This window comes from Ranitomeya variabilis, chromosome 1 (genome assembly GCF_051348905.1).
Source record: "Ranitomeya variabilis isolate aRanVar5 chromosome 1, aRanVar5.hap1, whole genome shotgun sequence".
NCBI classification, from domain to species: Eukaryota; Metazoa; Chordata; class Amphibia; order Anura; family Dendrobatidae; genus Ranitomeya; species Ranitomeya variabilis.
Genome location: NC_135232.1, coordinates 882103476 through 882680191, shown reverse-complemented (window position 1 = coordinate 882680191; position 576716 = coordinate 882103476). Strand labels below are relative to the sequence as shown.

Below are 576716 nucleotides of genomic sequence, written 5' to 3'. Positions count from 1 at the left end.
GGCCTTCGAAGCCTGTCTGCGGTCCCTCCTTCCACTAGGCCTCCACTGACCAGACCACTGCTGCCCGTGTACCCCTGGAAACAATTATAAAGTGCCTACAGCCAGCCCATTTTATTGCGTTAGGCCTTCGAAGCCTGTCTGCGGTCCCTCCTTCCACTAGGCCTCCACTGACCAGACCACTGCTGCCCGTGTACCCTTGGAAACAATTATAAAGTGCCTACAGCCAGCCCATTTTATTGTGTTAGGCCTTTGAAGCCTGTCTGCGGTCCCTCCTTCCACTAGGCCTCCACTGACCAGACCACTGCTGCCCGTGTACCCCTGGAACCAATTATAAAGTGCCTACAGCCAGCCCATTTTATTATGTTAGGCCTTCGAAGCCTGTCTGCGGTCCCTCCTTCCACTAGGCCTCCACTGACCAGACCACTGCTGCCCGTGTACCCCTGGAACCTATTTTACAGTGCCTACAGCCAGCCCATTTTATTGTGTTAGGCCTTCGAAGCCTGTCTGCGGTCCCTCCTTCCACTAGGCCTCCACTGACCAGACCACTGCTGCCCGTGTACCCTTGGAAACAATTATAAAGTGCCTACAGCCAGCCCATTTTATTGTGTTAGGCCTTCGAAGCCTGTCTGCGGTCCCTCCTTCCACTAGGCCTCCACTGACCAGACCACTGCTGCCCGTGTACCCTTGGAAACAATTATAAAGTGCCTACAGCCAGCCCATTTTATTGTGTTAGGCCTTCGAAGCCTGTCTGCGGTCCCTCCTTCCACTAGGCCTCCACTGACCAGACCACTGCTGCCCGTGTACCCTTGGAAACAATTATAAAGTGCCTACAGCCAGCCCATTTTATTATGTTAGGCCTTCGAAGCCTGTCTGCGGTCCCTCCTTCCACTAGGCCTCCACTGACCAGACCACTGCTGCCCGTGTACCCCTGGAAACAATTATAAAGTGCCTACAGCCAGCCCATTTTATTGCGTTAGGCCTTCGAAGCCTGTCTGCGGTCCCTCCTTCCACTAGGCCTCCACTGACCAGACCACTGCTGCCCGTGTACCCCTGGAACCTATTTTACAGTGCCTACAGCCAGCCCATTTTATTGTGTTAGGCCTTCGAAGCCTGTCTGCAGTCCGTCCTTCCACTAGGCCTCCACTGACCAGACCACTGCTGCCCGTGTACCCCTGGAACCTATTTTACAGTGCCTACAGCCAGCCCATTTTATTATGTTAGGCCTTCGAAGCCTGTCTGCGGTCCCTCCTTCCACTAGGCCCCCACTGACCAGACCACTGCTGCCCGTGTACCCTTGGAAACAATTATAAAGTGCCTACAGCCAGCCCATTTTATTGTGTTAGGCCTTCGAAGCCTGTCTGCGGTCCCTCCTTCCACTAGGCCTCCACTGACCAGACCACTGCTGCCCGTGTACCCCTGGAAACAATTATAAAGTGCCTACAGCCAGCCCATTTTATTATGTTAGGCCTTCGAAGCCTGTCTGCGGTCCCTCCTTCCACTAGGCCTCCACTGACCAGACCACTGCTGCCCGTGTACCCCTGGAACCTATTTTACAGTGCCTACAGCCAGCCCATTTTATTGTGTTAGGCCTTCGAAGCCTGTCTGCAGTCCGTCCTTCCACTAGGCCTCCACTGACCAGACCACTGCTGCCCGTGTACCCCTGGAACCTATTTTACAGTGCCTACAGCCAGCCCATTTTATTATGTTAGGCCTTCGAAGCCTGTCTGTGGTCCCTCCTTCCACTAGGCCCCCACTGACCAGACCACTGCTGCCCGTGTACCATTGGAAACAATTATAAAGTGCCTACAGCCAGCCCATTTTATTGTGTTAGGCCTTCGAAGCCTGTCTGCGGTCCCTCCTTCCACTAGGCCTCCACTGACCAGACCACTGCTGCCCGTGTACCCCTGGAAACAATTATAAAGTGCCTACAGCCAGCCCATTTTATTATGTTAGGCCTTCAAAGCCTGTCTGCGGTCCCTCCTTCCACTAGGCCTCCACTGACCAGACCACTGCTGCCCGTGTACCCCTGGAACCTATTTTACAGTGCCTACAGCCAGCCCATTTTATTATGTTAGGCCTTCGAAGCCTGTCTGCGGTCCCTCCTTCCACTAGGCCTCCACTGACCAGACCACTGCTGCCCGTGTACCCCTGGAACCTATTTTACAGTGCCTACAGCCAGCCCATTTTATTGTGTTAGGCCTTCGAAGCCTGTCTGCAGTCCGTCCTTCCACTAGGCCTCCACTGACCAGACCACTGCTGCCCGTGTACCCCTGGAACCTATTTTACAGTGCCTACAGCCAGCCCATTTTATTATGTTAGGCCTTCGAAGCCTGTCTGCGGTCCCTCCTTCCACTAGGCCCCCACTGACCAGACCACTGCTGCCCGTGTACCCTTGGAAACAATTATAAAGTGCCTACAGCCAGCCCATTTTATTGTGTTAGGCCTTCGAAGCCTGTCTGCGGTCCCTCCTTCCACTAGGCCTCCACTGACCAGACCACTGCTGCCCGTGTACCCCTGGAAACAATTATAAAGTGCCTACAGCCAGCCCATTTTATTATGTTAGGCCTTCAAAGCCTGTCTGCGGTCCCTCCTTCCACTAGGCCTCCACTGACCAGACCACTGCTGCCCGTGTACCCCTGGAACCTAATTTACAGTGCATAGAGCCTATTTTTTTATTTTTTTTAATATTAATAAAGCCATGATGGACTACGCTGTACCAGGCTATGAGCTACCCAGTTGACAATTCTTTTGCGAGAAAAGCCATCCCACCCCTCCACCAGCATGTTAAAGACCGCATTGTCCTTGCATTCTGTCAGTCTGTGAGTCCAAAGGTACACCTGACAACAGACACATGGACCTGTAGGCATGGCCACGGAAGGTTACGTGTCCTTTGTGGCGCAATGGGTTAATGTATTGGATGCATGGTCCACACAGGGGACAGCCTGCTAAGTCTGTCTGCAGTCCCTAATTCAAGTTGTCCTCAACTGAATACAGCTGAGCTTCTACCTTCTGGCTCTGATTAACTGCTGTTTTTTAAAAATTGGTGGTTCCGGCCTACTAACGGTTTCTGCCCCTCCCTGGTGTTGCCCTCAACTGAATAAAGCTGAGCTTCTACCTTCTGGCTCTGATTAACTGCTGTTTTTTAAAAAATTGGTGGTTCCGGCCTACTAACGGTGTCTGCCCCTGCCTGGTGTTGTCCTCAACTGAATAAAGCTGAGCTTCTACCTTCTGGCTCTGATTAACTGCTGTTTTTTTAAAAATTGGTGGTTCTGGCCTACTAACGGTGTCTGCCCCTCCCTGGTGTTGTCCTCAACTGAATAAAGCTGAGCTTCTACCTTCTTGCTCTGATTAACTGCTGTTTTTTTAAAAATTGGTGGTTCCGGCCTACTAACGGAGTCTGCCCCTGCCTGGTGTTGTCCTCAACTGAATAAAGCTGAGCTTCTACCTTCTGGCTCTGATTAACTGCTGTTTTTTTAAAAATTGGTGGTTCCGGCCTACTAACGGTGTCTGCCCCTCCCTGGTGTTGTCCTCAACTGAAGAAAGCTGAGCTTCTACCTTCTGGCTCTGATTAACTGCTGTTTTTTTTTAAATTGGTGGTTCCGGCCTACTAACGGTGTCTGCCCCTGCCTGGTGTTGTCCTCAACTGAATAAAGCTGAGCTTCTACCTTCTGGCTCTGATTAACTGCTGTTTTTTTAAAAATTGGTGGTTCCGGCCTACTAACAGTGTCTGCCCCTCCCTGGTGTTGTCCTCAACTGAAGAAAGCTGAGCTTCTACCTTCTGGCTCTGATTAAGTTTTTTTTTTTTTTTTTTAAATTGCTGGATGGGGCCTAATACCTCTGTTTGCTGCTCCCTGGTGTTTGTCCTCATCTGAATAAAGCTGAGCTTCTACCTTCTGGCTCTGATTAACTGCTGTTTTTTTTAAAATTGGTGGTTCCGGCCTACTAACGGTGTCTGCCCCTGCCTGGTGTTGTCCTCAACTGAATAAAGCTGAGCTTCTACCTTCTGGCTCTGATTAACTGCTGTTTTTTTAAAAATTGGTGGTTCCGGCCTACTAACGGTGTCTGCCCCTGCCTGGTGTTGTCCTCAACTGAATAAAGCTGAGCTTCTACCTTCTGGCTTTCGGCCTATACTATCAGATATTAAACTGCATTTGGCCTACTAGTGTGGTTTGGCCCTTGAAACAGTGTCTGCTGCTCTTGGGTTTGCTACTCCACTGAACAAAGCAATGCCGCCTGTTTAGTCCTGTTACCAATTTTGAACTGCATTTAGCCTACTTTATTCTTTGGCCCTATATCTGTTTCCTCTTCATCCTGCCCATTGCCCAGCCACTGCTAGATGAGTCTGCTGGTACATTGACCTAGACCACTACATTCCCCTTGCACTCTACACAGCCAGAATCTGACCCTGCTGAAAGTCAGGTTCCCCTTCCCGCATGTTATACCACCTTACACAGGGACAAAGAGGAAGGTGCAGATGAAAGTGCAGGTTCCTTCATCAGGTGGGGGGGGCATACTCGTTGGCAACGTGACTGGCACAGGGCCCCTCAGAGTACGCAAAAGTGTCGCTGCTGGTGGGAGGCGCCCCCGCCATGCAAACACACCGCCGTACTTTGAGGGGCCCTGTGCCAGTGCCAATGCGAACGAGTGGGCCCCCCTGCTTGCTCAGGATCACAGCACTTGCAACGTTGAAATACTTACCTCTCCCTGCTCCACCGCCGTGACGTAGTCCGCGTTTCCTGGGCCCACGAAAAACTTGAGCCAGCCCTACTCCCCCCACAACTTTTGCCAAATGACCCCCAATTTCCAATGCCCAACTATTATTATAAAGTTAATTAAGATTGACAAGCTTCAGAAACAAGAATGGATGTTTTTGGCATTAAAATGGGCACTGTAGGTGTTTTCCTGGCCTCCACTCACTGCCGACTATGCTTCCCCATTGACTTGCATTGGGTTTCGTGTTTCGGTCGATCCTCGACTTTCAGCGATAATCGGCCGACTGCACTCGACTCGACTCTGGACAAAGTCAGGTTTCACAAAACCCGACTCGATCTTAAAAAAATGAAAGTCGCTCAACCCTATCGGCGACTTCTGAAAATTGCCGACCCGTTTCGCTCAACCCTAACCATTAGTACTGTACAGCCTAAGTTTCTCCTGTCTGTGACCCTGATTTGCTCATTGTCATCTTTCTCTCTCATGGCATTTGTGGATTCAGGCGCTGCCCTGAACTTAATGCACTTAGAATTTGCCAGGCACTGTGGTTTTTCTTTGCAGCCTTTGCTGAGCCCTATTCCTTTGAGGGGTATTGATGCTACACTGTTGGCCAAGAATAAACCTCAGTATTGGACTCAGCTGACTATGTGCATGGCTCCAGCACATCAGGAAGATTGTCGTTTTCTGGTGTTGCATAATTTTTATGATGTTGTTGATCTGGGTTTTCCATGGTTACAAGTACACAATCCAGTGTTGGATTGGAAATCAATGTCTGTGACTAGTTGGGGTAGTCAAGGGGTACATAGTGACGTTCCTTTGATGTCAATTTCCTGTTCCCGCTCTTCTGATGTTCCTGAACTTTTGTCAGATTTCCAGGATGTATTCGATGAGCCCAAGTCCAGTTCCCTTCCTCCACATAGGGACTGTGATTGTGCTATTGACTTGATTCCAGGCTCTAAGTTCCCTAAGGGCCGACTTTTCAACCTGTCTGTGCCAGAACATACCGCTATGCGGAGCTATGTTATGGAGTCCTTGGAGAAGAGGCATATTCGGCCGTCTTCGTCACCATTGGGAGCGGGATTCTTTTTTGTTGCCAAGAAAGATGGCTCCTTGAGACCCTGTATTGATTATCGCCTTCTTAATAAGATCACGGTCAAATTCCAATACCCTTTACCTTTGCTCTCTGATTTGTTTGCTCGGATTAAGGGGGCTAGTTGGTTTACCAAGATTGACCTTTGAGGGGCATATACTCTTGTTCGTATTAAACAGGGTGACGAATGGAAAACTGCATTTAATACGCCCGAAGGCCATTTTGAATACCTGGTGATGCCTTTCGGGCTTTCTAATGCTCCTTCTGTATTTCATGTAAGAATAAGGACCGTATGCACTATCGAGTGAGGGTGCTCGGGTAGGATCCCACACCATATAGCAATAAAATAAACCCGGCACTCAACTTAAAGTGAACCTCATGGGATTTAATGAAGCATGATGCTTCATTAATTCCCATGAGGTTCACCTTCTGTATTTCAGTCCTTCATGCATGACATTTTCCGTAATTATCTTGATAAATTCTTGATTGTGTATTTGGATGATATTTTGATTTTTTCCAATGATTGGGAGTCTCATGTGAAGCAGGTTAGGAGGGTATTCCAGATCCTTCGTGATAATGCTCTATTTGTGAAGGGGTCTAAGTGCCTATTTGGAGTTCAGAAGGTCTCTTTTTTGGGGTTTATTTTTTCTCCTTCGTCTATAGAAATGGATCCTGTTAAGGTCCAAGCCATTCATGACTGGATTCAACCCACATCTGTGAAGAGCCTTCAGAAATTTTTGGGCTTTGCTAATTTTTATCGCCGTTTCATTGCCAACTTCTCTAGTGTGGTTAAGCCCCTGACCGATTTGACGAAGAAAGGCGCTGATGTGACTAATTGGTCCTCTGAGGCTGTTGAGGCCTTTCAGGAGCTTAAGCGCCGATTTACTTCTGCCCCTGTCTTGCGTCAGCCGGATGTGTCTCTTCCTTTTCAGGTTGAGGTTGACGCTTCTGAGATTGGGGCAGGGGCCGTTTTGTCACAGAGGAATTCTGATGGTTCCTTGATGAAACCAAGTGCCTTCTTTTCCCGAAAGTTTTCGCCTGCCGAACGCAATTATGATGTCGGCAATCGGGAGTTGTTGGCTATGAAGTGGGCATTTGAGGAGTGGCGACATTGGCTTGAGGGAGCCAAGCACCGCGTTGTGGTCTTGACCGATCATAAGAATTTGATTTACTTTGAGTCGGCCAAGCGGCTGAACCCTAGACAGGCTCGATGGTCCCTGTTTTTCTCCCATTTCGATTTTGTGGTTTCATATCTTCCGGGATCTAAGAATGTTAAAGAGGATGCCCTCTCTCGGAGTTTTTTGCCTGATTCTCCTGGAGTTCTTGGGCCGGTTGGCATTCTTAGGGAAGGGGTGATTCTTTCTGCCATCTCCCCTGATTTACGGCGGGTGCTTCAGGAATTTCAGGCTAATAAACCTGACCGCTGTCCTGTGGGGAAGCTGTTTGTTCCTGATAGATGGACAAGTAAGGTAATTTCTGAGGTCCATTGTTTGGTGTTGGCCGGTCATCCTGGGATTTTTGGTACTAGAGATTTGGTGGCTAGGTCCTTTTGGTGGCCTTCCTTGTTGCGGGATGTGCGTTCTTTTGTGCAGTCCTGTGGGACTTGTGCCTGGGCTAAGCCTTGCTGTTCCCGCGCTAGTGGGTTGCTTTTGCCTTTGCCTGTCTCTGAGAGGCCCTGGACGCATATTTCCATGGATTTTATTTCGGATCTTCCTGTGTCCCAGAGGATGTCTGTTATCTGGGTGGTTTGTGACCGGTTCTCTAAAATGGTCCATTTGGTACCTTTGCCTAAATTGCCTTCCTCCTCTGATTTGGTTCCATTGTTTTTTCAGCATGTGGTTCGTTTACATGGTATTCCGGAAAATATTGTGGCTGACAGAGGTTCCCAGTTTGTTTCCAGGTTTTGGCTGGCCTTTTGTGCTAGGATGGGCATTCATTTGTCTTTTTCTTCGGCATTCCATCCTCAGACAAATGGCCAAACTGAGCGAACTAATCAAACCTTGGAAACCTATTTGAGATGCTTTGTGTCTGCTGATCAGGATGATTGGGTGGCTTTCTTGCCGTTGGCCGAGTTTGCCCTTAATAATCGGGCCAGTTCGGCTACTTTGGTTTCGCCTTTTTTTTGTAATTTTGGTTTCCATCCTCGTTTTTCTTCAGGGCAGGTTGAGCCTTCTGATTGTCCTGGTGTAGATTCTGTGATGGACAGGTTACAGCAGATTTGGACTCATGTGGTAGACAATTTGATGTTGTCTCAGGAAAAGGCTCAGCGTTTTGCTAACCGCCGTTGGTGTGTTGGTCCTCGGCTTCGTGTGGGGGATTTAGTCTGGTTATCTTCTCGTCATGTTCCTATGAAGGTTTCTTCCCCTAAGTTCAAGCCTCGGTTTATTGGTCCTTATAAGATCTCTGAGATTATCGATCCAGTGTCTTTTCATTTGGCCCTTCCAGCCTCTTTTGCCATCCACAATGTTTTCTATAGATCTTTGTTGCGGAGATATGTGGTACCCGTTGTTCCCTCTGTTGATCCTCCTGTCCCGGTGTTGGTTGAGGGGGAGTTGGAATATGTGATTGAGAAAATTTTGGATTCTCGTTTTTCGAGGCGGAGGCTTCAGTATCTTGTTAAGTGGAAGGGTTATGGCCAGAAGGATAATTCTTGGGTGGTTGCCTCCGATGTCCATGCTGCCGATTTGGTTCGTGCTTTTCACTTGGCTCGTCCTGATCGGCCTGGGGGCTCTGGTGAGGGTTCGGTGACTCCTCCTCAAGGGGGGGTGCTGTTGTGAATTCCGCTCTTGGGCTCCCTTTGGTGGTTGTAAGTAGCACTTTTGTGAATTCTGCTCTTGGGCTCCCTCCTGTGGTTTTGAGTGGTATAGCTGCTTCTTGGATTTAGCATTAGCAGCTGCTTCCACTGATCGTCTTTCTGGCTCGGCTATTTTAGTCTGGCTTTATCCCTCAATCAATGCCAGTTGTCAATTGTTCCTGCTTGGAGCCACTGCTCTTTGGATTTCCCTGACACTCTGTCCAGTTCAGCAAAGATAAGTCCTTGCTTGTCCTTTTGCAGTCCACTTGTTGTGGACTTTATTGTTCAGCACATTCTATGTTTTGCTCATTTGTCCAGCTTATCAATATGGATCTATTCAGCTAAGCTGGAAGCTCTGGGCTGCAGATTTTGCCCTCCACACCTTTAGTCAGGTGTGGAGATTTTTGCATATCTCTGCGGTGGACTTTTTCTAGTTTTTATTACTGACCGCACAGTGTTCTTTTCTTACTGTCTATCAAGCTAGAAGTGGCCTCCTTTGCTAAATCTTGTTTCATACTACGTATGTCATTTCCTTCTCCTCTCGCGGTCAGTATTTGTGGGGGGCTGTCCTATCCTTTGGGGATTTTCTCTGAGGCAAGATAGCTTTCCTGTTTCTACCTTTAGGGGTAGCTAGTTCTCCGGCTGTGATGAGGTGTCCAGGGAGTGACAGGAACATCCCACGGCTACTGCTAGTGTTGTGTTAAGATCAGGAACTGCGGTCCGTATAGTTACCACCTGCTCAGAGCTAGTCACATGTTGCTCCTAAATTACCAGTCCATAACGGTACAACTGGCCAAAAATGAGTTGAATGCATCTCAAAAGAAGGAAAAGAAAAAGAGTTCTGAGCCATTTTTTTTTCTTTAGTCTGTTTTGTCTTTTTCCTTCCTCTTAATCTCTGGGTGGATTTAGGCGCAGACATGGATGATCAGGTTTCGTTTTCTCGTGTGGATCAGCTTGCTGCAAGAGTTCAGAGTATCCAAGATTATGTTGTTCAGACTCCAGCCTTAGAGCCTAGAATTCCTACTCCAGATTTGTTTTACGGGGATAGATCTAAGTTTTTGACCTTTAAAAATAACTGCAAATTGTTTTTTGCTCTGAAACCCCGTTCCTCTGGTGACCCCACTCAGCAAGTTAAAATAGTTATTTCTCTGCTGCGTGGTGACCCTCAGGACTTGGCATTCTCCCTTGAGTCAGGGGATCCGGCATTGCTTAACATAGATGCATTTTTTCAATTGCTCGGATTATTGTATGACGAACCTAACTCTGTGGATCATGTGGAAAAAACCTTGTTGGCTCTGTGCCAGGGTCAGGCAGCGGCAGAATTATACTGCCAGAAATTTAGAAAATGGTCTGTGCTCACTAAATGGAATGAGGATGCTCTGGCAGCAATTTTCAGAAAGGGTCTTTCTGAAGCCCTTAAAGGTGTTATGGTGGGGTTCCCCACGCCTGTTGGTCTGAGCGAATCTATGTCTCTAGCCATTCAGATCGATCGGCGCCTGCGCAAGCGCAAAGTGGTGCACCATATGGCAGCATCCTCTGAACAGAGTCCTGAGCCTATGCAATGTGGTAGGATTCTGACTAGAGCGGAACAGAGGGGATACAGACGTCAGAATGGGCTGTGTTTTTACTGTGGTGATTCAGCTCATACTATCTCTGATTGCCCTAGGCGTATTAAGAGGGTCGCTAGATCTGTTACCATTAGTACTGTAAGCCTAAGTTTCTCCTGTCTGTGACCCTGATTTGCTCATTGTCATCTTACTCTGTCATGGCATTTGTGGATTCAGACGCTGCCCTGAACTTAATGGACTTAGAATTTGCCAGGCGCTGTGGTTTTTCTTTGCAGCCTTTGCAGAGCCCTATTCCTTTGAGGGGTATTGATGCTACACCGTTGGCCAAGAATAAACCTCAGTATAGGACTCAGCTGACTATGTGCATGGCTCCAGCACATCAGGAAGATTGTCGTTTTCTGGTGTTGCATAATTTACATGATGTTGTTGTACTGGGTTTTCCATGGTTACAAGTACACAATCCAGTGTTGGATTGGAAATCGATGTCTGTGACTAGTTGGGATTGTCAAGGGGTACATAGTGATGTTCCTTTGATGTCAATTTCCTCTTCCCCCTCTTCAGATGTTCCTGAATTTTTGTCAGATTTCCAGGATGTATTCGATGAGCCCAAGTCCAGTTCCCTTCCTCCACATAGGGACTGTGATTGTGCTATTGACTTGATTCCAGGCTCTAAGTTCCCTAAGGGCCGACTTTTCAACCTGTCTGTGCCAGAATATACCGCTATGCGGAGCTATGTTAAGGAGTCCTTGGAGAAGGGGCATATTCAGCCATCTTCGTCACCATTGGGAGCGGGATTCTTTTTTGTTGCCAAGAAAGATGGCTCCTTGAGACCCTGTATTGATTATCGCCTTCTTAATAAGATCACGGTCAAATTCCAATACCCTTTACCTTTGCTCTCTGGTTTGTTTGCTCGGATAAAGGGGGCTAGTTGGTTTACCAAGATTGACCTTCGAGGGGCATATAATCTTGTTCGTATTAAACAGGGTGACGAATGGAAAACTGCATTTAATACGCTCGAAGGTTATTTTGAATACCTGGTGATGCCTTTCGGGCTTTCTAATGCTCCTTCTGTATTTCAGTCCTTCATGCATGACATTTTCCGCAATTATCTTGATAAATTCTTGATTGTGTATTTGGATGATAGTTTGATTTTTTCCAATGATTGGGAGTCTCATGTGAAGCAGGTTAGGAGGGTATTCCGGATCCTTCGTGATAATGCTCTATTTGTGAAGGGGTCTAAGTGCCTATTTGGAGTTCAGAAGGTCTCTTTTTTGGGGTTTATTTTTTCTCCTTCGTCTATAGAAATAGATCCTGTTAAGGTCCAAGCCATTCATGACTGGATTCAACCCACATCTGTGAAGAGCCTTCAGAAATTTTTGGGCTTTGCTAATTTTTATCGCCGTTTCATTGCCAACTTCTCTAGTGTGGTTAAGCCCCTGACTGATTTGACGAAGAAAGGCGCTGATGTGACTAATTGGTCCTCTGAGGCTGTTGAGGCCTTTCAGGAGCTTAAGCGCCGATTTACTTCTGCCCCTGTCTTGCATCAGCCGGATGTGTCTCTTCCTTTTCAGGTTGAGGTTGACCCTTCTGAGATTGGGGCAGGGGCCGTTTTGTCACAGAGGAATTCTGATGGTTCCTTGATGAAACCATGTGCCTTCTTTTCCCGAAAGTTTTCGCCTGCCGAACGCAATTATGATGTCGGCAATCGGGAGTTGTTGGCTATGAAGTGGGCATTTGAGGAGTGGCGACATTGGCTCGAGGGAGCCAAGCACCGCATTGTGGTCTTGACCGATCATAAGAATTTGATTTACCTCGAGTCGGTCAAGCGGCTGAACCCTAGACAGGCTCGATGGTCCCTGTTTTTCTCCCGTTTCGATTTTGTGGTTTCATATCTTCCGGGATCTAAGAATGTTAAAGCGGATGCCCTCTCTAGGAGTTTTTTGCCTGATTCTCCTGGAGTTCTTGGGCCGGTTGGCATTCTTAGGGAAGGGGTGATTCTTTCTGCCATCTCCCCTGATTTACGGCGGGTGCTTCAGGAATTTCAGGCTGATAAACCTGACCGCTGTCCTGTGGGGAAGCTGTTTGTTCCTGATAGATGGACAAGTAAGGTAATTTCTGAGGTCCATTGTTCGGTGTTGGCCGGTCATCCTGGGATTTTTGGTACCAGAGATTTGGTGGCTAGGTCCTTTTGGTGGCCTTCCTTGTCGCGGGATGTGCGTTCTTTTGTGCAGTCCTGTGGGACTTGTGCCTGGGCTAAGCCTTGCTGTTCCCGCGCTAGTGGGTTGCTTTTGCCTTTGCCTGTCCCTGAGAGGCCCTGGACGCATATTTCCATGGATTTTATTTCGGATCTTCCTGTGTCCCAGAGGATGTCTGTTATCTGGGTGGTTTGTGACCGGTTCTCTAAAATGGTCCATTTGGTACCTTTGCCTAAATTGCCTTCCTCCTCTGATTTGGTTCCATTGTTTTTTCAGCATGTGGTTCGTTTACCTGGCATTCCGGAAAATATTGTGTCTGACAGAGGTTCCAAGTTTGTTTCCAGGTTTTGGCGGGCCTTTTGTGCTAGGATGGGCATTAATTTGTCTTTTTCTTCGGCGTTCCATCCTCAGACAAATGGCCAAACTGAGCGAACTAATCAAACCTTGGAAACCTATTTGAGATGCTTTGTGTCTGCTGATCAGGATGATTGGGTGGCTTTCTTGCCGTTGGCCGAGTTTGCCCTTAATAATCGGGCCAGTTCGGCTACTTTGGTTTTGCCTTTTTTTTGTAATTTTGGTTTCCATCCTCATTTTTCTTCAGGGCAGGTTGAGCCTTCTGATTGTCCTGGTGTAGATTCTGTGATGGACAGGTTACAGCATATTTGGACTCTCGTGGTAGACAATTTGACGTTGTCTCAGGAAAAGGCTCAGCGTTTTGCTAACCGCCATCGGTGTGTTGGTCCTCGGGGATTTAGTCTGGTTATCTTCTCGTCATGTTCCTATGAAGGTTTCTTCCCCTAAGTTCAAGCCTCGGTTTATTGGTCCTTATAAGATCTCTGAGATAATCAATCCAGTGTCTTTTCGTTTGGCCCTTTCAGCCTCTTTTGCCATCCACAATGTTTTCCATAGATCTTTGTTGCGGAGATATGTGGTACCCGTTGTTCCCTCTGTTCATCCTCCTGCCCCGGTGTTGGTTGAGGGGGAGTTGGAATATGTGGTTGAGAAAATTTTGGATTCTCATTTTTCGAGGCGTAGGCTTCAGTATCTTGTTAAGTGGAAGGGTTACGGCCAGGAGGATAATTCTTGGGTGGTTGCCTCCGATGTCCATGCTGCCGATTTGGTTCGTGCTTTTCACTTGGCTCGTCCTGATCGGCCTGGGGGCTCTGGTGAGGGTTCAGTGACCCCTCCTCAAGGGGGTTACTGTTGTGAATTCCGCTCTTAGGCTCCCTCCGGTGGTTGTAAGTAGCACTTTTGTGAATTCTGCTCTTGGGCTCCCTCCTGTGGTTTTGAGTGGTATAGCTGCTTCTTGGATTTAGCATTAGCAGCTGCTTCCACTGATCGTCTTTCTGGCTCGGCTATTTTAGTCTGGCTTTATCCCTCAATCAATGCCAGTTGTCAATTGTTCCTGCTTGGAGCCACTGCTCTTTGGATTTCCCTGACACTCTGTCCAGTTCAGCAAAGATAAGTCCTTGCTTGTCCTTTTGCAGTCCACTTGTTGTGGACTTTATTGTTCAGCACATTCTATGTTTTGCTCATTTGTCCAGCTTATCAATATGGATCTATTCAGCTAAGCTGGAAGCTCTGGGCTGCAGATTTTGCCCTCCACACCTTTAGTCAGGTGTGGAGATTTTTGCATATCTCTGTGGTGGACTTTTTCTAGTTTTTATTACTGACCGCACAGTGTTCTTTTCTTACTGTCTATCTAGCTAGAAGTGGCCTCCTTTGCTAAATCTTGTTTCATACTACGTATGTCATTTCCTTCTCCTCTCGCGGTCAGTATTTGTGGGGGGCTGTCCTATCCTTTGGGGATTTTCTCTGAGGCAAGATAGCTTTCCTGTTTCTACCTTTAGGGGTAGCTAGTTCTCCGGCTGTGACGAGGTGTCCAGGGAGTGACAGGAACATCCCACGGCTACTGCTAGTGTTGTGTTAAGATCAGGAACTGTGGTCTGTATAGTTACCATCTGCTCAGAGCTAGTCACATGTCGCTCCTAAATTACCAGTCCATAACAGCCCCCATAGAATGTAATACAGCCCTTCCCCAACAGCACAGCCCCAAGAGAATGCAATACAGCCCCCCATAGAATGTAATGCAGCCAACCCCCATAGACTGTAATGCAGCCAGCCCCCATAGAATGTAATAAAGCCCCCCAATATAATGTAATACAGCAATGTAATGCAGCCTGCTCCCATAGAATGTAATGCAACCAGGCCCAATTGTTATGACCCCAATGGCGAGGGTCTCAGAGGAACGTGGAAGTCTGCAGAATACAAAAATCCAGCTCATAGGGCAGTGGTAACTGGGTTGACCATATATCTACTCCTAACGCCAACACTAGAAGTAGCCGGGGATCATTCCTACGTTGATTCTAGATGACACGCGCCAGCCGGAGAATCTAGCTACCCCTAGTAGAGGAAAACAAAGACCTTTCTTGCCTCCAGAGAAGGGGACCCCAAAGCTGGATAGAAGCCCCCCACAAATAATGACGGTGAGGTAAGAGGAAATGACAAACACAGAAATGAACCAGGTTTAGCACAGAGAGGCCCGCTTACTGATAGCAGAACAAAGAAAGGTAACTTATATGGTCAACAAAAACCCCATCAAAATCCACACTGGAAATTCATGAACCCCCGAACCGTCTAACGGTCCGGGGGGAGAACACCAGCCCCCCTAGAGCTTCCAGCAAAGGTCAGGATATAGATTTGGAACAAGCTGGACAAAAATACAAAACCAAAACAAATAGCAAAAAGCAAAAGGCAGACTTAGCTGATACAACTGGAACCAGGATCAGTAGACAAGAGCACAGCAGACTAGCTCTGATAACTACGTTGCCAGGCATTGAACTGAAGGTCCAGGGAGCTTATATAGCAACACCCCTAACTAACGACCCAGGTGCGGATAAAAGGAATGACAGAAAAACCAGAGTCAAAAAACTAGTAACCACTAGAGGGAGCAAAAAGCAAATTCACAACAGTACCCCCCCCTTAGTGAGGGGTCACCGAACCCTCACCACGACCACCAGGGCGATCAGGATGAGCGGCATGAAAGGCACGAACTAAATCGGCCGCATGAACATCAGAGGCGACCACCCAGGAATTATCCTCCTGACCATAGCCCTTCCACTTGACCAGGTACTGAAGCCTCCGCCTGGAGAGGCGAGAATCCAAGATCTTCTCCACCACGTACTCCAACTCACCCTCAACCAACACCGGAGCAGGAGGCTCAGCAGAAGGAACTACAGGCACAATGTACCGCCGCAACAAGGACCTATGAAATACATTGTGAATAGCAAACGACACAGGAAGATCCAGACGAAAAGATACAGGATTAAGGATTTCCAATATCTTGTAAGGCACAATAAAACGAGGTTTAAATTTGTGAGAGGAGACCTTCATAGGAACAAAGCGGGAAGAAAGCCATACCAAATCCCCAACGCGTAGTCGGGGACCCACACCGCGACGGCGGTTGACAAAGCGCTGAGCCTTCTCCTGTGACAACTTCAAGTTGTCTACCACATGATTCCAGATCTGCTGCAACCTATCCACCACAGAATCCACCCCAGGACAGTCAGAAGGCTCCACATGACCCGAAGAAAAGCGAGGATGGAAACCAGAGTTGCAGAAAAAAGGCGAAACCAAGGTGGCGGAACTAGCCCGATTATTAAGGGCAAACTCAGCCAACGGCAAGAATGTCACCCAATCGTCCTGATCAGCAGAGACAAAACACCTCAAATAAGCCTCCAAAGTCTGATTGGTTCGCTCCGTCTGTCCATTAGTCTGAGGATGGAAAGCAGACGAAAACGACAAATCAATGCCCATCCTACTACAAAAGGATCGCCAGAACCTGGAAACGAACTGGGATCCTCTGTCTGACACAATATTCTCAGGGATGCCGTGCAAACGAACCACGTTCTGGAAAAACACAGGAACCAGATCGGAAGAGGAAGGCAGCTTAGGCAAAGGAACCAAATGGACCATCTTGGAGAAGCGATCACATATCACCCAGATAACGGACATGCCCTGAGATAGCGGAAGATCAGAAATGAAATCCATGGAGATATGTGTCCAAGGTCTCTTCGGGACAGGCAAGGGCAAGAGCAAACCGCTGGCACGAGAACAGCAAGGCTTAGCTCGAGCACAAGTCCCACAGGACTGCACAAATGACCGCACATCCCTTGACAAGGAAGGCCACCAAAAGGACCTGGCCACCAGATCTCTGGTGCCAAAAATTCCCGGGTGACCTGCCAACACCGAGGAATGAACCTCGGAAATGACTCTGCTGGTCCACTTATCCGGGACAAACAGTCTGTCAGGTGGACAAGACTCAGGCCTATCAGCCTGAAATCTCTGCAACACACGTCGCAGATCCGGAGAAATAGCTGACAAGATAACTCCATCTTTAAGAATACCAACAGGATCAGTGACTCCAGGAGCATCAGGCACAAAGCTCCTAGAAAGAGCATCGGCCTTCACATTCTTTGAACCTGGTAAATACGAGACAACAAAATCAAAGCGGGAGAAAAACAATGACCAGCGGGCCTGTCTCGGATTAAGGCGTTTAGCAGACTCGAGATACATCAGATTTTTGTGATCAGTCAAGACCACCACACGATGCTTAGCACCCTCGAGCCAATGACGCCACTCCTCAAATGCCCATTTCATGGCCAACAACTCCCGATTGCCCACATCATAATTTCGCTCGGCAGGCGAAAACTTCCTAGAGAAAAAGGCACAAGGTTTCATAACAGAGCAACCAGGGCCTCTCTGCGACAAAACGGCCCCTGCCCCAATCTCCGAAGCATCCACCTCAACCTGAAAGGGAAGTGAGACGTCAGGCTGGCACAAAACAGGCGCCGAAGTAAACCGGCGTTTCAACTCCTGGAAAGCCTCCACGGCAGCAGGAGCCCAGTTAGCTACATCGGAGCCCTTCTTGGTCATATCCGTCAAAGGTTTCACAATGCTAGAAAAATTAGCAATAAAACGACGGTAGAAGTTAGCGAAGCCCAAGAACTTCTGAAGACTCTTAACTGACGAGGGCTGAGTCCAATCAAGAATAGCTCGGACCTTGACTGGGTCCATCTCCACAGCAGAAGGGGAAAAAATGAACCCCAAAAAGGGAACCTTCTGTACACCAAAGAGACACTTTGAGCCCTTGACAAACAAAGAATTTTCACGCAAAATTTTAAAGACCAACCTGACCTGCTCCACATGCGAATCCCAATTATCAGAAAAAACCAAAATATCATCCAGATAAACAATCAAAAATTTATCCAGATACTTCCGGAAAATGTCATGCATAAAGGACTGAAAAACTGAAGGCGCATTGGAGAGCCCAAAAGGCATCACTAAGTACTCAAAATGACCTTCGGGCGTATTGAATGCGGTTTTCCATTCATCACCTTGCTTAATGCGCACAAGGTTGTACGCACCACGAAGGTCTATCTTGGTGAACCACTTGGCACCCTTAATCCGGGCAAACAAGTCAGACAACAGCGGTAAAGGATACTGAAATTTGACAGTGATCTTATTCAAAAGCCGATAATCAATACAAGGTCTCAAAGATCCGTCCTTTTTTGCCACAAAAAAGAATCCCGCACCAAGAGGGGAAGAAGACGGACGAATATGTCCTTTTTCCAGAGACTCCTTGATATATGAACGCATAGCGGTATGTTCAGGTACCGACAGATTAAACAGTCTTCCCTTAGGAAATTTACTGCCCGGGATCAAATCTATAGCACAGTCACAGTCCCTATGAGGAGGCAGTGCACTGGACTCAGACTCACTGAAGACATCCTGATAATCAGACAAATACTCCGGAACTTCCGAAGGCGTAGAAGAAGCAATAGACACAGGCAGGGAATCCTCATGAATACCACGACAGCCCCAACTTGAGACTGACATAGCCTTCCAGTCCAGGACTGGATTATGGGTCTGTAACCATGGCAGCCCTAAAACAACCAAATCATGCATTTTATGTAAAACCAGGAAACGTATCACCTCGCGGTGTTCAGGAGTCATGCACATGGTAACCTGTGTCCAATACTGCGGTTTATTTGCTGCCAATGGTGTAGCATCAATACCCCTAAGAGGAATAGGATTTTCTAATGGTTCAAGAGTAAAACCACAGCGCTTAGCAAATGAGAGATCCATGAGACTCAGGGCAGCACCTGAATCTACAAACGCCATGACAGGATAAGATGACAGTGAGCAAATCAAAGTTACAGACAGAATAAATTTAGGTTGCAAATTACCAACGGTGACAGGACTAACAACCTTAGCTATACGTTTAGAGCATGCTGAGATAACATGTGTAGAATCACCACAGTAGTAGCACAAGCCATTCTGGCGTCTATGAATTTTCCGCTCATTTCTAGTCAGGATTCTATCACATTGCATTAAATCAGGTGTCTGTTCAGACAACACCATGAGGGAATTTGCGGTTTTTCTATCACATTGCACCGAATTAGGTGTCTGTTCAGACAACACCATGAGGGAATTTGCGGTTTTGCGCTCCCGCAACCGCCGGTCAATTTGAATAGCCAGTGCCATAGTATCATTCAGACCTGTGGGAATGGGAAAACCCACCATAACATTCTTAATGGCTTCAGAAAGGCCATTTCTAAAATTAGCGGCCAGTGCACACTCGTTCCAATGTGTCAGCACGGACCATTTCCAAAATTTTTGGCAATACACTTCAGCCTCGTCCTGCCCCTGAGACATAGCCAGCAAGGCCTTTTCTGCCTGAATCTCAAGATTGGGTTCCTCATAAAGTAAACCGAGCGCCAGAAAAAACGCATCAAGATCAGCCAATGCCGGATCTCCTGGCGCCAGCGAAAAAGCCCAATCCTGAGGGTCGCCCCGTAAGAACGAAATAACAATTTTTACTTGCTGAGCAGAATCTCCAGATGAACAGGGTCTCAGGGACAAAAACAATTTACAATTATTCACGAAATTCCTAAACTTAAACCTGTCTCCGGAAAACAGTTCAGGAATCGGTATTTTAGGTTCTGACCTAGGATTTCTGATAACATAGTCTTGTATGCCCTGCACACGAGTAGCCAGCTGGTCCACACTTGTAATCAAGGTCTGGACATTCATGTCTGCAGCAAGCATAGCCACTCTGAGGTAAAGGGGAAGGAGAAAAAAAAAAACTCAGAATCTTCTTTCTTATAATCCCTCTTCTGCAATGCATTAAACATTTAATACTGGCCTGGCAAACTGTTATGACCCCAATGGCGAGGGTCTCAGAGGAACGTGGAAGTCTGCAGAATACAAAAATCCAGCTCATAGGGCAGTGGTAACTGGGTTGACCATATATCTACTCCTAACGCCAACACTAGAAGTAGCCGGGGATCATTCCTACGTTGATTCTAGATGACACGCGCCAGCCGGAGAATCTAGCTACCCCTAGTAGAGGAAAACAAAGACCTTTCTTGCCTCCAGAGAAGGGGACCCCAAAGCTGGATAGAAGCCCCCCACAAATAATGACGGTGAGGTAAGAGGAAATGACAAACACAGAAATGAACCAGGTTTAGCACAGAGAGGCCCGCTTACTGATAGCAGAACAAAGAAAGGTAACTTATATGGTCAACAAAAACCCCATCAAAATCCACACTGGAAATTCATGAACCCCCGAACCGTCTAACGGTTCGGGGGGAGAACACCAGCCCCCCTAGAGCTTCCAGCAAAGGTCAGGATATAGATTTGGAACAAGCTGGACAAAAATACAAAACCAAAACAAATAGCAAAAAGCAAAAGGCAGACTTAGCTGATACAACTGGAACCAGGATCAGTAGACAAGAGCACAGCAGACTAGCTCTGATAACTACGTTGCCAGGCATTGAACTGAAGGTCCAGGGAGCTTATATAGCAACACCCCTAACTAACGACCCAGGTGCGGATAAAAGGAATGACAGAAAAACCAGAGTCAAAAAACTAGTAACCACTAGAGGGAGCAAAAAGCAAATTCACAACACCAATAGAATGTAATGCAGTCAGCCCCATAGAATGTAATGCAGCCAGCCCCCATAGAATGTAATGCAGCCAGCCCCCATAGAATGCAATGCAGCCAGCCCCCATAGAATGTAATGCAGCCAGCCCCCATAGAAAGTAATGCAGCTAGCCCCCCATAGAATGTAATACAGCACAGCCCCCATAGAATGTAATACAGCACAGTGTTAGGGCTAGCGGAACGCACCGAGTAAATATAGATGTTTATTATTATTGGTGCGTTCGCAGCCCAGGGTCCACCGTGCAGGAGGAACCTGCTGCTAGTGAATGGTGGCACTATTTGGCGGTATAGGAAAGCTCTGTTACTTCACAGAGTAGCCATGAAAGGAAAGCACTGTGCCCTGTTAGACTCACAACAGCACAAGCTAACTGCCGAACTGATAGCAGTCAGTGGTCATGCAAGCACACAATCTCCTCACCGGAGGTGCCGGTATTCTGAGGCTTATTTCAGCCGGGTCCCTGAATACAATCACACAATCTCCTCATCAGAGGTTTCGGTATTCTAGGGGCTTATTTCAGTCGGGTCCCTGAATACAATCACATATAACCACACTGGCGCAAAGCACATAACTTTGATTGATACTAGCGCATGGCCCTGCGGTCATGCAAACCTTTTATAGCTGCAGTAAGTACAGGACCTTCCCAGAAGGACCAATGGGAGGCTGCCACAGAAGTTGAGCACCTTCAGGACTTTCCTAGAGGACCAATGGGATTAGCTGCAGTATCTAAGCATGTGACCCTTGATCTCCAATGAGAGATCTTACCCTGGGCATGCTCAGAAGGGGAAAAGCAGGACTTAGTCCCAAAAACATCTGCTCACCACTGCCCAGTACTGGCTACAATGGCAGAAGCTGGAAAGGCAGCAGTAACCCTTTGCACAGAGCCAGACCGAGCGAGATGCTGGGACCGATGTCTCCGCTGAGCAGACTCCACTGCGGCAGAAGAATGGGAGACCGCAGCGAAGATGGCCCGAGATTCCCCCTGTGCAGAGGCAGGAACCTGACCCCCAACACACAGCCCCATAGAATGTAATGCAGCCCCCCCAATTGCCCCACAATCCAGTTATCATTCACTGATATATTAAAAAAAACACTCTCCTCACCTCTCCTCGTGCCCCACGCTGCTCCCGGCTCCGGTCGCAGCAGCTGCAGTCTGCCAGGCCACGCAACTGGTGCGCGATGATATGACATCATCACCCGCAGTGTCAGCTCGAGGTATAGCGGGGAATTATGGGAGAGGGAGCGACAGTGGACAATCTCTCCTCCATCATTGCATTCAACTGTACCGGCGTCATAGACGCCGGTATAGTTGAATGTGGGGCAGGGTGGGGCGGGCGATCGGGGGGGTGAGTCGGCGCTGGCGGGAGGAAACGGCCTTGGCGCCGCTGATAGCGGCAGTGGCCCACTCCTGGCACTGGCCCCTCTGGCATTTGTCAGAAATGCCCGATGGCCAGTCTGGCCCTGTTCTCCACCACTAGATCACCAGTCAATGTTTTGGCAAAGGTGTCTATGATGCCTATAGTATATTTTTAAAATATGTACCCCCCATGGGGAAATGTTTGTCTGCCCATAGACTTAGTGTATGGGCATTACAAGTCTAGGAGACCCACTCCTTTAAATTGGGCCTAGTTTTTAATGAGGCCTTCAGCAATATCTCCTCATTCTCCAGAACTAGATCACCACGCTTAACGTGTTCTCTGATGCTACAGGCAGTACGATTTTTGCTAAGCCTGTCTATGATGTCTGTAAAAGATTTTTAAAACACGTACCCCCAGCCATTTTGCTTTTCCAGAGCCTTTGTGCAACCAGTAATTTGGAAGTCCCCTATATTTCTGTTAACATATGACAGATCTGAGTGGGGACTTGCTTATTTTGTTTATTGAGTGGAAGCTTTTATTGGAACCATTTTACATAATGTTTGGGATCACAGTTATCCGGAGCTCTACGCTGACCACTTACTGACCGCAGTTTCGTTTTTTTCAGAAGTGCATTCCTAAAAAGATAGGCTCCGCCGGATCACAGGTACTATGGTGCCCACAGTGACTACAAACCCGCTCTGACAGAACGCTAGCAGCAGGGCAGGCCAGGACCTCCAAGGCGTAGAGAGACAGTTCATGCCACGTGCCCAGCTTGGATACCCAATAATTAAAAGGCACAGAGGAATCATGGAGGACATTTGTACGATCTGCAAGGTACTCCCTCACCATCTTCCCAAACATTGCACTTCTTGTGACAGCATCCCTTGTCTCTGTGCCGTCACAATGGGAGGGTCTGAGAAAACTGTCCCAGAACTTTGCCATTGTTCCCCTACCTGAGCTGGATTGCACTTCTGTCTCTCTCGCTTGGACTCCTTGGTTGTACAGCAAGCTCTCACGTCTTCTGCCAGTGCTCTCACATGGGAATATTCTAAGTAATTCCGCTGCAAGGGCCCTCTGGTACTGCAAAATTTTAGCACACCTCTCTGCCTCTGGTAGAAGAGATTGAAAGTTCTCCTTGTAGCATGGGTCTAGAAGTGTCCCAACCAGTAATGAGTGTCACCCAAAATTTTTATAATGCGATGGTCACGTGAAACGCAGCGCAGCATAAAGTCAGCAATGCGTGCCAGACTACTAACAGGCAAGACTTCCATGTAGGGTTGAGCGAAACGGGTCGATCATTTTCAAAAGTCGCCGACTTTTGGCTAAGTCGGCGTCTCATGAAACCCGATCCGACCCCTGTGCTTGTCGGCCATGCGGTACGCGACTTTCGCGCCAAAGTCGCGTTTCAATGACGCGAAAAGCGCCATTTCTCAGCCAATGAAGGTGAACGCAGAGTGTGGGCAGCGTGATGACATAGATCCTGGTCCCCACCATCTTAGAGAAGGGCATTGCAGTGATTGGCTTGCTGTCTGCGGCGTCACAGGGGCTATAAAGGGGCGTTCCCGCCGACCGCCATCTTACTGCTGCTGATCTGAGCTTAGGGAGAGGTTGCTGCCGCTTCGTCAGAAGCAGGGAGAGCGTTAGGCAGGGTCCACTAACCACCAAACCGCTTGTGCTGTAGCGATTTCCACTGTCCAACACCACCTTCGGTGTGCAGGAACAGTGGAAGCTATTTTTTTTTTTTTTTTCCTCAGCGTTGTAGCTCATTGGGCTGCCCTAGAAGGCTCCGTGATAGCTGTATTGCTGTGTGTACGCCACTGTGCAAACCAACTGCTTTTTTCAAAGCACATATCCTCTTGTTCCTTTCTGCACAGCTATCTTTTTTGATTGTCCACACTTTTTATTTAATTTGTGCATCAGTCCACTCCTATTGCTGCCTGCCATACCTGACTTAGATTACTGCAGGGAGATAGTAATTGTAGGACAGTCCCTGTTTTTTTTTTTTTTTTGTGGGAGATTAAGATTGGCATTTCTGCTACAGTGCCATCCCTGTGTGTGCCATCTCTCACTGAGTGGGCCATAGAAAGCCTATTTATTTTTTCCGTGATTTGTGTTCTAAATTCTACCTCAACACAAAAACACTACATCAATCAGTGGTAGAAAAATATTGGCCTCAGTCAGGGCTTGTGTGCCACTGCTGTGTGTGCTATCTCTCATTCAGTGGGCTATAGAAAGCCTATTTATTTATTTATTTTTTTCCTTATTATTTGGTTTCTAAAGTCTCCCTGAAAAAAAAAAAAAAAAAAAAACAGTGGGAGAGTAATATTGCCCTTTCAGCTTGTGTGTCAGTCTTGACTCCTGGGTGTGCCACCTCTCTCTCATTCAGTGGGCCATAGAAAGCCTATTTATTTTTTTGGTTTTTTTAATATTATTTGGTTTCTAAAGTCTCCCTGAAAATAAAAAAAAAAAACTTAAAAAAACAGTGGGAGAGTAATATTGCCCTTTCAGCTTGTGTGCCAGTCTTGACTCCTGGGTGTGCCACCTCTCTCATTCAGTGGGCCATAGAAAGCCTATTTATTTTTTTTAAAAAATATTATTGGGTTTCTAAAGTCTCCCTTAAAAAACAAAAAATACATAAAAAAACAGTGGGAGAGTAATATTGCCCTTTCAGCTTGTGTGCCAGTCTTGACTCCTGGGTGTGCCACCTCTCTCATTCAGTGGGCCATAGAAAGCATTTTTTTTTTCCTTGATTTGTGTTCTAAAATCTACCTCAACACAAAAACACTACATCAATCAGTGGTAGAAAAATATTGGCCTCAGTCAGGGCTTGTGTGCCACTGCTGTGTGTGCTATCTCTCATTCAGTGGGCTATAGAAAGCCTATTTATTTATTTATTTTTTTTCTTATTATTTGGTTTCTAAAGTCTCCCTGAAAAAAAAAAAAAAAAAAAAAAACAGTGGGAGAGTAATATTGCCCTTTCAGCTTGTGTGCCAGTCTTGACTCCTGGGTGTGCCACCTCTCTCTCATTCAGTGGGCCATAGAAAGCCTATTTATTTTTTTGGTTTTTTTAATATTATTTGGTTTCTAAAGTCTCCCTGAAAATAATAAAAAAAAAACTTAAAAAAACAGTGGGAGAGTAATATTGCCCTTTCAGCTTGTGTGCCAGTCTTGACTCCTGGGTGTGCCACCTCTCTCATTCAGTGGGCCATAGAAAGCCTATTTATTTTTTTTTTTAAATATTATTGGGTTTCTAAAGTCTCCCTTAAAAAACAAAAAATACATAAAAAAACAGTGGGAGAGTAATATTGCCCTTTCAGCTTGTGTGCCAGTCTTGACTCCTGGGTGTGCCACCTCTCTCATTCAGTGGGCCATAGAAAGCCTATTTATTTTTTTTTTTAAATATTATTGGGATTCTAAAGTCTCCCTTAAAAAACAAAAAATACATAAAAAAACAGTGGGAGAGTAATATTGCCCTTTCAGCTTGTGTGCCAGTCTTGACTCCTGGGTGTGCCACCTCTCTCATTCAGTGGGCCATAGAAAGCATTTTTTTTTTTCCTTGATTTGTGTTCTAAAATCTACCTCAACACAAAAACACTACATCAATCAGTGGGAGAAAAATATTGGCCTCAGTCAGGGCTTGTGTGCCACTGCTGTGTGTGCTATCTCTCATTCAGTGGGCTATAGAAAGCCTATTTATTTATTTATTTTTTTTCTTATTATTTGGTTTCTAAAGTCTCCCTGAAAAAAAAAAAAAAAAAAAAAAACAGTGGGAGAGTAATATTGCCCTTTCAGCTTGTGTGCCAGTCTTGACTCCTGGGTGTGCCACCTCTCTCTCATTCAGTGGGCCATAGGAAGCCTATTTATTTTTTTGTTTTTTTTTAATATTATTTGGTTTCTAAAGTCTCCCTGAAAATAAGAAAAAAAAAACTTAAAAAAACAGTGGGAGAGTAATATTGCCCTTTCAGCTTGTGTGCCAGTCTTGACTCCTGGGTGTGCCACCTCTCTCATTCAGTGGGCCATAGAAAGCCTATTTATTTTTTTTTTAAATATTATTGGGTTTCTAAAGTCTCCCTTAAAAAACAAAAAATACATAAAAAAACAGTGGGAGAGTAATATTGCCCTTTCAGCTTGTGTGCCAGTCTTGACTCCTGGGTGTGCCACCTCTCTCATTCAGTGGGCCATAGAAAGCCTATTTATTTATTTTTTTTAAATATTATTGGGATTCTAAAGTCTCCCTTAAAAAACAAAAAATACATAAAAAAACAGTGGGAGAGTAATATTGCCCTTTCAGCTTGTGTGCCAGTCTTGACTCCTGGGTGTGCCACCTCTCTCATTCAGTGGGCCATAGAAAGCATTTTTTTTTTCCTTGATTTGTGTTCTAAAATCTACCTCAACACAAAAACACTACATCAATCAGTGGGAGAAAAATATTGGCCTCAGTCAGGGCTTGTGTGCCACTGCTGTGTGTGCTATCTCTCATTCAGTGGGCTATAGAAAGCCTATTTATTTATTTATTTTTTTCTTATTATTTGGTTTCTAAAGTCTCCCTGAAAAAAAAAAAAAAAAACAGTGGGAGAGTAATATTGCCCTTTCAGCTTGTGTGCCAGTCTTGACTCCTGGGTGTGCCACCTCTCTCTCATTCAGTGGGCCATAGAAAGCCTATTTATTTTTTTGTTTTTTTTAATATTATTTGGTTTCTAAAGTCTCCCTGAAAATAATAAAAAAAAAACTTTAAAAAACAGTGGCAGAGTAATATTGCCCTTTCAGCTTGTGTGCCAGTCTTGACTCCTGGGTGTGCCACCTCTCTCATTCAGTGGGCCATAGAAAGCCTATTTATTTTTTTGGTTTTTTTAATATTATTTGGTTTCTAAAGTCTCCCTGAAAATAAAAAAAAAAAAACTTAAAAAAACAGTGGGAGAGTAATATTGCCCTTTCAGCTTGTGTGCCAGTCTTGACTCCTGGGTGTGCCACCTCTCTCATTCAGTGGGCCATAGAAAGCCTATTTATTTTTTTTTTAAATATTATTGGGTTTCTAAAGTCTTCCTTAAAAAACAAAAAATACATAAAAAAACAGTGGGAGAGTAATATTGCCCTTTCAGCTTGTGTGCCAGTCTTGACTCCTGGGTGTGCCACCTCTCTCATTCAGTGGGCCATAGAAACTCTAATTATTTTTTTTTTAAAATATTATTGGGATTCTAAAGTCTCCCTTAAAAAACAAAAAATACATAAAAAAACAGTGGGAGAGTAATATTGCCCTTTCAGCTTGTGTGCCAGCCTTGACTCCTGGGTGTGCCACCTCTCTCATTCAGTGGGCCATAGAAAGCATTTTTTTTTTTCCTTGATTTGTGTTCTAAAATCTACCTCAACACAAAAACACTACATCAATCAGTGGGAGAAAAATATTGGCCTCAGTCAGGGCTTGTGTGCCACTGCTGTGTGTGCTATCTCTCATTCAGTGGGCTATAGAAAGCCTATTTATTTATTTATTTTTTTTCTTATTATTTGGTTTCTAAAGTCTCCCTGAAAAAAAAAAAAAAAAAAAAAACAGTGGGAGAGTAATATTGCCCTTTCAGCTTGTGTGCCAGTCTTGACTCCTGGGTGTGCCACCTCTCTCTCATTCAGTGGGCCATAGAAAGCCTATTTATTTTTTTGGTTTTTTTAATATTATTTGGTTTCTAAAGTCTCCCTGAAAATAAAAAAAAAAAAACTTAAAAAAACAGTGGGAGAGTAATATTGCCCTTTCAGCTTGTGTGCCAGTCTTGACTCCTGGGTGTGCCACCTCTCTCATTCAGTGGGCCATAGAAAGGCTATTTATTTTTTTGGTTTTTTTAATATTATTTGGTTTCTAAAGTCTCCCTGAAAAAAAAAAATAAATAAATTAGGTGGGAGATTAATATTGACATTAGTGCTTGAGTGACAGTCCTGCGTGTGTGTCATCTCTGTGATTTTGTGCCACAGAAAACAGAGTGTGTAACATTGTGCCTGATTTTCCTTGTGGTCTCACCAACCTGTTAAGGGATATTGAAATCATACTGAAGTTATAGCTCACCGTGTAAGTTGTTTGACAGCAACAAATAAAGTTACTTTGGTTAAGATTTTAAAACAATGAGGAAGTCTGGTGCAAGAGGTCGTCGTGGGCGTTCATTGTCAGCTGGTAATGATGGTAGTGGTAGTGGAGCATCAGGTGGTCGTGGGGATAAAAATATTCCACCTAAGTCTGGAGCTGTGGAGCCAGTTTCGTCGTCAGGCTACACAAGGCCTCGAACGCTCTCTTTTCTGGGAGTAGGAAAACCGCTTTTAAAGGCGGAGCAGCAACAGCAAGTTTTGGCTTACATTGCAGACTCAGCCTCTAGCTCTTTTGCCTCCTCTTCCGAAACTGGTAAATGTAAAAGCAGCGCGTCGCTTGTGGATGTTCACGGTCAGGGACAAGTCGCTTCCTTGTCCTCCTCAGCAAAAACTACAACAAGAGAGAAGGATGCAGCAGGCGACACAACGGGTCACTCCATGGAGCTCTTTACACATACCGTCCCTGGCTTAGAAAGTGAAACATTTAACAGGCCATGCCCATTACAAGTATATTCTGACATGGAGTGCACTGATGCACAGCCACAGCCAGAGTACTATGCTGCTCCTTTGACTCAGACCACCACATTGCCCTCTCAGGGTACAGATCCACAATCAGACCCTGATGAGACTATGTTGCCCCGCCACGAACGCTATACCACCGACCGACACAGTGACACAGACGAAGTTGCACACGAGCTCGAAGAGGAGATAATAGATGACCCAGTTATTGACCCCGATTGGCAGCCATTGGGGGAACAGGGTGCAGGCGGCAGTAGTTCAGAAGCGGAGGTGGAGGAGGGGCCGCAGCAGGCATCAACATCGCAACAGGTTCCATCTGCCGGGCCCGTATCTGGCCCAAAACGCGTGTCAAAGCCAAAACCTGTTGGAGGACAGCGTGGCCATCCGGTTAAAGCTCAGTCTGCAATCCCTGAAAAGGGATCCGAGTCTAGGAAGAGTGCAGTCTGGCATTTTTTTAAACAACATCCAACTGATCAGCGCAAAGTCATCTGTCAAAAATGTTCAACTAGCTTAAGCAGAGGTCAGAATCTGAAAAGTCTAAATACTAGTTGCATGCATAGACACTCTGCCATGTACACCGGCACACCCGAAAGTTCCACGATCTCCAGCTCTCCAGTCCAGCTCACCCTACATGAGACTCTGGTTAGAAAAAGGAAGTACTTATCCTCGCATCCGCGTACACAGGGTTTTAACGCCCACATAGCTAGACTAATCTCGTTAGAGATGATGCCCTACCGGTTAGTTGAAAGCGAAGCTTTCAAAGCCCTGATGGAGTACGCTGAACCACGATACGAGCTACCCAGTCGACACTTTTTTTCCAGAAAAGCCATCCCAGCCCTGCACCAGCATGTTAAACAGCGCATCGTCCATGCACTCAGGCAATCTGTGAGTACAAAGGTGCACCTGACTACAGATGCATGGACCAGTAGGCATGGCCAGGGACGTTATGTGTCCATCACGGCACACTGGGTGAATGTGGTGGATGCAGGGTCCACAGGCGACATCAATTTAGGGACAGTTGTGCCTAGCCCACGGTCTAGGAAACAGTTGGCTGTAGGCGTTCGCACCCCCTCCTCCTCCTCCTCCTCGTCCTCCTGCAGAAGCTACAGCTCTTCCACAGAACGCAGTCTGCCAACCACTCCATCGGCAGATGACACTGTTGCACACCAGTTGTCCCATTATGGGCCAGCTACTGCCAAGCGTCAGCAGGCTGTATTGGCTATGAAGTGTTTGGGCGACAACAGACACACCGCGGAAGTTCTATCCGAGTTCTTGCAACAAGAAACGCAGTCGTGGCTGGGCACAGTAGATCTTGAGGCAGGCAAGGTAGTGAGTGATAACGGAAGGAATTTCATGGCTGCCATCTCCCTTTCCCAACTGAAACACATTCCTTGCCTGGCTCACACCTTAAACCTGGTGGTGCAGTGCTTATTGAAAACTTATCCTGGGTTCTCCGACCTGCTCCTCAAAGTGCGTGCACTTTGCTCACTTATCCGACGTTCGCCTGTACACGCCAGCCGTATGCAGACCTATCAGCGGTCTTTGAACCTTCCCCAGCATCGCCTAATCATAGACGTTGCAACAAGGTGGAACTTAACACTGCACATGCTTCAGAGACTGTGCGAACAGAGGCGTGCTGTTATTTATTTGTGGGAGGATACACGGGCAGGCAGTAGGATGGCAGACATGGAGTTGTCAGGTGTGCAGTGGTCTAAGATACAAGACATGTGTCAAGTCCTTCAGTGTTTTGAGGAATGCACACGGCTGGTTAGTGCAGACAACGCCGTAATAAGCATGAGCATCCCCCTAATGCGTCTGCTGATGCAAAGTTTGACGCACATAAAGGAGCAGGCGTCTGCACCAGAGGAAGAGGAAAGCCTTGATGACAGTCAGCCATTGTCTGGTCAGGGCAGTGTACAGGACGAGGTAGCGGGCGAAGAGGAGGTGGAGGATGAGGAGGATGATGGGGATGAGTATATTTTTAATGCCGAACCTTTCCCGGGGGCACAGGAAATTGGTTGCGTGTCACGGCCGGGTTCTGGTTTTTTGAGGGACACAAGTGACGTAGATTTGCCTGCAACTGCCCCTCAACCAATCACAACCGGAGATTTGACAACTGGAACTTTGGCCCACATGGCGGATTATGCCTTACGTATCCTAAAAAGGGACACACGCATTACGAAAATGATGAACGATGACGATTACTGGTTGGCCTGCCTCCTTGATCCACGCTATAAAGGCAAATTGCAAAATATTATGCCACATGAGAACTTGGAACTAATATTAGCAACCAAACAATCAACTCTTGTTGACCGTTTGCTTCAGGCATTCCCAGCACACAGCGCACGTGATCGTTCTCACACGAGCTCCAGGGGGCAGCAGACTAGGAGTGTTAGGGGTGCACACATCAGAAGTGGCGTTGGACAGAGGGGTTTTCTGACCAGGTTGTGGAGTGATTTTGCTATGACCGCAGACAGGACAGGTACTGCTGCATCAATTGAAAGTGACAGGAGACAACATTTGTCCAGTATGGTTACTAACTATTTTTCATCCCTTATCGATGTTCTCCCTCAACCGTCATTCCCATTTGATTACTGGGCCTCCAAATTAGACACCTGGCCAGAATTGGCAGAATATGCATTGCAGGAGCTTGCTTGCCCGGCAGCAAGTGTCCTATCAGAAAGAGTATTCAGTGCTGCAGGTTCAATATTAACTGAAAAAAGGACTCGTCTGGCTACCCAAAATGTTGACGATCTAACATTCATTAAAATGAACCACAACTGGATTTCGAAATCTTTTGCCCCACCTTGCCCGGCCGACACCTAGCTTTCCTATGAAAAGCTCTTGCCTGTGAATTACTTTTCTAATGTCTAATTTGCTGCAGCTGATTGTACAGCATACGACATGTTTACACCTCCCTAAATGGCAAAACTCCCCACACGGGGCCGTGGTATCGCGACTTGGCGCAAGCACCCGTGAGACTGCTGTTTGTCTGAAGAGGTGGGTGTGCTCGCTTTTGGTTGACGGCATTGCTACTGGGTCCCTCATAGTACAATGTAGTGTCTCTGGCGGTGGTGGTGCGCACCCAACGTCAGACACACCGTTGTAACATGAGGGGCCCTGGGGCGGTCCCGCCGGCCTCAAGAGAGTTCCCCCCTACCCCAGCTCAAAATGTGCTCTACCACGTGCAAAATTTTGTCGCACAGCTCCACCAATCTTTAGTCTATTCGCTGACATCATTCAATGTCTGGCACTGACAATACAAATTTGTAGACATCTATGATGCAACTTAAAGTAGTCTGTGTCTGTGTCCTATATTGGCACCATTAAATAGTTACTGCCAAATTACTATGTCAGAAACTCAGTAGATGAGCCCACCCCTGTACCTAAGTATGCCACCTTTTTTTTTGCTTTGGTTGTTTTGCGAGACATTAACATCTATTTATATTTTGGGAGTACTGGGACAGACACTCCTTGCACTACTCCTCCACTCACCACCAAGCTGCCTGTGTATCCATGTAACCGCTGTAAAGCTGCCATGAGCCTATTGTTTGTTATTTTAGGCCTTTGATAGCCTGTCTGCGGTCCCTACTTTAAATACTCCTCCACTCATCACCAGCTGCCTGCCCGTGTATCCATGTAACCGCTGTAAAGCTGCCATGAGCCTATTGTTTGTTATTTTAGGCCTTTGATAGCCTGTCTGCGGTCCCTACTTTAAATACTCCTCCACTCACCACCAAGCTGCCTGCCCGTGTATCCATGTAACCGCTGTAAAACTGCCATGAGCCTATTGTTTGTTATTTTAGGCCTTTGATAGCCTGTCTGCGGTCCCTACTTTAAATACTCCTCCACTCACCACCAAGCTGCCTGTGTATCCATGTAACCGCTGTAAAGCTGCCATGAGCCTATTGTTTGTTATTTTAGGCCTTTGATAGCCTGTCTGCGGTCCCTACTTTAAATACTCCTCCACTGACCACCAAGCTGCCTGTGTATCCATGTAACCGCTGTAAAGCTGCCATGAGCCTATTGTTTGTTATTTTAGGCCTTTGATAGCCTGTCTGCGGTCCCTACTTTAAATACTCCTCCACTCACCACCAAGCTGCCTGCCCGTGTATCCATGTAACCGCTGTAAAACTGCCATAAGCCTATTGTTTGTTATTTTAGGCCTTTGATAGCCTGTCTGCGGTCCCTACTTTAAATACTCCTCCACTCACCACCAAGCTGCCTGTGTATCCATGTAACCGCTGTAAAGCTGCCATGAGCCTATTGTTTGTTATTTTAGGCCTTTGATAGCCTGTCTGCGGTCCCTACTTTAAATACTCCTCCACTCACCACCAAGCTGCCTGCCCGTGTATCCATGTAACCGCTGTAAAACTGCCATAAGCCTATTGTTTGTTATTTTAGGCCTTTGATAGCCTGTCTGCGGTCCCTACTTTAAATACTCCTCCACTGACCACCAAGCTGCCTGCCCGTGTATCCATGTAACCGCTGTAAAACTGCCATGAGCCTATTGTTTGTTATTTTAGGCCTTTGATAGCCTGTCTGCGGTCCCTACTTTAAATACTCCTCCACTCACCACCAAGCTGCCTGTGTATCCATGTAACCGCTGTAAAGCTGCCATGAGCCTATTGTTTGTTATTTTAGGCCTTTGATAGCCTGTCTGCGGTCCCTACTTTAAATACTCCTCCACTGACCACCAAGCTGCCTGCCCGTGTATCCATGTAACCGCTGTAAAGCTGCCATGAGCCTATTGTTTGTTATTTTAGGCCTTTGATAGCCTGTCTGCGGTCCCTACTTTAAATACTCCTCCACTCACCACCAAGCTGCCTGCCCGTGTATCCATGTAACCGCTGTAAAACTGCCATAAGCCTATTGTTTGTTATTTTAGGCCTTTGATAGCCTGTCTGCGGTCCCTACTTTAAATACTCCTCCACTCACCACCAAGCTGCCTGTGTATCCATGTAACCGCTGTAAAGCTGCCATGAGCCTATTGTTTGTTATTTTAGGCCTTTGATAGCCTGTCTGCGGTCCCTACTTTAAATACTCCTCCACTCACCACCAAGCTGCCTGCCCGTGTATCCATGTAACCGCTGTAAAACTGCCATAAGCCTTTTGTTTGTTATTTTAGGCCTTTGATAGCCTGTCTGCGGTCCCTACTTTAAATACTCCTCCACTCACCACCAAGCTGCCCGTGTATCCATGTAACCGCTGTAAAACTGCCATGAGCCTATTGTTTGTTATTTTAGGCCTTCGAAGCCTGTCTGTGGTCCCTCCTTCCACTAGGCCTCCACTGACCAGACCACTGCTGCCCGTGTACCCCTGGAACCAATTTTAAAGTGCCTACAGCCAGCCCATTTTATTGTGTTAGGCCTTCGAAGCCTGTCTGCGGTCCCTCCTTCCACTAGGCCTCCACTGACCAGACCACTGCTGCCCGTGTACCCCTGGAACCAATTTTAAAGTGCCTACAGCCAGCCCATTTTATTGTGTTAGGCCTTCGAAGCCTGTCTGCGGTCCCTCCTTCCACTAGGCCTCCACTGACCAGACCACTGCTGCCCGTGTACCCCTGGAACCAATTTTAAAGTGCCTACAGCCAGCCCATTTTATTGTGTTAGGCCTTCGAAGCCTGTCTGCGGTCCCTCCTTCCACTAGGCCTCCACTCACCTGACCACTGCTGCCCGTGTACCCCTGGAACCAATAATAAAGTGCCTACAGCCAGCCCATTTTATTATGTTAGGCCTTTGAAGCCTGTCTGCGGTCCCTCCTTCCACTAGGCCTCCACTGACCAGACCACTGCTGCCCGTGTACCCCTGGAACCAATAATAAAGTGCCTACCGCCAGCCCATTTTATTATGTTAGGCCTTCGAAGCCTGTCTAAGGTCCCTCCTTCCACTAGGCCTCCACTCACCTGACCACTGCTGCCCGTGTACCCCTGGAACCAATAATAAAGTGCCTAGAGCCTATTTTTTTATTTAATTTAATATTAATAAAGCCAGGATGAACTACGATATACCACGCTATGAGCTACCCAGTTCACAATTCTTTTGCGAGAAAAGCCATCCCACCCCTCCACCTGCATGTTAAAGACCGCATTGTCCTTGCATTCTGTCAATTTGTCAGTCCAAAGGTATACCTGACAACAGACACATGGACCTGTAGGCCTGGCCACGGAAGGTTACGTGTCCTTTGTGGCTAAATGGGTTAATGTATTGGATGCATGGTCCACACAGGGGACAGCCTGCAAAGTCTGTCTGCAGTCCCTAGTTCAAGTTGTCCTCAACTGAATAAAGCTGAGCTTCTACCTTCTGGCTCTGATTAACTGCTGTTTTTAAAAAAATTGGCTGTTCCGTCCTTCTAAAGGTGTCTGCCCCTGCCTGGTGTTGTCCTCAACTGAATAAAGCTGAGCTTCAACCTTCAGTTCCAAACATACAACAGAAAACTGGTACAATACAAAAAGTGGCCTCCAGCTACAAAAACTTTCTCCTACAAGTAGTTAACTGACAGTTTTTTTTCCAGTGAAAACACAGATATGGCATCCAACGAGTGTTGTCCTGTCTCGTCTTCTTTATATTATTGCCAAGAAGCTGCAACTGAATAAAGCTGAGCTTCAACCTTCAGTTCCAAATTACCATTTTTAAAAAAGCAATTGGCTGTTCCGGCCTACTAAAGGTGTCTGTCTGCCCCTGCCTGGTGTTGTCCTCAACTGAATAAAGCTGAGCTTCAACCTTCTGTTCCAAATTACCATTTTTAAAAATGCAATTGGCTGTTCCGGCCTACTAAAGGTGTCTGTCTGCCCCTGCCTGGTGTTGTCCTCAACTGAATAAAGCTGAGCTTCTACCTTCTGCCTCTTACTAACTGCTGTTTTTTTAAAAAAATTGGCTGTTCCGGCCTACTAAAGGTGTCTGTCTGCCCCTGCCTGGTGTTGTCCTCAACTGAATAAAGCTGAGCTTCAACCTTCTGTTCCAAATTACCATTTTTAAAAATGCAATTGGCTGTTCCGGCCTACTAAAGGTGAATGTCTGCCCCTGCCTGGTGTTGTCCTCAACTGAATAAAGCTGAGCTTCAACCTTCAGTTCCAAATTACCATTTTTAAAAATGCCATTGGCTGTTCCGGCCTACTAAAGGTGTCTGTCTGCCCCTGCCTGGTGTTGTCCTCAACTGAATAAAGCTGAGCTTCAACCTTCTGTTCCAAATTACCATTTTTAAAAATGCAATTGGCTGTTCCGGCCTACTAAAGGTGTCTGTCTGCTCCTGCCTGGTGTTGTCCTCAACTGAATAAAGCTGAGCCTCAACCTTCTGTTCCAAATTACCATTTTTAAAAATGCAATTGGCTGTTCCGGCCTACTAAAGGTGAATGTCTGCCCCTGCCTGGTGTTGTCCTCAACTGAATAAAGCTGAGCTTCAACCTTCATTTCCAAATTACCATTTTTAAAAATGCCATTGGCTGTTCCGGCCTACTAAAGGTGTCTGTCTGCCCCTGCCTGGTGTTGTCCTCAACTGAATAAAGCTGAGCTTCTACCTTCTGCCTCTTACTAACTGCTGTTTTTTTAAAAAATTGGCTGTTCCGGCCTACTAAAGGTGTCTGTCTGCCCCTGCCTGGTGTTGTCCTCAACTGAATAAAGCTGAGCTTCAACCTTCTGTTCCAAATTACCATTTTTAAAAATGCAATTGGCTGTTCCGGCCTACTAAAGGTGTCTGTCTGCCCCTGCCTGGTGTTGTCCTCAACTGAATAAAGCTGAGCTTCTACCTTCTGCCTCTTACTAACTGCTGTTTTTTTTAAAAATTGGCTGTTCCGGCCTACTAAAGGTGTCTGTCTGCCCCTGCCTGGTGTTGTCCTCAACTGAATAAAGCTGAGCTTCAACCTTCTGTTCCAAATTACCATTTTTAAAAATGCAATTGGCTGTTCCGGCCTACTAAAGGTGAATGTCTGCCCCTGCCTGGTGTTGTCCTCAACTGAATAAAGCTGAGCTTCAACCTTCTGTTCCAAATTACCATTTTTAAAAATGCCATTGGCTGTTCCGGCCTACTAAAGGTGTCTGTCTGCCCCTGCCTGGTGTTGTCCTCAACTGAATAAAGCTGAGCTTCAACCTTCTGTTCCAAATTACCATTTTTAAAAATGCAATTGGCTGTTCCGGCCTACTAAAGGTGTCTGTCTGCCCCTGCCTGGTGTTGTCCTCAACTGAATAAAGCTGAGCCTCAACCTTCTGTTCCAAATTACCATTTTTAAAAATGCAATTGGCTGTTCCGGCCTACTAAAGGTGAATGTCTGCCCCTGCCTGGTGTTGTCCTCAACTGAATAAAGCTGAGCTTCAACCTTCATTTCCAAATTACCATTTTTAAAAATGCCATTGGCTGTTCCGGCCTACTAAAGGTGTCTGTCTGCCCCTGCCTGGTGTTGTCCTCAACTGAATAAAGCTGAGCTTCTACCTTCTGCCTCTTACTAACTGCTGTTTTTTTAAAAAAATTGGCTGTTCCGGCCTACTAAAGGTGTCTGTCTGCCCCTGCCTGGTGTTGTCCTCAACTGAATAAAGCTGAGCTTCAACCTTCTGTTCCAAATTACCATTTTTAAAAATGCAATTGGCTGTTCCGGCCTACTAAAGGTGAATGTCTGCCCCTGCCTGGTGTTGTCCTCAACTGAATAAAGCTGAGCTTCAACCTTCTGTTCCAAATTACCATTTTTAAAAATGCAATTGGCTGTTCCGGCCTACTAAAGGTGTCTGTCTGCCCCTGCCTGGTGTTGTCCTCAACTGAATAAAGCTGAGCTTCTACCTTCTGCCTCTTACTAACTGCTGTTTTTTTAAAAAATTGGCTGTTCCGGCCTACTAAAGGTGTCTGTCTGCCCCTGCCTGGTGTTGTCCTCAACTGAATAAAGCTGAGCTTCAACCTTCTGTTCCAAATTACCATTTTTAAAAATGCAATTGGCTGTTCCGGCCTACTAAAGGTGAATGTCTGCCCCTGCCTGGTGTTGTCCTCAACTGAATTAAGCTGAGCCTCAACCTTCTGTTCCAAATTACCATTTTTAAAAATGCAATTGGCTGTTCCGGCCTACTAAAGGTGAATGTCTGCCCCTGCCTGGTGTTGTCCTCAACTGAATAAAGCTGAGCTTCAACCTTCAGTTCCAAATTACCATTTTTAAAAATGCCATTGGCTGTTCCGGCCTACTAAAGGTGTCTGTCTGCCCCTGCCTGGTGTTGTCCTCAACTGAACAAAGCTGAGCTTCCACATTCTGGCTTTCGCCCTATACTATCAGATATTAAACTGCATTTGGCCTACTAGTGTGGTTATGCCCTTGAAACAGTGTCTGCTGCTCTTGGGTTTGCTACTCCACTGAACAAAGCAATGCCGCCTGTTTAGTCCTGTTACCAATTTTGAACTGCATTTAGCCTACTTTATTCTTTGGCCCTATATCTGTTTCCTCCTCATCCTGCCCATTGCCCAGCCACTGCTAGATGAGTCTGCTGGTACATTGACCTAGACCACTACATTCCCCTTATACTCTACACAGCCAGAATCTGACCCTGCTGAAAGTAAGGTTCCCCTTCCCGCATGTTATACCACCTTACACAGGGACAGAGAGGAAGGTGCAGATGAAAGTGCAGGTTCCTTCATCAGGTGGGGGGGCATACTCGTTGGCGACGTCACTGGCACAGGGCCCCTCAGAGTACGCAAAAGTGTCGCTGCTGGTGGGAGGCGCCCCCGCCATGCAAACACACATCGCTGTACTTTGAGGGGCCCTGTGCCAGTGCCAATGCGAACGAGTGGGCCCCTGTTATGACCCCAATGGCGAGGGTCTCAGAGGAACGTGGAAGTCTGCAGAATACAAAAAACCAGCTCATAGGGCAGTGGTAACTGGGTTGACCATATATCTACTCCTAACGCCAACACTAGAAGTAGCCGGGGATCATTCCTACGTTGATTCTAGATGACACGCGCCAGCCGGAGAATCTAGCTACCCCTAGTAGAGGAAAACAAAGACCTTTCTTGCCTCCAGAGAAGGGGACCCCAAAGCTGGATAGAAGCCCCCCACAAATAATGACGGTGAGGTAAGAGGAAATGACAAACACAGAAATGAACCAGGTTTAGCACAGAGAGGCCCGCTTACTGATAGCAGAATAAAGAAAGGTAACTTATATGGTCAACAAAAACCCTATCAAAATCCACACTGGAAATTCAAGAACCCCCGAACCGTCTAACGGTCCGGGGGGAGAACACCAGCCCCCTAGAGCTTCCAGCAAAGGTCAGGATGTAGATTTGGAACAAGCTGGACAAAAATACAAAACCAAAACAAATAGCAAAAAGCAAAAGGCAGACTTAGCTGATATAACTGGAACCAGGATCAGTAGACAAGAGCACAGCAGACTAGCTCTGATAACTACGTTGCCAGGCATTGAACTGAAGGTCCAGGGAGCTTATATAGCAACACCCCTAACTAACGACCCAGGTGCGGATAAAAGGAATGACAGAAAAACCAGAGTCAAAAAACTAGTAACCACTAGAGGGAGCAAAAAGCAAATTCACAACAGTACCCCCCCCTTAGTGAGGGGTCACCGAACCCTCACCACGACCACCAGGGCGATCAGGATGAGCGGCATGAAAGGCACGAACTAAATCGGCCGCATGAACATCAGAGGCGACCACCCAGGAATTATCCTCCTGACCATAGCCCTTCCACTTGACCAGGTACTGAAGCCTCCGCCTGGAGAGGCGAGAATCCAAGATCTTCTCCACCACGTACTCCAACTCGCCCTCAACCAACACCGGAGCAGGAGGCTCAGCAGAAGGAACTACAGGCACAATGTACCGCCGCAACAAGGACCTATGAAAAACATTGTGAATAGCAAACGACACAGGAAGATCCAGACGAAAAGATACAGGATTAAGGATCTCCAATATCTTGTAAGGCCCAATAAAACGAGGTTTAAATTTGGGAGAGGAGACCTTCATAGGAACAAAGCGGGAAGAAAGCCATACCAAATCCCCAACGCGTAGTCGGGGACCCACACCGCGGCGGCGGTTGGCAAAGCGCTGAGCCTTCTCCTGTGACAACTTCAAGTTGTCCACCACATGATTCCAGATCTGCTGCAACCTATCCACCACAGAATCCACCCCAGGACAGTCAGAAGGCTCCACATGACCCGAAGAAAAGCGAGGATGGAAACCAGAGTTGCAGAAAAAAGGCGAAACCAAGGTGGCGGAACTAGCCCGATTATTAAGGGCAAACTCAGCCAACGGCAAGAATGTCACCCAATCGTCCTGATCAGCAGAGACAAAACACCTCAAATAAGCCTCCAAAGTCTGATTGGTTCGCTCCGTCTGTCCATTAGTCTGAGGATGGAAAGCAGACGAAAACGACAAATCAATGCCCATCCTACTACAAAAGGATCGCCAGAACCTGGAAACGAACTGGGATCCTCTGTCTGACACAATATTCTCAGGGATGCCGTGCAAACGAACCACGTTCTGGAAAAACACAGGAACCAGATCGGAAGAGGAAGGCAGCTTAGGCAAAGGAACCAAATGGACCATCTTGGAGAAGCGATCACATATCACCCAGATAACGGACATGCCCTGAGATAGCGGAAGATCAGAAATGAAATCCATGGAGATATGTGTCCAAGGTCTCTTCGGGACAGGCAAGGGCAAGAGCAACCCGCTGGCACGAGAACAGCAAGGCTTAGCTCGAGCACAAGTCCCACAGGACTGCACAAATGACCGCACATCCCTTGACAAGGAAGGCCACCAAAAGGACCTGGCCACCAGATCTCTGGTGCCAAAAATTCCCGGGTGACCTGCCAACACCGAGGAATGAACCTCGGAAATGACTCTGCTGGTCCACTTATCCGGGACAAACAGTCTGTCAGGTGGACAAGACTCAGGCCTATCAGCCTGAAATCTCTGCAACACACGTCGCAGATCCGGAGAAATAGCTGACAAGATAACTCCATCTTTAAGAATACCAACAGGATCAGCGACTCCAGGAGCATCAGGCACAAAGCTCCTAGAAAGAGCATCGGCCTTCCAGTCCAGGACTGGATTATGGGTCTGTAACTATGGCAGCCCTAAAACAACCAAATCATGCATTTTATGTAAAACCAGGAAACGTATCACCTCGCGGTGTTCAGGAGTCATGCACATGGTAACCTGTGTCCAATACTGCGGTTTATTTGCTGCCAATGGTGTAGCATCAATACCCCTAAGAGGAATAGGATTTTCTAATGGTTCAAGAGTAAAACCACAGCGCTTAGCAAATGAGAGATCCATGAGACTCAGGGCAGCACCTGAATCTACAAACGCCATGACAGGATAAGATGACAGTGAGCAAATCAAAGTTACAGACAGAATAAATTTAGGTTGCAAATTACCAACGGTGACAGGACTAACAACCTTAGCTATACGTTTAGAGCATGCTGAGATAACATGTGTAGAATCACCACAGTAGTAGCACAAGCCATTCCGGCGTCTATGAATTTTCCGCTCATTTCTAGTCAGGATTCTATCACATTGCATTAAATCAGGTGTCTGTTCAGACAACACCATGAGGGAATTTGCGGTTTTTCTATCACATTGCACCGAATTAGGTGTCTGTTCAGACAACACCATGAGGGAATTTGCGGTTTTGCGCTCCCGCAACCGCCGGTCAATTTGAATAGCCAGTGCCATAGTATCATTCAGACCTGTGGGAATGGGAAAACCCACCATAACATTCTTAATGGCTTCAGAAAGACCATTTCTAAAATTAGCGGCCAGTGCACACTCGTTCCAATGTGTCAGCACGGACCATTTCCGAAATTTTTGGCAATACACTTCAGCCTCGTCCTGCCCCTGAGACATAGCCAGCAAGGCCTTTTCTGCCTGAATCTCAAGATTGGGTTCCTCATAAAGTAAACCGAGCGCCAGAAAAAACGCATCAAGATCAGCCAATGCCAGATCTCCTGGTGCCAGCGAAAAAGCCCAATCCTGAGGGTCGCCCCGTAAGAACGAAATAACAATTTTTACTTGCTGAGCAGAATCTCCAGATGAACAGGGTCTCAGGGACAAAAACAATTTACAATTATTCACGAAATTCCTAAACTTAAACCTGTCTCCGGAAAACAGTTCAGGAATCGGTATTTTAGGTTCTGACATAGGATTTCTGATAACATAGTCTTGTATGCCCTGCACACGAGTAGCCAGCTGGTCCACACTTGTAATCAAGGTCTGGACATTCATGTCTGCAGCAAGCATAGCCACTCTGAGGTAAAGGGGAAGAAGAAAAAAAAAAAAAAAAAACTCAGAATCTTCTTTCTTATAATCCCTCTTCTGCAATGCATTAAACATTTAATACTGGCCTGGCAAACTGTTATGACCCCAATGGCGAGGGTCTCAGAGGAACGTGGAAGTCTGCAGAATACAAAAAACCAGCTCATAGGGCAGTGGTAACTGGGTTGACCATATATCTACTCCTAACGCCAACACTAGAAGTAGCCGGGGATCATTCCTACGTTGATTCTAGATGACACGCGCCAGCCGGAGAATCTAGCTACCCCTAGTAGAGGAAAACAAAGACCTTTCTTGCCTCCAGAGAAGGGGACCCCAAAGCTGGATAGAAGCCCCCCACAAATAATGACGGTGAGGTAAGAGGAAATGACAAACACAGAAATGAACCAGGTTTAGCACAGAGAGGCCCGCTTACTGATAGCAGAATAAAGAAAGGTAACTTATATGGTCAACAAAAACCCTATCAAAATCCACACTGGAAATTCAAGAACCCCCGAACCGTCTAACGGTCCGGGGGGAGAACACCAGCCCCCTAGAGCTTCCAGCAAAGGTCAGGATGTAGATTTGGAACAAGCTGGACAAAAATACAAAACCAAAACAAATAGCAAAAAGCAAAAGGCAGACTTAGCTGATATAACTGGAACCAGGATCAGTAGACAAGAGCACAGCAGACTAGCTCTGATAACTACGTTGCCAGGCATTGAACTGAAGGTCCAGGGAGCTTATATAGCAACACCCCTAACTAACGACCCAGGTGCGGATAAAAGGAATGACAGAAAAACCAGAGTCAAAAAACTAGTAACCACTAGAGGGAGCAAAAAGCAAATTCACAACAGGCCCCCCCTGCTTGCTCAGGATCACAGCACTTGCAACGTTGAAATACTTACCTTTCCCTGCAACACCGCCGTGACGTAGTCCGCATTTCCTGGGCCCACGAAAAACTTGAGCCGGCCCTACTCCCCCCACAACTTTTGCCAAATGACCCCCAATTCCCTATGCCCAACTATTATTATAAAGTTAATTAAGATTGACAAGCTTCAGAAACAAGAATGGATGTTTTTGGCATTAAAATGGGCACTGTAGGTGTTTTCCTGGCCTCCACTCACTGCCGACTATGCCTCCCCATTGACTTGCATTGGGTTTCGTGTTTCGGTCGATCCCCAACTTTTAGCGATAATCGGCCGACTGCACTCGACTCGACTCTGGACAAAATCGGGTTTCACAAAACCCGACTCTATCTTAAAAAAATGAAAGTCGCTCAACTCTACTTCCATGTCCTCACCAACAGGACGAATGACCATGCAGATCCGGCAGCTCAAGGGTAGCTTTTCAGAAAACGTGGAATGAGGTTAAGCACATGGGCTAAGCAAGGTACGTGTGTGAGCTCAACTTGCCTCAGAGGTGCCACCAGGTTACGGCCATTGTCACACACGACCATACCTGGCTGTAGGTTCAGCGATGTCATCCAAACATTTGACTGCTCTTTCAGCGCTGTCCACAACTCTTCTGCCTTGTGCGGTTTATCTCCTATGCATATTAGCTTCAGCACAGCCTGTTGCCCCTTGGCTGAGGCAGTGCTGCAGTGCTTCCAGCTTCTGACTGATATGTTTATTTCAGAGATGGAGGATGAAAAGGAAGAGGAGGAGGAGGTGCAGGAGCTGTAGACTTTTGGGGCAACCCTGATTGACGTAGGGCCAGCAATCCTCGGTGTGGGGAGTATGTGTTCCATCCCGACTTCCAATATGTTAACCAAGTGTGTCGTCAGTGAGATGCACAATCCCTGCCCACAAGCACTTGTCCACGTGTTCGTGGTTAGGTGGACTTTCACTGTAACAGCATTGTTGAGGGCATGGGTAATGTTGTGGGACACATGCTGGTATAATGCCAGTATGGCACACCAGGAGAAATAGTGACGACTGGGGACAGGTGAGAAGGTACTCAACGAGCCTAAAAGGCAGCATTTCTAGTGCAAGCAGAAGAAAAATATTAGAATTTAGGACTGTGGTCTGTGGGGCATTGGCGGGGTATTTCCGCTTGCGTTCCAAAGACTGGGTTATAGACAACTGAAGGCTGTGCTGGGAAAAGGATGTGGACGGGCTTGATGATGGTGCTGTTTGACTGTTGGCCACAACAGGTGCAGGTCTAGAGGCATCTTCACATGCTCGGTGTACTGGGGATTGGCTTCTCTGCAAAGCAGTCTGGGTTTCGGCTCACAAAGTCGGGTTCTTTGCTGCCATGTGCCTGATCATGCTGGTGGTGGTCAGGCTGATTGTTTTGCTATCCCTGCTGATGCGCGCATGGCAGGTGCTGTAAATGGCCTGCTTGGGTTATCGGCAGAGTCTTTAAAAAATAACCAGACTCGGGAAGATCTAACAGTTGGAATGGCTATTTTCCACATGTTGGTGTTATGGTGAATGGATGCACGCCTTCTGTCTGTGGCCACCACACTGCTTCTTCCTGCCTGTTGGGGTGATATGCCTCCTTCTCCATGTGTGCTGCTGTCCTCGCTCCACATGTCTTCCTGCCAGGTTGGGTCAGTCACTATGTCATCCACCACCTCGTCTTCCACAGCAGCACCCTGCTCCTCCTCCTGACTTTCTGGTAATTGTGTCTCATCATCATCCACTTCTTGTGACACTTTCCCACCATCGCCTTCGTGTGACCGTGGCTGGTCAAACCTTTGGGCATCGCTACATGCGATCTCCTCTGGCCCCACTTCAAGTTGACTGGCCGAGTGTTCAGAATCTTGAAACGGAAAACTGAACAGCTCTTCAGAGTGTCCAAGTGTGGGATCAGTTGTCTCAGGGCACTCAGCATGGTGGTAGCAAGGAGGATCAGGGTGAGGAATATACGGGCCACACTCACGGCTACTCAGATTTGACCGTGTGGAAGACATGGTGGTGGTGGTGGTGGCTAAGTGACTGGAAGCATTATCCACTATCCAACTAACAACCATTTCACACTACTCTGGCTTCAATAGTGGTGTGCTGCGGTCACCTAGAAACTGGGCAGGAAGGTGGAGCGAGAAGATGTGGGTCTTTGTTGTTGCCCACTTTCACCTTGGCCATGACCTCATCCTCTGCATGCACCATCATCAGTTTACCATTACTTGCTATGTACCATTTTTTTCTGACTTCAATGCTCCGCCCTTCACCATGCTGTGATTTTAATTACATCCAAACACAGTTGGTCTGACCTTCCTATAATTGCAGGCTTTACCATGATATTAGCCAGAGGTAAGTGTTCACACTAGGCAGTCAGGTCAGGGACCCATCCGATCCATGAGATTACCTTGACATTGGTGGATGGGCTCACATTTTTTGGCCAAATTTTGTGCTAAGCATCTCATGTGTTTTTTCATAGATTTCACAAGCCATTATGCTATTCACATTTCAAGTATCAGACATTCCCTTGTTTTAGTACAATTGAGAGCAGCCAATCATCTATTTGCTATGTAAGTTGCTTTTGGTTATGCACCAGTTCAGACTAGTTCGCTGTTCAGTCAGTTTACCATTACTTGCTATGTACTATTTTTTTCTGACTTGAACTCCCTGCCCTTCACCATGCTGTGATTTTACTTACATCCTAACACAGTTTGGTCTGACCTTCCTATAAATGCAGGCTTTACCATGCAATTGTTACCATCCACCTCTCATGTCTCCCCTTTTCCTCATAGTTTGTAAGCTTGCGAGCAGGGCCCTCATTCCTACTGGTATCTGTTTTGAACTGTGATTTCTGTTATGCTGTAATGTCTATTGTCTGTACAAATCCCCTCTATAAGTTGTAAAGTGCTGCGGAATATGTTGGCGCTATAAAAATAAAAATTATTATTATTATTATGATATTTTCCAGAGGCAAGTGTTCACACTAGGCAGTCAGGTCAGGGACCCATCCGATCCATGAGATTACCTTGACGTTGGTGGATGGGCTCACATTTTTTGGCCAAATTTTGTGCTAAGCATCTCATGTGATTTGTCATAGATTTCACAAGCCATTATGCTATTCACATTTCATGTATCACACATTCCCTTGCTTTAGTACAATTGAGTGCAGTCATTCATCTATTTGCACCATCATCATCGCGTCCAATTCCCCATCCCTTGCCCCTTGCCTTGCCCATTTCAAATGCTCAACACAAATATATTTATAAGTATCGAAATATTATCTGATCAGTATGCCTGCAAATCTATGATTTTTAAAATCCAAACACCAGGCTGGCCTCAGCCTGATATTACAGACTGTATTCAAATTTTGGGGGTTTTTTTTGTGAAGTAAATTTATGCAAAACAGTGCTGTATAGAATTAGAGTAACAGACACCAGGAACAGTGGCAAAACGGCCTAAAATGCCAAAACTTGGAGCTCGCAGATATATGAGGGCTGTCACGGAAATACCACACTGGCAAATATGTGGCCTTTTTATATTTTTTTAAGCTAAATAGTGCTGTATAGAATTAGAGTATCAGACAGCAAAAAAGGGGTACACCGGCCTACAATGGCCAAACTTGGAGCACGCAGATATATGCGGGCTGTCATGGAAATACCACACTGACAAAAATGTGGACTTTTTATATTTTTTGAAGCTAAATAGTGCTGTATAGAATTAGAGTTTCAGACAGCCAAAAAATTGGTACACCAGCATACAATGACCAAACTTGGAGCATGCAGATATATGAGGGCTGTCACGGAAAAACCACACTGGCAAATATGTGCCCTTTTTATATTTTTTGAATCTAAATAGTGCTGTATAGAATTAGAGTATCAGACAGCAAAAAAGGGGTACACCGGCCTACAATGACCAAACTTGGAGCACGCAGATATAAGCGGGCTGTCACAGAAATACCACACTGGTAAATATGTGGCCTTTTTATATTTTTTGAAGCTAAATAGTGCTGTATAGAATTAGAGCATCAAACAGCAAAAAAAAGCGGTACACCGGCCTACAATGACCAAACTTGGAGCACGCAGATATATGCCGGCTGTCACGGAAATACCACACTGGCAAATATGTGCCCTTTTTATATTTTTTGAAGCTAAATAGTGCTGTATAGAATTAGAGTATCAGACAGCAAAAAAAGCGGTACACCTGCCTACAATGACCAAACTTGGAGCACGCAGATATATGAGGGCTGTCACGGAAATACTACACTAACAAATATGTCGTCTTTTTATATTTTTTTAAGCTAAATAGTGCTGTATAGAATTAGAGTATCAGACTGCAAAAAAAGGGGTACACCGGCCTACAATAACCAAACTTGGAGCACGCAGATATATGAGGGCTGTCACGGAAATACCACACTGGCAAATATGTGGCTTGCTTTTTTTAAAATGCCAAATAGTGCTGTATATAATTAGAGTAACAGATAGCAAAAACAGTGGCAAAACGGCCTACAGTGCAAAAACTTGGAGCACGCAGATATATGAGGCCTTTTTTGGTGAATTTAAAACGCACAAAAAAGTGGCACAAGGCTAGCACACACAACAATGCTACGTATGCCTGACAAACTATTATTTTTCAACACGCCTCAGTCTGACAGACCAGAATGTATATTTTTGTTTTTTTGGTGGGGGTGAATTTTTGGAAAAAAAATGCAACTAGGTATATAGTAAAGAAGCTGCAGCAGCAGCAGACAGTTATAGAGCTTTGGGAGGGATGCAGTGGGAGCAATGGACGCACATACAGTGCCTGCAGGCCTTGCACTGATGTGGATATGCTGTGCCGTGCCTACCTAGCGCTGCAATTCTTGGGACTCACGAATTAGCCCCGAAAAGGACTTTTCGTTTTTGAGGAGTTGTGGATTTCAGAGTTGCAGACCTACACTAACTCTAAAAACCACAATTTTGACCCTATCTCGACACCAGCTCTCCCTACTCTCGCTAAATCAGGAACCGAATGCAGCGAGCAGGGTGGCACCAGGTCTCTTATACTCGGGATGACGCTGTGCTGCCTTGCCAATCACTGCACGACCACAATAAAGATGGCTGCGGTGTTTCATAACCTGGCAAACAATCCCTGCACCGTGATTGGGTCTCAAAAGTCCGCCAAAAACGCTGGGTGGAGACACCAGTTACCACCAAATAATCCTGGAAATGCTCAGTGCTTGCCGAGTACACTGAGTATAGTGATACTCGGGTGAGTAACGAGCAGTGGCGAGCACATTTACTCATCACTAATCATAAGTATTCAGACCGTTTGCTCAGTATTGAGTAGACGCGCTCTTTTGAGCTAGTACAGCCATGAGTCTTCTTGGGAATGATGCAACAAGTTTTTCACACCTGGATTTTGGGATCCTCTGCCATTCTTCCTTGCAGATCCTCTCCAGTTCTGCCAGGATGGATGGTGAACGTTGGTGGACAGCCATTTTCAGGTCTTTCCAGAGATGCTCATTTGGGTTTACATCAGGGCTCTGGCTGGGCCAGTCAATAATGGTCACAAAGTTTTTCTGAAGCCACTCCTTTGTTATTTTAGCAGATTAGGGTCATTGTCTTGTTGGAAGGTGAACCTTCGGCCAAGTCTGAGGTCCAGAGCACTCTGTAAGAGGTTTTCATCCAGGATATCTCTGTACTTGGCCGCATTCATGTTTCCTACAAAGGCAACCAGACGTCCAGTCCCTGCAGCTGAAAAACACCCCCATAGCATGATGCCTCCTTCCCCATGTTTCACTGTTGGGATTGCATTGGGCAAGTGATGAGTATTGCCTGGTTTTATCCACACATACAGCTTAGAATTATCACCAAATAAGTCTATATTCATGTCATAAGACCAAATAATCTTATTTCTCATAGTCTGGGAGTCCTTCATGTATTTTTAAGCAAATTCTATGTGGGCTTTCATATGTCTTGCACTGAGGAGAGGCTTCCTTCGGGCCATTCTGACATAAAGGCTCAACTGATGGAGGGCTGCAGTGACAGTTGACTTTGTAGAACTTTCTCCCATCACCCTACTGCATCTTGAGCTCAGCCACAGTGATTTTGGGTTTCTTCTTTACCTCTCTCGCCAAGGCTCTTCTCACTTAATTGCTTAGTTTGGCTGTATGACCATGTCTAGGAGGACTTCTGGTGGTCCCAAACTTCTTCCATTTAAGGATTCTGGAGACCACTGTGCTCTTAGGAACCTTGAGTACAGTAGAAATTCTTTTGTAACCTTGGCCAAATCTGCGCCTTGCTACAATTCTGTCTCTGAGGTCCTTGGCCAGTTCCTTTGACCTCATAATTCTCATTTGGTCTGACATGCACTGCGAGCTGTGAGGTCTTATATAGACAGGTGTGTGCCTTTTCAAATCAAATCTTATAAGTTTAGTTAAACACAACTGGACTCCAATGAAGGAGTACAACCACCTCAAGCAGGATCACATGAAAATGGACAGCATGTGACTAAATATGAGTGTCTGAGCAAATGGTCTGAATACTAATGACCATGTGATATTTCAGTTTTTCTTTTTTATTACATTTGCAAAAATTTCTACATTTCTGTTTTTTTCAGCCAAGATGGTGTGCAGAGTGTACATTAATGAGAAAAAAATGAACTTTTTTGAATTTACCAAATGGCTGCAATGAAACAGAGTGAAAAATTTAAAGGGGTCTGAATACTTTCCTTACCCACTGTGTGTGCTCTAGGGTACATTTCTGCTGTATATAAAAGTCTATAAAAGCATTAAAAATGTTTTTGGTGTTATATAACACTCCAAAAATGTATTGAAAAGTATTTTTGGATTCAGCTACTCATCCATAGAGTATTATGTCCTCTGGGGTACATTTCTGTAGTATATAACACTCCAAAAAAGAGTTCAAAAATGTGTTGGTATTCAATTACTCATTTATAGAGTATTACATGCTTTGAGGTATATTTCTGTGTTATATAACACTCCAAAAAAAGCGTTATTTTTTTTCAGGTATTATATTACTTGTGCATGGGGTTTTATATGTTTTCTGTTACATTTCTGTGGTACATAAGAATCCAAAAAAGCAATCATAATTTTTTCAGAATTATATTACTGATCCATAGAGTATTACGTGCTTTCTGTTACATTTTGGTGGTATATAACACTCCAAAGAAGCGTTCAAAACATGTTATGAATGCAATTACTCATCCACAGAGTATTACATTCTCAGCGGTACATTTCAGTGGTATTTAACTCTCTAAAAAAAGCATTAAAAACATTTTCTGTATTCAATTACTCATTCATAGAATATTATGTGCTCTGGAGTACTTTTCTGTGACATATAAAACTCTAAAAAGTGTTATATTACTCATCCATTGAGTATTATGTGATTTCTGTTACATTTCTTTGGTATATAACACTCCAAAAAAGCATTGAGATTTTTTTAGAATATTCAATTGCTCATCCATAGAATATCATGTGCTCTGGGGTACATTTCCCTCATTTCTCTCTCTCTCTTCTCATTTCTCCAAAAAAGCTTTAACACATTTTTGTGGATTGAATTAGTATCATATACAGTGTAACATGCTTAGTAGGTGACAATGTGACAAAGAAGACATAATCCTACGAAACTCTCTGAGGGAGCGACCAGAGGAATACTAGAGCCAGACCAAGCTGTTGCAACAGCGGAAGTGGCAGTACCATGTGGTTTGGATCCTTAAACTTTTCCAGAATCACCAAGGCCCGAACCAAGGCCTCAGCCTTCACCACTGGGCCCTTGTGGACTACAGAGTGTAGAGCCAGGAGCCAACAATTATTGAGTGGATTGCGGGGCTTAGGCTGGTCAGATGATACATGGAGGCGAGCCATGGCCAGGGATGGAGAAATGCTAGTGGGCCCACTAGCCATAAGGTACCAACAATTGGCATCCCGGGAGGAGGTAATTATGTTGGACCGACAGCAAAGATGGGGGTCCATAGAAGTGTTTGGGACCCATCATCACATCTCATTTAACCAGAAGTAGAGATGTAACACTTGCCTCAAAGACTGCAAGAGTTGACGGCTGGAACCAAGGTCACTTCCTCAAAATGGAGAGTTAACATCTCTGGTAAGTGATTGGTGTGATCAGAGAAGGAAGGGAGCAGGATAAACCCTTCTTAAGAAATGAACGGGCCTTGGAGAGGCTCCCAAAGGCAGCTATCAGCCTGAAGAGATTGTATACTTTTTGGGTTTCTCCAAATCCTATGCACGAGCAGTCAATAGTGCAGGTGACACAGGGGGCTGGCACCCATTTTTACATGTTGGAGGCTCCTGCACTACCCAAAGCTGGGTCACTTGCAGCCCAGGCACCTGGGAATTGTGGCTCCAGGAAGTAGGTGGAGGCAATCCCACAGTCTCCCGAGGAGGAGAAGAAGAAGCAGACATCTGACGAGGACTACTGTATTACACTCAAAATTTTATGTTTCCATGCGGTCACCGCATATGTCAAATAGCTGCATGCAGATGCATCCGCATACAACACATGTCCCTGCATACCCAATGTTAAAGATAGGCATGCAAGGAAATGCAGGACACATGCAGAAGTAGGCGGAGCGTAGGTGGAGCTTCAGGGAGGAAAAAATGAGGAAGTAGGCAGCAATCCGCAGACCTCCTGAATACAAGTATGAAACCAGCCTAACATGGTTTTTGTTACATTACTGTGCTAAAACTAAAAGAAAAACATTCAACATATTTTTTTGCATTCAGTTGGTCTTTGATGCAGTTTAAAGTGCTTTTTGTAACATTATGTTGGGTTAACCCCTTCCCGACCTGTGACGCCACGTAGGCTTCATGAAAGTCGGTGCCAATCCGACCTGTGATTCATGAAAGTCGGTGCCAATCCGACCTGTGATGCCTATGTGGTGTCATGGAGGGATCACCTTCCTGCAGGTCAGGTGAAAGGGTTAACTCTAATTTCACCTGACCGGCAGGGACAGGGGGAGTTGTACTTCAGCCCAGAGGGTGGCTTTGCCCCCATGTGGCTATGATCGCTCTGATTGGCTGTTGAAAGTGAAACTTGGTGAAATATTACAATCCAGCCATGGCCGATGCTGCAATATCATCGGCCACGGCTGCAGACCCCGATCTGCCCCCTCCACCGACTGACGGCAGCGATCTGCCACTGCGTCAGTCTTTAATCCCCTCCGTTCTGTCCTCCACTTCCCTCCGTCCTGTCCTCCGCCCCCCTGGCTGTCCACTCCCACCCCCCATACCTCCTGAGTCCCGGTGTCCCTTCTGGTGTCTGTCAATTTCTTCAGCGATGGGCGCCGCCATCTTCCAAGATGGAGGGTGCATTCACAGTGCACCTGCCGAATCTACCGGCTGGCAGATTCATTCATTCCAGGTACATTTTGATCACTGTGATAGACCCTATCACATTGATCAAAATAAAAAAAATAGTAAATAACCCCCCCCTTTATCACCCATATAAGTAGGGAACATAATAAAAAAAGAAAATATATTTAGTTTTATTTTTCCACTAGGGTTAAGTTTAGAATTAGAGTAAGAATTAGGGTTAGGGTTAGAATTAGGGTTAGAATTAAGGTTAGGCTATATGTGCACACGATGCGGATTTGGCTGTGGATTCGCAGCAGTTTTCAATGTGGTGTACAGTACCATGTAAACCTATGGAAAACCAAATCAGCAGTGCCAACGCTGCATTGTATTTTCTGCAGCATGTCAATTTTTTATGCAGAATCTGCAGCGTTTTACACCTGCTCCTCAATAATAATCCGCAAGTGTAAAATCACTGGTGAAATCCGCACAAAAAATGCAGGAAATCCGCAGGAAATCTGCAGGTAAAACACAGTGCGTTTTACCTGCGGATTTTTCAAAAAACGGTGCAGAAAAATCCACACATGAATCCGCAACGTGGGCACATAGCCTTAGAGTTAGGGTAGGAATTAGAGTTAGGGTTGGGGTTAGGGTTGGGGTTGGAATTAGGGTTAAGATTAGGGTTAGGGGGGTGTTTGGGTTAGGGCTAGTCTTGTGGTTAGGGTTATGGTTAGGGTTGGGATTAGGGTTAGGGGTGTGTTGGGTTAGGGTTGTGGTTATGGTTATGGTTAGGGTTGGGATTAGTGTTAGGGGTGTGTTGGGGTTAGTATTTGAGTTAGAATTGAGGGGTTTCCACTGTTTAGGCACATCAGGGGGTCCCAAACGTGACATGGCGCCATCATTGATTCCAGCCAATCTTGTCAAATGGTGCTCCCTCCCTTTCAAGCCCCAACGTGCACTCAAACAGTGGTTTACACAAACATATGGGGCATAAGCGTACTCAGGAAAAATTGCACAACAACTTTGGGGGTCTAATTTCTCCTGTTACCCTTGGGAAAATAAAAAATGGGGGCTAAAAAATTATTTTTGTGGGAAAAAAAGATTTTTTTATTTTTACGGCTCTGCGTTATAAACTTCTGTGAGGCATTTGGGGGTAAAAAGTGCTCATCACACATCTAGATAAGTTCCTTTGGGGGGGTCACATGTGGGGGGTTTCTACTGTTTAGGCACATCGGGGCTCTGCAACCGCAACGTGACGCCCGCAGACCATTCCATCAATTCTGCATTTCAAAACGTCACTACTTCCCTTCCGAACACCGACATGTGCCCAAATAGTGGTTTACCCCAACATATGGGGAACCATCGTACTCAAGACAAACTGGACAACAGCTTTTGGGGTCCAATTTCTCCTGTTACCCTTGTGAAAATAAAAAAATCATTTTTGAGGAAAAAAAATATTTTTTATTTTCACGGTTCTGCGTTATAAACTTCTGTGAAGCACTTGGGTGTAAAAAGTGCTCACCACACATCTAGATAAGTTCCTTGGGGGGTCTAGTTTCCAAAACAGGGTGACTTGTGGGGGGTTTCTACTGTTTAGGCACATCAGGGACTCTGCAAATGTAACATGACACCCGCAAACCATTCCATCAAAGTCTGCATTCCAAAACATCACTACTTCCCTTCCGAGCCCTGATGTGTGCCCAAATAGTGGTTTACTCCCACATATGGGGTACCAGCATGCTAAGGACAAACTGGACAACAACTTTTGGGGTCCAATTTTCCTGTAACCCTCGTGAAAATAAAAAATTGCAGACTAAAATTTCATTTTTGAGGTAAAAAATATTTTTTATTTTCACGGCTCTGCATTATAAACTTCTGTGAAGCACTCGGGGGTAAAAAGTGCTCACCACTCATCTAGATTAGTTCCTTCGACGTTCTAGTTTCCAAAATGGGGTCACTTGTGGGGGAGTTCCAATGTTTAGGCACACAGGGGCTCTCCAAATGCGACATGGAGTCCGCTAACGATTGGAGCTAATTTTCCATTCAAAAAGTCAACTGGCGCTCCCCTTCCGAGCCCTGCCGTGCGCTGAAACAGTGGTTTACCCCCACATATGAGGTATCGGTGCACTCAAGAAAAATTTCCCAACAAATTTTTGGATCCATTTTATCCTGTTGCCCATGTGAAAATGAAAAAATTGAGGCTAAAAAAAATGTTGTGAAAAAAAAGTGCTTTTTCATTTTTACAGATCAATTTTTGAAGCACCTGTGGGTTTAAAGTGCTCACTATGCATCTAGATAAGTTACTTGTGGGGCCTAGTTTCCAAAATGTGGTCACTTGTGGGGAAGCTCCAATGTTTAGGCACACAGGGGCTCTCCAAACGCGACATGGTGTCCACTAACGATTGGAGCAAATTTTTCATTCAAAAAGTCAAATGGAGCTCTTTCCCTTCCGAGCCCTGCCGTGCACTCAAACAGTGGTTCCCCCCCACATATGTGGTTTCAGTGTACTCAGGATAAATTGGACAACAACTTTCGGGGTCCACTTTCTCCTTTTATCCTTGGGAAAATAAAAAAAAATTGTTGCTAAAAGATCACTTTTTGTGACTAAAATGTTAAATGTTCATTTTTTTCCTTCCATGTTGCTTCTGCTGCTGTGAAACACCTGAAGGATTAGTAAACTTCTTAAATGTGGTTTTGAGCACCTTGAGGGGTGCAGTTTTTAGAATGTTGTCACTTTTGGGTATTTTCAGCCATACTGACCCCTCAAACTGACTTCAAATGTGAGGTGGTCCATAAAAAAAATGGTTTTGTAAATTTTGTTGCAAAAATGAGAAATCGCTGGTCAAATTTTAACCCTTATAACTTCCTAGCAAAAAAAAAATTGTTTTGTTTCCAAAATTGTGCTGATGTGAAGTAGACATGTGGGAAATGTTATTTATTACCTATTTTATGTCACATATCTCTCTGGTTGAACAGAATAAAAATTCAAAATTTGAAAATTGCAAAATTTTCTAAATTTTCGCCAAATGTCCGATTTTTTCACAAATAAACGCAAATATTATCGATCTAAATTTACAACTAACATGAAGCCCAATATGTCACGAAAAAACAGCCTGAGAATCGCTAGGATCCGTTTAAGCGTTCCTGAGTTATTCACTCATGAAGGGACACTGGTCAGAATTGCAAAAAATGACCAGGTCATTAAGGTCAAAATGGGCTGGGTCATGAAGGGATTAAAATAAAATAAAAAACACTTTGCCTGGTACAGTTAACAAAATATTTTTCTTCCAAAAATTGACTATTTCATATATACTAAATAGTTCATAGGGACACTGATAATAAGACAAGTATGGAAGGGACAATATAATTAACATAATTCAGAGTATCGTCTTAATAAAGTGAAGATATGGTAATAAAAAACTCCTAAAATAGCTACTAAACAAAAAAGAGTGGAGTGCTAACTTCATAAACTAAACATAATTTTATTAACATAATAATACATAGTGTAATAAATCAGAGCATAAATATAGAGGTTGATAGAGGTAGGATCCACAATAAGTGTCCCAGGAATGAAGGGTATGGTTACGGAAAAACAATTCTGCAATATACATTAGTATATAATATAAACAGCAGGTCTCACTGTGCAAATATTAAAGTTTAATGTAGAACCATATCATACAATTCACATAAAGTAATTGTGTTGAGAGGCATTGCTGTTATGAGGCAGATTAGTATGTGGAAAAGAAGAGAACAAATTGACATGCATATCTGTGCCTGACTATCTCATATCAAGTACACTTACCCATGATGTAATGTGCTGGTGCATGGACTGAAGAAGGATTCCCTCGACCACCCCAGACTCACGTTTTGCATAAGCTTTTTCAATGGGGAAATTCCCCAGATTTGCCAGAGCTTCTGGGCAATGTATTCCAAGTCAGCACTAATTTCCGCAAGTCAGCTACAGCTGTCGCCACTGTGCCAGTGCTGCAGCAGCACATGCAAGTGCCATCTTACCGACTGGTATGTGATGTGACTAGGCACTGGAACTCCACACTGCACCTGCTGGCAAGGCTTTGTAAGCAGTAGAGGACAATTGTGGAATACCAGCTCCAACATGCCCATCAGTATTCTGGTCAGACTCCCCACATAACACCTGAAGAGTTGGTATGGATGTCTGACAAATGTGTTGTTCTCCAAGACTTTGGATGTTGTGAGCGGTGATGACGTCATCATCAGCGCAATTATCCCACTTCTTGCCTCATTTGGTTATACTAAGGTATTTATGGATAATTACTACATCAAACTTACATTATGGTACCTTTACACGATACAGACATTGATCTAGGCCAGATGGGATGTTGCAATAATAGAATATTGGCAGCATCTTTGTATTTACATTGATGTTGTGTTTGCATTAACATGGGTTAAAATTAGTGTGTGATCCCTGAACACATGTACAATTTTTGCATGCATGCATATTTTATTCCTTTTTCATCCTTTCCTGTATCTGATCTTTTTGAATAAAGTTTTTTGTATATTAAATTATTATTTGGGTTGTTGTATCCTTCCTTTTTTCCTTTTTGTTTTTGACAATTAAATATGACGTTTTGCATGCGGACCAGGTTAAAAAAAACAGTGTTAACTACTTCCTCCTTCTCCGCCTCTTCCACCTACGCCAACACCTCCTCCTCAATCTGCTGCTCCACTTGGACCTCCGCCTCCTGGTTCAAGATTAGATATTTTTATTTTTTTCTTTGTTATTTTAAGTCATATACCTATCCAGATTTGACTTCATTTTGCAGCCACCTAACTCTTACTATGATCATTTCACAGTCATTTTAAAGCACCAAAGTTCAGATTCCCATTTTCTTGTGTTTGGGTTTTGGTCCAGGGTCAAGTTCAGTCCCAAACCGAACTATTCACTGTAGGTTGGTTGAACCAGCCAATCCCAAACAGTCACAGGTCCGCTCAACACTAGTTAAGAGAGTTTTGTATATTATGTGGACCTTACATATATGGCCATTATATGTTTGTGTCTTTACTATGGTCCTGGAGATATTTATGTTTGCTCTCATAAATACAAATGCGTTCCCTATAATATTATCTTTGGCAATAAATGTCTATTGTGCAGTAAGTAATGCGTAATATATTCCAAGGCAGAATGTGGGTATTTTTACATACATTATGGATCCCCTTGAGGTCTAGAATTAATTAAGGCAAGTCATATAGTCAATCTGTGTGAAATCTATTGATGAGCGAGTGTGCTCGTTACTATTTTTTACTCACTTGAGCATCAGTGTACTCGGGTTGCTCGTTACTCAGTGAGCATGTTTGGTGCCAAGTAGACAGCCAATGAACATGTGGCTATTACCAGACTGTCATTCTAATGCCATAGCCATCTTGGTTGTGGCACTACTGTGATTGGCTGGCCGCATATTGTCATCAGGTCTATATAAGAACTGTGATGCCATGCTCGGCATACTGTACTCCTGACACAGGCAGCGTAGGAGGAAATGCTGATGAGCATTGTAGAATTGTAGCTGTGTATTAGACAGGGAATCAACCATATTTCTTTTGAGTAAACAGTCCTTCTTAGATCCAATTCTAATCAATACTAATATTGCTGTTAGCATTACTTACGGAGAGACTGTGCTGAAGGGATTGTCTAGGACAGGATAGGGTGAATTCCATGGCCTTTATACTGCAGCTTGCAATTGATGTCAATACCTTTTGTCAGGGCTAATAATATTATTTTTGCTCTTAGTCCTGAAAATTGTTCTGAGCAGGGAAATATACACCATTTTTACTGCAGCAGTTGTGCATCAAAAGCATACAGCCAGACTTAGTTGGATCTCAATAGCATTGCTATATTGATACTGAAGTCTCATATGTCCATCTGAATTGGGCAAATTTGCCTGGCAATGTAATATTGCAAGTTTTTGAGCAGTGAAATTTTATACGCCATTTAGCATGCTACAGTTGGGCTTCAAACCCCCCAACAAATAAATTGCTAAAAAAAATCACATTGGTATTTTTATACATGCATTCTTGTATGTCAGTCTGAGGTGTGCAAATTTGGCTGCAATTGTAACACAGCCTTTTACTGAGCTGTGACATTTCATACTGCATTTATCATGCTAGAGTTGAGCCTCAAAACACACAAAAAATGTAGGTTTCAAATAGAATTGCTATGCCAATATTACAGTCTTATACGTCCATCTGTAGTGGGTAATTTTTCACAACAGGGGTATATCATACGTAATTTATAATAGGTCAGACACATGGTAAGAGGTGGGGAAGTAGATGTAATGCTGATGGTGAGCGCAGAAGCCGAGGATGTGGGTAAGGTGAAACTGTGTCTACCGTGGGAGCACAACAAACATACACACCATGTCCATCTAACTTCCTATCCCACTTTGTAAGGGGAAAAAAACACCATTCTTGAAGTCAGACCAGTGTGAAAGGGTTGTTGGATAGATAGCAGATAATGCTTTCAGTCACTTTGCTAGAACCACCCTGTCTACAACACGGTCCAGTCTCAGTAGTCTTGATTTTGGACTACATAATCTTCACACTGATCCTTCTTTCTCCCACCATGCCGAATACCTGGAGACAATTTATCCCACACTTGGACACTCGGAAAAGCTGTTCACGCTACCGTTTAGAGATTCTGGCCTCTTGCCCTGCCCGTTCCAACCAGGACATGTAGTGATGCTCAGATTTTTCACTAGCCATGCTCACAAGAAGGCGGCGATTGTTAAATGCAATTACTGTCACAAGAGCTGGATGATAATGAAACACAATTGCCAGCAAGTGGTGCTGTTACGTCAGCAAATCAGGAGGAGGACCATGCAGCCAGGAAAAGCCAGGAGGATAGCCAGAAGACACAAGGTGGGCAACTGTTCCCCAGATCACCAACATGGGTGAAGTTGCCAGGCCAAGGGTTAGTTGTTGCGTGTCTGGCACTTTTTTAAAGATGGTTCAGTTAATCCAAAAAAAGCCATTTGCAACATCTGCCATGCCAGCATCAGCAGGGGTAGCAGAACTACCAGCCTGACCACCAGCAGCATGCTCAGGCATGTGCAAGCAAAAAACCCGACTACTTGGGCCAAACACAGAAACAGTATTTGCTTGTGAGACCACTGCTTCTCCCTCTGTTCTACAGGCACTCCAATCCCCTATCCATGACGTAGACAAAGATGCCTCCCACCCTGCACCTGTCATCACACGCTTGCTACCACCATCCTCAACTACATCCACGTCCTTGTACCAGCTCAGGGTTCAGTTGTTCCTACCCCTAGTTTGTTCTCCTCAAGTAATGTGTACCTGATCATTTTAGTACTCACTCATCACTAATGAAATCCTTATAAATAAATTAAAAAAATAGCTTGTGAAAGGCTCATCCAGAGCTGAAATGTTGTCCAGACATGTGGGTTGATTAAATCCTGCACGTTTAACACTAAGAAAATGGAGTGCTGCCTTCTTTTTTGAATTTATGTGAAGTTTGGACAATCGTTGGACAGATTGCCTGGGGGTCTTGCTCCCGAAGATAAGTAGAGTATTGTGCTGTTCCTGTTCTTTATTACTAATGAAATCCTTAGAAATGCACAGGCTCATGAATGTCCTGGTTGAATTTCCTCAGAACAGACAAACGTCTGCCTGGGTATTTTTTCTACACCATGAAAAAATGTGCCTACATCCTTACAAAATCCATAATCTAAAAAAAATAGCCTTACATATGATCATTCTTCATGCTTCCAAAACATCAGTACAAGCACAAGAACCACCTCTGCACTTGCTCCCTAATATATTCTACTCCTTATTACATGACAGGTTTATTACACACCGTGACAGTTTACTTGTTTCACATATTTGTATTTATTCATTAGCAAGAATGTTATTAGGGTTATTTAATTCAGACATTTTCACACATCACATAACTCCACAGAAGCTTTAGTAAATGCACTCTGGATATTGTTGAAAACAAAAAGCTTATGGTAGCTGGTAAGGAATAAATATGAATTGTAAAACATATGTTTCAGTAAACATAAAAGAAATATCATGGCATAGATCCAATGGGAGAGGTGAAACTCTTTAATGAAATCCAAGTTTTTTTTAATCACTTGTTGTTCTTCTTGCAACTGATATGTTTGATTCAATTGCTTATATACTGTAGTGTACCTAAAATGTAAATCTATGAAAAAATACATTAGAAATTGTATATTGATGATGACAAATTATGGCATATAACCTACACAGATGAACAATATTTGCTATATTTACAAGTTTCGAGCTTTGCCGAAAGAAATAATTAGAAAACAAAAACACAGAAAATAACAGCTAATATTTAGTTGTGGGTTGCTTCCTCAAAATTGTTGTCTCAATAACTCACTGCTCTGATCCTTAGGAAAGGCTCCACACTATTTAAACCCCCGATCCCTGCTTCCAGTTACCAGTTTAACATGTCCCTAATTCAGCACTATTACCCGGCTACCTTGATTACTCATGTATTATTCTGCTGCTGACCTTGAGTTGTTCTGCTCTGCTGATGATTCTGTCTTGATTTTCTCTTCTCTCTGGTGTTGTCCCAGCTTATGCAACCCCTCATCCCTCTGGCAGCTTGCTCCACTGGCCAACAGCCACTCCAGAGACATAATTCACTGGAACCTGATCCCTCTACAGGGGTTTGAAGTGAAAGGCCAGCATTGTTATGGGTCCTAATAAGGGGAGAAGCTAGTGCAAAGTCTGTGGAAGCCTTACTAAGAGTTGTCATCCTTCAATGTTCAGAGCTCCATAACAATGTGGAATTATTAACATGATGTACCACTTAGAAGAGATGGATCATTGAATTCTGCTCTCTAGTTACATAGTGTTTTGGACCTGACAAACAAGCCTCTGCCTTATTCACACATCAATATGCACTAAGACCCACCATTGGTAATTTATTCTGGGATCGCTTTTGGTAGGTTCTATTCACTGCTTATTGGGTACAATCCAAAAGACCTTGTGTGTTCAAAATGCCTTGACCCAGTCCTTCAAGAACTGACTGTTTTCTTAATGACTAATATATACCACCCATTGAAAGGTGACATTGTTTTTAGAGAATTAATGTAATTTAATTCACTCATCAGTTGCTTGAATGTTGTAGCTAATTAGAGCATAATCGTGGGTGAAAACGAGGCTTACTGTATTCATGGGGGGGTTATGTTTTTTATTATTTACAATGTTAAAATCTATAAAAATTTGATTTGCCAGTTTCACTCAAATCTTAAAATTTAATTTGTGCCAAATTTATTTAATGTAAATGAAGTTGCTATTAAAATCCAGCTTGCATGCTTTGAAGTTTCTCCAGATCACAAGGGAGACAGTAAAAAATATACTCACTGCACCACTAATCTGATCTGGCTATACAACTTCCTGCCTGCTACACAACTTGCTTTCATTCACCCTACAAGTCAACTTTACTTTTCTGTCTTAGTCTTCCTCTTTCTTCTGCATATCCAGTGTTCAGATGGCCACAAGCAATATCATGATATAACTTCAGGACTAGTCAGCACCAGACGCACCGAACAGCAAAGCTAGAAGGGAAGACTGGATGGAGTGAAGCGAGCCATTGGATGACCGAACAGAAAGTTATTTCACAGTGACAGGTGAAGGGCAAGTTTGGTATCATGCTTTTTTTTACCCTCCTTCATGACCTTAAAATGAATCAAACAAAAAGGTGGACAAGAGGCCACCATTTTTGCTTGATTCAAGCAAACTAAAACACCAAAAAAAAGTTCAGGTTTTGGCTGTTCCAATTTTTCTATAACACCAAAAAGAACCAAAATCCCAAAAATATATGTGCAAAGAAAAGGGGATAATGCAGAACACACACTAAGATGAAGCAAACTTTTCAATGATGGACTAAAAAATACATTTTTATTTCAACAAAGATAAAATAAAAATTTAATTCATGATTAAATTTGTATTTTAACTTTGTTGAAATAAAAATATATTTTTAGCCCATCATTGAACAGTTTGCTTCATCTTAGTGTTTATTCCAATTTTTTTGTAGAATTTAAATTGACTTGAGACAAATTCAGTTTATCTCTATTATTTACATTTTTTTTTTATACTTTTTACTATATTATGCTGCCTTTAAGGTGTCAGACATCTGTGAGACAGTCAATATGTATAGTTTTTTTTTTTCCAAATTTTGCATAGAAGCCAGGGGCCCAGTTGAAAGGGAAAACATTCCTCTATGGTGATTTCGGTTACTGATAGACTTGCTCCGAACAAGTTTAGAATGGTAAACTGGATTCTGTCTGGTTTACTTCAGACAAATTTTTATTATGTTTTTTGTTGTGTTTTTTATAATTTCGTGTTTTCTTAAACTATAAGACATTTAATTTATATCCACACCCTCCAGTTGGGTCTTTTGCAGAATCACCACCAATCAAGGTTAGGTAAATGATGGGATCTCTTGTGGTCTTTGCCGTGCATTTGATGTGTCCTATGTGGTTTTTCATACCCAGTATGTTGGGAGAAACCACACAGCATGTCTTACCACTTGAATGCAATGTGCTTCTGTATCTTTTGTTTTGGCTTGTAGTAATGCCTAGTTTGAATTTATTTTATCACTTTCTAAGATTAATGACAAAGGAAAAGCACAATGTAGATATCTAAGATGGTTCAGAATTTTTATTTTAAGTGAGATACAATTGTTTAATAAAACAGACATACTAGAGCGCTGAGAGATTATTTTTAAGTACACTGGTGACAAATCACTAAAATCAATTACCATTTTTGAAGCATTAAATAAAATGCTATTGAGTAGAAAGTGACTATTGGAATGTGTTGACATTGTTTTAATTTGAAAAAAAATGTAATGTGTTGAGGTAGCAAAAAATGTTTAAAGTAAAAAAAAACTAATCCTTATATTATATGCCACATGTGCAGTAGGCAGCATGTCAATTGAGGCTATGTGCACATGTTGCGGATTGTATGCTTTTTTGCAGCATTTTTTCGCTGTGAAAACGCATGCACAACACAGCCCATTGAATTCAATGGAACTCTGCAATGCTGTGCTAATGCTGCAGTGGAATCTCATCGTGGAAAAATACGCAGCATGCTTATTCTTAGTGAAGAATCTCGACGATTCCGCACACATAGGACCGCATTGAAACGCTCACTTTACACATGTGGCTATGCCCACCATGTGTAAAGTGAGCGCTTCATGTGCGATAATACCCGGGTCTGGAAGAGAGGAGACTCTCCTCCAGGCCTTTGGGAACCATGTTTCTGAAAAAAAAAGAATTAAAATAAAAAATAATTAAAATAAATATTGATATACTTACCTTTCGATGGCCCCCAGAGTCCTCCCGCCTCTCAGCGGTGCACACGGCGGCTTCCGTTCCCAGGGATGCATTGCGCAAAGGACCTGGGATGACATCACAGTCATGTGACCGTGACATCACAAAGGTCCTTCGTAATTTTTTTATTATTTTTAACATTCTATGTTTTACTATTGATGCTGCATAGTAATATGGTCAAAGTAAGGGCTAGGGGGCTGAAAAACAAAGCAAAATGGGGTAAGAGCAGTACAATTGCCCTGCAAACAAATGTGGATAGGAAAATGACTTAAAATAACCTAGAATAAAAAATTAAAATAATAATCTTGAACCAGAAGACAGAGGTCCAAGTGGAGAAGTAGAGCATTGCCTTGCAAGTGTATTTTACTTTACTTTTAAATAAATAAATAAATGAAAAATCTACCTGCTGGGGGCTGGTCTTATTATGCTGGGAAAGGGCCAATATCCATGGACCTTCCCAGCCTATTAAAATCAGCCGCAGCTTTCTTCTTTGCCTTTGCTAGTTAATAAAAATGGGGGATTTTAAAGAAAATGATGTGGGACTCCTTATTTTTAATTACCAGCTAAGACAAAAACAGACAGATGAGGGCTGAATTTAATAGGCTAGGAAGGTCCATAGATATTGTAGCTTTCCCAGTCAAATAAGACCATCCCTCAGTCACCCCAAAAATGGCACCAATTCTGGTTCTTAGCCTCGGCTCTTCCCAATTTCTCTGGTGTGTTGGCAAGCAAGGTAATGGCTTTGTAGTTAATGTCAGCTGTGTACTGTCCACTGACATCAAGCCCAGGGGCTAGTAATGGAGAGGCACCTATCAGACAATCCATTACTAACCCCTATAGTTAACAAGCTTTATTAGGCTGCCAAACCCAAACAGTAATACAAATGTACATAAAGAAGTCTGTGCTCTGTGTCCGATACGAAACCCGAACCTTACAGTTCGGGTTCATTCATCGCTAAAAATAATAAGTAAAGGTACCCTTTACCTAGAAATATAGAGTGTTTAAACTTCCCTAGCAATTAGATTGTGATAGTTCTGATGTCTAAGGCTATGTGCACACGTTGCAGAATTGCCGCGGAAATTTGAGACAATTCTGCAACTTCCTGTACAGCCAACAAACAAATTAGCCAAAGAACAATTAATTAGTATCTCATGTGTGGCTATTAAGTGAATAATTGAAATAATATGCCAAAAACTGTAAATTAGGGTGTTTAATTTTTCCTAAGTTATTATTTTCATATGACTTTGGTCTAAGTCATCTAAAAGATCCATGTAAAATTTTTTAGCAAAATCGATTAATATTTAGGGTTGCACACTTTGATCACTTTTATCTGAAAGTACTGAAATTCATGAAAATGTATCATTGACATCACACTAATGTGTATGTTGTGTTTCTATTATGTTTTGCAGGTAGTTAAACTGAAAATGAGTACTAGAAAGAGAATTTGATTACTTGAAAGTGCCTGGTGGTGAATTTTTGGGAGCTCGACTCCCTTCCAAGGAACAAGTGTTTTTAGTTTTTATTTACCATCACAAGGAAATGAAAGAAACACTCTCGTGTGCTGATAAATCCACAAGTATTACACTACAGGAAGTGTGGAAGAAAGCAAGTATCCCAGTCATGGCAGAGGAGAATATACAAACTCGTATACAGAAGTTATGCAAGGAATATCAACATCTGGGTAAAGAGAAATCAAGAAACACTGACAAATCAAATACGAAGCCGCAGATTTGGAAAGGTGATCTTGTTGAGCTGTTTGATATTGCCAGACAAAATGTGATGTCCATGAATAGCGTACTAGAAGATGATAAAGCATTCCTTATGTCACAAAGAGAGGATTATATGAGTTTATCAATGAGTGGTGTAGATAAGGTTCTTGCCTCGCAAATTAAAAATAAGAAAATAATTACATAAAAAAAGGAGGCATACAAGATGAAACATTATAAAGAAATCGCCAAAATGAACAAGACAGTTATAGTGGAACACTCAGTCTCATCTCCATCATCATCAATTCATGAAGAGGACAAATTTTCTGCACCACCAGTGAAAAAATCATGTGTATGTCGTAGATTAAAACCTCTTGATCACACACTCACGGCTACATGGGATTGAGAACAACTCTCCATTCGACAAGCAAGTACTCCATTTATTGCAACTGCAAAAAGCCTTGGTCACGATGTTTCATGCATTTCCATATCTCCATGTACCGTTTTCTGAGCTTGGGTGATTAACAGAAGACAAATGGCTGAGAACATGGAAAAGTCGCTGTTTAAAAATCCTCCTCATTTAGTTTTACATTGGGTTAGTAAATTGTTGCCTTCAGTTATCTTTGGGAGTGTCAAAACTCTAGAAGATAGAGTTGCTGTTCTTGTAACTGGAAAAGATTTTGAGCATTTGCTTGGTGCACCTGTTGCCCAGAAAGGTACTGGTGAGCTAATGGCTGAAGTTGTTATTCAGGAGGTAGACCAATTCTCGCTACGTAACCGTATCATTGGTATATCTTTCCATACAACTGCATCTAGTACAGGAATGATCCAAGGAGCATGCATCAGAATTAAAACTGAATTTGGGCGACCATTGTTGTGGTTGGCTTGCTGTTACCACACCCACAAATTAATCTTGAAAGGAGTGTTTGGTAAGTGCTGTAACATACCATCAAGTGGTCCTGACATACAAATTTTCCCGAAAGTTCCAAAATCAGTGGAATTCAGTTGATAAGAAGTCCTATTCCACAAAGTTAGATGAAGAAAATCCAATTCAAGGTTTTCTAGAAGAACAACGTGTGAAAATGGTGGACTACCTCAACAATGTCTTGAAAGATGGCAGTCATCCAAGTGAAAATTACAAATAATAATAATCTTTATTTGTATAGCGCCAACACATTCCGCAGCGCTTTACAGTTTAACAGTTTCAAACACAACAGTCATAAGTAACAATGTTAACAATACAATAATTAAAGCAAAATAAGATGACCCTGCTCGTGAGAGCTTACAATCTACAATGAGGTGGGGGAGATACATAGTACAGGTGTGTATTTACAATGATGTATTTACAATGATGGTCCATCCATCTTCAGGGGGTGGGGGATAGATGGAGATAGTGAATGGGCTACACACACAAACATAAAATGACTGATTAGTGAACGTGGTAGGCCGCTCTGAACAAATGTGTTTTGAGGGAGTGCCAAAAACTATGCAAATTGTGGATGGTCCTAATATCTTGGGGCAGAGCATTCCAGAGGATTGGTGCCACATGGGAGAAGTCTTGGAGTCGGGAGTGGCAGGTATGGATTAGTGCAGAGGTTAGTCAAATAGGGGTGGGAAATGTCCACCAGCTGGGCTATTTTCATGAGACCATTCCATCAGCAAGGGCTATATGTGGGTGTAACTATGACGAGGATGGAGAAGTTGACTAAGATGGTGAAGGACTACTTAAGTGACCATACCAGCATCCTTCCTGATTCTTCAGTGCCCTTTACCTATTGGTTGTTCAAGCTGCACACTTGGCCGGACCTCTCCTTGTACACCTTGGAAGTGTTGCCATGCCCTGCCACGAGCTGTCAGCGGAAAATGCAGACAGACTGACTCCTCTAAAATTGAGCAAGCGCTGAATTTCCTCTGACTTTGTTTGCCCTGCGGATAACAGCAATGTTATTTAAAAGCAGGCCAAATGTTTTTTTCCATCCCTTACTGTCTAAAACCATTTTGTTCAGAAAATCAACGCATCCTCCTTCTGCTTCTACAGCAAGTACTTAATCTGTGTATACCCCACATGAGTATTGCTTTGTACTTTTTGAAAACTTTGCACATTGTGCAATGGTGAAACTTATACTTTATATCTCTATCTATTGTAGTAACTGCTATGTGTATTGTGATGTCCCCATCACCGCGTCTTTCAGCGAGTATGATACACACACCTTGGTTAATTTTTGGAAAACTTTGCACATTCTGCAATGGTGGAACTTGTACTCTCTATCTCTCTCTATTCTAATAACTGCAAAATGTATTGTGAGGTCCCCATCATGGACTCTTTGAGTGTGTATGATACAGCCCCCTTGGGGTAATTTTTGGAAATCTTTGTACAAGAAGGGCAGGCCAAGACAAAATCCACAACATCCTTGTGCAAGGCATGCCCCCAATAATGTCGGGAGATGAGGAGGACCGTTTTCCTCTGATCAGCATGTCCAGCCAACTTAGATAAAATGACCCCACTGAAGAACCTACTTCCTATTGGGTTTGGCCACATAAGAGTAACCGGAAGGGAGCCAGGACAAATCTAACAGAGCAACTGTAATAATATTGGAAGGGTCCATGATGTGATGGGCTCCTCCTCTTGGTTGAAAGAAAGGAATGATCTAGAGAGGGCATCTGCCCATTAACATTTTTATCTGCTGGCTGAAAATGGATAGAGGTTGAAGCGGGTGAAAAACAGAGACCACCAGGCTTAAGTTGCTGTGCAGAAAGCAGATAGGCCAAATTCTTGTGATCTGTGTATGTAACCACCAGATGCACAGCTCCCTCCAGCAAGATGCACCTTTCTTCCAAAGTCAGTTTAATAGCCAACAGTTCACGATTTCTAACAGAATAATTGCTTTCTACAGCGGAGAAAGTATTGGCAAAGAAGCCACAGGTCACCATGCGGTTGAAGGAACATTTCTGGGTGAGAACTGCTGAGGCCCCAGAATAGGAAGCATCCACCTCCAGAAAGGAATGCTTGGTATTATCCAGATGATGCAGCACAAGAGCTGAGGAGAAAGTCTGTTTCAAAGACACAAATGAGTTCTCTGCCACAGGAGACCATACCTTAGGATTGGTCCCCTTGCGAGTCAGAGCTGAAATGGGAACTGTCTGGGAGGAGACATGAGGAATGAACCGACGATAAATGGTCACAATCGCCTTCACACCATCAGACCGTGGCCACGTTAAAATGGTGGATACTTTTTCAGGATCCATCTTCAGGCTGGTCTCGGAGATAAAATACCCCAGAAAAGGCACGGAGGTTTGCTCATAAGGACATTTCTCAAACTTGGCGTAAAGACTGTTTTTCCTAAGCCTCTGCAGAACCTGGCAGACATCTATTTAGTGTGAGGGCAAATCTGGGAAGAATACCAAGATATCATCTAGGTACATCACCAAACACATGTAGAGAAGATCCAGGAAGATGTCATTCACTAGTTCCTTAAAAACAGCTGTTGCATTGCAGAGTCCAAACGGCATTATCCGATACTCATAGTGGCCATCTTGTGTATTAAATGCCATCTTCCATGCATCTATTCAGCGGATTCAGATCAGATTGTATGCTCCATGCAGGCCAAGTTTAGTAAGACCCTTTCAACCGATCAAACAGCTCAGAGATGAGAGACAGAGAATATTTATTCTTTACCGTGATCTAATTAAATCTCTTTAATTGATACAGGGTCGGAGAGAGCTGTCCTTCTTCTTTACGAAAAATAATTCAGCTACTGCCTGGGAGGACGACTTCGGGATCAAATTTCTGGCCAAATTTTCTTAAATATATTCAGACATTGCATGGGTCTCGGCTTGAGACAGAGGATATATTCAACCTCTAGGATAAGATGGTCAATGGAACAGTTGTACGGCCGATGTGGTGGTAAGTTCTCTGCCTCCTTTTTGTCAAAGACATTGGAGTCCATCCAATAAGATGCAAGCAAATCGGGCAGGTTAGATGGAGAAACCTTTGTTCAAATCTGGAAGGATGGGAACCAGGCAGATCTCGTGGCATCATGTCCTCAATGGAGGACTTCTCCAAAACTTCAATCCAAGATGGGCTTGTGTGTCCGCAGCCATGGCAAACCCTGGAGCAGAGAGTGAGATAAGCCTGACAACACATAGAGAGAGATCTTCTCAGAAAGTAACATCCCCAACTAAAGCTCCATGGGCTACATAACCAACTGGATGGTGTCAGGAAGGTTTCTCAATCCGCCAAAGAGATTACCGTATTTTTCGGACTATAAGGCGCACCGGACCATAAGATGCACCCAAAATTTTCAGAAGGAAAATAGGGAAAAAAATTAATGTGTAAAATGGGGGTCTGTCTTACAGTCTGACAGCTTACCTGGGGGGATCAGCAGCGCTGGTGGAGCAGGGTCACAGGGGGTGTTCAGTGGTCCAGAAATATGACTCCCATCCCAAGCTGGTGCGGTGGTGGTGCTCTGTGATGTAGGGGGAGCTCTGCCGGCATCTTCTCAAAGCCCAGAGGTCCCGCATATCCATTCTTGCGACCTCTGGAAAATCCCTGGCTGGTGCGGTGCTGGACGGTGCTCTGTGGTACGGGGAAGCTCCGTCGGCATCTTGTGAAACCCCAGAGGCCACACATATCCATTGATGTGATGCGGTGGCTTCCGGAAAATCCCTGGCTGGTGTGACGGTCGGTGCTCTGTGCTGGGGGGGCTCTGCCGGCATATTGTCAAAGCCTGGAGGCCCCACATATCCATTGCTGCGATGCGGTGGCCTCTGGGAAAAAGGCCGCCTGGGGTGGCGTATGCTCAGATTGAGATCTCAGCAGGACACGAGATCTCGTTGTTGAGATCTCAATCTGAGAATGCGCCACCCCCGGTGGCTATTTTCACGGAGGCCACCGCATAGCAGCAATGGATATGTGGGGCCTCCAGGCTTTGACAAGATGCTTGCGGAGCCTCCCTGCACCACAGAGGACCACCTCCGAACCTGACGCACCTGATACAGCAGCTTGTGATCATCGCCAAGCAGTGTCGGACCGGGACCGCCGCAGAATCGCCTGACTCCTGGTGCCGCCACAGGATTTGTAAATATATTCCAACTATAAGACGCACCCCATTTTCCCCAAAAACTTTTTGGGAAAAAAGTGGGTCTTATAGTCCAAAAAATACAGTACCATCTACTCCGGAAGGCATTTGATACTGCTTGACCACAGCTTGTTGAACGAAATTACCTGCGGAACCAGAGTCCAGGGGGGCTAGCTCAATAAAAGAGCTTTTGCCGCAGATGACTGATGCAGTCAGAGTCAATGATAGAAAGGGGAAGCCTTGCCCAAGGTAGCCTTTCCAACAGATCGTGTAGCATATAAACCCCTTAAAAATATGAACTTTAATGAATATACATTAAAAATACCACTTCCCAGTGAATACAAAAAACAAAACAAAAATGAAAGAGATCTGATAGTGCACCTGTTCCTAATAGGCTGACCCTGCACTGACCTGCTGTCCCTGCCTGACAGTGGAGGTTGGCACCCTGACAGATATATCAGATATATATATATATATGTATATTCATTAAAGTTCATATTTTTAAGGGGTTTATATGCTACACGTTTTGATTCTTCCCCTTCTTTTATTAATTTTTTGCATGTTTCTACAAAAGCCTTTCCAACAGACCCTAGGCACTGGCATTTCCCTATCTCTTAGGACAGGATTGGATAAAGTGCTCGGAGCTGCCACAATAGAAATACATTCTCTCAGTGCAATGAATCTCCTGGCGATGCTTAGTCAGCTTCACTTGATCAACCTGCATAGTTTCTGGGAGAGATGTTGCTGCAGGAACTTGCTTGGAGATTGGTCTTTGGATGGTGGGGGCCAAGGGCACAGATCAACTTTCGCGGGCCACCTCCTTGGTCCACTTTTGGAAGCTGATGTCTATCCATGTTGCTAAAGACACCAGGTAATCCAGTGAGGTAGGTATGTTTTGACCTGCGAATGCATCTTTGACTCGCCCGGCGAGGCCCTTCCAGGAGATTGCTACCAGAGCTTCATTATTCCAAGCGAGTTTAGAAGACAAGGTGCGAAAACGGACCATATTTGCTGTTTTTTGTCATCAAAATTCATCACTTTTCCCCAAAATACCAAAACAAGAAATTCTAGGCAGGAACATGATCAAGATGTCAACACCTGTAAAAGGTAACATTATTGGTGTGTAAAGTTTGACAATTTAATGTAAAATTTCATAGTTAAATAAAGTTTGCAACACACACACTTTGTTAGGTAGGCAGTTACAGTTCAATCAATTTTTCAGTTTCTTTTGTATTCTTAAAAATAATTAATCCCCTCTCACAAAACAGTTGCAAAAGGAATGCAAAATCTTAGTACAGTTGTTTGTGACAAGCACGGACATAGTCTGACTGATTTCTGACACTGATTTCAGATTTTGTTTTCTGTAAAAAAAAAACTGTTCTGTTGTGTTGCTTCTGCTTTAAGTATTGATTTAAGGATGAAAAAAATCTAAATTGTAATTCATCTTTAGTGTTGAGCATTCCGATGCTGCAAGTATCGGGTATCGGCCGATACTTGCTGTATCGGAATTCCGATACCGGGATTCCGATACTCTTGTGGTATCGGGTATCGGGTATCGGAACAACATTAATGTTAAAATGTGTAAAATAGAGAATTAAAATAAAAAATATCGCTATACTCACCTGTCCGACGCAGCCGGGACCTCAGCGCAGGAACCGGCAGCGTTGTTTGTTTAAAATTCCCGCTTTTACATGGTTACGCGAAGTCCCGGCTTGTGATTGGTCAGGGCGGCCATGTTGCCGGGCCGCGGACCAATCACAGCAAGCCGTGACGAAAATACGTCACGGCTTGCTGTGATTGGTCCGCGTCCCGGCAACATGGCCGCCATTAACCAATCACAAGCCGTGACGTCACGGGAGGCTGGAAACGCGCTCATTTTAAAAAGGGCGCGTGTCCAGCCTCCCGTGACGTCACGGCTTGTGATTGGTTGCGTCGCGGTCAACCAATCACAAGCCGGGAGGCTGGACACGCGCCCATTTCAAAATGAGCGCGTCCAGCCTCCCGGCTTGTGATTGGTTGATCGCGGCGCAACCAATCACAAGCCGTGACGTCACGGGAGGCTGGACACGCGCCCATTTCAAAATGAGCGCGTCCAGCCTCCCGGCTTGTGATTGGTTGATCGCGGCGCAACCAATCACAAGCCGTGACGTCACGGGAGGCTGGACACGCGCCCATTTTAAAATGAGCGCGTGTCCAGCCTCCCGTGACGTCCCGGCTTGTGATTGGTCAGGGCGGCCATATTGCCGGGACGCGGACCAATCACAGCAAGCCGTGACGTAATTTCGTCACGGCTTGCTGTGATTGGTCCGCGTCCCGGCAACATGGCCGACCTGACCAATCACAAGCCGGGAATTCACGTAACCAAGTAATAGCGCGATTTTTAAACAAACAACGCTGCCGGTTCCCTCGCTGAAGTCCCGGCTGCGTCGGACAGGTGAGTATAGCGATATTTTTTATTTTAATTCTTTCTTTTACACATTTATATGGTTCCCAGGGCCTGAAGGAGAGTTTCCTCTCCTTCAGACCCTGGGAACCATCAGGGATACCGTCCGATACATGAGTCCCATTGACTTGTATTGGTATCGGGTATCGGTATCGGATTGGATTCCGATACTGTGACGGTATCGGCCGATACTTTCCGATACCGATACTTTCAAGTATCGGACGGTATCGCTCAACACTATTCATCTTCTGTCGCTAACCTCATCTTTCGGCCTTTCACAGCTTACTAACTTTCCTACACATTAAGACGGGAATACATTGGACATGTTCTTCTCTCAGCTCTGCTAAGTGTATGAGCTTACTAACTTTCCTTTCCTGCTTTCTGACTACAATCGTCTATCTATCTCTGCCAAAAACTGTCACCCCACATAGGAAGCAAACACTTGCCAGACTTACAGAAATCTGTTTGCCATCAATTCCCAGCAACTTATGAAGAATTTGCATAAATTGTGGGCACCAATCTCCTCCTTCTCAATTTCCAAAGCAGGTTTGAAACAATATAATAAAGCACAGGAAAGTGCCCATGATTAAGCTGAACCCCTTATGCACAAAATAATTTGGCACAGATGATGGTAACACTGACAAGCAATGCAAACACATTTTCTCCAGCAATGCTTGAAGTGTGCAGAATGTCTGAGGAAAAAATCCCTTTTGGCAGAAAATGTCATCCATTATAAGTTTATGCTTGCTTTCAGTGGGATTATCTTGTATTTATAATACCTTTTAATGGCAAAAAATAAATAAATAAATTATGTTACAAAGCAAGCTTTCGAGGCTTCTTATTGGTCTCTTCTTTAGGAATGGTATGACAAAGTTTCTGAAGAAACACAAATATATGCAAAAAAAAACAACAGAGACATTGCATAATAATAGGACATTTAAATAAACAAACTAAGCTCAAAGAATGAATTCTTAATTGGATTAGATTAGTGGTGTGAAAATGTTATAGTCCCAATATCCAAGTAAGATTCGAGACCTGGTGTTCTCACTGTCTCTTGAGCAGAGTCATCAGATTCTGTAGTAAGTCATAAATTCTCCTTGTTATGTTTTTTTGTGCATATATTTATGTTTCTTCAGAAACTTTGTTATACCATGCCTGAGCAAGAGACCTATAAGAAGCCTTGAAAGCTTGCTTTGTAACAGCATTTATTTTATTTTTGTTAGCTATTGTTAGCCATTAAAAGTACAGTAGCGGTCAGAATCTGGGCCATCACCATCATTTGGTAACAGTGGAGCACGGTTTGCACTGCGGAGTCAATTTCTGTCTCCAGAGTCACTGTATAAGTATTTCCTGTAGCGTATAAGCTCTTTTGGTCAGCAATGTTCTTTCTCTCTTTTGTAAAGTGTAAGCTCTTATGGCAAGCAAGGTCCTCTCTTTCTCTTTTGCAGAGTGTAAGTTCTTATGGAAAGCAGTGTACTCACTCTAGAGTATGAACTCTTATTCTCAGTATGGATCTCTCTTTACCCACTACCTGACGTTTAATTCCTAAGCAATTACAAGCTTTCCAATATTGATATTGGTATAGATTTATTCACTGCTAATCAAATTTTGGGTGAAAATTCGGTGAAGTTGGTAAATTTGAATTTTAAAAGATATTCGTTCATCTATAATCTCTGGCCTTGGGACTGTTTATCACTTAAAAATGCTTCAATAAAAAAAAGATGAAGATAGTCAATACAATTGTAGCATCGGTGTCCCTGTTTTCATCCTCCTTCCCCTGGCAGAGCTGCTGACTCACTTACCACCACAGCCCCCGTCTCGCACTGCCTGCTCCTCCTGGTGCTGCCCAGGTCACAGATCCATGGGCACTATGCTTAGGGTGCTTGAGCTCCTTCTTAAAGGAAAGCATGTGCTATCTTAAAGTGTCCCCAGCCGTCCAGCGTAACTGCCTACACTTGCTATGACATTCTCTATACCAACCATTCCTGGCCGCACATGCAGTGCCAGTCTGTATACCAGTCGTACCTGCCCCCACTTGCAATGCCAGTCTGTATACCCTCCGTACCTGTCTGCCCTTGCCATGCCAGTCTGCATACCAGCCGTACTTGCCTGAACCTGCCTTGCCAGCCTGTATATCAGTCGTACCTACCTGCACTCATCTTGTCTCCCAGTATTATTGCCATGCCTGCCTGTACCTGCCAAGTCCATCCTTTCTTAACCGTTCCATCTTCCTTCTCTTTGGGGGTCAGCTGCCATGTGTCCAAGGAGTAACACTGGAGTAACACCTGGCATCCATCGGGTGCAAAGTCTAACATCACCATCAGGGGCTCTAGCAAAGAGTCATTTGTTCGCCTAGTTATGCCTCTTCAGGCTCTCCTCGGACCATGGCACAGCTGTTCCATTACCACATACATTACAACAATATTTTCAGTTTTGTACTGTTTTGTGTTGATTTGCATCCCACTCATCACATCCTTTTAATTTTGATTTTTCCAATGAATATTCAAAGCTTATAATCACCAAGGTACTTTGAAATCCAATAATTAATGGTATTCATGTTTCTAGGAAGTCTCAACTGACTTGAATCACAGAAGATATCATCAGTAATTTGAAAATTATTTATATATGTTGAAGTGTGAATAATTAATACAGACGTGCTCTTCCTTAAATGTTTTTTTGCTAAACATATCTCAAGATATGTGGCACAAGATTGCCAGCTTTAAAAAAACATGACTTTCAAATTGTCTGTTAGAATAGAAACGGTACATGATACCAGCTGACAGCACATGCGATCCGGTAGTTATCAGTAGAAGTGATGTCACCTTCCCCACTCACCACCCAATGCAGAAGTGAATGAAGCCGGAATAACCCATAACCTGCCTGACATTTTCCCCCAAAATAAAGCAGAACATTTATAGGAATGCTTTTAAATGTTAATATGTATCAGAAAAAGTTTTTTCATGCACTTTTTATTTGACAACAAAGAAAATGTATATTTTTGTGAATTCTGATACCCTTTTGTTTTTGAACAGTTTTATACAAGAAATTGCAATTAGAGGATAAGCATGAATTGACAGCCTTAAATATCCAGGTTCCCATCAGTGACAGTTACAATAGGGGCTTTAAACGGGTTTTCCCATTATAATCAATACATTTTGGAACAAAAATAATATGCACATTTGGATGTGTTAAACAAATGATCCTGTTCTTAAATAATTGGACCATAGACACACACTCACACTTTATGTGACACATACACAGTATGTTACACAAATAAAGTGAGGGAAATAAGTGTTTGATCCTTCTTTGATTTTGCAAGTTTGCTCACTGACAAAGACATGAACAGTCTATAATTTTAAGGGTAGGTTAATTTTAACATTTACAGATAGAATATCAAAATTAAAATCCAGAAACTCACATTGTACAAATTATATACAGTTATTTGCATTTTGCAGTGAGAAATAAGTATTTGCTCCCCTACCAACCTTTAAGAGTTTTGGCTCCTACAGACCAATTAGACAGTCCTAATCAACTCGTTACCTGCATTAAAGACAGCTGTGTTACATAGTCATCTTTATAAAAGACTCCTGTCCACAAACAAAATTAATCAGTGAGACTCTAACCTCTACAACATGGGCAACATGGGCAAGACCAAAGAGCTTTATAAGGATGTCTGGAACAAGATCATAGACCTGCACAATGCTGGAATGGACTACAAAACTATAAGACTCTGGGTAGGAAGGAAACAACTGTTGGTGCAATAGTAAGAAAATGGAAGAAATACAAAATGACTATCAATCAACATTGATCTGGGGTGCCATGAAAAATCTCACCTCGTGTGGTATCCTTGATCATGATATAAAAGGGTTAATGTTTTGCCTTTAAGTGCCTTTTGCCTTTAGTTGCTAGAATTTTTAGAATCTGTTGATGCAGTAGTCTGATAGTCTTCTCTTCAAGGAGACTATACTTCTAATCATGTATGTTTTCAATAGTCAGCCACAACATGTTCTGGGTGCGTGGTAAATAAAGTATGACCCTGGGTAAGGGTGGGAGCTACATGAATTACATTGAGAATTACATTTGTTATAAATGGTATAAAATGCTGCCTCTTGCTGCATTACATCAGATAAAAGTGACTTTGCTCACAGAACACGTGCGATTTCCTTTTTTCTCCAAGCGCTTGTAAATGAAGGGCTTTAACCTCCTGATTTGGCCTCACTGGTGATCTGGCATGTCTGACATTGAGTCAGAACTCAAACAGCTACAACAGTTTTGGCGCCCGAATGGGGGCCATGGTAACCAGCCTATTCGGAATCTGTATGTGGGAGCTTCCTGGGAGATTGGACATGCAAAACAAAGCTGCAGCAAGGTGAGAAATTTTATTCTTACAAATTGTTTTGCACTTTCAATCTCTCTTCTGGGTCTCCTCATATCTCTGGATAAAGGCTGCGAACACGGTTCAAAAAACCTACATCACCAGTGAGTTTTGTGTTTTGTCTGTTTATGTCCATATGAAAGTTGAATAATAGAGTAATAAGATGATAATTGTTATCTGTCAATATACTAATTGGTTGTGAACTGTGTAGTACAGAGCTGGGATAGACTCTGTGCAGTGTTGTTATTTTGGTCACTTTGGATTGGCAGTACATTATATGAAGCTGTATTTTGTATAGGGTTGTGGTTTTTGTTGTTTGGCCTTAAGCGCTTTCAGAGTGTCAGTGGACACTGCTGCAGTTTTTTATAAGTTGTGTTAATTCCAAAGTGCAAAATAGGCAGGCTGTGTCAACCCATGTATGTCTATGAGAATCTCTGAATGACATGAGAGAGTTGAGAGTGAGTAATTGAGCATAAGGGATAAATAAATCCCTGATTGATGAGGAGTTCCGTTAGGTGTGGTCCTCTGTATGTGACAGAAGACATTATTCAACTCAATTTGAGCTGAATTAGGTGGAGTGATTGAGATAAGGGATTTTCTTCTTGTAAAAATCAATTTAAAAGTGAAAGGAGAGAAAAAAAATCCCTTAATGAGCACATATGAATGATCACATAAGTATCATTACTTATCCAATTGTTGCTGAGGGTCCAGGAAGGATGAGTTGTTGATATTTTTAATGTACATTTAATTTACATCTGAGATTCAGTGTCATAAATGGTTTGACATTGGATAGGTTTCTATATGTGTTTTGGCCATACTCGGTCAGAATCATCTTATTCAAATTGTGCAGTGATCTGCCTGTATAGCAAAACTGTTTTTGATTCCGAGAGGATGAGTGTTTTGTAGAGATTAAGTCTGAAAACTGCTATATTCTGTTTCTGTGTGAAAGACACTAAATTTCTAAAATTCTGATGAGAGGGGCAGCTGCGCGATTGCATTCTCCTTCTGTGTGGATTGATGCTGTGAGTCCTTATCTCTGCTGAGTGCCAGAGTAAGGGGGGCATGTAGCTGCGCTCAAGATTCTTTGAATATTCTGTCCTTCATGTGGTGCACACTCAGAGATCTGTGTTTTGTGTTTAAAACAATAGTACTGTATTGAAGTAGAATAGAAATATTGTAAGTTGAAGTTGGACGTTGAAAGTAAAAGAACTGTGCCTATTTTAAAGGAAATTTGTGAAATATTGGTAAAAAGATTCACCTGCTTCAAGTTGAGTGATTGATATATAGCAAATTGAGGTTCAACGGAGGAGGTAGCCAACTACACTGCTGATGTAGTAGGTGAGAGGCCTAACACATCAGGGCCTTCCTTTTCTAGCCAGCTGATCTAACGGGTGAGAGGTGGTTTAGCCTTCCTGTTACATCCTTTAGGTCTACCAGGTGAGAGGCAGAAAGCCTTCCTGCTCAATCTTGACACTCACTCTGACTTGCTGCGTGCGGCCGCCCGTAGATAAGGTAAGGCACACTAAAAAGGGCATTTGTAGAATAAAGGTGAGCTGTCTGAAGAATAAGTTGAAGCTATGGGCAACTTGTTCTGTGTGCAGTCAGGGCCCCGATGGGATCCAGGACCGCTATGCAGATTGTAAAAGACAGAGAAGGAAAGGAAGCAGTGAAAGATGTGGGACCAATATTGAAAAAGGCAAACCTGCCAGAGTGTGGATGTTTGGATGTACAAAAAAAGGCACAGACAAGGGAGGAAAATAGCAGGTGAATAAATGGTGTCTGAGAGAGTGCAGCAGTACGGAAGTAAGGTGTATTATGAATGTTTTGATGCTCAAATGTCTGACTATGACCGACACATTAATGCTACCGTCATACCTTTGTAGGACCAGAGATCCAGACAAGACAGATGGACTTGTAAACACTATGGTCAGAAAACCCAGACTGGAGAAATACTTGTATGACCTGTGCTGCAACCCGACCTAAGTAAATTGCAATGAATCCTGTCCAGACAAGATCACATGTAATGACATAAGAAGCTGACACAGGAGTGTGGTTAGTGGGTAGTGGGGACATTGACTTTTTGGGAGTAAGCTGACAGTAATCCTTTTGGGAAGGAAGCTGTAGAACAGCATGTCACCCCCACTGATCATCCAGTCATCTCCACCACCAGACCGACTTCCAGAGAACCAACCACATCAGGACCAAGAAGGGTGGGTAGGGTAAGACAGATACAGGAGTATTATCCCTGGAGGCCCTCTGACTAGCTAGCTATGCTAAAACAATTGGCTGACCCTGAGAATCAACCTTTCCCATTTTACAGACAAATAAAGAAAATATGATGGACGTATAAGTGCACCTGGGCAGACCTAGAGAGTTTGGTGAGCACAAAGGCAGGTGACGTACTAGGATGCAAATTTAAGACTTTTACAGATGTGACAAAAGGAAAGATTGTAGAGATGTACTTTGGACGGTTACAGTTGAGATGGGCAGACATGGGGTACAGTCCAATAAACCCACTTGATGTTAAAATATTGGTAAATGCATTTATTGATGGTATGAACAAAGGCTTACGAGATGCAGTACAGCCAGCCAGACCTGAATGGAGAAATGTAGATCCAAAAGACCTCCTGAAGGATGCTAAAGGAGTTGAACAAACTAGGACAATAAGACGACCAGTAGTGTTGAGCGATACCGTCCGATATTTGAAAGTATCGGTATCGGAAAGTATCGGCCGATACTGGCAAAGTATCGGATCCAATCCGATATCGATACCCGATACCAATACAAGTCAATGGGACTCAAGTATCGGACGGTATCCCTGATGGTTCCCAGGGTCTGAAGGAGAGGAAACTCTCCTTCAGGCCCTGGGAACCATATTAATGTGTAAAATAAAGAATTAAAATAAAAAATATTGCTATACTCACCTCTCCGAGGGAACCGGCAGCGTTGTTTGCTTAAAATGCGCGCTTTTCCTTCCTTCCGTGACGTCACGGCTTCTGATTGGTCGCGTGCCGGCCATGTGGCCGCGACGCGACCAATCACAGCAAGCCGTGACGTAATTTTCAGGTCCTTCTAGGCATTCAGTATTTTAAAATTACGTTCCGGCTTTGTGATTGGTCGCGTCGCGGCCAACATGGCGACGCGACCAATCACAAGCCGTGACGTCACGGGAGGCAGGAGACGCGCGCATTTTAAAATGCGCGCGTGTCCAGCCTCCCGTGACGTCACGGCTTGTGATTGGTCTCGTCGCCATGTTGGCCGCGACGCAACCAATCACAGAAAGCCGTGACGTAATTTCAGGTCCTTCAGTATTTTAAAATTACGTTCCGGCTTTGTGATTGGTCGCGTCGCGGTCACATGGCGACGCGACCAATCACAAGCCGTGACGTCACGGGAGGCTGAATGTTGTTTCGATACCGATACCCGATACCACAAAAGTATCGGATCTCGGTATCGGAATTCCGATACAGCAAATATCGGCCGATACCCGATACTTGCGGTATCGGAATGCTCAACACTAACGACCAGTCATGTATGCTGGAACACAAGGAAAACAGTAGAGACGTAGTAAGGGACCTAAGGACTTAGAAACAGTGAAGTGCTGGAATTGTGGAGAAAGTGGACACTAAACCAACCACTACAAAAACCTTACAGAGTAGACTAAGCAAACCAGTCTCCACCTCCTTCACCTTCAGACTAGGAAACTGACAACCCAGTGACAAATGTGTGCCCTGTTCTTGTCCCCTCTGGACCTGGTCTTGCATTGATGACCACCATAACAATGCCGGGAGGGAAAGAGACAGAATTCTTAATTGACACTGGGGCAGCTGAGACTGTGGTACACAAAGACTTGATAATGCCAGACATGATTACTGACGAGACTGTGGAATGTGTGGGGGTAGAGGGACACGTGACTGAAACCCCTATGACTAAACACATAGGACTAAAATTACAAGACAGCCAAGAGGTGCTTACAAAACTTATTGTTAGTGACAATACCCCTATGAATTTGCTGGGAGCAGATGTTTTGAGTGCTGTCTAGACCACCATACAGTACTCTCCTGAGGGTATTAGTCACAAGTCCCCTTTCATATAAACACTTGGGGCAGAGGGATGCCAGGGTCTTCCACGTGCACACTATACCACAGGTAAATCATGCCCTATTATAGTTACACTTAATTCCATTCATTCGCCAGTTTAGTAATTTTTCTTACACAAGATGGTATAGCTAGAGTGTATTTCTAGGTTGTCTTCATATGATATATAGTTTTTTTAGCCATTCATTATATTGGCTCAAACCATAGTCACTGTTTATTTGTCTTTTCCACTTCTTATACCTTATCCCAAGCAACTGGCATTGATATTTGCCATTTTTTCAAATCCCTTCTTTTTGTATTTGAAACTGTTGGTTATGTATTTATATAGGGCTGCTACATTCTGAGAATAAGCTTGTGCTTTGCTGTGCCCTATGGCATTGTGCTCCCTGGTGGAGTCATTATATGACTCAGCACCTTTTGTATTTACATATTTTAATATACAATTTTCTTTTGGTAACATATTTTGTGAATAAAATTTAAATTTAAAATGTAGTTCTTTCAGGGGTACTCTACCCAATCTAATACGGGTATAAATAATATTTGGACATTAATGCGTGACTTATATAAACACTTGTGTAATATTGCAGAAATGGTGTATATGGCAAGAGTAGTGAAAGTAACACCTGACACCAGAATGTCTGAGGACAGGGAAAAGAGTCAGGTACCAGACACCATTTGGGCAAGGGGAAAATCTGATATGGGTCGGCTGCCCATTCCCCCTGTCATGATAAATTAAAAGAAGGAACCACTCCTCTTTGGTTAAAGCAATACCTTTTTGAGCCTAGTCAAATCAATGGCCCTGAGCAGGGATATTAAAGAGTATTAAGAGAGACATTTTTAGGCCACAATATTGCTAAAGGTATATGACTCCTGATTAAAGAAGAAAACAGGCAGTGCTGACACAACAGCATAGAGGGAAACAGAGACCGATAGCTTACTACTCAGCACAATTAGACCCAGTGATTAGAGGGTCTCCTACGTGTGTCCGGGCTGTAAGAGCTGCTGTACTACTGCTAGGCATGTGAGCTCACATTGACTTTTCCTTTGACAATTTATTCCCCATGTGACATTAATGCCATACTCGTACAAGTTCAACCAAAACACCTGTCTATGACTAGACAGCTCAAACTTGAATGTGCTCTAATACTAATTCCTGAATACGTCACCCCCAAAAGATATAATGTTCTGAATCCAGCCACTCATCTGCCTGTGGATTCAGAAAAGGGGGAATTGGTGACAGCATTGGCAGGGGAAAAAGAGTACTTTGGTACTTTGACATGACGCATGAACATGACTGCATAGGAACTGATGAGTCAGGAGAGAGTGGGTTTTACATATGTTCATGGAAAAAAACCTGTTCCTACTGCATATTCTGAGGTTTTTATTTTTGTTGATGGCTCCAGATACCACCAGGATGGGCGATTCTACATTGAATATGCAGTAGTATCCTCACATGAGGTAATCCAAGCTGAACCACTCCCTCCTCACATGTCGGTGCAGGAGGCAGAGTTGAAGGCACTCACCGAGGCGTGTAGAGCTGCAACAGGTAAAGCCGCTAATATTTACACAGATTTGAATTATGCATGGGGAATATCCCATGATCATGGCCCTATCTGGAGAAGCAGAGCGTTTCTTACATCAGCCGGTAAGCCCATTAAAAATGCAGAGCTGGTGAAACAATTAATGGAGGCATTGATGTTACCAGTCCAGGTTGGCTTCGTCAAGGTAAAAGCACACATGAATGGTGACTCCATGGAGGTAGAGGGCAACAGAAGGGCGGACGAGGCAGCTAAATTAGCAGCAAGGCGGCCTAGGGAGCAGTGGGTGGTGGAGGGGAGTCAGCGTATTCCAGCCACAATGAGCTTAGATGTCCTGAAAACCCTCGAGCTGCCCAAACAGAGAAGGAACGCTGTAGAAGAATGGGAGCTGAGCTGAACTCAGAAGGAGTATGGGAGAATAAGGATAAATTGTATATGCCAAGGTCCCTGTTCCTAATTATGGCGCAAGCAACACATGGCACCTCTCACACCTCAAAATGTCACATGTGTCCATGGTAGATGCCTTCTGGATCGCTCCTAGTTTCAGTTATGCAGCCGCAAAACACGTACAGTCATGCCTCATCTGTGCACAGCACAACCCATGTAAAACAGTAAAAATCCCTAATAAAGCATCACTCAGGCCTCTCTACTCGTTTCAGAGACTGCAGACTGACTACATACAGCTACCCAAGGTAGGAGTGTGTGAAAAATGTCCTAGTATGTGTAGATCTCTTCTCTGGTTGGCTGGAAGCCTATCCGGTGAAATGTGCAAATGCTAAAACGACTGCAGGCAAACTGATGAAAGAACTGATCTGCAGGTATGGTCCCAGAAACCAGAGAAAGCGATAGGGACACACACTTCATGGGAGAAATAATGAGGGAAATCATGCAGGCCCTGGGAGTAGAGCATGCATATCATGCACCATATAGACCACAACGTAGTGGGAAAGTGGAAAGACTAAACGGGACACTTAAACTAAAAATTCAAAAGCCATGGCAGACACAGAAAAGAGCAGGGTAGAGTGCTTGCCTCTTGCACTTTTCAGTCAGACACACTCCAAATAGAAAGACAGGCTTGTCACCTTTTGAAGTCCTGTTTGGTAGGTTGCCAAAGACTGGTCTGTACTTCCCACAGGTGCTACAAATGCAACACGGTGCTATGACAGCCCATGTCTAGGCCTTGCAGAAAAGACTTAATGTGGTGCATAAACATGTGTTTTCATCCATTCCAGATCCTAATGCCAGTGCCGACGTACATCAGCTGAATCCAGGTGATTGGGTGGTCATACACAGACACGTGAGAAGGAGCCTAGATCCACGGTTTGATGGCCCGTTTTAAAGTCCAGCTGACTACATTCACCTCAGTGAAACTTGAGGGAAAGCCACCTGGATCCATGCCAGGCACTGCAGAAAGATCTTTTCACCAGCAGAATGACTGTTCTCCTAATCACCTTGCTGGCAGTGGTAGGATTTTTGCACCCTACAGAGACACTGGATAAACTTTTAAATGTTGACAGGGACAACAAACTTATTCAACATCATGCTTTTCTTATAAAAGACGCGGAAGGACAAAAACTGCTGGACTGTTGGATCTGTATACAGAGCCCTGTATCTGCAAGGACTATGCTGTACTTAGCCTTAACCCAGGAGCCAAGGAAGGTATTAACACCACACTTCATGCACAATAAGACATGGACTCAGATTTTCTAGGTTCCTTAAGGCTCTTAATGAGACTAATACAATATAGAGACTCCTTTTTAAATCCAGCCAATTGGCTTAGCGGCCTAGCGGGATGGATTATTTTTGGTATTTTACAGACTTGCATGCAATTTTTATTGTTTTGTTTTGTTTATTGCTTTATGTAGCTGTAAAAGTGCTAATATATGCATTGCATAAGTTATTGAAGAGTGTATGTTTAAGGAAGGAATCTAAGGCTGTGTCATCCATAGTGTATAATAGACCTCGGATAACCACTGCTGACTAGGGAAGTGAGTGTCCACACTGAGGGTGGATGGGCAAAGCAGGTAGAAAGCCCCCTTATGGGTACTAGACCCATGAGACAGTAGCTCCTTTGTGGACATCAGCTAACCCTGTGGCAGGGGTTATACCATTTACAAAAGGGGAAAATTGATACAGAAGGGTTAATGTTTTGCCTTTAAGTGCCTTTTGCCTTTAGTTGCTAGAATTTCTAGAATCTGTTGATGCAGTAGTCTGATAGTCTCCTCTTCAAGGAGACTATACTTCTTATCATGCATGTTTTCAAAAGTCAGCCACAACATGTTCTGGGTGCGTGGTAAAGAAAGTATGACCCCGGGTAAGGATGGGGGCTACATGAGTTACATTGAGTTACATTTGTTGTAAATGGTATAAAATACTGCCTCTTGCTGCATTACATCAGATAAAAGTGACTTTGCTCACAGAACATGTGCGATTTCCTTTTTTCTCCATGCGCTTGTAAATGAAGGGCGTAACCTCCTGATTTGGCCTCACTGGTGATCTGGCATGTCTGACATTGGGTCAGAACGCAAACAGCTACAACAATCATGAGGAAGGTTAGAGATCAGCATAAAACTACACGGGAGGAATTATTAACGATCTCAAGGCAGCTGGGACCACAGTCACCATTAAAACCATTGGTAACATATTACGCCGTAATGGTTTAAAATCCTGCAGTGCCTGTAAGGTCTTCCTGCTCAAGAAGGCACATGTGCAGGCCTGCCTGAAGCTTGCCAATGAATATCTGGATGATTCTGTGAGTGATTGGGAGAAGGTGCTTTGGTCACATGAGACAAAAATTGAACTCTTTGGCATTAACTCAACTTGCAGTGTTTGGAGGAAGAGAAATGCTGCCTATGACCCAAAGAACACCGTACCCATTGTCAAGCATAGAGGTGAAAACATTATGTGTTGGGGGTGTTTCTCTGCTAAGAGCACAGCACTACTTCACCACATCAATGGGAAAATGGATGGAGCCATGTGCAGTAAAATCCTGAGTGACAACCTTCTTCCCTTCGCCAGGAGATTAAAAATGGGTCATGGCTGGGTCTTCCAGCAAGATAATGACCCAAAACATTCAAAAATCATCTACAGGGCTCTGACACTTCTCTTGTTTCTTTTTGCACAAAGCAGTAGTCCTGCTGCTGAGTTGTTGCCCTCCTATGACCTCCTCCACTTCTCCTGGTGTACTGGCCTGTCTACTAGTACCTGTTCTGTGCTCTGGACACTGTGCTGACAGACACAGCTACCCTTCTTGCCACTGCTCACATTGATGTGCCATCTAGCAAGAGCTGCATTATCTGAGCAACTTCTGTGGGTTACAGACACCACCTTATCCTACTGCACAGTACCTCTAGGGGTGAGAGCATTGACAAAATGCAAAAGTTACCACAACAACCCAAAAAATTGAGAGCAGAGAAATGGTGTGTTGACACCCCTTTAAGTCATTTCCCTATCCACAATTGTTTGCAGGGCAATTGTCCTGCTCTTTTTGCAGCCCCCTAGCCCTTGCTCTGACCATTTTCTAGCCATTTTACAGCACTAAAGTTTGTGTCCCCATTGACTTAAATGGGTTGCAAGGTCCTGGGTCAAGTTCAGGTCAAGATGGGATACCGAACCAGACATTTTAAAAAGTCAAATGGAACTCAGCACACGTGAACATCCACGGGTATGCTAAATCCTATTTTTTGCTCATCAGACCACAGTACAGATATACACTAACCTAAAGTCCATTTTTGTGTTGCTAGTCCCTAATAAGTTTTTCCTAGTTTGCAGTCCTTAGTAGTGGCTTCTTTGCAGCAATTCGATCAGACAGAGTCTCCTCTTGATAGTTGATGTAATGTTTCTGCTACTTATTGCCAGTGCTGTTATCTGAGGTGCTCTCAATTTGAGGTTTCTGAAGCAGATAACGCTGATGATCTCATCCTCTGAAGCAAAAGTAATTTATTCTATCTCTAAATCCACCCTCTTAGTACTGATCTAGACATTATCTATACTTCAAATATCCGACTTCTTATTCGGTCCAAACTCAGCCATCTTGACCCGGCTTAGCTATTCCATCTGCCAGCTCACTGAATCATTCAGCATTCCACTTACATAGGATAAGTACAGATCTCTGTGCAGGCATGAAAGAATGAAAATCAAGGTTCTTATGGGACTTGCTAAATGGAGCGACTAGTGCCAAATCTATTCACACGAGCCCAATAATGAACTGCCATCTTTTTTTGGGCAGTGTAATATTACATATATAATAGAGGTAAATCATAAGAAATTGAAAAAATTGGAGCACTCAACCAGATTACACATCAATAAGGATCTGGGTAAGTACTTCTATTCTTTCAATTTCATAGGATTTACCTTGATGCTGTCTATGTGAGTGCACCAACCTACAGAGATCCTAAGGAGGGATATTGAGGTGTGAACCAGCATACATTGCTTGATTTCAGCAACTGGTGCCCAATTCTCTTTTTACAAAATACATATATCATATTAACACACATGTTTCCTCTAATGTACCATTTCAGAAACCAATGAATCAGGGATGGAGTTCTAAGAAGTAGATGGAAATTAAGGGTTGGCTTAGCTTAGGCAAATAAATTAATGTGTTTTGTTCTGGAACTGTGTTTACAAACTGAGCTTAGTTCCAATACTGTATATATTTACAGAGCTTAAAGGGGTTGTCCACTACTAGAAAAACCCCTTCCTAAACCAAATGTTTGGCCATGATAAAAGAATCCCGTGGTGTTGGCACTTGCTTTCCCCAGGGCTGTGATGCTGTGTTGTGATACCTGATGCTGGCGCCCATCCAGTGCTGGCGTCACTGTCCCCGGATTTGTACGAACTGAACATGAAGAGGAAGCCAGAGATCAGCTGCAGCCTGGACTTCCTCTTAATGTTCAGTTTGTCCGAAGGCGGAGATAGTGATGCCAGCTCTGATTGTGGGCCATGCATCACGTGCCATTCCACCACATCACAGCACTGGGACCGCAAGTGCCGACACTGCTGGAATGGTGTCGGCACGGAGGTGAGTATAGGCTTTATTATTTTATCAGGGCCGACCATTTAGTTTAAGAGGACAACTACTTTAATTTTACTACTGTATATACATTTGGTGTTTAGTTTTTTTAGGTGTGCAATTGAGTTCTTGTACAACATTTATGTACTTACTTCATATTGTTTTTATGTACTGAGGCTTGTTCTGGAACCATATCTATATAATAAGCTTTGTTTTGAAATTAGCGTCAAGTACTGAATCTGTTTAAGGCTCTGTAATGATGTACTGAGCCTAAATTTGGTACTATATATTTGACATGAAGCATTATGCAAATTAAACAGCATTTCAGCTCACCCTACTGTTCCTCATTTGCAACGTTCCAGTATGAGAGTTGGTTCAGTAAATGCTCTGAGTCGTCAGAAGGTAACTAATCCAATAGAAAAATAAGCAATCTAACACTAGGTTTTTATTTTTTAAATCTGCAATTTTATTACAAAATGATAACACCAAAGATGCATCCTACAAAAAACCTTTTCGCATTTCAAAGCATTAGGTATTCCACTATTCACAGAATGTTAACTAGAAGATTATCTAATAAAGCGTATATAATGCTTTGAAGCATGTAATATTTATATCTATGATCAATCTTTGATGTTTTTAATACATCAAAAGAGAATCGTGGATTTTAACCTTAGAGACTTAGCACAGTATGACATATTTTTTCTATTGGACTATATTTATTTTTGTTGTTGGTAGTTCTATATTTATGTACTTGTTTGGTTCAGGTATTGTATATTTGTCATGAGGTTAGTTCTGGTACTGTATTTATTTTTTCAGTAGAAGGATTAATCTTTACATACTATAAAAATTTGCCCTGATTGAACCACAGACTAAACTTAACAGAGAAATATACTGTATATTGTCTTTAAAGGTTAATTTCTTTGAATAGGCAACTTTCTTAATGAGGCAATTTTGCTTTCTATAGTTCAGAAAATGTTAGCACATTTATTTTAAAGGAGGTTAATGAATCCTGCTGACTGAAAAGAAGATGCAGTACTTTGTTAATTGAACTATCAACCTATATGATGGCATTTAAATTCAAACTTTTTCTTAACTGCTGCCATGTTGAAACGGCCACATAAATTTCTTGAAAGCTACAGTATGATACATATTTTAATTAGCACATCTGCTTGGCCATATGCATTTGAATAGTGTAAAATATATCACAAAATGCAAGCTTTTATATTCAAACAAACCATTTTCTCATAATCCTTAAGTACACTAGCATGCATAATGCTAATGAGTTAACTCTCGTAACCAATGAGATCACTTCTTTTTTATTTTAAAACTTGTAAGGGGAAGATAGAATCAGGTATCTGATTGGTTGCTATGAATAATTTCTCTACTTTTTGACAGCATTTTCATAAATGAGGCTTTGAAAAATGCAAATAAATAGAAAAGCATTCATTAGAAAATTGTACTGAAAACTCTCTTAAAAAATGTCATGTTTAGTGTTGAGCATTCCGATACTGCAAACATCGGGTATCGGCCGATATTCGCTGTATCAGAATTCCGATACCGAGTTCCGATATTTTTGTGATATCGGAAATCGGAATCGGAAGTTCCTATAAGTTCCCAGGCGTGTGCGGTGCGTATGGTTCCCAGGGTCTGGAGGAGAGGAGACTCTCCTTCAGGCCCTGGGATCCATATTCATGTAAAAAATAAAGAATAAAAATAAAAAATATGGATATACTCACCCCTCCGACAGACCCTGGACCTCAGCGGTGCAACCGGCAGCCTCCGTTCCTAAGAATGCAGTGAGTGTAGGACCTGCGATGACGTCGTGGCTTGTGATTGGTCGTGTGAGCGGTCACATGAGCAGTCATGTGACCAATCACAAGCCGCGACGTCATCGAAGGTCCTTCACTCTGCATTCTTAGGAACGGAGGCTGCCGGTTGCAGCGGTGACAGCCAGGGCTCGTCCGAGGGTGAGTATATCCATATTTTTTATTTTTATTCTTTATTTTTTACATGAATATGGATCCCAGGGCCTGAAGGAGAGTTTCCTCTACTTCAGACCCTGGGAACCATCCAGGATCACTTCCGATATTTGTGTCCCATTGACGTGTATTGGTATCGGGTATCGGCGATATCCGATATTTATCCAATCCGATACCGATACTTTCAAATATCGGAAGGTATCGCTCAACACTAGTCATGTTGGTGTACAGTGTTTTTAAAGATAGCTAAATTTAGATAGCAAAATCAGATTGCAAAATTCAGAAGTAAAATATTAAATTCGCTCTTAGATTAGACTATAAAAATGGTTTAGATACAGTGAGGAATAAAAGTATTTAGTCAGCCACCAATTGTGCAAGTTCTCCCACTTAAAAAGATGAGAGAGGCCTGTAATTGACATCATAGCTAGACCACAACTATGAGAGTCAAAATGAGAAAAATAATCCAGAAAATCACCTTGTCTGATTTGGTACGATATATTTAGCAAAATATGCTGGAAAATAAGTATTTGGTCATCTAAAAACATGCAAGATTTCTGGCTCTCACAAATCTGTAACTTTTTCTTTAAGAGGCTCCTCTGTCCTCCACTCATTACCTGTAGTAATGGCCTCCTGTTTGAACTTGTAACTCAGTGTAAAAGACACCTGTCCACAACCTCAGTCACACTCCAAACTCCACTATGGTGAAGACCAAAGAGCTGTCGAAGGACACCAGAAACAAAATTGTAGCTCTGCATCAGGCTGTAAAGACTGAATCTGCAATAAGCAAGCAGCATGGTATGATGAAATCAACTGTGGGTGTAATAATTAGAAAATGGAAGACATAAGACCACTGATAATCTCCCTTGATCTGGGGCTCCACGCAAGATCTCACCCCGTGGGGTCAAAATAATCATAAGAACGGTGAGCAAAAATCCCAGAACAACATGGGGGGACCTAGTGAATGACCTGCATAGAGCTGGGACCACCGTAACAAAGGCTACCATCAGCAACACACTATGCCGCCAGGGACTCAGAACCTGCAGTGCCAGATGTGTCCCCCTGCTTAAGCCAGTACATGTCTGGGCCCATCTGAAGTTGGCTAGAGAGCATTTGGATTATCCAGAAGAGTATTGGGAAAATGTCATATGGTCTGATGAAACCAAAGTAGAACTGTTTTGTAGAAACAAAACTCGTCGTGTTTGGAGGAGACAGAATGCTGAGTTGCATCCAAAGAACACCATAACTACTGTGAAGCATGGGGGTGGCAACATCATGCTTTGGGGCTGTTTCTCTGCAAAGGGACCAGGATGACTGATCAGTGTACATGAAAGAATGAATGGGGCCATGTATCGTGGGATTTTGAGTGCAAACATCCTTCCATCAGCAAGGGCATTGAAGATGAAACATGGATGGGTCTTTCAGCATGATAATGATCCCAAGCACACCGCCAGGGCAACAAAGGAGTGACTTCGTAAGAAGCATATGAAGGTCCTGGAGTGGCCTAGCCAGTCTCCAGATCTCAACCCCATAGAAAACCTTTGGATGGAGCTGAAAGTCCATGTTGCCCAGCGACAGGCCCAAAACATCACTGCTCTAGAGGAAATCTGCATGGAAGAATTGGCCATCATACCACCAACAGTGTGTGTCAACCTTGTGAAGACTTACAGAAAATGTTTGACCTCTGTCATTGCCAACAAAGGTTATATAACAAAATATTGAGATGAACTTTTATTAATGACTAGTGTTGAGCATTCCGATACCACAAGTATCGGGTATCGGCCGATACTTGCGGTATCGGAATTCCTATATCCGGGATTCCGATACTTGCCGCGTATCGGATACCGGAATCGGAAGTTCCCAGATTCAAAATGCACAAATTCAGCCAATGAGAATGATTTCAAGTGTGGGCACATCCTGTTCAGCATGGAGGGCATGAAACTACTGGCATGGCTGTGATTGGCTGCTGAAATGATGTCATGATGCAGTTTAAAAGTCGCTGGCGCCATTTTGCGATCACTCTGCTGTGAATTCAGTTAGTGACAGGACGCTGTTTGCTGACTGAGGGCCAGTTTAGAGATAGCGATTTGCTTCTTTGTGCTTTCCAAAGGCTAATTTAGCAACCGCTGTGTTCACCTACTATTCACCTTGCTTTTGCCTTGTAGCGCTGTTTTCACAGCGATCTGCAAGGTCTGTGTGTGTGTGTGTGTGTGAGTGCAGCCCACTCTCTAGTCTGAGTGCAGCCACATAGGCCATCCATAGCTGGTTGTATTCAGTTCAGGGAGGGTGGTTCATTGCCTCATACTGTTCTTTTTTTTTTTTTTTTTTTCCAAGTAGTGTAGTCTGCTGCTAATTTTTAACAAAAAATCCTATTAGTGTATTTCCACCCGTCTCCAGCTAATTTGTGGAAAAACACTACATAGGATAACGTAGAGGAGGGTTTTTGGGCCTTGCAGCGCCGTTTACGGCTGTCTGCACGGTCTCCGTGTGACTGCAGCTCACCCTGTAGTCTGTGAGCAGCCATAGCCTGGTTGTCTCCAGCTCAGGGTTGTTCACTGCGTCATACCGCAAAATCAATTTTCATTTTGTTTTAAGTAGTGCAGGCTGCTGCACATTTTTTCAAAAAATTCCTATTAGTGTCTTTCCACCCGTCTCCAGCTAATTTGTGGAAAAACACTACATAGGATAACGTAGAGGAGGGTTTTTGGGCCTTGCAGCGCCGTTTACGGCTGTCTGCACGGTCTCCGTGTGACTGCAGCTCGCCCTGTAGTCTGTGAGCAGCCATAGCCTGGTTGTCTCCAGCTCAGGGTTGTTCACTGCGTCATACCGCAAAATCAATTTTCATTTTGTTTTAAGTAGTGCAGGCTGCTGCACATTTTTTCAAAAAATTCCTATTAGTGTCTTTCCACCCGTCTCCAGCTAATTTGTGGAAAAACACTACATAGGATAACGTAGAGGAGGGTTTTTGGGCCTTGCAGCGCCGTTTACGGCTGTCTGCACGGTCTCCGTGTGACTGCAGCTCGCCCTGTAGTCTGTGAGCAGCCATAGCCTGGTTGTCTCCAGCTCAGGGTTCTTCACTGCGTCATACCGCAAAATCAATTTTCATTTTGTTTTAAGTAGTGCAGGCTGCTGCACATTTTTTCAAAAAATTCCCATTAGTGTCTTTCCACCCGTCTCCAGCTAACTTGTGGAAAAACACTACATAGGATAACGTAGAGGAGGGTTTTTGGGCCTTGCAGCGCCGTTTACGGCTGTCTGCACGGTCTCCGTGTGACTGCAGCTCGCCCTGTAGTCTGTGAGCAGCCATAGCCTGGTTGTCTCCAGCTCAGGGTTCTTCACTGCGTCATACCGCAAAATCAATTTTCATTTTGTTTTAAGTAGTGCAGGCTGCTGCACATTTTTTCAAAAAATTCCTATTAGTGTCTTTCCACCCGTCTCCAGCTAACTTGTGGAAAAACACTACATAGGATAACGTAGAGGAGGGTTTTTGGGCCTTGCAGCGCCGTTTACGGCTGTCTGCACGGTCTCCGTGTGACTGCAGCTCTCTCTGTTGTCAGTTCAGCCCCCAAAAAATAAATAAATAATAAAGTTCACCAAACACACCAGTGACACCACTTTACATTTCTGTAGGCCACATTAGCTCATATTAAAGTCTAGTCCACACTTTAGAAAATTAGTGTTTCTTATACCTGTTAGGAGGAGTTGTTCAGGAATAAGCACACAAAGCCGTTAGTACTTTTCTGCTTATCTTTATCAGTCACCCAAGATGAAGAAGGCAGTGAGTAAGGCACGTGGGCGTGGGCGTGGGCGTGGGCGCGGAGCAGGGAGGGGACGTGGGGATTCTGTGCCCGCTGCGGGCACCGGTGACTCATCAGCACCCACTTTCACAAGGGAACAGTCATTCATGCGCAGCTTTGTCGCAGAGCGCCGTACAACGCTGCTGCGTGAAGACCAAATTGAAGCCGTTGTCGGATGGATGGCAGCTAATGCATCAACTTCAATTAGTGCCACATCCTCTCAGACACAGAGCACTGGAGAGCAGCCATCTGTCTCTTCACCACCTGCCAAATTGCCCAGGCAGACAGAGAGCCCAGGACAGGAGCCGTCTCTACTTCTGTTCTCTGAACCTCTTGGCTTGGAAACAGGGGGCCAGCCAAGCAGCATTGGAGAAATGGAAGAAGAGGCAGGGTGCAGTGATGCCCAACAGCTTTTTCTCTCTTCCTCTGAAGAGGCGGGTGGGCCAGTGCTTCCGGTCACCACATCGCAGGCCGCATCCGCTGATGATGACACTCAGGTGCCACTTTCTGGTGCGTGCTCTGCTGCTGAGACTACCCAGGAGGAGCATTTGGGGGCAGAGGGTAGTGTAGATGATGAGGTCCTTGACCCATCTTGGCGTGAGGGACAGGAAGGTGGTGGGAGCAGCTCTGAGGAAGAGATTCCCCGTACGGCCCAAAGAGGGAGAGGGAGGGGGAAGACTGCGGATCCTGCAGCCTCCGATTTGGCACCCGTTAGGAGCATGTCTCTTCCAAAAGCCAAAAAGGGCGCTCCCAAGACTTGCAGTGCCTGGTCCTTTTTTGACACAGTTGCAGATGACATTTGCTATGTCAAATGCAAGGTGTGTCATCACAAAGTAAAAAGAGGTCGAAATGTCAGCAACCTCAATACCTCCAACATGTGGAAACATGTGCGGACCAGGCACGCGGCATTGTTAGAAAGACACACTGAAGAGCTAGGCCAACCAACAGCGGCAGCTACCACCTTCTTCAGCTCGTGTTGCCTCTTCCTCCAGCACACACGCAGCTGGTTCGGCTTCCTCCCAGGATCACCGTGGAAGAACCTCTGGCCCTGTTGTCCAGAGACCCGCTGTAATTCCACCCGCAGCACTACTTTCCCAGTCATCCACACACTCCCAGCCCAGTCTACAGCCATCGGTAGTACAGGCATGGGAGAAAAGGCGGCCTTTCTCGGCAAACCACCCAGGAGCACAGGCTCTGACTGCAGGCATTGCCAAACTTCTGTCACTGGAAATGCTGTCATTCAGGCTGGTGGAGACTGACAGCTTCCGTGACTTGATGTCATTGGCAGTCCCACAGTACAATGTGCCCAGCCGCTTTTACTTCAGCAGGCAAGCCGTCCCTGCCCTGCACAAGCATGTGGAGGGACACATAAAACACGCGCTACTGAACGCCGTCAGTAGCAAGGTCCACCTCACCACCGATGTGTGGACCAGTCACCATGGACAGGGGCGATACCTTTCCCTCACTGCCCATTGGGTTAATGTCGTTGAGCCGGGTACAGACCGTGCGAGTGGCGCAGGACGTGTCCTGCCCACTCCAAGGATTGCAGGAATCCATTCTGTACGCATTGACTCCTCCTCCTACACCAGTTCCTCAGAATCATCGCTGCAGGAGCCGTCACAGTCCACCTCCACATGGACCTGTGATGAACGTGTACCTGTTACGACCGACATGAGCACAGCCATGGCCAAACGTCAACAGGCCATCTTGAAATTAATTTCTTTGGGGAATCGAAGCCACACAGCGCAGGAGCTCTGGAATGCCATCAAGCAGGAGAGCGATGTGTGGTTTGTGCCAGCGAATCTCCAGCCAGGCATGGTAGTGTGTGATAATGGCCGAAATCTGGTGGCAGCTCTGGGCCTCGGCAACCTCACTCACATCCCATGTCTGGCACATGTGCTCAATTTGGTCGTGCAGAGTTTTCTGAGGGACTATCCGGATCTTGATGCACTGCTGCACAAGGTCCGCCTAGAGTGTGCTCACTTGCGGCGTTCCAGCACGGCAAAAGTGCGCATTGCGGCTCTGCAGCGCCGACACCGCCTGCCGGAACATCGCATCATATGTGACCTACCTACCAGGTGGAATTCCATGTTACATATGTTGGAGCGGTTGTGTGAGCAGCAGCAAGCTGTAATGGAGTACCAGCTGCTTCAGGCGCAAAGAAGTCGCACTCAGCGCCGTACAGACTTCACAACCACAGAGTGGGCCACTATGAATGACGTCTGCCAGGTTTTGCGTCCCTTCGATTATTCCACGCGGATGGCGAGTGCAGATGATGCACTAGTCAGCATGACTGTCCCCCTTATCTGCCTGCTTGAAAAATCACTGCAAGCGCTAAGGGATGATGTTGTGGAAGAGGTGGAGGATGAGGATTCAGCATTTCCATCATCTTCTGGACAGTCAGCGCCACGTGGTTCCTCACAAACGCGTAGGCAGGGGACAGTTTGTGAGGAGGATGAGGAGGAGTCAATGGAGGAGGAAGACATCCGTCCAGAGGAGGGAGTTACACAATTGTCCAGTAGTCAGTGTGTACAGCGAGGGTGGGGTGATGACGAGCGGGCAGAGATCACGCCTCCAGCAGGGGACAGCGTTTCTTGGGCAGTTGGCAGTCTGCAGCACATGGTGGATTACATGCTGCAGTGCCTGAGAAACGACCGCCGCATCGCCCACATTCTCAACATGTCTGATTATTGGGTGTTCACCCTCCTCGATCCTCGCTACCGGGACAACGTAGAAAGCCTCATCACACCGTTGAACCGGGAGCGAAAAATGCGGGAGTACCAAGACACACTGGTGAATTCCATCATCTTCTCCATTCCAAGTGAGAGAAGTGCTGCTAGTGCATTACAAAGCAGCTCAGTGCGTCCAGGCAGTGGTGGAGGCTCTGCACAAGGAGGGAGCAGAAGCAGTGCCTCTGCCCAAGGCAAGACCAGTATGGCCCAACTGTGGCACAGTTTTGTGTGCCCGCCACAAAAGTCTACACCATCACAGACGGCTCCAGTCAGCAGGAGGCAACGGTTCCGTCAGATGGTGACAGACTACATGTCTTGCCCTCTTGCTGTACTCCCAGACGGCTCTTCCCCTTTCAAGTTTTGGGTCTCAAAGCTGGATACATGGCCAGAGCTAAGCCAGTATGCATTGGAGGTGCTGTCTTGCCCTGGGGCCAGTGTATTATCGGAACGTGTCTTTAGTGCTGCAGGTGGTGTACTAACTGACCGTCGCATGCGACTATCCTCCGATAACGTTGACCGGCTTACTTTCCTGAAAATGAACAAGGCCTGGATCTCGCAGGAATTTGCCACTCCTCTTCCTGATTAAATAATTAGGTGACTGTCTACAGTATCCAGGTCTCCTGTTGTGTTCATCTTTCTACCACATGAACTTAAATTCCTGGGCTCCAACACCGCCAGTTGAGGCTCAGAAGTGCCGTCTGCACAGTCAAAACATACGACCCAGTGTTATTGGGTTTCAGTAACGTCAGCTGATCCCCAGCTGTGTAGCCGGCAATGTGTCCTGCGACCGCCACGCTGACACAACAACTGAAATGTAAGGGAACCTGTCCCCCCCCCCAAGGCGTTTGTTACTGAAAGAGCCACCTTGTACAGCAGTAATGCTGCACAAGGAAAAGGTAGCTATTTTTGTTTAGCTCCTTGCACACGCAGAACTTAACACTTATAAAATGTGTCCACTGATACCGTAAAACCGTCCCGGAGGTGGGACTTTCCTTCGTAATATGACGCAGCACAGCCGTTATTCCTACCCCCTTGGCGCCGTGCCCCGGCTCCTCAGCGTTGTTTGATTCCGTCCCGGAGCCTGCGCTGTTATGTTATCCCTTGGCCAGGCACACTTAGCGCTGCCCGTCTTCTGACATCATTTGGTGTCAGGATGGCTGCGCCTGTGCGGCCGCGCTGGCCGAGAGCCCGCCTCGCAGTGTCTTCTGATTTCATCCCACTGGGGGCCTGAGATCCATGGACATGCGCAGTGCATATCTGAACCTCCACCTCTCACTCATCTCCCTACAGCTTCTTCAGACTGTGCGGTGTCAGCTGGTCCCTAATAGCATGCCACGGCCGTGACACCGCACAGTCTTAAGAAGCCGTAGGGAGGGGAGTGAGAGGCGAGGATATGCATTGCGCATGGCCACGGATCCCAGGCCCGCGGTGGGATTACATTAGACGACACTGCGAGGCGGGCTCTCGGCCAGCGCGGCCGCACAGGCGCAGCCAGCCTGACACCAAATGATGTCAGAAGATGGGCAGCGCTAAGTGTGCCTGGCCAAGGGATAACATAACAGCGCAGGCTCCGGGACGGAATCAAACAATGCTGAGGAGCCGGGGAACGGCGCCAAGGAGGTAGGAATGACGGCTGTGCTGCGTCATATTACGAAGGAAAGTCCCACCTCCGGGACGGTCACACGGTATCAGGGGACACATTTTATAAGTGTTTAGTTCTGTGTTTGCAAGGAGCATCATGAAAAGAGCCACCTTTTCCTTTTGCATCTTTTTTGCTGCACAAGCTGGCTCTTTCAGCTACAAACGCCTTTGGGGGGGGTTAAAGATTCCCTTTCGACTTTCTCCAATCAGGCTTCGGCCTACATTGTGTTCCTCTACTTCTCCTCCTGTCCCTGGGCTCCAACACCGCTAGTTGTTGCCTGGTAGTGCTGTACGCACAGTCAACAGTCCCTCCTCTGTTATTGGGGTTCAGTAACGTCAGCTGTTCCCCTGCTGTGTGTGTGGCAATCCCTCCTACCTCCTCCACCTCCTCCTCCTCCACCTGTCCCTGGGCTCCAACACCGCTAGTTGTTGCCTGGTAGTGCTGTACGCACAGTCAACAGTCCCTCCTCTGTTATTGGGGTTCAGTAACGTCAGCTGTTCCCCTGCTGTGTGTGTGGCAATCCCTACTACCTCCTCCTACCTCCTCCACCTCCTCCACCTGTCCCTGGGCTCCAACACCGCTAGTTGTTGCCTGGTAGTGCTGTACGCACAGTCAACAGTCCCTCCTCTGTTATTGGGGTTCAGTAACATCAGCTGTTCCCCTGCTGTGTGTGTGGCAATCCCTCCTACCTCCTCCACCTCCTCCTCCTCCACCTGTCCCTGGGCTCCAACACCGCTAGTTGTTGCCTGGTAGTGCTGTACGCACAGTCAACAGTCCCTCCTCTGTTATTGGGGTTCAGTAACGTCAGCTGTTCCCCTGCTGTGTGTGTGGCAATCCCTCCTATCTCCTCCACCTCCACCTCCCCCTCCTGTCCCTGGGCTCCAACACCGCTAGTTGCCATCCGGTAGTGCTGTACGCACAGTCAACAGTCCCTCCTCTGTTATTGGGGTTCAGTAACGTCAGCTGTTCCCCTGCTGTGTGTGTGGCAATCCCTCCTATCTCCTCCACCTCCACCTCCCCCTCCTGTCCCTGGGCTCCAACACCGCTAGTTGTTGCCTGGTAGTGCTGTACGCACAGTCCCGACAGTCCCTCCTCTGTTATTGGGGTTCAGTAACGTCAGCTGTTCCCCTGCTGTTTGTGTGGCAATCCCTCCTACCTCCTCCTACCTCCTCCACCTCCTCCTCCTCCACCTGTCCCTGGGCTCCAACACCGCTAGTTGTTGCCTGGTAGTGCTGTACGCACAGTCAACAGTCCCTCCTCTGTTATTGGGGTTCATTAACGTCAGCTATTCCCCTGCTGTGTGTGTGGCAATCCCTCCTACCTCCTCCACCTCCTCCTCCTCCAACTGTCCCTGGGCTCCAACACCGCTAGTTGTTGCCTGGTAGTGCTGTACGCACAGTCAACAGTCCCTCCTCTGTTATTGGGGTTCAGTAACGTCAGCTGTTCCCCTGCTGTGTGTGTGGCAATCCCTCCTACCTCCTCCTACCTCCTCCACCTCCTCCACCTGTCCCTGGGCTCCAACACCGCTAGTTGTTGCCTGGTAGTGCTGTACGCACAGTCAACAGTCCCTCCTCTGTTATTGGGGTTCAGTAACGTCAGCTGTTCCCCTGCTGTGTGTGTGGCAATCCCTCCTACCTCCTCCACCTCCTCCTCCTCCACCTGTCCCTGGGCTCCAACACCGCTAGTTGTTGCCTGGTAGTGCTGTACGCACAGTCAACAGTCCCTCCTCTGTTATTGGGGTTCAGTAACGTCAGCTGTTCCCCTGCTGTGTGTGTGGCAATCCCTCCTATCTCCTCCACCTCCACCTCCCCCTCCTGTCCCTGGGCTCCAACACCGCTAGTTGCCGTCCGGTAGTGCTGTACGCACAGTCAACAGTCCCTCCTCTGTTATTGGGGTTCAGTAACGTCAGCTGTTCCCCTGCTGTGTGTGTGGCAATCCCTCCTATCTCCTCCACCTCCACCTCCCCCTCCTGTCCCTGGGCTCCAACACCGCTAGTTGTTGCCTGGTAGTGCTGTACGCACAGTCCCGACAGTCCCTCCTCTGTTATTGGGGTTCAGTAACGTCAGCTGTTCCCCTGCTGTGTGTGTGGCAATCCCTCCTACCTCCTCCTACCTCCTCCACCTCCTCCTCCTCCACCTGTCCCTGGGCTCCAACACCGCTAGTTGTTGCCTGGTAGTGCTGTACGCACAGTCAACAGTCCCTCCTCTGTTATTGGGGTTCAGTAACGTCAGCTGTTCCCCTGCTGTGTGTGTGGCAATCCCTCCTACCTCCTCCACCTGTCCCTGGGCTCCAACACCGCTAGTTGTTGCCTGGTAGTGCTGTACGCACAGTCAACAGTCCCTCCTCTGTTATTGGGGTTCAGTAACGTCAGCTGTTCCCCTGCTGTGTGTGTGGCAATCCCTCCTACCTCCTCCACCTCCTCCTCCTCCACCTGTCCCTGGGCTCCAACACCGCTAGTTGCCGTCCAGAAGTGCTGTCCGCACAGAGCCAAACACCTCGCCAATGTGTTAGTGGGGTTCAGTAACGTCAGCTGTTCCCCTGCTGTGTATACGGCAACGTGTACTGCGACCGCCACGCAGGCACAACAAGTTAAATTTAAGGGAACCTGTCGTCCCCCCCAGGCGTTTGTTACTGAAGGAGCCACCTTGTGCAGCAGTAATGATGCAAAGGGAAAAAGTGCCCCTTTTCGTGGTGCTCCTTGCACATGCTGAACCTAACACTTATGAAAAGTGTCCCCTCCTACCGTGATACCGTCCGGTAGGTGGAACTTTCCTTTGTGATGTGACGCAGCACAGCCGTCATTCTTACCCCCTTGGCGCCGTGCGCCGCCTCCTCAGCGTTGTTTGAATCAGTCCCGGAGCCTGCGCTGTTAGGTTAGCCCTTGGCCATGCACACATTTTGCACTGCCCGTCTTCTGACATCATTTGGTGTCAGGCTGGCTGCGCCTGTGCGGCCGCGCTGGCCGAGATCCCGCCTCGTACTGTCTTCTGATTTCATCCCACTGGGGGCCTGAGATCCATGGACATGCGCAGTGCATATCTGAACCTCCACCTCTCACTCATCTCCCTACGGCTTCTTCAAACTGTGCGGTGTCAGCTGGTCCCTAATAGCATGCCACGGCCGTGACACCGCACAGTCTGAAGAAGCCGTAGGGAGGAGAGTGAGAGGCGAGGATATGCACTGCGCATGGCCACGGATCTCAGGCCCCCTGTCATGATTCTCAATGGCGAGAGAACATAGCCCAGCATATATGAGAACTAGCTCTTGGAAGATGGAAACTATACTGACCATGAACTAAACCTGCCGCACAACTAGAAGTGGCCGGGTAGCATGCCTACATTTTTTTATCCCTAGATGCCCAGCGCCAGCCGGAGAACTACCTAATCCTAGCAGAGGAAAAGACAGTCCTGGCTCACCTCTAGAGAAATTTTCCCAAAAGGCAGACAGAGGCCCCCACATATATTGGCGGTGATTTTAGATGAAATGACAAACGTAGTATGAAAATAGGTTTAGCAAAATCGAGGTCCGCTTACTAGATAGCATGAAGACAGAAAGGGCACTTTCATGGTCAGCAGAAAACCCTATCAAAACACCATCCAGAAATTACTTTAAGACTCTAGCATTAACTCATAACACCAGAGTGGCAATTTCCGCTCACAAGAGCTTTCCAGACACAGTAACGAAACAGCAGCTGTGAACAGGAACAAAATGCAAAAACACACAAGGACAAAGGTCCAACTTAGCTGGGAGTTGTCTAGTAGCAGGAACATGCACAGAAAGGCTACTGATTACATTGTTGACCGGCATGAAACTGACAGAGGAGCAAGGTTATATAGCGACTCCCACATCCTGATAGGAGCAGGTGAACAGAGAGGATGATGCACACAAGTAATTCCACAAGTGGCCACCGGGGGAGCCCAGAATCCAATTTCACAACAGTACCCCCCCCCTCAAGGAGGGGGCACCGAACCCTCACCAGAACCACCAGGGCGATCAGGATGAGCCCTATGAAAGGCACGGACAAGATCGGAGGCATGAACATCAGAGGCAGTGACCCAAGAATTATCCTCCTGACCGTATCCCTTCCATTTGACCAGATACTGGAGTTTCCGTCTGGAAACACGAGAGTCTAAGATCTTTTCCACAACGTACTCCAACTCACCCTCAACCAACACCGGAGCAGGAGGCTCAACGGAAGGCACAGCCGGTACCTCATACCTGCGCAACAATGACCGATGAAAAACATTATGAATCGAAAAGGATGCAGGGAGGTCCAAACGGAAGGACACAGGGTTAAGAATCTCCAATATCTTGTACGGGCCAATGAACCGAGGCTTAAACTTAGGAGAAGAAACCCTCATAGGGACAAAACGAGAAGACAACCACACCAAGTCCCCAACACAAAGCCGAGGACCAACACGACGACGGCGGTTGGCAAAAAGCTGAGTCTTCTCCTGGGACAACTTCAAATTGTCCACCACCTGCCCCCAAATCTGATGCAACCTCTCCACCACAGCATCCACTCCAGGACAATCCGAAGATTCCACTTGACCGGAGGAAAATCGAGGATGAAACCCCGAATTACAGAAAAACGGGGACACCAAGGTGGCAGAGCTGGCCCGATTATTGAGGGCGAACTCCGCCAAAGGCAAAAAAGCAACCCAATCATCCTGATCCGCAGACACAAAACACCTCAAATATGTCTCCAAGGTCTGATTAGTCCGCTCGGTCTGGCCATTAGTCTGAGGATGGAAAGCAGACGAAAAAGACAAATCTATGCCCATCCTAGCACAGAATGCCCGCCAAAATCTAGACACGAATTGGGTCCCTCTGTCAGAAACGATATTCTCCGGAATACCATGCAAACGAACAACATTTTGAAAAAACAGAGGAACCAACTCGGAAGAAGAAGGCAACTTAGGCAAGGGAACCAGATGGACCATCTTAGAGAAACGGTCACACACCACCCAGATGACAGACATCTTCTGAGAAACAGGCAGATCCGAAATAAAATCCATCGAGATGTGCGTCCAAGGCCTCTTCGGGATAGGCAAGGGTAACAACAATCCACTAGCCCGAGAACAACAAGGCTTGGCCCGAGCACAAACGTCACAAGACTGCACAAAGCCTCGCACATCTCGTGACAGGGAAGGCCACCAGAAGGACCTTGCCACCAAATCCCTGGTACCAAAGATTCCAGGATGACCTGCCAACGCAGAAGAATGAACCTCAGAGATGACTCTACTGGTCCAATCATCAGGAACAAACAGTCTACCAGGTGGGCAACGATCAGGTCTATCCGCCTGAAACTCCTGCAAGGCCCGCCGCAGGTCTGGAGAAACGGCAGACAATATCACTCCATCTTTAAGGATACCTGTGGGCTCAGAATTACCAGGGGAGTAAGGCTCAAAACTCCTAGAAAGGGCATCCGCCTTAACATTCTTAGAACCCGGTAGGTAAGACACCACAAAATTAAACCGAGAGAAAAACAATGACCAGCGCGCTTGTCTAGGATTCAGGCGCCTGGCAGACTCAAGGTAAATTAAATTTTTGTGGTCAGTCAATACCACCACCTGATGTCTGGCCCCCTCAAGCCAGTGACGCCACTCCTCAAAAGCCCACTTCATGGCCAAAAGCTCCCGATTCCCAATATCATAATTCCGCTCGGCGGGCGAAAATTTACGGGAAAAAAAAGCACAAGGTCTCATCACGGAGCAGTCGGAACTTCTCTGCGACAACACCGCCCCAGCTCCGATTTCAGAAGCGTCGACCTCAACCTGAAAAGGAAGAGAAACATCAGGCTGACGCAACACTGGGGCGGAAGAAAAGCGGCGCTTGAGCTCCCGAAAGGCCTCCACAGCATCAGGGGACCAATCAGCAACATCAGCACCCTTCTTAGTCAAATCAGTCAATGGTTTTACAACATCAGAAAAACCAGCAATAAATCGACGATAAAAGTTAGCAAAGCCCAAAAATTTCTGAAGACTCTTAAGAGAAGAGGGTTGCGTCCAATCACCAATAGCCTGAACCTTGACAGGATCCATCTCGATGGAAGAGGGGGAAAAAATGTATCCCAAGAAGGAAATCTTCTGAACCCCAAAAACACACTTAGAACCCTTCACACACAAGGAATTAGACCGCAAAACCTGAAAAACCCTCCTGACCTGCTGGACATGAGAGTCCCAGTCATCCGAAAAAATCAGAATATCATCCAGATACACAATCATAAATTGATCCAAATAATCGCGGAAAATGTCATGCATAAAGGACTGGAAGACTGAAGGGGCATTTGAAAGACCAAAAGGCATCACCAAATACTCAAAATGGCCCTCGGGCGTATTAAATGCGGTTTTCCACTCATCCCCCTGCTTGATTCGCACCAAATTATACGCCCCACGGAGATCAATCTTAGAGAACCACTTGGCCCCCTTTATACGAGCAAACAAATCAGTAAGCAGTGGTAACGGATATTGATATTTAACCGTGATTTTATTCAAAAGTCGATAATCAATACACGGCCTCAAAGAGCCGTCTTTCTTAGACACAAAGAAAAAACCGGCTCCTAAGGGAGATGACGAAGGACGAATATGTCCCTTTTCCAAGGACTCCTTTATATCCCCAGCTTAACACAGACATAGCTCTCCAGTCGAGGACTGGGTTATGAGATTGTAGCCATGGCAATCCCAGCACCAAAACATCATGTAGATTATACAGCACCAGAAAGCGAATAACCTCCTGGTGATCCGGATTAACACGCATAGTCACTTGTGTCCAGTATTGTGGTTTATTACTAGCCAATGGGGTGGAGTCAATCCCTTTCAGAGGTATCGGAGCCTCCAATGGCTCCAAATCATACCCACAGCGTTTGGCAAAGGACCAATCCATAAGACTCAAAGCAGCGCCAGAGTCGACATAGGCGTCCGCGGTAATAGATGACAAAGAACAAATCAGGGTCACAGATAGAATAAACTTAGACTGTAAAGTGCTAATTGAAACAGACTTGTCAGGCTTCTTAGTACGCTTAAAGCATGCTGATATAACATGAGTTGAATCACCACAATAGAAGCACAACCCATTTTTTCGTCTAAAATTCTGCCGCTCGCTTCTGGACAGAATTCTATCACATTGCATATTTTCTGGCGTTTTCTCAGTAGACACCGCCAAATGGTGCACAGGTTTGCGCTCCCGCAGACGCCTATCGATCTGAATAGCCATCGTCATGGACTCATTCAGACTCGCAGGCACAGGGAACCCCACCATAACATCCTTAATGGCATCAGAGAGACCTTCTCTGAAAATCGCCGCCAGGGCGCACTCATTCCACTGAGTAAGCACAGACCATTTGCGGAATTTTTGGCAGTATATTTCAGCTTCATCTTGCCCCTGAGACAAGGACATCAAGGCCTTTTCCGCCTGAAGCTCTAAATGAGGTTCCTCATAAAGCAACCCCAAGGCCAGAAAAAACGCATCCACATTGAGCAACGCAGGATCCCCTGGTGCCAATGCAAAAGCCCAGTCTTGAGGGTCGCCCTGGAGCAAGGAAATTACAATCCTGACCTGCTGTGCAGGGTCTCCGGCAGAGCGAGACTTCAGGGACAAAAACAATTTGCAATTATTTTTAAAATTTTGAAAGTGAGATCTATTCCCCGAGAAGAATTCAGGCAAAGGAATTCTAGGCTCAGACATAGGTGCATGAACAACAAAATCTTGCAAATTTTGTACCTTTGTGGCGAGATTATTCAAACCTGTAGCTACACTCTGAAGATCCATTTGAAACAGGTGAACACAGAGCCATTCAAGGATTAGAAGGAGAGGAAGAGAGGAAGGCTGCAGTATAGGCAGACTAGCAAGTGATTCAATTAAGAGCACACTCAGAACTAGAGGGAAAAAAAAAAAAAAAAATTGTAGCAGACTTCTTTTTTCTCTCCTTTCTCAGCCAGTAATTTAACCCTTTTTTGGGCCGGTCAAACTGTCATGATTCTCAATGGCGAGAGAACATAGCCCAGCATATATGAGAACTAGCTCTTGGAAGATGGAAACTATACTGACCATGAACTAAACCTGCCGCACAACTAGAAGTGGCCGGGTAGCATGCCTACATTTTTTTATCCCTAGATGCCCAGCGCCAGCCGGAGAACTACCTAATCCTAGCAGAGGAAAAGACAGTCCTGGCTCACCTCTAGAGAAATTTTCCCAAAAGGCAGACAGAGGCCCCCACATATATTGGCGGTGATTTTAGATGAAATGACAAACGTAGTATGAAAATAGGTTTAGCAAAATCGAGGTCCGCTTACTAGATAGCATGAAGACAGAAAGGGCACTTTCATGGTCAGCAGAAAACCCTATCAAAACACCATCCAGAAATTACTTTAAGACTCTAGCATTAACTCATAACACCAGAGTGGCAATTTCCGCTCACAAGAGCTTTCCAGACACAGTAACGAAACAGCAGCTGTGAACAGGAACAAAATGCAAAAACACACAAGGACAAAGGTCCAACTTAGCTGGGAGTTGTCTAGTAGCAGGAACATGCACAGAAAGGCTACTGATTACATTGTTGACCGGCATGAAACTGACAGAGGAGCAAGGTTATATAGCGACTCCCACATCCTGATAGGAGCAGGTGAACAGAGAGGATGATGCACACAAGTAATTCCACAAGTGGCCACCGGGGGAGCCCAGAATCCAATTTCACAACAGCCCCCAGTGGGATTAAATCAGAAGACAGTGCGAGGCGGGATCTCGGCCAGCGCGGCCGCACAGGCGCATCCAGCCTGACACCAAATGATGTCAGAAGACGGGCAGCGCAAAATGTGTGCATGGCCAAGGGCTAACCTAACAGCGCAGGCTCCGGGACTGATTCAAACAACGCTGAGGAGGCGGCGCACGGCGCCAAGGGGGTAAGAATGACGGCTGTGCTGCGTCACATCACAAAGGAAAGTTCCACCTACCGGACGGTATCACGGTAGGAGGGGACACTTTTCATAAGTGTTAGGTTCAGCATGTGCAAGGACCATAATTAAAAGAGCTAAGTTTACCTTTTCCAGCATTAGTGCTGTACACGATGGCTCTTTCAGCTACAAACGCCTGGGGGGGTTAAAGTTTCCCTTTCAACTTGCTCCAGTGCAGGCTTCGGCCTACACTCTGCTCCCTCTCCTCCTCCTGCTGACCCTGGGCTCTAACACCGCCAGTTGGGGCCCAGATGTGCTAGCTGCACAGAGAAAAACACCAGCCAATGTGTCAGTGGGGTTCAGCACCGCCAGCTGTTCCCCTGCTGTGCAGCCAGCAACGTGTCCTGCAACAGCCACGCAGACACAAGAACTGGAATTGAAGGAAACCTGTCCCCCCTCCCCCAGGTGTTTATACGTTTTACAGCCACCTTGTACGACAGTAATGCTGCATGTGTGCAAGGTGGCTCGGAAACTTATTCTCCTTGCCCATGTTGAACTGAACACGTCTAAAATGAGTCCTCTGCGACCATTGAAACGTCCCTCAGGTGTGATTTTCCTTTGTATTGACACGCAACAAGCTCCTTGGTAGCGCTGCCCGTCTTCTGGCATCATTGTTTGGCTGCCTGCGCCTCTGCGGCCGCCTTGCCCCACACAACTCCCCTCGGTGTCTTATTTATTTGGACTGCGAGGGTGTGATTGATGGGCATGAACGGTGCATTTCTTCGCCTGTCCCTCATCTCCTTCCGCCTTCTTCGGACTGTGCGGCTTCATGGCCGTGGCATGCGATAAGGGATCAGCTGACGCCGCATAGTCTGAAGTGGGTGTAAGAACCCAAGCGAGAGGCGAACATATGTACTGCACCAGGCCATGAATCCCAGCCCCGCAGTGTTTTAACAATGTTAAGACACTGCGGGGCTGGGATTCATGGTCATCGCAAACCGCAACGGCCGACATTACATGATGTCAGAGGATGGGCAGCGCTAACAGCGCAAGGCCAAGGGATAACACGACAGCGCAGACTCCTGTGCAACAAATAACGATGCTCAGGAGGCCGCGCCAAGCACCAAGGTGGCATTTTTGCCAGCTGTACTGCGTCTCTTTACGAAGGGAACTCACGCCTCAAAATCAGTTTGACTGTGTAAGGGCCTAAATGTTATACGTGTACCTTTCAGCGTGTGCAAGGAGCAAAATTAAAAGAGCAACCTTTGACTTGTGCAGCATTACTGCTGCATAAGCTGTGGCTCTTCTACTTTGTAACACCTGAGGGGGGTTAAAGGTTACCTTTGAAATTGGTTCAATTAGGCTTCGGCCTACACTCTGCTCCCCCTGCAGAGCCCGGGCTCCAACACCGCCAGTTGGGGCCCGGTACTGCTAGCTGCACAGAGAAAAACACCAGCCAATGTGTCAGTGGGGTTCAGCACCGCCAGCTGTTCCCCTGCTGTGCAGCCGGCAACGTGTCCTGCAACAGCCACGCAGGCACAACAGACCCAAAGCTGCCGCCAGTGCAGGCTTCGGCCTACACTCTGCTCCATCTCCTCCTCCTGCTGACCCTGGGCTCTAACACCGCCAGTTGGGGCCCGGTACTGCTAGCTGCACAGAGAAAAACACCAGCCAATGTGTCAGTGGGGTCCAGCACCGCCAGCTGTTCCCCTGCTGTGTAGCCGGCATCGTGTCCTGCAAAAGCCACGCAGACACAAGAACTGAAATTGAAGGGAACCTGTCCCCCCTCCCCCAGGCGTTTGTACGTTTTACAGCCACCTCGTACAGCGGTAATGCTGCATGTGTGCAAGGTGGCTCATAAACGTATTCTCCTCGCACATGTGGAACTGAAAACACGTCTGAAATGTGTCCTCTGTGTGACCATTTAACCATCCCGGTGGTGTGACTTTCCTTTGTAATGACACGCTGCAACCCCCTTGGTAGCGCTGCCCGTCTTCTGGCATCATTGTTTGGCTGCCTGCGCCTCTGCGGCCACCCTGACCCACACAACGCCCCTCGGTGTCTTATTTATTTGGACTGCGAAGGTGTGATTGACGGGCATGAACGGTGCATTTCTTCGCCTATCCCTCATCTCCTTCCGCCTTCTTCGGACTGTGCGGCTTCATGGCCGTGGCAAGCGATAAGGGATCAGCTGACGCCGCATAGTCTGAAGCAGGTGTGTTGTGATCCGCTTTTTGGCTCCCCTAGTGGTGGCTGGTGGTACTGGAGACTTGTGTGTTCTTTTCTGCCTCAGCTCACCTGCTTCCATCAGTTTTGGGAGTTCCCTATTTAGCCTTGCTCTCCAGTCACTTCCTTGCCGGTCATCATTGTAACCTGAGTCTTTCAGTTGCATGTTCCTGCTACCAGTCTGCTGATCAGCTAAGTGGACTCTTGTCCTTTTTGTTTTGTATTTTTTGTCCAGTTTACAGTTTGTCATTTCCTGTTACTGGAAGCTCTTGTGGACTGAAATTGCCACTCCTGTGTCATGAGTTGACACAGGAGTCTTAAAGTAATTTCAGGATGGGTTTTTGAAAGGGTTTTTTCAGCTGACCGTGAAGTCCTCTTTTGTATCCTTCCTCTATCTAGTAAGTGGACCTCGCTTTGCTAAATCTACCTTCATACTGTGTATGCCTTTTCCTCTGAACTCACCGTTAATATATGTGGGGGCTACTATCATCTTTGGGGAATTTCACTAGAGGTAAGCCAGGTCTGTTCCTTCCTCTTCCAGGCGTAGTTAGTTCTCCGGCTGGCGCATGGCATCTAGGCAGCCGTAGGAATGCTTCCTGGCTACTGTTAGTTGTGTGGTAGATTTAGGTCACGGTCAGCTTGAGTTTCCATCACCCGAGGGCTAGTCTGTTATTTTGTGTTTCTGATGTTCCCATGCCATTGGGGAATCATGACAGTATGACCGGCCACTGTTAAAGTAATTGGCAGAAGAAAGGAGAGTAAAAGAAATCTGTAGATTTTTTTTTTTTTTCCTCACATGTTTGCTACTTAGTTGGCTCAGTTGTATTTCTGCTCTATTTACAGCCTTGCCTTTCTCTCCTTCTAATCCTTGAATGGCTCTGATCTCTCCGGTTTAAGGATGGACTCTCAGAGTTTGGCTGCAGGTTTAAATAATCTTGCTACGAAGGTTCAGAATTTACAAGATTATGTTATACGTACTCCTATTTCTGAACCTAAGATTCCTACACCAGAGGTATTTTCCGGAGAGAGATCTCGGTTTCTGAATTTCAAATGTAATTGTAAATTATTCCTTTCTCTCAGACCTCACTCCTCTGGAGATCCTGTTCAGCAGGTTAAGATTGTGATTTCTTTGCTGCGAGGTGACCCTCAAAATTGGGCATTTTCGTTGACACCAGGGGATCCTGCGTTGCTCAATGTGGATGCGTTTTTTCTGGCTTTAGGGTTGCTGTATGAGGAACCTAATTTGGAGATTCAAGCTGAAAAAGCTTTAATAGCCCTGTCTCAAGGGCAAGATGAAGCTGAGATATACTGCCAAAAATTTCGTAAATGGTCTGTGCTTACTCAGTGGAATGAGTGTGCCCTAGCGGCAATTTTCAGAGAAGGCCTTTCTGATGCCGTTAAGGATGTCATGGTGGGGTTTCCTACGCCCACAGGTCTGAATGAGTCCATCACAATGGCGATTCAGATTGATCGGCGTTTGCGGGAGCGCAAACCCGTGCACCATTTGGCGGTATCTTCTGAAGGGACGCCAGAGAAAATGCAATGTGACAGAATTCTGTCAAGAAGCGAGCGGCAGAATTATAGGCGCAAAAATGGCTTGTGCTTCTACTGTGGTGATTCCGCGCATGTTATATCAGCATGCTCTAAACGTACTAGGAAGGTTGACAAGTCTGTTTTTATTGGCACTTTACAGTCTAAATTTCTTCTGTCTGTAACTCTGATTTGTTCATTATCAGTTATTACCGTGGATGCCTATGTGGACTCTGGCGCCGCTCTGAGTCTCATGGATTGGTCCTTCGCCAGGCGCTGTGGGTTTGATTTCGAGCCTCTGGAAGTTCCTATACCTCTGAAGGGTATTGATTCTACACCTCTGGCTTGTAATAGACCACAGTTCTGGACGCAAGTGACTATGCGTATGACTCCAGACCATCAGGAGATGATTCGCTTCCTCATGTTGCATAATTTATATGATGTGTTAGTGCTTGGATTACCATGGTTGCAATCTCATAACCCAGTACTGGACTGGAAAACTATGTCTGTGTTAAGCTGGGGATGTCGGGGGGCTCATGGGGACATACCTTTGGTTTCTATCTCGTCATCTATTCCCTCTGAGGTTCCGGCATTTTTGTCGGATTTTGGGGATATTTTTGAAGAGCCTAAAATTGGTTCTCTCCCTCCCCACAGAGAGTGTGATTGCGCCATAGATCTGATTCCAGGCAGTAAATTTCCAAAGGGTCGTTTGTTTAACCTATCTGTACCTGAACATGCTGCTATGCGCGAGTATATTAAGGAGTCCCTGGAAAAGGGACATATTCATCCTTCTTCATCTCCTTTAGGAGCTGGGTTTTTCTTTGTCTCTAAAAAGGATGGCTCGCTGAGGCCTTGTATTGATTATCGACTCCTGAATAAAATTACTGTCAAATATCAGTATCCGTTGCCGCTGCTTACTGATTTGTTTGCTCGCATAAGGGGGGCTAAGTGGTTCTCCAAGATTGATCTCCGTGGGGCGTATAATTTGGTGCGAATTAAGCAAGGGGATGAGTGGAAAACCGCATTTAATACGCCTGAGGGCCACTTTGAGTATTTAGTAATGCCTTTCGGCCTTTCTAATGCACCTTCAGTTTTTCAGTCCTTTATGCATGATATTTTCCGTGAATATCTGGATAAATTTATGATTGTGTATTTGGACGATATTTTGATTTTTTCTGAGGACTGGGAGTCTCATGTTCAGCAGGTCAGGAGGGTTTTTCAGGTCTTGCGGGAGAATTCTCTGTGTGTAAAGGGTTCTAAGTGTGTTTTTGGGGTTCAAAAGATTTCCTTTTTGGGGTACATTTTTTCCCCTTCTTCTGTTGAGATGGACCCTGTCAAGGTTCGGGCTATTTGTGACTGGACGCAGCCTACTTCTCTAAAGGGTCTTCAGAAGTTCTTGGGCTTTGCTAATTTTTATCGTCGATTTATAACTGGTTTTTCTGGTGTTGCTAAGCCTCTTACGGATTTGACTAAGAAGGGTGCTGATGTTGCCAATTGGTCCTCTGCCGCTGTGGAGGCCTTTCGGGAACTTAAGCGCCGCTTCTCGTCTGCCCCTGTGTTGCGCCAGCCTGATGTCTCTCTCCCCTTTCAGGTTGAGGTCGATGCTTCCGAGATCGGAGCGGGGGCGGTTTTGTCGCAGAAAAGTTCCGATTGCTCAGTGATGAGACCTTGTGCGTTCTTTTCTCGAAAATTTTCTGCCGCCGAAAGAAATTATGATGTCGGTAATCGGGAGCTATTGGCCATGAAGTGGGCATTTGAGGAGTGGCGTCATTGGCTTGAGGGTGCTAGACATCAGGTGGTGGTTTTGACTGATCACAAGAATCTGATTTATCTTGAGTCTGCCAGGCGCCTGAATCCTAGACAGGCGCGCTGGTCGTTGTTTTTCTCTCGGTTTAATTTTGTGGTCTCATATCTACCAGGTTCTAAGAATGTGAAGGCAGATGCCCTTTCTAGGAGTTTTGAGCCTGATTCCCCTGGTGATTCGGAACCTACAGGTATCCTTAAGGATGGGGTGATATTGTCCGCTATTTCCCCAGATCTGCGACGTGCTTTGCAAGAGTTTCAGGCGGATAGACCTGATCGCTGTCCACCTGGTAGACTGTTTGTTCCTGATGATTGGACCAGTAGAGTCATCTCGGAGGTTCATTCTTCTACGCTGGTGGGTCATCCTGGAATTTTTGGTACCAGGGATTTGGTGGCTAGATCCTTCTGGTGGCCATCTCTGTCTCGAGATGTGCGTGTTTTTGTGCAGTCTTGTGATGTGTGTGCTCGGGCCAAGCCTTGTTGTTCTAGGGCTAGCGGGTTGTTGTTGCCCTTGCCTATTCCGAAGAGGCCTTGGACGCACATCTCGATGGACTTTATTTCTGATCTTCCTGTCTCTCAGAGGATGTCTGTTATCTGGGTGGTGTGTGACCGTTTTTCTAAGATGGTTCATTTGGTGCCATTGCCGAAGTTGCCTTCCTCGTCTGAGTTGGTTCCTTTGTTTTTTCAAAATGTGGTTCGCTTGCATGGTATTCCTGAAAATATCGTTTCTGATAGGGGTACCCAGTTCGTTTCTAGATTTTGGCGGGCATTCTGTGCCAGGTTGGGCATTGATTTGTCTTTTTCGTCTGCCTTCCATCCTCAGACTAATGGCCAGACGGAGCGAACTAATCAGACTTTGGAGACGTATTTGAGGTGTTTTGTGTCTGCGGATCAGGATGATTGGGTTGCCTTTTTGCCGTTGGCGGAGTTTGATCTTAATAATCGGGCTAGTTCGGCCACTTTGGTTTCCCCTTTCTTTTGCAATTCGGGGATTCATCCCCGTTTTTCTTCTGGTCAGGCGGAGTCTTCGGATTGTCCTGGAGTAGATGCTGTGGTGGATCGGTTGTATCGGATTTGGGAACAAGTGGTGGACAATTTGAATTTGTCCCAGGAGAGGACTCAGCGGTTTGCTAACCGCCAGCGTCGGGTTGGTCCTCGCCTTCGTGTTGGGGACTTGGTGTGGTTGTCTTCCCGTTTTGTCCCAATGAGGGTTTCTTCTCCTAAATTTAAGCCTTGGTTCATCGGTCCCTATAGGATTTTGGAGATTATTAACCCTGTTTCCTTTTGTTTGGACCTCCCGGCATCTTTCGCTATCCATAATGTGTTCCATCGGTCGTTGTTGCGGAGATACGAGGTGCCGGTGGTTCCTTCTGCTGAGCCTCCTGCTCCTTTGCTGGTTGAGGGTGAATTGGAGTATGTTATAGAGAAGATCTTGGACTCCCGTATTTCCAGGCGGAGACTCCAGTATCTGGTTAAATGGAAGGGCTATGGTCAGGAAGATAATTCTTGGGTAACTGCCTCTGATGTTCATGCCTCGGATTTGGTTCGTGCCTTTCATAGGGCTCATCCAGGTCGCCCTGGCGGTTCTTGTGAGGGTTCGGTGCCCCCTCCTTAAGGGGGGGGTACTGTTGTGATCCGCTTTTTGGCTCCCCTAGTGGTGGCTGGTGGTACTGGAGACTTGTGTGTTCTTTTCTGCCTCAGCTCACCTGCTTCCATCAGTTTTGGGAGTTCCCTATTTAGCCTTGCTCTCCAGTCACTTCCTTGCCGGTCATCATTGTAACCTGAGTCTTTCAGTTGCATGTTCCTGCTACCAGTCTGCTGATCAGCTAAGTGGACTCTTGTCCTTTTTGTTTTGTATTTTTTGTCCAGTTTACAGTTTGTCATTTCCTGTTACTGGAAGCTCTTGTGGACTGAAATTGCCACTCCTGTGTCATGAGTTGACACAGGAGTCTTAAAGTAATTTCAGGATGGGTTTTTGAAAGGGTTTTTTCAGCTGACCGTGAAGTCCTCTTTTGTATCCTTCCTCTATCTAGTAAGTGGACCTCGCTTTGCTAAATCTACCTTCATACTGTGTATGTCTTTTCCTCTGAACTCACCGTTAATATATGTGGGGGCTACTATCATCTTTGGGGAATTTCACTAGAGGTAAGCCAGGTCTGTTCCTTCCTCTTCCAGGCGTAGTTAGTTCTCCGGCTGGCGCATGGCATCTAGGCAGCCGTAGGAATGCTTCCTGGCTACTGTTAGTTGTGTGGTAGATTTAGGTCACGGTCAGCTTGAGTTTCCATCACCCGAGGGCTAGTCTGTTATTTTGTGTTTCTGATGTTCCCATGCCATTGGGGAATCATGACACAGGTGTAAGAACCCAAGCGAGAGGCGAACATATGTACTGCGCCAGGCCATGAATCCCAGCCCCGCAGTGTTTTAACAATGTTAAGACACTGCGGGGCTGGGATTCATGGTCATCGCGAACCGCACCTGCCGACATCAAATGTTGTCAGAGGACGGGCAGCGCTAACAGCGCAAGGCCAAGGAATAACACGACAGCGCAGACTCCTGTGCAGCAAATAACGATGCTCTGGAGGCCGCGCCAAGCACCAAGGTGGCATTTTTGCCAGCTGTGCTGCGTCTCATTACGAAGGGAACTCACGCCTCCAACACAGTTTGACTGTATAAAGGGCTAAATGTTATACGTGTTTCATTCGGCGTGTGCAAGGAGAAAAATTAAAAGAGCAACCTTTGACTTGTGCGGCACTACTGCTGCATAAGCTGTGGCTCTTCTAGTTTGTAACCCCTGAGGGGGGGTTAAAGGTTACCTTTGAAATCGGTTCAATTAGGCTTCGGCCTACACTCTGCTCCACCGGCAGAGCCCGGGCTCCAACACCGCTAGTTGCTGTCCGGAAGTGCTGGCTGCACAGAGCCAAACACCTCGCCAATGTGTCAGTGGGGTTCAGCACCGCCAGCTGTTCCCCTGCTGTGTAGCCGGCAACGTGTCCTGCGACCGCCACGCAGGCACAACAGACCCAAAGCTGCCGCCAGTGCAGGCTTCGGCCTACACTCCCCTCCCCCTGCTCCTCCTCCTGCTCCTCCTCCTCCTGCTGACCCTGGGCTCTAACACCGCCAGTTGGGGCCCGGTACTGCTAGCTGCACAGAGAAAAACACCAGCCAATGTGTCAGTGGGGTCCAGCACCGCCAGCTGTTCCCCTGCTGTGTAGCCGGCAACGTGTCCTGCGACAGCCACGCAGACACAAGAACTGAAATTGAAGGGAACCTGTCCCCCCTCCCCCAGGTGTTTCTACGTTTTACAGCCACCTTGTACAGCAGTAATGCTGCACGTGTGCAAGGTGGCTCGGAAACTTATTCTCCTTGCCCATGGGGAACTGAACACGTCTAAAATGAGTCCTCTGAGACCATTAAAACGTCCCTCAGGTGTGATTTTCCTTTGTATTGACACGCAACAAGCTCCTTGGTAGCGCTGCCCGTCTTCTGGCCTCATTGTTTGGCTGGCTGCGCCTCTGCCGCCGCCTTGCCCCACACAACGCCCCTCGGTGTCTTATTTATTGAGACTGCGAGGGTGTGATTGATGGGCATGATCGGTGCCTTTCTTCACCTGTCCCTCATCTCCTTCCGCCTTCTTCGGACTGTGCATCTTCATGGCCATGGCATGCGATAAGGGATCAGCTGACGCCGCATAGTCTGAAGCAGGTGTAAGAACCCAAGCGAGAGGCGAACATATGTACTGCACCAGGCCATGAATCCCAGCCCCGCAGTGTTTTAACAATGTTAAGACACTGCGGGGCTGGGATTCATGGTCATCGCAAACCGCAACGTCCGACATTACATGATGTCAGAGGATGGGCAGCGCTAACAGCGCAAGGCCAAGGGATAACACGACAGCGCAGACTCCTGTGCAGCAAATAAAGATGCTCAGGAGGCCGCGCCAAGCACCAAGGTGGCATTTTTGCCAGCTGTACTGCGTCTCTTTACGAAGGGAACTCACGCCTCAAAATTAGTTTGACTGTGTAAGGGCCTAAATGTTATACGTGTCCCTTTCAGCGTGTGCAAGGAGAAAAATTAAAAGAGCAACCTTTGACTTGTGCAGCACTACTGCTGCATAAGGCGTGGCTCTTCTAGTTTGTAACACCTGAGGGAGGGTTAAAGGTTAACTTTAAAATTGGTTCAATTAGGCTTCGGCCTACACTCTGCTCCCTCTCCTCCTGCTGACCCTGGGCTCTAACACCGCCAGTTTGGGCCCGGTACTGCTAGCTGCACAGAGAAAAACACCAGCCAATGTGTCAGTGGGGTCCAGCACCGCCAGCTGTTCCCCTGCTGTGTAGCCGGCAACGTGTCCTGCAAAAGCCACGCAGACACAAGAACTGAAATTGAAGGGAACCTGTCCCCCCTCCCCCAGGCGTTTGTACGTTTTACAGCCACCTCGTACAGCGGTAATGCTGCATGTGTGCAAGGTGGCTCATAAACGTATTCTCCTCGCACATGTGGAACTGAAAACACGTCTAAAATGTGTCCTCTGTGTGACCATTTAACCGTCCCGGTGGTGTGACTTTCCTTTGTAATGACACGCTGCAACCCCCTTGGTAGCGCTGCCCGTCTTCTGGCATCATTGTTTGGCTGCCTGCGCCTCTGCGGCCGCCCTGACCCACACAACGCCCCTCGGTGTCTTATTTATTTGGACTGCGAGGGTGTGATTGATGGGCATGAGCAGTGCATATCTTCGCCTGTTGTCACTCATCTCCTTCCGCCTTCTTCAGACTGTGCGGCTTCATGGCCGTGGCATGCGATAAGGGATCAGCTGACGCCGCACAGTCTGAAGCGGGTGTAAGGACCCGAGTGTGAGAGGCGAACATATGTGCTGCGCCAGGCCATGAATCCCAGACCCGCAGTGTTTTAACAATGTTAAGACACTGCGGGGCTGGGATTCATGGTCATCGCGAACCGCACCGGCCGACATTACATGATGTCAGAAGATGGGCAGCGCTAACAGCGCTAGGCCAGGGGATAACACGACAGCGCAGACTCCTGTACAGCAAATAACAACGCTCAGGAGGCTGCACCCAGCACCAAGGTGGGATTCTTGACATCTGTGCTGCGTCTCATTATGAAGGGAACTCGCGCCTCCAACACAGTTTGACTGTATAAAGGGCTAAATGTTATACGTGTTTCATTCAGCGTGTGCAAGGAGAAAAATTAAAAGAGCAACCTTTGACTTGTGCGGCACTACTGCTGCATAAGCTATGGCTCTTCTAGTTTGTAACCCCTGAGGGGGGGTTAAAGGTTTACTTTAAAATTGGTTCAATTAGGCTTCGGCCTACACTCTGCTCCCCCTGCAGAGCCCGGGCTCCAACACCGCCAGTTGGGGCCCGGTACTGCTAGCTGCACAGAGGAAAACACCAGCCAAAGTGTCAGTGAGGTTCAGCACCGCCAGCTGTTGCCCTGCTGTGTAGCCGGCAACGTGTCCTGCGACCGCCACGCAGGCACAACAGACCCAAAGCTGCCGCCAGTGCAGGCTTCGGCCTACACTCCCCTCCCCCTGCTCCTCCTCCTGCTCCTCCTCCTCCTGCTGACCCTGGGCTCTAACACCGCCAGTTGGTGCCCGGTACTGCTAGCTGCACAGAGGAAAACACCAGCCAAAGTGTCAGTGGGGTTCAGCAACGCCAGCTGTTCCCCTGCTGTGCAGCCGGCAACGTGTCCTGCAACAGCCACGCAGGCACAACAGACCCAAAGCTGCCGCCAGTGCATGCTTCGGCCTACACTCTGCTCCCTCTCCTCCTGCTGACCCTGGGCTCTAACACCGCCAGTTTGGGCCCGGTACTGCTAGCTGCACAGAGAAAAACACCAGCCAATGTGTCAGTGGGGTTCAGCACCGCCAGCTGTTCCCCTGCTGTGTAGCCGGCATCGTGTCCTGCAAAAGCCACGCAGACACAAGAACTGAAATTGAAGGGATCCTGTCGCCCCACCCCCAGGTGTTTGTGTGTTTTCCAGCCACCTTGTACAGCAGTAATGCTGCATGTGTGCAAGGTGGCTCATAAACGTATTCTCCTCGCACATGTGGAACTGAAAACACGTCTAAAATGTGTCCTCTGTGTGACCATTTAACCGTCCCGGAGGTGTGACTTTCCTTTGTAATGACACGCTGCAACCCCCTTGGTAGCGCTGCCCATCTTCTGGCATCATTGTTTGGCTGCCTGCGCCTCTGCGGCCGCCCTGACCCACACAACGCCCCTCGGTGTCTTATTTATTTGGACTGCGAGGGTGTGATTGATGGGCATGAGCAGTGCATATCTTCGCCTGTTGTCACTCATCTCCTTCCGCCTTCTTCAGACTGTGCGGCTTCATGGCCGTGGCATGCGATAAGGAATCAGCTGACGCCGCACAGTCTGAAGCGGGTGTAAGGACCCGAGTGCGAGAGGCGAACATATGTACTGCGCCAGGCCATGAATCCCAGACCCGCAGTGTTTTAACAATGTTAAGACACTGCGGGGCTGGGATTCATGGTCATCGCGAACCGCAACGGCCGACATTAAATGATGTCAGAAGATGGGCAGCGCTAACAGCGCTAGGCCAAGGGATAACACGACAGCGCAGACTCCTGTACAGCAAATAACAACGCTCAGGAGGCTGCACCCAGCACCAAGGTGGGATTCTTGACATCTGTGCTGCATCTCATTACGAAGGGAACTCGCGCCTCCAACACAGTTTGACTGTATAAAGGGCTAAATGTTATACGTGTTTCATTCGGCGTGTGCAAGGAGAAAAATTAAAAGAGCAACCTTTGACTTGTGCGGCACTACTGCTGCATAAGCTGTGGCTCTTCTAGTTTGTAACCCCTGAGGGGGGGTTAAAGGTTACCTTTGAAATCGGTTCAATTAGGCTTCGGCCTACACTCTGCTCCACCGGCAGAGCCCGGGCTCCAACAACGCTAGTTGCTGTCCGGAAGTGCTGGCTGCACAGAGCCAAACACCTCGCCAATGTGTCAGTGGGGTTCAGCACCACCAGCTGTTCCCCTGCTGTGTAGCCGGCAACGTGTCCTGCGACCGCCACGCAGGCACAACAGACCCAAAGCTGCCGCCAGTGCAGGCTTCGGCCTACACTCCCCTCCCCCTGCTCCTCCTTCTGCTGACCCTGGGCTCTAACACCGCCAGTTGGGGCTCTAGGAAGACAAGCTTGAATAGGTCCCCATCCTGGTTCCAGTACCGTCAGCTGGTTCCGGGCAGAGCCTTTGGCTTAGGTGCCTCCCTCTGGGTATCCGAGTTCCACCAACGTCAGGTGGTCCTTGGTAGTGCTTTCAGGCACGGGTACCTCCTGCTTAGTAACCGGGTTCCAGTAACGTCAGCTGGTCCTCGGTAGTTCCATTGGCTCTTGGACCTTCGGCTACCCATCCGGGTTCCAGTACCGTCAGCTGGTTCTCAGAGGCAAAAGTTTGGACACACCTTCTCATTTAAAGATTTTTCTGTGTTTTCATGACTATGAAAATTGTACATTCACACTGAAGGCATCAAAACTATGAATTAACACATGTGGAATTATATACTTAACAAAAAAGTGTGAAACAACTGAAAATATGTCTTATATTCTAGGTTCTTCAAAGTAGCCACCTTTTGCTTTGATGACTGCTTTGCACACTCTTGGCATTCTCTTGATGAGCTTCAAGAGGTAGTCACCGGGAATGGTTTTCACTTCACAGGTGTGCCCTGTCAGGTTTAATAAGTGGGATTTCTTGCCTTATAAATGGGGTTGGGACCATTCGTTGTGCTGTGCAGAAGTCTGGTGGATAAACAGCTGATAGCCCTACTGAATAGACTGTTAGAATTTGAATTATGACATGAAAGAAGCAGCTAAGTAAAGAAAAACGAGTAGCCATCATTACTTTAAGAAATGAAGGTCAGTCAGTCCGAAAAATTGGGAAAACTTTGAAAGTGTCCCCAAGTGCAATGGCAAAAACCATCAAGCGCTACAAAGAAACTGGCTCACATGAGGACCGCCCCAGGAAAGGAAGACCAAGAGTCACCTCTGCTTCTGAGGATAAGTTTATCCAAGTCACCAGCCTCAGAAATCGCAGGTTAACAGCAGCTCAGATTAGAGACCAGGTCAATGCCACACAGAGTTCAAGCAGCATACACATCTCTACAACAACTTTTAAGAGGAGACTTTGTGCGGCAGGCCTTCATGGTAAAATAGCTGCTAGGAAAAAACTGCTAAGGACAGGCAACAAGCAGAAGAGACTTGTTTGGGCTAAAGAACACAAGGAATGGACATTAGACCAGTGGACATCTGTGCTTTGGTCTGATGAGTCCAAATTGGAGATCTTTGGCTCCAACAACCGTGTCTTTGCGCCACGCAGAAAAGGTGAACGGATGGACTCTACATGCCTGATTCCCACCGTGAAGAATGGAGGAGGAGGTGTGATGGTGTGGGGGTGACACTGTTGGGGATTTATTCAAAATTGAAGGCATACTGAACCAGCATGGCTACCACAGCATCTTGCAGCGGCATGCTATTCCATCCGGTTTGCAATTAGTTGGACCATCATTTATTTTTCAACAGGACAATGACCCCAAAAACACATCCAGGCTGTGTAAGGCCTATTTGACCAAGAAGGAGAGTGATGGGGTGCTACGCCAGATGACCTGGCCTCCACAGTCACCAGACCTGAACCCAATCGAGATGGTTTTTGGTGAGATGGACCACAGAGTGAAGGCAAAAGGGCCAACAAGTGCTAAGCATCTCTGGGAACTCCTTCAAGATTGTTGAAATACCATTTCCGGTGACTACCTCTTGAAGCTCATCAAGTGAATGCCAACAAAAGTGTGCAAAGCAGTCATCAAAGCAAAAGGTGGCTACTTTGAAGAACCTAGAATATAAGACATAATTACAGTTGTTTCACACTTTTTTGTTAAATATATAAATCCACATGTGTTAATTCATAGTTTTGATGCCTTCAGTGTGAATGTACAATTTTCATTGTCATGAAAATACAGAAAAATCTTTAAATGAGAAGGTGTGTCCAAACTTTTGATCTGTACTGTAAGGACATGTTTGTGTGTTTGTATGGACCAAATAATGGAAACACCTGGAAACATCAACAAAAGTTAGTTTAATATGGTGTAGGTCCACCTTTTGTGGCGATTACAGCCTTAATTCTTCGAGGTATGGATTCATACAAGGTGTGAATTGTTTCCAAAGGAATTTTAGCTCATTCTGCAGTTAAAACACCCTTCAGTTCTTTGAGCAACGATGGCGACGGAAATCGATGTTTAACTTGAATCTCTAAAATCAACCATATGTCAGATGAGATGCTCAACTTCATTAGAATGTTCCTCGTGCCATGCTTTAACTATTCTAACTGTATGAATTGGTGCATTATCATCCTGAAAGATGGCGTTCCCCTCCGGGAACAGTGCTTGAACCATTAGATGCACTTGGTCGCCCAAAATGCCTAAATAATCTCGGCTGTTAATTCTTCCATGAAGGGATATCATTGGCTCAGTAGATCTCCACGAAATAGCACCCCAGATCATCACAGAACCTCCACCATGTTTTATGGTTGGGAGAAGGCAGTCTGGATGGAATGCTTCTTTCGGCTGTCTCCAAATGTACACTTGGCCGGAGGTCGGAAATAGGGTAAACGATGATTCATCTGAGAATATCACATGTTTCCACTGCTCGAGGGACCAATTCTGGAGGTTTCTACACCACTCAATGCTTGGAAACATTTGTCATTGAAAGCAGCTGTTTTCTAATTGCAGCTCTTCTGTGGAATCCAGATTTGTGCAGCTCCCAACGAACAGTTTTAGTGGAAACTGGGTTCTGTAGGTGTTCATTGAGCTCAGCAGTGATTTTCGGAGCCGTGGTCTTGCTATCCTCTCTCACAATTCGCTTTAGAGTCCGACGGTCTCTCTCAGTCAACTTCGACTTTCAGCCGGACTTGTGCTTTGCTGCGAATGTTTTTCCTTCTCTTTCAAACGCAGTCATTACTTTGGAGATAGTAACTCTTGACACGCCAAGCATTCCGACACTTTCTGTTACACTAGCACCAGCCATACAAGCACCAACAATGTGGCCGCTTTGAAAATCCAAGAGGTATGCCATTGGTTTCAGGTTCTCATCAATGTTCTTACAATTCTGAAAAACAGTTAATTTACATACACATATCACATAACACAAATAATCAACTACAAAATATTATCATGTGTCACGGTTTGCACGTTTATAACGTGTTCGAACATTATGATGCCAAAACGTTAGGTGTTTACATTATTTGGTCCAACCCCTGTATAAATATATATATATATATATATATATATATATATATATATATATATATATATATATATATATATATATACACACACACAAAAAAAATAAAGGGAACACTAAAATCCCACATCCTAGATATCACTGAAAGAAATATTCCAGTTGTATATCTTTATTCATTACATAGTGGACTGTGTTGAGAACAATAAAACCTAAAAATTATCAATGTAAATCACAACTAACATCCCACGGAGGTCTGAAGTTGGAATAATGCTCAAAATCAAAGTGGAAAATGAAGTTATAGGCCGATCCAATTTCAGTGGAAATGCATCAAGACAAGGAAATGATGCCCAGAAGTGTGTGTGGCCTCCACGTGCCTGTATGACCTCACTACAACGCCTGGGCATGCTCCTGATGAGCTAACGGATGGTCTCCTGAGGGATCTTCTCCCAGACCTTGACTAAAGCATCCGCCAACTCCTGGACAGTCTGTGGTGCAAAGTGACATTGGTGGATATTGAAAGACATGAGGTCCCAGATGTGTTCAATCGAATTCAGGTCTGGGGAACAGGCAGGCCAGTCCATAGCTTCAATGCCTTCATCTTGCAGGAACTGCTGACACACTCCAGCCACATGAGGTCTGGCATTGTCTTGCATTAGGAGGAACCCAGGGCCAACGGCACCAGCATAAGGTCTCACAAGGGGTCTGAGAATCTCATCTCGGTACCTAATGGCAGTGAAACTACTTCAGGTGAGCACATGGAGGGCTGTGCGGCCCTCCAAAGAAATGCCACCCCACACCATTACTGACCCACTGCCAAACTGGTCATGCTGAAGCAGGTTGCAGGCAGCAGATTGCTCTCCACGGCATCTCCAGACTCTGTCACGTCTGTCTGTGAAGAGCACAGGGTGCCAGTGGTGAATTTGCCAATCCTGGTGTTCTGTGGTAAATGCCAAGCGTCCTGCGCGGTGTTAGGCTGTGAGCACAACCCTCATCTGTGGACATCAGGCACTCAGACCATCCTCATGGAGTTGGTTTCTAACCATTTGTGCAGATACATGCACATTTGTGGCCTGCTGGATGTCATTTTGCAGGGCTCTGGCAGTGCTTCTCCTGTTCCTCCTTGCACAAAGGCTGAGGTAGCGGTCCTGCTGCTGGGTTGTTGCCCTCCTACAGCCCCTTCCATGTCTCCTGGTATACTGGCCTGTCTCCTAGTAGCGCCTCCAGCCTCTGGACATTACGCTGACAAACACAGCAAACCTTCTTGCCACAGCTCGCATTGATGTGCCATCCTGGATAAGCTGCACTACCTGAGCCACTTGTGTAGGTTGAGTCCGTCTCATGCTACCACGAGTGTGAAAGCACAATCAACATTCTAAAGTGACCAAAACATCAGCCAGAAAGCATTGGTACTGAGATGTGGACTGTGGTCCCCACCTGCAGAACCACTCCTTTATTGAGTGTATCTTAATAATTGCTAAACAGCATGTGAAATTAAATGTCGAACAGTGCTGCTTCCTAAGTGGACAGTTTGATTTCACAGAAGTTTGATTTCCTTGGAGTTTTATTCTATTGTTTAAATGTTCCCTTTATTTTTTTGAGCAGTGTATATTCACTGTGTGGTTGTGAGCACAGCATTCCATATGCTCACCAGGGGTAACCTGACTCCAATTAGGTACTGAGATGAGATCCTCAGACCCCTTGTGAGACCATATGCTGGTGCTGTTGGCCCTGGGTTCCTCCTAATGCAGGACAAAGCCAGACCTCATGTGGCTGGAGTGTGTCAGCAGTTCCTGCAAGATGAAGGCATTGAAGCTATGGACTGGCCCACCCTTTCCCCAGACCTGAATCTGATTGAACACATCTGGGACATCATGTCTCGCAATATCCACCAACGTCACATTGCACCACAGACTGTCCAGGAGTTGGCGGATGCTTTAGTCCAGGTCTGGGGGGAGATCCCTCGGGAGACCCTCTGGCGCCTCATCAGGAGCATGCCCAGGCATTGTAGGGAGGTCATACAGGCACATGGAGGCAACACACACACAGCTGAACATAATTTCCTTGTCTTGAGGTATTTCCACTGACGTTGTATCAGCCTCTAATTTGATTTTCCACTTTGATTTTGAGTATCATTCCAAATCCAGACCTCCGTGGGATATTCATTTTGATTTATATTGATCATTTTTATGTTTTATTGTGCTCAACACATTCCACTATGTAATGACTAAAGATCTGCAACTGAAATATTTCATTCATTGATATCTAGGATGTGGTATTTTAGTGTTCCCTTTATTTTTTTGAGCAGTGTATATATCTGCTGCACGTGACCACATTCTTTTTTTGTGGTGTGAAAAAATTGACTATATTGTTTGCCAGAATAACTGGTGAAGTGATAGAGGGGAGATATGTGTCATTGCACATAATGGCGTCAGTGATGTAAATCCAGAATAGTTTCGTCCAGCACACTACGTGTTGGGAGGGTTAAATGGAAGTTATATTATGTGCTGGTTTTAGTGGACATTCATAGAGTGAGTGGATGTCCACCGTATCTCCACTTGCGGAGTCCTGACAGGACCTGTTTGATGTCGAGATCATGTGATCATTCACATGATGAAGGAGTCACATCATCTGGGCTTAAATGGATGACTGCAAAAGCTTTCAGTGTTTAGTGTGTGCCTGGAGAGAGAGCACTCCAGGAAAGTGTATGCTAAATCTGAACTGTAGACATTGCTGCCTGTGAGTGGGCGGATCCACGCTAGGAAAAGGACTATGTTTCTTTTTGTTTCTTTGTTTTGCTGTTTTGCTCAGAGGGCCGTCTTTATTTTCCCAAGTTTAGTTTATGCTGTCTTCAATAAACAAAGCATTTTCTTAAAAAGACAATGTTCCGGTTATACCTCCGTGTCCAGCTGAGTGAGACGCTCTTCCACATTTGTCATCCATAGAGTACTACGTGCTTTCTGTTAAATTTTGGTGGTATATAACAGTTAAAAAAGCTTTCAAAAATTTTCCTGGATTGAATTAGTCATTCAAAGAGTATTTCCTGCTTTCTGTTAAATTTTTATGATGTAAAGCTTGCCAAGAAAAACGTTCAAAATTTTTTCTGGATTCAGTTAGTCATATACAGAGTATTACATGCTTTACGCTAAATTTTGGTGCTATATAAAGCTCCAAAAAAGAGTTCAAAATTTTTTTTAGGATTTAATTTGTCATCCATAGATTGAATTTGTCATCCATACACTTTAACATGCTTTGTGCTACATTACTGTGGAATTAAACTCCAAAAACCGCTTTGACTGCTGCAGATAACTATTTTTTTTATTTAAAAAATGCGTAAGACGTAGGTGTTCCCCAGTCTGAGACTTTTTAATGAGAGCTCTGAGACATTTATTTGTAACCTGTGCCATGCCAAGATCAGCAGTGGCCTGACCGCTGGGAGCCTAACCACCACCAGCAAGATAAGGCACATATAATCTAAGCACCCGACTTTGCAGGTCAAGCACCTGGGTTCACAATTGGTGCCAGCGGATGACACCACTGCCTCTTCCCCTGTACTAGGTGCATTGCCACACGTCATTGAAGTCAATGGGAGGAAAAAACAAACACATACACCTTCAAATGGGTCCAACAGCTCTGCCAAAGCACATCAAATTAAAGGCAGATACCAGGAAAGTGGACTCAATTGACCCACGATACAAATTTTAGAATGACCCACAGTACAAATTTTAGAATGGCATGGCAATAATCAGCCATGCAGGAGGTATCAGGGTCTGAGCCGGAATATACCGCTTTGAATTGAACTTCAAATTAAGATGAGGTGGGTGAGGCATCAGTGTAGACCTGATATGCTGGGAGTCCTGATACCACATGCAACAGCTCACCTTTTTTATGCTCAGCCACACTCAGGTTGCACACATATCAGTTTTATAGACTATTATTGTAAGAAAAATGTAAGGACATTAACACGGGTAGTGGACTCAAAGTGAGCGGAGGCCTGTTGGTCTCAGAGGCCTATTGCTATAGCCAACACACATGAAGGAGATCCAACCAGGAGGAGTCTACACATTTCTTAAAATTAGTGGCAGACACCACCAAAGTGAAAATCACATTGTATGAGTTTTACATCATTAATTTGTATTTTATTGCATTAAATAATAATTTGACACAATAGAAAAACACAACTTAACATTTGGTACAGAAACGTTGGTTTGCAATTACAGAGGTCAGATGTTTCCTGAAGTTATGGACCAAGTTTATACACACTGCAGCAGGGAGTTTGACCCACTTCTCAATAAAGATCTACTTCAGATCTTTCAGGTTTGGGGGCTGTTGCTGGACAACATTGAATTTTAGCTTCCTTCAAAGATGTTCTATTGGATTCAGGTTTGGAGACTAGCTTGGCAACTCCAGGACCTTGAAATGCTTCTTACAGATCCAATCCTTAATAGCCCTGGCTGTGTGTTTCGGGTCATTGTCATATTGGAAAACCCAGCTATGACCTATTTTCAACTCTCTTACTGGGGGAAGGAGGCTGCTGGATAAAATCTCTTCAATATAGTGCAGTTGTCCTGCTCACTTTGCAGAAAAGCACCCTCAAACTATAATGTTTCCCCCACCATGCTTTATTGTTTGGACGGTCTCTTTGGGGTTGTACTCATCCGTCTTCTTCCTCCAAACACGGCAAGTGAAGTAGATACTAAAAGGTTCTATTTTGGTTTGATCTGACCATATGACCTTCTCCCGTGCCTCTACTGGATTATTCAAATTGTTATTTGTGAACTTCAAATGGGCCTGGACATACGCTGCTTGTTTGAGCAAGAGGATCTTGTGCACCCAGCAGGATTTTAATCCATCATAGCAAAAGAGGGGAGAAGCCAGAGTTGCTTATGGTCCGAACACAATACATAAAGTGCACATGCACATATTGATTTCTAACTGTAATTCAAAATGAGACATTTAGCAAACAATTGATCAATTCTTTGAGCCACCCCGCCACATCAAGGCATTCTCATAATGGGGCAGTCCTACTCTACATTTTTATATTCGCTGTGCCATAAAGGCCTCCTAAATGTATTAAAAGCAAGACCACATTAAATTAAAGCTGTACCTGAAGCGTTTCTGAATCACTACCATGGCATCAGAAAGGGCAAACACAGATAAAGTTTGACCAGGTCCAGACATAGACATTTCAGGTCCCACCTCCACACTGCCCATCCAGCACCACAGATAAAGGGTGAGACAGGCTGAGACACAGGTGCACAATTAAACAGAGCCTAGGGCAGGGCAGGGCTGCTGTATGTGTGTTCAGCAGCCTATCAATAACAGTGAACACAGAAAGAATGGCGTACATAACCCAGCGTGCACGGCAACAGTGGTGGTCAGCCGCATACCAATATCAAAGCAAAACAGTGGAGAAGCCAGCGCTGCTTATGGTCCGAATGCAATACATAAAGTGCACATGCACATATTGATTTCTAACTGTATTTCAAAATGAGACATTTGGCAAACAATTGATCAATTCTTTGAGCCACCCCGCCACGTCAAGGCATTCTCATAATGGGGCAGTCCTACGCTACGTTTTTTATATTCGTTGTGCCATAAAGGCTTCCTAAATGTATTAAAAGCAAGACCACATTAAATGCAAGCTGTACCTGAAGCGTTTCTGACTCACTCCCATGGTGCAAGAAAGGGCAAACACAGATAAAGTTTGACCAGGTCCAGACATAGACATTTCAGGTCCAACCTTCACATTGCCCAACCAGCACCACAGATAAAGGGTAAGACAGGCTGAGACACAGGTGCACAATTAAACAGAGCCTAAGGCAGGGCAGGGCTGCTGTATGTGTGTACAACAGCCTATCAATCATAGTGAACACAGAAAGAATGGCGTACATAACCCAGTGCGCATGGCAACAGTGGTGGTCAGCCACATACCAATATCAAAGCTAAAGAGGGGAGAAGCCAGCACTGCTTATGGTCAGAACGCAATACATAATGTGCACATGCACATATTGATTTCTAACTGTATTTCAAAATGAGACATTTAGCAAACAATTGATCAATTCTTTGAGCCACCCTGCCACATCAAAGCATTCTCATAATGGGGCAGTCCTGCTCTACGTTTGTTGAAATAAAAAAATTAAATAATCCCATTTTCCACAAAAATAATATTTTTGCCCCAATTTTTTTATTTTCACATGATTAACAGGAGAAAATGTCTCCTAAGTTTGACAATTCCTCATATGTTGGAGAAAACCACTGTCTAGGTGCACGGCAGTGCTCGGATGGGAGGGAGCACCGTTTGACTTTCTGAATGCAAAATTGGCGGGAATAAAGAGCGGATGAAATGTTTCATTTGGAGAGCCTGTAAAGAGTGAAGCCCCACTACAGGTGAATCCATTTTGGAAACTAGACACCTCAACTTATTTAGATGTGTGGTGAGCACATCAGCAACAATGATAGTCACCTAATTGACTCTTGGTAATCAATCTGTCTATAAAGCAAAGAGTACCCTAAAACATAACTTTTAATTAAACTTGATATAAAAAACCTAATCAAGGATCATATTAAATTAAAAACCAATAGACAATACATATTACATACATAGCCAGAACTAGGAAAAACAGTATTGCATGAAGGGCCCATAGCTAAAAAAGTGCAAGTATAAAATTGGAAGGATCTCATCCTTGTCTTGAGACATCTGCCCATGGAAACACAGTGCTGGAGGAAGGGGAAGGATAAATGTATGTACCCCTATAATCCACTGCTGTCCCCCATGTAAAGACTCCTGCCCTAACAAGGTCAGTACCCATGTGACACCTTGTTCATGTCAGCCCCAGCAACCCTCTTCCAACGCATTTCGGCCTTATTTCAGTGGCCTTTTTACAGGAATATCAAATGCTTGGGGTGAATATAGGTATGAATAACAGAATATATATATGTGTTAGGCTGTACAGTGGCACTAGGCCATATTAAGGGCATTTATAACTAGTTCTCAGTAGTGCCTGATGACCTCTGATCCGTTTATCATGCAGTAACAGGCACGCTGTCTTGCTTTAAAGGTTGGCATGTGAAATCAGCGCTTCAATGCTGGGATGGAGGTGTGTACCATCCCAGCCAACGGTAGCCATAGTTCTTGTCATCCGGGTTGTGTCAAAGCACCTTTCTCACATATTTGACTAACCTCTGCAAAAATCCGTACCTCCCACTCCCGACTCAAAGACTTCTCCCGGAATGGAACGGTTTTAGGCGTTCCTTCAAAACACATCTATTCAGAGCGGCCTTTCACATTCCCTAATCGAAGTCCTTGCATGTATATATGTAAGTGTATGTATGTATATGTAAATTTGTGTCTGTGTGCGTATATATATATATATATATATATATATATATATATATATATATACAGGTCCTTCTCAAAAAATTAGCATATAGTGTTAAATTTCATTATTTATCATAATGTAATGATTACAATTAAACTTTCATATATTATAGATTCATTATCCACCAACTGAAATTTGTCAGGTCTTTTATTGTTTTAATACTGATGATTTTGGCATACAACTCCTGATAACCCAAAAAACCTGTCTCAATAAATTAGCATATCAAGAAAAGGTTCTCTAAACGACCTATTACCCTAATCTTCTGAATCAACTAATTAACTCTAAACACATGCAAAAGATACCTGAGGCTTTTATAAACTCCCTGCCTGGTTCATTACTCAAAACCCCCATCATGGGTAAGACTAGCGACCTGACAGATGTCAAGAAGGCCATCATTGACACCCTCAAGCAAGAGGGTAAGACCCAGAAAGACATTTCTCAACAAATAGGCTGTTCCCAGAGTGCTGTATCAAGGCACCTCAATGGTAAGTCTGTTGGAAGGAAACAATGTGGCAGAAAACGCTGTACAACGAGAAGAGGTGACCGGACCCTGAGGAAGATTGTGGAGAAGGACCGATTCCAGACCTTGGGGAACCTGAGGAAGCAGTGGACTGAGTCTGGTGTGGAAACATCCAGAGCCACCGTGCACAGGCGTGTGCAGGAAATGGGCTACAGGTGCCGCATTCCCCAGGTAAAGCCACTTTTGAACCATAAACAGCGGCAGCACTGGACTGTTGCTAAGTGGTCCCAAGTACTTTTTTCTGATGAAAGCAAATTTTGCATGTCATTCGGAAATCAAGGTGCCAGAGTCTGGAGGAAGACTGGGGAGAAGGAAATGCCAAAATGCCTGAAGTCCAGTGTCAAGTACCCACAGTCAGTGATGGTGTGGGGTGCCATGTCAGCTGCTGGTGTTGGTCCACTGTGTTTCATCAAGGGCAGGGTCAATGCAGCTAGCTATCAGGAGATTTTGGAGCACTTCATGCTTCCATCGGCTGAAATGCTTTATGGAGATGAAGATTTCATTTTTCAGCACGACCTGGCACCTGCTCACAGTGCCAAAACCACTGGTAAATGGTTTACTGACCATGGTATTACTGTGCTCAATTGGCCTGCCAACTCTCCTGACCTGAACCCCATAGAGAATCTGTGGGATATTGTGAAGAGAAAGTTGAGAGACGCAAGACCCAACACTCTGGATGAGCTTAAGGCCGCTATTGAAGCATCCTGGGCCTCCATAACATCTCAGCAGTGTCACAGGCTGATTGCCTCCATGCCACGCCGCATTGAAGCAGTCATTTCTGCCAAAGGATTCCCGACCAAGTATTGAGTGCATAACTGAACATTATTATTTGATGGTTTTTTTGTTTGTTATTAAAAAACACTTTTATTTGATTGGACGGGTGAAATATGCTAATTTATTGAGACAGGTTTTTTGGGTTATCAGGAGTTGTATGCCAAAGTCATCAGTATTAAAACAATAAAAGACCTGACAAATTTCAGTTGGTGGATAATGAATCTATAATATATGAAAGTTTAATTGTAATCATTACATTATGGTAAATAATGAAATTTAACACTATATGCTAATTTTTTGAGAAGGACCTGTATATATATAAAGAAAAAACTTTTTGTTTCTCCAGTATTCAGTCCAATGGTAGAGTAAAATATACCTTTTATTTATGCATAAGAAGTTCCAGAGTTCTTCAGTAACAATGTTGCATACATTCAATCTGTTATGGACGACATGTTTCAAGACCACATGTGTCTTCCTCCAGGTCCAGTTACTGAAGAAATCTGAATCTTTTTAATGGATAAATAAAAGGAATATTTTACTCTACCATTGGACTGATCGCTGGAGAAACAAAAAGTTTTTTCTTTACATGTGTGGATTTATCCCAATCTGTTTTCCGTGCGAACTGTAACCATAGGTTGGATGTATTCCTGTTTCTTCAAAGTGGTGAGCTGGCTTCGCCAAAAACTCTTTTATATAAATAAATATATATATATATATATATATATATATATATATATATATATATATATACAGCTCTGGCAAAAATTAATAAACCACCACATCATAACCCTCTCATGGTCAGCCCAATACCCAGAGCTGAGCCCCATTGAAAACCTATGGAATGTAATCAAACAGATGACGGATAGCCACAAGCCATCAAACAAAGAAGAACTGCTTACATTTTTGCGCCAGAAGCAGTGTCAAAGATTGGTGGAAAGCATGCCAAGACGCATGAAAGCTGTGATTAAAAATCATGGTTATTCCACAAAATATTGATTTCTGAACTCTTCCCGAGTTAAAACATTAGCATTGCTGTTTCTAAATGATTATGAACTTGTTTTTTTTGCATTATTTGAACTCTGAAAGCACTGTTGTTGTTTTTTAATTTTGACAATTTTTCTTTGCCAGAAAAAAATGCAAAATTTATTGTTAGAAATTCGGAGACATTAACAGCAGTAGTTAAGGGTACTTAAACCACAGCGCCGTTAATTAATGGCGCTGTGGAAAAAGTTTGTAGAATCGGATTTTCTCCGGGGTCTCGGCTGCTGAGGGTAGCTGAGACCCCAGAGAACATGATTCGGGTCAGTTTTTACCGACCCCGGTTTTGCGATCGCTGGTATTAACCGTTTACCGGCGACCGCAAAAAAAAGTCCAATGTGCCATTTAATTTCTCTCTCCTCTGATGTGATCGCACATCAGGAGAGAAATAGGGTCTCCGTTCCTGCCCCCCATGGGCGCCGCTATATTTTCCAGGAAAAAAAATGGTGGGTGCATGCGTAGTGGGGCATAGTGGAGCGCCGGGGGTAGCCAAGACAAAAAAGTCAGATGTGCCAGTTAATTTCTCTCTCTTCTGATCGCACATCACATCCTGTGAGGATCACACATCAGAGGAGAGAGAAATAGGGTCCTCGATCCCCCCATACTTACCAATGTCTCCCGGTGCTCCTCGGCCCTCCTGCTTCCTCCGGTGGGCACCGCCATCTTGATCAGGGAAAAAATCATGGGCGCATGAGTAGTGCGCCCACTGAGATCTGCCGGCCGGCACCCGACAACAATAGGAAGATTTTTCCTATTGGTTCATTTTGGTCACTGTAATAGACCCTGTCACAGTGATCAAAATAAAAAAATAGTAAATAACCCCCCCTTTATCACCCTCTGTTAGGGCTAGCGGAACGCACCAAATAATTAGAGAGATGGTATAAGGTGCGTTCGCAGCCTGGGTCTACCGTGCAGAGATGGAACCTGCTGTTGAGTAATAATGACGGACTATATGGCAGTACAATGAGGATACACACACGGGTTAGCTTCACCCTGTATGAAAGAAGTGAATCATGTTGCACCACAGGGCCGCAGTACCGCACAAAGAGTGCATGCAAGGAGTCACAGAACTTAATCCCAAGACTCGGGATTAGAGTATGTCTAGACCACTTGCGCTTGACACTGCTACTGGGTGTCAGAGTATAACTAAAATAGTAATTTTATGCACAAGAGTGCGAGCAGTGCCACACTGGCGGATGCCACTAATCACCCAGACTTGGGTCAGGGAAGCCCTCTAATAGCGCATGGCGCCACACTGGCGGTCACAGCAAAAGATGCTGTATCATGTGTTAAGTACTGATGGCTCTGTCGGGCGCTAGATAGCAAGCATCCACCTTCCGCGAGCACACATACACAAGGGAGGGGATGATTAATGAGTGACTTGCACACATCAACACACATACGTTTTCAAGTATACAGGTCCTTCTCAAAAAATTAGCATATAGTGTTAAATTTCATTATTTACCATAATGTAATGATTACAATTAAACTTTCATATATTATAGATTCATTATCCACCAACTGAAATTTGTCAGGTCTTTTATTGTTTTAATACTGATGATTTTGGCCTACAACTCCTGATAACCCAAAAAACCTGTCTCAATAAATTAGCATATCAAGAAAAGGTTCTCTAAACGACCTATTACCCTAATCTTCTGAATCAACTAATTAACTCTAAACACATGCAAAAGATACCTGAGGCTTTTAAAAACTCCCTGCCTGGTTCATTACTCAAAACCCCCATCATGGGTAAGACTAGCGACCTGACAGATGTCAAGAAGGCCATCATTGACACCCTCAAGCAAGAGGGTAAGACCCAGAAATAAATTTCTCAACAAATAGGCTGTTCCCAGAGTGCTGTATCAAGGCACCTCAATGGTAAGTCTGTTGGAAGGAAACAATGTGGCAGAAAACGCTGTACAACGAGAAGAGGTGACCGGACCCTGAGGAAGATTGTGGAGAAGGACCGATTCCAGACCTTGGGGAACCTGAGGAAGCAGTGGACTGAGTCTGGTGTGGAAACATCCAGAGCCACCGTGCACAGGCGTGTGCAGGAAATGGGCTACAGGTGCCGCATTCCCCAGGTAAAGCCACTTTTGAACCAGAAACAGCGGCAGAAGCGCCTGACCTGGGCTACAGAGAAGCAGCACTGGACTGTTGCTAAGTGGTCCCAAGTACTTTTTTCTGATGAAAGCAAATTTTGCATGTCATTCGGAAATCAAGGTGCCAGAGTCTGGAGGAAGACTGGGGAGAAGGAAATGCCAAAATGCCTGAAGTCCAGTGTCAAGTACCCACAGTCAGTGATGGTGTGGGGTGCCATGTCAGCTGCTGGTGTTGGTCCACTGTGTTTCATCAAGGGCAGGGTCAATGCAGCTAGCTATCAGGAGATTTTGGAGCACTTCATGCTTCCATCGGCTGAAATGCTTTATGGAGATGAAGATTTCATTTTTCAGCACGACCTGGCACCTGCTCACAGTGCCAAAACCACTGGTAAATGGTTTACTGACCATGGTACTACTGTGCTCAATTGGCCTGCCAACTCTCCTGACCTGAACCCCATAGAGAATCTGTGGGATATTGTGAAGAGAAAGTTGAGAGACGCAAGACCCAACACTCTGGATGAGCTTAAGGCCGCTATTGAAGCATCCTGGGCCTCCATAACATCTCAGCAGTGTCACAGGCTGATTGCCTCCATGCCACGCCGCCTTGAAGCAGTCATTTCTGCCAAAGGATTCCCGACCAAGTATTGAGTGCATAACTGAACATTATTATTTGATTTTTTTTTGTTTGTTATTAAAAAACACTTTTATTTGATTGGACGGTTGAAATATGCTAATTTATTGAGACAGGTTTTTTGGGTTATCAGGAGTTTTAGGCCAAAATCATCAGTATTAAAACAATAAAAGACCTGACAAATTTCAGTTGGTGGATAATGAATCTATAATATATGAAAGTTTAATTGTAATCATTACATTATGGTAAATAATGAAATTTAACACTATATGCTAATTTTTTGAGAAGGACCTGTACACTAGCACATGGCCGAGTGGCCATGCAAACCTTTTATAATGGCAGTGCTACAAGACCTGCCAGATAGACCAATAGGAGCTGCAACAGGACCTGAGCATGTAACACGCGACCTCCAATGGGAGGTCGTCCTGTGGGCATGCTCAGTATGTGAAAAGCAGGACTTAGTCCCAGAAAGACCTGCTCACTGCTGAACATTGCTGGCTACAAGGACAGAGACTGGAAGGGCAGTAGTAACCAGTCGTCCAGTATCAGCCTGAGCTAGACGCTGGAACCGATGTCTCCGCTTAGCAGACTCCACTGCAGCTGGAGAAGAATGGGAGACCGCAGAGGAGATGGTTCGAGATTTCCCCTGTGCAGAGGTGGGAACTCGACACCTAACACCCTCTTAGTTTGGGAAAAGTAATAAAATAAAGAAAATGTATTTTATTCCATTTTCCCATTAGGGTTAGAGTTGGGCTAAAGATAGGGTAAGGGTTGGGGCTAAAATTAGGGTTAGGGTTATGGTTGGGGCTAAAATTAGGGTAAAGGCTTCTTTTACACTTACCGTGGTTTTGCATCCTGTTTTTGCAGTCCCAATAGATTTCTATGGGGCCACAAAAATGGGCCGCAATAATTCCGTACGCCGTATGGCCGTGAGGGCCATATTTATGGCTGTGAATAAATATTGAGTCTGCTCAATATTTTTCAGGGCTTACGAACACAGCCCCCATTGTAATTCAATGGGGCCACAAAAACAACGGAAGGTTGTTTTAGCGGTGCATCGTAACTTCCGATTTTGCGGACCGCCGTTTTTTTTTCCCAATACTTTTGCCATAGCATTGCAAACCCGAAAAACAGCGATCCGCTGTTTTTGCTGTCCGTTATTGCGGCAGCCCATGAAAATTGGAGCAATACAACCCACAAAAAAGCCAGCAATAACGGACCGCAAAAAAACCAGTAAGTGTAAAAGAAGCCTTAGGTTTGGGATTAGGGATAGGCTTGGAATTAGGGTTATGGTTAGGGATGGGAATAGGGTTAGGGTTGGGGTTAGGATTAGGGTTGGGATTAGGGTTAGGTTTGGGATTAGGGTTAGGTTTGGCATTAGGGTTATGGTTAGGGTTGGGATTAGGGCTATGGGTGTGTTGGGATTAGGATTAGGTTAGTGGTTAGGGTTATGGTTAGGGTTGGCATTAGGGTTAGGGGTTTGTTTGGATTAGAGTTGTGATTAAGGTTAGGGTTGGGATTAGGATTAGGGTTAGGGGTGTGTTGGGGTTAGGGTTGTGATTAGAGTTATGGTTAGGGTTGGGATTAGGGTTAAGGGTGTGTTGCGGTAAGGGTTGTGATTAGGATTATGGTTAGGGTTGGGATTAGGGTTAGTGGTGTGTTGGAGTTAGGGTTGGAGTTAGAATTGGGGGTTTCCACTGTTTAGGTACATCAGGGGGTCTCCAAACATGACATGGCTCCACCATTGATTCCAGCCAATTTTGCGTTGAGAAAGTCAAATGGTGCTCCCTCCCTTCTGAGCCTTGCCGTGCAAACAAACAGTGGTTTACCCCCACATATGGGGCTTCAGCGTACTCAGGACAAATGGGATAACAACTTTTGGGGTCCACTTTCTCCTGCTACCCTTGGGAAAATAAAAAAAAATTGGGGGCTAAAAAATCATTTTTGTGGAAAAAAATATTTTTTCTTTTCTCGGCTCTGCGTTATAAACTTCTGTGAAGCACTTGGGGGTTCACAGTGCTCACCACACATCTAAATAAGCTCCTTGGGGGGTCTAGTTTCCAAAATGGGGTGACTTGTGGTTTTTTTTTACTGTTTAAGTATATCAGGGGCTCTGCAAACACAGCATGATGCCCGCAGACCATTCCATCAAAGTCTGCATTTCAAAACGTCACTACTTCCTTTTCTGAGCCCTGCTGTGTGCCCAAACATTGCCCCCCCACATATGGGGCATGAGCGTACTCACGACAAACTGGACAACAACTTTTGGGGTCTAATTTCTCCTGTTACCCTTGTGAAAGTAAAAAATTGTGGGATAAAAAATCTTCTTTTGAGGAAAAAAATTATTTTCATATTTTCACAGCTGTACGATATAAACGTCTGTGAAGCACTTGGGGGTTTAAAGTGTACAACACACATCTAGATCAGTTCCTTAAGGTTTGTAGTTTCCAAAATGGTGTCATTGTGGGGGTTTCCACTGTTTAGGCACATCAGGGGCTCTCCAAACGCAACATGGCGTCTGATCTCAATTCCAGCCAATTCTGCATTGAAAAAGTAAAACGGCTCTCCTTTCCTTCTGTGCTCCCAAACAGTGGTTTATCCACACATTTGGGGTATCGGCGTACTCAGGACAAATTGCACAACAACTTTTGGGGTCTAGTTTCTCCTGTTACCCTTGTGAAAATAAAAATTTGGGGGCAAAAAATAATTTTGTGGAAAAAATGTGATTTTTTATTTTAACGGCTCTACATTATAAACTTCTGTGAAGCACTTGGGGATTCAAAGTGCACACCACACATCTAGATCCTTAAGGGGTCTAGTTTCCAAAATGGTGTCATTTGTAGGGGGTTTCTACTGGTTAGGCACACCAGGGGCTCTCTAAACACAACATGGCGTCCGATCTCAATTCCAGTCAATTCTGCATTGAAAAAGTCAAACTTCACTCCTTCTCTTCCAAGCTCTGCCATGAGCCCAAACAGTGGTTTACCCCAACATTTGTGGTATTGGCATATTCAGGAGAAATTACGCAACAAATTTTGTGTTTCATTTTCTCTTTTTACACTTGTGAAAATGAAAAAAATTGGTTCTGAATTAATTTTTTTTTTTTTTTTTTAAGTTAAATGTTAATTTTTTCCTTCCACATTGCTTCACTTCCTGTGAAGCACGTACAGGGTTAATAAAATTCTTGAATGTGGTTTTGAACACCTGGAGGGGTGCAGTTTTTATGATGTTGTCACTTTTGGGTATTTTCAGTCATGAACGCCCCTCAAATTGACTTTAAATTTGAGATGGTCCCTAAAAAAAATGGTATTGTAAATTTTGTTCTAAAAATGAGAAATCGCTGGTCAATTTTTACCCTTATAATTTCCTAACAAAAAATAAATTGTTTCCAAAATTGTGCTGATGTTAAGTAGACATGTGGGAAATGTTATTTATTAACTATTTTGTGTGACATATCTCTCTGATTTAAGTGCATAAAAATTAAAAGTTTGAAAATTGCTAAATTTTAAAATTTTTGCCATATTTCCGTTTTTTTCATAATTAAACATACATGAAGTACAATATGTCATGAAGGCTTACACCGCTACTTTAACCACAAGGTCCTCATTAAAACTAAAATTCCAAGCTGTAAATACTGGGTCAAAGCCTAATGCTTCATGCATTGCGCTTGCTTGACTGCATCATAACAGGTTCTACTGTGGGTCAATTGATCAGTCAACTACCTGTGTTACTATTCTTACCTTTTAATATCAATAGTAGTCTGTAAAACTGATATTTGTGTCATTTGAGTGTGGCTGGAATAAAGAAAAAATTGGAGATGTTGCATGAGGTGTGAGGTCTCCCAGCTACGAAGGCTTACAATGGGTCCTCATTAAAACGTTAATTCCGAGCTGTAAATGCTGGGCCAGACCCTGATACCTATGGCTTACTGCTGCAGTGCCATTTGCAAATTTCTACAGTGGGTCAATCAATGCCACTTTTCCTGGTGTCTGCCCCTAATATTAGTTGTTTCGGAAGCTTTTTGTCACCCCTTAAAGTGTTGTATATGCATTTGATTTTGCCTCCCATTGAATCAAATGGGGTTCGGATACATTCATTGAACTGTTCGGGGAACGGTTCGGCAAACGGAAGTTCCTTTGGTGAATCCGAACAGAACCGAACCTTGAAAGGTTCACTCATCTCTAGACCATATCGCAGCTGCACCACCCCAGGCACTGACGGAGCTGGCAAGAGATCTCTCTAGGGAAAGCAAGTCAATGAAATAAGAGGGACTTGTCAGTCAAACACAGGAGGTAGGTGGGGAAAAAGGAGGGAGGGGAGGAGAACTGAAAATGCAATGTCTCACTTGAAGCTCTTATGGCTCTTTAGCATATGATTTCATCTCTGGATTTCTGCAAAATGAATTTCTACAATACAGGTATGGAATTGTTCAGCATGAAAGCCCCTGTACATATATGTCATTAGTTTGAGGGCTAAAGTTCACATGACAGGCTCCTTTTAACCCCTTCCCAAAATAGCCAATTTCCATTTTTTAATTTTTGTTTTTTTCTCTCCTCCTAACTTGTTCAACTTGTAGAACAAGCTGTACTTTTAATTCTACCACATTTCACAACACAGTGTGCAGGAAAATGGGAAAATTTCCAAATGTAATGAAATTGCGAAAAAAAATGCAATGTTTTTCAAATACAATGCAATGCAATGCAGCATACAGTAGAAATACAGTAGTTAGCTGAGCTTCATAGGAGCACCAAGATGGTGGACTATTGTTTAAATGCTGCTGTCGAATAAATACAGCAGCATCTAAATGGTAAAACAGCAGCAGTCAGCAATAGCTTTAGGTGCTGCTGTTAAAGGCAAGTATATAACAGCAGGCTACTGGCATGTATGGAACGGACTGAGTTCTTGACATCACAGGTGGCTAAAGGGTTAAACTTGGGTACATTAACAGAATAATCAATATGCCAACATCAGAAATTAGTATTTATGTCCATACAGCATTCAGCATTCTGAAATCACTGCAGTTTGCATAAATGTATTTTTTAACTCAAACAAGTTTGCAATCAGTTATTGCAGAGAATACTAATTGGCTAGTGAGTTCTTCACCTGGAATAAATTGGTACATTCTAAAGTGTAGAATTCTGAATATATTATTATCTTTTATAGTCTATTAATAGAGATGAGCGAACTCTAAAATGCTCGGATGCTCATTACTTTAACCGAGCTATTCCTAATTCTCGGATGCATTTTTCAATAAATGAGTATTATGGAAGTCAATGGGAAATCAAGAGCATTTTTCCAGCAGACCCTACAAGGAGGTCTGGATGGCAGTGAAAATGTTGAATGGATGGAAAATGTGCTGAATGGAATGTAGTGCAGCAGGGTTGGTGCAGTGTGACTGACAGGCTGTGACCCAGGGAAGTTCAGAAAACAATGTCTCTTTTAATGGTCAGCATACTCACAAACAGAAAGTAAATAGTAATTTCCAGTTTGCAGCTGGGAAAAGTTGCAGTGGGTGACTGAACTGCCGAGTACGCTGAGGGGTGCCAGGCCTTTTGGCTCTGCTTGGCTCCATGTTGCTTAACAGAGGTTGAAGCTATGGCAGAGCCTTCTTCTCTGCAGGTTTGCAAAACAAGACTGACACGCCCATCCCTCTGGTGCAGAGGTATTTACAAGGAACCTTTAGATGTAGGCAACATGGGAAACCCAGCCCAAGACCAACACTTACTTTTATTTTGCATTGCAACCACAGCTGTGCCTAGGACAAACCACTATTCAGCAAGCGTTTGGTGAGTGCCACTTTCTTCTTATTGCATTGGATTGTTCATATACATCTTCTTCAGTGAAGCACCGCCTATTGACTGCTACTAGCATACTCCGGATAGTCCGCAGTAATACCTGTCTTTATAAGTAGCGTGGTGGGACTTATACGAGCCTGGTGCCGGTTACTCTGCGTTATTTTACATTTGTGGCAACCACAGCTATGCCTGTGACTGCAATGCACTCCCACTGCCTCAGTACACTTCTGTGCGCATCCTGGGGGACACATAGCAACACTTGCATATGACACAGGTAACTGCCTCACATGAAGAAGAACAGCAAGGGGAAGACCCCCTGTAAGCATCTCTGATTTCCAGATTGCCGCTGAAAGCAATGGCACTTTTATTCCACTTCAAGGAGTATTTCATGAAGGAAGCAAGAAGTGACAAAAATGAATTATTCACAGGGACTCAGATACACACTGTATTAGAGATAAAGGAGGGTATTATACACATTCTGTTCTAATTGTCATGTGGTGTTACTATTAGACTGAAAAAGGCTATACACTAAGTACAAATCCTGTAAAAAATTACAAGCAGGGTCATCAAGGCACCCTTAAAGGCAACACCTACTTCATATAAAAATTTAGGAATTGAAAAAAAAATGTTAAGGAACATATAAGGCAAATTTTAAAACGGATTTTAAAAAAATGATAATTTAAATAAACCGAAATTGATTTTTTTATTACATTTTTATTAAATAAATAGAGGCGTCTCGCATGGTTGGTTGCATTCTCTGCCATTTTGTCCCTAGTATGCCTGATGCCTCTATTTACCTACTCCCTTGATGAGTGAGATATACTAAATGTGTCTGGAGTCATTGAGGGTGGACAGCCACCAGCAAAACAGGACATATCATCAAGGGTGCTTGTTGATTAGTTTCCATTTAGGACTTGGTGAGACTACTCCATATCTTTAATAAATAAATATAAGTATGGCAGATTTTGGCTGCACAGTGCCATTAAATATTATTAAGCTAAATGTGACACTAGGTTATTTATGTCTCTGCTCTGCGGATAGAATTATTGTGGGCGTTTGCCATTATTGACACCACTGTTAATACCAACATATATTGTACCATGTTCTTAATGCATTTGGTTACCATTAAGGTGTTCATTAACACCTAGTGTGAATCAGGTACATTGGTTCAAAGGATGGGCAAAGACCCATCTCTAATGTCTCTTTGTCTCAAGGCTACACACAATTGTACAATGATGCAGGAGTTGCCTAATGATTTATGTTCAGCTCACTGTAAGGTAATTATAATCAATTATAATGAGAATCTGCCTCTGTAGCTTTATGTTATAGTGTACTTGGCGATCCATGGTTGATGCTGCAAATGTTTAACAACCAACTATTTTTTCAGGTGTAATATATTTAATGTTTCACGGTTGATGCGGCGAATTCTGTACAGTCAACCATTTGCTCATATACAGCTGAGTGCTTTTGAGTTGGGTATATAATTGTGTATGCTGGGGAATAAAGCAAACAGCAGTATCTTGTTCACTCACTGTGGACTGTAACTCTTAGGCCGAGGTCACAATTGCAAGTGTAATGCGAGAAACTTGCGTGAGTCTCTGGCATCAATACCCGGCTCTGCCGCCGGAGGTTCGGACCATTCAGCTGCATATAAATACATGCAGCCGCGCACTCCAGTCCCAAGTGCCGGCGGCAGTGCTGGGTACTGATGTGAGAGACAAGTTTGACACCGGCCTTAGAGGTGGTTGAGTTCAGTGCAATACGTTGAATTAACACCATAACAAATATCAATGGATTGTCAACGGTGATCTGACAACCAATTAGCGTAACATTGTTTGTATCTGTTTGATGGTTAACAGTTTGATTTGCGATGTGCAAGCATGGTGGAATTCCACTCTGCACATGATGCAGCAACTATGGCAGCAGCGACAAGCCCTAGTGCAGTATGTCTTTTGCACAGCCTGGGCCAGCGCAGTTTTGACGTGGTGCAAATGATGCTTGAAGAGTGGGAACAAATGAAGGACCTCTGCACCCTTCTGCGTTTTGAAATGGCTAATAATTTGGTTAGTGCTGAAGATGCGATCATCATTATCACTATTCTGGTCATTTACATCTTAAGCACACTTTGAATGGTTTGCGAAAGGTGGTGTGGTCCCAGAGGAAGAAGTGGAAGCACAGGATGATCTGCAAGGGATAACAGTATCTATAAGTTCTGGACTGTCATCACACAGGCCAGTGCCATGGGAGGATGGATTACAGTGATCGAGGGGGGTTCATGGTACCAAACAGTTAGTGAAGGTGCAGGAGCTGAGGAACAAATGGAGGAGTACGAGGTGATGGACGTGCAAAATGATCCACTCTCTGTTGTCTTTTGTTGGCAGGAGGGGATGGAGGAAACAACCTTAAGTGTTACCCCGCCACCAACATACCATGAGTTCAACATGATGCTCATATTCTTAGGGCTAGAAATAGTGCTGACTACTGGGTGGAAACTCTGTTAGATCCACAGTACAAGAGTAAATTTTTCAAGATGCCTCCCCCCTGGAAAGTGCATGCTGGAGTATTAAAATACATTTGTAGACAATCTTAATAGTGGTTTTCCCCAAGACAGCAGTGAGGCGGATAGTGTGCATCGCAGTTCGAGACTTCCAACCCCAGCAACATCAAACTATTAGCAGTGGCAGCAACTCAAATGGCATAAGCAAGTTCTGTGAGTCATTTCACACATATTTTTAGACCAGTAGAACAGAGATAAAGTCTGACCCTTTGTGAATGACTGGAGTGGATGGTGCAGGAGTATCTCATACTCAGTATCAATGCCATCAGGCAGAATATGGACCCTTTTGTATTTTGGTATTAAAAAATGAAAGAGTGGCCTGAGCTCCGTTGTCACACCTTTGAAGTTTTGTCATGCCTGACAGCCAGCGTTCTCTTACAATGTGTGTTCAGTGCTGCTGGTGGTGTCCTGATGGATAGGCACATCCAGCTGTCCCCTGAAAAGTGTAGATCACTTAACTTTCATCAAAATGATCGAGTCATGGTTCTCCAATGACTTTTGCACTCCAGTCGCAGACTGGGCAGACTGGGCAGACTAGGTGATGGTGTCATTTTTACTGTAATGAATTGATCTCGAATATTGCTGTCTGTGACACTTTTGTTGTGAATTCTGTGCCTGCTGTTACTACTGCTGCTGATGTTAAAACAAATTATTTGAAATGTGGAGACTCCAAGTTGGATCTCCGTTTGGTGTGTTGTCTGTTGTGGAAGGGGTGTCAGAGGTCTTTTGTACTGTTTCTACTCTGTGGAAATTGATGCAATTTTAGTGATGTGTGACAATAATCTTTTGAAATGTGGAGAATCCAAGTTGAGTCTCCTTCATGCGTGTTGCCTGTAGTAGCATGGCTTCCAGACCGGCAGTCCGGCACTTACTTTCAGTCAACTACCTGTGTTACTATCCTTACATTTTTCTAACATTAGTGCTCTACCAAGCTGATATTTGTGCTACCTGAGTGTGACTGGGGAAAAAACAATTTCAGGTTTAGCATGTGGTATCAGGGCTCCCAACAAAGAAGATTTACATCACTCTTTTTCTTAATTGAAACGTCAATTCAAAGCTCTATGTGCTGGCCCCGACACTGATACATCATGCGAGGTCTTTGGCTGACTGCTTCTGTGCTATTACAAAATGTTGTACTGTTGGTTAATTGATCAATCAACTACCTGTGTTACTATCCTTAAAATTTTCCACTAATAGTTGTCTAAGAAATTGATGTTTCTGCCACCCAAATGTGGCTGGGAAAAAAACAGTTCCATCTGTTGCATGAGGTATTAGGGCTCCCAGCATAAAGAGGGCTTACACCGCTCCCCTATCCACCCTTCTTAATTGAACTTCAATTCAAAGCTCTAAATAAGTGTGGCTGGAATAAAAAAAATTGGAGGTGTTGCATGAGGTTTCCAGATAAGAAGGCTACATTGGCCACAAGTACACCATTCTCTCCTCCTACCTCTCTGATGCTCCTTCACTGTATCTTTTGCTGGCTCCTCCTCCTCTCATCTTCCCCTTACTGTTGGGGTTCCTCAAGGATCAGTCTAAGGCCTCCTCCTCTTCTCTTTCTTTACTGCCCCATTGGACAATCAGTAAATTTGGTTTCCAGTACCATCGCTATGCTGATGACACCCAATTATACACCTCTTCTCCAGACATCATGCCTGTTAGGTGACGAGTTCCCGCCACTGGACAGGGGTAATTTCAAACAATGTCCGCTGCGGTCTCCCATTCTCCTCCAGTCACAGTGGAGCCTGCTCAGCATAGATGTCAATCCCAGCATCTAGCTCAAGCAGAAACTGTGCTTGGTTTTTGGTGCCTTTCCAGGCTCTGCCTTTGTAACCAGCACTGATCAGTGGCGAGCAGACTTTCCAGGGACTAGGTCCTGCTTTTCTTCTACTGAGCATGTCCACAGGATGACCTCTCATTGGAGGTCGGGGTCACATGCTCAGGTCCTGTAGCAGCTCTGATTGGACCACTAGGAAGGTTCTGGAGAGCTACAACTATAAAAGGTTCGCATGGCCGCTCAGCCATGCGCTAGTAGAAATCAGAAATCGTGTGTGCGTGGATGTGTGGTGAAAGCTCCTTAATCATTCCCATCCCTAGTGTTGTTGAAAGTACTTTGGTGATTAAGCTACTTAGTGCCAGACTGTGTCATCCAGCACTAGGCACGAGTACACAGCGTCAATTAGCAGTGACCGCCAGTGCGGCACCTTGCGCAACTAGTGCGCTTTCCTAGCCCTAGTTAGGGCAGTTAGTGGCATCCACCAGAGCAGCGCTGTATGCACTCAGTAAATCATTATTTAAGTTTTCCCTGGCACCGCAGTTGTGGCGCCTAACACCGTGTCCTTGGGGCAGAGTCCTGTGACCCAATACTAGCGTTCTCTCTGCGGTATTGCGGCCCTGTGATGCAACAGGGTTCGCTTTCTACATACTGGGTAAAGCTAACCCATGTGTATTCACATTATACCGCCATATACTGTCCGCTATTACCGAGCAGTAGGTGTCATCTCTGCACGGTGGACCCCGGGCTGCGAATGCACCTTATACCATCCTTATAGTTATTTGGTGCATTCCGCCAGCCCTAACACACGCCTGCCTTTTTAGAAAACACCAGTAAATATCTTACTGATGTCTCCAACATCATGTCCTCCTTCTATCTGAAACTGAACCTGTCAAAAACTGAACTCCTTGTGTTTCAGTTGGAGCGGCCCCCAGGCGCAGGACGGCGGGGTACACGGTACCGGGTCTATTGGTTCTGAGGATGTCACGGTGGCCCGACCCGGTCCGTGGTCCCTGACAGGGACCCCCCTGAATCTTCCCAAGCAACCTCTTCTCTCACTAGGTGTTGCCTGGGCAAAACCCAGTTAGCTTCTCTCTAACTTCCTATCCAGCCCCCAGTTTTACCAGATTGTGAGGAGTGACCTAATACATAGAACTCTTTGCTCCCCCTGGTGGCCAGAGTGTAAAGTGTAATGTGTGACTGTGATACCTGGTCAGGTGAACTCCTTAAGTGCCATCAGACATACCATCACTCCCCTTAGTGGCGGAGCATCAGTACTGCAAGGACCAGGACTCTGGGGTGCTGCACTTCCCTCTACTAACCTACCTATGTCCGACATTGCCATTTCCATGTGTGGTTTTACCATTACTCCCCAGGAACATGCCAGCTGTCTTGGGATCATAATTGATTCAGATCTTGCATTCACCCCCCACATCTGATCACTGGCTCGCTCTTGTTATCTGCACCTCAAAAACATTTCCAGAATTCGACCATTTCTTTCTTTGGAATCTGCAAAAACTCTTACTGTTTCTATTATTTATTCTTGTCTGGACTATTGTAACTCTCTACTAATCAGTCTCCCTCTTACCAAACTCTCCCCTCTCCAATCTGTCTTCAATGCTGCAGCCAGGATCATATTCCTCAACAACCATTACACCGATGCCTCTACCTTGTGCCAGTCATTACATTGGTTACCCATCCACTCCAGAATTCAGTATAAACTTATTACCCTCACCCACAAAGCACTCCATGTTTCAACACCACCCTACATTTCCTCCCTCGTCTCAGTCTACCACTCTACCCGTGCCCTCTAATCTGCTAATTACCTGAGGTTAACATCCTCAATAATCAGAACCTCCCAGTTTTGTCTCCAAGACTTTTCACGTGCTGCGCCAATTTTTTGGAATGCACAACCCAGGTTAATTTGATTAATCCCTAATACCCACAGTTTTAAGTGTGCCCTAAAAATGCATTTCTTCAGACAGGCCTACTGCCTCAACACATTAATCTAACTATTCCTATGTTGCCCATTCAAATTTTTTACCATAACCAGGTTCCTTGTATCATGTTCTCACATGCTTTATGCATTTAATAACCCTCTGTGTCTGTACTTTTACATATTCAGGCTGATTACCGGTTCATGCAGCATTACATGAACACCCAATTTCTTACATTATAGCTGGTCACATCCACCTTTCATGTCTTTTCTATTTCCTCATAGATTGTAAGATTGCGAGCAGGGCCCTCTTTCCTCTTGGTATCTGTTGATCTATGTGATTATTGTTATGCTGTAATGTCTTTTGTCTGTACAAGTCCCCTCTAAAATGTAAAATGCTGCAGAATATGTCGGTGCTATGGAAATAAAATTACTCTTATTATTATTATTATTATATCAGGTCTCCCACCAAAGAAAGCTTTCCCCTTTCACTTATCCACCTCATCTTAATTAAAAAGTCAATTCAAAGCTGGTCCAGACCCTGATACCTCATGCATGGCCCATGGCTGACTGCTACTGTGCCAATATAAAATGTTCTACTGTGGGTCAATTGATAGCCTGTGCTACTATTCTTAAATTTTTCTACCAATAGCAGTCCACAAAACTGATATTTGAGCAACCTGCGTGGTAAAAAAAAACCAGTTTCAGCTGTTGCATGAGGTATCAGGGCTCCCAGAAAAGAGGGCTTACACCTCTCCCTTACCCACCTCTTCTTAATTAAACTTTCATTCAAAGCCCTAAATAAGTGTGGCTGGAATAAAAAAAAATTGTAGGTGTTGTATGAGGTGTGAGGTCTCCCATCTAAGGCTACGTTCACATTTGCGGTCGGCGCCACAGCGTCAGGCGCCGCAGCGTCGCCGCATGCGTCATGCTCCCCTATATTTAACATGGGGGCGCATGGACATGCGTCGCACTTGCGTTTTGCGCCGCATGCGTCCCTGCGGTGCCCGCGTCCGGGCGCAGAGGACGCAGCAAGTTGCATTTTTGCTGCGTCCAAAATCAATGAAAAAAAGGACGCATGCAGCGCAAAACGCAGTGTTGTGTATGCGTTTTGCTGCGTTTTTGTTTGCGTTGTGCGTTGCGGCGCCGACGCTGCGGCGCACAACGCAAATGTGAACGTAGCCTAAGAAGGCTTACACCACTCTCTTAACCATCAGGTCTTTATTAAAACTTCAATTCCAAGCTGAAAATGCTGTGTCAGAGCCTGATATCTCATGCATAGCCCTTGACTGTCTGCTGCTGTGCCATTATCAAATTTTCACTGTGGCTCAATTGATGCCACTTTTCATGGTGTCTGCCCCTAATGTTTGTAAATGATTGGACTCCAAGTTGGGTCTCCTTCATGTGTGCTGCCTGAATTTGGCAGACCTCTTAGATCACCAGGCCTACACTAGTCACTCATCCACCTATTACTGATCAATAATTAAGCTACAAATGCTGGTCCAAGCCCTTTCCCAGGCCCTGTCACATGCATCTATGCTGCACAATTATACTGTTTGTACTCTGGGTTAATTGATGACACTTTTCCTAGTGTCTTCCCCTAATTTGAGTTGTTTGGAAAGCTTTTTGTATCCCCTTAAGGTGTTGTGTATACATTTGGTTTTGCCTCCCTTTGAATTTAATGAAGTTCGAGTACGTTCGGTGAACCGATTCCCTTAGTTTTGCCTCTTCTTCTTTTGTGAAGTCTGTGCCTGACAGCAAGAGAGAGGGCTTATATGCTTTGAATCTAAGGTTCAAAAGGTTGAGAACAGGTAATCACTACAAATTAGCACAACTCTAATTTCAAGATCCTACAGAGTATAGAAATAAATCTTCAAAGTACTGGAGTGATACTTTTGTAACTTTTTATGTCTGCTTGCTGTTCCTCACTCTACTAAATCACACAGGGCCAATTCTGCAGCATAATAACCACTTACAGTCTGCTAGTATTGTATTTTAATTCATTGCAGGTACTTGCAGAGCGCCAAACTTATTTCCTGGACTATGTATCACATGCATGAACTTGGACCAGCAAAACCAAAAGCATGTGCAAAGTACGGCATGTTTGATTTTTTTTCTACTTTTAGAGCATTGACAGTATTATTTTTATTGTCAATATTCACTAGCTGAGTACTTATGCGCTCTACAAAAGCATTGTAAGTTTTTGTTTGACGTATCTGTCAGTGGCATATCTGCATGCAGAACAAAAGGAACAGAGGAGAAAAATGAAAACACTAAGATCCTTATTACAGATGAGCGAATATGTTCTGAAAATGATAGCCAAACATAAATTTGGCATGAATATGGCACGTTGGAAACACAATCAAATTTTCTTAAAATTGGGAAAAATTGGTAACATTCAGTAAAAGTGAGGGAAAATATTTGCTTTGCCACGAAAGTATTTTTTAGCACTTTGGCTAGGATAGTGGTGGTATATGATGAGTGGGGGGGGGGGCACGTGTTTGATGAGGGGAGGGGAGAGCCCAGAGGAGCGACATGCTTGTACACTTTTTTTTTCTAACTTTATATACAGTATGCACATTGTGGCTAGCCAATCAGGGCGTAGGAAACATCAATACTGTCCTGACACAAAGGCTTGTGCAATTGACTGCTGAAATCACATATCCCTCTCTATATAAAGAGTGGATATCTTGTTTTTTTATCAGTATAACAGAGCAGAGAGGCTGCTCCTGATGCTTGTCATGTTTGCTGATAGATTTTAGCTAGTTAGCTAGGTGGTTGTTTCTGTCAGTTAGGGTACTGTCACACTCTGCAACTTTCCAACGATCACGACCAGCGATATGACCTGGCCGTGATCATTGGAAAGTCATTGTGTGGTCGCTGGAGAGCTGTCACACAGACCGCTCTCCAGCGACCAACGATGCCGAAGGCCCCGGGTAACCAGGGTAAACATCGGGTTACTAAGCGCAGGGCCGCGCTTAGTAACCCGATGTTTACCCTGGTTACCATCGTAAAAGTAAAAAAAAACTAACAGTACATACTCACATTCCGGTGTCCGTCAGGTCCCTTGCAGTTTGCTTCCCGCTCTGACTGAGTGCCGCCGTAAAGTGAAAGCAGATCACAGCGGTGACGTCACCGCTTTGCTCTGCTCTTACATTCCGGCCGGCAGTCAGGCAGAGCGGGAAGCAGACTGCAAGGGACCTGACGGACACCGGAATGTGAGTATGTACGGTTTTTTTTTTTTACTTTTACGATGGTAACCAGGGTAAACATCAGGTTACTAAGCGCGGCCCTGCGCTTAGTAACCCGATGTTTACCCTGGTTACAAGCGAACGCATCGTTGGATCGGTGTCACACACACCGATCCAACGATGACAGCAGGAGATCCAGCGACGAAAGAAAGTTCCAAACGATCTGCTACGACGTACGATTCTCAGCAGGGTCCCTGATCGCTGCTGCGTGTCAGACACAGCGATAACGTATGGATATCGCTGGAACGTCACGGATCGTACCGTCATAGCGACAAAAGTGCCACTGTGTGACAGTACCCTTATTTAGATAGCTAGTGTCCTGTGTGGCTGTGAAATCGACCTTCCAGCAGATTTTCTTTTTTTTGTGCCATTTGTAAGGTCCACAGACAAAGACAGCTGGGCACATTTCATAGAAGTGTGTTGTGCACTGCTTATATTGTGCTCCATGTAGACTTTTCAAAATCAATTTTTTATCAGTTGCTAATGTAATTCAGCATGCCACATCTCACCTTGTCATTTAGTGGTGGTGAAATTCATCTGTGTTCAGAGCTGTTGCAGAGTAAAAAAAACTGTTTTTTTTCTGTTACAAACATGATACAGATGGCAAGATCTTAGTTTTAAATTGTTTGGAGCATATATTCTATTGTATACAAGCCTCATCCACAATAAAAAAAATACTTTATTCTGTGAACAACGTCATATAGCAGGCTAGATGTTAGTTTGAAATTGTTTGGAGCATATCTTCTATGTTATACAGGCCTCATTCACATAAAAAAAATATTCTGTTACTAACATGATAGAGTAGGGGAGATCTCAGTTTGAAATTGTTTGGAACATGTCTTCTATGTTATACAGGCCTCATTCACACTAAAAAATACTTTCTTCCGTTAGCAACATCATAAAGCAGGCCAGATGTCAGTTTGACATTTTTGAGTGCTGATATTGTTCTCCATAAGGGGTACACATGATAAAATCAAAATTGGTTTTCTTACAATTGTGCTATGTAATTGTGTACACATGATAAAATACAAATTTGTTCTGTTACTACGGTGTTCAAAAAAGTTGTCCGCATATGAGGTTGCAGTTCTTTTGGGCTGAGATTCTGCTGTATCCAAGGCTCGTCCACAGCAAAAAATCAAATATTTTCTGTTACTACTGTGCTACATAAAGCAGGCCGCATTTTTATTTTAATTATTTTGACTGGTATTGTGCCTCAGCTAGGAGTCCACATTTCACAATATAAAATCTTTGTGCTAATAGCATGGTCGTAAAACAATGCCACATGTAAGCATTGGACAGGGCTTGGAGCAGTATTTCTTGCTTAAAGTTTGATTAGTAACTGGTAGATGAGTGACAGGTGTAAGTCTGGTGCTCTGAGAGCTGTGCCAAATTGAGGCAACACCAATGAAGGAGACCCATCTTGGAGACCAAACATATTCCAAAAATTATGGTCAGATGCCACTAAAAAGTGGCGTCAATTTCTATTTATTAATAGTGATGAGTGAGCACTAAAATGCTTTGGTGCTGGTTGCTCGGGTCGAGCAAATTGGAATACTCAGGTACTCGACCCGAGCAACAAGCCCAATGTAAGTCTATGGGAAACCCAAGTATTTTTACCATGATCCCCCAGGGTCCTTTTAAGGTAAAATATCAGCAGAAAATTATGGAGTAATATGGAGAACACTTGTGGTGTTCGGCAATTGGTGGCCGACGCTGCTGAAGGTTGACCGCTGGGGCCGATGGTGATGCAGCTGGGATGGTTCTGCTCCCCACAGGTGGAGCGGGGCCCCAGGGATACTGGTATAATTGGTAAGGGATCTGTGGTGCAGGACTGAGGGTGCGAGAAATGACTGAAGGACACAGGGATTGCAGTTTCCTTTACCTTTACTTGTCAGTTGCAGGGGCAGTCCGAGCACAGATAACAGATGATGATGGGGTCCAGGCAGCCTTGAAGCAACTTGGGATCCAGGGTCTGAGGCCTTCCCTCTGCACTATTCTCAATGTCCTTGCTGCTTTAAGCTCTGCTTAATTTCCTCTCCTGCGTGTTGCTTCTAACCTGTATGGCAGACAGCGTGAGCCTATCACAGGCACTGCCTTTTCACTGGTAGCCCTGGCTCTTGGTCTGCTGCGGTGCCTCCAGGCATTCAGTGTGGCCAGGGAGCTTGCAGTTCCCTGCCCATCAGATTCGGCTCTTGGGGTGTACAACACCCACACAGCCAAGGACTCTGGCATCCTCTTTTGTCAGTGCTCTCTTCTGGGGTGAGCCTGGCTACAGCTCAACTCTCCAGGTTCTCCTTGACTTCTCTCCACTCCTTTCACTCAGACTGACTAAGTCCACCTCCAGGCAAGAGCTTATAGGGAAGCTCCCCTGAAATCAGATGTTAGAGCTCCCCCTTCTGGTCGGGTGTAAGGAAAATGTTGGATGCTGGTATTACCTGGTAAGGGGACCCCTCCTTGATTCCAGACATGACATCACCCCTGTGAGGGAGGCAATTCCATTGTGGCAGCCGGACTCCTCGGGTGCCAAAATATGGGGTCCATTATTTTGTGTGGAGTATTATATGAGGCCCATTATTCTGAACTAAGCAATATATGGGGCTCATTACACTGTATGGAGGACTATGTGGTGTCCATAATACTGTATGGAATACTATGTGGTGCCCATAATACTGTATGGAGGTCTAAAATGAAAACTTTTGCATCCCCCAGGGCATGTACTGTGCACTGCGAGGATTCACCAGTTTCTGAGCTATTGTAGAATTTGCAATAGATATCACTCATGTAATGTAAGAAGTGAAATCTTTGACATTGTTCTATACCTATATTTCTCTGCTGTATCTGTGCATCATGAATCGTTCTATGTATGAAAACCTGGATCCGGCCCTGGTTTAAGTACCACTGTCTACTCATTGGTTTGTGCTGTTGCATCCTCGTACCTGTTAACATGAGTTCTGGAGGCAGATGCTCTTGGACATCTGTGATAAGCTCATAGACCTTAATAGCTTAGAGATAGCAAGGTATCATGTTATTCAACTTCCTATCACCTGCATGCCATATAAACAGCTTAGGAGGATTAATCTCATTGACACGTTAATTTTAAAAGGTAATTAAACATTTACCGTATTTTTCGGACTATAAGACACACCTTACCATAAAACACACCACATATGCCACAATAAAAAACACTAGAACTATGAAGTTTCCTGCTCTTTGAAAATAAATACTACTTATCCAAAAACCACAACATATACAGGATGCAGTAAAAAATATACTTTAATGTAGTAAAAAATACATTTGGTGACAAATGCCAGTGGAAATGCAATAGAAAAGCAACAAAACAATGTGCTTGTGACCCTAACTGAAGTCATACCAAAACTTATAACTGAAATTATTGATCCCTCACTAAAAGGCTGTTTGGAATTGTGGAGGAGGTTGAAGAAAAGGTCAATCTATGAAATGCCCTATTCTCAAACATATTAAAACATGAATAAAGGCGGGTGCAGCTTAATTAACACCATAATCAAAATCTATTGAAATTTTTAAGCTTTTTTGATATCTTGTAAGCTCTTGATTGTACTTCAGATTGTGGGGAGTCCAGGTATAAAGAGTCTTATAGATTCTATCGATTTTCTATAGATTTTCTGTTCGTTTGCTCAAACAAAAGCTTCTGACTCTTCCACTGTGCAATTCTGTATATTATTTTGAGTGATCCATGGGGGGTCTCAGGATCTGCACCAACTCCAAATTGGACATTTAAGGACCTAGAAAATAAAAAAGCTTAAAAGTTTAGTTACTCCTTAAGACTACGTTTACACTGCTATGTTTTCGGTATAAGTGCTGTACATAAAAAAAAAATGACCGCACAATGTTATACAATAGGACTGTTCAAAAAACGTTTTTTTTACAGACTGAGTGAGGAAAAAACTCACTGCAAGCACTATTCACTACCGTATTTCAGATTAAACTCAGCTACTCAAGTCCATGGGTGTGTAAAAGAATTGGACCTTAAACAGATCAACCATATGGCATCCAGTTTTGATAGAAACACTAGATATACTACCCGGCTTCGCCCGGGTTAATAACTTCTGTTAGCAAAATAGAATGTGTTAACAAAAATTTATTCTGCACACAAAAAACACAAAACAAATACACAGAAATGTAATTATTAAAAGACAAAAGCTAAGCTAATAGAAGCATTTCACAACATATATTTCAACACCAGAGATATTCCACACAGATTTAACTAAATTGACCAAGTAATGTGAAGTAATCTTATACTACTTAATCGAGAGTCTTTTGATAAACAACATTCTTAGTTTTTCCTTCAGGTGCAAAGACGAACAGATTTTTGGCTGTTCCAACTCTTGAACAGGCCACATAAAGTTGACAATGAGAAAAGCATGGAGATTGTAAATTGATTCCAACTACTTTCAAGGACTGTCCCTGTGCCTTGTTGATGGACATAGAAAATGCCAGTCGAACAGGAAACTGGAGGTGTTTAAAATCAAAACGCAAATGAGATGGAATGAGATGAATTGTTGGAATGAAAACATTTCCTTTGGCACATCCTGTCAAAATGGTTGCCTCAATCAGATGTGGAACAGAAAGTTCATTGGCTCTTGAGGAAGCAGCTGCTGTTCTCATGTGTGTCAGCCTTGTTTCTCGGTCTTCACATTTTTCATTGGCCCATAATGCAGCTTTTCTTTTCGCATCAGCTGACATTCGTGCCATGGAATTCCTTTTCTTATGAGGCATTATTGTGGTAAAAATAGTCTGTAACTGGCAGTTTCTATATCCTCTCACTTAGAGATAATGTGACTGACATCAGCCTTTCCACCAACACACCCTAACTGACATGCTATTACCTCACACAATCTTTGTTATACTGATAATGTCCTTTGTTGCCTATATTAACCAATCAGAGCTCAGATTAATTAACTGTAGCAAAACAGAAGCTGAGCTGTGATTGGTTGCTATTGGCAGCATGATAAATCCCCAACCAACAGGAAGCCCTCCCCCCTGGCAGTATATATTAGCTCACACATACGCATAATAGCCAGGTCATGTGACTGACAGCTGCCGTATTTACTATATGATACATTTGTTGTTCTTGTAGCTGGTCTGCTTATTAATCAGATTTTTATTTTTGAAGGATAATACCAGACTTGTGTGTGTGTTAGGGCGAGTTTCATGTGTCAAGTTGTGTGTGTTGAGTTGTGTGTGGCGACATGCATGTAGCGACTTTTGTGAGATGAGTTTTGTGTGGCGGCATGCGTGTAGCAACTTTTTGTGTGTCGAGTTGCATGTGACAGGTTAGTGTAGCAAGTTTTGCGCAGCAAGTTTTGCGCATGGCAAGTTTTGCGTGTGGTGAGTTTTATGTGTGGTGCGTTTTGAGTATGTGCAAGTTTTGTGCGAGGCAACTTTTGCATGTGTTGCAACTTTTGTGCATGTGGCAATTTTTCTGCATGTGCAAGTTTTGCGTGTGGTGAGTTTTCCATGAGGTGAGTTTTGCACGTGTGGCGAGCTTTGCGTGAGCCTAGTTTTGCATGTGGCGAATTTTGCGTGTGGCGAGTTTTGAGTGGCGACTTTTGTGTTTCGACTTTTATGTGGCGAGGTTTGTGTATGTGTGGTGAAATGTGTGCCGAGGGTGGTATATGTGTTCAAGCACGTGGTAGTGTGTGGCACATTTTGTGTGTGTTCATATCCCCGTGTGTGGTGAGTATCCCATATCGGGGCCCCACCTTAGCAACTGTACGGTACATTCTCATCGTTCTCAATCTTTAAGTCCCCCTTGTTCACATCTGGCAGCTGTCAATTTGCCTCAAACACTTTTCCTTTCACTTTTTCCCCATTATGTAGATAGGGGCAAAATTGTTTGGTGAATTGGAAGGAACGGGGTTAAAATTTTGCCTCACAACATAGCCTATGACGCTCTCGGGGTCCAGACGTGTGACTGTGCAAAATTTTGTGGCTGTAGCTGCGATGGTGCAGATGCCAATCCCGGACATACACACATACATACATACATACATACATACACACATTCAGCTTTATATATTAGACTGCAATTCTTTAACATAGGAAATTCTATTTGGTGTTGAAAATTTTAATGACTGCTGATAAAAACAGATGCAATAAAGATGTCATATCAATTCCATAAATATGACAACAGAGATGACAAATTGTCCAATTTGTGTGGTTGAATATCAGACTATTTATATACTTGTGTGACCTTACAACCTTTTGAAGATGTACAGCACCACCTAAAAACAAGAAAATATGTTAAGTAATTGAGTATACATAGTATACACTCCAAATTTTATAGTATAGTAGTAGTATAGTATAGTATACAACTCCACATCAGTATTTGTAAGCCAAAACCAGGAGTGGCTGAAAAATGCAGAAGTGGTGATGTGTTTTTACTATACTTTTTCTCTGATTGTTTCTCACCCGATTTTTGCTTACAAATATTGCTGTAAAATTGTGACCAAATACTGATCGTGTGACCATAGCCTAAACTCAGACTGATTACGCTGCCACCAACCAACAAAATGTAACATTATTACATGCACTATTTGTGCACCTGCCTAGTGCACCTACTGAGCATTTATCTGTAAAACTGGAACAATCAAACGAATGCCAGAGATGGCTTCTTGGTGATGCAGCACAGCAACTTACAAACTTAACAAAATTCCCTAGATAGAACCCATTTATTGAGTTATACACCATAGTGTTCACTTTAAGGACCATGTGAATGCAATGGGCCACTACTCAGAACACCTCTGCACACTTCGGTAGATCCTCTTTAACCCCTTTCTGACCTCGGAAGGGGATAGTACCTCCGAGGTCAGATCCCCTGCTTTGGTGTGGGCTTCGGCGGTGAGCCCGTATCAATGCCGGGACTGCTTTGAACAGCTGACATGTGCCCGCAATAGCGGTGGGTGGAATCACGATTCACCCACCGCTATTAACTAGTTAAATGCCGCTGTCAAACGCTAACAGCTGCATTTAATTACCGCTTCCGGACATCGGGCCGGAAATGAGCGCATCGCTGACCCCGTCACATGATCGGGGGTCAGCGATGCGTCGGAATAACAACCAGAGTTCTCCTTGAGAACTCTATAGTTGTTGATGCCAGATTGCTATGAGCGCCAACCTGTGGTCGGCGCTCATAGCAATGCAGGAATTCAGCTACATAGGAGCGATCTGAGCTTCGCTCCTATGTAGCTGAGCCGATCAAGTTGTGCCAGCTTCTAGCCTCCCATGGAGCATGGCAAAAGTAAAACAAAATGTTTTAAAAAATATGAAAAAAATATATATATAAAAGTTTAAATCACCCCCCTTTCGCCCCATGCAAAATAAAATAAAAAAATCATACCTACACATATTTGGTATTGCTGAGTTCAGAATCGCCCGATCTACAATAAAAAAAATAATTAACCTGATCGCTAAATGGCATAGCAAGAAAAAAAAATTCGAAACGTCAGAATTACTTTTTTTTTGTGGCCGCAACATTGCATTAAAATGCAATAACGGGCGATCAAAAGAACGAATCTGAACTAATATGGTATAATTGAAAACGTCAGCTCGGTGTGCAAAAAATAAGCCCTCACACGACCCCAGATCATGAAAAATGGAGACGCTACGGGTATCGGAAAATGGCACAATGTTTTTTTTAGCAAAGTTTGGAACTTTTTCTCATCACTTAGATAAAAAATAACCTAGACATGTTTGGTGTCCATGAACTCGTAATGACCTAGAGAATCATAATTGCAGGTCAGTTTTAGCATTTAGTAAACCTAGTGACACCATTCTGGAAACTAGACCCCCCAAGAAACTCATCTAGATGTGTGATGAGCACTTTGAAACCCCAAGTGCATCACAGAAGTTTATAACGCAGAGCCATGAAAATAAAAAATCATTTTTCTTTCCTCAAAAATTATTTTTTAGCTCATAATTTGTTATTTTCACAAGGGTAACAGGAGAAATTGGACCCCAAAAGTTGTTGTCCAGTTTGTCCTGAGTACGCTGATATCCCATATGTGGGGGTAAACCACTGTTTGGGTGCATGGCAGAGCTCGGAAGGGAAGTAGTGACTTTTTGAAATGCAGACTTTGATGGAATGGTCTGCGGGTGTCATGTTACGTTTGCAGAGCCCCTGATTTCCCTAAACAGTAGAAACCCCCCACAAGTGACCCCATTTTGGAAACTAGACCCCCTAAGGAACTTATCTAGATGTGTGGTGAGCACTTTGAACCTCCAAGTGCTTCACAAAAGTTTATAACGCAGAGCCGTGAAAATAAAAATCATTTTTTTTCCTCAAAAATGATTTTTTAGTCTGCAATTTTTTATTTTTACAAGGGTAACAGGAGAAATTGGACCCCAAAAGTTGTTGTCCAGTTTGTCCTGAGTATGCTGATACCCCATATGTGGGGGTAAACCACTGATTGGGCACAAGTCGGGGCTCGGAAAGGAAGTAGTGACGCTTTGAAATCCAGACTTTGATGGAATTGTCCGCGGGTGTCACATTGCGTTGGCAGAGCCCCTGATGTACCTAAACAGTAGAAACCCACCACAAGTGACCCCATTTTCGAAACTAGACCCCCCAAGGACCTTATCTAGATTTGTGGTGAGCACTTTGAACCCCCAAGTGCTTCACAGAATTTTATAACGCAGAGCCATGAAAATAAATCCTTTTTTCCCACAAAAATAATTTTTTTGCCCCATTTTTTATTTTTCCAAGGGTAACAGGAGAAGTTAGATCCCCAAAATTGTTGTACAATTTTTCCTGAGTATGCTTATGCCCCATATGTTTGGGTAAACCACTGTTTGGACACACGTTGGGGCTCGGAAGGGAGGGAGCACCATTTGACTTTTTGAATGCAAGATTGACTGGAATCAATGGTGGCGCCATGTCGTGATTGGAGATTCCCTGATGTGCCTAAACAGTGGAAACCCCTCAATTCTAACTCCAACACTAACCCCAACACACCTCTAACCCTAATCCCAACTCTAACCATAACCGTAATCACAACCTTAAACCCAACACACCCCTAACCACAACACTAATCCCAACACACCCCTAACCCTAATCCCAACACTAACCCTAATCCCAACCTTAACCCCAACACACAACCAACCCTAATGCCAACCCTAACCATAACCCTAACCACAAGCCTAATTCTAACCTCAACACACCCCTAACCCTAATATTAACCCTAATTCCAACCCTAACCCTAATTCCAACCCTAAATCTAGTTCCAGCCCTAACCCTAAGGCTATGTGCCCATGTTGTGGATTCGTGTGCGGATTTTTCCGCACCGCTTTTGAAAAATCTGCAGGTAAAACGCACTGCATTTTACTTGCGGATTTACCGCGGATTTCCGGTATTTTTTGTGTGGATTTCACCTGCAGATTCCTATTGAAGAACAGGTGTAAAGCGCTGCGGAATCCGCACAAAATTAAAAAAAATTGACATGTTGCGGAAAATACGACGCACTGTTTCCGCATGGTATTTTCCACACCATGGGCACAGCAAATTTGGTTTTCCATAGGTTTACATGGTACTGTAAACGTGATGGAAAACTGCCACAAATCCACAGCCAAATCCGCAACGTGTGCACATAGCCTAATTCTAACCCTAGCCCTAACCCTAGCCCTAACCCTAACCCTAGTTCTAACCCTAGTTCTAACCCTAACCCTAGGGGAAAAATAAAAATAAATATATTTTATTTATTTCATTATTTTCCCTACCTATGGGGTGACAAGGGGGGCTTTATTTACAATTTATTTTATTTTGATTACTGTGATATCATAACCTATCACAGTGATCAAAATGTACCTGTAACGAATCTGCCGGCCGGCAGATTCGGCAGGTGCACTGCACATGTGCCTGCCATTTTGGAAGATGGCGGCGCCCATCTTAGAAGCCAGACGGACACCGGGAGGGTCCCCGGGACTCCAGCGGTATGGGGGGTGAGATCGGACAGTGGGGGGGACGCCGGACAGGACAGAGGAGACAGGAGGGGAGAGGAAGGCAGCGGAAGGCAGCGGAGCACAGAACGGAGGGAGGAAAGACTGACCACAGTGGCAGATCGCCGATGTCAGTCGGTGAAGGGGGCAGATCGTGGTTTTCAGCCATGGCTGATGATATTACAGCATCGGCCATGGCTGGATTGTAATATTTCAGCAGTTTGACTGGTTAAATATTACAAATTGCTCTGATTGGCTGTTTCACTTTCAACAGCCAATCAGAGCGATCATAGCCATGTGGGGGCAAAGCCACCCCCCTGGGCAGAAGTACCACTCCCCCTGTCCCTGTAGATCAGGTGAAATTGGAGTTAACCCTTTCAGCCGATCTGCAGGGACACGATCCCTCCATGATGCCACATAGGTGTCACAAGTCGGATTGGCACCATCTTTCATGAAGCCTACGTGGCGTCACAGGTCGGGAAGGGGTTAATACTGTAGTTTCTGTAAGTAACTAGTGGTTCTGCAAGCTGAGTCTGACAGGCACTGATGCATTTAAATGCCTGTATGTGCCTTTCTGAATTTGGCGCCAAACTATGTATATGTGCACAATCGACTTTAAACCTTCGGTGGGCCTAAGCTCAGAACTTACCCAGATATGTCTGGTGGCTGTGTGATTGCAGAGATGAGCCAGCCTGGAACATGACTGTTTGACCAAGGGATGATGAGCTTCTAACTGAAGCGTGGTACCACAGGTGACTTGCTGGAGAGCCCTCCAGGTGTGTCCCGTTGCGGGATTCTGGAAATTTTGGCTCCGCGTGTGGCACTCGTCGGAGACATCACACTTCCTTTTCCTTCTAGCTCACACATGTTCTCACAAGATGGTCACTGAACTAACCCTTTCCTGTCAGTCACTTGCTCCCAATTGCTTACACTGCCCACTGGCCTGGAGCTTCATCCGATTCTGTCCAAAATACAGTTCAAAACAACAGAACAGAGTCCATTTAACATAACTCAAGTCTCCGCCAACAGAATACCTGTTTCTATTTCTCCTCACAAAACTAGGGTAACTGTCTTTGAATAAAAATTCTGCACAAACCAGTTTAAGCCAGTCATTAACCAGTTACAGGGGAAAGAGTGGCCTCCTATGGCTGGTGATTTGTCCTGCAGGGAACAGTATTCTCAATGTATTTTCCATGTGAATTACTAATTAAATAGAACAGAGGCTGCAAATTACATGCAAACGGTTAATGGTAGGTGATGCTCAGCGGCATATTACCCTTCACCTCAGACACACATCTATCCCAATGTGAACCGTGAAGTTGGAAACATTGTCACGCGACCCAAAAAAGGACCACTACAGCACTGAAAACTAAAACAAATGGTGATTGGTGAGTATATTAATATACCCACACTACATTCACATAAGTTTAGCCCACAGAGATTTTAATAGGTGTGCTTCCTTAAATTGCTGCTAAAAAGTTAAGCAGATAATGGATTTAAATTAACTGATTGAAGGAGCAGTGGAATAAGCTTAAACCTTAGAAAAAATGTGGGAGAAAAATCATGGATTCTGAGTAACTGGAGATGGTAGATAGATATGTAGATAGATACTGTTAGCACCATGTCGGATCCCTGCTCTGACAGGAAGGATCTCCGGCATGTCACTTCACTCACCCGCACTGCGGTCGGTTCTTCCCTTCGTCATGCTCTGCATGCTTCCAGCCGGGCCTCCAGCCATGTCCTTAGAGCATGCACGCTTTCCCGCCCTCTTAAAAGGTCAGTGTTTGCACTTGCTATTTCCTTCCCAAGCCATATTGCTTCCTCCTCACTTGGGCGGTGCCTGAGCAACCTTCCTATGCTGCAGTCTAAATTGTGTACGGTTGCGTACCAGTCCTTGCTGCACTCTGGTGCAGATCCTGCCTGCGGCACTCTGGTGCCGATCCTGCCTGCTGCACTCTGGTGCAGATCTTGCCAGCTCCATTCTAACACATACTATGCCAGCTGCACTCTGATACGTACTCTACCTGCTGCACTCTGATACGTACTCTGCCTGCTGCACTCTGATTCAGACTCTGCCTGTTGCACCATCCAGTCTGTCCTTCCGGGTCCAGCTGCCGAGCATCCGTTGGTCTGTCCTGGAGTGGCACCTGGCGTTCATCAGGAGCCAAGTCTAACCTCACCATCAGAGACTCTAGTGAACAGTCCGGTACTCGCTTAGTCACACCCCTCCAGGCTCTCTGCGGTCCTAGGCACAGTGGTTCCACAAACCACATCCATGACAGATAGATAGGTAGATAAATAGCTAGTGTCACGGGAGACCTAGGCAGGAAAGAGCTAATAACCCAGGCCCCTGCAATTTCCCTCAGACTAGTGAAACCCTGACTGACCCTCTCCCAGAGTTTACACTGATGGTGTGCATGTCTGGGGCTCCACCCTCGCCCTATCTCCTGTTTCAACCCTAGGCTGAAACCACAACCCACCACCCAGTGAAGAGTCCACACTCCAATACCCACAGTTAGCACAGACAAGGATAATGAAAAAATAAGCACCACGCCGCAGTCACTCAGGAATACACTATAAATGCAAAGGGCAAAACAAATACAAATATAGGAAGGAGCAAATAAGACAAAGGGAAATACACCACCAGCAACGATACTCCAACTACTAGCTCACCACTCCAAACCGAGATAACATGCACAAGACAGAAGCTATAATCAGCGACACCCAATGTTCAGGAGAACTATTTAAAGGCAGTGGGCATGGGCCAGCTTCCAATCCGAGTACCAGGTAATTTAACCCTGGACCAGCTAGATAAAATTTAGCCGACGCCAATGAGTGCATAGTGGTCAAAAGTGGAATTACCGGTGTCTGTCGAACGACCTGGTCTGAACAGCGTCCGACATGACAGTACCCCGCCTTCTACGAGGGACCCCAGGGCCCTCACGGCTTATAGGACCCGGCTTGTCCGGATGGCGGCGGTGAAAAAACCTGTCCAGCCGATCCGCATGAACGTCCGAGGCTGGTACCCAGGACCTCTCCTCAGGCCCATAACCACGCCAGTGTACCAAGTACTGTAAAGTGCGGCGCACTACACGTGAGTCAACCACCTTGGAGACTTCAAATTCCAAATTACCATCCACCAAGACTGGAGGTGGCATAGGCGCCGCGTCCACGGAACCCACCACCTTCTTTAAGAGAGACCTGTGGAACACGTTGTGTATCTTATACACCGTAGGAAGCTCCAACCGGTACGCTACTGGGATGTAGCCCATAAACACAAAAAAAGGAGACTCCCCAGAAGACTCCTGGCGGTGATTATTGATGGCAAACTCAGCCAAAGGAAGGAACGTCGACCACTCCTCCTGGTTATCTGAAACAAAGCAGCGTAAGTACTGTTCCAAATTTTGATTCATACGCTCGGTCTGACCATTTGAATGAGGATGAAACCCCGAAGAATGAGACAACTTGATCCCCAGCCGTGAACAAAATGCTTTCCAAAATTTTGCCACAAACTGAGACCCCCTATCAGAAACGATGTCAGACGGAACCCCATGAAGTCTGACCACTTCCTGCACACATACCTGAGCCAGAGTCTTAGCGTTAGGCAACGAAGGCAAAGACACAAAGTGCGACATCTTTGAGAACCAATCAACAATCACCAAGATGACCGTGTTCCCAGCTGAGGAGGGCAAATCAGTGATGAAATCCATGGAGATTTCCGTCCATTGCTTACTAGGTACCTCGAGAGGAAGTAGTGTGCCAACAGGATGGGAGCGGGGCATCTTAGTCCTAGCGCACGTGGTGCAAGCTGACACGTATGAGACCACGTCCTGTCGGATCTTGGGCCACCAAAACCGACGTGACACCAACTCCAAGGTACCCCTAACCCCTGGGTGGCCAGCCAGGACAGCATCATGATGCTCCGCAAAAACCTTTAAGCGGAGATGAAGCGGTACAAACGTTTTGTTGACGGGAAGCTCAGATGGTACCTCCTCCTGGGCCTCGGCAATCTCAGCCTCAACCTCGGTAGTGAGAGCCAAAACCACAACACCCTTTTGGAGGATGGGTACTGGATCTTCCCGAGGCTCTCCCCCCAGGAAACACCTGGACAAAGCATCCGCCTTAGTGTTTTTAGAACCAGGTCTGTAAGTGACCACAAAGTTGAACCGCGTGAAAAACAATGCCCAGTGAGCCTGCCTGGGAGACAGAAGCTTGGCAGACTCCAAATAAAGCAAATTCTTATGGTCGGTAATAACAGTAACCTGATGAACCGACCCCTCCAAGAAGTGTCGCCATTCCTCAAAGCCAATTTGATTGCCAACAACTCTCTGTTACCGATATCGTAGTTATGTTCGGCGGGCGACAGTTTCTCAGCAAATGTTTCAGGCAAAGGAAACTTAGGCTCAGCAACTTTACCTGTAACTCCGGCTTGCACATTAGACACTGCTAGTCCCTGTTGCTGCACTGCCCCCCTTAACTCAGTGACCTGTAGGGACAGCGCCTCCAACTGGCGGGTTATGGAAATTATGGGATCCATGGAAATAATGTTGGCCGATTATAATGTCACGGGAGACCTAGGCAGGAAAGAGCTAATAACACGGGCGCCTGCGATTTCCCTCAGACTAGGGAAACCCTGACTGACCCTCTCCCAGAGTTTACACTGATGGTGTGCATGTCTGGGCCTCCACCCTCGCCCTATCTCCTGTTTCAACCCTAGGCTGAAACCACAACCCACCACCCAGTGAAGAGTCCACACTCCAATACCCACAGTTAGCACAGACAAGGATAACAGAAAAATAAGCACCACGCCGCAGTCACTCAGGAATACACTATAAATGCAAAGGGCAAAACAAATACAAATATAGGAAGGAGCAAATAAGACAAAGGGAAATACACCACCAGCAACGATACTACTAGCTCACCACTCCAGACCGAGATAACATGCACAAGACAGAAGCTATAATCGGCTACGCCCAATGTTCAGGAGAACTATTTAAAGGCAGTGGGCATGGCCCAGCTTCCAATCCGAGTACCAGGTAATTTAACCATGGACCAGCTAGATAAAATTTAGCCGACGCCAATGAGCGCATAGTGGTCAAAAGCGGAATTACCGCTGTCTGTCGAACGACCTGGTCTAAACAGCGTCCGACAAGACAGCTAGATAGATAAAAAAAGAAAAACAAGAGAAGCACAAAAGAAAAGAGAGTCAGGGTGCAAAGCCCAAAAATCACTGAAAAAAGGCAGAGATACTCACCTGCCCAGGCCTCAAAGCAAATGCACTATCAGGGTGCAGCGGACCCAACTAATTATGGCAGAAACACAAGTGCAATACTAGTGCACAAAAAATTCCAACCAACATATAGCATTATTCACACACGAGTGATGCAGTGCATCTGGCTTACAACCTATTACCAACGCCCATACTTTTAGATCAGGCGGGCTGCCCTGTGCCTCCCAAATGCATCCTGTGTACAAAGCCCCCCCAGGCAGATACCAAACCTCAATTGTAGAACTCCAAAATTCTGAGGCAGCACACTATTTGTAGTGAAAAAATTATAGCTTTTTAATTAGCCCATCTTAGCGACAATTCAGTCCAAAAAGAAGGTTCACATCTTTTTGGATCGAAACATCACTAAGATGGGTTAATTAAATAGTAATAATTTTTTCACTACAAAAGGTCTGCTGCCTCTGATTTTTGGAGAGATAGATAGATACAGAGGCGTAGCTAGGGGTTCAGCTCGGGGGGGCAAAACATGTGAGTGGGTCCGTAACAGGCGGACATATCATTAGTGCAAACTATGCGGCAGCACATGGGCCCAAGAGTTAAGGGGGCCCATTTCTACCTCTAAATAAGGTGCAATTTTGTATTTTTAGAAGTTCTTGGGCTGCAAAGGGCCCATATATTGTTCTTGCACATGGGCCCTTTTCTGTCTGTGTCCACCTGTGGCCCTTAACCAGGTAACCATGATTGTAACTACGGTGGGTATAGGGGAACCTCGGGAGATGACTGCACTGTTTTTGAAAATAAATCTCTAGCACTGATATTACCGCCATACGGTAATACCATATAGTGGTAGATACCAGTCCTGCATGACATAGAGAGATCACAGTACAGTTATAGATGGTGACTTACAGAGGACGTTCTTTCCGGTGGAGCCATTCACTTTTCCCATATTTTCCACCTGGCCCAGACTGACAAACTGTGTATACTATTACTTCAACCTTTTTCAGTCACCGCTCTGTGTATAGAGAGTGGCGGCTGTAACTGATGCCCCAGGACAGACTGACAGCCGGTACAGCACTATCTGCCACCCTGTAGTTAGGCTTCAATGCTTCGTAAGTGCCTACTTAATATTTAGGAGTCCCCCTATGTACAGTAATAATGGCCCCAGCATCGTTGATGAGAGCAGGAGGTCATGTGACGATTTTCTTCTATTGAGAGAAGTCAAACTTGTCTAGTCTACACATGCAAATAGCAAACATGGTCGCATGACCACCTGATCACACCAGTGGTCTTGGGGTCTCATGACGGCAGGTGCACCCCATCATGATTTGGCAGTCTGTAGAGTGACTGCAGACAATTATCCCAAGCCTTTAATAACTTAAAGGGAACCTGTCACCCCCCCAGGGCCTATTAAGGTAAATAATAATTTATGTTTTTTATCCCTAATAACGCTGAAATATTCATGATCATAAATTGTGCGCCATACCTGTATTTAGTCCGGGGGGGTACGTTTTCTCCCCCTGACTCAGCCGCCTCGCAGCCATTCATCATCCCACCGAGCACTGCCTCCTTTCTGTCTTGTGCCGTCACCGGCGCTCTGCAATTATTTCTTGGGCATGCACAGTGCTCGCTGCCCTGGAACTTATATCAAGTGACGTAAGTAGATCGCACAGCGCCAGATTCCCAGCCCCGCAGTGTGAATAAATCATAACACACTGCGGGGCGGGATCTCGGTCCTCCGCTACACGCAGGCGCGATATCAGTACATCAGCTGATGTGAGTTCCAGGGCAGCGCACACGGCTCATGCCCGAAAAATGAGAGCCCAGCCCAGGCATCAGCGCCCGGTGGGATGATGGACGGCTGGGAGGCGGTTGTGTCCGGAGACAAAAGACGTACCCCCCAGACTCATACAGGTATGGCACGCAATTTATAAAAGTGAATATTTCAGCGTTATTAGGGATCAAAAACATAAGAGCCACCTTCACAGAATGCAGCCTTAGTGCTGCTGAAGGTGGCTGGCTCTATTACCTTAATAGGCCCTGGGGGGGTGACAGGTTCCCTTTAATAATTTAATTATAAGCAATTTATTCTTATAATATAGAATGCAGCCCGTGGTTACTGTATTGTTATACTTGTTAGGGGGCAGACAGACGGACGTATTTCTCATGTGAGGATCACATTGCAATCCTCGGACTGACCGTCAGCTCTCCTGACCTGAGGCTGACAGTTGCATAGTAATTTATCACGCTGTCAAGCTTATGTCAGGAGAGGTGTCAGTGCCAGTCCGAGGATTGCAATGCGATTGTCGCATGAGTTATACAGTGTCTGTCTGTGCCCTTATGTTAATACTTATCCTTGTTATAGTAATATTAACCTTCTTTGCTATGCTTGTTTTACTAATACTTATAAAAGACCCAGCTCGCAAAAATAAAAAGCCCCCGACCGCCCCATCTTCAGCCCCCAAGACAGCAACTATTAGGGTATGTTTCCAAGGGGCGTATTGCTTGGGTTTTTGCTGGGGATTGGATGTTGTGTACATCTGCAGCGTCGAAACCGTAGCTTCCAGATGTTACAGCATAGTGGAGGGGATTTTATGAAATCCCATCTCCACTATGCGTACACAGACACAGGAGGCAGACCTGCGTAACCGGACATGTGGCACGTCTTTCTAGACAGCAGCGTGTCTATTTATCTTGTGGAGATGCTCCATCTCTACAAGATAAATAAAACAGTCTACGAATAGGATGCAGTGATTCCACCTGTGTTCAATGAATATATGCGGAATCACCGCGTGTACAACAGGGGGCAGCGCTTTGGGCGGAGCAGGGTATCTGCTGCATCCAAAGCACTGCCAATACACCTCGAGGACACATAACCTCACCAGATACCCTCACATATGATGGAGTGAATATCTCATAACATTAAACAGTATAATAATAATCAGCCCCCCAGTGCCCCCTCACCCACGTCAGCCCTCACAATACCCTCAAACTCTCCCATTCACCCCCAGTACCCTGTCCCCCTCCCACAATACCACCATCCTCTCATTCACCCCCACAGTGCCCTGTCCCCCTGCACACCCACAATAATCCCCATCGTTTCACATTTACCCCACAGAGCCCTGTCCTCCTCTCCCACTTCAGCCCCTACAATGCCACAATCTTCTCACATTCACCCCCACAGTGACCATGATATGCCTAAATCGAATTACTCTAATAAATTTCATCCCCACTTACTGATGAAGTTTTCAGGCAGACAGTGAGGAGAACCAGGAAGTGTCCAGATAGATGCAGGGAGGGCACTAGGACCCAGCGTGCCTCAGCCAAACCAAGCGTGCACACACTGCACAGCCAGAAAGGAACTGCAGCAGCTGCTGCCAGCCAGGAAGAGATTCCTCAGGTGAGACCACATTGCACTCTGCAGGGAGGGAGGCTCTGCAGCCGCCATTGTGCTGCTCTCTCCCACACACCTCAGACTCGGCAGTGGATCTCCCGGTGGGCCCCTTCAGGTGACTGGGCCCGGGGCAATGACCCCCTCTGCCCCCCCAGTAGCTACGCTACTGAATAGATAGATAGATGTTTTTCTTGTTTGAGAGATTTTCATCCTTTCTTGCTTGGAAAATTGCTCCAGTTCTGTGAGATTTTTTGAGGTCTAGGCACAGATTTTCAATGATGTTCAGATCAGGGGACTGTGGGATTGTAAAACCATCAGCTACCTTCTGAGGTAGTCTATTGTGGATTTTGACAAGTGTTTAGGATCATTATCCATTTGAAGAAGCCATTCTCTTTTCAACTTCAGCTTCTTTTACAGATGATGTTATGTTTACATCAAGAATTTGTTGAAATTTCATTGAACCCATTCTTCCCTCCACTCGTCAAATGTTCCCCGTGCGTTGGCTGCAACACAACCCAAAAGCATGGTTGATCCATCTCCATGCTTAATGGTTGGCGAGATGTTCTTTTCCTAAAATGCTGTGCACTTTTTTCTCCACACATACTTATTGTCGCCAAAGAGTTCTATTTTAACCTCATTGGTACACAAGACTTGTTCCCAAAATCTATCAAGCTTGTGTAGATGTTCCTTTGCATACTTATGATGCTGAATTTTATGGTGAGGACACAGGAGAGGTTTTCTTCTGATGACTCTTCCATGAAGGCCATATTTGTGCAGGTGTATCATAACTCCAGAATCTGCTAAATCTTTCTGAAGGTCTTTTGCAGTAAAGCGGTGGTTCTGATTTGCCTCTTTAGCAATCCTACAAGCAGCCCTCTCTCAAATTTTGCTTACTCTTCCAGACCTTATCTTGAACTCCACTGTTCCTGTTAACTGCCTTTTCTTAATTACATTCCGAACTTAGGAAAGGGCAACTGGGTTTTGCTATCCTCTCATAGCCTTCTCTTGCTTTGCGGGTCTCCATCATTTTCATTTTCAGAGTGCTAGGCAACTGCTAAGAAAAAAACCATGGCTGCTGTTTTTTGACACAAGGTTAGAAGAGGCTGAGTTTTCATCAAGTAGGGAAAGTTGGATCACCTGGACTTTCCTAGTGATGATAGTGAACATAACCATAAGCCTAACAGGGTAATTAAGGTCTGAAACCTTGGTCAAAGTTATCCGAGCACACAAATCTCCAAGGGTGTCCAAACTTTTGCATTGAAAAGGAAAATGTATTGCTGGCACATCCCTCTGTGAATGTCACAGCTGTAATTCAACTTCTACCTGTAATGCTGGACACCGGACAACTACAGGAATACGGGTACACACCAAAAAAGGTATAATCAAATAATGTCAAAAAAGAGAAAAGGCATGCACCTCTCCCCCGCTGTACCCATTTTAAAGGACTGAATAAAGGACTGTTTTAATTTGGATGGTGAATGCCACCTTTTTTCATCTTTTTGGAAACTTTTGCATTGGCCCATTTCCATTTTTGTATTTTTTAAAGTGAAAAATATATTGTGCCTAAATACAAAGGAAATATGTCATCTTTAACTTTAGGCCTTTTGGAGTTTATTTCAACTTCAACTTCCTTAACTGTTCACAATTGCAGTAATGATGGACAGGATTACTGTAAGGATGGATAGATGAAGATGATAGATCGATCGATAGATAGATGATAGATAGATAGATAGATAGATAGATAGATAGATAGATAGATAGATAGATAGATAGATCTTTTTCTGCAAGGGTCACAGAACAAAAGCTACAAAACCAGGTGAATGACTGCCCTCTGCTGCATCAGTAATGTGGGCTTAGCTTCATCTATTGCTGTGAAAAACAGGATATCTCCATGCCTGAGTCATGGTGATAAACAAATAGTGCAATTAACACACCATTGAACCATAAAAGCAACTTTTATTCATGAAATCTAAAAACGTGAGTAAAGTAAATAAAAGCAAGGTTGCCTGCATAAGGAATACACTAGGTAAGTATTTCAAATTAACCACATACCACATTCTTATTAAATTATAAAATTATAACTTTCTAGATGTTTTGGCAAATGGACTATCCAAGTAACAGAGTTGATATAACCAGTAAAAGTAAAACGAGGTAGCCATGTAAGTGGATATATGAATACAAACGCCACATGAACTGATGTAGCAGCCAAATGGATAAAGTGCAGTGCAGTGCAGGTATGTATGTATGGGCAGCACGGTGGCGCAGTGGATAGCACAGCAGCCTTGCAGTGCTGGAGTCCTGGGTTCAAGCCCCACTAAGGACAACATCTGCAAAGAGTTTGTATGTTCTCTCCGTGTTTGTGTGGGTTTCCTCCGGGTTCTCTGGTTTCCTCCCACATTCCAAAGACATACTGATAGGGAATATAGATTGTGAGCCCCAACTGGGACAGCGACGATAATGTGTGCAAACTATAAAGCGCTGCGGAATATGTTAGCGCTATATAAAAATAAAGATTATTATAGTGCACATTTATCTATCAAATGAACTATAAAGCAAAGCTATGGTACTATGGTAGCAGAGCAAGTGAAAAAGCTAAGTAAAAAAGAAATCATACTAGTAGTGATTGCATAGTGCAATACGTAGAACAGAGTATACACATCAAGTGTTTGGGCTGCTGCTAGTTAGTGACACAGTGTTGTACTGCAGAATAGACAATTCATGTGGCATGTCTACAAACGAAGGCTTAACAGTACCTAGTGACATCCATCTGTAGCTGTGGAATCTGCAGAGTGCACTCAGTACGATGGATGTAGTCAGATCTCTTGGGACCATAGTTGCAGCTTCCCTCACCTATGTAATATGCTGTAGTTTGCAGAGAAGAGATTAGTGTAGATGTTGGAGAAATACTAGGTGAATGTGCTGATATATGATGATTCATTAGATCACACCAGATATTACAGTATTTACATTCAATAGAGGAATAATTGGCAATTAGTTTCTGCTGATACGTTTTGTTGAATTTCAGTGTTTGCAAGGGTTAATCGTGCACTGAACCAGTCTCTGCCCTCAAGAAGCGGATTATCTGCATGTTATAGGTTCAGCCAGGCAGCAGTCTCAGTGATGTTAGTGCCAACAGCACAGTTTACATTCAGCTACTATCAGCTTCATTGAGAAAAAAGAATGAGATCAGTAAATTGAGCGTGGACCCCGATGGATGAATGATTGGACAGATTGTATGGGCTGGTGCTTATCAAGAAGAATGGAGATGGATCTATATGCTATGAATGCGATTTGTGCTGAGCAGCAAGGACCCGAGACATTTCAGCACCGTGGACCTCTTGTTCCCTCTGCTGCACACAGTACACAGCACAGCATCACAGCCTCCTCCAGGCATGGTGACACCAGTGACAAAGACTGACTGGTATTATGTCTCCTCTGTGCCATTGAGGTTTGTAAGCATTGTTGAGACTACCTGTGTGTGTAACTGAACCCTGTGGTCTTTCACTCACCCCCTCCCTACTGTGATGTCACAGACATTTTCCTAGACATTGGAGGAGCTGGTTCTATAAAAAGCCTTGTACTGGCTGTCTATCCCTTTACTTCTTCTCTGCAGGCTGGAAGGAACTTAACAAGAAGTTCACACCTTCTGTTTTCAACTGAGTTGCTTTCCTGTTACTGAAAATGTGTAAGCCAGTTCAGAGCTGACTTTACGATGGACCTTAGCTTGAACTTGCCAGTAGTTTGCTGAACATCTGAACTGTTTGAAGACCTTTCCATTTGTAGAAGAGTTAAAAAATGACCTCCCCTCCAATGAATGTGACAGAAGATGGAGTTGGGGTTTTTGCTCCTTTTGGAGAAGGTTTGCTTTGGCAGAAGAATGTGACTCAAACTTCAAATGTCACTTCACCGATTCCCCATAGATTTGTGCAACCTCCCTGGCGTATAGCCCTGTGGTCATTGGCATATGGATCAATGGTGGCCATAGCTGTATTCGGTAATATCATTGTCATGTGGATCATATTGGCTCACAAAAGAATGAGAACAGTGACAAACTATTTTCTGGTGAGCTTGGCTTTCTCTGATGCATCAATGGCTGCCTTCAATACCTTGGTGAATTTTATATATGCTCTTCATAATGAATGGTATTTCGGAGAGGCATATTGCAGGTTCCACAACTTCTTCCCAATTACAGCTATCTTTGCCAGCATCTACTCCATGTCTGCTATAGCTGTGGACAGGTGAGTTAGCTAACACAACTCCACTTGAAAAAGAGTGCACTTCTGTGAGACAAATGTAATAGCTTCATGATAATCTAACATTTTACATTGACACAAACGTCGTCCGTCGCCAATATTATATTGTCATCATCATAAATATTAATAAGATTCAGATACTATGCAAAAGGAGTAATGTATATGAAAAAAATAAAGTTATAGTTTAATTGGGACATGCATGAATTAATCATATTTATTAGACTACAACTGGAAAATAGAGCAAGTACATAGTAAACTATAACATTTACCATTTAAAATATTTTTATTTTATGTTCTTTTTATATACATACCAATAGCTTGGGATTATTGCAACAAGTGCTATGTATAATTTTTGTAAAACGATAATTCTGTTTTAATTTCAGAGTGTCCACAGTTTAAAATAATAATTTAAATACATTTCTAAAAATGTATGCATCACAGTGTGCTGGCTCTATATGCATTTTATTTTTTTACCGGAGAAAAGATTTGATACGTGTAATTGTATTTGACATTGCAATATAGCTGGCATATTAACATTTGATGGAGAAAATTAAGCAATACATTGATAAATATGGCTGGCAACTATGTACTGTATTTTGTAACATATGGTATACATTTTTGGTGCATGCATCTCAATATCTATAATAATTTATTAGTTTGCAAATAAAAGAACAATTATAAAATTCACATTAATTTAATTCTTGTAACTTACTATAAACCCGAGCAATGATTGCTGGTTAAATATAATCTTACCGTGCATTACAGTATGTGCACCTGTAATAGATTACTGCTACGAGACCACTAATAATTCACTTTGTCCCCTTCAAGCAATTTCGAGACATCTGATGTAGAGAAGCAACATTTGCAGATATGAGCTATACAGATACTCGTAAAGTGGTATTGCAGATCATAAATGTTTGCGAATGAACTGCAGAAAGTAAGATGAGCCTTTAGGAAATCTAAAACTTTGCATATGATATTAGTGCTACTATCATTTTGCATGTTTAACATTATACAATTTTTAACAAATGTGGCATTTGTGACATTTTTGAATAACTGAATGAGCCATCACATTAATAAGTTACATTGCTGCATATACTGTAGCTCCATCCATATGTAAATATGCTTAAGGGGGTTATTTGGTATAGGAATACATTCTTCAGATCCAAGGAATCCTGTGTTAATAAATTAAGGTTTATTGTTAGGAACCGTCCTCCAGAAGATACAAAAATATCTCTAATTCTTTTGGTCCTAACACAACCATGTATAACCTTTCTTGATGCACATGTGCTCTGTGTAATGCTTTATTTCTCCTGCAGAGGTGATGTAGGTAAATTGTATACGTTCTGCTTGGTTCCTGCTCAAGTCATTGATGAGGGTCACTGCAGTTACAAACCCTATGATCATTCATTTGTGAGGAGACCATCTAAAAAAAAAACATTTGACATGTCATGATGACAAGTCAGAAGTTATAATTGGTGAAGGTCTGGAAACTAAGACCCCACAAATTGGCAAAACAAAGTGGCAAAGTCATTCAACTGAATGCTGTGCCCCTTATTTCCTAATTTGTTCTCCTCAGAGGATTTATTGTATATGAAAATCACAGGTGGACACAGACTAAAATGGGCCCCGGTGCAAGATCGATATATGTGCTCTTATAATGTACAATTCCACCTGCTTTTGAAGTGGAAGCGGTGTCCTTTCCTCTTTGGCCCGTTGAGGCCACACAGGTTGCACCAATGACATGTCTGCATCATGCTCTTGTTTCTGACCAGAATGAACTAGAGTCTGTAGACTTTCTATGGATCCACAAAGCTCTTGTTCTACTCTCAAAGGAGAGCTGATAAACATTTAAGGGGCTCAACACTTAGCTGAATGCATTCATCTATTTGTTTCAAAAAAACACCTAGCTATCATTTAGGTATGCAATGTTTGACAGAAATGGAGCTCATAGAGGGAGATCCTACTTTAAAAAAATTATAATCTGAACATCTCTGCTCTACTTTTACAGCGGAGGTGCTTTAACCCCTTAGTGATGGAGCCAAATTTTTTAAATTTGACCAGTGTCACTTTATGTGGTAATAACTCTGCAACGCTTCAACAAATCCCAGTGAATTTGATATTGTTTTTTTGTGACACATTATACTTTATGATAATCATAAATTTAGGTCGATATGTTTTGTGTCTAGTTATAAAAAAATATCAGAAATTTGAGAAAAATGTAAAAAAATTAGCAATTTTCAAACTTTGAATGATTATCCCATTAATCCAGAAAGTCATACCACAGCAAAACATTAATAAATAACATTTCCCTCATGTCGGCTTTACATCAGCACCATTTATAAAATGTTCTTTTATTTTGTTAGCATTTTAGGAGGTTTAAAAATGTAGCAGTAATTTTTCATTTTTTCAAGGAAATTTACAAAATTTATTTTTTTAGGGACTTAGCCATGTTTGAAGTGACTTTAGGGGTCCCATATATTGGGAAACCCCCAAAAGTGATACCATTTTAAAAACAGCACCCCCTGGCATATTGAAAACTGCTGTCAGGTAATTTATTAACACTTCAGTTGCTTTTCAGGAATTAATGCAAAGTAACATGACAGAAATGAAAATGTGCATTTTTACCACCTAAATGCCGCTAACTTCTGAACAGGTTACAACAGCCGGCAGACTCTTAGGCCGCTATTTGGTCATGAATTGCCAATCGCAAACATCAGGACCACAAAATCATGATCTGAGGGCACCAATTGCGATTAGGAGGAAACCCCCACAGTCTGTATTTATAATGATGTAGTCACTATTGAAAGCAGCATCTAAGGGGTTAATCAGATTTGGACAGTGCCAAAACTAATCGTGGCTGATGCAGCAAGTTGTCAGCTATAGTGGACAGCCCACAGCTGCTGGATTGTCACCTGTATGGGGGTGCTATTCTCTAATATCTCAGGTCAGTTAAAAGACGTATTGGCTGTCACTAAGGGGTTAACATGAGAGGACTTGCTGGTCATCCCCCAGGCATTTAAAAATTCCCCATCCCACATTCTTGTGATTGGTTCAGAGAGGCCAAACATAAATGCAGTATAGATTAGAAATAGTCTGTCCCTTTACAATTTTAGGCATTCAAGGGAACTTGTCACCAACAAAAATGCTACTTATCTGCAGATATACAGTAATCTTGAGCTTAGTACTGGTTTAATCACGTTTGGCAGTGGCTATGTGCACACGTCAGGATTTTGTCAGGATTTTGTCAGGATTTTGTCAGGCTTTTGTCAGGCTTTTTCCTCAGGTTTTGTAGCCAAAACCAGGAGTGGAACAATTAGAGGAAAAGTATAATAGAAACATATGCACCACTTCTGCATTTATCACCCACTCCTGGTTTTGGCTACAAAACCTGAGGAAAAAGAGTGACAAAATCCTGACAAAATTCTGACAAAATCCTGACGTGTGCACATACCCTAACTGAAGGGAGAAAATTAAAGGCAACCAGTCAGCAGGATTGTGCACAGTAACCTACAGACAGTATCAGATCAGCACCGTTATACTGATAAAAGTGATATCTTGGTTGATGAAATCCATCTTGTGGCTGTTGTTTAATCCTTATTTTCAATTTTCAGTTAATGAGATTCTCATGTTTTAGGGCGGGGCTGTGGGGGGACTTCGTGTAGTGCTGTGCTTAGCTATTAACACTGATTGCTTCTGACAGGTCACTGACACCTCAGTAACCTGCCCCCTATTTTATATAATAAATATTATATATATTGAAAAAAAAATCACCTTCAGCAGGCAGGCGCCGGCAGCATGATCGCATATATAATGTGCATTTAATTCTTTAATTTGCTTGTATAAATAAATTCATTAAAAAAAAAAATCTGTCTCATAATGGCACCGGCACCTGCACAGTAGGAGCTATCAGCGGTCCCCTAGCTGCTACTGCTTAGGTGTTGGTGGCGCCATCTTGCTAGAGAAAAGCAAAAGTTGTCTCCACTAAGATAGTGCCGGCCACGCCTGCGCAGTAGCATCTATCGGCGATCCAATAGATGCTATTGCGCAGGTCCTGCCAAATTGGAGAACGAGCATATCATGAACTCAAAAATGAAAATCAAGATTAAATAACAACCACAAGACGGATTTTATCAACCCAGGTATCATTTTAATCAGTGTAAAGGCACAGCCATGTACTGTCTATATGTTACTGTGCACAATCCTGCTGACAGGTTCCCTTTAAGTTATACTCATCCTTCCGGCCTTTGGGGTGGTGCTGACCAGACAGGTTCACCTTTGCACTTGCACCATTGATCATTAGGCACTTATTACCCTGTTGCTGGTACACCACTTGTTCTTCTTTGTACCACTTTTGGTAAGTAGTAACAAATGCATACTAGCTTCCAATAAGATCTGCAATTTCACCCTTGTCAATGTAACTAAGATCATTACGATTTGTCAATTTTCTTGCTTTCAACTCACTAACTTTCAGAGCAGACTGTTTGCATCCTAATATTTTCCTCCCCTTGATATGTGTCATTGTCACAAGATGATCATTTTTATTCACTTCACTTGTCTGTGGTTTTAAGATTATGGCTAGTAGGTATCTATATGACTAAGGCAATAAAATGTTAGCATTATTGGTATTAATGTAATCATTAAACCATTCACCTACAAAAAATGGTATTTAAGTAAACACAATCCTCGGATCAGAAACCATATTAACAATCCATCATACCATATACCCAATGATAAGGGAGGCTGCAATCTCCAAGGATGCTTTCATAGAACATCACCACACAATAGGAGAAGAAAAGAGTACAAAAAGTCCCAAATAAAATAGTATAAATATTTATTCAAAAACATATACAATACAAAAAAGTAGTGATAATCAATTGGAGACAAAGCAAGATAGTGAATATCCCAGGTGTAGAACACCGGGTCCACCTAAATTCTAGTGAATGGGGAGGCAGACAATAGCAGACAATAGCAGCAAATTAAATAAAGTGCAAATGCAACCCAACCATGAGTGTTCCCATATTAATATAAGTCTCAATTAGGACAGAAACACACACAGTCTAAAGCTCACCTAGTATCAGGTAAACATCACAAGTTGTCAGATGTAAAATGAGCAATTAGAAGCAGTGAGTGATAAAATCAAAACTAGGAAGTCATATATAGACAACTAAGAAAAATATGTATGTCATTTTAAGGGAACAAGAAGTTTTTTAGATGCGCCTAAAGGCCTAAAGCTGCCCTTACCCATATTCTCCACCTGGGGACCCAGTGAAGCAGCCCCAACGCGTGTTTCACATGGGCTTCCTCGGGGGGCGGAGAAAAAATGCTATTTACCTGCAGGTACAGTGGTTATTTACAGTCAAATAGAATTTTAATCATATATGGTAGGTGTAACTGGAGGCACTGCACGACTACAGTCATCAGGGTGGTCCAGAAAGCTGTGACCGTAGCATGACAGACATATGTGGGCAGTGAGGTCTGTCACTCAAGGTGCAGGGGAAGTGATAGCATCATTCTAAGGCCGGAGTAACAAGAGCGTAGAGAATCGGACCAGTCAATGACTCTGATCTAAGTTTGATCAGAGAGTTAGTTTAGAGAATTGTGGGATAGGTGAGGAGTAGATGGATAACAAGACTTCCCCATGTTCTATATTGTGTGGGTCTGCTGAAATCTGACTGCAATCAAATGTTATTTGAGTACAGGCCAATGTTTTCCATTCACCCATAGACTTGAGTAGCATTCAATTTGAGCGGCAAATCTCAGCATGCTGCGATTTTTTTTCCCATACTGAATTGGCATGAGAAAAAGTTGCTGTTCTGCGCTGTCCCATTGTATAATATTAGTCCAAATGCTATCTGATAAAACATCGAATACCACTTATCTGATGTATAGGCTCGTGTGTTGTGATCCGCTTTTTGGCTCCCCTGGTGGTGGCTGGTGGTACTGGAGACTTGTGTGTGCTTTTCTGCCTCAGCTCACCTGCTTCCATCGGTTTTGGGAGTTCCCTATTTAGCCTTGCTCTCCAGTCACTTCCTTGCCGGTCATCATTGTAACCTGAGTCATTCAGTTGCATGTTCCTGCTACTAGTCTGCTGATCAGCTAAGTGGACTCTTGTCCTTAGGGTACCGTCACACAGTCACATTTTGATCGCTACGACCGTACGATCCATGACGTTCCAGCGATATCCATACGATATCGCTGTGTCTGACACGCAGCAGCGATCAGGGATCCTGCTGAGAATCGTACGTCGTAGCAGATCGTATGGAACTTTCTTTCGTCGCTTGATCACCCGCTGACATCGCTGGATCGTTGTGTGTGACAGCGATCCAGCGATGTGTTCGCTTGTAACCAGGGTAAACATTGGGTTACTAAGCGCAGGGCCGCGCTTAGTAACCCGATGTTTACCGTGGTTACCAGCGTAAACGTAAAAAAAACAAACAGTACATACTTACATTCCGGTGTCTGTCCTCCGGCGTCTCAGCTTCTCTGCACTGTGAGCGCCGGCCAGCCAGAAAGCGAGCACAGCGGTGACGTCTGACGTCACCGCTGTGCTCGCTTTCCGGCCGCTGTGCTTACACAGTGCAGAGAAGCAGAACGCCGGAGGACAGACACCGGAATGTAAGTATGTACTGTTTGTTTTTTTTACGTTTACGCTGGTAACCACGGTAAACATCGGGTTACTAAGCGCGGCCCTGCGCTTAGTAACCCGATGTTTACCCTGGTTACCCGGGGACTTCGGCATCGCTCCAGCGCCGTGATTGCAACGTGTGACCGCAGTCTACGACTCTGGAGCGATACTCATACGATCGCTGCAACGTCACGGATCGTGCCGTCGTAGCGATCAAAATGGCACTGTGTGACGGTACCCTTATTGTTTTGTTTTTCTTGTCCAGTTTACAGTTTTGTCATTTCCTGTTACTGGAAGCTCTTGTGGACTGAAATTGCCACTCCTGTGTCATGAGTTGACACAGGAGTCTTAAAGTAATTTCAGGATGGGTTTTTGAAAGGGTTTTTCAGCTGACCGTGAAGTCCTCTTTTGTATCCTTCCTCTATCTAGTAAGTGGACCTCGCTTTGCTAAATCTACCTTCATACTGTGTATGTCTTTTCCTCTGAACTCACCGTTAATATACGTGGGGGCTACTATCATCTTTGGGGAATTTCTCTAGAGGTAAGCCAGGTCTGTTCCTTCCTCTTCCAGGCGTAGTTAGTTCTCCGGCTGGCGCGTGGCATCTAGGCAGCCGTAGGAATGCTCCCTGGCTACTGTCAGTTGTGTGGTAGATTTAGGTCACGGTCAGCTTGAGTTTCCATCACCCGAGAGCTAGTCTGTTATTTTTGTGTTTCTGATGTTCCCATGCCATTGGGGAATCATGACAGTATGACCGGCCGCTGTTAAAGTAATTGGCAGAAGAAAGGAGAGTATAAGAAGTCTGTAGATTTTTTTTTTTTTTTTTTTCCTCTCATGTTTGCTACTTAGTTGGCTCAGTTGTATTTCTGCTCTATTTACAGCCTTGCCTTTCTCTCCTTCTAATCCTTGAATGGCTCTGATCTCTCCGGTTTAAGGATGGACCCTCAGAGTTTGGCTGCAGGTTTAAATAATCTTGCTACGAAGGTTCAGAATTTACAAGATTATGTTATACGTACTCCTATTTCTGAACCTAAGATTCCTACACCAGAGGTATTTTCCGGAGATAGATCTCGGTTTCTGAATTTCAAATGTAATTGTAAATTATTCCTTTCTCTCAGACCTCACTCCTCTGGAGATCCTGTTCAGCAGGTTAAGATTATGATTTCTTTGCTGCGAGGTGACCCTCAAAATTGGGCATTTTCATTGACACCAGGGGATCCTGCGTTGCTCAATGTGGATGCGTTTTTTCTGGCTTTAGGGTTGCTGTATGAGGAACCTAATTTGGAGATTCAAGCTGAAAAAGCTTTAATAGCCCTGTCTCAAGGGCAAGATGAAGCTGAGATATACTGCCAAAAATTTCGTAAATGGTCTGTGCTTACTCAGTGGAATGAGTGTGCCCTAGCGGCTAATTTCAGAGAGGGCCTTTCTGATGCCGTTAAGGATGTCATGGTGGGGTTTCCTACGCCCACAGGTCTGAATGAGTCCATGACAATGGCGATTCAGATTGATCGGCGTTTGCAGGAGCGCAAACCCGTGCACCATTTGGCGGTATCTTCTGAAGGGACGCCAGAGAAAATGCAATGTGACAGAATTCTGTCAAGAAGCGAGCGGCAGAATTATAGGCGCAAAAATGGCTTGTGCTTCTACTGTGGTGATTCCGCGCATGTTATATCAGCATGCTCTAAACGTACTAGGAAGGTTGACAAGTCTGTTTCTATTGGCACTTTACAGTCTAAATTTCTTCTGTCTGTAACTCTGATTTGTTCATTATCAGTTATTACCGTGGATGCCTATGTGGACTCTGGCGCCGCTCTGAGTCTCATGGAATGGTCCTTCGCCAGGCGCTGTGGGTTTGATTTGGAGCCTCTGGAAGTTCCTATACCTCTGAAGGGTATTGATTCTACACCTCTGGCTTGTAATAGACCACAGTTCTGGACGCAAGTGACTATGCGTATGACTCCAGACCATCAGGAGATGATTCGCTTCCTCGTGTTGTATAATTTACATGATGTTTTAGTACTTGGATTACCATGGTTACAATCTCATAACCCAGTACTGGACTGGAAAACTATGTCTGTGTTAAGCTGGGGATGTCGGGGGGCTCATGGGGACATACCTTTGGTTCCTATCTCGTCATCTATTCCCTCTGAGATTCCTGCATTTTTGTCGGATTTTGGGGATATTTTTGAAGAGCCTAAAATTGGTTCTCTCCCTCCCCACAGAGAGTGTGATTGCGCCATAGATCTGATTCCAGGCAGTAAATTTCCAAAGGGTCGTTTGTTTAACCTATCTGTACCTGAGCATGCTGCCATGCGAGAATATGTTAAGGAGTCCCTGGAAAAGGGACATATTCGTCCTTCTTCATCACCTTTAGGAGCTGGGTTTTTCTTTGTCTCTAAAAAGGATGGCTCGCTGAGGCCTTGTATTGATTATCGACTCCTGAATAAAATTACTGTCAAATATCAGTATCCGTTGCCGCTGCTTACTGATTTGTTTGCTCGCATAAGGGGGGCTAAGTGGTTCTCCAAGATTGATCTCCGTGGGGCGTATAATTTGGTGCGAATTAAGCAAGGGGATGAGTGGAAAACCGCATTTAATACGCCTGAGGGCCACTTTGAGTATTTAGTAATGCCTTTCGGCCTTTCTAATGCGCCTTCAGTTTTTCAGTCCTTTATGCATGATATTTTCCGTGAATATCTGGATAAATTTATGATTGTGCATTTGGACGATATTTTGATTTTTTCTGAGGACTGGGAGTCTCATGTTCAGCAGGTCAGGAGGGTTTTTCAGGTCTTGCGGGAGAATTCTCTGTGTGTAAAGGGTTCTAAGTGTGTTTTTGGGGTTCAAAAGATTTCCTTTTTGGGGTACATTTTTTCCCCTTCTTCTGTTGAGATGGACCCTGTCAAGGTTCGGGCTATTTGTGACTGGACGCAGCCTACTTCTCTAAAGGGTCTTCAGAAGTTCTTGGGCTTTGCTAATTTTTATCGTCGATTTATAACTGGTTTTTCTGGTGTTGCTAAGCCTCTTACGGATTTGACTAAGAAGGGTGCTGATGTTGCCAATTGGTCCTCTGCCGCTGTTGAGGCCTTTCGGGAACTTAAGTGCCGCTTTTCGTCTGCCCCTGTGTTGCGCCAGCCCGATGTCTCTCTCCCCTTTCAGGTTGAGGTCGATGCTTCCGAGATCGGAGCGGGGGCGGTTTTGTCGCAGAAAAGTTCCGATTGCTCAGTGATGAGACCTTGTGCGTTCTTTTCTCGAAAATTTTCTGCCGCCGAAAGAAATTATGATGTCGGTAATCGGGAGCTTTTGGCCATGAAGTGGGCATTTGAGGAGTGGCATCATTGGCTTGAGGGTGCTAGACATCAGGTGGTGGTTTTGACTGATCACAAGAATCTGATTTATCTTGAGTCTGCCAGGCGCCTGAATCCTAGACAGGCGCGCTGGTCGTTGTTTTTCTCTCGGTTTAATTTTGTGGTCTCATATCTACCAGGTTCTAAGAATGTGAAGGCGGATGCCCTTTCTAGGAGTTTTGAGCCTGATTCCCCTGGTGATTCGGAACCTACAGGTATCCTTAAGGATGGGGTGATATTATCCGCTATTTCCCCAGATCTGCGACGTGCTTTGCAAGAGTTTCAGGCGGATAGACCTGATCGCTGTCCACCTGGTAGACTGTTTGTTCCTGATGATTGGACCAGTAGAGTCATCTCGGAGGTTCATTCTTCTACGCTGGCGGGTCATCCTGGAATTTGTGGTACCAGGGATTTGGTGGCTAGATCCTTCTGGTGGCCATCTCTGTCTCGTGATGTGCGTGTTTTTGTGCAGTCTTGTGATGTGTGTGCTCGGGCCAAGCCTTGTTGTTCTAGGGCTAGCGGGTTGTTGTTGCCCTTGCCTATTCCGAAGAGGCCTTGGACGCACATCTCGATGGACTTTATTTCTGATCTTCCTGTCTCTCAGAGGATGTCTGTTATCTGGGTGGTGTGTGACCGTTTTTCTAAGATGGTTCATTTGGTGCCATTGCCGAAGTTGCCTTCCTCGTCTGAGTTGGTTCCTTTGTTTTTTCAAAATGTGGTTCGCTTGCATGGTATTCCTGAAAATATCGTTTCTGATAGGGGTACCCAGTTCGTTTCTAGATTTTGGCGGGCATTCTGTGCCAGGTTGGGCATTGATTTGTCTTTTTCGTCTGCCTTCCATCCTCAGACTAATGGCCAGACGGAGCGAACTAATCAAACTTTGGAGACGTATTTGAGGTGTTTTGTGTCTGCGGATCAGGATGATTGGGTTGCCTTTTTGCCGTTGGCGGAGTTTGCTCTTAATAATCGGGCCAGTTCTGCCACTTTGGTTTCCCCTTTCTTTTGCAATTCGGGGTTTCATCCCCGTTTTTCTTCTGGTCAGGTGGAGTCTTCGGATTGTCCTGGAGTAGATGCTGTGGTGGATCGGTTGTATCGGATTTGGGAACAAGTGGTGGACAATTTGAATTTGTCCCAGGAGAGGACTCAGCGGTTTGCTAACCGCCAGCGTCGGGTTGGTCCTCGCCTTCGTGTTGGGGACTTGGTGTGGTTGTCTTCCCGTTTTGTCCCAATGAGGGTTTCTTCTCCTAAATTTAAGCCTCGGTTCATCGGTCCCTATAGGATTTTGGAGATTATTAACCCTGTTTCCTTTCGTTTGGACCTTCCGGCATCTTTCGCTATCCATAATGTGTTCCATCGGTCGTTGTTGCGGAGATACGAGGTGCCGGTGGTTCCTTCTGCTGGGCCTCCTGCTCCTGTGCTGGTTGAGGGTGAATTGGAGTACGTTATAGAGAAGATCTTGGACTCCCGTATTTCCAGGCGGAGACTCCAGTACCTGGTTAAATGGAAGGGCTATGGTCAGGAAGATAATTCTTGGGTAACTGCCTCTGATGTTCATGCCTCGGATTTGGTTCGTGCCTTTCATAGGGCTCATCCAGGTCGCCCTGGCGGTTCTTGTGAGGGTTCGGTGCCCCCTCCTTAAGGGGGGGTACTGTTGTGATCCGCTTTTTGGCTCCCCTGGTGGTGGCTGGTGGTACTGGAGACTTGTGTGTGCTTTTCTGCCTCAGCTCACCTGCTTCCATCAGTTTTGGGAGTTCCCTATTTAGCCTTGCTCTCCAGTCACTTCCTTGCCGGTCATCATTGTAACCTGAGTCATTCAGTTGCATGTTCCTGCTACTAGTCTGCTGATCAGCTAAGTGGACTCTTGTCCTTATTGTTTTGTTTTTCTTGTCCAGTTTACAGTTTTGTCATTTCCTGTTACTGGAAGCTCTTGTGGACTGAAATTGCCACTCCTGTGTCATGAGTTGACACAGGAGTCTTAAAGTAATTTCAGGATGGGTTTTTGAAAGGGTTTTTCAGCTGACCGTGAAGTCCTCTTTTGTATCCTTCCTCTATCTAGTAAGTGGACCTCGCTTTGCTAAATCTACCTTCATACTGTGTATGTCTTTTCCTCTGAACTCACCGTTAATATACGTGGGGGCTACTATCATCTTTGGGGAATTTCTCTAGAGGTAAGCCAGGTCTGTTCCTTCCTCTTCCAGGCGTAGTTAGTTCTCCGGCTGGCGCGTGGCATCTAGGCAGCCGTAGGAATGCTCCCTGGCTACTGTCAGTTGTGTGGTAGATTTAGGTCACGGTCAGCTTGAGTTTCCATCACCCGAGAGCTAGTCTGTTATTTTTGTGTTTCTGATGTTCCCATGCCATTGGGGAATCATGACACTCGTGTGAGTGAGTCCGAATTGTGTAGTGAGCATTGACTGTTAGAGGGGGGGTTCGAACATCCATTGTATGCCACAGTGACATCTGCATGACAGTGTCACAAGCATGGTGGTATAAAGGTTAAAGCACATACATTGGCTGATGAGACAGTACTACTCTCATCAGCATATGCCTGCTTTCACTGATAGCAGCGACAGCAGGTGTACAATGATGACAGTATTTATCAGCCATTGCTTGTGCTATTAATAAATACATTTTAAAAAAATGACGTGACGGTGCTTCTATTTTTAATAACCAGAGCAGGAAAAACCAACAGCTGTGGGCTGCAACCCTCAGCTGTCAGCTTTATCATGGCTGGTTATCTAGAATAGAGAGGTCCCACGCCATTTTTCCAAATTATTTAAATCCATTTTTGACCACCAGTCAAGCTAAAGCAGACAGCTGGGGACTGGTATTCTTAGACTGGTAAGGGGCCATGGATATTGGCTCCCCAGCCTAAAAATAGCAACCGACAGCTGCCCCAGAAAAGGTTCATCTATTAGCATCTAGATGCGCCAATTCTGGTGCTTTGCCTGACTCTTCCCACTTACGCTGGTGCGGTGGCAAGTGGGGTAATAGGTTTAGGGTTGATGTCAGCTGTTTTACGGATGTTGAAATCAAGCCAAGGGGTCAGTAATGGAGAGGCATCTATAGGACAACCCCATAGTTAGATTGTAAAAAAATAAAAAATAAAGTACTTTGTTTGAAACAAAGACACTGACACCTTTATTTGAAATAAAAATAAAAAACAAAGTTATACTCATCTTTACACCTAATCCAATGAAGCCTATGTCCCCTGTAAAACAGCAAAAATAATAAACAACCATATTCCTTGCCTGTCCTATGTGAAGATATCCATACTGTCCCATGCCGTAATCCATCTATGCTACATCTGGTTTTCAAACTGGATGGGGCATGATGCGACTGTTCAGGTTGAAAATCAGGAGACACTAAACTGCTGAGAACACAGCTTCAGTGGCAAGTGGTGACGTCATAGAGCTAACTGCTCTCCAAATCATCCAGATCATCTTCTCATTGGACAGATGAGGAATATGATTGATTATTATTTTTTGTCTTTTAAAGATGACATGGGCATCAGAGGATTATCTTCACTTCGTACATGTGAGGAATATGGTGTTTTTTTATTTTCTGACTTTTATAGGGGACATGGGCTACAGTGGTACGTGCATAAAGGTGAGTATAACTTTTCTTCTTCACTTATATTTCAAATATAGTAGTCAGTGTCTTTATTTCAATTAAAGGACTTTATTCTGGATGGTTTTTTTACAATCTAACTATGGGGTTAGTAATGGGGGGTCTTAGAAATACCTCCCCATTACTATCCCCTAGGCTTGATGTTAGCAGCAATAAAACAGCTGACATCAATCCAATCCTATTACCCCACTTACCACCGCACCAGGGCAAGTGGAAAGAGACAGGCAAATCACCAAAATTGGCACATCTAATAGATGCACATTTTCTTGGGTGGTTGTGGCCTGCTATTTTTATGCTCGGGAGGGGGTAGGGCTATATCCATGGCACCTTACAAGTCTGAGAATACCAGCCCACAGCTGTCTGCTTTAGTTTGGCTGGTTGTCAAAAATGTTGCGGACCTCAAGCAGTTTTTTTAAATTATTTAAGTAATTTAAAAAAAATGGCGTGGGACCCCGCTATTATTGATAACAAGCCATGATAAAGCTGACAGCTGAAGGTTGCAGCCTGCAGCTCTTGGTTTTGCCCACTCTGGTTATCAAAAATAGAAGAGACCTCATGTCATATTTTAAAATGTATTTATTTATAGCACAGGCACCGTCTGATGAATAATCTCATCATCATACACCTGGTCTTGCTACTATCAGTGACAGCAGGCATATGCTGATTAGAGTAGTACTCTCATCAGCTGATGCCTGTGACCTGTTGTAACCTGTTTACTGCTGGTCACAGTTGCTGGCTCACATGCTGTCCTCTGACAGTGTGGGAACCACATTTCACTTACCGCTGATCAGAGCCGTCAGTGTTTCTCATGCTGTCACACAGATGACAGGGTGGAAAAGACTCGAAGTTCGGGGTGCTGAACCCAAACAGTAACACGTACTTGGAGAAGTCCACGTTCGGGATCTGTGCACTTACACTAGGTGTTTGGTATGGACCCCGAATTTTGCTGATTGGGTTGGCCATCACTGCTCTTAACCCTTCCTGTCCTGCATAGCACAAATGTGGTATGGTAAGTGGGACATACAAAAGTAGCTGTCAGCTGTGACAACTAGTTCTTACAGATGAAGGGATCAATCCACTGCAGATTGACTTTGAGTCAAATTTATTGGAATTCTCTAGTGTGCTCTTTTTCGAACATGTTGCATTTCAATCTGCCAGAATCACAAAATAAAATGCAATTTTCTTTAACAAAATTCTGAATCTTTGTCTAAATTGCTAATGATATTTTGTGGCATCTTCCAAGGAGCTAAAGCCTCAGGCTGGGCTTTATAAAACAACCAACATGGCATGTACCAGCCATCACACTAATTTAAAAATCGCTGTCATTGATTGACAAGGGTAATGAAATACTTCAAACATCAATAATTGAGGCGAGCTTTGATAGCTGCTTTTACAGGCAGATGCCGACTATGTATCAAAGCCGAAATCTGACTGGTATGGAGTGTGTTCAGCTCTTAATCCTGTTCCATACAAGCACATTCATGTGGTGAAATAGTTACATCAAGGAGTTAATTTTACTTGTCTGTTAGCAGACATGGAAAGATAAATGAAATTCCCTAATACAGATATGAACAAGCACTTACAGTGGCTTGCGAAAGTATTCACCCCCTTGCATTTTTACCTATTTGGTTACATTACAACCTGAGTTCAAATAAATATCTTTGTACTCTGATTTATGTGATGCATCAGCACTAGGGATGAGCGATCCCAAATTGTAAAGTATCAAACCCTAAACACGGACTTTTAACAGGAAGTCCAGTTTATTGTTTGGGTTCGGATGACTAATAAAGTTTGTTGAAAGGCTGAAGTGCATCCAGTCAACAAGCTTTTAGGCTGTAGGCACTTTTTGAGCCACCACAGCCATGCTAGCTGTTGGCATGGCTGTGATTTTCAGGTGCACCACATGACCTGGCCTATATAAATGCCGGATCATGAGTGCCACCGCCATTCTGCTCTGATTAGTGTAGGGACACAATGCAGCTGGAGTGACAGAAGTAGGCTGCACACTCTGCAAACATATCCTATTTGTGTAATCTGCACATTTCTCAGTGGGAGTACTGTGCCTAATAGCCACTGTGTGTATTCTTCATCCATATGTGGGAGTACTGTTTCAAAAAGCTGCTGGGTGTAGTCTACAACCCCTCCTGTGGGAGTACTGTGCCATTAAGCCTCTATGTGTACTCTGCAACTCTGCCTGTGACAGTACTATACTTTTAATCCTCTGTGTGTACTCTGCAACTCCTGCCTTTGAGAGTACTGTGCCTTTAAGCCTCTGTATGTACTCTGAATCCCCACCTCTGGGAGTACTGTGCCTTTAAACCTCTGTGTGTACTTTGCACAACTGTCTGTGGGAGTACTGTTCTAAAACACTTCTGTTTACTCTTAAGCCATTTCTGTATGATTAGTGTTCGTAAAAGCTAATTCTACTCTGCAGCTGTGTCTTCATGATTTATGGGCCAAAAAATAAATATGCTCTACTGCTATGTCTTTACAAGTAGTGTGCCTAAGAACTTATTCTACTCTGCAGCAGTGTGTTTGCCAGTTGGGGATCAAAAAAATAATTTCACTCTACCTCTGTGTCTATGCGCGCAGTGTACCTAAAACATGAGTCTACTCTGCATCCGTCTCTTTGGACCAACACATACTTTTACCTTACCACTCTGTCTATATGATTAGTGTGCCAAAAAAATTATTCTACTCTGCAGCCATGTCTGCCATTTTTTCTCCCAAAAAATAATTCTTCTCTGCAGCCATCTCTTTGCCATTTGTGGGCCAAAAAAAATATTTTACACTACCGCTGTGTTTATATGAGTAGTTGGCCTAAAATAAAAATCTACTCTGCAGCTTTCTCTTTGCCATTTGTGGGTCAAAAAACTAATTCTACTCTGCAGCTGTGTCTTTGCCATTTGTAGGTCAAACAAATAATTTTACTGTACTGCTATGTCTGTACGAGTAGTATGTATGATTAGTGTGCCTAAAAAAGAAATCTACTCTGCCGCCACATCTGTGCTAGTAGTGTGCAAAATACTGCTTTCAAAAATGAGGAGAGCATGAAATAAGGGACATGGACGTGGCCATGGTGGTGCTTTTGTAGCTGCTGGTGGTGGTGTTGTAGCTGCTGCAGAGAGAGGACATGGTTGTTATGTGCCTGCTACATGCCCGAACTAAACACCTTTCTCTGGTGCACGCAGGCGACAGAATGTTATGCGTCATTTCATAGGTCCGAGAACTGCAGCACGAATGGTGAGTCCGCAAGTTATTGAAAACGTGTTGGAATGGATGGCTGAGAGTGCCTCCCGTTCCTTGGCATTGTCTCCCACCCGGTCCGCTTCAGAAAGTGCAGAGTTGGCACCTGAGGACCATGGTCATCCAACTTCCACCTCACCCCCTTGCAGTCTGAGCCCAAAGTCATGCAGCAGTCTCTTCTGCTTTTTGATAACTTCACTGGCTGGTGTTCACTGGTTCATCCACCATGCCCTGCCCTAGATGTGAAAGAGGCTGAGTGCACTGATTCACAATCACTTATTAGGTTGGAGGATGAGTGCGTGGGAGAGCTAGTGCACATGGTCAGTGGACCACTACAGCACATAACAGAGGATGACAAAATTTAGTTGCCAACTGCAGCATCTTTCTTCAGTGTGCAGACCGGCAAAGAAGGCACGGGTGAGGAGTGGGTGGAAGATGATGCAGGGAACCATGTGGTCCTAGACCACACATAGAGCAGAGGCCATCCTAGTGAGATGTGCATTTCGGAGGAAGAGGAGATGGACACATTACCCTAGAAACACAACAAAAGAGGGAGCACAGTGCAAAGGCACAGTAGGTGACCCCTAGCCAATACATCGGCTGTTACTGTCCAACACGTCGCTGAAATCAACATACCAAAGCCAGCTCAAAAGATCTCCCTGGAGAGGCATTTCTTCAGGGATTGTGCTGACGACAGGCGACCGTTGGTTTGCACGCTGTGCCGTCAGAGCCTGAAGCGCAGTATAAATCTTCTGAACCTGAGCACCACTTGCATGACAAGGCATCTTAATTCCAAGCACGAGGGCATTAGCGTACACACCTTAAAAAACATGATAGATCTGAGCCTCCTCCTGCTCCCTCTTTTGCTGTGGTTTCAACTTTCTTCCACTTCCTCACAATCAACAGGGCCACCTGTGTTGTGAATTTTGATTCTGGGCTCCCCCGGTGGCCGCTTGTGGAATTGGACTTGTCATCCTCTTTCCTGTTTCACCTGGTTCCATCAGTAGTGGGTGTCGCTATTTAAGCTCATTTCTCTGGTGGTTTCTTGCCGGTCAACAATGTTATCTGATGCCTCTCAGTGCTTGTTCCTGCTTCTAGACAACTACTAGATAAGTTGGACTTTTGTCCATGTTTTGTTTTGCCTATTTGTTCCAGTTCACAGCTGAAGTTTTGTTACTGTGTCTGGAAAGCTCTCGTTGATCAGGGATTGCTACTCTGGTGTTATGAGTTAATGCCAGAGTTTAAGGTAATCTCTGGATGGTGTTTTGTTAGTGTTTTTCTGCTGACCATGAAAGTATACTATCTGTCTTCTGCTATCTAGTAAGCGGACCTCAAATTTGCTAAGACTATTTTCCTGCTGCGTTTGTTGTTTCATCTGAACTCACCGTCATTATATGTGGGGGGCTACTGTCTTCTTTGGAATATTTCTCTAGAGGTGAGCCAGGTCTTATATTTCCCTCTGCTAGCTATTTAGGTCTTAGGCCAGAGCTGGGCATCTAGCGATAAATAGGAAATGCTACCTGGCTATTTCTAGTTGCGCGGCAGGCTTAGTTCATGGTCAGTATAGTTCCATCTTCCGAGAGCTTGTCCCTCTATAGGCTTGCTATGATCTCTGCCTGCAGAGATCATGACAGTTTGACCGGCCAATAAAGTGTTAAAGACCCAGGTTGAGAAAGGAGAGTTATAAGAAGTCTGCTGGAATTTTTTTTTTTTTTTTCCTCCAGTCTGCCTTGCTGCAGTCTTTTTTCTCTCTCTCCTCCTAATCTCTGTATGGCTCTGTGTGCACCTGACAATCATGGATCTCCAGAGTGTAACTGCGGGTTTGAATAATCTCATCACGAAAGTACAAAATTTACAAGATTTTGTGGTACATGCTCCGGTATCTGAGCCGAGAATTCCTTTGCCGGAGTTCTTCACAGGGAATAGAGCTAGCTTCCAGAATTTCCGAAATAATTGTAAGCTTTATTTGTCCCTGAAGTCTCGTTCAGCTGGAGACCCTGCTCAGCAGGTTAGGATTGTGATTTCCTTGCTCAGGGGTGACCCTCAAGATTGGGCCTTCTCATTGCCAGCAGGGGATCCTGCGTTACGCGATGTGGATGCGTTTTTTCTGGCCTTGGGCTTGCTTTATGAGGAACCTCATTTGGAACTTCAGGCAGAAAAAACTTTGATGGCACTATCTCAGGGGCAAGACGAAGCTGAGGTTTTCTGCCAAAAATTCCGTAAATGGTCTGTGCTTACTCAGTGGAATGAGTGCGCCTTGGCGGCAACTTTCAGAGAAGGTCTCTCTGATGCCGTTAAGGATGTTATGGTGGGGTTCCCTGTGCCTGCAGGTCTGAATGAGTCCATGACAATGGCTATTCAGATTGATAGGCGTCTGCGGGAGCGCAAACCGGTGCACCATCTGGCGGTGTCTATGGAAAAGACGCCAGAAAGTATGCAGTGTGATAGAATTCTGTCCAGGAGCGAGCGACAGAATTTTAGACGGAAGAATGGATTGTGTTTCTATTGTGGGGATTCTACTCATGTTATATCAGCATGCTCTAGGCGTACAAAGAAGCTTGATAAGTCTGTTTCCATTGGCACCATTCAGTCTAAGTTTATTTTGTCTGTAACCCTGATTTGCTCTTTGTCATCCATTGCCACGGACGCCTATGTTGACTCTGGCGCCGCTCTGAGTCTTATGGATTGGTCCTTTGCCAATCGTTGTGGTTTTGATTTAGAGCCTTTGGAGACTCTTATTCCTCTGAAGGGGATTGACTCCACCCCATTGGCTAATAATAAACCACAATACTGGACACAAGTAACCATGCGTATCAATCCGGATCACCAGGAGATTATTCGTTTCCTGGTGCTGTATAATTTACATGACGATTTGGTACTGGGATTGCCATGGTTGCAGTCTCACAACCCAGTCTTGGACTGGAGAGCAATGTCTGTGTTGAGCTGGGGATGTAAGGGTATTCATGGGGACTTACCTTTGGTTTCTATTTCGTCGTCCATTCCCTCTGAAGTCCCTGAGTTCCTCTCTGATTATCAAGACGTCTTTGACGAACCCAAGCTTGGGTCGTTACCTCCGCACCGTGAGTGCGATTGTGCCATAGATTTGATACCGGGTTGTAAATATCCAAAGGGTCGTTTGTTTAATCTGTCTGTGCCGGAACATGCTGCTATGCGGGAATATATAAAGGAGTCTTTGGAAAAGGGACATATTCGTCCATCTTCTTCTCCCTTGGGAGCCGGGTTTTTCTTTGTCTCAAAAAAAGACGGCTCTTTGAGACCATGTATTGATTATCGGCTTCTGAATAAGATCACTGTTAAGTATCAATACCCATTGCCATTGCTTACTGATTTGTTTGCTCGTATAGAGGGTGCTAAGTGGTTCTCTAAAATTGATCTTCGTGGGGCGTATAATTTGGTGCGGATCAGGCAGGGGGATGAGTGGAAGACCGCATTTAATACGCCCGAGGGCCACTTTGAGTATTTGGTCATGCCTTTTGGTCTTTCTAATGCCCCTTCAGTTTTCCAGTCTTTTATGCATGATATTTTCCGCGATTTTCTGGATAAATTTATGATAATATATCTGGATGATATTCTGATTTTTTCTGATGACTGGGACTCTCATGTCCAGCAGGTCAGGAGAGTTTTTCAGGTTCTGCGGTCTAATTCTTTATGTGTGAAGGGGTCTAAGTGCGTTTTTGGGGTCCAGAAAATTTCCTTTTTGGGGTATATTTTTTCTCCCTCTTCCATTGAGATGGATCCCGTCAAGGTGCAAGCTATTTGTGACTGGACTCAGCCCTCCTCTCTTAAGGGTCTTCAGAGATTTTTGGGCTTTGCCAACTTTTACCGCCGATTTATTGCTGGTTTTTCGGATGTCGTTAAACCACTGACTGATTTGACCAGACAAGGCGCTGATGTTGCTAATTGGTCCCCTCATGCTGTAGAGGCCTTTCAGGAGCTTAAGCGCCGTTTTGCCTCTGCCCCTGTGTTGCGTCAGCCTGATGTGAATCTGCCTTTTCAGGTTGAGGTTGACGCTTCGGAGATCGGAGCTGGGGCAGTGTTGTCGCAGAAAGGTTCCGACTGCTCCGTCATTAGGCCTTGTGCCTTCTTTTCTCGCAAATTTTCGCCCGCAGAGCGGAATTATGATGTTGGGAATCGGGAGCTTTTGGCCATGAAGTGGGCGTTTGAGGAGTGGCGCCATTGGCTCGAGGGGGCTAGGCATCAGGTGGTGGTATTGACTGACCACAAAAATTTGATTTATCTTGAGACTGCCAGACGCCTGAATCCTAGACAGGCGCGCTGGTCTTTATTTTTTTCTCGCTTTAATTTTGTGGTGTCATACCTACCGGGTTCTAAGAATGTTAAGGCAGATGCCCTTTCTAGGAGTTTTGACCCGGACTCTCCTGGTAATTCTGAACCCACAGGTATCCTTAGGGAGGGAGTAATTTTGTCGGCCGTTTCTCCTGATCTGCGGCGGTCCTTGCAGGAGTTTCAGGCGGATAGACCGGATCGTTGTCCGCCTGATAGACTGTTTGTTCCGGATGATTGGACCAGCAGAGTCATCTCTGAGGTACATTCTTCTGCATTGGCAGGTCATCCCGGAATTTTTGGTACCAGGGATTTGGTGGCAAGATCCTTCTGGTGGCCTTCCCTGTCACGAGATGTGCGAGTCTTTGTGCAGTCATGTGACGTTTGTGCTCGGGCCAAGTCTTGTAGTTCTCGGGCTAGCGGACTGCTGTTGCCCTTGCCTATTCCTAAGAGGCCTTGGACACACATCTCGATGGATTTTATTTCAGATCTGCCTGTTTCCCAGAAGATGTCTGTCATCTGGGTGGTCTGTGACCGTTTCTCTAAAATGGTCCATTTGGTTCCTCTGCCCAAGTTGCCTTCTTCTTCTGAGTTGGTTCCTCTGTTTTTTCAGAATGTTGTCCGATTGCACGGTATTCCTGAGAATATTGTTTCTGACAGAGGTACTCAATTTGTGTCTAGATTTTGGCGGGCATTCTGTGCTAGGATGGGCATAGATTTGTCTTTTTCATCTGCTTTTCACCCTCAGACTAATGGCCAGACCGAGCGGACTAATCAGACCCTTGAGACATATCTGAGGTGTTTTGTCTCTGCTGACCAGGATGATTGGGTTGCTTTTTTGCCATTGGCAGAGTTCGCCCTCAATAATCGGGCCAGCTCTTCCACCTTGGTGTCCCCGTTTTTCTGTAATTCGGGGTTTCACCCTCGATTTTCCTCCGGTCAGGTGGAATCCTCGGATTGTCCTGGAGTGGATGCGGTGGTGGAGAGATTGCATCACATCTGGGGGCAGGTTATGGACAATTTGAAGTTGTCCCAGGAGAAGACTCAGCGTTTTGCCAACCGTCATCGTCGTGTTGGTTCTCGGCTTTGTGTTGGAGATTTGGTGTGGTTGTCTTCTCGTTTTGTCCCTATGAGGGTCTCTTCTCCTAAGTTTAAACCTCGGTTCATCGGCCCTTATAGAATATTGGAGATTCTTAATCCTGTTTCTTTCCGTTTGGACCTCCCTGCGTCCTTTTCCATTCATAACGTTTTTCATCGGTCGTTATTGCGCAGGTATGAGGTACCTGTTGTACCTTCAGTTGAGCCTCCTGCTCCGGTGTTGGTTGAGGGTGAGTTGGAGTACGTTGTGGAGAAAATTTTGGACTCTCGTGTTTCCAGACGGAGACTCCAGTATCTGGTCAACTGGAAGGGTTACGGCCAGGAGGATAATTCTTGGGTCAATGCATCTGATGTTCATGCTTCTGATCTTGTTCGTGCCTTCCATAGGGCTCATCCTGGTCGCCCTGGTGGATCTGGTGAGGGTTCGGTGCCCCCTCCTTGAGGGGGGGGTACTGTTGTGAATTTTGATTCTGGGCTCCCCCGGTGGCCGCTTGTGGAATTGGACTTGTCATCCTCTTTCCTGTTTCACCTGGTTCCATCAGTAGTGGGTGTCGCTATTTAAGCTCATTTCTCTGGTGGTTTCTTGCCGGTCAACAATGTTATCTGATGCCTCTCAGTGCTTGTTCCTGCTTCTAGACAACTACTAGATAAGTTGGACTTTTGTCCATGTTTTGTTTTGCCTATTTGTTCCAGTTCACAGCTGAAGTTTTGTTACTGTGTCTGGAAAGCTCTCGTTGATCAGGGATTGCTACTCTGGTGTTATGAGTTAATGCCAGAGTTTAAGGTAATCTCTGGATGGTGTTTTGTTAGTGTTTTTCTGCTGACCATGAAAGTATACTATCTGTCTTCTGCTATCTAGTAAGCGGACCTCAAATTTGCTAAGACTATTTTCCTGCTGCGTTTGTTGTTTCATCTGAACTCACCGTCATTATATGTGGGGGGCTACTGTCTTCTTTGGAATATTTCTCTAGAGGTGAGCCAGGTCTTATATTTCCCTCTGCTAGCTATTTAGGTCTTAGGCCAGAGCTGGGCATCTAGCGATAAATAGGAAATGCTACCTGGCTATTTCTAGTTGCGCGGCAGGCTTAGTTCATGGTCAGTATAGTTCCATCTTCCGAGAGCTTGTCCCTCTATAGGCTTGCTATGATCTCTGCCTGCAGAGATCATGACACACCTGCCTCCCGTGCAAAGAGAGGATGTAAGAGCACCACCAGAGTCACTGAGCATCTCCATGCCGTACCATGGAAATGTTCAGCTTTCCATCCTCCAAACCCTCCAGAGAAAAAAGAGATACCCTCTACCCACACAAGAACCATGGTCCTAACCTGAGCGACAGCATTTTCAAATTACTGGCCTTTGAAATGCTGCCATTCTGACTGGTAGAGATGGACAGTTTAAAAATAAACTGATGGCAGTGTCCGACCCACAGTACATTCATCCCAGCTGCCACTACTTTTCCAAGTTTTCCATCCCAACCCTGCACACACATGTTGAGAACAAATGAAGGTATGTTCTGCACCATCAGTAACAAGGTCCACAACACTTATGGACTGTGTTTTGTTTGTTTTACCATTATGCTAGCAGGGCTATGTTTATTTCGCTGAACCCTGCCAATGTTTATGCTATCTACAATAAACCAGCAGGTGATCTTTACCAGAATGGCTCTTGTGACTACCTGGGAAAGCAGCTGCATGTGACAACCCCTCACCCCTCATATGCGACATACCAACAAGGTAGAACTCAACCTTGCATATGCTGTAGAGACTATGGAGCAGCAGCAGGTAATAGTTTCAACTGCACCATGCACAACTGAGTAGGTTTGCGGGAACAATGCCACTTCACCACCAATGGTGCAGACTTTTTCTTACTGTTCTAATGGTGATCTCACTGGAGGGACGTCACTGCAGTTCATTTGGCTGGCTGGGAACGCAGCCTCAGTGACCAGAGGTGACCTCGATGACATCAATGCTGCTCACTGATGCTGCAAGCTCATTCATTAGTGGTTCTCAGCCTGGAATGTTGCATCTTGGCACCATCCAGGTTGAAAACTAATAATCCCGGACATGGATTATGGAGTGGGACAGAACGACGGATAGGTGAGTGATATTGTAATTTTTAATTTTTGTTTTATTACAGAACACGAGGGATTCCATGGAATGGTCATTAGGTGAGTATAACTGTGTTTGTTATTTTTAAATAAAAAAGGAAAACTTTTGTTTCTTTTTCAAACAAAAGACTTTATTCTGGCTGTGTCTTTATTTACGGCATAACTATAGAATTAGTAATGGAGAGGTGTCTTATGGATGCCTCTTCATTACTAAACTGTGGGTTTGATGTCATCAGACAATGCAAGGTGATATCAACCCCACAAATATGAGCCCCACTTGCCACCGCTGCAAGGCAAGTGGGAAGAGCCGGGCAAAGTGCCAGAATTGGTGCATCTAATAGATGTGCCTTATATGGGTGGCTGTGGGCTGCTTTTTTAGGCTGGGTGACCCTAAATCCATGGCATCTTACCAGCCTGATAATACCAGACCCCAGTTGTCTGCTTTAGCTTGGCTGGTTGTCGAAAATGGGGGAGACCCCACACTTTTTTTAAATCATTTAAATAATTTAAAAAACAGCATGGTAACTCCCCTTTTCTTGATAACCAACCTTGCTAACGCTGACAGCTGATAGTTGCAGCCCGCAGATGTCAGTTTTGCCTGGCGGGTTATCAAAAAGACAGGGGAACCCATGCGGTTGTTGTTTTTTAAATTATTTATTTAGAGCACAGGCGCCGGAGGATGAATACTCCAATTAGTTGCCACCTGCTCTTGTTGTTATTAGCGGCAACAGGCATAGGCTGATGGGAGCAGTAGTCCTATCAGCTGACGCCAGCGTTCGGTAAACTTTCTACCTACGATCACAGCTGCGGGCTCACGCTGTCATTTGAGAGCATGGGAACCGCAGCTGTATTTCTGGCAGTAATGATGTTTCCCATGATCAGGAGAAATGTTTGTGCATGACAGCTTGACAAACACCTGGTGTTTGGGGGGCTGAACCCGAACAGTAACACAGACTTCCTGGTGAAGTCCATGTTCGGTGTCCGTGTCCGAACAGTAGGTGTTCGGTACAGACAACGAACTTTACTGTTCGGGTTCACTCATCTCTACTAATCAGCACTAAATAGTTTAAGTTGATGAAATGTTAAAAATATAGGCACAAATAACATTTATGGTTTCAAATTAATAAATATTGGCATGTGTACCTCTTTTGCGAGGAAGTCCCTAAAAATTTCTGGTGCAAGCAATTACCTTCATAAGTCACATGCTTAGTGACAGGAATTCCACATGTGTGCAATCTATGTGTCACATGGTCTATCAATATATACACACATTTTCTGAAAGGCCACAAACTCAGAAACATTATTATGAGGCACCACTAACCAAATGACAACAAAAGACCAAGAAGAGCTGCAGAGTTTGATTATAAAAAAATCCCAATTTCTGGTGATGATCCCTCAGAGCATCATCAAATCCATTATCATTAATTTAAAAGAATATGGTATCACGAAAAATACATTGAGTCAATAGTCCACCAATATACAGTACGTATATTTCACAAGTTTATTATTTGCTGCACAGTCACATACTTCCTAGCTGCACACCGTGTTTTATAGTGAAAATGTATGACTGATGCTCAGGCTGCTGTTTCTGGCTCTACACTCAGACATCTCCTTTTCAGACGAGTATTTTTTTCTACTGTCTTCTGCTACTGCCACTGCCAAGCCACAACAGCCATGTATCATGTGTTTGTACACTCTATTTTATAGTGCTACAATGATGCAGAAAAGTGAAGTTTCTTGAGGGTACACAAACCTGAAAAAGCTTTTAAAATAGGGAAAAATTTTTGCACAGCTTGTTGCCAAGCCATTGCTTATTCGATTCGAAAACAGCTAACCTGTTCCTGTTTTTGAAATTAAGTGATTAAACTTTTTGAATGGCTTGTTAAAAAGCCATTGTAATTTTTTTCACTCTTAGGTGAGAAGAAATTACTTTGTCCTTCTCTTTCAAAACAAAATAGCACAACTGTTTCTGCTTCCTAAATAAAGAGGTACTTTTTGAATGGTTTGTAAACAAACTATCGCTTTTTCCTCTAGCAAAGAACAAAGCTCTTTATATTCCCCAAACAGGGATAATGTTTGTGTTTGAACATCAGCAAAACAGGCATCTGCCCCCAAAAAGTCAGAGTTTTTAGATAATTTTTAAAACTTAGGCATACTAAAAAGTCAGTTGATGCAGTGAGTTGTAAAAATGTTGTCCCCTAGTCAGATAGTTTGATATTACTTGGTTATTTATAATGCTGTGTTTGGGTTAAATAGCTCAAAATTGTTCAAAACAGGCACCTGCCTAGGGTGCTACCTCCTGCCTACTCGAGAGAGGTACACTTTGAAAAAAAGTGCTGAATGTCTGTGGTCACCTGATATCTTCGTGCAGACGCAGACAAATTCAACACAGTTATGGCCGGGGCGCAGGCCAGAAGGTGAGCGATGTCAGTCACTGAGACTGCTCATCCCTCTCTCTGTAATGCGCCCCGGCCATTTCTCCCTCCTTGTTCTCAATTGCATTTGCGTCTATGAGAGCATTGTCCGGAACAGAAGTAGAGGAGCTGTCATCTCCTCTGCTCCTCCAGGATTTACAGTAAGATGCAGACCGCTTCCAGCCTGTGCCTTGTTGGAGAAGTTGCACGCAGCAGATGTTGGATGGCACGGTGCAGTGATGTCGTTATGCCGTCCAGCGTCAGCTGCTGCACTTCACAGAAGAGGAGACGGTGGACAGGGAGCCGAGGTATAAGCTTTTTTTTTTCTTTTTAATTTATATTACTGGATAAAATGAAGTTGGGGGCTGTTCTGATGGGGGAATAGACTGAGGGGCTGTGCTGATAGGGGAAAAAAATCAGGAGAGGGACTGTGTTGATGGGGGAATACAATGAGGCGAGAGGCTGTGTTGATGAGGGGGAATTAAAATGAGAGAAGGAGCTGTGCTGATGGGGGTAATAAAATGATGTGAGGGCTGGGCTGATGGGGAGATAAAATGTGGGGAGGGGCTGTGCACAGAACCCCAACTATAACATTAACAAGTCACATTTACAGCAAAATGGTACCACATAAACTGACTGGAGTATATTGCTTACACTGGCCCATGGTAGTTGAATAATATGAAAAATTCATTAAGCAATTCTTTTGTTGATTTGGGAGTAAACTGATTGCTATTACCATTCTGAAAATTGAAATTCCTTTTCATCTTCAACTTTTTAGCAGAGACCTGAAGATTTTTGTTACACACTGTCCACGGTATTCCATGCTCCTCCTTCCACTGGGTCCGCTGGCCTTTGTTATTCTCCATGTTGGGTTTTGCAAGCTGCCCAGCATAGCTCAATGACATCATCTGTCTAGGACTATTTAAGGAGCAATAAAAGCATTAAGGTTCTAGTATCCTGTGCTTGGTGTGTGCCTCCATTAGTTCTCGAATGATCTGATCCTACATATCTACAGTTTAGCAGGTTAACTCTTGCTCTTCTAGCTCTCCATTTATCAATTGGTTGCAGCAAACAAACTTCTTTTGGGCTCAGTTCATGTTCATTTATTCTTGCTTACTTACACTTCACCTTTCACTATTGGTTCCGCGCACTCCAAGTCTTCACTCCCCACATGCCTTCCTGCCTGCTACACCAATGCCAGGTGTAAGTGTGCACGCTTGGCATGAGATTTAGTGGATCTACCTGACAAGGTGAGTCTGAAAGTTTTAATGCTAAATTGACTGATATTTTGAACTGCTCATAAGTCCTTCCACCTTGACTAAAGCCCTATTTCCAGCAAACAGAACATTTGGAATCATGGCTAAAAAGTGCACTTGGTCTCATCAGACCATAACACATGTCTTTGACAGCATTGATGTTGGTTTTGACAAAACATAGTTGGCCTTAGATGTTTTTTTCTATAAGAAAAGGCTTCTGTCTTGCCGCCCTACCCCACAACCAAAATATGAAGAATACTGGGAATTGTTTTCACACACAAACTCAACAAGAAATTTGGAGAAATTGCTGTAGCTATCTTCACATTGCTGTAGGCCTTTTGGCAATTTCCTGGCCAATTTTCTTTGAAATTTTTCATCAGTTTTTGAGAGTTGCCCAGTTTTAAGCCATTTGTTGATGACAAGCTTTACAGAGTTCTATGGTATACTTTATACCTTGGAATTTTTATTTTTACCCTTCTCCCTACTAATAACGTTCAACAATGAGATCACTTTGCTGTGATGTAAGCTATACAAAAACCATGATTTTTGCTGTCAAATTCAATTTAGAAAATGATGCTGGAACAGCAAATTTTATAATGGGTTAATCAGAAAAATTATAAATGATGGCAGCTGTGTGCTTACTATTATTTATGCCTCATTCAGATGTCCATTTTTCATGGACAAGTGCTATACGTGGTTTTCATGGATAACTCTCATACCTGTGATAGTCTATGGGGCAATTCACAGGTCAATTCCAAATCAGCAATGCAAGTCTATGGGTCCATGAAAAAAATCAGGCTGCACTTGGATACCATCTGAAAATGGCCTGATTTTCATGGACTGCCACATAGGAGAAGGTGGAGAATTTTTTGTTCCTTGCTTTTTCCACGATTTTAATTAGTGCACCTGTGTATTGTATGTCTTTTTGGATATAAGGTTGACATTCTTGGTCTGTTTTACGCCATCAGTAAGACCTGAACAGTCGAAACACGTCAGCTTCAGACCACTAGGGACCCCATTGTCATCATGTCTTTCCAATTTTGATGCTGGATTTTTACATTTGTTATCAATAAAGCATTAGACTTTTTACTGAAATGGAGTTTCACGCTGGAGATTTCTTTTCCTACATACAAGAAAATGGAATGACACTCAAACCACTCTCTGGTCAAACTCTGATCAAATTCTGATCAAAATAATCGGTCTGTATTTCTTGCATGTGAGAAAAATGGATATTTGATTGAGGCCTTAAAATGAGTTTAAATGTGATTGGCTAATTATGAACACAACCAAATACCCAATTGTAAGAGGGTATTCACACTTATGCAACCATATTAGTTTACTTTTATTTCCCCACTAAATGATTTCAGTTTGTTTCCCACTGGATTTGTATAAATTATGGGTGACATTAAAGGTAGAAAAAGTCTTAAAATATTTCTTTTTGGTATGATTTTTTTACACAACAAAAGCCTGGCATTTTAACGGGTGTGCATAAACATTTTACACCACTGTAAGTTTCATGCCCACTGTGCTTTGTATATGCTGCAGAAACTGTTTTGATATGTGATATTGAAATTCAAAACATGTCAATTTCTCCTGCAGTAAATATGCGTTTTATTCGCATATTTTCCCCATAGACTTGAATGAGATGAGGAAAGTCTGCTGTTAAAAAATGCATATGCATTTTTATTTTGTTTCCACAGTGGAAACTATGTAAAAACGCATGTAATTTGTACATGGCTTCGTCAATAAAATTATATCAAAGCTTGGTAATTCGAAGTTTTCAAAATAGAGCGGTTATACTGTATTTTAAACATGACATATCAAACATAGACAAAAAACACAGCAGAAAAAACATAGAAACAAACGAAAAAAAACACAATAGAAAATGCAGTGATAAAACACAATTAACCTAATTTAGTAGCAGAAAAAAAATGATAAAACTGTGCTCCTGGTTCTGTATTCACAATTAATGTCCCAGGTTCCACTGAGGAAAAAGCTTGGTTAACGTTAAAAAGAGTAGAGAATAAAACTGCAAAGATGATCTGAAACTGCATATGGGATCTTTATTGTGAATACATAACCAGCGTCGCAGTTTTAGCTGCCTTTTTCTACTGCTTAATTACCATGGTAGATCATCCAACCCATTGGTGCTGCAGCAGCTGGAACAACTACTTTCCAAAGTGCAAGGACTCTAGTCCTACACCGGTTTATCAGATAAGATCCTATTGCACTTGTATTTTCCTCTTTGTTTCTCCAGAAATCTAATAATCTAATTTAGCTAATTAGTGCAGAAATACTGCAGAAAATCTGAAGCATCAAAAATACACCAAATACTGATTGTGGAAATTTAGCCATAGGGACAGTTAAAACATCAAAGACAAGTAGCAAGTTATCATCAGTCAAGAGTAGAGAAAAGCAAATTTATACGAATGGAATTAAATTCTCCTTGAATTTCACAAAAATATGTACTGACTTTTTTTGTATGTTGCCCTCTCTCTGGTGTCAAGTTGCATTACCTGCAATATCCTAGGATTTGGGTGAGACATTTACTTTGAGGCCGGGGGTCACACTTGCCGTATGGAAAATCGGTCCGAGTGTTCTCTGTATGGCCATCTGTGTGTAATCCATTTGCAATACGACGATGCGATTCCCTCACATCTATGTATCAATATGACATCCGTATGGCATCCGTATGTCATGCGTATGGCTTTTACTTTCTCGCTGACTTGCAAAATGGACATAAATGGATAAATGGCCTGAAATGAATAAAATTCTAATCAATTACCATATTTATTGGCTCCACAACAAGCTCCCTCCTCCAGTCTTTGCATTAGAGTCCGTGCTGGTGTTTTGGTATTGCTGTTTTGTGTCAAACTGTTAAGATGCTGCATGGATATGCCCTTTCCTTAATTTTTTAAATTCTTTTTGTAGCTTCCTATCCACTGGTCTCTCCTATGGGATCCTTCATCTGGAATTTTTGATTAGGAAATCCACCATCTCAGGCATTGTCCGTTCTACAGAAATATGGTCACGCCTGCATAATTCTGTAATGCCTGAACCCAACAAAGAAGATTGGCTGTGCATTGCCCGTGGCTTTGAGGATACGTTCCAGTTTCCAAACTGCATAGGATCCCTGGATGGGAAGCACATTCGTGTTCTTAACCCACCAAACTCAGGGTCCCAATATTATGATTATAAGCAGTTTTTTCTACAGTGCTGTTGGCCCTGGTCAACAGTGCATACAGGTTAATAATTGTGGATATTGGGGCCTATGGAAGAACTGGAGACTCAAGAGTCTTTAATTCTTCCATAATAGGTTGGCAGCTGAGCACTATTGATTTGGACCACCCACCCCCACGTCAGCTACCAGTGTCTACTATGGAAGCGGTGCCTTATGTCATGGTTGCTGATGAGGCCTTTCAATTGAACCGCAATGAATTTGTAATTATCGCCTATCCCGTGCACGATGATTGGTGGAGTGTGTGTTTGGAATACACTCTACCAAATGGCGGGTCCCTCAGTCAGCCATTCAACTTAGTGAAGGGAATGTGAATGTGGTAGTAACTAAAGCCTGTGTCATACTTCACAACTTCACCAGAATCCATGATTGTACATCAAATGATGGCGATAATGGTGCAGATCGAAATAATGGCATGGCTACTACAAATGTACATCATCCACGTAGTCAGCCCTCTAGACTTAAAGTGCAGGATGTGCTTACTAATTATTTTGTTGCACCAGAGGGATATACTCCATGGCAAGACAATGCAGTGTCTGTTTTGATTTTTTCCCTTTTGTCAAAATAAACATATGCTAATGAATAAATTGTGTGATGATTTTGCATAATATTTTTCTATTTGTCAAATTAAAGACATCATCTACATATTTTGAAAAGTAGAAATTACACATTGAAACAAACCTGTTATAAGTAAAAAATGTTAATTCAAACAAAAAAAACATATTGATATCATATTGCAAATTTGGCTACTATGACAGGGCAACCATCAACTTTGAACAAAACAGTTTAATCATTATGTGACTTTTTTACAAATTCACGTATGTAGGTGGAGATGATGGAGGTAGGGCAGCATGAGTTGTTTGAATATTTTGCGAGCATACCTGATTGTGACCATGAGAGGTGGATGAGGCTATATTATGGACCAATGTAGGGCCCTGTTGTGGAACATGGTACTTTGCTACTTGGGTAAGGATTTACATATTCATGTGGATAGGCGTTGGCCATTTGGGTAAACCCCCCAGAATGGCTATGTTGACCATACCCATGTTGTGACCACTCTCCTATGGTGAGTCTGTTCAAGTAGCCATATTGGGCAGGTGCAGCTGAAGTTGTAAAATGCACATGTGGGCATTGTTGGTATTGCCCTTGATGTGTCTGTGGTAATGGAATACATGGTGGAGGTGGTTCTGTGCCTGCTATTGTATTGTCATCCTGGCTTCCAAGCATGTGTAGATTGTTGTCTCTAGACATCTGCCATCTTTCTAGGTACAAGAACACCTGAGTTGGATTACTTGGTTCGGTGCATGAATCAATCAAAATTTGTGTGGCACCTCTGGCCCGCGGCCTGACCTCACAGGGAATTGTGTGCAGATACCACACAAGACTCCAAGCATATGCCTCCTCACCATCATCATTGACAGTGCGTGATAGATAATTCAAAACACCAGTGTCTACTTGGCACCTGTTATTGGCTGTTGAAAGCTCCTTCCTGCATCGGCCCCGGCATTGGTTGGCCACAACCTGGGGTGAAGTACCAGGGGTAGCGTAGGACTACTACTATATCCACGATCATCTTCTTGATTGGTCTCATGTCCTGCAGAAGGTCATGCTGGTGAAGGTGGTGGTTGGTTTGTTGATGCTGCTGCAGAAGAAGGTCCAGCCACCTCTTCAACATCCACAACAGGGTACAAGTTGACCTCAGAGTCAGATGCTGTTTCTCGTTCCGTAAGGTTGGAGTCAGTTCTGTTTATTTGTGCCAAGTTAAAAAAGAAGCAAAAAATAATCTTGGATATAAAGGCCATGGAAAAAATGTGGGCTCACGCATGCACTTACGAACGTAGATCCATAATGGGAGCTAGGAAATTCAATATCATAATATATTTTCACTTTGTAGTGTCACGGCAGTACTGGTCATGGCAGCTGCGTCACCATCTAGTGACATCACACACTGCAAAGTTTCACAATACATTTCTATAAATTTGAGCACCCTGTTGCATTTCAAAATATAGGTTATACTGTAAAGCGGCATGCTACTTGGCAAACGTAAAGGGAGATCAGAGAACATCACGTTTGATTATGTTATTATGTTAATTTGTTGCCTTATTAGTAAATCAAAATTGTGTTTTTTTTTCTTTTATTTACTAATTTCCTGCTGCATCTCATGTGGGCTTTCCTCATAACATGGGAACATCTGGCTCCAAATTCGTCCCCAAGCTGCATCCTTTCAATGGCGGTCCGCATAATGGGTGTCACGTTGGTCCCATATTTCCAGCCTCTCCTGCACCAGAACTATCAACATTTCCATGTTAATATGTCTGGCCATGATGCTGGTATCCGTGGAGGCGTGTTCTGGATTTTTTTGAGTGGTTGCCTCGAAAATTTGCATGCTAAAGATTCTTGATAATGGATGAGGCAATTTCCTGGTACTTGGAACATGGTTGCGTATTTTTCACAAGCTATACTGATGGTCCGTATGGTGTCCAATTTTTTCTCACACCCATAGACTTGCATTGGCGAGACTGGGGCGATATATGTGTACGATCGTAGCATGCTGCGATTTCACTCGCATGCTGAATATGCCCTAGATAGGAAACCGTGATGTGAGCTGCCCCATAGATTAACAGTGGTCCGAGTGCTATGCAATGTTTTCTCGCATAGCACTCGTCCGTATTCTAGCCAATGTGTCACCCCGGCCCAAGGCTATAGTCCCACTATCAGTATTTGGTCAGTATTTTACATCAATATTTGTAATGCAAAATCATCAGTGGGTCAAAAATGCAGAATTGGTGCACATGTTTCCATTATATTTTTTCTCCGATTGCTCCTCTCATGGTTTTGGCTTAAAAATACTGATGAAAAATACTGACCAAATACTGAGAGTGTGACTGTAGCCTAATACAAATGACCGCAATTACTGTTGTACACATGCATTGGGTAAGTTGGAATACTTAATCCTGAAATATTGTGACTAGTGTTGAGCGATACCTTCCGATATCGGAAAGTATCGGTATCGGAAAGTATCGGCCGATACCGGCAATATATCAGATCTCAAAAAAATCTCTAAAAAAATTAGTTGGGTGATTTTTTTTGTTTTCCCAACTTCAGTGCTACCTTTTTCAGCAAAGTTTTGACCTGCTGACATTTCAGTTTCTCCAAACCATAGAGGGCAAAGCAAATGGTTAAAAAAATAAAAAATAAATAAAACCTCACCACTGACCTGTTCAATGGCCCTCACAAAATGTTCACTCTCTTTGGATTCTTCACTCCAGGCTGCAACTTCTGGATGGATTAGGCCTCGGATGTCATTGTTGCCCATACTATCACCCAAATAATGGCTTGAAATCCAAGGCTTAGAGCACTTGAAAAGGGTAAAAGTGAGGCAGAGAGGACAGGACAGCAGGCTTCAGATGTGGAGGGATGGGTGATCTATATGTACATTTTTTTTTTTTTTACTTCAATGTTTATTATGCTCAGGAGTCTGGAGGATAATGAACATTCCATTCACCGATAATTACTTCACTACAAAACAAATCTCCTTGTAAAATCCATGGGATTTTTTGTTTTTGTAATATTATATTACATTTTGTTATCCAAAATAGAAAATTCATTTAAATTGGGGATCATTTTGTATGTTTAGTCAAAAACCTGTGTAATAGGCAAGAGTTAATTTATTATTGTTTATTATATGTCATCTTATCTCATTAAATTCCCTAAAAATATTCATTTGTAATAATCTCTTCTATGCTGACTGTATTTTAACCCCTTCCCGACCTGTAACGCGACGTAGGCGTCATGAAAGTCGGTGTCAATCTGACCTGTGATGCCTATGTAGCATCATGGCAGGATCGCATTCCTGTGGATCGGGTGAAAGGGTTAACTGTAATTTCACCTGACCTGCAGGGACAGGGGGAGTGGTACTTGAGCCCAGGGGGGTGGTTTCGCCCCCCGTGTGTTATGATTTTCCCAATGGCAGGGAAATCAAAAATAACGAACGGACTAGCTCTCGGGCGATGGGAACTAAAGTGACCGTGACCTGAACCTGACACGACACTGGAAGTAGCCGGGGAGTGTTTCCTACGATGCCCTAGACACCACGCGCCAGCCGGAGATCTAACTACCCCTATCAGAGGAATATACAGGCCTGCCTTACCTCCAGAGATGAACCCCAAAAGGAGATAGCAGCCCCCCACAGATATTGACGGTGAGTCAAGAGGAAAAGACATACGTAGGATGAACAGCAGATTTAGCACAGTGAGGTCCGCTTACTAGATAGCAGAAGTACAGGAAAGAGTCACTTCACGGTCAACTTCAAAACACTACTCAAAAACACCATCCTGAAATTACTTTAAAACTCCAGTGACAACTCATGCCACTGGAGTGGCAATTTCAGTCCGCGAGAGCTTCCAACTACAGAGAGTCACATTGCAAATAGCTGGACAAAAATAGCATAAACTAGAAACAAAATTCAACTTAGCTGAACAGGATCTTGAGGCAGGAGAATGCAACAGAATGCTACTGATACATTGTTGGCCGGCATCGGACCAGCAGCCAAGCAGCCTTAAATAGGAAACTCCCCTAATGGGTGTCAACAGGTGATCAAGGATAGAAGAAGGCAAATAAGTGGCAATACCATAAAACACCACCGGGGGAGCCCACAAACAGAATTCACAACAGTACCCCCCCCTTAAGGAGGGGGCACCGAACCCTCACCAGAACCACCAGGGCGATCTGGATGAGCACTATGGAATGCACGAACCAAATCAGGAGCATGAACATCAGATGCTGTCACCCAAGAATTATCCTCCTGACCATAGCCTTTCCACTTAACCAGATACTGAAGTTTCCGTCTGGAAACACGGGAGTCCAAGATCTTTTCCACCACATACTCCAACTCACCCTCAACCAGCACAGGAGCAGGAGGATCAGCAGATGGAACAACCGGCACCTCATACCTCCGCAATAATGACCGATGAAAAACATTATGAATAGTAAAAGATGCTGGGAGGTCCAAACGAAAGGACACAGGATTGAGAACCTCCAGAATCCTATAAGGGCCGATAAACCGAGGCTTAAACTTAGGAGACGAGACCTTCATAGGAACAAATCGAGAAGACAACCAAACCAGGTCCCCAACACAAAGACGAGGACCGACACGCCGATGACGATTAGTGAACTGTTGAGTCTTCTCCTGGGACAACTTCAGATTGTCCACAACCTGTCCCCAAATCTGATGCATTCTATCAACCACAGCATCTACTCCAGGACAATCCGAAGACTCCAATTGACCGGACGAAAAGCGAGGGTGAAACCCTAAATTACAAAAAAATGGAGAAACCAAAGTGGCAGAACTGGCCCGATTGTTAAGGGCAAACTCTGCCAATGGCAAAAAATCAAGCCAATCGTCCTGATCAGCGGACACAAAACACCTCAAGTAAGTCTCCAAGGTCTGATTAGTACGTTCAGTCTGGCCATTAGTCTGAGGATGGAATGCAGACGAAAAAGACAAGTCGATGCCCATCCTGGCACAGAACGCCCGCCAAAATCTAGACACAAACTGAGTACCCCTGTCAGACACTATATTCTCAGGAATACCATGCAAACGCACAACATTCTGAAAAAATAGAGGGACCAGCTCAGAGGAGGAGGGCAATTTGGGCAAAGGTACCAAGTGAACCATCTTGGAAAAACGGTCACACACCACCCAGATGACGGACATCCTACGAGAAACAGGAAGGTCAGAAATAAAGTCCATAGAGATGTGCGTCCAAGGCCTCTTAGGAATAGGCAAGGGCAACAACAACCCGCTGGCCCGGGAACAGCAGGGCTTAGCCCGAGCACAAACATCACAAGACTGCACAAAAATACGTACATCTCGAGACAAGGAAGGCCACCAGAAGGACCTGGACACCAGATCCCTGGTGCCAAAAATTCCAGGATGACCTGCCAACGCGGAAGAGTGAACCTCCGAAATAACTCTACTGGTCCAGTCATCAGGGACAAACAGTCTACCAGGCGGACAGCGATCAGGCCTATCCACCTGAAACTCCTGCAAAGAGCGCCGCAGGTCTGGGGAGACAGCTGACAATATCACCCCATCCTTCAGGATGCCAGTAGGTTCGGAATCACCAGGCGAATCAGGCTCAAAACTCCTAGAGAGGGCATCCGCCCTCACATTCTTAGACCCAGGCAGATATGAGACCACAAAGTTAAATCGAGAGAAAAACAACGACCAGCGCGCCTGTCTAGGATTCAGACGCCTGGCTGACTCAAGATAAATTAGATTTTTGTGGTCAGTCAAGACCACCACCTGGTGTCTAGCACCCTCAAGCCAATGACGCCACTCCTCAAATGCCCACTTCATGGCCAAGAGCTCCCGATTTCCAACATCATAATTCCGCTCAGCGGGCGAAAACTTTCGAGAGAAAAACGCACATGGTCTCATCACTGAGCAGTCAGGACCTTTCTGCGACAAAACTGCACCTGCTCCGATCTCGGAAGCATCTACTTCAACCTGGAACGGGAGCGAAACATCAGGCTGGCGCAACACAGGAGCGGAAGAAATGCGGCGCTTAAGCTCCCGAAAGGCCTCCACAGCCGCAGAGGACCAATTAGCAACATCAGCACCCTTCTTGGTCAAATCAGTCAAAGGTTTAGCAATGGCAGAAAAACCCGCTATGAATCGGCGATAGAAATTAGCAAATCCCAAGAATTTCTGAAGACTCTTTAGAGAAGTAGGTTGTATCCAATCACAAATAGCCTGAACCTTAACAGGGTCCATCTCCATAGATGAAGGGGAAAAAATATATCCCAGAAAGGAAATTCTCTGAACCCCAAAAATACACTTTGAGCCCTTCACAAATAGAGAATTAGCTCGTAAAACCTGAAAAACTCTCCTGACCTGTTGAACATGAGATTCCCAGTCCTCCGAAAAAATCAAAATATCATCCAAATACACAATCATAAATTTATCCAGATATTCACGGAAAATATCGTGCATAAAGGACTGAAAAACGGAAGGGGCATTCGCGAGACCGAAAGGCATTACCAAATACTCAAAATGGCCTTCAGGCGTATTAAATGCGGTCTTCCACTCATCCCCCTGCTTAATCCGCACCAAATTATACGCACCACGTAGATCGATCTTAGTGAACCACTTCGCCCCCTTTATGCGAGCAAAAAGATCAGTCAGTAAAGGTAACGGGTACTGGTATTTAACTGTAATCTTATTCAGAAGTCGATAGTCGATACAAGGTCTCAATGAACCATCCTTTTTACCCACAAAGAAAAACCCTGCCCCCAGTGGAGACAAAGAGGGGCGAATATGACCCTTTTCCAAAGATTCTCTGATATACTCCCGCATAGCAGTATGTTCAGGTACAGACAAATTAAACAAGCGACCCTTAGGAAATTTACTCCCGGGAATCAACTCAATAGCGCAGTCACACTCTCTGTGAGGGGGGAGAGAATCAGTTTTAGGCTCCTGAAAGACATCATAAAAATCTGACAGAAATGCTGGGATCTCAGAGGGAGTAGATGAAGAAATGGGAACCAAAGGTGCATCCCCATGAATCTCCTGACATCCCCAGCTCAGCACAGACATTGATCTCCAGTCCAAGACTGGATTATGAATCTGTAACCATGGTAATCCAAGTACTAATACGTCATGTAGATTATATAACACAAGGAAACGAATAATCTCCTGATGGTCTGGGGAAAGATGCATAGTCACTTGTGTCCAATATTGTGGTTTATTGCTAGCCAAAGGTGTAGAATCAATACCCTTTAAGGGAATAGAAACCTCCAGAGGCTCTAAATCAAACCCACAACGCTTGGCAAAGGACCAATCCATGAGACTCAGAGCGGCGCCAGAATCCACATAAGCATCCACAGTAACAGATGATAAAGTACAAATCAATGTCACGGACAAAAGAAATTTAGACTGCAAGGTACCCATAGAAAAAGATTTATCAACCTTTTTATCAACCTTCTTTATGCGTTTAGAGCATGCTGATATAACATGAGCTGGATCTCCACAATAGAAGCACAACCCATTTTTGCGCCTGTAATTCTGTCGTTCGCCTCTAGACAATACACTATCGCATTGCATATGCTCTGGTGCCTTTTCAGAGGTCACCGCCAAATGATGCACAGGTTTTTGCTCAGAAGATACCGCCATATGGTGCACAGGTTTTTGCTCAGAAGATACCGCCATATGGTGCACAGGTTTTTGCTCAAAAGATACCGCCATATGGTGCACAGATTTTTGCTCAGAAGATACCGCCATATGGTGCACAGATTTGCGCTCCCGTAAACGCCGATCAATCTGGATAGCCAATTTCATGGCATCATTCAGACCTGTAGGCACAGGGAACCCCACCATGACATCCTTCACGGCATCAGAGAGACCTTCTCTGAAATTAGCTGCTAGAGCGCACTCATTCCATTTAGTAAGCACCGACCATTTACGAAATTTCTGGCAGTATATCTCAGCTTCATTTTGCCCTTGGGAAAGAGCTATCAAGGCTTTCTCAGCCAAAATCTCTAAATTAGGTTCTTCATAAAGCAACCCCAAAGCCAGAAAAAACGCATCTACATTTAATAACGCAGGATCCCCTGGCGACAATGCAAATGCCCAACTTTGTGGGTCACCCCGCAATAGAGAAATAACAATTTTAACCTGTTGCGCAGGATCACCAGCAGAGTGAGATTTCAGAGACAAAAACAATTTACAATTCTCTCTGAAATTCAAAAAACGGGATCTGTCTCCGGTAAAAAATTCAGGCATAGGGATCTTAGGTTCAGACATTGGAGCACGTATAACAAAATCTTGTAAGTTCTGGACCTTTGAAGCCAGGTTATTCAGACCTGCAACCAAACTCTGTGGATCCATGATTCAAACAGGTGTAACCAAAGCCATTCAGAGATTAAGAGGAGAGGAAAAAAAAAAAGGCTGAAGACTGCAGTTTAAGCAAGGAGTACAAATAAGCACTAAGGTGCACATTCCAAACACAGAAGGAAAAAAAACCCTTTTATATCCTTTCCTGCTTTAGTGCATAGTTTTAACACATGTAGGCCGGCCAAACTGTTATGATTTTCCCAATGGCAGGGAAATCAAAAATAACAAACGGACTAGCTCTCGGGCGATGGGAACTAAAGTGACCGTGACCTGAACCTGACACGACACTGGAAGTAGCCGGGGAGTGTTTCCTACGATGCCCTAGACACCACGCGCCAGCCGGAGATCTAACTACCCCTATCAGAGGAATATACAGGCCTGCCTTACCTCCAGAGATGAACCCCAAAAGGAGATAGCAGCCCCCCACAGATATTGACGGTGAGTCAAGAGGAAAAGACATACGTAGGATGAACAGCAGATTTAGCACAGTGAGGTCCGCTTACTAGATAGCAGAAGTACAGGAAAGAGTCACTTCACGGTCAACTTCAAAACACTACTCAAAAACACCATCCTGAAATTACTTTAAAACTCCAGTGACAACTCATGCCACTGGAGTGGCAATTTCAGTCCGCGAGAGCTTCCAACTACAGAGAGTCACATTGCAAATAGCTGGACAAAAATAGCATAAACTAGAAACAAAATTCAACTTAGCTGAACAGGATCTTGAGGCAGGAGAATGCAACAGAATGCTACTGATACATTGTTGGCCGGCATCGGACCAGCAGCCAAGCAGCCTTAAATAGGAAACTCCCCTAATGGGTGTCAACAGGTGATCAAGGATAGAAGAAGGCAAATAAGTGGCAATACCATAAAACACCACCGGGGGAGCCCACAAACAGAATTCACAACACCGTGGCTACGATCGCTCTGATTGGCTGTTGAAAGTGATGTTTCACTTTCAATCAGAGCAATCGTAATATTTTACCAATGAAAATTGGTGAAATATTACAATCCAGCCATGGCCGATGCTGCAATATCATCACCATGGCTGAAAACCCTGATCTGCCCCCTCCACCAATCCACTGCCGCCATCCTCTGTCATGTCCTTCCTCTGCTCCCCTCCGTCCTCCTGTCCGCTCCCCCATGCTCCGATCCCCCCGTGCTCCGATCCCACCCCCCCATACTTACCAACGTCTGGTGTCCCTCCCGGTGTCCGTCCGACTTCTGCATGGGCACCGCCATCTTCCAAAATGGCGGGCGCATGTGCAGTGCGTCCGCCAAATCTGCTGGGCAGCAGATTCGTTCATTCATTTTGATTACTGAGATACATCATATCACAGTGATCAAAATTTAAAAAATTGTAAATAGACCCCCCTTTATCACCCCCATAGGTAGGGAACATAATAAAATAAAGAAAATATATTTATTTTTATTTTTCCACTAGGGTTAGTGGCTGGCAGATATACAGCAAACAGAATGGATGCAGATGCACTTAGTGGCAATATAAATCTCCCTTTTTATGTGTGGGACACTGCTGCAAAATTCAGGTCCACTGTTTTACACTACACAGTATAAGTGGCAGAAAGTGGCTGGCAGATATACGCCAAACAGAACTGACGCAGATGCACTTAGTGGCAATATTAGGCTATGTGCACACATTGCGGTTTTTGCTGCGGATCCGCAGCGGTTTTGACGCTGCGGATCCGCAGCAGTTTTCCATGCGGTGTACAGTACAATGTTAACCTATGGAAAACAAAAACCGCAGTGCACATGCTGCGGAAAATTCCACGCGGAAACGCTGCGGAAAAAAAGAAGTAGCATGTCACTTCTTTGTGCGGATTCCACAGCGGTTTTCAACCTGCACCAATAGGAAGGTGCAGTTGAAAACCCGCAGAGGAATCCACAAAAGAAACCGCGTGAAAATCCGCAGTGAAAACCGCAGTGGTTTTGCACTGCGGATTTTCCAAATCCGCTGCGGAAAAATCCGCAGCAAAATCCGCAACGTGTGCACATACCCTTAATCTCCCTTTTATGTGTGGGAGACTCCTGCAAATAAAAAACAGGCCCACTGTACTACACTACACAGTATAAGTGGCAGAAAGTGGCTGGAAGATATATATATATAAAAAAGGGACTGCACTACAATAACAATCTCCCTACAATGATCTCAGGAAAAGTATGGCAGCCAGCAATAAAAAGGACTGCTGCACACAAAAGTGTGGACAAATAAACAATAGAACTGTGCAGAAAGGAGCAACAGGAGTTTTGCTTTTAAAAAAGCAGATGGTTTGCACAGCGGCGTACAAACAGCAATGCAGCTATCAGGGAGCCTTATAAGCTACAGAGCTGATGCACAGAAATATAGCCTCCACTGTCCCTGCAAAGAAAAGGTGGTGTTGGACAGTGGAAATCGCTACAGCACAAGCGTTTTGGGGGTTAATATTTCCTCCCTAACAATATCCCTGCTTCTGACGAAGCTGCAGCAACCTCTCCCTATGCTCAGATCGGCAGAAGTAACATGGCTGTCGGCGTGCACGCCCCTTTATAGCCCCTGTGACGCCGCAGAAAGCAAGCCAATCACTGTAATGCCCTTCTCTAAGATGGTGGGGACCAGGACCTATGTCATCACGCTGCACACACTCTGCGTGCACCTTCATTGGCAGAGAAATGGCGCTGAATGCATCATACGAAACGCGACTTTGGCGCGAAGATCGCCGACAGCATGGCCTACCCCGCACTGGGATCGGGTCGGGTTTCACGATTTTTGAAAATGTCTATCCGTTTCGCTCAACCCTACTCACTATGCATCTAGATAAGTTCCTTGGGGGGGTCTAGTTTCCAAAATGGGGTCACTTGTGGGGGAGCTCCAATGTTTAGGCACACAGGGGCTCTTCAAACGCGACATTTTGTCCGCTAAAAATTGGAGCCAACTTTTCATTCAAAAAGTCAAATGGCGCTCCTTCCCTTCCGAGCCCTGCCGTGCGCCCAAACAGTGGTTCCCCCCACATATGGGGTATCAACGTACTCAGGACAAATTGGACCACAACTTTTGGGGTCCAGTTTCTTCTTTTACCCTTGGTAAAATAAAAAAATTGTTGCTAAAAGATTATTTTTGTAACAAAAAAGTTAAATATTCATTTTTTCCTTCCATGTTGCTTCCGCTGCTGTGAAACACCTGAAGGGTTAATAAACTTCTTGAATGTGGTTTTGGGCACCTTGAGGAGTGCAGTTTTTAGAATGGTGTCACTTTTGGGTATTTTGGGTATTTTCAGCCATATAGACCCCTCAAACTGACTTCAAATGTGAGGTGTTCCCTAAAAAAAAATGGTCTTGCAAATTTTACTGTAAAAATGAGAAATCGCTGGTCAAATTTTAACCAATGTTTCCAAAATTGTACTGATGTAAATTAGACATATGAGTACTGTTATTTATTAACTATTTGTGTCACATAGCTGGTTTAACAGAATAAAAATTTAAAATTTGAAAATTGTGAAATTTTCACCAAATTTCCATTTTTTCACAAATAAACGCAAAAATTATCAACCTAAATTTACCACTAACATGAAGCCCAATATGTCACGAAAAAACAATCTCAGAATTGCTACAATCCGTTGAGGCGTTCCTGAGTTATTACCTCATAAAGGGACACTGGTAATAATTGCAAAAAATGGCCAGGTCATTAAGGTCAAAATAGGCTGGGTCATGAAGGGGATAAGGTAATCTCGCAGTAAGGTAAACCCTCCTAAACCATCACCAGTTAAATTTACCATGTTGTAGTTAGCAGTGTGAGACATGTAACTAGCACAGAACAGTAGAACTGAAATTCGTCTCCACACAAACATATTTGTTGCAGCTCTCACAGCTTTGCTGTATTGCAACAATATTACCATACTCTCTGCCTGTCAGCTGGAAGCCGAAGCACTGAGAGGAACCTGCAGATGTGTCAGTTATAATCACACACAATTCTGTAGTGAGATCAGGAGAACAAAGACTGCCCATTCAGGGCTGCCACTAGAAATTTCGGGGCCCCATACTGGCAAAATTTTCGGGGCCCCCTTGAGACTCCGCCCAGGCTCCACCCCAGCCCCGCCTCCACACTCCACCCCTCAAACTGTCCACAGTCCCACCGCTCTCTCTTGGAAAAACTCCACTTCTCACCAATCACACATTGAGGGTATGTATCCACCTTCAGGATGGCCGGCGGTTGCGTCGGAGCGGCAAACCCGCTCGGCGCTAAGCCCCGCCCCCTACTGTGACGCGATGATTCCGGATGTGTTCATTGCACACATCCGGGATCATCGCACCCCACACATAGGGCCCTGTGTTATAGCTTGCGGCAGCGCAGCGGAGATGCTGCGATCTTAAAAGAAGCGCAGCATGTCCGGAGTCGCAGGGCCGCCGGGTGCGTGTTACCACGCATAGTGGAGACGGGATTTCATAAAATTCCCTTCACTATGCTGGAACATCTGGACGCTGCGTGTTTGACGCTGTGGCCCCACGCAGCGTCAAACACGCAGCGTTTACTTAACGTGGACACATACCCTAACAGTTCCCATCACCAGATCACACATATAGCCGGCAGCTTTTGTTTTGGCCAAAAGATTTTGTAAGCCGCCACCATAACACGGTAGACTCTTTTGGTGAGGCCCTACTCTGCTGTAACCTATTAAATATTTGTTAAAATATGCAATACAATTTAGGTATATTTTTATTTATTTTTCAATTTTTAAAATGACCAATAATATCACATAAAAAGAACAAATACCGCTACACCATGACCAGATGACATATTACCACCACAGTGATCGAATAATATCACATACAAGGGACAAATACCGCTACACCATGACCAGACCGCATATTACCACCACAGTGATCGAATAATATCACATACAAGGAACAAATACCGCAACACCATGTCCAGACCACATATTACCACCACAGAGTTACTGAATACTACAATTCTGATCAGTAATAAAAAAAAAAGCACCACACTATCACCATAAGTGCCATTATACACAGGAGATCTGTACTTAGTATGCAGTGTCTGTGTACAGAAAATACAGTGATCACTAGTGAAATTATACAAAGGACCTCTGTATATAGTATACAGTGTATAGTGTCAGTGTATAGGTAACACTGACATACCAGTGACGTCTCTAGGTGAAGTCCTTCATCTTTCATCCAGCACAGACCGCCATCATGTCTTCCAGCCAGGACTCGTTTCTGCAGGAAATAACACAGTTATCTCGAGCTCCGCTTGTAGAACACATTACTTAATTTTTCCCAACTTCTACATTACACCGCATAAAGAAAAAGGTGACATAGTGTCACTCTACACAGTAACAGGACCGCCCCCTTATTTAAAACAGTGTCCTCAAAAAATAAATACATCACTGCAGTAATAATATCCCTTAATTAGTCCCTATGGTATGGGCCCCATCCTGGCCCCCGTGTGTCTCATTCCTGGCATCAGCCATATGTTCTCCCATCCTGCCCTCATGAGTATCCATCCTGCCCCATATGATCTCCCCATCCTGCCCCATCTGTCCCCATCGTATCCATCCTGCCCCATGATCCTGCACAATCTGTCTCCAATTCTGCCCCCAGTGTCTCCAATCATGCCTCCTGTGTCTCCAATCCTTCCCCATCTGTCTCCAGTCATGCCCCCATGTCTTTCATCATACCCCATATCTCCATTCTGCCCCTGTGTCCAGCATCATTCATAGCCCCTGTGTCCAGCATCATTCATAGCCCGTGTCCAGCATCATTCATAGCCCGTGTCCAGCATCATTCATAGCCCCTGTGTCCAGCATCATTCATAGCCCCTGTGTCCAGCATCATTCATAGCCCCTGCGTCCAGCATCTCTGCCCCTGCGTCCAGCATCTCTGCCCCTGTGTCCAGCATCTCTGCCCCTGTGTCCAGCATCCTGCCCCCTGTGTCCAGCATTCTGCCCCCTGTGTCCAGCATTCTGCCCCCTGTGTCCAGCATTCTGCCCCCTATGTCCAGCATCTCTGCCCCCTGTGTCCAGCATCTCTGCCCCCTGTGTCCAACATCTCTGCCCCCTGTGTCCAGCATCCCTGCCCCCTGTGTCCAGCATCTCTGCCCCCTGTGTCCAGCATCTCTGCCCCTGTGTCCAGCATCTCTGCCCCCTGTGTCCAGCATCTCTGCCCCCTGTGTCCAGCATCTCTGCCCCCTGTGTCCAGCATCTCTGCCCCCTGTGTCCAGCATCTCTGCCCCCTGTGTCCAGCATCTCTGCCCCCTGTGTCCAGCATACTGCCCGTGTCCAGCTTTCTGCCCCAGCGTGTCCAGCGTTCTGCCCCGGGCCCCAGCGTGTGTGTCCAGTGTTCTGCCCCGGGCCCCAGCGTGTCCAGCGTTCTGCCCCGGGCCCCACCCCCCTGGGATCGCCGCTCTCAAAAAAAAAAAAAGAGTTCTTACCTTGCCATGCTCCTGCGGCGGGGAACCACCTCACTTCCTCCACGCAGGTGAAGGACGCACTCGCCAGCGGCTGACAATGACGTCAGACGCCGGCGAAGTGCGACTGCACACTGCGGCCGCTCAAGTCAGCTGCCAGCCTCCGACTGGCTGGCGGCGGCTGTTAACCATTGACGTGCGGGCACGGGCCCGCACGTCAATAGTGGCCCGCAGCGCCGGCAGGGGGGGGCCCGCAGCGCCGGCAGGTGGGGGGCCCGCAGCGCCGGCAGGGGGGGGGGCGCAGCGCCGGCAGGGTGGGGCCCGGTGAGCAGATTAGACGGGGCCCGATGCGGGCCCCCTCTGCTCACCGGGCCCCATTCGCCAGTCATGGCTGTCATGCCCTGATGGCGGCCCTGTGCCCATTACACATCACACTGGAGGCAGATTCTTATTTAGAAGAGGGTCAGACCCAGAGCCTGAATAGCTCATGTACATATTAGAAAATTGTGGATTTTGTTGGAATAAAACATCAGATTGCAGATCAAGATATCATTTTATTCAGTTTACTATAAGCTACATACCCATATACAATGGCTTGTGAAAGGGACACAGTTGTTGATAGTCAGTGTTGGGTTATAAAAAAATATCCTAATCTCTGATGATCCCCTGGAGCACCATCAAATCTATTATCATCAAATGAAAAGAACATGGTACAACAGCAAACCTGCCAAGAGAGGGGTGTCCGCCAAAACTCTCAGCCCGGGCAAGGAGGGCAGTAATCAGAGAGGCAGCACAAAGACCAAAGGTAAACGTGAAATAGCTGCAGAGTTCTCAAGCAGAGACTGCAATATCTGTCCATACAAACACAATAATCCACACACTCCATAGAAGTACAATTGTTTGGATGCCGCAACATTGTAATAAAATATAATAATAAGCACTCAAAAGATCATATCTACACTAAAATGGCATAGATAAAAACATCATCTCGGGCACAAAAAAGCTTCAGATATTAAAAAATGGGGATGATACAGGTCTCTGAAAACGATGCCTTTGTTTGTTTTTTTACAAAGTTTGGATTTTTTTTCACCACTTAACAAACATGTATAGGTTCTTTTTTATTTATCTGCAAACTCATAATGAGCAGGAAAATCATAACGGCGGGTCAGTTTTAGCCTTTAGTTAACATGGTAAAAAAAAATAAAAAAATGTGTGGAATTGCCCTTTTTTTGCAATTTTACCGCACTTGGAATTTTTTTTCCCATTTTCCAGTACATTATACACATTATATGGTAAAATCAATGGTGTAGTTCAAAAGTACAACTCATTCATACTGATATTGATGGAAAAATAACATGGCTTTAGGAAGAAGGGATGCAAAAAAACAAAAATGCAAAAACAGAAAATCCCAAAGTGGTGAAGGAGTTAAAATTGATGATTGGATTGCAATGTATTTACATTTGTAATTAATTTTGGACATTACAAGGCACACTAGGCTAACAAAGCTATAGCTTGCAATTCATACAATCTGATTGATAACTTAAGGGGGTAAAGCCCACATTACTGTTCAATGCATCAGCAACCATTGCAGGTAGTGATGAGCGAATAGCATTGTTGCTCGGGTCTCCCCAATCATGCTCGGGTGGTCTCCGAGTATTTGTTAGTGCTCGGAGCTTTCGTTTTTGTCTATGCAGCTGCATGATTTATGGCTGCTAGACAGGCAACCCCCACATGTTCTCAGGCTGGCTAGCAGCCATAAATAAGCAGCCATAAATAATGCAGCTGCGTAGACAAAAACTAAATCTCCGAGCACTAGCAAATACTCGGAGATCACCCGAGCGTGCTCGGGAAAACCCAAGCAACGAGTATACTTGCTCATCACTAATTGCAGGTTATACCAATTGGAATAAATACAACAAGACATTTTATGATTAGGATTGGTTGACTAGTTCCAGTACTACAATGGACCAATTCAACAATGCAATTCATGGATGTGTGGGGGTGATAATTCTCTGTCAACTCCAGGTTAACCTTTAGGCTATGTGCCTACGATCTGGAAGTAGCATTGCTTTGGATGCAGTGCATGTTCACTGCATCCAAAATGCTGCCTTCTATTGAACGCAGGAAATGCCACTTGTGTTCACTGAAATATGCAGATTTACCATGTTTAATACATTTATATTGATTAAATTTCTGTTGCGAAGACTAGGGTTTCCGCAAGAGAAATTCACATCCTGCGGTCTTGAAAGACACGCTGCATGTTAGTGCCGGCGGGTGATCCATAGGTGCACATACAAGCATAGCGGACATGGGATTTTAAGAAATTCCATTCACTATGCTGTAACATCTGGTACCTGCGAGTTTGACACTGCAGCAATTCTTGATAGTGAGCATGTGCCCTTAAATATAGGCAATATGAACAGTGCCAAAAGATGACATTCAGTGAAGGAAATAATTATTTGATCCTTTGTTGATTTTGTAGGTTTGCACACGGAAAAAGACATAAACAGTCTGTAATTTTAAGGTAGGTTAATTTTAAAAATGAGAGAATATAAAAAATAAAATCCAGAAAATCACATTGTATAAATTCTATAAATTTATTTGCATTATGCAGTGAGAAATATGTATTTGATCCTTCTGGCAAACAAGACTTAATACTTGGTGGCAAAACCCTTGCTGGCAAGCACAGCACTCAGATGTTTTTTGCAGTTGATGATGAGGTTTGTGCACAAGTCAAGAGGAATTTTGGTACACTCCCATTTTTAATGTCCTGGTGGAGGGAAGGAGGTTGTCACTCGGGATTGTACGGTACATGGCTCCATCTATTCTCCCATTGATGCAGTGAAGTAGTCCTGTCCTCCCAGCAGAGAAACACCCCCAAAACATAATGTTTCCACCTCCATGATTGACAGTGGATATGGTGTTCTTTGGGTCATAGGCAGCATTTCTCTTCGTCCAAACACGGCGAGTTGAGTTAATGCCAAAGACCTCAATTTTTGTGTTACGTGACTACAGCACGTTCTCCCAATCCTTCACTGAATCATCCAGGTGTTCATTGGCTAACTTCAAACGGGCCTGCCCATGTGCCTTCATGAGCAGGGGGACCTTGTGGGCACTGCAGGATTTTAAAACTTTACAGCGCAATGTGTTACCAATTACTTTCTTGGTGACTGTGGTCCCAGCTGCCTTGAGATTATTAACAAACTCCCTCATGTAGTTTTAGGCTGACCTCTCACCTTCCTCATGATCAAGTTGTCATGAATTCTGCTTTTGGGTTCCCTCTGGTGGTAGTAGGTGGTAATGCAGTTGTCCCTGGGTTGCAGTCCGTGTCAGGTGTGTCTGCTGATTGCAGTTCTGACTGGGGTATTTAGGTGTGCAGGATACATAAGTCCTTGCCAGTTGTCCATTGTTGCTGGGAGGTGTAGGAACTCTGCCTGGTTCCTCCTGCCTTTTTGCCAAATCAGCAAAGATAAGTGTCTGTTTTTTCTTCCTGTGGCACACATGCTGTGTGCTTCAAAATTCAGTGCTATTCTTTGTGTTTTCTTGTCCAGCTTAGATTGTGTCAGTATTTTCTCAGTCTTTTTGGATTCTCTGGAGTGGCAGATATACATTCCATGTCTTTAGTTAGATTGTGGAACTTTTTGTATTATCTGTTGTGGATATTTTTGGAAGGGTTTTAATACTGACCGCCTAGTAATCTGTCCTATCCTTTCCTATTTAGCTAGAGTGGCCTCTTTTGCTAAATCCTGTTTTCTACCTGCGTGTGTCTATTCTTCTCCTACTCACAGTCATTATTCGTGGGGGGCTGCCTATCCTTTGGGGGTCTGCTCTGAGGCAAGATAGCATTCCTATTTCCATCTATAGGGGTATTTAGTCCTCCGGCTGTGTCGAGGTGTCTAGGGTTTGTTAGGCACACCCCACTGCTACTTCTAGTTGCGGTGTTAGTTCAGGATTTGTGGTCAGTACAGGTTCCACCGACTCCAGAGAAAGTTTTCATGCGGCTCCAAGGTCACCAGATCATAACAGTACAACTGGCCCATAATGAGTTAAATGCATCTCAGAAGAAGGGAAGAAAGGTGTTGAGCCTTTTTTTTTCTGCAGTTTGTTCTGTCTTTTCTTCCCTCTTTATTTATGTGTGGCTGAGGAATCTTGTGCCAGCATGGATGTTCAGGAATTAGCTTCTCGTGTAGACCAGCTTGCTGCTAGGGTACAGGGTATTTCTGATTATATTGTTCAGACTCCTGCTTTAGAGCCGAAGATTCCTACTCCTGATTTGTTTTTTGGTGATAGGTCCAAATTTTGGGGTTTTAAAAACAATTGTAAACTGTTTTTTGCTCTGAGACCGCGATCCTCCGGTGATTCCATTCAGCAGGTTAAAATTGTCATCTCCCTGCTGCGTGGCGATCCACAGGATTGGGCATTTTCCCTGGAATCTGGGAATCCGGCCTTGCTTAATGTAGATTCCTTTTTTCAGGCTTTAGTATTATTATATGATGAACCTAACTCTGTGGATCAAGTGGAGAAAACCTTGTTGGCCCTGTCTCAGGGTCAAGAGGCGGCAGAATTGTATTGTCAGAAATTTAGAAAATGGTCTGTGTTGACTAAATGGAATGATGATGCTTTGGCGGCAATTTTCAGAAAGGGTCTTTCTGAATCCGTTAAAGATGTTATGGTGGGGTTTCCCACGCCTTCTGGTCTGAGTGATTCTATGTCTCTGGCCATTCAGATTGATCGGCTCTTGCGGGAGCGTCAAACTGTGCGCGCTGTGGCATCGCCCTTAGAGCAAAGTCCTGAGCCAATGCAGTGTGATAGGATTTTGTCTAGAACGGAACGACAAGGATTCAGACGTCAGAATAGGTTGTGTTATTATTGTGGCGATGCTTCGCATGTCATTTCAGTCTGCCCTAAGCGGACAAAAAAAGTTTGCTAGTTCATTTACTATCAGTACTGTACAACCTAAATTTCTGTTATCGGTGTCCTTGATCTGCTCATTGTCATCATTTTCTGTCATGGCGTTTGTGGATTCAGGAGCCGCCTTGAACTTAATGGATTTTGAGTTTGCCAGGCGTTGTGGTTTTCCCTTGCAGCCTTTGCAGAACCCTATTCCTTTAAGGGGGATTGATGCTACACCTTTGGCTAAAAATAAGCCCCAGTTTTGAACACAGGTGACCATGCACATGGCGCCAGCCCATCAGGATGATTGTCGATTTCTGGTGTTGCATAATTTGCTTGATGTTATCGTGCTGGGTTTCCCGTGGTTGCAGGTACATAATCCTGTGTTGGATTGGAAATCTATGTCTGTGACTAGTTGGGGTTGTCAGGGGGTTCATAATGATGTTCCTTTTATGTCAATCTCCTCTTCTTCCTCTTCTGAAATTCCAGAGTTTTTGTCTGATTTTCAGGATGTATTCGATGAGCCCAAGTCCAGTTCCCTTCCACCGCACAGGGACTGTGATTGTGCGATTGACTTGATTCCAGGCAGTAAGTTTCCTAAAGGCCGACTTTTCAACCTGTCTGTGCCTGAACATACCGCCATGCGGAGTTATGTTAAGGAGTCTTTGGAGAAAGGGCATATTCGGCCATCTTCTTCACTGTTGGGAGCAGGTTTTTTTTTTGTTGCTAAGAAGGATGGCTCCTTGATACCTTGTATTGATTATCGCCTCTTGAATAAGATCACGGTCAAGTTTCAATACTCTTTACCTTTGCTTTCTGATTTGTTTGCTAGGATTAAGGGGGCTAGTTGGTTAACGAAGATTGACCTTCGGGGGGCATATAATCTTGTTTGTATTAAGCAGAGTGATGAATGGAAAACTGCGTTTAATACGCCCGAAGGCCATTTTGAATACCTTGTGATGCCATTCGGGCTCACTAACGCTCCATCTGTTTTTCAATCCTTCATGCATGATATCTTCCGGACTTATATTGATAAATTTTTGATTGTATATTTGGACGATATTTTTATTTTTTCCGATGATTGGAAATCTCATGTGGAACAGGTCAGGATGGTATTTCAGATCCTTCGTGACAATGCTTTGTTTGTGAAGGGGTCTAAGTGTCTCTTTGGGGTGCAGAAGGTTTCTTTTTTGGGCTTTATTTTTTCTCCCTCATCTATGGAGATGGATCCGGTTAAGGTTCAGGCCATTCATGATTGGATTCAACCCACATCCGTGAAGAGCCTTCAGAAATTTTTGGGTTTTGCAAATTTTTATCGCCAATTCATTGCTAACTTCTCCAGCGTGGTTAAACCCTTGACTGATTTGACGAAAAAAGGCACTGATGTGGCGAATTGGTCCTCTGCGGCTGTCTCTGCCTTTCAGGAGCTTAAACGCCGATTTACTTCTGCTCCGGTGTTGCGCCAACCAGATGTTTCTCTTCCGTTTCAGGTTGAGATTGATGCTTCTGAGATTGGGGCAGGGGCCGTTTTGTCTCAGAGGGATTCTGTTGGTTCTTTGATGAAACCGTGTGCCTTCTTCTCCTGCAAGTTTTCGCCTGCTGAACGCAATTATGATGTCGGCAATCGGGAGTTGTTGGCTATGAAGTGGGCGTTTGAGGAGTGGCGACATTGGCTTGAGGAAGCTAAGCACCGTATTGTGGTCCTGACCGATCATAAGAATTTGATTTACCTCGAGTCTGCCAAACGGCTGAGTCCTAGACAGGCTCGATGGTGCTTGTTTTTTTCCCGTTTTGATTTCGTGGTTTCGTATCTTTCACGTTCTAAGAATATTAAGGCTGATGCCCTTTCTAGGAGTTTTTTGCCTGATTCTCCTGAGGTCCTTGAACCGGTCGGCATTCTGAAAGAAGGGGTGGTTCTTTCTGCCATTTCCCCTGATTTACGGCGGGTTCTTCAGGAATTTCAGGCTGATAGACCTGATCGCTGTCCTGTGAGGAAATTGTTTGTTCCTGACAGATGGACTAGTAGAGTGTTTTCTGAGGTTCACTGTTCTGTGTTGGCTGGTCATCCTGGTATTTTTGGTACCAGAGATTTAGTTGGTAGGTCCTTTTGGTGGCCTTCGTTGTCACGTGATGTGCGTTCTTTTGTGCAGTCCTGTGGGACTTGTGCGCGGGCCAAGCATTGTTGTTCCCGTGCTAGTGGGTTACTTTTGCCATTGCCGGTCCCTGAGAGGCCCTGGACGCATATTTCTATGGATTTTATTTCTGATCTTCCGGTTTCCCAGAGGATGTCGGTTATCTGGGTTGTTTGTGACCGGTTTTCTAAGATGGTTCATTTGGTGCCTTTGCCTAAATTGCCTTCCTCTTCAGAGTTGGTTCCATTGTTTTTTCAGCATGTGGTTCGTTTGCATGGTATTCCGGAGAATATTGTGTCCGACAGAGGTTCCCAGTTTGTTTCTAGGTTTTGGCGGGCCTTTTGTGCTAGGCTGGGCATTGATTTGTTTTTTTCTTCTGCATTTCATCCTCAGACAAATGGCCAGACCAAGGGAACTAATCAGACTTTGGAGACTTATTTGAGATGCTTTGTGTCTGCCGATCAGGATGATTGGGTGGCCTTTTTGCCATTGGCCAAGTTTGCCCTTAATAATCGGGTTAGTTCGGCTACTTTGGTTTCGCCTTTTTTTTGTAATTTTGGTTTTCATCCTCGTTTTTCTTCTGGGCAGGTTGAGCCTTCTGACTGTCCTGGTGTGGATTCTGTGGTTGACAGGTTGCAGCAGATTTGGGCTCATGTGGTGGACAATTTGGTGTTGTCTCAGGAGGAGGCTCAACGTTTTGCTAACCGTCGTCGGTGCGTTGGTTCCCGGCTTCGGGTTGGGGATTTGGTTTGGTTGTCTTCCCGTCATGTTCCTATGAAGGTCTCTTCCCCTAAGTTTAAGCCTCGGTTTATTGGTCCTTATAGGATTTCTGAGATTATTAATCCGGTGTCTTTTCGATTGGCGCTTCCGGCCTCTTTTGCTATCCATAATGTCTTCCATAGATCTTTATTTCAGAAATATGTGGTGCCCGTTGTTCCCTCTGTTGATCCTCCGGCCCCTGTTTTGGTTGATGGGGAGTTGGAGTATGTGGTTGAGAAGATTTTGGATTCTCGTTTTTCGAGGCGGAGGCTTCAGTACCTTGTCAAATGGAAGGGTTATGGCCAGGAGGATAATTCTTGGGTTTTTGCTTCTGATGTCCATGCTGATGATCTGGTCCATGCCTTTCATCTGGCTCGTCCTGATCAGCCTGGGGGCGCTGGTGAGGGTTCGGTGACCCCTCCTCAAGGGGAGGGTACTGTTGTGAATTCTGCTTTTGGGTTCCCTCCGGTGGTAGTAGGTGGTAATGCAGTTGTCCCTGGGTTGCAGTCCTGGTCAGGTGTGTCTGCTGATTGCAGTTCTGACTGGGGTATTTAGGTGTGCAGGATTCATTAGTCCTTGCCAGTTGTCAATTGTTGTTGGGATGTGTAGGACCTCTGCCTGGTTCCTCCTGCCTTTCTGCCAAATCAGCAAAGATAAGTGTCTGTTTTTTTTTTTCCTGTGGCACACATGCTGGGTGCTTCACAATTCAGTGCTATTCTTTGTGTTTTCTTGTCCAGCTTAGATTGTCAGTATTTTCTCAGTCTTGTTGGATTCTCTGGAGTGGCAGATATACATTCCATGTCTTTAGTTAGATTGTGGAACTTTTTGTATTATCTGTTGTGGATATTTTTGGAAGGGTTTTAATACTGACCGCCTAGTAATCTGTCCTATCCTTTCCTATTTAGCTAGAGTGGCCTCTTTTGCTAAATCCTGTTTTCTACCTGCGTGTGTCTATTCTTCTCCTACTCACAGTCATTATTCGTGGGGGGCTGCCTATCCTTTGGGGGTCTGCTCTGAGGCAAGATAGCATTCCTATTTCCATCTATAGGGGTATTTAGTCCTCCGGCTGTGTCAAGGTGTCTAGGGTTTGTTAGGCACACCCCACGGCTGCTTCTAATTGCGGTGTTAGTTCAGGATTTGCGGTCAGTACAGGTTCCACCGACTCCAGAGAAAGTTTTCATGCGGCTCCAAGGTCACCAGATCATAACATACCACATGAGGTGAGATTTTGCATTGTGCCCCAGATTGATGTCGTTTGACAGTCATTTTTTATTTCTTCCATTTTCTTACTATTGCGCCAACAGTTGCCTCCTTCTCACCCATCATCTTACTTATGGTTTTGTAGCCCATTCCAGGTTTGTGCTGGTCTATGATCTTGTCCCTGACATGCTTATATAGCTCTTTGGTCTTGCCCATGTTGTAGAGGTTACACTGATTAATTAAGTCTGTGGACAGGAGTCTTTCATAAAGGTGACTATGTAAGACAGCTGTCTTTAATACAGGAAGTGAGTTGATTAGGAGCCTCTAACTGGTCTGCAGGAGCCAGAACTCTAAACCTATTATCTACCAATGTCCTTATTTTGGGACGTCTAATCTTTAGCTTCTAGCAACTAAGATTTTATAATTTTTATAAATTAGGTCCAATTTTTTGTGTTGTGTTTGTAAAATGAATGTTTTCAAAATAGGAAATCATGTCATTGTTAATTTTTAAATGAATATTTGGACGCCCTTTACTGAAAAATCCATACTTGTAAAAATTTTAATTTGGCAAATAATGGGTTAAGAGTTGGTAGGGAATCAAATACTCATTTCTCACATGCAATTATATATAAAGTATATATAATATATACAATGTGATTTTCTGGATTATATTTTTTATATTCTATCTCTCAATGTTAAAATTATCCTACCCTTAAAATTATAGACTGTTCATGTCTATGTCAGTGGGCAAACTTACAAAATCAGCAAGGGATCAAATAATTATTTCCTTCACTGTACAAAGAAAGATCTATACTACTGCAGAGTTTTGGCTAAATATTGTTGAATGGATTTTGTACTATGCAATGTAACTCTTGCTTTTTCAGCATCTTTTTTTGCATAAAAAATACTTTTGGGTAATTATGTTGTATACAGTATGTATTATAACTTCATTATAATTGGCTTTAATCAGAAAGCAAAAAGGAAAATTAGTTCTGTAAATGCTGTGGAAAAGAAATTACAGTTACAGCAGTAAAACACTAGCATTCTGTGTCTTAGCTTATTGTAACAGCAACAGTATACAACTGTAGCAGTGCTAAAATTAGTACTTTTTGGAAAAATATCCAGGAGTTGGAAGCACAGATATACAGAATTTTACAGATGGATATGTAGGGAGGAGAGCCAGGCTAACGGTCCCTCTTGCGTGTCTGGGTTGGAACTGTTGGGGCTGTCACCATTATTTCAAGGGGAAGAGATTTCTGACCGGAGCAGTTCAGGACACCTGACTGATGGGGTGGTTCCGACTTAAATAGCAGTGTGTGCGGGAAGACGGGGCTTTTGGTGGGGAACCAGCGTGAGAGCACAGAGATGGTAGGGCCCAGAGAGATCCCTGCACCGTACAAAGACCTGTACAGACTTCAGAGCATCGTTTCGCCCATCACCTCAGAGGCACCACTCAGTTCTATCCCTGCTGTGCCTACTGAGTGCCAGCCTGTTCCTGTGGCCGTGACCGCTGGACTGCATACAAGTTCTGCAGCCTTGTCTGTTGAACTGCTTGCTATGTCTGCCGTGCCGTGGACCAACACCTCTACAACATCTCGTGCCCGGACCAGGAGATCACGTGCTGAAGGACCTGGAGGATGCACCACCTAAGGAGCCAGTGCACCGCCTTTCTGCAGGACTGGATTGGAGACTTCTCGCGCCACCTGCGGCACCACCGAGGGATCTTCCAGCCACTTCCTACCTGTGTCCAGAGATTGATAAGTTGAACTGTTGTTATCTTTTTTCATAATAACCCCCTGCTTCATTTATTATTATGTTATATAAAATCCCTGTTAACCCTTGCTCTGCCTCCTGTGTCTCACTGCATTCTACGCACCTGCTAGCATCCTACAGATACACAGGTTATGGCACCTAGAGTAATCACCAAAAGGGATGAGTGAACATGCTCAGTCATACTTAAGTATCACTCAAGCATCTGGGTGCTCGGATGTGCTCGGCACTCAACAAACATTGGCTGGTTTTCAGATTTGAAGCTCAAATCCACGCCCTCATGCTTGGTGCTTGTTATAAAGTCAATAAGCATGCAGGAATTGTCTGAAAGTCACTGTAATTTGTTGTAGCAATTTTTGCAATGGCATTACTGTGTTTGGCCTCATTACAGGTTATAAAAGGACAGGCACTGCTATGCTCAGCTCACTGATGCCATTGCACAACTCAGGGACAGATTGGATGCTGAACCATCATACTAACAGTCCTTCAAAGGGCTAATCCTGTTCTTTGCTCTTTGTATTAAATGCATCCTGCATTTAGACAAGGGACATTTGCAGGAGCAGGGAGAGTAGAATAAAGCCTCTAGGCAGGGTTTAGGGTTTTGCAGTCCATTGCTCAATATACAGGTCCTTCTCAAAAAATTAGCATATAGTGTTAAATTTCATTATTTACCATAATGTAATGATTACAATTAAACTTTCATATATTATAGATTCATTATCCACCAACTGAAATTTGTCAGGTCTTTTATTGTTTTAATACTGATGATTTTGGCATACAACTCCTGATAACCCAAAAAACCTGTCTCAATAAATTAGCATATCAAGAAAAGGTTTTCTAAAGGCCCCGTCTCACATAGCGAGATCGCTAGCGAGATCGCTGCTGAGTCACTAGTTTTGTGACGCAACAGCGACCTCAGTAGCGATCTCGCTATGTGTGACACGTACCAGCGATCAGGCCCCTGCTGTGAGATCGCTGGTCGTGTCGGAATGGCCTGGACCTTTTTTTGGTCGTTGAGGTCCCGCTGACATCGCTGAATCGGTGTGTGTGACACCGATCCAGCGATGTCTTCACTGGTAACCAGGGTAAACATCGGGTTACTAAGCGCAGGGCCGCGCTTAGTAACCCGATGTTTACCCTGGTTACCAGCGTAAATGTAAAAAAAAACAAACAGTACATACTCGCCTTCTGATGTCCGTCAGGTCCCTTGCCGTCTGCTTCCTGCTCTCACTGACTCCCGGCCGTACAGTGAGAAGTGAGAGCACAGCAGTGACGTCACCGCTGCGCTCTGCTCTCACTGTACGGCGGCTCAGTCAGAGCAGGAAGCAGACGGCAAGGGACCTGGACACCGAAAGGCGAGTATGTAGTGTTTGTTTTTTTTGGTAACCAGGGTAAACATCGGGTTACTAAGCGCGGCCCTGCGCTTAGTAACCCGATGTTTACCCTGGTTACCCGGGTGCTGCAGGGGGACTTCGGCATCGTTGAAGACAGTTTCAACGATGCCGAAGTCGTTCCCCTGATCGTTGGTCGCTGGGGAGAGCGGTCTGTGTGACAGCTCCCCAGCGACCACACAGCGACACCAACGATCACGGCCAGGTCATATCGCTGGTCGTGATCGTTGGTAAATCGCTTAGTGAGACGGGGCCTTAAATGACCTATTACCCTAATCTTCTGAATCAACTAATTAACTCTAAACACATGCAAAAGATACCTGAGGCTTTTAAAAACTCCCTGCCTGGTTCATTACTCAAAACCCCCATCATGGGTAAGGCTACGTTCACATTTGCGTTGTGCGCCGCAGCGTCGGCGCCGCAGCGCACAACGCAAACAAAAGCGCGGCAAAACGCACGCTAAAACGCTGCGTTTTGCGCCGCATGCGTCCTTTTTGGCCGAAAGTTGGACGCAAAAAAAATGCAACTTGATGCGTTTCTTGCGTCCAACGCTTGCGGCCTTGCGGCGCACAACGCAGCACAACGCATGTCCATGCGCCCCCATGTTAAATATAGGGGCGCATGACGCATGCGGCGCCGCTGCGGCGCCCGACGCTGCGGCGAGGACCGCAAATGTGAACGTAGCCTAAGACTAGCGACCTGACAGATGTCAAGAAGGCCATCATTGACACCCTCAAGCAAGAGGGTAAGACCCAGAAAGAAATTTCTCAACAAATAGGCTGTTCCCAGAGTGCTGTATCAAGGCACCTCAATGGTAAGTCTGTTGGAAGGAAACAATGTGGCAGAAAACGCTGTACAACGAGAAGAGGTGACCGGACCCTGAGGAAGATTGTGGAGAAGGACCGATTCCAGACCTTGGGGAACCTGAGGAAGCAGTGGACTGAGTCTGGTGTGGAAACATCCAGAGCCACCGTGCACAGGCGTGTTCAGGAAATGGGCTACAGGTGCCGCATTCCCCAGGTAAAGCCACTTTTGAACCATAAACAGCGGCAGAAGCGCCTGACCTGGGCTACAGAGAAGCAGCACTGGACTGTTGCTAAGTGGTCCCAAGTACTTTTTTCTGATGAAAGCAAATTTTGCATGTCATTCGGAAATCAAGGTGCCAGAGTCTGGAGGAAGACTGGGGAGAAGGAAATGCCAAAATGCCTGAAGTCCAGTGTCAAGTACCCACAGTCAGTGATGGTGTGGGGTGCCATGTCAGCTGCTGGTGTTGGTCCACTGTGTTTCATCAAGGGCAGGGTCAATGCAGCTAGCTATCAGGAGATTTTGGAGCACTTCATGCTTCCATCGGCTGAAATGCTTTATGGAGATGAAGATTTCATTTTTCAGCACGACCTGGCACCTGCTCACAGTGCCAAAACCACTGGTAAATGGTTTACTGACCATGGTATTACTGTGCTCAATTGGCCTGCCAACTCTCCTGACCTGAACCCCATAGAGAATCTGTGGGATATTGTGAAGAGAAAGTTGAGAGACGCAAGACCCAACACTCTGGATGAGCTTAAGGCCGCTATTGAAGCATCCTGGGCCTCCATAACATCTCAGCAGTGTCACAGGCTGATTGCCTCCATGCCACGCCGCATTGAAGCAGTCATTTCTGCCAAAGGATTCCCGACCAAGTATTGAGTGCATAACTGAACATTATTATTTGATGTTTTTTTTGTTTGGTATTAAAAAACACTTTGATTTGATTGGTCGGGTGAAATATGCTAATTTATTGAGACAGGTTTTTTGGGTTATCAGGAGTTGTATGCCAAAATCATCAGTATTAAAACAATAAAAGACCTGACAAATTTCAGTTGGTGGATAATGAATCTATAATATATGAAAGTTTAATTGTAATCATTACATTATGGTCAATAATGAAATTTAACACTATATGCTAATTTTTTGAGAAGGACCTGTATACCTGCTGCAAGTGACCATGGTCTTTTTTTCTGGGGGGGGGGAATGTAATATGTAATCATTCATATAGTTTAATGTGCTTATTGTCACATTATGGTTGTATATAAAAGTTCAAAAAGAGTTCATATTTTTTTCTGGATTCAATTAGTCATCTGTAGTGTTTAACATGGCTAGTGTTACTTTCAGTTGGTATATAAAACTACAAAAAAAAGTTCAAAATATTTTCTCTGGATTCAATTAGTTTAATCCTTTTTACATTTTGCCTTATATATAAGTCATTATACAAGAAAGAGTGCTTCTTAACATCTTTCCTCCTGTAAACTCCAATTTCTCATTCAGTTTGAATGTTTTATTTTCAGTCCTTTAAAGTTGAGTAAGAGTGTGACACCATTGTTCTCAGCAGCGATCTGGGAGTCAGACAAGCTTATACAAGTCTTTCTCTTGCTGTTGTCCTTCCATTTATTTCATCCATTTCAACATTTTCACTGCCCCCACACCTCCTTGTAGGGTCTGCCAGAAATATGCTTGATTTCCCAGACAGGAAGGGAAGGGCGGGTGTGGTTTAGTTTTATCTTTATAACTGCACTCCGCATGACACTATGGTGGCCAGCTTAGAAACAGGAAAGGATGAGTGGGACTTAAATGTAGGGTTCCAGGAAGGGTGAACCTACTGTACATGAGAAATACAAAGTCTTTTTCAGTCCCAGGATGGAGGGAAGGTTTGTCAAGGGTCCAGAAATTCCAGGTCATCCTACAATGTAAGGCACTTTTTTTGCCCTTTCCTTAAGAAAACAATTAAGGCTGTAAACATCTATCACTTTAATCATAATGATTTATGAGTTTTCCAATGTGTGCATAAAAAATATTGCCTGTCTGTGGCAGCCCTGGTAGAGGGTCACTTTAAAATCAGATACTTTGCAGATTTTTAATACACTTTCAAGTTTAGTTCATAATACATGAAACTAACTTCTGAAAGATATTCTTAGCTAAACTTAAAAAATACCAAATTCTCAAATTTACCAGTGCTTTCATTTTTCTATCCAGTGATCAATTAGTACAATAGATCTGGAGGTTCATATTTCTAATCTAGTAGGAACATCATGAAATTATCCTACATAAATTTAAAGAGTAACCGTTGTTTTAATTTTTAGTTCATAAGCCAATAGTACACATGAAAATAAGCAACTTTGTAACATACATTTTTAGAGAAATCTTCACTCTCTTCCAAAATTGATCAGTCATCATCAAAACTCTCAATTCTGAGGTAAAACCTGTATTCAGTGAAGACCAGCTTTCCAAATACTGAGATAGGTAGATGGGAGGAAGAGAGAGGATGGTGGTGGGCTGTCTCTAGCTCCGTCTCCCCTTCCTATCTACATAGACTCTAATCAATAGCAGCCACCATCTCCTGTCTCAGTAATGGCAAAGTCTGTCTTCACTGAGTAAAATTAAATACATGGTTACTTTTTACCCCTTAATGTCCAATGACGGATATATTCGACATTGCACACCTTCCACTGTTTGGTGCCGGCTCCGGTGAAGAGCCTGCACCTTTTCTGGCACATGACAGCTTATCTAATCAACTGTCATGTGCCCCTAAAAGCTGTGGATGGAATTTCAATCCACCCACAGCTGTTAAAATGTTAAATGCCGCTGTCAATTTCTGACAGCGGCATTTAACATGCGTGCCCAGGAGGCCATCACTAATCATGCAAATGAGTGCCCGTGTTACATGACCGCAGGTCACCGATCGGTTGGCATGACACCCGAGGGTCTGCATTTGGCGCTCCTAGCAAGGGAGCATTTCTGTTACATAGAGCAGGACTGCAGCCCTGCTCTTTGTAGCAAAGTCGATTGGATAATCACAGCTTCTAGTCTATGTAAAAAGTAAAAAATAGATTTAAAAAATATTAAAAAAATAAAAAAAATAAAAGTTCAAATCACCCCCCCATTCGCCACATTCAAAATAAAACAATTACAAAAATATAAATCAAAGATTGTATCTACACCAAAAAATGTAAATCAAAGATTGTATCTACACTAAAATGGTATCAATAAAAATGCCAATAAAAATAAGCCCTCACCCAGCCCCAGATCCTAAAAAATAGAGACACTACGGGTATCGGAAAATGGCGATTTTGGATTTTTTTCACCACTTAAATAAAAAAGAACTTAGACATATTTGGCATCCAGGAACTCGTAATGACCTGGAGAGTCATAAGAGCAGGTCAGGTTTAGCATTTAGTGAACAAGGTAAAAAGAAATAAACAATAAACAACTGTGGGATTGCATTTTTTTCCAAATTCACCACATTTTTAATTTTTTTTTTTTTCTGTTTTCCAGTACATGATATGGTAAAATCAATGATCCTGTTCAAAAGTGCAACTTGTCCCACAAAAAACAAGCCCTCACACGGCCATATTGACGGAAACCTAAAGTTATGCCTCTGGGAACAAGAAGAGCAAAAAATGGAAGCGCAAAAATGTAAATACCCCTGGTCCATAACTGGTTAAGCAAAAAAAAAACAAAAAACACAGTTGGCTTATTCAGTGGTTGATTGCTAAAACTTTTCTCAATACATTTTATATGCAGCTACATTCCTCTGTGTACTGTGCTTAAATTGGTGTGTGACTCATCAATGGCATCCAATCTTGATTTGCAAAGAATAACAAGAGCTCACTGCTCTGTCTCCAAATCGAACTGTCAGGAACAGGAGTCTTCTGGGTTAGTATTGAATTTGGTTTGGAGCTATCCAATGGTTCAACGTCTATTAGATTATACATTGATCATCCTAAGCCCTCTCATGGAGGTGCGGACTTTAAATGAGTTTCATGAATAGTCTTAATTAGCAACAACATGAAACACTATATACAGTTTTAGGCTTGTTAGATTTCTGGTCAGAAACAGAAAAAACGTTGAGGCAGAATAATCCTTCATGTAAGATAACCGAGTATAGGTTAAAGCAGACCTGGAGAACAGCAGAACAATAGATACACATTGTCAATTGTAAGGTTGGTATAAAAGGAATCTCATTACTGAGGCAAAAGAACAGAGTTCTAACTCAGAATATATAGGAGAGGATGCTATGATAACTGCCCAGTGACTCTTCTTTTTATTTTAGAAAAATCCATGCAAATATAGAGCATTAGGCAGCAGTAGAGAGCACAAATAAATGCAATAAAACACATTAGAGCTACCAAATGCATAGGAGAGTTACTGCAGCCAGAAAATGTGGGACACTACAGGGCAAACAAAATTAGGACTTACCAAACACTGAAAAATACTAATTAAAGGGAACCTGTCACCCCGTTTTTTCAGTATGAGATAAAAATACCATTAAATAGGGCCTGAGCTGTGCTGGACAATAGTGTATTTTGTGTACCCTGATTCCCCACCTATGCTGCCGAAATACCTTACCAAAGTCGCCGTTTTCGCCTGTCAATCAAAGTGGTCTGGTCAAATGGCCACGGGATGCCGCGCGTGCGCAGATGGAGATCGTGGCGGCCATTTTCCTGAATCCCCGGGCAGCAGAGCACTCCATCTGCGCACGCGCGGCCTCAGGAAGATGGCCGCCGCCAGCGATAAAGCGGTAAATAGCGCAGATCTCACTCTTTTTCTTCAGCTGCGCATTGCATTCCGCTGTTGGGCATGCGCAAACCACTACGTCACCAACGTAAAGATAAGCAAGATCTGGGGTGAGAAGAAGCGATTTCACCACGCCCATTTGACCAGACCACCTTGATTGACAGGCGAAAATGGCGACTTTGGTAAGGTATTTCGGCAGCATAGGTGGGGAATCAGGGTACACAAAATACACTATTCTCCAGCACAGCTCAGGCCCTATTTAATGGTATTTTTATCTCATACTGAAAAAACGGGGTGACAGGTTCCCTTTAAATTAAGAAAAGATCACAGATTATGAGCAGCAGAGTCCTACTTGAATATCAAATGTCACTTGAGTATATACAGAATTTGTTGAAATATCATTGAATCTATTCTTCCCTCTACTTGTGAAATGTTCCCCGTGCCATTGGCTGCAACACAACCCCAAGGCATGGTTCACCCACCCCCATGCTTACTGGCTGACAAGATGTTCTTTTCCTGAAATTACAGGTGCTTCTCACAAAATTAGAATATCATCAAAAACTTAATTTATTTCACCTTTTATTTCAGTTCTTCAATAGAAAAAGTGAAACTCAAATATTACATAGTCATTACAAACAGAGTGATCTATTTCAAGTGTTTATTTCTGTTAATGTTGATGATTATGTATACAGCCAATGAAAACACAAAAGTCATTATCTTATTGCCCACACAACTACACTATACACAGTATGATGTCCCCACAGCTCCCTGTACACAGTATGATGGGCCCACCACTCCTGTATACACAGTATAATGGCCCCCATAGACCTCCACACAGTACAGTGTCCTGATTTCTGCCCTATGCACAATATGGTGTCTCTAACAGCCCCCAATACACATTATGATGGGGCCCACAGCTCCCTATATATAGTCTGATCGCCTAATAGCTCACTATACACAGTGTAATGTCCCTACTGCTCCCCTATATACAGTATGATTTCCCTTAGCTCCCTATGCACAGTGTGATGGCCTCAGTTACCTATACATAGTGTGATAACTTTCAAAGTGCTCCTAAAAACAGTATAGTGCTTCCACACTGTATTATCGCCATAACAGAATTTCTCACACAGTATTATGCCCTCAAAGCCTCTCTATATACAGTATAATACCAGAGAGCCTTCAATAAACAGTATTGTGCTCAAAACCACTCATATACACAGTATGATGGCTGTCGCAGAAGTCCTCACACAGTGTAATGCCCCAAAGCCATCATATACACATTAATATGCCCCACAATGTGTGGTGCTGTAACCCATAGTTTCCTATGCACAGTATAATGCCCTCTGACACTCTATGATAGCTATATACACTAGTCTTCACACAGTATAATGCCTCCAAAGCTGCACTTACACACAATATATTGCCTGCACAGCCCTTTATACACAGTATAATTTTGCCCACACTGTATGATGTCCCCACAACAATCCTCACTAGTGTTGAGCATTCCGATACTGCAAGTATCGGGTATCGGCCGATACTTGCTGTATCGGAATTTCCGATACCGAGATCCGATATTTTTGTGATATCGGGTATCGGGTATCGCAACAACATTAATGTAATAATGTGTAAAAAAGAGAATTAAAATAAAAAATATCGCTATACTCACCTGTCCGACGCAGCCGGGACCTCAGCGAGGGAACCGGCAGCGTTGTTTGTTTAAATTTCGCGCTTTTACTTGGTTACGTGAAGTCCCGGCTTGTGATTGGTCAGGGCGGCCATGTTGCCGGGACGCGGACCAATCACAGCAAGCCGTGACGAAATTACGTCACGGCTTGCTGTGATTGGTCCGCGTCCCGGCAACATGGCCGCCATTAACCAATCACAAGCCGTGACGTCACGGGAGGCTGGACATGCGCGTATTTTGAAAAGCGCGCGTGTCCAGCCTCCAGTGACGTCCCGGCAACATGGCCGCCATTAACCAATCACAAGCCGGGACGTCACGGGAGGCTGGACATGCGCGTATTTTGAAAAGCGCGCGTGTCCAGCCTCCAGTGACGTCCCGGCAACATGGCCGCCATTAACCAATCACAAGCCGTGACGTCACGGGAGGCTGGACATGCGCGTATTTTGAAAAGCGCGCGTGTCCAGCCTCCAGTGACGTCCCGGCAACATGGCCGCCATTAACCAATCACAAGCCGGGACGTCACGGGAGGCTGGACATGCGCGTATTTTGAAAAGCGCGCGTGTCCAGCCTCCCGTGACGTCACGGCTTGTGATTGGTTAATGGCGGCCATGTTGCCGGGACGCGGACCAATCACAGCAAGCCGTGACGTAATTTCGTCACGGCTTGCTGTGATTGGTCCGCGTCCCGGCAACATGGCGCCGTGACCAATCATAAGCCGGGACGTCACTGGAGGCTGGACACGCGCGCTTTTCAAAATACGCGCATGTCCAGCCTCCCGTGGCGTCACGGCTTGTGATTGGTTAATGGCGGCCATGTTGCCGGGACTCGGACCAATCACAGCAAGCCGTGACGTAATTTCGTCACGGCTTGCTGTGATTGGTCCGCGTCCCGGCAACATGGCCGCCCTGACCAATCACAAGCCGGGACCTCACGTAACCAAGTAAAAGCGCGAATTTTAAACAAACAACGCTGCCGGTTCCCTCGCTGAGGTCCAGGCTGCGTCGGACAGGTGAGTATAGCGATATTTTTTATTTTAATTCTTTCTTTTACACATTAATATGGTTCCCAGGGCCTGAAGGAGAGTTTCCTCTCCTTCAGACCCTGGGAACCATCAGGAATACCGTCCGATACCTGAGTCCCATTGACTTGTATTGGTATCGGGTATCGGTATCGGATTGGATCCGATACTTTGCCGGTATCGGCCGATACTTTCCGATACCGATACTTTCAAGTATCGGACGGTATCGCTCAACACTAATCCTCACACAATATAATGACCCCAAAGTATTCCTATTTACAGTATAATGCCTCTATACACAGTATAATGCCCACACTGTAAGATAGCCATCCACAATACAGTATAATGCCTCTATAGCACCCATAAATACAGTATAACGATTCCTATATTCAGTATAATAGTTAAATAGTTGTACAGGTTGAAAAAAGACCTACCTAGGTTAATAGAGTTCAACATTTCTCCATTTCTCCACCAATTATATATATTTTTGTCACTAAATTATTTATAGCCCATAATGTTATTTGTACTGAGGAAGTCATCAGCCCTTTTTTTAAAAAAGGTATTAAGAACCATTTCCTATTTAGCTATCAGAATCTCCTTTCTTCCACCCGTAATGAATGCCCTCTGGTCCTTAGTATGGTCTTTGGAAGGAATAAGCGATGTGCCATTCATTTCTATTGACAAAACATGTATTTATACATATAGATGAGATATCCTCTTAGACTTGTTTTTTCCTAAGCTAAACAAGCCCAACTTTTCCAATCTTTCATCATATAAAAAAGGCCTTCCATCCCAATATCAGCATAGTCCCTTATACACAGTACAATGCAACCCACACTGTATGATGCAAAGTTCCCCAGCAAAGTACTATTAAAAAAATAAATAAACATCATATACTCATCTAAACCCAGATCTTGGCATATACGCCAGCAGACAGCGGCATGGCACGGGCAGATAAAAGCGACAATGTCATTGCAGATGTTGGCCTCCCAGCATGATTATGTCATGGTGTCACTCTGCCCGTGTCTGGGACTTGTCCGCTGTGTTACCCTGCCATTCGGTAGGTCACAGACCTAAAGCAACCTTCAGAATACAGAACAGAGAGTGGTAGACCATGTCTCTCAGCTTTACCATAGTGTTAACTGTATCAGCATGCTGTACACACAGATACAGTTAAGACTGGTTGGGCACCTCAGAGTGAAGGGCCTGGGGTGCCTGCTCCCTCTGACCAACCTCCACACCCTGGTAGTTTCTCTGCTGATTTTTACTATATGGGTGCAAGTATTGGAGGACATGATTAATAAATGGAAAATATACAGTAGAAAATTATAAATGCATGGGTGCCACATAGGGGGACATGATACATGTACTGGGGCCATATAGGAGGACATTATTATGATGTAAGGGCCACATGGAGCATGTTAATGTATGGGGCCACATGGATGCTTTGTTAATGTATAGGGCCACACAGGGGGACATTATTAATATATGGGACCACAGAGGGGAGTTTTAATACTACTGAGTTTTGGGGGTACAAAGAGGAACGGTTCACCTGTATAGAGTAGATGGACAATTTTATGATATGGCTGCCAATGTGAGGGCATTTATATTGTATTTGGGCACAAAGGGGACATAAGTGTTACTACTGTCTGGAGGACACATAAGGGGACATCCCTACTGTATTGCTATTTTGGGGATACTGTTATTGTGGGACAAAAGGGAGGTACTGTTATTGTAGAAGTGGGGGAAAATGTGGGGAGGGCTCTAATAGTATTTGGCCATAGATGCAATGCAGAAATGAGTCACTGCTAGATAAAGCCTTAGCAGTCTGTGCCAAATGAAGAAGAAAAGAGAAAGTTAATTATTTCAATTGGAACTACTAATGGGTATCTGGAGTTACCTAAATGATATATACTAATGCATTTGAGCAAACGGTCAATGTATAGGATAATATTAGTCATTTTTAATACTAATAATCATGGTGGTATTATTGGTATAATTTGATTATTTTCTGGTGCTATTACATGGTCTTGTCATGGGGTGGTGGTATTTGTCCGTTGTACTGTACGTGATATTATTATATTGGTAATAAAACTACCATCCTGGTCAGTAACAGGATTATGGTTATATTCAGGCACTATGTGGTAGTAGTAAATGGTGATGGTGTGGTAGCATGTTTTGGTTCTTTTATGTTGCATTTTTGGTATAATGGTATCGGTACAGTGGGTTTTGTTCAGCAATAGTATGGAGATAATATTTTTTATTCAGTAAAAGTATTACTGCATTATTTACACATTTCTTATTAAAGTGATTATCTTATTGAAGTGTTTTTTGTCACATTTACATATTTTATTTGTATTATTTTTTTATGGGGGGGCTAAAACAGACTTTATAGTACTGGAGCCTACAAAGCTGAGCAAGGTGTGTATGTGTGTGGATAAAGGTGGGGGTGGTCAAAATGTTGTCACCGAGTCCATATGTGTGTGTATAAAGGTTTGGTGAAGTCCAAATTTTGTCACCAAGCCCATATGAATCTATTTAAACCATTGACATTTAGTACTGCATTTGACAAAAAAATATCTATGAAGGTAATGCCAAAGGCAAGACTGGTGGCAAAGAGCCTAAGGCAAGCATGAATATAAGTTGAAATTACAGAAGCTACAATCTCGTAGCATTTCATATAGTGAACATCTTGATAAAAATACAGATAATGACATGATTTAACCTCAAATCACTTAAACCGTTTCTATGAATAAATCAAGTAATATTTTGTACTTTGTTAGTTATGAACATTCTCATATCTAACCAGGAATATGATGCTGTCATATAAAGATTATTTAACTTTCATTAGTTTCTGAGATCAAGAGTTCAATGGACTTAAGTACAGACATCTATTCAGTTAGTTCAGAACAGTTATAATGCCCTTGCCCATAAAATCAGATATTTTCAGAAAGAAAAGAAAAATGGAAAATTGTAAACGAATACGATATCAGTGTTTTATGCAGTTGCGTTTGGCATGGCATATCTTTTTAAACATAATTTAACTAGCTTGTTAACTGTGGAAGTTCTTGTTTCTAATGTATAGGCATGCTTCATTTTGCAGACATGCTTAGAAAGTTTTAGCAACCTTTGCACCATAAATCAGCCACTATGAGCATCATCCCCCACCAATTGTAACATCTGCAATATGTTCAGACACTTTTTGACTCACCCTTGTCTATGAGCCCTGTAGCTTCAGTATCCAAAATTTGAAGTCCTACGTTCTTGAAAATAAGTTTCTTGTTATCTACTAATTATTGCATAATATGCTATTGAATAGATCATGAGTGACTTGTCATGATATACCGCATGCATGGGTGGTTTTAGAAGAATAGAACTTTTCAATTAATTTATGACTGGTTATCGTAAGATCTTCAATCAATCTTAACCATTTTGTTAACAATAAAAAAAATAATAAAATGAAATAAGTCTGGTAGCCACTTCAATGTAGCTGTGTTTATTGAGGGACTCTAGCAAATGGAGAATTATTATTTCAGCATTTGCAACTGCAGTTGCTTTACTGCTAAAAGACTCCACGGCATTATTGCATTTACCCTTTCATGAATTATACTATAACCAGAACAGACAGCTGTGCTATTACATTTAAGCAAGGTGAAATTACCTCCAATATCACCACATTAATGCTATTCCCTGACTCGGTATAACTTGTGCAAACATGTTGGGAATAAAATTTCAGTCTGTGGGAATGAATGCAATTAATCTAATTTGTGTGTGTTTCAGGGAATTGTGGAGATCAAGATGCTTGCCAAAAATTAGTTCTTCCATTCCTTATCCAGTATGTAGCTACAGCACTTTCCCTTTTAGTAATGTTGGACTTGAACAATGGAGAAACTCTAGTGAAACACCTACTGCAGTGAAACACCATATGTCCTCACTGTGATGATGTGAGAATACAACTTTAGTAACTATCATCAGATATCAAAACTAGTGTTGAGCATATTGATTTGCTGTGAATTGACTTCAAGTGAAATTTACTTAAATTCTCAGGTCTCAGTAAAATCAAACAATTTGTGATTTGATTTACAAAAATTGCAAGAAAAAAAATGGCCATCACCATTTCACATATTGAAGATTTCATCAGCAAAAGAGAGAGGGCTCATGTCATCAGTAGTGGCTGTGCAGGCTTCTCCATAATACTTTCCAGCAATCATATCCTGTGGTCTAGCAAAGCCAATCGGGGGGAATATCAGAAGGACTAATAGATGTGGACAGGGAAATCAGATGCTCTTTTCAGACTTTGCAGCCTACGGATAGAAGATCAGAGGTTACACGAAGTGAAAAGCCTAAACCTGATTGTAGTGTACTGCTACAGTACTGTAGCACATTGAAAATGAGAGTGGCAGATTCAGACTGTGAATAGCAACAATCCAAAGATTCAAGAGATAAGCAGGCGCAGAACCTGCAGAGTCTGTGTGATTAAATTAATTGATTCTGTGATATACTATAGTACAGCACCTTAATAACACATTTCTTTTTTATTATTTTTGATGCATTGCAAATAAGGAGGGCAGTTTAACACCTTTCTGTCCTAAATTTCATATTGAAGAAAAATATTGAAACCAAGGCTTGTGTGTCAGATAAAGTGTGTTTCCTGGCTTATGGTCTGGACAAACTATAAGCAATATTTTTTTGCATTTCTGTTGTAAAGTTTCTTTTTCTTAAACAAAAATTTCTAAATTCCAAACATTCAGCTGTAGCTGCCTACCTCACAGAGTATGTGTGTTGAATAAAAAATAATACATATTTTTTTGCACTATTCCTTGCTGTATAAGATAAGGGATAACTTGCTTATCTCTGGGGGGTTCTAACACTGGGAATCCCATCAAGCCAAAGATCAATGCTCTGGAAACTCAAGAGTGGCATTAAAATAGACGTTAAATAAGAGTGAATGCTGTGCATATGTACCTTTGCTCCATTCAGGAAAGACCTGCAGTGCCCTATTCTTGGAGATCCAGAGCCCTAATATTGGGATTACTGTGGGGAACCAACAATCAGAACCCCAGTGATCAGCAAGTTATCCCTTATCTTATAGTTAGGGAAAAACTTTATTTTGGGGGGAATAACTCTTAGTCTTGAATAATATTTGAACATCAGTTGCAAACTATTTGAATTTGTTTCAGGGTAATTGATTTTCAATGAGATTGAAAACTTTTAGTTTGGAAAAAAAAAGATCATAATGTACCGTAATTTAAAACTCAACAAGTGTTTAAAAAAATATTTCAAAATATGAAATGAATCCATCTCTACTTTGGTTAGTTTACCAAAGCACAAATGAACATGAAACAAAATTATTGCTACCAGAAAAGCCTTCGGACTAGAATTAATATCTTCAAGATTGATTGAGCATTAGCCAATGCCATTTGTAGTTAAATTATCATTTCAAAGGAGAGAAATGAATTCTCCAGGCGTTCACTGTCATGCGATTGTTGTTCAACATGGGTGCAGTGGAGGGGATGCAGCATTAAAGCTGAGGGAATAACCTAAAGTATTGATGCTGATACAAAAGTACACTTCCCTTCAATGACATGTCTGACAGTTTTCAGTAATGAATAGAAGCTTTTTGGTTTGGAAAGCTCCCAGTATGCCATGTAGTCCCTTAGCACTCCAATTAAGTGTAAGATAGATAAAAAAGCAGTCAGAAGTTTCTTTATGGATGGCAAACTACATCTTAGAAATACCTTAGAAGTCTTTTTAGATTCAGGGAAATATGTTGACATTCTTTTTCATCTTTTTTTAGATACTTTGGAAAGTCTATTTTGGCAGAATTTTCAAGTACATATTAGTTATGACTGACTGATTTATACATCTAAACTTTCTCCTCTTGAAGCAAAAATAATTTATTTGTAGAGTTTCATCTACTGTATTTTAAAATGTTTCATTCTTTTAATTGAGGGTAATGTCATCTATAAAATACTAAAGATTGTTCTATAGATTGAAAAGGAGACATTTCTGTATTTAGAGATTATTTTTCAGAATTCTGTGTGTTTAGTTTACATTTCTACAATGTACTGACAGGCAATACAAAATCTTGGGCATTGACAAATACTGTATGTAGGATGTATATAAGATATCGAACTGTTACTGTGTGTGCTGGTAAATTTTAGCCTTTCATTTTGTTTTGGATTAAATTTTTTTTTGTAAATGTTAAAATTAATCCATCAGTAAGATCATCCTTTATATTTTACATATTTATATTTTAGTTACTGTATTTTTACCCCATATTTGGACATACAGGTCTTTGCAATGTAAATCCATTGACACATTTACCATATGTATTTTATCTGTTGCTGTATTCCCTAATAATTAGCATTATATTAGCTCACTGTGTGAAATCAGGAGACAAGCAAGTTATAAATCAAGCTAAAGGGTTCTAGGTAGGTAAACAACCTCAGGAGGAAGACCACAAAAAAGGCTCTGCCATTTGCATATGAATAAAAATTCGAGGTGTTAGGGTTTGCAGAATGCACCGAATATATTTATTGATGGGATTGGTGCGTTCGCAACCCGGGATCCACCGTGCAGGAAAGATCCTGCTGCTAAGTGAATGGCGGCACAATATGGCGGTATGAACCAGCTCTGTTAACTTCACAGAGCGGCCGAGAAAGCAAAGCTCTGTGCCCTGTTAGACTCTCACAGAGGCACAGGCTAACTACCCAGATGAGAGCAGTCAGTGGTCATGCATGCACACAAAACTCCTCGCCGGAGGTGCCAGCATTCTAGGGGCTTATTTCAGCCGGGTCCCTGAATACTCTCATACACAATCTCCTCGCCGGAGGTGCCAGCATTCTAGGGGCTTATTTCAGCCAGGTCCCTAAACACATTCAAGCACATGACCACAGTGGCGCAAAGCACGTAACTTTGGAAGATACTAGCGCATGGCCATGCGGCCATGCGAGCCTTAACTAGCTGCAGCACGTACAGGACCTTCCTAAAAAGGACCAATGAGAGACTGCTGCAGAGCTTGGGGACCTACAGGACCTTCCTAGAAGGACCAATAGATTTGGCTGCAGTACCTGAGCATGTGACCCTTGATCTCCACTGAGAGATCTTACCCTGGGCATGCTCAGTGTGAGCAAAGCAGGACTTAGTCCCAGAAAAGCCTGCTCGCCGCAGATCAGTGCAGGGTACAAAAGCAGAGCCTGGAGAGGCAGCAGTAACCCTTTGCACAGAATCAGACTCAGTGAGACGCTGGGACCGACGTCTCCGCTGAGCAGGCTCCACTGCAGTCGATGGAGAATGGGAGACCGCAGCAGAGACGGATCGAGATTCCCCCTGTGCAGCAGAGGAAACTCGACTCCTAACACGAGGTACATTAGAACACAACAACAGATTTAAAGGTGTTGATGAATTTACATTTCAAATACCTGCATGCCCATATATGCATTTTGGGACCCTAATCTTATCAACAGATACAAAAAAAATTTTAAATAAATAATAATAATGGTTACTTTTTGTTTTAACATAATCTTACTGTAGATTGTGTGACTGAAAATACATTACATACACAAATATGGTTTGGGGTTTTAAATAGTGATGAGTGAACCCGTGGATGTTTGGGGTCAAGTTTGGGTCATGTTTGGGTCCCGAACCGGACTTCTTTAGAAAGTCTTCCCTAACTCAGCGAACCCAGATTCCACACTCTATATAAGTCAATGGGAACCCAAACTTCAGAGTTGAAAAATAGCTATAAAATGGTGGGAATAAGGGATAGGAAGCTGTAAAAAATAAGCAAAATGATGGTAAAAGCAGGGCAATCGTCCTGCAAAAAAAATTGGATAGGGAAATGACTTAAAGCAGTCCTGTCACCTTGGAAACCATGATAAAATAGGAGGTAAATCTATCACATTAAAATTTAACAGTGCCCTCACAGATCACAGAGACTGAGGCTTGCTACCGGCATTCTAGTTAAACAATTTACTCACAGAGCATGGAGCACAGTACCCCTATAGATTATCCTATTAGAGACATTTTGGAAGGTTTGATTGCATTCCAGAGTTTGTTGCTGCCAAGTATAAGAAAAAAAATCTTTCAGTGATGATTCAAATAGATTCTATTCTCTCATAATACCCCTCATATCTTAAAATAATTTAGGGTCCAGTGCAGGGATGAGCAAACTTGCTCAATGATATTCGGTTATAACTTGAGTATCATGGTGCTGGGACATAGTCGTTACTAGGTGAGTATTGGTTGGCGCTCTATGTAAAACTTGAATGCCGCAGCTATCTTGGTTGTGGCATTACTGTGATTGACTGGCAGTGTGATATCATCAGGGGTTATAAAAGAACAAGCGTTGAACGGCTCCACACATTTATGCCATTGCACAGCTTTGTGACACTTTGTATTGGAGGGAGAGAGTGCTTATCTAGGCCTGTGTGCAGAGGTGGATAGTGTTGATCCTGGAGGTGCAGCTGAGCCATCATACTAATCCATACTGATTCATTGAGTATTACGTGCTTTATTGTGTCATATAACACTCAAAAATGTCTTACCCATACACTATTCTGTGTTCTGGGGTACATTTTTTTAATATATTTTACACTCCAAAAATCATTTAAACATTTTGCAGGGTTAACATACATACAGTATTACATGGTCTGAGGTACATTTCTATGATCTATAAAACTGAAAAAAGCATTAAAAATTTTTGCTGGCTTACATTTCTCAGCAATACAGCTTAACGTGGTCTGTGTTACATTTCTGTGATATATAACACTCCTGCAAAATGTTAACAAAATCAGCTGGATTACATTTCTCACCCACACACCATTCCGTGGTTTGGGGTACATTGCTATGATATCTAACACTCTAAAAATCGTTGAAAACACATGATTTGAGTACAGTTCTCACACATACCCTATTCCATGGTATGCTCTACATATTTGTGACTTATCATACAGAAAAAAAGCTTTAAAAATGTTTTCAGGCTTAAATTTTTCAGCCATACAGTATTATGTGGTCTGGGGTACATTTATGTGAGATATGGCACTCCAAAAAATTGTTTAAACATTTTGCTGGGTTAAATTTCTCACCCATACAGTATTACATGTTTTGTAGTACATTTCTGTGGCATATAACACTCCAAAAAAGTATTAAAACATTTTTCAGGATTGAATTTGATTGCCATCCATACACTTTTGTGTTCTTTCTGTTATATTACAATGATATTAAACTCCCAAAAACCACTTTGACTGCTGCAGGTGACCATTTTTTTCCTTTTTTTATAAATAAACTTGGTTTCAAGATAATGAACAATTATTAACAACAACCATGGGTAGCAATTACAACTATAGTTAACAATTACAAAATGCATAAGGCATGTGGTAAGAATCAGGGAAGTGGAAGTGCTGATGATGGTGCAAGCAGATGCCGAGGATATGGGGTGTGTTACTACACCTGTTGCTGGAGCATAAGAAACATGCCCATCCATGACACATAGGCTCCTGTCCCACTTTGCAGGGAGGCACGGTACACCACTTCTGATGTGACCATAAAGCCTGACGTCCAGCAGAGACACTGAACAGCATCTGCTGCCGCTGCTCAGTGTCTCACAGTGAACACCAATAACCAATCTAAAGTCACCTTGAGCGTGATACATTTTTCGTGCTTGCAGTGCCATCAGAAAGGACTTGGGAGTTCACAGACAATGAACTCACTAACCTCTGGGCTTGATGTCACCTAGGAATACAAAAGTGAACTATCCATGTGCCGCTGCTACAGGGCAAGTGGGAAGAGGGATGCTAAGTATCATAATTGGGACATCTAAAAGATGTGCCTTTTTTGGAGCGTCTGAGAGCGGATATTTTTAGCCTGAGGAGCTGATATTAATAACCTGTGAAGGTCCACGTGTATCACCCCCTTCCGGGCTATAAGCATCTGCACCAGCCGTTGGCTTTTCCTCTGCTGGTTAAGAAAATTGCGTGGGAGCCCACGCTATTTTTTTCAGAAAAAAAATCTTTTAATAATTAAATGCTGTACAGTAAGCTGCACACGCACTGTGCTAATTGTATATGTCACTGACATGTATATATCTACCTATTGTTTATGCATATACTGTATGTAATCCATCTATTCTAAACCTGTCCGGTCCTGCTGTGATTTTACTGTATGTGGCTGCTGAATTGCCAGATTTGTATGTATCCTCACCAACCGTTACACTGATGCCTCTACCCTGTGCCAGTCATTACACCGGTTACCCATCCACTCCAGAATCCAGTACAAAATTATTACCCTCATTCACAAAGCGCTCCATGGCTCAGCACCACCCTACATCTCCTCCCTGGTCTCAGCCTACCACCCTACCCGTGCTCTCCATTCTGCTAATGACCTGAGGTTAGCATCCTCAATAATCAGAACCTCCCACTCCGGTGTCCAAGACTTTTCACGTGCTTTGCCAATTCTTTGGAATGCACTACCCAGGATAATACGATTAATCCCCAATCCCCACAGTTTTAAGAATGCCCTAAAAATGCATTTGTTCAGACTGGCCTACCGCCTCAACGCATTAACCTAATTATCCCTGTGTGTCCCATTCATATAAGTTAAACCAAAATCAGGCTCCTCGCATCATGTTCTCATACAATTTGTGCAGTTAATAGCCCTCTGTGTCTGTACTGCTACATACTTAGGCTGTTAACTGGTTCATGCAGCTTTACATGAACACCCGATTCTTACACTGTCTGGTCCGAACAACGAAAGCTATTGTTACCATCCACCTCTCGTGTCTCCCCTTTTTCCTCATAGTTTGTAAGCTTGCGAGCAGGGCCCTCACTCCTCTTGGTATCTGTTTTGAACAGTGATTTTTGTTATGCTGTAATGTCTTTTGTCTGTACAAATCCCCTCTATAATTTTTAAAACGCTGTGGAATATGTTGGCGCTATATAAATAAAATTATAATTATTATCTATGTATCTATCTATCTGTTATGATGAGTGAACGTGTTCACCACTACTCATTACTCGCCCGAGTATCACTGTACTCGGCGAGCACCGAGCATTTCCGGGATTATTCGGAGGGAGCTTGTGTCTCTGCCCTGCATTTTTAGCAGTCTTTAGCTTGCCAATATTCATGCATGGATTGTCTGCCATGCACTGTAATGTGGCAGCCATCTTTGTTGAGGTATTACAGTGATTGGTTGGCTGCACAGCATCATTTGGTCTATAAGAGACCTGACGCCACCCTGCTCGGCGCATTCAGCTCCGGACTCAGCTAGTGTAGGGAGAGCTGCTGCTGAGATAGGGTCAGATTTGTGCTTTTATTAGTAAGTGTGGGTCTACTATTGTTCAATCCACAAATCCAGCTAAACCAACAGTCTCTTTAAGGGCTAATTACAGAGTATATAGATTGCAGTGCTAGGCAGGCAGGGGAGTCTATGTGTGCATATCCACATCAGTGCAAGGCCTGTAGGTACTGTATGGAAGTATATAGATGTTACTGAATACATCAAAAGAGTCCATTACTCTCTGGTGCTGCCTATTATATATATATATATATATATACATATATATATATATATATATATATATATATATAAAATATGTATATATATATATATATATATATATATATATATATATATATATATATACAGTGCCTACAAGTAGTATTCAACCCCCTGCAGATTTAGCAGGTTTACACATTTGGAATTAACTTGGCATTGTGACATTTGGACTGTAGATCAGCCTGGAAGTGTGAAATGCACTGCAGCAAAAAAGAATGTTATTTCTTTGTTTGTTTGTTTTTTAAATTGTGAAAAGTTTTTTCAGAGGGTCATTTATTATTCAACCCCTCAACCACCCAGAATTCTGTTTGGTTCCCCTAAAGTATTAAGAAGTAGTTCAGGCACAAAGAACAATGAGCTTCCCATGTTTGGATTAATTATCTCTTTTTCCAGCCTTTTCTGACTATTTAAGACCCTCCCCAAACTTGTGAACAGCACTCAAACATGGTCAACATGGGAAAGACAAAGGAGCATTCCAAGGCCATCAGAGACAAGATCGTGGAGGGTCACAAGGCTGGCAAGGGGTAAAAAACCCTTTCCAAGGAGTTGGGCCTACCTGTCTCCACTGTTGGGAGCATCATCCGGAAGTGGAAGGCTTATGGAACTACTGTTAGCCTTCCACGGCCTGGACAGCCTTTGAAAGTTTCCTCCCGTGCCGAGGCCAGGCTTGTCCGAAGAGTCAAGGCTAACCCAAGGACAACAAGGAAGGAGCTCCGGGAAGATCTCATGGCAGTGGGGACATTGGTTTCAGTCAATACCATAAGTAACGTACTCCACCGCAATGGTCTCCGTTCCAGACGAGCCCGTAAGGTACCTTTACTTTCAAAGCGTCATGTCAAGGCTCGTCTACAGTTTGCTCATGATCACTTGGAGGACTCTGAGACTGACTGGTTCAAGGTTCTCTGGTCTGATGAGACCAAGATCGAGATCTTTGGTGCCAACCACACACGTGACGTTTGGAGACTGGATGGCACTGCATACGACCCCAAGAATACCATCCCTACAGTCAAGCACGGTTGTGGCAGCATCATGCTGTGGGGCTGTTTCTCAGCCAAGGGGCCTGGCCGTCTGGTCCACATCCATGGGAAGATGGATAGCACGGCCTACCTGGAGATTTTGGCCAAGAACCTCCGCTCCTCCATCAAGGATCTTAAGATGGGTCGTCATTTCATCTTCCAACAAGACAACGACCCAAAGCACACAGCCAAGAAAACCAAGGCCTGGTTCAAGAGGCAAAAAATCAAGGTGTTGCAGTGGCCTAGTCAGTCTCCTGACCTTAACCCAATTGAAAACTTGTGGAAGGAGCTCAAGATTAAAGTACACATGAGACACCCAAAGAACCTAGATAACTTTGAGAAGATCTGCATGGAGGAGTGGGCCAAGATAACTCCAGAGACCTGTGCCGGCCTGATCAGGTCTTATAAAAGACGATTATTAGCTGTAATTGCAAACAAAGGTTATTCCACAAAATATTAAACCTAGGGGTTGAATAATAATTGACCCACACTTTTATGTTTAAAATTTATAAAAATTTAACTGAGCAACAAAACTTTTTGGTTTGTAAGATTTATGCATCTGTTAATAAATCCTGCTCTTGTTTGAAGTTTGAAGGCTCTAACTTATTTGCATCTTATTAAACCTGCTAAATCTGCAGGGGGTTGAATACTACTTGTAGGCACTGTATATATATATATATATATATATATATATATATACCTTGCCGCAGGTATCTGTGGCTAGGAATAATTTTATTTTGCACCTGAATCCTGCTAATTTTATTACAAAGCAATCCAGAGACCCCTTTTTTTCTACATTTATTTGCTTGTTCACGCTGCAGACTACAGTCAGATCATTTTAATACAACAGCGTGAAAATCCAGCAATAAAAAATGGCTTTGTCCATCCCAGGCATCACATCTGAGTGCACAGAAAACTCTGACCTTTTTTGTGGTACTGTAGTATTTTTTGGAGTGTCTTACATTTTTGGACACAATTTGGCTGACTAAAAAATATTTAGCTACAGTTCATATATTTATCATTGTTTTTTGTATGCCACACGCATCGCATATCATTGCGCTAAATATGTTACAATTTTAGTACTCCAAAAATTTTTTTTAGTGTCATAGCCTACTTATTGACACAATTTTGGTGGGCCCAAAAAAAATCTAGGCCACATATTTAACAGTGTTCTATCTCCATCAGATGTGAGAACTCTGTGGTCTACAAATTGTGGCATTTCTGGCCTATATTCCACTGTTTCTGCCGTCTGTTACCCTAGGTATATACAGTACTTTGGGGTAAAAAAAAATAAAAAAACTCCAAGCCACATATTAAACAGTCTGTTATCTCTGTCAGATGCCTGGTCTATCTGTGCTCTACAAAAAGTTGCTTTTCAGGCCTACATTCCACTTTTGTGCTGTCTGTTACCCTAGGTCTATACAATATTTTGGGGTAAAAAAAATAAAACTCCAGGACACATTTTGAGCAGTCTGTAATCTCCATCAGAAGCCTATCTGTGCTCTACAAATTGTGGCATTAGATTAGAGGCTTGCATTCGCCTTTTTTTTTAAATGGGCAAGGCGCATTGCAAGGGACGGGGAAGTGGATGTGATGGTGCATGCAGAGGTCGAGGCCGTGGGCAAGTTGAAAGTGTGCCACAACAAGCACCCACATCTTATCGCTCGACCTTCATGTCCCAATTACAAGGGGACCGCAGCAGCACACCACTATTGAAGCCAGAGCAGGTTGAAAAGATTGTTGGTTGAATAGCGGATCATACTTCCAGTTACTTTGCCACCAGCACCCTGTCGTCCACATGGTCAAGTCTGAGTAGCCGTGAGTCTGGACCGCATATTCCTATCCCTGATCCTCCTTCTACCCACCATGCTGAGTGCCCTCAGAAAACTGATCCAACACTTGGATACTCCGTAGAGCTGTTCACTTTTCCATTTATCGATTTGGGCCTCTCTTCCGGTCCACTTGAAGCGGGGCACGATGAGATTCCATGTAGCGATGCCCAAATATTTGAGCAGCCACGGTCACAAGAATGCGACAGTGGGAATGTGTTACAAGAGGTGGCTGATAATGAGACACAATTGCCAGAAACTCAGGAGCAGGACCAGGGTGCGGAAGTAGAAGAGGTGGTGGATGATACAGTAACTGACCCAACCTGGCAGAATGACATGCAGAGCGAGGACAGCAGCACATAGGGGTAGGGAGGTGTAGCACCCCAACAGGCAAGAAGAAGCAGTGTGGTGGCCGCAGACAGAAGGTGGGCAACTGTTCCCCGCAAAGTCAACCTGACATAAGTTGCCAGTCCAACTGTAAGGTCTTCCTGAGTCTGGTTGCTTTATAAAGACTCTGATGATAACCCCAAACAGGCCATTTGCAGCACCTGCCATGCTCGCATCAGCAAGGGTAGCAAAACTACCAGCCTGACCACCACCAGCAAGATCAGGCACATGGCAGCAAAGCACCTGACTTTGTGGGCTGAACCATAGGCACCAGGAACAGTGTCTGTGGGTAACACCACTGCTTCTTTCACTGTTGTGCGGGAAAGCCAATCCCCTGTCCACAGTGCATGTGAAGATGCCTCCTGTCCTGCACCTGTCGTTACCCACACTCATCTAGCATCATCATCAAACACGTTCACATCCTTGTTCCAGCTGAGCCTTCAGTTGTCCATACCCCAGTCATTGGAACGCAAGCAGAAGTAAATCGGCGAATATTGCAAATTCGGCGATCGTGATACAAACCAAATATTTGCTCATCTCTAGTCATAACTAGAGATGAGCAAACCTTGGTTCAGTTCAATGAACATTCCAATGTTCGCTGAACATGTTTGAGCAACGGTTCATCAAACGTACCAGAATTCAATGGGAGGCAAAACCAAACACATACACAACACCTTAAGGGGGGGCAAAAACCTTCCCAACCAGCTCAAATTAAGAGCAGACACCAGGAGAAGTAACATCAATTGACATAGACTACAAATACTATAATTGCGCAACATGGTTGGGCAGGTGAATCAGTGACAGATGTAGGCCTGGTGCTCTTATATGTCTGCCAAATTCAGTCAACACACATGAAGGAGACCCAACTTGGAGTCCAAACATTTCAAAAAATTGGGGTTCGACCCAAGGAAAAGTGGCATAAATTGACCCTTAGTAGAAATTTGATAATGGCACAGCAGCAGTCAGCCATGGGCCATGCATGAGGTATCAGGGTCTCTGCCAACATTTACAGTTTTTAATTTAAGTTTAAATTAAGACAAGGTGGGTGAGGGACCAGTGTAAGCCTTCTTGGCTGGGAGCTCTGATATCTCATGGAACATCTTGAACTGGATTTTTTGCTCAGTCACACTCAGGTGTTACAAACATCAGTTTCAGAAACTACTATTGGTAGAAAAATTTAAGGGTAATAACACAGGTAGTTGACTAATGATCATCCAGAAAAAAAGACTTCTCAAAGGAACAGCACCAATGTTTAACCCTGAAAAAGTGTCCACATACGATCCTTGAAAAACTGAAACAAGTCTGTTGTATCGGCAGCCGGTTTACGGTGCTCACATGAAAAAAACAAGTACGTATGCAAATGTTTGCAGAAGAAGAATGTGCAGCACTCACCGGATTGCTTGTCAACCAGTCTTTTATTGTGCCATTCAGGTTAGGACAGGGAGACCAGGGATGTGGGCAGGTGTATAGAGGAATGCGGGGAACACAGACAGACGATGGCCGTTTCACATTCTTCATGCTTCAATGGGTCCAGGTGATTGCTTGTCAACCAAAGTCCTTTATTGTGCCATTCAGGTTAGGGCAGGGAGACCCGGGATGTGGGCAGGTGTATAGAGGAATGCGGGGAACACAGATGGACGACGGCCGTTTTGCGTGCTTTACGCTTCAATGGGTCCAGGTGAACCCATTTTGACGGATCCTGTGCAGATTGTAAAAACGGAAGTGTGAAAGAGGTCTTAGCCTTTAAATTAAGAAGACGACATGGACAGCTTTACATTGCTTTCTTCAGAGTGAAGCAACGCTCCCATGTCAAAGTGAAAGTTATTAATACACCACTTCAAGGAAAGTTGTTATGTAATAGTGATGACATTTTTACAAGGAATGTTGTTTATAAAAATGTTTTAACATAATCTATTTCATTATGATTAATAGATACCTTGTATGATTTATAGGTAGATGATAGATAAATATCTCAAAGATATACATAGATAGTATAATAGATATTTTACATATACATTCATATGACACAGACATAGATAGGTGGATAGATAGATGCACATACACATAGATGTTTCATAGCTATGAGATAGATATAGATAGATTGTGTGATATTAGTGATGAGCGAGCACTAAATGCTCGGGCGCTCTTTGCTCGGGTTGAACAATTTGTAATACTCGGGTACTCGACCCGAGCAATGAGCCCAATGTAAGTCTATGGGAAACCCTAGCATTTTTACCACGATCCCCCGGGGGTCCTTTTAAGGTCTAGAAACGCATTTTGCAGAAAATCTCCACATGATGCCCTTAACCCCTTCCCGACATTTGACGTACTATCCCGTCGAGGTGGGGTGGGCCCGTATGACCGCCGACGGGATAGTACGTCATAGCCGATCGGCCGCGCTCACGGGGGGAGCGCGGCCGATCGCGGCCGGGTGTCGGCTGCATATCGCAGCTGACATCCGGCACTATGTGCCAGGAGCGGTCACGGACCGCCCCCGGCACATTAACCCCCGGCACACCGCGATCAAACATGATCGCGATGTGCCGGCGATGCAGGGAAGCATCGCGCAGGGAGAGGGCTCCCTGCGGGCTTCCCTGAGCCCCCCGCAGCAACGCGATGTGATCGCGTTGCTGCGAGGGTCTTACCTCCCTCCCTGCCTGCTCCAGACCCGGATCCAAGATGGCCGCGGATCCGGGTCCTGCAGGGAGGGAGGTGGCTTCACAGACGCCTGCTCAGAGCAGGCACTGTGAAGCAGCCTGTACTTCTCGCAGATCGGTGATCTGTCAGAGTGCTATGCAAACTGGCAGATCACCGATCTGTATTGTCCCCCCCTGGGGCAAAGTAAAAAAGTAAAAAAAAAAATTTCCAAATGTGTAAAAAAAAATAAAAAAAAATATTCCAAAATAATGAAAAAAAAAAAAAAAAATATTATTCCCATAAATACATTTCTTTATCTAAATTTAAAAAAAAAACAATAAAAGTACACATATTTAGTATCGCCACGTCCGTAACGACCCAACCTATAAAACTGCCACACTAGTTAACCCCTTCAGTAAACACCGTAAGAAAAAAAAAAAAAAACGAGGCAAAAAACAACGCTTTATTACCATACCGCCGAACAAAAAGTGGAATAACACGCGATCAAAAAGACTGATATAAATATCCATGGTACCGCTGAAAACGTCATCTTGTCCCGCAAAAAACAAGCCGCCATACAGCATCATCAGCAAAAAAATAAAAAAGTTATAGTCCTGAGAATAAAGCGATACCAAAATAATTATTTTTTCTATAAAATAGTTTTTATCGTATAAAAGCGCCAAAACATAAAAAAAATGATATAAATGAGATATCGCTGTAATCATACTGACCCGACGAATAAAACTGCTTTATCAATTTTACCAAACCCGGAACGGTATAAACGCCTCTCCCAAAAGAAATTCATGAATAGCAGGTTTTTGGTCATTCTGCCTCACAAAAATCGGAATAAAAAGCGATCAAAAACGGTCACGTGTCCGAAAATGTTACCAATAAAAACGTCAACTCGTCCCGCAAAAAACAAGACCTCACATGACTCTGTGGAGCAAATGTGGAAAAATTATAGGTCTCAAAATGTGGAGACGCAAAAACTTTTTTGCTATAAAAAGCGTCGCTGGTTTCACACTTGCGTTTTTGTCTGCAGCGTTTTTTGCACAAAAAAACGCATGCGTTTTTTCCCTATATTTAACATTGAAAACGCATGCGGTTTTTTTGTACGCGTTTGGTCGCGTTTTCAAACGCATGCGGTTTTTTTCTGCATGCGTTCATTTTCAGAAATACAACCTGCAGTATTTTCTTGCGTTTTTAAGCACATGCGTTTGTTTGCGTTAAAAACGCATGCATTTTTATCGAAAAAAACAGAAAACACACTGAAAAGCCACCCACCACCATCAAGGTGATAAAGGGATCCAAACCCTAACCCTAACTCTACCCCTAACCTCACCCCTAACCGTTTAATGAACATTTTCTGACAGTCATAGTGCCACGTATTTCAGTGCCACGTATTTCAGTGCCACGTATTTCAGTGCCACGTATTTCAGTGCCATGTATTTCAGTGCCACGTATCACGTATTTCAGTGCCACGTGTTTCAGTGCCACGTATTTCAGTGCCACGTATCACGTATTTCAGTGCCACATATTTTAGTACCACGTATTTCAGTTGCACGCATTTCAGTGCCACGTATTTCAGTGCCACGTATTTCAGTGCCACGTATTTCAGTGCCACGTATCACGTATTTCAGTGCCACGTGTTTCAGTGCAACGTATTTAAGTGCCACGTATCACATATTTCAGTGCCACGTATTTCAGTGCCACGTATTTCAGTGCCACGTATTTCAGTGCCACGTGTTTCAGTGCCACGTATTTAAGTGCCACGTATCACGTATTTCAGTGCCACGTATTTCAGTGCCACGTATTTCAGTGCCACGTATTTCAGTGCCACGTATTTCAGTGCCACGTATTTCAGTGCCACGTATTTCAGTGCCACGTGTTTCAGTGCCACGTATTTAAGTGCCACGTATCACGTATTTCAGTGCCACGCATTTCAGTGCCACGTATTTCAGTGCCACGTATTTCAGTGCCACGTATTTAAGTGCCACGTATTTAAGTGCCACATATCACATATTTCAGTGCCACTTATTTAAGTGCCACGTATTTCAGTGCCACGTATTTCAGTGCCACGTATTTCAGTGCCACGTATTTCAGTGCCACGTATTTAAGTGCCACGTATCATGTATTTCAGTGCCACGTATTTCAGTGCCACGTATTTCAGTGCCACGTATTTCAGTGCCACGTATTTCAGTGCCACGTATTTCAGTCACGTTTAGGGTTAGGGTTAGGGGTAGGGTTAGGGTTAGGGTTGGAGGTAAAGTTAGGGTTGGGGCTAAAGTTAGGGTTGGGGCTAAAGTTAGGGTTAGGGTTTGGATTACATTTACGTTTGGATTAGGGTTGGGATTAGAATTATGGGTGTGTCAGGGCTAGGGGTGTGGTTAGGGTTACCGTTGAGATTAGGGTTAGGGGTGTGTTTGGGTTAGGGTTTCAGGTAGAATTGGGGGGTTTCCACTGTCCAGGCACATCAGGGGCTCTCCAAGCGCGACATGGCGTCCAATCTCAATTCCAGCCAATTCTGCGTTGAAAAAGTAAAACAGTGCTCCTTCCCTTCCGAGCTCTCCCGTGCGCCCAAAAAGGGGTTTACCCCAACATATGTGTTATCAGCGTACTCGGGACAAATTGAACAACAACTTCTGGGGTCCAAGTTCTCTTGTTATCCTTAGGAAAATAAAAATTTGGGGGGCTAAAAATCATTTTTGTGGGAAAAAAAAGATGTTTTATTTTCACGGCTCTGCATTATAAACTGTAGTGAAACACTTGGGGGTTCAAAGTTCTCACAACACATCTAGATAAGTTCCTTGGGAGGTCTAGTTTCCAATATGGGGTCACTTGTGGGGGGTTTGTACTGTTTGGGTACATCAGGGGCTCTGCAAATGCAACGTGACGCCTGCAGACCAATCCATTTAAGGCTGCATTCCAAATGGCGCTCCTTCCCTTCCGAGCTCTGTCATGCGCCCAAACAGTGGTTCCCCCCGACATATGGGGTATCAGCGTACTCAGGACAAATTGGACAACAACTTTTGGGGTCTAATTTATCCTGTTACCCTTGTGAAAATACAAAACTGGGGGCTAAAAAATCATTTTTGTGTAAAAAAAAAAAGAATTTTTATTTTCACGGCTTTGCGCTATAAACTTTAGTGAAACACTTGGGGGTTCAAAGTTCTCAAAACACATCTAGATAAGTTCCTTGGGAGGTCTAGTTTCCAATATGGGGTCACTTGTGGGGGGTTTGTACTGTTTGGGTACATCAGGGGCTCTGCAAATGCAACGTGACGGCTGCTGACCAATCCATTTAAGTCTGCATTCCAAATGGCGCTCCTTCCCTTCCGAGCTCTGTCATGCGCCCAAACAGTGGTTCCCCCCCACATATGGGGTATCAGCGTACTCAGGACAAATTGGAAAACAAATTTTGGGGTTTAATTTATTCTGTTACCCTTGTAAAAATACAAAGCTGGGGGCTAAAAAATCATTTTTGAGAAAAAAAAAAAAATTATTTTCACGGCTCTGCGTTATAATCTGTAGTGAAACACTTGGGGGTTCAAAGCTCTCAAAACACATCTAGATAAGTTCCTTAGGGGGTCTACTTTCCAAAATGGTGTCACTTGTAGGGAGTTTCAATGTTTAGGCACATCAGGGGCTCTCCAAACGCAACATGGCGTCCCATCTCAATTCCAGTCAATTTTGCATTGAAAAGTCAAATGGCGCTCCTTCCCTTCCAAGCTCTGCCATGCGCCCAAACAATGGTTTACACCCACATATGGGGTATCAGCGTACTCAGGACAAATTGCACAACATTTTTTGGGGTCCAATTTCTTCTCTTACCCTTGGGAAAATAAAAAATTGGGGGCGAAAAGATCATTTTTGTGAAAAAATATGATTTTTTATTTTTACGGCTCTGCATTATAAACTTCTGTGAAGCACTTGGTGGGTCAAAGTGCTCACCACACATCTAGATAAGTTCCTTAGGGGGTCTACTTTCCAAAATGGTGTCACTTGTAGGGAGTTTCAATGTTTAGGCACATCAGGGGCTCTCCAAACGCAACATGGCGTCCCATCTCAATTCCAGTCAATTTTGCATTGAAAAGTCAAATGGCGCTCCTTCCCTTCCAAGCTCTGCCATGCGCCCAAACAATGGTTTACACCCACATATGGGGTATCAGCGTACTCAGGACAAATTGCACAACATTTTTTGGGGTCCAATTTCTTCTCTTACCCTTGGGAAAATAAAAAATTGGGGGCGAAAAGATCATTTTTGTGAAAAAATATGATTTTTTATTTTTACGGCTCTGCATTATAAACTTCTGTGAAGCACTTGGTGGGTCAAAGTGCTCACCACACATCTAGATAAGTTCCTTAGGGGGTCTACTTTCCAAAATGGTGTCACTTGTAGGGAGTTTCAATGTTTAGGCACATCAGGGGCTCTCCAAACGCAACATGGCGTCCCATCTCAATTCCAGTCAATTTTGCATTGAAAAGTCAAATGGCGCTCCTTCCCTTCCAAGCTCTGCCATGCGCCCAAACAATGGTTTACACCCACATATGGGGTATCAGCGTACTCAGGACAAATTGCACAACATTTTTTGGGGTCCAATTTCTTCTCTTACCCTTGGGAAAATAAAAAATTGGGGGCGAAAAGATCATTTTTGTGAAAAAATATGATTTTTTATTTTTACGGCTCTGCATTATAAACGTCTGTGAAGCACTTGGTGGGTCAAAGTGCTCACCACACATCTAGATAAGTTCCTTAGGGGGTCTACTTTCCAAAATGGTGTCACTTGTAGGGAGTTTCAATGTTTAGGCACATCAGGGGCTCTCCAAACGCAACATGGCGTCCCATCTCAATTCCAGTCAATTTTGCATTGAAAAGTCAAATTGCGCTCCTTCCCTTCCAAGCTCTGCCATGCGCCTAAACAATGGTTTACACCCACATATGGGGTATCATCGTACTCAGGACAAATTGTACAACAACTTTGGGGGTCCATTTTCTCCTGTTACCCTTGGTAAAATAAAACAAATTGGAGCTGAAATAAATTTTGTGTGAAAAAAAGTTAAATGTTCATTTTTATTTAAACATTCCAAAAATTCCTGTGAAACACCTGAAGGGTTAATAAACTTCTTGAATGTGGTTTTGAGCACCTTGAGGGGTGCAGTTTTTAGAATGGTGTCACACTTGAGTATTTTCTATCATATAGACCCCTCAAAATGACTTCAAATGAGATGTGGTCCCTAAAAAAAAATGGTGTTGTAAAAATGAGAAATTGCTGGTCAACTTTTAACCCTTATAACTCCGTCACAAAAAAAAATTTTGGTTCCAAAATTGTACTGATGTAAAGTAGACATGTGGGAAATGTTACTTATTAAGTATTTTGCGTGACATATGTCTGTGATTTAAGGGCACAAAAATTCAAAGTTGGAAAATTGCAAAATTTTCAAAATTTTCGCCAAATTTTCATTTTTTTCACAAATAAACGCAAGTTATATCGAATAAATTTTACCTTTAACGTGAAGTACAATATGTCACGAGAAAACAATGTCAGAATCGCCAAGATCCGTCAAAGCGTTCCAGAGTTATAGCCTCATAAAGGGACAGTGGTCAGAATTGTAAAAATTGGCCCGGTCATTAACGTGCAAACCACCCTTGGGGGTGAAGGGGTTAAAGATAGAATTGTCATCATAATGCTCCTGAATAAAAAAAATGCCCCTCACAATATTGTCTGAATAAAATGACTTCCACACTGTCCGTCTTATGGTACATGCTCTTCACACTGACCTCTCCTTTCCATACCAATCCCCCTCTTTACACTGTCCTCTCACACTGTCTCCCTATAGGGCCTAGTCTCTACACTGTACTGTCATCACACTTCCCCTCCTTGGTATACTGTCCCCTCCTGGCTGTACCATTACACTGTCTCCCCATGCTATACCCCCACTACTCAGTTTCTATTCTGTGCCCACTCACTTTTCTCCCCACATACTGTTTCCTCATACTATTCCCCTCCATCCTCATACTGTCTCCTCTCACATCCCCCTGTTCACCATACTGTGTCCTCATATATTTACCCCCTCACTTTCTATACTGCCTGCTCACCTGACTCCCCATACTGTCTGCACACATCCCATCACCCTCATACATGTTTCCTCATACATGCCCCCATTCCCCCATACTGTTTCCTCATACATGTCCCTCATTGCCCCGTACTGTTTCCTCATACATGTCCCCCATTTCCATGTACTGTTTCCTCATACACGCCCACCATCTCCCCTTTGCGCTTCATTTTGTATCCTCAAATCTTCCCCATACATTAAATCCCCCCATCCCCACTACAAATCTCCTCACACAATAAGCAACCCCATCTCCACTCCAAATCCCCCCCACTCTTTAAATCCCCCATTCCCACTCCTATTCTCCCCACACACAATAAATCCTCCCATTCCCCACACAGCCCCCCTTCACCCCCATCTCCTCATCCCCTCACAGCCCTTCATCATCCCCCCATTCCCCACAGTCCCTCACATCCCTCCATTCCCCACACAACACCTCATCATCCTTCCATTCCCCACACAGCCTCTCATCATCCCCCACACAGCCTCTCATCATCCCCCACATAGGCTGTGGGGGATGATGAGAGGCTATGTGGGGGATGATGAGGCTGTGTGGGGGATGATGAGGCTGTGTGGGGGATGATGAGAGGCTGTGTGGGGGATGATGAGAGGCTATCATCATCCCCCTTCTCCCTACACAGCCCCTCATCATCCCCCATTCCCTACACAGCCCCTGATCATCCCCCCTTCTCCAAACAGCCCCTCATCATACCCCCTTCTCCCCACACAGCCCCTCACATCCCCCATTCATACAGCCCCTCATCATCCACCCCATTCCCCACACAGCACCTCATAATCCCTCCATTCCCCACACAGCCTCTCATCATCCACCTCAGCCCCTCATCATCCCACCATTCCCCACAGCCCCCATCATCCCCCCATTCCACACATAGCTCCTCATCATCCCTTCATTCTCCACACAGCACCTCATCATCCCTCCATTCCCCACACAGCCTCTCATCATCCACCACACAGTCTATCATCATCCCCCTTCTCCCCACACAGCTCCTCATAATCCCCCATTCCCTACACAGCACCTCATCACCCACCTTCTCCTCATAGCCCCTAATAGTCCCCCCTTCTCCTCACACAGCCCCTAATCATCCCCCTTCTCCAAACAGCCCCTCATCCTACCCCCTTCTCCCCACACAGCACCTCATCATCATCTTCCCTACGCAGCCCCACTCAAGTAACTTCAACCCCTTTCCAAAATACATCCTCAGAGCACTCACACTGAGTCCTGTATCATCATTCTCATTTGCCCAAAGGTCCATGGTCCAGCCCCTCAGTAATCTCCTCACACGGCTCCATGGTGCAGACCCTCAGTCCTCTCCTCACAAGGCTCCATGGTGTGGGTGCAACCTCTCATTTCCTGCTTCTTTTCTCCAGCAGCATCAGCAAAACGCAGCTTCCTGCTATTGGGTCTTCTTCACTGGACTGAAGGAGGCCCCACCCCTTCCGGTGACATCATTACCTCAAGAAACCAACTCCATTCTAGTCACTACTGTCAGAGCTTCAATTGAATACTAGGAGCCGGCGCGCTGCAGCTTCTCTGTGCTGGCTGTCAGTTTGACAGTCAGTACAGAAAACAGCTGACTCCCAGTCAAGGGGGCGGCAGAATGCAGCCGCCAGGGGAGACACTGATGACCGTCGCATTAGGCGGCCTGACTGTGCCCCCCTGCCGGCTGTGCCTGGGGCACATGCCTCGGCTGCCGCCCCAGATACCCCTCTGCATCTTCACCAGTCTTACGTGCATCTAACCATCTTAGTGGAAATTGGGCGACACCTTGTGCATCACTTGTTATATTAGTTGTGTTAAACTATTGAAATTATTCTTGTTTGAATGGTTTATTGCAAATTGCAAAAAAGTATGTTTTGCTAATACAAGTAATTTGCAGTGGGGGTTGAATAATTTGGATTGCAATTGTACATAATGTCTTTTTACTGCTTCTATGTTAGGTGAGATAGAGTTTCTTTGTGTGTTGTATATGGGAGATATAGCATCTGATATAATGGGAAATAGAGCATTCAGAGTGAAAAGTCTACTGTTAAATGCAAGCAAAAGTAAAATAATGGACAGAAATGCTGCCAATTCTCATGTATAGACAAAATATAATTCTGAAAAGACACCTAATAATACAAGTACACGTCAACTGCAGTACATCATCCCTACATGGAAAATTAAGTATTACCTGGTGGTCATTAAAAACAGCAAACTAATCATCTAATGCTTAGATGCAGTGGCGTAACTTGAAGCTTTTGGTCCTGATTGCAAACATTCCAATGGGTCTCCCGTTATCAATAATCTTTAATAGTATTGGTGTTCTCATATGGTTGACTGATAGGATTCAATTTGCTGTGTCTATTCTCATATGGTTCAAAGAGTTCTTTTATGACCCCCTATGCTTAAAGTCTTGGGTATCACTGAAACTCTGCACCTATTATGGCTACGCCCCTGCACATGTATTCTTCACCCCCCAGGGTGCGAGGCATTCTAGCAGCTGTCCAGAAACGCAGAAAGTTTAATTAGATATTTTTAAACCAGACAATCCCTTAAATTTAGGAGTTCTAGAAGACACCATTTCAACCTAGTCTTAACGGATTTAGAAGAAGCCTATCATTTATTGTCATCATTTCCCTCATAGGAATATCTGATGTTTTTAAACTTACTGAGCTAATAACAGGTGCTACAGCTCTCCTACGGCATTCAGTATATTACGCAAAGGTTGATATTTTCAATCAAATAATGAAATTGCTTATATGACCTAATTATAGCTTAATTAAAGTGGAAAATGACAGAAATTAAGATTTTTATTCATACTTTCCTGTGGTCCTGAATAGATGGGTAGGTAGATATTGTACATAAATTATAGTATGCAGACATAAATAATAAATACACTGTAATTCTAAAATACCTCCTAATAATTAGTCTCAATATTTGACATATGACAGTAAAGCCTGAATATAACTAATAAAGGTAGGCTTACTGTAGGCACTATAATTATACTTAATAGCAGAAGGTTTCATACAAAACCCCAAAATAGCTATATTACATCTGATGAATCAATATAATCATTTGTATATGAAGCAGAACATGATCCTGAACAGCACACCATGATGCATGTGCTATTATGGCTGAATACTTACCTATAAATTATATTCAAACTCTTTTATATTCAGCATATGATTTAGATCACAGTAGAATAGTAACTCTTTTTATTTCTCTTTTCATTGAGTAATTTTGAGTTCTGAAAAAGTGCTGGAAAAAAATACTTGAATGTTTGTTTTGTTTTTTTTATATATATTTTGTTATTCCTGGTAGGTAGACCAATCTGTCTAACAACATGTATCTGTCTTATTCTAGCCACCAAAGGCAATTGCCAGAAGAAAAGTATAGGAAAAGTGTTTTAGCTATAATAGGCCTGAGTATTTCTGTTGTGTGTAAACAGCATGATTGATTGCTAGAAAGCTCTCTTAACCCCTTAGTGACAGAGCCAATTTAGTTCTTAATGACCAAGCCAATTTTTACAATTCTGACCACTTTCACTTTATGAAGTTATAGCTCTGGAACGCTTCAACTATCCCACTGATTCTGAGATTATTTTTCCCTTACATATTGTACTTCATACAAATAGAGAACAAGACCAGCACATCCAAGCTAGTGTCAACAGTCACCAACCAAAAAAACATATAAATTGAAAAACGATAAAGGCTGCACCATTATTTACCAAGAATCATTACTCTAGAACATTAAAAATGCATTACTGCCATAGAAAACAGGAAAAAAGTGCTAAATAATGTACACATGAAATATTTATCTGCAAAAATTGCTATGAAAAAAGGAAGGTACTTCACGCAAACATTGGCCAATGTATGTGACCCCAATTGCCACATCAAGGCGTCGTTCGTAATTGGGTCCCTGTCATGTTTTGTCACCTCTCCTAGGCAAAAAAAAAAAGCCTACAATTTATAGGTCAGGAGTGGACCAGCTAACTAGTTAAAATCAGCTGTGGCTATTGGGAGTGGTAGTGCACATGTCCAAAAAGGCTTAATACAAATAGAGAACAAGACCAGCACATCCAAGCTAGTGTGAATAGGCACCAACCAAAAAAACATATAAATTGAAAAACGATAAATGCTGCACCATTATTTACCAAGAATGATTAATCTAGAACATTGAAAATGCATTACTGCCATAGAAAATAGGAAAAGTGCTATATAATGTACACATGAAATATTTTTCTTCAAAAATTGCTATGAAAAAAGGAAGGTACTTCGCGCATAAACTGGCCAATGTATATAAGCCCAATTGCTATGTCAAGGCGTCCTTCGTAATTGGGTCCCTGTCCTGTTTTGTCACTTGCACTCCCAATAGCCACAGAGGATTTTAACTAGTTATCTGGTCCACTCCTGACCCATAAGTTGTAGGCTTTTTTGCCCAGGAGAGGTGACAAAACAGGACAGGGACCAAATTTCGAAGGAAGCTTTGACGTGGCAATTGGGCTCACATACATTGACCAATTTATGCGCGAAGTACCTTCCTTTTTTTCATAGCAAATTTTGATTAAAAATATTTCATGTGTACATTATGTAGCGCTTTTTTCCAATTTTCTATGGCAGTAATGCATTTTCAATGTTCTAGAGTAATCATTCTTGGTAAATAATGGTGCAACCATTATCGTTTTTCAATTTATATTGTACTTCATGTTAGTGATAAAATTATTTTGATATAACTTGCGTTTATTTATGAAAAAAATTGAAATTTGGCAAAAATTTTGAAAATTTAGCAATTTTCAAACTTTTAATTTTTGTACCCTTAAATCAGAGAGTGGGGTCACACAAAATAGTTAATAAATAACATTTTCCATATATCAAATTTACATAAGCACAATTTTGGAAACATTTTTTTTTTTATAGAAGTAGATTCAAGCTGAAGAGTCTGAAGGATGAAAAGGAGGGAATTTACTAGTAGTATTCAACAAAGTAGATGTACAAACAAAATAGTGAAAATGTCAGGTAATCAATTAATGCTGTCAAGTATTGCAATTGGCCTAATAATAGAAAAAATACAGAAAAAATAAAATTATGAAATCAATAAACAATCAACTGGCAGTTGGTCCAATAGTTGGAAGAAATAAAACGGTGATGTTATAATAAAAGCTGCAAAGAACAAAATGTTAATATATGCAAAGAACACGTACATTATTTTACCACAGGAGGGTAAGTGTTGAGTCCCGGCACAAAAATTATCTAGAATGCCCTGGTTCTGGTAGAAAAACATTAACGTAAATATAAAGAGAACCTTGCACTCAACTTAAGTATAAACAGCTCAACATTTATTTGTAGTACCAGTAAACGTTTCGGTCATAAGAGACCTTCTTCAGTTATGTACTGAGAGACTTGTAGAGAAATAATGGTGTCTACTTTCCAAAATGGTGTCACTTGTGGGGGTTTCAATGTTTAGTCACATTAGTGGCTCTCCAAACGCAACATGGCGTCCTATCTCAATTCCAGTCAATTTTGCATTGAAAAGTCAAATGGCGCTCCTTTGCTTCCGAGCTCTGCCATGCACCCAAACAGTGGTTTACCCCCACATATGGGGTATCGGCGTACTCAGGAAAAATTGGACAACAACTTTTGGGGTCCAATTTCTTCTCTTACCCTTGGGAAAATAAAAAATTGGTGAAAAGATCATTTTTGTGAAAAAATATGATTTTTTATTTTTACGGCTCTGCATTATAAACTTCTGTGAATCACTTGTTGGGTCAAAGTGCTCACCACACATCTAGATAAGTTCCTTAGGGGGTCTACTTTCCAAAATGGTGTCACTTTTGGGGGGTTTCAATGTTTAGGCACATCAGGGGCTCTCCAAACGCAACATGGCATCCCATCTCAATTCCAGTCAATTTTGCATTGAAAAGTCAAATGGCGCTCCTTTGCTTCCGAGCTCTGCCATGCACCCAAACAGTGGTTTACTCCCACATATGGGGTATCGGCGTACTCAGGACCAATTGTACAACAACTTTCGGGGTCCATTTTCTCCTGTTACCCTTGGTAAAATAAAACAAATTGGAGCTGAAATAAATTTTTTGTGAAAAAAAGTTAAATGTTCATTTTTATTTAAACATTCCAAAAATTCCTGTGAAACACCTGAAGGGTTAATAAACTTCTTGAATATGGTTTTGAGCACCTTGAGGGGTGCAGTTTTTAGAATGGTGTCACACTTGGTTATTTCTATCATATAGACCCCTCAAAATGACTTAAAATGAGATGTGGTCCCTAAAAAAAATGGTGTTGTAAAAATGAGAAATTGCTGGTCAACTTTTAACCCTTATAACTCCCTAACAAAAAAAAATTTTGGTTCCAAAATTGTGCTGATGTAAAGTAGACATGTGGGAAATGTTACTTATTAAGTATTTTGTGGGCGATGTAGAATGGGAGCACTAGCGAAGTGTGACTTAACCAAGAGGAAGGCCTTGGAGACATCATCTGACCACAACTTGGGATTTGCTCCCTTCTTGGTGAGGGCAACCAAGGGAGCTACCAAAGTTGAGAAGTTTGGGATGAAATGACGATAGTAATTAACCCTAGAACGCATACCTGGGGCCTTGCAGGCCTGCCAGGTTACTTGTTTTCTATTTTCTGTAAAAGTACTTTAGTTAGAATTTTGAAAATCTAGGTAATCCTCAGGTATATAGTTGTTAGTAATTTCCAGTTATTCATATATTTTTATGTTATAGACATTTCGGTATAACAACCTTTTTTTGGGACTACCCCATATTCACGCACCTGGGGCCTTTTAGGCCTGTACTAGGTTTACATGTGATACTCAGTCTTTTTGTCTGTATTGTTGCTGGGGAAGAACTTTTATGACTCTGCTATTGCTGGGAAGAGTGTGGATTCTGCATGACAACATAAAAATAATAAAAATAATAAAAATAAGAAAAAAAAAAGAATAAAAATATTACAATGGATAATTACTTTACCAATTTTGAAATGGCCAACTTTTTGCTTCAAAAGCAACTTACACTTGTTGGTACTATGAGGCCAAACCGCAGCGAAATTCCTCCAATCATGAAGCACAATGCACAGCGAACAATCTACGAGAGTGTATTTGGTTTCTGCAATCAAGCAACAATGGTGTCTTATAAAGCCAAGAAAGAAAAATCTGTGATATTACTGAGTACAATGCATCATGATGGAAGTATTGACACCAATGACAGAAAAAAAACACCTGAAATCATACTGCATTATAATAAGACAAAAGGAGGTGTCGACAAGATGGACAAAATGATTGGAGAGTATTCGTGCAAAAGGCAAACTAAACGTTGGCCTGTTGCCCTTTTTTCCAATATCCTTGATGTGTCAGCCCTCAATAGCTACATTGTTTATTGTCAAACTAATCCAAAATTCCATGCCAACAGGAAAGACAAGAGACGTCTATTTTTGACAGAACGTTGTTATGAACTTTTGATGCCTACTATGATGGAGAGAAGCAGCATGATATGCTTATCAAGGCAAATTACGGAGGCAATGATCCGATGTGGAATACGCTTTCTGGAACATCCAGAGCAAAGAGAAAAAAAAGAAAGCGCTGCTATATTTGTCCAGTAAAGAAGGAAAGAAAATCGGAGCGTTTCTGTTCTACTTGCGGACAAAATGTATGCAAGGAACATTCAGCCGAAAAAATAATATGCGAGAATTGTCGGGGGAATATGTAAAGTTACAAATAAATATTCCTGCACCAAGTTTGCTACAACCAAAAAATGTTTTCATAAAAAAATTGCATATAGAATGCCTATATTTGGCGTGCCCGTTTACTTACTTTTTTGTTGTTTTATGCACATAATTATGTTTTGAAATATACACATCTTAGGCTGTGTTCCCAGTAGCGCTGGGGTTCGCCAGAAGGGGATCCATAATGGATTTAACCTCCTGGTAACTCCAGCTAAGGCTACCGGAATGGCGGGATTCCGCCAGCCTTAGCTGGGGTCACCAGGAGGTCAGATCCATTACGGATCCCCTCCTGGCTGACTCCAGTGCTAGTTGGAATGCATCCTTACCTTGCAATTGTAAAATAAGTTTTGAAAAGTATTTTTATTTGAGTTATTCCGTGTTATTTTCACACAGGCCTAAAAGGCCCCAGGTGCTTGAATATGGGGTAGTCCCAAAAAAGGTTGTTATACCGAAATGCCTATAACATAAAAATATATGAACAACTGGAAATTACTAACAACTATATACCTGAGGAATACCTAGATTTTCAAAATTCTAACTCAAGTCATTTTACAGAAAATAGAAAACAAGTAACATGGCAGGCCTGCGAGGCCCCTGGTATGCATCTGCCAGCCTTAGCTGGGGTCACCAGGAGGTCAGATCCATTACGGAATCCCATCCTGGCGGACCCCTGTGCTAGTGGGAATGCATCTTTACTTTGCAATAAACTTTGAAAAGTATTTTTATTTGAGTTATTCCATGATAATTGTAAACAGGCCTAAAAGGCCCCAGGTGCGTGAATGTGTAGATTTCTATGGGTATGCGTTCTAGGGTTAATGAACCCCATAAAGTGCTGCACCGCTATATGTGAATGGGGTTCCTGCCAGTCCATCACAGCCTGTAGCTTGGCAGGATCCATAGCCAAACCCTGGGCAGAGATGATATAACCAAGGAAAGGCAAGGACTCCTGCTCAAACACACACTTCTCCAACTTGGTGTAGAGGGAGTTTGCCCGCAAGAGGTCGTAGACTTTGCGAACATCTCTCCGATGGGAGTCAATATCTGGAGAGTAGATGAGAATATCATCCAGATAGACTACGACCGAGGGGGTGAGCATATCCTGGAAGATGTCGTTCACAAAGTCTTGGAAAACGACTGGGGCATTACAGAGCCTGAAGGGCATCATCAGATATTCATAGTGCCCATCCCTGGTGTTAAAAGCCGTCTTCCATTCGTCCCCCTCACGGATGCGAATCAGGTTGTAAGCACCCCGCAGATCTAATTTTGTAAATACCCTTGCTCCCTGTAGCCTATCAAAAAGCTCAGATATCAGGGGTATGGGTACTTGTTCTTAACGGTGATGGCGTTAAGACCCCTGTAGTCTATGCATGGAGCCAGCCTAAACCTCTGCCTGCACTTGGCTCGCTCCAACCTTCGCTCATGAAAACGAATGTCTATGCGAGTTGATACAGCTATGAGCTCCTCCAGTGTGGCGGGAATCTCCCTAGTGGCCAAAGCGTCCTTCACATGGTCAGCCAGCCCCCTCCAAAATACAGGAATGAGGGTTTAATCTGGCCATTCCAACTCAGACGCTAATGTCCGGAAGTGAATGGCAAAATGGCTGACCATGGTTGAACCCTGAGTCAAAGCCAGCAGTTGGAGCTCTGTATCATGGGTGACTTGAGGTCCTACAAAGACCTGTTTCAGAGTGTCCAGAAACCGAGGAACACTCCGCACCACATGATCGTTACGCTCCCACAGTGGCGTAGCCCACTCCAACGCTCTGTCCGACAGGAGAGAGATTATTAATCCCACCTTTCCCGCTCTGTGGGAAAACGTGCAGCCAGGAGCTCAAGGTGTGTACCACACTGGCTCATGAAACCCCTACAGGACTTACTGTCCCCAGAGAATCTCTCAGGCAATGGGAGGTGAGATAAAGTCAGAACACAGGTGGCAGTGAGTAAAGCTGCTGCAGCCACGCTAGTAGCCTGAACAACTATTGCAGTAACATCCACCGCTGAGGTTGCACGCTCAAGAGACACCAACCGGCCCTCCAGCAGCTGGATGTACCCCTGCAATCACTGTTCATCTGCCATTACTTAGCCAGATCCTGGCGCTAGTGTACTGTTAGGGTTGGCGGAACGCACCGAATATATTTATTAGATGGGATAGGTGCGTTCCCAACCCGGGATCCACCGTGCAGGAAATAACCTGCTGCTAAGTAAGGAGGCAAAGCAAATTAGAATAAACGAACTCTGTTACTTCACAGAGCCCGTAGTAAAGAGAATGCTGTGCCCTGTTTAGCTAACAGGGGACACAGCTACTGTGTAGAGCCGACAGTGGTCATGCAGTCCAACCAACACGCAGCTCCTCTCCGGTGGAGCCGGAATTCTATCAGCTATTAGCCAGCCCTGAATTCACACATAAACTCCTCTCCAGAGGTGCCAGCATTCTAGGGGCTTATTTCAGCCAGATCCCTGACTGCATACACAAAACTCCTTGCCGGAGGTGCCAGCATTCTAGGGGCTTATTTCAGCCGGGTCCCTGACCACAAACGACCACACTGGCGCTGAGCTCGTACATATTTGACACTAGCGCATGGCCGTGCGGTTATGAGAACCTTATATAGCTGCAGCACCTACAGGACCTTCCAAGAAGAACCAATGGAAGGCTGCCACAGAACTTGATCAGGTACAGGACCTTCCTGGAGGACCAATGGAAGTTGCTGCAGTACCTGAGCATGTGACCCTTGATCTCCACTGAGAGATTTTACCCTGGGCATGCTCAGTGTGTGCAAAGCAGGACTTAGTCCCAGAAAAGCCTGCTCGCCGCAGATCAGTGCAGGGTACAATAGCAGAGCCTGGAGAGACAGCAGTAACTCTTTGCACAGTATCCGACTCAGTGAGATGCTGGGACCGATGTCTCCGCTGAGCAGGCTCCACTGTGGCCGATGCGGGATGGGAGACCGCAGCAGACATGGCTCGAGATTCCCCCTGTGCAGCAGCGGGAACTCGACTCCTAACACGCAGAGCCGTGAAAATAAAAAATCTTTTTTTCTTACAAAAATGTTTTTTTAGCCCCCCAAATTTTTATTTTCCCAAGGGTAACAAGAGAAATTGGACCCCAGAAGTTGTTGTCCAATTTGTCCTGAGTACGTTAATACCCCATATGTGGGGGGATCCACCATTTGGGCGCATGGCATAGCTCAGAAGGGAAGGAGCACCATTTGGAATGCAGACTTAGATGGATTGGTCTGCAGGCGTCACGTTGCATTTGCAGAGCCCCTGATATACCTAAACAGTAGAAACCACCACAAGTGACCCCATATTGGAAACTATACCCCCCAAGGAACTTATCTAGATGTGTTGTGAGAACTTTGAACCCCCAAGTATTTCACTACAGTTTATAACGCAGAGCCAGGAAAATAAAAAATCATTTTTTTTCTAGAAATTATTTTCCCAAGGGTAACAAGAGAAATTGGACCTTAGAAGTTGTTGTCCAATTTGTCCTGAGTACGCTGATATCCTATATGTCGGGGTAAAGCACTGTTTGGGCGCACAGGAGAACTCAGAAGGGAAGGAGCGCTGTTATACTTTTTCAGCGCAGAATTGGCTGGAATTGAGATCGGACGCCATGTCGTGTTTGGAGGGCCCTGATGTGCCTAAACAGTGGAAACCCCCAATGCTAACTGAAACCCTAACCCAAACACACCCCTAACCCTAATCCCAGCCACACCCCTAGCCCCAATTCCAGCACACCCCTAACCCTAATCCCAACCATATCCCTAACCACACCCCTAACCCTGAAACACCCCTAACCCTAATCCCAACCATAAATGTAATCCAAACCCTAACCCTAGCCCTTGCCCTAACCCTAACCCTAGCCCTAACCCTAACCCTAACCCTAGCCCTAACCCTAGCCCTAACCCTAACCCTAGCCCTAACCCTAACCAACCCTAGCCCTAATGGGAAAATGAAAATAAATACATTTTTTAATTTTTTTTATTTTTCCCTATCTAAGGGGTGATGAAGGGGGTTTGATTTACTTTTATAGCGTTTTTTTAGCGGATTTTTATGACTGGCAGCCGTCACACACTAAAAGACGCTTTTTATTACAAAAAATAGTTTTTGCGTCTCCACATTTTGAGAGCTACAATTTTTCCATATTTTAGTCCACAGAGTCATGTAAGGTCTTGTTTTTTGTGGGACGCGTTGACGTTTTTATTGGTAACATTTTCGGGCACGTGACATTTTTTTATTGCTTTTTATTCCGATTTTTGTGAGGCAGTATGACCAAAAAACAGCTATTCATGAATTTCCTTGGGGGGGGGGGCGTTTATACCGTTCCGCGTTTGGTAAAATGGATAAAGCAGTTTTAGTCTTCGGGTCAGTTTGATTACAGCGATACCTCATTTATATTTTTTTTATGTTTTGGCGCTTTTATACGATAAGAACTATTATATAGAAAAAATAATTATTTTTGTATCGCTTTATTCTGAGGACTATAACTTTTTTATTTTTTCGCTGATGACGCTGTATGGTGGCTCGTTTTTTGCGGGACAAGATGGTGTTTTCAGCCATGGTTATTTATATCTGTCTTTTTGATCGCGTGCTATTCCACTTTTTATTCGGCGGTATGATGATAGAGAGTTTTTTTGCTTCATTTTTTTTTTACGGTGTTCACTGAAGGGGTTAACTAGTGGGACAGTTTTATAGGTCGGGTCGTTATGGACGCGGTGATACTAAATATGTATACCTTTATTTTTTTTATTATTATCTAGATAAAGAAATGTATTTATGGGAAAAATATATATATATATTTTTTCTTTTACACAACTAAATCTTTTTTTTTTTACTTTATAACATTGCCCCATGGGGGGCATCATGTTATAAGGTCAGATCACTGATCTGACACTTTGCAGAGCACTGTGTCAGATAAGCGATCTGACATGCAGGGCTCCTGGCTTACCAGCGCCTGCTCTGAGCAGGTGCTGGAAAGCCACCTCCCTGCAGGACCCGGATGTAGCCCTGCGGCCATTTTGGATCTGAGGCCTGCAGCGAGAAGAAGGTGGGAGACGCTCGGAGCAACGTGATCACATCGTGTTGCTCTGAGGGTCTCAGGGAAGCACGCAGGGAGCCCCCTCCCTGCGTGATGCTTCCCTATACCGCCGGAACACTGCGATCATGTTTGATCGCAGTGTGCCAGGGGTTAATGTGCCAGGGGCGGTCCGTGACCACTCCTGGCACATAGTGCCGGATGTCAGCTGCGATAGTCAGCTGACACCACGGCCGTGACCGGCCGCGCTCCCCCCATGAGCACGGCTGATCGCGCTGGACATACTATCCCGTCACTGGGAATTAAGTCCCAGGTCACCTTGATGGGATAGTACATCCAATGGGATTAAGGGGTTAAAAGGCATATCAGCAGTTGTTAGTGGGTTAAGGGATGGCATATTGTTATGGGGCCATCTGATTCATTTAAAAAGCATAATAGAGTTGAGTGTTTGTTGTGCTATTTTACTGCATACAAAAATACCTGTTTTTTTTCTCTTTGAACTCTTCAGCACGATCCCATACATTTCACAATGTGCCATGTTTCTTTTATTTGTATGTCTTGTGTCCATAACTGCTATTATATAACATGGTAAAAGTGCATAGTAATAGTAATTTCTTAAGAACTGATGAGTGAATAGTGAAATATTCGTTTTTTTGGAAAATGGGCTCAAATACTTTCTAATAGGGTTGAGCGACTTTTATTTTTATAGGATCGGGTCGGGTTTCACGAAACCCGACTTTCTCAAAAGTCGGGTCGAGTGAAATCGGCCGATCCTATAAAAAAGTCGGGGCCGGGGTCGGCCGAAACACAAAACCCAATTCAGTGCAATGGGATACTATGGTTCCCAGGGTCTGAAGGAGAGGAAACTCTCCTTCAGGCCCTGGGATCCATATTTAAGTGTAAAATAAAGAATTAAAATAAAAAATATTGATATACTCACCACTCCGACGCAGCCTGGACATCGCCGCTGGTAACCGGCATCTTCCGTTCCTAAGAATGGCGCTTGAAAGACCTTTCGATGATGTCACGGCTTGTGATTATCGCGGCCGCCCACGTGACCGCTCAGCGACCAATCACAAAGCCATGACGTAATTTTCAGGTCCTAAATTCCTCATTCTAGGAATTTAGGACATGAGAATTACGTCACGGCTTTTGATTGGTCGCTGAGCGGTCACGTGGGCCGCCGCGACCAATCACAGTGCCGTGACGTCATCGAAAGGTCCTTCACGCGCTCATTTTTAAGAAGGAAGGCTGCCGGAAAGAAGCCGAGGGTGAGTATATTCCTATTAGGTATATACTCACCCTCGGACGCGCCCTGCTTCTTTCCGGCAGCCTTTCTTCTTAAGAATGAGCGCGTGAAGGACCTTTCAATGACGTCACGGCGCTGTGATTGGTCGCGGCGGCCCACGTGACCGCTCAGCGACCAATCAAAAGCCGTGACGTAATTCTCATGTCCTAAATTCCTAGAATGAGGACTTTAGGACCTGAAAATTACGTCACGGCTTTGTGATTGGTCGCTGAGCTGTCACGTGGGCCGCCGCGACCAATCACAAGCCGTGACGTCATCGAAAGGTCTTTCACGCGCTCATTCTTAGGAAGGAAGGCTGCCGGAAAGAAGCCGAGGGTGAGTATATTCCTATTAGGTATATACTCACCCTCGGACGCGTCCTGCTTCTTTTCGGCAGCCTTCCTTCTTAAGAATGAGCGTGTGAAGGACCGTTCGATGACGTCACAGTGCTGTGATTGGTTGCGGCGGCCCACGTGACCGCTCAGCGACCAATCAAAAGCCGTGACGTAATTCTCATGTCCTAAATTCCTAGAATGAGGACTTTAGGACCTGAAAATTACGTCACGGCTTTGTGATTGGTCGCTGAGCGGTCACGTGGGCGGCCGCGACCAATCACAAGCCGTGACGTCATCGAAAGGTCTTTCAAGCGCCATTCTTAGGAACGGAAGATGCCGGTTACCAGCGGCGATGTCCAGGCTGCGTCGGAGAGGTGAGTATATCAATATTTTTTATTTTAATTCTTTATTTTACACTTAAATGTGGATTCCGATACCGATTTCCGATATCGCAAACATATCGGAACTCGGTATCGGAATTCCGATACCAGATTCAGAAGATCGCCGACCTCATGGCCGACCCCTCACAGGGGTCGGGTCGGGTTTCATGAAACCCGACTTTGCCAAAAGTCGGCGACTTCTGAAAATGGCCGACCCGTTTCGCTCAACCCTACTTTCTAATATCCGTGTATTCGTACCGAATAATGGATCCAATGCAAGTCAATGGTAAAGCTGAATATTTTTCTGCTGATCCCAACAAACAGGTCTGGGAGCATGGGAACAATGCTGAAAAGGATGGGAAAAAGTTAAAACTAAATTGGAACAGCATGTAGAAGATGCCTGCATGTCTTTCTGACTCACACTGCGCAATAGATGAAAAGCCGGCAATTCACCTGCCGCACACAGGACCTGACAGGATATAATAGACAGATTGCATAGTTAATACACTAATACACATAGAATGGGTACATATATAGATGTCAGTGACACATGTACATATACATCACAACTTGAGATGGATCAACTGCACTGCAGATCCATCCCGCACGAAGACCTGGAAAAACAACATGTGCAACCCCCTGAACATCCTGATCCAATCCTGCAACTAGAGAGCACTGCAGATAATCTGAAACAGAAGATCTTAGATAAATAAAATACCATGAATACCAGAGATCGACTAGCTCAGCAAAGAAACACCACCAGACAGTATGCTAGAAGATGCCAATAGAGCACTTGCATCAATAGGGCACTAGCACCACCATAACTCAAACCAATAAACTGATCTATGCTACTGCCTCAGCAATCATGGAAATACTTGGCTATACAACCAACAAGAGCAACAGAAGTAAATGCCTCCCTTGGAAAAGAGGACTGAAGACCAAGATCAAGGTGACACAAAGGGAAGTCAGCCAACTAACAGAAACATAGAAGAGTGTAAAGATCAAGAATAAAACCAAGTTAGATAAGTACAAAGGTCTGACCCCAACTGAAGCCCTAGAGACTGCAAAACAGAAGCTCACAGCATTAGCTGCAAGACTAGGGAGATACACCAGAGAAGCTGAGGCCAAGAGGATAAATGCCCTGTTCTCAAAAGAAGCATCCAAGGTGTACTCCCAACTACAGAGTAACAGCACAAAAGCAGCAACTCCACCAATAGCAGAGACTGAACAATACTGGAGGAACATATGGGAGAAGGAAAAAACACACAACACCAGTGCAATGTGGCTGCAAGATCTGAGAATGAAAAAGAGCAACCACCTAGAGCAAGAACCAGTGACCATTACAGAAGCAGATGCAGTGCCCCAGAGTCCTGGTTGCTGCAGTAATGTTGCTCTTCCACCAGGGGGAGTGATATTACGTCTGATGGTACTAAAGGAGTTCATCTTGCCAGGTATCACAAGTCACACACTACACTTCACACTCCAGTCCACCAGGGGGAGCCTTGCTTCTATCTGTTAGGGCACTCCTCACACACGGGTAAAACTGGTGGGTTGGATAGAAAGTGAGAGAGAAGCTGCCTGGGTTTGACCCAGAGAGGACCTGTCAAGCAGACAGGGGGAAAAGCAGGAACATCTGAGCTGCAGGGTCCCTGTCAGGGGTGGGATCCTGGCAGAGGCCTAGCACGAGATAGAAAGCTACAGAGCTGCGCCTGCCCCATGTGCGGCAGCATCCTAAGAAAGGACACGAAGAGAAGTGTATTGTGGAGAGTGAGAAATGAAGTCACAGCACAAGAAGATAATACCAGGAGGAGTTCTGCCCCGAGATCGGCAGCCTCCTTCTGAGGCACATAGCCGGAGGCCGGAACACCGAGGGAGTAATTGACTCTACGCATTACTTCAGAGACCGGCAGGACAGTCAATTCCAAGTTGGCTGCCCGAGCTTAATACCTAAGAAGACACGGTGGCAAATTGTGGGGGTCGGGGCGTCTCTAGGGTCCCTACAAACAAGCCCCAGGCTATGCCAGTCATACGGGTTGTCCTATCCATACCATGTGGGGGACAGAGAGAGAAAGAACACCTGTTGGTGTGGTTACAGGCTACCTAAAGGAGGTGTGTTTAGCTGCACATGGTAGTGAGTGTTTGGGAGTCTGTCAGGGTGGACAGATTTCCATGTGTCCAGGCTGGACACTACAGAGTAGTCTGTGTATTGGGAGGAGAAGCCTTTCTGTGTCCGTGGATTCAGATAGAGCCTGAGTGCTGGACATTGCACAGCCTGTGTGCCCACAGGCCTGAGAAGAGCAGAGCTCTTCTATGGACATTAATGCTGTGTCAGTGTCATGGGAAACCTAGGTGTAATGGGAAACTTAGGAGGGCAAGAGCTAATAACCCGGGCCCCTGAGTTTACACTGATGGTGTGCATGTCTGGGCCTCCATCGTCACACTGTCTCCTGTTACAACCACTGGCTGAAACCACAACCCACCACCCAGTAAAGAGACCATTAACCAATACCCACAGTTAGCTCAGAAAAGGATAACGGAAAATATACACCACGCCGCAGTCACTCAGGAATACACAATAAGTGCACAGGACAAAACAAATGCAAATATAGGAAGGAGGAAAATATGACAAAGGGAAATATACACCACCAGATATGATACTCCTTCTCCTAGACCACCACTGCAGACCGAGATAACCAAGCACAAGACAGAAGCTATAATCGGCGATGCCCAAAGTCCAGAATGACTATTTAAAGGCCATGGGCGTGACCCAGCCTCCAACCCGATTACCAGCTAGATTAACCCCGGATAACCTGGATAAAGTCTAGCCGGCGCCACTGAGCGTATAGTGGACGAATGTGGAATTACCGCTGTCTGTCAGATGCCCTAGTGTGAATAGCGTCCGACATGACAGTTGGCCTGATGTACGGACTGTTTTACCTTTTTGTTGCTGCCTTGATGGTTTATGGAGCAAATAAACTCACACGGACATTGAGGAGAATGTGCCTCCTGTTTCCTCCTACGCATCTGAGTGAGTACAATCCTTACAATGGTTAAAATTGACCAGCGATTTCTCATTCTTACACCATTTTTTTGTTTTAGGGACCATGTCACATTTGAAGTCACTTTGAAGGGTCTATAAGATAGAAAATACCCAAAAGTGACACCATTCTAAAAACTGCACCCCTCAAGTTGTTCAAAACCACATTCAAGAAGTTTATTAACACTTCAGGTGCTTCACAGGAAATTTTGGAATGCTTAAAAAAAGGAACATTTAACTTTTTTTCACAAACAATTTACTTCAGATACAATATGTTGTATTTTTACCAAGGGTAACAGGAGAAATTGGACCCCAAAAGTTTTGTACATTATTTTCTTAAGTATACTGATACCCAATATATGCAGGCAAACTACTGTTTGGGCGCATGGCAAAGCTCAGAAGGGAAGGAGCGCCGTTTGGCAATGCAAAATTGGCTGAAATTGAGATAGGATGCCATGTCGCATTTAGAGATCCCCTGATGTTCCTAAACAGTAGAAAAAACCCATAAGTGACACTATTTTGGAAAGTAGACCCCCTAAAAAACTTATCTAGATGTGTGGTGAGCATTTTAACCTCCAAGTGCTTCACAGAAGTTTATAATATAGAGCCGTAAAAATAAAAAATCATATTTTTTTCACAAAAATGATCTTTTTGCCACCAATTTTTTATTTTGCCAAAGGTAACAGGAGAAATTCTACCCCAAAGGTTGTTGTGCAATTTGTTTTGAGTATGTTGATACCTGATATGTGGGGGTTAACCACTGTTTGGGCGCATGGCAGAGCTGGGAAGGGAAGGAGCACTGTTTGACTTGTTCAACGCAGAATTGGCTGGAATTGAGATCAGACATATGTTACGTTTGGAGAGCCCCTGATGTGCCTAAACAGTGGAAACTCCCCAATTCTAACTCAAACCCTAACCCGAACACATCTCTAACCCTAATCCCAACCCTAACTATAACCCTAACCACAAACCTAACTCTAATACCAACCCTAACTCTAATCTCAACCATAACTGTAATCCTAACTTTAGCCCCAACCCTAACCCTAACTTTAGCCCAAAACCCTAACCCTAACTTTTTCCCCAACCCTAACCCTAACCCTAATGGGAAAATGGATATAAATATATATTTTATTATTATTATTTTTTCCTAACTAAGTGGGTGATAAAGGGGGTTTAATTTACTATTTATAGCAGGTTTTTATAGCCGTTTTTTTATGTTTGGCAGCTGCCACACACTAAAAGATACTTTATTGCAAAAAAAATAATTTTTGCATCACCACATTTTAAGAGCTATAATTTTTCCATATTTTGGCCCACAGAGTCATGTGAGGTCTGTTTTTTTTGCAGGACAAGTTGACGTTTTTATTGGTACCACTTTCGCGCACATGACATTTTTTGATTGCTTTTTATTCCGATATTTGGGAGGCAGAATGAAAAAAAACTGCAATTCATGAATTTCTTTGGGTGGGGCGTTTATACCGTTCAGCGTATGGTAAAATTGATAAAGCAGTATTATTCTTTGGGTTGGTACGATGACAGCGTTTATATCTTTTTTATGTTTTGGCCCTATTATACAATAAAAACTATTTTATATAAAAAATAACTATTTTTGCATCGCTTTATTCTGAGAGCTATAACTTTTTAAATTTTCTGGTGATGGAGCTATATGGCAGCTTGTTTTTTGCGGGACAAGATGACATGTTCAGTGATGCCACCTTTATTTATATCTGTCTTTTTGATCGTGTGTTATTCCACTTTTTGTTCGGCAGTATGATAATAAAGCATTGTTTTTTTGCCTTGCTTTTTTTTTATGGTGTTCACTAAAGGGGTAAACTAGTGGGACAGTTTTATAGGTCAGGTCATTGCAGACGTGGCAATACTAAATATGTGTATTTTTATTGTTTAGATTTTTTTATTCAAATATTTATTTATTGATGGAATAAATATTGATTTTTTTATTATTACTATTTACAAAATATATATTTTTACAATAATTTTAAAAAAATAATTTAATTTAAATCTTACTTTTACACTTTGTCCCACTATGGAACAATCATTTTATGCAGGCTGATCGCTTCTATAGCATGCAGCTCTGCATGCCATAGAAGCTGTCAGCGCTGCAGTTTCTATTACACTGACCTGAGAGACTTCCTGGTCATCACTGCGTATGACAGGAAGTCTCTCAGTTCTGGAGACCCAGATGTCATCATGACAACATCGGGTCTCCATGACAGCGATCGGGACCCTGCGTCATGCCGCGGGGTCTCCGATCCAAAGGCAGAGTGGCTGTAAGCCCCTCTGCCGGCTCCGGAACGCTGTGATCATGTTTGAACACAGTGTTTCAGGGGTTAAAGTGGCGAGAGCGGTCTGTGACTGCTCCTGGCACTTAGTGCTGGGTGTCAGCTGTGAGAATCAGCTGACACCCGGCCGTGATCAGCCACGCTCCCCCCGCGAGTGCGGCTGATCGCCCATGATGTACTATCCCATCCATGTTCATACGGGCCTGGGTCACATGGACCGGATAGTACTTCGGATGTCAGAAAGGGGTTAAGGGGTGAAATTTATAAAATGATGTTCCGTTTGGGTTATCTGTTATATTGGCCTCTCAAAGTCACTTCAAATGTTGTGTGGTCCTTAAAAAACAACTCGGTTTTGTTGAAAATTTTAGAAATTGCTAATCACTTTTTAAATATTCTTACTTCCTAGCAAAAAAAAATGTGTTCCACAAATGTTGCAGATATAAAGTAGACATGGTAAATGTTATTTATTAACTATTTTGTGTGATATAACTATTTACCTGAAGAACATACAAATATAAGTTTGAAAACTGTGAAATTTTGTAACTTTATCTCAAAATTCTGATAAAGTCACAGATAAACACAAAACAAAATGGCCTAAATTTTCAAGTAACAAGAAGTACAATGTGTCCCTTCAACAATCACAGAATCAGCATCCCATAGTTGTTGGCACATAAAGTGTCACTGGTCAGAGTTTTAAAACTTGGTCTGGTCAGGAAAGTGAAAACAGGCTCAGGGGTGAAGGAGTTAAAGTATAATTCTTGTTATAATATTTCATTTCATAAATCAATAGTACACGTGAAAATAAGAAACTTTGAAATATATCTTAGAAGAGAAATTAGCTTTTTTTTCTCTGCCAGGTCTGATCGTTTATTGTTCAAATTCTGGGGTAAAATCTGTATTTAGCGAAGACTGATTGTTACGTAACTGCAATAGGCCATGACAGTTGCTACTAATAAGATTCTTTGTACACAGAGGAATAGGAGGAAGGAGGAACTTTGATTTTTTTCTCCTCTCATCTTCTTCCCTTAGCAGCAACCGTCATCTCCTTTTTCAGTAAGGAAAAAATCTGTATTCACTGAAGATTTCACCAGGAAATTGAAAATTTTTAAAATGAATCATCAGTCCAAGGAGAAAAAAGCAGATTTCACCGATCAGATATATTACAAAGTTACCTATTTTCATGTGCATTATTGTTTTCTGAAATAAAAATTAAAATGACAGTTAGCCTTTAAGTCCATGAGAATTTATAAAAGCGGTGCCTTGACAAGGACAGCACCTCAGGATTGTACAATATATTAATTTAATATTAAATTATACACCATACTGTAGATTATAATATATAACAGACAACTATTTGTGAAGAAAATACAGCTTATTTTAATGAAGGGCTTAAATTATTAGCCAAGTTAAAACCAGACTAATTAGTAAAAAAAAAAAATCGCATACACAGTCCATTTATTTAAATTGCGGTCAGTAGTTTTGGCTTTCTGAGTGGAAATAGGATGTTAAAATCTGGGAAATAGTTTTCTAATAATCAGTGAGTTGTGCTCTTCGCAAGTCAGGAACTCTCAAATGAATAGTAAAAAGCCTCTTACTTGATTAATAATTTGACTCATTTTTCTGTTCATACGAACAGATCAAGTTCCGTTCAACTAAGTGAATTGGTTGAATTCCAGTTTTATTTTGCAGTAATTGAAATTCAGTGAAAATGGACAATATGATTGCCTTGTAATAATCTTGACGGATATTTGTATTTTTTTACATAAGCAATGTAATCACTGTATGTACAATGCACAGCATAAATGAGTACACCACTTTTGAAAAGTAAGATTTTAACAATATCTCAATTAATACAAGAATAATTTCCACAATTTTTACAAAACTGCGTTTCATAGAACATTTTTTAAATCATAATATGAAAGTAAGGTTAACAATATATAGTTGTGGTCAAAGTTTACATATAAGTAGTTTAGTTTTTAGTAGTTTACATGAAAGTAAGGTTAACAATATACAGTTGTGGTCAAAGTTTACATATCCCGGCAGGATTTTTGCTTTTTTTGGCCTTTTTTCAGAGACTATGAATGATAACACTAAACTTTTTCTCCACTCATGGTTAGTGGTTGGGTGAAGCCATTTATTGTCAAACTACTTTTCTCCTTTTAAAACATAATGACAACCCAAAGCATCCAAATTACACTGATCGAAAGTTTACATACTCCATTTCTTAATACCGTGTATTGCTCCCTCTAACATCAATGACAGCTTGAAGTCTTATGTGGTAGTTGTGGATGAGGTTCTTTATTTTCTCAGATGATAAAGCTGCCACACTTCTTGGCAAAAAGCCTCCTGTTCATGCAAATTCCTGGGCTGTCTAGCATGAAGAAAGCACTTGAGATCTCCCCAGAGTGGCTCAATGATATTGAGGTCAGGAGACTGAGATGGCCAATCCAGAACCTTCACTTTGTTCTGCTGTAGCCAATGACAGGTCGACTTGACCTTGTATTTTGGATCATTGTCATGTTGGAATGTTCAAGTACGTCCCGTGCGCAGCTTCCAGGCTGATGAGTGCAAATTTGCCTCCAGTGTTTGCTGATAACATGCTGCATTTATCTTTCCTTCAATTTTGACCACATTTTCTGTGTCCTTGTAGCTCACACATTCCCAAAACATCAGCGATCCACCTCTGTGCTTTACAGTAGGAATGATGTTCCTTTCATCAAAGGCCTTGTTGACCTCTCTCCAAATGTAATGTTTATGGTTGTAGCCAAAAATTCAATTTTGGTCTCATAACTCCAAATTACCTTGTTCCAGAAGTTTTGAGGCTTGTCTTTGTGCTGTTTTGCATATTGTAAGGCGAGATACTTTGCGGCATTTGCCTAGTAATGGCTTTCTTCTGGCAACTTGACCATTCAGCCCATTTTTCTTCAAGTGCCTCCTGATTGTGCATCTTGAAACAGCCGCACCGCTAGTTTTCAAAGAATCCTGTATTTCAGCTAATAATATTTGTGGGTTTTTCTTTGCATCCCGAACAATTTTCCTGGCAGTTGAGGATGACATTTTTGTTGGTCTAGCTGACCGTGGTTTGGTTTTTACAGAGCCTCTGATTTTCCATTTGTTATTCACAGTTTGAACACTGCTGACTGGCATTATCAATTCCTTGGATATCTTTTTGTATCCCGTTCCTATTTTATACAGTTCAACTACCTTTTCCCATAGATGCGATGACAATTCTTTTGCTTTCCCCATGACTCACAATCCAGAAACGTCAGTGGCCGGATGAAAGATGCAAGAGTCTGTCTGGATCCTAGAAACTCACTCAGCTTTTATGCACATAACTGATTACAAACAGGTCACAGGTCAGGATGCTACAATTCAAACCCATTTGTGTCAACTTCTGTGCATGTTATCAGGCCAAAATCACCAGGGTATGTGAACTTTTCATCAGGGTCATTTGGACGTTTTGGCCTGTCATTTAAAAAGAGAAAACACAGTAGTTTGACAATAAATGGCTTTACCCAACCACTAACCATGAGTGGAGAAAAAGTTTTGGTGTTATCATTCATATTCTCTGAAAAAAGGCCATGAAGCAAAAATTTTCTAACTTTGATTAGAAAATCTTTAGCTTTACTCAAATGAATTGATGTAAAAATGAATACACCCCACATCTAAACTGCTATATCTAGTACTTTGTATGAGCTCCAAGATTGTTAAAGGCCACCACATTTCAGGCTGATAAACAGCATTCTGTAATGCTGTATATTAGCCCATAACCTGTAACATGTAAGAGAAGAAAAATAACTTTCATTATACTCACCGGCGGAGCAGTCCGGTCCAAAAGATGTCTATGATCTTGGTCCTGCAACTCCAATTTTCTTACGATCACCATCCTCTTTCTTGGCTTGTGTGGTTGACACTTCCCTGCTTCATCCACACATTTTCCTCGGCATCGCAGGCTGGGTCAGGCATACTTCTCTGCCCTGTTGAGGGCAGAGCAAAATACTATAGTGCGCAGGAGCTCAGAATGGTCAAATAGCCGTGATGCATGCACACTGCAATTCTTTGCTCTACCCTCAACAGGGCAGATAAGTACGCCTGAGCAGGAGCACGATGCATGAGATTGTGGGGATGAAGCAGGGATGCATCATCCACACGAAGTAAGAAGGAGGGTGGTGATCGTAAGAAGGTGGGAGACACTGGACTAGGAATATCAACACCCCTTAGACCAGATTGCCCTGCAGGCTAGAATAAAAAGATCAGTTTTCTTCACTTAAAGATTGGGTTGGAGGTAGATAAACAGTATTATAGACTGCAATATGTCAGCCCTGAAAGGTGAGGGGATTACCTCATATCGGCCAAATCTGGTCTTGTTCAGAAATGCAATAGATGTATGTTTTGGATCATTGTCAAGTTGGAGAAATGCACATCTGCCAAGGGCTCAGAGTGATGATAGTTTCCCTTAAGCATTTTTGCAAAACTAGTAACTGAGTTAGAGTACTATACTGTCATGACACAGCTGTTGGGTGACCCGGACCAGGGGCTCCTTCCCTGTCCCTAACACTAGGAGGCGCCCTAGCTCTCGTTGCTCCCTGGGATACTTCAGTTGGTGAAGATGCCAGTGCCCCTGCACTTGCCTTATCTCCTAAGTTAGCCCTCCGTTTGTTCACCTCCCCCACCCCCACTACTGTGCACCATAGCACACCAACCAGACAAACAAGGCAACACAGACAAGGATTAACAGAAAACTCCAGGAAAACATAATCTTCACTCACATGTAATAGAGGAATGCACTGGGGTGTTTAGGTAGGAGAATAAACAAAAGCAGAGAAGGATAAGGAATTACCATGCTTACAAACCAAGCAACAGTCACTAATAACTCTTTCAACTCTCCTTCTCATATGTGCTCCTCTCCCACCGTTAGGGCCCCTTCACACTGGTCGATTCTGCTACGATTACGACGCATTTGCGTCATATTCGACATCGCAGTACGAGCTCGTAGCCTGCGGTCACACTCTACGATGTTAACGCTTTTTCTGACGTAGTTGCGATGTGAACGTCACGCGTCGCAATCGTACGCTACCCTTCACACCGCCATAGTCCTACGACTCCGAGCGTGACGTATTACCAGCATGGGCGTGCTAAAACGTCACGCCCAATCAGGAGACAGGTATGCGGAAGCCCAACCCACGTAGTCGCATTACGAGCTCGTATGACCGCCGTCACATACTACGATTTCGACCGCCACAGCGAGACATTTACGACGAAAGAAAGTTCTGCTCTTTCTTTCACATCGTACGATGCTGGGCTGCGTCGCAAATCGTAACGCCATGTCACACTTTGCAACCTCGGAACGAGGACGGATAAACGTCACAAATCGAACGCTCGTTCAGACTTTGATTGCACAGTGTGAAGGGGCCCTTAGCCATGCAGCAAATGCTAGCATTGACGAGGATAAGTAATGGAGCCCAGATTATAAAGGGAAAAGGAGTGGCTAACCGAGAACTGCTATGAGCACAGAGATTTCCAACATGGCTGATTAACCCCAGTACTACCAGAAGAAATAAACACATTTAAAATGAAGTGCTTCTTCTCGGCGTTGAAGTAGGAGCAATCAGATGTTGCGGTCTTCTGGCTCCACACATTCATGGTAACCCCGTGACATGTACAAACTCTTTAAGGCTTGAGCTACAAGACTAGTTATGGCTATGCTAATAAACAGAGCTGGAGATACTTAACAGCATTTGTACTACAAATTTATTTTTGCATCAATGCTGCTGAAAATGATTGTATTATTACAAATCGTTAAAACATCACAATGAAAGGTGCTTGCTATCTTATTATACATTTTGCTTTTTTTGATGACATGGTTTGAACTACAGTATAAAAATGACATATTGTCTAGTAATCCAGTCATAGTTTGGGACAGAAAATTCATGTTTAACATTTGGAAGCATAATATGATGTTAAATTGGCTGTTGTGGTGAAATTAAAATGTGATTTAACTGTGTCTTTTTTACAGTATAGCAATTAATCACTACTCACATTACTTTTATGGACCGCATCAGAAAAATGTAATAGGATTAAGATTAGTGATGAGCAAGCACTAAAATGCTCGGATGCTTGTTGCTTGGGTCGCGCAAATTGGAATACTCGGGTACTCGACCTGAGCAACGAGCCCAATGTAAGTCTATGCGAAACCTGAGTATTTTTACCGTGATTCCCCCTTGAGGTGACCCCCCTTGAGGACCGTGAGGTCCTTTTAAGGTCTAAAAACATCTGAAAATGTGGAGGAAGTCATTATTAAAAACTAGGCCCAATATTAAGGAGCTTGTCTCCTAGACTTGTAATGCCCATACACTAAGTGTATGGGCTGACAAACATTTCCACATGGGGGATACATTTGTAAAAAAATATTTAATAGCGATCACAGACACTATTGCAAAAAAATTGACTGTCTAGCCGCACTGAACACGTAAACCCTGGTGATCAAGTGGTGGAAAATTATGAGAGGTGGAGGAAAGCTTCATTAAAAACTAGGCCCAATGATAAGGAGTGGGTCTACTAGGTTTGTAACGACCATACACAAAGTGCATGGGCTGAGAAACATTTCACCATGGGGGGTACCTTTTCTCAAAATCTTTTGTGGACATCATAGACAGGTTTGGCAAAAATTGTACTGTCTGGAGAAGCACAGAAGACGTTAAGCCTGATGATCTAGTGGAGGAGACATTGCTGAAGGCCTCATTTAAAACTAGGCCCAAAGTAAAGGAGTGTGTCCCCTAGACTTGTAATACCCATACACTAAGTGTATGGGCTGACAAACATTAACCCATCATTGACACCCTTGCCAAAAAATTGACTGTCTGTTGAAATTGCTGAAGGCCTCATTAAAAACTAGACCCAATTTAAAGGAGCGGGTCTCCTAAACTTGTAATGTCCTTAAACTAAGTGTATGGGCTGACAAACATTTATTCAAGGGCGGTAAAATTTTAAAAAAATATACTATGGGCATCATAGACACCTTTGCCAAAAAATTGACTGTCTGTAGCAGCACAGAAGACATTAAGCCTGGTGATCTAGTGGTGGAGAATGAGAACACATTGCTGAAGGCCTCATTAAAAAAAGGCCCAATTTAAAGGAGCGAGTCTCCTAGACTTGTAATGCCCATACACTAAGTATATGGGCTGACAAACATTTCCCCATGGGGGTAATTTTAAAAAAAATATACTATGGGCATCATAGACACCCTTGCCAAAAAATTGGCTGTCTGTAGCATCATGAAACACGTAAACCCTGGTGATCTAGTTGTGGAAAATGATGAGAGATGGAGGAAGGCCTCTTTAAAAACTAGGCCCAATGTAAAAGAGTTTGTCTCCTAGACTTGTAATGCCCATCCACGCAGTGCATAGGCTGACAAACATTTCCCCAAGGGGGATACATTTTTTAAAACTATACTATGGGCATCATAGACACCCTTGCCAAAAAATGGACAGCCTGTAGAAGCACAGAAGACGTTAAGCCTGGTGAACTATTGGTGGAGAATGAGGAGACATAGAGATAAATCATAATGAAATCAAACAAATAAATAAAAAATGTGACTCCACCGATGAAAGTAAATAACAAAAGGGAGGGGCGAACACAGATTCATAGATTTGAAGCCAGAATGTGTCCAACAAGATATGTTTGTCCCTAGCAACAGCTCAGAGACAGGGCTATAAATAAAAATATAATATAAAAGTTTTTGAATAATTTTCTATTGTAGAGGTATACACTACCTCATTTGTCCAGAGATAGGGAAAATGGAAAATATAAGAATAAATGGGAATAAAAGACGTACATCTCTTTTTTATGACATTTCCCCCTGTGGGAGTAACATTTGTTTTGGTTTCCAATTAGTAACGGGCATCATAAAAACACCCTTGCACAAAAAAAATGTAACTTTAGAATCCATTCAACCTGGTGTTCTACTGGCTGTGGATGATGAGGAGGAGGATAGGGAGGAGGATAACAACAAACAGACCAAATCTGGAAGCGTATACCCATGTGTGGTTGTGAAGAGGTGCATGAGAATACACCTCCCCAAAAAAGAGAATGTATTAGAGGTTAGGTTTCGCTGTTTTCACTTGGTGGTGTACAAAAGTCTTTCCCAATCCAGCCCTTGTTAATTTTTATAAGAGTCAACCTGTCAGCATTTTCAATTGACAGGCGGATGTGCTTATCTGTTATAATTCCACCAGCGGCACTAAAAGCCTGCTTTGACAGAACGCTAGCAGCAGGGCAGGCCAGGAACTCCAAGGCGTAGAGAGCCAGTTCATGCCACGTGTCCAGCTTGGATATCCAATAATTAAAAGGCACAGAGGAATCACGGAGGATGTTTGTACGATCTGCAAGGTACTCCCTCAGCATCTTCCCAAACATTGCACTTCTTGTGACAGCACCCCTTGCCTCTGTGCCGGCACAATGGGAGGGTCTGAGAAAACTGTCCCAGAACTTTGCCATTCTTCCCCTGCCTGAGCTGGATTGTACTTCTGTCTCTTTCGCTTGGACTCCTTGGTTGTACAACAAACTCTGATGTTTGCTGCCAGCATTGACACATGGGAATTTTCTAAGTAATTCCGCTGCAAGGGCCCTCTGGTACTGCAACATTTTAGTACAGCTCTCTGGCTCTGGCAGAAGAGATTGAAAGTTATCCTTGTAGCGTGGGTCTAGAAGTGTCACCAATCAGTAATGAGTGTCACCAAAAAAGTTTTATAATGCGAGGGTCACGTGAAACGCAGCACAACATAAAGTCAGCCATGCGTGCCAGACTGCTAACAGGCAAGACTTCCGTGTCCTCACCAACAGGACCACTGACCATGCCATCCATCCTCCTCCTACCTGTCCTCAGGCCATCCCCGCTGAACAGACAGTGTGACAGCTGTGCTTGTAGTATAGTCTATAGCGCATGAAAGTTATTCCTGTTCTTCCTCCTCCTCCTCATTGCCTACCAATCCACTTGGGAAGACATGAGGCTGGGCTGAGTTTAATCCCCCTGTATGGTTCCTTGATCCATTTCCTCATGCTCTGCCTGCAATGCATCCTCTTTAATTGGGAGCAGAGAGGTTTTCAGGATGCTGAGAAGCCTAATGGTGATGCTAATTATGGCATCATCGCTGCTCACCATCTTGGTGCAGTCCTCAAAGTTTTGTAGAATGGTACATATGTCTGACATCCATGTCCACTCCTGAGGTCTTATGTGTGGAGTCTTAAGTGAATATCAACAGCTTTGTTGATGCTGGTAGCCAACAACTGCCCTCTTCTGCTCACAAATCCTTTCCAACATATGCAGCGTAGAGTTCCAGCGCGTGGGGACATCATACACCAGTCGGTGAGCCGGAAGCTGCAAATGCTGCTGAAGCACGGCAAGAGCAGCTGAAGCTGTAGCTGACTTACTAAAATTGGCAGACAGACGGTGTACTTTCACTAGAAGATCCTGCAGCTCTGGGTAGCTTTTCAGAAAACGTTGAACCACGAGGTTAAGCACATAGGCCAAGCAAGGTACGTGTGTTATCTCACCTTGCCTCAGAGCCACCACCAGGTTCCGGCCATTGTCACACATGACCATGCCTGACTGTAGGATCAGCAATGTCATCCAAATATCTAACTGCTCTTACAATGCTGTCCACAACTCTTCTCCATTTTGCAGTTCGTCACCTATGCAGATTAGCTTCAGCACAGCCTGTTGCTGCTTGGCTGAGGCAGTGCTGCAGTGCTTCCAGCTTCTGACTGATGTGTGGATTTCAGAGATGGAGGCTGAAGAGGAGGAGGAGGTGCAGGAGCTGTAGACAGTGGGGGCAACCCTGATTGACGTAGGGCCAGCAATCCTCAGCGTGGAGAGGATGTGTTCCATCCCAAGGTCCGACTGGGTCCCGGCTTCCAATATATTAACCCAGTGTGCCGTCAGTGAGATGTACTGTCCCTGGCCACAAGCACTTGTCCACGTGTCCGTGGTAAGGTGGACTTTCCCAGTAACAGCAGTGTTAAGGGCACGGGTAATGTTGTGGGACACATAGTGGTGTAATGCCGGTAAGGCTCCTAGGGAGAAATAGTGGCGACTGGGGACTGAGTACCTTGGGACGGCCGCTGTCATCAGATTGCTGAAAGCTTCCATCTCAGTGAGCCTAAAAGGCAACATTTTGAGCACAAGCAGAAAAGAAATGTTAGAATTTAGTGCAGTGGCCTCTGTGTCGTTGGCTGGGTATTTCTGCTTGCGTTCCAATGACTGGGGTATAGACAACTGAAGGCTGTGCTGGGACAAGGACGTGGACGGGTTTGATGATGGTGCTGCTTGACTGTGGGCAACAACAGGTGCAGGGCTAGAGGCATCTTCACATGCACGGTGGACTGGGGATTGGCTTCTATGCAAAACAGTGGAAGAAGCAGTGGTGTCACCTGCAGACAGTGTTCCTGGAGCCTGGGGGTTGGCCCACAAAGTCAGGTTCTTTGCTGCCATGTGCCTGATCATGCTGGTGGTGGTTAGGCTGGTAGTTTTGCTACCCCTGCTGATGCCAGCATAGCAGGTGCTGCAAATGGCCTGTTTGATGTTATTGGCAGAGTATTTTAAAAAAACAGACTGAGGGAAGGTCTAAGAGTTTGTTAGGAGCCGAGTTCCAACCGCTGCACAGGGGGAATCTCGACCCATGTCTGCTGCGGTCTCCCATTCTGCTTCAGCCACAGTGGAGCCTGCTCAGTGGAGACATTGGTCCCAGCGTCTCGCTCAGCCTGATACTGTGTAAAGGGTTACTGCTTCCTTTCCAGGCTCAGCCATTGTAGCAAGTACTGGTCCGCGGCGAGCAGACCTCACTGGGACTAAGTACTGCTTTTCCCCTTCTGAGCATGCCCAAGGTAAGACCTCTCATTGGAGGTCAGGAGTCACATGGTCAGGTACTGTAGCAACTCCCATTGGTCCTCTAGAAATGTCCTAAAGATGATGCAGCTATAAAAGGTTTGCATGGCCGCACGGCCATGCGCTACTATCAAACCAAAGTCTATGAGCTCAGCGCCAGTGTGGTCATGTCTGGATGTGGTTAGGGTTTGGCTGAAATAAGCCCCTAGAATACCGGAACCACCGGTGAGGAGTTGTTTGCCTGTTTCTCTGACTGCATGACCACAGTTTTGTTCTGTTTGGTAGCTGTGTACCTCTGTGAGGTTAACAGGGCACAGCATCTTGTTTCTAGCGAATCTGTGGAGTTAAGAGAGTTCGCTTATACCGCCATATAGCTCCGCCATTTGCCAGCAGCAGGTTCCTCTCCTGCACGGTGGACCCCGGGTTGCGAACGCACTGTGGTGCAGTGACCAATGTTACAGCCAGGGGGTGCTGCGTGTGCACTTCAAGATGCACTTGGAGGCATAGTTGTGATGAGACAAAGTCCAGCAGAATTGTAGATGGCCGGTATGTGTGTCGCAGAGGAGGACACTCTGCGCTGTCAGTCTGAAGGTTATGTTGTGTTCTGGGACCTGTAGTCCCACATGTAAATGTGTAGTTTTATTGGGAGTCTGGCAGGGCTAGTTATGAGAGGTGGGCGGATCAAACTAGCCACACAAACACCCACACTCCCACCCAGGGGAGTGGTTACAGGTATGTAATGTGACTAGGGTGTGGGTCACATGGTTCCTGTGTTTGGATCTGAATGGTCCAAGTGCAAGGCCCTGGAAGCCTGTGTTGGAAATCCAGGGAATTCCTGAATAGCACATGGTTGGGCTTTGGCTCTGAGTGGCCTGTGTGCTGTAGGTTCTGGATGGTCAGTGTTAGAGTCTCCTGGGAGTGGAGACGTCCTGGAAGCACCTAGAGACCATAGACCTGGACGGTCTGTGTTGAGGACCTGGGACTGACGTGAAGTCAGCGTGAGGAGTTGAACTCCTGAAAGGTAACCCCGGACAAGGAGATTGTAATATATGGCAGAGAAGTTTATATGCTGCATGAACAGACTGGTGGTCGTGATAAGTTCATGGATATAATGAAATAGACTGTATGTCATGTGTTTTATGAAGCTTAATAAACCGGATTAGACTGTGTTTTGTAAGAAAACGGAGCCTGTATGCATTATTCCCATACCAAGCGAGTGTCCCCCAAGACCCGAAGCAAAGGAAATGCTTCAATTGGTGCTCGAATGCAGGCAAACGGTCCCAGAAGCACATGTACAGTACTGGCTGAGCCAGAGGAGTCGACGGTCTGACAACCGTGTGTTTTGCTAATCGGGATCAGTGAGAAAATGTGTTTAGGCTGTAAAGCCGAGTGTGTAACAAACAGGAGTCTGTGCTATGCTGACCGGGGTCAGTGAGAGACTGTGTTTTTTTCTCTCAAAACAACTTGCTGTGGATCGGCGGGTCCACGAAGTTGACAAGCATCTTGCTGTGGCTCGGCCGGGTCATGAAGGTGACAAGCATCTTGCTGTGGATCGGCGGGTCCATGAAGTCTGCGGTGCAGAGCCTTGTGAAGTGTAGCTGCAGTTGCAGCAAAGAGAAGAAAAAAAAAGACATTGCTGGTCCAGAGCGTGCAGACTCTTAAAGGGCCAGTGCAAGGCCAAAGTCACATTGGTGTACTGTGCGAACTGGGGCCTGAAAGTACTGTGGGGAGTCCACGGGGTGTACCACAGGGAAAGGGTGGTGTCCCTAATAGGGTGGTGTCCCAAAAAGGGGGCGGTAACCCAAACAGGTATGGTTGTAAAAAAAGGATGGAGTCCCAAAAGGGGGCAGTATCCCAAAAGGGAGTAGGTCCTCAAAAGGGGTGGTGACCCTAAAGGGGGCAGAGGCCCCAAAGGGGGCAGAGCCTCCTGAAACTAAAAGGGGAGGCACAGACCGGTGGGCCCCAGGGGAAATTGTGCTATGCAGGGCCATGCTGTGCTGTGAATTGCTCAGCTAGTGATTTATCACGACAGTGCTCCTTTTTGTTGGATGGAGAGCTTGTGGGGGTTGATAGACCCGGGGAAGGAAGCATCTTTGTTGAGGACCCTTCCTGAAAGTTCTGTGTTACCTGGGACAAAGGCGAAAGTAAGTGGCATAGGTGGGACACTAAAAGACTTCAGGTAGCCACTCTCTACATTGTCTCAGCTGATATTTACATGTATTATGCGGTGGCTGTAGTCCCGAACTTGCCGTGTCCTATGGTAATAGGACAAGATTTGAAAGCACTGTGGGACTGGTGGGAAAAGGGTGAAGTGTTTGTGGAAATAATGTGTGTGGGAGGTAGTAATGTTGAGAATGCGCCCCCTAGAGTTGACATTCCTAAGGTGGGCATGAACAAGGAAAATGGTGAACGGGCCCAACTTACTGACCTGACGTCACTTGAAGTGTGCCACAATATGACTGGTAATGATCTGGTAGATAAGGATGTGGTGGTTAAACAGAGTGGAGCTGACACCCAGATAGAGTGTGACTTGGGGGTTCTCTATACTGTAGGGTATGACAAAGATTACGAGGGTGACTGACTCTGAGGGAGTAAGGGAGTACAGTAAAGAAGAGCCCCACCAGAAGGAAAAGTCCTCCCGTCACTGGAGACGTAAAGGGTGCAAAGAAATGATACCAGTTGCACCTTGTGAAGGAGTGGGGCCTGAAGTAGAAACCCGGTTAAGGCAAGAAGAGCTTTGGAGACAGGCTGCTGAGTGCCATATGAGTGCCTTAAGGAAAGAGGTGGCGGAGCTCAAAGTTCGTCTGGAAGAAAGCCATTCAATGCATAAAGCAGCCTGGGATAAGATGGAGCCGCAGGTGTCTATCCTGGCCAAACATCTGGAAGCTGGTGATATTCAGAGTAAGTTGGCTCTGAAAGCTGAACAAGATTGGTGTCTAAGGACAGCAGAAGAGAAGGAGAGTTCCTTGTTCAAGTGCATGATAGACGTACCTGAAGACTTGAGAGAGGCATGTGCCAGGGAGTCTATGCATGAAGGGGTCAAGAAGGCTGTGGGGGCATGTAAGGTGAACTGGACCCCAGAAACAAGTCAGTTAGTGATACTGTCCACAACGGATATCACAGCAAAGAGGGTAGCTACCCTGAGTGACATGCACTTGAGATATGTGCGCACAAAGTGGATGATCCAATTGAGGAATGAAGACGCTGCTAGACGTCTGGAGCATGTGAGAAAAGCTCGGAGTCTTCAGGAAACTGTAATACAGGTACCAGTCTCTATGGCAAAAAGAGTCATTGGAAGGAATGTTCAAGCCATGCAAGAAATGGTGGATAAATCCGGTCTGGCAGGAGTGAGGATTCCAGATGTTGGCGAAGTCCAGGTAGCTGGTGAAGATGGGATGGTTCCATTTGTTGTAATTGGCTCAGTAAATAGCCTCAGGAACATTCAAATGCTTCTTGAATACCGGGTGACATATCTGAAGGAGATAGAGCAGCTAAGACTAGACCATCTGAAAATTAATAAACAGCTGCAGAATATAAGATGGCGACCTTTTCCAACCCAGGGTATGGAGATACGAAAAGATACCCTAAAGAATAGATGAGTCCAAAGAAGTGACTCCTCTGTTAGCTCAGGGCTGAGTGGCCGAGGTGGGAGACCCACCAGCAGACGTTGTAGCAAAGGCTTTAGACTCAGACCACACAGTCGGCTCAACTGTAAGTGGGACTTATGACCATGTCAATCGGAGAAGCCGACTATGGAAAGAAAGGTCACGTGAAGGGGTACATGTGGAAAGTGGGTTGACCAAAAAGAGTCTGGTGACACAGACGGATGGTGACACAAGGGTTGAAACCCAAGGCCGACAAACTGACCGCTGGGGGCAGGGGAGGCCTATCAAAGGTGACGTGGGTTCCCGGTATCAGAACCCTGGGTTTATGTCATGTATCCACCCCAATAGGGTTGAACAAAGGGGGAGGTATTGTCATGTCAGACGCTATTCACACTAAGGCATCCGACAGACAGCGGTAATTCCACATTCGTCCACTATACGCTCCGTGGCGCTGGCTAGACTTTATCCAGGTTGTCCGGGGTTAATCTAGCTGGTAATCGGGTTGGAGGCTGGGTCACGCCCGTGGCCTTTAAATAGTCATTCTGGACTTTGGGCGTCGCCGATTATAGCTTGTGTCTTGTGCCTGGTGATCTCGGTCTGGAGTGGTGGTCTAGGAGAAGAAATATCGTATCTGGTGGTGTATTAACCTTTGTCATATTTCTCCTTCCTATATTTGTATTTGTTTTGCCCTGTGCACATTATAGTATTTTCCTGTGTGTCTGCGGCGTGGTGCGTTTTTAGTTTTCCCTGTCTGTGCTTTCTGTGGAGGTTGGTGTGTGGTCTAATTACTGGGTGGCGGGTGGAGGTTTCAGCTTAGGACTGAAACAGGAGTCAGGGTCAGGCCTGGCGGCCCAGACAAGCACACCATCAATGTAAATTCTGGGAGAGGGACAGACAGGGTTTTCCCTAGTCTGAGGGATATCGCAGGGGCCCGGGTAATCAGCTGTAGTCTACCCAGTACACGCATGACATTATAATCGGCCTAAATAAATTTTGGATGCCATGGATCCCATGACTTCCATAACCCGCCAGTTGGAGGTGCTGTCCTTACAGGTCACTGAGTTGAAGGGGGCAGTTCAGCAACAGGGTCTTGTAGTATCTAATGTGCAAGCTGAAAATGCAGGTAGAGTTGCAGAGCCAAAGATTCCTTTACCTGAGAGGTTTGCTAGGGAACGCAGTAAATTTGTTGTTTTTTGTGAAGCTTGCAAATTATATTTTCATATGCGCCCGGTTTCCTCAGGTAATGAGGCTCAACGTGTGGGCCTGGTATTGTCATTACTGAACGGAGACCCCCAAGCATGGGTATTTTCATTACCATCTGATTCAGCTGCATTTAACTCAGTGGAGTTTTTTTTCTGCTCTTGGGCTCACATATGATGATCCTGACAGATTGGCTCTAGCAGAATCTAAAATACGCTCTCTCCGCCAGGGGGAGCGAATGGCGGAGGATTACTGTTCTGAATTTCGCCGCTGGGCAGTGGACACACAATGGAATGACCCGGCGCTGTGGAGTCAGTTTGTACATGGGGTTTTGAGATGGGTAAAGCAAGCCCTCCTGATGTATGAGACTCCTGCTTCTCTAGAGTCTGCCATGAGTCTTGTTGTCCGCATTGATCGCCGTTTGCGTCAGGGGGTGCAAGAGACGCCGCTTATGGGGGAGGGCGTAGGTGCACGTGAGGTGGCTGTAGGTGAGCCCACGGAGCCTATGCAAATCGCAGGGGTGTCACATCATCGAGCCCCCTCGCTCAGGAAGCAGGGAGCCTGTTTTTGCTGTGGTAAAAAAGGGCATTATGTTAATGCTTGTCCTCTGTTTTCTAAGAAAAGCGCAACGGCGGAAAACTACTAAGCTCAGAGTGTGTGGAGGAGACCAATCTGAGCTTAAGCATATCCTCCATGGTGGTCTCTCAATGTATGCTTCCTGCCAGAGTTATGGTCACTGGCAGAGAGCTGCCAATCACTGTTTTTGTGGATAGTGGGTCGGCTACTAATCTCATTGATGAGGAGTTTGCGCGCACGGCCGGGTTCACGGTTGAAAAACTGCCTCATCCTATCCGGGTGGTAACCATCAATGCTACTCCACTCCCACAGGGGGAGATTACGGAGTTTGTGCCTGAGGTTAAACATCACATTTGGGTCCTACATTCTGAGCAAGTTACATGTAGGGTGCTCAGTAGTGTTGAGCGATACCGTCCGATACTTGAAAGTATCGGTATCGGAAAGTATCGGCCGATACCGGCAAAGTATCGGATCCAATCCGATACCGATACCCGATACCAATACAAGTCAATGGGACTCAAGTATCGGACGGTATTCCTGATGGTTCTCAGGGTCTGAAGGAGAGGAAACTCTCCTTCAGGCCCTGGGATCCATATTAATGTGTAAAAGAGAGAATTAAAATAAAAAATATTGCTATACTCACCTCTCCGACGCAGCCTGCACCTTACCGAGGGAAGCGGCAGCGTTCTTTGTTTAAAATTCACGCTTTTCTTTCCTTACGTGAAGTCCCGGCTTTGTGATTGGTTGCGTCGCAGTCACATGGGCGACGCAACCAATCACAGCAAGCCGTGACGTAATTTCAGGTCCTTAAGGATTTTAAAATTACGTCCCGGCTTTGTGATTGGTTGCGTCGCAGTCACATGGGCGACGCAACCAATCACAAGCCGTGACGTCACGGGAGGCTGGACAGGCGCGCATTTTAAAATGCGCGCTTGTCCAGCCTCCCGTGACGTCCCGGCTTGTGATTGGTTGCTTCGCGGTCAACCAATCACAAGCCGGGAGGCTGGACACGCGCGCATTTTAAAATGCCCCCTGAGGAAGCGGCACATGTAAACGCGAAACGCGCGTTGGGGTACGGGACCGGGACCCAGTTCAGGATATTTTACTATAAATGGGTAACTAATACATCTATCTATGTTTATACAAGCAGCATGGGCGTAGTTATGTGGCACATGATGGCGGTATGTACTGTGGCAATTTAGCCGTGCAAGGACATTTTACTCTGCCATGTGCTGCTGATTGTGGGCCTTTACTTTTGTTTGTATGCATTGGATCCTCTTGTGCACTATTTTCTTATTTTCTAAATACCTATATCCTGTTATGTGTCCCGGTTTAAGGGTTGCACCATAGTAATCACTGTTTAGCTACCTAGTGAATTTACTTATACTTATGCACTGTGCTGTACATCTGTTTTTTAAAATGGAATTGATACTAGTCTTATAATAAAGGATATTTTGATTGTATCCAGGCTTAATGTGACTCGTTTTTCTCCTGTTTTGGTAAGCTTATGATCGAGTGGCTTTAAATGTAAAAGAAATTCTCTGACGCTTAATTTATGTTCATTTCATAAATGATGTGTTCTCGCATGTACTGGGGAAATTCGTTATTGTGTACCTAGATGACATTCTCATTTATTCATGCGACCGTGATACTCATTTAGAGCATGTGAGGCAGGTGTTACAGCTACTCAGAGAAAATAAGCTCTATGCAAAACTGGAGAAATGTGTTTTTTCGGTTCAGGAGTTGCCTTTCTTGGGTTAAAATGTGTTTGCTTCAGAGTTTAAAATGGACGCCGCTAAGGTGCAAGCGGTGCTGCATTGGGAACGGCCTGATAACCTAAAAGCACTCCAGCGGTTCCTTGGATTTTCTAATTATTATAGAAAATTTATCAAAGATTTTTCTACCATTGCTAAACCGCTTACTGACATGACAAAAAAGGGTACCAATTTCTCCGCCTGGCCTGAGGCTGCTGTGCGCGCATTCGAATTTCTGAAGAACAGTTTTGCTTCGGCCCCCATTCTGGTGCAACCGGACGTATCAAAACCGTTTACCGTGGAAGTCGATGCGTCTGAGGTTGGAGTGGGGGCGGTGCTGTCACAAGGCTCATCCTTGGGCGAGTTGCGTCCATGCGCCTACTTTTCCAAGAAGCTGTCGCCCGCCGAACGTAACTACGATATCGGCAACAGGGAGTTGTTGGCTACCAAGTTGGCTTTTGAGGAATGGCGACACTTCTTGGAGGGGTCGGTCCACCAGGTTACAGTTATGACCGACCATAAAAATCTGCTTTATTTAGAGTCAGCCAAGCGTCTGTCCCCAGGCAGGCTCGCTGGGCATTGTTTTTCACGCGATTCAACTTTTTTGTTACGTACCGACCGGGGGCTAAGAACACTAAGGCAGATGCTTTATCCAGGTGTTTTCTGGGGGGAGAACCTCGGGAAGATCCGGTATCCATCCTCCAAAAGGGTGTAGTGGTCTCGGCTCTCACGACAGAGGTTGAGGCTGAGATTGCTGAGGCTAAGGAGGAAGTACCACCAGAGCTTCCCATTAACAAATCATTTGTACCACTCCATCTTCACCTAAAGGTGTTGGGTGAGCATCATGATGCTGTTCTGGCTGGCCGTCCAGGGGTTAGGGGTACCTTGGAGTTGGTGTTGCCTCAGTTTTGGTGGCCCAAAATCGGACGTGGTCTCATACGTATCAGCATGTACCACGTGTGCTAGGGCTAAGACGCCTTGCTCCCATCCTCCTGGCTCATTACATCCTCTAGGGGTACCCAGTAGGCCGTGGACGGAGATCTCCATGGATTTTATTACAGACCTACCCTCCTCAGCTGGGAACACGTTCATCTTGGTGGTTGTTGATCGGTTCTAAAAGATGTCGCACTTTGTGTCCTTGCCTTCGTTGCCTAACGTGAAGACTCTGGCTCAGGTTTTTGTGCAGGAGGTGGTCAGACTTCACGGGGTCCCGTCTGACATAGTGTCTGATAGGGGTACTCAGTTTGTGGCAAAGTTTTGGAAAGAATTTTGCTCACGGCTGGGAATCAAGTTGTCGCATTCTTCGGCGTTTCATCCTCAGTCAAATGGTCAGACCGAGCGTATGAACCAGAATTTGGAGCAGTACTTACGCTGCTTTGTTTCTGACAACCAGGAGGAATGGTCGACGTTCCTTCCTTTGGCTGAGTTTGCCATTAATAATCACCGCCAAGAATCATCTGGGGAGTCCCCGTTCTTTTGTGTTTACGGGCACCATCCTCAATCTTGTACTCTGCATCAGGGTGGCTCTGCTTGCGTTCCGGAGGAGGACCAGTTAGGAGCACAACTGTCATCCATTTGGAGGTGAGTGAAACAGCGCTTGCAGAGCGTGGGTGCAAGGTACAAACGAGTGGCTGATAGTAGACGTGTGCCAGGTCCGGACCTGAGTGTGGGTGATTGGGTGTGGTTGTCCACAAAAAAACATAAAACTCAAAGTACCATCCCTGAAATTGGGTCCAAGGTTTATTGGTCCATTTAGGGTTGCCGCCATCATTAACCCGGTAGCCTACCAATTGGAGCTTCCTATGGTATATAAGATACACAACGTGTTTCACAAATCTCTTTTAAAGAAGGTGGTGGGTTCCGTGGATGCGGCGCCGATGCCACCTCCAGTCTTGGTGGATGGCAATTTGGAGTTTGAAGTCTCCAAGGTGGTTGACTCTCGTATAGTGCGCAGCACATTACAGTACCTGGTACACTGGCGTGGTTATGGGCCGGAGGAGAGGTCTTGGGTACCAGCTTCGGACATACATGCGGACCAGCTGGTCAGTATGTTTCACCGCCGCCATCTGGACAAGCCGGGTCCTATAAGTCGTGAGGGCCCTGGGGTCCCTCGTAGAAGGCGGGGTACTGTCATATTCACACTAGGGCGTCCGACAGACAGCGGTAATTCCACATTCATCCACTATACGCTCAGTGGCGCCGGCTAGACTTTATCCAGGTTGTCCGGGGTTAATCTAGCTGGTAATCGGGTTGGAGGCTGGGTCACGCCCGTGGCCTTTAAATAGCCATTCTGGACTTTGGGCGTCGCCGATTATAGCTTGCGTCTTGTGCCTGGTGATCTCGGTCTGGAGTGGTGGTCTAGGAGAAGAAATATCGTATCTGGTGGTGTATTATCCTTTGTCATATTTCTCCTTCCTATATTTGTATTTGTTTTGCCCTGTGCACATTATAGTATTTTCCTGTGTGTCTGCGGCGTGGTGCGTTTTTAGTTTTCCCTGTCTGTGCTTTCTGTAGGGGTTGGTGTGTGGTCTAATCACTGGGTGGCGGGTTGAGGTTTCAGCTTAGGACTGAAACAGGAGTCAGGGTCAGGCCTGGTGGCCCAGACAAGCACACCATCAGTGTAAATTCTGGGAGAGGGACAGACAGGGTTTTCCCTAGTCTGAGGGATATTGCAGGGGCCCGGGTAATCAGCTGTAGTCTACCCAGTACCCGCATGACAGGTATGTGGTGCAGTGACCAATGTTACAGCCAGGGGGCACTGCGTGTGCACTTCAAGATGCACTTGGAGGCATAGTTGTGATGAGACAAAGTCCAGCAGAATTGTAGATGGCTGGTATGTGTGTCGCAGAGGAGGACACTCTGCGCTGTCAGTCTGAAGATTATGTTGTGGTCTGGGACCTGTAGTCCCACATGTAAATGTGTAGTTTTATTGGGAGACTGGCAGGGCTAGTTATGAGAGATGGGCGGGTCAAACTAGCCACACACACCCACACTCCCACCCAGGGGAGTGGTTACAGGTATGTAATGTAACTAGGGTGTGGGTCACATGGTTCCTGTGTTTGGATCTGAATTGTCCAAGTGCAAGGCCCTGGAAGCCTGTGTTGGAAATCCAGGGAATTCCCGAATAGCACATGGTTGGGCTTTGGCACTGAGTGGCCTGTGTGCTGTAGGTCCTGGATGGTCAGTGTTGGAGTCTCCTGGGAGTGGAAACGTCCTGGAAGCACCTAGAGACCGTAAACCTGGACGGTCTGTGTTGAGAACCTGGGACTGACGTGAAGTCAGTGTGAGGAGTAGTGTTGAGCATTCCGATACCGCAAGTATCGGGTATCGGCCGATACTTGCGGTATCGGAAATCCGATACCGAGATCCGATACTTTTGTGGTATCGGGAATCGGAATCGGACGTTCCCAGTGTATGGTCCCCAGGGTCTGAAGGAGAGGAAACTCTCCTTCAGGCCCTGGGATCCATATCCATGTAAAAAATAAAGAATTAAAATAAAAAATAGGGATATACTCACCCTCTGACGCGCCCTGGTAGTAACCGGCAGCCTGCTTTGCTTAAAATGAGCGCGTTCAGCACCTTCCATGATGTCACGGCTTCTGATTGGTCGCGTGCCGCTCATATGACCCCCACGCGACCAATCACAAGCCGCGACGTCATTCTCAGGCCCTAAACTCCTCATTCTAGGAATTTAGGACCTGAGAATGACGTCGCGGCTTGTGATTGGTCGCGTGGCGGTCACATGAGCGGCACGCGACCAATCAGAAGCCGTGACGTCATGGACGGTGCTGAACGCGTTCATTTTAAGCAAAGCAGGCTGCCGGTTAACAGCGGTAAGGTGCAGGGGCCTCCGGATGGGTGAGTATATCAATATTTTTTATGTTAATTCTTTATTTTACACATTAATATGGATCCCAGGGCCTGAAGGAGAGTTTCCTCTCCTTCAGACCCTGGGAACCATCAGGATACCTTCCGATACTTGGTGTCCCATTGACTTGTATTGGTATCGGGTATCTGTATCGGCAATATCCGATACTTTTCGGGTATCGGCCGATACTATCCGATACCGATATTTTCAAGTATCGGACGGTATCGCTCAACACTAGTGAGGAGTGGAACTCCTGAAAGGTAACCCCGGACAAGGGGATTGTAATATATGGCAGAGAAGTTTATCTGCTGCATGAACAGACTGGTGGTCGTGATAAGTTCATGGATATAATGAAATAGACTGTATGTCATGTGGTTTATGAAGTCAAGTGAGTGTCCCCCAATACCCGAAGTAAGGGAAACACTACAGCACCTATTAATATATATATATATATATATATATGTACTCGGTGCTTTCTGCCAACCCGAACATAATACTAGCGCCAGGGTCTGGCTAGTAAATGGCAGACAAACAGCAATCTTTGCGGTACATCCAGCAGCTGGAGGATAGGTTGGCGGCTCTCAAGTGCACAACCTCCGCTGTGGATGTTACCGCAGTTGCTGTACAGGCTGCTAGCGTGGCTGCAGCAGCCTTGTCCATGGCCACCCCTGCTCCGACTCTATCTCACCTCCTGCAGCCAGAAAAATTTTCTGGTGATAGTAAATCTTGTAGGGGTTTCAGGAGCCAGTGCTCTATACACCTCGAGCTCCTGGCTGCATGTTTCCCCACAGAGCGGGCAAAGGTGGGATTTATTCTGTCTCTCCTGTCAGACAGGGCATTGGAGTGGGCTACGCCGCTGTGGAAGCGTGGCAATCATGTGGTGCAGAGTGCTCCGCTGTTCATGAGCACTCTGAAACAGGTCTTTTTAGGGCCTCGAGTCACCCTTGATACAGCACTCCAACTGTTGGCACTGACTCAGGGCTCGTCCTTGGTCAGCCATTTTGCCGTCCACTTCTGCACCCTAGCATCTGAACTGGAGTGGTCAGATAAAGCCCTTATCCCTCTGGAGGGGGCTGGCTGACCACGTGAAGGATGCTCTGGCCTCAAGGGAGATTCCTGCCATACTGGAGGCGTTAATAGGTGTGTCTACCCGTATTGACCTCTGTTTTCATGAGCGGAGGTTAGAGCGGGCCCAGTGTAGGCAGAGGTTTCGGCTGGCTCCCACCTTCGCCAAATGTTTGAAATCTCCGGTCCTGGTCCCTGAGTCACATGAGGCCATGGAAGTGTCACGAGCAGGAGCTAAGTCCTGGACCGCTCGAGCACGCAAGGTCTGCCATGTTTGCCAGCAGTCAGGACATCTTGCCACCAGATGTTCACAGCGGTCGAGGAAATGTCAACATCTAGTGGTAGTAGGTGGAGGTACACTAGACACTGCAATGTTTACCTCCAAATTTTCCTCTAAGGGGACAATTAAAATAGGCTCATTCACTCACTCGGTAGAGCTCTGCATGGATTCTGGGGCGGAGGGCAATTTTATGTCTTCTGCCTTCGCCCAACATCACGCAATACCCCTGGTAATGCTAGCTCAACCAGTAACTGTACGAGTGGTGAATGGGTCGACACTGCCCTCACAGATAACACACCAGACCTTTCACTCTGTCCTTGTCGCCATCTCATCAGGAGACACTCTGTCCTTGTCGCCATCTCATCAGGAGATTATATCTCTGCTCGTCATTCCTGAGAGAATTGATGAGATCCTGTTAGGGATGCCTTGGCTACGGTATCACTCTCCACATATCGAGTAGTCCACAGGCAGAATTTTAGGATGGGGTGAATTTTGTGGGGGTAGATGTCAAAGGGAAAGCGTTCAGGTTGCTACAACTGAGGTACCCGCAGATCTATCCTCTCTTCCTAAGCAATATTGACCCATGCGGACATGTTCTCCAAAAGGGCTGCGGAGACCCTTCTGCCTCACCGCCCCTATGACTGTCCTATTGACCTCTTGCCTGGTGCTGAGCCTCCCCGGGGTCGAGTCTATCCATTGTCTCTCCCGGAGATGAAGGCAATATCACAGTATATCCAAGAGAATCTGGCAAGAGCATTCATTAGGAAGTCCGTATCACCTGCAGGGGCTGGGTTCTCCTTCGTACAGAAGAAGAGTGGAGAACTGCGTCCATGCATAGACTACAGGGGTCTTAACGCCATCACCGTTAAGAATAAGTACCCACTACCCCTGATATCTGAGCTTTTTGATAGGCTGCGGGGAGCAAGGATATTTACTAAATTAGATCTGCTGGGTGCTTACAAAATGATTTGCATCCGCGAGGGGGATGAATGGAAGACGGCCTATAACACCAGGGATGGGTACTATGAATATCTGGTGATGCCCTTTGGGCTCTGTAATTCCCCAGCTGTTCTCCAAGACTTTGTAAATGACATCTTCTGGGATATGCTTTCCACCTTGGTCATAGTTTATCTGGATGATATTCTCATCTACTCTCCAGATATTGACTCCCGCCGCAGAGATGTTAGCAAAGTCTTCAACCTCCTACAGGCTAACTCCCTCTATGCCAAGTTGGAGAAGTGTGTGTATGAGCAGGAGTCCCTACCTTTCCTGGGCTATATCATCTCTGCCCAGGGATTAGCTATGGATCCTGCCAAGCTACAGGCTGTGATGGACTGGCAGGAACCCCTTTTCCTCAAAGCGGTGCAGTGCTTTATTGGGTTCATTAATTATTATCTCCACTTTATTCCCCACTTCTCAACTTTGGTAGCTCCCTTGGTTGCCCTCACCAAGAAGGAAGCAAATTTAGCCCCCTCACAGAATAGAATTTAGCCCACTCATAAAATATAACGCAGTCCCCTCTCATAGAATATAATGCAGCACCCCACAAAATATAATGCAACCCCCTCAGGTATAACGCAGTCCCTACCATAGAAAATAATGCAGCACCCTCATAGGGTATAATACAGATCCCTCATATAGTATAATGCAGCCACCACAGAATATAATGTAGTCAACTTTGAGAATGCAGCGCCACCACAGAATAAAATGCAGACCCCCATAGAGAATACTGTAGCCCCCTCATATAGTATGATGTAGCCCCCATAATATAATGCAGTCCCCTGAGAATAATGCAGTCCCCCCACAGAATATAATGTAGCCCCCTCATAAAGTATAATGCAGCCCCTCTCCACCCCATCATTGTCCTCATCACCACCTCCATCATTGCCTTCTCCCCCACCACCCCTATCATTCTCCCCAACCACCTCCATCACTGCCCATTCCACCACCTGCATCATTGCCTCCTCCCCACCATCATTGTCCAATTCATCACCTCCATCATTGCCTCCCCCCACCACCATCATTGCCCATCACCTCCATCATTGCCTCCCCCACCATCATTGCCCATCACTTCCATCATTGCCTCCTCCCACCACCATCATTGCCCATCACCTCCATCATTGCCTCCCACCACCATTGCCCATTTCATCACCTCCATCATTGCCTCCCACTACCACCATTGCCTATCACCTCCATCATTGCCTCCCACACCACCATTACCTATCACCTCCATCATTGCCTCCTCCACCATCATTGCCTCCCCTCACCCTCATTGCCCATCACCTCCATCATTCCCTCCCTCATCATGATTGCCCATCGCCTCCATCATTGTCTCCCCCACCATCATTGCCCATCACTTCCATCACTGCCTCCCCTCACCACCATCATTGCCCATCACCTCCATCATTGTCTTCCCTCCCACCATCATTGCCCATCACCTCCATCATTGTCTCCCCCCACCACCATCATTGCCCATCACCTCCATCATTGTCTCCCCCACCAATATCATTGTCCTTCACCACACACAGCTCACCGCAGCAGCAGCAGCAGCAGCTCATCACACTCTCACACATACTCTCACACACTCATACTCACACACTCTCACACACACACTCACACACACACTCACACACACACTCTCACACACACACACACACACTCTCTCACACACACACACACACACACACACACTCACACACACTCTCACACACACACTCTCACACACACACACTCACTCTCACACACACACACTTACTCTCACACACACACACACACTCTCACACACACTCTCACACACACACTCTCTCACACACACACTCACACACACACACACACACACTCTCACACACACATACTCTCACACACACACACACACACACACACAGACACACACACACGCAGGCACACAGCACAGCTCACCTCCCTGCAGCAGCAGCTTATTCCAGCAGCCTCTTCCTCGCTGGATTCCTGGAAGCTTTCTGAGACAGCAGCACGCTGGATGATGACGTCATCCAGCTGGGCTGTCTCAGACAGACAGGAAGCAGGACGCCAGGAGGTGAGCTGCTCTGAGTCTGTGTGCCTGCATATGTGTGTGTATGTGTGCGGTGCGGTGCTGTGTGTGTGTGGTGCGGCTTTACATGCGGGCAGTGTTAGCTGCACCCTGCGGCTAACGCTGCCCGCTATTAAAGAGAAATGGTATTCACGCCTCTCCATGCCAATAGGGGCGTGGGGAAGCGTGAATATTCATTTGGCTTTAGCAGTGGGGACAGGATCCTGTCTCCAGCTGCTGCTACTGACACAGGGCGGGCCCCCTTGACTCAGGGGCCCTATAGCCACTGGCAAGGGGCCCCTGGAGCAGTAAGGGCCCTAGGCAGCTGCTGGCCAGTATGCCAGCAGGTGTCAGTGCCTGGGCCCACTGGAGAATCCTCCGGTTCTCCGGTAGGCAAGTCCGAGCCTGGCTAAGTGACTGGAAGCATTATTAGCTATCCAACCAACAACCATTTCATATTGCTCTGGCTTCAATATTGGTGTGGTGCAATCCCCTAGAAACTGGGACAGGAAGGTCGAGCGAGAATATTTGGGGCTTTGTGGTGGCCCACTTTCATCTTGGCCACAGCCTCATCCTCTGCATGCACCATCAGCATCACGTCCACTTCCCCATCCCTTGCCCATTTTAAATGGACTACTGAACTATTTCAAAAGCTCAACACAAATGAATTTATTTGGAGCAAAATTATATCTGATCAGTATGCCTTCAAAGCTACGATTTTTCCACCACAGATACAACAGGCCTCAGCCTGACATAACAGACTGTATAATTTTTGGGGGGTTTGGGAGAATTTTTAAAATAACAAAAAAAGAGAGGAACAAGGCTGCCTGCGAATCTACAATTTTTGCACCACAGATGCAACAGGCCTCTGCCTGACATAACAGACTGTAAAATTTTGGGGAGAATTTTGAAGCTACGATTTTTCAAACACAGATACACCAGGCCTCAGCCTGACATAACAGACTGTATAATTTTTTTTGGGGGGTTGGAGAATTTTTAAACTAAAAAAAAAAAAAAATAGTGAAACAAGGCTAGCACATAGAACTATGAGACTTATGCCTGCGAAGGTATGATTTTTCCACCACCGATGCACCAGCCATCAGCCTCAGATTACAGACTGATGTAAATGTGACCTTGATTTTTTGGGGCACAACTAAATTGTGTCAACAAGTTGGCTGTGACACCAAAAAAAAAATAATAAGATTTTCTGGCGCACTCACATCTGGTGTCTGGGACAAAAAAAAAGGTAGATTTGCATGTTCTTAGATTCCAATAACCTGGCTGTAGTAGGCAGCGTGAACAAGCAAATAAATGTTAAAATAAGGGGGCTATGGATTGCTTTACAATAAAAGGAGCAGGTATCAGGTGAAGAAAAAAAAAAGCCACAGAAAACTGCAGCTACTGTAGATATATATTAAATAAGGAGCAAGAGCAGACAGTAATGGAGCCTTTTGATGTATGCAGTGAGAGCTATGTACTCACATACAGTGCCTGCAGACCTTGCACTGATGTGGATATGTGCACATAGACTCCCCTGCCTACCTAGCGCTGCAATCTCGGGACCCCCGAATTAGCCCTAAAAAGGTCTGCTGGTTTCTCAGGAGTTGTGGACTGAACAGTTGCAGACCTACACTAACTATTAGGCCGGCGTCACACTGGCGAGTTTTACGGATGTATGAGCACAGAAAATACACCCGTAAACTACGCATAACACACGGCCCAATGATTCTCTATGGCCCAGCTCCTATCAGCCGTATTTTACCATTCCGTATTATACGGTCTTCTATGGCCGTACAAAATCGCAGCATGCTGCGTTTGTCACCATAATGCGCAAAAAAATCGCCAATGAAAATCTATGAGGGTGAGAAAAATACGGATTACACACGGACCAGCAGTGTGACTTGTGAGAAATACGCAGCGGTGTTCTATAGAAAAGCCGGTAATTCAATTGCCGGCTTTTCATTTCTCCTTCACAAACAGTAAACCATCTCATATCCCTTTTTTTTGCATATTCTACACTACTAATGCTAGTAGTGTGTATGTGCAAAATATGGGCGCTGTAGCTTGTAAAATAAAGGGTTAAATCGCGGAAAAAATTGGCGTGGGCTCCCTCGCAATTTTCTCCGCCAGAGTGGTAAAGCCAGTGACTGAGGGCAGATATTAATAGCCTAGAGAGGGTCCATGGTTATTGGCCCCCCTGGATACAAACATCTGCCCCCAGCCACCCCAGAAAAGGCACATCTGGAAGATGCGCCTATTCTAGCACTTGGCCTCTCTCTTCCCACTCCCGTGTAGCAGTGGGATATGGGGTAATGAAGGGTTAATGTCACCTTGCGCTATTGTAAGGTGACATTAAGCCAGATTAATAATGGAGAGGCGTCAATTATTAATCCAATAGTACAAAATGGTTAATAAAACACACAAGCATTATTTAAAAGTATTTTAATGAAATAAAGACACAGGTTGTTGTAATATTTTATTATACTGGTAATCCACCTGAAGACCCTCGTTCTGTAACAAAGGAAAAATAAAAAAACAACAATATCTCATATCTTCCGACGCTCAGGTCAAGTCCCACGAAGTAAATCCATCTGAAGGGGTTAAATCATTTTACAGCCAGAAGCTGTGCTAAAGCAGTGCTTGTGGCTGTAAAACCCCCGGATGAATGGATTGCAGGGGAATGACCTGTAGTTACCTTGAGTTGCGGTGAGGCGCCCTCTGCTGGATGTCCTCATATGAACTCGAGCGTGGGAAGTTTTACCAGGCTCCAGTTCATGAGGACATCCAGCAGAGGGCGCCTCACCGCAACTCAAGGTAACTACAGGTCATTCCCCTGCAATCCATTCATTCCCGCGGGTTTTACAACCACGAGCACTGCTTTAGCACAGCTCCTGGCTGCAAAATGATTTAACCGCTTCAGATGATTTACTTCGTGGGACTTGACCTGAGCGTCGGAAGGTATGAGATATTGTTGAGTTTTTATTTTTCCTTTGTTACAGAACGAGGGTCTTCAGGTGGATTACCAGTATAATAAAATATTACAACAACCTGTGTCTTTATTTCATTAAAATACTTGTAAATAATGTGTGTGTGTTTTATTAACCATTTCGTACTATTATTGGATTAATAATGGATAGGTGTCATAATTGACGCCCCTCCATTATTAATTTGGCTTTATGTCACCTTACAATAGCAAGGTGACATTAACCCTTCATTACCCCATATCCCACCGCTACACGGGAGTGGGAAGAGAGTGGCCAAGTGCCAGAATAGGCACATCTTCCAGATTGGCCTTTTCTGGGGTGGCTGGGGGCAGATGTTTTTAGCCAGGGGGGGCCAATAACCATGGACCCTCTCTAGGCTATTAATATCTGCCCTCAGTCACTGGCTTTACCACTCTGGTGGAGAAAATTGGGCGGGAGCCCACACCAATTTTTTCCGCGATTTAACCCTTTATTTTACAAGCTAGAGTGCCCACATTTTGCACATACACACTACTTACATTAGTAGTGTGGAATATGCAAAAAAAAAAGGATATGAGATGGTTTACTGCATGTAAACCATGTCTCATATCCTGTCGGGTTTGGGAAGGAGAAAGAAAAAGCCGGCAATTGAATTACTGGCTTTTCACATATCTCGCGCTGAATTAAATATAAATACAGAATATATATATCTATGTGTCTCAATGACATATACAGGTCCTTCTCAAAAAATTAGCATATAGTGTTAAATGTCATTATTTACCATAATGTAATGATTACAATTAAACTTTCATATATTATAGATTCATTATCCACCAACTGAAATTTGTCAGGTCATTTATTGTTTTAATACTGATGATTTTGGCATACAACTCCTGATAACCCAAAAAACCTGTCTCAATAAATTAGCATATCAAGAAAAGGTTCTCTAAATGACCTATTACCTTAATCTTCTGAATCAACTAATTAACTCTAAACACATGCAAAAGATACCTGAGGCTTTTAAAAACTCCCTGCCTGGTTCATTACTCAAAACCCCCATCATGGGTAAGACTAGCGACCTGACAGATGTCAAGAAGGCCATCATTGACACCCTCAAGCAAGAGGGTAAGACCCAGAAAGAAATTTCTCAACAAATAGGCTGTTCCCAGAGTGCTGTATCAAGGCACCTCAATGGTAAGTCTGTTGGAAGGAAACAATGTGGCAGAAAACGCTGTACAACGAGAAGAGGTGACCGGACCCTGAGGAAGATTGTGGAGAAGTACCGATTCCAGACCTTGGGGAACCTGAGGAAGCAGTGGACTGAGTCTGGTGTGGAAACATCCAGAGCCACCGTGCACAGGCCACTTTTGAACCATAAACAGCGGCAGAAGCGCCTGACCTGGGCTACAGAGAAGCAGCACTGGACTGTTGCTAAGTGGTCCCAAGTACTTTTTTCTGATGAAAGCAAATTTTGCATGTCATCCAGAAATCAAGGTGCCAGAGTCTGGAGGAAGACTGGGGAGAAGGAAATGCCAAAATGCCTGAAGTCCAGTGTCAAGTACCCACAGTCAGTGATGGTGTGGGGTGCCATGTCAGCTGCTGGTGTTGGTCCACTGTGTTTCATCAAGGGCAGGGTCAATGCAGCTAGCTATCAGGAGATTTTGGAGCACTTCATGCTTCCATTGGCTGAAATGCTTTATGGAGATGAAGATTTCATTTTTCAGCACGACCTGGCACCTGCTCACAGTGCCAAAACCACTGGTAAATGGTTTACTGACCATGGTATTACTGTGCTCAATTGGCCTGCCAACTCTCCTGACCTGAACCCCATAGAGAATCTGTGGGATATTGTGAAGAGAAAGTTGAGAGACGCAAGACCCAACACTCTGGATGAGCTTAAGGCCGCTATTGAAGCATCCTGGGCCTCCATAACATCTCAGCAGTGTCACAGGCTGATTGCCTCCATGCCACGCCGCATTTAAGCAGTCATTTCTGCCAAAGGATTCCCGACCAAGTATTGAGTGCATAACTGAACATTATTATTTGATGGTTTTTTTGTTTGGTATTAAAAAACACTTTTATTTGATTGGTCGGGTGAAATATGCTAATTTATTGAGACAGGTTTTTTGGGTTATCAGGAGTTGTATGCCAAAATCATCAGTATTAAAACAATAAAAGACCTGACAAATTTCAGTTGGTGGATAATGAATCTATAATATATGAAAGTTTAATTGTAATCATTACATTATGGTAAATAATGACATTTAACACTATATGCTAATTTTTTGAGAAGAACCTGTATATACTGTATATATATATATATATATATATATATATATATATATATATATATATATATATATATATATGTTTTAACGAACATTGGAGCACATAAAGCCATTAGATGTCGGTTTTGCAAGCCTGCAAGAAAATATCGCAGTACGGATGCCATACGGATTACATACGGAGGATGCCATGCGCAAAATACGCTGACACACCCTGCCTACGGATGACATACGGATCACTATTTTGGGAACCTTTCTGCGTATTACGGCCATAAAAAATGGACCGTATTTACATACGCTGAGTGTGATGCCGGCCATAAAAGCACGATTCTGACCCTATCTCAGCAGCAGCTCTCCCTACACTCACTAAGTCCGGAGCAGAATGTGGCGAGCAGGGCGGCATCAGGTCTCTTATAGACCTGATGACGCTGTGTGGCCAGCAAAATCACTGTAATACCACAACAAAGATGGCTGCGGCATTACAGTGCATTGCTGACAATCCCTGCACTGTCATTGGCACTCTATAGAGCGCCAGAATTGCAGGGCGGAGAACCGAACTCCCGCCGAATAATCCCGGAAATACTCGGTGCTCGGTGAGTACACCGAGCATAGTGATACGCGGGCGAGTAACGAGTAGTGGTGAGCATGTTCGCTCATCACTAATTAAGAAAAATCCAGATAATCTACACTCCCAATTTGTGCAGGAGTAGAGTACAGTGAGATTATTATCTCCAATGTATCAAAATATCATAACGGCAGGATCTATTCCAAAGGATTGGCATACTGTACATTTGCGGTGTCAATATTGAAAAAAAGTCTCAAAACTGAGCCATGAAACCATAGGCCAGGAAGCTTTTATTTTAAGCAAAATGTTTCAGGATTTTGCCATTTCACTAAAAATGACTTCATAATCCAGCATTAACCCAGCATAAACCAGCATAAAAATGTGTTTATGAGGGATCGGTCCTGTCAAACTAATCTATTCCATTTCTATGAGAATGGGCAGCATCATGGCTCAGTGCTTAGCAAGCAAGGAGTTTGTGTGTTCTCCCAATATTTGCTGAGTTTCCTCCAGGTTCTCTGATTTCCTTCTTACACTGGGAAAATATGTATACACATAGGTGAGCTCAGTGATATAAAACAATGGGTGTTTATTAAAGGGAATCTGTCAGTAGGTTCAACCCTGCTAAGCTGTCTATATGGGCATGTAGGTCATAGAAAGCTGAATAAAATCATACCTGATATCTGCGATCCAATGCCTTTTCCAGATAAATCCATGTTTTTCTTACATGCAGATGAGATGTTCCAGGCTATCAGCCTGTTATAAATCTTCCTGAGAATCTGTTTCCAGAGATAATTTTAAATAAAAGGGGAAATATTAGCGTGACAAATGTAATGACTGCAAAACTGTTGATGATTATAACTGACACAGTACAGAACATATACTGTATATAATACACAAAGAAAATGGGAGACGTTTATTAGCATCCTGGATAGGACCTGTGCACAGTATATACCGTATGGGAATAAACATACTAGAAATAGGAGGAAACCAATATGGCTAAATAGAGCTGTAAGGGGCGCAATAAGGGACAAAAAGAAAGCATTTAGAGAATCAAAGGAAGTAGGTAGTGAGGAGGCATTAAATAAATACAAAAAATTAAATAAATTCTGTAAAAAGCAAATCAAGACAGCAAAGATTGAGACAGAGAGACTCATTGCCAGAGAGAGTAAAAATAATCCCAAAATATTCTTTAACTACATAAATAGTAAGAAACTAAAAAATGATAGTGTTGGCCCCCTTAAAAATAGTCTGGGTGAAATAGTGGATGAGGATGAGGAAAAAGCCAATATGCTAAATGACTTTTTTTCATCAGTATTTACAAAAGAAAATCCCATGGCAGACAAAATGACTAGTGATAAAAATTCCCCATTAAATGTCACCTGCTTAACCCAGCAGGAAGTACGGCGGCGTCTAAAAATCACTAAAATTGACAAATCTCCGGGCCCGGATGGGATACACCCTTGAGTACTGCAGGAATTAAGTACAGTCATTGATAGACCATTATTTTTAATCTTTAAAGAGTCCATAATAACAGGGTCTGTACCACAGGACTGGCGTATAGCAAATGTGGTGCCAATATTCAAAAAGGGAACAAAAACTGAACTCGGTTATTATAGGCCAGTAAGCTTAACCTCTACTGTGGGTAAAATCCTGGAGGGCATTCTAAGGGATGCTATGCTGGAGTATCTGAAGAGGAATAACCTCATGACCCAGTATCAGCACGGGTTTACTAGGGACCGTTCATGTCAGACTAATTTGATCAATTTCCATGAAGAGGTAAGTTCCGGACTGGACCAAGGGAACCCAGTGGATGTAGTGTATATGGACTTTTCAAAAGCTTTTGATACGGTGCCACACAAAAGGTTGTTACATAAAATGAGAATAATGGGGATAGGGGAAAATATGTGTAAGTGGATTGAGAGCTGGCTCAGGGATAGGAAACAAAGGGTGGTTATTAATGGAGCACACTCAGACTGGGTCGCGGCTAGCAGTGGGGTACCACAGGGGTCAGTATTGGGCCCTCTTCTTTTTAACATATTTATTAATGACCTTGTAGGGGGCATTCAGAGTGGAATTTCAATATTTGCAGATGACACTAAACTCTGCAGGGTAATCAATACAGGGGAGGACAATTTTATATTACAGGATGATTTATGTAAACTAGAAGCTTGGGCTGATAAATGGCAAATGAGCTTTAATGGGGATAAATGTAAGGTCATGCACTTGGGTAGAAGTAATAAGATGTATAACTATGTGCTTAATTCTAAAACTCTGGGCAAAACCGTCAATGAAAAAGACCTGGGTGTATGGGTGGATGACAAACTCATATTCAGTGGCCAGTGTCAGGCAGCTGCTACAAAGGCAAATAAAATAATGGGAAGCATAAAAGAGGCATAGATGCTCATGAGGAGAACATCATTTTACCTCTATACAAGTCACTAGTTCGACCACACTTAGGATACTGTGCACAGTTCTGGTCTCCGGTGTATGAGAAAGACATAGCTGAACTGGAGCGGGTGCAGAGAAGAGCGACCAAGGTTATTAAAGGACTGGGGGGTCTGAAATACCAAGATAGGTTATTACACTTGGGGCTATTTAGTTTGGAAAAATGAAGACTAAGGGGTGATCTTATTTTAATGTATAAATATATGAGGGGACAGTACAAAGACCTTTCTGATGATCTTTTTAATCATAGACCTGAGACAGGGACAAGGGGGCATCCTCTACGTCTGGAGGAAAAAAGGTTTAAGCATAATAACAGACGCAAATTCTTTACTGTAAGAGCAGTGAGACTATGGAACTCTCTGCCGTATGATGTTGTAATGAGTGACTCATTACTTAAATTTAAGAGGGGACTGGATACCTTTCTGGAAAAGTATAATGTTACAGGGTATATACACTAGATTCCTTGATAGGACGTTGATCCAGGGAACTAGTCTGATTGCCGTAGGTGGAGTCGGGAAGGAATTTTTTTCCCCAAGGTAGAGCTTACTCTTTGCCACATGGGTTTTTTTTTGCCTTCCTCTGGATCAACATGTTAGGGCATGTTAGGTTAGACTATGGGTTTAACTAGATGGACTTAAAGTCTTCCTTCAACCTTAATAACTATGTAACTATGTAACTATATCTGCAGAGGCAAAGTTCAGTTCTACTGTTCTGTTAGTTACATGTCTCACACTGATGGCGCCCCCTTATATATAAAGTAAGCTCTGGAGGCATATTCTCATGCAGATCAGTGTCAGGCCCATAGTTCTTAAAAATTTATTTACTTATAAGAAAAATGTGGATTTCTCTGGAATTAGACATTGAATCACAGATATAAAAAAAATATATGATATAATAAAGATATGAAAAAAACAATAATTGCTAGTTTTACAGTGTATAGAAATATATCTAACAATGCACCTCAAAGGTTATATCTTTAGTATTTGCTCTATTATTGAGATGAAAAAAAGACTTATAGTGTGAGCTTTCTCTAGGAGAAGAACCATGTTTGTCAGTTGTCTTATTAGATTCAGTGTCACTTGCAGATGAGCAGAGGCCACTGCTATAGCGTAATCAAGTCTCCTATGATTAATGTAAACCTACGAAGGAATTAGTCATCCTGTAAACTTCTGCCGCCTTTCACCTTTCTGGAATACTACTGACTGAGCTCCTGACAATTAACTGTTCTGCACATTACAAGCAAGAGAGAGAGAGAGAGAAAATTATTCTATACTGACTAGAAAGAAACTGGCAAGCTTACTCAGGTGCCATGCTTGGCCCATGTGCTCAACGTGGTAATTCAGTGGTTTCTGAAAACCTACCCAGATTTGCCAGCGCTTCTGGTCAAGGTGCGCTGCGTCACCACCCATTTCCTCAAGTTAATTACAGCTACTGCCCCTCTAGCGGTGCTGCAGCGCTGGTACTTCACACTACACATCAGCAATGTGACCGCTATCCCTGCCAGCTGGCTCACACTGACAGGAGCGTAATCGCTCCTGCTCTGTATAGCACTCAGCTCCCGTGAGAAAGTTCACTGGAGTTCATAGCTGAATGCTGGTGAACTCACCGCACCACTGTGTGAGCACATTCTCATATAGCAAGCGGTAATGTAAGTGAGGTCACTGGGGTTCATCAGGTTTGAACTCCAGTGAACAAATCTAGACAGATCTCTCTATTGCTGTGAATGACTCAATAAACATACCACTGAAAAGGAAAACAACATTAGTGTGAGAGGACTGTGAATAAATGCACGTGAAAGCTCAGAACTAGAGATGAGCGAACGTGTTCTGAATACATTCGCCAATCTCAAATTTGGCACGAACGTAGCACATTCAGATTCATGTTCATTTTCATGAGCATTTTTACTCAAAGTCAGCAAAAGTCGGTCACAGTTTGATTAATCATTGCATTTCCACTAATGCTTCTCTATTACTTTGGCTAGGATAGTGGTGCTGTGTGATGATCCTGTCCTGTGTAAAATCGATCTTCCGGCATCGAAGTAGATTGTGCAAATACTGTGTGGCAGTCTCCAGAAGCCCAATTAACTACTTCAAATCATTTATGATAAACTGTGTTTCAGTGGCAAATCAGGAGACCAGAATCAACAGGCCTATTGTAGTGGTGCAGTCATAGATCTCCAATGACTTTTTCACCCCAGTCACAGATTGGGTGGTCTAGGTGATGTGTTGTTTAGAGTGTCATGTACTGATCTCGTATTATTGCAGTCTGTGACATCTTTGTGGTGTCTTCTGTGCCAGCTGTTGCTACTGCTGCTGATGTTGCAAACAATTTTTGGAAATGTGGAGACTCCATGTTGGGTCTCCATCTGGTGGGTTGCCTGTATTAGATGGTGTGTCAGAGGTCTATTATACTGTTTCTACTCTGTGGAAATTGATTTATACTGTGTGACAATTATATTTTTAAAATGTAGAGACTCCAAGTTTGGTCTCTATCTGGTGGGTTGCCCATGTAACTAGGCCTGTATAAACAAAGTAATGGGTGCACCGCTATATAACAATAAGACAAATACTGGGTGCAAGGTCAGTAGTTGAACTGTAGCAAACAAAAAGAAAAAAGCCTACTGACAAAATATGCACACCAATGATACCATATAGAATAATAAAATACAAAAAACTGCTTTTATTAGACAATCCAACAACATCACAAACAATTAAAACACAATTAAAAAATTACATCATCCATAATACACAGAAAATAGAGATCTAATAACAATATATGTAATATATATGGGTCCCTCCACACACAAAATACACCCACCCCAAACTACTGGCTCATGGGAGAGTGAAAGACCGTAATATGATGTGCTAAATGACCACACGCCGACAGGCTGTGTGAAGCTAATATAAAACCATGACCCCAATTGTAAAATACAAGGCCAGCCAGGAATGGGGAAGGGGAAGAGGAAAAAGATAAAGGGTTAAAAGTAACCCATAATATAAAAAGAACAACTAGATCTCAGAATAATATAAGGAGGAAACCCTCCATGAAAATACAACCTGGTATAATATGGCGATGCCGACGCGTATCGCCTGACAAGCAGGCTTCCTCAGGGAAGATGTGCATTAGACGTCCAAAGCAGCCATAAATAGTATGAGCCTAATAGCTCATGAAGTGCCGGTGTGCGGGAATCGCCACACCGGAAGTGACAGGGGGAAGCCTGATAGAGCTGGAAAAATAGGTCCAGCATAACGTTCCTAGCAAAAACAGGAGCTAGGCAGAGCGCATGCGCAGACGTCGTGCATCCAGATACAGGTCAGAGCCGCAACAGCGGCTGCGCATAATAAAGCGCACAGATGCACGGCGCAAAAGCGGACGGGATCCGAGTAGATATAAGCAATAGTTGTATAGAAATATAAAGCAATATAGTAATGCATCTGGTATGAAAATAACTAATAACACCGGTCGTCACTAATTAATGCAAGGAATACAGTGCACCGGCTGCCAAGATCAAGGCGCATAATTGCAATATGCACAAGCAAAAAACAGCAACGACCATGTGCTAAAGTATAAAAGGCATATACATTGGACAAGGACGTACAAAATAACTATCCAAATCCAATATACTGCACACTCAAAATTGTGATACATAAATGACACAAAAAGTGCAAAAACCAGATGTAAGGATATCATACCCAACACTTATATCCACAAACAGCACACCCCCGGGGGCACTCATACATACAGCCCACCACTCTGACCATAGACACACACACAAGGTATATATATTGTCAATAAGAAAGGTGCATATTTGTACAAAAGTATTTTATTATTGATATAGATATATACAACAGTTAACAATAACACACCCAGACTACATGAACAATTCAAATAATCCTCGTGCCGATATTCCTAAACAGTAAATAAATGATAATAGAACAAGGGACAAGGTGGACAATAGAGACCTCAAGTAAGTCATGTAACTAGGCCTCCCAGGCAAGCAGGCCTGCACTTACTATCAGTCAACTACCTGTGTTACTTTCCTTACGCTTTTATATGAATATTACTGTATGAAATTGATGTTTGCGCCATCTGAGTGTGGTTGTAATAGAAAAAAAACTGGAGGTGTTGCATGAGGTGTGAGGTCTCCCAGCTAAAAAAGCTTACACCACTCCCTTAACCATCAGATCCTCATTGAAACTTCAATTCCAAATGTAAATGCTAGGCCAGACCAACATAGTTAATGTATGGCCCATAGCTGACTGTTGCTGTGCCATTTGCAAATTTATACTGTAGGTAAATTGATGCTATCTTTCCTGGTTTTCTGCCCCTAATTTTAGCTGCTTTGGAAGCTGTTTGTCACCCCTTTAGGTGTTGTCTATGCATTTTGTTTTGCCTCTCATTGAATCTAATGTGTTTCGGGTAAGTTTGGCAAACTGTTTGGCGAGTAGAGGTCCATTCGGCGAAACCGAACAGAACCTTGAAAGGTTAGTTCATGTCTACTCAGAACAATGCACAAATGAAATAATCCATAGAATTAAGTAACCAGAGTCTCTCTTACCAGATTGCAGTCTGCACTGGGTTACAGGTAGAAGCAAACGCTCAGGATCAGCAGCACATTCTACAGTAGTGTTTGGCATTGGAGCTGTGAGAGAGTCAATGTTTGTCTTTCAGTGGTATGTTTATTGAGTCATTCACCGCCACAGAGAGATCTGTCTAGATTTGTCAATCTGTATGTCTTTAGCTTTAGTTAGTAGTGATGAGCGAATATACTCATTACTCGAGATTTCTCGAGCATGCTCGGGGGTCCTCCGAGTATTTTTAGTGCTCGGAGATTTAGTTTTTCTTGCCGCAGCCGATGATTTACATCTGATAGCCAGCATAGGTACATGTGGGGATTCCCTAGCAACCAGGCAACCCCCACATGTACTTATGCTGGCTAACAGATGTAAATCAGTCAGCTGCGGCATGAAAAACTAAATCTCCGAGCAATAAAAAATACTCAGAGGACCCCCGAGCATGATCGAGAAATCTTGAGTAATGAGTATATTCGCTCATCACTATTAGTTAGTCAGCAGGAGTTCTTTAGCTTTTGTTTGGTTTTCCTCTTTTCTAATTTTGTTCCTTTCTAGCCCCCTTTTTTTGCGTTGGCATTTGCTTAGGACTCACACAATATCATTCTGGCCCTCCACTTTTTTGACTTACAATTTCTCTTTTTCCTTGGTGAATTTGTGCTTTGTTATATTATCCTATCCTGACATCTAATTTGCATTTCAGTTTTTTTTTGCTATATGTACATAAATATATATACATACACACGTGGTCAAAATTTTTGGTACCCCTCGTTTAATGACAGAAAAACCCACAATGATCACAGAAATAACTTGAATCTGACAAAAGTAATAATAAATTAAAATGAACAAATGAAATTCAGACATAATAAAACTCATGAAATTTATATTGGTTAAATAAATAGCATTTCTTTATCTAGCAGTTGTGCGATTGGGGCAAACCTGTTGTGAATTAGACTTTTTGGCTCCCTCTTGTGGTTACTAGTGATATGACTCTGGGATTGTCTTTCCTCAGTTTGGCACCCACCTGGGTCGTTAGTCCAGGGGTGTTGCTATATAAACTTCCTGGATCCTTAGTCCAGTGCCTGGCATCGTTGTAATCAGATCCTTTCTGTTTGCTCCTGTCTGCTGTCCTGGTTCGTGCAAAATTAAGCTAAGTCTTGCTTCTTTGTTTTTTGGTTATTTGCTTTGCTCTTATTTTTGTCCAGCTTGTACTAAATGTGATTCCTGACTTTGCTGGAAGCTCTAGGGGGGCTGGTGTTCTCCCCCCGGGCCGTTAGACGGTTCGGGGGTTCTTGAATATCCAGCGTGGATATTTTGATAGGGTTTTTGCTGACCATGTAAGTCATCTTACTATATTCTGCTATTAGCTAGTGGGCCTCTCTTTGCTAAATACCTAGCTCATTCTTACGTTTGTCTTTTCCTCTTACCTCACCGTTATTATTTGTTGGGGGCTTGTATCCAACTTTTGGGGTCTCTTCTCTGGAGGCAAGAAAGGTCTTTCTTTTCCCTTCTAGGGTTAGTTAGTTCTCCGGCTGGCGCGAGACGTCTAGAACCAACGTAGGCACGTTCCCCGGCTGCTGCTATTTGTGGTGCTAGGATTAGATATATGGTCAGCCCAGTTACCACTGCCCTATGAGCTGGTTTTTTGTGTTTGCAGACTTAGTTATTATTTCTGAGACCCTCTGCCATTGGGGTCATAACAGTATGCCAGGCCAACATTGAATGTTTATTGCATTGCAGAAGTGGGATAATAAGAAAGGAAATTCTGAGTTTTTTTTTTTTTTTTTTCCTCTCTTCCTCCTCTTTACCTCTGAGTGGCTTGTGCTTGCTGCAGACATGAATGTCCAGACCTTGATTACAAGTGTAGACCAGCTTGCTGCTCGTGTGCAGGGCATACAAGATTTTGTTACCAGTAGTCCAATGTCTGAACCTAAAATACCTATTCCTGAACTGTTTTCTGGAGACCGATTTAAGTTTAGGAATTTCAGGAATAATTGTAAATTGTTTCTATCTCTGAGACCCCGTTCATCTGGAGATTCAGCTCAGCAAGTTAAAATTGTTATCTCTTTTTTACGGGGCGACCCTCAGGATTGGGCTTTCTCACTAGCGCCAGGAGATCCGGCATTGGCAAATATTGATGCGTTTTTTCTGGCGCTCGGATTGCTTTACGAGGAACCCAATCTTGAAGTTCAGGCAGAAAAAGCCTTGCTGGCTATTTCTCAGGGCCAGGATGAAGCTGAAGTGTATTGCCAAAAATTTCGGAAATGGTCCGTGCTTACTTAGTGGAATGAGTGTGCTCTGGCCGCAAATTTCAGAAATGGCCTTTCTGAAGCCATTAAGAATGTGATGGTGGGTTTCCCCATTCCTACAAGTCTGAATGATTCCATGGCGCTGGCTATTCAAATTGACCGGCGTTTGCGGGAGCGCAAAACCGCTAATCCTCTGGTGGTGTTGTCTGAACAAACACCTGATTTAATGCAATGTGATAGAATTCAGACTAGAAATGAGCGGAAAAATCATAGACGTCAGAATGGGTTGTGTTTTTACTGTGGTGATTCTACACATGTTATATCAGCATGCTCTAAACGCCTAACAAGGGTTGTTAGTCCTGTCGCCATTGGTAATTTGCAACCTAAATTTATTTTGTCTGTGACTTTAATTTGCTCATTGTCTTCTTACCCTGTTATGGCGTTTGTGGATTTAGGTGCTGCCCTGAGTCTTACGGATCTGTCATTTGCCAAGCGCTGTGGTTTTGTTCTTGAACCGTTGGTAAATCCTATTCCTCTTAGAGGTATTGATGCTACGCCATTGGCGGAAAATAAACCGCAGTTTTGGACGCAGGTAACCATGTGCATGACTCCTGAACATCGGGAGGTGATTCGTTTTCTTGTTCTGCATAAAATGCATGATTTGGTCGTTTTGGGTCTGCCATGGTTACAGACCCACAATCCAGTCTTGGATTGGAAGGCAATGTCTGTGTCAAGTTGGGGCTGTCAGGGAATTCATGCTGATTCCCCGCCGGTGTCTATTGCTTCCTCTACTCCTTCGGAAGTTCCTGAGTATTTGTCTGATTATCAGGATGTATTCAGCGAGTCCAGGTCCAGTGCTCTGCCTCCTCATAGGGACTGTGACTGCGCCATAGATTTGATTCCAGGTAGTAAATTTCCTAAGGGAAGACTATTTAATCTGTCTGTACCTGAGCATGCCGCAATGCGTTCGTATATCAAGGAGTCTCTGGAGAAGGGGCATATCCATCCATCCTCTTCCCCTCTTGGTGCGGGATTCTTTTTTGTGGCCAAGAAGGACGGATCTTTGAGACCTTGTATTGACTATCGGCTTCTGAATAAAATCACTGTTAAATTTCAGTATCCTTTGCCTCTGTTGTCGGACTTGTTTGCCCGGATTAAAGGTGCCAAGTGGTTCACCAAGATAGATCTTCGTGGTGCGTACAACCTTGTGCGCATTAAGCAAGGAGATGAATGGAAGACGGCATTTAATACGCCCGAAGGTCATTTTGAGTACTTGGTGATGCCTTTTGGGCTCTCTAATGCTCCCTCAGTGTTTCAGTCCTTTATGCATTATATTTTCCGGAAGTATCTGGATAAATTTATGATTGTTTATCTGGATGATATTCTGGTTTTCTCTGAAGATTGGGACTCACATGTGGAGCAGGTCAGGATGGTGTTTCAGGTTTTGCGTGAGAATGCTTTGTTTGTTAAGGGCTCAAAGTGTCTCTTTGGAGTACAGAAGGTTCCCTTTTTGGGGTTTATTTTTTCCCCTTCTGCTGTGGAGATGGACCCAGTCAAGGTCCGAGCTATTCATGATTGGACTCAACCCACGTCAGTTAAGAGTCTTCAGAAGTTCTTGGGTTTTGCTAACTTCTACCGTCGTTTTATCGCTAATTTTTCTAGCGTTGTTAAACCTTTGACGGATATGACCAAGAAAGGTTCTGATGTTGCTAACTGGGCTCCTGCAGCCGTGGAGGCGTTCCAAGAGTTGAAGCGCCGGTTTACTTCGGCGCCTGTTTTGTGCCAGCCTGATGTCTCACTTCCCTTTCAGGTCGAAGTGGATGCTTCTGAGATTGGGGCAGGGGCCGTTTTGTCGCAGAGAGGCCCTGGTTGCTCGGTAATGAGACCATGTGCTTTCTTCTCTAGGAAGTTTTCGCCTGCTGAGCGGAATTATGATGTTGGCAATCGGGAGTTGCTGGCCATGAAGTGGGCATTTGAGGAGTGGCGTCATTGGCTCGAGGGTGCTAAGCATCGTGTGGTGGTCTTGACTGATCACAAAAATTTGATGTATCTCGAGTCTGCTAAACGCCTGAATCCTAGACAGGCCCGCTGGTCATTGTTTTTTTCCCGTTTTGTCTTTGTGGTCTCGTATTTACCAGGTTCAAAGAATGTGAAGGCTGATGCTCTTTCAAGGAGCTTTGTGCCTGACTCTCCTGGAGTCGCAGAACCGGTTGGTATTCTTAAAGAGGGAGTTATCTTGTCGGCCATTTCTCCTGATTTGCGACGTGTGTTGCAGAGATTTCAGGCTGGTAGACCTGACTCTTGTCCACCTGACAGACTGTTTGTTCCTGATAAGTGGACCAGCAGAGTCATTTCCGAGGTTCATTCCTCGGTGTTGGCAGGGCATCCGGGAATTTTTGGCGCCAGAGATCTGGTGGCTAGGTCCTTTTGGTGGCCTTCCTTGTCACGGGATGTGCGGTCATTTGTGCAGTCCTGTGGGACTTGTGCTCGAGCTAAGCCTTGCTGTTCTCGTGCCAGCGGGTTGCTCTTGCCCTTGCCTGTCCCGAAGAGGCCTTGGACACACATTTCCATGGATTTCATTTCAGATCTCCCGGTGTCTCAGGGCATGTCTGTCATCTGGGTGGTATGTGATCGCTTTTCTAAAATGGTCCATTTGGTGCCTTTGCCTAAACTGCCTAACTCTTCCGATTTGGTTCCTGTGTTCTTTCAGAATGTGGTTCGTTTACACGGCATTCCTGAGAATATTGTGTCTGACAGAGGATCCCAGTTTGTTTCCAGGTTCTGGCGATCCTTTTGTGCTAGGATGGGCATTGATTTGTCGTTTTCGTCTGCCTTTCATCCTCAGACTAATGGACAAACGGAGCGAACTAATCAGACTCTGGAGGCTTATTTGAGGTGTTTTGTTTCGGCAGATCAGGATGATTGGGTGACCTTCTTGCCGTTGGCTGAGTTTGCCCTTAATAATCGGGCTAGTTCCGCTACTTTGGTTTCGCCATTTTTCTGCAACTCTGGTTTCCATCCTCGTTTTTCCTCGGGACATGTGGAGCCTTCTGACTGTCCTGGGGTAGATTCTGTGGTGGATAGGTTGCAGCAGATCTGGAATCATGTGGTGGACAACTTAAAGTTGTCACAGGAGAAGGCTCAGCGTTTTGCCAACCGCCGCCGCGGTGTGGGTCCCCGACTTCGTGTTGGGGATTTGGTATGGCTGTCTTCTCGATTTGTTCCTATGAAGGTCTCCTCTCCTAAATTTAAGCCTCGCTTCATCGGTCCTTACAAGATATTGGAAATCCTTAATCCTGTGTCCTTTCGCTTGGATCTTCCGGTGTCGTTTGCCATTCACAACGTGGACTTAGTTATTATTTCTGAGACCCTCTGCCATTGGGGTCATAACAGTATGCCAGGCCAACATTGAATGTTTATTGCATTGCAGAAGTGGGATAATAAGAAAGGAAATTCTGAGTTTTTTTTTTTTTTTTCCTCTCTTCCTCCCCTTTACCTCTGAGTGGCTTGTGCTTGCTGCAGACATGAATGTCCAGACCTTGATTACAAGTGTAGACCAGCTTGCTGCTCGTGTGCAGGGCATACAAGATTTTGTTACCAGTAGTCCAATGTCTGAACCTAAAATACCTATTCCTGAACTGTTTTCTGGAGACCGATTTAAGTTTAGGAATTTCAGGAATAATTGTAAATTGTTTCTATCTCTGAGACCCCGTTCATCTGGAGATTCAGCTCAGCAAGTTAAAATTGTTATCTCTTTTTTACGGGGCGACCCTCAGGATTGGGCTTTCTCACTAGCGCCAGGAGATCCGGCATTGGCAAATATTGATGCGTTTTTTCTGGCGCTCGGATTGCTTTACGAGGAACCCAATCTTGAAGTTCAGGCAGAAAAAGCCTTGCTGGCTATTTCTCAGGGCCAGGATGAAGCTGAAGTGTATTGCCAAAAATTTCGGAAATGGTCCGTGCTTACTTAGTGGAATGAGTGTGCTCTGGCCGCAAATTTCAGAAATGGCCTTTCTGAAGCCATTAAGAATGTGATGGTGGGTTTCCCCATTCCTACAAGTCTGAATGATTCCATGGCGCTGGCTATTCAAATTGACCGGCGTTTGCGGGAGCGCAAAACCGCTAATCCTCTGGTGGTGTTGTCTGAACAAACACCTGATTTAATGCAATGTGATAGAATTCAGACTAGAAATGAGCGGAAAAATCATAGACGTCAGAATGGGTTGTGTTTTTACTGTGGTGATTCTACACATGTTATATCAGCATGCTCTAAATGCCTAACAAGGGTTGTTAGTCCTGTCGCCATTGGTAATTTGCAACCTAAATTTATTTTGTCTGTGACTTTAATTTGCTCATTGTCTTCTTACCCTGTTATGGCGTTTGTGGATTTAGGTGCTGCCCTGAGTCTTACGGATCTGTCATTTGCCAAGCGCTGTGGTTTTGTTCTTGAACCGTTGGTAAATCCTATTCCTCTTAGAGGTATTGATGCTACGCCATTGGCGGAAAATAAACCGCAGTTTTGGACGCAGGTAACCATGTGCATGACTCCTGAACATCGGGAGGTGATTCGTTTTCTTGTTCTGCATAAAATGCATGATTTGGTCGTTTTGGGTCTGCCATGGTTACAGACCCACAATCCAGTCTTGGATTGGAAGGCAATGTCTGTGTCAAAGGTCTTTGTTGCGGCGGTACGTTGTACCTGTGGTTCCTTCTGTTGAGCCTCCTGCTCCGGTGTTGGTTGAGGGCGAGTTGGAGTACGTGGTGGAGAAGATCTTGGATTCTCGTCTCTCCAGACGGAGGCTTCAGTATCTGGTCAAGTGGAAGGGCTATGGTCAGGAGGATAATTCCTGGGTGGTTGCTTCTGATGTGCATGCGGCCGATTTAGTTCGTGCCTTTCACGCTGCTCATCCTGATCGCCCTGGTGGTCTTGGTGAGGGTTCGGTGACCCCTCCTTAAGGGGGGGGTTCTGTTGTGAATTAGACTTTTTGGCTCCCTCTTGTGGTTACTAGTGATATGACTCTGGGATTGTCTTTCCTCAGTTTGGCACCCACCTGGGTCGTTAGTCCAGGGGTGTTGCTATATAAACTTCCTGGATCCTTAGTCCAGTGCCTGGCATCGTTGTAATCAGATCCTTTCTGTTTGCTCCTGTCTGCTGTCCTGGTTCGTGCAAAATTAAGCTAAGTCTTGCTTCTTTGTTTTTTGGTTATTTGCTTTGCTCTTATTTTTGTCCAGCTTGTACTAAATGTGATTCCTGACTTTGCTGGAAGCTCTAGGGGGGCTGGTGTTCTCCCCCCGGGCCATTAGACGGTTCGGGGGTTCTTGAATATCCAGCGTGGATATTTTGATAGGGTTTTTGCTGACCATATAAGTCATCTTACTATATTCTGCCATTAGCTAGTGGGCCTCTCTTTGCTAAATACCTAGCTCATTCTTACGTTTGTCTTTTCCTCTTACCTCACCGTTATTATTTGTTGGGGGCTTGTATCCAACTTTTGGGGTCTCTTCTCTGGAGGCAAGAAAGGTCTTTCTTTTCCCTTCTAGGGTTAGTTAGTTCTCCGGCTGGCGCGAGACGTCTAGAACCAACGTAGGCACGTTCCCCGGCTGCTGCTATTTGTGGTGCTAGGATTAGATATATGGTCAGCCCAGTTACCACTGCCCTATGAGCTGGTTTTTTGTGTTTGCAGACTTAGTTATTATTTCTGAGACCCTCTGCCATTGGGGTCATAACACAAACCCTGCAGAGATGCGCAAATGTCACAATTTACCAGTGGCAGTAATTTTCCTTACTCTGCTGTTGCCGTGTGTCAGAAAGGGGATATAAAAAAATAGAATTTTCTATTGGTTAAATAAATAGGGTATATTTATCTAGCAGTAATGCGACTTCTGCAAAACCTTCAGAGATACACAAATGTCACAATTTACCAGTGCCAATAATTTTCATGAGTCTGCAGTTGGCATGGGTCATAAAGGCGATATAAAAATAAAAAATTTCTATTGGTTAAATAAATAGTGTATATTTATCTAGCAGTTGTGCGACTGGCGCAAAGCATGCAAAGATAAGCAAGCATCACGATTTACCAGCAATTTCCCTGAGTCTGCTGTTGGCGTGTGTCATAAAGGTGATATAAAAAAAATTGAATGCTTGACTCTTTGTATTCTGCCACACATGGCACAGTTCATTTCTAGATACCTTTCCCAAGACCGTAGAATGAAAGACATTTTGTCCACCGTGAAATACTGGCTGTGCATTTTTCTTGACTCGCGGTACAAGGAATAATTTCCTTCTCTCATGTCGGAGGCAGACATGTTATTTTCAGTGCATTCATGCCAGAGGGCTGTTGTTGAAGAGTTGCAGAAAAGATTATCCTCAGACAATGCTGCTGGCAAAGGCTGTTTTCATCCACAGGGATTACAGTGGAGGGGGAATATCCACCAACTGGGCCATTGTCATGAAACTGTCACATTAGCAAGGGCTATCTGTGGGTGTAACTAAGATGAGGAGGGAGAAGTTGACTAAAATGGTGAAGAAGTACTTAATTCATCATACCAGCATCCTTCCTGATTCTTCAGTGCCCTTTAACTATTGGTTGTCCAAGCTGCACATTTGGCCCGACCTCTCCTTGGATGCCCTGGTGGTGCTGCCATGCCCTGCCACAAGTGTGTTGTCTGAGCGGGTTTTTAGTTTGAAAGGTGCAAACAGAACGGATAGGCGCACACACCTGTCAATGGAAAGTGCACAGACTGACTCTTCTAAAATTGAACAAGGGCTGGATGTCCTCTGACTTTGTAAGCTCTACAGATGACAGCAACCTAGCATAAGTGCAGCTGAAATGTTCTTTTTTCAAAGTTGTTTTAACGTCCATGCCTTACCATCCAAACCCATTTTGTTCAGGAAATCATGTCCTACTTCTCCTGCTTCTGCAACAAGTTCTTAGTGGTCATATTTATACATTTTTGAAACCTTTGTACATTGTGCATTGGTGAAGCTTGTACATCTTATCTCTACACCTATTATAATAATGGTAAAATGTATTGTGAGAAGGTCCCCAACACAGTCTCTTTCAGCATGTATGATACAGACCCTTGGGGTAATTTTTGGAAACCTTTGTACATTGAGAGTAGAAATTTGACCATTGCACAATCTCTATATAATATATTATTATAATTTTTTTATTCTGCTGCCCTTCTCACAGTCTCTTTAAGCGTGTATCTGGGAGCCTGATGTTGATTTTTGGATCTGCACTTGGACATTGTGGAACATTAATATGCTCCACACACTTCTTCAGGTTTCAGCCTTACACAGAATAATATGAGTAATGAATAGTGTTGAGCGATACCGTCCGATACTTGAAAGTATCGGTATCGGATAGTATCGGCCGATACCCAAAAAGTATCGGATATCGCCGATACCGATACCCGATACCAATACAAGTCAATGGGACACCAAGTATCGGAAGGTATCCTGATGGTTCCCAGGGTCTGAAGGAGAGAAAACTCTCCTTCAGGCCCTGGGATCCATATTACTGTGTAAAATAAAGAATTAAAATAAAAAATATTGATATACTCACCTCTCCGGAGGCCCCTGGACATCACCGCTGGTAACCGGCAGCCTTCTTTGCTTAAAATGAGCGCATTTAGGGCCTTCCATGACGTCACGGCTTCTGATTGGTCGCGTGCCGCTCATGTGACCGCCACGCGACCAATCACAAGCCGCGATGTCATTCTCAGGTCCTAAATTCCTAGAATGAGGAGTTTAGGGCCTGAGAAAGACGTCACGGCTTGTGATTGGTCGCGTGGCGGTCACATGAGCGGCATGCGACCAATCAGAAGCCGTGACGTCATGGAAGGCCCTAAACGCGCTCATTTTAAGCAAAGAAGGCTGCCGGTTACCAGAGGTGATGTCCAGGGGCCTCCGGAGAGGTGAGTATATCAATATTTTTTATTTTAATTCTTTATTTTACACAGTAATATGGATCCGATACCGATTCCCGATACCACAAAAGTATTGGATCTCGGTATCGGAATTCCGATACCGCAAGTATCGGCCGATACCCGATACTTGCGGTATCGGAATGCTCAACACTAGTAATGAAGCATGCTCTATATATAGGCTGCTAGTTTGAAAATCTTATCCACACTTCTCTTTATAAAAGGGAAATTCGATATAATACCTCTGTTAGCATACACCATATACTGCTCATACAGTGGGTACGAAAAGTATTCACACCCCGCTAAATGTTTCACTCTTAGTTCATTGCAGCCATTTGGTAAATTCAAAAAAGTTCATTTTTTTTTCATTAATGTACACTATGCACCCTATGTTGACTGAAAAAAACAGAAATGTATACATTTTTGCAAATTTATTAAAAAAGAAAAACTTAAATATCGCATGGTCATAAGTCGTAGGGACCCCTCTTTTTTTGATAACTAAATAAAAGAAACCACACATTATTTTTTTAAAAAAATTTGTTTATTTTTAACACAGGTGCTGGCTGATAAATACTTCCATCAGTGACACCTTCTCTCGCTGTTATCAGTGACATCAGGCGTAAGCTGAGGAGAATAGTCCTCTCTCATCAGTTGACGCCTGTGACCGGAGATAATCTTTATACCACCTTTAACAGCTGCTGGCTCACGCTGTCATCTGACGGCTTGGGAACCGAAGCTCTCTAACCAGCGGTAATGATCTTACCATTGATCAGAGCCTGTGTTGGCTACGCGGTCATGCACATGACAGAGCAGAAAACAATTGTATACAAACTAAAATCTGTGATTTCTTGATCATTCAGAAAGAAACACACAAATTCAAAAATCAACATATAGATAACAGTCAATGACTCCTGGCTTACTGAAAATAGACATCTGGTTAATTAGGATTGTTAGGTTGGTCTGCAAGTCAGACCCTCAGGAATATTGGATGGCTGCCAGATATGGATGCTCCAGAGCAATGATGGACAGAGATAGACGTAATCTGTTTCAGAAGCCATAAAGTTTACTGAAAAAGTACATTCAGTTATATACACTTTTGAGTAGGCGTATACATTATGTTTGTGCGAAAATCAGCTGTTTATTACATATGAGATCATTCTTAATTAACCAGTTTATTCCTTATAAGGAGAGAAATGTGGACAGGTATGTGGTGTGAGAGGTCCTAAGTCTCATCTGATTAACCTTACCCGAATCAGCAATTCTAATTGATAATCAATAGTCAGCAGAATGACTTAGCAAAACTTGGACATGTTGAGACATATTATGTATATGTTTGAATTATAATAATATATCAAGGTGGTCCCTGATTTCCCCATCAGGATGAAATGCTATGCTATGTCATCACACCTTCCTTACATTTTTTTCTGGCTTAGCACTGTGTGCACAGCCTTTATGAATGTAGAAGTACCACAACTATACTTTCTTAATTTTTATCAGGCACTCCATTATTATTTTTGCAGTCTTTTTTTAAGTGTTGCCTTATATACACTGTGTGCAGGATTATTAGGCAAGTTGCATTTTGAGAGCCAACTACCAGTTAAGTAAATCAGGTGATGTGCATCTCTGTAATGAGAAGGGGTGTTGTCTAATGACATCAAAACCCAATATAAGGTGTGCTTAATTATTAGGCAACTTCCTTTCCTTTAGCAAAATGGGTCAGAAGAGAGATTTGACGGGTTCTGAAAAGTCCAAAATTGTGAGGGATGCAGCAGTCTTGAAATTGCCTAACTTTTGAAGTGTGATCACCGAATAATCAAGCGTTTCATGGCAAATAGCCAACAGGGTCGCAAGAAGCGTGTTGGGCAAAAAAGGCACAAAATAACCATGAATTGAGGAAAATCAAGCGTGAAGCTGCCAAGATGCCATTTGCCACCAGTTTAGCCATACTTCAGAGCTGCAACGTTACTGGAGTAACAAAAAGCACAAGGTATGCGAGGCTGAAAAATGACCACCTTTGAATAAGAAACATAAGATAAAATGTCAAGACTGGAACAAGAAATATCTTAAGACTGACTTTTCAAAGGTTTTATGGAGTGATGAAATGAAAGTGACTCTTGCTGGGCTAGATGGATGGGCCAGAGGCTGGATCAGTAAAGGGCAGAGAGCTCCACTCCGACTCAGACACCAGCAAGGTGGAGGTAGGGTACTGGTATGAGCTGGTATCATCAAAGATGAACTTGTGGGACCTTTTCGGGTTGAGGATGGAGTAAAGCTCACCTCCCAGACCTACTGCCAGTTTCTGGAAGACAACTTCTTCAAGAAGTTGGTATCGTTCAACAAAAAACATGATTTTCATGCAGGACAATGCTCTATCACATGCCTCGAACTACTCCACAGCATGGCTGGCCAGTAAAGGTCTTAAAGAAGAAAAAATAGTGACATGGCCCCCTTGTTCACCTGATCTGAACCCCATAGAGAACCTGTGGTCCCTCATAAAATGTGAGATCTACAGGGAGGGAAAACAGTCCACCTCTCGGAACAGTGTCTGGGAGGCAGCGGTGGCTGCTGCACGCAATGTTGATCGTAAACAGATCAAGCAACTGACAGAATCTGTGGATGGAAGGCTGTTGGGTGTCATCATAAAGAAGAGTGGCAATATTGGTCTCTAATTTTTTGGGGGTTTATTTTTGCATGTCAGAAATGTTTATTTCTAAATTTTGTGCAGCTATATTGGTTTACCTGGTAAAAATAAACAAGTGAGATGGGAATATATTTGTTTTTTATTAAGTTACCTAATAATTCTGCACAGTAATAGTTACCTGCACAAACAGATATCCTCCTAAGACAGCCAAATCTAAAAAAAAACACTCAAACTTCCAAAAATATTAAGCTTTGATATTTATAAGTCTTTTGGGTTGATTGAGAACATAGTTGTTGATCAATAATTAAAATAACCCTCTAAAATACAACTTTCTTAATAATTCTGCACACAGTGTATAAGTGTCATGTCGGACGCTATTCACAATAGGGCGTCCGACAGACAGCGGTAATTCCACATTCGTCCACTATACGCTCAGTGACGCCGGCTAGATTTTATCCAGGTTGTCTGGGGTTAATCTAGTTGGTAATCTGGTTGGAGGCTGGGTCACGCCGGTGGCCTTTAAATAGTCATTCTGGACTTTGGGCGTCGCCGATTATAGCTTGTGTCTTGTGCCTGGTGATCTCGGTCTGGAGTGGTGGTCTAGGAGAAGAAATATCATATCTGGTGGTGTATTATCCTTTGTCATATTTCTCCTTCCTATATTTATGTTCGTTTTGCCCTGTGCACATTATAGTGTTTTCCTGTGTGTCTGCGGCTTGGTGCATTTTTTAGTTTTCCCTGTCTGTGCTTTCTGTGGAGGTTGGTGTGTGGTCTAATCACTGGGTGGTGGGTGGAGGTTTCAGCATAGGGTTGAAACAGGAGTCAGGGTCAGGCCTGGCGGCCCAGACAAGCACACCATCAGTGTAAAATCTGGGAGAGGGACAGACAGGGTTTTCCCTAGTCTGAGGGATATTGCAGGGGCCCGGGTAATCAGCTGTAGTCTACCCAGTACCCCCGTGACATTATAATCGGCCTAAATAAATTTTGGATGCCATGAATCCCATGACTTCCATAACCCGCCAGTTGGAGGCGCTGTCCTTACAGGTCACTGAGTTGAAGGGGGCAATTCAGCAACAGGGTCTTGTAGTATTTAATGTGCAAGCTGAAACTGCAGGTAGAGTTGCAGAGCCAAAGATCCCTTTACCTGAGAGGTTTGCTGGGGAACGCAGTAAATTTGTTGTTTTTCATGAAGCTTGCAAATTATATTTTCGTATGCACCCGGTTTCCTCAGGTAATGAGGCTCAGCGTGTGGGCCTGGTATTGTCATTACTGAACGGAGACCCCCAAGCATGGGCATTTTCATTTCCATCTGATTCAGCTGCATTTAACTCAGTGGAGTTTTTTTTCTGCTCTTGGACTCATATATGATGATCCTGACAGATTGGCTCTAGCAGAATCTAAAATACGCGCTCTCCGCCAGGGGGAGCGAATGGTGGAGGATTACTGTTCTGAATTTCGCCGCTGGGCAGTGGACACACAATGGAATGACTCTGCGCTGCGGAGTCAGTTTGTGCATGGGGTTTTGAGAAGGGTTAAACAAGCCCTCCTGTTGTATGAGACTCCTGCTTCTCTAGAGTCTGCCATGAGTCTTGTTGTCCACATTGATCGCCGTTTGCGTCAGGGGGTGCAAGAGACGCCGCTTATGGGGGATGGCGTAGGTGCACGTGAGGTTGCTGCAGGTGAGCCCACAGAGCCTATGCAAATCGCAGGGGTGTCACATCATCGAGCCCCCTCGCTCAGGAAGCAGGGAGCCTGTTTTTGCTGTGGTAAAAAAGGGCATTATGTAAATGCTTGTCCTCTGTTTTCTAAGAAAAGCGCAACGGCTGAAAACTACTAAGCTCAGAGGGTGTGGAGGAGGCCACTCTGAGCTTATGCATATCCTCCATGGTGGTCTCTCAATGTATGCTCCCTGCCAGAGTTATGGTCACTGGCAGAGAGCTGCCAATCACTGTTTTTGTGGATAGTGTGTCGGCCACTAATCTCATTGATGAGGAGTTTGCGCGCACGGCCAGGTTCACGGTCAAAAAACTGGCTCATCCTATCCGGGTGGTCACCATCAATGCTACTCCACTCCCAAAGGGGGAGATTACGGAGTTTGTGGCTGAGGTTAAACTCCACATTGGGGGTCCTACATTCTGAGCAAGTTACATGTAGGGTGCTCAGTAATCTTCCTGCACAAATGGTTCTGGGTTTTCCATGGTTGTCTATGCACAACCCTGTGATTGACTGGAAAACTCAGGACATAATTCAGTGGAGCGGATTCTGCCAGGAGAATTGCCTGGCCACATGTGTGTCCGCTGTGACTCCTAGCATTCCTGAGTCACTGCTGGATTTCGCAGATGTGTTCTCTGAGAAGGGTTGCTCAGAATTGCCACCACATCGAACCTATGACTGTACTATTAGGTTTAAACTAGGGGCCAAATTGCCGAAAGCTAGGATGTTTAACATCTCTGGTCCTGATAGGCAAGCTTTAAAACACTACATTGCTGAGAGGTTGAGCAAAGGGCACATCAGGCCTTCGTCCACGCCGGTGGCAGCGGGGTTCTTCTTCGTTAAGAAGAAAGATGGCGGACTACGCCCGTGTCTGGATTTCAGGGAGTTAAACCAGATTATGGTTCGTGATCCATACCCTATGCCACTGATACCTGATTTGTTCAACCAGGTGGCTGGTGCTAAGTGGTTTTCCAAGCTTGACCTCAGGGGGGCGTACAACCTCATAAGAGTCCGTCAAGGTGATGAGTGGAAGACGGCTTTTAATACTCCTGAGGGTCATTTTGAAAATTTGGTGATGTCATTTGGGTTGACAAACGCGCCTGCTGTATTTCAACATTTCATAAATGATGTGTTCTCGCATGTACTGGGGAAATTCGTTATTGTGTACCTAGATGACATTCTCATTTATTCATGCGACTGTGATACTCATTTAGAGCATGTGAGGCAGGTGTTACAGCTACTCAGAGAAAATAAGCTCTATGCAAAACTTGAGAAATGTGTATTTTCGGTTCAGGAGTTGCCTTTCTTGGGTTATATTGTGTCTGCTTCAGGGTTTAAAATGTACGCCGCAAAGGTGCAAGCAGTGCTGCATTGGGAACGGCACTCCAGCGGTTCCTTGGATTTTCTAATTATTATAGAAAATTTATCAAAGATTTTTCTACCATTGCTAAACCGCTTACTGACATGACGAAAAAGGGCATCAATTTCTCCCCCTGCCCAGAGGCTGCTGTGCGCGCATTCGAATTTCTGAAAAACAGTTTTGCTTCGGCCCCCTTTCTGGTGCAACCAGATGTATCAAAACCATTTACCGTGGAAGTCGATGCGTCTGAGGTTGGAGTGGGGGCGGTGCTGTCACAAGGCTCATCCTTGGGCGAGTTGCGTCCATGCGCCTACATTTCAAAGAAGCTGTCGCCCGCCGAACGTAACTACGATATCGGCAACAGGGAGTTGTTGGCTATCAAGTTGGCTTTTGAGGAATGGCGACACTTCTTGGAGGGGTCGGTCCACCAGGTTACAGTTATCACCGACCATAAAAATCTGCTTTATTTAGAGTCAGCCAAGCGTCTGTCCCCCAGGCAGGCTCGCTGGGCATTGTTTTTCACGCAATTCAACTTTTTTGTCACATACCGTCTGGGGTCTAAGAACACTAAGGCAGATGCTTTATCCAGGTGTTTTCCAGGGGGAGAACCTCAGGAAGATCCGGTACCCATCCTCCAAAAGGGTGTAGTGATCTCGGCTCTCACGACTGAGGTTGAGGCTGAGATTGCCGAGGCTCAGGAGGAAGTACCACCAGAGCTTCCCATTAACAAATCATTTGTACCGCTCCATCTTCGCCTAAAGGTGTTGGGTGAGCATCATGATGCTGTTCTAGCTGGCCATCCAGGGGTTAGGGGTACCTTGGAGTTGGTGTCGTGTCGGTTTTCGTGGCCCAAAATCCGACAGGACGTGGTCTCGTATGTATCAGCATGTACCTCGTGTGCTAGGGCTAAGACACTTCGCTCCTGTCCTGCTGGTTCATTACATCCTCTAGGGGTACCCAGTAGGCCATGGACGGAGATCTCCATGGATTTTATTACAGACCTACCCTCCTCAGCTGGAAACACGGTCATCTTGGTGGTTGTTGATCGGTTCTCAAAGATGTCGCACTTTGTGTCCTTGCCTTCGTTGCCTAACGCGAAGACTCTGGCTCAGGTTTTTGTGCAGGAGGTGGTCAGACTTCACGGGGTCCCATCTGACATAGTGTCTGATAGGGGTACTCAGTTTGTGGCAAAGTTTTGGAAAGCATTTTGCTCACGGCTGGGGATCAAGTTGTCACATTCTTCTGCGTTTCATCCTCAGTCAAATGGTCAGGCCAAGCGTATGAACCAGAATTTGGAGCAGTACTTACGCTGCTTTGTTTCTGACAATAGAAAAAACCCAAAATGAAAGAAAACAATATACTGTACATCCACATACTCACAACCACCGTGGGGGAGTCTATCGGGATGACATATTTAATAAAGGGAAAGGGGGACACTCCTCTAGTCACTATTTTTAAGCGGAAATATTTTCCGCTTAAAAATATTTGTTTCTGACAACCAGGAAGAGTGGTCAACGTTCCTTCCTTTGGCTGAGTTTGCCATTAATAATCACTGCCAGGAATCGTCTGGGGAGTCCCCGTTCTTTTGTGTTTACAGGCACCATCCTCAATTTTGTACTCTGCGTCAGAGTGGCTCTGCTGGCGTTCCGGAGGAGGACCAGCTAGGAGCACAACTGTCATTCGTTTATAGGAGAGTGAAACAGCGCTTGCTGAGCGTGGGTGCAAGGTACAAATGAGTGGCTGACAGTAGACGTGTGCCAGGTCCGGACCTGAGTGTGGGTGATTGGGTGTGGTTCTCCACAAAAAACATAAAACTCAAAGTACCATCCCTGAAATTGGGTCCAAGGTTTATTGGTCCATTTAGGGTCGCCGCCATCATTAACCCGGTAGCCTACCGATTGGAGCTTCCTACAGTATATAAAATACACGTGTTTCACAGATCTCTTTTAAAGAAGGTGGTGGGTTCCATGGACGCGGCGCCGATGCCACCTCCAGTCTTGGTGGATGGCAATTTGGAGTTTGAAGTCTCCAAGGTGGTTGACTCTCGTATAGTGTGCCACACATTACAGTACCTGCTACACTGGCGTGGTTATGGGCCGGAGGAGAGGTCTTGGGTACCAGCTGCGGACATACATGCGGACCGGCTGGTCAGTATGTTTCACCGCCGCCATCCGGACAAGCCGGGTCCTATAAGTTGTGAGGGCCCTGGGGTCCCTCGTAGAAGGCGGGGTACTGTCATGTCAGACGCTATTCACACTAGGGCGTCCGACAGACAGCGGTAATTCCACATTTGTCCATATTTCTCCTTCCTATATTTGTGTTTGTTTTGCCCTGTGCACATTATAGTGTTTTCCTGTGTGTCTGCGGCATGGTGCGTTTTTTAGTTTTCCCTGTCTGTGCTTTCTGTGGAGGTTGGTGTGTGGTCTAATCACTGGGTGGCGGGTGGAGGTTTCAGCGGGGGTCATGTGATACCAGAACCAGATTATTCCAGAAAAATGGCCGGGCCCTATTCTACTGTAACCTATTAAATATTTGTTAAAATATACAATACAATTTAGGTATATTTTGACCAATATCACATACAAGGAACAAATACCACCGCACCATGTCAAGACCACATATTACCCCCACTTGGTGACCAAATAGCACATACAAGGGACAAATACCACAACACCTTTTCCAGACCACATATTACCACCACATAGTGACTGAATACTACAATATTTGAGCGGTTGAGCGAAACGGATCGTTCATTTTCATAAGTCGGCGTCTCATGAAACCCGACCCGATCCCTGTGTGGGGTCGGCCATGTGGTACGCGATCTTGGCGCCAAAGTCACGTTTCGTATGACGCGTTTAGCGCCGTTTTTTCAGCCAATGAAGGAGTGTGGGCAGAGTGATGACATAGGGGTTAGGGGAGTGCACGGCTATCATCATTTTATCGCTTGTGCGCAGTAGGGATTTGCAATGTGTAACACGAGATATTCTGTGCTGGGACGGAGAGAGAGAGAGAAAAAAAAATATCCCCATTGACGTGCATAGGGTTTTGTGTTCCGGCCGATCCTCGACTTTTCGCAGTAATCGGACGATTTCGCCCGACTCGACTTTTCAAAAAGTCGGGTTTCGCGAAACATGACTCGATCCTAAAAAGGTCAAAGTCGCTCAACCCTACTGATCAGTAATAAAAAAAACAACACAATACTATCACCATAAGTGCCAGTATTCACAGGAGATCTGTACTTAGTATGCAGTGTCTGTGTAGAGGTAATACAGCGATCACTGGTGACATTGTACACAGGACCTCTGTATATAGTGTATAGGTAATACAGTGATCACTGGTGACATTATATACAGGAGCTCTGTATATAGTATACAGTGTATAGTGTCAGTGTATAGGTAACACTGACTCACCAGTGACGTCTCTAGGTGAAGTCCTTCATCTTTCATCCAGCACAGACCGCCATCACTTCTTCCAGCCAGGACTCGTTTCTGCAGGAAATAACACAGTTATCTCGAGCTCCACTTGCAGAACACATTACTTAATTTTTCACAACTTCCACATTACACCACATGAAGAAAAAAAGGCGATATAGTGTCACTCTACACAGTAACAGGACCGCCCCCCCATTTAAAACAATGTCCTCAAAAAATAAAATAAATACATCACTGCAGTAATAATATCCCTTCATTAGCCCCTATGTCCAGCATTGCCCCCAGACAGTGTGTTCAACAATGTGCCCCCCTATGTCCAGCATATTGCCCCAGAGTGTCCAGCATTGCCCCCAGACAGTGTGTCCAGCAATCCCCCAGTGTGTCCAGTATATTACCCCCAGTGTGTCCAGCAATCTGCCCCAGTATGTCCAGCATTGCCCCAGTGTCTCCAGCATTGCCCCAGTGTGTCCAGCAATCATCTGCCCCAGTGTGTCCTCCAGCATTGCCCCAGTGTGTCCAGCAATCTGCCCCAGTGTCTCCAGCATTGCCCCCAGTGTGTCCAGCAATCTGCCCCAGTGTCTCCAGCATTGCCCCAGTGTCTCCAACATTGCCCCCAGTGTCCAGCAATCTGCCCTAGTGTCTCCAGCATTGCCCCGTGTCCAGCAATCTGCCCCAGTGTCTCCAGCATTGCCCCAGTGTCTCCAGCCATCATCTGCCCCAGTGTGTCCTCCAGCATTGCCCCCAGTGTGTCCAGCAATCTGCCCCAGTGTCTCCAGCATTGCCCTAGTGTCTCCAGCATTGCCCCAGTGTCTCCAGCATTGCCCCAGTGTCTCCAACCATCATCTGCCCCAGTGTGTCCTCCAGCATTGCCCCCAGTGTGTCCAGCAATCTGCCCCAGTGTCTCCAGCATTGCCCTAGTGTCTCCAGCATTGCCACAGTGTCTCCAGCAATATGCCCAAGTGTCTCCAGCATTGCCCCAGTGTCTCCAGCAATCATCTGCCCCAGTGTGTCCTCCAGCATTGCCCCCAGTGTGTCCAGCAATCTGCCCATTAGTGTCGCCAGCATTGCCCCCAGTGTCTCCAGCATTGCCCCCAGTGTCTCCAGCATTGCCCCCAGTGTCTCCAGCAATCATCTGCCCCAGTGTGTCCTCCAGCATTGCCCCCAGTGTGTCCAGCAATCTGCCCCAGTGTCTCCAGCATTGCCCCAGTGTGTCCAGCAATCTGCCCCAGTGTGTCCAGCAATCTGCCCCAGTGTCTCCAGCTTTGCCCCAGTGTCTCCAGCATTGCCCCCAGTGTCTCCAGCAATCATCTGCCCCAGTGTGTCCAGCATTGCCCCAGTGTCTCCAGCATTGCCCCAGTGTGTCCAGCAATCATCTGCCCCAGTGTGTCCTCCAGCATTGCCCCCAGTGTCTCCAGCAATCATCTGCCCCAGTGTGTCCAGCATTGCCCCCAGTGTCTCCAGCATTGCCCCCAGTGTGTCCAGCAATCATCTGCCCCAGTGTGTCCTCCAGCATTGCCCCTAGTGTCTCCAGCAATCTGGCCCAGTGTCTCCAGCATTGCCCCAGTGTCTCCAGCATTGCCCCCAGTGTGTCCAGCAATCTGCCCCAGTGTCTCCAGCATTGCCCCAGTGTCTCCAGCATTGCCCCCAGTGTCCAGCAATCTGCCCCAGTGTCTCCAGCATTGCCCCCAGTGTCCAGCAGTCTGCCCGTGTCTCCAGCATTGCACCCAGTGTCCAGCATTCTGCCCCAGTGTCTCCAGCATTGCCCCAGTGTCTCCAGCATTGCCCCAGTGTGCCCAGCAATCTTCCCCAGTGTCTCCAGCATTGCCCCAGTGTGTCCAGCAATCATATGCCCCAGTGTGTCCTCCAGCATTGCCCCCAGTGTCTCCAGCAATCTGCCCCAGTGTCTCCAGCATTGCCCCAGTGTCTCCAGCATTGCCCCCAGTGTGTCCAGCAATCTGCCCCAGTGTCTCCAGCATTGCCCCAGTGTCTCCAGCATTGCCCCCAGTGTCCAGCAATCTGCCCTAGTGTCTCCAGCATTGCCCCCAGTGTCCAGCAATCTGTCCCAGTGTCTCCAGCATTGCCCCAGTGTCTCCAGCATTGCCCCAGTGTCTCCAGCAATCATCTGTCCCAGTGTGTCCTCCAGCATTGCCCCCAGTGTGTCCAGCAATCTTCCCCAGTGTCTCCAGCATTGCTTTAGTGTCTCCAGCTTAGCCCAGTGTCTCCAGCAATCTGCCCCAGTGTCTTCAGCAATCATCTGCCCCAGTGTGTCCTCCAGCATTGCCCCCAGTGTGTACAGCAATCTGCCCTTTAGTGTCTCGAGCATTGCCCCCAGTGTCTCCAGCATTGCCCCCAGTGTCTCCAGCAATCATCTGCCCCAGTGTGTCCAGCATTGCCCCCAGTGTCTCCAGCATTGCCCCCAGTGTGTCCAGCAATCATCTGCCCCAGTGTGTCCTCCAGCATTGCCCCCAGTGTCTCCAGCAATCTGCCCCAGTGTCTCCAGCATTGCCCCAGTGTCTCCAGCATTGCCCCCAGTGTGTCCAGCAATCTGCCCCAGTGTCTCCAGCATTGCCCCAGTGTCTCAACATTGCCCCCAGTGTCCAGCAATCTGCCCTAATGTCTCCAGCATTGCCCCGTGTCCAGCAATCTGCCCCAGTGTCTCCAGCATTGCCCCAGTGTCTCCAGCATTGCCCCAGTGTCTCCAGCCATCATCTGCCCCAGTGTGTCCTCCAGCATTGCCCCCAGTGTGTCCAGCAATCTGCCCCAGTGTCTCCAGCATTGCCCTAGTGTCTCCAGCATTGCCCCAGTGTCTCCAGCATTGCCCCAGTGTCTCCAGCCATCATCTGCCCCAGTGTGTCCTCCAGCATTGCCCCCAGTGTGTCCAGCAATCTGCCCCAGTGTCTCCAGCATTGCCCTAGTGTCTCCAGCATTGCCACAGTGTCTCCAGCAATCTGCCCCAGTGTCTCCAGCATTGCCCCAGTGTCTCCAGCAATCATCTGCCCCAGTGTGTCCTCCAGCATTGCCCCCAGTGTGTCCAGCAATCTGCCCTTTAGTGTCGCCAGTATTGCCCCCAGTGTCTCCAGCATTGCCCCCAGTGTCTCCAGCATTGCCATCAGTGTGTCCAGCAATCATCTGCCCCAGTGTGTCCTCCAGCATTGCCCCCAGTGTGTCCAGCAATCTGCCCCAGTGTCTCCAGCATTGCCCCAGTGTGTCCAGCAATCTGCCCCAGTGTGTCCAGCAATCTGCCCCAGTGTCTCCAGCTTTGCCCCAGTGTCTCCAGCATTGCCCCCAGTGTCTCCAGCAATCATCTGCCCCAGTGTGTCCAGCATTGCCCCAGTGTCTCCAGCATTGCCCCAGTGTGTCCAGCAATCATCTGCCCCAGTGTGTCCTCCAGCATTGCCCCCAGTGTCTCCAGCAATCATCTGCCCCAGTGTGTCCAGCATTGCCCCCAGTGTCTCCAGCATTGCCCCCAGTGTGTCCAGCAATCATCTGCCCCAGTGTGTCCTCCAGCATTGCCCCTAGTGTCTCCAGCAATCTGGCCCAGTGTCTCCAGCATTGCCCCAGTGTCTCCAGCATTGCCCCAGTGTGTCCAGCAATCTGCCCCAGTGTCTCCAGCATTGCCCCAGTGTCTCCAGCATTGCCCCCAGTGTCCAGCAATCTGCCCCAGTGTCTACAGCATTGCCCCCAGTGTCCAGCAATCTGGCCGTGTCTCCAGCATTGCCCCCAGTGTCCAGCATTCTGCTCCAGTGTCTCCAGCATTGCCCCAGTGTCTCCAGCATTGCCCCAGTGTGCCCAGCAATCTGCCCCAGTGTCTCCAGCATTGCCCCAGTGTGTCCAGCAATCATCTGCCCCAGTGTGTCCTCCAGCATTGCCCCCAGTGTCTCCAGCAATCTGCCCCAGTGTCTCCAGCATTGCCCCAGTGTCTCCAGCATTGCCCCCAGTGTGTCCAGCAATCTTCCTCAGTGTCTCCAGCATTGCCCCAGTGTCTCCAGCATTGCCCCAGTGTCCAGCAATCTGCCCTAGTGTCTCCAGCATTGCCCCCAGTGTCCAGCAATCTGCCCCAGTGTCTCCAGCATTGCCCCAGTGTCTCCAGCATTGCCCCAGTGTCTCCAGCAATCATCTGTCCCAGTGTGTCCTCCAGCATTGCCCCCAGTGTGTCCAGCAATCTTCACCAGTGTCTCCAGCATTGCTTTAGTGTCTCCAGCTTAGCCCAGTGTCTCCAGCAATCTGCCCCAGTGTCTCCAGCATTGCCCCAGTGTCTTCAGCAATCATCTGCCCCAGTGTGTCCTCCAGCATTGCCCCCAGTGTGTACAGCAATCTGCCCTTTAGTGTCTCGAGCATTGCCCCCAGTGTCTCCAGCATTGCCCCCCGTGTCTCCAGCAATCATCTGCCCCAGTGTGTCCAGCATTGCCCCCAGTGTCTCCAGCATTGCCCCCAGTGTGTCCAGCAATCATCTGCCCCAGTGTGTCCTCCAGCATTGCCCCCAGTGTCTCCAGCAATCTGCCCCAGTGTCTCCAGCATTGCCCTCAGTGTCTCCAGCAATCTGCCCCAGTGTCTCCAGCATTGCCCCAGTGTCTCCAGCATTGCCCCCAGTGTCCAGCAATCTGCCCCAGTGTCTCCAGCATTGCCCCCAGTGTCCAGCAATCTGCCCCAGTGTCTCCAGCATTGCCCCAGTGTCTCCAGCATTGCCCCAGTGTCTCCAGCATTGTCCCAGTGTCTCCAGCAATCATCTGCCCCAGTGTGTCCTCCAGCATTGCCCCAGTGTGTCCAGCAATCTGCCCCAGTGTCTCCAGCATTGCCCCAGTGTATCCAGTAATCTGCCCCAGTGTGTCCAGCAATCTGCCCCAGTGTCTCCAGCTTTGCCCCAGTGTCTCCAGCATTGCCCCCAGTGTCTCCAGCAATCATCTGCCCCAGTGTGTCCAGCATTGCCCCAGTGTCTCCAGCATTGCCCCAGTGTGTCCAGCAATCATCTGCCCCAGTGTGTCCTCCAGCATTGCCCCCAGTGTGTCCAGCAATCTGCCCCAGTGTCTCCAGCATTGCCCCAGTGTCTCCAGCATTGCCCCCAGTGTGTCCAGCAATCTGCCCCAGTGTCTCCAGCATTGCCCCAGTGTCTCCAGCATTGCCCCCAGTGTCCAGCAATCTGCCCCAGTGTCTCCAGCATTGCCCCAGTGTCCAGCAATCTGCCCCAGTGTCTCCAGAATTGCCCCCAGTGTCCAGCAATCTGCCCCAGTGTCTCCAGCATTGCCCCCAGTGTCCAGGAATCTGCCCCAGTGTCTCCAGCATTGCCCCAGTGTGTCCAGCAATCTGCCCCAGTGTCTCCAGCATTGCCCCAGTGTGTCCAGCAATCTGCTCCAGTGTCTTCAGCCTTGCCCCAGTGTGTCCAGAAATCTGCCCCAGTGTGTCCAGCATATTGCCCCGGGCCCCCCGGATTGCCGTTCGCAAAAAAAACAAACAAAAACGAGTTATCCTCACCTGACCAGTGCTCCAGCAGCGAGCTCCCTCCAGCAGCGTGGACTCGCTGGCGACTGACAATGACGTCAGACGCCAGCAACGTGTGCGCAGCTGCGCTTGCGACTGACTTCAGCTGCCAGCCTCCAATTGGCTGGCGGCTGTTGTTAACTATTGACGTGCGGGCGCGCGCCCGCATGTCAATAGGAAACCGCCGCAGCGCCGGTAGTTGCCCGGTGAGCACCCACCGGGCCCATAAATGATACGCCAGTCAGGGCACAGGCAGTAATGCCCTGATGGCGGCGGGCAATCTGTGCGGTAGCCCAGGGCCCACCCACACCACTGGGCCCTGGGCTACCGCCCAGATTGACCCTCTTATAATCCACCCCTGCTCAGACCTCCTTGTACTGTCTGCTGGAAAAATGCTTGGATTCCTATTTGACTTTCTTTATACTCGATACTCGAAATGAGCATCCAAGCATTAGGAATTCTTCTGTTCGAGTAATGAGCATCCAAGCATTTTAGTGCTCTCTGATTCTTAATTAGCATCATTTTACCAAGGGTGACTCACTGATGAGGAATGATAATTCTTATAGCCTCACAAGTGCATCTTTCTCAATCCTTTCAAATGCCCATTGTGTCCCCCCTCCTCTTTCTTTTTTAGAGGCTGTCTGGTATATCAGCTACAAAAAAATCATTGTTTCATGGATTATAAGAGGATACCTTAAAAATCTGCTATAATGGAAGGGTTATGGGCCAGAGGAAAGATTTTGAGTTCAATGTAATAACATCAATGCCGACAACCTGATCAGAAAGTTCCATCAAACCATTCTTAATGTCTTGTAAGAAAGGGAATATTGTCACTTCCATGACTATGCTAACTTCTAATGCTGCTTCTGTCACTGATATATCTTTTCTGTGGGGGATGCAGGGTGACAGTGTTTTACTTCTGGGACTTATGGTGCCATTCAGGTAGCGAGTTTTGAGGTTAAATTCTGAACATTGTTCTCATTAACTTTCTTCTGTGAGCCTTGGGCAGGGCTCACAGTATATACAGGTCCTTCTCAAAAAATTAGCATATAGTGTTAAATTTCATTATTTACCATAATGTAATGATTACAATTAAACTTTCATATACTATAGATTCATTATCCACCAACTGAAATTTGTCAGGTCTTTTATTGTTTTAATACTGATGATTTTGGCCTACAACTCCTGATAACCCAAAAAACCTGTCTCAATAAATTAGCATATTTCACCCGACCAATCAAATAAAAGTGTTTTTTAATACCAAACAAAAAAACCATCAAATAATAATGTTCAGTTATGCACTCAATACTTGGTCGGGAATCCTTTGGCAGAAATGAATGCTTCAATGCGGCGTGGCATGGAGGCAATCAGCCTGTGACACTGCTGAGATGTTATGGAGGCCCAGGATGCTTCAATAGCGGCCTTAAGCTCATCCAGAGTGTTGGGTCTTGCGTCTCTCAACTTTCTCTTCACAATATCCCACAGATTCTCTATGGGGTTCAGGTCAGGAGAGTTGGCAGGCCAATTGAGCACAGTAATACCATGGTCAGTAAACCATTTACCAGTGGTTTTGGCACTGTGAGCAGGTGCCAGGTCGTGCTGAAAAATGAAATCTTCATCTCCATAAAGCATTTCAGCCGATGGAAGCATGAAGTGCTCCAAAATCTCCTGATAGCTAGCTGCATTGACCCTGCCCTTGATGAAACACAGTGGACCAACACCAGCAGCTGACATGGCACCCCACACCATCACTGACTGTGGGTACTTGACACTGGACTTCAGGCATTTTGGCATTTCCTTCTCCCCAGTCTTCCTCCAGACTCTGGCACCTTGATTTCCGAATGACATGCAAAATTTGCTTTCATCAGAAAAAAGTACTTGGGACCACTTAGCAACAGTCCAGTGCTGCTTCTCTGTAGCCCAGGTCAGGCGCTTCTGCCGCTGTTTATGGTTCAAAAGTGGCTTTACCTGGGGAATGCGGCACCTGTAGCCCATTTCCTGCACACGCCTGTGCACGGTGGCTCTGGATGTTTCCACACCAGACTCAGTCCACTGCTTCCTCAGGTTCCGGTCACCTCTTCTCGTTGTTCAGCGTTTTCTGCCACATTGTTTCCTTCCAACAGACTTACCATTGAGGTGCCTTGATACAGCACTCTGGGAACAGCCTATTTCTTGAGAAATTTCTTTCTGGGTCTTACCCTCTTGCTTGAGGGTGTCAATGATGGCCTTCTTGACATCTGTCAGGTCGCTAGTCTTACCCATGATGGGGGTTTTGAGTAATGAACCAGGCAGGGAGTTTTTAAAAGCCTCAGGTATCTTTTGCATGTGTTTAGAGTTAATTAGTTGATTCAGAAGATTAGGGTAATAGGTCATTTAGAGAACCTTTTCTTGATATGCTAATTTATTGAGACAGGTTTTTTGGGTTATCAGGAGTTGTATGCCAAAATCATCAGTATTAAAACAATAAAAGACCTGACAAATTTCAGTTGGTGGATAATGAATCTATAGTATATGAAAGTTTAATTGTAATCATTACATTATGGTAAATAATGAAATTTAACACTATATGCTAATTTTTTGAGAAGGACCTGTAGATAAATCCCCAGCTCCTTGCATTCAGTTCCAGTTATATGGTTTAAGCTGACCCTAGTGAGCTCCCTACAATGTCAAAGCAAGACTCAAGCTAGACAGAGCATTTTCCCTAGTTTAGACTACACTATACACTTCTACCTGATTATTCTGTTCTTGTCCCTGACCTCCTGTAATTGATGATACTCTGCAACCCAGTTCCACCTGCCAGCGGCCACTCGTGGATTCAATAAAAGAAAGAGCTTCTGCATAAGTACAGATCCCTCTAATGGGGGTTAATATAGAAGACCAGGGCTATCACTGCGATCTGCTGGATGGAGTGAATAGTGCAAAGCCTGCTCATGGATACTGCATGTTTTGTAGTTGATTGTTTTTAAGGCCAGGTTCACACTGCGTTAAAGCAGCCCGTTCAACACAAGCGTTAAACGGGCTGCGTTAATGCAAGTGCCAAAATTCACTTGCGCTAGCGGTGACGGACCCAGAAACGCTGCAGCCCGCGTCCCAGGGTCTGTCTCTCAATGACGGCACATCGCTAGCGCATGCCCATTAATAGAGGATAATGGCAGCGTTAACGGACTGCGTTACATCGCGTTATGCTGCGGTGTAATGCAGTCCATCTAACGGACTGCCAGAACGTTATGTGAACCCAGCCTGACTCAGGAACATTAAATCAGAACTGTGATCTGTAAATACAGCTAACCTACAATGTCTGCAATGACTTTTAAGTAGCCTACGACACACCACCCTTCAATGTCATCATCATTAGTTGAGGCTATTGTTCTTTTCCTCTCCCAGCAACTATGCTTCCTTACATTAGCTACTTTGTATAATTCACCTGAAAATCAGTTTCTATTATGAAAAGGGTAACTGGAACTCAGATAATTAGGGTAATGGGCCTTTCATAAAGACACATCTGTTTACCATTAGCAGTAGAGACAGGAGGAAGACAAGTGATCTCAAAAGCAAAAAAGCATTAAATTATTGTTACATATTCCGCAAATGCATGACTTTGTTTAAAAAGACATATATTTATGCAGAATTATAATTTTATGCTTTTGAGATTGCTTGCCTTTCCTAATATTTTTATTGGGAGTGACTAGTGGATGCCTGTTTACAACATGATAAATAACGCAAATATTTAGGTAATCTTAAAAGATACTATCAAGAACAAAAGGACACATTTTTGCTGACCCCTAGTCATTACACTGTTTGCTCAATGAAAAAGGCCTTTTACTAAAATGGAGCCTATCAGAATATGTAAAAGAAGTTCTCCCAGAAAAAAAAAAAAACATTTATCATCTTTATACTGGATAGATAGGGGCGTTCATTAACCTCTTCACCCCCAAGGGTGGTTTGCACGTTAATGACCGGGCCAATTTTTACAATTCTGACCACTGTCCCTTTATGAGGTTATAACTCTGGAACGCTTCAACGGATCTTGGCGATTCTGACACTGTTTTCTCGTGACATATTGTACTTCATGATAGTGGTAAAATTTATTCGATATAACTTGCATTTATTTGTGAAAAAAACAAATATTTGGCAAAAAATTTGAAAATTTCGCAATTTTCCAAATTTGAATTTTTATGCCCTTAAATCACAGACATATGTCACGCAAAATACTTAATAAGTAACATTTCCCACATGTCTACTTTACATCAGCACAATTTTGGAAACAAAATTTTTTTTTGTGACGGAGTTATAAGGGTTAAAAGTTGACCAGCAATTTCTCATTTTTACAACACCATTTTTTTTTAGGGACCACATCTCATTTGAAGTCATTTTGAGGGGTCTATATGATAGAAAATACCCAAGTGTGACACCATTCTAAAAACTGCACCCCTGAAGGTACTCAAAACCACTTTCAAGAAGTTTATTAACCCTTCAGGTGTTTCACAGGAATTTTTGGAATGTTTAAATAAAAATAAACATTTAACTTTTTTTCACACAAAATTTATTTCAGCTCCAATTTGTTTTATTTTACCAAGGGTAACAGGAGAAAATAGACCCCAAAATTTGTTGTACAATTTGTCCTGAGTACGCTGATACCCCATATGTGGGGATAAACCACTGTTTGGGCGCATGGGAGAGCTCGGAAGGGAAGAAGCGCCGTTTGACTTTTCACTGCAAAATTGACAGGAATTGAGATGGGACGCCATGTTGCATTTGGAGAGCCCCTGATGTGCCTAAACATTGAAACCCCCCACAAGTGACACCATTTTGGAAAGTAGACCCCCTAAGGATCTTATCTAGATGTGTGGTGAGCACTTTGACCCAACAAGTGCTTCACAGAAGTTTATAATGCAGAGCCGTAAAAATAAAAAATCATATTTTTTCACAAAAATGATCTTTTCGCCCCCAATTTTTTATTTTCCCAAGGGTAAGAGAAGAAATTGGACCCCAAAAATTGTTGTGCAATTTGTCCTGAGTACGCTGATACCCCATATGTGGGTGTAAACCATTGTTTGGGCGCAGGGCAGAGCTCGGAAGGGAAGGAGCGCCATTTGACTTTTCAATGCAAAATTAACTGGAATTGAGATGGGACGCCATGTTGCATTTGGAGAGCCCCTGATGTGCCTAAACATTGAAACCCCCCACAAGTGACACCATTTTGGAAAGTAGACCCCCTAAGGATCTTATCTAGATGTGTGGTGAGCACTTTGACCCAACAAGTGCTTCACAGAAGTTTATAATGCAGAGCCGTAAAAATAAAAAATCATATTTTTTCACAAAAATGATCTTTTCGCCCCCAATTTTTTATTTTCCCAAGGGTAAGAGAAGAAATTGGACCCCAAAAATTGTTGTGCAATTTGTCCTGAGTACGCTGATACCCCATATGTGGGTGTAAACCATTGTTTGGGCGCAGGGCAGAGCTCGGAAGGGAAGGAGCGCCATTTGACTTTTCAATGCAAAATTGACTGGAATTGAGATGGTACGCCATGTTGCATTTGGAGAGCCCCTGATGTGCCTAAACATTGAAACCTACCACAAGTGACACCATTTTGGAAAGTAGACCCCTTAAGGAACTTATCTAGATGTATGTTGAGCACTTTGACCCAACAAGTGCTTCACAGAAGTTTATACTGCAGAGCCGTAAAAATAAAAAATCATATTTTTTCACAAAAATTATTTTTCGCCCCCATTTTTTTATTTCCCCAAGGGTAAGAGAAGAAATTAGACCACAGAAGTTGTTGTGCAATTTGTCCTGAGTACGACGATACCCCATATGTGGGGGTAAACCACTGTTTGGGCGCATAGCAGAGCTCGGAAGGGAAGGAGCGCTATTTTACGTTTCAATGCAAAATTGACTGGAATTAAGATGGGATGCCATGTTGCGTTTGGAGAGCCCCTGATGTGCCTAAACATTAAAAACCCCCACAAGTGACACCATTTTGGAAAGTAGACCCCCTAAGGAACTTATCTAGATGTGTTTTGATAGCTTTGAACCCCCAAGTGTTTCACTACAGTTTATAATGCAGAGCCGTGAAAATAAAAATTCTTTTTTTTTTCACAAAAATGATTTTTTAGCCCCCAGTTTTGTATTTTCACAAGGGTATCAGGATAAATTGGACCCCAAAAGTTGTTGTCCAATTTGTCCTGAGTACGCTGATACCCCATATGTGGGGGGGAACTACTGTTTGGGCGCATGACAGAGCTCGGAAGGGAAGGAGCGCCATTTGGAATGCAGACTTAAATACATTGGTCTGCAGGCGTCACGTTGCATTTGCAGAGCCCCTGATGTACCCAAACAGTACAAACCCCCCACAAGTGACCCCATATTGGAAACTCGACCCCCCAAGGAACTTATCTAGATGTGTTGTGAGAACTTTGAACCCCCAAGTGTCTCACTACAGTTTATAACACAGAGCCGTGAAAATAAAAATTCTTTTTTTTTTCACAAAAATGATTTTTAGCCCCCAGTTTTGTATTTTCCCAAGGGTAGCAGTTTTGTATTTTCCTGAGTACGCTGATACCCCATATGTTGGGGTAAACCCCTGTTTGGGCACATGGGAGAGCTCTGAAGGGAAGGAGCACTGTTTTCCTTTTTCAACGCAGAATTGGCTGGAATTCAGATCGGATGCCATGTCCCGTTTGGAGAGCCCCTGATGTGCCTAAACAGTGGAAACCCCCCAATTATAACTGAAACCCTAATCCAAACACACCCCTTACCCTAATCCCAACAGTAACCCTAACCACACCTCTAACCCAGACACACCCAACCCTATTCCCAACCGTAAATGTAATCCAAACCCTAACCCTATCTTTAGCCCCAACCCTAACTGTAGCCCCAACCCTAGCCCCAACCCTAGCCCCAACCCTAGCCCCAACCCTAGCCCCAACCCTAGCCCTAACCCTAGCAATAACCCTAGCCCTATCACTAGCCCGAACACTAGCCGTAACACTAGCCCTAACCCTAGCCCTAACCCTAGCCCTAACCCTAGCCCCAACCCTAGCCTTAACCCTAGCCCTAACCCTAACCCTAGCCCCAACCCTAGCCCTAACCCTAGCCCTAACCCTAACCCTAGCCCCAACCCTAGCCCTAACCCTAGCCCTAACCCTAGCCCCAACCCTAGCCCTAACCCTAACCCTAGCCCTAACCCTTGCCCTAACCCTAACCCTAGCCCTAACTCTAGTCCTAACTCTAGCCCTAACCCTAACCCTAATGGGAAAATATTTTTTTTATTTTTCCCTAACTAAGGGGGTGATGAAGGGGGGTTTGATTTACTTTTATAGCGGGTTATTTAGCGGATTTTTATGATTGGCAGCTGTCACACACTGAAAGACGCTTTTCATTGCAAAAAATATTTTTTGCGTTACCACATTTTGAGAGCTGTAATTTTTCCATATTTGAGTCCACAGAGTCATGTGAGATCTTGTTTTTTGCGGGACGAGTTGACGTTTTTATTGGTAACATTTTCGGACATGTGACATTTTTTGATCGCTTTTTATTCCGATTTTTGTGAGGCAGAGTGATCAAAAACCAGCTATTCATGAATTTCTTTTGGGGGAGGCGTTTATACCGTTCCGCGTTTGGTAAAATTGATAAAGCAGTTTTATTCGTCGGGTCAGTGCGATTACAGCGATATCCCATTTATATCATTTTTTTATGTTTTGGCGCTTTTATACGATAAAAACTATTTTATAGAAAAAATAATTATTTTGGTATCGCTTTATTCTCAGGACTATAACTTTTTTATTTTTTTGCTGATGATGCTTTATGGTGGCTCGTTTTTTGCGGGACAAGATGACGTTTTCAGCGGTACCATGGTTATTTATATCAGTCTTTTTGATCGCGTGTTATTCCACTTTTTGTTCGGTGGTATGATAATAAAGCGTTGTTTTTTGCCTCGTTTTTTTTTTTTCTTACGGTGTTTACTGAAGGGGTTAACTAGTGGGGCAGTTTTATAGGTTGGGTCGTTACGGACGCGGCGATACTAAATATGTGTACTTTTATTGTTTTTTTTATTTTATTTAGCTAAAGAAATGTATTTATGGGAATAATATTTTTTTTTTCTTTATTTAGGATATTTTTTTTATTTTTTTTTTACACACATGTGGGGAATTTTTTTTTACTTTTTTACTCTGTCCCAGAGGCGGACATCACAGATCATTGATCTGGCAGTGTGCACAGCACTCTGCCAGATCTGCGATCTGCTGTGCAGGGCTGCAGGCTTACCAAGTGTCTGCTCTGAGCAGACACTCGGTAAGCCACCTCCCTCCCTGCAGGACCCAGATGCCGCGGCCATCTTGGATCCGGGACCTGCGGCGAGGAGGGAGGTAGGAGACCCTCGGAGCAACGCGATCACATCACGTTGCTCCGGGGGTCTCAGGGAAGCCCGCAGGGAGCCCCCTCCCTGCGGGATGCTTCCCTATACCGCCGGTACACCGCGATAATGTTTGATCGCGGTGTGCCGGGGGTTAATGTGCCGGGGGCGGTCCGTGACCGCTCCTGGCACATAGTGCCGGATGTCAGCTGCGATATCCCCGTGAGCGCGGCCGATCGCGTATGACGTACTATCCCGTCGGTGGTCATACGGGCCCACCCCACCTCGACGGGATAGTACGTCAGATGTCAGAAAGGGGTTAAAGATTTCCCGACCCACTTCCTGTGAACTGAGAGCAATGAAACTTGGCACAGTTATTAGTCCTTCTCTAAATATGTGCCACCTAGGGACGCACACTTCACCCATCACTTTCAGCAACTGTAAACATCTTGCTTGTAGAAGTTGACAAGTTTCTCCAAATGGCACCCTGTGACTTCGGAAATCATCCACAAAATACTTGCCCTTAAAAATAACTTCATTGTTGGAAAGAGGTGGAAGTCCGCTGGTGTGAGGTCAGGTCAATAAGTGGGTTGCAGTAGAATTTCAAAGCCACAGGAGCATGCATCCATTTGGGCAACATGTGAGTTGTGAACTGGTGCATTGTCTTGCAGAAGGTGGACAACTTTGGTGATCATGCCACATCTCTTGGTTTTTATGGCCTCCCACAATTTCTGCAGCAGTGAAGCATGGTATGCCCTAGTGATCATGGTACAGATTGCTAGGAAATCCATCAATACTACTCCGTGCTGGTCCCAAAATACTGTGAGCATGACCTTGCTTCATGAGGGTTGGGCACGTGCCTTCTTTGGAGGCGGTGAAACATGATGCTTCCATTGCATCAACAGGACTTTAGAGAGCATTCGACTCATTCCTGCTTCTGGAAAGGAAGAACCCAGCGAGTGAATACTTTATGCATATGGTTATGGTCTTGGATTATTTTTTCCATGAACCCCACATTAATCTTGACATTTTGGGCTAGCTGGCGAATGGTTACGAGGTTATTTTCCAAAATGGCGACCTCCACTTGCTGGATTGTGTGTTAATCAAGTGTGGCCCCTGCATCACACTGAACACACCATCCCCACTGTCAAACATGGTGGTGGTAGCATCATGGTTTGGGCCTGCTTTTTTCAGCAGGGACAGGGAAGATGGTTAAAATTGATGGGAAGATGGATGGAGCCAAATACAGGACCATTCTTGAAGAAAACCTGTTGGAGTCTGCAAAAGACCTGAGACTGGGACAGAGATTTGTCTTCCAAAAAGACAATGATCCCAAACATAAAGCAAAATCTACAATGGAATGGTTCACAAATAAACGTATCCAGGTGCTAGAATGGCCAAGTCAAAGTCCAGATCTCAATCCAATCAAGAATCTGTGGAAAGAGCTGAAAACTGCTGTTTACAAACGATCTCCATCAAACCTCACTGAGCTCGAGCTGTTTGCCAAGGAAGAATGGGCAAGTATTTCAATCTCTCGATGTACAAAACTGAGACATATCCCACGTGATGTGCAGCTGTAATCGCAACAAAAGGTGACGCAACAAAGTATTAAGTTAAAGGGGCCGAAAAATATTGCACGCCTCACTTTTCAGTTTTTTAATTTCCACAAAAATTTAAAATAACCAATAAATTTTGTTCAACTTTACAATTGTGTTCCACTTGTTGTTGATACTTCACCAAAAATTTACACTTGATAACCTTATGTTTGAAGCATGATATGTGGGAAAAGGTTGAAAAGTTCCAGGGAGCCGAATACTTTCGCAAGGCACTGTACCTCCATTAGCAACCCGGTAAGTGAATAGTTAAAAACACAGACACTCAGGAAAAAACAGTTTATTTGAAAAAAGTCTCCCCACAATCCCTATTTTACCCATTTAATAATTAAAAATAAATCCTGGAAATTCAGATGGTAATCCAATAGTGAACTGTTCCACAAAGCCCATCAAATCCTATGAAGTTTCATTGTGAGAAAGTTTTCTGAAAGAGACTTCATAGTTCACTCCTATTCAGTAGTGTTGAGCATTCCGATACCGCAAGTATCGGGTATCGGCCGATATTTGCTGTATCGGAATTCCGATACCGAGATCCGATACTTTTGTGGTATCGGGTATCGGTATCGAAACAACATTAATGTGTAAAATAAAGAATTAAAATAAAAAATATTGCTATACTCACCTCTCCGACGCAGCCTGGACTTCAGCGAGGGAACCAGCAGCGTTGTTTGCTTAAAATTCGCGCTTTAACTTCCTTACTTGAAGTCCTGGCTTGTGATTGGTCGCGCGCCGCCCATGTGACCGCGACGCGACCAATCACAGCAAGCCGTGACGTAATTTTAGGTCCTTCAGGATTTTAAAATTACGTTCCGGTGTTGTGATTGGTCGCGTCGCGGTCACATTTTAAAATGCGCGCGTCTCCTGCCTCCCGTGACGTCACGGCTTGTGATTGGTCGCGTCGCCCATGTGACCGCGACGCGACCAATCACAACGCCGGAACGTAATTTTAAAATCCTGAAGGACCTAAAATTACGTCACAGCTTGCTGTGATTGGTCGCGTCGCGGTCACATGGGCGGCGCGCGACCAATCACAAGCCAGGACTTCAAGTAAGGAAGTTAAAGCGCGAATTTTAAGCAAACAACGCTGCCGGTTCCCTCGCTGAAGTCCAGGCTGCGTCGGAGATGTGAGTATAGCAATATTTTTTATTTTAATTCTTTCTTTTACACATTAACCCCTTCCTGACATCAGACGTACTATCCCGTCGAGGTGGGGTGGGCCCGTATGACCGCCGACGGGATAGTACGTCATCACCGATCAGCGGCGCTCACGGGGGGAGCGCAGCCGATCGCGGCCGGGTGTCAGCTGCATATCGCAGCTGACATCCGGCACTATGTGCCAGGAGCGGTCATGGACCGCCCCCGGCACATTAACCCCCGGCACACCGCGATCAAACATGATCGCAGTGTACCGGCGGTATAGGGAAGCATCGCGCAGGGAGGGGGCTCCCTGCGGGCTTCCCTGAGACCCCCGGAGCAACGCGATGTGATCGCGTTGCTGCGAGGGTCTCCTACCTCCTTCCTGGCTGCAGGTCCCGGATCCAAGATGGCCGCGGCATCCGGGTCCTGCAGGGAAGGAGGTGGCTTACCGAGTGTCTGCTCAGAGCAGACACTTGGTAAGCCTGCAGCCCTGCACAGCAGAGCGTCGATCTGGCAGAGTGCTGTGCACACTGCCAGATCAATGATCTGTGATGTCCCCCCCCTGGGACAAAGTAAAAAAGTAAAAGAAAAATTTTTCCACATGTGTAAAAAAAATAAAAAAAAAATTCCTAAATAAATAATAAAAAAAAATATATATTATTCCCATAAATTATTTCTTTATCTAAATAAAAAAAACAAAACAATAAAAGTACACATATTTAGTATCGCCGCGTCCGTAACGCCCCAACCTATAAAACTGCCCCACTAGTTAACCCCTTCAGTAAACACCGTAAGAAAAAAAAAAAAAAACGAGGCAAAAAACAACGCTTTATTACCATACCGCCGAACAAAAAGTGGAATAACACGCGATCAAAAAGACTGATATAAATATCCATGGTACCGCTGAAAACGTCATCTTGTCCCGCAAAAAACAAGCCACCATACAGCATCATCAGCAAAAAAATAAAAAAGTTATAGTCCTGAGAATAAAGCGATACCAAAATAATTATTTTTTCTATATTTTAGTTTTTATCGTATAAAAGCGCCAAAACATAAAAAAATGATATAAATGAGATATCGCTGTAATCATACTGACCCGACGAATAAAAATGCTTTATCAATTTTACCAAACGCGGAACGGTATAAACGCCTCTCCCAAAAGAAATTCATGAATAGCTGGTTTTTGGTCATTCTGCCTCACAAAAATCGGAATAAAAAGCGATCAAAAACGGTCACGTGTCCGAAAATGTTACCAATAAAAACGTCAACTCGTCCCGCAAAAAACAAGACCTCACATGACTCTGTGGAGCAAAATGTGGAAAAATTATAGGTCTCAAAATGTGGAGACGCAAAAACTTTTTTGCTATAAAAAGCGTCGCTGGTTTCACACTTGCGTTTTTGTCTGCAGCGTTTTTTGCACAAAAAAACGCATGCGTTTTTTCCCTATATTTAACATTGAAAACGCATGCGGTTTTTTTGTACGCGTTTGGTCGCGTTTTCAAACGCATGCGGTTTTTTTCTGCATGCGTTCATTTTCAGAAATACAACCTGCAGTATTTTCTTGCGTTTTTAAGCACATGCATTTGTTTGCATTAAAAACGCATGCATTTTTATCGAAAAAAAACAGAAAACACACTGAAAAGCCACCCACCACCATCAAGGTGATAAAGGGATCCAAACCCTAACCCTAACTCTACCCCTAACCTCACCCCTAACCGTTTAATGAACATTTTCTGACAGTCATAGTGCCACGTATTTCAGTGCCACGTATTTCAGTGCCACGTGTTTCAGTGCCAAGTATTTCAGTGCCACGTATTTCAGTGCCACGTGTTTCAGTGCCACGTATTTCAGTGCCACGTATCACGTATTTCAGTGCCACGTATCACGTATTTCAGTGCCACGTATCACGTATTTCAGTGCCACATATTTTAGTACCACGTATTTCAGTTGCACGTATTTCAGTGCCACGTATTTCAGTGCCACGTATTTCAGTGCCACGTATTTCAGTGCCACGTATCATGTATTTCAGTGCCACGTGTTTCAGTGCCATGTATTTAAGTGCCACGTATCACATATTTCAGTGCCACGTATTTCAGTGCCACGTATTTCAGTGCCACGTATTTCAGTGCCACGTATTTCAGTGCCACGTATCACATATTTCAGTGCCACGTATTTAAGTGCCACGTATTTCAGTGCCACGTATTTCAGTGCCACGTATTTCAGTGCCACGTATTTCAGTGCCACGTATCACGTATTTCAGTGCCACGTGTTTCAGTGCCACGTATTTAAGTGCCACGTATCACGTATTTCAGTGCCACGTATTTCAGTGCCACGTATTTCAGTGCCATGTATTTCAGTGCCACGTATTTCAGTGCCACGTATTTCAGTCACGTTTAGGGTTAGGGTTAGGGGTAGGGTTAGGGTTAGGGTTAGGGCTAGGGTTGGAGGTAAAGTTAGGGTTGGGGCTAAAGTTAGGGTTGGGGCTAAAGTTAGGGTTAGGGTTTGGATTACATTTACGTTTGGATTAGGGTTGGGATTAGAATTATGGGTGTGTCAGGGCTAGGGGTGTGGTTAGGGTTACCGTTGGGATTAGGGTTAAGGGTGTGTTTGGGTTAGGGTTTCAGGTAGAATTGGGGAGTTTCCACTGTCCAGGCACATCAGGGGCTCTCCAAGCGCGACATGGCGTCCAATCTCAATTCCAGCCAATTCTGCGTTGAAAAAGTAAAACAGTGCTCCTTCCCTTCCGAGCTCTCCCGTGCGCCCAAAAAGGGGTTTACCCCAACATATGTGTTATCAGCGTACTCGGGACAAATTGAACAACAACTTCTGGGGTCCAAGTTCTCTTGTTATCCTTAGGAAAATAAAAATTTGGGGGGCTAAAAATCATTTTTGTGGGAAAAAAAAGATGTTTTATTTTCACGGCTCTGCGTTATAAACTGTAGTGAAGCACTTGGGGGTTCAAAGTTCTCACAACACATCTAGATAAGTTCCTTGGGAGGTCTAGTTTCCAATATGGGGTCATTTGTGGGGGGTTTGTACTGTTTGGGTACATCAGGGGCTCTGCAAATGCAACGTGAGGCCTGCAGACCAATCCATTTAAGGCTGCATTCCAAATGGCGCTCCTTCCCTTCCGAGCTCTGTCATGCACCCAAACAGTGGTTCCCCCCCACATATGGGGTATCAGCGTACTCAGGACAAATTGGACAACAACTTTTGGGGTCTAATTTATCCTGTTACCCTTGTAAAAATACAAAACTGGGGGCTAAAAAATCATTTTTGTGAAAAAAAAAAGAATTTTTATTTTCACGGCTTTGCGCTATAAACTTTAGTGAAACACTTGGGGGTTCAAAGTTCTGAAAACACATCTAGATAAGTTCCTTGGGAGGTCTAGTTTCCAATATGGGGTCACTTGTGGGGGGTTTGTACTGTTTGGGTACATCAGGGGCTCTGCAAATGCAACGTGACGGCTGCTGACCAATCCATTTAAGTCTGCATTCCAAATGGCGCTCCTTCCCTTCCGAGCTCTGTCATGCGCCCAAACAGTGGTTCCCCCCCACATATGGGGTATCAGCGTACTCAGGACAAATTGGAAAACAAATTTTGGGGTCCAATTTATTCTGTTACTCTTGTAAAAATACAAAGCTGGGTGCTAAAAAATCATTTTTGAGAAAAAAAATAAAAATTATTTTCACGGCTCTGCGTTATAATCTGTAGTGAAACACTTGGGGGTTCAAAGCTCTCAAAACACATCTAGATAAGTTCCTTAGGGGGTCTACTTTCCAAAATGGTGTCACTTGTAGGGAGTTTCAATGTTTAGGCACATCAGGGGCTCTCCAAACGCAACATGGCGTCCCATCTCAATTCCAGTCAATTTTGCATTGAAAAGTCAAATGGCGCTCCTTCCCTTCCAAGCTCTGCCATGCGCCCAAACAATGGTTTACACCCACATATGGGGTATCAGCGTACTCAGGACAAATTGCACAACATTTTTTGGGGTCCAATTTCTTCTCTTACCCTTGGTAAAATAAAACAAATTGGAGCTGAAATAAATTGTGTGTGAAAAAAAGTTAAATGTTCATTTTTATTTAAACATTCCAAAAATTCCTGTGAAACACCTGAAGGGTTAATAAACTTCTTGAATGTGGTTTTGAGCACCTTGAGGGGTGCAGTTTTTAGAATGGTGTCACACTTGGGTATTTTCTATCATATAGACCCCTCAAAATGACTTCAAATGAGATGTGGTCCCTAAAAAAAAATGGTGTTGTAAAAATGAGAAATTGCTGGTCAATTTTAACCCTTATAACTCCGTCACAAAAAAAAATTTTGGTTCCAAAATTGTACTGATGTAAAGTAGACATGTGGGAAATGTTACTTATTAAGTATTTTGCGTGACATATGTCTGTGATTTAAGGGCATAAAAATTCAAAGTTGGAAAATTGCAAAATTTTCAAAATTTTCGCCAAATTTCCATTTTTTTCACAAATAAACGCAAGTTATATCGAATAAATTTTACCACTAACATGAAGTACAATATGTCACGAGAAAACAGTGTCAGAATCACCAAGATCCGTCAAAGCGTTCCAGAGTTATAGCCTCATAAAGGGACAGTAGTCAGAATTGTAAAAATTGGCCTGGTCATTAACGTGCAAACCACCCTTGGGGGTGAAGGGGTTAATATGGTTCCCAGGGCCTGAAGGAGAGTTTCCTCTCCTTCAGACCCTGGGAACCATCAGGAATACCGTCCGATACATGAGTCCCATTGACTTGTATTGGTATCGGGTGTCGGTATCGGATTAGATCCGATACTTTGCCGGTATCGGCCGATACTTTCCGATACCGATACTTTCAAGTATCGGACGGTATCGCTCAACACTACTATTCAGTGTCAGGAAATGCCCTGTAAATTCTCATGCTCATGCCTGCTGCTGACTGCGAGTAACCATGTTGAGCCTTGCTCTCAGAATGTTCTCAGAAAGAGACTCCATAGGGTCACCAGCAGTCTGCATTAGGCAGGATCATGAGAATTTCCATGCCTGTCGCTGCCCTTGTTGTTATGACCCCAATGGCAGAGGGTCTCAGAAATAGTTTCTAAGTCTGCAAACACAAAAACCAGCTCATAGGGCAGTGGTAACTGATCTGACCATATATCTAATCCTAGCACCACAAATAACAGCAGCCGGGGAACATGCCTACGTTGATTCTAGACGTCTCGCGCCAGCCGGAGAACTAACTAACCCTAGAAGGGAAAAGAAAGACCTTTCTTGCCTCCAGAGAAAAGACCCCAAAAGTTGGATACAAGCCCCCAACAAATAATAACGGTGAGGTAAGAGGAAAAGACAAACGTAAGGATGAGCTAGGTATTTAGCAAAGAGAGGCCCACTAGCTAATAGCAGAATATAGTAAGATAACTTATATGGTCAGCAAAAACCCTATCAAAAATATCCACGCTGGATATTCAAGAACCCCCGAACCGTCTAATGGCCCGGGGGGAGAACACCAGCCCCCTAGAGCTTCCAGCAAGGTCAGGAATCACATTTAGTACAAGCTGGACAAAAATGAGAGCAAGCAAATAACCCAAAAAACAAAGAAGCAGGACTTAGCTTAATTTTGCACAAACCAGGACCAGCAGATAGGAGCAAACAAAAAGGATCTGATTACAACGATGCCAGGCACTGGACTAAGGATCCAGGAGGTTTATATAGCAACACCCCTGGACTAACGACCCAGGTGGGTGCAAACTGAGGAAAGAAAATCCCAGAGTCATATCACTAATAACCACCAGAGGGAGCCAAGAAGTCTAATTCACAACACCTTGTGTAACCTTATGAAATCTCGTTCTGAGAACGAGTCTCAATAGCGTTACTGATGGTCATCCATAGGCAGGAGCATGAGAATTTCCATGATTGCTGCTGAATGGGAATGGACTATAAAGTTTTGTTCTGAGAACTTTTTCACAATGAGATTCTATAGGATTTGATGGGCAATGTGAGACATTTCACTTTTGGATTGCTGTCAGAACTTCCTGGACTTATTTTTAATTAATAAATTGGTAAACAAGAGAGAGTGAGTGAGTCTTTATACAAATAAAGTATATTTCCTGTGTTTACTTATTTTTACTACTAGGTTAGTAATGGGGGTGTCTGACTGACACTTCTCCATTACTAACCCCTTCGCTTGGTGTCAGCCACTGCTGACATTAACCCCAAAAACGTAACCCCGATTGCCACCACCAAATATGATGCACCACTTCTGGGGCAACTGCAGCCTGATATTTGTAGGTTGGAAATGGCCCAATAACCATGGAGATTCCCAGCCTATTAATATAAGCCTGCAGCTGTCTGCTTTCCCTTACTTGATTATTAAAAATAGGGGGGAGCACACGCCTTTTTGTAATGTATTTACTACTAATAAATTAAATAAAAAATACTAAGAAATAAATGAAAAAAATGATGTGGGGTCCCCATATTTTTAACCCCTTCCCAACCTGTGACACAGCGAATGCGTCATGAAAGTCAGTGCCAATCCGACCTGTGATGCAGCATATGATATGAATGATCATGCTCCTGCAGGTCGGGTGAAAAGGTTAACTCAAATTTCACCTGACCTGCAGGGACAGGGGGAGTGGTACTTGAGCCCAGGGGGGTGGCTTTGCCCCCCCGTGGCTACGATCACTCTGATTGGCTATTGAAAGTGACGTTTCACTCTCAATCAGAGCAATCGTAATATTTCACCAATGAAAATTGGTGAAATATTACAATCCAGCCATGGCCGATGCTGCAATATCTTCGGCCATGGCTGGAGACCGCGATCTGCCCCCGCCACCGCCACCGATCTCCTCTCCACCCTCTGTCCTGTCCTCTGCTGTCCTCCGCTCCCCTTCATCCTCCTGTCCGCTCCCCCCACAGTCCAATCTCACCCCCCATGGTCCGATCCCACCCCCGCACACTTACTAAGCTCCGGTGTCCCTCCTGGTGTCCCTCCCGGTGTCCGTCTGTCTTCTCCACCATCTTCCAAAATGGCGGACGCATGCGCAATGAGCCCCCCATATCTGCCGGCCGGTAGATTCACTCCAGGTACATTTTGATCACTGTGATAGGTTCTATCACAGCGATCAAAATAAAAAAATAGTAAATAAACCCCCCCTTTATCACCCCCATAAGTAGAGAACATAATAAAATAAAGAAAATATATTTCCTTTTTTTTCCACTAGGGTTAGGGTTACAACTAGAGTTAGGGTTACAATTAGGGTTAGGGTTAGAATTAGGGTTAGGGTTGCAATTAGGGTTAGGGTTGCAATTAGGGTTAGGGTTAGAGTTACGGTAAGGGTTGCAATTAAGGTCAGGGTTGCAATTCGGGTTAGTGTTAGGGTTTGAATTAGGGCTAGGGTTGCAATTAGGGTTAGGGTTAGAATTAGGGTTAGTGTTCAATAAGGGTTAGGGTTGCAATTAGGGTTAGGGTTACAATTAGTGTTAGGGTTCCAATTAGGGTTAGGTTTGCAATTAGAGTTAGGGTTAGAATTAGGGTTAGGGTTGCAATTAGGGTTAGGGTTGCAATTAGGGTTAGGGTTACAATTAGTGTTAGGGTTCCAATTAGGGTTAGGGTTGCAATTAGAGTTAGGGTTAGCATTAGGGTTAGGGTTAGAATTAGGCTATGTGCACACGGTGCGGATTTGGCTGCGGATCCGCAGTGGATTGGCCATTGCAGATTTGTAGCAGTTTTCCATCACGTTTACAGTACCAAGTAAACCTATGGAAAACCAAATCCGCTGTGCCCATGGTGTGGAAAAAAAAGCGTTTCCAAAATTGTGCTGAAAGATCATTTTTGTGACTAAAAAGTTAAATGTTCATTTTTTTCCTTCCTTGTTGCTTCTGCTGCTGTGAAGCACCTGAAGGGTTAATAAACTTCTTGAATGTGGTTTTGAGCACCTTGAGGGGTGCAGTTTTTAGAATGGTGTCACTTTTGGGTATTTTCAGCCATATAGACCCCTCAAACTGACTTTAAATGTGAGGTGGTCCCTAAAAAAATGGTTTTGTAAATTTTGTTGTAAAAATAAGAAATCGCTGGTCAAATTTTAACCCTTATAACTTCCTAGCAAAAAAAAAAATTTGTTTCCAAAATTGTGCTGATGTAAAGTAGATATGTGGGTAATGTTATTTATTAACTATTTTCTGGCACATAACTCTCTGGTTTAACAGAATGAAAATTCAAAATTTGAAAATTGCTAAATTTTCAACATTTTTGACAAATTACCCTATTTTTCACAAATAAATGCAAAAATTATCGACCTAAATTTACCACTATCATGAAGCCCAATATGTCACGAAAAACAATCTCAGAACCGCTAGGATCCGTTGAAGCGTTCCTGAGTAATTACCTCATAAAGGGACACTGGTCAGAATTGCAAAAAATGGCCAGGTCATTAAGGTCAAAATAGGCTGGGTCATGAAGGGGTTAAAATCTAGTCAAGAGAAAGCAGACAGCTGGGAGCTGATATTAATAGACTGGGTAGTAAAATGGATATTAGCGCCTTCCTAGCTCAATACCACCAGTCCTCAGTGCCCCAGAAATGGCAGATCCGTTAGCTGTTCCAATTTTGGTGCTGCGAGTCAGCTCTTCCAGATTGCCTTGGGGCAGTAGCAGTAGGGTAATGAAATTGTGGGGTTGATGTCAGCTGTGTAATGTTCACTGACGTCAAGCCCATGGGTTAGTAATGGTCAGTCATCTATCAGACACCCCCCAAAAAACTCCTCAACAATTTCCCTTTTTCCCCTATTTATTAATATTAATAATATGGAAGTCCCTTGATGATCCAGTCTTTATCCAGTCTATGGAACTCAGTTCAGAGACTAGAGCAGCAGTCACTGCCAGTTCTCATGCTGCTGTGAACTGAGATGTCATCCGTATCTCAGTTCAGTGTCCAATTCTCAAGAGGGCAGCACAGCTGTGAAATGAGGTAATCTTATTTATGTCACCTAAGTTCACAGTGGCCACTAGTGCTATTGCTGTACTAATGAGCGACTGCAAGTCCAGCACTTGTCACTCATCAGTCCGACACTTAAGCTGCTGCGAGATCTGGTCGCAGTGAACTCAGGTAAGCTTAACGGTCCCAGCCATCAGGTCTCATGGCAGATGTGAGGCCCGTAAACCTTAATGTAGCCTTTTAGAGAGATTTTCAGTTTATTGATGTTTTCAGCTGCTGGAACGCCTGGAGGTTGTGAACTCTGGTAACCTTAGATCACAGACACCAGGTAATCTAGCAGCTGGAAACTCCAAAAGCCTTAAGTCTCCCTTAAAGGCTACCATAAGGTTTCCGGGATTCACAGTTTCCGGGAGGCTGAGCATATTTTGCCAAAAAAAGTGTATGGTATGCAAATGCGACTATCTGTTAAAAGTCATTGCTAGCTCGCTCCCAGCATGCCTAGCGACACTACATCACTTACAGTACATAAGTGATCTATCTACCCTGATATTGTTGCTTAGAGCAAATAAGTGATATTGTTTATTAGGACATAGTTTTCCTTTATTAGAAGAGTATTCCCTGCTGCTCCACAGCACATAAATCTATATCAATTTCACACTCCAACTTGAGCAGAGAGAAGCATGACATGTATGGACTGGGAAGTGCTGCAGGGCGGGAGGCAAAATTCTTCTAAGGGCAGGTGCAGAAGACAATCATTTTGTTAGTTTATGGTACCATGCAGATGTGCATTTTTTTCTTTGGACAGAATCTGAGCTTAGACATCAGACTACTCAGTTGACATCTCATTGCAGTCCATCATAGAACTTTATGCTCACACTCTGAACAATCTCTGATCAGAATTTGCTTAGGGGGTCATTTGCATATTCTGTCTAATTCTCTTGGATGAGAAAATCTGCATCTATCTGCACCTGTAGAGTAGTAATCATGACGATAGTATAAATCAAAGGTTTTTACATTGATTCTGAGTTTCAAAGTAGTTACTTTCCATATAAAGTAAATGCATATGTACCCATACGAGTAATTTTATTTTTAAATAATCATTTTTTAATAAAAGTGGATTTTTGCTTTTTAACATGCAATGGATAAACTGGTATTTATTTTTTGATAAACTGTAAATGTTATTTACATTGAGGATTTTAACAATTACTGTTTAACATTCTTCTGTTATAGATATATGGCTATTATTAATCCATTGAAGCCACGATTATCTGCTACTTCGACTAAAGTGGTCATTGGAAGTATCTGGGTATTTGCTTTTGTGCTGGCTTTTCCTCAGTGCCTTTATTCAGAAATCAAAGTGACACCAAGAAGGACACTATGTTTGCTTATTTGGCCCGGGTTCGGGAAAAAATTAACGTATGTATGACCTTCATTTTCTGTTCTAACAAAAATAATAGATTTGTTTAATTAAGTTGGAATATCTCTCACCTGAGTAACTGATAAGCAAATGGATATTTCATTTATTCTTTAATTAATGTCAAGCGAAGCTGCAAGGTTTTTTCAGAGTACTTAAAATGTAAAAACAAATGACATGAACAACAAAAATATAGAACTTATTAACATGTCACTCTCAAAACATTTTTGTAGAAAAGTAAGGTTATCGGTTATCAGCTAGTAGAATGAATTTTCACTTTATTATAGGCAAAACAAGCTAAATAACGATGATAGTTATATAGACATTATGCACTGAAATAAGCTATTCATACACAGCGCCACAGTTTGGTCTGATTCATTAATGAGATAAGAACTGTACTATTGTACCCATCCAATTTTCTATTATTGAAAGATGCCTCTGACAATTTCAAAGTATATGTTTGTCCAGTTCATTTTTAAAGAGTATAAATGACTTTAAACCCTCTTTCAATATTTAGTAAAACTGTCTAATTTTTATACAGTGTGAACTTAGACTGGATATTCTTGAAATGTGCTACATTTACTACAGGCTCTTTTTCTTTTATAAGTGTGTGATATCTTTTAGACTTGCTAGTCTAAGTTTATACCATTTAACTACAATAGCTTACTCTAAAACAGAAATTTGTACCAAATTTCAGGCACAATTTGAGAGCACAGTGGTGTATCTTAAACTACGTCCCTTTCATTGCAAGCCATGTTGATCAAGGTACAAAAAGTGTCTAAATCATATAATAGTTTGGGTTGATGACATATATTACAGTTTGTTATACCAGAATTCTGCCACATTAAATTAGTCTACGTCATTAAGTTACTTATCTTGAACTGACCCTGTGCTGTGAGGCACGAAGCAAGCCTGAACATTTCAAAACTATTTTACAGAAAGAATCAGAGAGGAAACAGCACTACTGTACGATATGTACACTACAAGTTGAATAATAATAACAGAAAAAACTTTATTAGCACACAATTAGAAGCATAAAACATAAGTAAAACCATGTGGGTCCCACAGCCCAAGCCCATGAAACGCATATAATAATATCAAAACAAGTACTATGCATCCTCCAATCCTATATATGAATTAACTCTAAGTAGTAAACTGACACAGTGTCTATTGCAAATATAGTGGATAAAAAGTATTGCACTTTGGATCCTGGAAAAGGTCCCTACACTGTATGGATAAGTACCTGGGGTCACAATACTCTATACAGGATAAGATGATAACCTGTATAAGCCTAAATACGGCTAACTACACCTGTGTTGAGATTAGCAGCAACAGGTGGTGCACCCTGCGGTAGCACTAAACCTGAGCCTGTAGCTTTGAAAAGACCAGTCCACTCCTGAAAATAGACAATAGCCGTTCAGCAATATATATGAAATTAAACTGCCAATCCACTGAAGATATGAGGGGCCCCCAAAAGTGTAGCCGCTTACCAATCAAGAGCCAGAGAAAGTTTCATCATAACGTGCGAGGGCAAGAGCGAGGGACCGACAGTAGCCCCACGCTTATCACCATGTTGACCACGGCTTCATCAGGGGAAGGGTGGAAAGTGCGGCTAACGCAGTTTAAATACTTGTACAAATTCATGCTGGGTAGCATACAGGTGTCGGTCAGGAGTCTGCTGGTGGAATCGGAAATGACGCGCTGTGATGCAGGAGCCTTGTGTCGGCAAAAATCTCTGCCCAGGCTCAGGGAAAAGCGCATGCAAAGGACAAACAGAGCTGCAGCAAGCATGACATGAAGGCAAGGATGCGGATATTGGCGGGATAGAAGTGCGCATGCACCAAATCTGGTGCTTTGACCGTCTCTTCCACTTGCCCTGTAGCGGTGGCAAGCGGGGTAATAAGGGGTTAATGTCACCTTGATAGTGTAAGGTGACATTAAGCCAGCTTAGTAATGTAGAGGCGTCAATAAGACACCTCTCCATTACTAATCCTATAGTAATTAAAGGGTTGAATAAACACACACACATGCAGAAAAAAGTATTTTAATGAAATAAAACACCACACAGTTTTGACCATATTTTTATTATTCTGTCATCCCAAAGTGAAGCTATCGATCGTATTTAACTTTATTAGCATGCACAAATAGAAAAAAATGCATGACAAAACGCACCAAAAATGCAGCAAAAATGCCGCAAAAAAATGCACCAAAGATGAACCTAAACCTGCATTTTTGATGCAGCTTCTTTCCTGCCAAGATGATGTTTGCTGCAGAAAAAAAAATGCAGCAATAACACCCTGTGTGAACTTACCCTTAATGTAAGGAGGCTGAGACATCAGAGCAACGGGAATGTCATCTTCACAAGAATCGGATAAGGCAGGCTGAAACAAGGAATATGGAAACATCTGAACAAAAGGATGAACATTGTGAAAATGACCGCATACGACATATGCAACGTGTGCAAAGATGTAGGCAGGCTGATTTGAGTTTGGAAGCATTTCACTACAATCCAATTCAAGACTATAGGTCACATCATAAAGTCATTATTGGCAAAATGAACACAATATGCAAACATTGTCAAGAAAAGAAGTTTAACTTGGAATCGCCTGGTATGTGCTGCTCAAATGGTAAAGTCAGTTTTCCACCTTTAGATCTACCTCCTGAACCACTTCTTTCATACTTGTCAGGAGCAACTCTTGAGTCCAAGCATTTTCTGCAAAATATTAGGAGATGCAATTCATCTTTCCAGTGGACATCCTTTGGTATGACAGCTGTACTTCAGGAAGCAGGATTTATGCCAACTTTTAAAGTCCAGGGCCAAATATATCACAAAATCGGTTCTATGCTCGGGTGTCCTCCGATTATTTTTTAGGGCTCAAGATTTAGTTTTCATCACAGCAGCTGAATGATTTACGTCTGTTAGCCAGCTTGATTACATGTGGGTATTCCCTAGCAACAAGGCAACCCCCACATGCATTTATGCTGCCTAGCAGCTGTAAATCATGCAGCTGCATCAACAAAAACTAAATCTCCGAGCACTTACAAATACTCGGAGACCCCCCGAGCATGCTCGGGAAATCTCGAGCAACAAGTATACTCGCTCATCACTAGTTTTTAAACAAAAACTGATCAAGCTTATGGATGCAATTACAAAGTGTTACATTTTTGGAGAAAGTCAGTGCTGGGTGTATTCTATTGAGTGGCAAAAAAGAGGCCTTCCACATGCTCATTTAGGCCTCTTTCACACGTCCGGATAATTCCGGTACCGGAGTTATCCGTGTCCGTGTGCTCAAGTGGCACATCAGTGTGGCACACGTGCGGCATCTGTGTGCCGCCCGTGTGCCGCCTGAGGACCACACGGACTGTGCAGGAGAGACAGCGCTACACTAAGTGCTGTCCCCCCCGCATGTGGTGCTGAAGGCAGAATTCATCTCTTCTCCCCCAGCGTTCGTTGGAGAGAAGAGATGAAAGATCTTTTTTTTTGGGGGGGGGGTGAAAAATAAAGTTTGCATGTGCCCCCCGCCTCCCCCCCCAGTGCACCGCCTGGCCCCTTGCAGAAGAAATACTCACCTAGCTCCCGCGATGTATCCTCTGTCCTCTCCGCGCTGGCAGCTTCTCCTGTGTGAGCGGTCACGTGGTACCGCTTATTACAGTCAGTGAATATTCCCTGACTGTAATGAGCGGTCCCACGTGACCACTCACACAGGAGAAGCTGCCAGCACGGAGAGGACAGAGGAGACATCGCGGGAGCTAGGTGAGTATTTCTTCGGCAAGGGGCCAGGCGGCGCACTGGGGGGGGGGAGGCGGGGGGCACATGCAAACTTTATTTTTCACAAAAAAAAAATTGATCTTTCATCTCTTCTCTCCAACGAACGTTGGGGGAGAAGAGATTAATTCTGCCTTCAGCATCACATGCGGGGGGGCAGCGCTTAGTGTAGCGCTGTCTCTCCTGCGAGCGGTACGTGCACACGGAGGAGAGTGCACACTGTTCTTCGTGTGCACGTGTGCAGGACGTATTGCAGTACGTGCTGCGGGAGAAAAACGAACATGTCTCCGTGTTTTGAACACGGACACACGGTCCGTGAAAACACGGAAACATGTGCATAGACCCATTAATTTGAATGGGTCTACGGGTGTCAGTGTCTCCGGTACGTGAGAAAACTGTCACTACACGTACCGGAGACACTGACGTGTGAAAGAGGCCTTACTGATATGGCTAAAGGATAATACACACCATGATGAAATTGACAGTGTTATTTCTGCTGAGCTTCCAAATCCAGAAAAGGACCCGGTACTTTTTCAAACTATTTCTAAAAATATGATCCATGGCCCATGTGGGCCACTTAACCCAAGATCGCCATGTATGAAGGAAGGAAAATGTACTAAAAGTATCCTCGCAGCTTGATTGTAGAAACACAAACAGGAGATGATGGTTATCCTCTTTACAGAAGATGGAAACCTGAACAGGGAGGATATACTGCAACAATCAGATCAGATTAAAAAGGGTTAAACAAAACACAGATATTGAAATAGATAATTGATGGGTTGTACCTTACTCTCCAATGCTTTCTAAAATGTTTGATGCGCACATTAATGTAGAATATTGTAACTCTGTTAAGTAAATTAAATACATTTGCAAATATATTAACAAAGGCAGTGATATAGCAGTTTTCCTGCTAGAGAATCCAAAATGTACATCTGATGAGATTATGCTGTATCAGATGGGAAGGTATATAAGTAGTAATGAAGCCGTGTGGCGATTACTAAATTTTCCCATCCATGAAAGATATCCGACTGTAGTTCATCTTCGTGTCCATCTTGAAAATGGACAACGAGTTTATTTTACTCCCAACAATGCAAAGGAATGAGCTGCTCGACCACCCAATACAACATTGACAGCTTTCTTTCTCCTATGTCAAGCAGATCCATTTGCAAGGACTTTATTATATTCAGATAATCCAAAATATTATACATGGAATAAATCGAGAAAAGTATTTTGCAAGAGGAAACAAGGTGCAAGGGTCCCAGGATGGGACGGACATTCCAGTGATGCTCTTGGACATGTGTATACAGTGCATCCAAACAATGCAGAGTGTTACTACCTCGGATTACTGCTTCACACTGTCCGTTGGCCAACTTCTTTCACAGATTTGAAAATAGTTGTTAGAGAGCTGTGTCAACTTACAGGGAAGCATGCCAAAAGCGTGGTCTGATCGAAGATGATCAACACTGGGACATGACACTGCAGGAAACATCTCTCACTCGCTTTCCACCTCAACTAAGAGACCTGTTCGCTATCATAATTACAACCTGTGCACCTTCCAATCCCTGTGCGCTTTGGGACAAATACAAAGAATATCTTGGTGAAGGGTATGACTCCACGGTACGGATGGCCGGCGGTATCGCCGCAGCGGCGAAGCCGCTCGGCGCTAAGCCCTGCCCCCTTAATGGGACGCGATCATGCCGGATGTGTTAACTCTTCACATCCGGGATGATCGCTCTGTCCCATAGGGCCCTGTGATATGCCTTGCGGGGACGCTGCGTCCCCGCAACGTGTACGGGCATGCTGCGATCTGAAAAGACGCGCAGCATGTCCGTAGTCGCAGGGCCGCCGCGTGCGGGTTTCCACGCATAGTGGAGACGGGATTTCATCAAATCCCCTCCACTATGCTGGAACATCTGGACGCTGCTTGTTTGACGCTGCAGCGCTGCGCAGCGTCAAACAAGCAGCGTTTCCTGAACGTGGAAACATACCCTTAGAGTGCAAAGGAGAGTTAATCCAGACTTAGACTTAAATTTGATTGCTGACATATTCAACAAAGCCCTCTTAGAAGAAAAGTGTAGAAAATGTTAGAAGAAAGGTGCATATTTATCAATAGTAAAACTCTAATAGATTTAGGTTTACCAGCACCACATCGACCAGACTTTGATATTATGAACAGAGATATTCTGCAAGAAAAATGCTATGATTTGGAAAAATGTAAAGAATGTGTCATATTAAGTAAGCCTCTTTTGGTTGATGACCAAAGATCGGCCTATATGGCAATTGTAATAATTATAGGGGATAACTCAGGAGACTCTTTGCGTGGAACAAGACAACTACAGGACACAGTTTTATAAGTGGTAAAGTCTATATTATCACACGATGATTCAAACAGGTGCAGAGAGAAACTCAAGTCCACAACACTTGGTGCAAATATCAAATGCAGCTCAGCAGTCTATAGGAAACTTCAGAGGAAAATGCAATTACGCAGAAAGTCTATGAAGCACAATTATTCTTGAGGATACTTGACACGAATAAGTCCTTGCTTAGTCCAAAACACAGATAGATATGCTTATAAGGCAGTTCAAATAATATCTTAGCTCAACCAGGGAGGTCTGGGCAACAGTCCCAGGTTCCTGCAGAGTAGCAACAGCCCACATGTCCAGCAAATGCAGATGGAAGTAAACATGAGCAGCAGATGAAGGAGGATTACTGGAACTGGTGTATGCAGCAGGAGCTCAGAGCAGAGTAGCAGGATAACCCCACAGGTTCACAGGAGCAGGTATATAGCCAGGGAGTCACCAGAGGTCAGAAGCTGGATGCAAGGCAGAATACTCTAGCACAGACTGAAGGCTGGGGTGGAGTTTTATAACAGGAATACACAGTGCACATGAGACCAAAGACGCCATCTTGGAAAAGGGCAGTAATGCACAAAAGGTAATAAAAAATGTTCAGAGTTCTGACATTACTCCCTCCTTAGAAGCGGCCTCAGGATGATCCTGGACCTGGTTTCTCAGGGAATCTCTGATGAAAACGAGAAATCTTCTGTTGGGCATTGATATTTTCCACAGGTTCCCAAGAGTCTTCCTCAGGGGGATATCCCTGCCATCTTATCAGATATTGGAGCCGATTCCTGCGAATCCTGGAATCAACAATTTCCTCCACCACAAATTGTACTTGCCCATCAATCACCACAGGCTGCGGAGGTGGCACAACATGTCCCTGGAAGGTATTAGGAGATACAGGCTTTAGTAAAGATACATGAAAAACTGGATGTACCTTCATAATCCTAGGCAGCTTCAGCCGGCAGGCCACAGAGCTCACAATACCGTTGATCTTGAAAGGGCCAATTAATTTCTGTCCAAGTTTTTGTGAAGGAACGTTTAACTTCAGGTTCTTAGTTGCTAACCACACGGAATCTCCTACCTTAGACATGGGTGCAGGTTTACGGAATCTATCAGCCGATCTCTTATAACGTTCTTGAGCTGTGGTCAGGGATTCCTTCAGAACCTTAAGATTTTGCCTCATCGCAGTCAGCCTTTCGTCCACTGCCAGAACCGGAGAATTAATTGGAGACCTAGGTAAGATACACGGATGATAACCCAGATTGGCAAAGAAAGGTGTAAATTTAGTGGAGGCGCTCTGAGAATTGTTATATGAAAATTCGGCTAACGGCAGCAACTCCAACCAATCATCCTGGAGATGGCTAACATAGCATCTTAGATATTGTTCCAGCGCCTGGTTGGTATGCTCAGTCTGACCATTTGTCTGGGGATGGTAAGCGGAAGAGAAACAGACATTAATATTGAGTGCAGAGCAAAACCCCTTCCAGAATCTTGAAGTGAACTGCACTCCACGGTCAGAGATGATCTCATCCGGAACCCCATGCAACCGAAAGACATTCTGTATAACCAAGTTCACTCTATCTTTAGCTGAGGGGAGGCCGGTGCACGGAACAAAATGAGCAGCTTTAGTCATGCGATCAACTACCACCATGATTGTATTCATGCCCCCCGATGTAGGCAGCTCCACAATAAAGTTAATTGATATAGACCCCCAAGGGCGGGACGGAACAGGTAATGGTTGTAGAAGACCCGTAAGTGCCACATGAGGAGTCTTGTAATGAGCACATACCTCACAAGAGAAAACATAGTCCTTGGTATCCTTCAGGCAAGTTGGCCACCAGAAGAATCGGCTCAGGAACTCTTGTGTCTTCTGTACTCCCCTGTGACCAGCCAACTTGGAGTCATGTACCAACTTGAGGATCTGCAGACGGACGACCTCAGGGACATAGATACGTCGATCTCTGAACCACATGCCACCCTTAAAGACAAGATTAATATCCACAGGTGGGTTGGCCAGAAATACATCACCGTCATAGGCCTCCCTGCACTCCTTCCACAAGTCCTGATCATGGATAACTCCGATGAAATTGGCATCAGATAGAATGGTCTTGGACGGGGCTCCAGGTACAGAATCCGCAGCATGGATTCGGGATAAAGCATCAGCCTTCCAATTCCGAGAACCTGGACGGTACAAAATAACAAAGTTAAATTGATTTAAAAATGAGTTCCAATGAGCCTGACGAGGAGAAAGACATCTATTGGATCTAAGGAACTCTAAATTGCGATGGTCAGTTAGCACTATGATCTGTTGTGCAGCTCCTTGCAGATGATGCCTCCATTCTTTGAAAGCCGCAATAATAACCAGCAATTCCTTGTCTCCCACGTCGTAATTCTTCTCTGCTGAGGTTAGTCTATGGGAAAAGAAAGCACAAGGATGTAGCACACCCTTCTCTCCAGTTCTTTGGGAGATAATAGCCTCCAAAGCATTATCAGAAGCGTCCACCTCCACAATGAAAGAAAGTGTTGGATCTGGGTGTATCAACAGCGGTGCTGATGTGAAACAGATTTTAAGCCGATGAAAAGCTTCTTGAGCCTGTAATGACCACTTAAAGGGCTTTTCCTTCTTTTTCAAGGAAGTAATGGGATGGACAATAGAAAAATTTCGAATGAAGCATCTGTAGAAATTTGCAAAACCAATAAAACGTTGGACCTCCTTAATGTTCTTGGGTACAGGCCAGTCAAGGATAGCCTGAATCTTACCAGATTCCATGTTCAGCCCCTGGGGAGAGATGATATAACCAAAGAACTGTATCTCAGAACGATGGTACTCGCATTTCTCCGGCTTAATATACGGATGGTTCTCTTTCAGACATCTTAAAACAGTTTTGACATGTTCTTCATGTTCCTGTAGAGAGTCAGAAAAGATTAGTATATTGTCCAAATAGATCACTACAAACTGGTCCAACAAATCTCTGAAAATGTCATTAGCAAGGTGTTGAAACGTTGCAGGGGCGTTACAAAGCCCGAAGGGCATCACAAGAGATTCAAAGTGTCCATACCGGCATCTGAATGCTGTCTTCCACTCATCCCCTGGACGAATATGCACCAAATTATAAGCCCCACAAAGATCCAGTTTAGAGAACACCTTAGCATGGCGGACTCTTTCCAGTAATTCGGGAATCAGAGGCAAAGGGTAACGGTTTCGTACGGTTACCTTATTGAGTTCCCGATAGTCAACATGGGGTCTCAGGGTCCAATCCTTCTTCTTTACAGAAAAGATAGGTGCCCCTGCTGGTGAGGAAGAAGGACGTATGAAGCCTTTGGCCAGATTTTCATCAATATACTCCTTTAAGGCTTGAAGCTCAGGTGCCGCCAAAGGGTATACATTACCAAAAGGAATAGCTGCCCCAGGAAGCAACTCAATGGGACAGTCATAATGCCTGTGTGGAGGAAGCTGATCTGCATTCTTCTTGTCACAGATGTCAGAGAACTCTTTATATGCTGGAAGTAAAGAAAATACCTGTACATGTGGTTCTGTAGCCGTGGACTCAGGGACAGCTTCTGTTAACACTGAGTTGCTCCTTGTTGGAAAGATAATCTCCTTGGTCTCCCAGTTGATAATTGGATTCTGAGAACGCAACCAAGGAATGCCTAAAATCACAGGAAAATGAGGAGAAGAAATTAGCAAGAAAGAAAGTTGCTCCTGATGATTAGGCTCCAAAAAAATTTCAAGGGGTACGGTCTCCTGATCCACAGGCCCAGAGATTAAAGGTGACCCATCCACTGTTTCCATGGTAATTGGAGAGGCTCTTTGCTGAATTTCATTACCATGTTCCTTGGCAAATGCAATATCCATGAAATTGCCACCTGCACCAGAGTCAATCATAGCTGCACTAGAAATCCACTGTCCTGAACGCAGGATCTTAATAGGGAGAGAACAGTGAAAGTTCTTTTCCTTAAGCTCCTTGGGGGGTGAAGTCATAGAAAGTGAATGGAATACAGCGTTTAAAGGCAGGCTACATTCAGAGATGTCAGATTCATCATCACAGTTGTCATACTCCCCTACTGCTGCTAGCACCTTGTTAGTCCGTATAGGACACTTAGAACAATTGATCAAGAAGTGGTCAGACTGGCCGCAGTAGAAACATAGACTTTCACGAAGGCAATGCTTCTGGCGCTCATTGATCTCGCGCCTCTGAACGGAATCAATTTGCATGGGCACCTCCTCTACCTCCCGAGATGTTTTACCTGCAGACTCTTTGGAAGGAAGGGAAAAGTTAGAAATACGGTTATATGCAGCAAACTTCTCCTGCCTTTGCTCAGTAAGGTGAATGTCTATGCGCACACAATGCTGTATAAATGTGTCTAGCTCTTGTGGTGACTCAGAGCGAGCTAGTTCATCTTTTACAATACTAGACAGACCCCTTTTAAAAATAGGCAATTGTGCATAACTGTCCCAATTGGTATCTACCGCTAATCTCCTGAATTCAGTAGCATACTCAATAACAGAACGTTTTGCCTGGCGTAAAGACAATAAAGCAGATTCAGTGGTTGCACAGCGATTAGGATCATCAAACATTAATGCCATAGCGGCCAAGATATCATCCAAGTTATTTAACCGTGGGTCACGAGACTCAATCATCGGATTCGCCCAGGCGAGCGCTCGTGCGGTCAGCAGCATTATTACACACAATACTTTGGATCTATCATTAGGAAAACGGTCAGCATGCACATCAAAATATAGCATACATTGATTCACAAAGCCACAAAATTTGTCGCGATCACCATTAAATCTGAATGGGGCAACTTAGGTGGGCTAGCTGGTGGCGGTTGCCCAGAGGGAAAAGTCGCTTGTGCAGCTATTTGCGTGCTTATGTCCTGAAAAGCCCGTCCATACTGGGACTCTATGCCAGCAAGTTTGTTTTCCTGGGCTGCCATGCGGGTGCTTAAGTCCTGCAAAGTCTGTCCAAACACTTGTTGATTGTGTTCAAAGCTTCCAAATTTCTTTTGCAGACCTTACACATCTTTCTGCAGTGATCTAATTATGGAAAACACCTGCTCTAGTCTGCTTTCTGCAGTCATTGTTCCAACAGTCTCCTTTTTTTTTTTTAGGCTAGAGTATCCTGTAATAATTATAGGGGATAAGTCAGGAGACTCTTTGCGTGGAACAAGACAACTACAGGACACAGTTTTATAAGTGGTAATGTCTATATTATCACACGGTGATTCAAACAGGTGCAGAGAGAAACTCAAGTCCAGAACAAATATCAAATGCAGCTCAGCAGTCTATAGGAAACTTCAGAGGAAAATGCAATTACGCAGAAAGTCTATGAAGCACAATTATTCTTGAGGATACTTGACACGAATAAGTCCTTGCTTCGTCCAAAACACAGATAGATATGCTTATAAGGCAGTTCAAATAATATTTTAGCTCAACCAGGGAGGTCTGGGCAACAGTCCCAGGTTCTTGCAGAGCAGCAACAGCCCACATGTCCAGCAAATGCAGATGGAAGTAAACACGAGCAGCAGATGAAGGAGGATTACTGGAACTGGTGTATGCAGCAGGAACTCAGAGCAGAGTAGCAGGATAACCCCACAGGTTCACAGGAGCAGGTATATAGCCAGGGAGTCACCAGAGGTCAGGAGCTGGATGCAAGGCAGAATACTCTAGCACAGACTGAAGGCTGGGGTGGAGTTTTATAGCAGGAAGACACAGTGCACATGAGACCAAAGACGCCATCTTGGAAAAGGGCAGTAATGCACAAAAAGGTAATAAAAAATGTTCAGAGTCCTGACAGCAATTATAGGCCAGATTTCCAGTGGAAATGGGGGACTATTTTTCCTAGATGCATCAGGAGGTACTGGTAAAACATTTTTAATTCATTTGCTGCTTGAAGAAATTCGCTCAAACAATGACATTTCCTTGGCTGTTGCATCATCTTTGATTGTGGCCACTCTTTTAGATGGAGGGTGCATGGTTCATTCAGCACTAGGATTGCTATTCAATCCAGCGCTGTCAGAAACTCCTGTCTGTAATATCACTAAGGGCTCTTAGAAAGCTAAGGTATTACAAACTTGCAAAGTAATTGTTTGGGATTAATGTACCATGGCACCCAAGAAAGCGGTCGAGGCCCTTGATCGCACCTTGAAAGATCTGCGGGAAACTGATCGTTTAATGGGGGGAATTGTAGTAATTTTTGCAGGTGACTTCTGCCAGGCATTACCTGTTCTTAAGGGAGCAACACCAGCGGATGAGCTGATTGCCTGTCTAAAACCTTCTTATCTGTGGATAAATGTTCAGAAGCAAACTCTTACAACTAATACGTGGGCTCATTTGATGGGGAATACAACTGCGGACAAATTTGCACACCAGCTACTATGCCTTGGAAATGACAGGTCCCCTACTGCTTCCACTACTGGTCTCATTTCCTTTCCGGAAGATTTTTGTGAAATTACATCTTTTGTAATGGAACTTATTGACCAAGGTTTCCCTGATATTTGTAACAATTTTAACAACCATCAGTGGCTTTGTGAACGTGCAATCCTTGTGCCTAAAAATGATAGTGTCAGCTCCATAAATCTACTAATTCAGGGAAGGCTGCCTGATCTACCAACCACATACAGTCATGGAGAGTGAACAAACCGTAATGTATCCATTGGAGTTCCTGAATTCTTTGGAGGTTCCTGGAATGTCACTGCATAAGCTCACTTTTAAAATAGGAGCCGCAATAATTTTGCTTTGGAACCTTGACCACGAAAAATGAGTAACCGCACAAGATTGTGCACTAAGAGTCTCATGCCCAATGTTATTGAAGCCACTATTCTTGTGGGAAACTCTAAGAGAGCAAATGTTTTTATTCTCGACTATTCCTTTGCTACCAAGCGACATGCCCTTCAATTTTAAGCGTTTGCAGTTCCCAATCCGACTTGCAATTGCTCTGACTATAAACAAAGCACAAGGTCAATCACATAAAGTATCCGGCATTAATTTGGAGAGCCCTTGATTTTCACATGGACTGTTGTACGTTGCTTGCTCTAGAGTGGGTAACCCCATAAATCTTTTCACATATGCACCTGAAGGTAAAGCCAGAAACATTGTTTACCAAAAAGCACTACAATAGATACCATATATACTCGAGTATAAGCCGACCCATATAAGTCGAGGCACCTAATTTTGCCACAAAAAATTGGGAAAACTTATTGACTCGAGTATAAGCCTAGGGTGGAAAATGTAGCAGCTACTGATAAATTTCAAAAATAAAAATAGATACCAATAAAAGTAAAATTAATTGAGACATCAGTAGGTTAAATGTTTTTGAATATCCATATTGAATCAGGAGCCCCATAAGGTTCTCCATACAAAATATGCCCCATATAATGCTCCATAAAGTTCATGATGGGCCCCATAAGATGCTCCATACAAATTATGCCCCATATAATGCTGCACAAAGGTTAATGATGGCCCCATAAGATGCTCCATACTAAAATATGCCCCATATAATGCTGCAAAGAGGTTAATGATGGCCCCATAAGATGCTGCATACTAAAATATGCCCCATATAATGCTGCACAAAGGTTAATGATGGCCCCATAAGATGCTCCATACAAAAATATGCCTCATATAATGCTCCATAAAGGTTAATGATGGCCCCATAAGATGCTCCATATTAAAATATGCCCCATATAACTCTGCACAAAGGTTAATGATGGCCCCATAAGATGCTCCATACAAAAATATGCCCCATATAATGCTGCACAAAGGTTAATGATAGCCCCATTAGATGCACCATATCAAAATATGCTCCATATAATGCTGCATTAAGGTTAATGATGGCCCCTTAAGATGCACCATACAAAAATAAGCCCCATATAATGCTGCACAAAGGTTAATGATGGTGCCTTAAGATGCACCATATTAAAATATGCCATATAATGCTGCATATAGGTTAATGATGGCCTCATAAGATGCTCCATATATATTAAAATATGCCCCATATAATGCTGCATGAAGGTTTATGATTGCCCAATAAGATGCTCCATATTAAAATATGCCCATATAATGCTGCACAAAGGTTAATGATGGCCCCATAAGATTCTCCATATTAAAATATGCCCCATATAATGCTGCATTAAGGTTAATGATGGCCCAATAAGATGCTCCATACAAAAATAAACCCCCTATAATGCTGCACAAAGATAAATGATGGCCCCATAAGATGCTCCATATTAAAATATGCCCCATATAATGCTCCATAAAGGTTAATGATGGCCCCATAAGATGCTCCATATTAACATATGCCTCATATAACACTGCACAAAGGTTAATGATGGCCCCATAAGATGCACCATATTAAAATATGCCCCATGTAATGCTGCATGAAGGTTAATGATGGCCCCATAAGATGCTCCATACAAAATTAAGCCCCATATAATGCTGCACAAAGGTTAATGATGGCCCCATAAGATGCTTCATATTTAAATATGCCCCATATAATGCTGCATGAAGGTTAATGATGGCCCCTTAAGATGCTCCATATTAAAGTATGCCCCATATAATGCTGCTGCTGTTCCAATAAAAAAATGACATACCTCTCGTTGCCGGCTTTCTGCAGTGACTGTTCAGTCAAAGGGCACACTCACGACGTCATCACGCTCTCTGACTTGAATGTCACAGCCAGAGGACCCGGAACACAAAGCACAGCAGTGGAACAGGGACAGGTGAATATCGCATGGCTCACCCTCCCCCATGTCATGATCCAGTCCTGAGTTTGCTTTTTAGCTGTCTTGTCTCTGGACTGGTCATGCAGGAGTTAATCCCCTCTGCCTCGTTTTGAAGATGGCTGGGCTATTTCAGTCCTCTGCAGCCTGTGGGCCAGTGTCAGCTATAGTTCATGCTTCCTGGCTTGAGCCCCTGACCTGTATACCTGTATTAGTGATCCTTGTGCCTCTGACTGCCTGCACTCATGTATGACTCGACCTGATCTCTGGACTTCGCTCCTTGTTTTCTGTCTCTAATACCACGTTCCCCGACTGGCTTCGACTCTGGCTTGTACCCTGACTTTGTCTTACGTCTCATGTTTTGGTTACCACGTTACACCCCAGTCCTACTCACTCTCCTGGCGCTGCCTATTAGTCCCTGCATCTTGGGCACTGGCATCTCTCTCCCTGTCTTCCTTCCTGTGCTGAGCGGTCAGTGATACCGCTCATTAAAGTAATGAATATGCGTTACATGCCTATGGGAGTGGAGACGTGTGCATAGTCATTACTTTAAAGAGCGGTACAACGTGACCACTCAGCACAGGAAGGAAGACAGGAAGAGAGATCCCGATGCCCTAGATGCAGGGACTGATATGCAGTGATGACACCAGGTGAGTGAGTATGATGTCTTCTGCTCCCCCATCCCTCTCCCCCATCGGCAATGACTAGTGTATAAGCCGAGAAGGGCGTCTTCAGCACAAAAAAATGTGCTGAAAATCTCAGCTTATACACGAGTATATAAGGTAGTTTTTTAACTGTAAACCTATTTTACTCTTTTGTCCATTAACTACTTATAGATTACAATGGAGGGAGCGGGGAAGGGTTGCACTATATTGTTAATTGGGTGTAAATGTTTTATATGTTTGTGTAAGGTGCATAAATTTTCATTTTTGATACAAAATAGTTAAAAAAATAGTTGTAATAGTTTATACTACATAATATGCATTGAATATGTAAAATCAATAAAAATGGAAAAGTGGAAAAAAAAATTTACTGTAGCACTCTGAAAATGTCAATTTCAGGGTTACACTGAAAATTTTACTTTAGCTACCATAACCAACAATTTAACATATTTTACACGAGCGAAGCCGCGGGTATTCTACTAGTAAATAATAAACAGCAAAGCAGTAAATGGAAAATACAAAATCCAAAATAAGAATGAAAAATGTTTGTGTGTTAATAAAGTTTTTTCTGATATTATTATTCAACTTCTAGTGTGCATATCGTACAGTAGTGCTGTTTCCTCTCTGATTCTTGCTTTACTGTTTTACTACTACACATAGCAGCTATACAGTATAACAAATTTGATTATGGTAGTGGGCCTTATTTTCTAAATTGTCAACAAATTTATAGAAGACAAGAAGGGTAGTCTCACAACTTAGTGTTGTTCTATCATCTTCTCACCATGAAAAAAAGTCACATCACTCACAGCCGGACCATATTCTTTTCCAGCTGGGCTGTCCTTCTTGGATTTTTTTCTGTAACATTCTTGGGTACAATTTCTATCTTGCCCTTGGCACCTACCAACCTCATGGCCTTTTCTTTCTCAGGCCTCACAAGCATGGCACTCTTCCTCTTCCTCCCTGCAGATTGTCTCAATCTCATTCATTTTGCTTGCACAATCATCAGAACTTCTTCTAACTCTCTGTAATTATACACTTTTATACTCTTCCACGGGCACTTCTCTCATCTGCAAGGTAACCTTTCTCTATGAATTGTCAACTATGGTGCTAACCTTCCTCCACTCCAAAGGGTAGTTAGTCTTCCGTGCTCATGACAATTCATAGGGGTAGTTTTCACTCAGTTAACCTGGGTTGTCCCACCAATGGGAAATGAACCACTCCCCCACTTTATACTGTTCCAGGGGATTTATATAATTTAAGCTCCCACCCACCGCATTGTGAATATCTTTATCCTTATACAAACCCTTTACACATTGCATATCTTATGCAAGCACATTTGAATGCTCTAGCCAGCAAAGAATCACTAAAGAAAGACACTCTCACAGGTAGACATAATTGAATCTGCTAAGATTCAAATTCAACAAATCATTTAACAGAGGAATTTGATTTGCATCAAAGATATTTGATACAAATTGAATGTTCCTTTAAGTAAAAGTAAATCAATATTTACCTCAAAGCACACCAGTTCTATTGCCCCCACCAACCACCATTTGTTTTTCCAGAAATTTTTTTTTGCTTCCTGTATCTGTTCTGGCCTGCTTCACCGTGTGCTGTGGCCTCCGATGTCGAAAAGGTATGTGATGTTAATGTATTCTGCGCCATCACGGCACATGTCATGATGTCAATACAGGCTTCATCCAAGGTCTACATTGTGATGTCATGATGTGCACCATGATAGCACAGCATGCAGTGACATTAAAGACCTAGTCAGCATCCTAAGCGTGATGTGGAAAGAGAAAACGAAGATGTGTGGGCGATCTGATGGCAGGCAGATGAGTGGTTAGTAATATTACTATTTTTTCCAATGTTTTCCTGGCCCTCTAGGGTTCAGCAAAATGTCAACCATTATGCTTAAAGTAAAATGTAAATAAAATGTATTCTGAAGAATGCAAATTTATGTAAAATTTCAGGAGACTTAAACTACACTCAAATGAATGCACTTATCACTACTCACCAGACATCCCTGCATTCTGTTTGGAAAATTCTGACCAAAGCATCCTTAGTCATATGACCCCAATAACACTCCAAATACATTCACTAAACCTTCTATGGTCTCCAATATGACATGTTTAGTAGAAGGGCAGTATTACATAATATATTACTTTACACATAACAAAGACAACTTCAGTTTCTAGAAAAGAGAAGCAGGATGGTCAATTATATGACTTTCTGGTAATATGGCTTTTCACTCACTGCATTAAACTTTCCTACATTTTTCATTTTTTTTCTTCAAGTCTAGAAAAACCTTAAATTAAAATGTCATGATTAGGGATGTAAAGTTTGGGGTTCATACAGAACACCTAGTGTTCTGTGCTGAACTCCAAACAGGGACTTTTGCAGGAAGTTTATAATATCAGCCTAGGGAAAGCAGACAGCTGTGAGCTGGCATTATTATGCTGGGAAGGGCACAATAACCATGGACCTTCTCAGCCTATTTATATTAGCCCCAGCTGTCTGCTTTAACTTTACTGGTTATTAAAAATGGTAAGGACCCTAAAAAAATTACATAGAGTCCTCCTATTTTTAATAACCAGATAATGGGGCTGATGTTAATAGGCAGGAAAGGTTCATAAATGTTTTCCCCTTCTCAGCCTAATAAACCAGCTATTAGGTGTCAAGCTCCTACCACCACACAGGGGGAATCTCGAACCATGTCTTCTGCGGTCTCCCATTCTCCTCCAGCCACAGTGGAACCTGCTCAGCGGAGACATTGGTCCCAGCGACTGGCTCAGCCTGATACTGTGCGAATGTTTACTGTTGCCTTTCCAGGCTCTGCCCTCTGTGCTAGTATCAAATGTGTTTGGCTTATGCCTGTGGATACTATACCACTCTATACTTATGTGGGGTGAGGCTGTAGCTTTGGGACTGTACACTCAGGCAGGCAGCTAGTGTCAGTGGGGGCAATTAGCCTTGGCTTAGCATCTGGTTCCATCATGTGTGCGTTTAGCACAGAAGAGTTCCAGAGCAAGCACAACCCTTAGTTAGGGTAATAGTTTTGTGTACAGCGCGACTCTGTGAGTCAACAGAGATCGCTTCCAGTTCACACTGGGTGAAGCTTAACCCACGTGTGAGCTCAGAGGTTATCCGCCATTACTTTGCAGCAGATATCTCTGCACGGTGGACCCCGGGCTGCAAATGCACCTTGTAGCTACCTATCTATACTCGATGCATTCCACTAGCCCTAACACCAGCTATCTGCCACCCCAGAAATGGCACATCCACTAGATAAGCCAATTTAGGCTCTTAGCCTCAGCTCTTCCTGCAACCAGGAGACTATGATGGGAGTTGTATTCAGCAGCAGCTGTGTAACTCCTGTGTATTTTTTTTACATAGTTAAATAGTTACATAGGTTGAATAAAGACTTAGGTCCATCAAAGTTCATCTAGCTATAACCCGCAATGTTATGTATATCAAGGAAATTGTCCAGCCCTTTTTTTAAAAGCTGATATAGTGTCTGCCAGTACTACAGGGGACATAGACATCAGTGAATTAAGCGTAAGGTGAGTATAATGGTTGTTTATTATTTCTGTCTTTTACAGGGGACAAGGGCTTCAATACAAAAAGGTAAGGCGAGTATGTTTTTTATTTTTAAATACATTTTTAAAATGGGGTGTTTTGTTTTATTTCAAATAAAGGATTTTATGTGTTTATTTCAATACTTACTATGGGGTTGTACATGCCTCTCCATTACTGACCCCTATTAGTTAATTACTAACTATTGTCCCCATGACAATGCAAAGGTGACACCAACCCCAACCCTACTACCCCACTTGCAACCAACACAAGGCAAGTGGGAAGATAAAGTTTAACACCATCTTATGGAAATGCCTTTTCTTGGGAGGCTGAGGGCTGATGTTGGTAGCCTAGGGGGTGCAATATCTCTGACTTCTTCCTAAGCTATTAATATCAACCCACAGCTGTCTGTTTAAACTTTACTGGTTTGAATGTATAGGGGGTCCTTAAGTCATTTTTACCTGGGGTCCCCCATAAAGTCACCAGGAAAAGCTAAGCAAACAGCTGTGAGCTATTATTAACACCTTAACCCATGGGACTTTTTTTGGTTTTGCGTTTTCGTTTTTCGCTCCCCTTCTTCCCAGAGCTATAACTTTTTTATATTTTGCCGTCATGGCCGTATGAGGGCATGTTTTTTTTGGAACAAGTTGTACTTTTGAACAACACCATTGGTTTTACCATGTCGTGTACTAGAAAAGGGGGAAAAAAAATCCAAGTGTGGTGAATTTGCAAAAAAAGTGCAATCCAACACTTGTTTTTTTGGGCTTTTTTACCAGGTTCACTAAATGCTAAAACTGACCTGCCATTATGATTCGCCAGATCTTTACAAGTTCATATACTAAATATTGTATGCACTACTAGAAGTGGTGCCAAAGGTAGGTTCCCACACCGTGCATAAATAGAAAAATAAACCTGGCACTCCACTTGTAATGAGGTTCTTTATGAAGTTTTTCTTCTTCATTTCCTACATATGAAAGCAAAATAGCAAAACACAACATAAGGTTTTTACAGAAAAGACAAGAAAAGCAAAAAATGTATGTACAGTTCATCAATGGCGTGGTCAAGAATATGCAGCATTATAGGCATAAGCAGGAGACAGAAAAAACATTGCTTATAAGTGAGGTTACATAGAAGAGCGGTACTGAAATCTAGTGACAAATAAGAGGAGAAACGTACCACTTTGTCAATTAGGAGATGAATATGTGGTGGTAGTATAAAAATAAACACTAGCTGGTCTGCGTGGCTAAATCTATATAAGAGAAATACAGAATGATGTTAGTCTATGGCATGTGGCTCACTGTAAACATAGTGGAACAAGTTTAATAGTGCATACCGGTAAATAGTCCCTGGGGTGCACTAGATATCTGGCCGGGGGCAACTGGTGCCTTTAACTAGCCTGAGGGAAGTAATGTGTAATTAAAATAAATTCATGGCTAGAGGTGCCCCTAGATAGTATGGCATAAAGATGTCCATAACATACCAGCAGGAGAAAGAGTGTCCGCGTGCGCCGCAGTGACGAGGTATCCACCGCTAGTCAGCTGTTTTTGCACACTGCACACCGGGGTTAATAAGAGGAAAGTGGGGGCGGAGTCGCTGGCTGTGCCGCCGACAGGAACTGTGTGGACAGGAGTGCGGATGTGACATGTACCGGAAGTGCACGGACTTGCGTTCCACATCTATAGTATATGCATTCCAGTGGCCATGTCATGCGTTCCACAGATAGGATTGTGCATTTCAGTGGCAGGAAGAGACAAAGAGGTTGATGATAACGCCACTGGTTCAACAGAGAAAAGTGATGGTGAGCGTGATCGCTGTTAGACTTGAGGAGGATCCAGATAGAGGAAGATGTTCTAGTGGAGGCAATATAAATGGGCGTAATAATAAACATATTACTTCTTCTTTTCATGTTTTCTCCATTTTAGGTACCAGATCATTGTTGTTCTGTTTGTGTATTGCTTCCCATTACTTGTCATGGGCATAACATACACAATTGTTGGAATTACGCTGTGGGGAGGAGAAATACCTGGAGACACGTCTGATAAATATCATGAACAACTTAGAGCAAAAAGAAAGGTAATGTTTGTTTTTCTTCTTTACGTTGTTTTATCTGTGTTTTTACTTAAAAAAAATCTTTTGTATAATAGAAAAATTATGTTGCTATAATATCGTTTAAAGATTTTATTGTGCTACATAGTATGAAGGAGAAATGTAGTACAATGGTTAATATATCAAAAGACTGCAGACTAATAAATGAAGCATCAGGTTTAATCCCTGAGGCAAGGCTTTTGCTTCAGCTTACAAACACAACAATTCATTGTAATAAGCACTTTGCTCTTGATTGATGTTGAAAATGTTTTATGTCTCAATAGGAAGAAATTGCCCAGGGTTTGCTTACATGTCTGCATATTTGGTCTCCATTTTAATTTCTGTTTACCTGGCTATTTTACCTCAAAGAGATACTAAGAGATGCAAAGATTAGAATGGTGGCTAGAAGGCAACTACTCTCCCTTCAGTGTCAACAGAACAGGTTGCCTGGAGGATGCACTAAATTATGAGAGTAGTCAAAAAACACTCCAGTCTCCTGGCATCAGACAGCAGATTGTACTAAACACTGATTTATATTTCTTGTTGTGCTGACACTAAGAATATTATGGCAGTATGATGGAATTACAACTTTAATACAAGTTTTGTGTCTGCATATGATTGCGAACTATCTCCTTCCAGAGTCACCATTCAATACCTCATTATTTCCAGAAGAGCAATAAAGACTTAGGACTTTTTGCACTTTGGACCCTTTCCTTGTCAGCTGTCGGAGTATCTGATATAGAACATCCTATAGTGTATGAAAACGGCATACTGATTATTGGTTTACTCATGTGTACGATTTCCATTACTGATGCTGTCTTGGATACTTGGATATTCTGACAGCTGTCACAGAGCCAAATGGATCACAAGCAAGCACCTGGGCTCATTTCAGTCGGAACAGTGCTGAAGGTAACCACATCAAGTGTTACAGTAAAAAAAAATATTTGAAACTTTTTTATCATTTTAGCCACTAGACATAAAAAATAGTTTTTAATTATTATTTTTTTGGTTATTTTTTTTAACTTCCGGTTAACACAATACAACCATGCAAAGTTACAGTATATACAGTATTTTCCTTTAAGAAAATGGAGGATATCAAATTGGACTGCATCTTCATGGAATACTTCTGAAGAAATTGATATGTTTGTTACAGCAACCTTTTTTTTCTTATCCAAATTTAAAAAAGTCATATTTATTTTCAGAGGACTTCAAAACCTGAACTACAGGATAACAGGACTTCTGAAAGACTAAGGAACCACCGTTTGCATGCCATCTGCATCATCAAGAGTAAAGTCAAAGTGTTGTTTGGTTCACAGAGGAATGCACTTATAAAAAGCGCAAACCAAATATTGTAACAATATTTCTGCAAACTGCTGACCGTTCTAATCTGTAACAAGGAAAAGACTCTATGGATTGCATCTCAGTTCAGGACTTAATACAAACAGTTCCAAAACAAATCCAAAACATAGCAATATTGACAACTACTCCCTTTCAGACACATAAACTTTTGTGTCATCAAACTCTCAGCTTAAAAACCCTACAAAGTAGCATTTGATGTGCTTCCTAGTGGATTTTCATTTTGTCTTCTAAAGCCCTAGATAAAAGTGTACTCAGCAGTAATATAGAAAATGATTTCAGGAGACTATGCCTGAAGGAATATTTTCATGACACAGAAGAGTCGGAACCCACCCTAACAGAAGAAAGGGGGAACTTGGCATTCAAAAAATGTCAGACTGAACTTCTAAAACTCAATGCAACCTCCATTTGGATAAATACGTGTAGTTCTTTAAGCACCTGGTAAAATCCACCATACTAGATACACATAAGAGACAGCCATCCAAAATCAGTGCCCAGGTGAGGAGAATCATGCAGTCTTTGAAAAGCAATAAGGAAATAATCGTTAAACCAGCAGACAAAAGTAGTGAAATGGTCATTATGAACACAGATTGCATGGAGGCAGCAAGCAGACAACTGAAGGAAACACCCCACTAAACAGAATTGGTGTTTGACCCTGCGCAGGAATACCTCAAGGAGCTTCAAAATAGATTAGTCCTCCTAACAAGTCCATAACAGCTGATTACCTAATATCAGACAGTCCAGGAATAGGGACATTTTACATACTTCAAAAAAATTTCACAATTCTGAAAACCTTTAAGATTCTTATAATTTCATGTGCAGGCACCCTTAGTGAGCAAATTTCTAGATGCGTGTTCTTAAGCCCTTGGTAAAGAATACACCCAGCTACATTCAGGAGAGAACCGACCTATTGAATAAAATATCCGGATTAGATCCTCTACCAAAATAACTATGCTGGTCACCGTGGATGTATAATCTTTTTTCTAATATATGACACCAGGATGGATTAAAATCCTGCAGTCTTCCTAGAAAATACAGGAATTGACACAGAATCTGTAGTTAAGCTTACTAAATTCATTCTTACCCATTATTACTTTGAATTACTTTGGTAACATTTATTTACAGCAGACTAGTACAGTGATGAGAAACAAAATATCACCACAATTTGCAAATCTTTTCATGGCCACACTTGAATGTGACTTTTCTTTCTTATCCTCATCAGGTCTCTAGTTTATTATTGTTACATGACATTTTAATAATCTGAAACTAGTGGTTACAAAAAGGCTTGAAAGCTTTTCAGAAGCCAATAACAAAATTTACTTTTGTATGTGTTCTTTTCTGATTGTTTGATCCAGTGGATCGATAAATGGGGTCAAGAGGTAAAGATTAACTCTTTTGAGGCAGGTTGTATTATCTATTTTGGTTAAACATGTGCCATTCTCTTTTTCTTTCCTGTGCTTTGGTGAACTTGATGGACATTTGTCTTATTCAACCTTATTAACATCTAAAGATAGTCCATGTGAATACATCAATCAGTTTTATCCCACTAGCCTACTAACATTAAACTACTCATGTGCTCCTTTACTAAACTAAACTTTTTGGACTCCAGTATAAAATAGATCCAGTACTTTACTAGAAACCCACTCAAAGCCCAATATACTTAAAATGGGTAAATTTTCATCCCAAATTCATAAAAAAAAACTTTATTTTTGCAGTCAAGCTATTAGTTATAGTTTCATATATTTGTGACATATAGAAGGTGCACGGTTGATTTACAATCATCCAGCAATTATAGGGGTTAAAATGGTTATAGCAGACAGGGAGTGGTCAGCTCAGCCCCAGGGGACACTGGGAAAGTTGGTATTGTGTCCAGGAGATCCAAGAGTAAGGTGTGTGTTAAAAATCAACCAGCAATTATAGGGGTTAAAATGGTTATAGCAGACAGGGAGTGGTCAGCTCAGCCCCAGGGGACACTGGGAAAGTTGGTATTGTGTCCAGGAGATCCAAGAGTAAGGGTACCGTCACACAGTATCATTTACATCGCTACGACGGCACGATCCGTGACGTCGCAGCGATCGTATGATTATTGCTCCAGCGTCGTAGACTGCGGTCACACTGTGCAATCACGGCGCTGGAGCGATGCCGAAGTCCCCGGGTAACCAGGGTAAACATTGGGTAACTAAGCGCAGGGCCGCGCTTAGTAACCCGATGTTTACCGTGGTTACCAGCGTAAAAGTAAAAAAAAACAAACCGTACATACTCACCATCTGATGCCCGTCAGGTCCCTTGCCGTCTGCTTTCCTCTCTGACTGTCTGCCGGCCGGAAAGTGAGAGCAGATCGCAGCGGTGACGTCGCCGCTGTGATCTGCTCTCACTGTACGGCCGGATTCAGTCAGAGCAGGAAGCAGACGGCAAGGGACCTGACGGGCATCAGATGGTGAGTATGTACGGTTTTTTTTTTTTTACTTTTACGCTGGTAACCACGGTAAACATCGGGTTACTAAGCGCGGCCCTGCGCTTAGTTACCCGATGTTTACCCTGGTTACCAGCGAACACATCGCTGGATCGCTGTCACACACAACGATCCAGCGATGTCAGCGGGTGATCAAGCGACGAAAGAAAGTTTGAAACGATGTGCTACGACGTACGATTCTCAGCAGGGTGCCTGATCGCAGTAGCGTGTCAGACACTGCGAGATCGTAACGATATCGCTACAACGTCACGAATCGTGCCGTCGTAGCGATAAAAATGCCACTGTGTGACGGTACCCTAAGGTGTGTGTTAAAGAGTCTACTGACAGACTGAAGTCAGACAAGCTATATAGCCCAGTTCTTCCTGCGAAGCGATTGCTGTAATCAAAGAAGCGGCCAGGACAGCAAGAAGCAAGGTACAGTTCTGCTTAGGTTAGGATGCCTGAATAAAACCTCTGTGATCAACTTCAGCTCAGAACTATGTTATAGCTGTGTGGATGTAAACTGTTACCTCCCCTCTACTGTGAAAAATAGATTTCATTGCAGCCTTTTTGTAAATTGAAAAAAGTTTTTTTCTCATTAATGTACACACTCTGCACCCCATCTTGACTGGAAAAAAAAACAGAAATGTAGTAATTTTTGCAAATTTATTAAAAAAAACAAACTGAAATCTCACATGGTCATACCCTTTGCTCAGTATTGAGTAGAAGCACCCTTTTGAGCTAGTACAGCCATGAGTCTTCTTGAGAATGATGTAACAAGTTTTTCACACCTGGATTTGGGGATCGTCTTCCATTCCTCCTTGCAGATTCTCTCCAGTTCCGTCAGGTTGGATGGTGAACGTTGGTGGACAGCTATTTTCAGGTCTCTCCAGAGATGCTCAATTGGGTTTAGGTTAGGGCTCTGGCTGGGCCAATCAAGAATGGTCACAGAGTTGTTCTGAAGCCACTCTTTTGTGCTTAGCGTCATTGTCTTGTTGGAAGGTGAACCTTCGGCCAAGTCTGAAGTCCAGAGCACTCTGGAAGAGATTTTCATCCAGGATATCTTTGTACTTGGCCGCATTCATGTTTACTTCAATGGCTACCAGTCATCCTGTCCCGGCAGCTGAAAAACACCCCCCATAGCATGATGCTATCACCGCCATGTTTCACTGTTGGGATTGTATTGGGCAGGTGAAGAGCAGTGCCTGGTTTTCTCCACATATTCCGCTTAGAACATTTTGGTGATAATTCTATCTTTGTCTCATCAGACCAGAGAATCTTATTTCTCATAGTCTGGGAGTCCTTCATGTGTTTTTTAACAAACTCTATGCAAGCTTTCATATGCCTTGCACTGAGGAGAGGCTTCCATTGGGCCACTCTGCCATAAAGACCTGACTGTTGAATGGCTGCAGTGTCAAAAACAGCTAACATAGAAAAAAAACCAAATACCATAATATATGACCTTCTCAAAACCCTGTCTAGCACATGCACATCTAGCAGGGTGCAGCAGGCCTCTACTAATAAAGGCAAGGGACAGCACAGGTGCAAACTATTGATAAAAAAGCCATCCACATTTAAAGGTCTGAATACTTTCTGTACACACAGTATATACTGGTATGTCATACACGTACATAGTATCGATATACCACACACACATGTATTCATAATGCTGCTTTACCACTCATATAGTACAGCTACACTGTACACATATGGATTTTACAACCTAAAAATGCACTTATAGCAGAAGTGTAGGGCTAATGGCAGAAGGCCAAGCGACTACTATGTGGTCCTTTAGCTGATGAGCCCAGTCCCCGTGTGGTCCCACCTCTTGTCTGGAGCCTGCCTATTTTATTAATAGCAAAATTGGAAATTTGCTATGTGGGCTTTTGAATTTCTATGCATGCTCTTGAGTCATAGTATGGTATATTTTCAGTATAATACAGCTATTCTGAAATAGACTTCCAAAGTACACCAGTCTCATCAGGACATAGAGAGCTATTTGGTAAGTTATGCTCTTTGCATAACAAATCTGATGACAGATCCATTTTAAGGAATATGGTGCAGTATTCCTGTATTTCCAATAATATAGATCTCATTTCTATATATATTGCTGTCTGTTATCTAGAAGGGTCCAAGTGTCTGGTGTCAACAATGACCATTGGGTACTGATTGTTGTCTCCTCTTTATAGCTTAGGGATAAAGATTGTATTCCAAAAGTGACATTTGTATTAGAAACAAAACTCATTTTGTAATTATGAGCTTATATAGAGAGATGAGCGAATATTTCAATGTTTGATATGGATTACGTTCACCGAATTTGCAGTATTCGCCAATTAATTTGCCAAATATTTGCCGAACATTACTGAACACCATTCACGTCATTGAGAGGCAAAAACAAACGCATGACCAACACTTTAGAACGGCCCCAAATGCTGCCAAAACACATCAAATGAGGGACAGACACCAGGAAAGTGGCATCAATTCACCCACAGTACAAATTGCAGCATGGAACTGCAGCAATGAGCCAGGCATGAGGTATTGGGGTCAGGGACAGCATTTACAGCTTTCCAATGAATGTCACAGTAAGGCGAAGTGGCTGAGGGATCGGTGTAGGGCCCCTTTGCTGGGAGCCCTGACACCACATGCAACACCTCTACCTGCTTTCATGCTGAGCCACACTCAAGTAGCGGCACAAATATCAGTTTTGTAGACCACCATTGTCAGAAAATTTTAGGGATAGTAACACGTGTAGTTGAGTACAAGAAGTGGAAGCCTGGCGGTCTCTGAGGCCTACTGCTACTGGCAACATGCATGAAGGAGACGTAACCAGGAGTTTTCACATTTCCAAAAATTATTGGCAGACACCACCAAAGTGGCATCAATTTCACCACGGTTAAAATAGTAGAATAGGGACAGACAGGTCTTTCACTACACCCAATCAAGCCGATGGACACCCTACAAGGAGAGTTCACATTTAAAGAAATGAGGGTCTTACACCACAGAAGTGGCATCAATTTCACAACAGTAGAAATAGTCTAATAAGGACCAACAGATCTTTGTCTACATCCAATCCAGCAGATGGACACCCAACTTGGAGTGCTCAAATTTTAAAAAATGAGGGCCTGACACCCCTGAAGTGGAATAACATTCACGAGAATAGAAATAATAAAATTGGGACCGACATGTCTTCCACTACAGCTAACACAGCAGATGTAGACCAACCATGACTGCTCACATTTCCACAAATTTGTGTTAACTTCAGCAGCAGCAGCCACAGAAGCGACAATAATGATATCACAAAGTGCAGTTATGTGACATTAATGCATCACACTAAAAAATGCAATATCACCTAGTCTGTACAGTCTGCGATTGGGATGCAAAAGTCCTTGGAGATCCATGACTTGTTCATCTTAATGAAAGTTAGGCGGTTAACACTTTCGGGGGACAGCCGTATGCACTTATCTGACAGGACACCACAGCAGCTCTGAAGACATGTTCTGAGAGAACGCTGGCTGCGGGCACGATAAAACCTCCAAGGCATGTGAGGCGAGCTGAGGTCACTCATCCATTTTGGAAGACCAAAATGTGAAAGGGTCCAAACCCTCCCTGATGGTGTTAATATTTAGTTCTAGATACTCCTGCACCATCCTCTCCATTCGTTCACCACGTGTAAGACTCGGATTCTGCTGTGCTTGTGCACTAGGTGGTCTTAAAAAAGTGTCAAAGGACTCACAGAAATTGCTACTTCAACTACCACTACTGCTGCTGCTAATATTTTGACATTGACGAATTGACGGGCTGTAGGTTGTAAGTCTACGGCTGCAATGCAAACTGTGTGCTTCACTGCGGTCTTGGGGAAAAGCTCTCTTAAGGTTGCATAAAAGCGTGTTTCGATACTCCAGCATTTGCGGGTCCCTTTCTAGGGTGAGAATCATCTGGCAAAATTTGGTTTTATAATGTGGATCTAGTAAAGTGGCAACCCAGTAGTCAGCATTATTTCTAATCATTACTATACGGGGATCATGTTGCAGCAAGAAGGCACTCATATGTCAGGCTCTACCATGAGGTCCAAGCCCATGCTGTGTTTGTGACTTGATAATAATGAGGCTCATTTCCTCCTTCCCCTCCCTCCAACCCCAGACAACAGAAAGGGGAGGATTATCCTCTTCATCTGACAGTTGCTCTCCCATCACCTCTTCCTCCTCCATTTGTTCCTCGGATCTTGCTCCTTTGATAACAATTTGTCTGTTATCATCACCAGCTCCCCTCGATCACAGTAATCCACCCTCCCTTGGCACCCGCCTGTGTGATGACAGTCTTGAACTTTGAGACAATGTTATCTCTTCCGCAGCTTCCTCTGCTTTCTCCTCTTCTTCTGGGAGCACCATCTCCTCCCATAGGCTATTCAAAGTCTGCTCCAGCATATAAATGACCGGAATAGTGATGCTGATGATAGCGTCATCAGCGCTAACCATCTTAATAGCCATTTCAAAACTGTGCAGAAGGGTGCAAAGGTTGTTAATCTGTGCCCACTCTGTAAACGTGATGTGCGCCACCTCCGTACTGCATTGGGCCAGGCTATATGACGTGACATACTGCATCAGGGCCAAAGTCGCTGCAACATATGCAGAGTGGAATTCCACCGTGTCGGCACATCACATATCAACCTGATAACTGACATGGACAAAGACCTCTGTATCGAGGCAAGTCAATGAGCAGAGGGGTGCAAACGATGGAAATGAGCACACAGCTTATGTACTTTCTAGAGCAGGTCACACAGGCCAGGATAGTGGCGGATAAAATGCTGTACCATCAGGTTGAGGCCGTGAGCCATGGGTGGCACATGTGTGAGCTTGTCTTGCCATACGCCTGCCACCAGGTGCGCACCGTTATTGGACACAGCCTTCCCTGGATGCAGGTTCAGCAGAGACAGCCAATGATCAAATTCAGCCTGGAGAGCTGTTCATAACTCTTCAGCTGTATGACTGCGATCTCCAAGGCACATCAATTTTAAGACTGCCTCATTGGGGTGAGCCCTGGCTGCACAGTACAGATGTGGGTGGGGTTCGCTATGCACTGTTGGAACGCGAGTCTCGTTAAATCAGAGGTTGAGGGCGCAGGTGTAGGCCCTAGAGGAGATAGAGGAGGCAGAAGCAGTGGAGGAAGTGTTAAATATAGAGGTTTGGCCTGCAATCCTTGAAGATTCCAAGACTTGTGGAGCAGCGCCTGTCCCCACAGCCACCAGAGTCACCCAGTGCCCAGTCAGCGAGATGTAATGCCCTTGGCCATGCTTACTCATCCAAATGTCTGTGGTGAAGTGCACACTGGAAGACAGAGATTTTGTCAAGGAACGGGTGATGTTGTCTGCTACATGCTGGTGCAGTGCAGGTACAGCATTCTTAGAAAAGTAATGTTGCCTGGGTAATTGGTACTGGTACTGGGGGAGTGGTATGGCCATCAGCTTTCGGAAACCGTTGGTATCCACAAGACAGAAAGGCAGCATTTCCGTGGCCAACAAATTGGAGATGGTGGAGTTCAAACTATTAGCTTTGTCATGCATAGGAAGAAACAATCTTTTCCATGACCACAGCTGCCGAACCATGGGCTGGCTGCAGTGCTGTGAGAGGGCTGAGTATGGTGAACTGGACAAACTGCTGGACTGTGAGAGAGATGCAGGCAGAGATGTTACTGTGGATTGAGAAACTTGTGGTGTGATCGTTCTGAGGTCGGTCAAAAACAGCAGGCATGTCCGCTTCCATTACAGCTGAAGGTGGCCTCTCAATCAGTGTGACTCGATCGGGTAAAGAACCCGAGGTCCTATGGTCAAAGACTTGCATCTCAATAGCTGGCACAGTAACAGAGGAGGAGGAAGAAGCAGCAGATGCGATTGATAAGGCAACTGATGATGGTTCATGTCTGCTGGTCCAAATTTTTGCACAGTGCCATTCCCACACTAAAGTATATTGATTGCGAATGTGAAGGTTCATACATGTAGTAGTCAAATTATTGCAGTTTTTACCTTGACAGCTTTTTTTTGCAAAGTTGACAGATTACATGAGTTGGCTCATCCTTTGTAGTGTCAAAAAAGGCCCAGGCTAGGCAACTCTTGCCACCCCTGTGAGCTGCAGACCCGTGAACGCTGCTGGTCAGAGGCACAGATGTGGCTGAGGATGCATCGCTCGTCATGGCTGCATCACTACGTGTCTTCGATGGACGACACAATGTAACCTCCTCGTCTTCCTCCTCAGATGACCTACTCAGCTGTGTGCCTCTATGTTCACGCCAACTGGGAACTAACACCTCATCATCATCCTCTGTGTTATCACGTTCCTCGCCATTGGAGTTACCCTGCTCCTCTTCTTGCCCTGCCAGCAGAGTACAGTCTGCATGAGCCACAGATATCTGGGTCTCATCTGGATCACCTCCCCCCAGGGGTTAATGTCTGATAATGAGGGTCAGGATGCTGTTCACACCGTACCTCTTCCTGCCCCGAATCCAAGCTAAAAAAAAGTGGGCATCGGTGCAGATTTACTCCTCTTGACTCTGCGAAGCTTTTGAGTACACTTCTGATGAACATGGCATAGAATGTGTCAACAGCTCTTCAGACTCACCCATCTTTGGTTCCATTCAGTTAGTTGAAAATTTGAATAGTCAGGACGTAAGGAGAATTTGGGTGCAACATCTGTGGACTGTACTGGGTGTGATGTTGAGGTGGAGGAAGAGGAGGAGAGGCCTCTTGAAGCTGCACTTGCCATCCACTCGAGTACATGCTCTTTCTGGGCATCATCGACAAGGTGTACCAATAGGCAGCTGCCAAAGAAAGTTAGTGGTGTAGCCTGTTTAGTAACAAAAGTTTTCAGTTGTCTTTGCATAGGATGTAACGTTGCTTCACTAGAGCTTTCACAAACAATTCCACCTACCCCTTGTACACCTTGAACACCAATCCTAATTCCCCTTCCACCATGGCTTCACTTTTTCCTAGTCATGTTGCACAGATAGTGTAGTAGGAGCACAGTATTAATAACCAAAAATTAGATTTTAAACTCTGTACCACCTCTGCAAACAGCTGAATTTTAGCGACAGTAAATTTAAAGTTGAAATATGGCGTGCTCTATCGTGTTAGTCACAGAAAAAAGATTTTTTATTTGGAACAAAGATCAGGCCTATATAACACACTAGATGCTTCAAACTATTTTTCAAGTCAGGTCCCTTACTGTATGACATTAATAACAGAAGAATTTTTGGGGGGACCAAGGATCAGGTCTCTGTAACACACTAGATGCTACAAACTATTTTTTAAAGTTAGGTCCCTTACTGAAAGACGTTAGTAACAAAATAATTTGTTTGTGGCCTATGGATCAGGCCTAAACTATTTTTAAAGTTAGGTTCCTTACTGTATGAAGTTAATAACAGAATAATTTGTTTGTGGCCTCTGGATCAGACCTCTACAGCTTAATGTCAACCCAAACAAATTACAAAGTGTGATACTGTGATACAGCAGGTTGTCTAACTTTTTGCAACTGAAAAATTATAATTTTTGTTTAATGTGCTTTATGTCTGCAGACAGCTTTATTTCACAACAGCACTAAATTACAAGGTGGGATACAGCAGGCTGTTTAATATTACTAGCTACATGTGAATTAGAATGATATACTGGTGCATGGATCACAATAGAAGCAGTGCACAACACGTGCCCTGCTGGATTTGTTTGTGCACCTCAGTATGGCCAAAAAAGTGCTGGAAGGTAAATTTAACAGCCACACTGGACATTAGCTACCTACAGTATTTGACTGATATACAACTACCTATCTAACTAGCTAAAATGTGGGATACAGCAGGCTTTTTCACATTTACCTACTGAAATTATATTATTTAGAATGCTGTAATCGTGCATGGAGCACTATAGAAGATGTGCACAGCACACTGTCTGAGAACCTCAGTAATCCCCCCCCCCAAAAAAAAAAAAGATTCTGGAAGGTAAATTTTACAGCCACACTGGACACTATCTAGCTACACTATCTGACTGATATACAACCGCCTAACTAAATAGCTGAAATCTTGCTAGTAACAGTGGAAGCATCAGGAGCAGCCTCTCTGAGCAGTATAAGTGTCAAAATGGTGCTAAAACAAGATGTCGGCTATTCATATGCAGAGGAACATGCAGTTTCAGCAACCAATGACACAAGCCGTGGTGTCAGGACATTTGAGGACATTTCCTGCACCCTGATTTGCTAGCCGCAATGTGCCCACATAAAGTTAGGAAAAAAAAAATGACTGCTGTGCTGTGCATACAAAAACGCCGCACCCCTGAGCTTTGCAAACCCCCTCCCCTCATCAAACACATGCCAAACGCTCATGATACACCACCATTATCATTGCTAAAGTGCTGAAAATATTTTTGTTGCAAAGCAAATATTTTCTGCCTCTTTTACCCAATGTTATCGATTTTTACCGTCTTTATAAAATTTTGCTCGGGTTTCCGACCACGAATCCGAATGTGCAATATTCGAGCAGAATTTATGTTTGCCGATCATTTTCCGAACAAAGTTGCTCATCTCTACTTATATACCAAGAACTATCACTTATATACAATCACACTTTCTACACACTTGCTGCATTTTTTTGGACTTTTAGTATGTTCTCATAATTCTCACATTCAGAAGAGGAATTCTCAAGGGCCCAGATAAGTATCTCCTCTTTGTACATTCACAAAGACTATCGTTTTCCCTTGTTCTGGATAATACAAATGATGCAGCAACATGACTGAAGTAATAAATGTGAACTATTTATACTTCTTTTCAGACATCACCAGCCTTTTAAAGTGGTCACTGCTATGATGATGTTTTATGTCTCATCACAATAGTTAGAATGCGTAAGCAGTACTGGTGCTCAGAAGACTGAATATCTATTCTGTGAGTGCTGCACATTTACAAAGTGGAAACATTGCTTTCATAATTTATTAGCTGTGAGACACTATTTAACATATATTGCAGATACAGTAAAAAAAAGTGTTTGATTGTGTTTTTATTTTAAGTAGTGTTTTTATTTTGATATTTCTACTTTTGCTCTATAAATCTGATAAAAGGAAAAATCTAAAATTCTAACAGAAAAAAATGTGCTTTGTATCTTTGTTTCCGCTAGAAAAGTGGAGCTCATGTGGAAGGGGCATACAAACCAACATCAACATAACATTTTTTTAATAATATTCTTCGATGATCAAGATTACTGTTTTAAATTTACACTTTTTGTCCATCTCCCTTATTCAGCATGGTTACCATAAAGCGTCATTAGTTCCACAGCGTTTTACAAACATTATAAGAACTGCCCTCATTGGGGCTCACAATCTAGATTCCCTATGCCTTTGGAGTGTAGGAGAAAACCAGAGTACCCTTAGAAAATCCACACAAACATGGGGAGAGCAAACAAAATATTTGCAGATGTTGTCCTGGGTGGGATTTGAATCCAATTACTTGCACATTTCCATTTTTATAAACTCTATATGAGTCTGACTAAACACTTGACAGTAAACGGAGATAGAACTTCTCTGCTTGAACTACTGGAATATACTATTTAAATAAATTGGTTTTCAGTCCCATGTGCAAGGGATTCAAGCTTGTGCTGTTCCTGACTGTTATATGCAAAGGTCCTGTGCTTCTGAAATTAAAGTTTCCAATTAGTTAATAAGAAGAATCTATCAGTTCTTATATGCATTGTAATTATATGTTATAAGTTTCTTTAATACTTTTTTGTAAAAAATTTATAGTGTCAAAAGGTTATATTTTTAATTTGCTCCAAGACGACCAATGATCAAACTTAAAAATATGCTCCCATGAGACCATAACGATTTTGAAAAATTAATAATTGGTTCTGAATCATTTGAAATTTTAACTGAAAATGAAAAAAGATTAAATGAATGAAAAATAATTAGATAAGTAATCCGGATAAAGCATATCCTTACATATAAAAGACAGAAATTAAAGTCCCTGTACATTACACAGAAAATGCAGTAAAAGGGAAATATTTTTTACAGCCATCCAAAGTGCAACTCATCCTGGCATGGGTAGATAGCAATTTAATAAATGTAGCACAGGTAAAAAACTGTACTGTAAATGTACAGGTGCAAGTTCTCCTCTACAAGTCCACAATCCGTATACACTTGAGTAGATGGCTTATCCTTATTGTGATGCACTGATTCACAATGATTGGTTGCATATTTCAACTAGAGTTCAGCAAAATGGTGTGCAAGACCCTGGTCCAGTGGACACATCCGCGTTTCAGTGGACACATCAGCGGTCCACGGTCACTGGACTGTAGTACTGCAAACCTTTCTATTTTTTGTCATCCCCTCTTCTGATTAGTAGTTCCAGAGCAACATCATTGTTTTACCGGGACTACTATTATGAAGATATTCACAAGAATCTCATTCTGCAGCCATGAGCTACTCATGCCGGTTGGACCAAGGTCCTGTGAATATGTTTGTTCAGTTCGAAATCCAGATTATCACATATTCCAAAGATTAGCATGGCTGAATATAAATGCTCCAAGAAAGGTCATTTTAAAAAATATTGTCCCCAGAGCATTTACTGCAACGCTTTACTAGGTCATCTTGGAAGTTACTGCACTTGTCTTGTTTACAGCATTTTAATATTTTGGGACAGTCTGTAAAACACATCTGACAATTTTCTGGCAATCCTGTCTTGGCAATAAAGTACACAGTATGCAAATTGTCACATCATAAACAGGCCCCCTTTTCAGGTCACATTCCTTCTGACCTCGCCATGCCTATTCATGCCTCAACCCTGACTTGTCGAATGACCCACTAAACCAGTTTCACATCCCATCTAGTAAAGCCATCAAGAAGTGTTGCTATTTGTGTGGATTGACTTTAATTTGCATAATCCAGCTGAAGTCCGGTAGGTTTTCTTCCAGAGATTTCTGTAGAGTTGGAAAGTATGCAGGAAAGCCAATTTAAATGGTCCTTCTGAATAAAAAAAGACTAGGTAGGAGTGCAAGTGAGCCATCTTTCATTTCATTTACCACTTCACTATAGTATACTTTGAACAGTGTTGCACAGAAGAAATCTTCTCATACCAAGTGTGGGCTGCATAAAATAACTTCCAAATGAGGCGATGCATTTTTTAAAGGGAACCTGTCACCTGAATTTGGCGGGACCAGTTTTGGGTCATATGGGCGGGGTTTTTGGGTGTTTGATTCACCCTTTCCTTACCCGCTGGCTGCATGCTGGCTGCAATATTGGATTGAAGTTCATTCTCTGTCCTCCATAGTACACGCCTGCGTAAGGCAAGATTGCCTTGTACAGGCATGTACTACGGAGGACAGAGAATGAACTTCAATCCAATATTGCAGCCAGCATGCAGCCAGCGGGTAAGGAAAGGGTGAATCAAACACCCAAAAACCCCACCCATATGATGACCCAAAACTGGTCCCGCCAAATTCAGGTGACAGGTTCCCTTTAAATGAGAATTGCTGTTTTTAATAGATACCGTAATAACCTGCTTTAAAAATAATTCACTCAGAATGATAGCTTCAACCAGTTTTGTTGCTCTGCCTAATCTAACAGCAACAAACTCATTTCATTTTACCATCAGACTGACTCTCTTTCTTTATAATAAGTTCTAGCTTGCTGGACCATTACTTTCCTATCACGGTAAACTTCCCAGAATTTCTCTTGAGTCCTAACACATAATGTTTTCATTTAGTGACTGATATTTCCTTAATATTTATTATATTTACTAAGGAAAATCAAGTGAATTTTTCTTTTGCAAACTGTTTAACTACATTGACTGAGACAAAAGCAGTTATTGACCACAAAATACACAACCTATTAGAAATATGCAAGTCAAATTATGCACAGATGTTATTATGGATTTCATGCTTTGCAAAGTAATTATTTCCCTGTGAATTTCCCATAGAGGTATCACTCCATTTATTTTTTTTTACATCTATTCCATTTTTTTCACTGTGCAGTCCTGCGGCCTTGACTGCTTCCAAAAATTTGTTGAGTCTAAACTGATGATACTGTCTGAAAGTAGGGGTCTGGATAAGCCACATCCTACTATATAATTGTCTAAGGGGTACTTCCGTCTGTCTTTCCCGGATATTCATTGGTCGCGGCCTCTGTCTGTCATGGAATCCAAGTCGCTGATTGGTCGTGGCAAAACGCCCACGACCAATCAGCGACGCGCACAGTCCGGAAGAAAATGGCCGTTCCTTACTCCCCGCACTCACTGCCCGGCGCCCGCATAAACCTCTCCGGTCACCGCTCACACAGGGTTAATGCCGGCGGTAATGGACCGCGTTATGCCGCGGGTAACGCACTCCGTTACCACTGCTATTAACCCTGTGTGACAAAGTTTTTTACTATTGACGCAGCCTATGCAGCGTCAATAGTAAAAACATCTAATGTTAAAAATAATTTAAAAAAATACAAAATGATTATATACTCACCTACGCCGCCTTTCCCGCTCCTCGCGATGCACGCAGCACGTTCCGGTGGCAAGGATGGTCTGGCAGAAGGACCTGCCATGACGTCAAAGTCATGTGACAGCGACGTCATCACAAGTCCTGTGCACCTACACGGAAAGGACCTGCCGTGATGTCACGGTCATGTGACCGCTACACGGTCATGTGACCGCTACATGATCATGTGACCGCAACGTCATCACAGGTCCTGTGCGACAAGGACCTGCCGTGACGTCACGGTCATGTGACCGCAACACGGTCACGTGACTGCGACATCATCACACCCTGGGACTGGAAGCTGCCGCCTGCACCCCACACAGGCGACAGTGCTACAACGCGCCTGCGGATGGTGAGTATATGTTAATTTTTTATTTTTTTAACCTGTGTCATACGTGGCTGGGCAATATACTACGTGACTGGCCAATATACTATGTGGCTCTGTGCTGTATACTACGTCACTGGGCAATATACTACGTCACTGGGCAATATACTACATCACTGGGCAATATACTACATCACTGGGCAATATACTACGTCACTGGGCAATATACTACGTAACTGGGCAATATACTATGTGGCTCTGTGCTGTATACTACGTCACTGGGCAATATACTACGTCACTGGGCAATATACAATTTAACTGGGCAATATACTATGTAACTGGGAAATATACTACGTAACTGGGCAATATACTACGTAGCTCTGTGCTGTATACTATGTCAGTGGGCAATATACTACGTCACTGGGCAATATACAATGTAACTGGGTAATATACTACGTAACTGGGCAATATACTATGAAACTGGGCAATATACTACGTGGCTGGGCAATATACTACGTCGCTGGGCAATATACTACGTCACTGGGCAATATACTACGTAACTGGGCAATATACTACGTAACTGGGCAATATACTACGTGGCTGGGCTATATACTACGTGGACATACATATTCTAGAATACCCGATGCATTAGAATCAGGCCAGGATCACTTCCGTCTTTCTATCTTTCTGTCTGTCTGTCTGGATCCACATGGAGAAAAAAGAAGAACCGGAGGATAAAAGCCGCGCAGACCACAATGAAGATAACAGAGTTACACACACACTCTGTTTATTAGCCTACGCGTTTCGTGGCAGACAAGCCACTTCATCAGGGCATCAAGATTCATCAATAAAACCAGGTATATATACCCACAAGTACAATCAAAAAAACACAAACATGTATAAGCCCCACCCTCTTACGACATCACTTCTGGTGGGAACGCCCACTTTAGGTCAAACATTTGTAAATATACCCATAATATTGGTTACAAAACATTAAAATACATTGAAACCCAATGATCGATCTTTAAAACCATATATATTCATCAATAAATAATTAAAACAAATATAAACATTTCTGGTATCCAGATAAACCAGGATTAGAACTCACACTGGGAGAAACCTAAAAACTATCCTCCAGAGATCAAACCTCCGTCTTATACCACTAAACCACCTGGTGGTCTTAGGTGAGGGTAACTATTTATCTTGGAGCCACCAGTTAAACCCATTCGAAACACTTAAAATATCATATATTGACCCATAGTAACGAACCAAGGGCTCATATGGGGTAACTAACACTACATTGTAGTATACTTCAATATCAACAGGATTATTTGGACAAAAATTTCATGAAATAAGAGAAGGATGAATTCCCATGTGCTCAATTTCAACGGTTCATTCTGGAATTGAACCCATTTGGTCCAGAGGTCTACAAACACTGCAACGAAATAAGCAGCATCTCAGACCAGTCGGCCACCTAGATTAATGGAAGGTAAGGGCCACTGAAGTCAATAATCTCTCGCCACATCGTCACACGGAGGCACTCCAAACACCCCAAAAAAAATTTTCACAGAAGAATGTCAGTGTGATGAAAATTCATGATATCAGTTATTGGTTTCTAGAAGAGGTCACTTACCTCATTTAATCCACCAGGGCTTAAAGTGCCCAACTTGAATATCCAATATGTTTCTTTTTTACCCAGGACCTCCAATCTCCTAGGTGTATTCACAGGCACATGGTCAATGGGGGTCACAGATAATTTAACATTACCATGATGAACTATAGTACAATGTCGCGACAATCCATGTTTAGAAAAACCTCTAAGAATATTAAACCTATGGGAGTTAACCCGTTTGTGAAGAGGTTGAGAAGTTCTTCCCACGTACTGTTTGCCACAGTTACACTGAATTAAATAGATTACGTAATCTGTCTGACACGTCATTCTAAAATTGATATTAAAAACCTTTCCTTTCTTTACAAACGACATGAAACTGTCAACATTGTTACTAATAGATCTACAACATTTGCACCCACGTCCATTACATCGGTAAGAACCGTTGCGGCCGATCCATTCATTACCTACTAAAGTGCATCCAGAGGTGGAAACCTTAACTACACTGGGTGCCAAGACATTTTTGATGGTGGGGGCCCTTTTAAATGTTACTGTTGGTTTCCTAGGAACCACCTTATTAAGGATCGGATCATTTAAGATCACACTCCAATGTTTTTCTAATATATTCCGTATTTGAACATTTTGTGCCGAAAAAGTAGTGATAAAATTAGTTTCAAAAAGGTTTTTCTTAGCACCCTTATTTTTGTCGAGATGTATAAGCTCATTTTGGGAACAACCCTTAATGGAGTTATAAGCCTTTTTGACAAGCTTCACAGGATATTCTTTTTCTTGAAATCTCTCCCTCAGAATTTTGCTTTGTTCCCTGAATGCTGTATCAGAAGTGCAATTTTTTCTAATCCTATAATACTGGTTCCTTGGGATGTTCCTAAGCCATGGTCTGTGATGGTTACTTTCAAAATGAACATACCCATTGGCATCCACATTTTTAAAATGGTTTTTGGTCATGATCTCTCCGGCCTCATCAATATAGATGTTCAGGTCTAGAAAGGTAACATTTTTACTTTCCACACAGGGAGTGAGCTCTATACCCCAATGATTATCCCTTATAGCATCAAGGAATTCAAAAACCGTATTATCTGCATTATCATAGATGATAAATATATCATCTATAAAACGTTTGTATAGGACCAGATTCTGTTTATGTTTGCAATGGAGGACATACCAGGACTCAAAGGCAGCCATGAATAAATTAGCATACGTGGGCACTGCCTTCGAGCCCATGGCGGTCCCCCGTATCTGGTGATAAATGGTCTCCCCGAATGTGAAAAAGTTGTTCTCTAGAATAAAAGTCATGCTATTCATCAGAAACTCTCTTTGGGCCATGGTCACATTAGATAGTCTATCAATGTAAAGTTTAAAACATTGAAGGCCAATGGTGTGATCAATATTAGAATATAAACCAGTCACGTCAATAGATATAAATAAAAAATCACCACCCCATGTAATTCTCTGCAATTCCTGTATTAAATGGGTGGAATCCCTGAGATAAGAACCCAAATTTCTGACAGACTCATTCATAAAAGAGTCCACAAATGCTGCTAGATTTGATGTTAAAGAATTAATCCCCGCTATGATGGGTCGTCCAGGTGGGTTAAACTCATCCTTATGAACCTTTGGAAGATGGTAATATACTGCCATCTTTGGGTTTTTTACCCCAAGGAATTCTTTCTCGCTCTTATTCAGAATCCCCAATTCATCCGCTGTTTTAATTAACTCTTTATATTTTGTTACCGCATTCTCGTATTCAGCCCTATTGGAAATATTATAAGTCCCCTCATCTGACAAAATCCTATTCGCCTCTAAGATATAAGCATCTAAATCTTGTAATACCACCCCTCCACCCTTATCGGCGGATTTTATTACCAAATTTGCATCATTTTTGAGAGTCTTAATGCCCTCAATTTCAATTGTTGTCAGATTATTAATCGACCCTCGCTTAAAATTCAAGGACTCGAAGTCATTCAAAACCAAGTCTATGTAGGTTTTTAGATGGTGGCCCTGACTATGGATGGGATAAAATTTAGATTTATCCTTTAGTTGACAATGTTTGATGTTATCACCATCCATCTCGACCGTCTCATTTCTATCATCTTTTATGCAGAAATGTCTTTTTAAAGTTAATTTACGGATGAAATGTTGAAGGTCCATGAAAAGCTCCACATCTTTAGATTTATTATTTGGGCAAAAAGACAGGCCCCTATTTAAAACTTTGGTTTCACCCAAGGTCAGTTTGTGTTTAGAAAGATTAAAAATATTACCTCTTCTTTCCAGCTTACATCCATTCTCATTCACAAAAACCTGCACTTGTTGCTCCATAGTGTTTAGATTGGTCTCGGTGTTGGGTACTTTTTTGTTCTTTTTCTTTCCTCGGGTTCCTCTTCTAAGTTTTTTCTTTTTTGTGATATCGGAAGAAAGTATTTCGTTATACTGTTGTTGTTTTCTACAACCTTTGGTAAAAAACAAACAGAGGAAGATCCAGACCTGGAATTATCCACAAATAATCTCTTCTTTGTCTTATTTACTAGTGTCTCGTTCTCCTGAATATCTATTAAGTTGAAATTATTCCCTACTCTAGGTGTTAATATTTGGGGAGGTCCCCCATGGTTGGTTTCCTCATGTAGCAGGCAGTCAAGTATGTTGGCCTCACCTCCATTAGCCTCATTGGCAAGCGAGACCAACACACCCAACGGACTTATTTGACCCATGGAGTTCAAATCCAATAAATTATCCTTCCTTATCCTTTCCATTTGGAGCTTAACCTGCTCCAGATTAACGGAGATATCTTTATCATTTCCATCAAATGTACCCTTTACTATGTCTCCACTCACTTGATCCTCACTGGGATCCTGTGGGTGTGACATTTTTTTCCTTCTTTTAATCTTATTCTTTTTAGTCTTTTTTTCTTTATTTAGTGTGCCACTCTCAGAATCCCCTCTAAGTGCTTCCACAGCCAAGTCGGTCATAGAACTCACACCATCCGGAGTAACAGCCTGTGCAAGACTGGAAGCATCAACGAAATCCATGGTGCCACCATTTGAAATCATTCCATGGTTGGGCTCGTTTTCAAAGACTCTTACATCGCCCTCCACACTCAAACTTGCCTCCGATGTGGCAGTGAGGGCTATTCCCACATCATGAGGTAGTTGATTTTGTGGATCGGAGGAATTTTTGATTAGCTTTTTCAATTTTTTATAATCCTCTCTGTCTCGTTGCAATTTTTTCGATTTTCTGCCTATAATATCTTGTTCTAATCTCAATATTCTAGTTGTAATGTCAGAATTTATCCTGCTAAATTCAGGGTGAGTACTGAACTCTAGTAGCTCCTTGGAGGTAGCATTAATCCTTTCTACAAATTTCTCAACCAGAGTAATCCTTTTATGGAACAGACATCCTAGTAAATTAAACATGCATTCTCTAAGAATAGTGTCCCACTCATCAGTAAAAGCTACATCATGAGGAAAGGGGGAACTTCTTTCCACCCTCAGGCCCCTCGGACATATTTTCTCATCCATATAAATAGATAAAAAGCGAGCATCCAATTGATAATGTAATTCATCTTTCAACAAATTCTCAAGCTTATTAAAGTTCTTTTTCATCCCCGCAGTCTCTTCTTTAGAAAACAATGATTCAACCTCAATGTCTCTGTCCTCATATAGACCCCCCAGTCGCACAGACTGGATAATGAGTCTCTCCCTTGAGGCAAGTCTATGTAGAAAATAGTCCATTTCAAGTTACTCAGTGCTGCTCCCAGAAAGAAGGGCTTGGAAAACCTTCAGAGAGATCTCTAAAAACAAGAAAAAGAAGCGCACATAGAGTAATACCTTCAGGTATCGCAATCACGTGGACCCCCACAAAACAGACTCACCTGGTCTGGTTGTGACAGGTCACAACTTTCTTGGATAAGCACGTATGGTCGCAGCAGGCTCCCGGCAAACAGTATGGATCCACATGTCTGTCTGTCTGTCACGGATATTCATTGGTCTGTCATGGAAATCCAAGTCGCTGATTGGACGTGGCAAAACGCCCACCACTAATCAGCAACGGCTATAGTCTGGCAGCGAAATGGCCGCTGCTTTACTGCCATGCAGTCAGCGCTGAGCGCTCACACAGGGTTAATGCCAGCGTTAATGGACCGCGGTGTAATGCACTCCGTTAACGCAGATATTAACCCTGTGTGACAACTTTTTACTATTGATGCTGCGTATGCAGCATCAATAGTAAAAAGATCTAATGTTACAAATACTAATAATAAAAAAAAGGTTTTTCTCACCCTCCGACGTCGCACGCTGTCCTCGGCAGTGCAAGCGGCAGGTTCCGGTGCCAAGGATGCTATGCGAGAAGGACCTGCCATGATGTCACAGTCATGTGACCGCGACGACATCACAGGTCCTGCACTCATACCAACCCTGGGACCGGGAGCTGCCGCGTGCACCGCACACAGGCGCCAGGACTTCAAGGGGCCTTCGGAAGGTGAGTATATGTTTATTTTTTATTTAAGTCTTTTTTAACCACACATATAGTGCCCACATTGCTATAAACTACGTGGGCTGTGTTATATACTGTGTGGGCTCTGTTATATCCTACATCTCTGTGCTATATACTATGTAGCTAGGCAATATACAACGTGACTGTGCAATATACAGCGTGGCTGTGCAATATACTATGTCGCTGTGTCGGTTCTGTTATATACTACGTCGACTGTGCAATATACTACGTGGCGGCTCTGCTATATACTACGTGGCTGACCAATATACTACATAGCTATGCAATATACTACGTAGCTCTGCAATACACTATGTGACTGTGTTATATACTACGTGGCTCTGCTATATACTACATGCCTGTGCAATATACTACGTGGCTCTACAATATACTACGTGGCTGTGTTATATACTACGTAGCTCTGTTATACACTATGTAGCTATGTTATATACTACGCCAGTTGTGTTATATACTACGTCACTGTGCAATATAGTATGTAGCCTGTGCTATATACTACCTACATATTCTAGAATACCAGATACGTTAGAATCGGGCCACCATCTAGTAGTACTATAACTGGCAAAGAAAGATAGGATGACAAGGGAGGGTAGTGGTTGTCCTTGCTCGTAATTTACATAAAATGGTAAATATTAATTTGCTATCTAATGTTACTACTTGTAAAAAATTAGGTTCTAATCCATCAAGTAAGTTTGGCATTAATTTGTCCATTTTGATGGACGAAAGCGTCAACCTAGGAATCTTTAACTGCAAGCAAGCAGATTTAATTCATAACATCCATCCTATTACTGCGATGTTCCATTTTCTGCTTAAAATACACAAGGATGGTTTCCCTTCAACCTTTAGACCTATTGTCACTGGAATTGGCACCCTAAATTAAGACCTCTGATCCTGGGTTGACAGTCTCCGCCAACCACTTATTGTTCATATTACTGTAGACATACATGGTATCACCTCTGTGCCCAAGGCTTTGCGTGATATAAAATGGCAAACATCTTTCATATGGCTTACAGCAGATGTGGTGTTTCTTTTTATTGTCATGGAACATGACATTGCTATGACAGGTCCTTAAATTGGTCTTTCAAACATATAGGACTTATGGGTACAGACTTCAAGGAATTTGTTAATTCTCCAATTTTTTTTCTACCTAACTTATTTTTAAATTATTTTTTACAGATTCAAGGCACTTTGATAGGGTGAAAATCTCCCCCATCTTTGGGCAATATTTATATTACCTATTGGGAAAAATGTTTTTTGTGTGTTAGGCTACTTTCACACTAGCGTCGTACGAAGCACGTCGCAATGCGTCGTGCCGACGTACCGACGCATGCTGTGAAAAAAAGCACAACAGGGGCAGCAGATGCAGTTTTACAATGCATCCGCTGCCCCATTGTAATGTCCGGGGAGGAGGGGGCAGAGTTCCGGCCGTGCATGCGCAGTCGGAAATAGCGGACACGATGCACAAAAAAAGTTACATGTAACTTTTTTTGTGCCGACAGTCCGCCACAACACGACGCATCAGCCGCACTACGGATGTGACATCTGTTGGCTATGGAAATGCTGCCTTTCTGCATAGTGGATACAGACGTTTTCCGATAGCTGATGGCCATTGTAGTCCCCCAGTACCAGTTTCCAGTAGCCATTACTTCTCTAAGAAAGCTGTGCCTGTGCTACACCAGCATGTCACAGAAAACATCACCAGTTCCTAGAAAAAATGTATACCTGACAGGGTGTGTTGTGAATTTGGATTCTGGGCTCCCCCGGTGGCCGCTTGTGGAATTGGACTTGTCATCCTCTTTCCTGTTTCACCTGATTCCATCAGTAGTGGGTGTCGCTATTTAAGCTCATTTCTCTGGTGGTTTCTTGCCGGTCAACAATGTTATCTGATGCCTCTCAGTGCTTGTTCCTGCTTCTAGACAACTACTGATAAGTTGGACTTTTGTCCATGTTTTGTTTTGCCTATTTGTTCCAGTTCGCAGCTGAAGTTTTGTTACTGTGTCTGGAAAGCTCTCGTCGATCAGGGATTGCTACTCTGGCGTTATGAGTTAATGCCAGAGTTTAAGGTAATCTCTGGATGGTGTTTTGTTAGTATTTTTCTGCTGACCATGAAAGTATACTGTCTGTCTTCTGCTATCTAGTAAGCGGACCTCAAATTTGCTAAGACTATTTTCCTGCTGCGTTTGTTGTTTCATCTGAACTCACCGTCATTATATGTGGGGGGCTACTGTCTTCTTTGGAATATTTCTCTAGAGGTGAGCCAGGTCTTATATTTCCCTCTGCTAGCTATTTAGGTCTTAGGCCAGAGCTGGGCATCTAGCGATTAATAGGAAATGCTACCTGGCTATTTCTAGTTGCGCGGCAGGCTTAGTTCATGGTCAGTATAGTTCCATCTTCCGAGAGCTTGTCCCTCTATAGGCTTGCTATGATCTCTGCCTGCAGAGATCATGACAGTTTGACCGGCCTATAAAGTGTTAAAGACCCAGGTTGAGAAAGGAGAGTTATAAGAAGTCTGCTGGAATTTTTTTTTTTTTTCCTCCAGTCTGCCTTGCTGCAGTCTTTTTTCTCTCTCTCCTCCTAATCTCTGTATGCTCTGTGTGCACCTGACAATAATGGATCTCCAGAGTGTAACTGCGGGTTTGAATAATCTCATCACGAAAGTACAAAATTTACAAGATTTTGTAGTACATGCTCCGGTATCTGAGCCGAGAATTCCTTTGCCGGAGTTCTTCACAGGGAATAGAGCTAGCTTCCAGAATTTCCGAAATAATTGTAAGCTTTATTTGTCCCTGAAGTCTCGTTCAGCTGGAGACCCTGCTCAGCAGGTTAGGATTGTGATTTCCTTGCTCAGGGGTGACCCTCAAGATTGGGCCTTCTCATTGCCAGCAGGGGATCCTGCGTTACGCGATGTGGATGCGTTTTTTCTGGCCTTGGGCTTGCTTTATGAGGAACCTCATTTGGAACTTCAGGCAGAAAAAACTTTGATGGCACTATCTCAGGGGCAAGACGAAGCTGAAGTTTTCTGCCAAAAATTCCGTAGGTGGTCTGTGCTTACTCAGTGGAATGAGTGCGCCTTGGCGGCAACTTTCAGAGAAGGTCTCTCTGATGCCGTTAAGGATGTTATGGTGGGGTTCCCTTTGCCTGCAGGTCTGAATGAGTCCATGACAATGGCTATTCAGATTGATAGGCGTCTGCGGGAGCGCAAACCGATGCACCATCTGGCGGTGTCTATGGAAAAGACGCCAGAAAGTATGCAGTGTGATAGAATTCTGTCCAGGAGCGAGCGACAGAATTTTAGACGGAAGAATGGATTGTGTTTCTATTGTGGGGATTCTACTCATGTTATATCGGCATGCTCTAGGCGTACAAAGAAGCTTGATAAGTCTGTTTCCATTGGCACCATTCAGTCTAAGTTTATTTTGTCTGTAACCCTGATTTGCTCTTTGTCATCCATTGCCACGGACGCCTATGTTGACTCTGGCGCCGCTCTGAGTCTTATGGATTGGTCCTTTGCCAATCGTTGTGGTTTTGATTTGGAGCCTTTGGAGACTCTTATTCCTCTGAAGGGGATTGACTCCACCCCATTGGCTAATAATAAACCACAATACTGGACACAAGTAACCATGCGTATCAATCCGGATCACCAGGAGATTATTCGTTTCCTGGTGCTGTATAATTTACATGACGATTTGGTACTGGGATTGCCATGGTTGCAGTCTCACAACCCAGTCTTGGACTGGAGAGCTATGTCTGTGTTGAGCTGGGGATGTAAGGGTATTCATGGGGACGTACCTTTGGTTTCTATTTCGTCGTCCATTTCCTCTGAAGTCCCTGAGTTCCTCTCTGATTATCAAGACGTCTTTGACGAACCCAAGTTTGGGTCGTTACCTCCGCACCGTGAGTGCGATTGTGCCATAGATTTGATACCGGGTTGTAAATATCCAAAGGGTCGTTTGTTTAATTTGTCTGTGCCGGAACATGCTGCTATGCGGGAATATATAAAGGAGTCTTTGGAAAAGGGACATATTCGTCCATCTTCTTCTCCCTTGGGAGCTGGGTTTTTCTTTGTCTCAAAAAAAGACGGCTCTTTGAGACCATGTATTGATTATCGGCTTCTGAATAAGATCACTGTTAAGTATCAATACCCATTGCCATTGCTTACTGATTTGTTTGCTCGTATAGAGGGTGCTAAGTGGTTCTCTAAAATTGATCTTCGTGGGGCGTATAATTTGGTGCGGATCAGGCAGGGGGATGAGTGGAAGACCGCATTTAATACGCCCGAGGGCCACTTTGAGTATTTGGTCATGCCTTTTGGTCTTTCTAATGCCCCTTCAGTTTTCCAGTCTTTTATGCATGATATTTTCCGCGATTTTCTGGATAAATTTATGATAATATATCTGGATGATATTCTGATTTTTTCTGATGACTGGGACTCTCATGTCCAGCAGGTCAGGAGAGTTTTTCAGGTTCTGCGGTCTAATTCTTTATGTGTGAAGGGGTCTAAGTGCGTTTTTGGGGTCCAGAAAATTTCCTTTTTGGGGTATATTTTTTCTCCCTCTTCCATTGAGATGGATCCCGTCAAGGTGCAAGCTATTTGTGACTGGACTCAGCCCTCCTCTCTTAAGGGTCTTCAGAGATTTTTGGGCTTTGCCAACTTTTACCGCCGATTTATTGCTGGTTTTTCGGATGTCGTTAAACCACTGACTGATTTGACCAGACAAGGCGCTGATGTTGCTAATTGGTCCCCTCATGCTGTAGAGGCCTTTCAGGAGCTTAAGCGCCGTTTTGCCTCTGCCCCTGTGTTGCGTCAGCCTGATGTTAATCTGCCTTTTCAGGTTGAGGTTGACGCTTCGGAGATCGGAGCTGGGGCAGTGTTGTCGCAGAAAGGTTCCGACTGCTCCGTCATTAGGCCTTGTGCCTTCTTTTCTCGCAAATTTTCGCCCGCAGAGCGGAATTATGATGTTGGGAATCGGGAGCTTTTGGCCATGAAGTGGGCGTTTGAGGAGTGGCGCCATTGGCTCGAGGGGGCTAGGCATCAGGTGGTGGTATTGACTGACCACAAAAATTTGATTTATCTTGAGACTGCCAGACGCCTGAATCCTAGACAGGCGCGCTGGTCTTTATTTTTTTCTCGCTTTAATTTTGTGGTGTCATACCTACCGGGTTCTAAGAATGTTAAGGCAGATGCCCTTTCTAGGAGTTTTGACCCGGACTCTCCTGGTAATTCTGAACCCACAGGTATCCTTAGGGAGGGAGTAATTTTGTCGGCCGTTTCTCCTGATCTGCGGCGGTCCTTGCAAGAGTTTCAGGCGGATAGACCGGATCGTTGTCCGCCTGATAGACTGTTTGTTCCGGATGATTGGACCAGCAGAGTCATCTCTGAGGTACATTCTTCTGCATTGGCAGGTCATCCCGGAATTTTTGGTACCAGGGATTTGGTGGCAAGATCCTTCTGGTGGCCTTCTCTGTCACGAGATGTGCGAGTCTTTGTGCAGTCATGTGACGTTTGTGCTCGGGCCAAGTCTTGTAGTTCTCGGGCTAGCGGACTGCTGTTGCCCTTGCCTATTCCTAAGAGGCCTTGGACACACATCTCGATGGATTTTATTTCAGATCTGCCTGTTTCCCAGAAGATGTCTGTCATCTGGGTGGTCTGTGACCGTTTCTCTAAAATGGTCCATTTGGTTCCTCTGCCCAAGTTGCCTTCTTCTTCTGAGTTGGTTCCTCTGTTTTTTCAGAATGTTGTCCGATTGCACGGTATTCCTGAGAATATTGTTTCTGACAGAGGTACCCAATTTGTGTCTAGATTTTGGCGGGCATTCTGTGCTAGGATGGGCATAGATTTGTCTTTTTCATCTGCTTTTCACCCTCAGACTAATGGCCAGACCGAGCGGACTAATCAGACCCTTGAGACATATCTGAGGTGTTTTGTCTCTGCTGACCAGGATGATTGGGTTGCTTTTTTGCCATTGGCAGAGTTCGCTCTCAATAATCGGGCCAGTTCTTCCACCTTGGTGTCCCCGTTTTTCTGTAATTCGGGGTTTCACCCTCGATTTTCCTCCGGTCAGGTGGAATCCTCGGATTGTCCTGGAGTGGATGCGGTGGTGGAGAGATTGCATCACATCTGGGGGCAGGTTATGGACAATTTGAAGTTGTCACAGGAGAAGACTCAGCGTTTTGCCAACCGTCATCGTCGTGTTGGTTCTCGGCTTTGTGTTGGAGATTTAGTGTGGCTGTCTTCTCGTTTTGTCCCTATGAGGGTCTCTTCTCCTAAGTTTAAACCTCGGTTCATCGGCCCTTATAGAATATTGGAGATTCTTAATCCTGTTTCTTTCCGTTTGGACCTCCCTGCGTCCTTTTCCATTCATAACGTTTTTCATCGGTCGTTATTGCGCAGGTATGAGGTACCTGTTGTACCTTCTGTTGAGCCTCCTGCTCCGGTGTTGGTTGAGGGTGAGTTGGAGTACGTTGTGGAGAAAATTTTGGACTCTCGTGTTTCCAGACGGAAACTCCAGTATCTGGTCAACTGGAAGGGTTACGGCCAGGAGGATAATTCTTGGGTCAATGCATCTGATGTTCATGCTTCTGATCTTGTTCGTGCCTTCCATAGGGCTCATCCTGGTCGCCCTGGTGGATCTGGTGAGGGTTCGGTGCCCCCTCCTTGAGGGGGGGGTACTGTTGTGAATTTGGATTCTGGGCTCCCCCGGTGGCCGCTTGTGGAATTGGACTTGTCATCCTCTTTCCTGTTTCACCTGATTCCATCAGTAGTGGGTGTCGCTATTTAAGCTCATTTCTCTGGTGGTTTCTTGCCGGTCAACAATGTTATCTGATGCCTCTCAGTGCTTGTTCCTGCTTCTAGACAACTACTGATAAGTTGGACTTTTGTCCATGTTTTGTTTTGCCTATTTGTTCCAGTTCGCAGCTGAAGTTTTGTTACTGTGTCTGGAAAGCTCTCGTCGATCAGGGATTGCTACTCTGGCGTTATGAGTTAATGCCAGAGTTTAAGGTAATCTCTGGATGGTGTTTTGTTAGTATTTTTCTGCTGACCATGAAAGTATACTGTCTGTCTTCTGCTATCTAGTAAGCGGACCTCAAATTTGCTAAGACTATTTTCCTGCTGCGTTTGTTGTTTCATCTGAACTCACCGTCATTATATGTGGGGGGCTACTGTCTTCTTTGGAATATTTCTCTAGAGGTGAGCCAGGTCTTATATTTCCCTCTGCTAGCTATTTAGGTCTTAGGCCAGAGCTGGGCATCTAGCGATTAATAGGAAATGCTACCTGGCTATTTCTAGTTGCGCGGCAGGCTTAGTTCATGGTCAGTATAGTTCCATCTTCCGAGAGCTTGTCCCTCTATAGGCTTGCTATGATCTCTGCCTGCAGAGATCATGACAAGGGTGCATTTGACCATTGACACCTGGATGAGCAAGCATGGCTAGGGGCATTACCCTCGCTGAGTGGGCATTGGGTGACTCTGGTAGCTACAGGGCAGGTGAGGAATGTGCTGCTCCATAAGTCTTTTAATCCCTAAGGCTTGCGGGTAAACCTCTGTATCTAACACTTCATCCTCTGTTTCTAACATTTCCTCCACTGCTTCTGCCATCTCCACCTCCTCTAGGGCCTTCACCTGTGCTCTGAACCTCTCCCTTAATGAGACACATGTTTCAACAGTGCAGAGAGAATCCCCCACATCTGTACTGTGCAGCCAGGGCTCACCACAATCAGGCAGTGTTTAAATTAATATGCCTAGGAGATCACAATCACACAGCTCAAGAGTTGTGGACAGCTATCCAGGCCGAGTTTGAGCAATGTCTACATCCACTGAACCTGGATTCAGGAAAGGCCATTTGTGATAATGGTACAAACCTGGTGGCAACCCTACGCCGAAGCAACTTCTCACACGTGCCTTGCATGGCTCACGTTCTCAACCTGGTGGTACAGCAATTTCTCCTCCATTATTCCAGCCGGGATGTGCTGCTGCACTGTGTGCTCACTCCCTCAATTCATACCGCACGGGTCATCGACTTGCATCGCTACAGAGGTCTTTTGGCCTACCAGTTAAGTTGGGTCTCCATCTGGTTGCTTGCCTGTAGTGTAAGGGGTCTCAAAGTATCAGGCCTATACCTGTCACTCCTCCACCTCTTACTGGTCAATTTGTGAGCTAGAAATGCTGGGCCAGACCCTGTCTCATCCTTCCATGCTGCACTATTATAACATTTTTACTGTGGGTCACTTGATGCCACTTTTCCTGGTGTCTGACCCTTATTTTTAAAAATGTTTTGACTCCAAGTTGGGTCTCCTTCATGTCTGTTGCCTGAATTTGGCAGGGCTCCCAGCACAGCAGGCCTTCACCAACCTTACATAGTTACATAGTTACATAGTTATTGAGGTTGAAGGAAGACTTTAAGTCCATCTAGTTGAACCCATAGCCTAACCTAACATGCCCTAACATGTTGATCCAGAGGAAGGCAAAAAAACCCCATGTGGCAAAGAGTAACTCCACCATGGGGAAAAAAATTCCTTCCCGACTCCACATACGGCAATCAGACTAGTTCCCTGGATCAACGCCTTATCAAGGAATCTAGTGTATATACCCTGTAATATTATACTTTTCCAGAAAGGTATCCAGTCCCCTCTTAAATTTAATTAATGAATCACTCATTACAGCATCATACGGCAGAGAGTTCCATAGTCTCACTGCTCTTACAGTAAAGAATCCGCGTCTGTTATTATGCTTAAACCTTCTTTCCTCCAGACGTAGAGGATGCCCCCTTGTCCCTGTCTCAGGTCTATGATCAAAAAGATCATCAGAAAGGTCTTTGTACTGTCCCCTCATATATTTATACATTAAAATAAGATCACCCCTTAGTCTTCGTTTTTCCAAACTAAATAGCCCCAAGTGTAATAACCTATCTTGGTATTGCAGACCCCCCAGTCCTCTAATAACCTTGGTCGCTCTTCTCTGCACCCGCTCTAGTTCAGCTATGTCTTTCTTATACACCGGAGACCAGAACTGTGCACAGTATTCTAAGTGTGGTCGAACTAGTGACTTGTATAGAGGTAAAATTATGTTCTCCTCATGAGCATCTATGCCTCTTTTAATACATCCCATTATTTTATTTGCCTTTGTAGCAGCTGCCTGACACTGGCCACTGAATATGAGTCTGTCATCCACCCATACACCCAGGTCTTTTTCATTGATGGTTTTGCCCAGAGTTTTAGAATTAAGCACATAGTTATACATCTTATTACTTCTACCCAAGTGCATGACCTTACATTTATCCCCATTAAAGCTCATTTGCCATTTATCAGCCCAAGCTTCTAGTTTACATAAATCATCCTGTAATATAAAATTGTCCTCCCCTGTAGGGTTGAGCGAAACGGGTCGATCATTTTCAAAAGTCGCCGACTTTTGGCTAAGTCGGCGTCTCATGAAACCCGATCCGACCCCTGTGCTTGTCGGCCATGCGGTACGCGACTTTCGCGCCAAAGTCGCGTTTCAATGACGCGAAAAGCGCCATTTCTCAGCCAATGAAGGTGAACGCAGAGTGTGGGCAGCGTGATGACATAGATCCTGGTCCCCACCATCTTAGAGAAGGGCATTGCAGTGATTGGCTTGCTGTCTGCGGCGTCACAGGGGCTATAAAGGGGCGTTCCCGCCGACCGCCATCTTACTGCTGCTGATCTGAGCTTAGGGACAGGTTGCTGCCGCTTCGTCAGAAGCAGGGAGAGCGTTAGGCAGGGTCCACTAACCACCAAACCGCTTGTGCTGCAGCGATTTCCACTGTCCAACACCACCTTCGGTGTGCAGGGACTGTGGAAGCTATTTTTTTTTTTTTTTCCCCTCAGCGCTGTAGCTCATTGGGCTGCCCTAGAAGGCTCCGTGATAGCTGTATTGCTGTGTGTACGCCACTGTGGAAACCAACTGCTTTTTTCAAAGCACATATCCTCTTGTTCCTTCCTTTCTGCACAGCTATCTTTTTTGTTTGTCCACACTTTTTATTTAATTTGTGCATCAGTCCACTCCTATTGCTGCCTGCCATACCTGGCTTAGATTACTGCAGGGAGATAGTAATTGTAGGACAGTCCCTGTTTTTTTTTTTTTTTTTTTTTGTGGGAGATTAAGATTTGCATTTCTGCTACAGTGCCATCCCTGTGTGTGCCATCTCTCACTGAGTGGGCCATAGAAAGCCTATTTATTTTTTCCGTGATTTGTGTTCTAAATTCTACCTCAACACAAAAACACTACATCAATCAGTGGGAGAAAAATATTGGCCTCAGTCAGGGCTTGTGTGCCACTGCTGTGTGTGCTATCTCTCATTCAGTGGGCTATAGAAAGCCTATTTTTTTTTTTTTTTTTTTTTAATATTATTTGGTTTCTAAAGTCTCCCTGAAAAAAAAAAAATACCTAAAAAAACAGTGGGAGAGTAATATTGCCCTTTCAGCTTGTGTGCCAGTCTTGACTCCTGGGTGTGCCACCTCTCTCCCTCTCATTCAGTGGGCCATAGAAAGCCTACTTATTTTTTTTTTTAAATATTATTGGGTTTCTAAAGTCTCCCTTAAAAAACAAAAAATACATAAAAAAACAGTGGGAGAGTAATATTGCCCTTTCAGCTTGTGTGCCAGTCTTGACTCCTGGGTGTGCCACCTCTCTCTCATTCAGTGGGCCATAGAAAGCATTTTTTTTTTTTTCCTTGATTTGTGTTCTAAAATCTACCTCAACACAAAAACACTACATCAATCAGTGGGAGAAAAATATTGGCCTCAGTCAGGGCTTGTGTGCCACTGCTGTGTGTGCTATCTCTCATTCAGTGGGCTATAGAAAGCCTATTTATTTATTTTTTTTTTTTCTTATTATTTGGTTTCTAAAGTCTCCCTGAAAAAAAAAAAAAAAACATAAAAAAACAGTGGGAGAGTAATATTGCCCTTTCAGCTTGTGTGCCAGTCTTGACTCCTGGGTGTGCCACCTCTCTCCCTCTCATTCAGTGGGCCATAGAAAGCCTATTTATTTTTTTGGTTTTTTTAATATTATTTGGTTTCTAAAGTCTCCCTGAAAAAAAAAAAAAAACATAAAAAAACAGTGGGAGAGTAATATTGCCCTTTCAGCTTGTGTGCCAGTCTTGACTCCTGGGTGTGCCACCTCTCTCCCTCTCATTCAGTGGGCCATAGAAAGCCTATTTATTTATTTTTTTTAAATATTATTGGGTTTCTAAAGTCTCCCTTAAAAAACCAAAAATACATAAAAAAACAGTGGGAGAGTTAGGCCGGCGTCACACTGGCGAGTTTTACGGACGTAAGAGCGCAGAAACTACGTCCGTAAAACTCGCATAACATACGGCACAATTATTCTCAATGGGGCTGCTCCTATTAGCCGTATATTACGGTTCAGTATTATACGGCTTTCTACGGCCGTACAAAATCGCAGCATGCTGCGTTTGTCAGCGTACTGCGCAAAAAAATCGCCAATGAAAGTCTATGGGGGCGTGAAAAATACGGATTCCACACTGACCAGCAGTGTGACTTGCGAGAAATACGCAGCGGTGTTAGTGAAAAGTCGGTAATTCAATTGCCGGCTTTTAATTTCTCCTGCACAAACCCGACAGGATATGAGACATGGTTTACATACAGTAAACCATCTCATATCCCCTTTTTTTTTGCATATTCCACATTACTAATGTTAGTAGTGTGTATGTGCAAAATTTCAGCGCTGTAGCTGCTGAAATAAAGGGTTAAATGGCGGAAAAAATTGGCGTGGGCTCCCGCGCAATTTTCTCCGCCAGAATGGTAAAGCCAGTGACTGAGGGCAGATATTAATAGCCAGGAGAGGGTCCATGGTTATTGGCCCCCCCCGTGGCTAAAAACATCTGCCCCCAGCCACCCCAGAAAAGGCACATCTGGAAGATGCGCCAATTCTGGCACTTGGCCACTCTCTTCCCACTCCCTGTAGCGGTGGGATATGGGGTAATGAAGGGTTAATGCCACCTTGCTATTGGAAGGTGACATTAAGCCAGATTAATAATGGAGAGGCGTCAATTATGACACCTATCCATTATTAATCCAATTGTAGGAAAGGGTTAAAAAACACACACACACATGATTTAAAAGTATTTTAATGAAAAAAACACAGCGGTTGTTGTAATAATTTATTGTACTCTCAGTCCATCAGGAACACCCTCGCTTGGAAAAATAATAAACGCACAAGATACATACCTTCTGCTGTCAGATCAGGTCCCACGAAGTAATCCATCTGAAGGGGTTAACTAATATTACAGGCAGAGCTGCGATAATCCACTCGCTCTGCCTGTAATCCCCGGGTGCTGAAAGGAAAGCAGTGATCTATACTTACATTCAGTTGCGGTGATGCGCCCCTGCTGGATGTTCTCATGAACTGCAGCCTGGGAACTTTTTCCCACGCTACAGGTCATATGAGGACATCCACCAGGGGGCGCATCACCGCGAATGAATGAAATGTAGGTCAATGACCTACATTTCCTTCAGTCGCGGTGATGCGCCCCCTGGTGGATGTCCTCATATGACCTGTAGCGTGGGAAAAAGTTCCCAGGCTGCAGTTCATGAGAACATCCAGCAGGGGCGCATCACCGCAACTGAATGTAAGTATAGATCACTGCTTTCCTTTCAGCACCCGGGGATTACAGGTACGAGCGAGCGGTTTATCGCAGCTCTGCCTGTAATATTAGTTAACCCCTTCAGATGGATTACTTCGTGGGACCTGATCTGACAGCAGAAGGTATGTATCTTGTGCGTTTATTATTTTTCCAAGCGAGGGTGTTCCTGATGGACTGAGAGTACAATAAATTATTACAACAACCGCTGTGTTTTTTTCATTAAAATACTTTTAAATCATGTGTGTGTGTTTTTTAACCCTTTCCTACAATTGGATTAATAATGGATAGGTGTCATAATTGACGCCTCTCCTTTATTAATCTGGCTTAATGTCACCTTACAATAGCAAGGTGGCATTAACCCTTCATTACCCCATATCCCACCGCTACAGGGAGTGGGAAGAGAGTGGCCAAGTGCCAGAATAGGCGCATCTTCCAGATGTGCCTTTTCTGGGGTGGCTGGGGGCAGATGTTTTTAGCCACGGGGGGCCAATAACCAAGGACCCTCTCCTGGCTATTAATATCTGCCCTCAGTCACTGGCTTTACCATTCTGGCGGAGAAAATTGCGCGGGAGCCCACGCCAATTTTTTCCGCCATTTAACCCTTTATTTCAGCAGCTACAGCGCTGAAATTTTGCACATACACACTACTAACATTAGTAGTGTGGAATATGCAAAAAAAATGGGGATATGAGATGGTTTACTGTATGTAAACCATGTCTCATATCCTGTCGGGTTTGTGCAGGAGAAATGAGAAGCCGGCAATTGAATTACCGGCTTTTAACACATATCGCGCTGAATGAAATCTAAATACAGAATATATATATATGTGTCTCAATGACATATATATATATATATATATACTGTATATATGTTTTCCCGAACATTTGAGCACATAAATCCATTAGATGTCGGTTTTGCAAGCCTGCGCGAAAATCTCGCAGTACGGATGCCATACGGATTACATACGGAGGATGCCATGCGCAAAATACGCTGACACACCCTGACTACGGATCACTATTTTGGGAACATTTCACCGTATTTCGGCCGTATTACGGCCGTAAAATACGGACCGTATTGTCTTACGCCGAGTGTGACGCCGGCCTAATATTGCCCTTTCAGCTTGTGTGCCAGTCTTGACTCCTGGGTGTGCCACCTCTCTCTCTCATTCAGTGGGCCATAGAAAGGCTATTTTTTTTTTTGGTTTTTTTAATATTATTTGGTTTCTAAAGTTTCCCTGAAAAAAAAAAAAAAACATAAAAAAACAGTGGGAGAGTAATATTGCCCTTTCAGCTTGTGTGCCAGTCTTGACTCCTGGGTGTGCCACCTCTCTCCCTCTCATTCAGTGGGCCATAGAAAGCCTATTTATTTATTTTTTTTAAATATTATTGGGTTTCTAAAGTCTCCCTTAAAAAACAAAAAATACATAAAAAAACAGTGGGAGAGTAATATTGCCCTTTCAGCTTGTGTGCCAGGCTTGACTCCTGGGTGTGCCACCTCTCTCCCTCTCATTCAGTGGGCCATAGAAAGCCTATTTATTTTTTTTAAAAAATATTATTGGGTTTCTAAAGTCTCCCTTAAAAAACAAAAAATACATAAAAAAACAGTGGGAGAGTAATATTGCCCTTTCAGCTTGTGTGCCAGTCTTGACTCCTGGGTGTGCCACCTCTCTCTCATTCAGTGGGCCATAGAAAGCATTTTTTTTTTTTCCTTGATTTGTGTTCTAAAATCTACCTCAACACAAAAACACTACATCAATCAGTGGGAGAAAAATATTGGCCTCAGTCAGGGCTTGTGTGCCACTGCTGTGTGTGCTATCTCTCATTCAGTGGGCTATAGAAAGACTATTTATTTATTTATTTTTTTTCTTATTATTTGGTTTCTAAAGTCTCCCTGAAAAAAAAAAAAAAAACATAAAAAAACAGTGGGAGAGTAATATTGCCCTTTCAGCTTGTGTGCCAGTCTTGACTCCTGGGTGTGCCACCTCTCTCTCTCTAATTGTGGGCCATAGAAAGCCTTTTTTTTTTTTTTTTTTTTAATATTATTTGGTTTCTAAAGTCTCCCTGAGAAAAAAAAATAAATAAATTAGGTGGGAGATTAATATTGACATTAGTGCTTGAGTGACAGTCCTGCGTGTGTGTCATCTCTGTGATTTTGTGCCACAGAAAACAGAGTGTGTAACATTGTGCCTGATTTTCCTTGTGGTCTCACCAACCTGTTAAGGGATATTGAAATCATACTGAAGTTATAGCTCACCGTGTAAGTTGTTTGACAGCAACAAATAAAGTTACTTTGGTTAAGATTTTAAAACAATGAAGAAGTCTGGTGCAAGAGGTCGTCGTGGGCGTTCATTGTCAGCTGGTAATGATGGTAGTGGTAGTGGAGCATCAGGTGGTCGTGGGGATAAAAATATTCCACCTAAGTCTGGAGCTGTGGAGCCAGTTTCGTCGTCAGGCTACACAAGGCCTCGAACGCTCTCTTTTCTGGGAGTAGGAAAACCGCTTTTAAAGGCGGAGCAGCAACAGCAAGTTTTGGCTTACATTGCAGACTCAGCCTCTAGCTCTTTTGCCTCCTCTTCCGAAACTGGTAAATGTAAAAGCAGCGCGTCGCTTGTGGATGTTCACGGTCAGGGACAAGTCGCTTCCTTGTCCTCCTCAGCAAAAACTACAACAAGAGAGAAGGATGCAGCAGGCGACACAACGGGTCACTCCATGGAGCTCTTTACACATACCGTCCCTGGCTTAGAAAGTGAAACATTTAACAGGCCATGCCCATTACAAGTATATTCTGACATGGAGTGCACTGATGCACAGCCACAGCCAGAGTACTATGCTGCTCCTTTGACTCAGACCACCACATTGCCCTCTCAGGGTACAGATCCACAATCAGACCCTGATGAGACTATGTTGCCCCGCCACGAACGCTATACCACCGACCGACACAGTGACACAGACGAAGTTGCACACGAGCTCGAAGAGGAGGTAATAGATGACCCAGTTATTGACCCCGATTGGCAGCCATTGGGGGAACAGGGTGCAGGCGGCAGTAGTTCAGAAGCGGAGGTGGAGGAGGGGCCGCAGCAGGCATCAACATCGCAACAGGTTCCATCTGCCGGGCCCGTATCTGGCCCAAAACGCGTGTCAAAGCCAAAACCTGTTGGAGCACAGCGTTGCCATCCGGTTAAAGCTCAGTCTGCAATCCCTGAAAAGGGATCCGAGTCTAGGAAGAGTGCAGTCTGGCATTTTTTTAAACAACATCCAACTGATCAGCGCAAAGTCATCTGTCAAAAATGTTCAACTAGCTTAAGCAGAGGTCAGAATCTGAAAAGTCTAAATACTAGTTGCATGCATAGACACTTAACCACCATGCATTTTCAAGCCTGGACTAACTACCAAACGTCCCTCAAGGTTGTAGCACCCTCGGCCAATGAAGCTAGTCAGCAACGCAACATCCCTTCCGTCACTGTAAGGCCACCATTTTCCGCACCACCGGCAGTATCTGTGCAGGTTTCTTTGCCAGCCAAAAGCAGTCAGGGTCAGGGAATCACCAGTTTTGTAGGAGGAAATATTGCATCTAGGGCACCGGCAGAAACAATACCGTCTCCAACCGTCTCTCAGTCTGCCATGTACACCGGCACACCCGAAAGTTCCACGATCTCCAGCTCTCCAGTCCAGCTCACCCTACATGAGACTCTGGTTAGAAAAAGGAAGTACTTATCCTCGCATCCGCGTACACAGTGTTTTAACGCCCACATAGCTAGACTAATCTCGTTAGAGATGATGCCCTACCGGTTAGTTGAAAGCGAAGCTTTCAAAGCCCTGATGGAGTACGCTGAACCACGATACGAGCTACCCAGTCGACACTTTTTTTCCAGAAAAGCCATCCCAGCCCTGCACCAGCATGTTAAACAGCGCATCGTCCATGCACTCAGGCAATCTGTGAGTACAAAGGTGCACCTGACTACAGATGCATGGACCAGTAGGCATGGCCAGGGACGTTATGTGTCCATCACGGCACACTGGGTGAATGTGGTGGATGCAGGGTCCACAGGCGACATCAATTTAGGGACAGTTGTGCCTAGCCCACGGTCTAGGAAACAGTTGGCTGTAGGCGTTCGCACCCCCTCCTCCTCCTCCTCCTCGTCCTCCTGCAGAAGCTACAGCTCTTCCACAGAACGCAGTCTGCCAACCACTCCATCGGCAGATGACACTGTTGCACACCAGTTGTCCCATTATGGGCCAGCTACTGCCAAGCGTCAGCAGGCTGTATTGGCTATGAAGTGCTTGGGCGACAACAAACACACCGCGGAAGTTCTGTCCGAGTTCTTGCAACAAGAAACGCAGTCGTGGCTGGGCACAGTAGATCTTGAGGCAGGCAAGGTAGTGAGTGATAACGGAAGGAATTTCATGGCTGCCATCTCCCTTTCCCAACTGAAACACATTCCTTGCCTGGCTCACACCTTAAACCTGGTGGTGCAGTGCTTATTGAAAACTTATCCTGGGTTCTCCGACCTGCTCCTCAAAGTGCGTGCACTTTGCTCACATATCCGACGTTCGCCTGTACACGCCAGCCGTATGCAGACCTATCAGCGGTCTTTGAACCTTCCCCAGCATCGCCTAATCATAGACGTTGCAACAAGGTGGAACTCAACACTGCACATGCTTCAGAGACTGTGCGAACAGAGGCGTGCTGTTATTTATTTGTGGGAGGATACACGGGCAGGCAGTAGGATGGCAGACATGGAGTTGTCAGGTGTGCAGTGGTCTAAGATACAAGACATGTGTCAAGTCCTTCAGTGTTTTGAGGAATGCACACGGCTGGTTAGTGCAGACAACGCCGTAATAAGCATGAGCATCCCCCTAATGCGTCTGCTGATGCAAAGTTTGACGCACATAAAGGAGCAGGCGTCTGCACCAGAGGAAGAGGAAAGCCTTGATGACAGTCAGCCATTGTCTGGTCAGGGCAGTGTACAGGACGAGGTAGCGGGCGAAGAGGAGGTGGAGGACGAGGAGGATGATGGGGATGAGTATATTTTTAATGCCGAACCTTTCCCGGGGGCACAGGAAATTGGTTGCGTGTCACGGCCGGGTTCTGGTTTTTTGAGGGACACAAGTGACGTAGATTTGCCTGCAACTGCCCCTCAACCAATCACAACCGGAGATTTGACAACTGGAACTTTGGCCCACATGGCGGATTATGCCTTACGTATCCTAAAAAGGGACACACGCATTACGAAAATGATGAACGATGACGATTACTGGTTGGCCTGCCTCCTTGATCCACGCTATAAAGGCAAATTGCAAAATATTATGCCACATGAGAACTTGGAACTAATATTAGCAACCAAACAATCAACTCTTGTTGACCGTTTGCTTCAGGCATTCCCAGCACACAGCGCACGTGATCGTTCTCACACGAGCTCCAGGGGGCAGCAGACTAGGAGTGTTAGGGGTGCACACATCAGAAGTGGCGTTGGACAGAGGGGTTTTCTGACCAGGTTGTGGAGTGATTTTGCTATGACCGCAGACAGGACAGGTACTGCTGCATCAATTGAAAGTGACAGGAGACAACATTTGTCCAGTATGGTTACTAACTATTTTTCATCCCTTATCGATGTTCTCCCTCAACCGTCATTCCCATTTGATTACTGGGCCTCCAAATTAGACACCTGGCCAGAATTGGCAGAATATGCATTGCAGGAGCTTGCTTGCCCGGCAGCAAGTGTCCTATCAGAAAGAGTATTCAGTGCTGCAGGTTCAATATTAACCGAAAAAAGGACTCGTCTGGCTACCCAAAATGTTGACGATCTAACATTCATTAAAATGAACCACAACTGGATTTCGAAATCTTTTGCCCCACCTTGCCCGGCCGACACCTAGCTTTCCTATGAAAGGCTCTTGCCTGTGAATTACTTTTCTAATGTCTAATTTGCTGCAGCTGATTGTACAGCATACGACATGTTTACACCTCCCTAAATGGCCAAACTCCCCACACGGGGCCGTGGTATCGCGACTTGGCGCAAGCACCCGTGAGACTGCTGTTTGTCTGAAGAGGTGGGTGTGCTCGCTTTTGGTTGACGGCATTGCTACTGGGTCCCTCATAGTACAATGTAGTGTCTCTGGCGGTGGTGGTGCGCACCCAACGTCAGACACACCGTTGTAACATGAGGGGCCCTGGGGCGGTCCCGCCGGCCTCTAGAGAGTTCCCCCCGTACCCCAGCTCAAAATGTGCTCTACCACATGCAAAATTATGTCGCACAGCTCCACCAATCTTTAGTCTATTCGCTGACATCATTCAATGTCTGGCACTGACAATACAAATTTGTAGACATCTATGATGCAACTTAAAGTAGTCTGTGTCTGTGTCCTATATTGGCACCATTAAATAGTTACTGCCAAATTACTATGTCAGAAACTCAGCAGATGAGCCCACCCCTGTACCTAAGTATGCCACCTTTTTTTTGTTTTGGTTGTTTTGCGAGACATTAACATCTATTTATATTTTGGGAGTACTGGGACAGACACTCCTTGCACTACTCCTCCACTCACCACCAAGCTGCCCGTGTATCCATGTAACCGCTGTAAAACTGCCATGAGCCTATTGTTTGTTATTTTAGGCCTTTGAAGCCTGTCTGCGGTCCCTCCTTCCACTAGTCCTCCACTGACCAGACCACTGCTGCCCGTGTACCCCTGGAACCAATTATAAAGTGCCTACAGCCAGCCCATTTTTTTATGTTAGGCCTTTGAAGCCTGTCTGCGGTCCCTCCTTCCACTAGTCCTCCACTGGCCAGACCACTGCTGCCCGTGTACCCCTGGAACCAATTATAAAGTGCCTACAGCCAGCCCATTTTTTTATGTTAGGCCTTTGAAGCCTGTCTGCGGTCCCTCCTTCCACTAGTCCTCCACTGGCCAGACCACTGCTGCCCGTGTACCCCTGGAACCAATTATAAAGTGCCTACAGCCAGCCCATTTTCTTATGTTAGGCCTTTGAAGCCTGTCTGCGGTCCCTACTTTAAATACTCCTCCACTGACCACCAAGCTGCCTGCCCGTGTATCCATGTAACCGCTGTAAAACTGCCATGAGCCTATTGTTTGTTATTTTAGGCCTTTGAAGCCTGTCTGCGGTCCCTCCTTCCACTAGTCCTCCACTGACCAGACCACTGCTGCCCGTGTACCCCTGGAACCAATTATAAAGTGCCTACAGCCAGCCCATTTTTTTATGTTAGGCCTTTGAAGCCTGTCTGCGGTCCCTCCTTCCACTAGTCCTCCACTGACCAGACCACTGCTGCCCGTGTACCCCTGGAACCAATTATAAAGTGCCTACAGCCAGCCCATTTTTTTATGTTAGGCCTTTGAAGCCTGTCTGCGGTCCCTCCTTCCACTAGTCCTCCACTGGCCAGACCACTGCTGCCCGTGTACCCCTGGAACCAATTATAAAGTGCCTACAGCCAGCCCTTTTTTTATGTTAGGCCTTTGAAGCCTGTCTGCGGTCCCTCCTTCCACTAGTCCTCCACTGGCCAGACCACTGCTGCCCGTGTACCCCTGGAACCAATTATAAAGTGCCTACAGCCAGCCCATTTTTTTATGTTAGGCCTTTGAAGCCTGTCTGCGGTCCCTCCTTCCACTAGTCCTCCACTGGCCAGACCACTGCTGCCCGTGTACCCCTGGAACCAATTATAAAGTGCCTACAGCCAGCCCATTTTCTTATGTTAGGCCTTTGAAGCCTGTCTGCGGTCCCTACTTTAAATACTCCTCCACTGACCACCAAGCTGCCTGCCCGTGTATCCATGTAACCGCTGTAAAACTGCCATGAGCCTATTGTTTGTTATGTTAGGCCTTTGATAGCCTGTCTGCGGTCCCTACTTTAAATACTCCTCCACTCACCACCAAGCTGCCTGCCCGTCTATCCATGTAACCGCTGTAAAACTGCAATGAGCCTATTGTTTGTTATTTTAGGCCTTTGATAGCCTGTCTGCGGCCCCTACTTGCAATACTCCTCCACTGACCACAATGCTGCCTGGAGTGCCTGCCTGTGTATCCATGTAACCGATGTAAAACTGCCATGACTGCCTACTGTTTGTTATTTTAGGCCTTTGATAGCCTGTCTGCAGCCCCTACTTGCAATACTCCTCCACTGACCACACCAATGCTGCCCGTGTACCCCTGGAACCTATTTAAAAGTTCATAGAGCCTAGTTATATATTTTATTTACTATTAATAAGGCCATGATGGACTACGCTGTACCACGCTACAAGCTAACCAGTCGACACTTCTTTTGCGAGAAAAGCCATCCCAACCCTCCACCAGCATGTAGAAGACCGCATTGTCCATGCACTCTGGCAATCTGTGAGTACAAAGGTGCACCTGACAACAGACGCATGGACCTGTAGGCATGGCCACGGAAGATTACGTGTCCATTACGGCGCAATGGGTTAATGTGGTGGATGCATGGTCCACAGGGGACAGCCTACTAAGTCTGTCTGCAGTCCCTAATTCAAATTGTCCTCCACTGTCTAAATCGGAGCTTCCACCTTCTGGCTTTCGGCCTATAGTATCAGAAATTAAACTGCATTTGGCCTTCAACTTTGGTTAGGGCCTACTAACGGCTTCTGCCCCTCCCTGGTGTTGCCCTCAACTAAATAAAGCTGAGCTTCAACCTTCTGCTCCAAATTACCATTTTAAAAAATGCAATAGGCTTTTCCGGCCTACTAAAGGTGTCTGTCTGTGTGCCCCTGCCTGGTGTTGTCCTCAACTAAATAAAGCTGAGCTTCAACCTTCTGCTCCAAATTACCATTTTAAAAAATGCAATAGGCTTTTCCGGCCTACTAAAGGTGTCTGTCTGTGTGCCCCTGCCTGGTGTTGTCCTCAACTAAATAAAGCTGAGCTTCAACCTTCCGGCTCTCATTAAGTGGTTTTAAAAAAAAAAAATGGTGGTTAGGGCCTACTAACGGCTTCTGCCCCTCCCTGGTGTTGCCCTCAACTAAATAAAGCTGAGCTTCAACCTTTTGCTCCAAATTACCATTTTAAAAAATGCAATAGGCTTTTCCGGCCTACTAAAGGTGTCTGTCTGTGTGCCCCTGCCTGGTGTTGTCCTCAACTAAATAAAGCTGAGCTTCAACCTTCTGCTCCAAATTACCATTTTAAAAAATGCAATAGGCTTTTCCGGCCTACTAAAGGTGTCTGTCTGTGTGCCCCTGCCTGGTGTTGTCCTCAACTAAATAAAGCTGAGCTTCAACCTTCTGCTCCAAATTACCATTTTAAAAAATGCAATAGGCTTTTCCGGCCTACTAAAGGTGTCTGTCTGTGTGTCCCTGCCTGGTGTTGTCCTCAACTAAATAAAGCTGAGCTTCAACCTTCCGGCTCTCATTAAGTGGTTTTAAAAAAAAAAAATGGTGGTTAGGGCCTACTAACGGCTTCTGCCCCTCCCTGGTGTTGCCCTCAACTAAATAAAGCTGAGCTTCAACCTTCTGCTCCAAATTACCATTTTAAAAAATGCAATAGGCTTTTCCGGCCTACTAAAGGTGTCTGTCTGTGTGCCCCTGCCTGGTGTTGTCCTCAACTAAATAAAGCTGAGCTTCAACCTTCCGGCTCTCATTAAGTGGTTTTAAAAAAAAAAAATGGTGGTTAGGGCCTACTAACGGCTTCTGCCCCTCCCTGGTGTTGTCCTCAACTAAATAAAGCTGAGCTTCAACCTTCTGCTCCAAATTACCATTTTAAAAAATGCAATAGGCTTTTCCGGCCTACTAAAGGTGTCTGTCTGTGTGCCCCTGCCTGGTGTTGTCCTCAACTAAATAAAGCTGAGCTTCAACCTTCCGGCTCTCATTAAGTGGTTTTAAAAAAAAAAAATGGTGGTTAGGGCCTACTAACGGCTTCTGCCCCTCCCTGGTGTTGCCCTCAACTAAATAAAGCTGAGCTTCAACCTTCTGCTCCAAATTACCATTTTAAAAAATGCAATAGGCTTTTCCGGCCTACTAAAGGTGTCTGTCTGTGTGCCCCTGCCTGGTGTTGTCCTCAACTAAATAAAGCTGAGCTTCAACCTTCCGGCTCTCATTAAGTGGTTTTAAAAAAAAAAAATGGTGGTTAGGGCCTACTAACGGCTTCTGCCCCTCCCTGGTGTTGCCCTCAACTAAATAAAGCTGAGCTTCAACCTTCTGCTCCAAATTACCATTTTAAAAAATGCAATAGGCTTTTCCGGCCTACTAAAGGTGTCTGTCTGTGTGCCCCTGCCTGGTGTTGCCCTCAACTAAATAAAGCTGAGCTTCAACCTTCTGCTCCAAATTACCATTTTAAAAAATGCAATAGGCTTTTCCGGCCTACTAAAGGTGTCTGTCTGTGTGCCCCTGCCTGGTGTTGTCCTCAACTAAATAAAGCTGAGCTTCAACCTTCTGCTCCAAATTACCATTTTAAAAAATGCAATAGGCTTTTCCGGCCTACTAAAGGTGTCTGCCCCTCCCTGGTGTTGTCCTCAACTGAACAAAGCTGAGCTTCCACATTCTGGCTTTCGCCCTATACTATCAGATATTAAACTGCATTTGGCCTACTACTGTGGTTAGGCCCTTGAAACAGTGTCTGCTGCTCTTGGGTTTGCTACTCCACTGAACAAAGCAATGCCGCCTGTTTAGTCCTGTTACCAATTTTGAACTGCATGTAGCCTACTTTATTCTTTGGCCCTATATCTGTTTCCTCCTCATCCTGCCCATTGCCCAGCCACTGCTAAATGAGTCTGCTGGTACATTGACCTAGACCACTACATTCCCCTTGTACTCTACACAGCCAGAATCTGACCCTGCTGAAAGTAAGGTTCCCCTTCCCGCATGTTATACCACCTTACACAGGGACAAAGAGGAAGGTGCAGATGAAAGTGCAGGTTCCTTCATCAGGTGGGGGGGCATACTCGTTGGCGACGTCACTGGCACAGGGCCCCTCAGAGTACGCAAAAGTGTCGCTGCTGGTGGGAGGCGCCCCCGCCATGCAAACACACCGCCGTACTTTGAGGGGCCCTGTGCCAGTGGCAATGCGAACGAGTGGGCCCCCCCCTGCTTGCTCAGGATCACAGCACTTGCAACGTTTAAATACTTACCTTTCCCTGCAACACCGCCGTGACGTAGTCCGCATTTCCTGGGCCCACGAAAAACTTGAGCCAGCCCTACTCCCCCCACAACTTTCCCCCAATTCCCTATGCCCAACTATTATTATACAGTTAATTAAGATTGGCAAGCTTCAGAAACAAGAATGGATGTTTTTGGCATTAAAATGGGCACTGTAGGTGTTTTCCTGGCCTCCACTCACTGCCGACTATGCTTCCCCATTGACTTGCATTGGGTTTCGTGTTTCGGTCGATCCCCGACTTTTAGCGATAATCGGCCGACTGCACTCGACTCGACTCTGGACAAAATCGGGTTTCCCAAAACCCTACTCGATCTTAAAAAAATGAAAGTCGCTCAACCCTACTCCCCTGTATTGATTACCCTACAGAGTTTAGTGTCATCTGCAAATATTGAAATTCTACTCTGAATGCCCCCTACAAGGTCATTAATAAATATGTTAAAAAGAAGAGGGCCCAATACTGACCCCTGTGGTACCCCACTGCTAACCGCGACCCAGTCCGAGTGTGCTCCATTAATAACCACCCTTTGTTTCCTATCCCTGAGCCAGCTCTCAACCCACTTACACATATTTTCCCCTATCCCCATTACTCTCATTTTATGTATCAACCTTTTGTGTGGTGTTGTGAATTTGGATTCTGGGCTCCCCCGGTGGCTACTGGTGGAATTGAACTGGTGTCTTCATCTTCTCTGTTCACCTGTTCCCATCAAGATGTGGGAGTCGCTATATAACCTTGCTGCTCTGTTAGTTGCTTGCCGGTCAACAATGTTATCAGAAGCCTCTCTGTGCTTGTTCCTGCTCCTAGACAACTACTAGATAAGTTGGACTCTTGTCCATGTTTGTTTTTGCATTTTGTTCCAGTTCACAGCTGTAGTTTCGTTACTGTGTCTGGAAAGCTCTTGTGAACGGGAATTGCCACTCTGGTGTTATGAGTTAATGCCAGAGTTTTAAAGTAATTTCTGGATGGTGTTTTTTGATAGGGTTTTCAGCTGACCATGAAAGTGTCCTTTCTGTCTTCTGCTATGTAGTAAGTGGACCTCAAATTTGCTAAACCTATTTTCATACTACGTTTGTTATTTCATCTCAACTCACCGCCAATACATGTGGGGGGCCTCTGTCTCCTTTCGGGGTATTTCTCTAGAGGTGAGCTAGGACTAATATTTTCCTCTGCTAGCTTTATTTAGTCCTCCGGCTGGGCTGGGCATCTAGAATCAACGTAGGCATGCTACCCGGCCACTGCTAGTTGTGCGTTAGGTTTAGTTCATGGTCAGCTCAGTTCCCATCTTCCAAGAGCTAGTTCCTATATATGCTTATGCTATGTTCTCTTGCCATTGAGATCATGACAGTTTGACCGGCCAGCAAAGTGTTAATTGTTTGGGCTGAAGCAGGAGAAAAAGAAGTGTTGAAGGGAAATTTTTTTTTTTTTTTCCCCTCAGAGTTTTGCTGCCTAGCCCTTAATTGCTGTCTAGCTGCTTCTTACCTCCTCTTAACCCTTGAATGGCTCTGTGTCCACCTGTTTGTAATGGATCTTCAGAGTGTAACTGCAGGTTTGAATAATCTCGCCACGAAGGTACAAAATTTGCAAGATTTTGTTTGTCATGCACCTGTATCTGAGCCGAGAATTCCTTTGCCGGAATTTTTCTCGGGGAATAGATCCGGGTTTCAGAATTTTCGAAATAATTGCAAATTATTTTTGTCTCTGAAATCTCGCTCTGCCGGAGACCCTGCACAGCAGGTCAGGATTGTGATTTCCTTGCTCCGGGGCGACCCTCAAGACTGGGCTTTTTCATTGACACCAGGAGATCCTGCGTTGCTCAATGTGGATGCGTTTTTTCTGGCCTTGGGGTTGCTTTATGACGAACCTCATTTGGAGCTTCAGGCGGAAAAAACTTTGATGTCCCTATCTCAGGGGCAAGATGAAGCGGAAATTTACTGCCAAAGATTCCGTAAATGGTCTGTGCTTACTCAGTGGAATGAGTGCGCCCTGGCGGCGACTTTCAGAGAGGGTCTCTCTGATGCCATTAAGGATGTTATGGTGGGGTTCCCTGTGCCTGCGGGTCTGAATGAGTCCATGACAATGGCTATTCAGATCGATAGGCGTTTGCGGGAGCGCAAACCAGTGCACCATCTGGCGGTGTCCACTGAGAAGTCGCCAGAGAGTATGCAGTGTGATAGAATTCTGTCCCGAAGCGAGCGGCAGAATTTTAGACGGAAAAATGGGTTGTGTTTCTATTGTGGTGATTCTACTCATGTTATATCAGCATGCTCTAAGCGCACTAAAAAGCTTGGTAAATCTGTTTCCATTTGCACCTTACCGTCTAAATTTATTCTATCTGTGACCCTGATTTGCTCTTTGTCATCTATTACCACGGACGCCTATGTCGACTCTGGCGCCGCTTTGAGTCTTATGGATTGGTCCTTTGCCAAACGCTGTGGGTATGATTTAGAGCCTTTGGAGACTCCTATTCCTCTGAAGGGGATTGACTCCACCCCATTGGCTAATAATAAACCACAATACTGGACACAAGTAACTATGCGTATTAATCCGGATCACCAGGAGATTATTCACTTTCTGGTGCTGTATAATCTACATGATGATTTGGTGCTAGGATTGCCTTGGCTGCAATCTCACAACCCAGTCCTCGACTGGAGAGCTATGTCTGTGTTGAGCTGGGGATGTAAGGGGGCTCATGGGGATGTACCTGTGGTTTCCATTTCATCATCCATTCCCTCTGAAATTCCTGAGTTCCTGTCTGACTATCGTGACGTCTTTGAAGAATCCAAGCTTGGTTCGTTACCTCCGCACCGAGAGTGCGATTGTGCCATAGATTTAATCCCGGGTAGTAAATACCCAAAGGGTCGTTTATTTAATCTGTCTGTGCCTGAACATGCTGCTATGCGAGAATATATAAAGGAGTCCTTGGAAAAGGGACATATTCGTCCATCGTCATCTCCCTTAGGAGCCGGTTTTTTCTTTGTGTCAAAAAAAGACGGCTCTTTGAGACCATGTATTGATTATCGGCTTTTGAATAAAATCACTGTTAAATATCAATACCCATTGCCGTTGCTGACTGATTTGTTTGCTCGCATAAAGGGGGCCAAGTGGTTCTCTAAGATTGACCTTCGTGGGGCGTATAATTTGGTGCGAATCAGGCAGGGGGATGAGTGGAAAACCGCATTTAATACGCCCGAGGGCCACTTTGAGTATTTAGTGATGCCTTTTGGTCTTTCTAATGCTCCGTCAGTTTTCCAGTCCTTTATGCATGATATTTTTCGCGATTATTTGGATAAATTTATGATTGTGTATCTGGATGATATTCTGATTTTTTCGGATGACTGGGACTCTCATGTCCAGCAAGTCAGGAGGGTTTTTCAGGTTTTGCGGTCTAATTCTTTGTGTGTGAAGGGTTCTAAGTGTGTTTTTGGGGTACAGAGGATTTCCTTTTTGGGATATATTTTTTCCCCCTCTTCCATTGAAATGGATCCTGTCAAGGTTCAAGCTATTTGTGATTGGACGCAGCCCTCTTCTCTTAAGAGTCTTCAGAAATTTTTGGGCTTTGCTAACTTTTATCGTCGATTTATTGCTGGTTTTTCGGATATTGCTAAGCCATTGACCGATTTGACTAAGAAGGGTGCTGATGTTGCTGATTGGTCCCCTGATGCTGTGGAGGCCTTTCGGGAGCTTAAGCGCCGTTTTTCCTCTGCCCCTGTGTTGCGTCAGCCTGATGTTGCTCTACCTTTTCAGGTTGAGGTCGACGCTTCTGAGATCGGAGCTGGGGCAGTGTTGTCGCAGAAAAGTTCTGACTGCTCCGTGATGAGGCCTTGTGCCTTCTTTTCCCGTAAATTTTCGCCCGCTGAGCGGAATTATGATGTTGGGAATCGGGAGCTTTTGGCCATGAAGTGGGCTTTTGAGGAGTGGCGCCATTGGCTTGAGGGGGCCAGACATCAGGTGGTGGTATTGACTGACCACAAAAATTTGATTTATCTTGAGACCGCCAGGCGCCTGAATCCTAGACAGGCGCGCTGGTCATTATTTTTCTCTCGGTTTAATTTTGTGGTGTCATACCTACCGGGTTCTAAGAATGTTAAGGCGGATGCCCTTTCTAGGAGTTTTGAGCCTGACTCGCCTGGTAACTCTGAGCCCACAGGTATCCTTAAGGATGGAGTGGTATTGTCAGCCGTTTCTCCAGACCTGCGGCGGGCCTTGCAGGAGTTTCAGGCGGAGAGACCTGATCGTTGCCCACCTGATAAACTGTTTGTTCCTGATGATTGGACCAGTAGAGTCATCTCTGAGGTTCATTCTTCTGCGTTGGCAGGTCATCCTGACATTTTTGGTACCAGGGATTTGGTGGCAAGGTCCTTCTGGTGGCCTTCCCTGTCACGAGATGTGCGAGGCTTTGTGCAGTCTTGTGACGTTTGTGCTCGGGCCAAGCCTTGTTGTTCTCGGGCTAGTGGATTATTGTTGCCCTTGCCTATTCCTAAGAGGCCTTGGACGCACATCTCGATGGATTTTATTTCAGATCTGCCTGTTTCTCAGAAGATGTCTGTCATCTGGGTGGTGTGTGACCGTTTTTCTAAGATGGTCCATTTGGTTCCTCTGCCCAAGTTACCTTCTTCTTCCGAGTTGGTTCCTCTGTTTTTTCAAAATGTTGTTCGTTTGCATGGTATTCCTGAGAATATCGTTTCTGACAGAGGGACCCAATTCGTGTCTAGATTTTGGCGGGCATTCTGTGCTAGGATGGGCATAGATTTATCTTTTTCGTCCGCTTTCCATCCTCAGACGAATGGCCAGACCGAGCGGATTAATCAGACCCTGGAGACATATCTGAGGTGTTTTGTGTCTGCTGACCAGGATGATTGGGTTGCTTTTTTGCCATTGGCGGAGTTCGCTCTCAATAATCGGGCCAGCTCTGCCACTTTGGTGTCCCCGTTTTTCTGTAATTCGGGGTTTCATCCTCGATTTTCCTCTGGTCAGGTGGAATCTTCGGATTGTCCTGGAGTGGATGCTGTGGTGGAGAGATTGCATCAGATCTGGGGGCAGGTGGTGGACAATTTGAGGTTGTCCCAGGAGAAGACTCAGCTTTTTGCCAACCGCCACCGTCGTGTTGGTCCTCGGCTTTCTGTTGGGGATTTGGTGTGGTTGTCTTCTCGTTTTGTCCCTATGAGGGTCTCTTCTCCTAAGTTTAAGCCTCGGTTTATCGGCCCGTATAAGATATTGGAGATTCTTAACCCTGTTTCCTTCCGTTTGGACCTCCCTGCATCCTTTTCTATTCATAACGTTTTTCATCGGTCATTATTGCGCAGGTATGAGGTACCGGTTGTGCCTTCCGTTGAGCCTCCTGCTCCGGTGTTGGTTGAGGGTGAGTTGGAGTACGTTGTGGAGAAAATCTTGGACTCTCGTGTTTCCAGACGGAGACTCCAGTATCTGGTCAAGTGGAAGGGATACGGCCAGGAGGATAATTCTTGGGTGAATGCATCTGATGTTCATGCCTCCGATCTGGTTCGTGCCTTTCATAGGGCCCATCCTGATCGCCCTGGTGGTTCTGGTGAGGGTTCGGTGCCCCCTCCTTGAGGGGGGGGTACTGTTGTGAATTTGGATTCTGGGCTCCCCCGGTGGCTACTGGTGGAATTGAACTGGTGTCTTCATCTTCTCTGTTCACCTGTTCCCATCAAGATGTGGGAGTCGCTATATAACCTTGCTGCTCTGTTAGTTGCTTGCCGGTCAACAATGTTATCAGAAGCCTCTCTGTGCTTGTTCCTGCTCCTAGACAACTACTAGATAAGTTGGACTCTTGTCCATGTTTGTTTTTGCATTTTGTTCCAGTTCACAGCTGTAGTTTCGTTACTGTGTCTGGAAAGCTCTTGTGAACGGGAATTGCCACTCTGGTGTTATGAGTTAATGCCAGAGTTTTAAAGTAATTTCTGGATGGTGTTTTTTGATAGGGTTTTCAGCTGACCATGAAAGTGTCCTTTCTGTCTTCTGCTATGTAGTAAGTGGACCTCAAATTTGCTAAACCTATTTTCATACTACGTTTGTTATTTCATCTCAACTCACCGCCAATACATGTGGGGGGCCTCTGTCTCCTTTCGGGGTATTTCTCTAGAGGTGAGCTAGGACTAATATTTTCCTCTGCTAGCTTTATTTAGTCCTCCGGCTGGGCTGGGCATCTAGAATCAACGTAGGCATGCTACCCGGCCACTGCTAGTTGTGCGTTAGGTTTAGTTCATGGTCAGCTCAGTTCCCATCTTCCAAGAGCTAGTTCCTATATATGCTTATGCTATGTTCTCTTGCCATTGAGATCATGACAGTGTGGCACCGTATCAAAAGCTTTGGAAAAGTCCATATACACTACGTCCACTGGGTTCCCTTGGTCCAGTCCGGAACTTACCTCTTCATAGAAGCTGATCAAATTAGTCTGACATGAGCGGTCCCTAGTAAACCCGTGCTGATACTGGGTCATGAGGTTATTCCTCTTCAGATACTCCAGTATAGCATCCCTTAGAATGCCCTCCAGGATTTTACCCACAGTAGAGGTTAAACTTACTGGCCTATAATTACCGAGTTCAGTTTTTGCCCCTTTTTTGAATATTGGCACCACATTTGCTATACGCCAGTCCTGTGGTACAGACCCTGTTATTATGGACTCTTTAAAGATTAAAAATAATGGTCTATCAATGACTGTACTTAGTTCCTGCAGTACTCGGGGGTGTATCCCATCCGGGCCCGGAGATTTGTCAATTTTAGTGATTTTTAGACGCCGCTGTACTTCCTGCTGGGTTAAGCAGGTGACATTTAATGGGGAATTTTTATCACTAGTCATATTGGCTGCCATGGGATTTTCTTTTGTAAATACTGATGAAAAAAAGTCATTTAGCAGATTGGCTTTTTCCTCATCCTCATCCACCATTTCACCCAGACTATTTTTAAGGGGGCCAACACTGTCATTTTTTAGTTTCTTACTATTTATATAGTTAAAGAATATTTTGGGATTATTTTTACTCTCTCTGGCAATGAGTCTCTCTGTCTCAATCTTTGCTGCCTTGATTTGCTTTTTACAGAATTTATTTAATTTTCTGTATTCATTTAATGCCTCATCACTACCTACTTCCTTTAATTCTCTAAATGCTTTCTTTTTGTTCCTTATTGCACCCCTAACAGCTCTATTTAGCCATATTGGTTTCCTCCTATTTCTAGTATGTTTATTCCCATACGGTATATACTGTGCACAGGTCCTATCCAGGATGCTAATGAACGTCTCCCATTTTCTTTGTGTATTTTTGTGTCTCAGGATATCGTCCCAGTTAATTGCACCAAGATCCTCTCTCATCCGTTGGAAATTTGCCCTCCTGAAGTTTAGTGTCCTTGTCACCCCCCTACTACCCATCTTATTAAAGGTTACATGAAAACTTATTATTTTATGATCACTATTCCCCAAGTGACCCCCAACCCTTATATTTGATATGCGGTCTGGCCTGTTGGTTAATATTAGGTCTAGCAGTGCCCCCCTCCTTGTTGGGTCCTGAACCAGCTGTGAAAGGTAATTGTCTCTCATAGTTGTCAAAAACCGATTACCTTTGCTGGAACTGCAGGTTTCTGTTCCCCAATCTATTTCAGGGTAGTTGAAGTCCCCCATAATAATGACTTCTCCTTGAGTCGCAGCTTCATCTATTTGCTTTACGAGGATATTCTCCATTGCTTCCATTATTTTTGGAGATTTATAACAAACCCCTATCAGTAATTTATTATTTTTTTCCCCTCCCCTTATCTCCACCCACAGGGACTCCACATTTTCATTAAATTCACCTATATTATCACGCAGGATGGGTTTTAAGGAAGATTTTACATATAGACACACCCCTCCCCCTCGCTTATCTGTACGGTCATTACTGAACAGGCTATAGCCCTGCAAGTTAACAGCCCAGTCATGGCTCTCATCCAGCCACGTCTCAGATATCCCCACCATGTCATAATTATGCTCCAACAACATTAGTTCTAATTCGTCCATTTTGTTGGCGAGGCTTCTGGCATTAGTATACATGCACTTGATGTTCCTCTCTGTACCTCTATTCTTTCTTAAATTATTAACTGTTCTAACCCCACCCCCCATGCCACCGCCACCCCCAACTTCCTTATTTGTGCCCAGCTCTCTATCTGCACTATCTTCCCCTCCTATAAAATGAATACCCTCCCCCCCAATCCCTAGTTTAAACACTCCTCCAACCTTCTAACCATTTTCTCCCCCAGCACAGCTGCCCCTTCCCCATTGAGGTGCAGCCCGTCCCTAGCGTAGAGCCTGTAGCCCACTGAGAAGTCGGCCCAGTTCTGCAGGAACCCAAACCCCTCCTTCCTACACCAATTCTTGAGCCACTTATTAACCTCCCTAATCTCCCGTTGCCTCTCTGGCGTGGCACGTGGTACAGGCAGTATTTCGGAAAATACCACGTTGGAGGTCCTTGATTTCAGCTTGCAGCCTAATTCCCTGAAATCATCTTTAAGGACCTTCCACCTACCTCTAACTTTGTCATTTGTGCCAATGTGCACCATGACTGCTGGGTCCTCACCAGCCCCTCCCAGTAATCTAAACCTCTCAGTTTCAAAGCTGTAAATGCTGGCCTAGACCCTGTCTCATGCATGGTCCATCTCTGACTTCTGCACAATTATAAAAATTCTACTGTGGGTTAATTGATGCCACTTTTCCTGGTTTCTGACCCTTATTTTTGGAAATGTTCTGGCTCCAATTTGGGTCTCCTTCATGTGTATTGCTTGAATTTGGCAGGGCTCTCTGAGCACAAGGCCAACTGTTATGATCCTAGTGGCAAGGATCACAAGTAGGACTAGCTAAGTAACTAAACCGACTACAAACTCTGGGGAAGTGGTAACTGATTGACCGCAACCTGATCCTATCCGCAAACAACTATAGGCAGCCGTGGAACGTTACCTGAAAATCCTAGACGTCTCTTCACGGCCTGAGAAACTGACTATTCCTAGAGGGAACAAAAGTCCTCACTTGCCTCAGTGAAATGACCCCAAAGATATAGAATAGTCCCCCACAAATATTAACGGTGAGTTAAGGGGAAAGCACAAACGCAGAGATGAAATTAGATTTAGCAAATGAGGCCCGCTAACACTAGAAAGCAGAAAATAGAAAGGGAACTGTGCGGTCAATTAAAAACCCTATTCAAAATATCCACGCAGAGATCGCTCGAGCCCCCGCACCAACTAACGGTGCAGGGGAAGCAACTCTGTACCCCAGAGCAAACCAGCAGAAGAAATCACATATTAGCAAGCTGGACTAAACTCATCATACACAAAAATCATATTGCAGACTGATGAGCAAAAAATATTTAAACAGAACTTAGCTTCTCCTGAAGAGACTGAAACCGAAGATAATCAGGAGTAATCAGAATAGCACTGAGTACATTGACAGCCGGCAACAAGTGGAACAGAGCTAAATAGGAAACTCCCAAGTGAATAACGAGGCAGCTGATCAGCCACAGACCCACAGGATAACAAACAAAGCCACCAGGGGGAGCCCAAAACAAAAGTCACACAATACCACCTGTGACCACAAGAGGGAGCCCGAAAACAGAGTTCACAACAGTACCCCCCCCTTGAGGAGGGGTCACCGAACCCTCATCAAAACCCCCAGGGCGATCAGGGTGAGCCACATGGAAGGCACGAACCAAATCGGCCGCATGAACATCAGAGGCGACAACCCAGGAATTATCCTCCTGACCATAGCCCCTCCATTTAACCAAATACTGAAGCCTCCATCTAGAAATACGAGAATCCAAGATCTTCTCCACCACGTATTCCAATTCTCCCTCAACCAGCACAGGGGCAGGAGGCTCAACCGGAGGACCCACAGGCACCACATACCTCCGCAACAACGACCGATGAAACACATTATGAATAGCAAACGATGCTGGGAGGTCCAAACGAAATGACACAGGGTTAAGGACTTCCAAAATCTTATAAGGACCGATAAACCGAGGCTTGAACTTAGGAGAGGAGACCTTCATAGGAACAAAGCGAGAGGACAACCACACCAAGTCCCCAACGCGAAGTCGGGGACCCACACAGCGACGGCGGTTGGCAAAGCGCTGAGCCTTCTCTTGTGACAGCTTCAAATTGTCCACAACATGATTCCAAATCTGATGCAACCTATCCACCACAACATCCACTCCAGGACAGTCAGAAGGCTCCACCTGACCCGAGGAAAAATGAGGATGAAACCCCGAATTACAAAAAAAGGAGAAACCAAAGTAGCAGAACTAGCCCGATTATTAAGGGCAAACTCGGCCAATGGCAAAAAAGTCACCCAGTCGTCCTGATCAGCAGAAACAAAACATCTCAAATAGGTTTCCAAGGTCTGATTAGTTTGTTCGGTTTGGCCATTCGTCTGAGGATGGAAGGCCGACGAAAAAGACAAATCAATGCACATCTTAGCGCAAAAGGTCCGCCAAAATCTAGACACAAACTGGGATCCTCTGTCGGAAACAATATTTTCAGGGATCCCATGCAAACGAACCACATTTTAAAAAAACAGCGGAACCAACTCGGAGGAGGAAGGCAACTTAGGCAAGGGCACCAAATGGACCATCTTAGAAAAACGATCACACACCACCCAGATGACAGACATTCTCTGAGAGACAGGGAGATCCGAAATAAAATCCATGGAAATGTGCGTCCAAGGCCTCTTCGGGACAGGCAAAGGTAACAGCAAACCACTGGCACGAGAACAGCAAGGCTTAGCCCGAGCACAAATTCCACAAGACTGCACAAAGGAACGCACATCCCGCGACAAGGAAGGCCACCAAAAGGACCTGGCCACCAAATCTCTGGTACCAAATATTCCAGGATGGCCCGCCAACACCGAAGAATGAACCTCGGAAATAACTCTGCTGGTCCATCTATCCGGGACAAACAGTCTCTCCGGTGGACAACGGTCAGGTCTATCCACCTGAAACTCCTGCAGCACTCGTCGCAAATCTGGGGAGATGGCAGACAAAATCACCCCTTCTCTGAGAATACCAGCCGGCTCTGAATCTCCAGGAGAGTCAGGCACAAAACTCCTAGAAAGAGCATCAGCCTTTACATTCTTCGAACCAGGCAGGTACGAGACCACGAAATCAAAACGAGAGAAAAACAACGACCAACGAGCCTGTCTAGGATTCAGCCGCTTGGCCGACTCGAGATAAATCAGATTCTTGTGATCAGTCAAGACCACCACACGATGCTTAGCTCCCTCGAGCCAATGTCGCCACTCCTCAAATGCCCACTTCATAGCCAACAACTCCCGATTACCGACATCATAATTCCGCTCGGCAGGCGAAAACTTTCTTGAAAAGAAAGCACATGGCTTCATCACAGAGCCATCGGCGCTTCTCTGCGACAAAACAGCCCCCGCTCCAATCTCGGAAGCATCAACCTCGACCTGGAAAGGAAGAGAGACATCTGGCTGACATAAGACCGGAGCCGAAGAAAACCGGCGCTTCAGCTCCCGAAAGGCCTCCACAGCCGCAGGAGACCAGTTAGTAACATCAGAACCTTTCTTGGTCAAATCCGTCAAAGGCTTAACAACACCAGAAAAATTAGCGATGAAGCGACGGTAAAAATTAGCAAAACCCAAGAACTTCTGAAGACTCTTAACAGATGTAGGCTGCGTCCAGTCATGAATAGCCTGAACCTTGACTGGGTCCATCTCAATAGTAGAAGGAGAAAAAATGAAACCCAAAAAAGAAACCTTCTGGACTCCAAAAAGACATTTTGAGCCCTTCACAAATAAAGCATTGGCACGCAGGACCTGAAACACCATCCTGACCTGCTTAACATGGGACTCCCAATCATCAGAAAAAAACAGAATATCATCCAGATACACAATCATAAATTTATCCAGATATTCGCGGAAGATGTCGTGCATAAAAGACTGAAAGACAGAAGGAGCGTTAGAAAGTCCAAAAGGCATCACCAAGTACTCAAAATGGCCTTCGGGCGTATTAAATGCAGTTTTCCATTCATCACCCTGCTTAATACGCACAAGGTTATATGCACCACGAAGATCTATCTTGGTGAACCAACTAGACCCCTTAATGCGAGCAAACAGATCAGATAACAATGGCAAAGGATACTGAAATTTGACCGTGATTTTATTTAGAAGGCGATAATCAATACAAGGTCTCAGAGAACCATCCTTCTTAGCCACAAAAAAGAACCCCGCACCAAGAGGGGAGGAGGAGGGGCGAATAAGTCCTTTCTCCAAAGACTCCTTTATATAACTCCGCATGGCAGCATGCTCCGGCACTGACAAATTGAAAAGTCGTCCCTTAGGAAACTTACTACCAGGAATCAAATTTATAGCACAATCACAATCCCTATGAGGAGGTAGAGAACTGAGTTTGGGCTCATCAAATACATCCTGGTAGTCTGACAAAAACGCAGAGACTTCAGAAGGAGTGCATGAAGCAATTGACACCACAGGAGCGTCGCCATGAATTCCCTGACAACCCCAACTTGACACAGACATTGCTTTCCAATCCAGGACTGGATTATGAGTCTGCAACAATGGCAGACCCAACACGACAACATCATGCAAATTATGCAGCACAAGAAAGCGAATCACCTCCTGATGAACAGGAGTCATGCACATGGTCACTTGTGTCCAGTACTGAGGTTTATTCGTAGCCAATGGCGTAGCATCAATTCCCCTTAGTGGAATAGGGAATTTTAAAGGCTCCAAAACAAAACCACAGCGCCTGGCAAATGACAAGTCCATCAGACTCAGGGCAGCACCTGAATCTACAAAAGCCATAACCGGGTAAGATGACAAGGAACAAATCAGGGTAACAGACAAAATTAACTTAGGCTGTAAAGTACCAATGGTGACAGATTTATCAACCTTTTTTTTGCACTTAGAGCATGCTGAGATAACATGAGCTGAGTCACCACAGTAAAAGCACAACCCATTTTGCCGTCTATAATCTTGCCGTTCACTTCTGGTCAGAATTCTATCACATTGCATAGACTCAGGTGTCTGTTCAGAAGACACCGCCAAATAGTGCGCAGGTTTGCGCTCCCGCAAACGCCGATCAATCTGAATGGCCAGAGTCATTGACTCATTCAGACCTGCAGGCGTAGGGAACCCCACCATGACATTCTTAATGGCCTCAGAAAGACCTTTTCTGAAATTTGCAGCCAGGGCACACTCATTCCACTGAGTAAGCACCGACCATTTCCAAAATTTCTGGCAGTACACCTCTGCTTCATCTTGCCCCTGAGAGAGGGCCAACAACGCTTTTTCAGCCTGGTTCTCAAGATTAGGTTCCTCATAGAGCAATCCAAGGGCCAGAAAAAATGCATCAACACTGAGCAATTCCGGATCCCCTGGCGCCAATGCGAAGGCCCAATCTTGAGGGTCACCACGCAAGAAAGAAATTATAATTTTAACTTGCTGAACGGAATCACCAGAGGAACGAGGTTTCAAAGAAAGAAACAATTTACAACTGTTCTTAAAATTCAGGAACCTAGATCTATCTCCAGAAAACAACTCCGGAATAGGTATTCTAGGCTCTGACATAGGACTGTGAACAACAAAATCCTGAATACTTTGTACCCTTGCAGGAAGATGATCTACACTGGAGGCTAAACTCTGAATATCCATATCAGCAGCTGAGTTCAGAGCCACACCAAGATTAAGAGGAGAGAAGCTAGACACACAGCAGCTAGACACACGGCAAAAAAAAAAAAAAAAATTCTCAAGGCTTCTTTTCTCCTGCTTCTGCCATGCAATTAACACTTTACTGGCCGGCTGTACTGTTATGATCCTAGTGGCAAGGATCACAAGTAGGACTAGCTAAGTAACTAAACCGACTACAAACTCTGGGGAAGTGGTAACTGAATTGACCGCAACCTGATCCTATCCGCAAACAACTATAGGCAGCCGTGGAACGTTACCTGAAAATCCTAGATGTCTCTTCACGGCCTGAGAAACTGACTATTCCTAGAGGGAACGAAAGTCCTCACTTGCCTCAGTGAAATGACCTCAAAGATATAGAATAGCCCCCCACAAATATTAACGGTGAGTTAAGGGGAAAGTACAAACGCAGAGATGAAATTAGATTTAGCAAATGAGGCCCGCTAACACTAGAAAGCAGAAAATAGAAAGGGAACTGTGCGGTCAATTAAAAACCCTATTCAAAATATCCACGCAGAGATCGCTCGAGCCCCCGCACCAACTAACGGTGCGGGGGAAGCAACTCTGTACCCCAGAGCAAACCAGCAGAAGAAATCACATATTAGCAAGCTGGACTAAACTCATCATACACAGAAATCATATTGCAGACTGATGAGCAAAAAATAATTAAACAGAACTTAGCTTCTCCTGAAGAGACTGAAACCGAAGATAATCAGGAGTAATCAGAATAGCACTGAGTACATTGACAGCTGGCAACAAGTGGAACAGAGCTAAATAGGAAACTCCCAAGTGAATAACGAGGCAGCTGATCAGCCACAGACCCGCAGGATAACAAACAAAGCCACCAGGGGGAGCCCAAAACAAAAGTCACACAATACCACCTGTGACCACAAGAGGGAGCCCGAAAACAGAGTTCACAACAGCCAACACATTCAGCAATCCACCTGTTACTGATCAATGTTTAATTTAGAAATGCTGATCCAAGCCCTGTCGCAAACCCTGTACCATGCATCCGTGCTGTGCAATTATACTATTTGTACTCTTGGTCAATTGATGCCACTTTTCCTGGTGTCTGTCCCTAATTTGACGTGTTTTGGTAGCTTTTGTGCCCTAGGTATTGTCTGTTTGTTTTGCTTCCCATTGATTTCATTGGGGTTTGGATAAGTTTAGCGAACTGTTCAGCAAACATCAGGAAGTTCGCCGATCCTCGCCGGTCTGAATTTTGGTTGCCAAACAAGGAAAAATTACCCACTTGTGTTTATCACTCATTATAAGCAAATTATGTAATATCATTCAAAAATATATTCCTATTCTTTATGTGGATGAAGTAGTGGTCAAAGTTGTGGACAGACATGGACATGGGTATGGCTGAAAAAAAACACAATAGGACAAAAAATGTCAACTCGACTCTTTCTGTTCAGATCTGAAACTGCTAAACAAAGTATCTGGTTGCAGCAAAAAGGCCCAAACAAATGTGGTCATACAAAATGTATTTTTTATCAGTTTTTACAAATGTTCCAATGTTTTTCTTATTATAGAAGTGACAATAGTTTTAACTTAAAATAATACAGTGGGTGCGGAAAGTATTCATACCCTGTTAGGCACCGGGATTCTCCTGCTGCACAGGGTAGATCCCAAGCCTTGCCTACATCAGCGGTCTCCCACTCAGCTTTGGCCGCTGTAGATGCTACTGAGCATACAGTAGACATTGGTCTCAGCACCTTGCTCAGGCTCGTGCTATTCATCTGGTTACTGCTGGCTCTTCAGTTAAAGCCTATGGTAACCAGTGGTAGGCAGCGACGAGTGAATGCTCTGGAGACCAAGTCCAGTAATCACCCTACTGAGCATGCTCGTGATGTGACGACGTCTCATTGATGGTCGATCGCCAGCTGCTCTGGTGATGTGGCAGCTCCGGATTGGTCAGCGAGCAAGGTCCTGTCCGACTGGACATGAGTTGAACATATAAAAGGGTCTCAGAGGCGCACACAGGTGAGATAGTATGAAACTCATTACGTGTGTGTATGGGACACTGCATTAATGTGGTGTTTGTCAGCATGTGCTCAGGGTTGGTGGTAAGCCGTTAGAATTCCGGTTCTCTGGAGAGAAGATTGTCTGAATGAATTCAGGGCTGGCGTCTACCATTGGAATTCCAGCACCTCCGGAGAGGAGTTGGTTGAGAGCTTTTGCTGATTGTGTGACTGACCACTGTTTGCTACTTACCCTGTGAGTGGGCTTTGTTCCCCTGTGAGGTTAACAGGGAACGTATCTAGAGTCATTCCCTTACTGTGTGCGAGTGACACAGCTCTATAGCATAACATCTATTCCTTACTGTCATATTTTAGTTTTTCTTCTTTATTACATTTTCAAAAATTTCTACATTTCTGTTTTTATTTCAGTCAAGATGGGGTGCAGCATGTACATTAATGTGAAAAAATGAACTTTTTTGAATTTACCAAATGGCTGCAATTAAACAAAGAGTGAAAAATGTAAAGGGGTCTGAATATTTTCCATATCCACTGTATATCAATTGTAATACCACCATTGTTGTTTATATGATCTCCTGCAGAGAATCCCATCTTCAATATGCGGGCTGCTCTTCTTGCTCCTTAAAAATGTGCTTCAGAAGTTATCTCTTTGATGCTGTTAATGTGGTCAGTACACCATGGTCAAACCACATCTCTTTCCTTGCAGGGCATAAAAAAGGTTAATCCACTTTTGAGAGGTGGTGACAACAAAAGTAAACTTCTCAACAGAGAAGCAGTTTGGATGTTCTCTTCTTAATCTTAAATGTCTATCTACCATATATACTTGAGTATAAGCCGAGTTTTTCAGTATATTTTCTTGTGCTGGAAACACCCCCAAGGCTTATACTCGAGTGAAAGTCCCAGAAGATGGAAGGGGAGTGGCAGTGGCAGAGCAGCGGGTAGCAGGAGGCAAAAGTTGGCTGCTGTGGCTAAAGCCTGTGCTTGCAGTGAAAATTCATTTCTCTGTAATAGCGGGCACAGTGGTCCCATCTGCTGGCTTCCTGCAGCGGCCAAGCGATCACATGTGCCCGCTACTTAAGAGAAATGAATATTCACTTCTCTCCACTCCCATGGGTGTGGAGGGCAGTGAATATTCATTCCCTTTAGTAGCAGCACATGTGAAAAAGCCCAGCTGATGCAGGAAGATGGATGCTGAGTAGTGTTGAGCGATACCGTCCGATACTTGAAAGTATCGGTATCGGAAAGTATCGGCCGATACCGGCAAAGTATCGGATCTAATCCGATACCGAAACCCGATACCAATACAAGTCAATGGGACTCAAGTATCGGACGGTATCCCTGATGGTTCCCAGGGTCTGAAGGAGAGGAAACTCTCCTTCAGGCCCTGGGATCCATATTAATGTGTAAAATAAAGAATTAAAATAAAAAATATTGCTATGCTCACCTCTCCGACGCAGCCTGCACCTTACCGAGGGAACCGGCAGCGTTCTTTGCTTAAAATGCGCGCGTTTACTTCCTTCCGTGACGTCACGGCTTGTGATTGGTCGCGTGCCGCCCATGTGGCCGCAACGCGACCAATCACAGCAAGCCGTGACGTAATTTTCAGGTCCTGAATGCAGAATTAGGCATTCAGGACCTGAAATTACGTCACGGCTTGCTGTGATTGGTCGCGTCGCGGTCACATGGGCTGCACGCAACCAATCACAAGCCGTGACGTAATTTTAAAATGTGCGCGTTTCCTGCCTCCCGTGACGTCACGGCTTGTGATTGGTCGCGTCGCCCATGTGACCGCGACGCGACCAATCACAAGCCGGAACGTAATTTTAAAATCCTGAATGCCTAGAATTAGGCATTGAGGACCTGAAAATTACGTCACGGCTTGCTGTGATTGGTCGAGTCGCGGCCACATAGGCGGCACGTGACCAATCACAAGCCGTGACGTCATGGAAGGAAGTAAACGTGCGCATTTTAAGCAAAGAACGCTGCCGGTTCCCTCGGTGAGGTCCAGGCTGCGTCGGAGAGGTGAGTATAGCAATATTTTTTATTTTAATTCTTTATTTTACACATTAATGTTGTTTCGATACCGATACCCGATACCACAAAAGTATCGGATCTCGGTATCGGAATTCCGATACCCGCAAGTATCGGCCGATACCCGATACTTGCGGTATCGGAATGCTCAACACTAATGCTGAGGCTGACACTCTGTGCGCTACTAAATAGCAATGAATACTCACTGCTCTCCACGTACATAGTCCCGGAGTCGCAAGCAATGAGTATTCTGGCAGCTGTCCTCTGCTTGTAAGCAGCGCATGACATCACTGCTATGCACTGCAAATAAGCATAAATCGGCTATGACACCAAAACAAAACACTGCGAGTGAGGGCAGTGACGGTAAGTAGGATAGGTTATTTTCTTTTAATGTTTTCTGATAGGGGTCATACATACATGGATAGGGGTGAGTAACCATGCATAACAGGATAAGGATAAAGAGCCATGCATATAAGGATGGGGATGAAGAGCCACGCATACAAGGATATGGATGAGGAGCCATGCAGACCAGTATAGGGATGAGGAGCCATGCATACCAGGATAAGGATGAGGAGCCATGCAGACCAGGATGGGAATGAAGAGACATGCATACAAGGATAGAGATGAGGAGCCATGCAGACCAGGATACGGATGAGGAGCCATGCATACCAAGATAGAGATTAGGAGCCATGCAGACCAAGATGGGGATGAGGAGCCATGCATATAAGGATAGAGATGAAAAGCCATGCATACAAGGATAGGGATGAGGAACCATGCAGACGAGTAGAAGGACGAAGAGCCATGCAGACCTGGATAGGGATGAAGAGCCATGCATGCAAGGATAAGGATGAAGAGCCATAAATGCAAGGATAGGGATGAGGAGCCATGCGAACAAGAATAGGGATTCAGAGCCATACATAACAGGATGGGGATGTGGGGGTCATGCATACAAGGATACGGATGAGAAAGCCATGCATACAAGGATAGGGATGAGGAGCCATGCAGACCAGGATGGACATGAGGGGGCCATGCAGACCAGTATGGGGACCAGGAGCCAAGCATACCAGGATAGAGATGAGGAGTCATTCATACCAAGATAGGGATGAGGGGACAATGCATACCCAACTTATACTTGAGTCAATATGTTTTACCAGTGTTTTGTGGAAAATTAGGTGCCTCGGATTATACTCGGGCCAGCTTATACGCAAGTATAAATGGTATATAATATAACAATATAATTGCATTTCTAATAAACTTTAATTATAAAGTCCCTATCTTCCATTTCTAATCTAACTGCTTTATTTCTTTACCTACTTCCCTTTCTATGATATTTAATTTGAGAAAACTCAGTAAATGCTGGGATACTCAAAAGGGACATCATTAGAGGGCAGAAGATACAGCCTCTTTTCCCACCCTGAAACAAAGTATCATCAATGACACCTGTTGCAGGGGCAGGGCTAGTCTCTGCTCTACTGAGTATTCATTGCTTGTCAATTCCATTTCTGCGCTCCTTCAGCAGCTTGAAGAGAAGTGACCAGTCAGCAAAAGAGCGCATTATCAGTGTGCATTGCAAGGGGTAAGGTGGAGAACAGAGACCAGGCCCATCCCCAAAGGTGATTTCCGTTTCGGAAGCAGAGCAGATCTCTGCTCACATATATACAATAAGACTTCCCAACAGCCCCCAATATGCAGTTTGATGTCCACACAGCCACTTATATAGAGGAAGATGGTCTCTACAGCTACCTATATACAGCATGATGGCCTCCAGACCCTTTACTCGTACATTATGTGTATCTTGCCAAGGATAACATATGCAAGGAGTTTGTATGTTGTCTCTGTGTTTGTGTGTGTTTCCTCCAAGTACTCAGGTTGCCACCTACAATCCCAAGACTGATTGGAAATTCAGATTGTGAGTCACAATGAGGACAATAATGATGATGTCTTTAAAGTTCTGTGGAAATTAATGGTGCTGTATAAGAGAGTACAATAAATAAATGAGTGACAACTGCATTGGCGTCTGCCCTTCCTCTGTCTTTTAGCCGTTGGATGGAGTTGCACTCTTGTTGTAGGCAACGCGTGTCGACAACTCTAGATCTGTGTCCTCTGTTACTTGTAATTCTATATGGGCTGAGAGAACAATGGTTTTCTTCTGTCAGTATTTGCTTCATACTGTGTGGCTTAGATGGGGCTGCAGGCTATTTAAGCTCCTGCCATCCAACTGCCCGTTGTTAGTTATAACTTCACTAGCTTCAGTGAACTGACCTCCTGGTTCTGACTCACCTACTAGACCAGTGTTCCCCAACTCCAGTCCTCAAGAGCCACCAACAGGTCATGTTTTCAAGATTTCCTTAGTATTGCCCAGGTGATAATTGCATCACCTTCACAGACAATAATTCCATCATCTGTGAAATACTAACGAAATCCTGAAAGCATGACCTGTTGGTGGCTCTTGAGGACTGGAGTTGGGGAACACTGTACTAGACCATTCTCGAGCCCGTACCACCTGCCAGCAGCTGACAGATCCCTATTATAGTATGACCTACATAGCTCCTCATATTCAGTATGATAGTGCCATGATGTGATATCCACAGATAAGACTTGTATAGGGTGCCAGTCACACACATGTAGCGAAAAGGAAAAATGTGCAGTGTCATATACTGTAAATAATATGCATTGGGTATTGGTTGATATCTCAAAGAATGCCAAGGGTCCTCATTGTGTTGCAAGTTCATACACTAAAATCAAAAGCTAAAACAAAGCAAAATGATATAATAAGTTAAAAAAACTAAGACAGCTATGGACACCCCAGTAGAAGGCTCATCAGTTTGATCCTCATCATTACTACACATTGTCTGTATCTCTTAGTGCATAATATTAGAGGGGACAGTAAATCACTGCTATTCACAGTGAGGGATGGATAATAGATTTCCTCTCCCAATAGACTTTGTCCTAGCATGATTTCTGTATCCAATACACGCCATAGAGACCGGCCTCATTAATAGGAATTGCAGAGTACAGATATTTAATATTAATGCCATGTTTACTTCACCTCTTTTACAGTACACAGGTAAGGAAATCATTTATATTGTTTGGCACCATAGTCTATGATGTCTGACTTTGGCGACCATGATAAGAGCAGTTTAAGATGTTCAGATTGCTGGCTATTATTTGGTTACTGCCAGGCCTCCTTAATGTTATCACGTGGTCATACTTTTCGACCAGTACTAAAGCTAGACGACTCATTCTCTGCACTCCTAAATCACATGCGCTTATGTCACCAGTGGGTGCGAACCTAGTTAAATAGTACCACCAATCAGTTCAAAAGTATGTGTAGCAAGGTAAGACTGTAGTTAAATAATAAAAAATGACTTTTAATTATATCTATTAAAAGAGCCCTTGGGCCCCAAGGACAAACATTAATACCAAAAGCATAACACACAATATACAAATACTGTCAGACGCTCCTACCGAGCACTGCAGAGCTCTAGCACGATGAACAAAAGACACCTTTTCTTTTGGAAACTTACACCATCTATATATATAATTGTCTAAGGGTTTTTCCGTCTTTCTGTCTGTCTGTCTTTCTGTCTGTCTGTCTTTCTGTATGTCTGTCTGTCTGTCCTGGAAATCCCGCGTCTCTGATTGGTCGAGGCCGCCAGGCCTCGACCAATCAGAGACGGGCACAGCATGGCGACGATGATGTCATAAAGGTTGCCTCGACCAATCAGCGACGGGCACAGTCTGCCGCGAATTCGCCTCGACCAATCAGCGACGGGCACAGTATCGACGTAGATGTCATAATGGTTGCCATGGTGACGATGATGTCATAAAGGTTGCCTCGACCAATCAGCGATGGGCACAGTCTGCCGCGAATTCTGGAATCATCATTGTCCATATACTATGGGGACATGCATATTCTAGAATACCCGATGCGTTCGAATCGGGCCACAGTCTAGTATAACATAATACCCTTAGGTCTTTTTACTGCTTTTCCTACAGTCTGCATACACTATGAACTTGTATTCAGGCTGTCCAGCAGCCATAAATCATGCAGCTGAGGCAACGAAAACTAAATCTACTAGCACTAACAAATACTCGGGGATCAACCCGAGCATGCTCTGGGAGACCCGAGCAACAATGCTATTCGCTCATCACTAATTCTTAGAGCTATAACTCTTTTACTTTTTTAGTTTTCCATAGACGCTTGTTTTTTGCAGGACTATTCAGTGCTACCACTTATATTTACACTTGTCTTTTTGATCGTGTTTTATTGCACTTTTTGTTCAGCAGTATGACGGTGAGGCCGGGGTCACACTATGATAGAATACGGACGAGTGCTATGCAAGAAAACATCGCATAGCACTCAGACCAGTGCTATTCTATGGGGCAGCTCACATCACCATATTTTTTCTCCGATGTATTCTATGCTGCAATATTGCGAGTATATGGGCCGAGTCTTGTCAATGCAAGCCTATGATTGTGAGAAAAAAATCGGACACCACACAGACCATGCGAGTGTCCTTTGAAAAGCCAGCAATTCATGTGCGGTATACAGTAAAATCACACTGACAGGTTAGAATAGAATAGATATATACATATGGAATACATAGATATATAGATGTCAGTGACACACACATATATATATATGTATTTATATTGCATAGATTGATAGAAAAGCCCGCAAATCATCTGCCGCATACAGTATAATCACAGAGTGACAAATTAAAATAGAATAGATAGAATAAATATATATACACATAGAATAGATGTATATATATATGTCAGTGACACACACACATATATATATATATATATATATATATATATATATACACTCACCGGCCACTTTATTAGGTACACCTGTCCAACTTCTTGTTAACACTTAATTTCTAATCAGCCAATCACATGGCGGCAACTCAGTGCATTTAGGCATGTAGACATGGTCAAGACAATCTCCTGCAGTTCAAACTGAGCATCAGTATGGGGAAGAAAGGTGTTTTGAGTGCCTTTGAACGTGGCATGGTTGTTGGTGCCAGAAGGGCTGGTCTGAGTATTTCAGAAACTGCTGATCTACTGGGATTTTCACGCACAACCATCTCTAGGGTTTACAGAGAATGGTCCGAAAAAGAAAAAAAATCCAGTGAGTGGCAGTTCTGTGGGCGGAAATGCCTTGTTGATGCCAGAGGTCAGAGGAGAATGGGCAGACTGGTTCGAGCTGATAGAAAGGCAACAGTGACTCAAATCGCCACCCGTTACAACCAAGGTAGGCCTAAGAGCATCTCTGAACGCACAGTGCGTCGAACTTTGAGGCAGATGGGCTACAGCAGCAGAAGACCACACCGGGTACCACTCCTTTCAGCTAAGAACAGGAAACTGAGGCTACAATTTGTACAAGCTCATCGAAATTGGACAGTAGAAGATTGGAAAAACGTTGCTTGGTCTGATGAGTCTCGATTTCTGCTGCGACATTCGGATGGTAGGGTCAGAATTTGGCGTAAACAACATGAAAGCATGGATCCATCCTGCCTTGTATGGAGCATCTTTGGGATGTGCAGCCGACAAATCTGCGTCAACTGTGTGATGCCATCATGTCAATATGGACCAAAATCTCTGAGGAATGCTTCCAGCACCTTGTTGAATCTATGCCACGAAGAAGTGGCATAGTGGCGAAGTGGTGAAATGTGTGCTCAGGGTAGTATATGTGTTCAAGCACGTGGTAGTGTGTGGCGCATTTTGTGTGTGTTCACATCCCCGTGTGTGGTGAGTATCCCATATCGGGGCCCCACCTTAGCAACTGTACGGTATATACTCTTTGGCGCCATCGCTCTCACTCTTTAAGTCCCCCTTGTTCACATCTGGGAGCTGTCAATTTGCCTCCAACACTTTTCCTTTCACTTTTTCCCCATTATGTAGATAGGGGAAAAATTGTTTGGTGAATTGGAAAGCGCGGGGTTAAAATTTTGCCTCATAACATAGCCTATGATGCTCTCAGGGTCCAGACGTGTGACTGTGCAAAATTTGGTGGCTGTAGCTGCGACGGTGCAGATGCCAATCCCGGACATACACACACACATACACACACATTCAGCTTTATATATTAGATATGTATTTATATTGCATGGAGAGATAGAAAAAAAGCCGGTAATTCATTTGCCGTGTTCTGTAAAATCACTGCAGGAGTCGACAGGATAGAATAGATGGATTACATACAGTAAATAGAAATAGAATAGGTAGACATATAAATGTCAGTGAAAATTACAACTAGTTAGTACAGTGTGTGCAAATTACTGTACATGTATTTAATTAATAAAAGATTATTTTTTGGAAAAAAATGGCTTGGGCTTCCGTGCAATTTTCGTAACCAGCAGAGGGAAAACCGATGACTGGGGCAGATGTTTATAGCCTGGGAAGGGGGTAATACCCATGGAGCTTCCCAGGCTAAAAATGACGTGGGGTCCCCATATAATTAACAACCAGCAAAGGCTATGCAGACAGCTGCAGGCTGATATTAATAGCCTAGGAAGGGGCCACGAATACTGCTCCCCTGGATAAAAACATCAGCTCTCAGCCACCTCAGAAAAGGCGCATCTCTAAGATCACAGCTACGGGCTCATGCTGTCCTCTGACAGCGTGGGAACCGTGGCTCTCTGACAGGCAGGGGTTATTTCACCACCAATCAGAAGAGCTACGCCGGTGTTTCCCACGCTGTTTGACAGCTTGGGAAACACTGGCTTTTGTACTGCATATGTTCGGCTATATGTGTCCATTTAATTGATAATTAAATCTGCGAATATTGCAAATTCGGCGAATGTGAGCCAAATCGAACACTGAAATATTCGCTTATCTCTAATGCTAGCTTCACCATATCACTAATCAATTGCGCTGAGTTTGTCATTGCCGCTACTTGCACCTCTCCTATCTCTCCCCCCTTATCAATTGAATCTCTGTATTATAAACAGACTACTACACTCATCTATTTCATTGCTGCATGGCAGATGTATGGTTTAAGAAAACATGGCAATGACAAAACCCATACCACGAGGTTACTATTCAGTAGCACTACCAAATGCATGCCATAATTGACCTCTATCAATCTTGTTAGTGGGTGGAATCTAAAGGTACCTTCACACTCAGCAACTTTACAACGAGAATGACAACGATCCGTGAGGTTGCAGCGTCCTGGTTAGCGATCTCATTGTGATTGACACGCAGCAGCGATCTGGATCCCGCTGTGATATCGCTGGTCGGAGCTAGAAGTCCAGAACTTTATTTCGTCGCTGATGACCCGCTGTCATCGCTGGATCGGCGTGTGTGACGCTGATCCAGCGATGTGTTCACTTGTAACCAGGGTAAATATCGGGTTACTAAGCGCAGGGCCGCGCTTAGTAACCCGATATTTACCCTGGTTACCATTGTAAAAGTTAAAAAAAAACAGTACATACTCACATTCTGATGTCTATCATGTCCCCCGGTGTCCACAGGGTTAAAACTGCTTTCGGCAGGAGCGCTGCTAATGCCGCGCTGCCGAGAGCTTCCCTGCACTGACTGTGTCAGCACCGGCCGTAAAGCGCCGGCCGTAAAGCAGAGCACAGCGGTGACGTTACTGCCGGCGCTGACACATTCAGTGCAGGAAAGCTCTCGGCAGCAGCGCGTGCATTAGCAACGCTCTTGCCGAAAGCAGTTTTAACCCTGTGGATGCCGGCGGGGGACGTGACAGACATCAGAATGTGAGTATGTAGTGTTTTTTTTTTACTTTTACAATGGTAACCAGGGTAAATATCGGGTTACTAAGCGCGGCCCTGCACTTAGTAATCCAATGTTTACCCTGGTTACCCGGGTGCTGCAGGGGGACTTTGGCATCATTGAAGACAGTTTCAACGATGCCGAAGTCGTTCCCCTGATCGTTGGTCGCTGGAGAGAGCTGTCTGTGTGACAGCTCCCCAGCGACCACACAATGACTTACCAATGATCACGGCCAGGTCGTATCGCTGGTTGTGATCGTTGGTAAGTCGTTCAGTGTAACGGTACCTTAAGGGTGTTTCTCAATATAGTATATGACACATTGCTTGTCTCAATTACAGCTGGATGTTACCTCTGACAGCAGTAACCTACAGTTTGAGTCAGGTCACAAGATAGAGAACATACAAATAAAATTGGTTCATCAAGAAATTTTGAACTGGCTCTCTACTGATCTCTGTATATCTTAGCATTCTATAAAAACAACTTGTCCCATGTGGCTGCAGCAGCCTGTACTTAGCTGTAGCAGTCACATGGGACAAGATGTGATCCCTGTAGGGCAAATGAACAGAAACATGCAAAAGACCATGCAAAGGAGCATTGAAAGCACCAGGGAAGTGAGTTTAGTGGGGGGGGGGTTATTTTTTTATTTAAATTTAGCAAAAAGTGGATGTTTTCTTCCCAAGTCAAATCTGTAACAATCTGCATCATATACTAGCATGCTGCAGTTTTGTAATCCGTACAGCATATTAGTTTCTTGCCCTGATTTTTCCTTCAGTTTGTGGATGTAATCTGTTAAAATATTATCAACTTTCATGCAATTGTAATATTCTGTAGATTTTTCTCTTGCATACAGTACAGACCAAAAGTTTGGACACACCTCATTTAAAGATTTTTCTGTATTTTCATGACTATGAAAATTGTACATTCACACTGAAGGCATCAAAACTATGAATTAACACATGTGGAATTATATACTTAAAAAAAAGTGTGAAACCACTGAAATTATGTCTTATATTCTAGGTTCTTCAAAGTAGCCACCTTTTGCTTTGATGACTGCTTTGCACACTCTTGGCATTCTCTTGATGAGCTTCAAGAGGTAGTCACCAGAAATGATTTTCACTTCACAGGTGTGCCCTGTCAGGTATAATAAGTGGGATTTCTTGCCTTATAAATGGGGTTGGGACCATCAGTTGTGTTGGGCAGAAGTCTGGTGGATACACAGCTGATAGTCATACTGAATAGAATGTTAGAATTTGTATTATGGCAAGAAAAAAGCAGCTAAGTAAAGAAAAACAGGTGGCCATCATTACTTTAAGAAATGAAGGTCAGTCAGTCTGAAAAATTGGGAAAACTTTGAAAGTGTCCCCAAGTGCAGTGGCAAAAACCATCAAGCGCTACAAAAAAACTGGCTCACATGAGGACCGCCCCAGGAAAGGAAGACCAAGAGTCACCTCTGCTTCTGAGGATAAGTTTATCTGAGTCACCAGCCTCAGAAATCACAGGTTAACAGCAGCTCAGATTAGAGACCAGGTCAATGCCACACAGAGTTCTAGCAGCAGACACATCTCTACAACAACTGTTAAGAGGAGATTTTGTGCAGCAGGCCTTCATGGCAAAATAGCTGCTAGGAAACCACTGCTAAGGACAGGCAACAAGCAGAAGAGACTTGTTTGGACTAAAGAACACAAGGAATGGACATCAGACCAGTGGAAATCTGTGCTTTGGGCTGATGAGTCCAAATTTGAGATCTTTGGTTCCAACCACCGTGTCTTTGTGCAACACAGAAGAGGTGAACGGATGGATTCTACATGCCTGGTTCCCACCGTGAAGCATGAAGGAGGAGGTGTGATGGTGTGGGGGTGCTTTGCTGGTGACACTGTTGGGGATTTATTCAAAATTGAAGGCATACTGAACCAGCATGGCTACCACAGCATCTTGCAGTGGCATGCTATTCCATCCGGTTTGCATTTAGTTAGACAATCATTTATTTTTCAACAGGACAGTGAAACCAAACACACCTCCAGGCTGTGTAAGGGCTATTTGACCAAGAAGGAGAGTGATGGGGTGCTACGCTAGATGACCTGTCCTCCACAGTCACCAGTAGTGTTGAGCAATACCTTCCGATATTTGAAAGTATCGGTATCGGATTGGATCGGTGGATATCCAAAAAATATCGGATATCGCCGATACCGATACCCGATACCAATACAAGTCAATGGGACACAAATATCGGAACGTAATAGGGAGCGATCCTGGATGGTTCCCAGGGTGTGAAGGAGAGGAAACTCTCCTTCAGGCCCTGGGATCCATATTCATTTAAAAAATAAAGAATGAAAATAAAAAATGTGGATATACTCACCCTCGGACGGCCCCTGGCTCTCACCGCTGCAAGCGTCTGCCTCCGTTCCTAAGAATGCAGAGTGAAGGACCTTCGATGACTTCGTGGTCATGTGAGCGGTCACATGAGCGGTCACGCAACCAATCACAAGACCGCGACGTCATCGCAGGTCCTACACTCACTGCATTCTTAGGAGCGGAGGCTGCTGGTTGCACCGCTGAGAGCCAGGGGCCGGCCGTGGGTGAGTATATCCATATTTTTTATTTTTATTCTTTATTTTTTACATGAATATGGATCCCGATTCTGATTTGCAATAATGCAAAAATATCGGAACTTGGTATCGGAATTCCGATACAGCGAATATCGGCCGATAACCGATATTTGCAGTATCGGAATGCTCAACACTAGTCACCAGACATGAACCCAATCGAGATGATTTGGGGTGAGCTGGACCGCAGAGTGAAGTCAAAAGGGCCAACAAGTGCTAAGCATCTCTGGGAACACCTTCAAGATTGTTGGAAGACCATTCCCGGTGACTACCTCTTGAAGCTCATTAAGAGAATGCCAAGAGTGTGCAAAGCAGTCATCAAATCAAAAGGTGGCTACTTTGAAGAACCTAGAATATAAGACATAATTTCAGTTGTTTCACACTTTTTTGTTAAGTATATAATTCCACATGTGTTAATTCATAGTTTTGATGCCTTCAGTGTGAATGTACAATTTTCATAGTCATGAAAATACAGAAAAATCTTTAAATGAGAAGGTGTGTCCAGACTTTTGGTCTGTACTGTATCTGGACTTAAAATCAAAGTATTTACCTTGTGTGAACATGCCCTAATGTTAAAGGGAATCTGTCACCCCATTTTTCGCCTATAAGCTAAGGCCACTGCCATCAGGGGCTTATCTAAAGCATTCTCTAATGCTGAAGATAAGCCCCCAATGTAACGTGAAAGATAAGAAAACAAGTTAGATTATATGTCTGGGGCCTCCCATCTTCATGCGATGATGTCCTCTTCTTTGCCTCCTGTCATGGCTCCTGCACAGGCATACTTTATCTGCCCTGTTGAGGGCAGAGCAAAGTACTACAGTGCGCAGGTGCCGGGCCTCTCTGACCTTTCCCGGTGCCTGCGCACTGCAGTACTTTGCTCTGCCCACAACAGGGCAGATGAAGTACGCCTGTGCAGGAGTCACGACAGGAAGCAAAGAAGAGGATATCATCATAGATGGGAAGCGCTGGACCCGGACCGCGATGATATCAGACCGGACTGCACCAGGACCGCCCCTGGGTGAGTATAATCTAACTTGTTTATCTTATGTTTCAGGTTACATTGGGGGCTTATCTACAGCATTAGAGAATGCTTTAGATAAGCCCCTGATGGCAGAGGCCTTAGCTTATAGGTGAAAAATGGGGTAACAGATTCCCTTTAAATCAATGGAGAACAATGAAATAAAATGCTAATTTGGGACTTATATATAAGAGAGTTTTTGTTACAAGAAACTTAATGCTGTACGTCAATGAAATCAGTTCCACAAAGAAAAACACAATATAGCTGTAGTTAATTAAATGAGTAAAATAAGTGCTTAAATAAATTCTGTAATAATAATTAAAAAGCTGTCTTACATGATTAATCAGATTCTCAATGTTTAATTTTACATTTTGTTCAATGATCAGAAACCATTCAATATATGAAATACAAGCACTGTGAATAGAAGAATGCTAATTTTATTTAATTTCATTATTTCACTGTAAACATATCTAGAGCTAACCTGGGAATTTCATGGGACCATCTAAAATGTTGTCACCAGATTCGTAAGCACAAAGGATACTGAATAAAACGTTCACTGAAAGACATTTACTAAAACTGTCAACCTTTTAGGCTAGTTTCACATTGGCGTTCGAATCCGCAGCGTTTAATCCGCATCCGTAAGTGCAGGAAAAAACGCTAGAAAACGCGTACAAATGCGGCGTTTTTTAGACGCATGCGGAAATGCATGCGGTTAAAAAACCGCCGCGTTTGCACGCTTTTCTATGCGTTTTTTCCTGCATTTGCGTTTTTGGTGCGCATGGTGACAAATTTTACAGGAGAAAAATCGAGATAACCAGAAACCGCCAATGGGACTACAGAGGGTGTGTATTATGGGATCTCAATATATAGACCCTTGAACAGCTGAAATCTTCAGATTTTGCTCCTGTATGCTGTGTCAGAATGGATCTTTGCATGGAGAGCTTTTATTTCAACCTGGATTTAAGCATCAAGCTGTTTCTTGCCTGTGCGTTTGCTTGGGAGCAAAACAGAAATTGCGAAAGATGGAGAAGGAGACATCGTAGGCGTTTTTGGAGGCACCCCATTATCGAACTACGTGAGAGCCGTGGAGCCTATCACACGCTCTATGCCGAGCTTAATGCCAACCCGGAGAAATTCCATGAATATACAAGGAAGTCGCAAGACTCGTTCCGGGATTTGCTTGCTCATGTCCAAGGAGCCATACGGAGACAGGACACCCAGCTCCGTAGATCGATTCCACCCGAGGAATGTCTGCTGGTTACATTAAGGTACATTCCTAATCTAAACTACTGACAGTCCAAATTTTGGGTGTTCTGACATGTATTTTTTGGGTATTTTCCTTTCTGTCTTTAGCGTAACCACACCATAAATAGAATAGATTGTAATTTTTTTGGGTTTGTTTTTCTTACAGATTTCTTGCAACTGGAGAGAGTTTATCATCCTTCCACTTCCAATTCCAGCTCAGAATATCCACCCTGTCCGGAATAGTTGCGGACACCTGCCGGGCTTTGTGGAATGTACTCCAGGAAGAGTTTATACCCCTACCCACCGTGGAAATGTGGCTTGAAATTGCGGAAAAATTCTGGAATGTGTGTGATTTCCCCAACTGTTTGGGAGCGGTGGATGGAAAGCACATTTGCATTATAAAACCAGCCAGAACAGGATCGGAGTACTTCAATTACAAAAAATATTTTTCTGTTGTGCTCATGGCAATAGCCGAGGCGGACTGTCGCTTCATCGCCGTGGACATTGGAGCTTTTGGCCGTGGCAACGATTCCCAGACTTTTAAGAACTCTGATATGGACCGCCGTGTGTATGGCAAAAATTTTAATTTTCCACGGCCACAACCGCTCCCCAACACTCAAGGTCCACCGATGCCATTTGTTATGGTTGGGGATGAGGCCTTTCAGATGTGTGAAAACCTACTGAAGCCATATTCCAGTTGGGACTTGAACCACACTAGGAGGATCTTTAACTACAGACTGACCAGGGCCCGAAGAACAGTAGAGTGTACCTTTGGCATTCTAGTCTCAAAATGGCGCATTTTTGCATCAGCCATTAATCTAAAAATGGAGACAGTCGACGAGGTAGTCAAAGCCTGTGAGGTTCTGCACAATTATATAATGGCAAAGGAGCAAACCAATATTGAACTGGATGAACCAGTTGCACACCCACTGCCCGATTACCAGCATCACCCGCTGCGGTCAACTGCTGAAGTTGGTCACATGCAGGACCAATTTGCTGCCTTTTTGATTCTGATATTGGACGTGTGTCATGGCAGGACAATGTTGTGTAAATGTCCTGTTGTAATTTTATCTGTACAAGTAATTTTCTTAAATGTGAATAATATGTCTCATTAATAAACTTTATTTTTGTTTATGTTGACCGTGTCTCCTATGTATTTCCTCTACAAACCAAGGCTGTCCTAAAACTGGCAGTATTTGGTCTGTCTTTAATATCAGTATATGTAATCCAAAACCAGGAGTGGGTGATAAAGGCAGAGGTGATAGTTATTATGTTAATATCATAATTTACCTATTATTTGTTCACTCCTTGTTTTGACTTACAAATATTGATATAAAACACTGACCACATACTGCTAGTGTGACGGCAGCCATTTTGCTTTAGTGGTAAGCTTGTTGACGTCATTGCGTCCTGATTCTGTTCTGCAGTATCCATTGGACACAGACTGAAGAGACAATGACTGTCACACTAAAGAGATCTATAGTCATCAAGTCAGGTGTCAGAAATAATGAATTCATGATGCACATATAACAGCCTCATGAATTCACTATTTCTGACACCTGTGCAGGTGAGCATAGATATGCCGTGTATGACCACCATCGTCCCTTCACTTTGTGTGGAATAGATTACGTACACAGAAGAGAAAATGGAAGTTATACAAGGCAGTTCTCCACTCACCAGGTCAGGTGTCCTAACTAATAATTTTTTTGACACCTGACCTGTTGCGTATAGTTCTGCATTGTATTTCCGCCATTTTCTCTTCAGACTGCTACACTAGTCACTGACTAAGCAGAAGGAAGAGATTTTGGAGATAATACATTAATTAATTTTTTGGCCCACCTCATATCTCTATACTAAAGACACACAAAGCTGCAGTCTTTTATTTGCTAACTACTGGAGATATGATGTGGCCAAAAAATAAAGTGTGTGGCGAAGTTTATTTGGCGCACGGTGTGTGTTGCCGGCGGCGAAAGACACAGTAAACCAAACATAATTGTGCCAAAAAAAATTGTTTTTATTTTTAAACAACAAAAATATTTATTTAACTGCGCCAGCTTGGGGTAGAGTGATGTAAACAGGGGGGTGTGAAGCACTGAGGCCTGGCTAACCGTGGATGACACAGAGGTGGCAGGAGAAGGGGCAATGAAACTAGTGGGGTCTGGTAGTTCGGGGATGGGGCTTGACACACGAGAGGCTTGAGACGCACTGGAAGGGTGAGACAAACCTGACATTACAGACACACTGGGAGGTGAAGGGGGAGGAATACTTAGAGTCCGCTGTTTTTTTTTGGGGGGGGGATTGCCAGGTTCTGGGAAGCCTCGGTGGGCTCATATGGCATGGCATGGTCGTGGTGGGTGACCTGTCAGGGTCCGGCTGCACTGTGTCACAGTCCATAGTGCTCGTAGAGCGTGCAGCCATGCCAGAGTCCACAGTGCTCGTAGAACGTGCAGCCATGCCAGAGTCCATAGCGCTCGTAGAGCGGAAGGCCATGCCAAGGTCTTGCTGCATCGAGGTGGTGGCGGTACGGAAGGCCATGCCAGGGTCCTGCTGCATCGTGGTGTCAGTGGAGGAGGTCCAAGCAGGAGCAGCGGTTATCATGGTGGTGGCAGTGGGCTGTCCAACAGCACTCGGCATGGTGGTGGTGCTGTGCTGGTGTCCGGCACTGCTAGGAATAGAGGTTGCCGTGCAGTGGTATGCAGCAGAGGTCGGCATTGAGGATAATCGTGACAGTGAATGCACAGGTGGATATGCTAAAAATACCGACTCTGCTGCATAACCTGCACGTAAGCAGCATTGCAGGCCTGCATGACACTCAGCTGGAGATCAGGAGTAAGGTGTTCTGACATGCCCTGATCAATTTGGTTAAAAAAAATGATGTGCTGGCCTCTGGAGGTCGGCTTTTACTTGGTCAAGGCTTTTGGTGACCTCCAGGATACATGTATTCATGTGGCTAAGTGAAATATCCATTCGGTCACCCAAAGCCTTGAGTCCTTTGTGAAAAACCGAGCTCAAGTGCAAAAACTCGGGCATGAGGGACCTGTCCGATGCCCTGTGCCGCTGCCGGGAGGAGCCCAAAGAAAAAGAGGCAGTGGCAGAGGACTGGGAAAGGGGAATACCTGATGGACCAGCTTCCTGGTCTCCAGTTAGTGTGGCAGGCCCACTTGCTGCAGCTCTGCTGGATGGCTGGGATGGGACCGTGGCAGTCTGATGAGGGACCACTCCAGAACCTGGGCCAACAGTAGTGCTCCATGTGCTGTGAAAAAAAAAAAAAGAAAATTAATACCAAGAATTAACCAGATGCAAAATTCTGTGGAAAATAAATATACAGATTATGGCAATATAATACAACCAAATGCAAGGGGAAAATACTTACGTTCTCTGGGCAAGGACCGGTCTTAAAAATGCCAGAACGTGATGGTATTTGTATTTTCTGATCCTTGCTCCTGAACCACTGGGAACACGGCTCTCTTGACGCAGGTCTTTGTTGAAGCGGTCCTTCATCGAACGCCAACATGTTTTCACTTTGGCCACTGTTAAAAAAAAAAAAAAAAGTCAGAAAAAGGACTTTTGGCCGTGCTCACACAATTGTGTGTGATGAGAGAAACTCCTGAGAGTTTCTTTCATCACACACAGTTGTGTGAGCACGGCCAAGGTCTTTGCTGCTTCACACTGCATTGCAAGTGTGAAGCAGCGAGTGTGAATCACAGAACCAAAGCTTTTGTGGAACAACAAATATTTTCTATTTGTTTTAGGCATAGCGGGTTAGGAAAACACACTTTGGACCCAGGAACAAAAAATATATAACAATTTGTTATAGTGTAATTTCCTTTTTTTGACACAATATATATGACATTTTTCTGCCCTGTGGTCATAAAATCAAAGTTTGTGCTGAATAAAGTTATTTTTCCATAGTCTTTATAAACATAAAAATGATTGAAAAACTATCCTTTTTTCAGGGCAGATGAGTGCAGTGAAAATGTTTGTTAGGCTTACCTAGTGAGGTGGATCCGCAAAGCTGGAGGTCAGGGTGGAGACACAGACCCAGGGTATCTACACAGACCGTCAGTCACATGGTTCGATGAGTAGTCAGATAATTGGCAATGTGAAAAGCAGACAAACTAACAATGCAGGACAGGCTACATGCCACAGATTCAGGAGGACAAAAGTAGGAAGACGGCAGGTCAAAAGCAGGCACATGGGTTTAGGTAATGCGGACAGTCTTCAATAACATTTCAGGATGTTGACAGCAGGTATTAGGTTAAAAGACAGCATGTGCAGGTATTGCAGATAGACTTAAATAATAGTTTAGGAGGCATACAGCAAGGGATGAGTTAACCTGCTTCAATCATAAAGAGTTCACAGAAGTCTGAGTAGACAACAGTTAGTTACCGAAGACTTGGGTAAAATCTTCAGTCCAAACACAGTTGTGTAGCACACAGATTCTGGTTTAATGCTTAAACACAAAAGGTGTATCTAATAATGCATTTAAAGGCTAGGGAAATTATTTCATAGAGGTACACCGGGCCACTTGCATCACTCAATGTCGAGCACAGTAGAGGACAGTGGCCATAGGGCAAGGCTGTAGAGCCCTGACGAGCCAGCGCATGTGAATAACTGTATATCAACAGGTTGTCTACATGTAAGAAGCCAATTCTTTTTGGTAAATAGTGGCTACTAAAATTATCCCTGTTTTGGACCAGTAGCAGTAGATTTTTCAAAATTGATCCTATTTTGGGATTAGCTAGCAAGAGAAAATAGGAAAATAAAGAAACAATGGCTATTTATTAAGAACATTAGTTTTATTCTTGACAAATAAGTTGTATTAACAGTAGGTAAATACAGTTCAATAACAATCACATAATGGATGACAGTAATGCATTGTTATACCAAACTGTGATAATGTCCAAAAATTACCCTGTTTTATGGAAGCAGCAACGGGTTTGGAAAAAGAGGAATATTCAACTCACCTGCACCTGGTTGGTCGCATGGCTGCTTGCTAGGCACTGCATAAACAAAAGGAAACAACCAAAGACAGAATCCAAAATTACTTAATTAAAACCTGGAATTTACTTTTCTAAGAAATAATGAGATTCCAAAAACAGGAGATATAAATATCGATTGCACTTCTTAGGCACAACTAGCTATGAATCATAGCAACAGGTCTGCTGTTTTAAAAGTGAAGGAGATTGGCTTCTTTAAAAATCTGTATGAAATATATGACTTTTAAGAGCAGTTTCAAATTAATTTGACCAGATTAATTTTCTTAATGAACAACTACAGTGCTGTTGATCAATTTAAAATAACTTTAAACGGTTAATAAACCAGAAATCTGGATATTTAAGAAAGTACAAGAGAGGTCTTGTCTTTCTTGGGATAATTGCTTTGTGTGTATAATTATTGGACAACTATTAGTGTGCAGAATTATTACGTAACTTAATCAAACATGTAAATATTCCCATCTCATTTGAACCAAACAACTCAAAGTGTATAAAAATGCATTTCTGAAATCTAAAAATCAAAAAATATCATTAACCAATATTGCCACTCTTTCTTTCTCAGTTATAAGCTTTCTATCAATGAAGTCTGTCAGTTTCTAGTCACAGTCAACCTTTTTATTATTATTATTATTATTATTATTATTATTATTATTTATTTATTTATATAGCATCATTAATTCCATGGTGCTGTTCGTGTGAAAAGGGGTTAAATACAGGGTTATAGATATTGTTAACAGTAAACAAATTTACAATGACAGACTGGTACAGAGGGGAGAGGACCCTGTCCTTGCAGACTTACATTCTTTGGGATAAAGGGGAAGAGACAGGAGTTAGTTGTGCTGCAGCACTGGTGGTGGTGAGCCGGCAGCTCGGGTGGTTGGTGAGGCAGGCAGCTCGGGTTGTTGGTGAGGCGGCAGCTCTGGCGGTGGCGATGCGGCAGCATGGGTGGTTGGTGGGGCAGCAGCAGCTCAGGTGGTTGGTGAGGCGGCAGCTCGGGTGGTTGGTGAGGCAGCAGCTCGGGTGGTTGGTGAGGTGGCAGCTCGGGTGGTTGGTGAGGCAGCAGCTCAGGTGGTTGGTGAGGCGGTAGAATGGTTATTACAGGCTGTAGGCTTTCCTGAAGAGATCGGTTTTCAGGTTCCGTTTGAAGGATCCAAGGGTGGTGGATAATCGGATGTGTTAAGATGTGGAATTCCAGAGGATGGGGAATATTTGGGAGAAATCTTGGAGGCGGTTGTGTGAGGAGCGAATAAGTGTGGAGGAGAGTAGGAGGTCTTGGGAGGATCGAAGATTACGTGAGGGAAGATAGTGGGAGATTAGTTCAGAGATATAGGGAGGGGACAGGTTGTGGATGGCTTTGTAGATCAGTGTTAGTAGTTTGAACTGGATTCGTTGGGGAATTGGGAGCCAGTGGAGGGATTTGCAGAGGGGTGAAGCAGGGGAGTAGCGAGGAGAGAGGTTGGTTAGCCGATCAGCAGAGTTGAGGACAGACTGGAGTGGTGCAAGGGAGTTAGCGGGGGAGGCCACAGAGGAGGGTGTTGCAGTAATCAAGGCGGAAGATGATGAGGGCAAGCACAAGAGTTTTATTAGATTGTGGGCTGAGGAAGGGACGGATTCTGGCAATATTTTTGAGTTGGAGGCGACAGGAGGTGGCAAAAGTTTGGACGTGTGGTTTGAAGGACATGGCAGAATTGAGAGCTACCCCGAGTCAGCGGATTTCAGGTGCGGGAGAGAGCGTGATGCCATTTACCATAATAGATAGATCAGGTAGGGGGGATACGCGTAATGGGGGAAAGATGATGAGTTCGGTTTTATCTACATTGAGTTTTAGGAAGCGAGAGTTGAAGAAGGAGGATATAGCTGATAGACACTCCGGGATTCTGGACAGAAGGGAGGTGACATCTGAGCCAGAGAGGTAGATCTGAGTGTCGTCCGCATATAGGTGGTACTGGAAGCCATGGGACTTTATGAGCTGTCCTAGGCCAAGGGTATAGATGGAAAAAAGTAGAGGCCCTAGGACAGAGCTTTGAGGGACTCCAACAGAGAGGGGGCGGAGTGAGTAGGCAGTGTGGGAGTGGGAAACGCTAAATGTGCGGTCGGAAAGGTATGAGGCAATCCAGGACAGGGAAAGGCATTTGATGCCGAGAGAAGAAAGAATCTGTAGCAGTAGGCAGTGGTCGACTGTGTCGAAAGCAGAGGACAGGTTGAGAAGGAGGAGGATGGAGAACTGTCTGTTAGCTTTGGCTGTGAGTAAGTCATTAGCAATTTTGGCCAGAGCAGTTTCGGTGGAGTGGTGGGTGCGGGAGCCAGAGCTGGGCATAGCAGTTGGGTCAAGGTTAGCTTTTTTGAGGATGGGTGTGATGTTGACATGACAGAGGAGAAAGTACCAGAAGATAGCTATAGGTTGAAGAGATGGGTTAGGGCTGGAATGAGCATGTTAGTGAGGTTGGGGAGCAGGTGGGAAGGGATGGGGTCAAGTGCACAGGTGGTGAGTTGTGATTTGGAAAGGAGCAGTTATCACAGCCTCCCAGACACTATTTAGAGAGGTGTACATTTCTCAATAAAGTTTAGGTCTGATGAGAAAGGACCCATATAATTATTCTTTCATCTTTAAGATGTTAACTGGCTAGACAAACAGCAAGTGCTTCAATGCATGCGATCAAGCATTTTTCTGCATATAAATCATAGTTTTCCTGAAAGATGCATACTTTTTCTTGTACCATTGCTTTAAGGAAGTGCCTTGTAAAAGATAGAAGTAAGTGTTAGTGGTCGAGTTCCACCTCTGCACAGGGGGAATCTCGAGCCATCTCCTCTGCAGTCTCCCATTCCTCTCCAGCCGCAGTGGAGCCTGCTCAGCGCCGACATCGGTCCTAGTGTCTGGCTCAGCCTGATACTGAGCGGATGGTTTCTGCTGTTTTCCCAGGCTCAGCCATTGTAGCCAGTATTGGTCAGCAGCGAGCTTTTTACCTTCTGAGCATGCCCAGGGTAAGACCTCTCATTGGAGGTCAGGGGTCACATGCTCAGGTACTGCTGCAGCTCCCACTGGTCCTCTAGGAAGGTCCTGAAGTTGCTCTGGCATTTTAGCAGCTTCCATTGGTCCTCTAGGAAGGTCCTGAAGCTGCTGCAGCTATAAAAGGTTTGCATGGCCGCATGGCCATGCGCTAGTATCACTTCATGTTATGAGCTTGCTAATTGTGGTCATGCCTGTATGATTGTATTCAGGGGCCTCTAAGGAGAGAATGAGGTCCTCCGCCGATGCAGATCGGCGCCCCGCTCCAACCTTTGCTCCTGGCGACTTAGTGTGGCTCTCCACCCGTAACATCAGGCTGCGAGTTGAGTCCACTAAGTTTGCTCCTCGCTACTTGGTACCTTTCAAGGTTCTCAAGCAGGTTAACCCTGTGGTCTACTGTCTGGCCCTTCCTCCACGCCTAGGTATCACTGACACCTTTCATGTGTCCCTCTTAAAACCCGTACACATGTCCCGGTTTTCCAAGTCATCTGCCGGGACATCGGGTTTGTCTTTGGACGATTATGAGGTGAACGCTATCTTGGGGTGCAAGGTGGTACATGGGAAAAGTTTTATTTGGTGGATTGGAAGGGTTTTGGACCAGAGGACAGGTCCTGGGAGCCTATTGAGAATATTCGAGCTCTGCTGCTCTTTGCTGCCTTCGAGCATAGCGAGACCCAAGGAGGGGGGCCCTAGGAGGGGGGGTAATGTTAGGGGTCGAGTTCCCACCTCTGCACAGGGGGAATCTCGAGCCATCTCCTCTGTGGTCTCCCATTCCTCTCCAGCTGCAGTGGAGCCTGCTCAGCGGAGATGTCGGTCCCAGCGTCTGGCTCAGCCTGATACAGTGCGGATGGTTTCTGCTGCTTTTCCAGGCTCAGCCATTGTAGCCAGTACTGGTCAGTGGCGAGCAGACATGTCTGGGACTAAGTCCTGCTTTTTCCTTTCTGAGCATACCCAGGGTAAGACCTCTCATTGGAGGTGAGGGGTCACATGCTCAGGTACTGCTGCAGCTCCCATTGGTCCTCTAGGAAGGTCCTGAAGTTGCTCTAGTATTGTAGCAGCTTCCATTGATCCTCTAGGAAGGTCCTGAAGCTGCTGCAGCTATAAAAGGCTTGCATGGCCACACGGCCATGCGCTAGTATCACTTCATGTTATTAGCTTGCTAATTGTGGTCGCGCCTGTATGATTGTATTCAGTGACCCAGCTGAAATAAGCCCCTAGAATACCGGCACCTCCGGTGAGGAGTTTGTGTGATTGTATTCAGGGACCCGGCTGAAATAAGCCCCTAGAATACCGGCACCTCCGGTGTGGAGTTTTTGTGTGCTTCTCTATGTGCATGACCACTGACTGCCATCAGCTCAGCATTTAGCTGTGTTCCCCTGTAACGCTAACAGGGCACAGCGTGTTCTTTTCTGTGTGACTCAGTGAGGTAACTGAGTTCACTTATACCCCCATATAGTGCAGTCATTTTCTAGCAGCGGGTTGTCTCCTGCATGGTGGACCCCGGGCTGCGAACGCACCAATTATAACATCCATATTGACTCGGTGCGTTCCGCCAGACCTCACAGTAAGTTTGGGATGTGATATTGAGTCTATCTTCAAGCCAAATAAGTTCAGCCAGCTCATCATTAATAATATCAGCCCATAGAAGTAGCCCACCTCCACCTTGCCCCTCTGATCGTCTGGTAATGAAAGTTTTTTTTTATTCAAAAATGCTTTAGTGACATAACATAATAAATGTTCATCTACATAGTCAGAAAGCTACAGAGCAAATTCCCTTTTATCAATCTGTCATACCAATCATCATTATAAAAACTAAAACTAATTAAAACTCATATAAAGAAGAGTACAGATATATCCTTTCAGGGTCAAAAGTGTAGTGTAAACTCCTGAGAAATATATTAACACATTTCATGTTTGGACAACATCTACAATGTAGAAAAGAATCTTACATCCATCTGATTGCGTAAAGTGTATAAAACCATGTCAACTATTGGTACTACAGCAGCTTGTTAACATCTTAAACAATAGAGCCCTTTAACTGGTATGAAATGAGTCTTAATTCCTTTTAATTCTAATTTAAAGTGCGAGAAGAATCAATCCATGGCTTTAACATTGCATAACACCTGTCTGAAATTACTTTATGTAAATATCTTAATTTCTCTTATGATAAAGAAGCAGTTATGCAAAATATCCACAAGGCAAGAGACAAAATAATTTAGAAAATTAATTTTCTCACCTGAAACAAGATCTCTTGTAAGAAGGTAAAATTAGCTGTAAGGTGAGCATGTGAAAAAAGCCCAATAAGCAGCATCTGAGGTTCAGTAGCACAGGGACTACTACTACTACTACTACTACTACTACTACTACTACTACTACTACTACTACTACTACTACTACTGCTACTACTACTACTACTAAGGCCATTTAGTGACTTAATGACATGACCCCAGAAGACCTGAATTTGCGAGCAGTTCCATAGCAAGTGATAAAGGTGCCTGATATTTGGCCATTGTAACATGTGCCGGCTCATTTTCCTTTTGTTCTTGATTCAGCAGCTAGGTGACGCTACGCCTTTATGGTGGGTGATGCATGACATCATGGGTCCTGTTTTATTCCAGGGACTTGTGGTGCTGGTAGATCAGAGAAATATGGGATTAGTTGTCTGTATTTTTATTACTCCTTTCTTAGAGCCTTGGGAGGGGCTGCCTGCTACTTAAACCCCTGTGTCTCTTACTTCCACTACCAGTCAATTAGCTTTGATACCTGACTTTTGCTTCAGTCCTTTTGTCTGCTGTTTTCTTGATTCCTACTGTTTACTACCTCAGTGTGGATTTGACCATCCTGTTGTCTAATGATTCTGTTCCTGATGTGAAAACCTAGATCTGACCCAACTACCTGACTATCCTTCTTGCCAGCTTGCACCACCAAACAATAGCTGACTCTGTGACCCTTGCCCAGGGACTCCTGTGTAAGGCCGGAACATTGTACAGCAGTTAAAGGGTGTAGGCCAGGGCAACCCCAGGGCTCTGGGATATGGAGTATCTTGCACCAACCCTGTTCTTGGTTGCCTTTTGGAGCTGCCAGGTGACAGCCATATTTCAGACAGATGTCTCTATTTGTAGTAGAGATATCGACCAGCCTCCTTGTTGTGAAGTATGCTCTATGTATAAGGGTACTGTCACACAGTGGCACTTTGATCGCTCCGACGGCACGATCCGTGACGTTGCAGCGTCGCTTGATTATCGCACCAGCGTTGTAGACTGCGGTCACACTTTGCAATGCACGGCGCTGGAGCGATAATTTCATGACGTAGTTGCGATGTAGAAGTCATACAGGACATTGGGAATATCGTGCACACCTTTGTTACACGCTGCGATCATGCCGCCACAGCGGGACACTTGACGAAATAAAGTTTTAAACGATCTGCTACGACGTACGATTCTCAGCGGGGTCCCTGATCTCAGTAGCGTGTCAGACACAGCGATATCGTAACTATATCGCTGGAACGTCACGGATCGTGCCGTTGTAGCGACCAAAGTGCCACTGTGTGACAGTACCCTAGCTTATAATTGTGTGATGTGTTCTGAGTTTCTAGAAGAGATTTTCTTGAGTAAGCTCAGAATGTCTTCCTGATCTACTGTATATTTCCTAGGTCTTGTTCTCAGTTGGTATCACAATAGTCTACCACCTCAAATTGTATAAAATGTTGATATCAAGATTGAGAAATTGAAGAAATTGAGAAGTTAGGAAGTTCCGGGGATTCCTGACAAAATTGAGTGGGAAAAACATGTCTTAATTGTGTATATCGAAACAGCAACACGTTAGGAAGATCAAAACTCCTGCTTTAAGGTATGCTCACATGGTGTTCCTGCAGCATTTTCTATGCAGGTAAAATGTTCATATCTATTAGTAAAAATGCTGCATCTACAATGCAGCATTGTTGGTGCATTTTTTTTGCTGTTTTTTTTTCAGACAGATTACATGTGTGATTTGTTTATTGTACATGCCAATAAACTTAGTCTTATTCATCAAACATTATGCAAAAACATAGTTCAAATGTTATACTGTTTTTTCAGCATTCTTGCAGTTTCTCATTATATCAATGGGTAAAAAATGCTTCAAAAATGCTGTAGAAAATGTTCATGCTGCAGACTTACAAAAATACTGCAAAAAAAGTCATGAAAAAAGTTGTATGAGATTTCTTAATTCTCATTGCTTTTTGCACTGTAAAATGCAGCTTATTTTCCATAAGAAACCAAGTTACCCCAAAAAATAGCTGCACAAATACCACATGTGAACATACCCTTAGAGTCTGGAATATCTTAAAGGGAAGGTGCCGCAATTTTGTTTTTGTATTAAAATTTGTTTATATAAACAATTATTTTTAATACAAAATTATTTTTTTAACTTTAATATCTTTTTTATTATTCATTATTTTTGCAGCCACTGGGCGCCGCCATTTTGCTTTGCAGGAGTGTAAGGCTACTTTCATACTAGTCCGTCGGTATGGGCCGTCGCAAACCGTTGGCCCGACGTACCGACGGACAGTGTGTTAATTAAGCACAATGGGGGCAGCGGATGCAGTTTTTCAACGCATTCGCTGCCCCATTGTAATGTCTGGGGAGGAGGGGGCGGAGTTCTGGCCAAGCATGCGCGGTCGGAAATGGCGGACACGACGCACAAAAAGTTACATGCAGCTTTTTTTTGTGCCGACGGTCCGCCAAAACACGATGCATCCGTTGCACGACGGATGCGACGTGTGACCATACGTCGCAATGCGTCGCTAATGCAAGCCTATGGAGAAAAAACGCATCCAGCAGGCAACTTTGCAGGATGCATTTTTTCTCCAAAACGACGCATTCCAACATACAGAAAACAACGCTAGTGTGAAAATACTAGTGTAAGTGTCCCAGCACGACACTTACACTCTGCAAATACGGCAGCCCTGGGCATAGGAGGCTGCGGTCGGAGTCCGACCCCATACCTATCATTGTGCTGCTCCCTGCTGTGATCTGGCCACGCCCCCTGGGCTGTCTCCACATCACATCAGAGGCAGGAGGTCGGCGCCATCTTTCCTCAGTCCACAGTGTGTGAGCTCCACTCACTGTGACTTCAGAGTTATAGGAGGGGCAGCTCCATCTGTCTCCCCTTTACACTGTCAGCGGCCATTCCCTGTCCTCTTCTCTGCTGCCTGGTGTGTGGCTGTGATCTCTAGAATCCCTAGAGAGGATGAAATGCTACGGTCTGATGTCCTTATCATGCAGAGAGGTAACACGGGGGAGGGGAAGAGTCTCCCTGTGCTGCTCCCGCCCTGCCACTCACTGCAGCCACTGATCAAGGACATCAGACCATGGTGTATCTATTACTATGCTGTGTGATACTGACTGCTGAACCATGTGTGTAATCCTCTGCTGTGTGATACTGTCTGTTGAGCCATGCATATAATCCTATCCTGTGTGATACTGACTGCCGCCCTGTGTATCTAATTGTCTCCTGTGCAATACTGACTGCTGAGCCGTGTATCTAATCCTATCCTGTGCGATACTGACTGCTGAGCCGTGTATCTAATCCTATCTTATCCTGTGCGATACTGACTGCTGGCCTGTGTATCTAATTCTCTCATGTGCCATACTGACTGCTGAGCCGTGTATCTAATCCTATCCTGTGCGATACTGTCTGCTGAACCATGTGTGTAATCCTCTGCTGTGTGATACTGTCTGCTGAGCCACGCATCTAATCCTATCCTGTGTGATACTGACTGCCGCCCGTGTATCTAATTCTCTCCTGTGCGATACTGACTGCTGAGCCGTGTATCTAATTTTCTCCTGTGTGATACTGTCTGCTGAGCTGTGTGTCTAATCCTATACTGTGTGAAACCGACTGCTGAGCAGTGTATCTAATCCTATCCCTTGTGATACTGTCTGCTGACCCATGCATCTAATCCTATCCTGTGTGATACTGACTGCCGGCCCGTGTATCTAATTCTCTCCTGTGTGATACTGACTGCTGAGCCATGTATCTAATCCTATCCCGTGTGATACTGACTGCCGACCCGTGTATCTAATCTTCTCCTGTGTGATACTGACTGCTAAGCCGTGTATCTAATCCTATCCCGTGTGATACTGACTGCTGAGCCATGTATCTAATCCTATCCCGTGTGATACTGACTGCCGACCCGTGTATCTAATCCTCTCCTGTGTGATACTGACTGCTGAGCCGTGTATCTAATCCTATCCCATGTGATACTGACTGCTGGCCCGTGTATCTAATTCTCTCCTGTGTGATACTGTCTGCTGAGCCATGTATCTAATCCTATACTGTGTGATACTGTGCTGAACTGTGTATCTAATCCTATACTGTGTGAAACCGACTGCTGACCCATGTATCTAATCCTATACTGTGTGATACTGTCTATTAAGCCGTGTATCTAATCCTCTCCTATGCACTCTTCTCCCCCCTGCATGTCTTTCCCCATTGCACACACAGCTCAGTGCGTGCGATAAAAGGAGCTGCAGGGGTCATGTTGTATTATGGCATTATGTGTGATCTATATGACTGTATTGTATGTGATCTATATGGCGGTATTATGCTTGATCTGTATTGTGGAATGATGTAAAAGCTATACGACGGTATTATATGAGAACTATATTGTGGGATTATGTGTGATATGTGGCAGTATTATGTGAAAATTATATGGTGGTATTATGTGTCATCTATATGGCGGTATTATGTGTGATCTATATGGTGGCACTGTGTGATCTATATGGTTGCACTGTGTGATCTATATGGTGGCACTATGAGTGATCTATATGGTGGCACTATGTGTGATCTATATGGTGGCACTGTGTGATCTATATGGCGGTATTATGTGTGATCTATATGGCAGTATAATGTGAGAACACTATGGCAGTATTATGTGAGAACACTATGGCAGTATTATCTTCAAAAAGGGGACCCATTCTAGGGTGGTCCTCACTGAGCACCTGCACACGGGTCTGGGGTAATAGAGGGGGCAGCATGACCTTCAGTTAGGTGCAGTCAGGGGAGGGCTGGTGAGGCAGCTGAAGAGAGGGGTCTCATTTTTATCGTTACTATATGGCTACCTTTCCTTCCCAGCGTCACCCCGGACTTCGCCTGTCGCCTCACTTTCACACATCGCCAGGACAGGATGGGGAAGACAGGATCTGAGGAGGGGAATGGGGTATTTGCATGCAAAGTCTGGATCAGAACAGGCCATCAATCTGCAGAAATGTTTCCTGGATTTCTGTGGAGCAGACTTTACATCCATGTGTATAAAAGACAGTGCTCTATGTAAATCCCTGCCTGCTCCGCGCACTGAACATGGTGCCCCCCATAGACCAGCATTCTGCTCTCCTGAAATACTCTGCACTGCTGTCACTCTGCTCCCTCCACCATATATCTCCGAGAATCCTTGCTACCTGGCATCTTCGGTGACTGTCTATTTGTCAGTATAACTTTGCAGTCACCAACAAAATGGCTGCTCACTGGGTTCCTGAATATCATCCTCTCTTATCCCTTAGCAAACACCCAGAAGGAGAGGAGAGGAGTGACATCACACACGTCAGCAGACTCCGCCCATATTTACTGCAGTGCAGTAATGTGAGCTAATTGTACATTAGGTTTTTGTCAAATTTCAGCAGCTGCTCCCCCTAGTGTTTAAAAGTGGAAATGCCAAACCTTTTCAAATTATTTTTCATATTTTACTAAATTATAAACAAATGATAATATTTTTTAACAAAATGTAAATATTAATTCTTTACATTTTTTCAATTGCTGGAAAACATTTTTTTTATGGCACCTTCCCTTTAAGCCTAGACTCTGTGTAGATATTTTCTATGTAGTGTAGATTATTATCGCCTTGTTATCCAAAGTTTTATGATCAAGGATGTGGACACACTGGGTTGAGTATTGACTTGACTAATGGAATCCCAGATTATCAGCCTGTAACCTTCATAAGGATATGTGCACTGTGTTGCAGGGAATCATCAGGTCACTACCCCCAGAGTACTTTTTTGTTAACATTGGCTGATATACAAATAAGCAGAAGACTACATAGCTAAAATCAGAACAGCAAGAAAAGTTGTAATTAATCACATTGCAACCGGGTACATATTTGTTAAATGTTTAGCAATGATAAAATGTTTATCAGTATCTGATAGAGTACGTTGGTAATGCTGGCAATGTTCTTTAATTTTGCAGGTGGTAAAAATGATGATTGTGGTGGTGGTGACCTTTGCAATTTGTTGGCTTCCCTATCATATATTCTTTATCGTAACTGCACTCGATATCAAAGTGGAAAGGTGGAAATATATTCAACAAATCTACTTGGCCATTTTTTGGCTGGCAATGAGTTCAACAATGTACAACCCCATAATATATTGCTGTCTAAATAAAAGGTAAGTGGTAAATGTGGGAAGACCTTGTGCTTAGATCTATCAATGAGCAAGTCTGACATGACAATTACCCTTCCAGAATGAAATCAGGCAGCAAAAGCTACTCCATAGGAAGCGAAAAAATTATTTGGCAAATTTCCAGACTGTGATTTCTGCCTTATAATTAGTGTTAGAAGCATTTAGAGCCAATGATCTGAAATAATAAGTCTCATGTGATTCATACCCATCATAAACTGAGACATGGCACACTATTTCATTTTAACCGATAGGTTACATGTGGAATGTAGCTGCATCTTTCTCACATTTGTTTAGAAATCACAATTTAAATTTGAACTTTATTTAGAGATATGTCTGAGCTTATTTTGATTGAAATCTGCTTAACGTGACCTAGAAAATAAATTATAAACTCATGTATTTAGTTATAAAAGGATTCACAAATATAAGGTCATCAGAACACAGTTTTAAACTGTGATAAAAGAATCTCAGTAATAATGGTTTTGCTGTATAATGTCAAAAGCACGCACAAGTTGCAATCATTCTAACTTTGAAAGATAAGAAAGTTGGACACATAATGTGATATACATAACAATTTTTATTATATGGAAAGCCAGTATCTTAAAGGGGCTGTTGGGGTATCATAAAATATAGGGGAATATACTCTCTGGGATTTTCAAGCCTCCTCCATCCAGGAACCACAGGCTGATAAGTTAACCCGTTATTTGCATCTATATTGTTCCTTATTAGTGATGAGCGAATATACTTGTTACTCGAGATTTCTCGAGCACGCTCGGGGGTACTCTGAGTAATTTTTAGTGCTCTGAGATTCAGTTTTCCTCACCTCAGCTGGATGATTTACATCTGTTAGCCAGCCTGATTACATGTGGGGATTCCCTAGCAACCAGGCAACCCCCACATGTACTTATGCTGGCTAACAGATGTAAATCATTCAGCTGAGGTGAGGAAAACTAAATCTCCGAGCACTAAAAAATACTTGGAGGACCCCCGAGCGTGCTCAAGAAATCTCAAGTAAAAAACGAGTATATTCGCTTATCACTATTCCCTATTAATTGCATACACTTTGTTTATCCATATTACTTTAATATCTTCCTCCCTGCGTGGAGTATCAACTGTTATATTACCTTTTCATTAAAACCTGTTAACTCTTGTTCTGCCTCCTGCTCGTCACTGCATCCCGCATACCTGCTAGAACCTTACACTCCCATAGTACATCTCCCAACAGAAATTGATTTTTTCACAACAAATTTCCCCACACAGGATAATGCCCTTAATGCCCACTACACAATAAAATGTCATACAGCCCTCCACATGGTATGATATCCTCACAGTTTCCAATACAATGTTATGCCCCCATAGCCACAAATCATTATTTATGATTTATGATATTGTATGACCCCATATGTAGTATATTTCCTTCACAGCTCTCTAAATAGTATTGTCTCCACAGCCCCATGCACTGTATGATGCCCCCACACCCACACAATCAGTACGATGCTTCCCACAGTACATTGCCCAACACAATATGATACCACCACACATTATGATGACCCCCACACACATTATGATGCTCCTTCACAGTCTCCCCCAGTGTCAAACCAAAATAGTATGATACACCCACACAAGCATTTTACTTGCCTGTGTGTCCTGCTCCTCTGACACAGCTGGTCTCTGCTGCCATTCATGTGACCAGAAAAGGTCATGTGATCCAACAATCCATGCAATGCTTTTTCTCACATAAACTGAACTGATATCTGATGATTCCCTGCTCCATCATTGTATTCAACTATAACACATGGTTTTAACAGTTGAAGTAGGGACATATCCCCAACCTCTTGGGACAATGGAACATACTCCCAAATCAAATTGAGGACTGTTTTGCAATGATCTGGGACAGTTGGAAGATATGAAAATTTGAAGCTTTAAAACTGATTGTGAAAAATCATTTATATGTATGTGCATGTTTATTATAAAATATGCTTATATATTTAAAATAAATACAATTTGGCACTGTTTGCTGATACGGGTTGTATTTTTTTCTTGGACGATATTTAGGTCCATACTATAGCTGCAACACACAGACTAAATGTGCTGTCTTTTGAAACCCATATATGTAATATCTACATTTCTTTTTCCCCCTTTATGTTTTATTTTTTACAGATTTCGTGCTGGTTTCAAAAGAGCATTCCGATGGTGTCCATTTATCGAAGTATCTAGTTATGATGAACTAGAACTCAAATCCACCAGGTTTCATCCAACAAGACAGAGCAGTCTCTACACAGTATCCAGAATGGAGTCCAGTATGACCGTTGTGTTTGATCCAAATGATGGTGAAAATTCTAGATCTACTCACAGTCACAAAAAAAGAGTTACATCTAATGAATCGACTTTAAATGGTTGTTCCCGAAAAAACTCTACAGATGTCTCAACAAATTCCAATTTCATTAGTTCACCCTGTACATCAGTAGATTGCTATTCATAAATTATAAGTAAAATAAATACTAAATATGAGCAGATCAAGAAAAATTCTAATTTGCCTGTTTGAGTGAAGCTTCTCAGCAAATTTGATTCACAGAGAAGTTATTCTCTGGGAATTTAATAACCCTTGTTATGCTTTAGGGTCATTACAGACCCCAGAGAAAGATACATTTAAGATCTAAAAAAAAACCTTATACTCACCTCACTGCTAATATCTCTGGACCCTCGATTTGTCAGGTCTTTTGCTTATTTTATCACCACCATCACCCTTAAATCCACAGGCCTCACACATTAGGTTGGGACGTCTGGCTCTGACTATGTCATGACTTTATAATGTACAGCATGACCTTGTGCATGAGTGCACCATACCCTCCTGGGCCTCATCTGAGTATTTCAGATGGGCAATAAGAATATATGGCGATGACCAGACAGGTGATGGTAAGGAGCAGAAGGGCTGGAAAGTTTAGGGGTAACGTGAGTATAAGGATTTTTCAATCGAATATATTCGCTCATCTCTACTAAATACTGAAATAAAAAATGTATTGAAATAAGGAAGCCCTAAAAGGCTATTCTAATTAATGGGAACTTGTCACCAGGTTTGTCCTATGTAATCTGTTGCCACCACCTTTTAGTCCTCCAACATTTTACAAACTTAGTAACCCAAATGCCTCATAAAGTGTCTTTTAACAATCTCCCACACTGTATCCTAATGGGTGTCTAACAGTCCAATGGGAGAGTTTGGATCATTGTTATCTCCCTCTTTTTACCTGCAGTCACTGATCCTTTACCTCTGATTGACATGAATGACTTTTTTATGCGTTATCCACACAGCCCAACCAGTGTATATGTGAATGAGGAGGTTTAAGGCAGACCGCATTGCAAGATTTGTAGGAGCTGTGTGGACAATAAGAGACATTATCCACATCAATCAATGGCATACTGAAAATGGTCAGAAGTCACGATATGCACATTAGACCGCTCGCTGCCCATTAGCATACGGTGCATAACAAATATAAAGTACATTGTTTGAGATTTGCAGGGCAGTGGGTTGTAGGGACATTGCCACAAAGGGCTATAAGGTGGTGGCAACAGATTGTATAAAGAAAACTGCAAGACTAGTTCCCTTTAATACTAGGAAATGTAACTGTAAAGATCAGTTTGCTTTGTTAACTTCATGCATATTAGCCTGTTGTTCAAATTTGGAAAATGGATCCTTGTGAGTCACTTATTTCTCACCTTTTAAACACATCAAGTGTCATTTGGTGAATGTAATAGCATATTCCTGGCTTGTGTACTATTTTGTGCTGTTACGTGCATTGATAGTAAATTTGATGGCATGCCTTGTGACTATTATTTTTGAATACCATTTGTAGACTGAAAAATAAAATATAATGACACAAATTTTAGAAATAACTTTTTTTATCATAAATTTAATTTACGTTACACCAGCTTTCATATATTAAATGCACACAAAAATCACTATTTAGCTACTGTTTAGGTATTGTATTTTTCAATTCTTATTCTTGTTATTCGTGCAATTGCTTAATTTAAAAGCGTCAGCGAGATTAAATATCAAATTTGCATGGAAGAACAGAATTCATATATATATTTAGGTGAGTTTTACAAACTATAGTCTGGATTGTTCACTTGCGAAAGCCATAAGTAAAATATATTTGCAACCTATAAGCACACATTTCTGCTGTTTCCACATCAAAGTGCATCCTTTCATTTCATATATCATAGGTATATTTTTTTGTTTTAAAGGAGTTTTCCTAGCTTACAATATTAATAACCTATGAATAAGATTGGCCATCAATTTCAGATTGGTCAGGGTGCAACACCCAGACCCCTTACAGATAATCTGTTTACTCCTCAGACTGCTGGATCTGCACAATGTACAAAACTAGAACAGCACAGCTCCATTCACTGCGTAATGGACAGTCTCTGTAACTAAAGATCAGCTGCTATTCAAATGAATATGAGCTAAGCTGCAGCACCTGAGAAAGATCACTACATACTGTATGGAGCCGTACACGCTTTACATTCATCAGTATGGAGGACTGGCTGTTAGATCTCCATTCTTTTTATATTGGTGGCATATTTAACGGTTAGGTTATCAATATTGTAATCATCTGAATTGTCCCAATAAGAAATTAGAGATTTTTTTTTTACCAAATAAAATTTATCCTATATAAAAAAGTACAGGAACATATAGAACAAGACTCTATTTCAGTTTATCAAAAATAGTAATTTTTTATTCATTCATAATGTCATTATACAATATTAATAAAAAGATATCAAATTCAGGGAAAACACTCATGATGCGGAAAAAGATAAGATTTGATGGTAACCTGCAGTGTTGCCAAGTGATTACAAGTGTATGCATAACTCCATGAGTCAAAATAAGCACAGTGAATATTTATCATTATCATTATATAAATGCAAATGTATGCATAATCCCATGAACATCATTCCTTTGCAAAGAACAAAAATAATCTCACAACTAAAAAGGGGCTTAGTGCAATGTAAACCGCCATATCAGAGGAGCAAATAGCAGGCTATATACAGAAAAATCCCTGAAGCTTAGAAATTGATTGATTGTGGTAGTAATACATGCTCAATAGTAGTATAGTAGTAATGGATGTTCTCTTGAAGGTTTTCAGTTTGGAAGAAGTTTTGAAAAAACACTTAAACTCTCAAATAAGAACAACTCTTGTTACCATTCAGCATTTCACGTCGACTTCCACAGTAAGGGCTTTGAAAAATATTGTAAACCCGAAAGAACCATTTCACTAATTTTCTTACGCTCATTTCTGTTTACTATGCTAAAAAGTTATTCAGTTCAGAATATGACATTGTTATAATCATTTTAAGATTTTCACTTTTCATTTCTGACTTTTAGAACTTATAAGTCTTTTTAAAGGGTTCTGGAGGTAATTGATGTTATAGCATATTTTACATTTTGATATGATAATGATATCACCTTCTGGATTTAACCAGATACAGTGCCCCATTTTCTGTTCTCCAGCATCTGGTAATGCAGCTCAGTTTCTTTTCAGGTTTATTTACCAGAAAATACTTCACTTTGCAATAATGAAGAATATATTTTCCTTTAATCACCCATTTTTAGCTAAACTTGCTAAAAATTAAATACTAAAAAGTATGAGAAATCAGCACAATTTCTGGCACAGGAAACACTACACTTAATATGTAGAATTTCAGTTCTCAACTATATAATGTTCCAAAAAATATATATTTTTGGTAAAAAGAGTTGCCCATGATTAAGATATTAATGACCAAACTTAGGTTAGGTCATCAATATAACCTCAGTAGAGTACCAATTAAATAAATAGTACCTGAGCTACAGTGAGAATGGCCACTACTCAGTGTATGGAGATATTGTGTTTTGGCTCCATACACTGTGAACTTCCAGCAGCAATGGGATTTAACTACAGTTGATTTGTGAGGGTAGGTCACTAATATCTTAGTTCCGACCCTGTCACATACTTCTAGAATGACAATTTCCTCCTTTAGTGTGTTTCAAGTGTGCACAGGGAAAGTTGAGTCAATCTTGTGTATGAGAAAGGGCTACTGATCATTTCATCCCAAGCCCCATTTTAAGAATTTTTTTCATATATAGCATACATATTAGTATTGAAGGAGACAGTATTAGAGTCATACTGACCGTGGTTCACACAGCATCAATTGTGACAAGTTCCTTCTAAGACAGATGATAGGATATCAGGTCATATATCATCTTATCACCCTATACAATTTGATCCTGAAAAGAGAAGGGTGCATTTATTTGAGAGGAATTTAATTCTACTTGAATTGTACAAAAATCAGTATTTTGGAAAATGTAGATTTTTTTTGTAATTTGCTCTGAACAAATTCAGTTAAATCAACTGTAGAGCTGAACAGTTGAAGACAGAAAAAAAGGTTAAAAAAACCCTTCATTGCTCATCTCCCGAGCTGCCCTCGCTGCTCCCTGTCCACTATCCATCTTAATCACCACACTTCCATCACGCCGCATCTCCAGCTTGGTTTTCTTTGTGGACTTGGACTTCTCATTGCGAGCAGGCACTGGAACACACTGCGCATACTCAGTGACTTTCGGGGCTTGGTCGTGGCCAGAAGTCCTGGCATAGAGTGAACACCAGGTCAAAGATGTAGAGTGACAGATGTATAGAGAAATGCAGAGTGGGCAGGAAACAGCTAGGGTGAGCGGTGATGTGAGTAGGAGGTTTGTTTTTTATCTTTTTACCTCTTACATTTATTATGCTCTGGGGTTTAGAGAGATCATACAACATGATAGTGAACATTCAATTTGCAGGGAATAACTTTTCTGCAAATTGAATTTGCTGGCAAAACCTGAACAATTTGTTGAATTCAAATTGTCAGATCTGCTCATCTCTAATTCTGGAAGCTAATATGTCACAATTTTGATAAACCATGCTCAACAACCTACGGCTATCCTATATGGTATGTCTGTAATGGAGCAGGTTCCAACATTCCTTGCAAATTTGATGAGGTACTAAAAAATTTTACTTAAAAGATGCCAGTGCTTTAAAAATTTTAGACAATTGGGTCTACCAGTGGGGAGACCGCTAATTTAGTTGTTATATTCAATATAAAGTTGTAATTTAAAGTGTAATTTATTGTCCAAAAGAAAATTGATTTTTCACAATACATTTAATGTAATTTCAAATGAAACATGTACAACAGTAAAAATAGTTATTCTCTTTAGTCATATGGCCAAGTATCAGAAAAGGAAAAATAAGTATAAAATATATCAAGTATACTATTAAGTAAAAGGAGACCGTGACGACTGATCCAAATATATACATATCCCTTGGCAGAGTACTGTAACTGAACTGAATCTAAGTATGCTTTGACTTGGCTAGATTCATCCATAAAGGTATTTTAAAGGCAATTTAGTTTGAAATTGTTGGCAGATTTTAGCAACTGCCTTTCGGCTTTACTACAAAGAATATACTTATGCGTATTGGCAACTTGTAAATTCCAAATTCTGTAAAATCATAGGCTGGTGCTCATTCATGCTGAACTCTTTCCAATTTTTTCTTAAGATGTGATATGAATTTGCACAATAGTATCTAAATATTATCTAAACCACAAATCCGACCTCATGAAAATCATATTCAAATTAAAATATATTACATACACATTTTTCGTGTTTATTTCCTTGATTCTCTCATGTCAATATCAGCCTTCAAGAGCATGGAAACATTTTACTAAATTAATGGCAAAAAAATAATTCTGACAACACATTGTTATATACGGTATTTCATTACATGAGTTAGAAAAGAAAATTCATCAGAACATGTATACTTTGTAATAGTTTGCTGATGGCTATCCAGTAGTAAAGAACTGTTTGATTTTATGTGTTAAGAAGAAATAGTTTGTGTATTTCCTTAATTTGCTATTTTGTTTGATATTAAGCACCAAAAGGAATGCATTGTGCATTATATAATTTTAAGGTTTTATATGCATTTTATTTGCAAGCACATTTTATATATTTTAGTGTTAAAGGTTTATATAATTTATAACCAAGCCTATATTCAGATATGCTCATTGGCTTTAGAATATATTGTGACTTCTAATAACAATGTGACATAATGAAATAAAGAACAAAATGTTCATGAGAGCAAATCATTGTGAATTTAATTATGTGGGTTGGATTGAAGAAGTCTTATTTCCGTCACATTTAGAACAGAAAATTGACTTCAAAAGAAGATGAAAACAAACAAACATAAATCCAGATGTCACTTGATCAAAGACAATAAAAGAATATAGTTGGAATAGTAGTCACTCTCACAATTAAAGATTAATATGTATGAATTAATTTTGTGAGAACGTATGAAACACTTAGGTAAATTCTTCAAGTACCACTAAAAAACAGAAAAAAGAATAGCAAATAACGAACTGAAAATTTACAGTGGAACTCCAGGTTGCAGTACATATTTTATCTTGACTATTATGTCACTCTACTCTATGAAAAATAACAAGTATGCTTCAAAATTTACCCCCCCAAAAAGCATTTTGCTAAACCATTCACTGGTATTAGGCATCTGTTCATAACTTTGTTTTCTGCTGTTGCTCAGTTATTCCTCCTAGAAATATATAAATTGACAACTGGGTATTTCCAGTTGGGGCCATGTCAATACATAGTAAGACATTGTCCATACAGCACTGACAGTACTAGGGCAGACGGATGTAGTTACTCTCATCCAAGAGAATTGGGATGACTATACTCTGATCAGAGTTTGATCCATATCAGTATAGTGGGATCTGATTTTTTTGGATGACAGAATTGGAGCAAGCTGTAAGAAGAAGATGAAGAGCAAAATTTCTCCATCTTCTCCATTGTGTGAGTGTGTGGAATTCAGACTGAACTCAGTTATCTTCCGAATGCAGTCCAGGTAATTCTATGCACTCACTGACTGGCCAATTCCAATTTGAATATCGGATCAAAAGCAGATATGTGAGTGGCCTCAGAGAAAATCATTTTTTATCTCAAAATAAAAAGTGGATATGTATTTTTAAAATGCTTAAGCAGCAGAAACACATTAAAAACTCCCTAAAATGTAATTTGCACATGACTATATCAATAAAGTTTTGTTAAACTACGTAAAAGAAAATTTCAAAAACAAAGCAGTCATATCTAAAACATGATATTCCAAAAAGTAAAAAATGTGTGATAAAAACACTTATAAAAAAGCAAAAAAAATGCAATGAAAGAAAAAACAAAAAGAACCTAATTCAGCTAATATAAAAATCTGCAAACATGAAAAATGCACCAAATACTCAAATTAGCCTTAAGGGTAATACTCTGGCTTTTTCCATTCACCACCGGAGGAGGATTGGGAGCTTACTACATTAAGAGTAGACAATATATTGTTTTCCTAGGAATATTTGCTAACAGGAAAAATGTCCTTTACAGTCATTGGCATGCTGAAAGTGTTGACGCCCTTGAAATTGCACCAGAAAATGAAGCATTTTTCCCAGAAAACTATTGCAATCACACATATTTTGTGATACATACAGTATGTTTTTTTCCTTTGTATGTATTGGAACAACACACACACAAAAAAAATAAAGTTGGACATCATTTTATACAAAACCCCAAAAATGTGCAGTACAATATTGTTGGCACCCACATCTTAATATTTGATTGCCCACCTTTTGGAACAAATAACTGCAGTCAATTGTTTCTTGCAGCCACAAACAAGCTTCTTGCCCCTCTCACCTGGAATTTTGGACCACTCCTCTCTTGCAAACTGCTTTAGGTCTCTCATATTTGACTCATAACCTAGAACGCAAACCCAGCTTTATTACACTGGGTAGTACATTGCGACCCAAAATCCATTGGTAATCTTCATATTTCATGATGTTTTGCACACAGTCAAGGTACCCAGTGCCTGAGGTAGCAAAACAACCCCAATGCATCTTTGAACCTTCACCATATTTGACTGTACACTGTGTTCCAAATTATTATGCAAATTGGATTTAAGTGTCATAAAGATTTAATTGTTTTGTTTTTCAAATAAACTTGTGGATGGTATTGTGTCTCAGGGCTCAATGGATCACTGAAATCAATCTTAAACACATGTGATAATTGGTTTTCCAGGTGATTCTAATTAAAGGAAAACTACTTAAAAATGATGTTCCACATTATTAAGCAGGTCACAGTTTTCAAGTAACATTGAAAAGAAAAAGGATCTGTCTGCTGCTGAAAAGCATCAAATAGTGCAATGCCTTAGTGACGGGATGAAAACATTAGACATTTCCTGAAAACTTAAGCGTGATCATCGTACTGTTAAGAGATTTGTGGCTGTATCTGAGCACAGATGTGTTTGTGCTGATAAAGGCATAATGAGGAAGATTTCTGCCAGGCAAGTTCATTGGATTAACAGAGCAACTGCTAAAAAGCCATTACAAAGCAGCAAACAGATATATGAAGCAGCTGGTGCCTCTGGAGTCCTTGGAACCTCAAGGTGTAGGCTCCTTCAAAGCCTTGCTGTGGTGCATAAACCTACTATTCTGACACCCCTAAACAGTGTTCACAAGCAGAAATGGTTGTATTGGGCCCACACATACATGAAGGCTAATTTCCAAACAGTCTTGTTTACTGATAAGTGTTGAGCAACCCTGGATGGTCCAGATGGATGGATGTAATAATTATAGGGGACAATTCAGGAGACTCTTTGCGTGGAACAAGACAACAGGACACAGTTTTATAAGTGGCAAAGTTTATATTATCACACGGTGATTCAAGCAGGTGCAGAGAGAAACTCAAGTCCACAACACTTGGTGCAAATAATAAACACAGCTTAGCAGTCAATAGGAAACTTCAGAGGTAGATGCAAACAAACCAAAAGTCTATGAAGCACAGTTATTCTTGAGGAAACTTGACACGAATAGATCCTTGACTTAGTCTAGACACAGATAGATATGCTTATTAGGCAGTTCAAATCATATCTTAGCTCAACCAGGGAGGCCTGGTTAATAGTCTCAGGTTTTGCAGAGCAGAAACAGCTTACATGTCCAGCAAATGCAGATGGAAGTGACACGAGCAGCAGATGAAGGAGGATTACTGAACACTGGTGTATGCAGCAGGAACTCAGAGCAGAGTGGCAGGATCTCCAACACAGGTTCACAGGAGCAGGTGCAGGTGCAATGCCAGGGAGTAATCAGGAGCTGGATGCAAAGCAGAATAATCTAGCACAGACTGAAGGCTGGGGTGGAGTTTTATAGCAGGAAGACAAGTGCACATGAGACCAAAGACGCCATGTTGGAAAAGGGCAGTAATGCACAAAAGGTAAAAAATGTTCAGAGTCCTGACAATGGAGTAGTGGATGGTTGGTGGATGGCCACCATGTCCCAACAAGGCTGCAACGTCAGCAAGGAGGTGGAGGAGTCATGTTTTGGGCCGGAATCATGGAGAAACAGCTGGTAGGGCCCTTTAAGGTTCCTGAAGGTGTGAAAATGTCCTCTGCAAAGTATATAGAGTTTCTGACTGACAACTTTCCTCCATGGTATAAAGAGCAGAAATGTGCCTTCAGGAGCAAAATCATCTTCATGCATGACAATTAGTGTTGAGCATTCCGATACCGCAAGTACTTAGCGGTATCGGAATTCCGATACTTTTGTTGTATCGGGAATCGGTATCGGGATCAATATAATGTGTAAAATAAAGAATTAAAATAAAAAATATTGCTATACTCACTCTCTGACGCAGCCTACACCTTACCGAGGAAACCGGCAGCCTTGTTTGCTTAAAATGCGCGCGTTTACTGCCTTCCGTGACGTCACGGCTTCTGATTGGTCACGTGCCGCCCATGTGACCGCGACGCGACCAATCACAACAAGCCGTGACGTAATTTTCAGGTCCTGAATGCCTAATTCTGAAAATTACGTCACGGCTTGTGATTGGTCACGTGCCGCCCATGTGACGTGACGCGACCAATCACAAGCCGTGACATTGACTTGTATTGGTATCGGGTATCAGTATCGGATTAGATCCGATACTTTGCCGGTATCGGCCAATACTTTCCGATACCGATACTTTCAAGTATCGGACGGTATCGCTCAACACTAATGACAATGCACATCTCATGCTCCAAAGAATACTTCTGAGTCATTGGCTGATATGGGCATAAAAGGATATAAACTCATGGTGTGGCCACCATCTTCCCATGACCTCAACCCTATAGAGAACCTTTGGAGTATCATCAAGCAAAAGATCTATGAGGGTGGGAGGTAGTTCACATCAAAACAGCAGCTCTGGGAGGCTATTCCAACTTCATGCAAAGAAATACAAGCAGAAACTCTCCAAAAACTCACAAGTTCAATGGATGCAAGAATTGTGAAGGTGATATCAAAGAAGGTTCCTATGTTAACATGTAACTTGGCCTGTTAGGAGGTTTTGGAGTTAAATAGCTTTTTTTGTTCAGTGAATGTGACCTCCTAATGCTGCAAATTCAACAAATGAGCATTTTCAGTTCTTTAAAACATATCAAATGTTTAGAAATTCTACTGTGCCTAATAATTTGGAACAGTGCATTTTGAGTTTTTATTTATTTTGGAGATTATACTGTTATCATTGGGAGGTTTCTTCAATAAAATTCGATGTATACTCTAATGGGTGATGACTTTTATTAGACTGACTGTCATTTGCACCGACCATTTAGGAAAATGTGAGAAAAATGTAATTTGCATAATAATTTGGAACATAGTGTAGATACTGTGTTCTTTTTTTGTAGGCCTCATTCCATTTTTGGTAAGCAACAGAATGATTTGCTTTACTAAAAAGCTCTATCTTGCTCTCATCTCTCATCTGTCTACAAGACACTTACCCAGATGGATTTTTGCTAACTCACTTACATTTTTACAAACTGCAGTCTAGCTTTTTTATGTCTGTGTAAGCAGTGAGGTCCTCCTGAGACTCACGCCATAGTGTTTAATTTCATTCAAATGTCGACAGATAGTTTGCTCTGACACTGATGCACCCTGAGTCTGGAAGACAGTTTGAATTTCTTAGGAATTTGATTGGGGCCACTTATCTACCATCTGTATTATCTTGAATTGTAACCTTTCATCAATTTTTCTCTGTCATCCACATCCTGGGAGATTAGCTACAGTGCCATAGGTTGTATATTTCTGACTATGTTGCGCACCATGGACAGAGGAACATTAAAATCTTTGAAGATGGACTTGTAACCTTGAGATTGCTGATATTTTTCAATAATAAGTTCTCTTCTCCTCTTTCTGTTCTCCATGCTTAGTGTGGCACACACAGATTCACACAAAGATCGAGTCAACTTGTTTCCTTTTTATCTTTTTCAGGTGTGATTTTCATGTTGCCCACACCTGTTACTTGCCACACTTGAGATAGAATGAACATTACCTGCTTGAAACAGAGTTGTTTACTCATAATTTTGGAAAGATGTAAAAAATGTTGTTATTCGAGCCCTGATCCCCTTGCCAGTGAGCCACATCCTTGTTTATAAAAGGTTCATAGATTATTATTTTTTAAATAGACTGGGACATACTTTGAGGAGGAACTGTTAATAAACAAATTCAACAACAATTCATTGGGATTTGAGTTTTGTTTACCACAAAAATTGGGTATTTAGATTTGGTATTTTCTATTTTCCAACAGAAAAAAAGGCAACACATTTCAAGAATTTTAATGTAAACAGTTACTTAAAGTTTTCAAGGAACACTATCCAAAGTGGATTAGAAATATCCCTTACTAGAAAAAATTGTACGTTCGATGAAGATTTTACCAAATGAAGCCCATTGTGGAGACATAAGGGTCAGTGGCTGCTCTCGTTTGCTGGCCAAGCTGTATTTACAAAGACCGCATGGACCAGGGTTCATTCCACTGAACACCTGCTTTCCTTTACTGTGGGCAGAATACTTCTCAGACAATACAGGATGAGGGAAAAACAGTGTGGCAATAATTTATTGAACCATCAACATACAGAACAGTCCTAGCAAATATAAGATGGTGCAAATTACAGAGTTTCATTCTTCCTCTGACCTGCCTGGATTAGAAAAGCTGTGACCTAGGGACTTTCAGGGCCGACTACCCCCACCAATAACATCCCGCTTTTGGTGGGCACACACAGAAAGGAGGTAGTGACAAGCTTAGGAAGATCACTGTACAGTGGTGGACACCGCGATGCCAGCTACCCCACAGGCTGAAATCTCTCTTCTCTCAACATCCAGCATGACACTCGAGATACTGTTTGGCAGGCTCTACAGACATCTGTATTCACACTTTATCCCAGTATACGTTACTGACGAAGGTCCTTTTGTGTGACCGAAACGTTTATTGTTTGGGATACAATAAATTATCTACTTCTTCTTACCACAAAGTTGAGTGCCGGGTTTTGTATTTCTTGTGATAACGGTTTGGGAACCTACCCATGCACCTTCCCGGGTTGTGCACATGTTGATCTGTTGCAAGATTAGGAAGCTGACCGTTCATTGAGATACAGTTAGGTCCATATATATTTGGACAGAGACAACATTTTTCTAATTTTGGTTATAGACATTACCACAATGAATTTTAAACAAAACAATTCAGATGCAGTTGAAGTTCAGACTTTCAGCTTTCATTTGAGGGTATCCACAATAAAATTGGATGAAGGGTTTAGGAGTTTCAGCTCCTTAACATGTGCGACCCTGTTTTTAAAGGGACCAAAAGTAATTGGACAATTGACTCCAAGGCTATTTCATGAACAGGTGTGGGCAATACCTTCGTTATGTCATTCTCAATTAAGCATATAAAAGGTCTGGAGTTGATTTGAGGTGTGGTGCTTGCATTTGGAAGGTTTTGCTGTGAAGTAAACATGCGGTCAAAGGAGCTCTCCATGCAAGTGAAACAAGCCATCCTTAAGCTGCGAAAACAGAAAAAAACAAGCCGAGAAATTGCTACAAAATTAGGAGTGGCAAAATGTACAGTTTGGTACATCCTGAGAAAGAAAGAAAGCACTGGTGAACTCATCAATGCAAAAAGACCTGGGCGTCCACGGAAGACAACAGTGGTGGATGATCACAGAATAATCTCCATGGTGAAGAGAAACCTCTTCACAACAGCCAACCAAGTGACCAACACTCTCCTCGGCGTATCAATATCCAAATCTATCATAAAGAGAAGACTGCATGAAAGTAAATACAGAGGGTTCACTGCACGGTGCAAGCCACTCATAAGCATCAAGAATAAAAAGGCTAGACTGGACTTTGCTAAAAAACATCTAAAAAAGCCAGCACAGTTCTGGAAGAACACTCTTTGGACAGATGAAACCAAGATCAACCTCTAACAGAATGATGGAAAGAGAAAAGTATGGCGAAGGCGTGGTACAGCTCATGATCCAAAGCATACCACATCATCTGTAAAACACGGCAGAGGCAGTGTGATGGCTTGGGCATGCATGGCTGCCAGTGGCACTGGGTCACTAGTGTTTATTGATGATGTGACACAGGACAGAAGCAGCCGAATGAATTCTGAGGTATTCAGAGCCATACTGTGTGCTCAGATCCAGTCAAATGCAGCCAAACTGATTGGTCGTCGTTTCATACTACAGATGGACAATGACCCAAAACATGAAGCCAAAGCAACCCAGGAGTTAATTAAATCAAAGAAGTGGAATATTCTTGAATGGCCAAGTCAGTCACCTGATCTCAACCCAATTGAGCATGCATTTCACTTGTTAAAGACTAAACTTCAGACAGAAAGGCCCACAAACAAACAGCAACTGAAAACCACCGCAGTGAAGGCCTGGCAGAGGATCAAAAAGGAGGAAACACAGCGTCTGGTGATGTCCATGAGTTCAAGACTTCAGGCAGTCATTGCCAACAAAGGGTTTTCAACCAAGTACTAAAAATGAACATTTTATTTAAAATTATTTAATCTGTCCAATTACTTTTGGTCCTTTTAAAAACAGGGTGGCACATATTAAGGAGCTGAAACTCCTAAACCCTTCATCCGATTTTAATGTGGATACCCTCAAATGAAAGCTGAAAGTCTGAACTTCAACTGCATCTGAATTGTTTTGTTTAAAATTCATTGTGGTATTGTCTATAACCAAAACTAGAAAAATGTTGTCTCTGTCCAAATATATATGGACCTAACTGTATGTGGCTAGATTACCTGATTGTCCCAACCTGGCTTCTACTAACATCACCATTGGTTCATTGATGGTCAATGGATTAGATCTGTATTCCACCAGCTGGGGCCATGGTCCTTTAAGTTTACATCCTGCAGATTGTCAAATCTGTATTCCTCTGGTTGGAGACATTGTGCCTTGACTACTGTCATGTAGAGTCTTACATCTGTGTTCCTCCAGTTGGAGCCATGGTTCTCTGGCTGCTGATCAGTATGGTCTCAAATCGGTATTGCTCCAGATGGAGCCATTGTTCCCCAGCTGCTGTTCTGTAGCATTTTTCTGCAGAAGGATAGAGGTTCCTTTCTATACCCACATCTGTCCTTCTGGCCACCATCCACAGGTTAAGGGGAAGATGTGATTAGGTCAACTCTCATTGTTTGACAATTCAATCAATCTGCATAGTTTGTCCTTCAATGTTTGCATGTCAACAAGCTGCATGGTCTGATACAATGGGTAATCAACAAATTAGTAAGCATCAATTGTTCAATGGCCCCGCATTCCTGTCTTCCAAGGACAGCAACACAATAATTTGCAACAAACATCAAATCAAGAGTCAATGTTCAGGCTCATATGAACAATGGCTTAGGAGTCTTGACCTACCATAAGATGCATCTGGCCTAATTAAGAACAAATTCTGCATTATCATAACTTCAACAAACATCAATTCAAGAGTCAATGTTCAAGCTCATATAAGCAATGGCCTATGTCTCCTGACCTAATGAAAAATATGTCTGACCTAACTAAGATTTTATGCTGTGTCGTCATACCCATAATTTACAAAAACAATTTGAGGAGAAGAAATAACCCAAGGAGATTTTGAAAGATGCCAATGAACACACTAGAAAATTAAATAATATAGATTGCTTCAATGAAGAAGGGGCCACCAATAAAAAATAGAAAAAAACTAATAAAGAGGAATCAAAATTAAACATAAAAATTAAATAAAGTTTCATCACCATTTTCAACTAGTCTCATAAAAATATAAAAAGTGTTTTGACAAAATATTGGCCAATATGTTTTCAGAGGTTCTACCGAAAAGACCTAATATAATTTTTTGTAGGAGCATGAATTTGAAAAAATACATTTCCCTAAGTAAGATTAATTTGATTAAATCCTCTATTATTTTCACTCAAGGGTTTATTTCCCCAACACTAATCATGGGGTCCTTCTGTTGTGGGGAGTCAAATATCTCTGTTGCAATATGATATAAATTTGTAGCGTAGAATTCAAATCTACAATCACAGGAGAAATTGATCAAATAACTCAATTTTTGAATTGCAATACGAATTATGTTTATTTATTGTAAGGCGACTGCAACCTTCAAAACGTTCGTCATACTATAAAACGAAGAATAAAAAACGTATATACACTGGCGCTTATTCACCTGGAAGGATGAGGTAGGAAGCCACGGAAGCTGCAGGTGGTTAAAACAGGTTCTGTGCAAAACTCTGTTAAAAATTAAACCCTGACGAAGAGGGGAGTTACCTCTCGAAACTAGTTGGCAGCTTGTCTCTCTCGCGCACCCGTCCCAGCTTTCTGTGACGTCACACTAGCTCTGCCCCATCTCGGCACCGCGTCCTCAGCGTTGCTTCCGGCCGGTGCACGCGAGGCGCTGGTACCTCCTCACCACTCGCCGGTACGTTCTCGTCCAGGAACCGCGGCCTCTGGCACGTACACCGGACTCTAACCCGCCCAGCTCAGCGGGTTACTTTATCGGCACCGTATCAAAGTGGACTACCTTGCCTACCTCACCACAGGTACCTTCATAAGCAAACATGTGGTGAGTGCCAACTAATTCCTATTAATACCACTGCAATCATTGTGGCCACTAACGTCCTAATATTCTAGTGTATTGCTTGCAAATCACTTCATTCTCTACTTTGTTTACTCACCAGCATCAGTTTAGCACACCGTGGAAAGACAAATACCAAAACCTCACATAAGAACATCCCAAGTGTAAACTGTACAACCTTATATAAGGAGTAAGTGCACCCAGCTAATACCCTTGATACTTTGTGTGTACAATATAAACAATATACCGAGGTTTTACACACTTTGCCTTCCAGTATCGGTTCACTACACTGTGGAAAGAGAAACTATTAACCCCACATTGAAACACCACAGGTGCAACCTATACAGCCTCATAAAAAGAGTAAGTGTATGGAACCAACACTTTTGATAAATTCATTTGCACGGTCCAAATCAAATAATATATCACTCTGCTGTACACTTTACCTTTCAGCAAACCACTGTAACCAGGTGTAACCCTTCACTCACAAGGGACCCCAGACAACATAGTAATAGCCATATCAAAAGTAAGTACATTGATATTCCAGTTTCGGTTTAGCGCGGTGGTTAATAGTATTATTAATCATACTATAAAACCAGTTTACTACAGGATTATCAAACACAGATATAATTTATGTTATGGCATAACCAATCATAACTTGTCAAGGCATTTCTTAGTAGAACATCAAAAAGATCTGAAAAGATTACAACTAATGATGGGCAAACCCATGGATGTTTGGATCCGGCATGTTAGGCCGAACATTTAAAAACAATTTGGTTTGGGTACCTGAACTCTAACGCAAACCACATTCAGATGAATGGGGGGCCTGAAAATCCATGATTTGCCATGCTGTCATCTGTATCACAGCACTGCAAACACGGGTTCGGATCGACAGTAATATCATTATCAACAGTTAGAGATCTGCGTTTTCCATGCTGTCTGATAACAGCATGAGCAGCAGCTGTGACTGGCGGTAAAAAGATTACCTCTGGTTACAGGCATCGGCAATGAGAGAGTACTACGCTCATCAGGCTACACCTGCTGTCTCTGCAAAAAAAAATCAGGAGCCTCTGATTGGAGTATTCATGAGCCGGCACCTGTGCTATAAATAAATAAATGTAAAAATAAAATGAAATGGGGTCTATTCTATTTTTGATAACTAGCGCAGTCAAAACTGACAGCTGCGGTCTGCAACCTACAGATGATAGCTTTATCATGGCTGGTTATCAAGAATAGAAGGGTCCCCACACCCTTTTTTAAGGTTATTTAAATAAACAATTTAAAAAAATGGTGTGAGTCAACGCCATTTTTGACAACAAGCCAAGCTAAAGCAGACAGGTGGGGGCTGGTCTTCTCAGGCTGGTAAGGGGCTGTGGATATTGGCCTCCTCACCCTTAAAATAGCAACCTGCAGCTTACCCAGGAAAGGCACATCTACTTTTTCCACTTGCCCTGATGTGGTGGGAAGTGAAGCAATGGTTGTGAGGTTGACGGCAGCTGTTTTTTTGCTGCTGATATAAACCCACAGGTTAGTAATCGAGAGGTGTCTATAAAACACCCTATTAATGACCACATAGTTAGAATCCTTTATTTGAAAGAAAGAGACAGACTCCTTTATTTGAAATAAAAATAAAAAAGTACAGTTACTCTGACCTGATGCCAAATCCATAGAAGCTCTTGTCACCTGTAAAAAAACAGAAAATAATAAACAAACATGATTCTCACCTTATGCATAATCCATTTATGCCCATATCCTCTGTAAAAATGGAAAAATAATAAACAGCAATATCTCTCACCTGTCTGACTTGAAGATAATTCATACCGTCCCATGACGATCCATATGATTTTTATAGTGGTCACATCAGTGATGCGATTGTTATCCCTGCCAACCGGAGCACACTGACAGGAGTATAATTGCTTCTGCAGCATGTAAGGGTAAAAAAGTTCACCGGAGTTCAAAACTGATGAACCCTGGTGACCTCACTAATGGCACCACTCGCTGTGTGAGAATTTTCTCATCGGCATGACTAAGCAGCTACCTTGGTGTTCACTGGAACTTCTATTGGTGAGGTCAGGCTTGTGTGACAGGTAGCTTCCAGGTACCACTCCATAGTGGTGTCTGGAGGTAGCAGCTGAACCACAAAGGGACAAGACACTGTAAAGACAGATGCTTGTAGGTATACTCTCTGATACAGCTGACTCACAGACAGTCAGATACTGGCAGCCACAGCTGGTATGCAGACAGGTTAGCGTGGGTGGGAACAACTTATATAAAGGCATGTGCATGCTGGCATGGCTGATATACTCTGCCAGTATATCAGCCATTCCCACCTGCACCTGCCAGTTTATCAGTCTTTCCCATGGGCACGGCTGATAAATTGAAAGGCAGGCGGGCACAGGTAGGAGCCAGTTCAGACTGGATGGACAGGAACAGCATCAGAAAGGACTGGGTCACTGGCAGGTATGACTGGAATACAGGAACAGGTAGTACCCAGTTCAGACTGGACAGACAAGGAACCGCAGGGGCGGAAAGGAAAGGAACTGCAGATGCGGACAAGCAAGGTACCGCAGATGTGGTTAAGCAGGAACTGCAGATGCAGAAAAGCAGGAAACCGCAGATGCAAACAAATATGAAACTGGAGATTCCCACTTGGACAGAAAGGAGCAGGTTCACACAGAACAGAGATGGTAAGGATTGATATAGACAGGACAGACTGGACCAAGTTCACACAGGATGAACATAAGGACAAGTACACACTTGTCAGACAGAGCTAAATTTTCACAGGATGCTTACTATGAAGTAGGAAGTGTACACTCAAATCACTAATGTTGCACAGTGACAACAGAATAGCGATAGCTACTGGTTCAGACACTGCAGGTTAGCAATAGGTACTGGTTATGACACTACAGGTTTTAGAGATAGGTATTGACACTGCAGTTTTTAGTGATAAGTACTGTTTCAGAGACCACAGGATAAGCAATAGGTACTGATTCAGACAGGAGGTTTAGAGATAGGTAATGGTAAAAACACAGCAGGTTTAAGGAAAGATCCCAATTATATACAAACAGGTTCATGGAAAGGTCCTAATACAGACTACATCAGGCACAGGTACAGGCTCAGGGTATCGGCCTGGTCATATAGACCCAGAGAAACAGGAACAGGCAAGATCAGATACTGGTACAGGTTTCAGGGTACAGGCCTGGGCATATACACCCAGGGAAACAGGTTCTGACAACATAACAAACAAGACAGGACCTGGCAACTCAGTAGTTGCATACATGTTGAATGAAAATGTTGCTCATGCACCTCCCAACAGGTGGAGGTGCCTTAAATACCAAGTGCATATCTATGATAAGGACACTGTGTTGTTCCATGCTGCTTACGAAAATTACGTTGGACCGCAGTCTGTTTTTTAATTTATTTTTTTATTCAAAATACACACCCAAGGAAGTCTTAGTTCACAGCCTTCAGGTGTTCCAGCAATTGGAAACTCCAGTAACTTTAAAATGTCCCTTAAAGTTTCCCATGAGGTTCCTAGGCCTGAAGGTTACCTGAGTTCAAGCCACTGGTTCTCACGATGGCTCCAGTGCCGGAATGCTAAATGGCTATGATGTGACATTACGGTTCATGTTAATAAATTTAAAAAAATGAAAAAAACTGCTTGGGGGTCCCCTATAATTTTCCTAAGCAGCAGAGGGAAAGCCGACAGCTGAGGAATGATGTTAGTATTCTAGGAAGGAGGGCAACATTTCTAAAGGTTCCCAGGTTTTTAATATCAGCGCACACCTATTTAGTTAGCCTTTACTGGTTATTTTATAGGAGCTACCCAAGAAAAAATGACTCATTCCCCCCATAATTTCAAACCAGCAAAGGCTAAACAATGGCAAAACTGACAGGTGTGGACTGATATTATTAGCTAGGGAAGGAGCTAGGGAAATTGATCCTCCTCTCAGGTTAAGAACATCAGCCCTCAGCCGCCCAAGAGAAGGTGCATCAATAAGATGCTCCAAATCTGGCACTTTACCTTGTTCTTCCCACTTGCCTTGTGGCGGTAGCAAGTATGGTAATATTTGTGGGGTTAATGTCACTTTTGTATTATCAGTTGACTGCAAGTCCAGGGGTTAGTAATGTAGAGGAATCTATAACCATGTAGTAAGTTTGTAAATAAACACACAGCATGAATAAATCAAATAAATAAAAATCAACACCCTGTTTTTTTTTACATTTATTTAAAGACAAAATGACAAAGTTATACTCTCCATATGCCTATTACATTGAAGCCCTTGTCCCCAGTAAAAGCCATTGTATATAGGTGACATTGCTGTGTCTATATACAGTGTATCTATATCTATCTATAAATATATATATATATATATATATATATATATATATATATAGATACTGTATATATATATAGAGAGAGAGAGAGGTAGAAAAAGAGGATGAGCACCAGTAAAAATTCCTTAAAGCATGCATGCTTCCCTGACCAGCATTCCAATGGCTTTTCTGACAGTAAACAAAAGGGAAAAGCACAAAAGATGTAAAAAAGTGGACTTTAATGCCCTGTGGTGTGGCAACGTTTCGGATAAAACAAATTGAGAAAGGATTTGTTTTATACTAAACGCTGCCACGCCACAGGGCATAAAAGTCCTCTTATTTACATCTTTTTGTGCTGTTTCCCTTTTTGTATACTATAGAGCGAGAGAGAGAAAATAACGCAGAAAGCAGCACTTGAACAATAGCAGTAGTTGGGTGCAGGGCTTCACAGGTACATACCTGTCTTTATATTAGAAAAAAAAGCAAACAAGCAGCACACCATCATTTTAGTTCATATCTGTTATTTTATATATATATATATATATATATATATATATATATATATATATACATAGTGCCGAAGGATTTTATTTGCAACACTATAAAGTGAAATACAAAAGTTCCTATAGCGCAATATAATATAAAAATTCATAAGCAAGTCAATTGATTGCAATCGGACCACCCCCCGGGTGAGTATATTAAAACTTATTTTTCTTATCTTCCAGGTTGGACAGGGGGATTATATACAGCATTATAGAATGCTGTAGATAAGCCCTGAAAGGCAGTGGCCGCATCTTATATTGGCCAAACCTGGTGACAGGTTCCCTTTAATACTTGTGGCAAACCCTTGTTGGCAAGCACAGCAGTCAGACATTTTTTGTAGTTGATGATGAGGTTTGCACACATGTCAGGAGGAATTTTGGTCCACTCCTCTCTGCAGATCATCTCTAAATCATTAAGGTTTTGAGGCTGTCGCTTGGTAACTTGGAGCTTCAACTCCCTCCATAATTTTTCTATGGGATTAAGGTCTGGAGACTGGCTAGGCCACTCCATTACCTTAATGTGCTTCTTTTTGAGCCACTTCTTTGTTGCCTTGGATGTATGTTTTTGGTCATTGTCTTGCTGGAAGACCCAGCCATGACCCATTTTTAATGTCCTGGCGGAGGGAAGGAGGTTGTCACTCAGGATTTTACTGTACATGGCTCCATCCATTCTCCCATTGATGCAGTGAAGTAGTCCTGTGCCCTTAGCAGAGAAACACCCCCAAAACATAATGTTTCTACCTCCATGCTTGACAGTGGGAACGGTGTTCTTTGGGTCATAGGCAGCATTTCTCTTCCTCCAAAAAGGCGAGTTGAGTTAATGCCAAATACCTCAATTTTTGTCTCATCTGACCACAGCACTTTCTCCCAATCACTCACAGAATCATCCAGGTGTTCATTGGAAAACTTCAGACGGGCCTGCACATGTGCAGGGGGACCTTACGGTCACTACTAGGGTTGAGCGACCTTTAGTTTTTTAGGGTCGAGTCGGGTTTTGTGAAACCCGACTGTCTTAAAAGTTGAGTCGAGTGAAATCGGCCGACCACCGTCAAAAGTCGGGTTTCGGCCAAAACACGAAACCCAATGAAGGAATTTATATAATTTTTTTTTTTTTCCTCCTCCTCCTCCTCCTCCTCCTCCTCCTCCTCCTCCTCCGTCCCAGCACAGAAAATTTCGTATTGCACATTCCAAATCCCTACTGCGCACAAGCGATAACATGACGATAGGCGTTCACTCCCCTAACACCTATGTCATCACTCTGCCCACGCTCATTCATTGGCTGAAAAAATGGCGCTAATCGCGTCATACGAAACGCGACTTTCGCACCATGATCGCGTACCGCATGGCCGACCCCGCACAGGGATCGGGTCGGGTTTCATGAGACGCCGACTTTGCCAAAAGTCGGCAACTTATGAAAATGAACGACCCGTTTCGCTCAACCCTAGTCACTACAAGATTTTAAACCTTTACGGCGTAATGTGTTACCAATTGTTTTCTTGGTACCTCTGGTCCCAGCTGCCTTGAGATCATTAACACATTCACCAGTTTAGTTTTAGGCTGATCTGTAGAAACCTCCAGAATTGATCCCTCGAGCAGTGGAAACATGTGCTATTCTCAGACGAATCATCGTTTACCCTATTTCCGACCTTTGGCTGAGTGTATGTTTGGAGACACCCGAAAGAAGCATTCCATCCAGACTGCCTTCTCCCAACCGTAAAACATGGTGGAGGTTCTGTGATGATCTGGGGTGCTATTTCTTGGAGATCTGCTGGGCCAATGATATCCCTTCATGGAAGAATTAACAACCGAGATTATTTAGGCATTTTGTGCGACCAAGTGCATCCAATGGTTCAAGCACTGTTCCCGGAGGGGAACGCCATCTTTCAGGATGATAATGCACCAATTCATACATCTAGAATAGTTAAAGCATGGCACGAGGAACATTCTAATGAAGTTGAGCATCTCATCTGGCACCCACAATCCCCAGACCTCAACATTATTGAGCATGTATGGCCGATTTTAGAGATTCAAGCTAGACGTCGATTTCCGCCGCCATCGTCGCTCAAAGAACTCTGTGACACACACATGGAGTTTAATGTGTTAGATTCTAAAATGGTGTCACTTGTCAGGGATTTTCACTGTTTAGGAACATCAGAGGCTCTCAAACGCGACATGGCGTCAGCCAATTTTTCAAGCAAATTTTACTTTCAAAAAGTCAAATGGCGCTCCTTCCCTTTCAAGCCCTGCCTTGCACCCAAACAGTGGTTTTCTCCTTTATACATGGTATCAGAATTCTCAGGAGAAATTGCATTTTGCAATTTCTCTTGTTACCCTTATGAAAATGCAATATTTTGTGCTAAAAACATATTTGTGGAGGAAATTAGATATTTTTTATTTTTATGACTCAACGTTGTAAACTTCTGTGAAACACCTGAGGGTTAAATGTGCTCACAACACATCTATATCAGTTCCCTGAGAGGTCTAGTTTCCAAAATGGTGTCACTTGTGGGGGATTTTCACTCATTAGGCACATCAGAGGCTCTCTAAATGCGACATGGCGTCAGCCAATTGTTCCAGCAAAGTTTGCATTCAAAAAGTCAAATTATTTATTATTATTTATTTATTGTTATAGCGCCATTTATTCCATGGCGCTTTACAAGTGAGGAGGGGTATACATAATAAAAACAAGTACAATAATCTTGAACAATACAAGTCATAACTGGTACAGTAGGAGAGAGGACCCTGCCCGCGAAGGCTCACAATCTACAAGGGATGGGTGAGAATACAGTAGGTGAGGGTAGAGCTGGTCATGCAGCGGTTTGGTCGATCGGTGGTTACTGCAGGTTGTAGGCTTGTCGGAAGAGGTGAGTCTTCAGATTCTTTTTGAAGGTTTCGATGGTGGGCGAGAGTCTGATGTGTTGTGGTAGAGGGTTCCAGAGTAGGGGTGATACGCGAGAGAAATCTTGTATACGATTGTGGGAAGAGGAGATAAGAGGGGAGTAGAGAAGGAGATCTTGTGAGGATCGGAGGTTGCGTGTAGGAAAGTACCGGGAGATGAGGTCAGAGATGTAAGGAGGAGACAGGTTGTGGATGGCTTTGTACGTCATGGTTAGGGTTTTGTACTGGAGTCTCTGGGCAATGGGGAGCCAGTGAAGGGATTGACAGAGGGGAGAGGCCGGAGAATAGCGGGGGGACAGGTGGATTAGTCGGGCAGCAGAGTTTAGAATAGATTGGAGGGGTGCGAGAGTGTTTGAGGGGAGGCCACAGAGCAGGAGGTTGCAGTAGTCAAGGCGAGAGATGATGAGGGCATGGACTAGGGTTTTTGCAGATTCTTGGTTGAGGAATGAACGGATTCGTGCAATATTTTTGAGTTGAAGTCGGCAGGAAGTGGAAAGGGCTTGGATATGTGGTTTGAAGGAGAGATCAGCATCAAGGATAACCCCGAGGCAGCGAGCTTGTGGGACTGGGGAGAGTGGGCAGCCGTTTACTGTAATGGATAGGTTCATTGGGGGGGTCACGTGAGATGGGGGAAAGATGATGAATTCTGTTTTGTCCATGTTAAGTTTCAGAAATTTAGCGGAGAAGAAGGATGAAATAGTGGACAGACATTGAGGGATTCTGGTTAGTAGGGAGGTGATATCTGGTCCAGAGATGTAGATCTGTGTGTCATCAGCATAGAGGTGATACTGAAAGCCATGAGATTCTATGAGCTGTCCCAGGCCAAAGGTGTAAATGGAGAAGAGCAGGGGCCCAAGGACTGAACCTTGTGGGACTCCGACAGATAGGGGGCGAGGTGAGGAGGTGGTGTGTGAGTGGGAGACGCTGAATGTCCGGTCTGTTAGGTATGATGAGATCCAGGATAGGGCCAAGTCTGTGATGCCAAGGGATGAGAGGGTCTGTAATAATAGGGAATGGTCCACTGTGTCAAAGGCAGCCGACAGGTCGAGGAGGAGGAGAACAGAGTAGTGTCGCTTGCTCTTGGCGGTTAAGAGGTCATTGGTGACCTTAGTTAGCGCAGTTTCAGTGGAATGGTGTGACCGGAAGCCAGATTGTAAGCGGTCAAAGAGGGAGCAAGAAGAGAGATGGGAGGACAGTTCAAGGTAGACGTGTTGTTCCAGTAGTTTTGAGGCATAGGGGAGAAGTGATATAGGGCGATAGCTAGATACAGAGGATGGGTCAAGAGAGGGCTTTTTGAGGATAGGTGTGATGGAGGCATGTTTAAAGCTTGAGGGGAAAACACCAGTTGTTAGTGATAGGTTGAAGAGATGGGTTAGGGTTGGGATGAAGATTGTGGTGAGGTTTGGGATGAGGTGGGATGGGAGCGGGTCAAGTGCACAGGTGGTGAGATGCGATCTTGAGAGTAGAGTGGCAAGTTGATCTTCTGTAATGGTGGAGTAGTTGGTTTTGGAGGTGGAGGGTAGGGAAGTTGGGAGGAAGGGCTCTGGGGCTTGTTGACCAAAACTGTCTCTGATGTTATCAATCTTCTGCTTGAAGAATGAGGCAAAGTCTTCAGCAGAGATAAGTGAGGAGGGAGGAGGTGCTGGGGGACGGAGGAGAGAATTGAAGGTGTTGAATAACTGTTTAGGGTTGTGAGACAGGGAGGATATGAGAGATGAGAAGTAGGTTTGTTTAGCTGTGGCGAGTGCGGTCTTGAAAGTAGTGAGGGACTGTTTGAATGCGATTAAGTGGTCGTTGGAGTGGGATCTTTTCCATCTGCGCTCAGCAGCCCTGGAAGCTCGCCTCAGTTCTTTGGTCAGGCTGGTGTGCCAGGTGATCCTTCCCTTCTCAGCTCTGCCGTGTGTCCTAACAGTGGTTCTCTCCCTCATATGCAGTATCATCGTAATAAGGAGAAATTGCATAACAAATTGTTTGGTGCAATTTCTACTGTTACCCTTATGAAAATGCAATATTTTGTGTTAAAAACATATTTGTGGAGAATTTTTTTTTTTTAATTTTAAGGCTCAATGTTATAAAATTCTGTGAAACACCTGAGGGCTTAGTGTGCTCATCATCCATTTAGATCAGTTTGCTGAGGGGTCTAGTTTCCAAAATGGTGTCACTTGTCAGGGATTTTCACTGTTTAGGGACATCAGAGGCTCTCAAAATCGAAATGGCGCCAGCCAATTGTTCAAGCAAATTTTGCACTCATAAAGTCAAATGGCGCTCCTTCGCTTTCAAGCTCTGCTTTGCGCCTAAACAGTTGTTTTCTCCCTTATGTGGTGTATCAGAATTTTCAGGAGAAATGACACAACAAATTTTGGGGTCCACTTTTTCCTGCTATCCTTGTATAAATAAAAAAATTTGGATCGGAATTAAATTTTCTGTGAAAAAAGATAAATGATCATTTTTTTACACATTCCAAAAATTCTTGTGAGCACTTGAAGCGTTAGTAAACTTCTTGAATATGGTTTTGAGCACCTTTGAGGGGTGCAGTTTTTAGAATGGTGTCAATTTTGGGTATCTACTATCATGTTGACCCCTCAAAGTGACTTCATATGTCATGTGGTCCCTAAAAAAAAAATGGTGTTGTAAAAATGAGAAATCGCTAGTCAGCTTTTAACCCTTATATAGCTTCCTAACAAAATAAATTTTGGTTGCAAAATGATGCTGATATAAAGAAGACATTTGGGAAATGTTACTTTTTAAGTATTTTTTGTGACATATCTCTGTGGTTTAAGGGCATGGAAATTCAAATTTGGAAAATTGTAAAATTTTCAGAATGTGTGCCAAATTTCTGTTTTTTTCACAAATAAACGCAAGTCGTATCAAATTAATTTTAACATTGTCATGAAGTAAAATATGTCATGAAAAAACAGTCTCAGAATCACCGGTATCCATTGATGTGTTCCAGAGTTATTACTCCATAAAAGGACAGTGGTCAGAATTGTAAAAATTGGCTTAGTCATTAAAGTGCAAACCACCCTTGGGGGGAAAGGGGTTAAAGGAAAACGGAAATGTGAAGGACAAGAAAAAGAAGAACAATGTGCCTGCTGGGGGAGAAAGGACAAGAACCCGTGCAGAACAAAATAATGGAACCAAAAATGTGTCAAGAATGATGTTATTCCTACCTAGAGAGCTATTTCATCTGAAGGAAAAAAATGTGAAGAAAATGTGAACAAATTAATGGATGTGATGAAACTATTGCATTTGTTCAATCATGTAGCATAAAACCATTTGATGTTACTGAAAGTTAAAAACCTTCCCTTCTAAAAAAAACTACACTTTATTGAAGTAATATATAAAAAAAAATGTGTGGTGTTTAAAAATGATTTTTGTAACTGAACAATTGAGTTATGAATAATGTATTTATTTTATTGGAGGAATTATATATTCAAATCACTTTAGAATATTAATAGAAGAGAATTATAATGAAAATTATTTTTAAATCCATTATAAGCAATTGGGTGATTAGACATGAAGTGAATTTTATAACATTGGTGGTTCATCTGAGTGCCTAGGAGTCAAACATGATCAAGGCTGCTCACAGGGAGTAATTGTAGCAGGATTTATAATGTGGCCTGTGCTCTAACCCACTGGAATACAGTGTGAGCTGGTGTGGAGCAGACAGAGTTGACTGTCTTATCCATTCAGTCTAGACTGCGGTGTTCTTTTTCAAACATTTTTATTAACTTTTCTTTTTTTTCTTTATCAAACATTTTTATTAACTTTTCAAGACTGCGGTGTTCTAATCTGGTAGGGAAAGGTGGGGAACAGACAATGTTTCCGTAGTTCCCTGTCGTAAAAGACATTGCTGGAGATGAGCTGCGGGATGGAAGGGGCCCCGTCCTGACATAGGAAAGTTTAACGAAGAAATGTAGGTGACTTTTGTGAATGAAAGGAATTGATCATTTGGAACTGAGCTAAAAAATGATGAGTGATAAAATTTTAATTAGTAATGTTGACCTCCTGAGTGATTAAAAAGTGGGAATTGAATATGATAGTATAGGCATAATACTCAGGGGGAATGCACAAAATCAGTTTTAAAAGGGAATCATGTTTAATTATGATCTAATTATAATCTCTTCAAAGGATTAACTAAGATAATTACCGTATATACTCGAGTATAAGCCGACCCGAGTATAAGCCGAGACCCCTAATTTTGCCACAAAAAACTGGGAAAACTTATTGACTCGAGCATAAGCCTAGGGTGGGAAATGCAGCAGCTACTGGTAAATTTCAAAAATAAAAATAGATACCAATAAAAGTAAAATTAATTGAAACAGTCAGTAGGTTAAGTGTTTTTGGATATCCATATTGAATCAGGAGCCCCATATAATGCTGCATAAAAGGTTAATGATGGCCCCATAAGATTCTCCATAGAATATTATGCCCCATATAATGCTGCACAAAGGCTGATGGCCCCATAAGATGCTCCATTGAATATTATGCCCCATATAATGCTGCGCAAAGGTTGATGGCCCCATAAGATGCTCCATAGAATATTATGCCTCATATAATGCTGCACAAAGGTTGATGGCCCCATAAGATGCTCCATAGAATATTATGCCCCATATAATGCTGCACAAAGGTTGATGGCCCCATAAGATGCTCCATAGAATATTATGCCCCATATAACGCTGCAAAAAGGTTGATGGCCCCATAAGATGCTCCACATTAAAATATTCCCCATATAATACTGCATAAAGGTTGATGGCCCTATAAGATGCTCTATAGAAAAATATGCCCCATATAATGCTGCATAAAAGGTTAATGATGGCCCCACAAGATGCTCCATAGAACATTATGCCCCATATAGTTCTGCACAAAGGTTGATGGCCCCATAAGATGCTCCATAGAATATTATGCCCCATATGCTGCTCCATAAAGGTTGATGGCCCCATAAGATGCTCCATAGAATATTATGCCCCATATAATGCTGCACAAAGGTTGATCAATAGAATGATAGGCCCTGTATGCTGCTGCTGCGATTAAAAAAAAATTACATACTCACCTCTCATCGCTGGCCCCAGGTGCAGGAGTCGCCGCTGGCTCAGGCCCCAGGCACTTGCGATATTCACCTGTCCCCATTCCACCGCCGCGCGCCGCTGTGTCTTCCGGGTCTCTGCAGTGACTGTACAGGCAGAGGGCGTGCACTAACCACGTCATCGCGCCCTCTGACCTGAACATAAAAGCCAGAGGATGCGGAAGACAGAGAGTGGCAGTGGAACGGGGACAGGTAAATATCACATGGCTCACCCTCCCTGTCATACTCACCCCCTCCTGGCACAGTCTCTCTGTATGTCCCTGCTTCTCCGATGGTCTCCAACACACGCCGGCAGCTTGTTCCTGTATTCAGCGGTCACATGGTACCGCTCAATAAAGTAATGAATATGCGTGCCACGTGAGTGGAATCGCATTCATATTCATTACTTTAACCCTTTACCCCCAAGAGTGGTTTGCATGTTAATGACCAGGCCAATTTTTACAATTCTGACCACTGTCCCTTTATGAGGTTATAACTCTGGAATGCTTCAATGGATCTCAGTGATTCTGACAATGTTTTCTCGTGACATATTGTACTTCACGATAGTGGTAAAATTTCTTTGATATGACTTGCGTTTATTTGTGAAAAAAACTGAAATTTGGCAAAAATTTGGCAAAAATTTGGAAAATTTCGCAATTTTCCAACTTTGAATTTTCATGCCCTTAAATCACAGAGATACAGTACAGACCAGAAGTTTGGACACACCTTCTCATTTAAAGATTTTTTTGTATTTTCATGACTATCAAAATTGTACATTCACACTGAAGGCATCAAAACTATGAATTAACGTTAACATGTGGTATTATATACTTAACAAAAAAGTGTGAAACAACTGAAATTATGTCTTATATTCTAGGTTTTTTAAAGTAGCCACCTTTTGCTTTGATGACTGCTTTGCACACTCTTGGCATTCTCTTGGTGAGCTTCAAGAGGTAGTCACCGGGAATGGTCTTCACTTCACAGGTGTGCCCTGTCAGGTTTAATAAGTGGGATTTCTTGCCTTATAAATGGTGTTGGGACCATCTGTTGTGTTGCGCAGAAGTCTGGTGGATATACAGCTGATAGTCCTACTGAATAGACTGTTAGAATTTGTACTATGGCAAGAAAAAAGCAGCTAAGTAAAGAAAAACGAGTGGCCATCATTACTTTAAGAAATGAAGGTCAGTCAGTCCGAAAAATTGAGAAAACTTTGAAAGTGTCCCCAAGTGCAGTGGCAAAAACCATCAAGTGCTACAAAGAAACTGGTTCACATGAGGACCGCCTCAGGAAAGGAAGACCAAGAGTCACCTCTGCTTCTGAGGATAAGTTTATCTGAGTCACCAGCCTCAGAAATCGCAGCAGCTCAAATTAGAGACCAGGTCAATGCCACACAGCGTTCTAGAAGCAGACACATCTCTACAACTGTTAAGAGGAGACTTTGTGCAGCAGGCCTTCATGGTGAAATAGCTGCTAGGAAACCACTGCTAAGGACAGGCAACAAGCAGAAGAGACTTGTTTGGGCTAAAGAACACAAGGAATGGACATAAGACCAGTGGAAATCTGTGCTTTGGTCTGATGAATCCAAATTTGAGATCTTTGATTCCAACCACCGTGTCTTTGTGCGACGCAGAAAAGGTGAATGGATGGACTCTACATTTCTGTTTCCCACCGTGAAGCATGGAGGAGGAGGTGTGATGGTGTGGGGGTGCTTTGCTGGTGACACTGTTGAGGATTTATTCAAAATTGAAGGCATACTGAGCCAGCATGGCTACCACAGCATCTTGCGGTGGCATGCTATTCATAACATTTGAAGTCACTTTGAGGGGTATATATCATAGAAAATACCAAAAAGTCACACCATTCTAAAAACTGAACCCCTCAAGGTGCTCAAAACCACATTTAAGAAGTTTATTAACCCTTCAGGTGCTTTACAGAAATTTTTACATAGTAACATAGTAACATAGTTATTAAGGTTGAAGGAAGACTTTAAGTCCATGTAGTTCAACCCATAGCCTTACCTAACATGCCCTAAAATGTTGATCCAGAGGAAGGCAAAAAAAAACCATGTGGCAAATAGTAAACTCCACTTTGGGGAAAAAAAAATCCTTCCCAACTCCACATATGGCAATCAGACTCGTTCCCTGGATCAAAGCCCTATCAAGGAATCTAGTATGTATACCCTGTAACATTATACTCTTCCAGAAAGGTATCCAGTCCCCTCTTAAATTTAAGTAATGAATCACTCATTACAACATCATACGGCAGAGAGTTCCATAGTCTCACTGCTCTTACAGTAAAGAACCCGCGTCTGTTATTATGCTTAAACCTTCTTTCCTACAGACGTAGAGGATGCCCCCTTGTCCCTGTCTCAGGTCTATGATTAAAAAGATCATCAGAAAGGTCTTTGTAGTGTCCCCTCATATATTTATACATTAAAATAAGATCACCCCTTAGTCTTTGTTTTTCCAAACTAAATAGCCCCAAGTGTAATAACCTATCTTGGTATTGCAGACCCCGCAGTCCTCTTTTAACCTTGGTCGCTCTTCTCTGCACCAGCTCTAGTTCAGCTATGTCTTTCTTATACACCAGAGACCAGAACTGTGCACAGTATTCTAAGTGTTGTCGAACTAGTGACTTGTATAGAGGTAAAATTATGTTCTCCTCATGTGCATCTATGCCTCTTTTAATGCATCCCATTAAATGGAATGTTTAAAAAAATGAGCATTTAACTTTTTTTCACAATCAGATCCAATTTGTTTTATTTTACCAAGGGTAATAGGAGAAATTGGACCCCAACATTTGTTGGACAATTGGTCCTGAGTATGCCGATACCCCATATGTGGGGGTAAACCACTGTTTGGGCACATGGCAGAGCTTGGAAGGGAAGGAGCACTGTTTGACTTTTTCAAGGCAGAATTAGCTGGAATTGAGATCAGACACCATGTCGCGTTTGGAGAGCCCCTGATGTTCCTAAACAGTGGAAACCCCCACAAGTGACCCCATTTTGGAAACTAGACCATGTTAGGAATTTATCTAGATGTGTGGTGTGCACTTTGCACCACCAATTGTTTCACTAAAGTTTAATATAAAGCCGTGAAAATAAAAAAATCCTTTCTTTTCCACAAAAATGATTTTTTTTTGCCCCTAATTTTTTATTTTTCCAACGGTATCCGGAGAAATTAGACCCCAAATGTTGTTGCTCAATTTGTCCTGAGTACCCTGATACCCCATATGTGAGGGGGAACTACTGTTTGGGTGCATTGCAGAGCTCGGAAGGGAAGGAGCGCTGTTTTGGAATGCAGACTTTGAAGAAATGGTGTGCAGGCATCACATTGCATTTGCGGAGCCCCTGATGTACCTAAACAGTAGAAACCCCCCTCAAATGACCCCATATTGTAAAATAGACTCACCAAGGAACTTATCTAGATGTGTTATGAGAAATTTGAACCCCCAAATGTTTCACTAAAGTTTATAACACTAAGCAGTGAAAATTAAAAAAAATCATTTTTTCCCACAAAAAAAGATATTTTAGCCCCCAAATTTTTGGAATGAAGACTTTGGAATGCGCCATTTTGGAATGCAGACTTTGATGGAATGGTCTGCGGGCGTCATGTTGTGTTTGTAGATCCCCTGATGTGCCTAAACAGTGGAAACCCCAACACACCGTTAACCCTAATCCCAACCCTAACCACACCCCCAACCCCAACACACCCCCAACCCCAACACACCCCTAACCCCAACATATCCCTAACCTCAACACACCCCTAAACCTAATCACAACCCTAACCATAACCCTAACCACACCCCTAACCCTGACACACCCCTAACCAAACTGAAACGTAATCTAAACCTTAACCCCAACTCTAGCCCCAACCCTAACCCTAACTTTAGATCCAACCCTAACCCTAACTTTAGCCCATCCCTAACCCTAACTTTAGCCCCAACCCTAACCCTAACTTTAGCCCCAACCCTAACCCTAATGGGAAATTGGAAATACTTTTTTTTATTTTATTATTTTTCCCTAACTAAGGCGCTGATAAAGGGGGGTTTTATTTACTATTTATAGTGCGTTTTTACAGTGGGTTTTATGTTTGGCAGCTGTCACACACTAAAAGATGCTTTTTATTGAAAAAATAGTTTGCATCACCACATTTTGAGAGCAATAATTTTTCCATATTTTGGTCCACAAAGTCATGTGAGGTCTTGTTTTTTGTGGGAAGAGTTGACGTTTTTATTGGTACCATTCTCAGGCACATGACATTTTTTGATTGCTTTTTATTACGATTTATGTTAGTTAGTCAGTATGAACAAAAACCAGCAATTCATGAATTTCTTTTCGGCAGGGCGTTTATACCACTACGTGTTTGGTAAAATTGATAAAGCAGTGTTATTCTTTGGGTTAGTACGATTACAGCGATATCTCATTTATTTTTTTTATGTTTTGGCGCTTTTATACAATAAAAACAGTTTTATATAAAAAATAATTGTTTTTGCACAGCTTTATTCTGAGGGCTATAACTTTTTTTTTTTGCTGATGATGCTTTATGGCTGCTCGTTTTTTGCGGGACAAGATGACAGTTTCAGCGGTACTATGTTTATTTATATCTGTCTTTTTGATCGCGTGTTATTCCACTTTTTTTCAGTGGCATAATAATAAAGCGTTTTTTGCCTCGTTTTTTATTTTTTTACGGTGTTCACTGAAGGGGTAAACTAGTGAGACAGTTTTATAGGTTGAGTCATTACAGAAGCGGCGATACTAAATATGTGTACTTTTATTTATTTTTTATTTACATAAAGAAATGTATTTATTGGAACAATATTTTTTTTCTTTATTTAGGAATTTAAAAAAAAATATTTTTACACAGTGTGAATTTTTTATTTTTACTTTTTTACTTTGTCCCAGGGTGGGACATCACTATATATTATCAGATCGCTTGTCTGACACATTGCAGAGCACTGTGTCAGATCAGTGATATGACAGGCAGTGCTGGAGGCTGACAGCAGGCGCTCGCAAGCCACCTTCCTGCAGAACCCGGAAGGACCCTCATGGCTGTTATAGAAGGGTTTTGCCTTTAACTGCCTTGCCTTTAAGTGCCTCTTGCCTTTAAGTGTTAGAATTACTAGAATCTGTTGACGCAGTAGTCTGATGGACTCCTCTTCAAGGAGACTATACTTCTTATCATGTATGTTCTCAATAGTCAGTTACAATATGTTCTGAGCTATGGTAAATAGAATATGACCCTGGGTGCTGGTGGGGGCTACATGAGTTACATTGAAATGCATTAGATGTAAATGGTATAAAGCATTGCCTTGGTTTTAATATGTCAGATAAAAGTGACTTGCTCACAGGATACGTGTGAGGTGTCTTTTGTCTCCAAGCGCTTGTCAATTAAGGGCGTAAATCCACAATTAGGCCTCACTGGTGATCTGTCAGCTGACAGTGGGTCAGAACAAAAACAGCTACGACAGTTTGGCGCCCAACGTGGGGCCGTGTAACCAGCCGCCTTATTCGGAATCCGTATGGGGGAGCTTCCAGAGAGATTGGACAATGCAAACAACAGCTGCAGCAAGGTGAGAATGTTAATTCTTACAATCTGTTTGCACCTGCAATCTCTCTTCTGGGTTTTTCCATACCTCTGGGTAAAAGGCTGAGAACAACACGGTTCAAAGAACCACACATCACCAGTGAGTTTTTGTGTTTTTGTCCGTTGATGTCCGTATGAGAGTTGAATAATAGAGTAATAATTGTGATAATTGTTATCTGTATTATTTGTCAATATCCTAATTGGTTGTGTATTTGTTTAGTGTGTGTAATACAAAAGCTGGGATAGGCTCTGTGCAGTGTTGTTATTTTGGTAATTTTGGATTGGCAGTACATTATATGAAGCTGTATTTTGTATAAGGCCGTGGTTTTTGTTGTTTGGCCTTAAAGTGTTTTCAGAGTGTCAGTGGACACTGCTGCAGTTTTATTTATATAGAGTTGTGTTAATTCCAAAGTGCAGAATAGACAGGCTGTGTGAGCCTTGTATGTGTGTATGTCTATGAGAACCTCTGAATGAGATAAGAGGTGGAGTGATTGAGATAAGGGATTTTCTTTTTGTGAAACTCAACTAAAAAGTGAAAGGAAGAGAAAAAAAAAACAAAAAAAAACAATCCCTGCATGAGTATGTATGAATGAATGATCACATAAGTATCATTACTTATCTAAGTGTTGTTGAGGGTCCAGGATGAATGAGTTGTGGATATTTTTAATGTACATTTAATTTACATCTGAGATTCAGTGAAACCTGTGTTTTATATGGTTTGACACTGGATAAGTGTCTATGTGGGTTTTGGCCGGACGCGGTCAGAATCCGCTTATTCAAGTTGTGCAGTGATTTGCCTGTATAGAGAAATTGTTTTTAAATTACGAGAGGATGAACGTTTTGTAAACTGCTGTGTGTGTGAGGCACCAAGCTCTTATCAGCGCGGAATACCTGATGGGAGGGGTGAGTTGAGCCCCTGCGCGACTTGCTTGAGATTTCTCCCCTTTGCGCTGTGGCCAGAGGAAGGGGGGGCCACGAAGCTGCATTCTAAAGTTTCTCTGTCCTTGGTTTGGTACACGCTGAGAGATTTGTGTTTAAAGCAATACGTACTGTATGAAATTGAAAGTGAAAAAGAAATGTGCCTATTTTAGAGGAAAACTTGTAAGTGATTGAAAAGATTGGTAAAAGATTCTCCTGCTTCAAGTTGAGTAATTGATATAGCAAATTGAGGATCAACAGAGGAGGTAGCCAACTGCACGGCTAATGTAGTAGGTGAGAGGCCTAACACAGCTGGGCCTTCCTTCTACAGTGAATTTACGGGTGAGAGGTGGCATAACCTTCCCGTCCATGGAACTGAGCTAGTGGGTTAGAGGCCTAACACACCTGGGCCTTCCTTTTCTAGCCAGTTGATCTAACGGGTGAGAGGCAGTTTTAGCCTTCTCGTTACATCCTTTAGGTTTACCGGGTGAGAGGTGGCATAACCTTCCCTCTAAATCTTGACACTCACACTGCAGGTGAGTTGTCTGAGCGGATAAGTTGAAGCAATGGGCAACTTATTCTGTGTGCAGTCGGGGCCCCAATGGGATCCAAAGACCACTGTATAGATTGGAAAAAGGAAGCAGTGAAAGATGTAAAACCAATATTGAAAAAGGCAAAAATGCCAGTGAGTGGATGTTTTGTTGTTCAAAAAGGCACAGACAAAGGACGAAAGTAAGGTGTATTATGAATGTTTTGATGCTTAAAAGTCCAACTATGACTGACACATTACTGCTACGGTCATACCTTTGTATAACCAGAGACCCAGACAAGACAGATGGACTATGGTCAGACAAACCCAGACTGGAGAAATACTTGTATGATCTGTGCTGCAACCTGGCCTAAGAATTGCACTGAATCCTGTCCGGACAAGATCACATGTAGTGACATAAGAAGCTGACACAGGATTGTGGTTGGTGGATAGTGGGGACATTAACTTTTGGAAGTAGGCTGACAGTAATCCTTTTGGGAAGGAGCTGTAGACCAGCATGTCATGTCACCCCCAACCGGTCATCTAGTCACCCCCACCACCAGAGAACCAACCACATCAGGTAGGATAAGACAGATACAGGAGTAATATCTCTGGAGGCCCTCTGACTAGCTAGCTATGCTAAAACAATTGGCTGATCCTGAGAACCAACCTTTCCCATTTTTCAGATAAAGACAATATGATGGACGTATACGTGCACCTGGGCAGGCCTAGGTAGTTAGTGAGCACAAAAGCAGGTGACGTACTAGGACACATAATCAAGACACATACAGATGTGACAAAAGAAGAGAGTGTAGAGATGTACTTTGGACAGTTACAGCTGAAATGGGCAGACATGGGGTACAGTCCCATAAACCCACTTGATGTTAAAATATTGGTAAATACATTCATTGATGGTATGACCAAAGACTTACGAGACGCAATACAGAGAGCCAGACCTGAGTGGAGAAATGTAGATCCAAAAGATCTCCTGAAAGTCGCTGAAGAGTTGAACAAACTAGGACAAGACGACGTGTCATGTATGCTGGAGTACAAGGAAAACAGTAGAGACGTAGTAAGGGACCTAAGGACTTAGAAACAGTGAAGTGCTGGAATTGTGGAGAAAATGGACACTCAGACCAATATACCACTTCCTTCACCTTCAGACTAGGAAACTGACAACCCAGTGACAAATGTGTGCCCTGTTCTTGTCCCCTCCGGCCTGGTCCTTCCTTGATGACCACCATACCAATGCCGGGAGGGAAGGAGACAGAATTCTTGATTGACACCGGGGCAGCCGGAACTGTGGTACACAAAGACTTGATAATGCCAGACATGATTACTGACAAGACTGTGGAATGCGTGAGTGTAGAAAGACAAGCGACTGAAGCCCCTATGACTAAACAAATAAGACTAGAATCACGAGACAGCCAAGAGGTGCTTACAAACTTATTGTTAGTGACAATACCCCTATGAATTTGCTGGGAGCAGAGTTGAGTACTGGCTAGGCCACCATACAGTACTCTCCTGAGGGTATTACAGTCACAAGTCCCCTTTCATATAAACACTTGGTGCAGAGGGACGCCAGGGTCTTCCACGTGCACATTATACCACAGGTAAATCATGCCCTATTATAGTTACACTTAATTCCATTCATTTGCCAGTTTAGTAGTTTCCTTACACAAGGTGGTATAGTTACCATGTATTTCTAGGTTGTCTTCATATGATATATAGTTTTTTTTTAGCCATTCATTATATTGGCTCAAACCATAGTCACTGTTTATTTGTCCTTTCCACTTCTTATACCTTATCGCAAGCAACTGGTATTAATATTTGGTATTTTTCAAAACCCTTCTTTTTATATTTGGAACTGTTAGTTATGGATTTACATAGGGCTATTACCTTCTTAAAATAAGCTTGTGCTTTGCTGTGGCCTATGGCATTGTGCTCTCCCATTTTATGACTCAGTATCTTTCATAAATATATATTTTCATATACATAATTTTCTTTTGGTAACATATTTTGTGAATCAAATTTAGTTTTCTTGAGAGGTACTCTACCCAATCAAATACAGGTATAAATAATATTTAGTCATTAATGTGTGATTTATATAAACACTTGTGTAAATTTGCAGAAATGGTGTATATGGCAAGAGTAGTGAAAGTAATACCTGACACCAAAATGTCTGAGGACAGGGAAAAGAGTCAGGTACCAGACACCGTTTGGGCAAGGGGAAAATCTGATATGGGTCGGCTGCCCATTCCCCTTGTCATGATTAAATTAAAAGAAGGAACCACTCCTTTTTGGTTAAAGCAACACCCCCTTGAGTCTAGTCAAATCAATGTCCCAAGGGTTCCCCTGACACAGAATAGTTCAGGACTTACAGGCCATTAATGATGTTACAGTGAGTGTAATCTCAATTGTCCCTAATACACACACCGTACGGTCACAAAATGTTACAGTCATTAATTTGGCAAATGCATTCTTTTCTGTACCCCTGCACCCTGACTGTCAGCATCTTTTCTCTTTTACTCGCGAAGGTAAACAATACTGTTGGACGGTCCTCCCAAAAGGGGGAAAGAACTCCCCAACCATCTTTCCAACAGCGATGGCAGGGATTCTTGAGCAGTGGCAACCACTTCATCCACAGACTGTACTATTGCAGTATGTGGATGACCTCTTGCTCTGCTGCCCGGACCAGACGTCCTGCAAGGAAGCTACAGTTTCCTTGCTGTGTTTTTTTTGGCAGAGAAGGGTTGCAAGGTCTCCCGTGACAAATTACAGTATTGCAAACAGAAGGTGACATTTTTAGGGACATTGTATTGCTGAAGGTACAAGACACCTGACTGAAGACGGAAAACAGGCAATACAAAATCTCCCTTTACCCAGGTCACAACAGCATCTACGCATTTTCCTAGGTTTGGTGACCTACTGTAGGCCTTGGATAAGGTCTGCTTCACAAATGATGCAACCACTCTATGACAGGTTGTCATCAAACCCTTACAATCTCACTCAAGAAGCAATTGATTCTCTGAAGCTGCTCATTGTGCCAGCCCCGGCCTTAGGCATTCCAAACTATGATCAGCCATTTTTTCTTATTTTGAACAGAGCAGGGAGGACATGCTACCGCAGTACTGACACAACAGCATGGAGAGAAACAGAGACTAATAGCTTACTACTCAGCACAATTAGACCCAGTGATTAGAGGGTCTCCTACGTGTGTCCGTGTTGTAAGAGCTGCTGTATTACTGTTAGGCATGTGAGCTCACACTGACTTTTTCGTTTGACAATTTGTTCCCCACATGACATTAATGCCATACTCATACAAGTACAACCAAAACACCTGTCTATGGATAGACAGATCAGACTCGAATATGTTTCTAATACTAATTCCTGAATACGTCACCCTCAAAAGACATAGTGTTCTAAATCCAGCCACTCATCTGCCTGTGGATTCAGAAAAGGGGGAATTGGTGACAGCATTAGAAAAAAAAAAAAAAGTACTCTGGTACGTTGACGCACAAACATGACTGCATAGGAACTGATGAGTCAGGAGACAGTATGTTTTACATATGTTCATGAAAAACCTGTTCCTAATGCATATTTTGAAGTTTTATTTTTGTAGATGGCTCCAGATACCACCAGGATGGGCGATTCTATACTGGACATGCAGTAGTATCCTCACATGAGGTAATCCGAGTTGAACCACTCCCTCCTCACATGTCAGTGCAGGAGGCAGAGTTGAGGGCACTCACTGAGGCGTGTAGAGCTGCTGCAGGTAATGTCACTAATATTTACACAAGATTCAAATTGTGCATGGGGAATATCCCATGATTATCACCCTGTCTGGAGAAGCAGAACGTTTCTTACATCAGCCGGTAAGCCCATTAAAAATACAGAGCTGGTGAAACAATTAGTGGAGGCATTGACGTTACCAGTCCAGGTTGGCATCGTCAAGGTAACAGCACACACGGACGGTGACTCTGTGGAGGTAGAGGGCAACAGAAGGGCGGACGAGGCTGCTAAAGTAGCAGCACGGCGGCCTAGGGAGCAGTGGACAGTGGCGGAGAGTCAGCGGATTCCAGCCACACTGAGCCTAGATGTCCTGAAATCCCTCCAGCTGCCCAAACAGAGAAGGAACACGGGGGAGAATGGGAGCTGAGCTAAACTCAAAAGGAGTTTTGGGAGAATAAGGATAAATTGTATATACCAAAGTCCCTGTTCCTAATAATGGCGCAAGCAACACCTGGCCCCACTCACACCTCAAAATGTCACATGCCTTCCGGATCGCTCCTGGTTTCAGTTACGCAGCAGCAAAGCTCATACGGTCATGCCTCATCTGTGCACAGCACAACCCTGGTAAAACAGTAAAAGTCCCTAAGAAAGCGACACCCAGGCCTCTCTACCCGTTTCAGAGACTGCAGACGGGCTACATACAGCTACCCAAGGTAGGAGTGTGTGAAAAATGTCCTAGTATATGTAGATCTCTTCTCTGGTTGGCTGGAAGCCTATCTGGTAAAAATGTGCAAATGCTAAAGTGACTGCAGACAAACTGATGAAAGAACTGATCTGCAGGTATGGTGTCCCAGAAACCATAGAGAGCGATAAGGACACACACTTCACGGGAGAAATAGTGAGGGAAGTCATGCAGGCCCTGGGAGTACAGCAAGCATATCATGCACCATATAGACAACAAAGTAGTGGGAAAGTGGAAAGACTAAGTGGGACACTTAAACTGAAAATTCAGAGGCCATGGCAGACACAGGAAAGAGCGGGATAGAGTGCTTGTCTCTTGCACTCTTGTCAGTCAGACACACTCCGAATAGAAAGACAGGCTTGTCCCCTTTTGAAGTCCTGTTTAGTAGTTTGCCAGAGACTGGTCTGTACTTCCCACAGGTGCTACAAATGCAACACGGTGCTATAACAGCAGCCCATGTCCAGGCCTTGCAGAAAATACTTATTGTGGTGCATAAACATGTGTTTTCATCCATTCCAGATCTTAATGCCAGTGCAGACGCACATCTTCTGAATCCAGGTGATTGGGTGGTCATACACAGACACGTGAGAAGGAGCCTATATCCACGGTTTGACGGCCCTTTATAAAGTCCAGCTGACCACATTCACTTGAGGGAACGCCCACCTGGATCCATACCAGTCGCTGCAAAAAGATCTTTTCACTAGCAGAAAGACTGTTGTTCTAATCACCTTGCTGGCAGTGGTAGGATGTCTGCACCTTACAGAGACACTGGATAAACTTTTAAGTGTTGACAAGGACAACAAACTTATTCAGCATCTTGCTTTTCTTACAAGCGACGCGGAAGGACAAAAACTGGTGGACTGTTGGATCTGTATACACAGCCCAGTATTTGTAATGGCTATGCTGTACTTAGCCTTTACCTCTGGAGCCAAGGAAGGTATTAACACCACACAGCATACCCAATGAGACTTGGACTCAGGTTTTCTAGGTTCCTTAAGGCTCTTAATGAGACTAATACAATATAGAGACTCCTTTTTAAATCCAGCCGATTGGCTTAGCGGCCTAGCAGGATGGATTATTTTTGGTATTTTCCAGACTTGTATGCAAATTTTATTGCTTTGCTTATTGTTTTATGTAGCCGTAAAAGCGCTAATATATGTATTATCTAAGGCTGAACCTTCTGTAGTATATCATAGGCCCCGTATGGCCACTGCTGACGGGGGAGTTGAGTGTCCACACTGAGGGTGGATGGGCGAAGCAGGTAGGAAGCCCCCTTGTGGGTACTAGACCCATGAGACAGTAGCTCCTTTGTGGACATCAGCTGACCCCGTAGCAAAGGTTATACCATTTACAAAAGGGGGAAATTGTTATAGAAGGGTTAATAGTTTGCCTTTAACTGCCTTGCCTTTAAGTGCCTCTTGCCTTTAAGTGTTAGAATTACTAGAATCTGTTGACGCAGTAGTCTGATGGACTCCTCTTCAAGGAGACTATACTTCTTATCATGTATGTTCTCAATAGTCAGTTACAATATGTTCTGAGCTATGGTAAATAGAATATGACCCTGGGTGCTGGTGGGGGCTACATGAGTTACATTGAAATGCATTAGATGTAAATGGTATAAAGCATTGCCTTGGTTTTAATATGTCAGATAAAAGTGACTTGCTCACAGGATACGTGTGAGGTGTCTTTTGTCTCCAAGCGCTTGTCAATTAAGGGCGTAAATCCACAATTAGGCCTCACTGGTGATCTGTCAGCTGACAGTGGGTCAGAACAAAAACAGCTACAACATGGCCATCTTGGATCCAGTGCCTGCAGGGAAGAGAACAGAGGAGACCCTGGGAACAACGTGATCACATTGCGTTGTTCTGAGGGTCTCAGGGAGGCACGCAGGGAGCCCCCTCCCAGCGCGATGCTTCCCTATGCCACAGGAATGCTGTGATCACGTTTGATCGCAGTGTTTCAGGGGTTAATGTGCTGGGAGCATTCTGTGACTGCTCCTGGCACATAGTGCTGGATGTGAGTTGTGATAATCAGCTGACACCCGTCCATGATCGGCCGCGCTCCCCCCATGAGCGCGGCTGATCGCATATGACGTACTATCGCGTCAATGGTCATACAGGGCCCGGGTCACCTCAAAGGGATAGTAATCTAATGTCAGAAAGGGGTTAATGAGCGGTGCCACGTGACTGCTGAACACAGGAAGAGCTGCAGGCACTGGAGACCATCAGAGAATCAGGGAAGTGCAGAGACCAAGCAGGGAGTATAAGCCGAGAGGTGCACTTTTAGCCTAAAAAAATCTTGGCTTATACTCGAGTATATATGGTAACATAATTCAAATTGACTTTATAAAATGATTATATAAAAAATATTTCTGATGGATTAATAGAATTTGGAGAAAGATAAAATGTATTAATAAATATATATTTGATCAGTATAAACAATTATCCAATTTTTTAAAATTAATTAGATATTGAAAAAAACTCTTATATTTTGTTAAGTCCATGTGGTTTTAGGGTATTTAGTCTTTAGATCCAATTGATTACTTTTCTATTTAGTGTTTGTATTCGGTTGGGCGTATGTACTGGGATGTTGCTGATTCTTAATCTGTCATATTCCTTATTGTGTCCTATAGTGCAGTGTTTTGAAAACAGGTGCTGAAGGAAGCCCTTATGGATGTTGTGCCTGTGAGAATTCAGTCTTGAGTGTAATGCTTGGGTTGTTCTGCCTACATATTGTTTATTGCATTTGCACTCTATAATGTAAATTACAAAATCAGTAGTGCAATTCAAATGTTGATTGATAGTAAATTTCTCACATGTGGCAGATGAGACGGTATTATCTGCTCTATGGTTAATGGTGTGGCAACATAAGCAATTTTTCAGGCCGCATTTATAAAATCCATTATGATTATTGATTGGTCTGAGGTTATTAATTTCTTAGGTGACTAGGAGCTAAAATATTTTTAATTGTGGGAGCTCTTCGGAAAGTGATACCAGGGTTTCTTGGAAGAGCTTTACCTAAGATTGGGTCACTGAGCAACACATGCAAATTTTGTTGGAATATGTTGGGTATTTCCCTATGGTTGGAGTTGAATTGGGTGATAAAATAAAACATATATTTATTGTCAGTTTCCGGTTTGTTTTTTTGCATTAATAATGTATCCTGATTGGTTTCTAATGAGTTATTGTATGGTCTCTTGATTAAAACATTTGGATATTTCTGGGATGTAAACCTTTCCTGAAGGATAGAGTTTTAATATCTTCAACTAGGAGGCAGTTTTTTCGGATTCTTAGGAATTGATTATTTGGAATGCTATTAGCCATTTTATGTAGTGGCCATTGTTGTAGTGTATATAGCTGTTTGTGTCTACCTTTTTGAAGTAGATTTTAGTCAGAATGGTGTTTTCTTTAGAAAAAAAAGTGATGTTTAGAAAGTTGATACCAAAGGGATCATAGAGAGGAAAGAAGGAAAGTCCCCAGTTGTTCATATTTATGTACTTAATGAAAGTTTCAATATTATTATCCGTGTTGTCCCAGATGAAAAATAATCAGTAAATCTTTTGCATAGGATTATGTATTTTTTCCAAGTGCTGTTGAGTATGAATAATTCCTCAAATATGCCCAAGAAGAGATTAGCGTACATAGGTGCAATAGTACAGTAGTCACTATGATTCTGACTACTGTAAAGAGGCACACAGAATATTATCTGACACTGGTTACTGTAGAAAGACTTCTTTCCTATAATAATATCTTTATACAATAATCTTATTAAAGAAGGGGTAGATGAAAATGTCCTTAATACAAGGGAAAATTCATTTACAGTTAGGTCCACATATATTTGGACAGAGACAACATTTTTCTAATTTTGGTTATAGACATTACCACAACCAATTTTAAACAAAACAATTCAGATGCAGTTGAAGTTCAGACTTTTAGCTTTCATTTGAGGGTATCCACATTAAAAATGGATGAAGGGCTTAGGAGTTTCAGCTCCTTAACATGTGCCACCCTGTTTTTAAAGGGACCAAAAGTAATTGGACAATTGACTCCAAGGCTATTTCATGGACAGGTGTGGGCAATCCCTTCATTATGTCATTCTCAATTAAGCAGATAAAAGGCCTGAAGTTGATCTGAGGTATGGTGCTTGCATTTGGAAGGTTTTGCTGTGACGTAAACATGCGGTCAAAGGAGCTCTCCATGCAGGTGAAACAAGCCATCCTTAAGCTGCGAAAACAGAAATAACCCATCTGAGAAATTGCTACAATATTAGGAGTGGCAAAATCTACAGTTTGGTACATCCTGAGAAAGAAAGAAAACACTGGTGAACTCATCAATGCAAAAAGACCTGGATGCCCACGGAAGACAACAGTAGTGGATGATCGCAGAATAATCTCCATGGTGAAGAGAAACCCCTTCACAACAGCCAACCAAGTGAACAACACTCTCCAGGAGGTAGGCGTATCAATATCCAAATCTACCATAAAGTGAAGACTGGATGAAAGTAAATACAGAGGGTTAACTGCACGGTGCAAGCCACTCATAAGCATCAAGAATAAAAAGGCTAGACTTTACTTTGCTAAAAAACATCTAAAAAAGCCAGCACAGTTCTGGAAGAACATTCTTTGGACAGATGAAACCAAGATCATCCTCTACCAGAATGATGGAAAGAGAAAAGTATGGTGAAGGCTTGGTACTGCTCATGATCCAAAGCATACAACATCATCTGTAAAACACGGCGGAGGCAGTGTGATGGCTTGGGCATGCATGGCTGCCAGTGGCACTGGGTCACTAGTGTTTATTGATGATGTGACACAGAACAGAAGCAGCTGAATGAATTCTGAGGTATTCAGAGCCATACTGTGTGCTAAGATCCAGCCAAATGCAGCAAAACTGATTGGTCGTCATTTCATACTACAGATGGACAATGACCCAAAACATAAAGCCAAAGCAACCCAGGAGTTTATTAAAGCAAAGAAGTGGAATATTCTTGAAAGGCCTAGTCAGTCATCTCTGATCTCAACCCAATTGAGCATGCATTTCACTTGTTAAAGACTAAACTTCAGACAGAAAGACCCACAAACAAACAGCAACTGAAAACCACCGCAGTGAAGACCTGGCAGGGCATCAAAAAGGAGGAAACACAGCGTCTAGTGATGTCCATGAGTCCAAGACTTCAGGCAGTCATTGCCAACAAAGGGTTTTCAACCAAGTACTAAAAATGAACATTTTATTTAAAATTATTGAATCTGTTCAATTACTTTTGGTCCCTTTAAAAACAGGGTGGCACATGTTAAGGAGCTGAAACTCCTAAACCCTTCATCCAATTTTAATGTGGATACCCTCAAATGAAAGCTAAAAGTCTGAACTTCAACTGCATCTGAATTGATGTGTATAAAATTCATTGTGGTAATGTCTATAACCAAAATTAGAAAAATGTTGTCTCTGTCCAAATATATATGGACCTAACTGTATGTATGTCAAAAATCTCACCACCTCTTTTTTCTACCATCACCCAAAAATTCACAAGGATCTCTCTTGAATACTCATTATTTCAGGGATCAACTCTCTCACCAGCAATCTCTATGAATATATAGATAACATCATGCAATTTCATGTCTTTAAACTAACCAGCCATCTCAAAGACTCTATGCATCTTATCCAACTTCTGCAGTGGGTTCGCTGGGAACCTAATTATATATTTTTTTCCAATGGATGTGGCATCACTTTAATCCAACATTTCACATGAAATTGGCTTAATATGTTTTGATAGTTGTTACCTTTACTCTGACACTAGACTATCTGCACACCAAAAAAACTTCCAATTAAAAGGTTTAATATTCATTCTTGAAAATAATCACTTTACATTTTAGCGGATTTAGTATCATCAGCTGCGAGGCATAGCGATGGGCTCTAAAGTCACACCTATGTACGCTAATCTCTTCATGGGCATATTTGAGGAATTATTCATACTCCACAATACTAGAAATAAGCACATAAATATATAATCCTATGCAAAAGATTCATTGAAGATTTGTTTTTCATCTGGGACAACACGAATAATAATATTGAAACTGTCATTAAGTACATAAATGGGAACAACTGGGGACTTTCCTTCTTTCCTCTCTTGCGATACCTTAAGTATCAACATTCTAGACCACTTTTTTTGTAAAGAGAACACTATTCTGACTAAAACCTACTTCAAAAAGGTGGGCACAAACAGCTATATACACTACAAAAGTGCACACTGCTCCAGTTGTCTCGTGTTTTAAGGTTTCCTTTTCCAGACAGCACATTTCAGCTCTTTCCAAATATGCTCAATAGGATTTAGGTCAGGGCTCATAGAAGGCTACTTCAGAATAGTTCAATGTTTTCCTCTTAGCCATTCTTGGGTGTTTTTAGAAGAGTGTTTTGGGTCATTATCCTGTTGCAAGACCCATGACCTGCGACTGAGATCAAGCTTTCTGACACTGGGAGCACATTTCTCTCTAGAATCCCTTGATGGTCTTGAGATTTCATTGTACCCTGCACAGATTCTAGACACCCTGTGCCAGATGCAACAAAGCAGCCCCAGAACATAACAGAGCCTCCTCCATGTTTCACAGTAGGGACAGTGTTCATTTCTTGATATGCTTCATTTATCTGTCTGTGAACATAGAGCCGATGTGTTTTTCCAAAAAAGTTCCTTTTTTGTCTCATCTGTCCATAGGACAGACTCCAAGAAGCTTTGTGGCTTGTCAACATGTAATTTGAAAATTCCATTCTGGCTTTTTTAAGAATTTGTTTCAACAATGGTGTCCTCCTTGGTCGTCTTCCATGAAGTCCACTTTGACTCAGACAACGACGGATGGTGCGATCTGACACTGATATTCATTTAGCTTGAAATGCACCTTAATCTGTTTAGAAGTTTTTCTGGGCACTTTTGTTACCATACGTATTATCTGTCTCTGTGAGTTGTCATCAATTTTCGTCCAGTGGCCACATCCATGGAGTTTGGCTAAAGTCGCATGGATCATACATTTCTGAATAATATGTGCAACTGTAGTCACAGGAACATCAAGCTGCTTGGAGATGGTCTATAACTTTTACCTTTAACATGTTTGTCTATAATTTTCTTTCTAATCTCCTGAGACAACTCTTTCCTTCACTTCCTCTGGTCCTTGTTGAGTGTGATACACTCCATGTCAGCAAACAGCACAGTGAGTATCTGTAGCCCTATATACAGGCCCACTCACTGATTCCAAGATTGTAGACACCTGTGATGCTAATTAGTGGACACACCTTGATTTAACATGTCCCCTTTGTCACATTATTTTCAGGGGTACCATCATTTCTGTCCAGGCCTGTTTCATGAGTTTTATTTTCTTTTACATTCTATGGAAGCATGGTTGAAATGCAATGTCTAACTTTATTTTTTTTTTTACTTTTATTTATTATTACTTTTGTCAGATTCAAGCTATTTCTGTGACCATTGTGGGTTTTTCTGTCATTAAATGGGGGGTACCAACAATTTTGACCACGTGTGTAACTCCATTCAATAAAATAAATATATTGTTCATACCTCAATTGATCAGTTATGAAGATCAATTTTAAACACCACTCACTTTTTTTAAAACAGTTTAATATATACTATATATTAGTTCAATAAAGTGTAGTTTTTTAGAAGGAAAGGTTTATAATCTTTCAGGAACATCAAACGGTTTTTTTCTACATGATTGATCAAATGTAATAGTTTCATCACATTCATTAATTTTTTCACATTTTCTTCACATTTATTTCCTTCAGATGGAATAGCTCACTAGGTAGGAATGACATCTTGACACATTGTTCTTTATTTTCTTGTCCCTTCACATTTCTTTTTTCTTTTTATGTCTTTAATGTTCTCATTGGGGTAGATTAAGGGTAGCCAGGGCCCCGGCTGTTCAGACACTGTGGGCCCCCCCCGGTCATGTGACGGGGGTCATGTGACGGGGGTCATGTGACGGGGGTCATGTGATACCCGAACCAGATTATTCCGGAAAAATGGCCCTACTCTACTGTAACCTATTAAATATTTGTTGAAATCTGCAATACAATTTAGGTATATTTTGACCAATAATATCACATACAAGGAACAAATACCACCGCACCAGGTCAAGACCACATATTACCACCACTTGGTGACCAAATAGCACATTCAAGGGACAAATACCACACCATTTCCAGACCACATATTACCACCACATAGTGACTGAATACTACAATACTGATTAGTAATTAAAAAAAAACAAAAAACACAATACTATCACAAGTGCCAGTATTCGCAGGAGATCTGTACTTAGTATGCAGTGTCTGTGTACAGGTAATACAGTGATCACTGGTGACATTGTACACAGGAGCTCTGTATATAGTATAGTGTATAGTGTCAGTGTATAGGTAACACTGACTCACCAGTGACGTCTCTGGGTGAAGTCCTCCATCTTTCATCCAGCACAGACCGCCATCATTTCTTCCAGCCAGGACTCATTTCTGCAGGAAATAACATAGTTATCTAGAGCTCTGCTCGCAGAACACATTACTTAATTTTTCACAACTTCTACATTACACCACATGGAGAAAAAAAGGCGATATAGTGTCACTCTGCACAGTAACAGGACCGCCCCCCCTCCCATTTAAAACAGTATACTCAATAAATAAAATAAATACATCACTGCAGTAATAATATCCCTTAATTAGCCCCTATGGTAATAATTTTCCCCACCCTGGCCCCGTGTGTCTCATTCCTGGCTCCAGCCATATGTTCTCCCATCCTGCCCTCATGAGTATCCATTCTACACCATATCATCTCGCCATCCTGCCCCATCTGTCTCCATCGTATCCATCCTGCCCCATGTCTCCAATCATGCCGTGTGTCTACATTCTGCCCATGCCTCCAGTCCTGCCCCCAGTGTGTCCAGCAATCTGCCCCAGTGTGTCCAGCATATTACCCCCAGTGTGTCCAGCAATCTGCCCCAATGTGTTCAGCATTGCCCCCAGTGTGTCCAGCATTGCCCCCAGTGTGTCCAGCATATTACCACCAGTGTGTCCAGCAATCTGCCCCAGTGTGTCCAATTGTCCAGCATTGCCCACAGTGTGTCCAGCATTGCCCCAGTGTCTCCACACATTGCCCCAGTGTCTCCAGCATTGCCCCCAGACAGTGTGTTCAACAATATGCCCCAGTATGTCCAGCATATTGCCCCAGAGTATCCAGCATTGCCCCCAGTGTGTCCAGCAATCTGCCCCAGTGTCTCCAGCATTGCCCCAGTGTCTCCAGCATTGCCCCCAGTGTCTCCAGCAATCTGCCCCCAGAGTCTCCAGCAATCTGCCCCCAGTGTCTCCAGCAATCTGCCCCCAGTGTCTCCAGCAATCTGCCCCCAGTGCGTCCAGCAATCTGCCCCAGTGTCTCCAGCATTGCCCCAGTGTCTCCAGCAATCTGCCCCAGTGTCTCCAGCATTGCCCCCAGTGTCTCCAGCAATCTGCCCCCAGTGTCTCCAGCAATCTGCCCCCAGTGTCTCCAGCAATCTGCCCCCAGTGTCTCCAGCAATCTGCCCCCAGTGTCTCCAGCAATCCGCCCCCAGTGCGTCCAGCAATCTGCCCCAGTGTCTCCAGCATTGCCCCAGTGTCTCCAGCAATCTGCCCCAGTGTCTCCAGCAATCTGCCCCAGTGTCTCCAGCAATCTGCCCCAGTGTCTCCAGCAATCTGCCCCCAGTGTCTCCAGCAATCTGCCCCCAGTGTCTCCAGCAATCCGCCCCAGTGCATCCAGCAATCTGCCCCAGTGTCTCCAGCATTGCCCCAGTGTCTCCAGCATTGCCCCAGTGTCTCCAGCAATCTGCCCCAGTGTCTCCAGCAATCTGCCCCAGTGTCTCCAGCATTACCCCCAGTGTCCAGCTATCTGCCCCAGTGTCTCCAGCATTACCCCCAGTATCCAGCAATCTGCCCCAGTGTCTCCAGCAATCTGCCCCAGTGTCTCCAGCAATCTGCCCCAGTGTCTCCAGCATTGCCCCCAGTGTCTCCAGCATTGCCCCCAGTGTCTCCAGCATTGCCCCAGTGTCTCCAGCATTGCCCCAGTGTCTCCAGCAATCTGCCCCAGTGTCTCCAGCAATCTGCCCCAGTGTCTCCAGCATTACCCCCAGTGTCCAGCAATCTGCCCCAGTGTCTCCAGCATTACCCCCAGTGTCCAGCAATCTGCCCCAGTGTCTCCAGCAATCTGCCCCAGTGTCTCCAGCAATCTGCCCCAGTGTCTCCAGCATTGCCCCCAGTGTCCAGCAATCTGCCCCAGCAACTGCAGCATTGCCCCAGAGTCTCCAGTATTGCCCCCAGTGTCCAGCAATCTGCCCCAGTGTCTCCAGCAATCTGACCCAGTGTCTCCAGCAATCTGACCCAGTGTCTCCAGGATTGCCCCAGTGTCCAGCAATCTGCCCCAGTGTCTCCAGCATTGCCCCAGTGTCTCCAGCAATCTGCCCCAGTGTCTCCAGCAATCTGCCCCAGTGTCTCCAGCATTGCCCCCAGTGTCTCCAGCATTGCCCCAGTGTCTCCAGCATTGCCCCCAGTGTCCAGCATTGCCCCCAGTGTCCAGCAATCTGCCCCAGTGTCTCCAGCATTGCCCCCAGTGTCTCCAGCAATCTGCCCCAGTGTCTCCAGCATTGCCCCCAGTGTCCAGCAATCTGCCCCAGTGTCTCCAGCATTGCCCCAGTGTCTCCAGCATTGCCCCCAGTGTCCAGCAATCTGCCCCAGTGTCTCCAGCATTGCCCCCAGTGTCTCCAGCAATCTGCCCCAGTGTCTCCAGCATTACCCCCAGTGTCTCCAGCATTACCCCCAGTGTCCAGCAATCTGCCCCAGTGTCTCCAGCATTGCCCCCAGTGTCCAGCAATCTGCCCCAGTGTCTCCAGCATTGCCCCCAGTGTCCAGCAATCTGCCCCAGTGTCTCCAGCATTGCCCCCAGTGTCCAGCAATCTGCCCCAGTGTCTCCAGCATTGCCCCAAGTGCCTCCAGCATTGCCCCCAGTGTCTCCAGCATTGCCCCCAGTGTCTTCAGCATTGCCGTTCGCAAAAAAAAAAAAAAAGTTCTCCTCACCTTACCAGCGCTCCAGCGGCGAGCAGCTCCCTCCAGCAGCGCACACTCGCCGGCGACTGACAATGACGTCAGACGCCGGCGACGTGTGCGCTGCGGCCGACTTCAGCTGCCAGCCTCCAATTGGCTGGCTGGCGGCTGTTGTTAACTATTGAGGTGCGGGCGAGCGCCCGCACCTCAATAGGAAAGCGCCGCAACGCCGGAAGGGGCCCGGTGAGCAGATGAGAAGGGGCCCGATGCCGGCCCCCTCTCTCTGCCCACCGGGTCTGGGGGCACATAAATGCCGGCGGCGGCGGGCATTCGCAGTACTCGGGCGGTCAATCTGTGCGGTAGCCCAGGGCCCCCCCACACCACTGGGCCCTGGGCTACCGCCCATATTGACCCTCTTATAATCCGCCCCTGCATTAGGAATCCTATTGTAAAAACAGACAATTGTATGATCACACTTTGAAAGTTTGCTTTTACCTATGTATGTCATGTGCTGTATCATGTAGTACCCGACTGAACTCTGACATTTCTGTCATGTGGTCCAGTTGGCGCCCACATTCAAAAAATCAGCCTATTTAACCCCTTTATAACCGGAGGAATTTTTGTTTATGGTTTTCATTTTTTGCTCCCCTTCTTCCCAGAGCCATAACTTTTAATTTTTTGTTCAATATGACGATATGAGGGCTTGGTTTTTGCCGCATGAGTTGTACTTTTGAACGTCACCATTGATTTTAACATGTTCTGTACTGGAAAACGGGAAAAAAATCCAAGTGCAGTGAAATTGCAAATCCCTCAGTTATTTTTTGGTGATTTTTGTTTTGCGTTTTACTATGTTCAGTAAATGCTAATACTGACCTGCCATTATGATTCTCCAGGTCATTGCAAGCTCATAGACACCAAACATGTCTAGGTTTTTATTAGGCTTTTTTATTTATCTTAATGGTGCAAAAAATTCCAAACTTTGATAAAAAATGCGCCATTTTCTGATATCCATAGTGTCTCCATTTTTCGTGATCTCATTTTGGGTGAGGGCTTATTTTTTGTGTGCCAAGCAGATGTTTTAAATTATATCATTTTAGTGCAGATGCGATCTTTTGATCGCCAGTTATTACATTTTATTGCAATGTTGTTACGATCAAAAAAACGTAATTCTGGCTTTTTGACTTTTTTTCTCAATACGCCGTTTAGCGATCATGTTAATCCTTTTTTTTATTGACAGATCAAGCGATTCTGAACTTGGATATACCAAGTATGTGTATGTTTGATTTTTTTTTAATTGTTTTATTTTGAATGGGGCGAAAGGGGGTGATTTAACCCCTTTACTCCCAAGAGTGGTTTGCACGTTAATGACCGGGCCAATTTTTACAATTCTGACCACTGTCACTTTGTGAGGTTATAACTCTGGGACGCTTGCATAGATCCCGGGGATTCTAGCACTGTTTTCTCACGAGTCACGACAGACTGTACTTAATGTTAGTGGTAAAATTTCCTTGACATTAGTTAAGATTACTTGTGAAAAAAATGGAAATTTGGTGAAAATGTTGAAAATTTTGCAATTTTCCAACTTTGAATATTCATGCCCTTAAATCACTGAGATATGTCACACAAAATACTTAATAGGTAACATTTCCCACATGTCTACTTTACATCAGGACAATATTTTTTGTTAGGGAGTTATAAGAGTTAAAAGTTGACCAGCAATTTCTCATTTTTACAACACTATTTTTTTTAGGGACCACATCACATTTGAAGTCACTTTGAGGGGTCTATATGATAGAAAATACCCAAGTGTGACACCATTCTAAAAACTGCACCCATTAAGGTGCTCAAAACCACATTCAAGAAGTTTATTAACCTTTTAGGTGTCTCACAGGAATTTTTGGAATGTTTAAAAAAAAATGAACATTTAACTTTTTTTCACCAAAAATTTACTTCAGATCCAATTTGATTTATTTTACCAAGGGTAACAGGAGAAATTGGACCCCAAAAGTTGTACAATTTGTCCTGAATACACCGATACCCCATATGTGGGGGTAAACCACTGTTTGGGCGCATGGCAGAGCTCGGAAGGGAAGGAGTACCATTTGACTTTTCAATGCAAAATTGGCTGGAATTGAGATAGGACGCCATTTCTCGTTTGGAGAGCCCCTGATGTGCCTAAACAGTGGAAACCCCCTAAAAGTGACACCATTTTGGAAAGTAAACCCCCTAAGGAACTTATCTAGATGTGTGGTGAGCACTTTGAACCACCAAGTGATTCACAGAAGTTTATAATGTAGAGCTATGAAAATTAAAGAATCTTGTATTTTCCCAAGGGTAACAGGAGAAATTGGACCCCAAAAGTTGTTGTCCAATTTGTCCTGAGTATGCTGATACCCCATATGTGGGAGAAAACTACTGTTTGGGAGCATGGCAGAGCTCGGAAGGGAAGAAGTGGCGTGTTGGAATGCTGACTTTGATGGAATGGTCTGCAGGCATCACTTTGTGTTTACTGAGCCCCTGATGTACATAAACAGTAGAAACCCCCTAAGTGACCCCATATTGGAAACTAGAGGCCCCAAGGAACTTATCTAGATGTGTTGTGAGAACTTTGAAACCCCAAGTGTTTCACTAAAGTTTATAACGCATGGCCGTGAAAATTAAAAATCTTTCTTTTTTCCACAAAAATGATTTTTTAGCCCCCAGTTTTGTATTTTCCCAAGGGTAGCAGAAGAAATTGGACCCCAAAAGTTGTTGTCCAATTTGTCCTGAGTACGCTGATACCCCATATGTGGAGGTAAACCATTGTTTGGGCACATGGAAGAGCTCCGAAGGGAAGGAGCATCATTTTACTTTTTCAATGTAGAATTGTATGGATTGAGATCGGACGTCATGTTGCGTTTGCAGAGCCCCTGGTGTGCCTAAACAGTGGAAACCTCCCAAATCTAACTCCAACCCTAACCCCAACACACCCCTAACCCTAATCCCAACCCTAACAACACCTCTAACCCGAACACACCCCTAACCTTAATCCCAACCCCAACACACCCCTAACCCCGACACACCTCTAACCTTAATCCCAACGCTAGCCATACCCCTAACCTTGACACAACCCTAACCTAACCGTAAACGTAATCCAAACTCTAACCCCAACTCTAGCCCCAACCCTAACTTTAGCCCCAACCCTAACCCTAACTTTAGCCCCAACCCTAACTTTAGCCCTAACCCTAACATTAGCCCCAACCCTAACTTTAGCCCCAAACCTAACCCTAATGGGAAAATGGAGATAAATAAAAATTTTTATTTTATTATTTTTCCCTAAGTCGGTGATAAAGGGGGTTTGATTTACTATTTATAGCGGGTTTTTATAGCGGGCTTTTATGTTTGGCAGCTGTCACACACTAAAAGACGCTTTTTATTGCAAAAAATATTTTTTGCATTACCACATTCTGAGAGCTATAATTTTTCATATTTTGGTCCACAGAGTCATGTGAGGTCTTGTTTTTTAAGGGGATGAGTTGACGTTTTTATTGATACCATTTTCAGGCACATGACATTTTTTGATCGCTTTTTATTCTGTATTTTGTTAGGCAGAATGAACAAAAACCAGCAATTCGTGAATTTCTTTTGGGGGGGCTTTTATACCATTCCACATTTGGTAAAATTGATAAAGCAGTTTTATTCTTTGGGTCAGTACGATTACAGCGATACCTCATTTATTTTTTTTTATGTTTTGGCGCTTTTATACAATAAATTCTATTTTATATAAAAAGTAATTATTTTTGCATCGCTTTATTCTGAGGACTATAACTTTTTTATTTTTCTGCTGATGATGCTGTATGGTGGCTCGTTTTTTTGCAGAAGAAGATGACATTTTCGGCGGTAAAATGTTTATTTATATCTGTCTTTTTGATCGCTTGTTATTCCACTTTCTGTTCACCGTTATGATGATAAAGCATTGTTTTTTGCCTCAATTTTTTTTTTCTCAATGGTGTTCACTGAAGGAGTTAACTAGTGGGACAGTTTTATAAGTTGGGTCGTTACAGACACGGCGATACTAAATATGTGTACTTTTATTGTTTTTTTTATTTACATAAAGAAATGTATTTATTGGAACAATATATATATCTTTTAATTTATTTTGAATTTTTTTTTTACACATGTAAATATTTTTTTTTTACTTTTATACTTCATGTTTGATCGCAGTGTTCTGGGGGTTAATGTGCTGGGAGCAGTCCTTGACCGCTCCTGGCACATAGTGCTGGATGTCAGCTGTGATAATCAGCTGACAAGTGGCCGCGATCGGCCGCGCTCCCCCCGTGAGCGCGGCTGATCGGTGATGATGTACTATCCCTTTGGTTGTCATAGGGGCCCAGACCACCTCGACGGGATAGCACGTCTAATGTCAGAAAGGGGTTAAACTAATTTTTTTTTATATTTTTAAAAACATTTTTTTTTTACTTTTCGCATGCTTCAATAGTCTCCATGGGAGAATGGAAGCTGTCATAACTTGATTGGTACTGCTACATACAAGTGATGGTCAGATCACCTCTATGTAACAGAATTACTCACTTGCTTTGAGCACCGACCACGGAGATTTTGTATGCATCACTTTTTTTAAAGTCTGCCTATTCTTTTTTTTTATTTGTTTTTATTGAAAATATTATAAATTATAATACAACAATAGCACAAATATGCAACACAGGTCAATGTAACATAAATACAGTATGTAATTATACAACCATTGCAGTGTAACAAAAAGCTCCAGTCTCAACCCTCTCCTCGCCAGGACCCACCCTCGACCTTTATTTTGACTGGTTTACCTATGACTCACTGACTGTATGGCTACCCAAGTCTGCCAATTCCTGTGGAACCTCTGTAAGGCGTTGTTTTTGTGGGCTAGCATTTTTTTCAAAAATAAAAGTGGTATTAACCGCTTGTGCTATGGCCTCTTTCTTAGGAATAACATCTGTTTTCCAATGTTTAGCTAATAGGAGTCTTGTCGCTAACACAATATGAGCCGTTACCACTCTAGAGCACGGGGGGAATGCATGCAGATTTAAGAGGAGGAGCGCCACCTCAGGAGTCGGCTGAATGAACTGTCCCACCACAAATGAAATAAGTCTAAAAGCGTGGCCCCACAAAGAACTTATAAGTGGACAATCCCAAAATATATTGTGTAAAGACCCCACCTGATTACAGTTTCGCCAACATAGGTGTGAGGTGTTGGGAAACATGGAATGGAGCTTCATGGGAGTAAAATACCAGCGAAGTATCAGCTTCAAATGTGATTCAAAGTGGGCCGCACAACCAAACGTCCGCCCTGCCAATTTAATTGCTCTTAACCAGTCCTGGTCAGGTATGGCTTTACCGAGGTCTTTTTCCCAAATATTAAATACTTAACTCAGAAATGGGAGTCACACCATCTGTTTGTGCAAAATAAAAGGAGATTACAGCAAAACCAAAAACCTGAGCTGGATTATAAGCTGGTACAGCCGCACTTTTCCAAAATCAGTGTAGCACGAAATAAGCGCCATTTATCTGCAGACTACTGCTATATGTGCAGGTAAATAGCATTTGTGGATGTGACAGGGTCCCTTTAACCCCTTTAACCCTGAAGGTGGTTTGAATGTTAATGATCAAGCCAATTTGTACAATTCTGACCACTGTCACTTTATGTGGTTATAACTCTAGAAAGCTTCAGTGGATCCCAGTGATTCTGAGTCTGGTTTTGGGACATTTTGTACTTCATGATAATGGTAAAATTTCTTCTGTATGACTTGCATTTATTTGTGAAAAAAACGGAAATTTGGGAAAATTTGGGAAATTTCTAAATTTTCCAATTTTGAATGTTCATGGCCTTAAATCACACAAAATACTTAATAAGTAACATTTCCCACATGTCTACTTTACATCAGCACAATTTTGGAACATTTTTTTTGTTAAGAAGTTATAAGGGTTAAAAGTTGACAAGCGATTTCTCATTTTTACAACAAAATATACAAAACCATTTTTAGGGACCACCTCACATTTGAAGTCCCTTTGAGGGGTCTATATTATAGAAGATATCCAAAAGTGACAACATTCTAAAAACGGCACCCCTCAAGGTGCTGAAAACCACATTCAAGAAGTTTATTAACCCTTCAGGTGTTTCACAGGAATTTTTGGATTGTGAAAAAAAATTAACATTTAACTTTTTTCACAAAAATTTTTACTTTAGATCCATTTTTTTTCATTTTGACAAGGGTAACAGGAAAAAATGGACCCCAAAATATGTTCTGTAATTTCTACTGAGCATGCCGATACCCCATATGAGGGAGAATACCACTGCTTGGGCGCACAACAGAGCTCAGAATTGAAGGAGCGTCATTTGAATTTTTGAATGTAAAGTTTCCTCGAAACAGTGAAAATTCCCCACAAGTGACACCATTTTGGAAGCTAGACCATTCAAGGAACTGATTTAGATGGGTTATGAGCACATTGAACCCTCAGGTGCTTCACAGAAGTTTATAACGTAGAGCCATAAAAATAAAAAAAATCAAATTTTCTCCACAAATATACTTTTAGCACAAAATATTGCATTTTCATAAGGGTAACAGGAGAAATTTCACAATACAATTTGTTGTGCAATTTCTCCTGAGTACGCCGATACCCAATATGAGGAAAAAAACTACTGTTTGGGCGCACGGCAGGGCTTGGAAAGGAAGGAGTGTAATTTGACTTTTTGAAAGTAACATTTCCTGAAATCATTAGCGGAAGTAATTCCCATTTGGAGAGCCCTAAACAGTGGAAAACCTCCACAACTGACCCCATTTTGGAAACTAGACCCCTCAAGGAATGTATTTAGATGCGTGGCGAGTACTTTGATCCCTTAGGTGTTTCACAAAAGTTTATAACGTTGAGCTGTCAAAATAATAAAATCATATTTTCCTCACAAAAATGGTCTTTTTGCCCCAAATTTTGCATTTTAATAAGGATAACAGGAGAAATTGCACAATACAATTTGCAGTGCAATTTCTCCTGAGTCCGCCTATACCCCATATGTTGGGGAATACTACTTTTGAGGCACAGTGCAAAGCTCATAATGGAAGAGGCGCCATATTGGAGTTCAGATTTTGCTGGAATTGTTTGAGGGTGCCATGTCACATTGGCAGAGCCCCTGAGGTGCCAGAACAACAGTATCCCCCTATAAGTGAACTCATTTTACAAAGTACGCTCCCCAATGAATTCATCTAGGGGTGCAGTGATCATATTGACACCACATTTGCCTCACAGAATTTTATACCATTGAGCGGTGAAGAAAGAACAAATTACATTTTTACCACTAAAATGTTGTTTAAGCCCCAAGTTTTTAATTTTTGTAAGGGCTAATAGGATTTTTGTTCACAAAAAACTGAGGTCCATTTTTCCTGAGTGCGCCAATACCTTTCAAGTAATCAGAAAATATATTTTGCACAGTGCAAAGCTCAGAAGGCAAGGAGCTCCAGAATTTACTGTTATGGTTTGCAGGTGCCATGACCCACTGCGAGAGCCCATGAGCTTCCAGAACAGCAGAACCCTCCCAATAAGTGACCCCATTTAACGAACTGAGACGTTAACTGAGACATTTAACGATTGAGAAATTGAATTTCTCAATCAATTCATCTAGGGGTTCATTGATCATATTGACATCACTGGTGTGACACAGAATGTTATACTATTGGGCAGTGAAGAAAAAATGCAGTCCATAAAGAAGTATAAAAAGAAGCGCACTTACCCGTGTATAGTAGTCACCATTTATTCGGACATATTACAAAAAATGCAGGGAGGGATGTGAAAAAGAAGCGGACAATGGCCGTTTCGTGCCTCAGCACTTCAACGGGTCCTAACCCGTGAAGAAAAAATAACTACATTTTTTCACCAAAATTTTGTTTTAGCCCCAGATTTTACATTTTCACACAAGTGGGTAAAAATGGCACCATAATTTGTCCCTCAATTTCTACTGAACGTGGCAATACCCCATATGTGGCTGTACAGTACTACTTAGCCGTACAGAGAGACTCGGGAGGGACAGAGCTATTTGTCTCCTGGAGCGCAGATTTTCCTAGAATAGATTGCAGACTCCATATACAAAGACCCTAATTGCTAGAAAAGTGGAATCCCCTCAAGTGACCTCATTTTGGAAACTATACCCCTTTGGGAATTTATCTACAGGTGTAGTGCCGATTTTGACACCATGGGTATTTTCCAGAAATAAGCAGCAATGAATATTGGAATATTAGCGATTTAAATCACGTTTAATGTTGGCATTTTACATAATGTTTGAGATCATGTTATCTGGCGCTCTACGCTGACCACTTACTTCGGGGTTTCCATCTAAATCTCTGAGTGACGTGATTCAGACGAAACCCCGGAGGGATCCCGAGGGAGTTGAAGTTTTTATGGTACCATTTTGGGGCACATTACTTTTTTTTAATCTCTTTCTATTCCGGCAGAATGAACAAAAACCAGCAATTCAGGAATTTTTTTTTTTTTGGGGGGGGGTGTTTATGCCATTCCCTGTGTGGTAAAATTGATAAGGCAGTTTTATTCTTCAGGTCAGTATGATTACAGCGATACCTCATTCATATCTTTTTTCATGTTTTGGCGCTTTTATACAATAAAAACTATTTTATTTAAAAAATAATTAGTTGTGCATCGCTTTAATCTGAGAGCTATAACTTTATAGCTGTTTATTTATGTCCATATTTTTTATCGCGTTTTATTCCACTTTTTGTTGGGCGATATGACGATAAAGCACGTTTTTTTGCCTTGTTTTTTAATTTTTATGGTGTTTACTAAAGGGGTTAACTAGAGGGACAGTTTTATAGGCCGGGTAATTGCAGATGCGGCGATACCAAATATGTGTACATTTACTGTTTATTTTTTCATAAAAATATTTACCGTATTTTCCGTCGTATAAGATGACCCCCCAACTTTTCCAGTCAAATATAAAATCTTCTTAAAAGTCGGGGGTCTTCTTATATGCCATGTGTCATCTTATAGGGCCGGTGAATAATGTGCCTTTTGGGGGGGAGTGGTCCCGATGATGAAGAGAGGGGGTGTCTCACAGGAAAGTGTGAGTGGAGTATCCCCCTATTACCTCATTGTAGCAGCGTGGGGTCTCCGTGCTGGTGAGCAGCGGCGGCTGCTCCTCTTTGTGCCGCGTGGGTGCTGTGGGGTGGCTCCTCTTCGTGCAGCGTCGGGCCTCTGTGCTGTGGAGCGGTGGCGTATCTTAGTGCAGAGTCGGGGCTCCTCCGGCATCTCCTCAAAGCCAGGAGGCACTGGCAGCTCCATTGCTGCGATGTGGTGGCCTCCGGAAAAATGGCCGCTGGGGACGGCGCATGGTCAGATTCAGATCTCGTCTCCCGAAAGGGGTTAAAGAGATGCTGCATTTTGGAATTTCAGAACCTGCACTATCTATATAACGATTACGTGTATGTTTTATCATCTTTAATAAATGACTCAGCAAAATATGTTAATATATGTAAAAGCCAGTAATTTATGGCTTAAGGGTTAGAAAGATTTATGTTTATGTATATATATCTAATATATAAAGCTGAATGTGTGTGTGTGTGTATGTATGTATGTATGTATGTATGTCCGGGATTGGCATCTGAACCGTAGCAGCTACAGCCACAAAATTTTGCACAGTCACACGTCTGGACCCCGAGAGCGTCATAGGCTATGTTGTGAGGTGAAATTTTAACCCCGCGCTTTCCAATTCACCAAACAATTTTGCCCCTATCTACATAATGGGGAAAAAGTGAAAGGAAAAGTGTTGGAGGCGTCGCAGCTACAGGCACAAAATTTTGCACAGTCACACGTCTGGACCCTGAGAGCGTCAAAGCTATATTGTGAGGTGAAATTTTAACCCCGCGCTTTCCAAGTCACCAAACAATTTTGCCCCTATCTACATAATGGGGAAAAAATGAAAGGAAAAGTGTTGGAGGCAAATTAACAGCTGCCAGATGTGAACAAGGGGGACTTAAAGAATGACAGCGATGGCACCAAAGAGTATATACTGTACAGTTGCTAAGGTGGGGCCCCAACATGGGATAATCACACCACCACGGGGATATGAACACACACACAAAATGCGCCACACACTACCACGTGCTCGAACACATATACCACCCTCAGTGCACATTTCACCACACATACACCAACCTCGCCACATAAAAGTAGAAACACAAAAGTCGCCGCTCAAAACTCGCCACGCGCAAAACTCTCCACATGCAAAACTCGCCACACGTGCAAAACTCGCCACACGCAAAACTTGCACACGCAGAAAAATTGCCACACGCAGAAAAATTGCCACATGCACAAAAGTTGCAACACATGCAAAAGTTGCCTCACACAAAACTTGCACATACTCAAAAGGCACCACACATAAAACTCGCCACGCGCAAAACTCGCCATGCGCAAAACTTGCTGCACACAACTTGCTACACTAACCTGTCACATGCAACTCGACACACAAAAAGTTGCTACACGCATGTCGCCACACAAAACTCATCTCACAAAAGTCCCTACATGCATGTCGCCACACGCAACTCAACACACACAACTTGACACACGAAACTCGCCCTAAAACACACACAAGTCTGGTATCCTTCAAAAATAAAAATCTGATTAATAAGCAGACAAACTACAAGAGCAACAAATGTACCATATAGGAATCCGGCAGCTGTCAGTCACATGACCAGTCTATTATGTGTATGTGTGAGCTAATATATACTGCCAGGGGGTGGGCTTACTGTTGGCTGGGGATTTATCAGGCTGCCATTTTAGCTTACAAATACTGAGGTAAAAATACTGACCAAATAACGTGTGAACGAGGGCTAATACAGGAGGAGATGGCATACAGCTATATACTATATACAGGAGATGACACACAGGTATATACTATTTACAGGGGAGATGACACACAGGTATATACTATATACAGGAGGAGATGACACACAGATATATACTATATACAGGAGAGATGACACACAGGTATATACTATATAGAGGAGGAGATGACATACAGGTACATACTACATACAGGAGGAGATGACATACAGGTATATACTATATACAGGAGGAGATGACACACAGGTATATACTATATACAGGAGCAGATTACCTACAGGTATATAGTATATACAGGAGGAGATGACACAGGTATATGCTATGTATAGGAGGAGATGACATACAGGTATATACTATATACAGGAGATGACACACAGATATATACTATATATAGGTGAGATGACACACAGGTATATACTATATACAGGAGATTACATACAGGTATATCTAATATATAAAGCTGAATGTGTGTATGTATGTATGTGTGTATGTCCGGGATTGGCATCTGTACCGTCGCAGCTACAGCCACAAAATTTTGCACAGTCACACGTCTGGACCCCGAGAGCGTCATAGGCTATGTTGTGAGGTGAAATTTTAACCCCGCGCGTTCCAATTCACCAAACAATTTTGCTCCTATCTACATAATGGGGAAAAAGTGAAGGGAAAAGTGTTGGAGGAAAATTGACAGCTGCCAGATGTGAACAATGAGGACTTAAAGAATGAGAGCGATGGCGACAAAGAGTATATACCGTACAGTTGCTAAGGTGGGGCCCCGACATGGGATACTCACCACACACGGGGATATGAACACAAACACAAAATGCGCCACACACTACCACGTGCTTGAACACATATACCACCCTCAGCACACATTTCACCACACACACACACCAACCTCGCCACATAAAAGTCGAAACACAAAAGTCACCACTCAAAACTCGCTACATGCAAAACTCGCCATATGCAAAACTAGGCTCACGCAAAACTCGCCACACGTGCAAAACTCACCTCATGGAAAACTCACCTCATGCAAAACTTGCACACACAGAAAAATTGCCACATGTACAAAAGTTGCACCACATGCAAAAGTTGCCTCACACAAAACTTGCACATACTCAAAATGCACCACACATAAAACTCGCCACGCGCAAAACTCGCCATGCACAAATCTTGCTGCACACAACTTGCTACACTAACCTGTCACATGCAACTCAACACACAAAATGTTGCTACACGCATGTCGCCACACAAAACTCATCTCACAAAAGTCGCTACATGCATGTCGCCACACGCAACTCAACACACACAACTTGACACATAAAACTCGCCCTAAAACACACACAAGTCTGGTATTGTCCTTCAAAAATAAAAATCTGATTAATAAGCAAACTACAAGAGCAACAAATGTACCATATAGGAAATACGGCAGCTGTCAGTCACATGACCTGTCTATTATGTGTATGTGTGAGCTAATATATACTGCCAGGGGGGAGGGCTTCCTGTTGGCTGGGGATTTATCAGGCTGCCAATAGCAACCAATCACAGCTCAGCTTCTATTTTGCTACAGTTAATTAACCTGAGCTCTGATTGGTTAATATAGGCAACAAAGACATTCTCAGTATAACAAAGCTAATATATGTTGTGAAATGCTTCTATTTGCTTAGTTTTTGCCTTTTAATAATTACATTTCTATCTATTTGTTTTGTGGTTTTTGTGTGCAGAATAAATTTTTGTTAACACATTCTATTTTGCTAACAGCAGTCATTAACCCGGGCGAAGCCGGGTAGTACAGCTAGTATATATATATATATGCAATCCTCAGTTAAATTTTAAATCTCCATATTGTAGATTGCTTCATAATATAAAGTAAAAACTTCCCAATTACTGGAGCGAGCAGCTGTTACACAAATGCTTCTACCAAACATGAATACAAAGTTATGTACTAAATTGTTCATAAAATGGTGCACAATATAAACAAAATAAATTGACGAAATGCAACAAATTCTCTGCAATGATAAACAAAAATTGAAAATGCAACCGAGCAGCAAAATTGTAATGTTTTTACAAATCCTATGAGCTGTTTTCATTACTGATGTCACAATACTAACATATTTCTCAGTACAAGCTTAATGCGCACAATGCTATCACAGAGAGGCAAGATGCAGAGTGCACTCTTAGAGCTCCTACTCACTTGTGCAAAACTCGGATGAGTCTCGCATGGCAATACCCGGCGCTGCTGCCGGCACTCAGATCGGAGCGTGCGGCCGCATAGGAATACATGCAGCCGCACGCTCCGCTGCTCTGTACCGGGTATTGCCATGCGAGACTCATCCGAGTCTCGCGCAAGTGAGTAGGAGCCCTAAGAGTGTACTTAGCGCGCAAAGTGATGTCTTAGAACAAGCATGAAACATATAATGATGTTATAGCAAAGAAATAATGCAAAAAGTTATTTTCATGCCATCTTATATGCTTCCTGCCTTTGTAGTTATGCCCATGTCTTAATTTAAATGTAATAGCATAAAGGGAATCTGTCACCATATTTTTGCTACCTGACTTGAGAGCAGCATGATGTAGAGGAAGAGACGATATTTCCAATTTTGTGTCACATACTGGGCTGCTGGCCGACCTGTTTTATCTGAATCTGCTTCAGACACAATACGTGCCAGCATTCGCTAAATAGCCACTTTACCACTTACGGAATTACAGTCTTATTGACATATATAATCAGCGAGGCGTCATTTTTGAACCTTGTGCATAACTTCCCCTATTTTTACTGCAACCATCCAAATTGACATTTCATGTTCTAACCTAGAGAAATTTTTCCCAGGGCGGCATTGTGATCAAGGCCATTAACTGGCCGAAACGTTAATTTGCCTGTCAGCTCACCTGCCACCTGTATTAAATGTTTCACTTGAAGCAAAATTCCTCAATTTGTACAAGTGCAGTGATTATATACTCTGTTGTTTATGGGACCATCGGCTCGGTTCACTAGCACCGTCATTTCCATAAGAACTGAGTGCTAGCCTTCTGCCTTTCTACTTGTCACTACACAACATCACAGCCACGGTGAGAGCAAGTGCTGACACCTCGGGAATGAAGCCGGCACAGGAGGTGAGTATAGGCTTTATTATTTTATTGGGGCTGAACATTTAGTTTAAGAAGGGGTTGCCCTAGTAGTGAACAACCCCTTTAATGTTTCTCCTGCTTGATGATTTTTCACCTACTCTGCCCTCTTAGTTTTCTCCTGGCAATCAGAATATTCACTTTTGCTGGTTCACTACTCTAGACAAAAGCCCTTCTGTGAAAGCAATCCAGATCAGATTCCTTTACAGGAGTTAAAGAGAGAAGGCCAAAAATGTGAGCGGCTGCCATTTTGCTTAATCCACATGAATGCGAATTATAAAAAATTAGAAAATTCAGATTTTTGTAAACTTCAAGTACAATTCACTTCCACTCAAATATATTCGCTCATCTCTAGCCATATACATATGCGATGTGAAAGCGACTATTTTTTGGCTACTTTTTTTATACCGACATTTCATGTACACTGTGCATAGGCAGAAAGCTGCCAATCAGTGATGATGATGGAGTTATGCAGATCTCATTAATATGGAGGACCACAGGGCAGCAGGTTTAATAAATCTCTTGTGATAATCTCCTGTTAATGAAACAGTGATTTTATCAAAACAACAACAAGCAGCCCAGTAAGTGACACATCGCTGGAATCAGGGTCTCTGTGTCTATATTAGGCTATGGCACACTACAGCTTTTCTTTTATCTGAAGAAATTGGTCCAATTACACTAATCCCACCCTAATCAGACTCTAATCAGGGTTTGTTCAGAGTGTGAATAGAGTGCGATCCGGTTTTTCCGCTTGTGGAGAAAAAATGTTTTTACTCCTTTTGTATTGAGTTTATCCTTGAAAATTGGACCTCACTTGGATATCATCCAAGGGCACTCCGATGTTTTTCACAGACCCATAGACTTCAATGGCAGAGTGAGATCTGAAAATTTGAGGCAAATTGTACAGGCTTCAATTATTTACTTTGGACCTCTCAGTCCGAGGAACAAAATCCGACGTGCATGCCCTCAATGAATAATATGGCATCTGATATCACTTGTATGATTTTTACGGTCATGTGCACAGGTCTATGTACTGCTCTCAGATTTGGTCTAAAAAACCTGGTGACATATTCCTCTTTAATATAACATATCTGACTCTATTTCTCCCTCCTCAGTATGCACTACATATTGCACTGTTCTCTATTCATTTAAATTCCAAAGTACTAATGATCCATCATACCCATTATCTGCCATTTCATAAAGGCTACATTCACAAATCCATCGTAGAAGTTCACGTACTGTCCATTTGTTAAAAGGACAACACATGAACACATAGAGGTTCATTGATCCATACATTAATACATCAATTTTAAAAACAAATTCAGGTGTCCAATCTGAGAGACTCAGAGCATACCCTATTAGTGTCCATTTTGCAGTCTCGGCCCTTAAAATCTATATGGATCTGTTAAACATGGATGAAAAATTAAAGACATCCTTCTACTACAGTGTTCTTGTGTTCTTTATTTTTTTTTCACGGATCCGTTCATAAACATAATAAATAAATGAAAGCTATGACAATCTACTTCATTCAGTTTTTAAAAACAGATGCGAAAAAAGACAGATGTAAAATGGATCACACATGAGAGAAAACTGGTTTATTTTACATGAACATAAAAAAGACAATGATGAGTAAATGGAGCTAAGGGCTAAGTTCACGTGAGCATATAAAAAATCTTCTGATACTCATCCCAACAAAACAGATGATTTTCCATCTGCATTGTCAACCATATAGAATCTGTATGGCATGCATCTGCAGTGAATAAAATTTACAATACTAAAAATAGTTTCCTATATTAAAGTGTGCAGGCGCCGGGAAAGGTGAGAGAGGCCCGGCGCCTGCGCACTGCAGTACTTTGCTCTTCCCTCAACAGGACAGACAAAGTACACCTGCGCCGGAGCGGCAGCATGAACACAAGAAGAGGACGTCATGGAATGAAAATAGGAGGCGCCGGAGCGGACCTGAGACACCCATCGGACCGAACCGCAGCAGGACCGCCCCTGGGTGAGTATAATCTAACCTCTTTTTCTCCTCTTTCAGGTAACATCGGCGGCTTATCTACAGCCTTACAGAATGCTGTAGATAAGCCCCTGATGATGGTGAGCTTACCTCATCATTGATTTTGGGGGTGACAGGTTCCCTTTAAGAATGGCAGTGTGTCCATAAAATCCTGTGAGGACAGATTTATTTTGCACACTTATAGACTGGAATAGGCAAATCTCATAGGAAATACAGAAAAGACTACGGCATGCTATAATCTTTTTCATGAGCACATTTAATCCCCGTATAAGAATGTGGTCAGCTGGAAAACCCAATTGAGTAACATTGATCTGAGTGTTGTCCGTTTTTTACACTGACAGCACTTGAGCTGAAAATACTGTCTCGTGTGAAGGTATCTGAGAGTACTTTCATGAACACCTTTTTTGTCTTTATTTTTTGGAGACATGCTGCCCGTGGATCAGACTCTGTTCAGACTCTGACTTTATGATCTCAGCCATATATGTTTCATTCTCAAAAACAGTTTAAGGCCGGCCTCACACTCGGCGTAAGACAATACGCCATGTATTATACGTCCGTACTACGGCCGTAATACGGAGAAATGTTCCCAAAATATTGATCCGTAGTCAGGGTGTGTCAGCGTATTTTGCGCATGGCATCCTCCGTATGTAATCCGTATGGCATCCGTACTGCGAGATTTTCGTGCAGGCTTGCAAAACCGACATCTAATGGATTTATGTGCTCAAATGTTCGGGAAAACATATATACAGTATATATATATATATATATATATATATATGTCATTGAGACACATATATATATATATATATTCTGTATTTAGATTTCATTCAGCGCGATATCTGTGAACAGCCGGTAATTCAATTGGGATATGTAAACCATGTCTCATATCCTGTCGGGTTTGTGCAGGAGAAATGAAAAGCCGGCAATTGAATTACCGACTTTTCACTAACAGCGCTGCGTATTTCTCGCAAGTCACACTGCAGGTCCGTGTGGAATCCGTATTTTTCTCGCCCCCATAGACTTTCATTTTTTTGCGCAATACGCTGACAAACGCAGCATGCTGCGATTTTGTACGGCCGTAGAAAACCGTATAATACTGAACCGTAATATACGGCTAATAGGAGCAGCCCCATTGAGAATAATTGTGCCGTTTATTTTGCGAGTTTTACGGACGTAATTTCTGCGCTCTTACATCCGTAAAACTCGCTAGTGTGAGGCCGGCCTCATAGCTGCCCACTCCTCTTAAGTGATATGTCTCTCCCCATACACGCAGGAAAATGATGCTATGTTTTTCTCTAAATCGGCCCGGGCCTTTTAACTCCTTTCTGACCTCGGACGGGATAGTACGTCCGAGGTCAGAAGCCCCGCTTTGATGCGGGCTCCGGCGGTGAGCCCGCATCAAAGCCGGGACATGTCAGCTGTTTCTAACAGAAACAGAATCAGAATCACATCAAGTTTCTAACAGAAACAGAATCGCGATCTGCCTGCGCCTATTAACTAGTTAAATGCCGCTGTCAAACGCAGGCAGCGGCATTTAACTACCGCTTCCAGCCGGGCGGCCGGAAATGAGCACATCGCCGACCCTTGTCACATGATCGGAGGTCGGCGATGCTTCTCCATTGTAACCATAGAGGTCCTTGAGACCTCTATGGCTACTGATCGCCGGTAGCTGTGAGCGCCACCCTGTGGGCGGCGCTCACAGCACACCTGCAATTCTGCTGCATAGCAGCGAACATCAGATCGCTGCTATGTAGCAGAGGCGATCGGGTTGTGCCAGCTTCTAGCCTCCCATGGAGGTTATAAAAACATGGCAAAAGTAAAAAGAAAAGTAAAAGAAAATGTGAAAAAATAAAAAAAAATAAAAGTTCAAATCACCCCCCTTTCGCCCCATTCAAAATAAATCAATAAAAAAAATGAAATCTACACATATTTGGTATCGCCGCGTTCAGAATCGCCTGATCTATCAATAAAAAAAAAGCATTAACCTGATCGCTAAACGGCGTAGTGGTAAAAAAATTTGAAACGCCAGAATTACGTTTTTTTGGTCGCCACAACATTGCATTAAAATGCAATAACGGCAATCAAAAGAACGTATCTGCACCAACATGCTATCACTAAAAATGCCAGCTCGGTATGCAAAAAATAAGCCCTCAACTGACCCCAGATCATGAAAAAAAGGAAACGCTACGAGTATCGGAATATGGCACAAATTGGCACGACATGGTAAAACCAATGATGTTCTTCAAAAGTACAACTCGTCCCGCAAAAAATAAGCCCCCACATGGCCAAATTGACTAAAAAATAAAAAGGTTATGGCTCTGGGAAGGAGGGGAGTGAAAAACGAACACGGAAAAACGGAAAATCCCAAGGTCATGAAGGGGTTAAAGTTAAATATATATGGCTTAAATCATGCAGCTAAAGCCTGATACATGCTGTCCATGGATCGGCTGTCCATGCTGGTGTTTATTTGTAGCATGTTATACAGATATAATTTTTTTTCTGTCATTTAGTGGCAATTTTTTTCCATTAGACCTCCATTACCTTTAAAAAAAAGTGTGCATTAATACCTATTGTGTTTTGTGTTGCATTTTTGGTTTTAAAACTCACGTTATTCTATGAGAAGACTTGAAACCACATGATGATTGAATCACATTACTTAATAGCATGGATTAAACAAAAGGTATAAAAAAGGCCAGAAAAAAAATGCATCTGAAATCAATTACGATTTTGACTAAAAAAAATGAGTCTGATCTTGTCTTTAGACTTGTGTGAGAACTTAATAAGGCTACATTACAGCTATAACATATTGACCCATATAATTCTACTCAATCATTCTTACATAAACAGTTGTGTAGAAATGTGCAGAGTTTAAAAATTATGATTACTACATTTTTGTTTTGCAATCCAAGTTAGTTGGTTACATTCTCTAAAAATCTATATAAATAGTAAAAAAAGATATGCAATGGCAAAAAAAACAGAGCCAGAAACATCAAACTATATTTTGTTCTCATATCTACTTAGGGCATCTTAGAGGATGGCTTTCCCAAGCGGAAGTCACCAGTAGTGTTGAGCGATACCGTCCGATACTTGAAAGTATCGGTATCGGAAAGTATCGGCCGATACCGGCAAAGTATCGGATCCAATCCGATACCGATACCCGATACCAATACAAGTCAATGGGACTCATGTATCGGACGGTATCCCTGATGGTTCCCAGGGTCTGAAGGAGAGGAAACTCTCCTTCAGGCCCTGGGATCCATATTAATGTGTAAAAGAAAGAATTAAAATAAAAAATATTGCTATACTCACCTCTCCGACGCAGCCTGGACCTCAGCGAGGGAACCGGCAGCGTTGTTTGCTTAAAATTCGTGCTTTTCCTTCCTTACGTGAAGTCCCGGCTTGTGATTGGTCGCGTGCCGCCCATGTGGCCGCGACGTGACCAATCACAGCAAGCCGTGACGTAATTTTAGGTCCTTCAGGATTTTAAAAATACGTTCTGGCTTGTGATTGGTCGCGTCGCGGTCACATGGGCGACGCGACCAATCACAAGCCGTGACGTCACGGGAGGCTGGACACGCGCGCATTTTAAAATGCGCGCTTGTCCTGCCTCCCGTGACGTCCCGGCTTGTGATTGGTCGCGTCGCCCATGTGGCCGCGACGCGACCAATCACAGCAAGCCGTGACGTAATTTTAGGTCCTTCAGGATTTTAAAATTACGTTCTGGCTTGTGATTGGTCGCGTCGCGGCCACATGGGCGACGCGACCAATCACAAGCCGGGACGTCACGGGAGGCAGGACAAGCGCGCATTTTAAAATGCGCGCGTGTCCAGCCTCCCGTGACGTCACGGCTTGTGATTGGTCGCGTCGCCCATGTGGCCGCGACGCGACCAATCACAAGCCAGAACGTAATTTTAAAATCCTGAAGGACCTAAAATTACGTCACGGCTTGCTGTGATTGGTCGCGTCGCGGCCACATGGGCGGCACGCGACCAATCACAAGCCGGGACTTCACGTAAGGAAGGAAAAGCGCGAATTTTAAGCAAACAACGCTGCCGGTTCCCTCGCTGAGGTCCAGGCTGCGTCGGAGAGGTGAGTATAGCAATATTTTTTTATTTTAATTCTCTCTTTTACACATTTTTACATTAATGTTGTTTCGATACCGATACCCGATACCACAAAAGTATCGGATCTCGGTATCGGAATTCCGATACCCGCAAGTATCGGCCGATACCAGATACTTGCGGTATCGGAATGCTCAACACTAGTCACCAGAACAATGGACCAGACACTTCTTTTAGCTGCTTCATGTCTTTTGAAGCCTGAGGCTGTTAAGAGAAGTTAAAAAGGATAGAACATATGCAAGGCAAGTTGTTTTGACATTGCTGTGCATATATCCTTTTTAGCATTTTTTTGGCAGGTTTCTGGTGGAATTTGCCAGAAGACTTTGTATGCACATAACCGTGGGTTCTCATTTACCCATGGCATCAGGCTCAATTTCTTTTAGCCTAATGCAACTGAATGGATGAGAACTTATGGCAAAACTGATTAAAAATAGATAATTTGTTATAAGGGTGCTTCATCATTTTAGTACCAAGTGCTGGATCCCAACATTGTATGAAACATTGAGATCAGGCCACTGGATCACTGCCTGCAAATGTCCAGTGCAAAAATTGATTTACCAGAAGGGTAGGAACTATTCCATTGCAAATAATCAAGTCAGTTCTTCCATCAGTTTCCTTCTGGTGTTTTTATTAAATTCTGGATGGAAATGTTGACGCATTTCCAGCCACATCTGAGTCCAACCACAGAATTAGAATTACAGTCTCTTTTTTGGGGGAAAATATGATCTTTCTTTATCGGAAAAGTCACATTATGCGTCCTAATAGCAAAAAACGTTTGTCATGCTTATTAATTATAACCTTTTATCTTTTCGTGCTCTTGGGAATATATAACAATTTATGGAACATTGCTTGCTTTGGTTAATATATTCATAGTTGTCACTCAGAAACATGTACACCAAACAATTAATGTGTTTGCCCAGCCGGAACAAAGAAGGATTGGCATTTAGAAATGATCCATCACTGCTGATCTTTCCATAACTGGAATGAAAGCAACACAAGAGACTGAAACAGCTGGAGAGATTTTTGAGTGTGAGACCTCACAGCAGTGACTCATTGACATTTTAAACATTCAAGACATAAAGAGATACTGAGAGGCTACATAATTTTCTTCAATTGTGTGATAATCTTAGTTAAAAAGTCACACTTGTTAGATTTACAAATGGCCCCCTATTGAGCAAGGTTGTGTTTCCTGGTAGCTTTTTTTTATCTTTAATGTACCATATAACCTACAATTGAATTTATTAACTTTGACACATTAATTTATATACTCAATACTAACTGCACTTAGATTTGATCAACATACTTTAGGAATTTTATAATGTAAAATGGCTGAAAACTTCTGAGCTAATCTCATTCTCCAAAAAGTGTAAACTTTTGTGTAAATATAGAGACAACAGACTTCACATCTCTCTCATGTTTCCTCTACACATAAATACTGGAATATCATTGTTTTTCACTGTATAACTTGGCATCTTGTGTTCCTTTTATGGCAATAACTGAAAATGTAGCAGATGTTTGCCTCATGCATAAAGTGAGTGCAAAGTAATCTTGACGACCAAAATGTTGGCATGCGAACAACGGCTTTGGCCTCTCCTTCATTGAAGTGGGTTAAACGAAAAACTTTGACAAAGTAAGATGCCACATTTTATTTGTGTTGTGAGATTTGATTTTATGCTGTATGTACTGAAAAATGATAAAGGCTTATCAATTTTTTACCATTGAGAAGATCCTATACTAGGCATCTACTCATTTTATAATAAAGTTTAACCTGAAGTTTCACGTGAATTTTTTGAATAAAATGTAGTGTGTTTCCACATTAGAAGTAAAATTATTTCATTAAATGGAGTTTTTGCCATCATGGAGGAGACGATACTGCAGTACATAGCAGTGTAGCTGTGCATCCAACACTAAGGGGATATTAAAATAAAGAAAGTGGCAGTACGATCTAAATGTTTCTCTCTTGATCTGCAGCTCCCTTATCCTCCTTTCTCCTTCACCATAGACTTTAATAGGCAGCATGTAATATGATCACTCAGTGAGCTGGCAATTCTTGTTGTCTTGAGAATGATAGATTTTTCAGTGTTTCTGAATGATGTTGCTCTATGCTCTGGAAAACAAAGTGAATTCCTAAAATCCTAAGCCCAGAGTTTCCTCTCTGACTTACATATGCTATATAAGGTGTAATTCCTATGAAATAACCACTTTAAAGAGTTTTACACTACTCTTGATAACCTTTGTCAAGGATAGGTCATCCAGATCAAATTGGTGGGTATCCAAAACCTGGACCCATACCAATCAACTGTAGCAACATTGGTAGTTGCTGGATGAAGACAATGTAAAAGCAGAACACCAATGCTCCATCACGCTGTTTAGTAGCCACTTCTGGGTATTGAAGATCAGCTCATATTAGTAGTGACAGCAGTCACTAAACTGTGATGGATTGGTGGTGTTCCTCATCAAAGGGTAGGTCATCAATGTCAAAGTAGTGGAAAATACTTTAGATTATCAAACTAAGATAATACAAGAAAGAAAGAAAGTCTAAATTTAATGCTGCCAATGTTTTGAAAGTTTAACATTTTCCTTTCTCACTAGACAATTTAGCAATCACATAAGTCAATACAAGACATTCACTTAATCAACCCTAATCTTCCACTTAAAGCAAACATTTAAATCTTTTGCTAAAAAGTAACTATGATGAAAATAGGCAACTTTGCAATATACCTCATCAGAGAAATGTGCTTCTTTCTCCTCTTGGAATTATCCTTCAAATACAATATGCATTAAGTAAAGATAGATTTTCCTTGACTGAGATAGAAGATAATAGCTGCTAATTTTAAAATTTTATGGAAAGTTGAGGAGGGAGGAGCTAGAGAAAGACATTCTTGTCCAAGTTCCCCTGAAACAACAGTTTAAATTCTCCACAGAACTGTATGAGTACCAACTTTCATCAGATATGCCAGTAATGGGAAAATCTGGATTCACCAAAGACAAACTTTACCCGTGAATTGAGAATTTTTAAAGTGTATTACAAGTCCAGGGGGAGAAAGAAGCACATTTGTCTAATAAGATAATAAGATATATTACAAAGTTTCTTAATTTCATGTATACTATTGATATATGAAAAATATATATATAACTATGGTATCAATTCTGTATATTTTTTTCAACATACATGCAAAGCTGTTGACAGGCAACAACTCCCACTTATGAAGACACAATTATTGGGTGGAAATGTTTGTATAGAACAAGTTTCAGGACAATAGCAAATAAAGCTATTAAAATTACGATATCTAGTATTTCTTTTTATCAAGACATTATTATTATTATTATTTATTTATACAGCACCATTGATTCCATGGTGCTGTACATGAGAAGGGGTTACATACAAATTACAGATATCACTTACAGTAAGCAAACTAACAATTACAGACTGATACAGAGGGTTGACGACACTGCCCTTGCGGGCTTACATTCTACAGGATAGCGGGGATAGAGACAATAGATTGAGGGTTGTAGGAGCTCCAGTGTTGGTGAGGTGGTAGCTTCAGTAGTGGTGAGGAGGCAGCAGGGTCAGTGCAGGCTGTAGGCTTTCCTGAAGAGGTGGGTTTTCAGGTTCCGTCTGAAGGATCTGAATGGGGCAAAGAAGTCCAGAGGATGGGGGATATTCTGGAGAAATCTTTGAGGCGGTTGGGTGAGGAGCGGATAAGTGTGGAGAGAAGGAGGTCTTGGGAGGACCGGAGATTATTTGAGGGAAGATATCGGGAGATTAGTTCAGAGATATATGGAGGAGACAGGTTATGGATGGCTTTGTAGGTCAGTATTAGTAATTTGAACTGGATACACTGAGGGAGTGGGATCCAGTGAAGAGATTTGCAGAGGGGGGAAGCAGAGGAGTAGCAAGGAGAGAGATTAATTAGTCGGGCAGCAGAGTTAAGGATGGACTGGAGAGGTGCAAGGGTGTTAGAAGGGAGGCCACAGAAAAGGATGTTGCAGTAGTCAAGGCGGGAGATGATGAGGGCATGCACAAGCATTTTAGTAGATGACGGTTGAGGAAAGGACGGATTCTGGAGATATTTTTGAGCTGGAGGCGACAGGAGGTGGAAAGAGCTTGGATGTGCAGTTTGAAGGACAGGGCAGAGTCAAGGGTTCTTCCGAGGCAGCGGACTTCCGGTACGGGGGAAAGCGTGATGTCATTAACTGCGATAGATAGGTCAGGTATGGAAGATCTATGAGATGGAGGAAAGATGATGAGTTCAGATTTGTCCACATTGAGTTTGAGGAAGTGAGAGGAGAAGAAGGAGGATACGGCTGATAGACACTCCAGGATTCTGGACAGCAGAGGTGACGTCTGGGCCAGAAAGGTAGATCTGAGTTTCATCAGCATAAAGGTGGTACTGGAATCCATGGGACTTTATGAGTTGTCCCAGGCCAAGGGTATAGATGAAATTGACATCTTCAGTCTATTATGATAGTCTTTCCATCAAAAATCCTGGAAACATGATGGTTTTATTATGAATTTATAGGATCATTTAGGTCTTGTTAGGATTAAAGATGAGCCAATATTTCAATGTTCGGTTCGGATTACAATCACCGAATTTGCAATATTCGCTGACTAATTTGTCGAATACTTGCCAAACATAACCACATAACCGAATGTCATTCAGGTCAATAGGAGGCAAAAACAATCGCATGCACAACACCTTAGAATGGCCCCAAATGCTGCCAAAACACATCAAATGAGGGACAGACACCAGGAAAGTGGCCTCAATTCACGCACAGTACAAATTGTAGCATGAAACTGCAGCAATCAGCCAGGCATTAGGTATCGGGGTCTAGGACAGCATTCACAGCTTTCAATTGAATGTCACAGTAAGACGATATGAGCGAGGTGTAGGCTGGGAGCCCTGATACTACATGCAACACCTCTACATGCTTTCATGCTGAGCCACACTCAGGTGGCACACATAACAGTTTTGTAGACTCACGTTGTCAGAAATATTTAAGGATAGTAACACAGGTAGTTGAGTCCAAGGAAGTGGAGGCCTGATGATCTCGTAGGCCTACTGCTACAGGCAACACGCATGAAGGAGACCCAACCAGGAGTGTTCACATTTCCAAAAATTATTGGCAGACACCACCAAAGTGGCATCAATTTCATCACAGTAGAAATAGTATACTAGGAACCGACAGATCTTCCACTACACCCAATACAGCAGATGGACTCCCAACCAGGAGAGTTCAAATTTAAACAAATGAGAGCCTTACACCACAGAAGTGGCATCAATTTCATGAAAGTAGAAATAGTATAATAAGGACCAACAGTTCTTCCACTACACCCAGTCCAGCAGATGGACACCCAACCAGGAGTGTTCACATATTCAAAAAATTTTGGCAGACACCACCAAAGTGGCATCTATTTCACTACAGCAGAAAAAGTATAATAGGGACTGACAGGTCTTCCACTACACCCAATCCAGCATATGGACAACCAACCTGGAGTTTTCACATGCTAAAAAATGTAGGCCTGACACCACCGAAGTGGAATAACTGAAACGAGAATAGAAATAGTATAAATGGGACCGATACATCTTCCACTACAGCTAACCCAGCAGATGTAGACCAATCATGACTGTTCACATTTTCACAAATTTGTATTAACATCAGCAACAGCCACAGCAGGCACAGAAGCTACACTAAAGATATCACAGAGTGCAGGTACATGACATTAATGCATCGCACTAAAAAATGCAATATCACCTGGTCTGTACAGTCTGAGATAGGGGTGCAAAAGTCCTTGGAGCTCCATGACTTGTTCATCTTGATGAAAGTTTGGTGGTCTTCACTTTCAGGGGACAGCTGACTGCGCTTATCCATCAGGACACCACCAGCAGCACTGAAGATATGTTCTGAGAAAATGCTTGCTGCCAGGCATGATAAAAACTCCAAGGCATGTAAGGCTAGCTCAGGCCACTTATCAATTTTGGAAGACTAAAATGTGAGAGGGTCCAAATCTTCCCTGATAGTATTCATATTCAGTTCTAGATACTCCTGCACCATCCTCTTCATTCGTTCACTACGTGAAAAAAGTGTCAAAGGATTCAGAAATTGCTTCTTCCTCTTCTAGCACTACTGCTGCTTCTAATGTTGTAAAGTCTTCTCCAGCATTTAGAACACCGTAATAGTGACACCAATGATGGCGCCATCAGCACTAACCATCTTAGTAGCCATTTCAAAACTTTGCAGAAGGGTGCACAGGTTAATCACTCTTTAAACCTGATATGCGCCACATCCGTACTGCGTTGACCCAGGCTATACAAAATGACATGCGGCATCAGGGTTCGCTCCTGCTGCCACATTTGTAGCAACATGTGCAGAGTGAAATTCCACCATGTCGGCACATCACATATCAACCTGTTAACTGGCATAGACAAAGACCTATCGATACAAGTCGATGATCTGAGGGGTGCGAACGGCGGAAATGAGCACACAGCTTACGTGCTTTCTGGAGCAGCTCGCCCAGGCCAGGTTGAAGACGTGAGCCATGCAAGGCACGTGTGTGAGCTTGCCTAGCCATAGGGCCACCACTAGGTTCACACCATTATTGGACATGGCCTTCCCTGGATGCAGTTTCTGCGGAGACAGCCATTGATCAGACTCAGCCTGGAGAGCTATCCACAATTCTTCAGCTGTATGACTGCGATCTCCAAGGCATATCAATTTTAATACTGCCTGATTGCGATGAGCCGTGGCAGCGCATTACGTAGGTGGTGGGGATTAGTTCTGCACTGTTGGAACACATTTCTCGTTAAGGCAGACGTTGAGTGCGCAGGTGGAGGCCCTAAAGGAGATAGAGGAGGAGGCAGAAGCAGAAGAGGCAGAAGCAGTGGAGGAAGTGTTAATTGTAGAGTACATCATAGAAAAACAAGGAAGCTTTATGCCAATAAACCCAAATATATTTTATTAATCAAAAACAATTAAAAACCTTGCAAGTTGTATGTCAATCAATGGGAATACGTATGCAGAATATGCTGTCTGCACCAGAAATACACCACCATATACCTATAAATAACCAAGTGATCAAAAAATGCCTATACAAAAAAGTTTAGAGAGACCACAATATTGCTAAAAAACAAACTTTCTCATATATAGTGAGAAGATGAGGCACCCAAAAATACCATCAGAAAAACTTTTTCATATATATATATATATATGTATAAACTAATACATAGTCACCTTATAGAAAATATGCGCATACAATGTAAGAAATGCAAGCCAAGTGGACAAATAAGTAGTATAGACTCCTAAATGAACATACAGTACAGACCAAAAGTTTGGACACACCTTTTCATTTAAAGATTTTTCTGCATTTTCATGACTATGAAAATTGTACATTCACGCTGAAGGCATCAAAACTATGAATTAACACATGTGGAATTATATACTTAACAAAAAAGTGTGAAACAACTGAAAATATGTCTTATAGTCTAAGTTCTCCAAAGTAGCCACCTTTTGTTTTGATAACTGCTTTGCACACTCTTGGCATTCTCTTGATGAGCTTCATGAGGTAGTTTATAGAAAATTAGTCTGCACTCAGCTAATATATAGAAGGTGCTGGTGTAACGGACAAGAAGTCCTAATCCCAGTAAACAAAGTATATACACCGCACTCACGGATGGAATATGTTGCAAGAAAAAGTCATGTGACAATTTATTTACATATCAGAACAAAATCATATATGATATACAGCGTATATATATAATAGCGTATACAGATGACGTTTCGAACCCAACCGGGTTCTTAATCATACTTCGCTGTGGAATAAATTGAAAAAACAAAAAACAAAAAAATTCAAACAACAGCAGATAATACATAATACAATGAAAGCAAGTACATAAACGGCATAGTGCCCTATTGGTAACCCCATAGAAACATGCCAGCCAAAGAAAGAAACATACACCATAAAAAAGGAAATAAGGGGGTGAGTTGTCACCATGAATAGTAACGAAGCCACCAAATATCACCAAAGATTAACACCGAACTAAGGTAAGAGACTTCAGTTTTACCTGAAATTGATATGTAGTGATATGAAATGAAAATATCCCAGCCGGGATTGAAAGCACTTTGAAGTGATGCTGTGGGGAATAATGTGATGATTAGCAGAAATGCTGAGCCCATAAGTAGGTAACATACGTATAATATAGATACCTATGGTGTTTGTAGGAGTAATCCAGTTATCGGCCAGATAGTACTGGATATTATAGGCCTGCGGACATGAGCATATATTAAGTATCCTGGTTGTACATGTACCCGGTAATAATTAGAAAGTTGTGCAATAGAATTTAATTACCTGGTGGCAGATATATGAAAAGCGGCGCTCCCGCGCCCTGCTTGGCTGTGTGTGTAATGGAGACTGCCAGTCCTGGTATAAGTGTGTCAGGAGAAGCGCTAACCGGAAGTGGTTCACCGCCGGACCGGAAGTGACGTAGCGCAGTGTTTGTCAAGTCACAGCGCTTGTATATGAGTAACTATGGAGACCAGGCAACGCATATGGCGATGCTAGTGTGGTGCTGATTAGGACACCGCTTGCTACATACGTTGTAATGTACCTAAAATATTAAAACAAAGAGTCCACTGGCTTATATGTGGTATTCAGCAATGAAATTATGTGCAACAATTGTCCTATAGTGGCTTATGGAGTGAATTCGGCAGGCCTGTGAATTACACAGCTCTGGCTGTGTAATTCACAGGCCTGCCGAATTCACTCCATAAGCCACTATAGGACAATTGTTGCACATAATTTCATTGCTGAATACCACATATAAGCCAGTGGACTCTTTGTTTTAATATTTTAGGTACATTACAACGTATGTAGCAAGCGGTGTCCTAATCAGCACCGCACTAGCATCGCCATATGCGTTGCCTGGTCTCCATAGTTACTCATATACAAGCGCTGTGACTTGACAAACACTGCGCTACGTCACTTCCGGTCCGGCGGTGAACCACTTCCGGTTAGCGCTTCTCCTGACACACTTATACCAGGACTGGCAGTCTCCATTACACACGCAGCCAAGCAGGGCGCGGGAGCGCCGCTTTTCATATATCTGCCACCAGGTAATTAAATTCTATTGCACAACTTTCTAATTATTACCGGGTACATGTACAACCAGGATACTTAATATATGCTCATGTCCGCAGGCCTATAATATCCAGTACTATCTGGCCGATAACTGGATTACTCCTACAAACACCATAGGTATCTATATTATACGTATGTTACCTACTTATGGGCTCAGCATTTCTGCTAATCATCACATTATTCCCCACAGCATCACTTCAAAGTGCTTTCAATCCCGGCTGGGATATTTTCATTTCATATCACTACATATCAGTTTCAGGTAAAACTGAAGTCTCTTACCTTAGTTCGGTGTTAATCTTTGGTGATATTTGGTGGCTTCGTTACTATTCATGGTGACAACTCACCCCCTTATTTCCTTTTTTATGGTGTATGTTTCTTTCTTTGGCTGGCATGTTTCTATGGGGTTACCAATAGGGCACTATGCCGTTTATGTACTTGCTTTCATTGTATTATGTATTATCTGCTGTTGTTTGAATTTTTTTGTTTTTTGTTTTTTCAATTTATTCCACAGCGAAGTATGATTAAGAACCCGGTTGTGTTCGAAACGTCATCTGTATACGCTATTATATATATACGCTGTATATCATATATGATTTTGTTCTGATATGTAAATAAATTGTCACATGACTTTTTCTTGCAACATATTCCATCCGTGAGTGCGGTGTATATACTTTGTTTACTGGGATTAGGACTTCTTGTCCGTTACACCAGCACCTTCTATATATTAGCTGAGTGCAGACTAATTTTCTATAAATTGTATTATTTCTTAGTCTCTGCACCGGCTTTCCCCATGTCTTTGAATACATTTGCCTATGATACGGCCACCAGTTCCAATATACTAGCACAGGTCACTAGTTCAAGTGACTTTCTAAAAACTCCTACACAGGAACTAAGGACAAGGGACTATGAAAAAGAGAGAAAACGTTTAGTCTCTCACGATTTGCATTGCACAACACTGGCGGAATACCACCGCCAGTGCAAAATACCTAGAGGTCTTAGAAGCAATTTGCGTCCAACTTTATTTGCTGACAATGAGGAATTTTGTGATAAATACAAAAAGATATTAAACAAATGCTCCTTAGACATTATTGTACTCACGGTGGAATATTTGCAGAAAAGTATTGTTGAGACAAAATCTAAGATTGAGGCTATTGAGACACAACTTAGCGCAACTCTTTCATCCATTGAATGGACTACTCTTAAAAATAAGACAGACAAGATTCTGGCCGAACACGAAAAGTTTTTACAGGAACGTAAAAGACAGAAATTCTACAGGGACAACGAGGACTACGCAAACAACAGAGTGTACAGATGGAACGACTCATCCACTTGGCGTCAACCTTCCTCTCAGAGAAGATTCGGTTCTTTCAGCTCGAGCGGCGATTCCTCAACTGGCACAGGACGATCTCGTTTTTTACCAAGGCACCGCAGGGGCGGTACACAACAAGCAGGCCAACGAGAAGATCAAGGAGAACGAATGGCGACACGTTCCCAGGTAGGCCGTCAAGCCTGGTAATTAACATATCCAGCCACCTGCTTGCCCCTGCTGAACTATCTGTACTAGAAAGGGGTCTATCCTTTTGTCCGACCCCTAGTTGGAATGCTTTCCAACTTGAAAGAGACCTACAAATGTTTTATCGCTCGTTGAGATTAAAAACTCACTTTGGTCTGTCACCAGATATGAGGGTTCTCCATACGGGTGACTCTGTTCAATCTGAACTCTCTATCTCAACACTCGGCCTTCGTACTCCTAGTCGTTTTCAGCCACCGCATACACATCACGCAATAGAAACATTTATTGAACTAGTTGACCAAGAGGTAAAACGGTTATCTCATGATCATAAGCTAGGTTTCTTTCCAACTCATTCCAACCTAACACAGAGTGAGAGGATAGCACTGAGATCTCTTCAGAGCAATCAACAAATCACTATCAAACCAGCCGATAAGGGTGGAGCAGTAGTAGTAATGGATCGATCATCTTACCTTCAAGAAATTGAACGACAACTTGGGGATCAAGAGACATATGCGATGGTCCAGAGGGATCCCACCATGGGGATTAAGAGTAAGATAGACAGGATACTAACACACTACCTGGATAGACACATCATAGATAAAAAAACTGCCATATTTCTTACAAATCCTCATCCCATAACACCTGTGTTTTATGTGTTGCCCAAAATACACAAGTCCCTGGTGAACCCTCCGGGTAGACCCATCGTGGCATCAACTGATTCCATCCTGTCCCCGCTCTCTATTTTTCTCGAGAAGATTCTGACACCCCTCATTAAGACAACTAAATCTTTTGTTTTGGACACAGGACATTTTATACGCATCATCAAAGGCCTTAGGTGTGTTAACCCTACGTGTTGGCTAGTTACGTTTGACGTCAATAGCCTATATACCTCAATTTCACACCCCAGAGGTATGGAGGCCACGGAATCTCTATTGGCTACGTCTGATTTGTCCATAGGTTCCATACAGTTGTGTATGGACATGCTTAAACTTGTCTTATATGAGAACTTCTTTCTCTATGGGGACAATTTCTATGTTCAAAAACGGGGGACCGCGATGGGTTCGCATGTAGCGCCTGCATATGCAAATGCATTTATGAATGAGCTAGAGATCAAATACATATTCAAGAACGATCTATTTCTACAATATGCCAAATGTTATCATCGGTATATCGATGATATATTCTGTATTTGGTCTGGTTCTCTTGATTCACTTATATCCTTTCACGGTTACCTTAATTCAGTAATACCAGAACTCAGCTTTACCATCCAATACAGTATGAAGGAGATACCTTTCTTGGACACACTAGTTATCAAGGATGACACGGGACACCTCTCTCTTGATCTGTATGGTAAACCCACTGACCGCAACAACTTACTCCACTACTCTAGCTGTCACCCTAGAGCCACAAGGAACAGCCTACCGAGGTCTCAATTTACCAGGGTATCACGTATAGTCACGGATCCTGCAATACGGGATGTCAGATTGGATGCAATGAGTAACAAATTCAAGGAAAGACAATATCCCTCTAGATTGCTGGATAAAGAAAAATTACGCGCCACTACTCCTTCGTCTCCTGCCCTGCCTACTCATAAAACAGACAGGATACCTTTTGTTCATACATACCATCCTTGTATGCCAAAAGTCTACTCCATCATCAAAAGGCATTGGTCACTCCTCTCTAAAGCATACCCGAGAATCGAATCATTCAATAGTCCTGCACTAATTTGCACTCGGAGACCAACCAACATCAGAGATACAATAGTGAGGGCAGACGTAGGTAGTACACGTCCTGATACCACCCAGAGGTTCCTTGGTGTACAACGTCTGGGCACATTTCCCTGCCTATGTTGTGCGGCATGTTCCAATGTCATTACGGCGGAGAACATTACTCACCCCAGAACTGGTAAGAGCTACCCTATTCGCGGGTATTTTACTTGCGATTCGAATTTCGTGGTCTATGTGGTGAAATGTCCATGCGGTCTCCTTTACGTAGGGGAGACAACGCAACATGTCCGTGATCGTATAGCGAGCCATAAGTCTACGATTAGATGTCAAAAAAATTGGCTCCCATTACCAGACCATTTCACTAGATCAAGACACACAGTAGCACAATTACGCTTCCAGGTCATTGAACGGGTAGCTCGCCCCAGAAGGGGTGGTGATCACATTAGGCTCTTAAAACAAAGGGAGGCCTATTGGATCTATACACTTGACACCCTGGAACCCAGGGGCCTGAATAGAGAAATAGATTGGCATCCATAATGTTCCGGTCCTTCTAACCATTTGTTTTTCTCTTTTTTCTTTCTTTTTTCTTTTTTCAACTTTTTAGACACGTTGACCCGGAGACCGTGTTGGTGAGTCTTATTTGGGCCATGTTTTCATTTCCAATTTTTTATTTTTTATTTATTTTTATTTTTTATTTTTTATCCTTTATCTTTTATTTTTTATATTTTTTACTTTCTAAAAAAATTTTTCCATTTTTTTCATTTTCAATTTTTATTCAATTAATTTCCATTATTTTCATTCCTTTTGCTTGCATATTATGTTCATTTTCATTATTTTTCATTTTTTCATTTTATTAACTTTATAATTTATTTTATTTTTTTATTATTATTTTGTTTTATTCTTTTATTATTTTCATATTTTTTCATGATCATATTATTGTTTCCAGAATTTCCTCATTGCCACTCATTATTTTCCATTAGCATATTTATATTATTCATTTAGCCATTTTCTGCATTAGTTTTTGCACTTTTTATTTTGCATTATTATTCTTTACGTTATTATTATTTATTTATTTTTTCATTTATGTTTTTAAAAAAATTCTTTTATTTTATTTTTTCATTTTTTATTTATTTTGTATTTTTCCATTATTTTTCCATTTTATTTCATTATTTTTTCAAATCATTTCCTTTTGTATTTCAGTTTTATTTCTTATTATTTTTCATTTTTTACTTTTGTTTATTTCACATTGTTTTATTTTATAATTTTCATTACATTTTAATTTTCCTGCCTCACAATCATGTCTTGTATATATAAATCCAACGTAGTCCAACGTATATGCCCTGCGTATACTTATACAGATCTTGCTCTGCTTTTCTGCTCATAGTACACTGTGACCTATGAGATTTAGCACTGGCTGTGTAATTCACAGGCCTGCCGAATTCACTCCATAAGCCACTATAGGACAATTGTTGCACATAATTTCATTGCTGAATACCACATATAAGCCAGTGGACTCTTTGTTTTAATATTTTAGGTACATTACAACGTATGTAGCAAGCGGTGTCCTAATCAGCACCGCACTAGCATCGCCATATGCGTTGCCTGGTCTCCATAGTTACTCATATACAAGCGCTGTGACTTGACAAACACTGCGCTACGTCACTTCCGGTCCGGCGGTGAACCACTTCCGGTTAGCGCTTCTCCTGACACACTTATACCAGGACTGGCAGTCTCCATTACACACGCAGCCAAGCAGGGCGCGGGAGCGCCGCTTTTCATATATCTGCCACCAGGTAATTAAATTCTATTGCACAACTTTCTAATTATTACCGGGTACATGTACAACCAGGATACTTAATATATGCTCATGTCCGCAGGCCTATAATATCCAGTACTATCTGGCCGATAACTGGATTACTCCTACAAACACCATAGGTATCTATATTATACGTATGTTACCTACTTATGGGCTCAGCATTTCTGCTAATCATCACATTATTCCCCACAGCATCACTTCAAAGTGCTTTCAATCCCGGCTGGGATATTTTCATTTCATATCACTACATATCAGTTTCAGGTAAAACTGAAGTCTCTTACCTTAGTTCGGTGTTAATCTTTGGTGATATTTGGTGGCTTCGTTACTATTCATGGTGACAACTCACCCCCTTATTTCCTTTTTTATGGTGTATGTTTCTTTCTTTGGCTGGCATGTTTCTATGGGGTTACCAATAGGGCACTATGCCGTTTATGTACTTGCTTTCATTGTATTATGTATTATCTGCTGTTGTTTGAATTTTTTTGTTTTTTGTTTTTTCAATTTATTCCACAGCGAAGTATGATTAAGAACCCGGTTGGGTTCGAAACGTCATCTGTATACGCTATTATATATATACGCTGTATATCATATATGATTTTGTTCTGATATGTAAATAAATTGTCACATGACTTTTTCTTGCAACATATTCCATCCGTGAGTGCGGTGTATATACTTTGTTTACTTCATGAGGTAGTCACCGGAAATGGTCTTCCAACAATCATGAAGGAGTTCCCAGAGATGCTTAGCATTTGTTGGCCCTTTTGCCTTCACTCTGCGGTCCAGCTCACCCCAAACCATCTCGATTGGGTTCAAGTCTGGCGTAGCACCCCATCACTCTCCTTCTTGGTCAAATAGCCCTTACACAGCCTGGAGATGTGTTTGGAGTCATTGTCCTGTTGAAAAATCTATGATGGTCCAACTAAACGCAAACCGGATGGAATAGCATGCCACTGCAAGATGCTGTGGTAGCCATGCTGGTTCAGTATGCCTTCAATTTTGAATAAATTCCCAACACCAAAACCCCCACACCATCACACCTCCTCCTCCATGCTTCACGGTGGGAACCAGGCATGTAGAGTCCATCCTTTTCCCTTTTTTGTGTCGCACAAAGACACGGTGGTTGGAACCAAAGATCTCAAATTTGGACTTATCAGACAAAAGCACAGATTTCCACTGGTCTAATGTCCATTCCTTGTGTTCTTTAGCCCAAACAAGTCTCTTCTGCTTGTTGCCTGTCCTTAGCAGTGGTTTCCTAGCAGCTATTTTACCATGAAGGCCTGCTGCACAAAGACTCCTCTTAACAGTTGTTGTAGAGATGTGTCTGCTGCTAGAGCTCTGTGTGGCATTGACCTGGTATCTAATCTGAGCTGCTATTAACCTGCGATTTCTGAGGCTGGTGACTTGGATAATAATAATAATAATAATAATAATAATAATCTTTATTTATATAGCGCCAACATATTCCGCAGCACTTTACAGTTTAACAGTTTCAAACACAACAGTCATGGGTAACAATGTTAACATTACAGTAATAAAGCAAAATAAGACGAAATAAGACGAAATAAGATGACCCTGCTCGTGAGAGCTTACAATCTACAATGAGGTGGGGAGATACAAAGTGCAGGTGTATATTTGGATATATATATATGGATAAACTTATCCTCAGAAGCAGAGGTGACTCTTGTTCTTCCTTTCCTGGGGTGGTCCTCATGTGAGCCAGTTTCTTTGTAGCGCTTGATGGTTTTTGCACCAGCAATTGGGGACACTTTCAAAGTTTTCCCAATTTTTCAGACTGACTGACCTTCATTTCTTACCATTTCCGGTGACTACCTCTTGAAGCTCATCAAGAGAATGCCAAGAGTATGCAAAGCAGTCATCAAAGCAAAAAGTGGCTGCTTTGAAGAACCTAGAATATAAGACATATTTTCAGTTGTTTCACACTTTTTTGTTAAGTATATAATTCCACATGTGTTAATTCATAGTTTTGATGCCTTCAGTGTGAATGTACAATATTCGTAGTCATGAAAATACAGAAAAATCTTTAAATGAGAAGGTGTGTCCAAACTTTTGGTCTGTACCGTATGTTATGCTGATAGTTTTAAATAGTGAAAAGGTGCGAGAATATATATATATATATATATATATATATATATATATATATATATACACTCACCGGCCACTTTATTAGGTACACCATGCTAGTAACGGGTTGGACCCCCTTTTGCCTTCAGAACTGCCTCAATTCTTCGTGGCATAGATTCAACAAGGTGCTGGAAGCATTCCTCAGAGATTTTGGTCCATATTGACATGATGGCATCACACAGTTGCCGCAGATTTGTCGGCTGCACATCCCAAAGATGCTCCATACAAGGCAGGATGGATCCATGCTTTCATGTTGTTTACGCCAAATTCTGACCCTACCATCCGAATGTCGCAGCAGAAATCGAGACTCATCAGACCAAGCAACGTTTTTCCAATCTTCTACTGTCCAATTTCGATGAGCTTGTACAAATTGTAGCCTCAGTTTCCTGTTCTTAGCTGAAAGGAGTGGTACCCGGTGTGGTCTTCTGCTGCTGTAGCCCATCTGCCTCAAAGTTCGACGCACTGTGCGTTCAGAGATGCTCTTAGGCCTACCTTGGTTGTAACGGGTGGCGATTTGAGTCACTGTTGCCTTTCTATCAGCTCGAACCAGTCTGCCCATTCTCCTCTGACCTCTGGCATCAACAAGGCATTTCCGCCCACAGAACTGCCGCTCACTGGATTTTTTTTCTTTTTTGGACCATTCTCTGTAAACCCTAGAGATGGTTGTGCGTGAAAATCCCAGTAGATCAGCAGTTTCTGAAATACTCAGACCAGCCCTTCTGGCACCAACAACCATGCCACATTCAAAGGCACTCAAATCACCTTTCTTCCCCATACTGATGCTCGGTTTGAACTGCAGGAGATTGTCTTGACCATGTCTACATGCCTAAATGCACTGAGTTGCCGCCATGTGATTGGCTGATTAGAAATTAAGTGTTAACAAGAAGTTGGACAGGTGTACCTAATAAAGTGGCCAGTGAGTGTATATATATATATGCCCCAATGGACAACCAGGGTATTAAGTGTACATACATAAAACGTAGGTGTTTAGAAGCAAGCAAGGACATCTAAGTATATATGTGCTAAGTACAAATAATACAGTATGGCATCTCAAGTCATTGCAGCTAAATCATAAGGGTATTCATATGGCACATGGCTCAATGGAAAAGAACCACATATGTGCAACATATAGCAAAAGTGTCTCTAGCGCGTAATAAAAGGCATAAACAAAGGTATGGGTGTATTACCTATAGATGCAGCGCAGTATGGATCCCCGTCGCGCATTTCGCATGATGCTTCTTCCTGGGGGGTAGATACTATGCACTAGAGACACTTTTGCAATATGTTGCACATATGTGGTTCTTTTCCATTGAGCCATGTGCCATATATATACCCTTATGATTTAGCTGCAAGAACTTGAGATGCCATATTATTTGTACTTGGCACATATATACTTAGATATCCTTGCGTGCTTCTAAACACCTACGTTTTATATATGTACACTTCATACCCTGGTTGTCCATTGGGGCATATATATATATTTTCTCGCACCTTTTCACTATTTAAAACTATCAGCATAACTTATGTTCATTTAGGAGTCTATACTACTTATTTGTCCACTTGGCTTGCTCCTTTTACACTGTATGTGCATATTTTGTATAAGGTGACTATGTATTAGTTTATACATATATATATGAAAAAGTTTTTCTGATGGTATTTTTGGGTGCCTCATCTTCTCACTATATATAAGAAAGTTTGTTTTTTAGCAATATTGTGGTCTCTCTAAACTTTTTTGTATAGGCATTTTTTGATCACTTGATTATTTATAGGTATATGGTGGTGTATTTCTGGTGCAGACAGCATATTCTGCATATGTATTCCCATTGATTGACATACAATTTGTAAGGTTTTTAATAGTTTTTGATTAATAAAATATATTTTGTTTTATTGGCATAAAGCTTCCTTGTTTCTCTAAGATGTAGTGTGTATTTGTGGAAGTGCTTTATATTAGGCCTTTTATAAGTGAATGTTAATTGAAGAGGTTTGTCCTGCAAGCCTTGGAGATTACAAGACTTGTGGAGCAGCACCTGTCCCCAAAGCCACAAGAGTCACCCAGTGCCCAGTCAGTGACATGTAATGCCCTTAGCCATACTTACTCGTCCAAATGTCTGTGGTGAAATGCATCCTGGCAGACAGAGATTTTGTCAAGCGTAGGAGGAAACAATCTTTTACGTGACCACAACTGTGGAACCATGGGCTCACTGCAGTGCTGAGTGAGGGCGGAGTATGATGAACCAGACAAACTGCTGAACTGTGAGAGAGGTGCAAGCGGAGAAGTTACGGTGGATTGAGAAACTTGTGGTGTGCTCATTCTCTGAGATTGGTCAAAAGCAGCAGGCATGTTGACTTCAGTTACAGTGCGTACCCACACGTCTCAACATACTAACAGATGGGTCTGCCCCATTTAACTTCTGTGCCTCCAAATTGGACACATGGCCTGAGCTTGCTCTTTATACATTGAAAGTGCTGGCCAGCCCTGTGGCAAGTATACCATCAGAAGGTTTGTTTAGCACAGCAGGGGCTGTCATCACAGACAGGCGCATCCGAATGTCCACATCCAACATGGGGAAGCTAACATTCATTAAAATGAGCCAGGAATCGATCCCACAGGTGTGGATCCATAGCTTTGGATGACCAGACAATTATAACAGCCACACCCAGCCAGTCTTCAACTCTTTTTGCCATTCCTTTTATTTGAGTGCATCCTACCCAAATAAAAAAAAACAATAAACTATGTTGTTTACCTCCACTTCTACTAGAAAAAAGAAGGAAAGTTGGATAATTCCTATATTTCTTCTTCCACCCATACCGCTATGTCCACCTCTTCTTCCACTTTGACCTATGCCTCCTGGTTCCAGATAGCCAGTTTTTGCTTTGTAAAATGTAGGTTGTTTTAAGTTATTTCCATAGCAAAGATAAAAAAAAATAAAAAAAAGAAACGTATGAAAAAAGAAAAAAAAAACATTGTTGGATTACTCCTCCCTTGTCTCTTCCATCTATACCATCACGTCCATGTCTTCCTCCTCTTGGGTCTACACCTTTTTATGATAGATTGCCAGTTTAAGTTTTGTAAAATGTATGTTGTTTTAAGACCGTTCCGGAAAAAAAAGTGAAAAAAATACCAAAATAGCACAAAAACAGTGTTGAATTACTCAGCCTTTGAATCTTTATTTATGCTATTAATTTATTTTACACAGTTATATAGTGCCATTATTTCCACAGCGCTTTAGAAAAGAGAGTGGTGTGAACAGTGTGGAAGTTGAAGTGATGTGTAGTGGTGTGTTTGTGTGTTTTGCCTTCATTGATTTTTATTGATGGCTTTTTCTCTCCTTGGGATGAGAGAAAAAAGACAAAAAGATAAGAGGAAGATAAAGAGGAAACAAAGAGAAGAACAAGGAGAAAGACAAGAAAAACCAAATCTTATGGACAGAGAAAGGAAAAAGGAGGAAAGATGTTTTCCAATTTATGGTTACTTTACCAGGGTTGCTTTGCTGGGGCTTTATTGCTGGACTTTTTCCTTTTGGTTTACTGTTTTACTTCATGTTTTTCTGTTATATTTTAAGAAGTTATTGTAGAGTTTTGTATTTTTCTAAAAAAAAAAAAAGATTTTAAGGTCCAGTAGTGTGCACTAAAGTTGCTGCAGTTAAAATCTTGAAGCTGGATCTTGGGATCAAGCTGGCGGTCTGCCGCAAGGCCCTCCCATGTACTTATTCTCAAACAGAACAAGTTATTGGACATCAAAGCCTTCAATCTGTTCC

At 43.6% G+C, this 576716-nt stretch overlaps 1 protein-coding gene across 1 annotated transcript; it reads left to right on the top strand.

Moving 5' to 3' along the window:
• The first annotated feature begins 171655 nt into the window (after positions 1-171655).
• On the top strand, positions 171656-491281 carry TACR3 (tachykinin receptor 3). Its single transcript, XM_077278166.1, has 5 exons — positions 171656-172804; positions 368600-368785; positions 389767-389917; positions 482937-483133; positions 485306-491281. Exons 1-5 carry the CDS (start codon positions 172362-172364, stop codon positions 485625-485627), a joined length of 1299 nt encoding a protein of 432 aa, XP_077134281.1. The 5' UTR covers positions 171656-172361; the 3' UTR covers positions 485628-491281.
• The last annotated feature ends 85435 nt before the right edge of the window (positions 491282-576716 follow it).

Excerpts from the sequence above, each read along its gene's own strand:
- TACR3 (XM_077278166.1), top strand. The coding sequence starts at position 172,362 with ATGACCTCCCCTCCAATGAATGTGACAGAAGATGGAGTTGGGGTTTTT. Across the intron at positions 368,786-389,766 it reads GGGTTCGGGAAAAAATTAAC|GTACCAGATCATTGTTGTTC; the intron begins GTATGTATGACC and ends TCTCCATTTTAG. Across the intron at positions 483,134-485,305 it reads TATTGCTGTCTAAATAAAAG|ATTTCGTGCTGGTTTCAAAA; the intron begins GTAAGTGGTAAA and ends TATTTTTTACAG.